Below are 574,283 nucleotides of genomic sequence, written 5' to 3'. Positions count from 1 at the left end.
TGTCTACCATTCGCAAGAAGAATGAACCCACGCTTTAGGGAAATTTTTAAACATTGATAAATACCTCAGACAGTCTCGCTATTCCTATTGGTGGAGAGCGCGTCACGTGGGTGTGTATAAACCTTTGTTTATGACCAGTAAAAAGTGTTGAAACATGGGCGTGACACGCGAGCTTGCACCTGTGCTTATTAGACAGTTTCTTCATTCCTAATGGCCGAGAGCATCGACGCGCACATCATTCCGTTACGATACGCGCGACGCGCACATCATTCCCTTATAGGGCGGCGGAGGCCTTATCATTTCATAGATGGAGGGGTGTTGTGTTGAAAAATATCATTGAACAATTATAATTATTGCATTTATTTTACTTTTTGACCAAAAGTGTTGATGTTTTTTGACCGAAAAGGTATTTATGAATGGGAATCGAAGTGTGTTGAATCGGTTTTCAACTATAGTGGTTTAAACCCGCCGAGGCCTGGTTCTTGATAATTTACCTCGACTTCGTCTCGGTAAAAGAAAAATAATTAAAAGAAAATCAAGAAAAAAAGTTTACAAAGTACCAAAAGACCAGGCTGTGTCCGAATTAGCGGCTACATCTACGGCTACGGCTAGATTTCTACGTCATCATGCAGTGAAAGTACAGGACGTCCTTGGCAACACACCTAGCAACAGCCGAAGCCGTAGCTGTATACGCCAATTCGGATACGGCTTATTAAAGTAGAGATCTACTTACCAAGTCACTACGTTTCTTATCAACCAAAGGCCTAGCTGATAAGCTGGTTAGAGCTGACATCAACACCAGCAGCATCAACCAAGTCAAGGGACTCCGTGTACCCAACATGACTGCTATATCGCTAACCTGATCACCGGAGTATTGTAATCTACCCCTTAGTTCCAGCAAACTTTATTCTCAAAGATTCTGAATCATTTCCAACTGGTTAAAACAAGGTCGTTTAGAGGGCAGTGACGAACTGAACCAGCTAAGCGAAATATCAGCTTTTTAAATGGTTCAGCAGTTATTTCATGTTTGATTTGTATACGTCGATTGATATCTTAAATAAACGAACTTATTGTCTGACAGTCACTTACAAACTTGAGAAGGCCCACTCCCTCGTGCACATTGACAATACGGGAACTTTTAACATTTACTTTACCACCAATTTTTGTTGATGTAAGGGGTTTGTGTTTTACCCAACCCAAGGTTCGATATTTGTTTATGAAACAGTATGTACAATCCACTTGAACAAATGGACCTCATCTTAGGCTTAACTTTAACTTTGAATGCTACGGGACCCAGTTTGTAAACCGTCAACTTAAGAGTAATTATAAATTTAAGTATAAATAGTAAACTTGCGGGTACAACCATTTGTAAAATCTCTTTTGAGGGAGTGTTGGCTCTGAAAAGAGCCGGTTTGGTCTCGACGTTTCGAACAGTATACTCTGCTATAGTCTATAACTCACACGTTTTACCAGACAAGAATAGCTTGGATCCCAAATGTGCATTCCTCAAGCCATACATTAGCTCCACCACCACCAGTAGTCCAGCATTCCCCTGAAGCCAGCAGAGTATACTGTTCGAAACGTCGAGGCCAAAACCGGCTCTTTTCAGGGCCAACACTCCCTAAAAGAGATTTTACATATGATTGTACCCGCAAGTTAATTTTTCGTTTTTATATTTATAGTAACATGCAGTATGAGGAAACCTCGCTAGCTTGTGTTTGTAGAAAATACATCATTATATGAAACTCGATGGTCATTAGTATGTCAACGCATTGCTCAATCCATCTATAGTTGCGTATAGATAATTATTAATTCTTCCCTTCACACTTGACTTTCAAAATGTCGATGCTAATGATGATGAAAGAGTTAAGCTCTTACTCACCAAAACGCTCATTAACACAATTGGAATTGTCTTTCATCATGATTATATTGTCGAAAACTTATGCCTTAGCAATTAATCAGTATAATATGAACATCGATCCAAATAGTGTGTTCATTGTAAACTTACAAACAAAATACTCCCCATATAAAAATTTACCGGTAGCCGTTAGCAAGAGACATTAATTGCTCATTTTTATTTACGTATTACTTCTGAATACACTTATTATAACCTCAAAGGACTCAAATTGTTCATATGCTTTTTTTTTCAAAATTTCAACCACCATTCTAGTTATTTACTTCAAAAATCTTGAAAACTAAATTGCTCATCAAACTCGGGCGGTGCATGTGTCCAAGAGGAAGTCTGTCCACCGGCGCGTAGATTCTGCCCCTGAACGAGGAAGGTTCGCAAGAGGGCGCTACCAAAGAAGTTTGTACACAGTTTGCCGTATGGGGAGGGGGGGGGGGGAATCTCATGACAAGTCATCCATTACAATCAAAGTTCATAATATCTGCTCCTTTGCAGCAAGGTTATTTTCTGCCAAGCATCAACAAGGGAATTGGGTGCCTGTCATAACAAGTTTTCCGGTTTTAAAGCTTTTCGATGCGGTGCACTCTTTTATTTTCACAGGAAAACAGACTTCGGTGACAGTTTGGTGAATTTGAAGGGTCCGACCCCCAGATTACATCCCCAGTTTTGTACAAATTCTATTCCCAAAATTTACCCCCACAGTTCTCCCAGCGGCTGTGCCTACACATGGGATCAAGGATCCCCCTGCAACACCACAGAACAACGAGCAGCTTAAGATTATAACACTCTTGACCACGGCAGTGGTAACATGTTTCTTAGCCTCCTTACGAGCATCATCTTTTGAAAGTTCACCATTTCTTCTCTTCTCGTTGGTAGTGTAAGTACTGTGGATGGCTTTGTTGCCTTGTTTAATGAGTACTATAGCAATGTGAATCGCTGGTACCGTTTGACAAACACTCTCTGCAACCCCGCCACCAATGGCGTGCAACGCATCCACTGTGCTTTCTGATGCACCATCCTCAAAGGCCGTATGCATGCCGTTCAAAACGTCATCGCCCTCTTGTGTCATCGTGTTAGATTCGGAAACCTGTACAGGCTTGTCGACTAAATGACGGTAGACTCGCTGCGCTTTGAAGGCCCACTCCACGGATCTGACGGAGGGGGGGGGGGGGGACACCAAGCAATAAAAACATTAACACTTCATCTTTGCATCCTACAATCCCGGTGTCGCGGTTTTAACTTTCCGCCGTGTTCAGTTTTCCGTATGACCAAATACGGTAACATTATGTCATGTGATGCATGCGCACACCAAGCGAAAGTATTCCATGTTTAGTGCCGTATTGAGTCATCCGTGTTACCCTCCAGTAGCTGGCATGGCGGCGCCCACGGGGTACAACGAGCGGCGAACGCGTGTATCGTATGAGAGAATTTATATTTTTAAATGAGAAATGTTTTATTTTTATTTTTTCTACAAGCACTGTGACCTGCTTAAAATTGTACGCATGAATACGTGTTAAGATGGGGCAAGAGAATATGACTAAACAGAAAAAAAAAAACGTAATAGAAACAATTTGGGGTCACTGAGAGAATTGAACTACAGTACTCGCCAGGGTACTCGCGGCGGTATTTGTGTCTGACTACTTCACCCGGAAAACTGAACACGCCGGAAAGCTAAAACCGTTCGAACAACGTGTTGAAATATCCGGCTACGTCACCCGGAAAACTGAACACGGCGGAAGACTGAAACCGCCACACCTGGAAAAAATGCTTCGGGCACCATTTCACAACGTGACAATAACAAATTCCCCGTTCACCTCTCTCCAGTCCCCTTCTTGCAATTTGTTTTTCTCTCTACATCAAAATTGCCATCCTAAAATCTTGTCCTGATTTTTGTTTAGGGAGTCCCTTTTTGAATTGATTTCAAAAAGTACTACGACAGTGGCAAATTGTTTGTACAAAAAAAAAAAAGCAGCTGTCCCTGATCATTATGTTGATGCAGACCGGCAATGGGAGTCAGTGGGTGCGTTCGTTTAGCTTCCCTGGGTCGACCCCGATGTTGCGTATTTTATTTTTTTCCAGGACGAACGTGGGCACACAATTACCCCACGTTCGTCCTCGAACCAGGCAAAACCCCCAGACACGTCACCACGTGAGCCTTCCCGTGGTGACGTCAGTGCACCTCGGGCCAGCCCCAAGTGACCCAATCCACAAGTGGGGCTCTTGGGGCTGGCCCGAGGTGCACTGACGTCACCACGGGAAGGCTCACGTGGTGACGTGTCTGGTTTTTTTTTCCTGTTTCGGGGACGAACGTGGGGTAATTGTGTGCCCACGTTCGTCCTGGGAAAAAATAAAATACGCAACATCGGGGTCGACCCAGGGAAGCTAAACGAACGCACCCAACGAAAGGGGGCACGGGGCCGTGGTGCTTGGCTCAACGAGATAACACGGCCGGGATTGTAGATGTTGGTTTGTTGAGCATTCTCCAGAGATTCGACCCACCCAGGGGTGAGTTTGTAATGTCGAAGTCGTGAGTAGCTCTTGGCTCAAGACCGACTATGTTAAACAACTATTATACGACAATGTGGAACCTTCAGGGTATAGAGACTGCTTGTACACGTTGCCTTGGATTGGTCGAGTTGGTCTTTTAAAATCGTCGAAACCGTTTGTTATGAAATGAACGTGGTTAGACAGATGATTTAAAAGTGGTTTATAATAATCCGTACAAACACGCCTCGAAATTGCACGGTTTTCGTTCACGTCGCCAGCTAACACGGTCGACCATTTGACTCCACAAAATGGCCGACCGTGTTTGTTCGCAAACGTAAAGGGAAAACCGTACAATTTCGAATCAAGTTAATGTGGATCATTGTATTCTACTTAAAAATTATCTATCTAACCATATGCATTTCAGAACAAACGGTTTCAAACTATTTTCTAAGACCAACTCGACCGATCCAAGGCATAACTTGTTACAACAGCTCCCACTGGTTTTGAACACGTTTTTCAACTGTGGGCCTTTCCCGAACCGTGGACTCTACTGTCCTCTTGTGTTAAAGGTCCCAGGTTTGAATGTGGATACCCACTCACTATTACGACTAACGATAACCCACAACTAGGGCCCTGACATTACATATTTGCGCATACATTAAACATGCAATGAAAACATTGTAAATTTTATGACTGAAAACTACTGAACTAAATTATAACAAACGTATTCGTCTATTAATTACCTGGAAAACATAGTTTAGCAGCTTTTTATTTCTTGTGGCATATCACGGTCTGCAAGCAACACACTCGATGGAACCTGTCTGTCTCTCTCCTATACTCGAATAAAAAAAGACCCACCAGTGGGAGTTACCAGCCGGTCTCGATGTTGTATTTTCCCCGTAGTCCCTGGGATTTTTTGTTATCTTGGCAATAAGCATGCATGGCTTCAAGGCGGCTATGTTGTGCAAATAAAAACCTTGTACAGGTCAGATCTTCAAGTTGATTTGATGAATCAGCGTAGTGTTGCGAAATACTCGGGATTTCCCCTTGCTGATTGTATTGTTGATTTATTTGAAATCTTAAAATATGTCAACAACAATTTCAAGTTGAACAGGGACTGTCAGGGGCCAATTTTTTTTTTTTATGTGACTATAAAAAGGAGACTGCACTCTCAAATTACTGCTTGTACTAAAATCTCACAACAGTAAGCTGCCACAATGTCGTTTATTCCTTAACAATGTGATGACTATCGTTACTATTTCTTTAAAAGCATTACTTACGGTATTTATTGCTACTGAGAAAACTCTTCAGTTGTAAACATTCGTGTTTAGCTGTACAATAAACTGGCTTCCGTTATTAGTGTCAAAGGTCATGCAGTTCATATATGTATGAAACCATAAGAGGGCGCTATACACCTCTTACTTAAAAATTCAAACAAAGGCGAATCCAGAACTTTTCGAAAACAGTACCCATAGCAGACCATTAACCTAATAAAGACAAGGTGCCAAAATGATCGCAAAAGTCCAACAAGAATAGACTTGAGACCCTCTTAGTCCTTAATAAAATCGGTACCAAAGAAAGTTAAACGTTGAATAACTTGCGATTTGCACCCTGTATGGCAGCTTGATATATATTTTAACTACTTAAATACTACTTATATATATATAGTATATACTTAAATATCACTTATAAGTTTTCCAAGATGCACTGCAGTTTGTTGTCAGAACTAAGGCTCGTTTATAATGGCTAATGGCAGTTACACAACTTCCCGAATAGGATTTGAGAGAATTTGAGATGGGAAATGTTTTAAAAGAACCCAATCGCCTTGTAAACTATTACATGGTGCTAAGGATTAGGTCCCAAAATCCACGTTTCGTCCCAATCACTTTGCAGTGGATACTTGGTGCTTATTGTATCCTTTGGAAAAAGGCGCGTAATAAATACGGTTATCATCGTCATCGTCATCGCCATCGCCATCGCCATCGCCATCGCCATCGCCATCGCCATCGCCATCGCCATCGCCATCGCCATCGCCATCGCCATCGCCATCGCCATCGCCATCGCCATCGCCATCGCCATCGCCATCGCCATCGCCATCGCCATCGCCATCGCCATCGCCATCGCCATCGCCATCGCCATCGCCATCGCCATCGCCATCGCCATCGCCATCGCCATCGCCATCGCCATCGCCATCGCCATCGCCATCGCCATCGCCATCGCCATCGCCATCGCCATCGCCATCGCCATCGCCATCGCCATCGCCATCGCCATCGCCATCGCCATCGCCATCGCCATCGCCATCGCCATCGCCATCGCCATCGCCATCGCCATCGCCATCGCCATCGCCATCGCCATCGCCATCGCCATCGCCATCGCCATCGCCATCGCCATCGCCATCGCCATCGCCATCGCCATCGCCATCGCCATCGCCATCGCCATCGCCATCGCCATCGCCATCGCCATCGCCATCGCCATCGCCATCGCCATCGCCATCGCCATCGCCATCGCCATCGCCATCGCCATCGCCATCGCCATCGCCATCGCCATCGCCATCGCCATCGCCATCGCCATCGCCATCGCCATCGCCATCGCCATCGCCATCGCCATCGCCATCGCCATCGCCATCGCCATCGCCATCGCCATCGCCATCGCCATCGCCATCGCCATCGCCATCGCCATCGCCATCGCCATCGCCATCGCCATCGCCATCGCCATCGCCATCGCCATCGCCATCGCCATCGCCATCGCCATCGCCATCGCCATCGCCATCGCCATCGCCATCGCCATCGCCATCGCCATCGCCATCGCCATCGCCATCGTCATCGTCATCGTCATCGTCATCGTCATCGTCATCGTCATCGTCATCGTCATCGTCATCGTCATCGTCATTGTTTTGTTATTGTTATTGTTATTGTTATTGTTATTGTTATTGTTATTGTTATTGTTATTGTTATTGTTATTGTTATTGTTGTTATTATTATTATTATTATTATATGTACTATTATTATTTACTTTGAGGTATGCTTGACGAGATAAACCCCGCAGAGCTGGTTTAATACTAACCCATGACGTCACGCGTGCACTTGCTATTGGACTTTTGCTCGAAGACGGTACAATAGCTTACATTGTACACGACTATTATGTTGAAATAGCTAATAATATACACTGTGATGTCGCTGGTTATGATCATGCACCAAATGTTGATTTAAAGCCGTTGGAGCCTTTCGGTACAGAACAAAAAAAATTCACAGATTTACAAATAACTTACAGGGTTTACAGAAGGTAGTGGTGAAAGACTTCCCTTGAAATATTGAATTATTATTCCATGAAATGCTTTACTTTTTGAGAAAACAGTAAAACAATATCAATTCTCCATAGCGAGAATAACGGATTTATTTTAAACACATGTCATGACACGGCGAAACGCGCGGATACAAGGGTGGGTTTTCCCGTTATTTTTCTCCCGACTCCGATGACGGATTGAGCCTAAAATAATGTTCACAGGTTTGTTATTTTATATATAAGTTGTGTTACGCGAAGTGTGGGCCTTGGACAACACTGTTTACCGAAAGGGTCCAATGGCTTTAAAGATTGGTAAACATTGTTGGGTGAAACATTACATGTCAGAAAACTCAACTCGTAAGGTTCAACTGACGTTGATAGGAAAACAAATACCCTCAGGAAATTTGTCAAAAAGAATACATAGAAACACACTCGGGGATTGATTCGATTGGTAAGGCTTCAACCCAGAAAAGCCGTGTTAATAAGTTAAAGGAACACGTTGCCTTGGATCGGACGAGTTGGTCTTTAAAAAGCGTTTGTAACCGTTTTTTTTTTATAAAATGCATATGGTTGGAAAGATGTTTTAAAAGTAGAATACAATGATCCACACAAGTTTGTCTCGAAATTACGTGGTTTTCCTTTTACTGTGCGAACTAACACGGTCGGCCATTTATGGGAGTCAAAAACTTGACTCCCATAAATGGCCGACCGTAATAGCCGACGAGGTAAAAGGAAAACCGTGCAATTTCGAGGCATGTTTGTGTAGATCATTGTATTCCACTTTTACAACATCTTTCTACCCATATGCATTTTATAAAAAAACGGTTACGAACGCTTTTCAAAGACCAACTCGACCGATCCAAGGCAACGTTGTTCCTTTAAGTTTGTACCTCCACTTTTAGAGTCACTGATGTAACTGATAATGACGCCTCAACCATGAGCAAGGGGGCGTGGGGCGTAATAAAATGTTACCTCTTAGTTTCGAATTGTCTCTCTAAGAACTGGTTTTGCACAACATGTGATGGTAATCCATTAAAGGAACCGTCTCCCTCATCAAATTCGTTCCACGAAGTAACTTGCAGTTCAATGATTGATTGTTTATACTGTTTTCCCCTTTATCAGTGTAATTATTTATTTGCTTGTTGTTTAATTTATTGCAAAGCGCTGCAGTAATACCCTGTGTAAGAGCGCTCTATAAATGCCTGATATTATTATTAAAGGCACTGGACACATTTGGTAATTGTCAAAGACCAGTATTCTCATTAGGTGTATCCCAACATTATGCATAAAGTAACAAACCTGTGAAGTTTAGGCTCAATTGGTCATCGCAGTTGTAAGTAAAAAAGAATGAAAACACCCTCAATTGTTGCACAATAATTGGTGTGCTTTCGATGCCCAATAATTAAAAGGCTTCAACTGAGGTCTTTCATTATATGAGTGAGAAACTACCTCTTTCACAATAACTATGTTTACTTCAGAGGGAGTCTCACACAATGTTTTATACTATCAACAGCTCCCCATTGCTCGTTACCAGGTAATTTGTTAGGCTGACAATTATTTTGAATGATTACCATTAGTGTTCATTGCCTTTAAGTTTCGTTGGAATAGATCAACATGCATAGTTTACAACAACCAGTTAAATACTGTGTACAAATATCACTGTGTAAAAATAAATGTAGTAATAAAGTTAAACGCTATGTAGTGAAAACGAAAATTTTTCCAAATAAAATCATTAAATTGTGCATAAAATGTCTCAAAAATTGGACAGGCTAGCATTACTGTTATACAAATAACTATGAAAGAAAAAAACACCCTTGTCACACGAAGTTGTGTGCTGAGGTCTCAAAATAAAATTCGTAGAAAAATTACTTCTTTCTAGAAAAAGACGTCACTTCAGAGGGAGCCTTTTCTCACAATGTTTTATACTATCACAATATTTTATACTGCGTTACCAAGTAAGTTTTTATGCTAATAATTATTTTGAATAATGGCGAATAGTATCCACTGCCTTTAAAGAGCGACGCGTTTAAGAACACATTTTTATGGCTGCACAGTACGCACAAAATTAACACACTGAACAAAATATAAAACCGATTGATTTCCAAGATTGAATAATGTACTCAATTTTTGCTCGTTTTGTTTACTGGGTTTGTACTTATATTTCTTACGCTTGTTTAGCAATCCTCCCTTGTTTCGGGACTTCCCTCTCTACGTATGTCGCTTAATAAATATGTCACACAAATAAAGGAAACTTGGTATGCCTTTTTGGTATCACTCTTAATTAATGGAAGTAAAAACGTGCTTTGTTTGAGGTACAGCAGGGCTGCTCTTCCTGTGTGTACGTAACAGCCCGGATTTTCGGCGAATCTTAAAATCGCAACCACCCTTTGGATGTCTAAGAATATAAAAAAATCAAACGGTTTCAAGAACCAAAAGGTGTTCCCTCTAAAAATGACTATTTCTGTTTAAATTTACACCATTTGGCAAATTGTTCGCTGCTCTGTTCCTCTTGTAGTCGGCTTCCGATACTATCTTTTGCTTTTGCAACCGCACGGGCACGGGTATCTGCATCTCTGTATATCACCCTTCGCCAAGGTGGGCGGAACCATACGGTCTCCTGCCTCACCATGTTTGTCGATGCGTCGCAGTGCACCAAGGTAACTGTCTGGCATCTAATGCCACAAACAATTGCGTGAATTCCCTTTCCGTCTTCAGTTATAACATGGTCTCCCGTTTCAAGTTTGTCAATGCAGAGCACCTTTATATCATTACGACTAACAAGCCTGGGCACAACTGTTCCGAGTGTACGACTGATAATGGGTGCGATCTTTTTGCCGACCCAGGTACAAAGTTTGCCACCATATACAGCCCCGTAAACTGCCCCCATTACACCCCCAAAGCATGTGCCGACTATTGGGACTACGGACCCAAACAACGCCCCAAGAGCACCACCAGCAAAACGACCCAAATGCCTACCGCCTATGGTTAAACCACCCTCGATTACGGCTTCGGTAATCTTTTCAATAGCATACTGTAGGGTTTCAACTTTTGAAAGTTCCCCGGTTTCCCACTTCGCGTTGGCCTCTTTGAGTGCATAAAAGCATAATTTACCCTTCTGAAAGACTACTATGCCATCTTTAAGGAATGGTACCATTTCAAGAAGAACCCCAAGATACTCGCCAGCCGCCTCGTGCAAAAGCTCAAACATACAATCTTCTGGCTCACCCTCCTTACACTCTGTACTTAGCACCTTAGCTACTGCGCCGCTTACAATTTTGAATTCATCGGTTTCCTCTACATCAGTGATAGGTTTGACAGCATGCTCAACCTTGTCGACAAACGAAGGCTGACTCGAGGGTTCTGCACTAAACAAAGGCTCACTCGAAGGATCTGAAAGAGGAAAAATAAGGGAAATAGAAACATGAAACTTCGATGGATGTATAAATAAAAAAACGGCATGTTACTCTTTAGGTTTGCCTCTTTTCCAGTAGTTCTTCCTACCGCTGTGGGTTGGTTGTTTGGAGTTTAACTAAAGGGCTTCTTACCCATTTCTTCAGCGAGATCATGGTTCAGGTCGACTTTCGACAGCGCGTGTGCGAGGTGCTTCTTCTGACCTTCCTGTGGTGCAATACGTTCCCTCCATTCAGCTAGCATGGTAGTTGCCCGCGATTCGTCGTCAGAAGAACTGTCGGCAATCATCTGAATACTGTCTTCATTAAACCCAAGGTAGACGGCCACCATTGGCCATAAGCAACCAATCTTATCTGCCAAATCGTTGATCATGTCATCGTCCAAAACGTCTTCCCCTACAAAAACGATTGTATATTAATGTTTGCACTTCTCTGTGGTCGAAAACCCGGCCAACAAGTTAAACATTGCAGTCATAGCATACAGTAAAGGGAACTTTTCATGAACAAACATTTTTAAATTTGGTTGTCTTTTTTTTTTTTTTTTTTTTTCAATACTTGTTTGTGGAAGCACACTCGTTGAATGTCTTTGTTGTTTTAGCTGTTGCTCGTTGAATGTCGTTGTCGCTGTTTGAATGTCATTTTAGTTTTATATGTCGCTCGTTCAATGTCTTTAGCTGTCGCTGTTTGAATGTCGTTGTCGTTTAAGCTGTCGCTGTTTGAATGTCGTTGTCGTTTTAGCTGTTACTCGTTGAATGTCATTGTCGTTTTAGCTGTCGCTGTTTGAATGTCGTTGTCGTTTAAGCTGTCGCTGTTTGAATGTCGTTGTCATTTTAGCTGCCGCTCGTTAATGTCGTTGTCGTTTTAGCTGTCGCTGTTGGAATGTCGCTGACATTTTAGCTGTCGATCGTTGAATGTCGTTGTCGTTTTAGCTGTTGCTAATTTCTCATCAGCAGTACAACAAAGTACATTAAATAAACACCAAAACACTGTAATTTTATAATAATACGACTACAAGCTTCGTTTTGCTCTCCTTGAAAAACAAATGGTATGATTTAACATCTCCGACCCCTGTTTCAAACACAGATTGACACACCACTATATTTTCTCACCCAATGCTGTAAGGAGATCGTGCCTTCTCATCTCCCAAACTGCAAGTTTCAGTGCGCCCATGGTATTCCCGTAGATGTACTTCTTCTTCCACTCCATTACCATGTGATGAGCTTGACATTTGACTGGCTCATAATCTAAATCACCGACGATGGTCTGAATTTCGTCCTCATTGAAGTCCAGCTCTTTAGCGAAAGACTGCCAGTATGAATCGATGGAATATGCAAATCTTTTCAGCCAATCGTCGAGCTGTTCCTCGTCTATATAAAACAAATTAATATCCTTTTTTTTTAAAGTAAGAATTGTTGTCACTTCCATTTCTTAAATCGACCATAACATTTGATGATTTAAAAAATGTTGATGCATAGTATGTAAGTATCACATTAAAGGCCCTTTCGAAAAAGAAGAAAAAAACGGTTCGTTGGCTCAAACACCGTTCTTCTAATGATTGAAGCACCACGTCGAAGGTTCGTTTTTTAAAAATGTTTATTTTTTAAAGAAAAAGATGGAAGCCGATGTGCAAATTCTGCCTCGAAAAGGTCAGGCGCAACGCTTACGAGGTTTAATTGCACTGTCAATAGGCCTATTGTTAATTACTCAAAATAAGTGTTAGCATTAAACTTGGTAATAGCAATGGGGAGCTGTTAATAGTATAAAACATTGTGAGAAACGGCTCCCTCTGAAATAACATAGATTTGAGAAAGAGGTTATTTCTCATTCAAATAATAAAAGACTATACAGGCATGAAGCCTTATATATTATGCACCTGAAAGCACACGGTGTGTTTTCTTGTATTATTCTCTTGCAACTTCGATAATTAATTGAGTAAACATGTTCACATGTTTGTTATTGTCTCACAATGGGTCGGATTTTCCCAGGGTGGGCCTTACAGTGAAGTAATATTCCAGAGAACAATATGCCGCACGGACAGATACCAACGAAATCCCAAAATGCATAGTAATCATTTAATTCCCAAATCCATTAATTTAATTTTTAAATGAGCAGACATTAAAATGTAATTTAATGTTTGCATATGTTGAGATACACCAAGTGAGAATACTGGTCTTTGACAATTACCAACAGTGTCCAGTGCCTTTACATAACATTATAATCGTGTAACCTGCCGAGATTTGGTTAGCATGAAAGTATTCTAAAGTCAACGTCATTCAATGAATCATAATACAGTATCTTAGTCAAACTACTATTGGATCGTCCTAAACACAGAAGGGAGCGGTTCTACTCTTACCAATTGACTTAGTAAATCGTTGCCCCAAAGACTCCCCGAACTTCGTCAGAACCCATGTCAGCTTTTGGACGACGTGTTCTCTGGAAAAGGTATCTCGCCAGTTTCTCAGACAGGAAGCGGGATTATCGCAAAGGCATTCGATCCCCAAACGGCGGGCTAACGGTCGCCAGGAGTCTCCTACGAGGCTTGCAAACTTTGCAAGTGCATCGTTGTCGAAGATATCTTGGTGGTAAAAAAAAAGACAAAAACAAACGTTAACCACGGGCAACTTTTAGGAGATGCACTACATACATGCACGGAGGAAGGAATAGAAGGAGCTCGAACGTCCCGCAAAACCGCAGAGTAACAAAAGAATACCCTGACAATGCCCCTGTCTGACCAGTGGAAAAAGATAGGACACCTCCAGCTGGACGGCCGATTAACGAGCAGGATTAGATTTCTTTGTATCGAACGTGCGGTACCGCCGCTCTGCACCATTGCCTTCGTGTAAAGTTGAATCATTGGAGACCAGGATAAATTGTGAATATACACGTTTTCATTTACCGTTTGTGGTGTTTCACTGAAACATCATGGCATATTTTTTTCATTTTATGTGACTTTCCGGTCACTAGCGGTGGTTCAAAATGTGGGTATTAGCACATGAGGGTGGTTGGTATTAAAATATGTTTTTCGATTTGGTGAGCACAAGTGTACACAAATTTTATCAGGTCTCAAATTTATATTATATCCATACGACATACGACACCATGGTTGAGTGAAAAACCAAGTATGTACGCGCAAACTCACATACGCCAGGTCGCTCATTGCCTGTATAAGGTATGTCGGTGATTACGAGGTGTTGTTAAACGACCGCGGTACCGCACGTTCGACTTTTGAAGTCCCTTCGTTCGAGCTCCTTCTATTCCTTCCTCCATGATACATGTACACCCGAAATGACGTGTTGTAAAACTATGCGTAGACTTCCCTTGCAACCTCACAGGCTGTTGAAGTTGAAAGTTGCTTCCCTTTTAAAACCGTTTACACCGATTAGCTTAACTTTCTTCAAAGTACAACTTGTGTTTCATTTTGTTCCTTCAACAATATATTTACTTACAGTAGTTTGAACAATGTTATTGGTATTATTACTATTAAAGATTCAATTTAGACCTGGGTTTTGCTTACAAAACATTTTTGGTAATACAACTCGTCCATTAAAGATCACAGATCTGCATAACACGTAAAGCCAATATACACTTTCGGTACAGAAAAAAAAATGTTTACATATTTACAAATAATTTACAGGGTTTACAGAAGGTGATGGTGAAAGACTTCTCTTGAAATGTTGTTCCATGAAATGCTTTGCTTTTTGAGAAAACATTAAAACAATATCAATTCTCGATAGCAAGAGTTACGGATTTATTTTAAACACATGTCATGACACGGCAAAATGCGCGGAAACAAGAGTGGGTTTTCCCGTTATTTTCTCCCGACTCCGATAACCGATTGAGCCTAAATTTTCACAGGTTTGTTATTTTATATATAAGTTGTGATACACAAAGTGTGGGACTTGGACAATACTGTTTACCGAAAGTGTATAATGGATTTAAACGGTCTAATGATAATGAAAAAAACATCCCTTGAAATATTTATGTATAGTCATATTTTTAATCGATGACATGCAAATGTGTCGTCGGTTTTTCACTATTTTCTCGTGACCCAGCCAGACGGCCGATCGATCTCAGACTTCTACAGGTTTGTCAGTTTATGTCATGGTGGATTACATAAAGTGCCCACACTCAGCAACTGCTTTGTTAGCAAAGAAACACAATTCTGTAAATTAAGAAAACTTACCTAGGCGGGACATGGTGACATCTGCATCTGCATTTGTTAATTACTGTACAGACGCATTCGATGTACGACTTGCAGTCTGATGATCACCTCAATTTTAAACCCCAACTTTCAACTTATTTTCAATGTTTAGAGCTCGACACTTTTGGTTGCTTAGTTACAATCACATCGGTCAAAGTTCTTGCTATAATGTTTTGTTGTTTCTATAGCAAGCAAGTAACTAATCGACAAGTTTTTGAGGACTTTGGGTTAAAGTTGATTGTTCAGATCTTCAAACTCACATCGGGAAGATGCCCGGGAATCCCCTTCCTACCACCCAAAGAGGTAAATGTGTTAAAGGCAGCGGACACTATTGGTAATTACTCAAAATAATTATCAGCATAAAACCTTTCTTGATTACAAGAAATGGGGAGAGGTTGATAGTATAAAACATTGTGAGAAATGGCTTCCTCTGAAGTGCCATTGTTTTCGAGAAAGATGTAATTTTCCACGAATTTGAGACCTCAAGTTTAGAACTTGAGGTCTCAAAATCAACCATCTAATCGCACACAACTTCGTGTGACAAGGGTGTTTTTTCTTTCATTAATATCTCGCAACTTCGATGACCGATTGCGCTCAAATTTTCACAGGTTTGTTATTTTATGCATATGTTGAGATACACCAACTGTGAAGGCTAGTCTTTGACAGTAACCAATAGTGTCCACTGCCTTTAAGCAGCCGGTTTTTATTTTGTTGCCATGCAATCTATGGCATGTTTCACCCAAGGAGATAAATGTGTTGAACAACACAGTGCTGGTTCAAGTGGTTGTGGCACTTTAGCTTTGTCCGTTGATCAAGACCAGGGCTCGAAATTGATATTGGATCACGCAGGCTCGAAATTAAGTTATTGACTCTTGAACTACAACCCCCTGTTCCGATTGATATGGGGAGTTCCTGGGCCCATCGAGTTATTCCCCCTCAAGTTAAAACAAACCGGTGTAATTTACCAAACGTCAAAGCATGGATCTTGAAAAATGTCCCTACACCTCTCAGCAGATAGAAACAATTTTGTAGGGCCCAACGTCATAAAAAAACATCAAGTTAGAAGTTAACCATTTAGCCACTGGACCGCCCAGCTGCTTATCAATGTTGGGCGCGATCGGTCAATCTGCGCGATCGGTTGATCGCGATCAGTTGATCGCGCTGCGCTATCGACCGATCGCGCTGCGCTATTGAAATAACTGTTAGTCGCGCAGCAATCGGTCGATCGCGCAGCAATCGGTCTATCGCGCAATAATCGGTCGATCCCGCAACATTCGGCAACGAACATGCGCGATCAACCGATCGTGCGGGAATGATTTTGCGCGATCGGCCGATTGTGCAGGAATGGTTATGAGTGATCGGCCGATTGTGCAGGAATGGTTTTGCGCGATCGGCCGATTGAGCAGGAATTGTTAGGCGCGATCGGCTGATGTTCAGGGGCCGAGTTCACAAAGATGTAAATTGATTGTAACTGCAAATCAATCATAGTGTGACGTCACTATATAAATCACTATGGTGATACTGAAAATTTGTCCAGCTACGAATTTTATTGCTTTGAGAAATCGCCTCAAGGAATAGTTTACCTGCACGATCGGTCGAACGCGCCAAGCCATTCCTACGGCACGATCGGTCGATCGCGCAAACCCATTCCTGCACGATCGGTAGATAGCGCAAAACTTTTCCTGCACTATCGGTCGATCGCGCAAACCCATTCCTGCACGATCGGTAGATCGCACAAAGCCTTTCCTGCGCGATCCACTGATAACGGGAAAAAAATACTCGTAGCGCAATCGGTCAGTCGCGCAAACATGTCATTGCGCGATCGACCGATTGTTGCGCGATCGACCGATTGTTGCGCGATCGATTGATTGCTGCGCGACCAAATGATCTTAATTTGATCGTTCCAGCGCGATCGCTTGATTGCGCAGATTGACCGATCGCGCCCAACATCGATATACTGTAGTGGTAGGGGGAAACCTTGCTAGCTTGTATTTGTAAAAAAAAGGAACATCAAAAGAATCCTCGATATTCGTTATTAAGCTAATGAAGCTAATGATGGTGAAATAATTTAGCTCTTACCCCAACAACATGCTCATAAGTAAACACAAAAGAAACTGTATTTATTCATCATTCATGATAAAATAATATTGTCGAAAACTCACACCTTCGCATTTAACCAGTATAATCATTGAGTCAGATAAAAGCCTTGACAAGCTATTGTGTCCATTTTATCCTTACAAACAAATACTCGCCTAAAAAATTACTGTAGCCGTTCAACGAAAGACATGTATTGTCCTCATGTGAACTTGTACTTTTATACAAATATCAAGGTTCAGATTGTGCATAAAAATTAAGCTGTGGCTATCTTTAAAAATTTGAACTATAATTCCAGTAATTAACTGCAAGAATCTTGAAGTATTAGTTTTCAGCAAACTCGGGCGGTGCAGGGACTAGAGGGTTAACACATACTGTCAGTACTTTCCCAAGTTTGGCAAAAAAAGTCCCAAGCAATACTCGGGTTGGATTCGAACCTCTTCAAGCTAAAATTATAAGATTCGAGCACTCTCGAGCTACAAGGCAATCTCACCCGAGTAAAAATCCCTGTGACTCGGGAATGTACTGAATGAAGTGCTAATACACATTGGTGTAAGGGTACTATTGGTACATCAGTGAAGCATAAACCGATGGCTCAATTCAATTCATTTCAATTAAATGCACATTTATTGTAATATGTTGGACAATGGCAATTAAAGACACTGATACGAGCTCAATGATATAAATTAAATTTAAAAAAACCCGTGTCACACGAAGTTGTGTGCTTTCAGATGCTTGATTTTAAGACCTCAAATTCTAAATCTGAGGTCTCGATATCAAATTCGTGGAAAACTACTTCTTTCTTGAACACTACGTCACGTCAGAGGTAGCTGTTTCTCACAATGTTGTATCAACCTCTCCCCATTACTCGTAATCAAGATAAAGGCAGTGGACACTATTGGTAATTACTCAAAATAATTTTTAGCATAAAACCTTACTTGGTGACGAGTAATGGGGAGAGGTTGATGGTATAAAACATTGTGAGAAATGGCTCCCTCTGAAGTGCCATAGTTTTGGAGAAAGAAGTAATTTTCCACGAGTTTGATTTCGAGACCTCAAGTTTAGAACTTGAGGTCTCGAAATCAACTATCTAAACGCACACAACTTCATGTGACAAGGGTATTTTTCTTTCATTATTATCTCGCAAGTTCGATGACCGATTGAGCTCAAATTTTCACAGGTTTGTTATTTTATGCATGTGTTGAGATACACCAACTCTGCAGGCTAGTCTTTGACAATTACCAATAGTGTCCACTGGCTTTAAGAAATACAAAATAAACAATTAAATTCCAACAGTAGGCATTCGTTATTCTGCTGCGTGCAGGGATCTGTGGTGAGGACAATCATGTGAGTATTCCTCATCTGACAATCCTCCCAATATTTGTTGTTCTCTATTTTGTCTCGTAGTTGAGAATGGCCATTTAAAAACTGAACTCCACTTTTAACAATCACTGCCAAAACATCAGCCGTTTTTCCTCGTTTAGCAGTTTTTAAAAGCACTGAACACTAATATTGGTTACTCAAAATAGTTGTTAGCATAAATACTCACTTGGTCCAAGCAATGGAAAGCTGTTGATGTTACAAAGCATTGTGAGAAACAGCTCCTTCTGAAGTAACGTAGCTTTTGAGATAGAGGTAATTTCTCACTCAAATAATAAGATACTTCAGCTGAAGCATTTTATTATGCATCTGAAAGCAAACAGGGCAATGCAACAAAGGTGTCTGTCTTTCTGCCAATATTATCTTGCAAATTCGATGACCAATTGAGCCCAAATTTCACAGATGTTATTTTGTGCTTATATTAAGATACACCAAGTTAAAAGACTGGTCTTATATTTTGACAATAACCAAACGTGTCCAGTGCCTTTAAAGTCACCTGGAAGTGGTATTTTTTCAAATAAAGCTTTTGTCACTAATATATGTGTTTTGATGAGTGGAATGTGAATAAACAGTTAACTAAGGTTTTAAACAATCAGTTATTATGTTATTTACAAATTTAAGAGTAGACCCCGACCTGATAGGGCGCTGTTCGTGACGTCAATCGAGGCAGACTTTTTTTTTTTTTTTTTTTGGCAATGCCGAACAGGTGTATTGCTACTGAATGCAGAAAAACACCTTTTGAAATGTACCAACTCACGACTTGGACGTACATGTACTTTGCACGTGTGTTTACTATACGCATTGCAGGCAAAGTCTGCCTCGATCGACGTCACAAAAGGGGTAGGCGGAGTCAGCCCCCAAACAACTTTATATATTTTTTTAAACTTACAAATCGTGACAAACATTTACTAAAAATATTGCTTTATTGTTCGTAAGCATATACTCTTATGTTTGAAAGAAAACAAGTCTATTTCCAGGTGACTTTAAGGATTTTAATTAAACAGTCCGTAATAAATACACAATAATTGTTTAGAATGTTGGCTGAAGTTTGGCGTTCAGGGAAAACTAAAGCACATGCTTCTTTCATTTCCATACTGACCCTATCAATAACGTCCCTTTCTTTTAGATTGATACTAAACAAAAACATAATAAATTTATCCAATTTGTTTCCCTCAGCCATGCATTAAAGCTCGCTGTTAGCTCTATATTTTTGTTCTCTTCTCATTTTGTTACCTTATGGTCCCACGGTAAAAGTCTATCCCTAATGGTTGAAAGCATAACACGTCCCCTCAAGAAAACAAAAATAAACAACAACAAGAACAACAATAACATAAAGTTGACTAAAGTATTTAGACATAATTATGGAAAACTATAATTATTACTGTATCGAATTTATCAATTTACTTTTCATATCAAAAGGAAAACATGCAAGTTGAGTCCCTGGGAAACTTGTTGAGTTGCAAAATCAATGGCCTTGTGATTGGTTGGAATTCCCAGCGGTACACACGGTGTCATTGCACATCGGGGAGTTCCCCAAGCCCAGCAATACGTTGCAACGTTTACGCCAGATAGACACACACAGGAGTAGCGCCGTTTGTTCCCACCTGTAGCAGCAGGGCCCAATTTCAGAGAGCTGCTAAAAATTTGCTTAGCATGAAATTTCATCCTTAATAAAAACGGGATTAACAACAAAATTTCCATTTGTTTCATGTTGCTTGTTACTGGTATTCAGCTGTTCTTTGCTTATCCTAAAAATCATGTGGAAAATTGGTTGGTAATCCTGTTTTCATCAAGGAAGACATTTCATGCTAAGCAATTTTTGTTTGCTTAGCAGCTCTATGAAATTGGGCCCTGATGTGTGCTGATTGGTTGGCAAACTTTAGTTGGATCATAATAAAGTCACACTGTGCTGAGTTCATAGTGAGTGTCTTTTGTACACCACTAGCTGCAGGGAACATGACCTCCGATCCTCGAGTGGTTAGTAATATAGGGCGCACTGTATTGTGAGTTGCCGTGGACTGGTTTAGCTGGGGCATGGAGCAATTAACTAGATTTATTGCTCCATGGTTGGGGTGTTTGTTTTTTTGTTTTATTTACATTCATGTGAACATCTATTGTACTACAATAACAGTTTGTGGAATAAATGAGTAGGCCTATATGAATATAATGAAGATTTTAAGCATGAATGGGGTAAGAGATGTTAAACTTGCATCGGGGATAAAGAATATGAATATATATATATATATTTTTTTACCCATACACCGATGTGTGTTAGCACTGTATACTCAGTACTTTCCCGAGTCCTGTGAAAAAATATCACAGGCATTAATTTACTTGGTTGGGATTCGAACCCACGACCCTTGCAATTCTAGAGCAGTGTCTTACCAACTATAGACTACCGAGGTTGCCCGGTAGCTAGAGGCAGTTCGAATCCTACGTTTTGGCAGCGGGTACCGCAACGATAATAAGAGATGTTAAATTTGCATCGGAGATGAATGAATGGGGTGACAACCAGTTTAGTAGGTTGTTCAAAGTTCGAGCGAGAGTTCTACAATGCAGCTTGTGGCATGTTTCTGTCGAGCGGTTGAATATGTAATTGAACTTGAGCTGTGGTGTTTTGGATCAGCACACAGTGTAGGTTCAAATCCCGGTTGTGGCATTTAGCTTTGTCCGTGGAATAAGACCAGGGCTCGAAATTAAAACTGGACCACAGGCTCGAGCCAGGTTTTAGCGTCGGGCCAGTATACTTACAACAACTGTACCTACAACTCCGGCAGTCTTGTCTTTGTGGCTATTAACACCTCACCACATTTTAATTTGAACTGATAAATATACACATCTTTCAATATTATGAGTATGGAAGTATTTAGTCATAAGAAATTTGAGCTAAAATTTTCTCTTGGTGCTTATTAAAAAAAAAAAGGTCAAATGTAAAACTGTGCAGAGTGTTCTTCTCATGTTGATTCCGGTTGTGTAACAAATTGTCTGGTCCAGTAAAAGCGATGCAGTCTTGTGGATTCCCTCCCTCCCTCCTTCTCCACCCCCTCCCCCCTCCATCCTCCAAATTTGAGCCCCCAAGACGGTTCCGTGTGCTATAAGATTTGAAGCGCAGAACACCGTGGAGCAGGAAAGAAATGTTTAAACAACAACAACAATTCAAGCACAACTATGTATTTATTTATTTAGTTGTTTGTTAGTTTACACCCCTCCCCTTATGATTTGATTATCTTTGCAAGCGTACAGCCTTCTTCATGCAGTCATTGACTTGGGTCTCAAACCGGAAGGAAATACTTTTCAAAAGTACACTTAAAGTCAAACAAATTGTTCGAGTTTTCGATCCCTAAATTACAGACGAGCTCCAAATAACATAACATTATTTAAATTACTTTACAAATCAATCCCCGTCTAATTATTATTATTATTTGTTTATCTTTTGAATTTAATAGTGTTTTTTTTTTCTTCGAAAAGACTCTCCAACGGTTGAACATCAGGCCGCTAACAAAAGTGTTTGAGTGAATTTATTAACTATTAAATCGTTAACATACACTGTAACATGGCGCTGTAACTTTGACAGTATGTTACTGTATTTGTGCCCAGTAGTTTACTGTAATTGCATTTTACAGTTGTTCACTGTAATCCACAGTAAATTCCAGACAGCAGTTTTGTTGCACTCAATATTACTGTATTTTTTGTAACAAAATGGTAAAAATTATGACATTATGTTATGCTTGTCTGGGCTGTATGTATTCATCGATCAGAAGTTTTGAAATTCTGACACATTTAATGTAATTGAATTTGTTGAGGATGCTATGATGAGAACACAGATCATGGAAATGGTGTATTAACACAATCATCATAGAGTGATGGGAAAATCCTTCTTGAAAGCCAGTAGAGAAAATAAACAAAATATCAACAAATATGTATTTTAACCAGTGATTATAAGGACGTTCCTTGGTATGATTAGAAATTTTAAAGTTAAAAGCTTTTATATGTAATGAACTGTTTTGATAAAATGTAAAATTTTTCAATTTGTGCCTTTAACCATTTAGCTACTGGACCGCCAAGCCGCCATAGCAATACATTGTATGCGGTAGGAGGAAATCTCGCTAGCTTGTGTTTGTACAAAAACAAAAACAAAAACAAAACATCAAAAGAAAACTCGAATAGTCATTAGTAGGTCTACGCATTTGTTAACCCATCTAGTTTTTTTATAGATCATTGTTAATTCTTCCTTCACAGTTGACTTGTCGAAGCTAATGATGATGAAATAATTTAGCTCTTACCCAACAAAAGCGCTCATTATAGTAAACACAAAGGAAACTGTATACATGTAGTCATCATTCATGATTATTATTGTCAAAAACTAACGCCTTCGCATTTCAGTAATCAGTATGAGCATTGATCCAGATAAAAGCCTTGACAAGCAATTGTGTCCAGTTTATCCTTACAAACAAATATTCGCCATAAAAATTACCATAGCCGTTTAACGAGAGGCATTTATTGTTCCCATGAGAACTTGTACTTTTATACAAATACTGAAAGGGTAAAAGTGTGCATAAATATTAAGCCATGGCTATCTTTTAAAATTTGAACTACGATTCCAATAATTTACCGCAAGAATCTTTAAAAATTGGTTTTCAGCAAACTCGGGCGGTGCAGGGGTTAATTTCAGGTTTGTTTAATAAGAATTTTTTGCCATAAAACATTTAAACGTAAAACAATTGTCACTGTTTGTTGGTTTTGAAGTGTGCAGACAACAATCTACAATATAATCTTTCGTTACTGTAAACTTTAATCGAGATTACTGTAATTTCTACTATAAAACTTAACTACTGTACAGATAATACAGTAATTTACCGTGTAAATAAACGGCACCATTTCTCTAACTGTAAAAAGTACAGCAATTTACCAGTTAATAAAAATACAGCATGACATTGTGTTACTGTACATGATTACAGTAAAACTTTACTTTCAGTTTTACAGTTAGTTACTGGCAACTCAGCTGCCAGTAATTTACTGTAATTTTACAGTGGAACATTTTACAGTGTAGCTTCAACACTTTCGTCAATAACAGGTCTGGCAAAACCAACCGGCTCTTTTCAGAGCCAACACCGCTTCTAAAAAGAGATTGTTACATGTAGTGTGCTCGCAAGACTTTTGTGTTCGTGTTTCACCCCCAAAATGTACACAAACTCTCCGGTCGTTTTATGCAAGGTGATTATAAGGTTGTGATCACCATAGATTAACCGGAAATTATACTGTCCAGTCCAATTCAATGTATATGGCTTTTTAAAAATGTTTTATTAGTGTCCGTGTTTGCTGCAAAAATGCATTACTTCTTTTTTACTTAACACTAGGGGTTATGGTGCTCAACTACTGAGTAAATGGGTAGTCGATTGTTGGGTACATTTTGACACAACAAAGTTGGGTAAGAAATTTGACGCATAGTTGGGTAGCCGTTTTACACAGAAATTGAGTAAATTACGACGCAACCCCTGTTGCGTAGCGTTTTAACCCTCCAAATGACCATGTTCCCTCTTAAACACCACAAAGAGTAAAATTGTACGCAACATTGGCCATTTTTTCTTAAAGTGTAGGGTTTTCAAAACATAGGAGTTTCGATCAGTCACTATTTTAAAGGCACTGGCTAGGTTTGGTATGTCAAAGACCAGTATTCTCACTTGGTGTACCCTAACGTAATATTTATGCATTACAAACCAGTGAAAATTTTGACTCAATTGGTGATCGAAGGTGCAAGAAAATAAAGAAAGAAAAAACACTCTTGTCGCACAAATGTGTGTGCTTTCCTTCAGTTGAAGTCTTTTATCATTTGTGAGTGAGAAATTACCTCTTTCCCCAATTATGCGTTAGGCCTACTTCACAGGGAACCGTTTCTCACAATGTTTTATACAATCAACAGCTCTCCATTGCTCGTTACCAAGTAAGTTTGTATGTCTACAATTATTTCCAGTAATTACCATTAGTGTCCGATGCCTTTAATACTTACCGATGACGTCCGACTCATGCTTTTTTTTTTTAGACCTTTACCCAAAGAGCGTACATTGAACGCGACTAATATAGACAATTTGAGCCAAACGACTGTGAAATCGCTGGTTATGATGAGGCCTATCACGTTTTCAGATCATGCACCAAATGAATGTTGATTTTACAGATCGGTTAACATTGTTGGGTGAAACATTACAAGTCAGACATTTTAAATCGTAAAGGGTCAACTGACATGCGTCTATATAGGAAAACAAATAAACGTAGGAATTGTGTCAAACAGACGACAAAGAAACACACTCGGTGATTGATTTGATTGGCAAGGCTTCAACCCTGAGAAGCTTTTAATAAGTTAAGCTTGTATAATGAAGTAATTGATAATGAAGCCTCAGCCATGAGCAAGGGAGGGGGGGGGTGACGTAATAAAATGTTAACTGTAAGTTTCGAATTGTCTCTCTAAGAACTGGTTCTGCACAACATGTGTTGGGAATCAATCAAAGGCATTGACTGGACATCTTTGGTTATTGTAAAAGACCAGGTTTCTCACCTGGTGTACCCCAACATTGTGCATAATTATTATAACAAATCTGTTATTCGGTCGCTTAATTGGTCGTCGCAGTTGCAAGAGAAAAGTGAAAGAAGACACAATTGTTGCACACATTTGCGTGCTTGCAGGGGTCGATTTCACAAAAATACAATCCATCGTAAGATTTGTGAGTTGTATTGTGACATCACATTGCAAAGCACCTATTATTATTGATTTGCAGTTTATAATCTTAACTCTTTGTGAAATCGGCTCCAGATGACCAATATAAAAGGCTTTAGCTGAAGTCTTTCATTATTTGAGTGAGAAACTACCTGTTTCTAAAAAAAAATATGTTACTTCCGAGGGAGTCTCACACAATGTGTTTTACTATCAACAGCTCTCCATTGCACGTTCCCTAGTCAGTTTCATAGTGTAAACAAATATTTTGAGTAAAATCACCTATAGTGGCATTTGCCTTGTTAAAGGAAACTTAAAAGTTTCCTTGGCATAAATCAACATGCAAAGTGAGCGTAGTCAGCCATGACTTACACCTGCCATTTAAATACTGTGTAAAATATATAACTGGGTACATTTTGGTTAAAAGTAATAAAGTTAAACGATATGCAGTGAAAACGAACATTGTTCCAAACAAAACCATTAAATTGTCCCATAAAATGTCTCGACAATTGGACAGGCGGGCATTACTGCTATACACAATACAGTGCGTAGCGTTACATGTTATGATAGCGCTATTAAGTTAAACAGCCTCAATATATAAAGAAACATTAATAAAGCACAACTCAAGCTAGATATGCTGAACTTAAAAGCACAGGGGTCGATTTCACAAAAAGTTAGGACTGGTCCTAACTTGGGACTAGTCCTAGGATATGTACAAATTGCATTGATAGTCCTAAGTTAGGACGAGTAACTGGTCCTAACTCGAGATAAGACTAGTCCTAACTCTTTGTGAAATCCACCCCTGGACATCTTTGTTAGTTTTCAGTATTCTTACTTGGTGTATCCCGACATTTTCAACGCGTAAAATAAAAAATCTGTGAAAACTTGGACTCACTTTGGTCATCAAAGTCGCAAGAGAATGACAGGGAAAAAAAACACCCTAACTTGCACAAGATGTGTCTGCGCTTACAGATTCTTTCTGAGTGAGAAATTACCTCTTTTTCAAAAACTACGTTACTTTAGAGGGAGCCGTTTATCACAACGTTTTATACTATCAACAGCTCCACATTGCTCGTTACCGACCGAGTAAGTTTTTATGTTAATATTTATTTTGAGGAATTTTACCAATATAGTGCCCAGCGCCTTTAAAGAGAGATGCGTTTAAGAATACATTAACATGGCTGCACAGAACGCACAAGAATAATGAACACTGAAAAATAAATATAAAACCGATCAATTTCCAAGATTGAATAATAGTACTCAATTTTTGCTCGTTTTGTTCACTGTGTTTATACTTATTTTTCTTAAGCTTGTTTAGCAATCCTCCCTCGTTTCGGGACTTCCCCTTTACGTATGTCGCTTAGTAGTTAATGCATCAAGTATTTAGCCGCATGTACACAAATAAAGGGAACTTGGTATGCATTTTTGGTATCACTCTTAATTAATGGAAGTAAAAACGTGCTTTGTTTGAAGTACAGCAGGGCTGCTCTTCCTGTGTGTACATAATAGCCCGGATTTTCGGCGAAATATTAAAATCGCAACCACCCTTTGGATGTCTAAGAATACAAAAATCAAATGGTTTCAAGAACCAAAAGGTGTTCCCTCTAAAAATGACTATTCCTGTTCAAATTTACACCATTTGGCAAATTGTTCGCTGCTCTGTTCCTCTTGTAGTCGGCTTCCGATACTAGCTTTTGCTTTTGCAACCGCACGGGCACGGGTATCTGCATCTCTGTAAATCACCTTTCGCCAAGGTGGGCGGAACCCTACGGTCTCCTGCCTCACCACGCCTGTCAATGCGTCGCTGTGCACCAACGTGACTCTCTGCCATCTAACATAAATGCCACAAACAATTGCATGAATTCCCTTTCCGTCTTCAGTTATAACATGGTCTCCCGTTTCAAGTTTGTCAATGCAGAACACCTTTATATCATTACGACTAACAAGCATTGGCACCACTGATGCGATTTTACAACCAAGAGGGGGTCCGATCTTGTCGCTGAACCAGGAGCCAATTTTACCACCAAAAAGAGCCCCGAAAACTCCCCCCACTATAACCCCAACACATGTGCCGACTACTGGGATTGAGGACCCAACCGACCCCCCAAGAGCAGCACCAGCAAGTCCACACAAAGCCCTACCCCCTATGGTTAAACCACCCTTGATTACAGCTGCGGTAATCTTTTCGACAGCATTCTTTAGGGCTTCAACCTTTGAAAGTTCCCCACTTTTCCGCTTCTCGCGGGCCTCTTTGAGTGCATGAATGCATACTTTCCCCTGTTGAAAGACTACTATGCCATCTTTAATGAGTGGTACCAAATCAAGAAGACTTCCAATACTCTCGCCAGCCACCTCGCGAAAAGTGTCAAACTGACATTCTTCTGTATCACTTACACATTCTGATCCCAAAGTCTTAGTTACTATGCCGCTTACAATTTTGAATTCATCAGTTTCCGTCACAGTTTCCACTGCATCAGTGACAGGTTTGAAAGCAAGCTTAACCTCGTCGACAAACGAAGGCTGACTCGAGGGTTTTGCACTTAACAAAGGCTCAGTCGAAGGATCTGAAAGAGGACAGAAATGGGAAATAGAAACCCGAAACTACCTTTTAGGTTTGCCTCTATTCCAGTGGTTCTCCCTACCGCTGTGGGTAAGTTGTTGGGAGTTTAAAAAATAAGAAAAAAAAACTTTTTACCTATTTCTGTAGCGAGATCATGGCCAACTCCTGACAGCGCGTGTGCGAGGTGCTTCTTCTGACCTTCCTGTGGTGCAATACGTTCCCTCCATTCAGCTAGCATGGTAGTTGCCCGCATTTTATCGTCAGAAGAACTGTTGCCAATCATCTGGATACTGTATTCAGTAAACCCGAGGTAGACGGCCACCATTGGCCATGTGCCACCAATCCTGTCTGCCAAATAGTTCACCATGTCATCGTCCAAAACGTCTTCCCCTGCAAAAATGATTGTATATTAATGTTTGCACTAATTATCTGTGGTCGAAAACCCGACCAACAAGTTAAAAAATTTCAGTCATAGCATACATTAAACGGCACTTTACATGAACAAACAATTCAAAATTTTGTATTTTGGAAGCACACCGAAATGACTGGCAGACCTTGCTTTTGTTTTCTTTCTGTTAAAGTCGTGTTGACACTATTGATCAAATGTCTACGTAATTGCAGTTGTTGTTTAATACCGGTTGCAGTCTGGATGTGATAATTACCCGAGCCAGAGTGTTTAATACCGGCAAAGCACATTTTTATATTTGTATTCCCATTCATATACCTTTTCGGTCAAAATACATCAAAACTTTTTGGTCCAAAAGCAAAAAAAAAAACGCAAAAATTATAATTGTTCAATGATTTCTTTCAACGAAACACCCCTCCAGCTTTAAAATGGTAAGGCCCTCTGGTAAACAACTCCTTATAAGGAGATTGGCGTGCGCGTCGCGCGTATCGCGTGATGTGACACAGGTGTTCAAGCCATTGCTCTCGACCAATAGGAATTAAGAAACTGTCTTATAAGCACATGTGCAAGCTCGCGTGTCACGCCCATGTTTAAACACTTTTTGCCCTGTCTTTATCAGCCGTTTAAACACACCCGCGTGACATACTCTCAACCAATCAGAATAGATAAACTGTCTTAGGTATTTATGGATAATGAGTATCATTTTAGTATCGTTGTCGTTGAATATCGTTGTTGTTTTTGTTTGTTGCCGCTACTGCTGCTGTTGCTGCTGTTGTTGCTGCTGTTGCTGCTGTTGCTGCTGTTGCTGCTGTTGCTGCTGCTGCTGCTGTTGCTGTTGCTGTTGCTGCTGTTGCTGCTGTTGCTGCTGCTGCTGCTGCTGCTGTTGCTGTTGGTGTTGCTGTTGCTGTTGCTGCTGCTGCTGCTGTTGCTGCTGCTGTTGCTGCTGTTGCTGCTGTTGCTGTTGCTGCTGCTGCTGCTGTTGATGTTGCTGTTGTTGTTGTTGTTGTATTTTTTGTTGCTGCTGTTGCTGCTGTTGCTGCTGTTGCTGCTGCTGCTGCTGCTGCCGCTGCCGCTGCCGCTGCCGCTGCCGCTGTCGCTGTCGTTGTCGTTGTCGTTGTTGTTGTTGTTGTTGTAGTTGTTGTTGTTGTTGCTGTTGTTGTTGTTAATGTTGTTGTTGTTGTTTCTCACCCAATGCTGTAAGGAGATCGTGCCTTCTCATCTCCCAAACTGCAAGTTTCAGTGCGCCCATGGTATTTCCGTAGACGTATTTCTCCTTCCACGCCGTCACCATGTGAAGAGCTTGACATTTGACTTCCCTATCAAAAGCACCGACGATGGCCTGGATTTCGTCCTCATTGAAGTCCAGCTCTTTAGCGAAAGACTGCCAGTATGTATCGATGGCATACGCAAATTCTTTCAGCCAATAGTCGAGCTGTTCCTCGTCTAAATGAAAAAAAAAAAAATCATAATTTTAATTTGTTTTAAGTAAGAATTGTTTTCACTTCTATTTCTTAATCGACCATAACATGTGATGATTTTAAAAATGTTGATTCATAGTATGTAAGTATCTCATTAGAGCCATTGGACACTTTCGGAACAGAAACAAAAGAAAAAAGTTCACAGATTTACAAATAACCTACCGACTTTTCTTGAAGTATTATTCCTCGAAATGCTTTACTTTTTGAGAAAACATTAAAGTAATTAATATTCTACAGATTTATTTTAAACACATGTCATGACCTGGCGAAAAGTGCGGAAACAATGGTGGGTTTTCCCGTTATTTTTTCCCGACTCCTATGACTGATTCAGCCTAAAATTTCCACAGGTTTGTCATCCACACTTCGTGTATCACAACTTATATATAAGTTGTGATACACGAAGTGTGGGCCTTTGGAAAAATACTGTTTACCGAAAGTGCCCAATAGCTTTAAAGGCCCTTTCGAAACACGGTCCTTTGGCTCAAGCATCTATTGATTGAAGCCCCCTTGGAAATAACATAGAGTTGAGAAAGAGGTTATTTCCTCACTCAAATAATAAAATACTACATACATTATGCATCTGAAAGCACACAAAGTTGTGAAGCAAGGATGTTTCTGTTTTCTTCATCGATGACCAATTGAGGCTAATTTTGCACAGGTTTATTATTGCCACACCATAAGTGAGATTTTCCAAGGGTGGAACTTAAAGTGAGGTGTTTTTGCAGACCTTAAAGCCATTGGACCCTTTCGGTACAGAAACAAAAAAAGTTCACAGATTTACAAATAATTTACAGGGTTTACAGAAGGTAATGGTGAAAGACTTCTCTTGAAATATTAGTCCATGAAATGCTTTACTTTTTGAGAAAACGGTAAAACAATATAAATTCTCGTTAACGAGAATTACGGATTTATTTTTAACACATGTCATGACACGGCGAAACGCGCGGAAACATGGGTGGGTTTTTCCGTTGTTTTCTCCCGACTCCGATGACCGATTGAGCCTAAACTTTCACAGGTTTGTTACTTGATATAGAAGTTGTGGTACACAAAGTGTGGGCCTTGGACAACACTGTTTACCGAAAGGGTCCAATGGCTTTAATATGACGCACGAACAGATAACAACGAAACAAAAAAATACAATAATTCTTTAATTCCCAAATCCAATTAGTCATAAAAAACTCTACTGGTTGGTTTGACCTAATAATTATAGCGCTTATAATAAATAAATAAGTCTGAAATCCCACCACAAATGGTCGTAAATCGCACTTAGCGATAAAGTGTCGGCACCTAATGTTACTTAATATAATGCATAATATAAGTATTGTGTACACGAAGTGAGAATACTGGGGCCAATTTCATAGAGCTGCTAAGCACACAAATTTGCTTAGCTCGAAATTTATTCCTTGATAAAAACACGATTACTAACCAAATTTCCATTTGTTGCATATTCTGCTTGTTAATGGGCCAGATATTCAGCTGTGGTTTGCTTATCCCTGAAAACCATTGGTTGGTAATCCTGTTTTCATCGAGGCAAACATGTCATGCTAAGCAATTCTTGTGTGCTTAGCAGCTCTATGAAATTGGGCCCTAGTCTTTGACAATATTACCAAACGTCTCCAGTGCCTTTTCTAAATTACCAGTTTTTGGACGGCCTCCAATGAAGCAATGTAAACAATATTTTAGTCAAAATAGTATTGGATCGTCCTAAATACAGAAGAGAGCGGTTAAACTCTTACCAATTGACTTAGCAAATTGTGGCGCCAAATACTTCCCGATTTTCTCCAGAGCCCATGTCAGCTTTTGGACGACTTTTTCTTTGGAAAAGCTATCTCGCCATTTTCTCAGACAGGAAGCGGGATTATCGCAAAGGCATTCGATCCCCAAACGGCGGGCTAACGGTCGACAGGAGTCCCCTACGATGCTTGCAAACTTTGCAAGTTCAACGTCGTCGAAGATGTCTTTAGTGTTAAAGAAAAAGACAATAATATGATTTGAGGCATTGCATGTTGAGGTATCAATATAATTTAGTTTGCGGTAACACCATGTGTGTACCTACTTGTCAGGTAGAGCAGAGTTCGTCGCATGACGATTACTAGAGCAAGCTAGTCGAAACGTTGAGACCAATCCAAGAACTGAACCCGCGGTAGTACAGTTAGTTACGATCATAATAATTATAAACTAAAGTATAGAAGTCCCAGCCAATTTTCTATACGTTCTGCCCGGGTAGTAGTTAAAAAGCAGGACAGTTCTTTTCAGAACTGAGAAGTCCCCTAACATCCGATCATCTACTCCGCAGATAGTAGAATAAAGAAAGACAATTCTCTTAAGAACAAACTCCACCTGGCAAGACGATACACACATGGTGATACCGCAAACCAAATTATATAACAAAGACAACCACAAGCAACTTTGAGGAGGTGCACTACTACACCCGAAAGGTGTAAAACAGCGTAGACTTTTCTTGCAACCTCATAAGCTGTAAAGAAGCTGAAAGTTGCCAACCTCTTAGGGGCTTAATAATAGTCAGTATTAAAAAAAATTTAACCCACCCCAAATTTCGATTTTTTAATATTGATTTACATCACAATATACTATATAAACTAAAGAACAAGGTAATGCCTCAAATGATGCAGATTTATAAGGTCAAAGGACTCCAACATAGAGCAGAACGAGCAGCCTTCTTTATTTTATCATCTAAAAAAAAAAAAAAAAAAAAAAATGAATTTCAATCTTCAGTTCTTTCTTTTGACCCACCCACCCACAATTTCGAAAAAATATCGAATTTTTTTTTTTAACATTGACTATTATGAATGGCCCCTTAAAACCGTTTACACCAATTTTGGTTAACTTTCTTCAAAGTACAACTTGTGTTTCATTGTTTGCTTAAATTAGAACAACAAGATACTCAAAGTAGAATGTTTGAATGGTTATTATCATAATTACTATTAAAGGAACAATACAGAGTTGGGTTTTGCTAACAACATTTTAGGGGTAGGACAAAACCTCGTCTAAGATCGCATATTTACATCAAAATTTCACTGTCTAATGATGATGGTAGTAGAAAATATCCCTTAATAGTCATATTTGGTAAAAAAAAAAAAAAATAATAATAATTTCTTGTTTGGAGTTTATCGCTCAGTGAGAGCTTTTTTGTTTTAGTTTTTTTTTTTAATCGATGTCGTGCATAATGTGTTGTCGGTTTTTCACTATTTTCTCGTGGCCCAGAGACGGCCGATCGATCTCAAACTACTTCAAGTTTGTCAGTCTATGTATATGGGGGATTGCATACACTCAGCAACTGTTTTGTTAGCAAAGAAACACAATTATGCAATGTTCCTGTAAAAACAGTTAAGACAACTTACCTAGGCTGGACATGGTGACATCTGTATCTGCATTTGCATCTGTTAATTACTGTACAGACGCCTGGTGTGGCTATATCCCGTACATCTGTACCATCAGACGAGTCACTTCGATGTGCGACTTGTAGTCTGATCCCCTCGATTTTAAACCCTATATTATATTTTACCTTTCAATTTGTTATTCAATGTTTAGAGCTCTTGATTGTTGGTTGCCTATAGTTACAATCACATCAGTCAAAGTTTATACCATTGTTTCTCTAGCAAGCAAGTTACTATTCGACAAGTTTTTTAGGGCTAAGGTTAAAGTTTTGCTTGTTCAGATCTTCAAACTCGCATCGGGAAGATATATGGGAATCCCCATATGCATCAACAACGTCATGACAATGTACCCTTTTCACAATTCGTCGGTCGCGCCACGAACTGACCTAACTCGTTCACTGTTTTAAAAAATGTGTTCAGAGAAAATCACGATTGAAGTTGCACTACTTTTGAAACTGCTGTTTCGGAGTCTGCTTACCAACTTTATTGTACTATTTTATGACGAAAACAAAGCTGAACACTTTATTCATACAGAACTATCAATGTGTTTTAATCCCTAAAACTATTTTAATAAGTAATTAATTCCTAAACAGATAGGTCACTTTGTGAAATTGAAAATTTCATTTTTTGCCTGCAGCGCGCTGTGTACAAACCAATGCGTAATAGAGACCTGTAGCGCATAGTTTAACCATTGGTACAGCGACGTATCTAGATAGGTCACTTTGTGAAAAGACAAAATGGCAAGTCCAGCGATGCGTCGTTTATACTAATTAGTGTAATTACCAAACTATTACATATTAGGCACTGAAACTTGCTGATAATGTGAACAGCATTGACTTTGTCTATAATTTGTTTTAAACCAAATTTGCAAAAATGTGCGATTTTGTGTCAGTTAGGTCAGTTCGTGGTGTGACCGACGAATTAGTTAACTGCTGTTTAACAAGGGGGTATTTTCCAATGATCCAGTGTAAATGATAAATATGAAACGTTGCTTTATAAAAGAATGGGCCTACATTTGAACGAATCGAAACGGGCTTGGTTGATAACCTCTCACTCACTCGATAACACTGTAAATCAGGGTTGATCACTTGGGGCTCCAAACGAGGGGGGGGGGGGGGGAAGGGGGGCTTAGCTGAACTCTAAGCGCAAGAATTTCGTACATGGTTCTCAAACGTTTACCGGTCGATATTAGACCACCTAATAATAACCCGCCATTGTTCGTTGTCTGGTTCCTAGAATTACCATTCCAGGGTTTCTAATTTTGGATATGGGCCTACATTTGGATATGGGCCTACATTATAACAAAGACAACCACAAGCAACTTTGAGGAGGTGCACTACTACACCCGAAAGGTGTAAAACAGCGTAGACTTTTCTTGCAACCTCATAAGCTGTAAAGAAGCTGAAAGTTGCCAACCTCTTAGGGGCTTAATAATAGTCAGTATTAAAAAAAATTTAACCCACCCCAAATTTCGATTTTTTAATATTGATTTACATCACAATATACTATATAAACTAAAGAACAAGGTAATGCCTCAAATGATGCAGATTTATAAGGTCAAAGGACTCCAACATAGAGCAGAACGAGCAGCCTTCTTTATTTTATCATCTAAAAAAAAAAAAAAAAAAAAAAATGAATTTCAATCTTCAGTTCTTTCTTTTGACCCACCCACCCACAATTTCGAAAAAATATCGAATTTTTTTTTTTAACATTGACTATTATGAATGGCCCCTTAAAACCGTTTACACCAATTTTGGTTAACTTTCTTCAAAGTACAACTTGTGTTTCATTGTTTGCTTAAATTAGAACAACAAGATACTCAAAGTAGAATGTTTGAATGGTTATTATCATAATTACTATTAAAGGAACAATACAGAGTTGGGTTTTGCTAACAACATTTTAGGGGTAGGACAAAACCTCGTCTAAGATCGCATATTTACATCAAAATTTCACTGTCTAATGATGATGGTAGTAGAAAATATCCCTTAATAGTCATATTTGGTAAAAAAAAAAAAAAATAATAATAATTTCTTGTTTGGAGTTTATCGCTCAGTGAGAGCTTTTTTGTTTTAGTTTTTTTTTTTAATCGATGTCGTGCATAATGTGTTGTCGGTTTTTCACTATTTTCTCGTGGCCCAGAGACGGCCGATCGATCTCAAACTACTTCAAGTTTGTCAGTCTATGTATATGGGGGATTGCATACACTCAGCAACTGTTTTGTTAGCAAAGAAACACAATTATGCAATGTTCCTGTAAAAACAGTTAAGACAACTTACCTAGGCTGGACATGGTGACATCTGTATCTGCATTTGCATCTGTTAATTACTGTACAGACGCCTGGTGTGGCTATATCCCGTACATCTGTACCATCAGACGAGTCACTTCGATGTGCGACTTGTAGTCTGATCCCCTCGATTTTAAACCCTATATTATATTTTACCTTTCAATTTGTTATTCAATGTTTAGAGCTCTTGATTGTTGGTTGCCTATAGTTACAATCACATCAGTCAAAGTTTATACCATTGTTTCTCTAGCAAGCAAGTTACTATTCGACAAGTTTTTTAGGGCTAAGGTTAAAGTTTTGCTTGTTCAGATCTTCAAACTCGCATCGGGAAGATATATGGGAATCCCCATATGCATCAACAACGTCATGACAATGTACCCTTTTCACAATTCGTCGGTCGCGCCACGAACTGACCTAACTCGTTCACTGTTTTAAAAAATGTGTTCAGAGAAAATCACGATTGAAGTTGCACTACTTTTGAAACTGCTGTTTCGGAGTCTGCTTACCAACTTTATTGTACTATTTTATGACGAAAACAAAGCTGAACACTTTATTCATACAGAACTATCAATGTGTTTTAATCCCTAAAACTATTTTAATAAGTAATTAATTCCTAAACAGATAGGTCACTTTGTGAAATTGAAAATTTCATTTTTTGCCTGCAGCGCGCTGTGTACAAACCAATGCGTAATAGAGACCTGTAGCGCATAGTTTAACCATTGGTACAGCGACGTATCTAGATAGGTCACTTTGTGAAAAGACAAAATGGCAAGTCCAGCGATGCGTCGTTTATACTAATTAGTGTAATTACCAAACTATTACATATTAGGCACTGAAACTTGCTGATAATGTGAACAGCATTGACTTTGTCTATAATTTGTTTTAAACCAAATTTGCAAAAATGTGCGATTTTGTGTCAGTTAGGTCAGTTCGTGGTGTGACCGACGAATTAGTTAACTGCTGTTTAACAAGGGGGTATTTTCCAATGATCCAGTGTAAATGATAAATATGAAACGTTGCTTTATAAAAGAATGGGCCTACATTTGAACGAATCGAAACGGGCTTGGTTGATAACCTCTCACTCACTCGATAACACTGTAAATCAGGGTTGATCACTTGGGGCTCCAAACGAGGGGGGGGGGGGGGGGAAGGGGGGCTTAGCTGAACTCTAAGCGCAAGAATTTCGTACATGGTTCTCAAACGTTTACCGGTCGATATTAGACCACCTAATAATAACCCGCCATTGTTCGTTGTCTGGTTCCTAGAATTACCATTCCAGGGTTTCTAATTTTGGATAAATGATGACTCCATTAAGAAGATAACAAACAATACTTTTTAACCCACACATTCTCGAGTGTTTCTGTATCTATTACATGGATGCTATTCTTCTTCTTTTCCCCTTTTTTCTTCAATTGCTTGCTGATAAAGTCGGCGATATCTGCAATTCCATGCCTCCCATTCATCAGCAGCCCGGTATTTTTTTCATGCAACCTGTGGCATGTTTCAGCCATGGGGGTTGAATGATTGTGTAATTGAACTTGAGTTGTGGTAATTTGGATCAGCATGTGTGGGTTCAAATCCCGGTTGTGGCATTTAGCTCTGTCCGTCGAGTACGACCAGGGCTCGAAATTAGAACTGCACCACAGGCTCGAGGCAGATTTTAGCGACGGGCCACTATACTTACAACCGTACAAGTCCGGCAGTATTGTCTACCTCACCGCATTTTAATTTGAACTGATAAATATACACATCTTTCAATATCTGGAGTATGGAAGTATTTACTAATAAACAAAAACATTGAGGTAAATTAATGTTCTCTTGGTGCTAATTAAAAAAAAACATTCAGTGTTCTTCTCATTTTGACTCCGGTTTTGTAACAAAAAGTCTGGTCCAGTCAAAAGCCCTGCCGTCGATTTCACAAAACTCTTCCTAACTTAGGATTAATCTTAAGATGTAGGACGAGTCCCAACCCTGCACTGTAGCATGTAAACCTTAAGATTATAATCCTAAGTTAGGACGAGTTACTTTTCCTAACTCGAGATAAAATTAATCTTAGCGTTTTGTGAAATCGACGGCTGCAGTCTTGTGGATTCCATCCCCCCTCCAGCCCCCCCCCCCCCCCCATCCTCTAAATTTGAGCCCCCAAGACGGTCCCGTGTGCTATAGGATTTGAGGCGCAGAACACCGTGGAACAGGAAAGAAATGTTTAAACAACAACTCAAACACAACTATGTATTTATGTATTTAGTTGTTTATTAGTTCCCCCCCCCCCCCATGACTCGATTCTCATTGCAAGCGTATAGCCTTTTTTCATCCAGTCATTCACTTAGGTCTAAAACCGGAAGCAAAAGCCGAGACTTGCAACTTTCTTTTAAATAATGTGTAAAATATCTCGAAATTGGACAGACTGGCATTAATGTTACTATTATACACAATACACTACGTAGCGGTACATGTTATACAAACGGAAAGTTAAACAACCTTCACAGTTAATTTTGGTTTTACCATTCCACATCTTGCACCTCAGCAAGTGATATTTCGAGGGAATCTTTCTACTAACATTATCTTCACACTGTAATGGTTTAATGTTAATCTGTGGACATTGTATTTTGTGTCGCATAAAAAGTAATACCCAAACCCTTAAAGGGCACTGGACACCTTTGGTGATTGTCACAAAGTATTCTCATTTTCGTGTATCCCAACTACGTGTATAAACAATTACAAATCTGTTTAAAACTTTGACTCATCTGATCATCGAAGTTGCAAGAGAATAATTACAGAAAAAAACACCCTCGTTGCACAAAATTTGAGTGTTTACAGATTCCAGATTCAGAAATAAAGCATTTGAATATTTTGCGTGAGAAATTACCTCTTTCTCAGAAACTGAGTTAATTCAGGGGGAGCCGTTTTTTTTTCTTCAAAAAATTGTATATCAACAGCTCTCCAGTTGTTATGCTAATAATTAAGTTGAGTAGTTACCAATAATGTCTCCAGCACCTTTCACAAGTGTTGCATATAAGAAAATATTAAAGTTTGCTCAGTACGCACAATATTAATGTACACTTTAAACAACATACAAAACCGATTTATATCCAAAAATTATCATAATGCTCCATATTTGCTTATTTTGTTCACTGTGTTAGTACTTTTTTTAAACGCTTTTTTTTACAAGCCTCGTTTCGGGACTTCCCCGTTTACCTCTGGTGTTTAATGATAGTCATATTAATAACTTTTAACCTGAGTAAAGGTACACTTACTAAAATAAATGAAATTTTATGTTGTTAGGGGTACATCTGCTTTTCGAGAATCATTTAACTTTGACGTAAAATGCGGTTTGCATCTGAGAAGCGTTACTGACAGTAAAGTCTCTCATATTATGAATTCCAAAAACTTTCTTTCTTAGAAGTGCAACAGGACTGCTATTCCTGCGCAGTGTTCCTGTTTCAACACAACAGCCCGGATTTCCGGCGATATCTCAAAACGTAACCACCCTTTGGATGTCTAAAAATAATAAAATCAAACGGTTAAAACAAAAAAAAGTGTTACCCCTAAAATTACTATTTTGGTTTAAAGACAATGGACACTATTGGTGATTGTCAAAGACCAGTCTTCTCACTTGGTGTATTTCAACATATGCATAAAATTACAAACCTGTGAAAAGTTGCGAGATAATAATGAAAGAAAAAACACCCATGTCACACGAAAATGTGTGCATTCAGACGCTTGATTTTTAGACCTCAAATTCTAAATCTGAGGTCTCGAAATCAAAATTCTTGAAAAATTACTTCTTTCTCGAAAACTACGTCATATCAGAGAGAGCCAATTCTCACACCATGTTATACTATCAACCTCTCCCCATTACTCGTTACCAAGTGAGGTTTTATGCTAATAATTATTTTGACTAATTACCAATAGTGACCACTGTCTTTAAGGGTTAGGGTACTTAATTTATGTAACACAATACACACTGACCACAGATTTACAAAAACTTACAGCGTTTGAAGATAATGATAGTAGAATTTAGAAAGCTTACCTTAAAGTATTACTTGCTGAGGTGTCGTAGTTTTTGAGAAATGAGTAAAACAATGTCACGAAAATACGTGTTACATGCTAAAATTGTTTTCATCTCCTGGGATGAAAATTATGTTCGTGACTTATTTTACTCATTTCTCAAAAACTACAGCACCCCAGCAAGTAATAATTTAAGGCAAGCTTGCTAAATAATTATACTATCACTATCTTCGATTGCTGTGAATTTGTTGTAAATCTGTGGTCAGTGTGTATTGTGTTACAAAAAATAAGTACCCAAATCCCTTAAACCGAAACATTCATTTTAGAGGGAACACACGTAGTACCCAGACAGTCAACCCGCAGGTCACTAAATTTCGTTTCATTTTATCTGCAAATTATTCACCGTTTTTCGTGCATGACCTCTGTGTGAATATAATTAGTCAACAGGGCTTCTGGAATAAGTTTATGTTCGGCCTTTTCTGAAAAAAAAATCAACCAAAATAATGTACCAGTAAATTGAAACGAAGAGCATACCTGTCGTTATGTATGAAAACATCGGTGCAACTCAAATTTTAAAAAGAGATAATTGTACTTAAAAAATGGCTTCAAAAAGAAAGAAAACAAGTCACAAAAACACAGCAAACTTTCCCGTTATGAATGTCGGCAACAGTCCCCAATCAATATATATGGATAGATTATTTCATATTCTTCCCGGAAATGTTAAAAGCGAGACCGGATCGTACCTAGTCCAGTCTAGTCAGGATACAGCGATTTCCACCGTTAATCCAAAACTCCCGTTACGAAAAAATCAACCATTAAACAGCATGGTTTTCCTGCACGGTGATTGGCTGACGATGACATCAGCCATTGATGTAGCAGCTTGCTGTTTTTCGTGGGTATGGTGCCCCGACCGACAAGCCAGCCTTAGTCAATAACAAAATACCCTGTCTAGCATGAGCTGAATGAGCTGATTCTTTTTACGTACAAATTTCTCTTTTTAAAATTTGAGTTGCACCGATTTTCTTTTCATACAAAAAGACAGATATGCTCTTCATTTCAATGTACTGCTACATAATTTCTGTCAGTACTTTTCAGATAAGGCCGAAACAGACTGAATTTCAGAAGCCCTTTGGACTAACTATATTTTCAAACCGAGGTACCGCATGGAATACCACACAAACGACTGCAGGTAAAACCTCACATTTAGGCTTATTAACGCATGGGGTGCGGGTTGATGACTGCAGACCCTTTACGTTTACACCATTTTGGGAAAAAGTCAACTTTGACCCTCTGTCCCTCCTGCAATATTATTCGGCTGCTGATCAGAGCTTTTGCTTTTGCAACCACACGGGTATCTTCCTCGCTATCCCTGTATATCACCCTTCGCCAAGGTGGGCAGAACTCTACGGTATCCTCCCCAACCACGCCTGTCGTTGTATTGATGTGCACCAAGGTAACTCTCTTCCCCGAAATATCAATGCCACAAACAATTGCGTGTATTCCCTCTGCGTCTTCAGTTATAACATGGTCTGCCATTTCAAGATTTTCAATAGAGAGCACTCTTTGGTCATTACGTGACACAACCATAGCCGCAAATGCGGCGACTTCACGCTCGATATAGGGGTTGAGCTTGTCGCTGACATCGGAGCCACGTTTACCACTATATACAGCCCCCAAAGTTGCCCCTACTATACCTCCAGCACATGTGCCGCCACCGGGGCTTATACATCCAACAACACCACCAACCGCACCAAAAAGCAAACCGCCAGCAAAACCAAAAGCTATGACAAACATACTTTTGACTACTGCCTTGGTAAACTTATTGAAAGCACCCTCTATGGTCTGAAGTTTTGAACATTTACCATTTTTCCAATTGTCAATGCATTCCTGTCCGAATCTGTGTACGATTATATTACAGATGCGCTCACTCATCATTGCAAATTCGGCACGTACTTCGTTGTCGAAGATCATATCTTAGTAGTAAAAGAAAAAAAAGCCCAAGATAACTATACGGGCAACTTTGAGGAGGTGTAAAACAACGCAGACGTTCATGAATGCAACCAAACAGGTTGTTGAATTTCGTTGACATCCTCATAAAACTGTTTTCAACTTGCTTCAACTTATTTCCTTGAAATAATATAACATTGGATGTTTCAGGTGCATTTTGTCGACTTTCTCTGGTAAAGAAGGTAGTCTAGGAATTATATTTAAGGAACATTACAGAATTGACAAGGAAAAAGAACTCGCAAGACCACCGGTTAACATAAAAATTACACGGTCTAATGATGATTATGTCTGGTAGTAAACATCCCTTAGTGAAATATTTCTGTCTGTAATGTCATATTTTATGGGAAATAAATAAAACTAACTTCCCGTTTAGTGTTTGCCGCTCAGGGGGCGTTTTATTAAACAACAACATTAAATCGATGTCATGCAAAAAGTGTAATCGGTTTTCACAATTTTTTTCGAGATCCAGATTGCCGATCGATCTCAAACTTTTAAAGGTTAGTCAGTTTTTGTATAATACGGTGGATTACATAAGTGCCTCAACTGCCATGAACTGTTTGTTAGCAACAACAAACTCTGTAATGTACCTTTAATGTTTTTTAGAAAACTTACCTTGGAAGAAGGACATGGTGGCATCTGTACCATCAGAAGGGACGATGTGATGTGGTAATTGTAGTCTGATCGCTTCGTGTTATAAAGCTTACATTTTTGTTTACCTTTCATTCAATGTTTAGAACTCCACATTTCTTGTTGCTTAGTTACAATCACATCGCTAACGTTTAGACCATGACATTGTATTTGTTTCTATATGTAGCCAAAACTTTGAGGTTAAAGTTTGCTTGTTTAGTTCTTCAAACTCACATTCGGGAAGGGAATCCCCATGCAACCACCACGACTGACCTTTTAAAGTCACCTGGAAATAGAATTTTTTCTTCTTTCAAACATAAGAGTATATGCTTACGAACAATAAAACAATTTTTTTTAGTAATTGTTTGTCACGATTTATATGTTTAAAAAATATATAAAGTTGTTTTGGGGCTGACTCCGCCTACCCCTTTTGTGACGTCAATCGAGGCAGACTTTTCCTGCAATGCGTATCGTAAACACACGTGCAAAGTACATGTACGTCCAAGTCGTGAGTTGGTACATTTCAAAAAGTGTTTTTCTGCATTCAGCAGCAATACACCTGGTCGGCATTGCCGGATTTTTTTTTTTTTTTTTTTTTGAAACGTACAAACTCACGACTTGGTCCGTACATGTACTTTGCAATTGTGTTTACTCTACGCATTACAGGCAAAGTCTGCCTCGATTGACGTCACGAACAGCGCCCTCTCGGGTCGGGGTCTACTCTTAAATTTTTAAATAACATAAGAACTGATTTTTTTTTTCTCTTGATGTGGAGTTATATTACTCCGTTTATTCAACATTCATCAGCAAAGGCATACATCAAATAAACACACTATCAAAAGACACTCCAGTAAATACTTATAATATATAACAGGCACAGTAAGTAACAGAAGCTCAGAAAATAACAATAATAATAACAATAAACAAAATAATTAAATAGTTAAATGAATACCTCTATTATATATACAAATATCTACAATTTAGCGTGACTCGGTAATCACGTGGTTCGGGAAAAAACAATACTGACAACAACAAAAACAAAAATTAGAAAAACACGATACATATGGGACAAAGGAAAATAACTTGATCCTTGGTAAAACAGACAATTAGTAATTAAAACTGACTTCGTCCTTAGTGGTGAAACACAAAGCATTGTTCCTAATATAGCAATTTTCGAATGATTCTGGTTTTAACCTGTTCTTTTCCATTCGAAGAAAATATTTCAAAGATAACTTTAACTGTGAGATGATGTCGATTTCTGCTGGTCTGGAATAACTATTAAACACCTTTTTGCATCGAATATTCCAGATCAGCCTAAGCAATTTAGCAACAACGATGGCCTGAACCGGTTTAAGAGCATATCCAAGAATTCTGTTAGAGTCGTTTAAATAAAAAAGTCTTTCTACAAAAATCCAAGCATCCAATGTGTGAGAACAGTAAATGAAAATATGCTCATGTGTTTGTGTTTCTACATTACAGAGCGGGCAAGATTCTTCTCTAACAATACCAATTTTAAGCAAAACATCTTTAGTAGGTAAAATTCTGTGTCTAAGTTTGTACATGAATTGTTTATCAGTTTATGCTTCAATATTGCTTCATCCGGGCATTTTAACACTTGCACGCGCGTCACACGCGGCGACTGATGCAACGCTCACCATGTTGGGTAAGTTAGATTTACGTGTATTACGCCGCGTCGTCTAAAATGCGCACTTACACTGCACAACGCACAGACTAGAGTTATATATAAAAACGCACAGTGAAATTGCCCACAGTATGGCGCATTCAAGATTTTCAATAGCATTGAAATAGAAAAAAAACATAGTAAAATTGACTTTGAAAATCTGGAATCAGGTGAGCCAAAATAGTGTTGCTTTGATCAAGTCCTCAGCCTGATATAAACAATAATAATAACATTGGATGGCTTTTTTTCGGGGGATACAAGAATATATTGCACTCGCCATGACAATATATTCTTGTATCCCCCTCAAAGCCATCCAATATTATATAAATGTCAAAGGAATAACAATCCTGCTTTACTTTTAATCCTAATATATTTTACAACGTTATTTCTCTTTCAGCAAACTCCTTCAATTAGAAATAAACACGAAAACGGTTTGTCATACCCAACTTGATGCTCATCATGGCTAATAGTATGTAAATAGGCCTGTTCCAAATACATCTCACAGCAAGCTCAGATAATGGAGTGTATTGAAGGATAGTTAAGAGCAAGGTCTGGTCCTTGCTCTATGATTGAAGTAGGACAAGGACCATCTATAGTTGGGAAGGTAATTCAAGACTAGAAACAGTACTTTAACAATGAATACCAGGCCAATAGGTCGCAGAGGGTAACCCCCCCCCCCCAAAAAAAAAAAAAAAAAAAAAAAAAAAAAAAAAGTGTAAGTTTTACACACTGTTTGTTTTCCCTCTTGTAATTCCCTGAGTAATTCACAGCGAAGGTGAACAGCGCCATCAATTGGCTTACATTGATATTTATTTTATTTATTTATTTCCACTAAACCTCAACAAAAAATGGAGAAGATAAAAAATTGCATAAAATTATACAATAATTATAATGAAAGAAGTCCATTCACACGTGTTTAAGGAAACAGGATGACCCTAACACTCTGGACGAGACCATTATTGACAGTATGTCAGAACGATCTGAGTAGCCGACCGAGAGTATCAAGATCATCACATTCTCCAAGAAACTGGTTACGAAACAAAACTGTTTTGACACTATCACAAAATTACACCATGATTGACACGGTCTACGTACTTAATGTCAGAGTGAAATTTCCGTCTGAAAGAAGGACTAATAATGCAAAAGAGACACAAGGGGATAAATAAATCGGTGATATCGTGCGTTTATTTATTTTACTGCACGCGTGGCCAAGCAGGCCAAAAAGTACATCTACAACTACAAGTAAAACTTGTCCATTATAGGTAAACATTTATATTTAAACAATTACAAAACAAAAACACAAAATTTCAGCAACCTTATAAAACCACGAAAGCAAATACAAAAAGCCTGAACCGACACCGGCGGCCAAGCAGGCCAAAAAGTACAACTACAAGTAAAACTATAGCTCATAGGTAAACATTTATATTTAAACAATTACAAGAAAAAAACAGAAAATTTAAGCAAAAACCTCTATAAAACCACTAAAGCAAAAAACAAAAAGCCTGAACCGACACCGGCGGCCAAGCAGGCCAAAAAGTACATCTACAACTACAAGTAAAATTAGTCCATTATAGGTAAACATTTATATTTAAACAATTACAAAACAAAATCACAAAATTTAAGCAACCTTATAAAACCACGAAAGCAAATACAAAAAGCCTGAACCGACACCGGCGGCCAAGCAGGCCAAAAAGTACAACTACAAGTAAAACTAGTACGTTATAGGTAAACATTTATATTTAAATACTTACAAGAAAAAACAGAAAATTAAAGCAAAAACCTCTATAAAACCACTAAAGCAAATACAAAAAGCCTGAACAGACCAAGCAGGCCAAGCAGGCTAAAAGGTACATACTAAAAGCAAGAAAGTTCATAAAATAGGTAAAAGTATAGATGTTTAAAAAATGATAAAACACTCTGTGCTGACACGTTATGTCTAAAGTCCTCAGCCCGCCAACACAGCCAAACCCAGGGCAAATACACATGTTTCTAAACTACAAATGTAACTAGTCTACAAATTTTTTTAATTCTTTTGTTTGTAATAAAAAACGTTTTCAGTAATAAGTTTAGGTTAGTGACAAACCAGGGCCCAATTTCATAGAGCTGCTAAGCACAAAAATTGCTTAGCATGAAATTTCTTCCTTGGTAAAAACAGGATTACCAACCAAATTTCCATTTGTTGCATATTGCTTGTTACTGGTACTCAGCTGTTGTTTGCTTATCCTGAAAATCACGTGGTAATTTGGTTGGTAATCCTGTTTTTATCTAGAAAGAAATTTCATGCTAAGCAAATTGTTATGCTAAGCAGCTCTATGAAATTGGGCCCAGTTCTTTAAAGACACTGGACAATTGGTATTGTCAAAGACCAGTCTACACAGTTGCTGTATCTCAACATGATGCATAAAAGAACAAACATTTAGCTCAATCGGTCGTCGAAGTTGCTAGATAATAATGAAAGAAAAAACACCCTTGTCACATGAGGACATGTGCTTTCAGATGGTTGATTTTCGAGACCTTAAATTCTAAATCTGAGGTCTCGAAATCAAATTCGTAGAAAATAACTTCTCTCTCGAAAACTACGTTACTTCAGAGGGAGCCGTTTCTCACAATGTTTTATACCATCAACCTCTTCACATTAGTCGTCACCAAGTAAGATTTTTATGATAATAATTATTTTGAGTAATTATTACCAATAGTGTCCACTGCCTTTAATGGGTGGTCCAGGTCACACTACCGACAAGATTGCATTCATTAATGTGGTGTTTTGTTGTTATTTGGAAATATTGGCACTAAATGTCAATACATTTTAATACATTAATAAATTTTATTTCAGTTAAAACAATAATAATAACTAAACACATGATAAAAAGGGTAATTTAAACAAGTCTTAAACAAAATCATTAAAAACAAAAGACATTCTCATGCTGCAATGACGTTTACCAAATTATCAGAACTCCATTCGTTATAGTGATTTTTTCATTTTTTTGTGTAACACATTAATAAAATGATGTCTCACATTGATTGGCTAAAACTATCAATCATGTAATTTGCTGAAAAGTAGGGCACATAATTTACTTTGGGTATAGTACTACTGCATTCTTTAATACTAGCTTTCAAGAACTATTATATTGGAAACATGTCATGTATGATGTAGTCGCTCACAGCAAAAAGGAAAAGTTTATTATTAATTAGTTTTACTTTTTTATTATCTCGTGCATTGCATACATTCTGTTTATCTTGAACAGTGTAATTATTTAAAAATTTGTTATAAAAACAATATCGTTTAATTATAGTCTGGAAGCTGATATCAGTTGTTATTGTTATTTACCCACTTCACTGCTTGAAAGCGAAATTTGGCCCATCACATGCAACCGCATATCATGGTGAAGGTTACAGAGTGCACACAGTTAACCCTCCTACTGTCTGACCTTTTAGCATCGTCCACCTTAGGCCCTGAATGGACACTTTACGAACCCACAACCAAAGCATTTGTTTGTTTACATGGGTACAAATTAACTCTGACAAAACAATATTAGCGCCAATAACAGGATACATAAAGGAAATGATAAGAAATAATATTCTGAATTTAGACATTATGTTATTAAAAAGAGATACGGAAGGAAAACACTGTAGAAATCCCATGCAATCAGGTAGGGACTGAAAACCCCCAACTTACATGCAAGGCTTTGGTCTGAGATGGGATTCGCCCCGGGTCTACAAAGCTGAAAGAAACCACTGAGCCAACCTAATCCTATGGATATCAATGTATACACAAAACATCACACAGCTTAACCTCCTACTGTTTGACCATTCAATAGCATTTATATTATAAACTCTGCCAGTGGTGATGCAGATTTGCACACCAAAGGTCACTAAATCTTGTTTTTTATAATCCAACCATTTCATTTATTCTAATGTTTTTTTGTTTAAGGGGGTTAAACGCAGGGCCTAACTTCATTATAGCCTGTAAGCGTAAACAAACTTACTAGGCACAGAAAAATATTGCTTAACGGAAACTGGTTACCACAAAGTATACTTTGTTGCAAACTTTGAAGGGTGTCATGGCCGAGTGGTTAAGAGCATCGGATTCAAGTTCTAGTGGTTAAGTCATCGGAGTGTGGGCTCGAATCCCGGTCGTGTCCTTGAGCAAGATACTTTACTATGATTGTTTACCTGCGAGGGTAGAGGTTGATATTGTGTTTGAAAAAGCCTTTTGAGCGCTATAAACAGTTGCCCAGGTTGTGTACTCCCCAGGGAGCTGAGAAGGATTAAAGGGATATTATTGGCCCAATATCATGAATATAGGGGACTAATGTAAAGCGCTTCGAGACGGTTATTGTGAAATGCGCTATAATAAGAATTTGTCATTTGTGATTATATTAAAGCAAACTTCCTCCTGCCCCAGAAAGCCAATATTGTACTTTCTGTTTCCAAATAATTAAAGCTTCCTTTTGAACAACCAAGGACGTGTGGTATTCACCATCTCAAACCCTAGCGATGTGATCTGCTGGAAAATAAGCATGCGACTATCTTCAAAAAAATCCACCCCCCTTTGTGTTCCAATAATTGTGTTGAGTCCTGGGATTTCTTTCAGTGTTTCCTGTTTTCCAAGGTAGTACAAGTCATTATTGTGTCTGAACCCTATTTCGATGAATTCCGTTTCCTGGATTGTACAGATTTGCTTGCGAAGCAAGGTTACGGCTATTATTAGCTCGTGGATCTGGTAAAAAATTACCTCATTTATCAACAGGTCCCACTCTTTGAAACCCTCAGGAAGGTCCAGTGTGGAGCGTCGGAGAAAGTTCAGCACATACCGGAAGATTGGTCCATCGCAGTCGATGACATACCGTCCGCGCTCGTCACAGGCAGTGGAGTTCTGACCGCTGAACATTTTACCCAGCATGGAGTTCGGGTAGCGAGTCAGAGTTGAACGTGAGGTAGTGTACAGAGATCCTCCAACATCTAATTTGATGACTTCATTTTCCATTGCCATTGTAAAACTTCCAAGAGTGGTTCGCTGCTCGAATGCTTGTTAAAACCCCTGCTGAGGACGAGTCAAAATTCACTCCAAGTGGTTTGTATGGCTAGTTCAGTGTTGAAAAGCATCACTATCTGAAAAGGGACAAGCGAATTTTACTTGGCAGACTATAGCATAGATTAAAAAAAACAGGCTTCCTAGCAAGTCCTGCTCTAGCTAGTAGATCAAGGCGCCTGGTGAAATTTCTCGACTAATCGCGCCTCAAATAGTCGCTACTTCGACACTAGTCGCGACTTATGTTTTATTCCCGAGATGCATAGCGGCATATTGTTTGCCACAAGCGCAATAGTAAAAATTAACGCTGAAAGGATTGTGTCACTGTTGTCTGATTGCGTTTCGCAAGTATTTATGTCATCGTATTAGTCGTGAGCGACACAATTGGTCCACCAATCAGAAAGTCATGACTATTCTTGTAGTAGTCGTGGCGACACGCTTAGCAGATCGAGTAGTTGAAAAGTCATAACTCGACTTAGCAAGCAATTGTCGTAACTTCATCACTCTAGTCGCCCAGTCACCAACAAGGGTGAACCCTGCCATTGTGTTTACTATGACTATTATTTCAATATTAATTACTTGTCTGCAAAGAATTGGGGTGGCATGGGTGACGATTTGTCTGCAAAGAATTGGGGTGGCATGGGTGACGATTTGTCTGCAAAGAATTGGGGTGGCATGGGTGACGATTTGTCTGCAAAGAATTGGGGTGGCATGGGTGACGATTTGTCTGCAAAGAATTGGGGTGGCATGGGTGACGATTTGTCTGCAAAGAATTGGGGTGGCATGGTTGACGATTTGTCTGCAAAGAATTGGGGTGGCATGGTTGAGGATTTGTCTGCAAAGAATTGGGGTGGCATGGTTGAGGATTTGTCTGCAAAGAAATGGGGTGGCATGGGTGACGATTTGTCTGCAAAGAATTGGGGTGGCATGGTTGACGATTTGTCTGCAAAGAATTGGGGTGGCATGGGTGACGATTTGTCTGCAAAGAATTGGGGTGGCATGGGTGATGATTTGTCTGCAAAGAATAGGGGTGGCATGGTTGACGATTTGTCTGCAAAGAATTGGGGTGGCATGGTTGAGGATTTGTCTGCAAAGAATTGGGGTGGTATGGTTGAGGATTTGTCTGCAAAGAAATGGGGTGGCATGGGTGACGATTTGTCTGCAAAGAATTGGGGTGGCATGGTTGACGATTTGTCTGCAAAGAATTGGGGTGGCATGGGTGACGATTTGTCTGCAAAGAATTGGGGTGGCATGGTTGAGGATTTGTCTGCAAAGAATTGGGGTGGCATGGTTGAGGATTTGTCTGCAAAGAATTGGGGTGGCATGGGTGACGATTTGTCTGCAAAGAATAGGGCTGGCATGGGTGACGATTTGTCTGCAAAGAATAGGGGTGGCATGGGTGATGATTTGTCTGCAAAGAATTGGGGTGGCATGGGTGACGATTTGTCTGCAAAGAATAGGGGTGGCATGGGTGATGATTTGTCTGCAAAGAATTGGGGTGGCATGGGTGACGATTTGTCAACCGAACTTTCAATTTCAAACTGAGCTTTAAAAAGAGCACACATAGCACCATAACTGCTGTAGGGGCATGTCCTCTTTTTAATTGCTTGCTGATAAAGTCGGCGATATATCTGCATGTTCCCTTTCTGAGTTCAGCAGCCGGTATTTTTTTTTTTTTTTTTTTTTTTTTTTTTTCATGCAACCTGCATGTGACATGTTTCTGCCGAGCGGTTAAATATGCAATTTTGATCAGCATGTGTGGGTTCAAGTCCCGGTTGTGGCATTTAGCTTTGTCCGTCGAACACGACCAGGGCTCGAAATTAAAACTGGACCACAGGCTCGAGCCAGATTTCAACGACGTGCCAGTATACTTTCAACCGTAGAAGTCCGGCAGTATTGTCTACCTCACCGCATTTTAATTTGAACTGATAAATATACACGTCTTTCAATATCATGAGTATGGAAGTATTTAATGATAAGAAATTTGAGGTAAAATGTTTTCTTGGTGTATAGAAATTGAGACATTGCATGGCGAGGTATCAATATATATTTGGTTTGAGGTAGCATCATGTGTGTGTCTACTTGCCAGGTACAGTTTGTTCGGGCGTTCTGGAGACTTCTCAGTTCTGAAAAGAACTGTCCTGCTTAAAGTCACCTGGAAATAGATTTTTTTTCTTTCAAACATAAGAGTATATGGTTACGAACAATAAAACCATTTTTTTAGTAATTGTTTGTCACGATTTATATGTTTACAAAATGATTAAAGTTGTTTGGGGGTTGACTCCGCCTACCCCTTTTGTGACGTCAATCGAGGCAGACTTTGCCTGTAATGCGTAGAGTAAACACACGTGCAAAGTACATGTACGTCCAAGTCGTGAGTTGGTACGTTTCAAAAAGTGTTTTTCTGCATTTAGCAGCAATACACCTGGTCGGCATTGCCGGAAAAAAACAAAAACATCTTTTTTGAAACGTACAAACTCACGACTTGGTCCGTACATGTACTTTGCAATTGTGTTTACTCTACGCATTACAGGCAAAGTCTGCCTCGATTGACGTCACGAACAGCGCCCTCTCGGGTCGGGGTTTACTCTTAAATTTGTAAATAACATAACAACTGATTTTTAAAACCTTAGTTAACTGTTTATTCTTCGATTGGTCTCAACGTTTCGACTAGCTTGCTCTAGTCATCGTCAGGAGATTGAATAGGTAGGGTTAAAGTAGGCTTATTTTATACAGGTTCAGAGGATCCAGTGTAAGTCATCCAATGCTCTGATTGGTTGAGTGGTTGGCGGGCTTGGGGTAATTGTTAGGGCTGCCCATTGTGTGAGAAACCCCTTGGGTGTAGTGAGGCGTGTCAGTAGGTTGGGGGTTTTTAGAGGAAGAGGGTGGTAGGATACTGCTGATGAAATAAACAGGTCAAAATAATGTAAAACTGTGTAGAGTGTTCTTCTAATTTTGATTCCCGTTTTGTAACAAATTATCTGATCGACCAGTAAAAGCCCTGCAGTCATGTGGATCCCCCACCCCATCCTCCAATTTTGAGCACTCAAGACGGTCCCGTGTGCTAAAGGATTTAAGGCGCAGAACACCGTGGAACGGGAAAGATGTTTAAACAACAACAACAACAACAACAACAACAACAACAACAACTCAAACACAACTATGCATTTATTTATTTAGTTGTTTATTAGTTTACGCCCCCCCCCCTTCCCCCCTATGATTCAATTCTCATTGCAAGCGTACAGCCTTCTTCATGCAGTCATTCACCTGGGTCTAAAACCGGAAGGAAATACTTTTCAAAAGTTTGCTAAAAGTCAAAAAGATTGCACGAGTTTTCGATCCCTAACTAACAGGCGAGCTCCAAATAACATAACATTAATTAAACTACTTTTGTTCGTCAAAGGCAGTAAATTTAATCCCTATAGAGCTATAAAACATTATCATTTTTTTCTTAGTTTAAATAATTGTTCCTTTTGCTTTGTCACCCTTAAAGTTAAAGCCTGTATCCAATAACTTTGAAATGAAAAATAACTCTTTTGCTTTAACCTTGAGATTTTGTTGCACTGGTTTTTATAATGTTGTCTTTGTTTCTGCAAATGTCCGGAATAATATGTCAAATTAGAGGTTAACCTTTTGTTTTAAGGAAACAGCAAACTTAAAATGATAAGGGGTCGTTCTAAAAATGTATAAATAGATTAATTTCAATGTTTTCTTGCTCTGTACCGACCACGGACAGCCATTTTTTATCCAAACAGTTGGTCTTAAAAGTCAAAGGCAGGCAATGAACGAGTATGCGGCCTGATGAAATTGAATGTTTTTTATTGAATACTAACTCAAAGTGCATTAATTATCAAAACGAAAATGAATGAGCCAGGATTAAAATTAATGAATTTTTGTTTTAAAGTGTAAAACAACGCAGACTTTACTTGCAACCTAACAAAATGTTGAATTAAGTTAAACGTTCCTCTTAAACAATTGTTTTCCTTAAATCAGAACAAAACGTATTCACATCACACCACAGAATGTTTTGGATGCGTTTTGTTCAGAGATCCGCCGAGGACTCTCTTTATTAAAGAATGTAGTGTATATAGTCTGTATTAAGCAAGTAAAAGAAAACTTACCTTGGACGGATATAGTGGCATCTGTAGCGTCAGAAGAGAAAATGGGATGTGCGACTGATCACCTCGTTTTTAAAGCCCATTGTTGAAGCCTTTTTAATTAATTGTTAAAATATTTTGAACATGACATTTCTCGTTGCAACCAATGTTTATACCTTAATATTGATTCGTCGCGTTTTTCTCATAGTGACGAATCGGGAAAAAGTGCATTCCGAGTAAATCCACTTTGAAGTTTTGACGCGTATTCATCCATTGCTTTCATATCTTTGTATCATACATTATCACTTGTGTAGTAGGGGTAGAAAATTCATTAATTCCAGGTTCTAGTTAATTGCCCTTTCCTGTTTACATTGTCCCTTCAGCTGTTTTATTGCACCCCTGTACATGTAGTTTGTTATTTCTTAGAAGTCTTTTGTTACATGTTTGTAAACAGTTCTTAATCCTTTGGTAGTGAAGTCACCCATCCAGTACATTGTATATAATTATAATCAGATAGCAGCCTGGCAGCGCAGGGAGCACATGTGTTCTAGCTCTCTTCTTCAAGTTTTGTTTTTCTTCACCATGTAATTTTGCCATCTTCAAGTGTATTTTCTGCTATTCTGGACTCGGTAAGCATATACTTTCATTTGTTATTGTATAAATATCTTGACAAATTGTAATATTCCTGTGATTCTTTGGAAGTTCATTTTCAAAAGTTATATTTGTTAAGATTCTGTCTTGGAAGTTACTTTTCTTAAACATTGAATTGCATTTTTAAAAACCATGTGTTTCTTCCTAAACTTGATAGAACTGTATTTTAATTAATTGTATTTCTTGTTGTTTTATTTACACAGGTTTCCTAACGCCATTTTGATTTTAATTTGTAACTTTTCTTTGGCACTGTGTTTTAGTTTTAGTATGGTTTAACTGTGTTTGATGGTTTAACTGTGTTTGATGGTTTAGCTGTATTTGATGGTTTAACTGTGTTTGATGGTTTAACTGTGTTTGGGTTTTAGTTTTACTCAAGTTTAGTTTTGGTTTTTGAGTTTCAGTTAGATATCCTGATTTAGGTTTGACTGGTTTAATTTAAGAAGGTTTAGATCAAGAGTTTTCGGTCTAAAGGTTTTTGGTTTATAGTCAATAAAGCTATTTTTTATTTTTGTTGTTGAGAAACCTACATTTTGAGTCACTGTTCCTATTTTTTGCATCTCCTCGCGTCTTAGCCCTATCCGATCTTGGTTTCTCTCATTTGTTCAAGCGAGTGCCCCCATAGTTAGCATTTTTATTTAGCTTTATTCATTCTTTTTCTAAGTGTACCCTTTTCCGGGTTACACTTGCAAAATGGAAGGTATGTTTCTAGGAATGTTTAAAAGGTATTTGTTTATTTTATTTAAAATGAAACGACCTAAAATAAAAAAATATAGCCTTTTAAACCTATTCGTCAGTATGTAAAAAACATTGTTCTCGTTTATGCGCCTATTCGTCACTTTTTGTGCCCGATTCGTCGGTATGTAAAAAAAAAATCTACGGGCTTGGGCTTATTCGTCAGTAATATTAACATTAATGCACGTAGTTTAACGTGTCCTTGTTTTTCATTTGTGTTAAATTGAAGACTAACTGTTAAATCCTGAGTGAATCACTGGTCCATAATTCCTTCTTTTGGAGGTGAAGGGGAGAGGGTGGGGTTGATGGGGTCGGATGGGATGGGTGTCATTTGCACAGTGTGGATTGGGGGGGGGGGGTGAGGTTGAACGTATATTCAGACCGGATTAAACAAAAAACACACAGACCAAACTTCCATATAATTATTAAAAGGGAGTACACATCAGATTTTCCATTTCATTTTGGTCTTGTTAACCTCCAGCTATCACTTTAATTGAGAGGTATGTAATTTGTCCAAGTTATTCCTTCTTGGAATAATCATTTGATTTTGTTTGTACTACTTTTGAAAGATTTCATTTAACAATCAAAGATTGTTTAGGCTACAACAGGAAATTCTGGTATACGATAAGAATTATAATATATGCTCCAAAACAATTATTGGTAAAACCACTGATTTATAAAATCATATTACTGTTGAATGTATTCCATCCAGACTCGAGGCTTCACTCAATGTTGCTATATTATTGGAAAACAGAATAAGCATTATTCATTCTTAAAGTAAGAGCAAATCCTGACAAAAAATACCAAGCATGAGCAAAATCTTTTAGACTTGACAATTTAACAAGTATAATGCCCACAATTAACTTTTCTCGGCACGATAGGTACCTGAATTACTAAGATTACAGCTTGAAGATTGAACGGACTGAATAATACAAACTAATTTATTAAGTCAGTTTGAAATAATCTGTCTTTCAGAGCTATGCTTACCTCAAAACTGTGTTCCTTTTATCTAAAATTATGTTTTAGCTTCGAGTGACCGGCATTATGAAACCGTAACAACTGACCTCATTTCAGAGAAACCCGATGGTACCTGGCATACCATTCATACGTCACTTAAATGGAGTGGTTACTAGCGCATTTGCCTTTTCGTCACTATGTAAAAAACAAAACTGTATATTTATGTGTTTACGGAGTGTCGAATCACTTATTCGTCAGTATGTCAAGAAACGTTCATTAGCATTCAAAACATTCGCCAACTTTAAGACTCTATATCTTAAAAAGGAGATGTTATTTCGGTTCAAAACTTTCAGAAATGAATTCAGAAGACAAACTAACCCCAAAATTTGCTCAAAATTGCCGATTCATCACTATGAGAAAAACGCGACGGATTGTTATCTTAACAAAAATCAAACTGATCAAATATTTTTGAGAACTTTGAGTTCTTCAAACTTTAGCGGGAAGATCCCATCCTACAACCATCAATGATGTAAATCTTTTAACTATTTTTAGACTGGCTATAGAAATTAATACAAGAACTTTCTTGAAGGTGTCTAGAATGTTTTCTAGTTACATTAACACTATAATTCTACCGTGCGATGGACTGGCATCTTGTCCAGGGGGGGGGGGGGGGGTGTAGAAATAATCTCAATTGGTTCTAAGCTTTTGTTTTAATTTCTAGTCATTCTAAAAAATAGGTTAAATGTACATTATGTCATATTGGTGGTAGGATGGGGATTCCCGGTTATCTTCCCAATATAAGTTTGAAGAACTAAACAAGCAAACTTCAAAGTTCTCAAAAGCAGATATTATGGTGTAAACATTGATTGATGTGATTGTATAGATACGAGAAATGTCAAGCTAAAAAAAATAATAATTAATTAAAAGGCTTCTATAACGGGCTTAAAAAACGAGGTGATCACTCGCACGTTACATTGTCTCTTTTGACTATGATCTCTTTTACGTCCAAGGTAATTTTTTTTATAATTTTTTTTTCTTTTTTTTAAGGCAGTGGACACTGTTGGTAATTACTCAAAATAATTGTTAGCATAAAACGTTTCTTGGTGACGAGTAATGGGGAGAGGTTTATGGTATAAAACATTGTGACAAACGGCTCCCTCTGATGAAGTGCAATAGTTTTCGAGAAAGAAGTAATTTTCCACGAATTTGTTTTCGAGACCTCAGGTTTAGAACTTGAGGTCTCGAAATCAACTATTTAAACGCACACCACTTCGTGTGACGAGGGCGTTTTTTCTTTCATTATTATCTCGCAACTCCGACGACCAGTCAAGCTCAATTTTTCACAGGTTTGTTCTTTTTTGCATAATGTAGAGATACACCAAGTGAGAAAACTGGTCTTTGACAATTACCAATTATATAGTGTCCAGTGTCTTTAAGTTGCAATCCTCGTCGGAACTCTGAACAAAACCGCATTTGAAACACACTACGGTGTTATATGATTACGTTTTGTTCAGACTTATTTGGAAAAAGGTTGTTATTTGAAGTAAGTTTTTAAATCTCTTGTGATCAAACAAGAAATGAAAATTAAGTCAATTTTATTTCCAAATGAGGTTTCATATTCTTAGTTATTTTCCGTTTTTGTCTTTATATTATCAGAATGTTATGTAAGTGATATTGATGGGCTCTTTGGGTATGTTGAACGTGCAGAGGAAGTCGTAAAAGAGATCATAGCATGCGTTTTCGGACTGACAGATATATATCGGAGCTGGAAAAAGGGTGAGCGCTCAAAAGTTGAGGCAATTGTGGATGCTATCATTAAGGTTGGCAAGACAATTCTCAAAAGTGGCTTTGCCATTACTGTTGAAATTGCAGAGTTTTTTATTGGCCCTATAATCCCGAAGGCAGTGGCACTTTTGAAGGCTTCTTTTGGAGATCAACTTGACTCCTTCAACAGAGACAAGGTCGACCCCTTTATCAAGCGTCAGGTCACCAAACTGGTGGCCAAGCTTGTGGCTCGTAATGACAAGAAAGTGTTCTGCATTGGCAATCTTGAAACGGGAGACCATGTCATAACTGAAGATGCAAAGGGAATACACGCAATTATTTCTCGCATTGATTTTCCGAGGAACAGAGTCACTTTGGTCCACAGCAACAAAGCGAGAGGCCCGGTGAGGGAGGAGACCGTAGAGTTTCGCCCACCTTGGCGTAAGGTGATTTACAGCGAGTAAGATACCCGTGCGGTTGCAAAAGCAAAAGCTATGATCGACCGCCGACCAAAGGATGGACAGAGCAGCAAACAATTCGCTAAAGGTTGTAAATTTAAACCGAAACAGTCATTTTAGAGGCAACACCGTTTGGTTTTTGAAATCATTTGATTGTTTTATTATTAGACATCCCAATGGTGATTTTTTTTCTTCAGATATCACCCAAAAATCCGAGCTATTATGTCCACGCAGGAATTAGAGCAGTCCTTCTGTATTTCTAACAAAGCAAGTTATAATAATTACATTAATTTAGAGTGATACCAATATTGTGAACATTCCCAATATTTGTATAAAACAATACGAAGCTAAATACTTGATGTATTAACTGCATTATTAAGCGACAGAAGTAGAGCGGTTTGTCCCGAAACGAGGATTGCCATACAAATAAAAAAAAAAAAGAAAAAAAAAATATATATATATATATATATAAAAATACAACCACAGTGAACAAAGCAAGCAATTATGATGTATTATGATCATTCTTAAATATATTGTATAATAATAAAAACAATTACAGTGGATGTATTCTTATTCTGCTTACTGTGAAATCTTTAGTCTTATATTATATGCAGCGTCTTCAAATGCGCTGGACTATTATTTTGTCAGTCACTTAACATAATTGTTAGCGTAAAAACTTACTTGGTAACAAGCAATGGAAAGCTCCCTCTAAAGTATAACGTAGGTTTTGAGAAAGAGGTAAATTTTCACTCAAAAAAAAAAAAAAAAAAAAAAACTTCGTGCCTGAAGACATTTCAAGAACTTGTAAGCACTCATTTTTGTTTTTTGCAATAGGTTTGTTTTTTCTTTCATTATTCTCTTGCAACTTCGATGGCCAATTGAGTCCAAGTTTTAACATTTTATGCATCATGTTGAGATACACCGAATGAGAATACTCTGCCTTTAATTTCTTCAAATCACTAATGAAATCAGAGGTGTTTCCATAGTGCCTTTAAATGGTTTGGGAACTTTTTGTACGACACAAAACACACGTTTACAGTTTGAAGGTAATTGATATTGAGGTGCTGTAGATTTTAAGAAATGAGTAAAACAATGCCACGAAAACAATTTTCATATCCGGAGACGAGAATTATAGCGTACAAATTTGACGTCAAAAAATTGACGGCTGAAACTTCACAGATAAATGATATTACATCCATTTTCATTCACAAGAAGGAGGGATTCATGTCATGGCGAAAAACTTGATCTACAAAAGGTACCAAAACCCTTTAAGTTGGATGACGTAATTTGAACTGTGTTTTATTTAGTGTTTTGTTAAGGCTTAATAGTTGTACAATTTGATCTTGGATAGAGACTATTAATTTTTAATTCTGGTTTTACCCTTACATCGATATGCGGCTTTGCCTCTTTCATCAGTACATCACCGATGTGGAAGGGTAAGTTGAAGTTGTATCCCTTTCATTAGTACATCACCGATGTGGAAGGGTAAATTGAAGTTGTATCCCCTTTCATTAGTACATCACCGATGTGGAAGGGTAAATTGAAGTTGTATCCCTTTCATTAGTACATCACCGATGTGGAAGGGTAAATTGAAGTTGTATCCCTTTCATTAGTACATCACCAATGTGGAAGGGTAAATTGAAGTTGTATCCCTTTCATTAGTACATCACCGATGTGGAAGGGTAAGTTGAAGTTGTATCCCCTTTCATTAGTACATCACCAATGTGGAAGGGTAAATTGAAGTTGTATCCCTTTCATTAGTACATCACCAATGTGGAAGGGTAAATTGAAGTTGTATCCCCTTTCATTAGTACATCACCGATGTGGAAGGGTAAGTTGAAGTTGTATCCCCTTTCATTAGTACATCACCGATGTGGAAGGGTAAGTTGAAGTTGTATCCCCTTTCATTAGTACATCACCAATGTGGAAGGGTAAATTGAAGTTGTATCCCCTTTCATTTGTACATCACCGATGTGGAAGGGTAAATTGAAGTTGTATCCCCTTTCATTTGTACATCACCGATGTGGAAGGGTAAATTGAAGTTGTATCCCCTTTCATTAGTACATCACCAATGTGGAAGGGTAAATTGAAGTTGTATCCCCTTTCATTTGTACATCACCGATGTGGAAGGGTAAGTTGAAGTTGTATCCCCTTTCATTTGTACATCACCGATGTGGAAGGGTAAATTGAAGTTGTATCCCCTTTCATTAGTACATCACCAATGTGGAAGGGTAAATTGAAGTTGTATCCCCCTTCATTAGTACATCACCAATGTGGAAGGGTAAATTGAAGTTGTATCCCCCTTCATTTGTACATCACCAATGTGGAAGGGTAAGTTGAAGTTGTATCCCTTTCATTAGTACATCACCGATGTGGAAGGGTAAGTTGAAGTTGTATCCCCTTTCATCAGTACATCACCGATGTGGAAGGGTAAATTGAAGTTGTATCCCCCTTCATTAGTACATCACCGATGTGGAAGGGTAAGTTGAAGTTGTATCCCCTTTCATCAGTACATCACCGATGTGGAAGGGTAAATTGAAGTTGTATCCCTTTCATTAGTACATCACCAATGTGGAAGGGTAAATTGAAGTTGTATCCCTTTCATTAGTACATCACCGATGTGGAAGGGTAAATTGAAGTTGTATCCCCTTTCATTTGTACATCACCGATGTGGAAGGGTAAATTGAAGTTGTATCCCCCTTCATTAGTACATCACCAATGTGGAAGGGTAAGTTGAAGTTGTATCCCCTTTCATCAGTACATCACCGATGTGGAAGGGTAAATTGAAGTTGTATCCCCTTTCATCAGTACATCACCGATGTGGAAGGGTAAATTGAAGTTGTATCCCTTTCATTAGTACATCACCAATGTGGAAGGGTAAATTGAAGTTGTATCCCTTTCATTAGTACATCACCGATGTGGAAGGGTAAATTGAAGTTGTATCCCCTTTCATTAGTACATCACCGATGTGGAAGGGTAAATTGAAGTTGTATCCCCTTTCATTAGTACATCACCGATGTGGAAGGGTAAATTGAAGTTGTATCCCCCTTCATTAGTACATCACCGATGTGGAAGGGTAAATTGAAGTTGTATCCCCCTTCATTAGTACATCACCAATGTGGAAGGGTAAGTTGAAGTTGTATCCCTTTCATTAGTACATCACCGATGTGGAAGGGTAAATTGAAGTTGTATCCCCCTTCATTAGTACATCACCGATGTGGAAGGGTAAATTGAAGTTGTATCCCCTTTCATTTGTACATCACCAATGTGGAAGGGTAAATTGAAGTTGTATCCCCCTTCATTAGTACATCACCGATGTGGAAGGGTAAATTGAAGTTGTATCCCCCTTCATTAGTACATCACCGATGTGGAAGGGTAAATTGAAGTTGTATCCCCTTTCATCAGTACATCACCGATGTGGAAGGGTAAATTGAAGTTGTATCCCTTTCATTAGTACATCACCGATGTGGAAGGGTAAATTGAAGTTGTATCCCTTTCATCAGTACATCACCGATGTGGAAGGGTAAATTGAAGTTGTATCCCTTTCATCAGTACATCACCGATGTGGAAGGGTAAATTGAAGTTGTATCCCTTTCATTAGTACATCACCGATGTGGAAGGGTAAATTGAAGTTGTATCCCTTTCATTAGTACATCACCAATGTGGAAGGGTAAATTGAAGTTGTATCCCCCTTCATCAGTACATCACCGATGTGGAAGGGTAAATTGAAGTTGTATCCCTTTCATTTGTACATCACCAATGTGGAAGGGTAAATTGAAGTTGTATCCCTTTCATCAGTACATCACCGATGTGGAAGGGTAAATTGAAGTTGTATCCCTTTCATTTGTACATCACCGATGTGGAAGGGTACAACCAAAATTAATAATGTTAAGGTTGTTTAACTTTCCGCTATTATAACATGTAACGCTACGTAGTGTATTGTGTATTAGTAACATTAATGCCAGCCTGTCCACTCTTCGAGACATTTTATGCACAATGTTTTGTTTGGAATAATGTTCGTTTTCACTGCATAGCGTTCAACTTTATTACTTAAAAACGTACACAGTTAATATTTTACACAGTATTTAAATGGCAGTTGTAAGTCTCAGCTTCTACGCAATCTTTGCATGTTGATGTACTCCTCCGAAACTTCAAGGCACTGTACATTATTGGTAATTACTCAAAATAATTGTTAGCATAAAAACTGACTTGGTAATGAGCAATGGAAAGCTTTTGGTAGTATAAAACACTCCAATAATGAAAGACCTCAGCTGAAGCCTTCTTTGGGACATCCGAAAGCACACCAAATTGTGGAACAATTGGTTTTATTCTTTCACTTTTCTCTTGCAACTACGATGACCAATTGAGCTCAAATTTTCACAGATTTGTTATTTTATGCATAATGTTGTGATAAACCAAGCGAGAAAGCTGGTCTTTGACAATATCAAAGATGTCTAGTGCCTTTTTTGGATTGTTATCACATGATGTGCAAATTAAACCAGTTTTTATAGAGACAATTCGAATCTTTAGATGCACATTTGTATTACCTCGCCCCTCCCTTGCTCATGTCATACATGAGCTTTAAGACTTCAAAGTAATTCTGTCTGTAAATGTGAATCTTTTTGCACTGTATGCTACGGGAGGTTATTGAGTGATTGCATCCCAAGGCCATTTCACACTACGAAGGCTCAGTGTGAGTGTGATGCATGATGGGACTGCGCATTATTAAAACATAGAGCGTGGATGATGCGTTTGCCCATCCCAGCGCCTTTGGTTAAGGCAAGGCGCTGGGGACGAGCGAATTGCACACAGTGCATGCGAACTAAGTGTTTTCTTGGCAAAATTATATCGCGCTGTTTTGTAGACGGCTAATGGCTGAATGACGCAGACGCGGTTGCACAACTCTATGGTGTTTGCCAACCAATACGCATTTCTTAGTATTTATGCATGAGGTACGTCACAATGCTAATCCAAAACGAGGCGATGGGCGCAGCCACTGCAAGTTAAGTGATGGGGGACGTGCCCCATAGCCTCATTTTGGGTAAGAATTATGACGTCATGCATACATATTAATAGAGGCGTATAGGGTATTTACGTGAATGTAATTAGCAAATTTCATGGGAAGTGTCCATTAAAGGCCCTTTCGAAACACTGTTCTTTGGATCATGCTCCATTCTTCTGATGACTGAAGCCCCAGGCCTACGGTTTCAGGTTTTAAACTTCTCATGTATAGGCAAAACATCGGGAAGCCGAGGCCAAAAAATCCTGCTTCAAAACGACCATATGCAAAGCCAAGCAACGAGGTAACTTTGGGTGAACTGTCATATGTAATCTGCCGAAGTTTGGTTTTGTATTACCTCCCGTAGCTCAGTGTATCTGTAAGTTTTTTTGTTTTTTTTTCTTCTTCTTTTTTTTTCTGTAAACATATAGTTACAAGTTGGACAGGGCTGTTAAGGTTAAAACAACAGTATAAAAACCCCATCAAGAGATGTTTTAAAAAACCAGAACCCTGCCAACGATAAAAATAGTATTATATAATATAAAAAGGAGATTGCACTTAAACATTTAAAAATCACACACAAGAAAACACTTAAACACAAGAATCCAGATTATTGAAGGAAAACACAGGAAAAAACAGCACCCACAACAAACACCGTAGCAATAGGAGGAAATAAAAAACATTGAATGTAATAAAAACCCGCAAAAACCAAACTAAAACTGGCACAGAGAGCAACTTTGAAAACAATGAAACCAAAAACATGAATTAAAGGATTCGGGTACTTTTTAAAAATGTCCACAGATTCACACCAAACCCACAGGGCCCGAAGACAATGATAGCAGAAAGCCTCCCACAAACACTAACCCACTGGGGCGCTACATCAGCTCCCGAGAAATTAGTAAAACAAGTCACAAAGTGAGACGAAAATTATTTTAGCATGCAAAAACCCATCACCCAGCTGTGATATTATACCATAACATATCACAACTGGTCAATGCGTTCATTCATACATGCCAAAACCGAGACAAAAATTACTTCCGTGACTTTGTTTCACCCACCTCCCCAAAACCACAGCAAATAACATTCCACGGGAAGCCCTCCAGCGTCACCATCCCCAAACCGTGCAAGAATATGGACACTCTGTTTTGTGTTCGAAAAAAAGGACATGCAGCCTTTAAACAAACATTAAAACAAACATTCAATTAAAACCACCTGCACTATAAGGTTTTCCCGGCCCATTTCAGCAAAAAATCATCCAATTTCATTAATGTGCATTCAAATTCACGCATTTCCCCCTAATCCTCTCAAACTACGGTTTCTTTTAAGCTCTCGTTCAATCTCGTTTTCGTGCACACATTATTGCATTTTTCTCTTTCAGATTCGCTTCAGTCATTCTATTTCATTTATTCAAGACTACACTTTGACCATTCTTAAGTTGAATTTCTGCTACCTATTTGCAATTGATGCATTCAAATTAAGACCCAGCGAAGCTAACATGATTTTGCTGCTAGTTTGAGTTTTCTTGTTCATTTACGTGCAACGAATTTCAACTTATTTGCGGTCAAATTAAATATGAGTTATGGCTTTATGAGTTAACTGGGAGTTGCAGTTCCTTTACTAGCACAGCATAGTTGTCCTTAAAGGCAGTGGACACTATTGGTAATTACTCAAAATAATTATTAGCATAAAACTTTACTTGGTAATGAGTAATGGGGAGAGGTTGATGGTATAAAACATTGTGAGATACGGCTTCCTCTGAAGTGACATAGTTTTCGAGAAATAAGTGTTTTTCCATCAATTTGATTTTGAGACCTCGAGTTTAGAATTTGAGGTCTCGAAATCAACCATCTAAAAGCACACAACTTCGTGTGACAAGGGTGTTTTTCTCTCATTATTATATCGCAACTTCGACGACCGATTGAGCTCAAATTTACACATGTTAGTTATTTTATGCATATGTTGAGATACACCAAGTGAGAAGACTGATCTAATTACCAATAGTGTCCAGTGTCTTTAAGAGGTGTTTCAATGTACTTTACATTATAATTACACTATTTTTTTCTTAATTTAAATATTAATTGTTCCTTTTGCTTTGTTACCCTTAAAGTTAAAGCCTGTATCTGATAACCTTGAAATGAAAAATAAATCTTTTGCTTTAACCTTGAGATTTTGTTGCACTGGTTTTTATAATGTTGTCTTTGTTTCTGCAAATGTCCGGAATAATATGACAAATTAGAGGTTAACCTTTTTTTTAAGGAAACAGCAAACTTAAAACTATAAGGGGTCGTTCTAAAAGTGTATAAACAGATTAATTTCAATGTTTTCTTGCTTTGTACCGACCACGAACTGCCATTTTTCATCCAAAACAGTTGGTCTTAAAAGTCATAGGCAGGCAATGAACGAGTATGCGGCCTGATGAAATTGAATGATTTTATTGAATGCTTACTCAAAGTGCATTAATTTTCAAAACGAAAATGAATGAGCCAGGAGTTAAAATGAATGAATTTTTGTTTTAAGGTGTAAGACAACGCAGACTTTACTTGCAACCTAACAAAATGTTGAATTAAGTTAAACGTTCCTCTTCAACAATTTGTTTTCCCTAAATGAGAACAAAAAGTATTCACATCACACCGCAGAATGTTTTGGATGCGTTTTGTTCAGAGATCCGCCGAGGACTCTCTTTATTAAAGAATGTAGTCTATATAGAACTGTATTAAAAAAGCAAGTATAAGAAAACTTACCTTGGACGGATAAGTGGCATCTGTAGCGTCAGAAGAGAAAATGTGATGTGCGACTGATCACCTCGTTTTTAAAGCCCATTGTTGAAGCCTTTTTAATTAATTATTAAAATATTTTGAACATTATATTTCTCGTTGCCAGATCAATCAATGTTTATACCATAATATTGATTGTTTTCTTAACAACAATCAAACTGATCAAATATTTTTGAGAACTTTGAGTTGAAGTTTGCTTGTTTAGATCTTCAAACTTTTGAGAACTTTGAGTTGAAGTTTGCTTGTTTAGATCTTCAAACTTTTGAGAACTTTGAGTTGAAGTTTGCTTGTTTAGATCTTCAAACTTTGGCGGGAAGATCCAATCCTACAACCATCAATGATGTAAATCTTTTAACTATTTTAAGACTGGCTAGAAACTAATACAAGAACTTTCTTGAAGGTGTATGGAATGTTTTATAGTTACATTAACACTATAATTCTACCATGCGATGGACTGGCATCTTGTCCGGGGGGGGGGGGGGGGGTAGAAATAATCGCAATGAAACTGGATATAAACACCAGCCTGATGAGCCATATTGGCCCAGGGCAGACTCTGCTCTACCACGTAGGGTTAACGTACCATTTCAAGGAAAATGGTTTAAAGGCAACATTCAACTTCGTTTTGTTTGTTTTTTAGTCGATTGATCACTTTGGGAATTACACAACCTTAGAAGCGTTAGTACCGTAGTAACATAACTTATATTAAGGGAATCAATGTGTGGTGAAGAGGTTTTCAACTATAGTGGTTTAAACCCGCGGACGAAGTCGAGGTAAGTTATCAAGAACCACTCGGTGGATTTAAACCACTAGTTGAAAACCGATTCAACACACTTTGACTCCCATTCATAAATACATTTTCGGTCAAAAACATCAACACTTTTTTTGTCAAAAGGTAAAATAAATGCACAAATTATGATAGTCAATTGTTTCTTTCAATACAACACCCCTCCAGCTATGAAAATGGTAAGGCCCTCGGGTAAACAACTCCTTATAAGGAGATGCTGTGCGCGTCGCGCGTATCGCGTGATGTTGCACAACTGTTTCAGCCGTTGCGCTCGACCAATAGGAATGAAGAAACTGTCTTATAAGCACAGGTGCAATCTCGCGTGTCGAGCCCATGTTTCAACACTTTTTACTGGTGTTGTATCATCCGTTCAAACAACCCTCGTGATGCCCTCTCGACCAATCAGAATGGATAAACTGTCTTAAAAAATGAATTTTCAAAGGGGAACCTTAATAAAAGTTATATACACGGCATTTTTATTACGGTATACCGTGCCCCCTAAAAACGCACAATGTAACTGATGTAACAATTATAGGGGCCAAGTTCTAGTGTAAAGGATAAGACAAACACTGCTTTACATTATAAGAATGTCCCTAAAACTGTACGAATTGAAAGGGGCTTGATAGTTAACCTCTCACTCACTCACTCGATCAAACAATAAGTTTGAAAGTGCAAATCGGATGGATCAGTTGGAGCTTCAATTGGGAAAGGGGTATAGCCTTATTGAAATCTAAGCGCAAGCAGCGGTTTAACACGGGCCTCATATCCTCACGGTTGTGCATTAAGCTTTGTCCATCGAAGAAGACCAGGGCTCGAAATTAATACTGGACCACAGGCTCAACAATTATTATTCCATTACTCTTGAACTTTAATCCCCTGTTCCAATTAGTATGGGGAGTCCGTGGGCCCGTCGAGTTATTTCCCACTCCAATCCAAAACACCCATACACCAGCAGTGTAATTTTCCAAACGTCAGAGCATAAATCTTGAAAAATGTCCCTACACCTTTCAGCAAATAGAACCAATTTTTGTTTTAGGGCCAAACGTCATCAAAAAAATGCTAATGGCAATTGAACATACAATAGGCACAAACTATGAGTATACAGTTATAAGGGTATGGATGACACATTATGTCAACAGTAAGAACAATAGTTAAAACTATTTTGGTATTATTGTTATTATTAAATCGTTTATTAAGAGTTCAAACATCGAAGCCCAAGGGTTAAATTGTGTTTAAAAGACATCTAACGATCGAACTATTAGAATATAAACATTAAAAATGGAAGTATTTTCATTGAAGGCAATGAACACCATTGGTAAATGTCAAAGACTAGTCTTTACAGTTGGTTTATCTCAACATATGCATAAAATAACAAACATGTAAAAATTTAAGCTAAATCGGTCGTCGAAGTTGCGAGATATTAATGAAAGAAGCTTGATTTTGAGAGCTCAAATTCTAAATATGACGTCTCAAAATCAAATTCGTGGAAATTACTTCTTTCTTGAAAACTACGTCACTTCAGAGAGAGATGTTTCTCACAATGTTTTATACCATCAACCTCTCCCCATTACTCGTATCAAGAAAGGTTTTATGATGATAACTATTTTGAGTGATTACCAATAGTGTCCACTGCCTTTAAGAAAAAATATAATAAATACAAAATAAATTCCAACAGTAGGCATTCGTTACTCTGCTGCGTGCAGGAATCTGTGGTGAGGAAAATCATGCGAGTCTCCATCATCTGACATTCCTCCCAATATTTGTTGTTCTCTATTTGTCCCGGAGTTCAGAATGGCCATTTAAAACTGAACTCCACTTTTGCCAATCACTGACAAAACATCAGCCGTTTTTCTCGCTTAGCAGTCTTTAAAAGCATTGGTTGTTACTGAAAATAATTGTTGGCATAAACACTGCACTCACGAGCAATGGAGAGCTGTTGGTAGTAAAAAACATTGTGAGAAACAGCTTCCTCTGAAGTAATGTAGTTGTAGAGAAAGGAGTAATTATCTCACTCAAATAATAAAATACTTCAGCTGAAGCGTTTTATTATGCATCTGAAAGCAAATAGGGTGCAACAAGGGTGTCTTTATGGCAATATTATCTTGCAAATTCGATGACCAATTGAGCCCAAATTTCACAGTTGTTATTTTATGCATATTATATTAAGATAAACCAAGTGGAAAGACTAGTCTTACCTTTTGACAACATTACCAAACGTGTCCGGTGCCTTTAGGATTCTAATTAAACTGTTCGCAATAATATACACAAATACTACATTTTTAGAATGTCGGCTGAAGTTATGCGTTCATGGCAAACTAAAGAACATGCCTTTTTCATGTCCATACTGACCCTATAAATAAAGTCCCTTTCTTTTAGATTGATACTAAACAAAAACATAATATTCAGTTTGTTTCCCTCAGTCATGCATAATATAAAAAGCTCGCTGTTAGCTCTATATATTTTTTTTTTCTGTTCTCATTATTGTTCCCTTATGGTCCCGCGGTAAAAGTCTACCCCTATTGGTTGAAGGCATAACACGTCTGGACGCGTCCCCTTAAGAAAGCAAAAACAACAAGAACAACAAAAATAATAACATAACGTTGACTAAAGTATTTAGACATAGTTATAAACAACTGTACTAATATTACTGTATCGAGTTATCAATATTGCTTTTCATATCAAAAGGAAAACAGTTCAAAGTTCGCACATAGTCTGGCAATGGCTGTTGTTGAGTCCCTGGGAAACTTGTCGAGTTGCAAAATCAATGGCCTTCTGATTGGTTGGAATTCCCAGCGGTACACACGGTGTCATTGCACATCGGGGAGTTCCCCAAGCCCAGTAATAAGTTGCAACGTTGACGCCAGATAGATACACACAGGGAGTAGCGCCGTTTGCTCCCACCTTCAGCAGCTGGTGTGTGCTTATTAGTTGACAAACTTTTGTTGAATCATAATAAAGTCACCGAGTTAATAGTGTGAGTGTCTCTTGTACACCACTAGCTGCAGGGAACTCGACCTCCGATCCTCGAGTAGGGGTAGAGGGCGCACTGTATTGTGAGTCGCCGTGGACTGGTTTAGTTGGGGGCATGGTGCAATTTACTATATATTTATTGTTCCATGGTTGGGGTGTTTGTTTTTTTGTTTTATTTACATTCATGTGAACATCTATTGTACATAAATAACAGTTTGTTGAATAAAAGAGTAGGCCTAGATAAATTTAACGAACATAAAAATAAGCATGAATGGGGGTGACAACAATTTTAGTTGGCTTTTCAAAGTCTTAAAGTTCAAGCGAGAGTTCTACAATGCAGCCTAAGTAACGTAGACGTCTTAGTAGTAGTTCGCGTATTCACAGCATGTTGGCCACGGCTTCCCCAACTGCGCCACCTGCGGCAGCAAGGGCCGCCGCACTTTTCACCGTCAGTCCGGCCGCTCCTACCGACTGACAAGCGGCCACCACTCCACCAGCAGCTATGGATGCGACGCCCCCATTGCCGGCAACTGCTGCAGCTGACATCGCAATGGATGCAAGGGACCCCGCTGCAATCCCTGTGGCCGTGAACCCAACCAGGGGAGCTGCGACAACAGCGCCTCCAACGGCGAAAGCTCCTCCAAAGATATATCCGAGAACCATTTTGTTTTGTTTACGTCAATTATTGTTTCGCAGAGAGAAGACCTGCAAAGAGTAAACAAGTTGAATTCAATTTCAGCAAACAACCTACATAACCATAGCTTTAAAGACCTGGACACTTTTGGTAGGTGCCAAAGACCAGTCTTCTCACTTAGTGTATCTCTGTTAAAAACCAAAAAACAAAAAAACTGTGGAAATTTGAACTCAATTGGACGTCGAGGTTACGAGATAATAATGAAAGAAAAAAACGCGCTTGTCACACGAAGTGTGCTTTCAGATGCTTGATTTCGAGACCTCAAAATCTGATTCTGAGTTCTCGAAATCACATTCATGGAAAATTACTTCTTTCTCGAGAACTAGTTACTTCAGAGGGAGCCGTTTCTCACAATGTTTATACTATCAACCTCTCCCCATTACTCGTTACCAAGTAAGATTTTGTGCTAATAATTTTGTTGAGCAATTACCAATAGTGTTCACTGCCTTTAAAGAGACACATTGCCTTGGTTCGGTCGAGTTGGTATATGAAAAGCGTTTATAAATGCCATATGTGGTTGGAAAGATCATGATTTTAAAAGTAGAATAACTAACGTCCACACAAGTATACCTCGAAATTGCATGGTCGTCCTAAAAGGAACATGTTGCCTTAGATCGGTCGAGTTTGTCTTTGAAAGTCGTTTGTAACCGTTTGTTATAAAATGCATAATGGTTAGAAAGATGATTTAAAGGTATATTACAATAATTATCCACACAAATTTGCCTCGAAATTGAGTGTTTTTCCTTTAACTTTGCGAACTAACACGGTCGGCCATTTATGGGAGTCAAACATTTGACTCCCATAAATGGCCGACCGTAAAAAGAAAACCACGCAATTTCAAGTGATACTTGTGTAGATCACTAAATTCTACTTTTAAAATACCTTTCTAATCTTATGCATTTTATAACAACGATTACAAACGCTTTTCAAAGACCAACTCGACCGATCCAAGGCAACGTGTTCCTTTAAACGTCGTGAACTCACACGGCACGCCAATTATTTTATGGAGTCAAACATTCAAACGCTTTTTATATGCCAACTCGTCCGATCCAAGTCAACATGTCCCTTTAACAAAAGAGGGACACTCCACGGTTGCAGGCAATGAGAGCAATGTCAATATCAATTTTAAAGGGACTTTGTACTTTTTCCCTAACAAAAAAACACATTGTCCACAGATTTACATTAAACTTACACAGTTTGAAGATTATGATAGTAGAAAGCTTCCCTTGAAATTTTTACTTACTGAGGTGCTATAGTTTTTGAGAAATGAGTAAAAGTAATAATTTTCGTCTCAATTTTAGCATGTAAAAACGTATTAACCAGTTACGCTATGGTTTTGCTATAATATCATAACTGGTTAAGGGGATTTTACGTGCTAAAATAATTTTGGTATCATGAGACCAACATTATTTTGTGACTTGTTCTACTCATTTCTCAAAAACTACACAACCTTAGTTAGTAATATTTGAAGGGAAGCTTTCCACTATCATTATCTTCAAACCCTGTAAGTTTAATGTAAATCTGTGGACATTTTGAAAAAGTACCCGAATCCTTTAAAGGAATATTACATAATGAGATCGATCGGCTGTCCGGGTCACGAGAAAACAGTGACAAACCTATTACACGTTTTCATGACATCGATTAAAAAAATAATAACAAAAACGTTCACTGAGCGACAAACCCCAAGCGGGAAAATTCTTTATTTCCGACAGAAATATGTCAAGGGATGTTTTCTACATAATATCATCATCGAATGTCCGTGTAATTTTATTTTTATTTGTCTCTTACTAATTCTGTAAAGTTCATTAAGAGGATTTTGGTACTTTTTGTAACACGAAACACAATGTCCACATATTTATACACGTACACCGTTTGAAGATAATGATAGTAGAAAGCTTACCTTCGAATATTACTTTCTGATTTGCTGTAGTTTTTGAGAAATGCAGAGTAAAACAATGTCACGAAAATACTTTTTACATGCTAACCGAGACGAACATTTCTACAAATATTTCTAAAAAAAACTACAGCACCTCACAGCAAGTAATATTTTAAGGGAAACTTTTTACCCATTATCTTCAAACTGTGTGAGTTTGATGTAAATCTGTGGACATTGTGTTTTGTGTGCTACAAAAAGTACCCAAACCCTCTAACAATGACATGAACTGAATTACCACAATGATTCATGCATGCATGGTTACCTGAAAAGCACGGTTCAGCAGCTTTCTTGAAGTGGCAAGAAGTGTTATAAGTTGAGTTCACGTTCTGCAAGTTAAGCAAGCAACACACTCAATGGAGCCCGTCTCTTTCCCACTTTCTCACAAGACCTAACTGTGATGCGGCTGCCAGCCCGTCTCTTATAGTGTGGATTCTTGTTTCTAAATTTAGACCGTGGGATTTTTTTAAGTCTTCGCAATATCTGTGCGTGGCCTTGCTGTGCCTAAGTTCAAAACAACACCATCTGGTTTACAAAAACAAATCAAAACAGTGTTTCATTATATCGGCTCGTATTGAATTGATCTCCAGCAGTTGTTGCGAAATCTCCCGTTGAACGTAATCGGGGATTCCCCGTCTATGGTGACGTAATTAATGCTGCACTGGGAGTTGGCTTATATGCAAAGTGGGTGCACTGAACATAGACATGCAGCTGGCCAGATGTACACGTGTACAAGACTGCAAAAGCAATCAAGTGACGCTGGTTGCTTTTCTTTTCATTTTTTTAACAGATAATACAAATTACAGTGGTGGCATGCCAAGACAAACAGTGGTGTATTACATAAACATTAACAAGGTTAAGAGATGGTGCACCATTCAACTTAAGTGACTTCAGAGGGAAGGAAGGAAGGATTAAACGTAGGGGTTCCATTACAATAACGCAATAATAAGTAAAAGTAAGACCTGTCATGTATTCAGATTAAAAGGGAACAAAATGATAAACAAAAAAAAGCAAACACAGGTTTGTGTAATTGAACAGTTCGGAATAAGAATTACCAAAGAAATGTGACAATCATTTTGTTAAGAATAAAACTTTGTTGGTGTTGAAATTGGATCCGGGTATAATTGTTTTAGCATTACACCGATGGGTGTTAGCACTGAATACTCAGTATATTTCCAGCCGTGTAATATGTCTATATGATGTTTGTCTTCATAGAACTCACAATATCCCGACAACCCTATGTTCCGACACCCCTATTTTCTGACACCCCTATGTTTCGCACAGTATTACTCTGATACTGAAAACATTAATAAAAACACAACTTGTTTTACAGGTTCCCGGTGAATAATAGTTTGAGCATTCAAAAATGAATTTTGTAATTTTTTTTTTAATTGATGGAATCACATTAAGATCATGTTGTTGTTGCTTGTTGAGGGCAATGTACTATTTAATTTGTTTGTGTGATCATAAACATGAGTTATGGCTCCCCAAGTGAACTGGCAACAATACTCGTTCATTTTTAGATGCGTGTCCGTGTTGATAAACTTTGAATTGGATTTTGTTTTCACCCATTGAAACCTACATTGAAAAAGTTAGCTTTTGTTAGAACTATTCATAAGTAGCCATAGCTACGAACACTGCCGTACCAAACAGTTGGGGTTTGTAAAAGCGAGGCATAAACTGGCGCAGACCCGGAAATGCAACAATTATGAGCACTATGCACGAACAATAATTATAAGTAAACCTGGATATAGACCAGGGTAACATTACAGGGTAACGTTTCTTTCCCCGACTTGCGATCTGCCGACAGACGACGCCATGCACCGCCAAGGTAATTCCGATTTTGTATACGAACAGTTTTTCTTTAAATGTTAAAAAAATTCTAATGATATTAGTTTACACCAACAAAATAATTGTATACATTTAGTTGTAAATGTCAATGTCCACTGAGAAACATTGTGTAGCCTTTTTAAACATGTACTAAATTGTGTGTAGCCTCTTCTGAACTTACCATTATCTTAACCCAGTTATATTCCAAAGGAAACCGTGACTTGGTGCAAGCTTGCAACAATAGGACAGGCCGTTTGTATACCGCATACAAAAATGTGTATTTTTTTAACAACATTCAACCATGTGTTTCTAACCAAACATCAGCTCAATGAGAAGAATGAAAAGAAAATCACATAGTTTTACAAATTTATGGTGCTTTTAGATGATTAAAGGCAGTGGACACTATTGGTAATTGCTCAAAATTTTTTTTAGCATAAAACCTTTCTTGGTGACGAGTAATGGGGAGAGGTTGATGGTATAAAACATTGTGAGAAACGGCTCCCTCTGAAATGCCATAGTTTTCGAGAAAGAAGTAATTTTCCACGAATTTGATTTCGAGACCTCAGATTTAGAACTTGAGGTCTCGAAATCAACCATCTAAACGCACACAACTTTGTGTGACATGGTATTTTTTCCTTTCATTATTATCTCGCAAGTTCGATGACCGATTGAGCTCAAATTTTCGCAGGTTTGTTGTTTTATGCATATGTTGAGATACACTAACTGTGAAGACTAGTCTTTGACAATTACCAATAGTGTCCACTGTCTTTAAAAAAGGCTTCAGGTCTAAAGTTTTTAATATGATTTGAGTGAGAAATTACCTCTGTCTAAAAATAACAGAACTTTACTTTTAATAAGCGGAAGTCATTTCTCACGTTTTATACAATCAATATTATTCCGTTCTTGCTATTCAACTGCAGTTTTTAATATTTTAGTAAGAAATAACCTGTTAAAAAAAACAAAAATACGTTACAGACACTCGACACTATTGGTAATTGTCAAAGACCTGTCTTCTCACTTGATGTATCTCAACATTATGCATACAAATAATAACAAAGTTGTGAAAATTTGAGCTCAACTGGTCGTCGAAGTTGCGAGGTATTAATGAAAGAAAAAACACCCATGTCGCAGCATGGTCGTACGAAGTTGTGTGCTTTCAGATGCTTGATTTCGAGACCTCAAATTCTAAATCTGAGGTCTCGAAATCAAATTCGTGAAAAATTACTTCTTTCTCGAAAACTATGTAACTTCAGATGGAGCCGTTTCTCACAATGTTTTATACTATCAACCTCTCCCCATTACTCGACACCTAGTAAGGTTTCAAGCTAATAATTATTTTGAGTAATTACCAAGCGTCCACTGCCTTTAAAAATGCGTATTGAACACTGTGTTCCTTATTAACCAGATATTTTCGACGATGCCCTCTTCGCGAGGTTTACTCAATCGGTTGGAGGGCAATCCTTACCAGAGTTGGCTCATCATTTAGGGTACGGCCATATTGCGTCACTATCCCTGTTTAGATGGCGAGATGAGTGTGCCAACATGCTGTGTTACCAAAAGCTGTCTTGGGCTTTGCAAGAAATCAGTATCTGGGACACAAGGATATTCTCAAACTTAGGTGAGATTTGATCTGATTTAGAATAGAGTATCCTCGTACATTTGACCGTTATTTAAGTGCATGGTTCTCTTAAGATCAAAAGCTAACAATTATGGGACTTTTTTGTTAAAAGGGGACAAAACTCGGACTTTTGTTTTTCATGTGATGTTCTGCAAGAAATTAGCAGCTCCTTTTATGTTTTTTTAAATTAAACTCCAAAGACCAGTACACTCACTTGGTGTATTTCAACATGATGCACACACTGTGAACATTTGACTCAATTGGTCATCAAAGTTACAAGAGATAAATCAAAGAAAAACACATTTTGGCCTATTGCACAAAAATGTGTGTGCTTTCGGATGTCTAAAAAGAAATTCAGAACTGACACAAGTATTTTATTATTTGAGTCAGAATAAATTATACCTCTTTTTAAAAAACTATACGTTACTTTAGAGCCGTTACTCACAATATTGTATACTATCAACAGCTATCCATTGCTCGTTAACAACTGTTTTGAGTAAATACGTTCAGTGCCTTTTAAAGCCATTGGACACTTTCGGTAAACAGTATTGTCCAAAGGCCCACACTTTGTGTATCACAACTTATATATAAAATAACAATCCTGTGAAAATTTAGGCAGTCAATCGGTCATCGGAGTCGGGAGAAAATAACGGGAGAGCCCACCCTTGTTTCCACGTTTCGCAGTGTCATGACATGTGTTTACTATAATCCTCGTTGTCGAGAATTGATAATTGTTTTGATGTTTTCTCAAAAAGTAAAGCATTTCATGGAATAATATTTCAAGAGAAGTCTTTTAACATTACCCTCTGTAAACCCTGTAAGTTATTTGTAAATCTGTGACCTTTTTTTTTCTGTTCCGAAAGTGTATAATGGCTTTAAGGCATTTATTTTTTTTTTATAACAAACCTGTTGCCCACAGCAGTTATCAAATATAGTGTTAAGTATTTTGTGAGGCATTTCACTTTGAAGTTATTTTGGTAAATGTAAAACTCTGTCAGTTTAGTATGTCCAGAAATTGAGTCTGAGAGGCGTTTATGCAGTAATGGTTCTTATATTGTGTGTCCCTGTTAGGGATGTTTCTTCCTGCATGGACACAATTTAATCATTCCAGATGTTCGGCGATACTTTCAAAAACACGACCACCTTTGTTAAATGAAATGTTCACATTTTAGTTGTATTGTAAACATCGGCCGCATTGATTATTATCTATAGGATTATAAACTATTGAAGAGTTCTTTCTAGAAGCCAAGGTACTCTAAAAGATTGAAAAACACCACTCTTTACATTTCGAGGTGTCCCTCAAATGGCTCTTTAAAAAAAGGGTGGTGGTTATTTCACTCTTTTAGAGGGGTTTCACTCGATGGCAGAGAAAAAGATGCAAACTTCAATCTAAAAAAGTAGAAAACCACTCGAAAAAGAGTTGTCCCTCAAATCTCTAACGAGTGCTTTTCACTCTTTTACATTTAGAGAGTCATATACTTTGCCTTTAGCCACAACTGGAGTTCGAGAAGGGAAGAAGTGCATATCCCCTGTCTTGGGTGTTCAGCTTGAAACATTTCTAAAGAAATAGTCTGCAGTGTGTTTGATACAACTTTGGTACAAAAGAATGCAAATCATTGTGTCGCTGCACAATAAGGAAATTGTGTATTTACCTACATCACTCCAGCAACGCAGTTAACAAACCGTGACGTCACCAGTGCAGAGGTCTAAAGGGTCGTTCAGACATAAGGTGCAACTCGTGGTTGAACCCTATCGAGTTCAACTCTGCGTTATAGAACGGAAATTAAAAGGAATTACATCGTGACGGCAAAAACTGTTTGTAGACATGGTTAGGTTTTTGTTGTTGGATATCTGACAACCCGAGCTAAATAAAACTCCCATGAGTAAACTAGAACTTGCGTCAGTCACATCGCCCTCGGGTTGTAAAGAAAATTGAAATTGCCACCATAATCTGTGTAGCACTCTTTCAAACACTGCTCTTATCACTATTTAAAAGTTGAATGATTTTCTTATGCCTTGTTAATTATTATTATTATAATTATTAGGTGTTTTTTTTTTTTTTTTTTTTTTTTTTTTTTTTTTAGAATTAATAGCAGTGGACACTATTGGTAATTACTCAAAATAATTATTAGCATACAAACCTTCTTGGTAACGAGTAATTGGGAGAGGTTGCTAAAACATTTTGAGAACGACCCCAATGAAGTAATGTAGTTTTTGAGAAAGAAGTACTTTCCACGAATTTGATTTCGAGACCTCAGATTTTAGAATGTGAGGTCTCGAAATCAAGCATCTGAAAGCACACAACTTCGTGTGGCAAAGGGTGTTTTTCTGTCATTGTTATCTTGCAACTTCGACGACCGATTGAGCTCAAATTTTTACAAGTTTGTTTTTTACGCCAACTGTGAAGACTAGTTTTTGACAATTACCAATAGTGTCTAGTGCCTTTAGTTGCAGGTCGGACACAACTTCGAACTTGAACGCGTTAATTAAGTTGAAACTTTGCTTGGTGACAATAGGGAGTGCAGTATTAATGGCGTTCGTTTAGTTCTCATTATTAAGATTGTGAGCGCGCTGTAGTCGTGAATTCGCGGTTTAAGGATCCCTGATGCAAAGTCCATTCTAAAATTATCAAACAATTTTTTATATTAACTATTTGTTTTTTTCAATCTTGTTAATTGTGCTATGACTTTAGGAAGACAACCTCTCAATTATTGGCTGTGGAGTTTCGCGATTTTCCTTGGTGCACGTTGGTCCTCTCTGGCACCAAAGCTTGATTTCAGCAATGAGGAGATTTCGAACATAAAAAACAGCTTTCCCGGACAAGATGTAAGACAGGCCATGCATATGTTGACGACCTGGAAGATTAACTACGTCTGCGGTAACATTGTAGGTACGCTGTGTCGTGCAGCGCGTCAAATGAGAAGGCACGATCTGCTTCGAGTATTAGGTGAGAAATGATAGGGAGGTTTAGCTACACGTCTAAGCAAGCAAATACGTCAACGTGAACGTCAAAAAATGTGTTGTTGAAATATCATATCTTTAGCAGTGCAGACGCCTTACGTGAGCATAGACCTTATCGCAAACACCAATGCGCAAGCGCAGACTGTTGAATGAGGTGCATTGTGGGATAGATATGCATCAAATTTTGCTACCAGCTAGACCACAATGCACCTAATTCCAAGCTTTACGCACGCGCCCCGGTACTTGCGAAAAGGTCTATGCAATAAGCCCAAAGTGGTCACCTAGAAAAGACACAATTTTCTGACGTCCACGATCACGTGTTTGCTCGCGTACTTGTAACAAATATTACCTTAAAAACTGACTTGGTAACGAACATTAGAGAGCTGTTGATAGTATACAACATTGTGGGAAACGACTCCCTCTGAAGTAACGTAGTTTTTGAGAAAGATGTATTTTCTCACTAAAATAATAAAATAAGCTGTCCCAGCCGATTTCCTACTTTTTGTCCAGGTAGTAGTTAAAAAGCTGGACAGTTCTTTTCAGAACATGAGAAGTCCCCCGGATTCCGAAAATATACTCCGCTGTATATATACTATTATTATAGAAGAATACACGCAACGTCTTGGCAAACAGTTCTCTAAAAGAAAAAAAGAAAAAATCTACCTGGCAAGAAGATACTCATAATTTTGGTGTTACCGCAAAACTAAACAATACCTCACCTAGCATTATGCAATGCCGGAATTCTATATTTAATAGGTTTATTCAATGTGTTGTATTTTGCAGGGGAAGAGGTTTTGAGCGACAACATGATCACGGCTGTGGCATCACAGATTAATAGCTGCTGGCCAGAACTGGCGACAATCCTTGGTTTTAGTGTATATGCCATTAAAACGATTAAATTGGCTTCTTCAGACGTAGTTGAGAAGGCCAAAATGATGTTAGCTTCTTGGAGGGAGGAACATTCCGGAGAAGACCAAGTGCTGCATCTCGCTCTAGCACTGTCAAAAGTACAAGGTCGTGGTAAGGAGCCCTGTTTCCTCTGATATACGCACATCAAATTAAAGGGGGTTACTTTCTTTCATTTATATGAATCGATTTTCTATGAAATGGTACAATAAATCGGTGTCCCAGGGAATTCTGTCCGCAGGAGGCTCGGTCCCGAATTGGGAAAATTAGGGAGCTTTCGTAAGGCGACAGTAGGAGCGAGGAGAAGGTAACAAATTGTAAGCGGTTTTTTTTTCTATGGATAAGGCCACTGGCGTGTTTTACATACTTTCTCACGTGGTACAATTTAACAAAAAAATGTCTGATGTTTATTGGCGATGGGACTTGACATAAAAGGACCCTAATGGGAACGGTACTTGAGTCAATTCAACGTCATCGGGCGGTCCACAACAAACAGGACGGGAGAGCAGCTGCAGCACTTGAGCGTCCGGACTACGTGTTTATGCTACCTTCCGTCATGTGTGCCTACCGTCGCCTTTCCGAAAGGACCCTACTAACATGGGAATATCTAACTCGGATGTCTCATACCCAAAATTAATTGGCAAGTCGTTTTCTTTGTTTATCTCATCAATACTTTATTTTCCTTTTCCATCAGATCGCTTCAGTGGGTGTTCGCGCAAAAGAGAGCAGGTTAAACCTGCGAAGGGTAAAAATGAAGGGTTTGGGATGTTGAATGAGAGTGTAGTTGAGGCTTTGACATCTAACGAATCAGGTGATGAATGTGGAGCCAGTTTGGACACCGAAGCAAGCGAGGTGGACGTAGAGGGCCCTCTCATCAGCCTGGATAACATACCCATCAAACAAGGTGTGGTAGTCGTTCAAAACGGCATTGCTTGTTTTCATCAGTGCAAGAAGGCTCACCGGAGCTGGAAGGACGGGAAACTTTCAGAAGATGAGTTTATTCGGCGCGTTGTCGAACCGGTCAAGTCTATGGTCAAGGGGGTTTGTAAAATAGGCTTCCAAATAATTGGTGTTGCTGTTGGGGCCACTGTCAGTTCACTTATCACAGTCGGCACAGACCTCGGGGCAGTTGGAGCATGTATTGGGTTTATTTTCGGTGGAAAACTCGGCTCCTTCATCGGAGAAAAAGCAGCACCCTTTGTCGGTCGTCAAGTTGGTAAACTGATGTGTAAATATATAACTAATGGCACCAGCCCTTTTGGCCAAAGTGGAGGCCAAATTCAAAAAACTGGATTAAGCCAGTATTTCGAAAGCTTAATTGAACATAAAGAAAGAGTGCGTATAATGGATGCGTTTACACACAACAAACTCGCCACCTATTAAAGTTGCTCCGATATAGTCGCCCCCAACAAAGTCGCCTCCCGACACAGCGGCCGCGAGGGTGCACACCACCCCCAAAAAACATAAGGAGAAAACAACAGAGCGTCGAGATATTAATTGTTTATTTTGCCCTCAAAATGTGTATATTTTTAATTTATTTTTATATTTAGCATTATGCACGGTATCCAAGTTTTAGTGGGATTAACCATGTAATCCCACAATGGTGTTGGAAAGTTTTGTTTTCAATTTCATGGATCAGTTACGTTTTAATTTGTACTCTTTAACAATTAAAGTGAAGGAGATTTTGTTTATTTAAAGTTGCACTGTGGAAAAAATATATTTTTTGTTTCTTCTTCAAAAATGATGGATTGCACCACATTTTTTATGTGTTGATTTTTGGTAGTTTGGTGGAATAAATGTTAGATTGAAAAACACCTTGTATATCACTCATTTTACATTCCTCATTTCATTCACAATTTTTTGTAATGTTTACAAGTTTTTCACAAGCGTTTGTATTCTGAAAATTTCAATAATTTGTAAGAAACTATGTTCACTTGGGTGTCAAATTTCAGGCAACAGACAATACATGATCAGTGTTTGTGTACAGTACATACATGTTATAGTGCAAGTAGATTACATGGCCCCAGTTGCATTCCGCTGAGTGACATATGTAACTGATACTATCTGATAGAAATGTCTGTCATGGTGGGGTAGGGTTTGTTTGTAAAACTCTGTACAGTTTGGATCAAGCCAAATTCGTTGCCGTACTTTTAAGATGGTTTCTTTTAAGTACCAACCAACCTAGGGCTGACAACATTAATTGAAACATTAGTGGTTGTGCTACTGTAGTAGGGGTGTAAAAAATTCATTGTGTTATTATTCAAGTTAGTTAATTCCAGGTTCTAGTTAATTGCTTTTCCTGTTTACATTGCCTCCTTAAGCTGTTTTATTGGGACCCCTGTACACGTAGTTGGGTAATTTTTTTGAAGTATTTTGTTACATGTTGGTAAACAGTTAATTAATCCTTTGGTAGTGTAGTGACCCATCCAGTGCATTGTATATAATCAGATAGCAGCCAGGCAGCAGCGAAAGAGGGACACTGCACATATTATGTGTTCTCTCATCACAAGTTTTAACTTCTTCGGTTAATTTGCCATCTTCAAGTATTTTCTGCTATTCTGGACTCGGTAAGCACAAACTTTCATTTTGTTATTGTATAATTCTTTGTTGATAATTTTGACAATTGATGCATTGTAGTATTCCTGTGATTCTTTGGAAGTTCATTTTCTAAAGCGTTATTTGTTAAGATTCTGTCCTGGAAGTTACTTTTCTCAAACCTTGGATTGCATATTTAAAGACAATGTGTTTATTCCTAAACTTGATAGAACTGTATTTTAATCAATTGTATTTCTTGTTGTTTTATTTACACAGGTTTCCTAACGCCATTTTGATTTTAATTTGTAACTTTTCTTTGGCACTGTGTTTCAGGTTTAGATTTAACTCTGGTTTAACTGTGTTTTGTATTTTAGTCTTGGTTTTTGAGTCTCAGTTAAATATTTTGGTTTAGGTTTGTAAGGTTTATAAGGAAGAAGGTTTAGATCAAGAGTTTTTGATCTAAAGGTTTTTGGTTTATAGTCAATAAAGTTATTTTGTGTTGTTTTTGTTGAGAAACCTACACTTTGAGTCACTGTTCCTATTTTTTGCATCTCCTCGCGTCTTAGCCCTATCCGATCTTGGTTTCTCTCATTTGTTCAAGCGAGTGCCCCCATAGTTAGCATTTTTATTTAGTTTTATTCATTCTTTTTCTAAGTGTACCCTTTTTCCTAGGAATATGGACGGTCGTTTCACACATACGATCAAACCCCAGGAAATACTTATGGTGTGAAAAGGACTTTAATAATGTGAAAAGATCGACCAAAAGTTCCCGGGAACAACTATAGTGTGAGACAGGCTTTAAATTCATACGATTCCACACTGTACTCAAACCAGTTTAGCGGGTTGAACCAAAGAGGTGCTGAACATGCTGGGGTGGATTTCACAAAGAGTTAGGACTAGTCTTATCTCGAGTTAGGACCAGTTACTCGTCCTAACTTAGGACTATCCATGCAATTTGTATATCTCCTAGGACTAATCCTAACTCGTTGTGAAATCGACCCCTGGGCTTCTATTCTAAGCTGATTGCACCTTATGAACGGTATGCCTAATCTTTTTGTATCGACGTTTAGTGCACAATGGGGCTTTCTCAGTGAACCTGGGCATGGTCGTGGTGCGCCCATCCAACCCTAGTCTTGTTGAAAGACGTTTCTCGTTTCCCTCACGCACACCGCGGCCAATTAAGGTGAGTCGACGGCGCCTGCCGCCGACTCACCTTACTTAGTCCACTCACTCCGGGGAAAGAGAAAGGGAAAAGAGAAACGTCTTGCACCAAGACTAATCCAACCCCCCTCTCATCTCAAACAATAAAGATTTGCATACGTTACAGGGGTGGAAGAATATCGGGTGGGAAGAATATCGGGTGGGTGACCAATCAAAATTGAGGTAACATTGCCCGAACGTTACCATACGTTCCTTTTGGTTTTCGTTAACGTTCTGGTACAGACCTACTAGGTCTTATTCTAGTCTTGGTGCAAGACGTTTCTCGTTTCCCTTTCACGCACACCGCGGGCAATTCACCGACAGCGCGCGCACACCGACTAAGGCCGTGTCCGCATTGGCGACTTCGGCTACAGCTACGGCTAGGGCGCGCGCGTCTGCCATTCTTCAACACTGACAGACGCGCTGATCTAGCCGTAGCTGTAGCCAAAGTCGCCAATTCGGACACGGCCTAAGTCAGGTGAGTCGGTGCGCGCTGTCGGTGACTTGCCCGCAGTGTGCGTGAAAGGGAAACGAGAAACTTCTTGCACCAAGACTAGGTCTTATTATGCCCATTTATGGAAGTCACCCATATTTAATCGCCGACCGCGTTAGTTCGCAAAGTAAAAGGAAAACCATGCAATTTCTAGGCAAATTTGTGTGGATCAATGTATTCTACTTTTAAAACATCTTTCTAACCAAATGCATTTTATAACAAACAGTCAAAGTGTTCCTTTAATTGGCAAAGTGTTCCTTTAATTGGTTTGTGTGATTGTAAACATGAGTGGCACTAGGCAGTGGACACTACTGGTAATTACTCAAAATAATTATTAACACAAAAACTTTCTTATTTACGAGTATTGGGGGAGAGCTTGATAGTATAAAACATTGTGAGAAACGGCTCCCTATGAAGTAATGTAGTTTTCGATTTCGAGAAAGAAGTAATTGTCTACGAATTTGATCCGATACCTCGGATTTAACAAATTTTAGCTCTCAAAATCAAGCATCTGAAAACACACAACTTCGTGTGACAAACGTGTTTTTTCTTTCATTATTATCTCGCAACTTTGACGACCGATTGAGCTAAAGTTTTATCATAGTTGTTATTTTATGCATAATGTTGAGATATACCAAGTGAGAAGACTTGTCTTTCACAATATTTACCAATAGTGTCCAGTGTTTTTAATATCCGAGTAATGCTGTTCGAAAATGGAACATAGGGGTGTCGGAATATAGGGGTGTCGGAACATAGGGTTGTTGGGATATAGGTGTGAGTTCTACGAAGACAAAAATCACAGGCATATTACACGGGTTGAAAGTACTGAGTATACGGTGCTAACACCCATCGATGTAAGGGTCAAACCAAAACAAACATCAACAAAATATATTTCTAAACAAATGATTGTCACATTTCTTTTGGTAACTTCTTATATTCTGAACTGTTAAAATACACAAACCTTTGTTTGCATTTGGTTTTTTGTTTGTTTATCGTTGTGTTCCGTTTTAATCTGAGTACATGACAGGGTTTAACTTTTACTTATTGCGTTGTTGTTAATGGAACCCCTGTCTATATGCAATCCCGCCCTCTGAAGTCACTTAAGTTGAATGATGCACCGTATCTTTATATACCGATAGACACTTGTCTGTCTGGGATTGCCACCACAAGCTTTGACTTTTCTGGTTATGCCCCCATTTCCAATTCCCCTCAATATACCTTGTTATTGTTATTTTGATTATCTGCTTGAATATGGAAGTTAATGTATTTTAATGAAATGAAAAATAACCAGCGTCACTTGATCGATTTTCCAGACTTGTATACGTGTACCTCTGGCCAGCTGCTGTATGTCCATAATTATACAGTGCACGCACGTAGGATATGAGCCAACTCCCAGTGCAGCGTTAATTACGTCACCAGCACGGGAATCTCCGATTACAACGGAAAATCCCGTATACAACAGGAGATTTCGCAACAACCGCTGATTTTGTGTATGCCAGATGGGCATGTTTTGAAATCAGCCGTAGACTTGGTTCCAAGTATTTGATCGTGGCTTTTTAGTCGTCCTGATACTATAGCCGCTACAGACAGCGCCCTGTTCTGTTGTGATCAACCTTCGTCATTTAGCCTTAGATTGCGAGAAATAGGGCGCGTGATAGCTAATAAAGTGAGAGCGTTTTTCGTGGCTGAGATGTAGAAGAATAACCACAATCTAAAACTTGAATCAAGTCTAACTCAGCCGCAGCAAGGCCACGCACAGACATTGCGAAGACTCCAAAAATTCCCACGGACTGTATTTAGAAACAAGACTTCACAACTGGCTGGCAGCTGCATCACGATTAGGTCGTGTGAGAAAGTGAGAAAGAGTGTGTTGCTTGCAGAGCTTGCAGAACTTGCAGAACGTGAAATCCACTTCCAGCAATTTTTGCCACTTTCAAGAAAGCTGCTGAACCATTTTCAGGTAACCATGCACGCATGAATAATTGTCACAATTCAGTTCATGTCATTGTTGGAGGGTCTGGATGCTTTTTGTAGGACAGAAAACACAATGTCCAAAGATTTACATTAAACTCACTGAGTTTGAAGATAATGATGGTAGAAAGCTTCCCTTAAAATAATACTTGCCGTGAGGTGCTGTAGAGAAATGAGTAAAACAATGTAATGAAAATAATGTTCGCCTCAGGACACGAACACTATTTGAGCATGTAAAAGGTATTTTCGTGACATTGTTTGACTCTGCATTTCTCAAAAACTACAGCAAATCAGAGAGTAATATTCTAAGGTAAGCTTTCCACTATCATTTTCTGCAGACGGTGTACGTGTATAAATCTGTGGACATTGTGTTTTATAATACAAAAAGCACCCAAATCCGTTAAAGGAACATTACAGAATTGGTAAGAGCCGCAAAACAGAATAATAAGATTTAAAATAAAACTTACACGGACCTTCGATGATGGTTATGTAGAAAGCATCCCTTGAAATATTTCTGTCTGAAATGTCATATTTGGATTTAAATAAAAACATTTATTTCCCGCTTTGGGTTTATCGCTCAGTGAGCGTTTTTGTTATTTTATTCTTGTGAATCGATGTCATGGAAATGTGTAATAGGTTTTTCACTGTGTTCTCGTGACCACGACGGCCTATCGATCTCGTTCTGTAATACCTTTAAAATTGATATTGCCATTGTTTCCATTGCCTGTAACCGTGGACTGTCCCTCTTTTGTTCAAGGAACATGTTGACTTGGATCGGACAAGTTGGCCTATAAAAAGCACTTGAATATTTGACTTCACAAAATAATTGCCGTGCCGTGTCAAGACGTTTAAGGAAAACCATGCAACTTGGAGGTATACTTATTTGGACGTTCACTTTAAAAATCATGATCTTTCCAACCACATGCATTAACAAACGGTTTACAACGCTTTTCATAGACCAACTCGCCCGACCCAAGGCAACGTGTCCCTTTAAAGCTAGGGTATGTTAGTTGTTTGATGAAGTTGAATTCGATGTGGTTTTTTTAATTCTTTTTGCAGGTCTTCTCTCTTTGAAAGACGTAAACACAACAAAATGGTTCTCGGATATCTCATTGGAAGAGCTTTGGCCGTTGGAGGCGCTGTTGTCGCAGCTCCCCCGGTTGGGTTCATCGCGGCCGGAGAGATTGCAGCAGTTGCATCAATGGCTGCTGGTGGGGTGGTGGCTGCTTGTCAGTCGATAGGAGCGGCCGAGCTGACGGTGAAAAGTGCTGCTGGTGGTGGAGGTGCGCCATCAGGTACTGCAGTGATGGAAGCTGTAGCATTAACCATCGGCGTTGTGATGGCTTTTTTACAGGCAAGAATGGCACATGGCTTTAACCCCATATTGGCCCTGGTTGAGATACAGGCGCCGCCACCGTTGGAGGATGAGCCGTAGATTGTCTGCTGTGGAAACGCAAATTACTTCTATAAACATTAATTATCAAGATGTCTGTAAAGAGTACAGCTGCCTTTTAGAACTCTCTCCTCACACTTTCTAGTTTTAAGATCCAACTAAAAAAAAAAAAAAGTAAACACGGCGACTCGGTACACTCTCTACCGTTTTTACGCGGGGTCCATTTTCCTAGCCTGAAAATGTGACGTCACACGCCAGAGATTGGCCTCAAGCGTAGGTCAATCCCCTAGCCCTTAATAGGACTCTTTCGCTGTACACAGGAAAGTGTAAGGCCGCCAGGGCTAGTCAATGCCCGTACATTCACATGCAGACGACTGTGAGTGCAGCAGCCAAGCGTCTGTCCAATCAAAACAAAGATATTGAAAGCTTACGTCACTGCACGTTTATCCAATGAAATGATTGTATCCAATGATTGTATCCAATGGTTCTGAAAAGAAGTGCCTGTCTGTGTACCATTGCGGATAAAGACAGGGGACCAGTCTACACAAAGCAATCACACTCGCACCTCAGCACCAAAATGACCAGGATTCTTTGATGTTAAAGGAACACGTTGCCTTGGATCGGACGAGTTGGTCAATAAAAAGTGTTTGAAACCGTTTAAAACGGCTCGCGTCACATGACAATGCCGCTGACCTCATGTCTGGGAGTTTGCTTTGTTATACCTCCACGCTGCAACAAAGCGGCTTTACAAATTGTAGCTCCCAATTATGACGTTTTGAGAGTGATTACGTATTGGGGCTTTTCGCAACTCTCTCAGAAAAGCGCTGGATAAGGGCATTCAAAATTGATTTTGTTTTTTTTACACATTTTTAAATCTATTTATAATCATGTGGCTCGATTTCCTTTTTCATTGAAAACATTTTAAGTGAAATTCAGCAAAGTTCATGACTTGACATTTTCGTTCTAGCAGGTCTTTAAAAATGCAGATATAATACTTTATTTAAAAACATTTACCACTATACTTACTTATTTTGTTTGTTTGCTTTTTTTATCTTTAGAAACCCCCAAGCGTTTCATAGTACATTCATTTTAAAATCGCAGAGTTCTTTTGACCTTGATTAACTTCCAGTTGTATTTAACTCACGCGTTTGGTTATAGGCTGGATGTCAGGAATAAAACTGTTTTTCCGAACAATATTTGTCTGTTCTGAATGCTTCAGTTGTTTGTTTGACTGGCTGTGTAGAGAGCGAAAACGCACGCGCTTGTCTCTAAAGGCACTATAAACACCCTTGGTGATTCTTACTTGTTGTATCTCAACATGCATAATAACACACCCGTGAAAATTTGTACTCAGTTGGTTATCAAATTTGCAAGAGATTATCGAAAGAAAACAAACATTTTTTGCACAAATTCATTTACCTTCAGATGCATAACAAAAGGTGCTCCAGGCATGTAGTCTTTTATTATTTGAGTGAGAAATTATCGTTTTCTCAAAAATACATCAGAGAGAGCCGCATTTCTCTCCATTCGGCATTACCTAGATAAGTTTTATGCTAGCAATTATTTTGAGTACTTACCAATGGTGTCCAGTGGCTTTAGTAGCCTATTGGCAGTGTTTAAAACAGACTAGGCACAGACAAAAAAGTGTATACATAGCGCAAAGTCTAATATAAATATGGGGGCCTATCTGATTGTAAAACCATAACTGTTTCGGTACATTTGCAGTTGTTGGGTTTTACCCAATTGATTGAATACAAATGAAAAGGCTCATAATAGGCTGCATGTGGTAGCCTTTGCTGTGAAACGTTCTACATAACAGCATAATTACCAAAACAAGGGCGTTGAATACACAACCCAAAACCCCCGAATAGTACTCCCCACGAAATGTTGTTAAAAAAATGTTTGAGACAAAGGAGCTGGAGCATGGTGCGATATACATGTACAAATGAAATGGATTGGATACAGTCCATTACTCCGTGTTTAGCGAAATCCCCACGTTGAGCAATAGCTGATGAAAGAACACTCAACCTTTGGCTTGGGCGCTTTGGTAAATGGCGTCTGTAACGAAATAGAGATGGTTTGAAAGATTGTTTCAGGCAGTGGACACTATTGGTAATTACTCAAAATAATTATTGGCATAAAACGTTACCTTACTTGGTAACGAGTAATAGAGAGGGGTTGAAAGTATAAAACATTGTGAGAAACGGCTCTCTCTAAAGTAACGTGGTTTTCGAGAAAGAAGTAATTTTCCACGAATTTGATTTCGAGACCTCAGAATTAGATTTTGAGGTCACGAAATCAAGCATCTGAAAGCACAGCCTTCGTGTGACAAGGGTGTTTTTTTCTTTCACATGTATCTCGCAACTTCGACGACCAATTGAGCTCCAATTTTCACAGGTTTGTTATTTATTGCATATGTTGAGATACACCAAGTGAGAAGTCTGGTCGTTGACAATTACCAATAGTGTCCGATGGCTTTAAGTGTAACAAACAAAAAGAAGCCCAAAGCGTCCAATCTGAAGCATCGTAAAATGTAGCTGCAGTGAATCTACGCTGCGTTGGTGTTGAGAGTATAGACTCTCTTTTAGTATAGCTGAGTTTGCTGCCCAACTCATGGGTGCTGTGCGGTCTTCTGGACGAAAAACACCCAGTTAGCATTTCAGATTGTTTCAAACCTCGTTTACCCGACTCGCAAACAACAACATCAGCACACCACCATTAACAACAACATCACCACCAACCTTGGTAGCCAGCCGTTAGTGATTCATTGGCGTAACCTATTAAAGGTAAGATCATCGTTTGGTTTCTGTCAATGTAACGCGTTTTTTTTATATAAAAAAGTAACAAGTTAATTCAAACGTAACAACTAAATATTATATTACCATTGTTTCCCTATGGGTATTACTGGACACTATTGGTAATTCTCAAAATAAGTGTTACCATAAAGAACTTGCTTAGTTACGAGCAACTGAGAGCTGTTCATAGTATAAAAAACTGTGAGAAAAGGCTCCCTCTGAAGTAACGTATAGTTTCTGAGAAAGAAGTAATTTCTCACTACAACATTTGAAATGAAATCGAGACCTGAAGACGTCTGACGTCACACTTATACTCTCAATGCTCGTGAATTACACCAGAGATTTGCCTTGAGCCTATACGCGCCAATTCCCGTCCACAATAACCTTTGACCTCGCATTCATTTCACATGGCGATTACGCAGACGTCAAATCCTATGTATATGACTGTCAACATTACGTTATGTAATAACACGCGGCTGCATTCAGACGACCGAGCGTGCAGCTGCCAAACAATCACCTCGGACCAATCAAAAAACAGATATAGAAAGCTTACGTCACTGCGTTTCTGATTTCGTTGTATCCAAAGTACTGAACCTGGCTTTTTCTTTGCGAATAAAAACTTGGGACTAGTTTAATACCTAATACCATCGATGACAATGTGGCCTGAACGTTTGACGTCACCCTCCGAGAGGCTCGTGAATAACGCCAGAGACCGGCCTCTACTGTTTGGGCATCTACGGAAAGCTCATGTCACTGTGCACGTTTTAATATCCAATGATATCATTGTATCCAATGGAATCACTGGATCTAAGTAAAAGGTACCCGTCTTTATCCTTGCGGATAAAGACAAGGGCCAGTCTAAATGTCAATGAAGGTATGTATTTTTATACAGAGGGATCTGTTCATTTTTTATTTTCTTTTTTTTCTATTATTAATAACATTTTTTTATTTTGTATCCTTCTTGCCAGTGTCGTGGCTTCTTGAGATATTTTCGGTGGTATGTTGTACAATGTGTCTTTATACATAAGTTTGTTTCTCTATCTTTGGTATCAGATCATTCGAGCGGCACACCTCTCTGCCTACGACGCAAGAAACAGTTAAGTACAGATCGACTTTACTTAAACGTATGTGCATCAGCCGACTCTACATCGTGTAGTGAGTAAGTTCCACTTACATCAGCTGTATCGTAGCATAATGTGTGACTTAGGGTGGGGTGGTAAGTGGTCTCTATATAGAGACCATTAAATACCTCATGTGTACAACCCTCTACGTGATCTGATTGGTTAAAGACAGTGGACACTATTGGTCTTCTCATACTTGGTGTATCTCAACATAATACATAAAATAACAAACCTGAAAAAATTTGACCTGAATCGGTCGTCGAAGTTGCGAGATAAATGAAAGAAAAAAACACCCTTGTCACACGAAGTTGTGTGCTTTTAGATGGTTGATTTGGAGACCTCAAATTATAAACTTGAGGTCTCGAAATCAAATTCGTGGAAAAATACTTCTTTCCCGAAAACTTTGTCACTTCAGAGGGAGCCGTTTCTCACAATGTTTTATACCCTCAACCTCTCCCCATAACTCATTACCAAGTAAAGTTTTATGCTAATAATTATTTTTTAGTAATTACCAATAGTGTCCACTGCCTTTAAAAATGGAGTCATGGAAATAGCTACCCCCTTTTTCTACCAATTTGAAAATGACGTCATAGTGACTATGCCCGCTCTGAAAATAACGCAACTATGAGATGTATAATATACGACTAGCGTCCCGTGTCGCGGCGCGACCTTTCACCGTATGGTCAGAGTGTTGTTGATTAGAATAATCTTTTTTTCGGTTTATAAAAGAAATATTGACTGCGTTTTTTTTTATAAAATCGGGAACAGTTAAAATTATAGGCCCTCGGTGATGTCAAAACCATGGCTATGCCCTCAGCTTTGCTTCGGGCAAAGCCATTGCTTCGGGCATAGTCATGGTTTTGACATCACCGTGGGCCTATAACTTTAACTGTGCCCCTCATAGCAGTCATTATATACCTCACATATAGAATCCTCTAATCTGATTGGTTAAAAAGGGAGTCATGGAAATAGCTATGTCCGCTTTTTCTTTCAAGATGACGTCATATTGACTATGCCCGGGGCATAGTCAATCGACTAGGCTCAACACACTGTATTCCTACATGTAGGTCGCGCATGTGTGTGTATGCGTTGTCTACGTTCGACGTGTCACGGCGCGAACTACATGAACTATAGCTGTGACCTTTTTTTCGCAGACGACCTTTCAACGTACTTTGTGTGGGAAATTTGGTTGTGTTCGTTCATGTCAAACTCGCAACGTAAAATGGCTGAAGCAAGATTTCATCTCGTTGACAACCACATGAAATCAACCACATGTAAATATGTTTCTGTTGACGTTGACTGTATGATGTTGGGTTTTAACTGTTATCCCAGTTGGATTGGTATATATTTTACCCGTGTTGGATTTTAACTGTTACCAACATTGTTGGTGTCTTCATGCGAAATGAAAGACATGATTTTAGTAAGTTATTAGTTACACTTTTTTGTATACACTTCAAAATCAAGGCCCAGTTCATGACATCTTTTAACCAATCAGATAAGAAGAATCTACATTGTATATAAAAGTAATATTGACTGCTTATTATTCGGGGACAGTTGAAATTATAGACCCTCGGTGATGTCAAACCATAACTATGCCCTCAGCTTCGCTTCGGGCATAGTCATTGTTTTGACATCACCTTGGGCCTATAATTTTAACTGTGCCCCTCATAGCAGTCAATAATTTCCATAATATTATTTCCATGCTTATACAAACTATTTTCTTCTTCTACTTCTTCTCAGGGTATAGCTACGCAAAAGCTACCATGTTGCTGGAACTGGGTGTTGTTATCGCCATTGTAGGTTTCATCAAATTCGCAGGAACTGAGGCTGGATCTATTGTGATCCATATCATGTCTATAGCAAGATATATGGTTAACTGTGTATTTTGTGGGCTGGTTGCTCTCCTTCAATGTTTGGGAGTGACTAGGGAAGTGGCGGATATGATAGTTTTTATGCTCGCACTGCTCGCACTCGGATTATGTCTCTGCTACATCCATGAACCTTTCATGTATTTCGTAAAGCTCATCGAATGGGCGGAAGATTGCACGATGAAAGGTTTGGATTTAGTATACAGACAGTATGCAGAATTGGTCAGAAAATAGTCGTGTAAATCACAGATTTACATAAAACATACACTGTATAATGATAATGATAGTAGAAAACATCCCTTGAAATATTTTTGTCTGAAAAGTAAGGTCATCTTTGACTTGAAATAAATCCAATTTCCCGTTTGGAGTTTTATTCATTGTTTTTTAATCGATGTAATGCAAATTATGTATTTTGATTTTTTTCCCATTTTATGGCTGATCGATCTCAAACTTCTACTTTGCGGCCCAGTAGGCCATCATGTAGTAGCAGTGTCCGCTGATGGACATTTTGTAATTGTCAAAGACCAGTATTCTGACTCGGGTGTATCCCATGCATAAAATAACAAACCTGTGAAAATGTCAACTTTTAATATTGGTCATCCAAGTTGGAAGAGAATGATGAAAGAAAAACACCATTGTTGTTTAAAGGAACACGTTGCCTTAGATCGGTCGAGTTGGTCTTTGAAAAGCGTTTGTTATAATATGCATATGGGTAGAAAGATGCTGTAAAAGTAGAATACAATAATCCACACAAACATGCCTCGAAATTGCACGGTTTTCCTTTTACCTCGTCGACTAACACGGTCAGCCATTTATGGGAGTCAAATTTTTGACTCCCATAAATGGCCGACCGTGTTAGTTCGCACAGTAAAAGGAAAACCACGCAATTTCGAGGCAAACTTGTGTGGATTATTGTATTCTACTTTTAAATTATCTTTCCAACCATATGCATTTTATAACAAACGGTTACAGACGCTTTTTTATAGACCAACTCGTCCGATCCAAGGCATCGTGTTCCTTTAAATGGGTGTGCTTGTAAATGCATGATAAAATGCCTCAGGCCTGAAGTCTTTTAATAATTGTGAGGGAAATTACCTCTTTCTCAAAATCTAGGTTACTTCAGAAGGAGCCGCTTCTCAGAAATGTTTACTCCCATCATCAGCTCTTCATGTTGATAACATTTAAAAGTTTGTATGCTAAACTTGATTTTGAGTAACTACTAAATCATTGCCTTTAAAAATACAGTTACTTGTTTTCAACTTTATTTATTTATTTATTAAAACAAATATTCAGTTACATGATCTCGATTCAGACTGAACTCGCTGGACCAATTTTTCGAAAACTGTATCACCGTGACAATCTGTCTACACCATATTAATGGGCCTTATGTGCATAAATGTTATCTAACCAATGTATAACGGCTAGCTGTTCGAATAAAATTAGTGTTTTCCCCAATAAGTTACCAGTTCGTAATCAGTTGTTTGTTCGATTGGGTCCTGTATTGGAAAAAAAAGCAAAAATCAGAGGCACGTCGTATAGCCACAGGCAGTGTTTTGCTACACCAGGCACACAGAGAAACCTTATGTAGGCCTACGCTATAAAAAGTCTAATAGAAATATTGATTGCACAACCATTCTCGGAATACATTTTGTTTTTGTTATATTTTTCAACGTCGAGGAAACTTGGCAATGGTTGCAAAAGTGCAGGGTACTATGGCATTTTGCTGAAGGGAAACATAATAAACACAGATTATCATAACAATAATCAACAACAGGCGCTAAAGGAAGCACTACCCACGAAAAGGAACAAAAATACTATGTAATTCATATTATAACGTATGCAACCCAGAGGGTGGGTAGGTGATGGAAAGGGGGGTGGACTTCCCTCAAAAATTTGGGCAAAACGAAACACTAGGGGTGAAAATAGGGCACATCAAGAAGAACAACAAATGGCAAGAGAAAGCATGCAAATCTTCTTAAAAATTAAGAAACTAGGGACCTTTTTGTTTTTAATGTGTACAAGTTTTGGGCAAATCAAACCCTCCCGCACACTTTCTTCTGGGAGCGCCCATAGCCTGCGCACCTGGTAAGATTCCATACTTCATTACACAAAATAAAAGGTCCGCGATAAAAGAAATAGACCAACGTGTGTGGCTGATTATCATGCAGTTTCGTGAAGCATACCAGGCATGAGCTTTTTGTTATCTTGAATTGAGAAGAAAATTTGTTATGAAAGTACATCAACAATCGATCTGTTCTTGTAATGGGCACATTAATTTTTACTGTAATTATTTTTTTAAAGCATAGTACGAGGCTGAGGAAAGCATGACCTCATCATTGACCAATGAACATTAGGTCTCGGTCGCCATATTGTATGTTCGCTGATGATGTATTCGTCAGGGATTGCAGTTGGTTCTACCAAAGTGGGACACATCCGCCCTTCAATTATTGTACTATATTTTTTAATCATTTGAATTTAAGGTTTTGTTGCGTCCCTGCATGCTTGGACTATCATTGAAAACACCCCTCTACACTAAATAACTTTCGGTGAGTTTTATGTCATCCATGCCTAATTACAGATGTACATATTTTACATTAAGCTTGATGCAGAAAAAGTTTAGCACAATGATACCCAATTTAATCACTGAACTTATTGACCACCTTGGAGTACGATACTTTTTAAGCCTCGTCTTGTCAGATGAATGGGTAGTCGACTGCTCTGCAATTAAGGAATGGAGTTCTTGATTCAAGAGAGACAAATCTGTGACAGAATCAAAATTCAAGCGTCGCTCAGGCTTTAATTATGGGGTATTTCTTGTTATAGCCTGTTCTCAAACCTGATCATTTTAATAACCACTGTTCTGTGAAAATTTGTGTTTGGCAATAAAGAAATCAATTTTATGAACAAGTACATTGTAATTTGTGTTGGCCTTTATTTAGAAATATTATGAGTTCATTGTGACACAATTAGTAGCCTAACGTTTAATACATCTGCAAAGTCGATGCATGAACGACAATTAGATTGTACATGTACAGTGAATAGTTTTTGCTGCGGTAAAACTACTATACACGGTAGTATCATGGAGGTTTGTACCTCCATGGTAGTATTATATGGACTGCGGGTAGCCCGTCTCTGTCTGTGGCTCATGTGATCTGCCCACGACAAATCATTTGCGCAAAGCTAGGCGGGCGATACGACGCGTTACCCTTGGTAGCGAGAATAGACTTGCGCAAAGCTAGCGGGCGATACGGCACGGCTGCTCATATCATCCGTGCGAAGGTCTTGGAACCAAGATTACTGTATAACCACATAGGCGTCTACCACATAAATCAATATTATGTATGTAAACATACATGAACATGGCTTGTTCCCCTCAAAAGTATGGTTCAAGGTACACCTTTGGTGATTGGAAATGATCGGTTGATTTAATGCTATACATTATTTTAGATGAACACACAAGACATCTGAACCTTTAATTGTTCTCTTGTTTCTGAGATATCTCCAAAAAATCCGGAATGAATGTCCACGCAGGAAGATTACTCCGCAATAGGATTAATCTGAAGATTCAGATTTTGGGCAAAATACATAATCTTTTACATAACTCATTATTTCGATGTGAATCAATGTCTCTCAAAATGCTTCATCAAACAATGCTGTGGCTTCTAAAACCAAAGGTTTTAATTGACATTGGTTTTAGGAATAATATTTAAAAAAAAATATACTTCTCATTTTAAAGGCTATGTATATCATTTCGGGTTTTGGATTCGTTCGATTGATTTAGTCCATTATAAATGTACAGATGTATACCAATACAAGCTAAAAAGCGTTGCCACAGGGACAAACAAGTGATACATTTTCCCATTAACCGCATTAGGCGTACATCAAAGTGAAGTGTTTTATCAAGTTGGTTCTACCCAAAGCTTCTATACTTCTTACCAAGTAAGTTGTTATTGCCATTAATTTTCACAGTCATAACGAAACGTGTTCAGACCTTTTAAGTGCTATCAGATCACTGTTATTTTCACTGTCAATATTCTGAGTGTGCTTTGTCTTATATCTAGTTTAACATAATTTCTAAGTTCCTTTTCCCAAGACGTTTGTCAGGTGGATTATTACTACTACTTGAGTGTTCAGAATTGTAAGTTATACCCGATACTGGCCTTTCGTTTATAATTATTACATTTTGATGCAATATCTGAGTACGTGATCGGCCTAATCATCATAATGTAGCACTGGTAGTGCAAAACAACAATGAGCTATTTATAGCTTGTAAATACCATGAATCGTTAGCTTAAAAAGGCCAATGCAATAAGATCAACTGTTTCTCGTCAGCGCCCGCATGTGATTTTGATCCCGCCGAAAACAACGTCATAATTTACTGAAAATGTATTAAAACAAGTTAAGAGGTGAGACACTTACGTTAGCTACTCCTAAGCGAAAACAAGTGTTAGCAGTCTGTGTTTCACATGCACAGCAACCTGCGATTGCGAACGGGAGTGCGTTTTGGCGACACCATCCAACCAGAGACATGGTTGCGCGTTTGCCCGTGCTCGGTTGAGCGCGGTGACAATGCTCGGTTGAGCGCGGTGACAATGCTGTTCAGACCATAGATATAATATAATAGAATAACTAGATCGGCCGCGCGTACGTACGCGGGTTCTGGCATGGGGGCCGCCATTGCCTATCTCCCGTGTACATTTTCTGTGCGTGGCCGTGAGCACGTGACTTTTTGCCGTCAGCACGTGACATTAAGCGCGTCAAAGGCCTATCTCTCGTGTTCATTTTCGCGTGTAACCTTTCGAACGTGAAATTTTTACCGCGTCCATGGCGAACAAAAACTTTTTTTTCAGCACAGGCAATGGCGCGTATGTACGCGCGGCCGATCTAGTTATTTTAATTCTATATCTATGGTTCAGACCAACCGGTAACCGACATGTTGACTCGTTGGGTTGGGCTTTGGTTGGGTCGCCAAACTGCACCCTATGCCACGATTGTGGTTACGGCAACGGCCTTTTGTGAGTATACACATTCAAACTGATCGAGGAGGACTTATTACAAAAGAGGACAAGGGTCCTCGGTCCAAGAAAGGTCCACGGTTGAAAAACGTGTATACAACACCAACGGGAGCTGTTGCAAAAAGTTCCAGTATAAACAAAAGAGGGACAATGGGAGGTCTACGGTTTCAGGCTTATATAAACTTTGGTCATTGTTGACGTGGTCAAGAGTGTAGACCTCTTGCGCTTTAAACACTGGACACTATTGGTAATTACTCAAAATAATTGTTGCATACAAACTTACTTTTAAACAAGAAATGGAAAGCTGTTGATACCAAAACATTGTGAGAAGCGGCAAGGTCAAACCAATTATTTGTCAGGCATTCATGAAAGCCCAGTCTTTCAATATCAGACAGTGTGTCAATACATTCTCCCTGATGAGAAATAATGAACAATAAATAACGAACAAAAAACTCACCAAAATTTGATGACGAGAAACTAGATGTCTAATTTCTTTAGCCATTTGGAAAAACCCGGGGAAAATGAGACAAGGGCTGATAACTACAACAATATTTCCTGAAGGGGGAGACGGGCTCCATTGATTGTGTTCTAGCAGAACGCGACATCAGCAGTGAAATTCCCGAGATCCTAAAAGGTGCAGAACCGGAACTTACACAAGGTAGGCCCCAAGTTTTGCGGTAAAGCAAATTGTGGCGTTTTCTAGTGTTAGAATGTATTATAATTATTATACATATGAATTTTTTCCAAAAGGAAAAGGATAATTAGTTTTAAAAACACATAGTCTTCTTCAATGATTATATTTGCCTATTTCGTGTCACTATTAATATAGTGTTGCCTTGTAAAGGCGAGTGTTATCAACATACATAAAACAACATTTAGGTGTTCGGGCCAACAGCCCGGAACACCTCTTTCTTTTTCTTCATACTTCTTCTTCTTCTTCTTCTTCTTTTCAGCGTCCCTTGTCCGCTAACCAAAGGGCCTTTTCAAAACTCGTATGAACTTGAAACTTCACACATAGTTAGCGATTTATTAGGAGAAGAAACCGTGTGAAATCATAAATCATAACTTTTGATCTACATGAGGGATTCTTACAATCGAAACATCATCGGAATCGTCATTGAAAACTCCGTAAACGCCCCACAGACATGACCCCATTTTGATGTTGTCTTCCGGCTCAAAAGAGAGGTTGAAAATTTCAAAATTCACGTCTAAAAAACAACGTAAATCCCCATTGGTATGTGCATAAACATTGCACGTAGGCATACACACAACGTGTAGTGTATTAGCGGTGCAACAGTGATCATCCATAATAGAGCGCGAAAAAGCTTAATGAAGAATAGTCTTCGTTCAAGGCGGTTAAATTATACATGCCCCTTACAGTCTTTTCTACAGTCGTCAATATTTCCTAAGTTCATATAACCTAAATGTTCACCATTTTAATGTAATTTTTATACGTGTACACTTCCGAATTTTTCGTAATTATCGACTAAAAAATCAGGCCCCAACCTAAAGGTTTTGAAAAACTAAAAACAATTCTGCCGTTGACGGCGCGGGTCAAAGGTAAATACCGCTGACTTCATGTCTGGGAGTTTGCTTTGCTATGCAACAGGGCTGCTTTACAAATTTGAGCTCCCAACTATGACGTTTTGAAAGTGAGTACTTAACGGGGCTTTTCGCAAATCTCAAAGAAAAGCGCTGGATAAGGGCATTCGGAAATGATTGTTTTTTTACACAACGGAAACCTATTTATAACCATTTGACTCGATTTCCTTTTACAGTGAAAACATTTTATTTAGTAGATTTTGTTTTTACCCCAGCGATATATAGTCAAAGTTTTACTGTGCAAAACAATCTAAAATCTATTTTTCTTTTTCTTTAAAATGATGGACTGCACCCCAGTCATTATGTGTTGATATTTGGTAGTTTGGTAGAATAAATACCTTGCATACCACTCATTTTATATTCCTCATTTCATTCACTAATTTGTTTAAATGTTGATTGCAATTTTTACAAGACTTTCACAAGCGTTTCTATCCTAAAAATTACAATAATTTGTAAGAAATTATAAATGTACGGTGTTAACTGGGGTGTCAAATTTCAGGCCACAGACAATACATGATCAGTGTTTGTGTCCACAGATACACATGCTAGTGCAAGTAGATTATATGTATTGCCAGCTGCATTCCGCTGAGTGATATTTATTAAAGGAACACGTTGCCTTGGATTGGTCGAGTTGGTCTATAAAAAGCGTTTGTAACCGTTTTATATAAAATGCATATGGTTGGGAAGATGTTTTAAAAGTAGAATACAATGATCCACACAAGTTTGCCTCGAAATTGCGTGGTTTTCCTTTTACTGTGCGAACTAACACGGTCGGCCATTTATGGGAGTCAAAGATTTGACTCCCATAAATGGCCGACCGTGTTAGTCGACGAGATAAAAGGGAAACCGTGCAATTTCGAGGCATGTTTGTGTGGATCATTGTATTCTACGGTGGCTGATCTCCGCCAACAAATAAACACTTTTTCGGTAGGGCGTTATAACGGGCTAATTTTACGGCGTTATAACGCCCTATTAGGGCGTTATAACGCCGTAATTTAGGGCGTTATAACGCCCTATAACGCCGTAATTTAGGGCGTTATAACACCCTAATAGGGCGTTATAACGCCCTAAATTACGGCGTTATAACGCCCTAATTGAAAAATAGGGCGTTATAACGCCGTAAAAATAGGGCGTTATAACGCCCTATTGTTCAATTAGGGCGTTATAACGCCTAATTTAGGGCGTTATAACGCCGTATAGGGCGTTATTACGCCCTAAATTAGGGCGTTATTACGCCCTTATTTAGGGCGTTATAACGCTGTATAGGGAGTTATTACGCCCTAATTAGGGCGTTATAAAGCCCTAAATTACGGCGTTATAACGCCCTAATTTAGGGCGTTATAACGCCACATAGGGAGTTATTACGCCCTAATTAGGGCGTTATAAAGCCCTAAATTACGGCGTTATAACGCCCTAATTTAGGGCATTATAACGCCACATAGGGCGTTATAATAGGGCGTTATAACGCCCTAATGAAAAGGTGTCTATTTGTTGGCGGAGATCAGCCACCGTAGTATTCTACTTTACATCATCTTTCTACCTATATGCATTTTATAACAAACGGTTACAAACGCTTTTCAAAGACCAACTCGACCAATCCAAGGCAACGTGTTCCTTTAATGGCTAATTATTAATGAGAATAACAGTTATCTCTATTTAAACACCAACACAATAGTAACAAGCCCTGCGTTTGTATAGTTGACCCTTGGAACCAGACGTGCATAGATTATGTGTGGTAATCATTGCAACGTCGTTTTGGAAATTCCCGGGCTCGAAATTGCACGGTTTTTCTTTTACGTCGCGAACTAACCCGGTCAGCCCAAAATTATACCCACATTTTTTGACACTTTAAAGAGTTTTTAAGTTGGGTTATACCAAATACCATAACTAGCTAAAGTTTTATATACTATAACTACTCTGTGCCACAGGGGTCACTATTCTAAGGTGTGTTGAGCCTTTATGATTTATTATTGATATAAACAGGATTACCAACCAAACGTTCACGTGATTTTGAGGATGAGCAAACAACAGCTGAATATCAGTAACAAGCAATATGCAACAAATGGAATCTGGGTTGGTAATCCTTTTTTTTTTTTTGATCAAAGAAGACGTTTCTTGTTAAGCAAATTGTTGTGCTAAGCAGCTGTATGAAATTGGGCCCATACAGTTCGGATAAACAGTGTGATCAGATAGAGTAAATTTATGTTAGTTTGTTAAACCATCTCATTAGTATAGTGTTGATACGCGTTCGGCATTCGTGATTAATGTGAACAGTTCTGAAAAGAAAGAAAGAAAAAAAACAAAAAAAAAAACCTTTTAGTTGGAAGTTAAAATCTGTATATTAAATACAAAAAAAAAGTTTACTGTGTCAATCTTTAGTTACAGACCATTGAGCTCAGCATCTCTTCAATCTTGGTTGCAAGACGCCCTTCATTCCAAATCAAATATAATTAAACGAAAATCTGTCTCGACGTCTTGGTGAGTATACTTTTTTTTTCTTTTTTTTTTCACTAGTGGCCAATGGCCAAATTACAGTAAAAAGTTACAATTTATACAACATAGTTACATACCAAAATAGTTTGCATATAAATATATACACCTAGCTTATCAAATAATGAATAGGGTAGATGGCCTTATCTTTCGATCCAATCCGGACCTTCTTCAGAGGCATAAAACAAGTACAAACAAATACATATCCATTTATAGAAAAAGAGAGGGGGAAAGGGATTCGGGAAAGGATCCAGAAAGAAGCGGGAAAATAACAGCCAATCAAAGTTTCTATTTCAGAAACATTATTGGTGGCTATGAACCAATAGGAGTGAAGTGGCGAGGACAAAGGATGTTTAGAATGAAAGGATGGGTTACTGGACCATAAAAGTAGTGGTAAATGTATTGTTCTACAACAATGCAGGGAGACATGAAAGGGTAGGATTAGAGAGCAAGTTGCATCATGATGCAACTAACAATGGTCAATAAATAAGAATAGCAAGATCAAAGGTATGATGATTTTAAAAATAGGTATGAGGGTCCTGTGGAAAAAGGGGGAGGGGTTACTTACATCAGATAGTTACAGTGATGAATTTATAAAAACAACTTTAAACAAGATTAATTTATACTTTATGTACAGAATATATACAACATATAAATTCTGGCAGAAGTGAGGTGGAGGGTAATGGGAAGTTATTTAACACCAGTGTTTATGTTAAGTCCAAAGGGTTGACCGTCTTGAGTTGGTGAATCCAGTGTGATTCTCTATTCTTGCGGTGTGTGTCATCACCATTGCAAGCTTCAATCACCAGAAGTTCAACATCAATGACACTATGATTGGGGCTGTTGAAGTGGATAGAGACTGGGTACGGTTTCTTGGTCTTTATGGAAGAGACATGATTCGCAAGCGAAGACTAAGTTTGGTCTTAGTCTCTCCCACATATTGTAGCCCACATCTCTTACATGATATGACATAGACTACATTAGATGTGCTGCATTCAGAGTCGGTCTTGATGTTGTATGAAGAGCCAGTGGTATGACTCTTCACCTAAAGTGATGGCTTAATATACAGACACGTTTTGCATTAGGAACGGGTACATTTGTGACAGCCCAGTATGTCTGTCGGGGGTTGTGTTCGGACTGTACCTGGGGGAAGTTTGGCCCTGACTAGGATGTCACCAAGGTTCTTAGGGCGGCGGAATGCAACCATGGGAACCTCAGGGATTGCCGAGTGTAACCTGCTGGAGGAGTGAAGGATAGGCATGTTATTATTGAGAATTGAGGGAAGTTTGGGTAGTTTGGGGTGGAAGGTGGTGACCAAAGCAACTCTATTGGTAGGAGCTTTTTTAGCTCCCATGTTAGTCAACAGAGTATGACGAGGTACGTTGAGAGCCCTGTTGATAGCAAGTTGGACCCTGCGTTCGCTGTGTCCCCCAGATACAAGGTGTTTCCTTAGCTCTGATGAGCGCCTCTTGTACAGGGTATCTGTGGAACAGATACGCCTGATACGTAAGGCCTGACTGTAAGCAACTGCCTTCTTACAGTGACTAGAGTGACAGCTGTTGGAGAGAAGGTACTGGTGGGTGTCGGTGGGTTTACTGTAAACATCTGTGACAAGGCCATTAGGAGACTTGGTTATTGTCACATCTAGAAAGTTCACACTGGTGAGAGATTGTTCGGTAGTGAACTTTATGGTGGGGTGAAATGAGTTGATATGGTCAACAAACTCATCCAAGCTGTCTTGGTCACCACACCAGATGGAGAAAATATCATCAACAAATCTGTACCAAACTAGTGGTCGGTTGGGGGCGGAGGACAGGAGTCTGTCCTCCAACTGAGACATGAATAGGTTAGCATATGAGGGTGCCATTTTGGTACCCATGGCAGTAACCCCTGTACCTGTAGAAAATGCCTGTCAGAAAATGTGAAATTATTCTTCATTAGAATGTGGCTCATGAGTTCCTTAATATGACTAACTGAGGGGCGGGACTGATTACTAGCATTGAGGGCAGAGACACATGCACTCATGCCTTCATGATGGGGTATGTTAGTATACAGTGATGAAACATCAAAAGTAACCAAAATAGCAGAGTCAGGTAGTTGGTGCTTGACCTCATCTAGTTTGTGGAGAAAGTCTTTGGTATCCTTGATGAAGGAAGGAATACGGCAGACTAAGGGTTTGAGAAAGCTATCAACAAACTCAGAAATGCGCTCTGTGGGGCTACCACCTAGCTTATAAAAAATATATATAAATTGCCATTGAAACCATTATCAAAACACACAAACGAACGCACTACCTATTAATAGTAATAACAAAATAATAAATGGGACTGTTTTTGGAAAGGCAAGGTCCTTTTAATTGTATGTAACCCGGAGAAATAATGGCACTCATGAGACTGCAAGAATGACTCACATATTAGTAGCAGGGAGAAGGTTCATGGTGCGGGTAGATTTTGGAAAACCATCTGCAAACCGCCGACAGTGATTTCCTCGGAGGGCGTCGTTGTTATGAAGTAAACTTATTACCCAGCAAGACTATCCGGCATGCTAGCCGTTGTTTCTAATTGAGAGGACGTTTACATCATGGTAGAGGAATGTCATACAGACTAAAGACAGCAAAAAGAGTAACTCGGCTTTTGTAAAAGCACCTATATTTTAAAATTATTACTCATATTCTAAAAATGAAAATACCAGGAGACGGACAATTTAATTACGGTGATTTTGACACCTTGTTTGTTACAATCGGTCGAGTATTGTTGTCGCGGTTATGTGATTACAAGTGAAAAGTGCCGATTTCCATGTTGTTGCAGTAATTCCTATTGACAAGAACTAGACCGGCAGCCCTTTACAACAATATTTGAGTACAGGAACATTTAGTGGATAACCTGACATAGTCAGATATGGATGTCTGCCGAGGACCCCCCGCTGCGTGTGGCGCATGGACCCCAGCAAAGTGGCAAAATAATGGGCTGAATCAAAGATTCTAGGTACCACATGAAACCAAGTGGAAATGGTCCTTAATATGGTACTAAGTAAAAAAAAAATCAACCGCCATACAAATTTTCTGCTGCATTAGGCCTGCCAGACACCCACTCCCCCAAATGTTTACTGTACAAACCTGTGTTCATCTCAGCCATAGTGGAACAGTTAGACGAAGTTTCATGTAAATCTGAGCTGATTTGACAACTGGGTAATTTCAACCCAAGGTTTGTACATTTGGGGGAGGGGGTGTCTGGCAGGCCTAATGCAGCAGAAAATTTGTCTGGCGGTTGATATGTTTTACTTAGTATCATGTTAAGGACCATTTCCACTTGGTTTCATGTGGTACCTAGAATCTTTGATTCAGCCCATTATTTTACCTCTTTGCTGGGGGTCCATGCGCCACACGCAGCGGGGGGGGGGGTCCCCGACAGGCATCCATATCTGACTATAGCCCTTTTTCACACTACAGGTATTTCCCGGGAAATTCCCGGGAGTATTTTGGTAGTGTGAACAGATCAACCAAAAGTTCCCGGGAATTTCCCGGGAAATAACTATAGTGTGAACAGGTAAAAATTGAGATGAACGCCAACACAAAACCTCTGGGTAAAACACGGACACAAAAGTCCATTCAATTACAGTTCTCAAAAGAAAAAAAAGCTGTCGCGGAGTGGAAAGCTCCCTTTCGCTTTTTCTAATAACAACTTGCTCCCACCAGTGGCCGCTCTTCATGGTAGACCAGATTTACCTTTGACCAATACTTCCAGCAAGTGCCATGAAACCCGTCAATCGCACGACAAATTCCATCCGATTGTTCTCCTGACAAGACGTCAGTGACGTCTTCCCCGAACTGCAAGACTTCTTCTCCGCCGTAATCACACAATATATTGGTATATAACAACACGCAAATAAACAATTAATGTGCAGCCATTTTGGGTCGTATGTGGCAAGGATTTTGCAGCCGGCCGCGTTGCATTGTGGGAACGGACTTCCGTCCACAAACATTGTAACTTCCGCATGGGCTGACCTGTTTATCACATTTCCTGGGATTTGATCGTAAGTGTGAAACGACCGTGCATATTCCTGGGAAATAGTACTCCCGGGAGTTACCAAATTGGGATAGTGAGAACGGTTGCTGGGGTGGCGGTGGGGTTAAAAACTCCCGGGATTTTCCCGGGAGTTTATTTCCCGGGAAATGGCTCTGTAGTGTGAAAAGGGCTTATGTCAGGTTATCCACTAAATGTTCCTGTACTCAACTATTGGTACCTCGTTCCTTTAACCAAAGTGCTCTGGGCTGCCCGTCTAAACCGCCTTTCAAAATTTCCGCTATAAGCTTCACGCTGAATCAGAGGAGAGTTCAATCATGTCAATAGGAGTTACTGCAACAATGGAAATGGGCACTTTTGACCTGTAAGCACTTACCGCGACAACAAAACTCGACTGACTGTAACAAACAAGGTGTCAAAATCAAATCCCGTAATAAAATGGTCCGTCTCCTGGTATTTTCATTTTTAGATTATGAGTAAAAACTTTAAAATTATAGGTGCTTTTACATCAGCCTAGTTACTTTTTTTGCTGTCTTTACATTCAGCATAATCAAGCAATGGAAGAAATACCCTTTAAAAAAGTGACAAGTTCTGGTTCAGTAAACCCAATTGTTTTAAGCAGACGAAGCGTGTACAGTTTGCGGTTAGCTTTGTTAGACATCAGAACTTCCACTTTGCGTAAATTCGCTTGAAAAAAAAAAAAATATATATATATACATATATATATATCTGTAGTTGTAGTCATGAACACACATGACTACATTGCTGAGGGCCTTAGACAGCTCAGTAACACTGATCATTACATTGAATGTGCTTCTGATCCCACTGAACCTTTCTCCCAAGATATCAATGACACCCTGGTTAGGATTTATAACGCCAATGGTATTGAGTAAGATACATTTAAATATCTCCTCCCACATGACCCCCGTACAGCAAGGTTCTACCTTCTACCTAAGATACATAAGCCCAATAACCCGGGGAGACCTATTGTATCTGGGAATGGTAGCCCCACAGAGCGCATTTCTGAGTTCGTCGATAGCTTCCTCAAACCCTTAGTCTGTCGTATTCCTTCCTTCATCAAGGATACCAAAGACTTTCTCCACAAACTAGATGAGGTCAAGCACCAAATACCTGACTCAGCTATTTTGGTTACTTTTGATGTTTCATCACTGTATACTAATATACCCCATCATGAAGGCATGAGTGCATGTGTCTCTGCCCTCAATGCTAGTAATCAGTCCCGCCCCTCAGTTAGTCATATTAAGGAACTCATGAGCCACATTCTAATGAAGAATAATTTCACATTTTCTGACAGGCATTTTCTACAGGTACAGGGTACTGCCATGGGTACCAAAATGGCACCCTCATATGCTAACCTATTCATGTCTCAGTTGGAGGACAGACTCCTGTCCTCCGCCCCCAACCGACCACTAGTTTGGTGGAGATTTATTGATGATATTTTCTCCATCTGGTGTGGTGACCAAGACAGCTTGGATGAGTTTATTAACCATACCAACTCATTTCACCCCACTATAAAGTTCACTACAGAACAATCTCTCACCAGTGTGAACTTTCTAGATGTGACAATAACCAAGTCTCCTAATGGCCTTGTCACAGATGTTTACAGTAAACCCACCGACACCCACCAGTACCTTCTCTCCAATAGCTGTCACCCTAGTCACTGCTGTAAGAAGGCAATTGCTTACAGTCAGGCCTTACGTATCAGGCGTATCTGTTCCACCCTGTACAAGAGGCGCTCATCAGAGCTAAGGAAACACCTTGTATCTAGGGGACACAGCGAACGTAGGGTCCAACTTGCCATCAACAGGGCTCTCAACGTACCTCGTCATACTCTGTTGACTAACACGGGAGCTAAAAAAGCTCCGACCAATAGAGTTGCTTTGGTCACCACCTTCCACCCCAAACTACCCAAACTTCCCGCAATTCTCAATAGTAACATGCCTATACTTCACTCCTCCAGCAGGTTACACTCAGCAATCCCTAAGGTTCCCATGGTTGCATTCCGCCGCCCTAAGAACCTTGGTGACATACTAGTCAGGGCCAAACTTCCCCCAGGTACAGTCCGAACACAACCCCCGACAGATATACTGGGCTGTCACAAATGTACCCGTTCCAAATGCAAAAAGTGTCTGCACCTTAAACCCTCACTTAAGGTGAAGAGTCATACCACTGGCTCTTCATACAACATCAAGACCGACTCTGAATGTAGCACGTCTAATGTATGTAGTCTATGTCATATCATGTAAGAGATGTGGGCTACAATATGTGGGAGAGACTAAGACCAAACTTAGTCTTCGCTTTGCGAATCATGTCTCTTCCATAAAGACTAAGAAACCGTACCCAGTCTCTATCCACTTCAACAGCCCCAATCATAGTGTCATTGATGTTGAACTTCTGGTGATTGAAGCTTGCAATGGTGATGACACATACCGCAAGAATAGAGAATCACACTGGATTCACCAACTCAAGACAGTCAAACCCTTTGGACTTAACATAAACACATGTTAAATAACTTCTCATTACCCTCCACTTCACTCTGGCCTAAGAACTTATATGTTGTATATATTCTGTACATAAAGTATAACTGAATCTTGTTTAAAGTTGTTTTTATAAATTCATCACTGTAACTATCTGATGTAAGTAACCCCCCTTTTTTTCCACAGGTCCTTCATACCTATTTTTAAAATCATCATACCTTTGATCTTGCTATTCTTATTAGTTGACCATTGTTAGTTGCATCATGATGCAACTTGCTCTCTAATCCTACCCTTTCATGTCTCCCTGCATTGTTGTCGAACAATACATTTACCACTTTTATGGTTCAGTAACCCATCCTTTCATTCTAAACATCCTTTGTCCTCGCCACTTCATCACTCCTATTGGTTCATAGCCACCAATATTGTCTCTGGCTGTTATTTTCCCGCTTCTTTCTGGATCCTTTCCTTATTCCCTTTCCCCCTCTCTTTTTTTATAAATGGATATGCATTTGTTTGTACTTGTTTTATGCCTCTGAAGAAGGTCCGGATTGGATCGAAAGCTAAGGCCACCTACCCTATTCATTATATATAAAATAGATATATATAATATCAAAGATTAGTGTATGTTATTCAAATGACAATAGTTGCCTGCGGCCTCCCTAAATAAATGAGCACATCGCGAAAATTATAAATTTGTAATCATGAGATGTTGACGAAACATCATTGTCCTAACTCGACATAGGACTAGTCCTAACTCTTTGCGAAATCGACCCCACTGTTTAACTTGTGGGAGGGATAAAAAATAATATATACAAGATGTGTATCGGCGTTCTTATTTTCGCAAAACATAAACTAATTTATTTTGCCCATTCTGTTCTTCCTACCGTAGTTGACGCAACTGCTTTCATGATGCCAAGAAAAGTAGGTTTTGATCCTTTGTTTGCTTCCAAACTCGGGTTCACGTCTAGTGGAATTAAAGCTGGATCCTATGCGGCTCAGATGATGTCTGTATCAGCAAAACTGGGTAATGGAGGTGTTCCATCTGGTGGTGTAGTGGCTTCCTTTCAATCAATAGGAACGGGAAATAATTCGATAACAAATTTGGCAACTATAGTGTTGGCAGCTGGGCGTTTTTCCTTTGACCTCTATACTTGCGGGCCCCTTAAGTTTGTCTTCCCCAAGCTCATTAATTGGTTGATAGAAGACGAGGCACTCCTCTCGAGTGCAATCGAGCGTGCTGCCTCAAAGATCCTTGATTTGGTGCTAGACCCGGAGGAGAGCAAACTTCAAAGGTGTGTTGCCATGCTTCCCGTCAAAATGCTGATTAATGGGGGGTTAGGGACAAATCTATTATCCAACATATCTTTCGAAACTCTAATTGACATTTTGGGGCCAGAACAATGCAAAAACGCTAAGACTGTCATTAAGATGTTGGTCAAGGTGATTCAGATTTTACCCACGAAGAAGCGCTAATTCACGGAGAGCAAGGTAAAATGCAGTTGCCTGTAAATCAGCTATACAATGTTGTATAAAAAATGTCCTATTGTGCGTTAGAACAGTTTTAATATCACAAGAAAGTGTTAGGGGCATGCGCACAGTGGGATGTATCATTATTTGATGTTTGCACAAGCCCCTTTTTACAACAAGTGCTCTTGTTGTACTTTTTGATCACCGAAAATACTTTTTTTGTCACCGAAAACATCTTGTTATACCTAAAAAAAGCACATTAATATTTCAACCTCGGTTATTTGTTTCATCTAAAAAATTATAGATTTAAAAACATATGCCGCATGTAAACCAACGAATTAAGGGTAACAACTGAAGAAATTCAATAAAGAATTCTTTCGCTCGTAGATTTGTTGTTTCAATAAAAGTATATACGATAAAGTCTTAAGCCGAGGCCCTTACTAATTAATTTGCTGATCTCTTGAATTGTATTACTTGTTTTACTTGGAACTTGTAGGCCCTATCGCACATTAACAACCAATACATTTGGAAGTGCCCCTGTAGTTGACATTTTGTTTTCTTTACTTCGTCATTTATACACAATGTGTTCAGAATTATTCAGTTTCAATGAAGCGGCCGTAAACATCAGGGTGAAATTAGAGGTTGAGGAAAATTATGTTATAGCTCTAAGGTGATCGGGCGCCGCTACACCGGATTGAAGAAATACCTGGTTCATGGAGTGTCAAATTATTATACAAATTCCTCAATAGCAATGGTGTGGTTGGTTTATATAGTTTCAATATAAAGTGAATCAATATCGAGCAATGTATTTATTAAAGGGACCGGACATCCGTGCCAAAGACCATGTTCTCACTTGGTGTATATCCCAACACATGCAAAAAAATAACTACCTGTGAAAACTTTGACTCTATTGGTCATGCAAGAGAATAATGTAAGAAATACACCCTTGCTGCATACAATTAATTGTGTGCTTTTAGATGCATATTGAAAGGCTTCAGGCCTGAAGTATTTTGAGTGCGAAATTACATCTTTCTCAAAAACTACAGTTTTTTCAGAGGGAGCCGTTTCTCACAATGTTTATATTATCAACAGCCCTCAATTGCTCGTAATTACCAAGTAAGTTTTTACGCCAAGAATTATTTTGAGTTGTTACCAATAATGTCCAGTGCCTTTAAGACATCAGCAGTTTTATGAAGTAACCTCTTGTTGGCATTCTGTTGTCGTTGCTTGTATTTTACTTAATATTTTAAAGTAACGTTTATTCTCTCGCTTGTAGTTTGTATTGTAGGCCTACTGTAATATTTTCAAGTATTGTTTAATTTTTAAGTTGTATTGCATGTAACCTATTGAAAGTACCCACCTGATGTCAGTGCATGTATTTTAGATAATGACTAATTTTGTTTACTGACGTTAATTTACTCAGTAATAGTTTTATTATTCTACATTGTGCACGTTTAACTTCTTAAATACACTGGACACTATTGGTAATTGTCAAACACCAGTGTTCACACTGTATCTCAACATATGCATAAAATAACAAACCTGTGAACATTTGAGCTCAATCGGTCGTCGAAGTTGGGAGATAATAATGAAAGAAAAACACACCCTTGTCCACCATGGTCACACAAAGCTGTGTGCTTTCAGATGCTTGATTTCGAGATTTCAAATTCTAAAGTCTGATGTCTCGAAATCAAAATTATTCGCGGAAAACTACTTCTTTCTCGAAAACTACGTCACTTCAGAGGGAGCTGTTTCTCACAATGTTTTATACTATCAACCTCTCCCCATTACTCGCAATCAAGTAAGGTTTTATGATAATAATTATTTTGAGTAATTACCAATAGTGTCCACGGCCTTTAATTGTATTGTTTGTTTGAAAAGCGCCTTTTGCACATTTTAGTCAGATTCTGCGCTATAGACCCCTATAGAAATTTTCATGTTTATTATAACGACGCTTAAAAATGTATTGTTTACGCAATTTGTAGTAAGTGTTGCATTTACAAACGCACTATTAATATTTTGTAAATAAGTCAGAAGTTTACACCTAGACTTTCCCTTAAAGTTGTGGAGCTTTTAAATTTCAAAAAAGAAAAACAAAACACTCCGATGCATTTGAGAGCCGTAACGTCTATATAGAGGGTGGTGGCGGATTTATTTACACAGACTATGGTGGAAATGTATAAGGAAAGGTAAAACGTTAGGAATGAAAGTGAACTAGACAAATTTAAACAAATAAATAAATAGGAGGAACCCAATACAAATTCCTTCATGTTAAGAACCAGGAAGAGTCTTTTTCGAGGGCTAAAAAGAAAAGGTCTCAGAAGGTTCCGAGCGTCAAGCCATTGACTATTATTTGTTATAAATCTCACTGGTCAGAAGTTTTAAAGTTTTTTATTGTTCCCATGACATGGGACGCTTGTGGTTTAGAAAAGCAAAAAAAACACCTGTGTTCATATAATTGCCAAACAAAATAATATGCTATTAGTACAGCAGTATGTGTTATAAGCAGCGCCAGTTCTCTTGTTTTCCCAGGGTGATTTCAAGGAACAGAATGATGTAGTATAAGAATTCTATACTTGTAAAACACAAAACATAGTTGCCGTAAGCATATAATTGCATGCTAAGCAGCGCCAGTTTTCTTGCTTTCATATTGAGGGCACTTGCATGTTGTAATTGTGTATTATCTCGTTTTGGTCATAGTGTGGTGCATCATTCGTGGGTTAGTTTTTTAAATTTCTAGTAATTAATTACAGTTTTTGTAAAATTCTGTTGAATCAACTTGAAACAAAACATGATGATTCGTGCTATTGCTAGGCCTAGTTGGTGGCTGCTTTTTCAAACAAAAGTTTTTTTTTTTACGTTCTGCCGACAAAATGCATAGCAGCTACACCTCACGTTTATTAAACTCGAGTTTCTGAAAAATTAAATTTCAAAAAGAAGTAGAAAAACAAATCAGTGCGTTTGTGTGCTGGGTATTCAGAGGGCACTGTCTATTGTTATTAACAATGTTATTTAGTTGGTTTTAAAGGCAGCTGGATGGACACGTTTGTCAAAGATGTTTGTCAGTGTTCTCACTTGACATAGGTACTTTTTTTGTTTTACATAAAACATAATATTGAAGATAATGATAGTAGAAAGCTCACCTAAATTAATTACTTGCTGCGGTGCTGTAGTTTTTGAGAAGTGAGACAGAAACAATCAAGTCACAAAAATAATATTCGTCTCACTCTCAGTGAGGATAATGAAAGAAAGAAAATATGTATTACATATACTATCGACAAACTCTACATGACAAGTAAGTTTGAGTAATATTGCCGAAAGTATCCAGTGCCTTTATAATGTTTCTTAATTATTACGTCAAGTTATTCCGATGACGTGAAAAAATAGAAGCTTTAAGTTGAGTACTGTGATTGTTCCTTCAAAGGAGTTCAATTTTTGCAACGACAAGATAACTTATCTGTACTGCACAGAATGGGCCTCCCGCCACACCCCATTCATCAAATTTATACTAAGCTCAACTTGGAAGTGGAAGGTACCCCAATTGTTCCCATATTTAACACACTTCACTCTCGTGAAGGTGTAGCCCACCCCCCCCCCCCCTAAAAAAATAAAAATGTGTTGAATATAGTGGCTTAATTATCAAACCTTTGGCATAACACTCATGGGTGGGGGAGGGGGGGGGGACTTGGGCTTGGTTAAGGACAATAATGTTCTCAATAATGTAGAAATCAAATTGCAATTATTATTTCAATATTATTTGCAACATTGCAATATTTTAAATTGCGGGCTTGTTTACGCCTCCGATACAGCTTTCCACTGCGTGAAGTTCAAGGCCACCAGTACAAAGCGATGATGTACAGTGTGTGCACCAAAAGAAAGGTGTGCGCCAATGTAATATACTGAGTCTAGGTACATGACTACTATTCCGTGATGGGGGAATTCCCCCGTTGAGCAATAGCTGATAAGGACACGTTGCCTACACAAAGGACTGGGTGTTGTTATGTTATGAAAAGCTTTTGTTGTGAATTATGGTTCGGAAGGTGTACACAAAAAGTTGTGTCGCCCACTCCCAAAACAAGGTCAAATAATTTCATTACGCCGTGTCAGTGTTTGAGGGATTGAGGTAGGCCGCAAGACCACTCTTAACAGTTGAGCATCAATTTGTCGTGCAACTCATGGGGTCTGGTGGTCTTGGAACTGAAAACGTTCATTTAGCATTTTAAATTGCTTCAAACTCTTCTGACTCTTCTACATCTTGGCGTGTGTGAGTTATTTGCAAGCAGCAACACTGAATACAGGAAAAGAGCGATCAATTGATATAAACCCATTATTTAAAGGTAGGACCGTATATATATATATATATATATATATATTTTTTTTTTAAACAAATAAGTATAGGTCTACAGTTAACCAGGGCCCAATTTCATAGAGCTGCTTAAGCAAAAATTTTTGCTTAAGCAAAAAATTCATTGCTTAGTAAAATCAGATTACCGGCCAAGACTCCACTCAATTGTTATGCTAAGTAAACAACAGCTAAATACTAGTCATAAGCAATGTATATGGCATGACATTTTGGCCAGTAATATGTGTAAAATAAGCGAGCTATTTTCGTGCTTAAGCAATTTTTTTGCTTAAGCAGCTCTATGAAATTGGCCCCTGATTGGAAAAAATTACATAAGTATAAAAAAAAAAAAAAAAAAAAAAAAAAAAAAAAAAATATGAGAAGGTGAAAAAGCAGAAAATATTCGGCTCTGTTCCGATCCATGTTGATTGCGTGGTGAGTATTCAATGTATTTGGTTTGCGGATGTGTGTGTTTGCTTGCCAGGTAGATTTGTATTTGTTCTTTAAAGAATTGTTTATTATAGAAAATCATTGGGCCTACTACTTCAGTAATTGTATATCGTTAAACTAACCTAACTACTGCGGAATGAGTTCATATCTTGCATACTAATTTAAGGTTTGTTGAGCCTTTATGATTTATTATATATAAATTTCTCTTTGGTTATTGATTCGGTGGTCTTTTATATTTCTCATTTTATTAATCTTTATAAAGGTTATTTCTCTATCTTTGGTAACAGATCTTTTAGCTCCGCACCACTTCCGTCTTGGGCGAAGCCGTTCGTGACACTCTGCAAATCAAACTAAACTTTTGCGAATCTGAGTTTACATATTGGTGAGTTAAAAAAAATCCTTACCAATTGAGATCATTATCCCGGCATTCGACACTTTATTAGCTGTAATTATATATATAAATACTATGGATTCGATTCCATTGAACCGAATATGCCTCTCCCTCGAAACACGACTAAATACATCAAAATGACAATAATGACATTTTTATGTTCAAGATGTCGACAATCCAATAAAAATTATCTTTATGACATCAACATTCGTCTGGGAAAGTCAACTTGTGAGAAAATTCTTGTGTTATACTTAGGCTGCATAAACGTGGTGTTGGTTACTCGAAATAGATTCTTTCGATATGTCTTCTAATCCCGAGTTAAGTTGTCGTTCATCCTCACGGGAAAAAAATGTTCCTTTATCTCACCAAAATCGTTTTTTAAGTGAGGCACTTTCCCCAATTATATGTATGCTTCCCCACGCAGATTTTTTCTTGATTTCCCAGATAAGTTTAATTCTCAGGAATTCTTTAAAAGTGACCGGTGTGACAAGGTATTCTGTGCCCCCGACCCCCCCCCCCCCCCCCACCCCACCCCCAGTATGGCGAACCGCATGTATACACACCACATACATAAAGAACCTTGTATTCGTTGTCTGTGGCACAAACGTGATTTTGAAGCATCCTCCTGAATCAGCCCATGTACATTTCTCTTAAAGACATTGACGATATCGGTAAGTGTCGAAGACCAGTCTTCTCACTTCGTGTATCCCAACTATATGCATACAATTACAATACTCTGAAAATTTGAGCTCAATGTTGTGTGATTTCTGATGCTTGATTTCTCACAGTTTTATACTATCAACAGCTCACCATTACTCGTTACCAAGTAAGTTTTTATGCTACAAAATTATTGTCCAATACGTGTCCATCGCCTTTAATAATGAGGGACAGAATCCCCGGTGGACAGATTTACCTGAATGGGACACCGGTCATTGTGACTTTAAGAGGAAGGGGGGGGGGGGGGGGGTATAGTAGTGGCGTTGTCCTTTACCTCTGCTGTTTCAAAAACTTATTTTTATTTTTATTCCGACCATAGTCACGCAAGTGCTTTATGATGTGGCCGGTTCTTCTGGTTGCGTTGTGTGGGATCACACTCGTTGCAAGTTTCTTCTATTACATCATCCGACTATTGTGTAAGGATACTTCACTTGAATTAATTGTAAAACTGTTGCTGCATATACCATCAAAAATTGGTGAATATGCAGCTCGCCGGGTGGTGGCTAAGTATACTGGTCCAAGCCTAGATCTGGAGTGAACCCTACCAGGACCGAGAGGGGGGCGGGGCAAGCTCTTATAAACAAAATATAAATGCATTAAAGACAATTGACACTACTGGTAATTGTCAAAGACCAGTCTTCTCTCACCCCTTGGTGTATCTCAACATATACATTATACATACTCGATACTTAGTGTATCGCAACTTATACATGAGAAAAAGAATCCTGTGAAAATCTGAGCTCAATCGGTCTTCGAAGTTGCGAGATAATAATAAAGAAGAAACACCCTTGTCACACGATGTCGTGTGCTTTCATAATGCTTGATTTCGAGACCTCAAATTCTATATATGAGGTCTCGAAATCAAATTCGTGGAAAATTAATTCTCGAAAACTACGTTACTTCAGAGGGAGCCGTTTCTCGCAATGTTTTATACTATCAACCTCTCCCCATACTCTCTACCAAGTAAGGTTTTATGCTAATAATTATTAGTAATTATTATTTTTAGTAATTACCAATAGTGTCCACTGCCTTTAACATATGTATTCAATTAAACATTTCAGTTGAGACTGTTTAAGTTAGAATTTAGTGCACTTTTGCTAAATTGCATAACAACTAATTGAAAAGTGCTTTCGAGTGAACAATTCGCATTTCTTATAATTATTGAATCATGTAGGCTATAGGCCTGGGCGACTAGTGCGGCTATGTGTCGTAGTTGCGACTATTAATGGATGGTTGCTAAGTTGAACCGCGACTACTTCAAAAATAGTCGCGACTACCTTTTTGGTGAACCAATTGTGTCGCTCATGACTGTTCACGACAATATAATGTACTTACAAAACACAACCAGACATGTGACACAATCCTTCAATCCTATCAGCTTGAATTTTACTTTATTGCACCAGCGGGAAACATTGCCACAACGCATCTTGAGAATTAAAAATTAATCGTGACTGGCTTTTTACTCTCGACTATTTCAGTAGTCGCTCAGGGCCTCAATTTTAGAGGAAAATGTTGAAAGTACAAAAGTGGCCATGAACTTTGGAGACCCACGTCACACCAGGGCCCAATTTCATAGAGCTGCTAAGCACAACAATGTTCTTAGCGTGAAATTTTTGTTCATCCTTGATAAAAACAAGATTACCAACCAAATGTCACGTGATTTTCAGGATAAGCAAACAACAGCTGAATACCAGTAACTATAGCAATATGCAACAAAAGGAATTGGTTGTAGTCCTGTTTTCCAAGGAAGACATTTCTTGCTTTAGTTTGTAAAACTCTCAAACTAGTATAGTGGGATACGGCATTCGTGAATAATTTTGTACAATTCTGTTGTAACAAAATATGTTGATTTACAAAAACAAAAAAAATGTCAATCAATATCGAGTATGATGCTCAAAACTTAATATTGTTTGAACTATTGATAGTTGGTGGTTAGAACAATGGTCTTGTACATTATGTCAGTTATATATGCATGTAGGTACACTTAAACTTGATTGTTTGTTGCCATTGGTTGCTTTACATTTTCTCTGTCAATTTCGGAAAATGAGCAGCCAAATAACGAAGAAAAAAACTTTATGGGGCCCCAGGTAAAGTCTACTGGAAAAAACAAAATAAAGAAATAAAGTTCGCTTGATTTAAAAGAGAAGGTACGAAACAGTTGCCTTTTACAGTTTATCTATTTATTCGTATTTTTAGTCGTATTTATGTGAATCCTCGTTGAGCGAAATTGACTACCTCTCTACGAAATTGAAAATGATTAAATCAGCAAAATCTCTAGTCGAACCAGCTTTGCTAAATTTAATGATGATTGGGTGTCATACAAAATAATGAGTGTGCTAGGAACTTCAAGAATACATAAATGCCTTCAAACGAAATTGAATGACCGAATTCTGAATTTGAAACGCACTCAAAACCGGAGACGCAAAATAGCTTTAATTCGAACGCATGAAAATTAAATTGGCTGCTCATTTTCCGAAATTGACTGAGAAAACCTATATTAAAGGAACACGTTGCCTTGGATCGGTCGAGTTGGTCTTTGAAAAGCGTTTGTAACCGTTTTTTATAAAATGCATATGGGTAGAAATATGTTATTAATGTAGAATACAATGATCCACACAAACATGCCTCGAAATTGCGTGGTTTTCCTTATACCTCGTCGACTAACACGTCGGCCATTTATGGGGGTCAAAATTTTGACTCCCATAAAATAATGGCCGACCATGTTAGTTCGCACAGTAGAAGGAAAACCACGCAAATTCGAGGCAAACTTGTGTGGATCATTGTATTCTACTTTTAAAACATCTTTCCGACCATATGCACTTTATAAAAAACGGTTACAAACGCTTTTGTTTTGACCAACTCGTCCGATCCAAGGCAACGTGTTCCTTTATTGATTTACCTGAAGAAGAAAAAACAACACACAAATAGACCCTCCTTGGAGTGATATCTAAGAGGGTGATGTCGTTTCTGTTTACATTTACATAAATATTAACTTGCGAACATGAAATCAGCTGTTACAAACTGCTCACAACAAGTACTGCTTACAACCAACAAGATTATTGTATGTGCACATTTTTTGATCTGTGAAAAAACTTTAAAACTTACGGGTACAACTATACGTGTAAATCTATGTTGTGTGAGTTTCGGCTCATAAAGCTACTTTTTTAAAAGATAGGCCTACTCTTTAAAAACAGTGCTTAGATTTTCAACACATTTCTATTTGGCATAAGTTTTGTTCCCACTTTTTCCACACGTTGAACCTAAAATATGTTTAGATTTCTTTGTGTTTTTGAATGCTACAATTCATGTGGGCAGGTGTGAAAATGAAAAAATTATGTTTATTGTTTTAAACATGTTTAAGTAGTGGGTTCAACAAAATGAGTTTAAACTCTAAACACTGTTTAGACAGTGTAGTTTTATGAGCCATCATTTGAAATATTTGAAAAGTGCCTTCTGTTGACATTTTGTTTTCCACCATGTACAACAAAACGCGTTAAGGAAATTTGTTGTATAAAGTTGTGTGGTGAGACAGTTTTTAAAAAGCGGCATTCACTTCTCGGAGAAAACAAAGTGTAGGTTTCCGGCCATTTTCGGAAATAGACCAGCCAATTTAACCATCAAGCTATTCTATTTCGCGCGAAATCGAATGCTACTGAAAAGGGTCATTCGATTTCGTTTTATGATTAGTCAAATGTAATGTTGCGTCATTCGATTTAACAAAATAATCATTCAATTTAACAATTCATCAAAACAGCATTCAAATTCGCAGACGCTTCTTGAGGTGTGTGTGTCTCGAAAAAGAATGACACTACGCTAAATTGAACAGAGTGCTAAAGGAATTTGACTCGACCCAAAACGAAATTGAATGGCCGAATTCTGAATTTGAAACGCAGTAACAACTGGAGAGGCAAAACAGCTTAAATTCGAGCGCATGAAAATGAAATTGACTGCTCATTTGCCGAATTTGACCGAGAAAACCTATATTAAAACAAAAAAAATCTTAAAGAAGAAAACAATCGATGCGTCTTGTTTGCTATGATATCCGTAGGGCGTTGTTGTTTTTGTTTACGTTGTTATTGAGTTAGAGGTCTTAATGTAATTTATCGTTCAGACGTGAACTGTTTAAAGGTGCTGGACACATAATTATGATACTATATCTTAACAAATCATAACTGGTTAACACGTTTTTACATGCTAAAATTGAGACGAAAATTATTTTCGTGACACTGTTTTACTCATTTCTCAAAATATCAATATCTTCAAACTTCGTAAGTTTACCGTACATATGTGGACATTGTGTTTTTTATAAGAAACAGGTACATGGACCCTTTAAGCAGAGGGAGCTGTTTTTCACAATGTTTTAGATTAACAGCTCTACATAGCTTGGTCGGGTAGCACAATAGCGCAAAATATAAAACAAACTAAACAAAAGAACAAATTAAAACAAGAAAATAAAACTCCAACGCCTTGGTCAAGTCTATGTTTGATTGACTAACCCTAATCCTAACCCTAACCCTCACCCTCACCAATCAAAACAAGTGTACGTTACACGAAGATTTGCGCGACCATTATTATTTTCGGCATACATTTTGCTGTTGTTGGGTTTTCCCAGGCTGGGCTACTTGGCAATAATTACACCAAACATATTGATTCAGGTTAATTGACCTTAATATAGACGATGTGAACTATGTTTGAAAAAAATACTGTATACGTCATGTTTCGCCGGGCAAAAGGACACGTAGTCATGGTAAGATTGCATATACTTTCTAGCTGGCTGCCAAAAGGTTTTTCCCGTCGGTATGCGCGCGAATCATGTTATGGTTTTCGTGTGACGTCAGAGGTCACATCGTCTATAGGTCAAATTTGGCAAATGAGCAGCCAATTTTCAATTTATTTATTTTGAATGGTTATCTTTGTTAAATCGAATAACGAAACCAAAATTCAGTTGCATTCGATTTCGCGCGAAACAAAATAGCTCGGTGGTTAAAATTGGCTGTTCATTAATTGCCGAAATTGACCGAGAAAACCTATAGCTGAGAAACGTAGCCTACCACAAAATACACCTATAGGGATTCACGAGTTCCCATAGCCTCCGATACTAGCTTGACATCAAGTTCGAGGCCAGCTACAGCGATGATTCAAAGTGTGTGCACCAACAGAAAGGTACGTACAAATTGAGTAGACCGAGTCTAGGTAAAAGACTGTTACTCCGTGATGGGGAAATTCCCACGTTGAGCAATAGCTTAAACGACACGTTGCCTTAGATTGCGCAGTTTTTGGGCTAGTACAAGTTTGTACACAATGTGTGTACGCAAATGTAGCCCACAGTGGCAAATCCGAAGACGATTCTAAAGACTGCGTCAGTTATAGACTGGTTGAGCTTTGCGTGCACACCTCCCGTGTCCTGTGGTGGTCTTCTGGACGGGAAAGCTTCCATTAAAAGCAACTCGGACTGCTTCAGACTTCGTTTATCTGACTACACGTGTACATATCGGCGTGTGTGAGTAATTTGAAAAGTTTCTGACGCTAGGCGGGGACAGAAAATAAAAGGGATCTCGTGGGATTGGGACTTGACTGAGGTTTAATTTAACCCCGGTTACCGTGTCACGAAACTGCGTCTACAGAGGAGCGGATATTCAGTGTAACTGTTCTACTATTCGTGAATAACGGGATTTCTCCTTTTAAATACAATGCATTTTTATAGTTTTATACAATTTGTTTGTTGTTGATATATTTTCGTCTTTTATAAATTTATATTTATTTGTCATCGTATAACATTTCTGTAGTTACTTTTTGGTAACAGATTATTTTGAACTCCGCACCTCTCACGTTTTGGACGCAAACCATTTTGTTCATATCGACTAAACGAGTGTGCATCTAACTCTACATCTTGGTGAGTATTATTAATAGATCATGATAATAATTATCCCATTATGATGGCGCTACTTATAAATTATCTGTAATGTCAAGATACTATGGATTTTATTCCAATGATTTGAAGATGCCTCTCCCTTAAAACATTCCTTAAATTATGAAATAAATGGCGATGATTCCAACAAGATGTCGACAATTCATTAGCCTAAGACGACATCTTCTTGGATTGTCGACTTAGGGGAAATGTATCATGTAACGCTGCATACAATATGTTTAAATCCGCCAATTTATGATCAAAGTTGAACATTATCAGTCACGATGTCGTATACATTTCTGAGAATTTGACGTTCGGTGTGGCAGGAGGTTCTGTCCCCCAGAGGTTTGGTGTCCCCACCCCCCCCCCCAATTATGGCTAAGTGTTTATTTCCATCATATACTGACATCGCCCTCTTTAATCATCCTCCTCTCCAGCCTATAACACCTATGTGGGTGGATTTTTGAGAGTTGTGTGTGGTACTTTGGCCCCAAATTACATATGTTCCCCGTCTTCTCCTGATTTTCAGAGAAGATAAATAGTTGATTCACTAAACACTATAGATTTGGTCGAATTGGACTATAACAATTATTGGGGGACGGGCTGGGTGTCCTGAATTACTTCCACCTTCGTTCTGAAAACTGCAGTCATGTTGCTAGCCGATGTGCGCGGCGTGGAGGAGGAGCAGGGGGTCGCGATAGTTGAGTGTGATAGCAAGTGTGAAAAATAACGTCTTGCGCCAAAACTATACATTCTTAACGACACTGGACACTATTGGTAATATTGTCTAAATCCAGTCTTCTCACTTGTTGATCTCAACACAAGCATAAAACAGCAAACATGTGCAATCTTGAGCTCCATTGGTCTTCGGAGTCGCGAGATAACTATGAAAGTAGAAAAAAAACACCCTTGTCACCCGAAGTTGTGTGCTTTCAGACGCTTGATTTCGAGACCTCAAATTCCAAACTTGAGGTCTCGAAATCAAACTCGTTGAAAATTACTTCTTTCTCGAAAACTATGTTACTTCAGAGGGAGCCGTTTCTCACAATGTTTTATATAACCAACCTCTCCCCATTACTCGTTACCAAGAAAGGTTTTATGCTAATAACTCTTCTGAGTAATTACAAATAGTGTCCACTGCCTTTAAGAGCGTGAGAAAGATTCCGACATGATTTGGGTGGGTGATATATTTTTAGTGGCGTTCTCATTTCCCCCTGCTGTTTTAAAACAATCTATTTTCTTCCTTTTTTCCAACCGTAGTAACGCAACTGCTTTCATGATGCTGAAGCTTGTTGTTATTGTCGCATTAACCGGAGCATTTGTTGGAGGCTTCATATCTCCCCTCCTGGGATTCCTGTTCCAGGAAACTGCAGCTGGATATACTGCGTCTTGGTGGCTGTATCTCACGACTATGACAGCAAAACTGGGTGGTGCTGTTTCTAATGTTGTGGTGTCTGTCCTTGTCTATTTCGGAGTGAGTAGGGTAATGGCAAGGATGATACCTTTAATATGCATACTCGGTATCTCGATCTACTACTATCTCAATTGGATGCATGGCACTGATGAGCAAGAATTAAATTAGGTACATCCCAACATATCAGGACGGGGGGGGGGCAATATATAGCGCCTTAACTAATCACAAAACAAAACACACCATCTTTTCTGATTATTGGTATGGGGTCCTTTGTGCAAATGAACTTGTTATCGGGGTAGCTGTTACCATGGCAACTCTTTGTTCAACCCTTGATTTAAACGTTAGTAGGTCATTTTGTTTATTATTTTCAGCGAATTCTTCATTTTGTTTATTTTACCAAGAAGGTGATAGTGATGTGTCATGTGATAGTGTCAACTGCATTGTCAATGTTCAAAATGGCCGTCATCACATCCAGCAGCCACTTTGGGTTTGTCTTCTCAGCCGGTATTTTGGGCTTTTCCCCCCTTAGAAATACAGGCCCTCATCGTTCCACTGGGGACAGAAACATGTAATTCATGCCACCCCAAAGGTGGCGCTATTATGAAACAATGCAGTGTGTAATATAGGGGAACTCCTTTCTCATAACTGAAATCCCACAACAGGGTTGACCAAGTCTGGTTATGTATACAATAATTATTATAAAAAACGTAAGCCATAATAAATGTAAATTAACTAATTTTCACGAGATCTTGATGTGTCACTTTCTCCGGATATAATATAGCACATGAGCATGATAAAATGGTCAGTGCAGAGGTCTTGGGTTAGAATCTCGTCTGAGATGCCTGTGAGTTTGTTTCACATGCCTCCACTGAGTTATACAACACACATCGGTGTATTAAATACACTGGACACACGGGTCAAAGACCAGTCTTTTCACCATCAATGTTAGTAGCGTACAATGCGCCACCAAAAGATGGACCGTGGAGGTCAGTTTCAAAGAAGAACGACAAAACAGATATACAATAAAGAATCCAACACAACTTGGGAGAAATCATTGAAGATCCATCGACAGATCATTACATTAAAAATATAGATGGGAAAATCCAAACGTCTTTGTAACATTAATTACTGTTTTTTTTTTTGGAGACAGACTTATTTAGTCGGAACTCACTATAGTTCCCATTTGCATGTAACAACTAAATTGATATGTCCATGGTGTTCAAAAGTAAAGTGGTAAACCTTTTAAAACGCGGCAATACACTTATAGAGGTCAATAGATGCTCTTAAAACTAATTTTCAGAGAGAAAAATATATAATATTGTTTGCGTTTTGTGTACTTTGATATTTTGAGGGTGGGGTCGTGTCCACTGCCTTTAAATAACAAAGTAGTCAACGACCTGACGTTTCGACACTAGAGTCCTAACTTGTATTTTTAGCCGTTGAAAAAGAAACTTCTGGGTCGAAACGTATGAAAAAAAGGCCAATAATTGATTGTTATTGTTGATTATTATTGTCGTTTTGATTTTTGTTAATATAATTTATTTATTTTTTATGATTATCATTTTTGTGTAAACATCCTTTAACATTTTTGTTTGTTTGCATGGTTACCCTCTTGGTTGATAAGCAGTTTTAGGACAGCTAATTTTGTTTTCTTTAGTCATGACGTTTAATGTGGTTTAATGACGTAGAGTTGTTGGTTTCTTAAAAAGAAAAACACCAAAGCCCGATGTCATGGCAGCTGCTTACCATCAGAATGATTTGGTTACAGTGTTTTGTTCAGTATACAAACAAAGACACGTAAGCTCTAATTGCGCGCTAAGCAGCTTCAGTGAAATTGGGCCGCAAGCAGTCTAATTTAAAGTAAAGACATTAAAACTCTATTGTTTGAGCTATTGATCGTTAGAGGCTGCATTTCCAAAAAAAATAATTATCTTGTGCATTCTATAATTTGTAGCTACACTTCCAATGAAGTTTACCATGGTTGCTATTAAAATTAAGTTTCTAAAAGAAGAAAACAGCTTCCATTGTCATTTTATTGATTTGCGTTTCCATATTAACCAAGGAGCAGCAATAGAAAAGTGTCCCTGTCACCTTCAAGTTTAGGTTTTTGGAAAGCTAACACAATAACCTTTCCAGTGATGTTAAGAGACAGTTTGTAAATCATGAAAAAGGAATAGCCAAAAATGTTGAGGTTCTTTACCTTTCAGTTTCCATAGTCAAACATAGCGACAATGGTTACGTATCCTTGCTGGGCCCGGTGTTCAACTTCTCCGTGGGGCCTTTAGCTCCTCCGCTTGGCCGGGTGTTGCAGCCTGCTCCTCCGGTGGGCTGATGAGGCCTTGCTCCCTCGATCCTCGGGTCGGGCCGTGTGAAACGACTCGCTCATCCTACTTGAAGCGGGTACTGCGGGGTGCGAGTTGCAGCTCAGCTTGATCGACGGTGGATGCTGTTTCGTCTGCTCCTGCTGTCGACGAAGTTCATTATCCTATTTTGCATTTATTTCAAGCCGCTGTCGGCATGCCAGAGGGATGGACACCATGCCACCAAAGACTCGCAAATAACCGAAAGCTCAAAAGAGAAAATAATATCTGTTAGCATGTGGAGGAGTCTCCAAACACAGCTGCCTTCAAGAGAATTAGGCCCTTTTCTTGGAGTTCTCTTGGATGACAGCTCGACGTAGTCGCAGTTTGGTTGTCTCCATGGCCCAATTGCATAGAGCTGCTCAGCACAAAAAATTGCTTAGCATGAAATTTCTTCCCTGATAAACAGGATTACCAACCAAATTTCCACGTGATTTTCAGGATTTAGCAAACAACAGCTGAATACCAGTAATAAGCAATATGCAACAAATGAATATCGGGTTGGTTGGTAAGTAAGTATGAGGCACCCTATGAGGAAAACGTAACTTTTTATTTGAACTTCAAAGTGTACCACAACAAAAGCACAGGGTACTGCAGCAATTTCTATGGTGCCGTTTGTTATTTTGAGTACTTGGTCTTTGACAATTACCCAAAGTAAACCCTGCAAAACAAAAATAAATTTTCCTTCTACAGTGTAACCGTTTGTCTCCCATTCTCTGCCCTGTATCTTCATGAACCAAACCTTTAATACAAAAGTAAAATCCAAAGGGGCACTTTGAGTCTTTTCACATATGTTTATTTTGTTTCATTTAGTTTAATTTCATTTGTTTTCTTTTACATCTTTTGTAACCATAAACCCGCATACACATAGTTTAAATAATAGTTATCAAATCTGTCTAGTAATAAATCACAAGGGAAACTGCCAAATGGCTTAATTTTAAAACAAAAATCTTGTTGATACAAATTTATTGCTATGATAGTTTTCAACATTTTTAAATGAACAACAGTATGTTTTTCATGATGTCATCAAAAATGAATTGCAAAACAAAAGTGGTAGAGTCATTAGGCAACGCAAGTTATAAATTAGTTGTCGTTCGAGGGCGCAACATCAACTGGCTCGGAGGGTCTGGGTAGTCTACAAATTGGATGGTTTTATACAGATATCTCGTCTCCAAGTTGTATTGCGATATCGTTTTTAAAGTCACCTGGAAGTGGTATTTTTTCAAAATAAAGCTTTTGTCACTAATATATGTGTTTTGATGAGTGGAATGTGAATAAACAGTTAACTAAGGTTTTAAAAAATCAGTTCTTATGTTATTTACAAATTTAAGAGTAGACCCCGACCCGAGAGGGCGCTGTTCGTGACGTCAATCGAGGCAGACTTTGCCTGTAATGCGTAGAGTAAACACAATTGCAAAGTACATGTACGTCCCAAGTCGTGAGTTTGTACGTTTCAAAAAAAAAAAAAAGTTTTTTTTTCCGGCAATGCCGACCAGGTGTATTGCTGCTGAATGCAGAAAAACACTTTTTGAAATGTACCAACTCACGACTTGGACGCATGTACTTTGCACGTGTGTTTACTATACGCATTGCAGGCAAAGTCTGCCTTGAATGACGTCACAAAAGGGGTAGGCGGAGTCAGCCCCCCAAACAACTTTATATATTTTTTAAACATATAAATTGTGACAAACAATTACTAAAAAAATTGTTTTGTTGTTCGTAAGCATATACTCTTATGTTTGAAAGAAAACAAATTCTATTTCCAGGTGACTTTAAACAAAACGAAAACATCACCAAAAGACTACAAAAGTGATTTATCAAAAGTCAACCTTGCCTTCAAATGAAAACAAAACAAAAAATTTAATTGTATGGTCCCCATAAAGTCTGTGAGCACAACATTTTATCATAAGCACAGACAAATCTTGCTTAGCAGAAACAATTAGCTTAACCAACATTCCATGAAGTTTACTATGTTGCTTAGTAAAGAAATAATGCTATTCTGCTTAACAGTTTCATGAAACTAGGCTCCGCTTGGCTTGGGCTGAATTACAAAAAAAAAATTAGCCCCATGAAATTACCACCATTAATAACTGCATCTTTACTTTATACTGGACGGAATGTTTACAAAACAGGAAAGTGTACAGGCATTGTATGTACAAAGTTTATACAAATTTGAAATTGTGAGGGTGTTGGGGGGGAGGCTGTAGACATCTGCTAAGTCTTCTTATAGTTGGCAGCGTCTACTGTGTTCGTTCTCATGTGGCCCCCGGCCCTGGCTGATGAATGAGATCTTTGTGTACAAAACAGGGATGTATACACGCATTGTATGTACAAACTCTTTACAAATGGGAGATTAAGGAAGGATGGGGGTGGGGGGGACACGGAGACATCTAGATCTTCTTATAGTTGGCAGCGTCTACTGTATCCGTTCTCATCAGACGCCCTGGCTGATGAATGAGATCTATGACGTAGGCCTTAGGTGGGAACTTGGGCTTCACTGGCTGCAAGGGGAGAAAAGAAAAACAATGCACATTGGCGAGAGGGGAAACAAGTAGCCCTTCAAATTTATACGTCAACAAACTTACAGGGTAACTAATTTTGAAATAGACTGCCATACAAGCCAGCCGCTCTTAGCATCAGGCAAGGCATGCACAGCTTAAACCGAGTCCAAATTGTTTGAGTGTTGAACTACCCGCAGTGGAAAATTTCCAGGGATGGTCCAATACATGTATTCTCTAAAACTCATCCTAACCAAACTCTATTCACCAAACTCTTCCTAATTTAGGATTAATCTTAGCATGAGTTAGATTCTGTATCCAAAGGCATGCATTAAACCCATCCTCGTTACTTGTCCTAACTCGAGATAGGATTAATCCTAGCGTTTCATGAAATCAGCTGGAGAAGTATACCAATCTTAACCGAATCCAGACATTTTGATCACATTTAGACGATGAGTTCCAAAGACATGAATGAATATGATTTTTAAGGATATAATAGGGGTACTTATCTGCAGCTGTAAGAAACTACAAGGGTCAGATATTATACATGTCAGACACTTACGTTATCATCTTCATCTATCAGCATGATCTCATTCCAGGCCCGGTTGTAATCTCCTCTTACTAAGGAACATCCCACACCAACACGATCGCAAAGCGTCTTCAAGATAAAGACAAATATGACTCGGTGTTATCTATCTGTTATATATCTATTTGTTTTCACCATGCATGGGTGTGTGGAGGCACAGTGGATGTACATGATGTATGTCTAAAGCTCCGTTTATACTTCCTGCGAATGCGATATTAACTTTGACGTCATAGCCCTGTTTTTGATACAAATGTTTAGCAGGAGTTGAGCACATATCAACCGATTGCAAATTACTTGATGGGAACTGGTGAAAGCAAAATTTGTATTGTATTCACCTGTTCACAGGAAGTATGAACCGGGCCTAAAGCTTATCTGCTCTGTGGCCAAACATCACTATCGAACAATAACAGGTGCAGTTGTACCAGCTCTATGAAATTCAGCCCAGATTACTACAAGAGTTGAATGATACTTAGCACTTGGAAAAAAAAATTTAAAAAATGATCAAGTACACCAGGGCTGACCTATATAAACACATGGTGTAGGCTTAATAAGAAGACTTTTCAGTCCAAGGGCAAATAGAAATAAAAAAACAGTCTTAAAGACAGTGGACACTATTGGTAATTGTCAGAGACCATCTTCTCACTTGGTGTATCTCAACATATGCATAAAATAACAAACATGTGAAAATTTAAGCTAAATCGTTCGTCGAGTTTGCGAGATAATAATGAAAAAAAAAAACACCCTTGTCACATGAAGTTGTGTGCGTTTAGATGGTTGATTTCGAAACCTCAAGTTCTAAACTTGAGGTCTCAAGATAAAATTCGTGACAAATTTCTTCTTTCTCAAAAACTACGTCACTTCAGAGGGAGCTGTTTCTCACAATGTTTTATACAATCAACCTCTCCCCATTACTTGTAATCAAGAAAGGTTTTATGATGATAAGTATTTTGAGTAGTAACCAATAGTGTACACTGCCTTTAAGAAGAATATCATGTCTCTGTACAACCTCTTTTGAGATTGGTGCAAGGTTAACTCCAAACACTTTCTGTGGACTCACTTTGAAGAGTAGCGCCCTGTGGTAGTGGATTCCCCTGTCTATCCTCCCGATGGGTAGAACGTTACTCTTCAGCTCGTACTTGAGCTGACTGATGGACAACTCGTAGCTGAAGTTTGACAGCTGGCCTCTCTCGATGGCACCACCCATCTTGTCACTCACAAATCTACAGGAAACAATGAAAATATGGGCATATTAGTCTTGTCTGTCCGTACGTTCTTATTCAATTCAAATTCAATTCAATTCGAGCTCACATTTATTTCCATACTTCTAAGTTCTGTCAAGAACTGTACTACCTGGGTGGAAGGAAGAAAATTGACCAGGACTATTACTTAGCTTTAGTGGATCGAGGGGACTTCTCATTATAAACTTCTTTACCGCAGAGTGAGTTCTTAATTGGTCTCAAAGTTTTGACTAGCTTGCTCTAGTCATCGCCAGGAGAAGAGTCATCGCAAGTTAGAGTGCCCACTTTCAGTCGACCTGTAATTGACCACTGACCAGCTACGTACATGCACGGTGAAGCACTCACACGAAGAACTCATTAGAAAGTCTAGTCAATTATCGGCTTTTCCCTGTAGTGTCACTGGTTCCCCTCTACGCTTTACACATGTTGGAATGGAACAGGATAAAGAAACCATGGGCTCGAGGCTGGTTCCAAATAGTCGACCACATTAGTCAACCAATGGTCAACCAGCCTGGGCTTGAGTCAATAGTCAACCAGCCTGGGCTTGAGTCAATAGTCAACCAGCCTGGGCTTGAGTCAATAGTCAACCAGCCTGGGCTTGAGTCAATAGTCAACCAGCCTGGGCTTGAGTCAATAGTCAACCAGCCTGGGCTTGAGTCAATTGTCAACCAGCCTGGGCTTGAGTCAATAGTCAACCAGCCTGGGCTTGAGTCAATAGTCAACCAGCCTGGGCTTGAGTCAATAGTCAACCTTAAGTTAACCATGGTGCACATTTGAACTTGCTCAAATTTCTTCAGTACTCACTTTGCAACTCCATCCACCTGCTCCCTAGTGGTGGGCAACCCTCCTACATTAACCAGCATCTCAGTGATGTACTCTTCCAGCTTGGTATCCGCAGGAGGTTCAAACGTAGGGGGTTGCTGATTCAAGATGGCCTCTTGCTCGGCGAGACGTTCTGCTTCCAGACGCTCGCGTAATTCCCGCTCTTCTTTTTCCTTCTTGGTTTCTCGTTTGCCTCTGCATGAAAACACAAAATTGATAAAGACATTGATGAAGTCTTTATGGGCCCATCCAGCGCTTAAACATGTTAAAGGTTATTTATTATAATTCCTTGTTCAGACTAGTCAATAGGACAGTAGATGAAAATTAGTTTTTTAACCAAAAATCTAAAACAAAATTACCAATAAATAACTTCTTAGAAAATGTTTCTTTTGACCAAACATCAAACTTCTTTGATCAATAAACTCCAAAAGGCCAATAATTAAAAAGGATGCAAAATCTGCTTTATTTTTGAAATAAGTAATTAGTAAGGACCTTATACAGTACTAAAGCTCAATAATTAATTTTTACAAAAAAATAATGCAGCATTCTAAATGATGTCCGCTTGTTTTATGCTCTTTCCAAATTCTGTCAAACCCTCACGCATTATTTATTGGTCAATGCTTAAGCCCGGTTTATACTTCCTGCGAATGCAAAGGTGAAGCGAATTTTGGTGATGCAACAATTGGTACGCGCTCCTTTTTCCCTTTGTGACGCAATGAAATTCGCATCGCAATAAGCGTTCGCAGGAAGTATGAACCAGGCTTTAAGGTGGAGCTTCTCGGATCAACTGTTATGAAACTCCTCTTGCTGTCCTGCAGGGGACCAACTCAGTTGTCATATGGTAATGCCGACAACTATTGAAGCAAATTTTGGTGATGCAACAATTGGTACACGCTCCTTTGTTTCCCTTTGTGACGCAATCAAATTTGCATCGCAAAAAGCATTGGCAGGAAGTATGAACCAGGCTTTAAGGTGGAGCTTCTTGGATCAAATGTTATGAAACTCCTCTTGCTGTCCTGTAGGGGGCCAACTCAGTTGTCACATGGTAATGCCGAAAAACTATTGAATGAAACAACTCACCCTCTCATGGCCGACTTGGATGACTTACTCCCCAGGTTGGTCCTGGATGTATCAGGCTTCAGGTCTGCTTCTGATTGGATAGTTTGCATGGGTGAGCCTGGTGGACTGTCATTCAAAAAATTTAAATTTAAATACAGTGAGAGATTTAGAAGGTGGATCTGACTATGCAGTACACAGCATTACTTAGGCACTGGACACTAACGGTAATTACTCAAAATAATTGTTCAAATATACAGTTTGATCAAAAGGTCCTTAAAAGCAGTGGACACTATTGGTAATCACTCAAAATAATTAGGAGCATAACACATTTCTTGGTAACAAGTAATGGGGAGCTGTTGTAAGTATAAAACATTGTGAGAAACGGCTACCTCTGAAGTAACGTAGTTTTTGAGAAAGAAGTAATTTCCCACTAATTTGATTTCAAGACCTCAGAATTAGATTTTAAGGTTTCAAAATCAAGCATCTGAAAGCACACAACTTCGTGTGACAAGGATGTTTTTTCTTTCATTAATATCTCGCAACTTTGACAACCAATTGAGTTCAAATTTTCACAGGTTTGTTATTTTATAATAATAATAATGTACATTATTATTATTTTTTTTTTTTTTTTTTTTTTTTTATGCATATGTTTAGATACACCAAGTGAGAAGACTGGTCTTGACAATTACCAATAGTGTCCAGCGTCTTGAAAGGAAATGCAGATAAATTGGACAAAAATAAGTCAAAATAAAAATATTTATGTTTTTCTTAGAAAACGAATGTTTCTGTTAATTTTTTTTTGCAAATAAATACTTTGATGATCACTTTGGATCAATAAACCCAATTTATCAGGCACATAAAATATGCAAAAGCAGTTTTACGAAGTCCGTACAAATTTAACTAATGACCTTATAATATAGTTCTGAGCAGACAATTATGTAGATTAAAGCTTACCTGGCATCAGCTTTTGCACAATTTATGAGAAGAACCGGTCTCTTCTGATCCACCTCACGCTTACTCAACTCTTCAAGGGTCAGGAATTTGCCGTCAGGTCGAACCTGTGAATCAGAACAATGTATTATGTTAAAACTTGGTTATTATATTATATTACAAACAGTACTTTAGAACAATTGATCATGTTCAATGGGAAGTGGCAGTGGTGTGATAAATGCCTCTGGGGTTGATTTCAAAAAGCACTCAAAATTCATTGCAAGACAAATGTCAGTAGTACCATGGTGACTTGTATTGTGACATCACATTTTTTTTTTTTGCAACTACGATTGATTCGCAGTTAAAGTCAATCTCGGCTCTTTGTGAAATCGGCACCAGGTCATCAGAGGTAACTGTCAGCATGCTGTGGCACAATATGCTGCCAATCAAACCAGAAACACAATGGCAAACCCCTTCTCTTTCCCAAAGTGCACTGGGTTCTTTTACTTGCGTCACATCGACAGGAACAAAAACTCTACGTGCCATTGTAGCATCTTGGTTCACCATGTCTCAAAAAGGCAACATGGCATAGCCAACCAGAGATAAAACTTCTGGCTGGAAAAACTCACCCTTCCAGCATCGTAGAAGCCATCCTGAATAATATCATTTGGTCCGAGGCAATCCATCAAGGCATACTTGGCCGGTAGTGTGCTATCAAGAAGACGCTCCAGTGCTGCATCACTGAAGGTGTTCTGTCGTGTACTGGACATCTTCACTTCCTTCAAGATGTCAAGTCCGCTACAGTGAGAGAAAACACAATTATAAAATAGCTTTATAAGACGCAAATTCAGATATTTCAGATTATTCAATATTAAAAAAGGCATAACAGGTATATCTTCAGTAAAGCACTTGTCATGCGGTTTGTTAATGATTATTTTATAATTTATAGATCTGTCAATTTGGGAAAAACAAAATGCGATTTAATTCTTACCCAAGTTTGCATAGCTCTGTTGCAACTAGTGGGTCAGTGGCACACACTACGATGGCCCAGGATGCACTCCGACGTACCTCATCGTTCCCTGACTGAAGAAGCTTCAGTATAGGTGACAGGCCCCCTAAACCACGTAGCTGAAAATATCAGAATAAATAACAAAATGTAATAGTTAAAGGAACACGTTGCCTTGGATCGGACGAGTTGGTCTTTGAAAAGCGTTTGTAACCGTTTGTTATAAAATGCATATGGTTGGAAAGATGTTGTAAAAGTAGAATACAATGATCCACACAAGTTTGCCTCGAAATTGTGTGGTTTTCCTTTTACTGTGCGAACTAACACAGCCGGCCATTTATGGGAGTCAAAAAATTGACTCCCATAAAGGCCGACCGTGTTAGTCGACGAGGTAAAAGGAAAACCCAGCAATTTCGAGGCATATTTGTGTGGATCATTGTATTCTACTTTTACAACATCTTTCTACCCATATGCATTTGATAAAAAACGGTTACAAACGCTTTTCAATGACCAACTCAACCGATCGAGGCAACGTGTTCCTTTAAAAGAAGAATCTTAAATATAACTTAAATACGTGTATGTTAAAGTGGAACCTTGATTGTGGTAGAGCAACAGTTAAACGAAGGGTGTAACTTTCATATCAACAAATCTGTTTTTATCTCCTCGACCATGTTTCTGAAAATGTTAAGAATAAATAATTAAATGAAGTAGATTAAATAAATCCTTAACTATATAACTTAATTATTCAAGTGAATTGAAACACGATTAACTCTTTCTATCGATTCTAAACAGTAGTATAAGTTCACCTGTGAAACCAGCAGATGTCAATAGACTTTACATGATTGAAAGACAATTTACCTGGTCTTTACAGTAACAAAACCACCGAGAGGTGGTGTACAAATACAAAGCAAAATATGAGGGATTAAAAATAATGTAGGGGATTAAAAAATGCACATTCCACACACAAAAGGACGTCAGTTTTGCTTCCTGTAGAGTGTTAAATGGCTAGGGCTGAGATTTTTGTTGCATTCTTGGTTTCATTCAACCATTCAGATATATTTGAAACAAATTTTAACGTTAGAGAGCGTAAAAAAAGGGGAAAAGAAAGATGTAGACATAATGAAAGCTTTGATGAGTACCTGACTTCTAGATTCTGCATCACACACAAATGCAGCAATTGCCAGGGCTGCTTTACTCTGCACTGAGGTGTTACTGTACAAGGAAAAAAATAAAAATAAATCAACCTTTTTATAAATGTATTGACAAAAGAAGATGCTCACAAGCCACTTTGGAACCAAGAGAAAATACTGTATAGCCATTATACACCTTCGGTACAGAAAAAAAGAAAAAAGTTAACAGATTTACAAATAACTTACAGGGTTTACAGAAGGTAGTGGTGAAAGACTTCTCTTGAAATATTATTCCAGGAAATGCTTTACTTTTTGAGAAAACAGTAAAACAATATCAATTCTCGATAGCGAGAATTACGGATTTATTTTCAACAAATGTCATGACACAGCGAAACGTGCGGATACAAGGATGGATTTTCCCGTTATTATCTCCCGACTCCGATGACCAATTGAGCCTAAATTTTCACAGGTTTGTTATTTTATATATAAGTTGTGATACACGAAGTGCGGGCCTTGGACAATACTGTTTACCGAAAGGGTCCAATGGCTTTAAACGACAGGTTAGTGAAGCTAATTTCATATCATTCGTTTTTACTTTTACATCGATGTTTATCAAGCAAAGTACACTCAGAACTTTCCGTGTTCTGTCAAAAAACCACTCCGAAACCCATTTATGTAGCACCTTACAATGTGCCCTGATGCGTTCAGCATCCAGAACCAGAACCATCCAGGAAAACCCCCTACTTATTAGCAATTAGAGTAACTGAAGTGCCTTGCTCAAGGACAACAGCCGGGACTCAAACCGCATCCACTCTGCTGATTAGAAACACCGGAGCCTCATATCCTCTATGCTTCATGTAGTTGACCGCTCGGCCAAAACACAACATAGAGTAAGATTCATGAATCATTACTTACGTTGACATGAGAGGTGACACGAGTGCCCCCACCACGCCCCTCTTCTGAATATCCACTCTCAATATCTCGTCCGTGGCCATGTTGGTCAGCACGATGGCGGCGTTGGCCTGAGCGCCCTCGTGTGAGCTATTGAGTAGACCGATGAGTGGCTCGATGCCGTTGTGGTCAGCCACCTCGACGCAGTTGGCCATCTGGGAGGTGGTCAAGTTAGCCAGGGCGAGAGAGGCATTTTCGGCGATGTCACCGTTGTTGTTGTTCAGGAGTTTAATAAGGGGTGCAATGCCATCTTTAATAAAAAGGAGGTAAAGACAAATTGAATAAAAATGTATATATTTTTTTTTTATTCACTAGGAGCCTTGCTGGTAAAGCATCATGCAATATCTTCCAAACTTAATAAGCACAAAATCGGCCGCTAAGCAGCTCTATCAAATTTGACCTAGGATGATAAAAGCAGCCAGGTCTCACTTTAGAACAGCCATGAAGTGCAGCTTAGGGCGGCCAAGAGAGCAAGGGGCTTAATGAAGGCAACGTCTTTAGACAGCTTGAATTGAAACTCACCATACTCAGCAATGGTAACTCTACAGATCGGGCTCTGTGCCATGACGCCTAGGGCTAGAGCTGCAGCCCCCATGACCTGAGCATTATCCGACGTCTCAAGCAGTGTGATCAGCGTCTTCTCAGCTTCTTGCTCATGGAATATCTTACAATTCTCCCCTGAACAAATTAAGAAAATAACACAATAATACATAATTATTTTTTTTTCAACAGCAATACAAGTCAGGCCTGATACTTCACGGAGGCAACGAAGGCGATAATTGCCTTCATGTCCCCTGGTCATTGCATTGGTGCCCTTGAAATGCTACAGTAGAAATTTACAATGTCCTCATATAGGGTGCCTTCCGTCAGTGCCATGCTTTGTGGCAAGCAGAGCCATGAAATTGGAAGAAGAGCTTGGGTTCATACTAGACCACCAGCCACCACATGGATGAGTACACTGCATCTCCTAAATCAATGTTTACAGACAAAATAAAACTACAATCAACACAATTTATTTTATTTTTTTCATTGTATTTGTGCGAGGCACCTTGGTTGATGTGTGCGCTTTATAAAACTTTGTTACTGTTATTATTATTCAAGTATTATTTAAAATTGTAAGATAAAATGTGGCAATAAAAACTAACCATTTCTCGCGGCTCGTGCGATAGCTTTAGCGGCATGTATCTGAGCTTCGGGGACCGGTGATTCAGCAGCGAATACCAGGAGTTTCTGCAGACCTCCTGTGGTCTGTATGAGTTCCATCGTCTCAACGTCTTCAAGACAGTTGGAGAGAACGAGAAGGGCGTGGACGTGAAGGTCCTCCCACTCCTGGATCAAAAGAAAGAAAACAAGTTCACAGAATGACTGTAAAAAACCACTTGATCTTTCTCTCTTCAACGACATAAAGTGTCGACAGTATTACCGAAATCTTAACCTATAGAAACTGATCCAGTGAAATCGATCTGTTTGGCTACTTACATTGATCGAGTGAAAAAAAAAAAAAAAATCAAATCAAATTGCGCACTGTTTAAACTCCTTCATAGCAAAGGACGCGTACAAGTACAATTGATTTTACAAAATAAAGTGTCATAAATTGTCCAAGGTACGACCTATAATATTCATTCCATTATCACAAGTGATACTTTTGACTTTTGAATAACCCAAGGCAACACAAATCAGCAAGATACATTTTGTTTAATGGGAAAGACTTATTTACTTTTTTTAATACAGAATTTTAAAAAAGGTAAAAAAGATACTTCAAATCTCAATGCTACAAAAAACTAACCTTTGTGCTGACAAACTCAACCAGTCGTTCCAATCCCTCCATCTCCCTCAATGCCTCTCTGTTATCCACGTCCTGCGTGCACAGCGTCAGACAACGTAGGGCCTGCTCCTGGATGGATGGATACTCAGACTTCAGCAGCTCAAGAAGTGGCTCTAAACCGTGGAGCTCTCTGCGTTAACACAATAGAGACATGATAGAGAGAGAAGAGTTTATTACAAGACCTGTTTGACCATGACCTGAGCCCAATTTCATAAAGCTGCTTACGCAGAAAATATTGCTTGATGCATTTCTGGTAAACAGAAATGAGCAGAACAGGCAAAAATTGCCTATGGTAGTTAGTAGTGCTGGGCGAATAGTGAAATTTTGTTATTCGGATACCGCTGGCCAACTATCCGAAATTAACCGGATATTCGAATAGTTTTTTTCGCCGCTAGAGGGCGCTATAAAAAAAATAAAAATAAAAAAATATTTAGAAAACAAATTTTTTTTGTCGCTAGAGGGCGCTGTTCGTTCGTGAATGAGATCTTCTGGGCGGATTGATATTAGTTTTAGACAGTGTCACTCGGTTCATTCATAAAAATGGCGGATCTAATTTAAAGATGGCGATTTGCTTTTTCTTTTGATCGTGGACGACTCTACGTGAAGGAAAACTTTTGTAATCTTTGAACAAATTACGTCAGAAATGTCATTGTTTTGACTCTTCACGGAGGTGAGCATAGTTAAATACTTAATTTATGCTGTTTTATGCTGTCTTAATAGAAGTTTCATTAGGATTCAGACAAAACATTCATGTCAGTTGTCGCCCGACGTCCGCGGATATTCGGATATTAAAGAATATCCGGTTACTTGGTTGTAATTACAGAACTATCCGGTTTATAAATAGCTATTCGCGCCCTATGCGGATATCCGGTTAAGAAAAAAAAGGCATTCGCGGTTACGGATAGGAAAACCTATTCGCCATTAACCGGATATTCGAATTATTCGCCCAGGCCTAGTAGTTAGGCTGGTGTCTCAGACACAATAGGGCTCCTTAACATTAAGCCTTACTCTTTCGAATAGGAGGTAAAATCGTTTATTGTGTAAAGCACATAAAACACCTAAAACACTTATCATGAAAGAGAAGGGATTTGACTCTAAGTGCTTCTGGAATTGGCTGTATGAAGCACCTTCTCTCTCTCTCTGACATGTCTAAGCACATTGGGAGTAAATTTAGGTTTACGACACTGAAGCTCTCGATCGATCCTTTCTAGAAAATGCTTTTAGCAGAAATCAGAAAAGCAAAACAGAGAGTGGAACCAACTGTGGAACCTTTGTTTGTTGATGATCGTGGGTATTGAAAATGAGAGTTTTTGGTAAATTTGTACACCCTCCTGCTTATCACTAAATCCTTTGTAAGTGGCAAGAATCTATGGGCCATATGCAAAGAATTCACAGCTAGCAGTCGAGTCATGACATTGACCTCTAAAGTCTAACCTGATAGCTGTTCTAGTCTGGTAGTCTTGCAGCAGCAGGCAGATCGCCTCCACTACATTCTTCTGAACATCTGGGTCTGGATCTGTGAGTAGCATGATGAGAGGTTCCAGACCGTCGTTCTCAATGATCTGAACCTTGCTGGTGAATTCCTGGGACATGTTGGCCAGACACAGACTGGAGAACTCATGCACGAGGGTCTCCTCTGTGGGTATGGAAAGCAAAAGAGCGGTCAAGTAAAGTTTACAAATTAAAAATGCGCCATTCAGAGATTTTCGCAAATTGGTCGTCAATCAGGGGGAGAACCAAAAGTCATAATTCCTCTCTATAAAGGCCATGGGACATGTTGGCCAGACACATACTGAAGAACTCATGCACAAGGGTCTCCTCTGTGGGTATCAAACTAGTGTGGTCCGCCATTTAAGTTTAGAAATTTCGAATGCACCAATCAGAGATTTTAACAGTGATTAGGGAGCGAACCAGGTCACAATTCATCTTTATGTAGGCCGCGAAATTGGGCACTTCTTAAAAGTTTTCTTAAAAGTCGAGAAGGTAGTGCATTCTGCTCTACCAGCCAGGCTCCTAGTGAGTACCCTTGCCTACATCCTTACAGACTGTGAAGAGCGTAACCCTGTTTCAGCCTCGGAGAAGGTGGCAACCAATTTAAAGACCTTGTTGCACCAAAGTGGCACCATAAAGTGATGCTTTAATGGTTTCCAAGGGTTTTGAGAAGCTTTCTATGTGCTAGGTCTTAGTTTTTTTGTATCTTACAGTCTTACATGTCTTACTAGGAAACCTACCATCTGGGGCGAGCAGTTTGATAACATTCCCAATGCAGTCACTCTTTCTCAATAGTCGCCTCACTTCAGCTGCGATAACAAGAAGTAAAAAGAATTTGTTTTAAGAACAAAGTCAAGTTTGTTTATTAATGAGCAGTACATTGAACCAACAATGTTTAGTCTTCAACCGCCCTCTATTGCACTGGTATTGGCCTTGATGCTACCAGCAAATATTTTCCAGATCCTCCTCTCAAAAATCATGGAACTCGTGTGTGAACTTTTCAAGTCAAACCTCCTCACAAAAGTAATTAAATACAAACACTTTTTGCACAGTGAGCTACAAGAGTATATAGATGGATTGCACATGATGTCAATGGCCACCATCTTTGATGAACATGCACACATGAAATGCTATCATTGGCTCAGAGTTTTGCAAAGCGCATATTTGAGTGCACTTTTCCGTTCTTTGTCATCAAGTATGGCGGTCAATGACGCTATTTGCAATCTATCATTATATGGTCCAGTTGAGATTTGATTTCTATTTTGAAGCCCTGCAGTCTGTACTCACGGTGGGCAGATATGACTCCAAGCGTCATGGTGGCGTTGCGACGAACTGTCTTCTCCTCGGAGGTGATAAGTCTGAGTAGGGACGGGATGGCGCCCATGTCCATCAAGAGGGCTTTGTTTTCATCACCTGTAACCATGGCAATAAAGTCATGTAAATTTAGAATCGCATGAGGGATATTTTGAATGGCAAGGCAACTTTCCCTTTATAAAAGGCACCTCTTTTATGGCACTACATTTCAACTTGAAAACTTCATGGGGCACTGTCAAGGCAGTTTTACACCGTAGAAGTCTTGCGCTTATTCAAACGTTTAGGGATTATTTCAACCCCACATATAGTTTTAACAAACTTGCACACTCCGACAGGTCCCATTGTTTCACCAAACGCAAGACTTGCAACTATTCTATGACCAGGAACGTTATCATATTGTTTCTGTTGCTTTCTTTTTTTTTCTCTTTTTTTTTCAGCCACATCCAAAAAGGCGAGTGCCAATAACAGGATGGATAAAACATTTAATTACATAAAATAGCACAAAAGATAAGACTGATCTTAAGGTTTGTTTCAGCCTACAACTATAAGGTAGCAGCTTAAGTCGCTCATTTCGGAAAAGACTTTTAAAATAAACCTACATTTTTCAGCAAATTTGTAGAGCGCTTCACACGATTTGATGAGGATATCATCTTCAGAGCTGTTTAGCATCAAAACCACCGTGGCTGCCTTTTTGCTCTCAACAGAGAGGGGATCAAACTGGAATAACCAAACAAAAAGAAGTATTTAGAACAAAACAACAAACAAAATATGGAATTATGAGTGTGTATGGTAATGCAAGGCTCATGGAAAAAGTACCCCTCATGAAGGAAAGGTTTCTTTTTAAATTATACAAAATCTTCAGAATTCTAATTTTTTTTTAATAATAAAAGGTGTGCATGAGATTTGTAATAAGAACTAATGGTAAACAAAGATGGTCATTGGTCATAGTGGAAAGGTGCCATTAAAATATTTGGCTTCAAATACATCATAAATATTGAGAAATGAGTAAAGCACTATAAAAAATTTGTTGGGTCAAGACAAGTGAAAAAGTGGCTCCGTCAAGACAGCATCTGACTAGGAACAGATCAATGTTTTTTTGTTTTTTTTCAGCATAATACTTACAATGTCTTTTGGAGGAGCCTCCGTCTCCTTCTTGTTTTTCTTTCCCATCGTGTTCTGTCAGATTGTTTCTTCCCTCTGTCCTATCAACCAAACGTCAAGGATAAATTAAATGATTTGCATGATTATACAGTCATGACATGGCGGAAGAAAAGAGAACGAACGTGTCTTCATATGTCTCTGTACTGTAGACTGTAGAGTAACGACAGGATTAAAGACATTGGACACTATTGGTAAATGTTTAAGACCAGTCTTCTCACTTGGTGTATCTCAACATACATGTATGCATAAAATAGCAAGCCTGTGAAAATTTGAGCTTGATTGGTCGTCGGAGTTGCGAGATAACTATGAAAGAAAAAACACCCTTGTCACACGAAGTTAAGTGCTTTCAGATGCTTGATTTTGAGACCTCAAATTCTAAATATGAGGTCTCGAAATCAAATTCATGGAAAATTACTTCTTTCCAGAAAACTATGTCACTTCAGAGGGAGCCGTTTCTCACAATGTTTTATACCATCAACCTCTCCCTATTACTCGTCACCAGGTAAGGTTGTATGCTAATAATTATTTTGAGTAAATTACCAATAGTGTTCACTTCCTTTAAGTTTACAATCAGCTGCTACTTAAATAAAAAGCACCATCTGTCTGGATTACCAGAATTTGCCATCTTAGTCAATTCAAGGGACAGACATTGTTTTTTAAAAACATGCATTGCCTTTTGAAATTGGCGTACGACCTAACCACCTTCCAGACATTTCTGTGACAGGAATCGTGAAGTTCTAGAAAGAGCTGAATTGAAGGTGTTAACACATTCCAAATTGAAAATTGCACAAAATGTTTTGCCTGTTGAACACCCGTTGAACAAGATGGTGCATCATTGGTTGGTGCAGTCTTTGAAGTAAGTTGGCCTTTCTTTAAATTTGCGCAACGTGCCATTTTTCTCCGCAAGGAATTTGACTCCTTGCCTTGCATAATGAATAATTTCCTCGGAGGAAGCTCCCCTCTGACTCTGTCAAGTCTGTCAGGCATGTCTGGTGCAAACTTTTAACACAGGCACAGCGCGATTTTTGTTGTTCGACTGCGAGTGTAATCTTTGAACCACTTGTCGAAGCTGTACGAAGAAAACTTACATGAATAATTTATAATTTGTTAAAAAAGACTATACAAAAAAGAAGCAAGGCTCAGTCATGTTAGTTCATTGATTGTTATTGTTTGATTTGGAAAATTGTAGCAGCCATGCCATGCCCATATCCTATACTACTATCCCTAGCCAGTAGCCTTTATTAATTAATTAATTTATATTTAGTTAGGCCTATCCATCCTTATGCCCTATTACTATGTCTGGATTTTTTCTAAATAAACAGTTCGGTTGTTAAAGAAAAAGGCCAAGCAAACAGAGTATGATAAACATATTAATATAGTATTATTATAAAAAGTCACGTTGGTACAGTAAAATCGCCTGTCAATTATTATTTATTTCGGCCCTCTATATATATTCTATCATCATAATTGCTTTTAAATAGTGCATACTGCAACTGGTTAATGACAATCAACATGATCAATTCAACTTATTTTTATTTTTAATCACGCAAAATACCACACAAACTTGTGTTTAAACTGTAAAATCTTAAAATAAATTTATACCGACTCACTCACCTACTCAAACTTAAGATATCTCTAAGTTTATACTGGGTTTCACAAGCAAAGTCTGAGCAGTTTTTATCATCAAGTCTGTGATCGTTTTTTGCGGAAACTGGCTCCAAGTTGTTTAATGTGTTGCTATCGCTATATGACGTCACTTTAGTCAGCCACACGTTAACACGAGCACCCCTAAACTGCATCCTTTCAAGATCAAAAAAGGATGAGAGGGGACCAGTTACCGTATTACGTGATGCGTCTTTTAGGGTACCGAGTTTATACGTAAACGTAGAATGTCCTAACCACAGGCCTAATTTGCATAGGGCGAGATCGATCACAAGACAATAAAATGAAAACGAGGTTGTGCAGCAATACAAGTGCCGAGATGGTTTATCCACGGGCGACTTGACTCATTCACACCTGATTGTGTATGAAGGTCGACTTATCTCCAAGACAAAAGTGGAGTGAGTTACACACACGACGTCCACACACACACCCGCGGGGAGAATGAATGCTAATCGTGACCCCAAAACTACTGCACCGAATCGCAGGGTGAGTAAGTAAACATGAAGACACACATAATTCATTTGCATGTTTTTTGACCGCGGGTTTTGTTTGTCTTTCGACTGAACATTTTAAAACTAAATAGTCCCTCATGGCCCGTTTAATCTGAAGAGTAAATAGGGCCCATTTTTTCGCTACGGCGACGTTGCTTTTTCCCATTCGACCGCATATTTTTGAAGGTTTGGCACGAATGAATATCAGCGGGAGCAGTGTTGCAATGTTCCTCAAACGGGTACGTCTGGTCGTCTTCTTTGGAGTAGTGGTTGCATTACTTCTTGGTCAGTATTTATCGGTGATTTGAAGTAAATTTGTTTATTTTGTAAGCCTAAGGCCCTAGACGTTGTGTTGTATCATAGAGTAAGGACAGATCTATTCAATCTTTAGCCAGTCTAGAACATGAGAAAGAAAGTGGATTGTATTAATTTGAATCAGTTTTAGGGGCCTATATAGGCTATATAAAATTATAGCTTTGTTTTTATAAATATAATTACTCAGCACTGATTAACTGCCCAATTTAACTGTGAATAATGAATCAGTTAGAAATAGCCCCTATTAAAATCTTCTTAAGAAAGAAGTGAAAAGATTTTAAAATCAGTAACAACCAATTGAAAAATAATAAGGCAAACAATTGATTTTTGACCTGGCCTGAGCGACAAGTAAAATGCACTACCTGACTAGTCCCGCTTTAATATTCTGGACCCACTTTGACACCTTGTTCGTTGACAAACTTATAATTTGTTCAGTAGTCATGGTGGCATCGTGAAAAGCGGTAAGTCGTGACTATAGACGGAATAGAATGATAAAAACCAGATAAGATATAGTCGCAACTTTGACACCACCCAGGGCAGGCCTAAAATAATATTAATAATATAGATACAAAAATAATTCCTTACATTTATAAGTTACCTAATTAGTCGGTGACCAACTGACTGTGAAGACAAAATTTACAAATGTATACCCTAAGTACTGGCATCATTCCAGAAACTAGATTGATATATATATAGGTCAAACATCACACTCAACTCAACTGAGAATCCAAAAGTTCAGGTTCTGAGTTGCCCTTCGGTTAACTTTGTGACGAAAGGTCATCAAAACTAGCAATGGGGTATCAGAGGGCAAGGGTCAAGTAATCAAACTGCTTTTAAAACAACTAAATTTATCATGATTTTAAAATCAGACGAATATTTTTAGTTATCAAATAAGATATATATTGTTAATCAGCAATGGGTCACCAATTAACGGCAAAGTGTTCAGAATTTTATCTTTGACCTTTCCCAGAGTGGATAAAATATTTCATAAACTGTTTTCCAGTTGATTGGTTTTTATGATCTCGATACATGACCATTTCAGTTTCATACTTAGCATTTATAATCATAAGATGGCTTGTTTATCTCTGGAGCGGAAGTGGTACCAGTATATTTATTTCATTCTTTTGCTGTACCACCAGTGCGCATTGCATGGTACATCATGCAGCTTTGCATCCGAAAGTAGAGCAGTTAAAAACCATTGCTATCTGTACAAAAACCAGTGCGTCTCCGAAAGATATCGTGAAAGGATTATGTACGAATCGGCTGCTTCAGGCACGAACATGGACAACAAAGGTTTGAACTATCAGAACTGTACAAATATGCAGGCATGTGAGACTTCCTCTTTTCAGCTGATTTCCTCTTTTTGGGTTTGGACTTTCCTCTTTTTTTCTTCACTTTCTGTGTACAAAAGTATAGGAAATGTATCTTTCCTCTTTTTTTCTTGTCCAGTTTTCTCTTTTCCTCTTTTTTTCATGGATAGTTACTCACATGCCTGAATATGTACGCTTCGATTTTGAAAGGGCAAGGGCACCGGAGGCATTTTATCATTTGTTAAGGGCAGTAGGGCAACCTACAAGTATGAGAAAACTGACAATTTCTACTTGAAGCATTTTACAAGCACCGAGACAATGACCAGGGGGCATGGAGGCAGTCACTCAGGCCTGAACTTGTTTAGTATCCAGGGGAAGCTTGGTTGGCCCTCTGATATGTCTTAAGAAATGGATCCGCAAAGCCTGAAGAATTAATTTGTTTGTCAACTCTGTTTGGTTACAGCTTTCCTGTGTGGTACACGTGGGGAGGATGATGAAGATACTAGGTAAGTTTTAGCATTTCTGAGAACTAAAATTTTTAAACTAAATTTATATATTATATCATGTATATAACTGAAATTTCGTAATTGTCTTCTTCACAAAAAAGGTTGTGTGATGGTTCCATTTTCTTGCTTTGTCGACTATGTATAACTCAGTATCAGATTCAGAGAAGTGCAAAATATATCAACTTATTACATAAAACTGACTTGTAAAATTTATTTTGTTGTCTGGGTTTTTCTTGAGCAGTTCTTACACCCTAGTGATACTTTAAAATAAGTAAGCTATTTTGGAGCAGTTTTGTATTTAAAGTGGTGATTTTTTTTTGTATTTATTTGACTGATTTTTGTTTTTATTAGTTTTTCTTGTATAAATTGCTACAACCCAGTGATAGTTAAAAGGAAGTACAAAAGTTTTTTGGTTTTTTTTTTCAGTTTTTGCAGTTGCTACAGCCTTCATATTTTCAAAGCTCTTACTCTTGTTTTTTATATCGGCAAAAAAAAAATACACCTTTTTTCTTCCATGAAGCTCCTGGTTTTCAACCTGGAGCCTCGCGATTTAAAAACAAGCATAAACTTAGTCTGCCGACAAGGAAGTCTAGGAATACAAACTAGTTTTGATGCCATAGTGAAATTCTTCTAAACCGAATTTCTTTTGTGTTTAGAGGGGAGAAAGATGTCGGAGATGGCATACAAGAACAACTTGCAAAGGTATGAATAACAATAAATATAAATAAATAATTAAACATAGTTTTTGTAAAGCGCAAAGTCTCACTAATTTCTCACTAAAATATTTGAATCTGAAAAAGACTGCAATCTTGAAGCCTTTTCAAATTCAGGCATCTGCAAAAAGCACACAAATTCGTATAACAAGTGTTTTTTTCCCATTTATTTCTCTTACAACTTTGATGACCAACAAGCCACTTCGGAATGTCAGTTGCACATGTCTGTTACTGCTGACAACGCATTTTTTCTATATCCCGTAACCTTTTGACAATACCAGCGTGTTAGGGGAGATAGACAAAATGCGTTGTCAGCAGTAACAGACATGCGCAGCCGACATTCCGAAGTTTTACATTGTTATTGTATGCATATGTTCCAGGCATACACCAAGTGAGAGCACTGGTTTGTTACAAAAACCAAACGTGTCCAGTGCCTTTAATATAGAAAAATCACATCTGTATTAGATTATACTGCAAAATGTTGAAAAAGCTGGTACCAGCATGACTTCAATTCCCGTTTGTACAAAGGGAAATCATATATGGTAATCATTACCTTGCATTTATAATGTAAGTATCTCATACGTGTACTCACAATGTACCACCATTTTGCACACGTGTACACCTGTCCTGTATCTATTATTGTAAGGTTTGCATGCAATACATAATGTGAGTAGGATGTCTGAAAAAGTCAATGTAAGCCAGCCGTAGCTAGGGAGGATAGAATCTTGCGTGTTTCCTGGCATTATTCAGTTTGTGTTGGTGGAAGAGATTTGGACAGTGTTTACTGGGTGTGTGTAATGCAAACAGAATGGTCATAATATTCAATGGTTTGTTGAGTACTATGTAAATTACATATAGTCACACTGGTGTGTATGTAGGTGGTTCTTGTTTGGACAGCTAGAAAGAATGTACCTAGACACACACTGTACACTCCTGCCATTAGGTTAAGTTCCTACAGATGTGGAATAGCACAGTGTTTGCAATTTGTGCCATGCACTCTTTTTAAAAGAAGTTAACCTTGGCAACTCTTAACCCCTCAAAATCCAACTGGGAACTGCACTAGACAACTGCACTAGCCGACTGGTTTCTACCTTTTTGTGGGATCAGACATGTACATGTAGGCCATAGAGTTATATATAAGAACTAGAGCGCGCACTGGCCTGTATACGCGCCCCGGTATGCGAGCAGGCGGCCATTTTCTAAGTTGACAAAACAGCTATCTCACAGCGTGTGTTTGTGCGGCCATTTTATAAGTTGAACAAACAGCATCGCGTGAGCGTTCAATAAAAAAAACTTTAGGCGTGTATTTCATATTCAACGCGCGTGCATAATGACGCGCTTGTCATCTTGCGATCCCGTGGCATTTGTGCACAAAGTATCACTCGTGCGCCCTCTAGTTCTTATATTATAACTCTATGATGTAGGCCTACATGTCTTGCACAAATAAACCACCATTTTACAGGGATGTGATTTCTCAATTTTTAACCGGAAATGCATTTTTTTGTTCAACCCCACCATGCCCACCCACAAAATTATATATAAGAAAAATAAACACATGAGGTCCTAATAAAAAATAAATAAAAAAATGAAATAAAATATATTGATTGGCATTTTACAACTTTGACTATGGGATATTTGGTGCGTTGGGATGTTCATGTTTGTCAGGGACTGGGGTAATGCACCTGTTATTTTGGGGTTTGTTTTTACATTTGATGTATTTCTTTTATTTACAAATTGATTATAGATTCTGTGAGTCGCTGCACGTTGCTTCTAAAGAAGTCCTTATTTTTGCACTCAATTGGTATCTAAAATTACAATTTTGATTTGTCTCCTTAATTTTTTGTACAGGTGGTCCAACCTTTACAAGACAGAATTAAGGAATTGGAAAAACAGTAAGTTCATGATCAGTGCCAATGTTGCAGTCTGTGTCATTATTATTTCACTGTATACTCGAGTACAACACAAAACATGCATTATTCATAACTTGTGTAGAAGATGCTGAAAAGATTAACCAATCAAAAAACAAACTTTCTCAAGATTTTTCTGAAAGAATCAAAGGTGAATGATTGTTGTTTTCCCAGGCAGTGTGTTTACTTATTCTTATTCTTTATTTGTCCATTAAAGCCAGTGGACACTTTTGGTAAACAGTATTGTCCAAAGGCCCACACTTATAACTGATATAAAAAATAACAAACCTGTGAAAATTTAGGCTCAATCGGTCATCGGAGTCTGGAGAAAATAACGGGGAAAACCCACCCTTGTTTTCCGCACAATTCTCGCCGTGTCATGACATGTGTTTAAAATAAATCTGTAATTCTCGACAACGAGAATTTATAATTGTTTTAATGTTTTCGCGAAAAGTAAAGCATTTCATGGACTAATATTTCAAGAGAAGTCTTTCACCATTACCTTCTGTAAACCCTGTAAGTTATTTGTAAATCTGTGAACTTTTTTTTTCTGTGCCGAAAGTGTATAATGGCTTTAAACAATTAAAAGCAGACAGTATGTACAATAAATATATAAACACAAAAGTATAGTTTGTTAATGTATGCTGACCCCCTGTCAGTTTGTCACTTCTGATTGGTTTGACTTTTGCCACAAATTTACATAATAGAAGAACATAAAAAAAAAAAAAACGAGCATGTTGGGATAGTTGCTCTATGAAGCTGTCCAAGACACAAAAGCCTTGACAAAAGACTAGTTTTGGAGCAGCAAGTAGCTATATATTGTTGTTGCAGCAGGTACATGTATGCATGCATTTGACACCTTGACTTACCAATGAGTACAAGGCCCAGTTGCATAGAGCTGCTTAAAGAAGAAAATATTGCTTATTAACATTTATCTGCTAAGCAGAAATGAGCAGGACACCAGTTTCAAATTGTTCACAAGTCATGGTAGTTTTGCTAGTAACCTTTGGCAGTAGGACAATCCTTCCAATATTATTTGTAATCTCTACCACGCTCAATGTCCTTTAAAAATTGCCTCCATTTTTCTCTCTCACTCTTTTCCAGAGCTGTTAAAAAATACCCAGAAGTTCGATACCTACCTGAAAGTGGCAGGAAAAGGATTCTGGTAAGTTTTATAAAAGCTTTTTGAAATTTCCATCTTGTCAATTTGAATGCTACCCTCAATTATCCAAAGATTCTGCATAGGCCATAGAGAAAACCGGGACAGTTTTTTACTGTTTTCTTGACAAGTATTCAACTGAAACCTTCACAGGTGACTTTTATGGTATCTTTCGTGATAATTTTGTTTATAAACATTGTCAATCGGCACTACTGGTGACAAAAGCTAAACGATAACCCCTACCTTTATTGAATCAGTTGATGTGACCTTTGAGTCGTAGTGACCTGAATTTAACTCTCCTTGATAGATAACAGATCTATTACAACAAAAATGATAAATATAGCCCTTAATTGCTTTTAAACAAGATGATCGATTCCCTTTGATGTATGGTTTTTGTCATGTATCAAAGTTCATGTCTCAATTAATGGCTTGGGTGAGGGCTATGGCTGGTTGAAAGAGCCATAGCCGAAGTCACTTGATTCATAACCTTGTTAACAACAATGTATGGCTGAGTGTTTTATAGCCTTGCTCAAGGCAGTCGCATTATTCGCTCCGAAAAGACGCAGCTGTAAACCCACCCGCCGTATACCGGTGTGCATGGTGTGTGCGATCACACCGAATGACCAACCCGTATACACACTGTCACATCGCACGAATACTGTTCACACAAGTCATCGCACTCGTACACCACTAACCGCATGCGGAGGCCGTCAGGCCGACAGCCTTGTCGGATCTGTATCTTCCCGTTTTAATGTGTTGTATTGAAAAAATTCCAATAGTGGACGAAATTGGGGGGGCTCGAGGATATGCTAGTATGCAGCTCATGAATATGTATATCGTTCGTCAGACCTATCAGACAACACAGGATGTAAGGCAAATGAATTATTCATTTTGACGTCCAATCACGCACTTCCCTTATCACGACCTTTGGACCCTATCATGCGTCCGTGGTGGTGGTGTGTGAGGTAAACATGTCTCGTCTTTCGCGGGCATTATGGTAATGAGCTGACCGTGGGAACTCTTCGCTTATTATAGTAATGAGGTCAGTGGCTTCAACACAGATCCTACAAGGCTGTCGGCCTGACGGCCTCCGCATGCGGATAGTGTACGGGGGCATCGTGTTGTGCGATGTTACGCACAGTGAATACGGGTGGGTTTTACGCACAGTGAATACGGGTGGGTTTTTATACAGCGGCGGTCTTTTTTCGGAGTGAATAATTCGACTGCCTTGAGCAAGGCTAAGTGTTTTAGGGCATCGTATACTGCTTAACAAAATTCTTTGCTAAGCAAAAAATTAGTGGGGCACCAGTCGCAGCAATGAAAACTTTGTGGAATGTTGGCTGGTTACTTGTTTTTTCTAAGGAAGATTTTCCTGTGCTAAGCAGGTTTGTGTGCTTACATTCTTGATGAAATTGGGTCCTGAACTTAAGTCCAGTGTTTTACTGAACTGGGCCCAATTTCGTAAAGCTCTTAAGGAGAAAGCTCTGCTTTGAAAATTCCTTTGCTAAGCAAGAAATGAGTAGTGTACCAGTCACAGCAAAGGTAAATGTATGGTATTGTTACTGGTAACCTACATGTATGTATTTTTGCTAAGAACAAGTTTTCTGTGCCTTGCAGGTTTTTCTGCTTACAGGCAATGAATCATGGCCCATGATGCATTCTTGTAAAGATGAGATGTGATCATAAGTAGACATTGTCAATACATTCTATTTCAGATAACTGGGGGAGCCGGGTTTGTAGGTTCCCACCTAACGGACAGCTTGATGATGCAAGGTCACGAGGTCACCGTGGTGGATAATTTCTTCACCGGGCGCAAGCGTAACATCGAGCATTGGGTGGGACATCCAAACTTTGAGCTCATCAACCATGACGTCGTTGAACCTCTCCTTATAGAAGGTACGAAAAATAATCTTGAGTCCGGTTCATACTTCCTGTGTATGCAAATGCAAAGCGAATTTTGAAGTCACAAATTTGCAACGAACAATTCGCAGAAGTTGAGCTGTGTTCAACTCCTGCAAAACATTTGCTGCAAAAGCAGCCCTGTGACTTCAAAATTCGCTTCACACTCACAGGAAGTATGAACTGGGCTAAACAAATTCCTAATCCTCCAAACAAACTGACTTCAGGCACCTCGGGCAGGATTCGAACCCATGATCATGACCAGGGCTTAAAAATATTGCTTAACAGCTTTCTGCTGTGCAAAAATCAGCAGGATACCTGTCACAGGAGGTACATGTGATGTAGTAGTTTGGCTAGTAACATTATTCCTGTAGTCATAATCGTATTGTGCTTACGGATTTTGTTTATGAAAGTTGGCCCAGCATTTAAATGCAAGGTAATTTTGATCACCAGATTAAGGTAACCAGCCAAAATGCTGTATCACATAAACTGCCATTGACTGGTTTCCTGCTTTGTTTTGCAAAGTTGGTAGTAATTTCATCTGTCTAGCAGCTCTATAAAATTTGGCCCAAGCTCCGACTTCAAGAAGCGGTTAAGCAGAACAGTTTGCATAGAGCAGGTAAAGGGAAAACAAAAACAGAACTTGGACATTGTAGCCATCTAAAAATCAAATCTTGAAAATGTTGTTGTCCGTTTTCATCTCAGTGGATCAGATCTACCATCTGGCATGCCCAGCCTCTCCTCCCCATTACATGTACAACCCCATCAAGACGATTAAGACAAGCTCGCTGGGAATGCTGAACATGTTGGGTCTCGCCAAGAGAACGAGAGCCAGGATTCTACAGGCTTCTACCTCGGAGGTCTATGGAGGTAAGTGCCTGCCCTGAATTCAGAATGTAGATACCCTTTTTTACCCTGAACATGCTGAAGGTACCCATTTCACCCTTTATAAATCCCAGAGGGCACCCTTGGATCTCACCTTACATGCCCTGAGATACCCAATAGGTACCCATATTATCCTTATCAAATCCCAGTGGGCATGGACAAGCCCTACAGTGTCTTTTGTGAACTAATCTCCATTAAGCAAAGCAGTCGGGCTCTACAGTCTGCTGGATCCCACTTGCTGGAAGAACCTACATGTAGGTCAAGGACAATTCGTTACAGAGACCGTGCTGGATTGAATCGAATTGAATTTAATTGAATTGAAGCTAAATAATGTTTCCAGGGGTGGATTTCACAAAGGTAGCCCTAACTTAGTCCTAGTCCTAGGCAATGCTAAGAGATAGGACCAGTCCTAAGTTAGGATGAGTTACTGGTCCTAACTTAGGAATGGTCCTACCTCTTAGCTTAGGACTAGTCTTAAGTTAGGACTACCTTTGTGAACTCCACCCCAGGTGCCTTGATGGGTTTTCTGGAGAAGTACACATTATAATTCCATATTACTATTATTAGTAATGTAACCTTACTTGCCCTGAGTTGACCCAACAGGAACCCATTTTACCCTTTACTGATCCTAAAGCGCACCCACGAATGTAACCTTACTTGCCATGAGTTTACCCAGCAGGTACCCATTTTACCCTTTACAGATCCGGAAGAGCACCCACAGAATGAAGAGTACTGGGGCCACGTGAACCCAATTGGCCCTAGAGCATGCTATGATGAGGGGAAAAGAGTAGCAGAGACCATGTGTTACGCCTACGCCAAACAGGTCAGTGTTATAGTTATTGTTTTGTTTCTCGCCATGTGTTGAACTTGATAATGCCTAGAGTGCACTTGTTGTGGAGTTTAGGAGAAAAAAACTTGTCTCCTCAAAAAGCGTCTCTTTACAGAGTTTATGAGATTAGCCCCTGCAGTCTAGTTATTTTTTTTCTGAAACGCTAGCCCTAGCTCTCACATGTGATGAATACATGCGTCCCCACCCCTCGGCAGTACCCTTTCCTTTCCTAAACTCTAAAATCAAAGACGGACTTTTATTTAATTTTCATAAGCTTGGAACTTTGTAAGCAAACTGGCTAGAAACACAGAGATTTATCTGGAAGTGAAAACAGTTTTGGAAAAAGAAGAGTCCAGCTTTAGCTTAAGGGTTTCATTCGGAAGATTTTTAAGGCAGTGATTGTAACAGCGGTTTGTTTTTTATAAAAACTCTTCAGGACAAAGTGGAAGTACGCGTCGCCAGAATCTTCAATACCTTCGGGCCACGCATGCACATGAACGACGGCCGGGTGGTCAGTAACTTCATTCTACAGTCTTTACAGAATGAACCCATCACGGTGTACGGCTCCGGGAAACAATCACGCTCATTCCAATACGTCAGGTATGATTTTTTTTAAATCAAAAAGATTCACACCAGGCACAATTTTTGGTCGTGTCGGAGTCTAACTCCAATTCTCCGTCATTTTGAGTGGTGTCCGTGGTTATTAATGTTACGGCTGACGTTTCCCCAGATCTCTCTGTCATGTAGATATTTCTCCAGGTGTCACAAACCCAGTGTCCATTCTGAGTTAATCAACATAAGTCAGGTGACCTCGACAACTCTACCTTGCTTGGGCTCCCAGAGGACAAGCTTGCTGGCTGGAAACTCAGGGTGGTGGTAGCAGTGCCCTGTTTGGCACTTATTTGCTTCAGCCTTGAGATAGGGACATACGTGTAGCTGAAAGTCGTGTGAGCCTGGTACTTCACAGAAGCAGTCGCCTCCATTGCCCCGGTCATTGCCTTCACTCCCCTTGAAATGTTCCAATAGAAAGGTGCCCTTTACCAAGAAGAAATTGCCTAAGTGCCCTTTTAACCATCAGTGCCTGGTGTGTAATGCATGTTGAAGAACTCACTTCACGTTTCGTTCAGAAGAGAGGTTTTCTCCTCATGTTTTTTTGCAGATTTGATTGCAGGTTGTGCTTTTTTGCAAGGCAACTAGACTAAAAATAGTGCCTGTTTAATTTGCAGTTCTAATATGTAGTGTTATAACAATTATTATAACACAGCTCTTGCTTGTTCTTTTTAAAACAGTATCTTATTACAGCGCCCTCTCTTGACGTGAACCATGAACGGCAACTAAAAAACTTCCTTTCTTTTCCAAATTTCTTTTCTTATTTCACATTTAAGACCGAGATGTGTTATAAAACACATATTGACTGGCATAATTCGGTATTAGCTAGTGCACGTGTATTCCCCCTCGGGCCTGTGAGTGACCAGAAGAGGGACCTATTTCCCACTTCTGGTCACTCAAAGTCCCTCGAGAGAATAGACGTACACTAGTTTTACCTCATTGCCAGTCAATATGTGTATACTATTGCTCTCATTTAAGCCATGTTAGTCTGATGTCTTGTTTGCTAAGTAATTAGCCCTCTCCACGGAATATTGTCCTGAAAATAATGTCCCATTCAAGAACTGTGCTTCTTCCATTTTTGTATACGCTTTGTTGGTCTGTAGTATATTGCATTGTTCATGTTAACTATAATGAAGTTGTAGTGACTCTTACCTTTTATCTAATGCCATTAATTTGATTTTTAGTAATTCGTTTCTGTGTTGTTAGCGCCTTGATATTTTTTAGACAATTTTAATACAACCATACTTGGCGCTGTTTTTGCCGTTGCAAATAAATAAATAATTAGTAAATAAATACATAAACCCAACCTCATTATTTTTTTACTTTCTTATTGCAGTGATCTTGTGAGTGGTCTCATCGCATTAATGAACTCTGACGAATCTACCCCCGTGAATTTGGTAGGTATTCCTTTTCTAAAAAAAATTCATTATGTAAACTGATTTGTCATCGTCATCATTAATCTACTTAAACTAGCCCTTGTGTTGGTTGAACGCCTTGGTGGTTCATGAACTTTGCATATTTTTAATAATTATACATGTAGTAATAATTATATTTTGTTTTATCTTCAAGTACGCGCTAATCCTCCAATCAGATTCGCAGAATGGAGTGGTGATAAAAACCTATATTGCACGGCTAATATCACTACCATGCGTGTTGCGTGTTCTATGTCAAGCGCCAAGTTTGCTTGAAGATAAATACGTTATCACACGAGCGCTCGTGGAAATACGGAAAATATAGCGCGTCTGCGTCCCATATCCAACTCAGCCTTCAGCGCTATATTTTTCCATATTCCACTCGCGCTTGTGTGATAACTTATATTATCTACATGGCCAGACTGGGTGTGTGGTGGACATATGGATTTTATTTTTTAAATCCCTGTGCATTGTTTCTTGTGCAATTTTTGATATTTGTTGTGGTGCTTTTTAAACTTGTGCGATTAATGTAATTTCTTCTATTTGGAGAGTAATTTGTTTTAATCTGCTTATTTGTAATCTGCTTATTTGTAATATTGTATCTTTTGAGCCTTTGTTATTTTTATTGTCTGGATACCCTTTAGATAGTGATTATTTTCGCTTTTTGGTTATCCGCAGGCTTGTTTTCTGTGTGGTCATATTTTTGTTGCCTATTCTTTGTATGTACTGTTTGCCTGGAAATAAATAAACCCAAAAAAATTTTTAAAAAATTATCTTTAATAATCGTATATTTTATTATTATTTTTCTCTTTATGCACATAAAGGCGCTTTACAGATTTCTGTATTATTATTAATAAAGTTTCTTATGTCTTATGGTCATGAATGTCCTGGCCATGTCACTTGAGGCAATTTACAGGCAACTGATTCCAGGCAAAATTCCAGAGTGGCCTCCGATCCAGCCATAATCTTACGATCCCCGCACTTACAAAAGGGCAGGGGACCAATCCTTCTCAGTTGCTGGTCCCTGATGCTGGAATTCTCCACCAAATTAACATTCGCAGCACTGACTCACTCCAGACTATTTAAGTGTGAATTAAAAATGCGTCTGTTTTTTCTCCCCCCTTAAATTGACAATTTTGTAGCATTGTATCTCTGAAAAATGAGCTTGATAAGTCTTACTTATTATTTATTATATTAATCTCAGAGAAGATAAAAGCATTCACATTTGAATATTCACATGTTTTTCTTGGGGATCGTAAGACATTGTCTACAAAATTACTCAAGTGCTACGGTCCTGTAGCATGCACTTCAACCAATCGGTTGCCTCCAAGTTGTCTGCTAAAGTTGCCTCGTGTGACAAGGCCCTCAGAATCACCTGGGCCCAATTTCATAGAGCTGCTAAGCACACAAATTTGCTAAGCGTGAAATTTCTTCCTATGATAAAAACAATTACCAACCAAATGTCCATGTGACACTCAGAATAAGCAAACAACAGCTGAATACGAGTAACAAGCAATATGCACGAATATAAATTTTGTTGGTTATCCTGATTTTATCAAAGAAGAAATTTCATGCTAAGCAAATTTTTGTGCTTAGCAGCTCTATGAAATTGGGCCCTGTACGTTTGTTTATCATTGTCCTGTAGGTTGGTTCTTAGATGAATCAATTAGTCTTTTTACTATCTTGTTGGTTATTCTTGCGAGTTTGATATATATTTTTTGATTCACTTTGTTGCTCTTCTTTGAATGCAGGGAAATCCAGAGGAACACACCATCATGGAATTTGCAGAAATTATTAAAAGTAAAATTGGTAAGTGCGCTGGTGCTTTCAAACCATATCTCATAAATTTCTATAAGGCAATTTTGTATTCCGGCTGTAAGGCTCAGTTTGAAACTTTGTGTTTCATAACATGTATGACAAGTGCATTATCTTGTATAGCGCCCTCTTCAACTGCTGGCTCTTTTTATTTTTATTTACTGGACTTATAAGGGCATTGGACACTATTTTTTTATTTGTTTTACTTTTTCTCAGGTGGTGACAGTGGTATTAAAAATGTAGCAGCTGCGGAAGACGACCCACAGCGGAGGAAACCAGATATTAGCAAAGCTAAAAGAGTACTAGGATGGGAGCCAGTGGTAAGTTCCAATCAAACATCATAAGATTTTCATGCGTATGAGCGCAGCGAAGTAGCATGAAAAACAGTTCGGTTTAATACGCAAAAGACACTAAATTAATGACACAAGGTAGGATAAATATTCTGATATATTGAATTGATTAATTATTTATTTATTCAGACAGCATGGGGTGTAGGCTTGCATGCACGGGGATGCAAGCTGAAATAACAAAGTATAATGCCAAAGATACGTGTACCTCGAAAAAGAAGCCGGTCAGCAGGAGTAGTCTCAGTGTAAACATTTGGATTGCGTCTCTTTCGTTTTCTGTTCTCCAGCTCCTTTAGGGCCTTCTCTTCGGCTATCTTGATGCTTTTCTGTTGATCTGCTGAAAGATAAGCTGATCCTTTTTTCTGTAGCTTGGACACAGTCATCCAACCGGCCTTGCTTCCGTCGACGATCCTGATCTTTTTCTTCCGCTCGGTGACTAGCTCCTCGGCCTCCAGAAGCGCTTCAATTGCGGCGTCTTGGTCCTCGGCCTTGTTGATCACGGCCAGCTTAGCCTTCTCCAAGGCTCTTTCTATCTTCCCGCAGAATCAAACTGTTCAATATTGCTTGGCTTCTCCAGCTCCTTAGCCTCTAGCTTGTTTGTGAGTTCTTTAAAGGAACACGTTGCCTTGGATTGGTCGAGTTGGTCTTTGAAAAGCGTTTGTAACCGTTTTTTATAAAATGCATATGATTAGAAAGATGTTGTAAAAGTAGAATACAATGATCCACACAAACATGCCTCGAAATTGCACGGATTTCCTTTTACCTCGTCGACTAACACGGTCGACCATTTATGGGAGTCAAATTTTTGACTCCCATAAATGGCCGACCGTGTTAGTTCGCACAGTATTTGGAAAACCACGCAATTTCGAGGCAAACTTGTGCGGATCATTGTATTCTACTTTTAAAACATCTTTCCAACCATATGCATTTAATAAAAAACGGTTACAAACGCTTTTTATAGACCAACTCGTCCGATCCAAGGCAACGTGTTCCTTTAATGGAGGTCGATTCCGGTTTTGGGATGGAAATAGCATCGAAACGCTCATCAAAGTGATGTTTAAATTTTTGGAATACTCCAGCAGTATCAATGTGTCTGGTCTCATCGGTCGACATAATCTCGAAAATTTAAGTTATTATAGTATAGGGGCAACAAGTGTGTGAACAGCGAATTTGAAACAGCATCAGTTGTGCATGAGCCTGAAGTGAAGGGGGTTGGCCAGAGGGCATGCTTATATACCGTGGTGACTCAAGCGTTACAAATAGGAAAAACACGTAGACAAGGTTACGTAACGTAGGAATTTAAGTCCTTTTTGTGCAAAACAAAACTACATCTTTTGAGGTGTAGCGGGCGTGATAAGATTGTAATGTCCGCCGTATCTCAAAAAGACTTATTGTAGTTGTCGGGTCATAGATCAATAAATAATTATAATAATAGTGATGGAAACTTATAAAGCGCACAAATCCATCACACTGATCATGGTGCTAAACACAAGCAATAACATACACATGTACAATAACCAAAATTGAAACATACACGTAGGCATGTTAAAAGCTAAGATGAAATCCAGAATACAGTACACAGTGGAGAAATACAAAAAGTACCAAAACTCTTTAAAGACATTGGACACTACTGGTAATTGTCAAGGACCAGTCTTCTCACTTGGTGTATCTCAACAAGTGCATAAATTAATTAACAAACCTGTGAAAATTTTAGCTCAATTGGTCGTCAAAGTTGCAAGATAACTATGAAAGAAAAAACACCCCTGTCACACAAAGTTTCTGTGCTTTCAGATGCTTGATTTCGGGACCTCTAATTCTAAATCTGAGGTCTCAAAATCAAACTCGTGGAAAATTACTTCTTTCTCCTATGTCACTTCAGAGGGAGCCGTTTCTCATAATGTTTTATACTATCAACCCCTCCCCATTACTCGTTACCAAGTCGGGTTTTATGATAATAATTATTTTAAGTAATTACCAATAGTGTCCACTGCCTTTAATACACACCTGTGTATTAGGGTAAAAACAAATCTCATTCTTCATGATCTGTTTGTAGGTGCCACTGGATGAGGGACTGAAGAAGACGATAGACTACTTCCGAGCTGAACTTGAGCATGCAGAAAGAATGAAGGAGGTGTCGTCAAAACTAGAGATCTAATATTAAAGGTGCTTCAGGAATTTGTTTTTATTTTCTAAATATTTTTTATATACTATTTCGCCCACTCTCTGCATTTGTATTCAGGGTTCTGGGTGTTTTCATTTTTTGGGGCTCAATTTCTTAGAGCTGCTTAAGCGAAAAATTTTGCTTACCAACTTTCTGCTAAGCAGAAATGAGCAGGCTAACTGCTCATGTACAGGGCCTAATTGCATAAAGCCTGTTAGTACAATTAATTGCTAAGCACAGAAAAGTATTTTGTTTTTTTGCTTAACATAAATAGGTTACCAGCCACAATTGTATTATGTTTACAGAGTTGTGACTCAATTCTTGCTAAGCCAATAATTTTGTCAAGCAGTAGTCTCTGTTTAGCAGCCATATGAAATTGGGCCCATTTGGATTAACTGGTACCTTTAATCTAGTGAGCATTATGTTATTTTGCTTAGCGACTTTTGTGGAGGACACTGAACAGTCGGTGGGAGGGTTACATGTTGTATATCTCCTTCAAAACCACAGTGGATGGTAGTAAAATGGTCTGACATTTTCAGTGAACAAAATTTGTTGTTCAATATGGTAATCCTTGAAGGTAAACATATTATTACCATATTAAATGATATTGCAGGCTAGCATAAGTTGCTGTGTCTATTGTTCAAAATCACACCGGATTATATTGAATGGTCAGATAGTAGGAGGGTTGACTTTGAACTGTATAGGTGCATACCACACATGATACCACATTGCAGACTAGCACGTCTTATCTATCATTCAAAACAGCTGTTGATGATATTGAATGGTCAGTCAGTAGGAGGGTTGACTGTGTACATGTTATTATCATTACAGGCTGGGATAATTTATGTCTCCTTCAAAACCACAGTGGATGAGAGTAAAATGGTCTGACATTATCAGTGAACAAATTTGCTGTTCAATATGGTAATAATATGGTACGTGTACATGTAATCCTTGAAGGTTACCATATAGCCATATTGACTGATATTACAGGCTGGAATAAGTTGCTGTATATACGTGTACTACTCAAAACCACATCGGATGATGTTGAATGGTCAGACAGTAGGAGGGTTGACTGTGTCCTGTGTATATCACAATTCAATTTAATTCAATTAGGTTTACATATTCAATAAAAAATACACAACACTAGTTAGACGTGTTAAAAATAAAAAATAATTTAACAACAACAGCTTGTCAAACTCAGAAGGTCAAACCTGAAATCGATTAAACACTTAAAGGGGAGCCCAAACACAATGGACCTGCAAGTAACATACAAGGTAGCACAAAAAGCATTGTTCAAAACAATATGCTGATGACTAATAAGACAACATTAAAGATGCAATATCAGATTTTTGGCCCCCCCCCAAACATTAAAAAATAGATTTTTTTGAGTGAATGGTATTTCAAAGAGTATCAACCGCTCTAACGAAAAAAAGTTTAACTTTTAAATGGTCAGGAACCATGACCAAAATTTTGAACGTTTTTAAAAAAACACATAAGAATTGGTGACGTGATATATTGTCGGGATCCCAACAAAAACTAATTTTGAGCACTTTATTTCACTGCTACTAATAATTGGCAGACTTTTTCGAGCAATGGCTCAAATGAAAGCTTGTAACTTTCTCGACCCCCATCAAAATACTTATTGAATTTTAAATCAAAATTTTCGGGTAAAAATCGGGTCAAAAATCTGACATAGCATCTTTAAGGAGAGCACAGAATGAAATTGGATTGCCCTCACACTCACAGTCCCTGATTCATTCTTCACATGATATCATTATAGTCATGCCCGAGCGGTTAAGAGCACCGGATTCAAGCTCTGGTGTTTGATCAGCAGGGTGTGGGTTCGAATCCCGGTCGTGATACTTGCTACGTAAAATTGGGGAGGCTTCTGACTGATGATACGTACTCGAGCCTACATCTGTATGGACTGTAGAAGGGGTAACCCTGTTTCAGCCCCATGAGTAGGTGGAAACGACCTTTAATGAAAAAATAATTGTAGCCCACACCTTGAAGTGATCTTCAGGCCTTGTGTGTCTGGCGACTTGCATAAACAAAACAAAATCGGCTGTGATTATAAATATATCCTTCAGCGCCACAATGGATGATTGTAAAAATGGTCTGACATTATCAGTGAACAAATTTGTGGGTTGATTTGTTCCATATGGTAATCCTTGAAGCGTACATGTACATTGGCTTGTATATGAATTTGTTTGACTGCTTCGAGCGCTATGGTTAAAACTACGACTCCCGAGGTGATCCACGGAGCGTTTTATTTTCCCGAGGCGCGCATAAGTAAAAGCAGTCAATATTTGTTTTATAACGCCCTGACAGACTGTTTATCATCATTGTACACGTAACGTTCAACGCACATTTCGGGGTGGGTAAAAAGCATCTGGGTACCGCATGCCCCTTTTGGGGGGGGGGGGGCATGGCAACTGACTATCACATGACCGCCGGGTTTCTAGTAAAACAAAAACATATCATGTGACGCGCTCTAACCAATAAAAAGGCAGAATTTTTGCAAGGGGTGTTACAGTAAAAATTGCCACAGGCTAGTAAACACCACCTCTCAACTTTCCCTGTGGGGTACTAAAAAACCGTGCAACTAACTTGTTTAAAATGATCATACTTCGTCCATTCAGATGTAAATAATACATTATACAAGTGTGTTAATTTATTTGGGGGTGTTTGAGTGTAACTTGTGTTGCCTATTATACTGGTTGTGATTGAAACCATTAATTAATGCATCAGAGAGATACATTTATGAGAATACATGTTTGAAATCAGGACTACGTAAACTTTCTGGGGGGGGGGGGGGGGGGCAAGTTAAAACCAGAGTTTATTACTAGCCCGGTTGGCTACATTTACTTAATAACAAGCTTAAGAGCCTGTTGATAGTAAAAAAAAAAAAGGTCTGATATTATCAGTGAACAAGTTGTTTGTTCAATACGGTAATCCTTGAAGGGTTTGAGTGTGTACTGCATAGATCCATTCATCACATGTCATATTACAGGCTGGCATACTTTAGATCCAGGTATCACATGTCATATTACAGTCTGGCATAATTTATCTCCCTCTTAAAGCCACAGCGGATGAGAGTAAAATGGACCGACTCTATTATTGTTTACAACATTGTTTTTTTTTTTCCCCCAATTTGGTAATCCTCGCAGAAAAAAACAAGCTCAGTGCACTTTTGGCATAATGGGTTTATGGAGGTTAATCTGTCGAGTCAGTGTGTGGGTAATGGGAATGGCTTAAAATGATTTTAATGGTGTACTTGTTATAAATGGGACTAGGTTTGTTAAACTTTGCTCTCTGTTAAGTCTAAGCTTGGATTAACCAATACCATTGACCTCTCCCCATTACTCGTCACCAAGAAAGGTTTTTTGCCAATAATTATTTTGAGTAATTACCAATAGTGTCCACTGCCTTTAAAGACATTGGACACTATTGGTAATTGTCAAAAACTAGCCTTCACAGTTGGTGTATCTCAACATGTGCATAAAATAACAAACCTGCGAAAATTTGAGCTCAATCGACCGTTTAAGTTGCGAGATATTAATGAAAGAAAAAACACCCTTGTCGCACCATGGTCACACGAAGTTGTGTGCTTTCAGATGCTTGATTTCGAGACCTCAAATTCTAAACTTGAGGTCTCGAAATCAAGTTTGTGGAAAATTACTTCTTTCTCGAAAACTACGTCACTTCAGAGGGAGCCGTTTCTCACAATGTTTTAGACCATCAACCTCTCCCCATTACTCGTAATCAAGAAAGGTTTTATGATAATAATTATTTTGAGTAATTACCAATATAGTGTCCACTGCCTTTTATTAGCCTGGAAAGTATATAAAAAACCTTCACCACATTAGATCTATGAAGCATGGATCTTACTTCATGCGAATGCAGGAATTGCAGGAAGTTAGAACCTCTTGGAGTCGCAGGGCTGTTTTTCGCAGCAAATGTTTCGCAGGAGTTGAACACTAATAAGTCAAATGATGCGAATTATTCAATGCAAATTTGTTTTGCATTCACAGGAAGTATCAACCTGCTTAAGTCAGCCCTTTCACTAAATACAATTAACCTCCCTTTTTTCCCCAGGGGCTCAAGTATCATGGCTGCAATAAGTGTCCGGCTGTGACTAGTATCCTCACTGATTTGTGCTTAGCAGAAACAAAGTGCTTAGCATGATTTTCTGCCCCGTTGTGTTCTGGGTGAATGAATTTTGTTTTCAATGGATGTTCGAATTATGGTTAGGGATATTTTTTTTAATACAACCAAAACTTGTGCCAAATACTGTGTACTTGAAGTCGATTCTGAATAAGCAGTGACGTGCGTGACATGGCTGGGGACTTCGTGCAACATACTTGAGCTTTAGTGTTCGAGTCTGACACTTAAGCAAGACACTTTAACCCTTTTTGCTTCGTCCTTGAAACAGGAAAATGATAATGCATTAGGTCCCATGTGTTTTGTAGTGGAGTCAGAGAACAACAAACACATATTGCTATAGAGAAGGCATCTGCAATGTATTTACAGCACAGTTGGAAGAAATTTGCAAACCATCACCTTTACAAGGTTTCATAGTTCTTAACTGCGACATACCATCTTAAATATTTGCTGCACTGCTTATTTATTGACTTATTGTTGAGCCATTATGATTTGTATTAAGATAATCCAATAATAACTCAATGCAATACAATAGATCTATATTATGCAAAAAAACAAAAACAAAATTCCATTAAACGGGGGAATTTTTATTTTTTATTTTTTTTTTTTTTTTAGAATTTTCAGGAAAAACTATTCTGGACCAATTACTAAAGTAAACAAATGGAATACTGCAAAATGTGGGTGGTACTTATTATTTCAAAAGTTTTTTTTTGGAGGTGTGGTATCACTTTTTGATACACTAAATAAGTATGGATCAAATGAAATGTTCTGCATCCTAAAAAGTGAAGGTATTTTGTCAATTTTGTTGCTGTTAAATTATGCAATCAAAAACTAAAATTCTTACCTTGTGCCTTAGGGAAGTGTTCCTTAACTGGTGGTTCAAACATCAGCGATGACTGAGTCTTTTATTTTGTAAGCTTTTAAATATTGAAGCTGGGAAAAATCATCATAGTTAACAGATTAGGCGTTGTAAATAGATAGCTTTTCATATTATTATTAGGTTACTTTTTTTTGTTTAATGATACCTATTTCAAACCAATGTTTGTACGTATTTTGCGAACAAATTAGAACCGAACTGGTTTCGGGACCTGGACTGTCCTCTGGTCAGCAAGCACTATCGGTGCTCTAGCAATGCTCTGTGAGAGTCTTGGGTTCGAATCCCAGTTGAGTTCCCTGTACGTTTATTTTATTGTATTGTATCATTATAATTGTTGGTGTTGGAGCTTGATGAGGGGGGGGACTAGGGGGTCATATTTGTGTTGAACCTTGATGGCCGGCCGGGCAAGATTCTGAAACCCACCTCCCCCCCCCATACATCCCCCCTTCCCCACCCCCTCTCGATATGGTTCTAATTATTGGACATGAATAATTGTCATGGTTGACATCTTTACCGGCCGGATTTGTCTCGGGGATCGGTCGGGATTGAATCTTGGTTCAGAGCGGGTTTATGTTCGGATCGTACCAACAGTCGGTGTCCGAATAAATAGCGGCTACAGCTTTGGCTACAGACTTCCGCGTCATCGTGTGTTGAAGAATTGTTTCTGTCCTTGGCAACACACTTAGCAAGATTCGGAGTCGCAAGCCGTCGGATACGGTCTGGGTTTAACTGTGTCTGTATATATTGGTTGTTCTTTTGTAAAAATAATTCGCACCACAGTACTGCTGAACTTTCTGTTCAGGCATAATATTTTAATTGATGAAATTACATTGTGATTTATTTTTAATATTTTTAATAAGTTAATTATTATTCCCCATATTGCACAGTGTCTACAATCGCTTGGTTTTCTCAATAATATTGTTTTGCATTTTTTTCTTTTCTTTTAACTGAGTTTAGTAGGGCATTGGTTTTGTAATAATAAAGGAGAAAGAGTTTTCAAATTTATTTTGATCTGTTTGTTTTAAATGTGCAAAGCATTGGTGAGATTGAACAAACGCCAACAAAATGTTCAAAGATTTGCACATGACTTACATGTTTTCAGAAAACTATGTGTATGTATTTAAGAAATAAATACTTATTAACATTTTCTTTGAACTTTCTGTTCAGGCATAATATTTTAATTGATGAAATTACATTGTGATTTATTTTTAATATTTTTATTAAGTTAATTATTATTCCCCATATTTTCCTGATCGAAACTATTGTGAGGAGATTATTTCAATGAAAAATGAATTAAAAATAGGTGAAAAAAAATTGATAAATTTAATGTTGTTGGACTGTATTTTGCTATTTATTATTATAATTTTTTTTTATGCTACTTGGATATTACTTTGCTTGCTATAACAAGACTTATTTGCCGCACAAAGTTGCCTTTTATGCCAAACAAAACTAGGTTAATTGATAAAATCAATGGAGGAGAGAACCACGTCTATAGTTCGACCATTGCGGTAAGTCCGTTCCTTCTCGTTTAAAAGGCAGTGGACACTATTGGTAATTACTCACACTAATTATTAGCATTAAACCTTACTTGGTAACGAGTAATGGGGGAGGTTGATGGTATAAACCATTGTGAGAAACGGCTCCCTCTGAAGTGACACAGTTTTCGAGAAAGAAGTAATTTTCCACGAATTTGATTTCGAGACCTCGGATTTAGAACTTGAGGTCTCGAAATCAAGCATCTGAAAGCACACAACTTCGTGTGACAAGGGAGTTTTTTCTTTCATTAGTATCTTGCAACTTCGATGACCGATTAAGCTCAAATTTTCACGGGTTTGTTATTTTGTGCATAATGTTGAGATACACCAACTCGGAATACTGGTCTTTGACAGTTACCAATAGTGTCCAGTGTCTCTAAGTACATCGCCACTCCGTCTACAGTTGCAGAGAACGGTCGACCGAAAAGTTTTAGCAGGCTCAAACTTATGGGGCACCATTCCGATCAAACCTGTCCATGAAGTTCTTACAGTCCGTAACAAGTTTCTACTACGTCCATTCCGTTTAAACACAGTTATGCCCGCTCGTCTACATTTTTAAGAACGATAGTGAGAATGAGTTCGGTCTGATTAGGGTACGAAGAAGTTTTTAAAAGACACCATACGTACGTACAGACAAACAAACAAACAAACAAACGAACAAACAAACAAACAAACAACCAGACAGACACGCAAACAAAAGGACAGACGAATATTATTAATAATGATAATAATAATATCGAAGTATATAGCGCACGTATCTACCAAACAAGGTACTCAAGGCGCTGAGTAAATACAAACTTTCAGAAAGATAGGTTATTGCAGTGATGAGTTTTGAGACCCAATTATTTAGCACCTTGTAAGGGTTTACAAGGTGCTACGGCGCATCAGCCACAGCCAGGAACACCGGGGCGAACCCATTCTCTTTTCGATAAGCGCACTGTATGGGTTCTTTTACATGCGTTACACAACATGTGGGACCAACGGCTCTACGACCCATCCCGCGAAGGACGAAGCAATGGTTAAGTGTCTTGCTTAAAGGAACACGTTGCCTTGGATCGGTCGAGTTGGTCTTTGAAAAGCGTTCTGTAACCGTTTGTTGTAAAATGTATATGGTTAGAAAGATATTGTAAAAGTAGAATACAACGATCTACACAAAGATGCCTCGAAATTGCGTGGTTTTCTTTTTCCCCTATCGACTAACACGGTCGGCCATTTATGGGAGTCAAAATTTTGACTCCCATAAATGGCCGACCGTGATAGTTTGCGACGTAAAAGAAAAACCGTGCAATTTCGAGTGATACTTGTGTGGATCATTATATTCTACTTTTAAAACATCTTTCTAACCATATGCATTTCATAACAAACGTTTTCAAACGTTTTTAATAGACCAACTCGACCGATCCAAGGCAACGTGTTCCTTTAAGGACACAAGTGTCGCGGCTTGGGATTCGAACCCACACCCTGCTGATCAGAAACACCATAGTTTTGAATTCGGTCATATTAGACATGACAGCTATACATGACACGATATACATAATTAGATCAGAGATAACAAAACGAATTCAAAAGTGAAAGATACAAGAACAGTTCAATCAGAAGCGATACAATAAATATGTCAGAGGGATTAGTGAAGTGGGAGTGATCGATGGGAGTGAAGCTAAGATGACAGTTGTCAGGTAAGATCACGTTTGAAAGAAGACTTCAAACCAGGCCCCTCGGACCGCTGAGATCTTATGCGTTCATCTATGGCATTCCACACTCGTACAGGACCGAAGAAGCAGTCCATGTTCATAGAACAAATCGTGCGAGTGAATGGAACATACAAATTAGAGCAACAGTGGAGTGGGTTTCTGAGTCTCTTGAACAAGACGTGAAGAAGAAAGAAACTACTTTGGGATCGAAGACACGAGCTCTCACCGCGGAGCCATCACCGCTGATACTAAAGGAAAGATCTGTTAAACAAAAAAGACAGCGAAGTGTTAAACACTCAAAAGATAAAAAATAAAACAAGGATCGTACATTTGGAAACAAGACACCGGACGTCTCACATGCAAATGTTGGGATACACACCAAACGTGTCCAATTTAATGATGTGTGGACTAATAGTATCGGCCATGTTTATGCAGCGTTCTAAAGTCAAATAATTATTTTCTATGGCCCTGCGTAGGGGGACTTCTCTTTGTCAATATCTAAACAAAACTGCGCCATTGTCAACCCGTTACACTACTCTTCCACACGACGACATTTAAGTGTTTTCGTGGTTTCTTTGCTTACACAATCTATTCTTTTATAAAGGATATAATATGGACAATGTGTATATTATTGTTAAGTGTCCTCCTGAAGGACCCATATTCCATATAGTTAAACAAGTAATTAGACATGCACCATTATCTAAGTAAATTGTTTAACACAATAGACTCACAATGAGTGCAGTGCCAAAAGGGAACTGGATTTAAAGGGTAACGTTGGCTTCGGATAGGTCTCTTTTTTTGTTTTGCTGTAAAAAATAAACATGTTTTAAAATGAGGGTATAGTTGAAAAGATATTTTAAAGCCATTGGACCCTTTCGGTACAGAAAAAAAAAGTTCACAGATTTACAACTAATTTTCAGGGTTTACAGAAGGTAATGGTGAAAGACTTCTCTTGAAATATCAGTCCATGAAATGATTTACTTTTTGAGAAAACGGTAAAACAATATTGAAAATTCTCGTTAGCGAGAATTACGGATTTGTTATAAACACATGTCATGACACGGCAAAACGCGCGAAAACAGGAGTGGGTTTTCCCGTTATTTTCTCCCGACTCCGATTTCCGATTGAGCCTAAATTTCCACAGGATTCACGAAGTGTAGGACTTGGACAATACTGTTTACCGAAAGTGTATAATGGCTTTAAAGTGGAATATTGTGACTGTGAAGATTTGCACTTTTTTGTTTTTGTTTTTATATTTCACGACAGAATACGGTCCGCTGAAGTAGGAATTAAACATCGTGTAGTAATGTACAGAAGTGTAAAAGTATTGTGTATTCAACATAATTATTGATTTATTTTTATGTTGGTGTCAGGAGTGGGATACACATAAGTGGTATATGCAACGCATCAATGCATGTCTTTCTCGATATAAAGCTGGCTTTCTATATTCTACTCTGCCTCGGCTCGCAACATGCAATCCAACTTTCTACTGTTGAGTGTACAAATAAAGTGATAGTTCAACTTGAAATATGACTGGCTTTCCAAAAAATAACACGATGTGAATCAATAAGCTGAAAACATGTTACATTATTTCAATTTCCAAAAACATTATTCAGTTAATTTTTCTTTAAAACTCACTGATAAAAACAATATTTTAAACAAAACATTGTATTCGTTAAGGTTACAAGCACTAATAATATGCTTCTCTACATTTTTGCAAAATAGTTATGAATGCGACCACACGTAATTTGACAAAGTACAAAGACTGGGGCACATTGCTGACGTCAGAGAATAATTTATACTCTAAAGAGTAGATTCGTCCCTACAATCTACTCACCTTCGGCTCGTATATATTCTATTCACGAATCTACACTTTCGCGTCCATTTCTCTTTAACATAATCGCTAGGTCAGTTGTTTACACTGTTCTTAGTCTATGTTTAAAAACTCAGAAGCTGCTTATTTGTAATCAGCTTAATAATACTCTATCTTTCACTCATTGTATATATTAATAGTATTTGCATTGTTCTCTTTGTGCGTTTACAAGCTTTTGCAATAGGCGCTTTATTACAAAAAGTATTTTATATAAGTAATATTATTATTACTCAAATTTGTTTGTCGGCGTCAACATATAATAATCTTACTTAAGAGTTCAGCTTGGGGTCTATGTTCATGCGTGTTATACAGTGATGTGGGGCGAATTTTAGGCAATGTGTGACGTGCAGACATTTTTAACAATTAATACCAAGCAATTTGCACAAAAAAAAAAGGCGAGCGTAGCAGGATACCCGCGTGTGAAATTGTTAATGTACTACTAGTTTTTATGCATGTTTGGGTACCTGGGACCACGCCAGGCTCATACTTTTTGCGAATCAAGCGTGCTGTTTTCTTATGCAATAATTCATCAGTATGTCAAATTCATCAATCGTGAAACAGTTAGAGGGTGCGTTCGTTTAGCTTCCCTGGGTCGACCCCGGTGTGTGGCGTTTTTTTTTTTTTTCTAGGACGAACGTGGGTAATTATCTGCACACGTGCGTCCTGGATTAAAAAAAAAAACGCCACACGTCGGGGTTGACCCGGGGAAGCTAATCGAACGCACCCCATGTTAACTACTTGGGACTTACGTCAGAAAGTGGTCTCAAGCCTATCGGTCAATGCCTGTCCATACTCATCTACCATTCATTTGCAGACGATCGCCGCAGCTGCCACGCGTCATCTCGGACCAAACAATACACATTATACCGTATAGACAGCTTACGTCACTGCACGTTTATCCAATGAAATCATTGTATCCGATGAAATCAAGGGTTCTGATTCTGAAAAGCAAGTATACCTGGCGTCTTCAACCTTCCCCAAGTGGATAAAGATAGCGCGCCAGTTTTGCCCTGCACATGCCCGGCGCGCTCTTTCATTTTGAATACAAATGTTAACGTAATACTACTCCAAAACCTTACTTTTGAATGCTTCATTCTTATTATGAAAGAAGTTCATCAGGCTGGTGAAATTATCAACTTATTAAATGTATTTGGCTGTGTTTCTTAGAAAATACATTTAATAAGTTCATTTTTATTACAGACTAATTTTAGTCATTCAAAAGAATTTGCTCTCCTACAAACTCATAGCTTCGTCTAATCTTTCCATTTTCAAGTGATTTTTTTTTTAATCTACTGTAATCCAAACTAATAATTGATTTCATTTTAAGAATAACTTCTTAGAGTGCATGTACATACATCCTTACTTATTTTGCTCTGCTGATCTCATTTGTCTTTGATCTGTATTGTTCGTATGTCTACTGTTTTGTAGTTTAAATTTGTATTCATAAATACCCCAGACAGTTTCGCTACTTCTATTGGTGGAGATCGCGTCACGTGGGGGTGTTTAAACGGTTGATAATGACCAGCTGGAGCTATCTATAACTGGCTGGCTTCCGCGTGTCGGGCGCGCTCGTACGCCAATATTATCACGCAGAACGGACAATTCATATAGCTATTAGTAACAGCGCTTAATATTTTTCTAAGCGCGCGCGCGTAATCTTTTTCGAAGCGCGCGCGCGTCACACAACCTTCGGCTCGGGCCTTTATCACGCGGCAACGACCCTGCCGGTTTTAAACGACCGTTAAAGAACTCGTCGCTACCCTTTAATTCCCTTAGTAATGAAATTACAGTATAACCCTTGAACCCTACCTTGTGCTATTTACGTATTTGAAGTTTTTTTTTTTTTTTTAGCTTTGCTTCTGAGTGAGCTCCCATCTCATAAGTGTATAACATCTAACTATACCTGCTAAACTGTATTAATGAAACATGTACATACGTATTATTGCCTGATGTATAAGACTTTAGTATACTGTGGAAGGTAAATCAATCTTGAAACCTTGAACTTTTCAAATTGTTTTTCTCATGAACCTCTCTGCTTTCAGCTAGTAAGTGACAGTTCGATGTTATTACTAGTGGTTCGATGTTATTACTAGTGGTTTGATGTTATTGTTAGTGACAGTTCGATGTTATTGTTAGACTGTAGGTCTACCATTTTGGTTAAGTTTATTGAACATGTAACTGTCAAATAATTTGTCTCATCCATCACTTTTTGTCACTAAATAAATACTCATTTGTAGTCTGCATTTTTTTTTTTTTTTTTAACCCAGGATGGCTGATTCAATGACTTCCAACTCGAAAACAATCTTGCGAAAACAAAATATGAATAAAATAGTCATATATTGCACATTTTATGTGCAATATCTGACTATTTTATTCATATTTTTGCGATAAGTAATATTATATGTAGCCCGCGTATCAATAACTTAATCATAATTAATTGATTTATTTTGCGCCCATTCCATAAAATGTACAAACCAAAGCTAACAGCTGGTAAAAAGCAAGGAAATAACACAATACAAAAATAAACCCCAAAACAAGATCCTTACCGGACTTCCCAAACAGTAAAACATGCAGAAGGACATACGATACAACAGTAAAAAAATGCATTGACATAAATAGAGTAGATAAAGCAGTAAAAATGCATTGACATCAAGACAGTGGAAACAAAAATGTACCTATAGGAGATGAACAATAAAAACACATTTGTATTAAAAAAACTTGTTTGAAAAGATAAGTCTTCAGAACAGTAAAGGCAATCAGAGTTCTTAATATAAAGTGGACCTTTGTTAAAGAGGGTGCGGTGCACTATTTTCAAACTTTGATTTCTTAACACAGGATAGTTGATTCAATGACGTTCAATTCGAAAACAATCTTGTACAAACCAAATAATGGCTAAAGTGGTCAGATGTATTGCAATTGTTCCACCTGAATGATAGACTGCAGACCTAGACAATTTGGTTTATTGAACATCTTGTCCCTGAACAAATATATTCAATGTAGCCCCAATTTTGATTGTATAACTCAGGATGGCTGATTCAATGACTTAAAAACGCTCTTGTAAAAACAAAATATGATTAAGTTGGTCAGCTATTGCACTTTTTTGTCCCTAAATAAATATTTTCTGTAGCTTTTTTGCCGCACTTTGATTTTATTACTCAGAATTGTTGAAGTTCAATGGCGCCAAACTAAAAAATAAAAAAAACCGATATTGTACAAACAAAATTGGTTAAAGGTACTGTACACGTTTGGTTATTGTCAAATACCAGTGTTCTCACTTGGTGTATCCTATCATAAGCATAACATATCAAGCCTGTGAAAATTTGGGTTCAATTGGTCAGCGAAGTTGCGAGAAAATGATAAAAGAAAAAACACCCTTATTGGACGAATTTGTTTGAGTGCTTTCAGATAGGAATAAACGACTTCCAGCTAGAAGTCTGTTATTATTTTAGTGAGAAATTACCTCCTGACGTTGACTAGAGCAAGCTAGTTGAAACGTTGAGACCAATTTAAGAACTGACTCCGCGGTAGTACAGTTAATCACGATTAGCTAAAGTAGTAGTCCCAGCCTATTTCTACACCATCCGCCCGGGTAATATTAAAAGCAGGGCAGTTCTTTTCAGAACTGAGAAGTCTCCCGAACCCCCGATTATCTACTCCGCGGTAGTAGAATAAAGCAATGAAGTTCTCTAAGAACAAACTCTATCCTGGCAATAGATACACACCGGGTTACCGCATCCCAAATATTCGAGAAATTACATATTTCTCAAAAACTACGTTACTTCAGAGGGAGTCGTTTCCCACAATGTTTTATACTATCAACAGCTCTACAATGCTCGTTACCAAGACAGTTTTTAAGTTAATACTTGTTTTGAGTAGTTACCAAACGTGTACCTTCCCTTTAAAGTGGTCAGATACTGCATGAGATCGATCAACATAGAGCATTATGAACTTAACTGCATCACCCATGCCGTATGCGGTTCAATACTTTCTGCGAATGCGGGCGATTTCTGACGTCACTTGGCTGTTTTTGCAGCGTATGTTTTGCAGGAGTTGAGCACATCAGCTCAACTGATCCAAATTATTTCTTTGCGAAACTGTAACGTCAGTTTTCGTATCGCATTCGCATTGAAGTATGAACCGGGTCAAGTTCACAGATTTACAAAGAACTTACAGGGTTTACAGAAGGTAATGGTAAAAGACTTCTCTTGAAATATTATTTCATGAAATGCTTTACATTTTGAGAAAACATTAAAACAATATCAATTCTCGGTAGCGAGAATTATGGATTTATTTTAAACACATGTCATGACACGGCGAAACGTGCAGAAACAAGGGTTGGTTTTCCCGTTATTTTCTCCCCACTCCAATGACTGATTGAGCCTAAACTTTCACAGGTTTTGTTGTTTTATATATAAGTTATGATACACAAAGTGTGGGCCTTTGGACAATATTGTTTACCGAAAGTGTCCAATGGCTTTAACGCGCTCGTTATTTGCTGCAATTTCACTGGAGGACACCTTCGGAACTTGTCAAAGACCAGTCTTCTCACTTGGTGTCTCCCAACATATGCATACAATAACAAATCTGTGAAAATGTTGGCCATTTTCGTAAGAAAAGATGCAATGAAAAATAATTAGAGGAACAACACCCTAGGCTTGTTGCATAATTTGTGTGCTATTAAATGCATGAGAGAAGGGCTTCGGGCATGAAGTCTTTTTACTTTTAAAATATACGGCACTTTAGATGGAGCCGTTTCTCACATTGTTTTATTTTACCAACAGCTCTCCGTTGCTCGTTACCAAGTTGCTGTGCTATTATATATTTTGAGTAATCACCCAACGTGTCAGGTGCATTTAAAGGATCACTGAGACTTTTTGAGAAAATCCTGAAATAAGGGAAAATCTTGAGATTATCAAACGCCTTGAAGCAAGTATGCGTCACAATAGCCTCAAAGACGTCAATCGCGCCTTATCCGCCTCATTGATGATTATGTCACTTTCCTGACAAAAGAAGACCTCAGCTTTTCCCCAAGATCCTGTAAACAAAATTATGTTTGTCTATTACGTTTGACATTAACGTGACGTTGATGTTTTTTGTTCACTCTTGTAAATTAATTTCTCTCCCTCCAACCGAAAATGTAACTTCATTTACATCACGTCCTGGACACAACCAGTTTGGACAAAAACGATCTAGGACGCCATTTGTCATCCGCTGATGACCCGTCGTGTCTACAACTGGGCACCACAAAAAAGCAGAGTGGGGGGTTTTGACTTACAGCCATCATGAGTTGCAGCCTGGTCGTCAAAAGAAACGAAAAAAGATCCAGAATTTTAAAAGAAGATTAAGTCTCATTTATTTCTCTCATGTGGTGTTCTCTAATGGAGTTCCACGTAGCAACTCTCTCTCTCTCTCTCTCTCTCTCTCTCAAGCAGCGAATTCAAGTTATTGTGTGTGGTCGTCGGAGTTGCGAGATAACTATGAAAGCTGTGGTGCTTTCGGATGCTTGATTTCGAGACCTCAAATTCTAAATCTGAGTTCTCGAAATCAAATTCGTGGAAAATTACTTCTTTCTCGAAAACTACGTCACTTCAGAGGGAGCAGTTTCTCACAATGTTTTATACTATCAACCTCTCCCCATTACTCGTAATCAAGAACGGTTTTATGATAATATTTATTTTGAGTAATTACCAATAGTGTCCACTGCCTTCAACTATGTTTTACATATGTGTCCGGTTGGTTGGTTAGTTGTTTGCAACCGCTTATTCCATTTTCTCATTGTTGTAGTTGTTTTAAACTCCTGTTTGTTTTATTATGTTTGTAAGGTGTTTCTTTCGTGGAACTCTTCTCTATACAGCATATCTCAATATGGAAATGAAATTTAACCTTGGATTTCACCAATGGCTCTTTGTTCATCTCAGCAAAGCAACAGTGTTTTGATGAGAATAAGCAGAAAGTCTGGTTTCACACTACAAACATCATGAGATAGGAGGAAGAGTCTTACAATCGCTTGACACATTACTCTTAAAGGGACTTTGTTTTTATAGTTATATTAGCATAACAACTTACTTGGTAACGAGCAATGAAGAGCTGTTGATGGTAAGCACATTGTGAGAAACGGCTCCCTCTGAAGTAACGTGGTTTATTTTTAAATGGGTACATTCTCACTTAAATGTTAAAATACTTCAGCTGCAGCCTTGAATGTAGTGAAAACTTCACTCTTCTTCTCGAGCGATATTAAAGTCACTCTGTCTGGAGTGAAATTCACTCCAGATCGAGTGAAAAGGTACAATACGTTGCTCTATTTGGGTCTAAAGTAAATAACTCTTTACCAAAAAGTGAGCTTTACACCGCTCCATATTTGGAGAGATTGGTTTAAGATGATCACATTTTTTGAAGAGTGAAAATAACAGTCATGTATGGTGGCCCTGAAGGAACATTGAACATATATATTTACGTGAATATTGACGTCAATATTCATGGATTTTGCCCTAAATCGCAAATATTCACGTCAATATTCACGTAAATATTCACGTGAATATTTGCAATTGGGGCACAAATCGTGAAAGCCATTGGTCCCATGTGTTGTGTAACGCATGTAAAAGAACCCAGTGCACTTGTCGAAAAGAGAAGGGGTCCGCCCCGGTGTTCCTGGCTGTGGCTGCTGTATGCGCCGTAACACCTTGTAAACCCTTTTAAGGTGCTAAGTAATTGGGTCTCAGAATTCATCACTGCAGTAATAACCTATCTTTCTGAAAGTTTGCATATACTCAGCGCCTTGAGTACCGTGTTGGTAGATACGTGCGCTATATAAGACTTCGGTATTGTTGTTATTAAATGTTTTACGTGAACATTAATTTGCGAATTGGGCACAAACCGTGAATATTTACGTAAATATTTACGTGAAAATTCGCGATTTCGGACACAAATCGCAAATATTTAAGTGAATATTTGCGATTTTGGCAAACATCGTGAATGTTCAGGTAAATATTTGCGATCGGGGGAAAAAATCGTGAACATTTACGTGAATATTTGCGATTTTTGGCAATATCCATGAGTATTGACGTCAATATTCACGTAAATATACATGTTCAATATCCCTTCAGGGCCATTATAGTCATGACAGTGGTCAAAGGCTGCTCAGACAAAAGTGATCGACCCAGCACAGTCTGGCCAAACACCGTCCAAGTGGTCATTCAGACGAAACGGCGAGGCAATTGTAACAAAATAATGCCCGGGCCAGACTGGTGGCAAATTGAGCATATCACGGGTCCCCCAACAAGCCAGTCTGATTGCTGGTGGCAATAATCATTTGAAGCTCAAAATTTTGGCCTCAAATCGAGTATTTATCATATAGAAAAGACAGAGGCTGGCTATACAATACAGACATTCGGTTGGTTAAGAGAGCCAGCATGGAGCTATGGTAAGAGTGCTTATAAAGTGTAACCAAACTCAATAATATTGACAGCTTCTTCACTCTTTCAAGATAAATGACAGGCAGTATTTACCCCCATGTGGCTGATGTAAGCTCATTGTTTGCAATTTTTTTTTTTCAAATAAAATTCACACTGTTTGACAATTTCAAAACAAGTTTGTAAATGACACTGATGAAGTATAACAATCAATCTCGAAATTCAAAGCACCAAAAGCACCAATGCAACGATCGTTTCTTCACTACAGCGTCGTAGAAAACTATCGGGAATAACGGTTGGAACTTTAAGTGATTTTTTTAGGAAGTCTATTAGTCTACCGAGAGAGATTGTTTTATGTTTCTTATAACGATACAGTAAAAACAACGTGGGCATAAAGCACTCGAATACTGACAGATAATCGATGTTAGTCCAAGGGATACACTTTAATTTGGCTTGTAAATAAGTAAAACAAAATTTTTATTCTTTTTTACTGAATACAGTGAAGAGAGTGTTATTCAAACGCTTGCGAGATGAAAGAACGAAGAATTCCAATTCCGTTTCTTGCGATGTTATAAAACACTGCAAGCTACTATACAATGCAAATGAAACGAACGATAATTACCTATCAGTATTGTGCAAGGCACTGGACTCGTTTGGTAATTTTCTCAAAGACGTGGGCCCAATTTTATAGAGCTGCTAAGCACAAAAAATGCTTAGCATGAACAAAATTATTGATGAAAACAGATATGCCAATCAAATTTCCAGGTGATTTTCATTATAAGCTAACAACAGCTGAATGCCAGTAACAAGCAATATGCAACAAATGGGAATTTGGTTGGTATTCCTGTTTTTTATCAAGGAAGAAATTTCATGCTAAGCAAATTTTGTGTGCTTAACAGCTCAATGAAATTGGTCTCAGGGCCCATTTTCATTGCTCTGCTTACCGTAAGCATAATATAATAGGCGCTTACGGAAGCAGGGAACTCTCTGTACCTACGGCAAGCGAATTTCACGGTCTAGCGGCGAATTTAAAATGACAAATCGTGAACATTTGGGTTCAATTGGTCATCGAGTTTGCAAGAGAACAATGAACGAAACAAATCATTGTTGCATTTACTTTGTGCGCTATCATCCAGATGCATAAAAAAGGCTTCATCGAAAGTATTTTATTATTTTAGTGAGAAATTACCTTTTTCTCAAAAACTATCATATGTTACTTCAGAGGGAGCCGTTTCTCACGTTTTATACTATCAACAGCTCTCCATTGCTCATTACCAAGTAAGTTTTTATATGCTAACAACTATTTTGAGTTATTACCAATAGTGTCCAGTGCCTTTAAGTGTTTTTTTTATGACTTACTTTAGTAATTCACCGGGTGGATTATTAATCCGCCCGGACTAATCCGATCAGACGGATTACTAGAGACGAGTTTCTAATCCACACAGGCGAATTAGTAATCTGCCAGAGGAAATTAATTATTGATAATAAGCGAATGTATGTTAATGTTCAGGCAATGTGAAATCGCTCAATTTTATAGAGAAGATTCCCCAAACGGGCGAACATCTTCATTGATGAAGCGATAGTTGTATTGTAATGTAGCCTTTTCTCAATGCCTTCTTCGCTCGTGGCTTGGACAGCTTCGTAGAACCGCTATCCAAAGCGACTGGAACGGGAGACCACGCACCGAGTGGTGAAGCCACGAGGGCCCTTTTAACTTGCAAGAGGTTTTCTTATGCTACTATAATGTGGCATGCAAGACTATACTTTGACTTTACCATTCCAAAGTTAAGTTTATACAACCTACATAAAACCTAATAATGTCGTGGACATTCCACTTTAGAATGGTCAAATTGTATTTTTGAATGGCAAATAAAATGCAAGTAATACCAGTTGATGAAATGGAATAATAATGGTTGAAAAGCTCTTACCTGCTACAGGGTTTTACGAAATTGATTGAGCCTTTATGTAGCGCAATGAAATGTATTTATCTTATTTGACCAGTAAGTGCTAAACTGGTGAAACTTTGATTGTGTTGGCTTGTCAATGAAGATCGTTATTCAAACAAAACTGACAGAGCCGGGATTTAAAATGATCGGATTGTATTCCTTGTTGTGTTTACATGGTTCCTAATGTGTTCTTGATGTATTAAAAACCAACGATAATTTAACTTACGGTTTTGATTTTTTTTTTTTGTGAAATTGGCCGGGAAAAGCGCGGCCGGGAAAAGCTCACTAAACAAAAACATAACTAAGAAAACGATGACAGAAGCTAACCTTTTTAAAAGCAACCCGTTAGAAAAAGTCTACATCCGCATGCACTGTAAGGAGGGGGGGGGGGTAAACCCTGTTTCAGCCCCATGAGTAGGTGGCAACAGCTTGAAGTGACATTCAGATAGGCTTTGAGGTTCTGGCGACGCATTAAAAAAAAAAAAATTAAATCTCATTAAAACCAGGAATTGCTTGAGGATATAAAAAGCTATCAGTAAACCTCTCTGTACTACAAAAAACTCAACCTGTACTGTTATATAAAAAAAATGTATAATTAAAGACTTTAAAACCCTTTTATAAAATCAGCTTAACGACGTTTTTAGTCCCGCTGAAAGTGAAAAAGGAGGGGGCGGCTACCTAACCGACTGCTACACTTATTTTTTTTTTTTTTCACATGTCTTGTGATTCTTGTGAAGTGTCCAATGGCTTTGAGATCGTCGAATCTGTTGGTCAAGTCACCGGAGTGTCGTTTCGGCTCCCGGTCGTGACACTTGTGCCCTTTAGCAAAATGCTTTACTGTAATTTGAGTCTTTGTGACGCTAGGTGGCAGCAGACATACCAGGAAATTTACATTTCTTCGTAGTTTTGAGCATGCGCACTCTACCGAAGACAATGGATTTTACCTTGTAATGTCTGCCGTCACACAGCGTCCCAAAAGTCCCCCATTGCTTCTCTTCACCCAGGTGTATCTGGATCTGTATTATTATTCATTTTGTTTAGTGCAAGGGAAATAAAATAATGAGGTTGACAGCTCCACTCCACAGAAGAAATGCGTTGACGAAAACCCCAAGTGAGTTAAACATTCGTAAAAAAAAAATTAAAAAAACAAGTAACACTGGATCTGCTTTTTTGTTGGAGTATACTAGGGGAATAAAATAATGAAACCGTTTAAAGCTTCACATTCTCAGTAAACAAAATACTCTGACGAAAACCCCAAAGTGGGTTTAACTTTCGAAAAGGAGTAAAAGAATACAATTAATATTTGTCTTCTTTGAAATTCACTGGCTATTTTTTTTTGTATGCAAGTCGCCAGACCCATAAGCTAGGCCCGAAGGCCACTTCAAGGTGCGAGCTTAAAATAAAAAAAAAATAAAAAAATCAGTGACGTTTGCCACCTACTCATTGCCTCGTTTACAGTCCATACGGTAGGCTTGGGTATCATCAGTCCGAAGCTAGCCGGTAAAGCAGAAAGCATTCTTCTCGCTATGTTAAGCAATGTGAGTGAAACACTGAATCTGTTGTTGTTGTTGTTGTTGTTGTTGTTGTTGTTGTTGTTGTTGTTGTTGTTGTTGTTGGAGTACAAGCAGGGGAAATAAAATATTGAGGCTGTATTTAATAGCTCCACATTCACACAAGAAATGCGTAGACGAATACCCCCAAGTGAGTTTAACTTCCGTAACCAGAGTAAATGGATAAAATGACCTTCTGTAGAATACATTGACTTATTATGTTCTGAGTCCGGTTATTGGCAATTTTGAGTATAAAATGGTAAGCAAAGCAAACACACACTATTTATAACATAACTCATTGTGACTAAGGACAGCGACGTACTTGTGGACTTCGAGTGGTGATTACGACTTGAATGTAGACCCCTAGTGATGGCAAAACAGTTATGTCGTGTTGAAGTTTTGAAGGTGGCAAGTACGGTAATGAGAGGACATGGAAGGACAGAAGACTGTTTCCAAGACAACCATTTATTGACGTATGAAGAAAAATACGCCGTCCTGCCATGGCTTTCTGGAATTTGAGTCAGCCCGGGGCAAAGGAGAGGAGATATCAAAACATATAGGAGATGTAGATGAAGCTTGAGTTGGCGTAATTCAACGCAGATAAGCACAATTAAGTCCTTTCACACTTCTCTTTTCCCCGGGTTTGCCCCCGGGGAACAACGGCCGGTCTTTCCTCACTATTGTAACATCTTTTAAAAAGACTTGTTACTTCAGATTGACCACTTCTTTATACAAAACAAAAAATCAAGTTAAGATTCGATACTCTTTGGGCTATCTAGATACAGAATGGATTTTTTATTTTACATGTCTGGCTTTACAAAAGACGTCCAGTATACAGGGAACATTGACCGGGAATAATACTTGTTTGTGTTGTTCAGGAATTCGATGCTCAATAAGTGTGACGGAAGGTCATTAGAAAAACTCAAATTTGCCGAGTCCCAGAAAGGTATATATAGTCTACTGCTGTCTTGGTGAGGCAACGCAGTCATTGGTATATGATCGCTTTACCCCTGGTCTGACCTCGGTCTGACCTCGGTCTGCCCCGGCAAATGGGCATACCCGGGGGAATAGCAACCTCTACTCCAGGGATGGGGTTATAAGCGGCAAAACCTCGGGTATAGTGAGAAGGACAAGTCCATGAAAGTTTGTCTGGCTGTCTTGGCGAGACATTGCAGTCATTAAGATTGGCCTGTTAAAGGCAGTGGACACTACTGGTAATTACTCAAAATAATTATTAGCATAAAACCTTTCTTGATAACGAGTAACGGGGAGAGGCTGATAGTATAAAACACTGTGAGAAACAGCTCCCTCTGAAGTGACGTAGTTTTCGCGAAAGAAGTAATTTTCCACGAATTTGATTTCGAGACCTCAAGTTTAGAATTTGAGGTCTCGAAATCAAGCATCAGAAAGCACACAACTTCGTGTGACAATGGTGTTTTTTTTCTTTCATTAATATCTCGCAACTCCGACGACCGATTGAGCTCAAATTTTCACAGGTTTGTTATTGTATGCATAAATCTTGGGCAGGGTTAAGTTTTACCCGGATAAAGCCAGTTTTTGGGCCGTTTATCCGGATAATTTTGGCTCCCAAAAAGTGTAGTGTGAACGCTCCGCTTAATCCGGAGAATCTCGGACATCACAGAAATGGGTTTTGGTAACAAAACAGTTGCTATGCAGTGTTTAAGCACTTTATGTAATCCACCATTATACCTAGTTTTGCCAAAGTTCTGTTTGTGTAATACGCAAGCACCGGCCCGGTTTGAAATCACCACTAGCGGTGGATGGACGACGGACTGCGTTCTGCACACACAGTATACGTTACAGTGTTTTATACCGTGGGGCCGGGTAGAAGCATGGCTTTTTCGAGGTTGTTTAAAACCTCGTATACAACGAAGCCGAAAACATAGATACATGTAGTGGCACAACACTGGGTATTAATTGATACAGAACTTGATCATGTGGGGGGTCAAAGTATGGTTTTTGGAGATATTCAACTATCGGCTTTGTTGGACGAGGTTGGACAACCTCGAAAAACAATTTTTTTTTTTTTTTTTTTGTGCAGTTGATCCCTTGCGATATGAGAAGCGTACCCACATTTGCCTATCCCGGGTGTCATTTTTGGTGTCAAAATCGTATGCAAACATGCACCATAGAGAGTTGACACCCAAATACGGGAGGCGAGGTCTGTATTGTGTAATATTGCAAAACGGTCGTCTGCGAAGAAAGATCGCGCCGTGACGTGGAACGCTATTCGTTCTGTACAAGAATGCATCATACAGTACAGCTGCTATTTCCATGACTCCGTTTTTTTACCAATCAGGTTAGAGGATTATATTATGAGGAATATAAACAAGAATAATTCATCATTACTATTATTAATATTTTTATATATTTCCACAGTGACTGTTGTGTGTAGGTGACACTTTCTCCAGACACTTTAGAGGAACGGAAGAGAGAAAATCTCCGCTCAATTAGTGAAGTCGCGTCTGATTGGTGCGACCTCTACGCTTAAGATGTGAAAGGCGATTGGGTGACGCGCTTCTAGTGAGCACACACTGATCTTTAGGGCACTAAAAGCAACACCACTTGTGCATCTCAGTCGAGGACGACACAAGCTGCGTTCGCATGACTGAAAGATTCCTTTGCGTGCTTCACATATACGGCAGAAAACATTCACGGCAGTATTTTTGTTCAAGGATGGACACCCTGTCAGCGTTGTTAACTCAATAAATAGCAGTTAATAATAATCTCTGCCGTCACTACGGAAAACGGAGTTTCAAAACGCGTTTGTGCTGACTCCTCTAAAGGAATGCAAGCTGATATTTTAAGTCTTGCACATTGTCTTGGGCTTTTTTCCCGCTTTTTACAAACGTGTGTAAACCTCCGCGGTACTGAAACGTTATACATGAAATCGCAAAACAACTCGATGACATTTTAACCGTTTCGCCAAAGCAATTTACTGATATGCTTGAAGATGTCTACGTGATGATGACCAGTCACCCTTACACTGAGAATAAATAACAGAGGCTCTCCAGTTATAGAATTCAGCCCAGTCCAGACTAGTGTTGACTGTGACAAAATAAACTCACAGCAGTACTGATTTTCAATCGGCAAATAATAAAAACCATTATTTTCAAAATAAAAATCATCATCATCAAAATGAATAACACATCTGTAGAGACCTCTACCGCGGACTGGATACCAGATGAACCACCACAGGGACTCAATGTCGGGTTGACCCTCAATGCTGTAGCGAAGATTATCTACTACGTTGTAGTGATGCTTACCGGGCTGTTTGGAAACGTTCTCATTCTGCGCGTGTTTTGGCCCAAACATAATAAGACAAGCACCCAAGTCCTAATCATGGGGCTTGCCGGGATGGACCTCACCGTCTGCCTAATGAGAGTCTACAACATTGCCGTCTTTTCACTTTATCTAGCAAACAAGAAATCACCACCGGCGCTTGAGTACTTCGGAGCCCTAGCCTTGGTGAACGTGTTTGCCTCTTCTGTGTTGACCGGCTTGATTGCATTGGACCGGTACGACTGCGTGTGTCGGCCGAACAACCGTTTGCTAAATCGCTTCAGAGCCAAGATGATGATTCTCAGTGCGTACGCTGGGGCGATGCTCTTTGCTAGTCCGCGTATACTGGAGGTTATCTGGCTCCCAGCCACAAGAGTGCTACAGATAACTTTTCTGACTTTCCAGTTTGTAATGTATATCTTGGTGCTAGGCGTCATTTGCGTTTGCTACTGGCGGGTCTACGCGACCATACGAAAGCATCTGAAAATAAATGTTTTAAGTCAGCGTCCTACCAATACACAACATGAGTTGTCGGCCACTACAAGGGTGTCTTCCTCTCAACACGATGATACGATACAGGAACCTATACCAGCCATCGCTGGAAAGGTACCACTCTCAGTGCCCTTCCGCAGTGATGGTGGTCAACCGTCCACACCTAGACGACCAGAGAACACTGAAACGAACGGCAAAAAACCAGCAGGCGTAGCCAACGAGTCCCTCCACCGAAACGACCAGGCTGCTACTAATCAAGGTAACGTTAATTCAGCCAAAACTAACCGCCCACCTGGGAACGTGAAACCCCCAAAACCCAAGGTCAAAGGTGAAACTGTTTCACTTCAACGTAAGACCACTAGAATGATGTTCGGGACCAGTGTTGTACTCCTAGTGACTTGGTTCCCGTACTGGGTGTATGTTGGATTACTTTTATCCAAACTCAACGGCAACCCAATTTCTCCTCTCCTCTTGAACGTGTTTCGCTACTCAAGTTTCTTGCCATTCATTAATAACATTTTAAATCCGTTAATCTATGGTGTTGCAAACAGACGATTTCGGAAGGATTGTCTGCTCGAATTGAAGAAGATGAGAACGTGCTAAGACATGCAGCGGATAACCACGTTTTCATTTCGAAGAAGAAATATCATAGTATGAGTGAAGGACCATGTTTAAAATCTCCTTTGTATTTTAGTCGAGATTTAAACGAGAGACCAGTAGTCTCACAATGTATCCCAACATATACATACAATAACAAATCTGAAAAGTTGTTGACTCAATTGGTCATCGAGATTGTAAAATAGCAAAGATGTTGTTATTATTATAGTTGCCTTGGACCGGTCGAGTTGGTCTTTGAAAGCGTTTGTAACCGTTTGTTATAAAATACATATGGTTGAAAAGATGTCTTAAAATTAGAATACAATGAACCACACAAACAGTCCTCGAAATTGCACGGTTTTCCTTATACCTCGTCGACTAACACGTCGGCCGTTAGTTGGAGTCCAATTTTTGACTCCCATAAATGGCCGACCGTGTTAGTTCGCAAAGCAACAGGAAAACCACGCAATTTCGAGGCACATCTGTGTGGATCATTGTACTTTACTTTTAAAACATCTTTCCAACGATATGGATAAACATTTTCAAACGCTTTTTATAGACCAACTCGTCCGATCCAAGGCAAAGTGTACCTTTAAATTTAACGATTATTTTGTTAAATTGAATGACGCAACATTACGTTTGACTAATCATAAAACGGAAACGAATGGCCCTTTTCAGTAGCATCGATTTCGCACGAAATAGAATAGCTTGGTGGTTAAATTGGCTGCTCATTTGCCGAAATTGACCGAGAAAACCTATATTAAGTGAGAGGTTATCTCTTTTCTAAAAAACTTTACGTTTTCATGTTTTTCACAATGTTCTCTGACTATCAACAGCTCTCCATTGTGCGCTACCAAGTAGGTTTTTATGCTCTGGTACAATTATTTTGAGTAGTTACCAATAGTGTCCAGTGCATTCAAGGGTCAAACAACGGCTCATATAAAGATGGCGTCATCTTTAAAGCCATTATACACTTTCGGTACAGAAAAGGAAAAAAAAAAATTCACAGATTTACAAACAACTTACAGGGTTTACAGAAGGTAATGGTGAAAGACTTCTCTTGAAATATTACTCCATGAAATGCTTTACTTTTTGAGAAAACATTAAAACAATATCAATTCCCGATAGCGAGAATTACGGATTTATTTTAAACACATGTCATGACACGGCGAAACGTGCGGAAACAAGAGTGGGTTTTCCCGTTATTTTCTCCCGACTCCGATGACCGATTGAGTCTAAATTTTCACAGGTTTGTTATTTTATATATAAGTTGTGATACACGAAGTGTGGGACTTAGACAATACTGTTTACCGAAAGTGTATAATGGCTTTAAGTATCAAAAGAATTATTCTTTGCAACGTTATAACAATTATGTTAATATCTGTATTGCTGCTGTACACAGCCCCTCATCATAATCAAGCTCATAGCCTATTGTAGTTATAGTATGCTCTCCTGCCAGTCTCATACAGTGGATGATGTCCATGCCTATTATTATACATACATAAATACATACATCGCACATTAATTTATTTCATTGTTGTCCTTATACAATTCACATTTCAAAGCAAAGTTTGTCAATTAGGTTCAAAAAATAAGTATAGGTTTTCTCGCTCAATTTCGGAAAAAGAGCAGCCAATTTAACCCCCAAGCTATTCTATTTCGCGCAAAATCGAATGCTACTCAAAAGGGTCATTCGATTTCGTTTTGGGATTAGTCAAATGTAATGTTGCGTTCATTCGAATTAACAAAATAATCATTCAATTTAACAATTCATCAAAGCAGCATTCAAATTCGCAGACGCTTCTTGAGGCGTGTGTGTCACGAAAAAGAATGACGCTACGCTAAATTTAACAGAGTGCTTAAGGAATTTGACTCGACCCAAAACGAAATTGAATGGCCGAATTCTGAATTTGAAACGCAGTAACAACTGGAAAACCAAACAGCTTTAATTCGAACGCATGAAAATTAAATTGACTGCTCACTTGCCGAATATGACAGAGAAAACCTATATTACACAGTAACTTAAAGTAAATTCCAATCAATCAATCAATCAATCAATCAATCAATCAATCAATCAATCAATCTTGCACCGTATCCCGCTCCACGAACTTTCTTTCTCCACTCTTGCCTATCTTGCGCTCTTCGATGTTTCAGGTAGAAGGTGCTGTTCATGATGATTTCATTTTCCCACCTCTTCCGAAGCCTATCCCGTCTATTTTGTCCAGGTATTGTTTCAAGTAGGATTACTTTCAAGTAAATTTACAGATGATTTTTTTTTAATAATCCACAATGATTAATGTTGATCAGTAATACATGATAGTCTTTTAGGAGCCAGCACTCCCACAAAAGAGATTTAATACATGGTTGACCCGCAAGTTTACTATATTTATTTATAGTTCATGCTTATTATTCACACCATGCGTCGGCTCTAAACATCACTCTTAATATGAGACTTTCTTTCATCTCAAGCCCCACAGCCACTTCAAGTTGATGTCATACCTTCTTAAACGATTTGGACTATCGACCAAAAATAACTGCCACAAGGGGCACATTGTCGCCTATAGACCAGTCACGGTGCACCCATCTTGAATTGCTCCCATTGTATCAATGTAACCAAAAACCGAGGCTGTAAGAACGCAAAAGTCTGGTTCCTAATTGCAAAATAATTATTAGCATTCATTATTGTTATTCGATGCGAGGAACATGACCAAGATGGAGGCAGCGTGATGAAGGGCCTACAATAGACCTTTCTTTTGCAACGTCACAGCCCGAGTTTTTGCCAACCCAGATTGGAAAACTATGGAAAGCCGTAAGTGCAAATTAAGAAAAGATCGCTATTTTTTGTAACAATGTAACAAAATTTGTTGATTTTGTTAAAAACAAAACAAATAATTATGAGAGGTATTTTACTTAATTGAAAGTTTGCAGAAAATGCTGAATTTGGTTAAAACATCTGTTTTTAAGATTTAGTGTTTTACTAATATTCGGCCGACCATGCCAACCAAGGCGGTTTGTTTATCAACAAAAGAAAGGTCTATCCTGCAGCTGAAACGGGCCAATCCACCTCCATAGTCCTTATGTATGTATGAATGGAAATAATGTCATAAGGTCAATCGAACCTAAGCATGTGAACACAAGGAGTGCATATAGGATTTGAGGCATTGCATGGTGAGGTATCAATGTATATTTGGTTTGCGGTAACACCATGTGTGTATCTACTTGCCAGGTATAGTTGTTCTTAGGGAACTGTCTTGCTTTATTCTACTGCCGTGGAGTGCATTTAACCAATCTGATTAGTAAACACCAATTTATAATATAGAATATTTCTTGCATGCTCGATATCCCATTGCGCCCCGTGTAACCTTGTAGTTTGACCTAGACGAAATTGCAGCAGAAATGATTTTTTTTTCAATAGTTTTTCTAAACCATCCAGAACGACATGTCAAAAAAGTAGAAAAAGCAAGTAGGGGAATAATGCATAATTTGCATAATATTAAAAAAAAAAATCCGTTTTCGCCTTTTTGATGATTAGTCATAGTATAAAGTAATTTCCGTTTTCGCCTCTAAAACACTTATGTGTGTTGCATACACCCTGATAATAGTAAAGTTTTAACCTAAACTTTTGATGCAAAGGTCTCTTGAAACCCTCCACATAAATTAAAATTGATTGGCACCTTTGATACTTTGAACATTGTTCAGTTATTGATACTTTATTTTTGGAGGGTTTACTTGTTTCAAGAAACATTTGCTCGAAAATTCGAGATGACAATGATTAATTCTACAACTATGAGCTAGGTGCACACATACAATAGTGAACATAAAGGCAAAAACGGCAATTTTTATTTTATGCAAATTATGCATATTTCCTGTAACTCCTTTTTTCTACTTTTTTGATACTCTGTTTTGGAGGGTTTCAAAAGATATTTGCATGCAAATTTGAGGAGAAAATTATATCAGTTTTACTACTATCAGGGTGTATGTATACATACATTAGTGTAAACAGAGGCGAAAACGGCAATGTTCAATATATGTAAACTGTGCATTTCCCCTGCTGACTTTTTCTACTAAATTTTATTTTGATATGTTGTTCTGGATGGTTTAAAGACACCGTTGCATAAATATAATATCAGTGGCAATTTTGTCAAGCTTTGTCAGTGTCAAGCTTTTTTTTGTTGCTTGGATTGACTAAGACTTATGATCCTGTCACGTGATGCAATGAGTGATTTTTGTTTGTTGGTGACACTTTCTCCAGAGACACATAGAGAGTTAGGAATGATGAGTGAGAGTAGCTCCGCTCAATCAGTACAGACGCGTGTGATTGGTGCGATCTATGAGCCTAATGCAGAAGGCGATAATGTTGTTATTGCGCACACACCGCCCGTCTGGTTTAAAAAAGGAAAGGAGCGCACGTGCGACTTCACTTGTGTTACTCCGTTTACGACAACACGAGCTTCGTTCGCCTTTGCCGAAAGGGGACTGGAAGGAACTACTATGTTGCTTGCTTCACTGACGATAGAACACATTAACGGTGGTTATTGTTTTCGTGGTTGGACGGGCTTTTTTGTTATCGAAGCGGACAAATTGTTGGCGTGGTTGACTCAATAAATAGCAGTTCATAATAAACTCTCGGCACTACATGGAAACGGAGTGTCGCAAATGCTGTGTACTGACTCCTCCGAACTGGATGAAAGCTGAATGTTCAAGTCTTGCGTATTTGATTGTCCTTGGCCTTATGTTAAATGACTCGTGTTAAGGTAACTTTTGAGCTCCGGTTCCCTTCTTTACAAAAACGTGTGTAAACTCCAGGGTATTAAAACGTTCTGCATGAAGTCACGAAACAACTCGATATCATTTTAACCGTTTCTCCATCTAAAGCAATGGGCTTATGCCGGAAGACGTCTACGTGATGATGACAAATCACCCATGAAGTCAGAATAAATAGCAGAAGCTCTCCAGGTCTATTATTCAATAAAGTCTATAGGTTAGTGTTGACTGTGATAAACCATTAACTCAAATTCAGTAGTGGTTTTCAATTTGCAAATAATAATAATAACCAATATTATCATCATAATAATCATCATCATCAAAATGGATAACGCATCTGTAGAGACCTCTACCGCGGACTGGAGTCCAAATGAACAACCACAGGTACTCGATGTCGGGTTAACCCTCAATGCTATACTAAAGATCATCTTCTACATTGTCGTGATGATTATCGGGACTTTGGGGAACAGTCTAATTCTACGCGTGTTTTGGCCCAAACATAATAAGACAAGCACCCAAGTCCTAATCATGGGGCTTGCCGGGATGGACCTCACCGTCTGCCTAATGAGAGTCTACAACCTTACCGTCTATATATTTGTTCTAAAAAACAAGAAGACACCACCAGCGCTAGGCTACCTAGGAGCCATAGCCTTGGTGAATGTGTTTGCCTCTTCTGTGTTGACCGGCTTGATTGCATTGGACCGGTATGACTGCGTATGTCGGCCGAACAACCGTTTGCTAAATCGCTTCAGAGCCAAGATGATGATTCTCAGTGCGTACGCTGGGGCGATGCTCTTTGCTAGTCCGCGTATACTGGAGGTTATCTGGCTACCAGCCACAAGACGGCTACAAAAAACTTTTCTGACGTTTCAGTTTGTACTGTATATCTTGGTGCTGGGTGTCATTTGCGTTTGCTACGGGCGGGTCTACATGGCCATTCGAAAGCATGTGAAAGTAAATGCTCTAAGTAAGCATCGTACTAATACACAACATGAGTTGTCGGCCACTACAAGGGTGTCCTCCTCTCAACACGATGATACGATACAGAAACCTATATTTGCCATCGCAGGCAAGGTACCACTCTCAGTGCCCTTCAGCAGTGATGGTGATCAACCGTCCACATCTAGACGACCAGAGAACACCGAAACGAGCGGCAAACCAGCAGGCGTAGCCAACGAGTCCCTCCACCGAAATGACCAGTCTACTTCGACTCATGGTAACGTTAACTCAGCCAAAACTAACCGCCCACCTGGGAACGTGAAACCCCCAATAACCAAAGTGTTTCACTTCAACGTAAGACCACTAGAATGATGTTCGGGACCAGTGTTGTACTCCTGGTGACATGGTTCCCGTACTGGCTGTATGTAGCCTTACTTTTATCAAAAATTAATGGCAGTCCAATACCTTATCATGTCTTGGATGTTGTGCGATACACCACTATCTCTGTGTACGTCAATAACATTTTGAATCCGTTAATCTATGGTGTTGCGAACAGACGATTTCGCAAGGACTGCCTTCAAGCATTGAAGAAGATGAGAACATGTTAATGGTGTAAATACATGCAGCGAATAAACACCATTGCATTCCGAAATAGAAAGATTATGACTGAAAGACCATGTTTAAAATCTCCTTTTCATTTCGGTAGAGATGTAAACGAAGAGCTTTTAAAGGCACTGGACATCTTTAGTAATTGTCAAAGACAGTATCCTGACTTGGTGTAGCCTTGCTCAAGGCAGTCGCATTATTCGCTCCGAAAAGACGCAGCTGTAAACCCACCCGCCGTATACCTTGTGCATGGTGTGTGCGATCACACCGAATGACCCACCCGTATACACACTGTCACATCGCACGAATACTGTTCACACAAGTCATCGCACTCGTACACCACTAACCACATGCGGAGGCCGTCAGGCCGACAGCCTTGTCGGGTCTGTATCTTCCCGTTTTAATGTGTTGTATTGAAAAAATTCCAATAGTGGACGAAATTGGGGGGGCTCTAGGATATGCTAGTATGCAGCTCATGAATATGTATATCGTTCGTCAGACCTATCAGACAACACAGGATGTGAGGCAAATGAATTATTCATTTTGACGTCCAATCACGCACTTCCCTTATCACGACCTTTGGACCCTATCATGCGTCCGTGGTGGTGGTGTGTGAGGTAAACATGTCTCGTCTTTCGCGGGCATTATGGTAATGAGCTGACCGTGGGAACTCTTCGCTTATTATAGTAATGAGGTCAGTGGCTTCAACTCAGATCCTACAAGGCTGTCGGCCTGACGGCCTCCGCATGGGATGCGGATAGTGTACGGGGGCATCGTGTCGTGTGATGTTACGCACAGTGAATACGGGTGGGTTTTACGCACAGTGAATACGGGTGGGTTTTTATACAGCGGCGGTCTTTTTTCGGAGTGAATAATTCGACTGCCTTGACCAAGGCTAGACTTGGTGCTGTATCCAAACATAGCATGCACAAAATAACAAAAATAATAATGAAAATAATGAAAACGAATACAATTTTGTGTTCATGCCTTAAAAGGCTTCAGTTTTTAGATTCAAATGTTTGTGTGAGAAATTACCTCTTTTCTCAAAAACTAACGATTTTTTTTTCAGAGGGAGCCGTTTCTCACAATGTTTTCTACTTTAAACAGCTCTCCTATATATTTTTTACAAAGTAAGTTTGTATATGCTGATGCTATGTTGAGTAATTACAAATAGTGTCCAGTGTCTTTGAGGTTAAGAAAACGGCATATAAAGATGGCGTCATCTATAAGTATCAAAGCATATTCATTGCAACGTTATAATTGTCTGTTAAAGGCAGTGGACACTATTGGTAACTACTCAAAGTAAGTATTGGCATAAAACCTTTCTTGGTGACGAGTAATGGGGAGAGGTTGATGGGATAAAACATTGTGAGAAACGGCTCCCTCTGAAGTGCCATAGTTTGCGAGAAAGAAGTAATTTTCCACGAATTTGATTTCGAGACCTCAGATTTAGAACTTGAGGTCTCGAAATCAACCATCTAAACGCACACAACTTTGTGTGACAAGGGTTATTTTCCTTTCATTATTATCTCGCAACTTCGATGACCGATTGAGCTCAAATTTTCACAGGTTTGCTATTTTATGCATATGTTGAGATACACCAAATGTGAAGGCTAGTCTTTGACAATTACCAATAGTGTCCAGTGTCTTTAATTAATTTTATTGTCGTTTTACGCATCCCCGTATAATCAACCTCACATCAGCCTAGTTGTAATTCTAGTATACTACACCAGCCAGTCTCCCAGTGGATGATATATCCATGCCTACATGTGCATCCATAAGAACTCATAGAGTGAAGAGACTGACCCTGTTTTAGCTGCAGGAGTATAGGCGGCAACGTCCCCCTTGTGGCGGTTATTTTGGGTTGATAGCCTAAAGGCCGGTTTATAGTCGGTCGGGCGATGGTCGCGCGACGGAAATCTTGCGCGCGATCCTAAGACTGAGGCCTAAAAACCGTGTCTTTTTATGATTGCGCGTCTAGATTTCCGACGCCCGACCATCGCGCGACCGACTATAACTCGGCCTTTAATCGGTTAAGAATGTAGTCTTCAACTTAAAGAGACCGTCGGGCTTGAGATGGAAGAAGATATCATTTTTTTTTTCTCTTGATGTGGAGTTATACTACTCCGTTTATTCAACAAAAATTATCAGCAACAACATACATCAATACAACAAGCTCCAATACATACTGCTATTATATAACAGATTAAATGAGCTACGGGCTGTAATAAATAGAAATTAAATTGATAACATACTTGAAGAAGCCGTCGGGTTTGAGATGGAAGAAGATCTCATATTAAGAGTGATGTTTAAAGCTTTATATGGTGTGAATAAACTTCACGGGTACAACCACTTACTAAATCTCTTTTGTGAGAGTAATGGCTCTGAAGAGAGAAAAATATGCCGACAAAATGTTTCATCAATATCTATCTCACAACTATCTATAATTATATCTATCTAAAGATCTATCTACCTGTCCAGCTATCTATATATATATATATATATATATATATATATATCTATATCTATCTATCTATTCATCTATCTATGAATGAATTGTACGACCACCCCCCTCCCCCTCCCCTTCACACATATGTTTGGCAACCAGGGATGCGATTATTTCCCCCAAACGACATTGCAATGATTTGGTGAAAGAGCAGGCCAATTTCATGATGACTTAATCTGACGGAAAGAGCCAATCACAGCGGCACGGAAAAACAATATTGCAATGTCGCTTGGGGAAAAAAAAAATCGCACCGGGATACCTGTTTCTGCGTTTTCAGTCGTCAATGAGCATAATGGGCACTGTGGATGTATAGATGTAGGTAAACTTCCAATTTTGCACAAAAAAAGTGAATAAAGGGGAAAATATGTGTATAGGATATAGCTCCGTATATATAAATAGTGTGGTTTTAAAGGCACTGGATAGACACGTTTGGTAATTATTCAAAATATTTTAGCACCAAAAATGAACTTGATAACAAGCATCGGAGTGCTGTTGAGAGTATAAAACATAGAGATAAAACGACCCCCTTTCACTAAATTTGAAATAAGAAAGACTTAAAGGGAAGGTACACGTTTGGTAAAGACTCAAATCAGATATTAACTTAAAAACTGACTTGGTAACGAGCATTGGAGAGCTGTTGATAGTATAAAACATTGTGGGAAACGACTCCCTCCGAAGTACTGTCGTTTTTGAGAAAGAGGTAACTTCTAACTGAAATCATAAAAAGACTTCTAGCTATAAGTATTTTATTCCTATCTGATAGCACACAAATTCGTCCAAAAAGGTGTTTTTTCTTTCATTATTTTCTCGCAACTTCGATGACCAGTTGAGCCCAAAATTCGTTCACTGGCTCGTTATTTTATGCTTATGATGGGATCCACCAAGTGAGAACACCGATCTTTGACAATTACCAAACGTTTGTGCCTTTAAGGCCCTGTAGCCCTTGGCACACAAACTTTTTGTTGTTTTTTTGAACAAATCTGAGCCTCATATATTTGTTATGTTGGATTGTTCACGATTTCATCACACCCTGTGAAATATTCAGAGTGCAAGTTCCTCTTTTGTTTACATTCGATCAACCTGTCCGGTCGAAGGATAACAAATTGACCTATGGGAATTAATGTGACAGTCCGATTACGGCATTTGTTATCCTCATTGCATATACTAATGGTCGTTGAGAATCTTCTTGGACTAAAGTATAAGATTTTAAACTTCGCGTGGTGGAAGTATAATATCAAATAAAGATTTGCTGTATGTAACACCAAGTGAATATATCTCTTTTGCAGAACAGTGTTGGTTCTGAAAAGAACCGTTTTTTTTTTTTTTTTTTTGGGGGGGGGGTCAGTATGCTCCGATTGTCGTGGTGGTTGACGACTCGACGTTTCGATCAGTATGCTCTGGTCGTCTTCATCAGAGCACACTGAACTTGTTAACCACCGGTTCATTTTAGAACCAACACTACTCAAAAGAAATATTCACATGGTGTTACTGCAAACCTCTATTATACTTCTTGGACTACTTGTTCAATCTTTTTTGATTGGCTCAAAGTTGACGTGACACTGGCTCGGGTGGGATGGGGTTGGGGTATGCTTTACTGTGCCTTTATAATAAAAAAAAACTGTATGTGCTGTGGTCCAGAACTATTATTGGTATGTGTTAAAACACAACGTGTAGTTATTTGTATGTGTCAGTCATAACAATGTAAGTTTTTTAAATAATGTACAAATTGAAATGAGAACACACTATTTATAAAGTCTAATGAAATATAAGTGTATGTAGTTATCCCATAGAATGGTTTACAACACAAAATAGTTTAATCGAAGTGACCGCAGATTAAGTTTGTAAGAGGTTTAAAGGCAGTTGGTAATTACTGAAGATAATTGTTAGCATAAAGACTTACTTGGTAAAAAATAGTGTCCAGTGTTTTTAAGAAAATTAACTAACTAATGTAACCGTTACAACAATGAAAAGTGGGTGGTTTACAGCACGAATATACAACCTAGGTTAACGCTGCTTGAACGAAAATGTCAAGTCGTGAACTTTGCTGAATTCCACTTAAAATGTTTTCGATGAATAAGGAAATCGAGTCATATGATTATAAATAGGTTTCAATTGTGTAAAAAAACAATCATTTTGTATGCTCTTGTCCAGAGCTTTTCTGCGAGATTTGCGAAAAGCCCCGTTAAGTAATCACTCTCAAAACGTCATAAGTAGATAAAGCCGCTTTGTTGCAGCGTGGATGTATAACAAAGCAAACTCCCACACATGACGCCAGCGGCATTGTCCTTTGACGCCCGCTCTCAAAGGCAGAAGTGTTTTTAGTTTTTCAAAAAACCTTTAGGTAGGGGCCTGATTTTTTACTCGATAATTACGAAAAGTTCAGAAGTGTACACATATCAAAATTACATTAAAATGGTGAACAAGTGCATTATAAACAAGTAAAAATACCATTACTGTTGAAAACATTCCGCTCAGGTAGCTGTTTAAGTCTCTGTGAAGCACAAAACGAAGTGAACACAGTTAAAATCAGTCTGTAACAGATGAACTTTAACTGAACGTAACTGCATGCATAAAATGAGGAACTAATGGTTAACAGCAAAACATTAATTATAAAACCCAGGTTTGCGCAGTTTAAGTCTGTAAAATAACTTTAACTGGATGTGATTAGCACATGAGGAACTAAGGGTTTATATCACAAATTATATAACCGATGTTTGCGCAGTTTAAGTCAGTAATATAAATTTAACTGAATGTGACTACAGCACATGCGGAACTAATACTTTACAGCACAGAGTTTAAATCTGTAAAAATAAGAGGTTTAACTGAATAATAACCGTATCCATGGCATGGGAAACTAACTAATGGTTTACAGCATATAAATATAACCGACTTTAAAGATTTTACTGGACACTATTGGTAATTGTCAAAGACAAGTCTTCTTACTTGGTGTATCCCAACATATGCATAACATAACAAACTTGTGAATTTGAGCTCAATCGGTCGTCGAAGTTGCGAGATAATAATGAAGAAAAAAATAAAACTGTCACACGAAGTTGTGTGCTTTCAGATGCTTGATTTCGAGACCTCAAATTCTAAACCTGAGGTCTCGAAATCAAATTCGTGGAAAATTACTTCTTTCTCAAAAACTACGTCACTTCAGAGGGAGCCGTTTCTCACAATGTTTTATATCAACCTCTCCCCATTAATCGTTGCCAAGTAACGTTTTATGCTAATAATTATTTTGAGTAATTACCAATAGTGTCCACTGCCTTTAATGCAGTTTGTGAAGAACAAGAAGTTCAATGAAAATTTAATGATTTACAACATTATTTTTGAACAGAGTGACGCAGTTTAAGTATGTAAAGAGATTTAAATGAAACCAATCGGGACAGGGCAGTTTACATGTAAATAAGTTTCACCAAATTGCCATGACAGTTTACAGTTGTGATGGTATACCAAGTTTTGTGATGTATTTTGTAAGTTTTAGTATTTTTTTAATATAATGAATCCAACCGTATGTGGTTGCAAATAAAATGAACCTTACCTTACAACTGACAATGTAAATGCATGTAAAGTAAGAAGTTTGTATGTATGTAAAGTAAGAAGTTTAACTGATGATTTACAGCACAAACTATTTAACCGAGGTCAGCGCAGTTTAAGTCTGTATACTAAGATGTTTAACTGATTGTAATTATCACACGAGAAACTATTGATTTACAACACAAACTATTTAACCGAGGTAAACGCAGTTTAAGTCTGTAAAGAGGTTGAGCCGAAAGTAATCGTGCCAAGTGGTTTACGGCTCAAACTATTTAACCAAGATAAATGCAGTTTAAGTTTGCACAGAAGTTTAACTTGAAGAAATCATGCCATAAGGGCAGTTTACATGTACTAATGATTTACAGCACAAATTATTTAACCGAGGTACACCTAGTTTAAGTCTGAAAAGAAGTTGAGCCGAAAGTAGTCGTGCCATGTGGCAGTTTACATGTTATAAGTGATTTACAACACAAACTATTTAACCGAGGTAAACACAGTTAAAGTCCGTATACTAAGAAGTTCAACTAATTGTAATGATCTCAAGATAACTAATGATTTACAACACAAACTATTTAACCGAGGTAAGCGCAGCTTAAGGCTGTATACTAAGAGGTTCAACTAATTGTAACGATCTCAGGAGAAACTAATGATTTACAACACAAACTATTTAACCGAGGTAAGCGCAGTTTAAGGCCGTATACTAAGAAGTTCAACTAATTGTAACGATCTCAGGATAACTAATGATTTTCAGCACAAACTATTTAACCGAGGTAAGCGCAGTTTAAGTCTGTAAACTAAGATGTTTAACTGATTGTAATGATCTCAGGATAACTAATGATTTACAACACAAACTATTTAACCGAGGTAAGCGCAGTTTAAGGCTGTATACTAAGAAGTTCAACTAATTGTAATGATCTCAGGATAACTAATGATTTACAACACAAACTATTTAACCGAGGTAAACGCAGTTTAAGTCTGTATACTAAGATGTTTAACTGATTGTAATGATCTCAGGATCAACTAATGATTTACAACACAAACTATTTAACCGAGGTAAACGCAGTTTAAGTCTGTATACTAAGAAGTTCAACTAATTGTAACGATCTCAGGAGAAACTAATGATTTACAACACAAACTATTTAACCGAGTTAAGCGCAGTTTAAGTCTGCATACTAAGATGTTTAACTGATGTAATTATAACGGGAGAAACTAATGATTTACAGCACAAACTATTTAACCGAGGTAAACGCAGTTTAAGTCTGTATACTTAGATGTTTAACTGATTGTCATTATCACACAAGAAACTAATGATTTACAACACAAACTATTTAACCGAGTTAAGCGCAGTTTAAGTCTGTATACTAAGATGTTTAACTGATGTAATTATAACGGGAGAAACTAATGATTTACAGCACAAACTATTTAACCGAGGTAAGCGCAGTTTAAGGCTGTATACTAAGAAGTTCAACTAATTGTAATGATCTCAGGAGAAACTAATGATTTACAACACAAACTATTTAACCGAGGTAAGCGCAGTTTAAGTCTGTATACTAAGAAGTTCAACTAATTGTAATGATCTCAGGATAACTAATGATTTACAACACAAACTATTTAACCGAGGTAAGCGCAGTTTAAGGCTGTATACTAAGAAGTTCAACTAATTGTAATGATCTCAGGAGAAACTAATGATTTACAACACAAACTATTTAACCGAGGTAAGCGCAGTTTAAGTCTGTATACTAAGAAGTTCAACTAATTGTAATGATCTCAGGATAACTAATGATTTACAACACAAACTATTTAACCGAGGTAAGCGCAGTTTAAGGCTGTATACTAAGATGTTTAACTGATTGTAATGATCTCAGGAGAAACTAATGATTTACAACACAAACTATTTAACCGAGGTAAGCGCAGTTTAAGGCTGTATACTAAGATGTTTAACTGATTGTAATGATGATAACTAATGATTTACAACACAAACTATTTAACCGAGGTAAGCGCAGTTTAAAGCTGTATACTAAGAAGTTCAACTAATTGTTATGATCTCAGGATAACTAATGATTTACAACACAAACTATTTAACCGAGGTAAGCGCAGTTTAAGGCTGTATACTAAGAAGTTCAACTAATTGTAACGATCTCAGGAGAAACTAATGATTTACAACACAAACTATTTAACCGAGGTAAGCGCAGTTTAAGGCTGTATACTAAGATGTTCAACTAATTGTAACGATCTCAGGAGAAACTAATGATTTACAACACAAACTATTTAACCGGGGTAAACACAGTTAAAGTCCGTATACTAAGATGTTTAACTGATTGTAATGATCTCAGGATCAACTAATGATTTTCAGCACAAACTATTTAACCGAGTTAAGCGCAGTTTAAGTCTGTACACTAAGATGTTTAACTGATGTAATTATAACGGGAGAAACTAATGATTTACAGCACAAACTATCTAACCGAGGTAAACGCAGTTTAAGTCTGTATACTAAGATGTTTAACTGATTGTAATGATCTCAGGATCAACTAATGATTTTCAGCACAAACTATTTAACCGAGTTAAGCGCAGTTTAAGTCTGTATACATAAGATGTTTAACTGATGTAATTATAACGGGAGAAACTAATGATTTACAGCACAAACTATTTAACCGAGGTAAACGCAGTTTAAGTCTGTCTACTAAGATGTTTAACTGATTGTAATGATCTCAGGATCAACTAATTATTTTCAGCACAAACTATTTAACCGAGTTAAGCGCAGTTTAAGGCTGTATACTAGGATGTTCAACTAATTGTAACGATCTCAGGAGAAACTAATGATTTACAACACAAACTATTTAACCGAGGTAAACGCAGTTTAAGTCTGTATATTAAGATGTTTAACTGATTTTAACGATCTCAGGAGAAACTAATGATTTACAACACAAACTATTTAACCGAGGTAAACGCAGTTTAAGTCTGTATACTAGGATGTTCAACTATAATTGTAACGATCTCAGGAGAAACTAATGATTTTCAACACAAACTATTTAACCGAGGTAAACGCAGTTTAAGTCTGTATACTAAGATGTTTAACTGATGTAATTATAACGGGAGAAACTAATGATTTACAGCACAAACTATTTAACCGAGGTAAACGCAGTTTAAGTCTGTATACTAAGATGTTTAACTGATTGTAATGATCTCAGGATCAACTAATTATTTTCAGCACAAACTATTTAACCGAGTTAAGCGCAGTTTAAGTCTGTATACTAAGATGTTTAACTGATTGTAATGATCTCAGGATCAACTAATTATTTTCAGCACAAACTATTTAACCGAGTTAAGCGCAGTTTAAGTCTGTATACTAAGATGTTTAACTGATGTAATTATAACAGGAGAAACTAATGATTTACAGCACAAACTATTTAACCGAGGTAAGCGCAGTTTAAGTCTGTATACTAAGATGTTTAACTGATTGTAATGATCTCAGGATCAACTAATTATTTTCAGCACAAACTATTTAACCGAGTTAAGCGCAGTTTAAGTCTGTATACTAAGATGTTTAACTGGTGTAATTATAACGGGAGAAACTAATGATTTACAGCACAAACTATTTAACCGAGTTAAGCGCAGTTTAAGTCTGCATACTAAGATGTTTAACTGATTGTAATGATCTCAGGATCAACTAATGATTTTCAGCACAAACTATTTAACCGAGTTAAGCGCAGTTTAAGTCTGTATACTAAGATGTTTAACTGATGTAATTATAACAGGAGAAACTAATGATTTACAGCACAAACTATTTAACCGAGGTAAACGCAGTTTAAGTCTGTATACTAAGATGTTTAACTGATTGTAATGATCTCAGGATCAACTAATGATTTACAACACAAACTATTTAACCGAGGTAAGCGCAGTTTAAGTCTGTATACTAAGATGTTTAACTGATTGTAATTATCACACAAGAAACTAATGATTTACAACACAAACTATTTAACCGAGGTAAGCGCAGTTTAAGTCTGTATACTAAGAAGTTTAACTGATTGTAATTATCACACAAGAAACTAACGATTTACAACACAAACTATTTAACCGAGGTAAGCGCAGTTTAAGTCTGTATACTAAGATGTTTAACTGATTTTAATTATCACACAAGAAACTGATGATTTACAACACAAACTATTTAACCGAGGTAAGCGCAGTTTAAGTCTGTGTACTGAGAAGTTTAACTGATTGTAATGATCACACAAGAAACTTACGATGTTTACAGCAACAATGAATCCGAGGTAAACGCAGTAAAAGACAGTACATGTATAAGTGGCTCACAGCACAAATTAAACTGAAACGCATTAATTTAAAGTTTATATAAGACGTGTTAAAGGCATTGCCAAAAACCAGTGTTCTCACCATGGTGTATCCCATCAAAAGCATAACACATTTGGTCATCAAAGTTGCTAGAAAATTATGAAAGAAAAAACACTCTTGTTGCACAAATTTGTGTGCTTTCAGATAGGAATAAAAGACTTCTAGCTAGAAGTCTTTTAATATTTTAGTGAGAAATTCTATATTTAAAAAAAACTACGTTACTTGAGAGGAAGTCGTTCCCAAAATGTTTTATACTATATCAACAGCTCTCCAATGCTCGTTACCAAGTCAGTTTTTAAGTTAATATTTCGTTTTGAGTAATTACCAAACGTGTACCTTACCTTTAAGTTACCATGACAGGACAGTTTATGTTTTAATGTTAAAAGCACAAATTAAACTTGCGTAAATGAAGTTCAAGTCTGTGTCAGAACTGTAGTAAGTAACCATTGCCTGAATTGTTACATGTTAACGGTTTACAGAACAAAATTAAACTGGTGTAAGCGCAGTTAAAGTCTGTATTAACAGGCGTTAAAGGCAGTGGACACTATTGGTAATTACTCAAAATAATTATTAGCATAAAATCTTTCTTGGTGACCAGTAATGGGGAGAGGTTGATGGGATAAAACATTGTGAGAAACGACTCCCTCTGAAGTGCCATACTTTTCGAGAAAGAAGTAATTTTCCACGAGTTTGATTTCGAGACCTCAGATTTAGAACTTGAGGTCTCGAAATCAACCATCTATACGCACACACCTTCATGTGACAATGGTGTTTTTTCTTTCATTATTATCTCGCAAGTTCGATGACAGATTGAGCTCAAATTTTCACAGGTTTGTTATTGTATGCATATGTTAAGACACCAACTGTGAAGAATAGTCTTTGACAAATACCAATAGTTTCCACTGCCTTTAAGTTACCACGGACATGACAGCTTACAGTGGTTTTACAGCAAAAAAAAAAAAAAAAAAAAAAACTGGCGTAAACGCAGTTTAAGTCTGGTAACCATGACAGGACAGTTTATAGTGGTTTATTTACAGCACAAATTAAACTGGTGTAAGCGCAGTTAAAGTCTGTATTAACAGGCGTTAAGTTACCTCGGACATGACAGCTTATAGTGGTTTTACAGCAACAAGTAAACTGACGTACACGCAGGTTGTATCATAAGAATTGTTAAGTTATAACATGACCGGAGTTTATCTGAATGTTATGTTAAACTATGACATTGGGAACGCATTGTTTGCAATATAAGTTTTGTTAACCAAGTGATTGCATAAGTCCATATAGAATAAGAAGTTCAATTTTATTTGATTATCACATGGTGAACTATGTTAACCGCACAACTTACTAAACCGAAGTTTTATTGACATGCCAAATATAAAATCAAGAATAAAGAAATCATCACATCACTATAAAACAGAGGGTTTGTGTGTTGTTCATGTTTTCAATAGTTTTGTCGAACAAATTTAACTCCTAGACGACATTTTCTGTAAACTTTTTCAAACAACTAAGCACAGTATAGCCCAAGTGAATATTTTAAGAATTGTTCTTGCTTTGCCAACATGAATAAAAAAAACCTTCTGTAAACATCTTTTCAAACCTGTACATTTTGAAAAAAGTATCAGCTGAAAAATCTGGGCAGTAAAAGTATAAAGAGATATCCAGACATGAAACAAAAATGGGGTCGAGGGTTTTGAACGGTCGGGCGGGGACGATCATCAATTTTTTGTTTATGTGGCATAATTTCTAGTACAAAAAAAAAATATTAAAAGACTTCAGCCGTCGATGTCACCAAACTCTTCCTAACTTAGGATTAATCTTAGGACTTAGGACGGGTTCAGTTCTGTATCCAAGTACGTAGGACGCATTGCACCCATCCTCAGTTAACTCGAGTTAGGATTAATCTTAGCGTTTCGTGAAATCGGCTGCATGCAGGTCTTTAAAAAAAAACTCTGCATTTGGCATCTGAAAGCACACACATTAATTGTGTGCGACAAGGGGTCGATTTCACATAGAGTTAGGACCAGTCCTAACTTAGGACTAGTCCTAGGAGATATACAAATTGCATGGATAGTCCTAAGTAAGGATGAGTAACTGGTCCTAACTCGAGATAAGACTAGTCCTATCTCTTTGTGAAATCCACCCCAGGATGTTTTTTTTATTTCATTATTTTCTTGCAACTTTGATGACAAGTTAATGATTTGTCCACAGATTTGTTATTCTATGCACATATTGGGATTAACCAAGTCTTCGACAATTATCAAAGGTACTCAGTGCCTTTTATAAAAAAAATGTTAATGTGACAGGTTATTATGTGAATAGTTTACGGCACAGATTAAACAGCGGTAAACACCGTGAAAGCGACCAGCTTCAGTGATAGTCGAATAAAACAATCCACATTTTGAGTGTGACACAGCAACTAGACACCCAAGTCTATACCAAACCCACTGAGCGAAATCATAGAGCTCTATGGTGAAACATGTACCGTTACCTTCATAAATCACCATCCCACCCCCACAAATTGTGTTCAACACATTAGTTAGTCTTGGTGCAAGACGTTTCTCGTCACAGTGTGACCGACTCACTCATTCATCAACACACGTTCGTGGAGAGTAAATGAGAAACGTCTTGCACCAAGACTACGCATTCATCTATACGGAGACCCCCCCCCCCCCCCCCCGTTTTGCAAGAAACGCAGACAACAAAGAGGATTTCAACGAGGAAGTAGATATGTTCAAAAAAACAAACTCACGGCAAGAAGTAACACCAACGGAGCGGGTGATGGGGGGGGGGGGGGGGGAGTGAACATCCCCGATATGCTTAAGGCATGAAATGGCAAACCTGTAAATAAGAATTGCTACAAATAGACTTTAAAAACCACGACTCGCCTAAATACTTCCCCTCAGAAGACTCGACAATTATATACTTTAAAAGACAAGAATTGCTATACTTGACAAAAAACAAGACTCGTCTTATATTCCTTCCCCCAAAACGAATAGTCCTTGCTAAATATTTTACACTTACAAACAAAAGACTGGATTTAATAGTAAAATAGGCAACTTCCAAAAACAAGAATCGCAAAAAAAAAAAAAAAAAAAAAAAAATGCTAATGCACTTACAAAAAAAAATAATAACATGGTTTGCCAAAGCACTATGTGCGTATCTACTTGCCAGAGGTAGACGTTCGTTTGAGAACAATTTTGCTTGCTTTTATATTCTATCGCGAAGTAAATTTTCGGAATTTGGAAGACTTCTCAGTTGTGACTAACTATTACCTGAGCGGAAGGTAGATAATCGGCAGGGACTCTGGATCGATCGAGGGGTTTGTTAATATAAACTTCATTACAGCGGAGTGAGTTCTTAAAGGAACACATTGCCTTGGATCGGACGAGTTGGTATATACAAAGCGTTTGAAACCGTTTGTTATGAAATGTATATGGTTAGAAAGATGTTTTAAAAATAGAATATAATGATCCACACAAGTATCACTCAAAGTTGCACGGTTTTCTTTTTACGTCGCGAACTATCACGGTCGGCCATTAATTTTATTGGAGTCAAAATTTTGACTCCCATAAATGGCCGACCGTGTTATTGGACGAGGTAACAAGAAAACCACGCAATTTCGAGGCATATTTGTGTAGATCATTGTGTTCTACTTTTACATCATCTTTCTAACCATATGCATTTTATAACAAACGGTTACAGAACGCTTTTCAAAGGCCAACTCGACCGATCCAAGGCAACGTGTTCCTTTAATTGGTCCCAACGTTTCGAATAGCTTGCTCTAGTCATCGTCAGAAGACTGAAACGTGGGAGAGATGTGGGCCTACTGATATAGTTTAGAGGTCTCGGTGTGTAATGATGTGAACACTATTGGTAATTGTCAAAGAACAGTCTTCTCACCTGGTGTATTTCAACATATGCATAAAATAACAAACCTGTGAAAATTTGAGCTCAATTGGTGGTCGAAGTTACAAGATAATAATGAAAGAAAAAAGACCCTTGTCACACGAAGTTGTGTGCGTCTAGATGGTTGATTTCGAGACCTCAAATTCTAAACTTGAGTGCTCGAAATCAAATTCGTGGAAAATTACTTCTTTCTCGAAAACTATGGCACTTCAGAGGGAGCCGTTTCTGACAATGTTTCATACCATCAACCTCTCCCCATTACTCGTCACCAAGAAAGGTTTTATGCTAATAATTATTTTGAGTAATTACCCATAGTGTCCACTGCCTTTAAACAAAGTGGTTCCCAATAACTGATTATAACATTTAAACATGCTAAAACTTTTTTTACCCATTTCTCAAAAACTACAGCACATCAGTAAGTAAATATTTCAAGGGAAGCTTACACTATCATAATCTTCAAACTGTGTAAGTTTAGTGTAAATCTGTGGGCATTGTGTTTTTTGTTGGGGGAAAAAGTAGATAGACCCTTTAAAGGAACACGTTGCCTTGGATCGGTCGAGTTGGTCTTTGAAAAGCGTTTGTAACCGTTTTTTATAAAATGCATATGGGTAGAAAGATGTTGTAAAAGTAGAATACAATGATCCACACAAACATGCCTCGAAATTGCGTGGTTTTCCTTTTACCTTGTCGACTAACACGTCGGCCATTTATGGGGGTCAAAATTTTGACTCCCATAAATGGCCGAACATGTTAGTTCGCACAGTAGAAGGAAAACCACGCAATTTCGAGGCAAACTTGTGTGGATCATTGTATTCTACTTTTAAAACATCTTTCCAACCATATGCATTTTATAAAAAACGGTTACAAACGCTTTTGTTTTGACCAACTCGTCCGATCCAAGGCAACGTGTTCCTTTAAGTACTGCTGTCAAAATACTAATTTTAGCATGATATCTCCTGTTAATTCAAAATCATCAAGCCTGATACTTCACGGAGGCAACGAAGGCGAGCCTCCATGCCCCCTGGTCATTGCCTTGGTACCATTGAATTGCTCCAGAAGAAATTAACAATTCACGCATAGTCATACAAAATTGTGCCCTTTACCAGGGAAAAAATGCCTCGGTGCCCTTTCCTTTTCAAAACGAAGCATTCAGGCCTGATATACATACTTTGTCCTCATTATTAAAAAAAAATTGTAGAATGTAGTATGTTTCATAAATATGTCTTGTTTGTTGTGTTTGAACCATTAATTGACTCGCACACTTAACGGCTATGCGAGATATATAATTATTTCTTTCCATTATGATAATTTCCTTTCAATGTAGCTTTAAGCTTTCAGGATAATATTGTTGTATATGGAAGTGTATAGGATGTGCTCGCGGCAATTATGTTACTCGACTCGACACACACAAAAAAAAAAAATACCAATCACTAAGATTTGTTTACTGACCAGTCATTATTATTGTTTAAAGGCATTGGACACTATCGGTAATTACTCAAAATAATTGTAACATAAAAACGAGAAATGAAAGGCTATTGATAATATAAAACATTGCGAGAAACGGCTCCCTCTGAAGTAACGTGTTTTTTGAGAAAGAAGTAATTTCTCACTCAAATAATATTTGAATTGAATTCGAGACCTCACTGCCTGAGGTCTCGAATTTAAGGCACTGCACACAACTTGTTCGCAAGTGTGTTGTTTCTTCTTCCATGATTCTCCCGCAAATTCGACGACCAATTAAGTTCAAATTTTCACAGGCTTGTTGTTTTATGCATACGTTTGGATACACCAAGTGATAATACTGGTCTTTGACAATTATTGACAAAGATGGCATGTGTCTTTAAGGCCTTATTACTTCAAATATCTTATTAATTGTGTAAGTTATTACTTGATTTTTCTCTTTTTTTTCCTACAAAAACAGATTAAAAAACATTTAAAATGACCCGGATCCCGGGTCACTTGAAATGACCCGGATTCCTGGTCACTTGAAATGACCCGGATTCCGGGTCACTTGAAATGACCCGGATTCCGGGTCAATTCAAATGACCCAGATTCCGGGTCACTTGAAATGAACCGGATCCGGGTCACTTGAAATGACACCTCCAATCAAATATTAAACTACACAATTAATAAGACAACTAATGGACACAGGTGTCACTTGAAATGACCCGGATTCCGGGTCACTTGAAATGACCCGGATTCCGGGTCACTTGAAATGACCCGGATTCCGATTCCGGGTCAATTCAAATGACCCAGATTCCGGGTCACTTGAAATGAACCGGATCCGGGTCACTTGAAATGACACCTCCAATCAAATTTTAAACTACACAATTAATAAGACAACTAATGGACACAGGTGTCACTTTTGAGGCGATCGTGGCCGAGTGGTCAAGTGCACCGGACTCAAGCTCTGGTGTTTCTGGTTAGCAAGGTGTGGGTACAAGTCCTAGTCATGACCTTTTGTTGACCCAGAATCCAGGTGGGTACAAGCTGGGTCCTTTTGAATGATCAAATGTTTTGAACCAGATTCGGGGTCAAAATGTTCTGACCCGGAATCCGGGTCATTTGAGTTGACACGGATTCCGGGTCATTTCATGACCCGGATTCCAGGTCATTTCAAATGAACCGTAATCTGATACTTCACGGAGGCAACGAAGGCGAGCCTCCATGCCCCCTGGTCATTGTCTTGGTGCCATTAAATTGCTCCAGTAGAAATTAACAATTCACGCATAGTCATACAAAATTGTGCCCTTTACCAGGGAAAAAATGCCTCGGTGCCCTTTCCTTTTCAAAACGAAGCATTCAGGCCTGATATACATACTTTGTCCTCATTATTGAAAAAAAAAAAAAAAAAATTGTAGAATGTAGTATGTTTCATAAATATGTCTTGTTTGTTGTGTTTGAACCATTGACTCGCACACTAAACGGCTATGCGAGAAATATAATTATGTCTTTCCATTATGATAATTTCCTTTCAATGTAGCCCTAAGCTTTCAGGATAATATTGTTGTATATGGTAGTGTATAGGATGTGCTCGCGGCAATTATGTTACTCGACTTGACAAAAAAAAAAAAAATACCAATCACCAAGATTTGTTTACTGACCAGTCATTATTATTGTTTAAAGGCATTGGACACTATCGGTAATTACTCAAAATAATTTTAGCATAAAAACGAGAAATGAAAGGCTATTGATAATATAAAATATTGCGAGAAACGGCTCCCTCTGAAGTAACGTGTTTTTTGAGAAAGAAGTAATTTCTCACTCAAATAATATTTGAATTGAATTCGAGACCTCACTGCCTGAGGTCTCGAATTTAAGGCACTGCACACAACTTGTTCGCAAGTGTGTTGTTTCTTCTTCCATGATTCTCCCGCAAATTCGACGACCAATTAAGTTCAAATTTTCACAGGCTTGTTGTTTTATGCATACGTTTGGATACACCAAGTGATAATACTGGTCTTTGACAATTATTGAAAAAGATGGCATGTATCTTTATGGCCTTATTACTTCAAACATCTTATTAATTGTGTAAGTTATTACTTGATTTTTCTCTTTTATTTTCCTACAAAAATCAGAATGCTAACACACCACCAATCAAATAGTCATTTGAAATGACCCGGATTCCGGGTCATTTCAAATGACCCGGATTCCGGGTAACTTGAAATGACCCGGGTTCCGGGTAACTTGAAATGACCCGGATTCCGAGTCACTTGAATTGACCCGGGTTCCGGGTCACTTGAAATGACCCGGATTCCGGGTAACTTGAAATGACCCGGGTTCCGGGTCACTTGAATTGACCCGGACTCCGGGTCACTTGAAATGACCCGGATTCCGGGTCACTTGAAATGACCCAGATTCCGGGTCACTTGAAATGACCCGGATTCCGGGTAACTTTAAATGACCCGGATTCCGGGTCAATTCAAATGACCCAGATTCCGGGTAACTTGAAATGACACCTCCAATCAAATAGTAAACTATACAATTAATAAGACAACTAATGGACACAGGTGTCACTTTTGAGGCGATCGTGGCCGAGTGGTCAAGTGCACCGGACTCAAGCTCTGGTGTTTCTGGTTAGCAAGGTGTGGGTACAAGTCCTAGTCATGACCTTTTGTTGAACCAGAATCCAGGTGGGTACAAGCTGGGTCCTTTTCAATGATCAAATGTTTTGAACCAGATTCGGGGTCAAAATGTTCTGACCCGGAATCCGCGTTAATTCAAATGACTCGGATTACGGTTCATTTGAAATGACCTGGAATCTGGGTCATGAAATGACCCGCATTCCGTGTCAACTCAAATGACAGGTCATTTCAAGTAACCCGGAATCCGGGTCATTTGAATTTACCCGGAATCCGGGTCATTTGAATAGACCCGGAATCTCGGTCATTTCAAGTGACCCGGAATCTGGGTGATTTGAATTGACCCGGAATCCGGGTCATTTGAATAGACCCGGAATCTGGGTCATTTGAATTGACCCGGAATCGGGGTCATTTCAAATGACTATTTCATTGGAGGTGTGTTAGCATTCTGATTTTTGTAGGAAAATAAAACAGAAATATCAGCTAATAACTTACACAATTAATTAGACAACTAATGGACGCAGTTGTCACTTTTGAGGCGATCGTGGCCGAGTGGTCAAGTGCACCGGACTCAAGCTCTGGTGTTTCTGGTTAGCAAGGTGTGGGTACAAATCCTAGTCATGACCTTTTGTAAAATTTAAAAATTGATTTTTTTTTTTAGTGAATAATATTTTTAATATCGCCCGCTCTAACGACAAAAAGTTTAACTTTCACTTTTAATGGTCAGGAACCATAACAACAATTTAAAACGTTTCTTATAAAACACATAAGAATTGGTCACGTGATATTGTCGGAATTATTATTATTATTTATTCGACCAATACAAGGTACAACAAACAAGTCACAATAGCACAAGACAGAACATTAAAGGAAAAAAAATAGTTACACAAAAGCAAGAAATAAGGAAAATAAATACAGAATTAAATAAAAGAATAAATAAGGTTAAATTGAATTAGTTTAAATAAATTATTTGAAATTCGGATCCCGACAAAAACTTTTTAAGCACTTTATTTCACTGCTATTAATACAGGCGGACTTTTTCACCAATGGCTCAAATGAAAGCTTGTAACTTTCTCGACCCCCATCAAAATACCTAATGAATTTTAAATCAATTTTTTTTTAGTCAAATCGGCAAAGTTTTCATCTTTGAGATTTCACTTTGCAAAGGGTACTTCCATTGCAAACTCCTAAAGCCTACACGGTAACTTGAGGGGCATCAAGTCCAGGACGCATTTTTTTTCCAAGACCATGGGCAACGGAGTTCACTGACCTCCGTCATGCCCTTGGGATCCGTTTAATTCCAGGCTGCGTATTATTTGTGTTAACACCACAGTCAGGGGTTTTAGTTGTAATATGAGATAGGAGACTACGTTGCAACGTCAACGAGGTTGATGGAAGTCAATAGAGATGTGGCGCTCCAGTGTAGCTGTAGTGATGGACCAAATCACCCTGCGATGTTATCAAAATGATATGTAATACTCTGGTTTCTTTTCTCTTTGTGAAATAATCTTCCAACGGGGGAGATGTTAGACTTGACTCAAGTCCCAATCCCGTGAGAGTCATCGTATTATCAGCCCCATAACATCAGAAAACTCCCCAAACCTGTGTGCCGCACCGCGGGATATGGTTAGAGGGATCTTTCACACAAGAACGGGACTTGAATCAAGTCTAGGTAGATGTGCGTAACGGCGTTATCGATATAAATTGTAGAATTCGGGATTTCTTTCCTGTTTAAAAAGAAATATCAATTAGGGGACAAGTGCATAATGGCATTATTACTTTAAAAGTCGGGATTTCTTTTTGAAATAATCCTCCTGTGGGGGACATGTGCATAAAGGTGTTAACGTAGTCTCCTCTCAAGACCGGATTTGGTGTGTGTTTACAACAGTACAAAACCAGTCACTGCGGTGTAAACAAATGTCGCTTCAGGCCTGCATTAGCACACTCATCACAATCTGAGGAAGTAAGATCGTGAAAGGAAAGTTCATCTTTCATTTCCTGATATATATTTTATGCAAACGGCACTCGCCCACACTGTTCACACCTGATACCTGACCGATGTACAGGTAAAGTTCACCGGGGTAGCTGAGTGATAATCACCCTTGAGCCTACACTTTGCTGGATTTCGCTGACATCCGATTTCGTACGGTTGTGACCAAATGTCGCAGTTCTGTTTGTAAAGTTCAGTTATAGTTCAGTATCTTTAATTCAGTGGCAGAAGTGGGATACAATACAATTTAGCAGTACATTGTTCGTTACTACTTTTTCCTGTTGCAACTCGAAGAAATCTCAATTTAGGGACTGGTAATTAGTATACTTTGTGACGTTTGCCCTAGCCTTGAAAACAGGAGTGGTAGCGCCTCGGCACGGTGTTGTTGATTCCCTTAATGGATCCCAACGCTGCCACCAATGGGACGTCCAGTCGCCGGCCAATGGCACTGTATACCAGTGCTAGCGTCGGCACGGTAATGTTGATTACCTTGAAGAATCCCACCGCTGCCACCATGAGACGTCCAGTTGCCGGTGTCCCAGTGAATTCTGCCCGCCGTAAATTCTGTACCCGAGTGGGAAATTGACATGGGTTGGAAGTGGATGATTCAAAAGAGTGCGCTATTAGAAGTAGTTTGTACACAGTTTGCCACATGGGGAACCGAATCTACGCTTGGGGGGGGGGGGGGGGGGGGGCAAAAACTCCTGCCACACCGGGCGTCGGCACTATATATACCAGTGTTGATTCCATGCAGTATAGACCATGGTGCACCAAGGTCTTCTTGTCATCCGGGAGCGTGAATAGGGCCAGCGGGATGTAAGCTTCAGCTTACAGGGGAGGGGGTGAGTGTGGATTATTTTGGCCCGGGTCTTTATACACTGTAAAAAGTATCCGTAAAATGTACGGCACTTTACCTGGCTACTAGGGTGCCAGGTAAAGTACCGTAAGTTTCACGGTGGAAGTTTTGTAAACTACCCCTTGAAAGCACAATGTTTACAAAACTTCCACCGTGAAATTAACGTCACTTTACCTGGCAGGTAAAGTTCCGTAAATTTTACGGATATAAGCAGGCCATTATTAATAATATTGTTTAACCCTGTGTAACTTTTGGAAACCCGAAAACCCTCACTGTCAACGGATCTTCAAGCTTCAGCGTATGTGGTCGAACACGTTAAATAAAATCACTCATACTCACAACTGTATCAATCAATAGTTATAATGTTATTCAGAAATATTCTTATTCATTCATTCCTCCCTCGGTTCCCACCTGATCTGATTTTTAATCCTTTTGATTCCCTCGATTCCATGATTCAATGCAACGTGTTCTCAAGTATGTATACAACTCCGGATTTTCCATTATCAAGTTCCATTCCACTCGGCTTCGCTTCGTAACACTGGACAAAAGTCCAGCTTTCAGATTATGTTTCCATTTAATGGTCTGAGGAGACAACTAATATTTCTATTGGTTAATTACTCCTATAGTGAGTCAACAAAAAAGAAAAAAAGGCATTCAATGTGATATTCATCTAAGTGCCGCTGTCCATCTAATGAAGTGCCGTTGAATCTGTCTACTGGAGATTCTGTACCCCATGGGAAAATAATTAACGTGGGCTCTGAAGGAGGACGTTTCATAAGTACGCGACAGACTGTACACAGTTCGCCGTATGTGGGGACAGAGTCTCTAATATTGCCACACAGCTTCCAAGGTGGTCAGCGGCGTAACTAGACATTTTCATTTGGTGGGGCAAGTGGGGGCAAAGATTATTATTATTATTTTTTTTTTTGGGGGGGGGGGGGGGGGCAAAGAAGTGCAAGATTATTATTAAATATGTTAACTGATATAGTTGATACACACCAATGCAGTTCTAAAACAGTCTACATAGTCAGCAGGTAACAAAAGATTGCGAAAACAACAAAATCTTAGAGAACTTGTCATTTTGTATAAGATAAAACTTGTCGACTGTGTAAAAGGATTAAATTACCAACTGTGATCACCAAGTACCAATTTAGAGTTGTACACGGCATTCTCAAATAGGCTCTGTGTGTGTGTGTAAATACCCAAAACATAATAATATTAGGCCAAGTAAAAATAGAAAAATAGAAATGTTTAGCTTCCCACCCGCTTCCTTTTTACTGGAGGTGTAATCACCATAGTTTCAGGTTGTTATGGTTTCTCACTAAACCCAAACAAAATTACCGACACAATATGGCTCCATCAGTGGCAGCTTCTAGGCCCTACTGATGGTAGCGCCCTCTTTTGAAGATCCTCCTTCAGCCACACCTCTGGACTGGCCCCTGTCTTTATCCGCAAGGATAAAGTGCCTCTAAGAATGACGTCAGACGTTTAGGCTACCGCACCTCAGATAATGACCGAATCTCCGAGTTTTTTTTTTTTTCCAATGCTAAATAAAATGCATTGATTTTTGTCCTTTGAGTTTCCCTTCTGGTTTATTGACACATTTAAAATATGTTATCAAACTTTTTCCAGGCTGAGTGAGTTTAAAATTGAATGAATGGAACCTGCCCAATTTCAATCAGTAGAAATCTTTTGCGTGGCTGAATGCGGGCAAAGAATCTCAGACTTCAAGTCAAGCGATGTGCTAGAACAACGGAGGAAGGAGAACCGGTGTGGGCAGCCTCACACATTGACACTATTGGTAATAATAATTGTCAAAGACCAGTCTTCTCGGTTTGTGTATCTCAAGATGTGCATAAAATGACAAACCTGTGAAAATTTGACTGAGCTCGATTGGTAGTCGGAGTTGCGAGATAACTATGAAAGAAAAAAACACCCTTGTCACACGAAGTTGTGCGTTTTCATGCTTGATTTTGAGACCTCAAATTCTTCACTCGGGTCGGTCGGGTCTCGAAATCAAAATTCGTGGACAATATTACTTCTTTCTCGAAAACTATTACGTCACAGATGGAGCCGTTTCTCACAATGTTTTGTTCTATATCAACCTCTCCCAATTACTCGTTACCAAGTGAGGTTTTATGTAGATAATTATTTTGAGTGATTATTACCAATAGTGTCCGAACAGCTGGCCGGCAAACTATCCAAACCACCCGTGGGGAACATTATCTTTCCACGGTCCATTCATGCCGACTTTTCAATTTCAATCTTGCCTGAAATTCTGGCAGCGCTGTATGATATTTTCCCCGGGGTTTAGTGTCATAGCATAGTATCCGCCCCCCCTCCCCCTCCCCCTTAAAAAAAAAACTATACAACGCCGCGAACATTCCAATAATACAAAACAAAATCAGGAAACACTGATGCCCTCTATCTAGCAATGCTTGTCTTAAATAGGGCGGTGCACCATTTTTTGTTATTATGGGTGCGTTCGTTTAGCTTCCCTGGGTCGACCCCGGTGTGTGGCGTTTTTTTTCCCAGGACGAACGTGGGTAATTATCTGCACACGTTCGTCCTGGGAAAACAAAACGCCGCACACCAGGGTCGACCCGGGGAAGCTAAACGAACGCACCCACTGTGTTGGAAGTTTGACCGCCCGGTCGTTGCCCCCTCTTTTGACTGACCGAACGAGTAGCTTTTATCGGATACGTTTTCTTGCGGACAACTGAGAGACCGATCCGAAAAGATTATTGTGATTAAAATCACGGATCGGAGAGCAAAAACTGTTCGATAAAATGTTGTTCATTTAATGGGCGATTCCTCTGGACCTGGAAAATGAGTAAGTTGATGTTATGGATCACATTTGTTAATTCATAGGCCCACAGACATTATGAAATCAATATTATGACACTCAATTTATATGAGTCCAGTTTCCGGACAATTTGTGAAACTACAGTAGCAAGTGAAGTAGCATTGCCGGCCCGCCCGGGCCCGGATGACTTTAAATCCGGCCCTTAAATCCGGCAACGTACAGGCCAGGAGTTTTAATACACGCAGGACACATGGCCTCCATTGCCTTGTCTGGGCCTTGGTGCCCCTTCAAAACTTTTCCATTGACTAAAAGATTTTCCAATTCTATTAAATAATTGAAGTGCCATTTCCATTTGCAAAATGAAAAAAGGCCTTTTCAATTCCAAATTATTAAAGTACAATAATTAGTCTAAAGGAAACAAGATGAAATTTCAAGCCTGCCTGCACGTTCGTCTGTATTTGTTATGAGTAAATTATCCATTGCTTAGGGTTAGGTATCGTCCCATTGTCACATTGTGCCATACAACTAGCCCCCCCCCCCCCCCCTCCCCTCCCCCTGAATATCTGTGCCAACAATCCAGGGCCCAGTCCATTTTGTATCCATTCTATAATCTATATCCCCAAGTTTAAAATTAAAAAGTTCAACAATTAATAAAACACACCCAAATAAAGAGTGACCCAGGTGACGCCCTTGCTTGGTTGGTTTGGTATGCCTTGGTCTGTTGGTGGCCTAGGAGTAGGATTCATCAGTTCATATCGATCATCATGTCAGTCATCAACAAGTTGGTGTGGGCTACAACACTCTGGACTACTGTAACTAACTCCACCAGTATTGTTGCACTCTGTTACGGGGTCCATGGCATTTTGTACACTCGAGGGGGAAAATGGCCCCCGGGGCGAAGCCGAGGGTGCCATTTCCCCTTGAGGGTGTACAAAACCCATGGACCCCAGTCACAGAGTGCAGCAATGGTTTTGTTATACCTTTGTATAATTGTTTAATTCCTCTTCTCGAAGTTCTGTTGTCATCTTCAAACATTACGACTATTCTAATGTGGACACTTCATTGTTTAATAAGCAGACGAACAAGAAACAATTCCCTCGAACCCGCGGTTGTTTCGTACACAGCGCTGGAAATCGACCAACGCTGGGAACGATCAAGGTGATGTACACCGGTGTACATCACTTTTCATGTTACCCGGCCTGTCGAGGCATGTAACATGCGTTTTTGTTGCGCTTCACATGATTGGTTCTTGACCAATCAAACTTCACAGTTTGTTACCGAGGTATAACAATAAAAATTGACCTACATAAATTTAACCTTTATATTATTTTATAGGCCACCATACATGTCATACGTTTTGAAAAAGACGACAACATCATGGAAAACACCTGTAGGCCTAGAGGACAATAATCTCTTACGCAAAAGATTAACGCAAATAAAACATGTTCCAGACAGACGGAAGTTTTTCTGGACAGTTTTATCAATCGATTTTACAAAAAAACATGTATTTTACTACGAGCCATTGGAAGAACTATTGTTAAAAAATCAGTGTAATTTGTAAAAAGACAGAGCTTTAGGCTAGATAATCCCTTGACAAAAGACGAGGCAGCTCCGTGGAACTATTTTGCGTAAAAGGATTTCCTTTTTGTGGGCAGAGTCTGAGAGTTAATACCAGATCCCTGTAGCCATTTTGGAGTTTGTTAATGACTTAGGCATTGGGCTCTGAATGAACATCGGCATATGATATCCAATATTAATAAAGATGGCCATGTTTATTGTTCCGGACCAAAGTTTGGAAGCCCAGGGATACCTATATAGCCTTTTGTCACTTGAGGCCTTCTTCGCTTTAAGGACAGCTTTTTAGTCACAGAGCCATGATCCCAAGGGGAGGACACTCAAGCGAGTCGAGTGGCTTGAAGCCAAAAGGGCCTTTTAAACCTGTTTGCTTTTTTTTTTTAAATAAATTTTTCATAAAGCATGGACAGGCATTATTCCTAACTTGTTCAAAACGTGGACTTTCCCAAAACGTTTTATAAACGAATCCAAGGTGGATGGTTGTTGTTTTCCCAGGCAGTGTGCATTTTTGACCCGCTGACTCCAGTCGCCGTCGCTTCTGATTGGTTTGGACTTTTGCTACCACTTTGTTAGCATTCAAGTCGAGATTTATAACAAAAAACATGAAACGACCATCAAGTTGTAAAAGGCCCTCATGCTGTGCGCTGGTGCGTGGTCTCCCCTTCCTGTCGCTTGTGATATAGCGGCTCTATGATATGAAGCTGTCCAAGCCATGACATGCATGAAGGCCTTGGCAAAAGACGAGGGGATAAATAACAGAAACCTTCAACTTTACTTCAATTATCCCGAAGTTGGGGTATGATGTGTCTCCTAAATTTTAGGCTTAGTGTTGCTACTGTACTAAGCCCTGTATGTTTTGTTTTTGAAATGGCAAGTGCACCATGGCATTTTCTCCTTGGTATAAGGCGCTCTTTGTCAAAATTTGAATTTTTTTCTCGGAGCGTCACTAGGGCACTAAGGCATTGACCAGGGGGCATGAAAGCAATTGCCTCAATTGCCTCCATCAAACCTCCTACATGTACCTTATATTTCCTTATTTCTTCATGTTTATTCTCTGAACAGCAATCCATCGATGTACATGTACATGTATCTGAGGGAATCGTGATTTCCTTCATGAGCCTGTAGAGAGCCATCAGCATCATGGCCAGCCGCATCGCCCTCGTTGAGTTTACTCCAATCAAGAGCTGTTTCATCAGTCTACCTGTGCCTTGGGGCCAGGAGTTCCAACGGAAACAGGTGATTTATAACTGTTCCTTTGAGAGGGCAAGGCCATTTTTAGTATAATGCAAAGGGCATTTCCATCGGAAAATCTCAAAGTCTAGGGCCTATGGGAAACTTTTGATGAGGCAGTCAGAAGCTACAGTGTGGCCTTCGTGTAATTCCTGGCCTGGGATGGATAAAGAATATTATTTTGTTTTACCCAGCGATGTGTGTAAGCACTCTAAATAATCAGTACTTTCCCAAGTTTTGTGGAAAAAAATCACCAGGCTTTTCACTCGGGTGGGATTAGAACCCACTTGTAACCTACATTCTTGTCAGTTTTCAGACTGCATACATTTTCCAATCAATTTGAACTCCGCTCATCACTCAGGTATTGACCCAATTCACCTGGCGTCATCATCAGCAGAATAATCTTTGATGCGCTTTTAGTGTCCAACATCACTAGGTGCGTTGTTCAGTGCAGTGCGCGTTTTGGGCAATTTGATTTCGAGACCTCAAACTCTAAACTTGAGGTCTCAAAATCAAATTCGTGGAAAATTATTCTCGAAAACTACTCCACGTCAGAGGGAGCCGTTTCTCACAATGTTTTATACTATCAACCTCTATCCATTACTCGTTACCAAGTGAGGTTTTATGCTGATAATTATTTTGAGTAATTACCAATAGTGTCCACTGCCTTTAATAATACCAAAACTTATACTGTACAATAATTTCTGGTCCAGTAAACATTTTAACCTGCAAGCCCTGTGGGTACTCTTGTCACTAATTTGAGCCATTGCCAAGTTCCCTTCCACCAATTCATCATTGTTGATAATGACCTGGGCCCAATTTCATAGAGCTGCTAAGCACAACAATTTGCTTAGCATGAAATTTCTGCCTCGATAAAAACAGGATTACCAACAAAATTTCCAAATGATTTTCAGGATGAGCAAACATCAGCTGAACACCAGTAACAAGCAATATGCAGCAAATGGAAATTTTGTTGGTAGTCCTGTTTTTCTCAAGGAAGGAATTTCATGCTAAGCAAATTGTTGTGCTTAGCAGCTCTATGAAATTGGGCCTTGGGCCTAATTTTAAAAAGCTGTTTAGCAGAAAATACTGCTGAGCAAATTTCTTTGCTTGCTAAACAAAAAATGGATTGGGCACCAGTCACAACAATAGTAACTTTATGGATTTTTGGCTGGTAATCAGTTTCTGCTAAGCAGTATTTTTTTTACAGGCTTTATGAAATTTTTCTCAGTAATATATTTTAATTTTTTTTGTGTTTCAGAATTCTATATTTGAGCTTCAATGGGGAGACAGGGGCAGGGCGTACGTCTCCTGGGCTGGGGACATGGTGATCGCTGCGATGAATAATGGAAGTACCACACCGACCCTACAGATCAATGGTCTGTACGCTAACAAGCTCGGACTGTGTCATGGCGAAGAGGTGGGTTGAATATAATTGAAATCATAAGGTTTTCCCAAGCAATGGGCCAATATGTGGGAATCGTGTACTGATAATAGGTGCATTCAATTAGCTTCCCTGGGTCTACCCCGCGGTGCTCACTCGGGTGAGCCCCTGACAAGAGCTAAACAAACGACCACTCACCGCTCTCGTAGTGACGTCGTTTACCTGGGGCCAGCCCCAAAGTGACCCACTCCACAAGCAGGGCACTGGGGGCTGACCTGGGTGAGCCCCTGGAATGACGTCAAAAGCTATTCGAACGCACCAGGGCAGACCGGGTTGACCCAGGGAAGCTAAATGAACGCACCCATTATGTGTAAATTACATTAGGCCAATCCAGGCTCCAACTTTCCCCCAAAAAGTAAAAAAAAAAAGGGGGAAAAAAAAGAAAAAAAATATTTAAATGTTTTATTTAATTCATATGTTTAATTTATTTGTTATAACTATTTTTGGTATTATTTGTTTTTGCTTTATTTAGAGCCAATTTAAAGTATAGAGTTCATCCTCAATTAATACGCTTCTATTGCATAGTCTTTAGTTGCACATAACGAATCAATTATAGTTTTACTATACTAGATATTTTCCTCATCACACAAATGTACCAGACATTGGACCGTAAGAATGATGACATAAAACCATCACAATCCAGTAATTGATTAGCTTATCAATCATTATTTTTTTCTATTACTATTGATTCTAACAATTTTGTGTTGCTGGGTGGGGAGGGGGGGGGGCAGCAGGTCTGAAAAAAAGATAACACCTGTTTTCTCAGAAACCATCCTTCCAACATTTATAAGCATTATCAACAACGTCTCATAACAGGAAGGTCTCCCTGCTGTATTATTGATGGTCTACTTGATCTGGTTTGCCATTTGTATGTACAATGTGGACACATTCTGTAGAAAACGGTTACCTTGTAAAATGATGCCAGCTGTCTCCTGGGCTTAGTTACTGAACAATAGTTTGACAAACACAAACAGCAAATAACAGAAGCAGATGTTATTCCATCAATCAATAATCCTGCATCACATGACCTTGATAATGATTATTTTCATAAATTCAATCATTTGCATTCGTTGATCATACAGAAAGGAAGCACAGTACATATATTTTCCTTTTTAAAATTTCAATTTTGTTGTTATTGTAGGTATTACTGCGACCGGTGTCGGCAGTCCATCACTGTAGCAGAATAAGTGTGGAGCCAGCAACCTCCGACGACTGGGAAATACTGGTAAGCTGGACACTATAAACTTGCGCATGGAGGCTCATACATTATGCGCCATACAAATGTATCGTATTATTACTAACTAACTCTGTTAATATCGAAGTCTTATATAGTGCACGTATCTACCAAACAAGGTACTCAAGGCGCTGAGTATATACAAACTTTCAGAAAGATAGGTTATTGCAGTGATGAATTTTTGAGACCCAATTAGTTAGCACCTTATAAGGGTTTACAAGGTGCTACGGCGCATTAAGCAGCCACAGCCAGGAACACCGGGGCGAACCCCTTCTCTTTTCGATAAGTACACTGGGCTCTTTTACATGCGTTACACAACACATGGGACCAACGGCATTACGTCCCATCCGAAGGACGAAGCAATGGTCAAGTGTCTTGCTTAAGGACACAAGTGTCACGGCTGGGGATTCGAACCCACACTCTGCTGATCAGAAACACCGTTATCCCTTAATGATTAACAAGGTGCTTTGGTGCAGTCAGCAGCCAACAATCTAACCATACCCAAACAAAATATGGGCGAACCCCTTCTCTAAGCTATCAAGTAGAAATTATTGCCTTAAAAGTTTCTGTGCAGCACTGTGTGGTTCTTTATGTAGTTCATGTAGTTCTTTACCATGTTTTAAGTTTCTGTTAAAAACTCATTTTGTTTGATGCTGCTTATTTGTAATCTGCTTACTTGTATTGTATCTTTCACTCATTGTCTATTATAGTGTACTCTAATCTTTATGCGCTTAAATACATGTAGACTTGGAGGCTTTTTACATTAGGCACTTTACAAACCGTCTTAATTATTATTATCAGTATTATGCAGACAGAATTACCTCAACCTTAAGCCGGGTTAATACTTCCTGCAAATTTGACGTCACAATTGTGTTTTTTTTTCGTTGCAAATTATTCGTTGCAAACTTGTTGAGGCTAACATTCTCTTCGCATTCGCAGGAAGGGATGAACCAGGCTTTATTGTGTTGTGACGTGTATGGTATTGTCTCCACCCATAAAAAAGAACCCTGAGAACGCTATCGATATGGCGCAATACGCGTTTATGGCAAAATGATCATCGCGCGTGACACACGTGTATTATGGCAAAATGTCAAGAATGTCAAGATAGACCATTCTACGTGTTTTCATTGGTCAATGTGACGTGTACCATACACGTGTAAAAAACGATGACAAATTCATAAAAATAGTCTCACAACGAAACAACATGCACAAAGGCACACTCAGCGTTCTCCGGGTTCTATTTCTATGTGTCCACCGTATATTATCTCAAAATGGCTCATTGAATACTCTCCACAAAATCTATTTGAATTATAGGAGCTGAATACAGGGTACGTTGAATCCAATCTATTAAACCAAGTGAGGATCGTGTGGACAGGACAGATTCTACCAGTTTGGATCGAGAAAAAAATCTGCATTTTCATCAAGATTGGTAAAAAAAATCATTCTATAATATTTACTTTGCTCTCTGGAACATTACAGAATTGGTTTTGCTAGCAATAAAAGTTGTTGGCAGTGTAAGCACTTTATGTAATCCACCATATACATAAACGGACAAACCTGTAGAAGTACGTGATCGATCGGCCATCTGGGTCACGAGAATAGTGAAAAAAACGATAAACTCCAAACGTGAAATTAGATTATTTATTTCTCATCAAATATTCAAATCAGAAATATTTCAAAGGATGTTTCCTACTATCATCATCATCAGACCGTGTAAGTTTTATGTAAATCTGTGATCTTCACAATTTTTTTTTCTTACCATCTCTGTAACGTATGTTCCTTTAATTGTTTTACGTATTTAGCATGTCAAGCACCAGTACTGTCTCTAGCAAATAAATCTTGTAATAACCGTCAAATAAGCCAATGCGATTATCACAAGTTCAATTGCGACCCCTCCTTTAATGATTTCCACAAATTATTGCCAAAATTATTACTCCTGGTTTCGTAACTACTCTATCGGGACCCAATTTCATTGCAAGAAATCGTCGCTTAGCGAACATTAAGCATATTTCAAGGGTGAGGGTTTTTTTTCAAATGGGTTTTTGAATTCGTTAAATTTTTTATACCACTTTCAGGTACAACAGAACCCAATGCATCCTGTGTCCAGTTACAACAAAACACCGAACTATTCGTGGCCCCAAAGTCACGCCGCAATCACACATCCTCAAGGCCCCCAGCTCCAAACCTAAACCCACTTCCAAGCCGCTCGACAGTTAACCCGGACAGACAGGGTGGGATTAGCCCTCAGAGAGACTCGGATAAAACCCCAAGTAGTATGGGGTCCATCGTTGGGGGCGGGACTCCGTCCAACTACACAAGCGACTACGACTCTGCGACAAGCCCTAGTGATAGCACCTTCTCCACGGCTCATTTGACTGACGGTAGCTCTGGTGGGAACACCCCGACCCAACCCTGGAGTGTTCCACCTGAAATTCTTGATAACTCCATACCCTGGTCTTATAGAGTGTGGTGTCGAATCAAATCCATATTTTTTAGCGATGAGGGCGACACTCAGACTGCAGTCGGGGTTAGCGATATGGAAGAGGCTCGTCGCAAGATGGCCGCTGAGTTCTGGAAAGATGTGAGGATTGTTGCACGTGTCCAGCCCATGTTTGAGCGTAGTGAGAGTGCGGTTTTAAGAGACTCATCCTCCTCTGGTTTGCTGGCGTCTGGAGTCGATAAGAAGCCTCAAGGACCCGACAGGAAACATATAGCGCCAAGTTCAACAGCTCAAAAGAGGCCCAGCGATGCACCTAGTCCTCAACTTCCAACGACTGACCCCAGTCCCCTTCCCAACATGAACTCCTACACCCACCTCATGCAGCCGACGACGGTGTACCTCAGCTCAGACTGCGAGACCGAGTTCGTCCGACATCATAACTCGAACACGGACGAGCACCAATGCCCCGTCAACGCGTTCGTCACGTTCCTGGCGTACCTCTCCAAGATGCCGTCGCCGAGGGAAAAGAAAGAGGAAGTGAACAGGAAGTTTCAACAAACCCAGAAAAAGTACCACGAAGAGAGGAAGACCAGCGGTTCTTCGTTTTCAGAGCAGCAACCGCATCTCTCTGATCCCGCAACCAAAGACGCCACAAAAACAGACGACATCAACCCTTCCTGCGTTGTCCGAGTCATCATCCACAGTAATGAACTCAAGAGGCATCAGAATGGGCAAAGCAAGAACGTCTACTCCTCGAACACTTTCCAGAAACGAAACATCTCTTGGTTTATTCAGATTCCTGACTTGCTGAGGCGACAGCTCGGCCTGGAGGCATCGGCGAAGGTGGAGCTTCGACCTGTCTTGATACCACCTCATCCCATTCACAGCATTGTTCTCTTTCCCCTGTTTGATAAGGTGCAGTATGTGGAGCAAGTTTTGTTGCTTTTCTTTTTACAAATTTTGTTCATGTGAAAGACACAGCCCAATTGCATTAAACCTGCTTGAGCACATAAAGAACTAAGTAGCTGAGGGTCCATTAAGAGTAGTCAATGTTAAAATAAAATAAAAATAAAAAAGATTTTGGTTTTTCCAACCCACCCAACAAAAATTTAGATTTTTAAATAGCTTCATAACATATTCATTCTCTGAAGAACGAAAGAAAGAACACCCTTGTTGCACAAATTTGTGTGCTTTCAGATCATTAATAAAAGTTTGAGTGAGAAATTAGCTCTTTCTCAAAAACCATGTCACCTCAGAGGGAGCCGTTTCTCACAATGTTTTATACTATCAACAGCTCTCCATTGCTCGCTACCTTATTAGTTTGTATGCTAACAATTAATTTGAGTAACTACCATCAGTGTCCAGTGCCTTTAAACTCATTAACACGTTAATTTTAAAACCCGGATACCCGACACAGATGTGACCAAATAGATATCTTGTTTATGCCCACTATCTCACGAGCTACCACCGCTTTCTTGTAGTCTCTGTATGCTTTAAAAAGTTTCCTTGTTTCGTTTACAGCCAGCGACTTTGACAACGGAAGACTTGGTGTTTGCCTTTGAGTATTGGGTGTCGTGCGTGAGTTGCATGATTTCCCCAATACCTATCAAGCAACATGGAACCTTACTCCAGTTTCCCATCTCAAGAACAGGAGGTAAGAAAAATGTACATGTATGTGTGTACAAATATTTGGTTTGCGGTAACACCATGTTTGTTTCTACTTGCTTGGTAGATTAGTTTCTTTTGACAACCTAGTCTTGCATTATATTCTTTTACTGCCACTGTTGATTGCTACCTTGTAGTCGAGTTGCGACTGCAGTTTTTCACTCAGTTTATCGTGCCGCCGCGACTACTACAAAAGTAGTCGTTACTACAGCAACAATATTCGCAACTACTTGTTTGGTAAACGATATGTAAACACAATTTTCTTACGAAACACAATCATACATCAGTGACACAATCCTTCAATTCATTGTGAATTTTACTATTGCGCCTGCGGTAAAATGCTTTTAGGTAGTAGACAATAAGTTGTGACTAGAGTAGTAAGTTTCACTAGTCGCCCAGGCCTACTTTATACAATTGAAAAGCTGCAATAGGCCTCTAACCAAAAGTTTTCATTCCCATTAATTTGAAGAGTAATTACCAAATGTATACCTTCCCTTTAAAGGCAGTGGACACTATTGGTAAATGTCAGAGACTAGCCTTCACAGTTGGTGTATGTCAACGTATGCGAAAAATAACAAACCTGTGAAAATTTGAGCTCAATCGGTCATCAAACTTGCGAGATAATAATGAAAGAAAATACACCCTTGTCACACAAAGTTGTGTGCGTTTAGATGGTTGATTTCAAGACCGCAAGTTCTAAATCTGAGGTCTCAAAATAAAATTCTTGGAAAATTACTTCTTTCTCGAAAACTATCGACTATGGCACTTCAGAGGGGGTGGTTTCTCACAATGTTTTATACCATCAACCTCTCCCCATTACTCGTTACCAAGAAAGGTTTTATGCTAATAAATATTTTGAGTAATTACCAAAAGTGTCCACTCCCTTTAAACCAGATATCCAAGGTGAATTCCTGATTTCCATCAACTACCAAGACAACGCCAACAAGACGGACAGCTCCATGTCATCCACTCCGATCGACGCATCTCAGACCTACTTTCTTCTCCATCCCCTCAGCGCCAAGAAGAGCAAGGCCAGGATCCTAGACAGGATGACGACCTCCAATAAACCGGCCTTTATTCCTCGAATGCCGTCTTTGGGTGTTTCGGAATTGGACAACGTGGTTTGTGGATATCGATTACGGGATTTAGGGTAAGTCGTCATATGCATTGTCATTTTTTTCTCATTTTTTTTCATGGAGGCAGCGAAAAAAGGCAGTTGCCCCCATGCTCCTGGCCATTGTCTTGGTGCCCTTAAAATGCTATAGTAGAAATTTACAATTTCCTCATAGGGTGCCCTTCACCACGGAGAAAATGCCTAGAGGTACCCTTGAAGCATTCAGGCCTGCTTACTACTTCTTGCATATCTAAATTAATTTTTTGGGGGTTGAAATTTTGTTTTTACTAGACATGCTAGAGCTTTATGTTAAAAAGGCAGTGGACACTATTGGTAGATGTCAAAGACTAGCCTTCACAGTTGGTGTCAACATATGCATAAAATAATAAACCTGTGAAAATTTGAGTTCAGTCGGTCATCGAACTTGCAAGATAATAGTGAAAGAAAAAACACCCTTGTCAAACGAAGTTGTGTGTGTTTAGATGGTTGATTTCGAGACCTCAAGTTCTTAAATCAAATTGGTGGAAAATTACTTCTTTCTCGAAAACTATGGCACTTCAGAGGGAGCTGTTTCTCACAATGTTTTTTACCATCAACCTCTCCCCATTACTTGTCACCGAGAAAGGTTTTATGCTAATAATTATTTTGAGTAATTACCAATAGTGACCACTGCCTTTAACCAAGACCTCCGGACTGATGTGCCCGCACTCAAATCATTTTAATTTGCCCAGTCAGTTTTCCCTTGTGGTTTATTATATAATTTTGAAAACTAACTTTTTCTTCATGAAATAGCTTTTAATCCTGGCTCTTTACTTTCACAGAGGAGTCACAGTAGATCTTGGCAAGGAGGCAGTCAGCTACCTAAGCACCGCTCTAATGACGAGACCCCTGAGTCGTTCCCTCGGTGAATCCCTCCCTGGGATCTTGCAGGGTGGGCTGTTGATCTGTGGGCCCAGGGGGAGCGGGAAGAGCACCCTTGGACGATCTGTGTGTAGGGAGATGATGGCTTGGCCGAACCTCGCTCATGTCAGCTTAGTGGAATGTAAACAACTCAAAGGTATAGTATTTTGGGGGTTTTGTGTTTAATTTTGGGATCCAGGGTCAAAAATTCTTTTGTGATTGATCCAATACATTTAGTCCTTTTGATAATGGAAACAAAATTACAAGTCTCTAATTTAAAGGCAGTGGACACTATTGGTAGTTACTCAAAAAATCTTACTTGTAATAGACTGTGCAAGTCTCGCGCAGATTTGAACTTCTGGGACCATTGTGGTCCCAACCTTATGGAGTTTTACGTTGGGGAGATTTTGTTTCGTCCATTACTTTAGTTTAATATAGTTTATGACCATAAAAATGACATATGTTGTTAAAAATGTAATACTAATTAACAACATATATAAAAGTTATAAAAAAGTCAACATAATAACGAAGAAAAACCGATATTTAAACTTGACCTCAGGTCAGGTTACTTGTAAAAAATTAAGAATTTGTGCCCATCTCCGATCACGAAACTTACGCAGACGCTTGTTTTGGCCGCGCGGGGTGGAAAGCTTTTTTATTGGTCGCTTAGGCGTCGGCTTCCTCTTTAAAATGCGTCACGCGTTTATCTAACGCCCTTGCGATCATCGTGCGTCCGCGTATAAACCAGCTTTCAGTAGTTTCACATTTGGGCGTAGATTTACAAAAGGGGTTTCAAAACATTTAAGATCAAACAAACATCCTTGTCCCAGAGTTTTACTTTTGTCTATACATAGACTTTAACCGATAATTGTGTATTTGTTTAAAAAGCTAAAACTAATTTAAACACGCTCTGATGGTTATTTTTGTTGTTCAGATTCGGCATTAAGAAAAAATTAAAGCAAAGATTTGACTCATAAAAAAATTAAGTTCTTCAGTTGTCGTGTTTTCTCGCTCCGGTGCGCGCGAGACTTGCACAGTCTATAGGGAGAGGTTGATGGTGTAAAACATTGTGAGAAATGGCTCCCTCTGAAGTAATGTAGGTTTCGACAAAGAATTGATTTTCCACGAATTCGATTTTATTAACAGCTCTCCATTGCTTGTTACCAAGTAAGTTTTCATGCTAACAATTATTTGGAGTAATTACCAATAGTGTCCCGTGCCTTTAAAGAACTCTGTGGAGATGGTCTGTAAGAACAAAAAAACTTCTCAAGTAATTTCCACTAAAAAGATGCTCTCTGAACAGTGACTTGATTTCAATGTGATTTTATCTTATTTCAAGGGAAACGGATCGAGACCATCCGTAAGATCTGGGAGGAGGCCATGAACGAGGCCGCATGGAGACAACCATCTATCATCCTATTGGATGACTTGGATCATGTGACTGCCTCACCCCTGGGTCCCGAGCAGGAGATTGGCCCCGAGGCAGTGTACCACACGCGAGTAGCTGAGGGTAAGTGGGAATCGAAAAGTAACTCAGTTGTGTTTAACTTTCAGTTGATTTTGACTATTCTATTTTCCACCGGTTCATTATTTTATCCACTGTGGTTTTTGTATAATTGAATCATAGATAAACTATACTAGCCTACAATATGCTGTCATTTAGTCAATGCATATTTACACAGTACACAGTCACCCTTTCTACTGTTGGACCATTTATTATCACCCACTGTGGTTTTTAATGTAAACAATATCAGCCTGCCATTTAGTCAATGCATATTTACACAGTACACAGTCACCCTTTCTACTGTTGGACCATTTATTATCACCCACTGTGGTTTTTAATGTAAACAATGTCAGCCTGCCATTTGACATCACATTTAGGTGAATGCATCTTCACAGTACGTAGTCAACCCTCCTACTGTCTGACCATTTAATATTCACTGTGGTCTTGAATGGGAGAAACCATGAAAGCCTACAATAAAGATATCATTTTGTGACATCACCTCTACAAAAGTTCTGTGCACAGTCTTTTTTTTCAATCATGTATACTTTGTTTTCAATCATTTTAAAATGTTAAGTTTCATTTTCTCATTCCAGTTTTGAAAGACATCATGATGGCAGAGGTCAAAGAAGGGTCACAAGTCTGCATATTGGCAACTACAAGGTCAAAGGGCACTCTCCACCAATCACTAACAAGCTCACGAGGCTGCCATCTTTTCCAGTCATGCCTGGAGATTCCGTCACTGAACAAAGTACTTAAAAATTCTTTATGACAAATGTTATCGGTGTAAATGGGTTAAACCAAAATTAGTATTATTTATCCCCGGTGGAAAATTTCCATCTAATAAAGCGTTGTGGTACCCACTGCTAAAATATAGGATTGAAACTGCCTCTAGCTACCAGGCAATCTCGATGGTCTAGTTGGTAAGACACTCTAGAATTGCAAGGGTCGTGGGTTCGAATCCCACCCAAGTACTGTGCCAGTAGTTTTTGTTCCCACTGAACTTATTGAAAGTACTAAGTATACAGTGCTAATGCACATGGGTGTAAGGGTAAAACCAACTTTCAAGGCTCTGCTTACCGTAAGGAAATTCCATGCTATGACAAGGGTACATGTATTTCATGAGTAAGTAGGGAATTTTTGGCTGCGTACATGTGTACTTAACACTACTAGGCATTCTTCCCTTACACAGCTAGCTAGCACAGAAAAAGCGGAAAATTGTTATCGTAAGCACATAACGGCGGTAAGCAGAGTCATGAAACCGAGTCCTGTATTCCCCATTTGCTACAATAAATAAGTTCACCAAAGTTGTGCTAAAACTGTTAGAAATTCTCATTTCATCAACTTCATCAACTTCTTTCAGGAGCAGCGAGTAGAAGTGTTCAACTCGGCCGTCCGTTCCAAGGTCGAGGTTGACCTGCGGACTTTCGACCATGTCGATGCAGCTGCCCTGATGTCACTGATGGAAGGGTACGTTGCCCGTGATGTAGTGACTGTCGTAGAGAGGGCCATCCATGCCGGCTGCAGCAGGGAGATGGTGGAGGGAAGACCGAGGCTTGATCCTACGCCACATGAGAGACCAGGTAATGATTTAACTTTGTATTGTTATCATCACCAAGGGATGTGATTTCTCCGTTTTAAGCCAGAAATTCCTCTTTTTTTTTTTACCCGAATTCCCCCCCCCCCTCAAAAAAAAAAATTAATTTAAAAAGTTTGTTTATTTTTTTCTGTTATTATATCTCACAACTTAGATCCAATTCATAAGAAAGTGAAAGTAAAACATAGAACACCCAATATTGCAGGGTAGGGTTTTCAAAACCAAAGATAAATGTATGTTAGCAGGCTTTGATCCCACAAGCTTTCACGCTTTGCGCTTGAAGTTTTGCGCTAATACATTTTATACATGTAGTTCAGGCTTTTTTTCAACACCCTATGACACCCCTGATCATCTTACTTGGAAATAACCGTCAAAGAAATAAATCTTGTTCATCCTTTATTTGAAATGTCGATAAGACCACAGATGGGCCTGCATGGTGTTGATTTTCACTAATTAGGTACATGTATTTGACATGTTTGAAGTCGTCGTTTTATATCATGTAAGGTTTTGCATGTGGTGTGCGGCACTTTTCTACCAGTAGTGCCCGGGCAAACCCCTTCACTTTAAAATCATTTTACCTTCTGCCCCTACCTTTCGCCTCCTTCATGATAACTTTTCTTTTTTTCTTTTCATGTTTGTTCTGACTGTATCCTGCTCCTTTTCTTTTCTTTTCACTCTAACAGGTTCCTTCCCGCTACTTCTGTTACACTTAAAAGTTTGTGCGTATTAATGGACTGTCGTTTGGCCATTTCAAAAAACTAAAATAATTGTTTTTAATGTTGTCCTAAATTTCCAGCCCAAGACCCCAACGTGGAAGAAATTCTCCTGATCCAGGAGGACTTTGAGGTTGCGTTACTGGACTACACTCCGGCCACCCTCAGGGATGTTCCATTACACAGCGCAGGGGAGTTAGGATGGGATGACGTAGGTGGGCTGAGGGACGTAAAGGAGTCGTTACTGGAAACTTTGCAACTACCTGCAAAGGTGAGGTTGCATGAAATTCCTGGCACTCTTGCGTTAAAAATTTTTTCTGAGTGAATGGTCTGTTTGTGCTCTAAGTTAACTTTTTTGTGACGTTGTATTTCTAGTACCCCGGGCTGTTTGCCAACTGCTTCCTTTGTGTGAGATCCGGGCCCAATTTGATAGAGCTGCTGAGCACAAAAAAATTGAAATGAAATGTCTTCCTTGATAAAAACAAGATTAGCATCAAAATGTCCCTGTGATTTTCAGCTGGATACCAGAAACAAGCAATATGGAACAAGCAGAAATTTGGTTGGTAATCCTGTTTTTATCAAGGAAGAAATGTTGTGCTAAGGAAATGTTGGTGCTTGGCAGCTCTATGATATTGGGCCGTCGTATATTCTGGTACGTTCAGTTCAGGCTTTTTTAAAAAGTTATTCCACCTGTTTTGGATGATCGTGCTTTTTGTACTCTAAGTTGACTTCTTTTGCGACGTTGTTTTTCTAGATCCTTGGTCAATTTGCAAACTGCCCCCCCTGAGACTGCGAATCTGGTCTATTCTTGTACGTTCCGCCAGGCAATCCCACACAGAGTTATTCGACCATTGTCAGATTGTTTGGGTTGATCGTTTTGTTTCTGCTCTATCTTGACTCCTTTGTGATGTTGTATTTCTAGTACACTAAAATTGTTTGTAGTCTGTACTTGAACGGTCCCCAGGGCACTCTCACAGTGTTATTCAACCATTGTCTTGGGTGAACATCCTGTTTCTGCTCTATCTTGACTCCTTTGTGATGTTGTTTTTCTAGTGCCCTGGACTGTTTGTAAACTGCCCCTTTAGACTGTAGTCTCTTCTTGTAAGGTCCCCGGGCACTCTCAAAGAGTTAATCGACCATTGTTTGGGGAGATCATCCTGGTTCTGCTCTATCTTGACTCCTTTGTGATGTTGTTTTTCTAGTGCCCTGGATTGTTTGCCAACTGCCCCTTTAGACTGTAGTTCTTTCTTGTACGGTCCCCCAGGCACTCTCACATAATTCAACCATTGTTTTCGGTGATCGTCTTGTTTCTACTCTTACTTTTCTTCTCTTGTGACGTTGTTTTTCTTGTACCCTTGGCTGTTTCCCAACTGCCCCTTGAGACCGTGATCTGGTCTTTTCTTGTACAGTCCCCCAGGCAATCCAAAAGAGCATGGAGGTAGCCCCTTTCATGCTAGAAGTAATTCAACTTGTATCGGTGGTCGCCTATTTCTACTCTAACTTAACTTCTTTGTGACGTTGTTTTCTTTGTGCCCTGGGCTGTTTGCCAGGTGCCCTGTGAGACTATATGGTTTTGTCTATTCTAGTACGGTCCGCCAGGCACTCTTACGGAGTGATTCAACGTTTGATAATTGCCTCTTTTTACTCTAACTTGACTTCTTTATGGTGTTGTTTTTCTAACACCCTGCATGCCCTTGGATGTTTTCCAACTGCCCATAGAGTTTTTTTTAACATGTCAGGAGGAATGTACTCTTCGATCTCTAACTTGACAACTGCCCCTTTAGACTGTAGTTCTTTCTTGTACGGTCCCCCAGGCACTCTCACATAATTCAACCATTGTTTTTGGTGATCATCTTGTTTCTACTCTTACTTTTCTTCTTTTGTGACGTTGTTTTTCTTGTACCCTTTGCTGTTTCCTGCCCCTTGAGACCGTGATCTGGTCTTTTCTTGTACAGTCCCCCAGGCAATCCAAAATAGCTTCTTTTTACTCTAACTTGACTTCTTTATGGTGTTGTTTTTCTAAAACCCTGCATGCCCTTGGATGTTTTCCAACTGCCCTTGGATGTTTTCCAACTGCCCATAGAGTTTTTTTTCAACATGTCTGGATGAATGTACTCTTCGATCTCTAACTTGACTTCTTCATGACGTTGTTTTTCTAGTACCCTGTGCTGTTTGCCAACTGTCCCCTGAGATTGCGATCCGGTCTACTCCTGTACGGTCCGCCGGGGACAGGCAAGACGCTGCTCGGTGGTGTGGTTGCCAGGGAATGCGGACTCAACTTCATCAGTATTAAGGTAAATCTTGTCATCTTTACACGGGGGTATACCATAGATAAAGAGAGTTGTTGGGAGGATAGTAAACCTAACTTTGTAGTCATCTCAACCCCCCCCCCCCACCAAAAATTAAAATAAAAATAAAAAAACTTATATCTTTTTTTTCCATATTCCACTTGCACTTTAAAATTTGAACACCAAAATAGAACCAGAACCTGAACACTAACAGAAGTTCCTTTAAACGTGATTCCGAATGATAAAATGAGGCAGCTATCAGACATGTCAGAAAGAATAGAATGGGATTAAATGTGAATTTTGTCTGTTTCTGGTGTGCACTGAGAACATTCAATGATGTGGGGTTTTAAAGGCACTGGACACTATTGGTAATTACTCAAAATAATTATTAGCAGAAAACCTTACTTGGTAACGAGTAATGGGGAGAGGTTGATGGTATAAAACATTGTCAGCAACGGCTCCCTCTGAAGTGACGTAGTTTTCGAGAAAGAAGTAATTTTCCACAAATTTGATTTCGAGATCTCAAGTTTAGAATTTGAGGTCTCGAAATCAAGCATCTGAAAGCAAACAACTTTGTGTGACAAGGGTATTTTTTCTTTCATTAGTATCTCGCAACTTTGACGACCATTTGAGCTCAATTTTTCACAGGTTTGTTATTTTATCGTATGTTGAGATACACCAAGTGAGAAGACTGGTCTTTGACAATTACCAATAGTGTGCAGTGTCTTTAAACAGTTTGTATGTTGAGAAATACTTAATAATGGGTCACAGTGAACGATTTCCCTCATATAGCAGAGCAAAATGCTACACAAATTGTTGATGCACAGTATTAGTAATGAGTGTGCTCAAAACATGTCCAGTCAAAATATGTTGCTGTGCAATAGTGCTGGACGAAATTGTTTTCTGGGTCATTATTAGGTGTTGTTTAAAAGCTCTTTCTTTCTTCTTCTTTGTTGAGTTAAAGTACAGCATTTTAAGTTTTGGCAGGAAGTGTCACAAATCCTCTTACTGAAATTTTTGGTGATAGAATGCTTTCTTTGACAAAAGCAGCTCAGGTTAGCCCAGGAGAAAATCTGTCAGTTTATTTTGCCCAACCCGATCAACGATAATAGTATAAGTGTTTTCCATGAATCTTTTTACAGGGACCAGAACTCCTGAGCAAGTACATCGGTGCTAGCGAGCAGGCAGTGAGGGACCTCTTCAACAGAGCTCAGAGTGCTAAACCTTGTATCCTCTTCTTTGACGAGTTTGACTCGCTGGCTCCAAGGTAGGACTAGGACCTAAGAAGAAGGTGGGGTACGGTGGGTGGGGAAGATTTAGGGTTCTAAGTATGTACGTACTAGGTGCTAGCGAGTAGGCAGTGAGGGACCTCTTCAACAGAGCTCAGAGTGCTAAACCTTGTATCCTCTTCTTTGGTACTGGCTCCAAGGTAGGACTAGGACCTAAGAAGAAGGTGGGGTACGGTGGGTGGGGAAGATTTAGGGTTCTAAGTATGTACGTACTAGGTGCTAGCGAATAGGCAGTGAGGGACCTCTTCAACAGAGCTCAGAGTGCTAAACCTTGTATCCTCTTCTTTGGTACTGGCTCCAAGGTAGGACTAGGACCTAAGAAGAAGGTGGGGTACGGTGGGTGGGGAAGATTTAGGGTTCTAAGTATGTACGTACTAGGTGCTAGCGAGCAGGCAGTGAGGGACCTCTTCAACAGAGCTCAGAGTGCTAAACCTTGTATCCTCTTCTTTGGTACTGACTCCAAGGTAGGACTAGGACCTAAGAAGAAGGTGGGGTACGGTGGGTGGGGAAGATTTAGGGTTCTAAGTATGTACGTACTAGGTGCTAGCGAGTAGGCAGTGAGGGACCTCTTCAACAGAGCTCAGAGTGCTAAACCTTGCATCCTCTTCTTTGACGAGTTTGACTCGCTGGCTCCAAGGTAGGACTAGGACCTAAGAAGAAGGTGGGGTACGGTGGGTGGGGAAGATTTAGGGTTCTAAGTATGTACATGTACCTAGGTGCTAGCGAGTAGGCAGTGAGAGACCTCTTCACCAGAGCTCATCAGGGGTAGGACTTGATTGCAAGATGTTGGCGTAGGTTTACAAAATTTCAAACTTTGAAGATCCCAATCCATCAAGAAACTAATAAATTGATTGTGTTGATGAATAATTGATGAATAATTATGATATGAATATTTTAATTCGCTGGTATCCATCACCGGCACAGCAGCTGTGGCAGTCTGCAACAAATCGTTTGGTTTGGGCGGCTCTACGTCCCCCTTGATGGACCACAGAGAATGATGATAATGATGTATCCATCACAAAAGATACTAAAAGCTCAGTTACCGTAAGAATCAGTTGAAAGAAATGTTGAAGTATCTTTCACATATTTGTGTTTTTTTTATAGGCGAGGCCATGACAGCACTGGGGTGACCGACAGGGTTGTCAATCAACTCCTTACACAGCTTGATGGAGTAGAAGGGCTTCAAGGTAAATATATTGACGTCAGTTTCAGATCCTTCTGTTGGCCAAAGTAATCCAGATTAACCTGGATTTGAAGTAACAGCGTGTAAAATTCACTAAACTTGTGTTTTGTGTCTGAAGGCTGGACTAAAATAAAACAGTTAGCACGCATAAGGACTTGTAAGGAAACTTCCATAAACCTACATAAAGTATACCTTTTTGGAACTGTTTTAATGCTATGTACACACATGTACACAATGAAACTAACCAGTGAAAATTTCATTCTCAAATTGAACCTTTTTTTAAAACCTTTTCTTTAAAACCGTATTCCTTAGTAGAAGTGAATCTTTTCTCAAAGTGTTTTATTTTATCAACAGGTGCAATGTTTCTTTACCAAGGAATTTTTTTTTTTTTATTAAAGGCAGTGGACACTATTGGTAATTACTCAAAATAATTATTAGGGATAAACCCTTTCTTGGTGATGAGTAATGGGGAGAGGTTGATGGTATAAAACATTGTGAGAAACGGCTCCCTCTAAAGTGTAATAGTTATTGAGAAAGAAGTAATTTTCAACGAATTTGATTTCGAGACCTTAGATTTAGAACTTGAGGTCTCGAAATCAACCATCTAAACGCACATAACTTCGTGTGACAAGGGTGGTTTTTTTTCTTTCATTATTATCTTGCAACTTCGATGACCGATTGAGCTCAAATTTTCACAGGTTTGTTATTTTATGCATATGTTGAGATACACCAACTGTGAAGGCTAGTCTTTGACAATTACCAATAGTGTCCACTGCCTTTAACTTTAGGAGTGTTTACCAAAGGTATACATATACCCTTCTTTTATTTTGTAGGTGTTTACGTGATAGGAGCCACCAGTCGACCTGACCTCATCGACCCAGCCTTACTCAGGCCTGGTAGATTAGACAAATGCCTCTTCTGTCCCATTCCAGGCACGGTAAGTTCAAATTCTCCTTTCCGTCTATTATATCTTTTTTCTCTTGGTTCCACATGGGCCCAATTTCATTAAGCTGTGAAGCGGAAAATACTGCTGGACAAATTGCATTGCTAAGTAAACATTTAGTGGGGCACCAGCCACATGAATGCAAACTTAATGTAATTTTGGCTGGGTTCTGCTAAGCAATACTATTCTGTGCTTAGCAAATTATTTTGCTTATAGTCTGCATGAAATTTGACCCAATTGAAATCGGACCCAATATCATGGCTCTGCTTGTCCTTGATTTTTGCACCATGCTTCTCTTGCTGTGCAAGCACCAAATATCTAAGCCGTAGAATTTGTTTTATTTTTTATTTATTTAAACATTACAGGATGAGAGATTGGAGATCCTTCAGGCCCTGACGCGTAAAATCCCCCTGACCAATGACGTCAATCTGCACGCCGTTGCCGCTCAGTGCGAACACTTCACTGGCGCAGACTTCAAGGCTCTCCTGTACAACGCTCAGCTCGACGCCATCCACGCTACCCTCTCCAACCCGGACCCGGACAGTGACTACGACCCTCCGATGATCCTCAGCAAGAAGCAGTGCAGCATGGGAGCGGACGAGTGGAAGCTCACCTTCATGGAGAGCTTTTCTGCTGACGGGGACTACATGGGGAACAACGCCGACGACGTCAATGCCCGGGAAGACGACGTGACGTCCCGCTCGCCGAGTAGGCGACTTCGGCGGGATAATGGTAATTCAGTTCATTTTGGTTCCCCCCGTAGGTCAGCAACGGGATCCGAGTCGAGTAACAACTCCATGGATTTTGTCCAAGTTAATATACAGGATTTGAAAAGTGATGGAGTCTCTCTTGCTGAGGGGCGTGTTGTAGCTGAGGATAACCCTGGCAGTGATGGGAGGTTAGAGGTTAAAGGTCACAGCAGTGATGGGAGATCAGATGTTAAAGGTCACGGTCCGTCGCTGAAGAAGCTGGCTGCTGTCAAGCGAGGGAGCACAACGACGACGAAGCCACGAATGAGTGATATTATCGGTGGTGGGTTTGTCCTTTTCTTATTTTCACTTACAGGCTTTCATCTGTCAAGGTCATCATAATGGACTAACCACCTGTCTCTCTCATCATTAATATTTTGGCGTTGGTAAAAAAAAAAATTGCATCTTGATTTTCAATATCCTTTTGGTCAAATGTAAAGTGTATTATCCCGGCTTCATAAGTTTGTGTGAAGATCTGGGATAGTTTTACAGGAGGTTTAAATAATATTTTATTTTCAAACAGGCATGGTACAATGTGTGTATGCACAGTGTACTACTTGCTTGAGATGCAACATGTTTTTTCACTGATGTTAAACACTGATGGTGACTGGTGCCATTCTTGGCTATTAATTCTATCATCTCGCTGCAAACATTAATGTCAGCACTAATGATCACTGGCCTGATGCTTTGATATTGAAAGGTTTTTATCTCTATGCAGGGCTCACTCAATTAAATAAAGTCTGCAGCCGATTTCACGCAACGCTAGGATTAATCCTACATGTACACATGTATCTCAAGCCATCCTAACTTAGGATGGGTTCAATGCGTCCTACGTATTTGGATACGGAACTGAACTCGTCCTAAGTCCTAAGATTAATCCTAAGTTAGGAAGAGTTTGGTGAAATCGACGGCTGGTAGCATAAAAAACTTGCTCAACAGAAACTGGTGACGAGCCAAAATTCCATAAGGTTTACGTTGCTGCAACTGATGCCCATTCAGTTTTGTTGCTTAGCAAATTTTTTTTCGCTTAACAGCTTTATGAATTTTGGGACCAGGGTATTTTTCTTACCTCCATGAAGCATCAGGCCTGTATCATGTTTCATGAATAGACGATGTGACCTGTGACATCACATGTTTACAAAAGAGCCACAGAGCCTGGACTTCCTGCAGGCACGATTTGTACACAGCCTAATGGAAGAATTCATACAATATTTTATGGACATTGCACTGTCTAATTCTTATCAACTTTTGATAGGATGTAAGGGGGCACATCTCAAAACTTGTCCAGCTTTTTCTTTCATAATTCTTGGATTTATGTGGTAATTATGACACACAGTATCAACTTTCCGATATAACCTGTGCAGTATTGTGCCTGCCAGAATACTCGAAGAATGTACAAGGTCACACTTATTGTAAACAAAGTTTACATGGTCTATAGAGAGGTCTGCAAAATTACTTCACCATGGAGGTAACTTTCTTTCTCCATGCTCACCCATCTATATATATATTAACATTTACAAATATTGTACATCTATACTAACATTTAGAAATATTGTACTGACCCAAATACAATCTGCCATGCTCGCCATTGTGAGAGTCAAATTGCTCACAAATATTGTAGTATAAGTGTATAAATGCTTCATCAACTTAAAGGAACACGTTGCCTCAGATCGGTCGAGTTGGTCTTTGAAAAGCGTTTGTAACCGTTTTTTATAAAATGCATATGGGTAGAAAGATGTTGTAAAAGTAGAATACAATGATCCACACAAACATGCCTCGAAATTGCGTGGTTTTCCTTTTACCTTGTCGACTAACACGTCGGCCATTTATGGGGGTCAAAATTTTGACTCCCATAAATGGCCGACCATGTTAGTTCGCACAGTAGAAGGAAAACCACGCAATTTCGAGGCAAACTTGTGTGGATCATTGTATTCTACTTTTAAAACATCTTTCCAACCATATGCATTTTATAAAAAACGGTTACAAACGCTTTTGTTTTGACCAACTCGTCCGATCCAAGGCAACGTGTTCCTTTAACTTCCCAATGAAAAACACATTAATATCAAGTACTTTTTCTTCCTCTTCCCACCTTCATCTATTGTTAAACCAGCCTCTTCCTTCTAACACATTTTTTCTTCATTGTTCATGCTTTGTACTTCACAACTATGTTTCACTCAAGGGTATGCACCACTTTGGTAATGTTGGAAATATAAATGTTCACGGATATGCACGTAGTTTACCTTGTACATGGTATAAAGATAGTTGGATGAAGGAAAGGTTCCATTTGAATGAGTAAAAGAATTGGTTATGATCCGTGAACACATTATTTTCTCTGGACCCTGGTGAAAAAAAAAAAAAAAAACAGCAGTACTGGTCTTTAACAAACCAATGTTGTCCGCATGCTTTGATATCTTTCTTCTTGGTTTCTTTGTTAATTAAAGATTTGATTGAATACCTTTCTTAGCAGATAAAATGGAATGATTTCCAATGGAGGTTTCATGTTGACTAAGCATAACTCACACATTTTAATTTACCTTTCCTTAATAATTTTGCGTTATTCCGGGCCCAATTTTATTGCTTTAACAGCTTAAAAAACTTGCTTTAGAGGGCACCATTAAAGGCAGTGGACACTATTGGTAATAAATTACTCAAAATAATTACTAGCATAAAACCATACTTGGTCACGAGTTATGTCGAGAGGTTGATGGTATAAAACATTGTGAGAAACGGCTCCCTCTGAAGTAACATAGTTTTCGAGAAAGAAGTAATTTTCCACGAATTTGATTTTGAAACCTCAGATTTAGAAATTGAGGTAATGAAATCAAGCATGTGAATCACACAACTTCATGTGACAAGGGTGTTTTTTATTTCATTATTACCTCGCAAATTCGATGACCGATTGAGCTCAAATTTACACAGGTTTGTTATTTTATGCATATGTCATGTATGTTGAGATACAGCAAGCATGGCAAGTGAGAAGACTGGTCTTTGACAATTACCAATAGTGTCCAGTGTCTTTAAGAGTTTAATTCAGTGGTAATCGGAGCCATGAATTGGGCCCTGATTGAGTGCAAACCAGACCCACATTGCTCTTCCAAACAAACTCCAAAAACCAATGATGTACTTTAAAGGCACTGGCCACCTTTGGTAATTGTCAAAGACCAGTCTTCTCACTTGGTATATATCTCAACACATACTACAAAAAATAACTCAAAAAATTTGAACTCAATTGGTTGTCGAAGTTTTGCGCTTTGAACAGATGCTTGATTTTGAGACCTCAAAATCTAATTCTGAGGTCTCAAAGTCAAATTCAGGAATAATAACTTCTCTCTTGAAAACTATGTCACTTCAGGTGGAGCCGTTTTTCACAATGTTTTCAAAAATTATTTTGAGTAACTACCAATAGTGTCCAGTGCTTTTAAGACTCATTTGGGGAGAGACCATGTGGATGATGTCAGACACATCATTTTAAATGTATATTTTGGGTTTAATAAAGAAAAAAGTTCACTGGAGCCAGACTTGAACCTCCAGATTAATTTGCGGGAAGTCACAGGTTCACATCCTGCTCTAGTCAACTTTTTTTGTTCAACCCAAAGTTGTTTAAAATCTTACCAAGTGAGTTTCCCTTGTGTTTTAATTCTTGAAATTTTTAACTCTGTGTACACTTTCCCCTGACATTTGGCAGATTCCATTGAGAACGAAGAGGTACCAGGACCCATGGAGGGACTGGACGACGCATTCTATACCAGCACGAGGCAGTGGGGTGAACAGCAAGTTATCTACATGCCCACCCTACGAGATGGAGTGGTAGATCCCAGCAAAGATACTCAGGAAAAAATCAACTCACAGATTGCTGTCATTAAAGAGAATTACCGGCAAAGAACAAACAGACTCCAGGTGAGCGTTTGGTGACTTTGCAACTACTTTATAAAAATTTAACAATTAAAGGAACATCACAGAATTGGTTTTTGCTAACAAAACAGTTGCTGGCGGTGTAAGCACTTTATGTATCCACCATATACTGTAGGACAGCCCTTGTACTTGATATGATGTTCCTTTTTTTTTTTAAAGGCAAAATATCGTGCCTGGAAAGCTTAGAATGTTAATATGGTTCACCCCAACTCTAAACCTCAGCCCAACCCAGAGACTAACCCTAAACCTTAGCCAAGCCATTTGCCTATCCCTAACCCTAATGTTTTAACCGTTAAAGTTTTGCCAGCATGCAGAATATTGTCATTTTGATTGCTGCGATCATTACAATCGCATTGCCTTCAGTACTCTGTTCCCTCTACTTTGACTAACCTCAGGAAGGAAACTTTTCTTTAGTGGGTTGATGTACTGGTATGAACTTTTTATAATCAGTGAGGCCTCACATTGAAAACAATCAGTTTTACTATAAATTCTGAAACTTTGCATTAAGATTGGTTCTTTTGTAAATAGTCCGTGTTTGATTTAAATATTTTTATCAGCGCATTACACGTGTTGGTGCCAACAATAATAAAAGTCATTCTTTGTTTTGTGACTTGTTCAGGGTTACCAGAATGAGAGGTCCAAGTCTATTGATGGTTCAGCCGTTATTCACATCAGTCAAGCTCACTTATTAAGAGCCGCTGCAGATATGAAACCATCGGTGACATTCTCAGAACGAGCTAGATACCAAAGCATGTGAGTACATAAACCAGTTACATGTATGTATAGGATTATGCCCGAGGTGCGAGCCATTCCTTGGTCGGAATGGCCGAAGGGGAAGTGCCTGGGCATTTTGTATCCCATAAATGGCGCTTACACTGTGGGGGAATATGCGACATAACCTCAATCTGTGACGTCATAATAAATTGTTCATGCACTGCATTATTTCGCACAGCAAACTAAATCACTACCAAAAAGAGAAATCCCAAAAGCAATCATTCAATCAATAAATTATGAATTGAAAAATTAACCAAAATGAATAAATTCTATGATATTTGTGTTAATAGATATGAACGTTTTGTGCAGTCAAGAGGAGGTAACTTCAATCCAACTCCACAGCAACAGGCTGGTCAGAAGAGAGCAACGTTGGCTTAGTTGAATTCAGGAGTACCAAGTGTCGGCAACTGGGTTGGCTGATGATGGGAAAGTGTCAGTCTGTACACAGCTAAGAAACCCTTGCAATTAAAGATTCTATAGACCTTTCTATCGCAAGGTCACAGCCCAAGTTTTTAGCCAACTGAGGTTTGAAAACTATGGAAAGCCAAAACAAAAACAGGTTTCCACAGTTTGTAACAATGGCACACAATTGAACCTCACGAGTACCACCTATATACACCTTTATCATGCTGTCTCCATCTTGGTCATGTTCCTTTTATCCAATAACAATAATGAATGCTAAAAATCATTTTGCAATTAGAAACCAGACTATTTTGATCAACTCACTGGTAATTGTAATCAGGGGAAGTAGGCATTCTTTTTTGTTTCTCCAAGTTTTAAAAACATTTTTTCGTTCTTTTCAGGGAAATTTACATGCAATGTAATCAAGAGGTAATCTTGAAATTTAGAAAAATGGTTTATTGAATAGGAGTGTGCAATTTATTTTGTTTATAGGGCATTAAAGATTAAAATACCGTAATAATTTCACTGGATTAGTCTTTGCTCTGAGGATCAAAGAGTTTGTTCTCAACTACAAAATGCGAATATTTTAGAACAAATCGATTAGTTTTTAAGTTGATGTACTTGATCAATCTGAAATGTACTAGATTTGATTTATTACTTGTGATAATGTTTGCGAGTAGAGGTTGAAGATTTTGACTGAAACAGTACTTAATTTTAATAATGGGAAATAGTTTTTATTTGAATATAATTATAAATAGTGTGAATTTATCTGGTGTACTTCAAATCATTTTTTTCGATTTGATGTAAATGATATGTATTTAAAGAGAGTGGACACTATTGGTAATTGTCAAAGACTAGCCTTCACAGTTGGTGTATTTAAACATATGCATGAAATAACAAACCTGTGAAAACTTGAGTTCAATCGGTCATCGAACTTCCGAGATAATAATTGAAGAAAAAAAACACCATGTCACACGAAGTTGTGTGCGTTTAGATGGTGGATTTCGAGACCTCAAGTTCTAAATCTGAGGTCTCTAAATCAAATTCGTGGAAAATTACTCTTTCTCGAAAGCTATGGCACTTCAGAGGGAGCTGTTTCTCACAATGTTTTATACCATCAACTTCTCCCCATTACTCGCCACCAAGAAAGGTTTTATGCTAAAAATTATTTTGAGCAATTACCAATAGTGTCCACTGCCTTTAATATAAGTGGATTGTGGTGGTGTTGAAATGGTCCCCAACCCTCCTACTGTTGGACTGTTCAATATCATCAACTGGGGTTTTGAGTAGTAAACTTTGCCAGCCTGCAACGAGGTATCATGTAGTGAGCACATCTACACAGTACAGCTCTCAACAGTTTTGCAATCAAGGCAAAATTAAGACACAGTTGTAACTTTATGAGCAAATGATCTCGTGTCAAAGCTTAAAGCAATAATCTTTTTTTTAAATTGTTGTGCCATATTTTCTGGTTTGGGTTTTCTACTTTCCTTTGTGTATCTTTATATACTTGGCCTTTTCTCAGCCCCACCGTTGATGTACAGTTTTTCTTAAAACAAAGTAACAAAATAATTGTTTTGAATCCTATTTATTTTCTTGTGAATGCTAAGTGGCAATGATAGAATGCATTATGATTTATTTCCATTGTAAACCATAAGGAGCTTCCATTCCTTGTTAAAATTAATAATATGTGAAACATTTTTGTTTTTATGATTAATAACAATGCTTTTATTAACAGTGACATTGATTGTAGTCTTTGTTTTCACGATACTGTTATTTATTTAACCCAAAGCCCAACACCATCAGCGTTTTAACGGCAACCTCGACTGCAAAGAAACAAATGGTGAGACAAATAAAGGGTTTGTTTAAAGGCAGTGGACACTATTGGTAATTACTCAAAATCATTATTAGCATAAAACCTTTCTTGATTACGAGTAATGGGGAGAGCTTGATAGTATAAAACATTGTGAGAAACAGGTCCCTCTGAAGTGACGCACATGTAGTTTTTGAGAAAGAAGTAATTTTCCATGAATTTGATTTCGAGACCTCAGATTTAGAATTTGAGGTCTCGAGCATCTGAACGCACAAAACTTTGTGTGACAATGTTTTTTTTCTTTCATTCTCACAACTTGAGCTCAAAATTTCACAGGTTTGTTATTTTATGCATATGTTGAGATATAGTCTTGGTTCAAGACTATCCTGGATTTGTCACAAAAGGGCGCGCTGTCACCCCCAACGCGCTATCAACTATGAACCGCTATCACCCGAGAACCGCTATCACAGGAGAGTCTTGGGACATTCGTTAAATCTCCCCTCAAAATCGGGGGGAAACATAATGCGCGTGCGTAGGTTTCCCGCAGAGCCCGCCCCTTTTTTAGGGGGAGATTTCACGAATGTCCCAAGACTCTCCGGTGATAGCGGTTCTCGGGTGATAGCGGTTTGTGGTTGATAGCGCATTGGGGGTGATAGCGTGGCATTTTGTGACAAATCCAGGAGAGTCTTGAACCAAGACTAGTTGAGATACAGCAAGTGAGAAGACTGGTCTTTGACAATTACCAATAGTGTCCAGTGTCTCTAATACATATTTGGCCGGGGCCCAATTTCACAGAGCTTCTTCAGCACAAAAACATGCTAAGCACAACCAAATTATGCTTACCAGAACAAGGTTACCAGCTTAACTACCATGTCACATGTACTAGTATCCTGCTCTGCTTAGCAGAGCATTGTTTAGCTATATTTTCTCTGCTAAAGCAACTCTTCAAAATTGGTCCCTGCTGATTAGGCATCTCAAAACACTCATAAACATGTATTTACTGCCCCTCCCCCACCCCCCTCCCAAAAAAAATAAAATAAGTAAATAAAATAAAAAATTGTTTAGGCATCTCAAAATACTCATTTAAATGTATTTATTGCCCCCCCCCCTGAAATTTTTGTTTTACCAAATATGGAGGTGTACATGTACAATGTACACCTGGATCTCAGTTTCAGATTCTTTTGTCATCACTGACTCTCCTCCCTGCTGAGTGTCCTTTTATTTAATTTTCAATTCTTACAAAGCCCATGCATATCAGTAGTCATTTGAGAAATAAACAATGCATTTATGAAGACGATCATAAACGCATCGAGTGAGGTGTACATCCGTTGCTGCTACGATCATTATTACTACCAAGTTTGATGTTCATGTACATTGTACAGTAGAACTTTTACTCTGCACTGGAGCGCACACTATAATAGCACTTGAACATTGTTCTTGCGACTGTTGTGACCGGGACAAAATAATTTAACTTTGATTGTTTTTCACTTTCTTCCTGCGGCTTTTTTGTTTTTCTTCTTGTTCTTCTTTCTCTGTTTCTTCAGTTGTTTCTTGCCAGGTTTCATGTCTTTGGGGATGATCTTGACTGGGATAACACCGACTGGCTTGTAAATGGGTTTCAAGACGGTTTTGGCTTTCTTGTTTGACGGCCTTTCCGGAGATGTTGACGATTTTCTTTTGAGTGAATTACTTGAAGCGTCGTCGGCGCTTTGAACTAAAAATTTGGTTACTGTTGCAGTCGACAATTCAGATGGTTGAAGCTGTCCACTGCTTTGATTGTGTGTTGCTACATTGTGATGTCCATGTTCCGGGGGACTTACTTGAACAGTTGCTTCTGGTATAGCAATAGCACTGGCCCCTGAATGTGCTTTTGTGTTTTCTGTGTCAGCAGCAGGGCCATCTCTTGAAGTTCCAACTTGTGCATGGTCAGGGGCCATTGCATGGCTTGGGGCAATGACACCAGTCGTCTTCATCTGTTTGTTCTTGCCCTTCTTGCCTTTCTGTTTTGGCTCAGTCCTGTGTTCCACCTTTGTGCTGAAGATGATGTTGGTGACGACTTTCTTGAGTTCTTGAGTGCTGAGTTCTTTATATCGTAGCCATGGAATGTCCACCGGTGGTGTGATTTCAATGATCGAATTAACCAGAGCGTCAAACGTATTTGGGTCCCCATCATTTAGTTTCTAAAAAAGTACGAGAAAAATTATAAAATAAATAGGTGCAAAGCCCTAGATGATGTCATAAAAGCAAGTCTTGTGCATGTTCAACTGTGTGCCCTGTTGAAGCCGATTTGTTTTCCGTTCACATGCGAGTGTTGCTTGGAAGTACTTTAAGTTCTAGCTAGATATAATATTTTTGAACCCATAAAATTATTTTTTACATTTCATCTTTTTGAGTCTCCTTAAACCAACCTAGTATGGGTGCAAGCCTTTCATGGGGCAAAGTCCACCAAAATTCTTAACATCACAATTTTACCGAAAGCTTGGAACCAATCCAATAAAATTATGTAGTACCAACCTTGAACCCGATAGCCATGATGACTTTCAGCTGCAGTATGGGTGCCAGGCTATCGCTGAGATGATATACACAAGCCACGGGTATGTTTCTCGTTGCGCTGAGTGCCATGAGGTGGTTGGTCATGAGGGCGGGCTGGGCGGAGCGACAGACGAGGGCTAGACGAAGCTCGCCTCGTTCCAATGAGCGAGTGACCTCATTGAGTCCCAAAGCTAATTGAGATCTGATGCAGTAAGAATTTAGGTCATAATTTTTATTATGACAAAAATAATGCAGATTAAAAGATAATATATTCATGTGACAACCAAGTTTAAAGACACGGGACACTATTGGTAACATTGTCAAAGACTAGTCTTTCCAGTTGGTGTATCTCAACATTTATGCACACAATAAGAAACCTGTGGAAAATTCACCCTTGTCACACGAAGGGTGCTTGATTTAGAGACCTCACGTATGAGGTCTCAAAATCAGTTCAAATATTTTACTTTGAAATCACATTCTTTGAAGTTTCTGCTGGTTTTTGGCTGTTCTCTGCTCACTTCTTTCAATCTGTAAAGCCAGATGGTGGCTTTGAATCTAAACGTACCATTTCCACTTCGCAAACTTGTCCGTTCCTTAACTCACCTGAGCACTGCTCTTTTCTGACTTGCCTCTAGGTCTACAGAATCAGGTGGTTTCCTTTTACCTTTGGACGGTAGTTTGCCGAAGATTGCTGCATGAGGCACAAGAGTACTGTGGACAAATTTAATAAGATTGGTTTTCATTTAGAAAATCTACATAAGTTTTTTATCCCACACAAACATTGATATAATGCATAATCAACAATAACCCCAAATATTTAACAAGTTATAAAATTGATATCATAATTATTAGTTTTTTGTTTTTTTTAATCCTTTTACGGATTATAAAAATGAAGAGTTGCTGAAGGAGGTTTTTGCAAAAAACTGAAAAGATAATCTAAACAAGCAAACAAACAAACACAAAACAACAACTATTATTTAACCATGATTAAACCCTAATAATTTAAAATTTAATCAAAAAATATTCAATCAATGATTGACTTTACTGATTACTCTTAGAACATGAGGTTCGTTCCGCTATTGTCTCCACTATCGTGGATAATTAGCCTATTATTGAGTATTAATGGGGTTAAAAGATGTACGAACCTCTGAGTTTCTTGGAGGATAAACTTTTCATCTTGAGTTTGTAATTGTGGCCTGCAAGAATTAAAAAATATAACAAAGTTAATGCTACAATATAGCTCACTGACTGAGCCGAGTGCTGCAGAGCATATAAATTGTGGACAAGTCTGAAGTCATTAAATGTCTGTCGCGGTGAAAGTGTTCCGACTCTCCCGGCGATTCTTGCGGTATTCTTGCGAGACTGCTTGCCCGTGAGCATACTGCTCTCACGACTACGGTCAGTCGGGCAACCGGCAATTCGCACGAGAGCACCGCCACAAGTCGACTATCACCACAGGGGACCATTCAACTTAGTTCTACATGTACCTCCGTCATGATCCTGTCCATGATGCGATGCATGAAATGCCAGTCATCTTGCCCCCTAGTTGCGATAAGGTCGCAAATACTCATCAGAGAGTACCCCCCCCCCCCAGCCCACCTTAACAATATTTAATGTTGAGCTGTATTGTTTGTAGTGTAGTGTAGTGTAATGTAACCATAACTAACTAAATGGCCCCTTTTTAACAATAACATCAGTCTCATCAATGCGATAACATAACTCTCCTCCCGCCGTCGGGAGGAGGGTTTTGTTATCGCAACTATCTCATCACAGTCGCCATTGCAACTGTGATCCCTCCTCCCGACGGCCACCATATGCCGGAGGGAGGAGGTTACGTTATCGCAACTACAAAAAAGGTGGGCGAAACTACCCCCCCCCCCTGCAAAGCCGCCCCAGGCAAGCTCGCCCTCTCCATGTACAAACTCGCCCCCTAAGAATACCTGCGAGAACGCTGAGGTCGACTTTTTCCAGGGGCGACTTTATGGGGGCGACTTTGCCGGGGGCGAGATGACTGGTTTGTGGTTACCGGTCCGGTTTACGGTTATATGGGAAAATTAAACCCAACGAAAATGACTTAAAAACTATCATATACTTCTTAGGTACACGTTTATCTCTCTGAAAATACAACAAAATGAGCATAGATACTTACCACTCAGTTAGAAATGGTGACGTTATTGTATTTTTGGCTGGAAACTGTTTTTTATGCCCCTTTTTGGCGCGTATCGTACCAGCAAGTGATGTGACCATGGGCGCCGCCATGTTGTCTAAGTTTGTCCTCTTTCAAAAAATTAAAAATAGTTATTTTAAAAAGACAGCTCAAAATATAATTTTATTTCATAAATAAAAAATGTGCATGTATTATAATAATAATATATACAGATTGTAATGCACTATTTATACATTTTAGATAAAGCATTACTTTGCTAAAAATCGTAACATGTAAAGAATTTGGAAAATTTCCCGCGCTTCGTGTCAAAGGTCATAACAACAAGTTTTACACATGGTACACAAAATGAGAATGTCATTTCTGTTCTCGGAGTTAAAGTTGCACTGGTTTGATTTGTCTATAACTTGGCATGAAATTGAGAGATAGAAGTGCAATCATGTCTAGAAAAGAAGAGAGCAGTCAGAAGTCAATGAAGACGACAAAACCGGATCAAAACCAGTGGGTGATTATTGCACCAGGTCAGTTTGTTTTTATGCGCTTGACTGGTACATGTAATAAATTGACCGCGGGAACAAGTGTAGTTTTGAAAATGAAAGCGACACGGTAATAAAAAAGAATGAAAAACCATGGGGTTCTGTTGGGTGGGGGCAGGACTGACTGTCACTGTCAGTGTCAGTCATCATGGTCATTGTCAATATTCTGTGCATTGTATTGTTTACTTAAGTCTTTTATTTAATTAGGACATTAGTGATGTATACTTTTGCTGGATTGGACTTTATTTTGTGAGAATTAAAGGATAACTTTCCATATGGCGCCACCACCTTTTCACTCATCTTTACAAAAAGGGATATCTCATTGAGGTAAATTAGATACTATGTTATTTCATATCGAATGAAAAAGTGGTGGCGCCATGGAAAAGTTTCCCTATCCTGCCACCACTCTTTCATTCTTTTAAGTTTTAGTTGCGATAACGTAACCCTCCTCCTGACCGGCTGTCGGGAGGAGTTTTCCGGCCGTCGGGAGGAGGGTTACGTTATCTCAAATATCAATCTTTATGAAACTTAATTAGCCTATATCTAATTTTAATTTACCTAAATGGGATATTTCTTTCTGTAAAAATAAAAAATTAAAAGTGGTGGCAGCTAGGATACGAAAAGTTGTTTCCCAAAACTTGTATTTTATACTTAACAACAACAATCATAAAATGGGGGGAAAATAAGTTGATAATGGGTCTACTGTACTATATTTTGGCTATAACTCTCATTTTGGAATCCACCAGCAAGCCTACAACTACCTCATCTAATTTGTGTCATGTTTGTATAGATTCAAGTTTACAATTGCTGCGATGTACATGTACTCCATGGATGTGGTAATTGACAAACTCCACTTGTTTTGTTTTTCTGCAGACGGTGTGGTCAAAAGGAGTAATGATGAACAAGACATAGCATTTGTAAAGTTGAAACATCCTAAAACAGGTACGTATGTAATATCTGTCGTACGTTCTGTCTTTTTAACTGAATGACAAAAGTGCATATTTTGTTGTCATTGGTTGGTGCAAACAAATCCTCTAACTGCTCTTAATTGTTTGTTCAAGAGTTTTATAAAGTTTCAAAATCCCACTAATGACTTTAAATATAAAATGTTTTGTAATTATAAACCAATTTGATTGAGATTTTTTATTTGTCGTCTTTGAGTCTGCTTTATCTTTTATTTATTTGAAATGAAAAAGTCTCATCCACTTTAAGGTGATCCCTTGACCTGCCACTTCCTAGTTTTTTGTAAACTAGGCGGCTGTTACAGCGTGTACAGCTTTTGACTGGCACCAACTCCCTCAAAGATTTCTTTGACAAAACATGAGAGATACCGCCAACATGGCTAGATAGCTCTGCTCAGTTGTTAAACCCATGCAATTTAGTGCTGGACACCATTGGTAATTGTCAAAGACCAGGACTTCTTCTCACTTGGTGTATCTTAACATATAAATAAAATAACAAACCTGTGAAAATTTGAGCTGAATTGGTCGTCAAAGTTGCTAGGTAATAAAGAAAGATAAAACACCCTGGAAAATCAAATTCTCTCTCGAAAACTACGTTCTTCAGACTCTGAGTAAACATTATGAGTAACAGCTCCCTCTAAATCAGAGGGAGCCGTTACTCACAATGTTTTTTTACTTCCAACTGCTCTCCGTAACTCATTACCAAGTAAGATTTTATGCTTATAATTATTTTGAGTAATTACCAGCTTTTTTTTCAAGTCAAATCATTATAAATCGAAGTCCGCTCTAGTAAATTTGTTGTTTTTCTCCCTAAAATCTTTGATTTAACTTTACTCAATCAGCTCCCCTCAAGTGTTGTTTATAACTTTGTATGTTATGAATGTTTTCTTTTCTTGCTCAAGAAAAAGCAGCAATGTTTATGTTCAGCAGCGATGGTACCACAGTTCACGAGCTCACATCATTCAAAGAAAAGTATAGATCTTGGATTATCAATGAAACCGTCCAAGAAGGTACCTAGATGAAACAAGTTTGTTTGTTCTACAAGTTTCCTTTTACTGTATTATGGTGTATTTTCTTTACCTTATTTTATACCACAAGATTCAGAACTATTTTTTTTTTTTTTTTTTTTTTTACAAATTTCTTGAAAACTGTTCAAGAGCTACTGTTTGAAATATAAACATATTGTAAGTAAATGGGAAAGTCAATTGTCTCAGTGTTTTACCTCTGCCTTTTGTGATCCTGGCTCTTTTCCTTGGTTGCGTCTTTCATTGATTTGGTTCTTATTTCCTACCAGGGCCCAATTTCATAGAGCTGCTAAGCACAACAATTTGCTCAACATGAAATTGTTTGCCTTGATAAAAACAGGACTACCAACCAAATTTCCATGTGATTTTCAGGATTATTAGCAAACAACAGCTGAATACCTGTAACAACTAATATGCAAAAAATGGAAATTTGGTTGGTAATCCTGTGCGAAGCAGTTTTTTGTGCTAAGCAGCTCTATGAAGTTGGGCCCTGATTGTTAGGATTTTTCCTTTGGGGGATTTTCCTCCCACATCTATAGCACATAATTTGTTCATCATCTTTTCTACACAAGTATCGCCAGGTATCGGGTCACAGTGCGAGTGCAGGCCTTTATGCTTCATTTTTGAAAGGGCAAGGGCACCAAGGCATTGTCTTCTTTTGTAATGGGCACGCTATGAGGAAATTGTATCAGGCCTGCGAATTACTTATTGACTACTTAAACTAAACAATATTTCTGTCAAAAACTAGTTTACAGCTTGCTTGATTATTTGCTTGATTGCATGATTGCTTGATTGGTTGATTGATTGATTGATTGAATGATTCATTCATACAGTATTCATTCTCATATTGATCAATTCATTGATTGGTTGATTGTTTTCAGATGGGGCAATGATGATTGCTACAGCCATAGATCCACTCTTCCTTATTTTACCATACCTCATCAAAGCAGAAAGTGTGAGTATGAGTATAAAGACAATTTGAACAAACCAAAAGTAGTTCCTTTTCCAGTAAGAGCATTTATATGTGTACATGTAGCTACATGTAGCTTGAAAACTCTCTGGGGTGTCGTGGCTGAGTGCTTGAAACACTGGAGTCAAGCGCTGGTGTTTCTAATCAGCAGGTTGTGAGTTCTAGTCCCAGTCGTGACACAGTATGTTTTTGAGCAAGATACTTTATCATAACTACATTGTTCTTTGGATGTGACGTTTAAAAGCTGTTTTCATGTATTGGTAGTGCAAGTAAAAAGAACCCAGACTACTTTTCGAGAAAGAGTAGGGCTTAACCCCAGTGTTTCTGGTTCACTTAGCAAGCGCCCTTCTTTACAGGTTTCCACAGGCTTGCAAGCTACAGTGAAAGGGTAGGGGTTAACCCCAGTGTTTCTGGTTCACATAGCAAGCGCCCTTCCTTACAAGTTTCCACAGGCTTCAAGCTACAGTGTTGAGGCATTCTTGGTTTCGTTGCCAGAAATAGAACAATAACGATGTTCTGTTGGTTTGTCTAGGTCTTTTCCCCCTTATCTTGGACTTACTTTCTGGTACATCTTCAGAAGAAGTGCCCTTTGCAATGATAAGTCCCTTCAAATGCTAATACTCCAGACATGGGGTCTTGCTTTCAAAGGAGAATTCATCACTTTTATTTCATTTGTTTATGACAGAGCGGAATGTTCATCACTCTCGACCAGATCCTGGACGATGTAGATTACCCACAATGCCACAGGTTACACAAATGCTCGGGAGTGTCTCAGATGCATTACATAGCAAATGTCAAAGGTGGGTTTTATTTTATTTTATTTTTTTATTTCTTGTTGTCAAGTCAAACTTAGGCAACATTGACAGCTTGAAACTAGCACCTGGCGAGAAAAAAAAACGGTTGAGTCTCTTATCCATCAAATTAGCAGTTCTCCAATGTCTCTTGAGGCAGTGCAGGTTGGGACGGCAGTGCATTCTGCTCTTCCAGCCAAACTCACTCTGTATGATAGCCTTGCCTCCATCCCTATGGACTGTGAAGTGGGTAACGCCTTTTTGGCCCCAGGAGTAGGTGGCAATGTGCCCTGGTGACTCTTGATTTGGGTCGGCTGCCCTAGTCATTTTAGTGTAGCCCTCAACTTGAAGTGGCCATCCGGTCTAGTGATGTCTAAGCTTGGGCGATATCAATTTATTTTATTCACGATATATCGCCGACAATATATCGCGATATTCGATATAATCGCAATTAATTAAATTTGACATCTCAGGGTTCGAAATTAGCGGTCGCCCGATTGCCAAATGCGAGTGAAAATAGCGGCGGGCGACTGAAAACCATTTCTCACTAGCCCGCCGGGCGAGTCAAATAATTATTCCTTTTCACATATAAATGAGGGTTCAGTGGCAAAATCCCACAGAAAACTTCTACTAAAGCTTTTAAATTAGTAAGTTTGACAATTCTAGAAACTTGCTAGATTTAATTTTGTCGTGATCGGGACCGGAATTGCTGTCGTTCGTATCAGAAAACACGTACAATCAATTGAAAACACGATGCACAAACCACATGGTGCCGAGTATCCTCACAGTACATCCATGCAGTATGCACAGCGCACACAGTCGTCCAAAGTCCATTCTGACCAAATCTCTGCACGCTGTGATTGGCCGTTGATGGCTGTTAATAAATTCCATATTCATTATGTTCTTGACTAGACTTCAATGCAGTACATGTTCATGAACGGAGTAAAGAATTGCCGAACGTTGTGCATAATGACTGCAGACTGTGCACAATGTACAGCCTTGGACAACCAATAACATGGACAACATTTGCCAACAGAGGGCGTTACGGGGCAATTCATTAATTATTTCTCGATGTGCGTTGTTGACTGATCGTTGATTCATGAAGATTTTGTTGCAAACGGAGTTCAAAACATGTTCAAATCAACCGACCCCCTAACCACGAAGTCATTAAAGTTGTTGATGGAAAAGGGATAGTTTAAGGTAAAAATTCAGATATAAAATCCTCAAAAAAAGCAATTTTAGGGGCTTCACTTTCGTGGTTTTTTTTTTTTTGTTTTTTTTCGTTTTGAAAATTGTGTGTATAATTACATGTGGGCTAGTGAAAAAACCTGCGGGCGATCGAGAATTTTGGTTGACTCGCCCGGCGGGCGATTGAAAAAAAACAGTTAAGGGAAACCCCTGATCATCAGTCTTCAAACTCCAAGTGAAAGTTGTAGAAGAGACAGTCATAGCATAAGAGAGGTGTTCTAATGACCTATTCTTCTGGTTTTACTCCAAACCTATGGGGTGCAAGATGTCTCAGCTAGCAAATACATCGCGATATTTAATCGATATCGCGATATATCGATATTTCGATTAAAACCAAATCCATCCGATATCGAAATCGTTTCCAAATTAATATCGCGATATTCGATAATATCGTGATATCGCCCAAGCTTAGTGATGTCAGGCGATCTCAAATTTTTTTTTAAAGTGTTATAATGTTCTATCCCTAAATTACTTAAGCCCCATTCATATAGTACTTTCTGTGAAAGCGAAATCGAAGCAAAACTTCTGTGAATTTGACGTTTTTTATGCAAGAGAGTTCAGCATACATGTAAGTCAATTGATGCGGAATATTTGTTGCGAAATTGTGACGTCAACATTTGCTTCGCAGCGCATTCGAAAGTATGAACTGGGCTTGAAGCATGTATTGAAGTACATTTCTAACATTTATTGTCATACTTCATTGCTCTAAACTGGAACTAACTCTGACTCACAACTGAACACTTGTGTCAAGTAACAACAACTGAACAGCGTGTGCGCAAGTCTTAAAGAGGCAGACGCAACTTAAAGTGATTACACTACATGAAGGTACATCAAGCAATCTGTTACTGAATCTATTTTCATTTTTCTGTTTTTGAACACACAGGTTCTTCTGATTTACAGGCGTATAAGTACAATCCAGAGAAGACGTTAGACTGGCTTAGAACCAAAGTGGAAAGATTAGTGGGAAAACTGGAAGAGAAAGACATCCATGTGACAACGGGTTCACACTCTGCAACGTACGTCAGGAGTAGCAAGGGAAATAATGCCACAAAAGGTTTGGTCTTTTCTCATCTTCAACATATTTGGATCTCAGGCTCTGTAAAATGACATCTGAACAAGTTTCAAAATGTGCCTCTTTTTTTGTATCACAGGTTGATAAACGTTGTAAACTGCATGAAATGACATGATTTACATACAAAATATGATGTACTTTGCTGTTTCCTCTATTAGGTGGTTTGGGCACGGCCCCTTGACACCTCTTGCTCTTGTATTATTTTCTCTGGTCTTATTCAGCAGTTTCATGATTCTTGAATATTTGTTGTACTTTCTCCCCCACCTCATCCCCAACACTCCCACCCCAATATACTCATTGCTTGTTGATATTACATTGTATACATGTGTACGTATAATGCTGATTGCCCATGTGTGTTTTTTCCTTGTAATTACTCATTTTATTTCTTGATAGTCATTTTATTACCAGTTAGGGAAAGTGTTTTTAATTTTTCGGAACTGCATTCATCTGAAACTTTTACTTTTGTATATTGCCAACATCTTTATTTGTTGTTTATTTGTGTATTACAATTGCGTTTATCTATTCAATTGATCAAAGTGTTAATTCATTTCTTCCTGCCTCTGTCAACCAAATTTGATCGGCATCTTGTGAGTAAATTTGTATAATTCAACATGTCTATTAAAAAATCTTTCTCTCCCCCCCTTTTGTTTTCTCAATTGCTCAATGTGTTGCATTTTATTTATTTCAGGCTAATTGAGGACAGGAAAATTGGCCTTGTTCATTGTCAAAATCTCTTAAATACTGTGTTTCTTTGTTTAGATTGTTTTTATTTTTTTATTTATGAATCATATTGTTGCCTTTATGTTTTCATGACTTTTTAAGGACAACAAAATGTACCATTTTATAGTGAATTTATCTCTAGTTATTTTTAAGTAACTGTAAATAATATTTTATCAATATTTAAATCTTTAAAGTTTTCATTACTTTATTTAGGACAAGATAGTTTTAACTTTTTCATTGTTTATCTCTATACCTGTTACTTCTGATTTGTACACATATTTTAAGGATAGTTTAATCAATATTTTAACATTAACGTTTTCATTTTGAAAATTTGACTTTAATCAGGTTTTGAATATCCTTTAAGAATAGTTTGACATTTTGCAATTAATGTTTTCTTTACTTTTCCATGTCAAGAAGATCAGACTTTTTCACAATGATTGTATTGATTTCCAAACAGAGGAATATTTGAGATACGCCACAGGAATGATTTCCGATTATCTGTCAGCTGACTTGAGCAAGAGGCTTTTCAGTCATTTAGGGTAAGTCGTGAAAAGTCAAATATTTGTTGTAGTCAGGTATGACAAGTTTAAACTTTATACCCTTGATGAATGAAACTGCCTGGATAGATTTTAAACATTTTGGGTTTGAGCAAAGACAACATTACTGGAGTGGGAGTTGAACCAACGACCTCCGGATGAACGTACCAGCACTCAACCAACTGAGCTATCCAGCCCTTTGTTAGTTGGCGGTCTCTCTATTAGTAAAGGCCGAGTCACACTGCAGCGATAACGAAAACGATAACGATCACGACGCAAAGAGAACGCATTCTATTGGTTGAATTGCTCCACGCAGAATACGCACACGCTCATTCAACCAATATAATGCGTTCTCTTTGCGTCGTTATCGTTATCGTTCTCGTTATCGCTGCAGTGGGACCGGACCTTAAGGCCTGGATTGATTTTAAACATTTTGGGTTTGAACAAAGAAACTTGAACAAAGAAACTTGACTGCTGCAGGACTTGAACCAACGACCTCCAGCATGTCCAGATTTACCTTCGGGCACTCAAGCAACCCCCTTGTTGGTGGTCTCTTTATTCTGGGGTGCCTTTTTATCCTTGCTACAACTTTTTGTACTTCTGCTTCAAGTGAACAATAGCTCCTATTTTCTTCAGATATAAACAATAACAAAATACGCTCTATGATTTATCTCTCTTTAGACCAATCCATTAAGCTCCGCCCCATTGCGTATTGACCAATGACAACACAAATAAGGTCCGACATGCGTAAGCGTATGCTTGGCGCGCGTGGCAGAGTTGTGCAGAAAGGCGTTGGAGAGGCTCACATGTTCTTGCTCACACATGCGTCGTGGGCGGAGCCTAATGGATCGGTCTATTGCTGCCGATACTGTTTCCAAAAGCTCTTTGAAATCTATAACTCCTTTGGTTCCATAACATTGCACACCATTGAAATCATTTTTATTTCCTGTTTGTACAGAATAAAAGAAGTTGCTGATAAGAAAGTTGTGGAATTAGCTGAGCCATCAGAACCTCCTTCCAAGGTAGATATCTTTTAAACTTCCAATAAAGTTTGAACTGTTACAGGCAAACTTTAGAGAACTGCAACTGCTGTTGCCGAATGTGATTGTCTTTTTAGCCTGAACGAATGTGTTATTTTTTACCTCGCTCTGAAGGTCGGGGTATTTGTTGACAATTTTTGTGGAAGGCTGGCCTTGTAGAGGTGTTGGTCACCTGTTCCTCCTTGCCACTGTTTTGTATTTATTTTTATTTTCTCAGTTTTAGTTCTATTTTTAGGATTGTATCTTTGATTTCCTTTAACAGGGTTTTGCCAGTGTGAAGTGTAATTAAATAAATAACTGAATAAAGATACCCATATACAAGTTTCACAACAGTGAAATATTTAGGTTGTCTTGATTTTGATTTCAGCAGAGAGTGACAGGGGCAATAAATTATTTTATCAATTTCAGAAAGCAAAGTTGGCAACCAGTAGTGAGCCCGAGGAAGACTATAGCAAGTCTTTTAACGGTAACTCAACTGCAGAGAAACAAAAGGTGAGTCATATAAGGAGATTGTTGAAGACAGAAATAGCCTTTTCAGACCCGGGGCCGATTTCACAAAGCAATAAAATTCATCGCAAGACAAATTTTTTCAGTTTCACCATAGTGATTTGTATTGTGACATCACGTTTTACTAAGCAACTACGATTGATTTGCAGATCTTAGATCTTTGTGAAATCGGCCCCTGGGCCAAAATTTCAAAGGGCTGCTTAAAGCCATTGGACCCTTTCGGTAAACAGTATTGTCCAAGGCCCACACTTCGTGTACCACAACTTCTATATCAAATAACAAACCTGTGAAAATTTAGGCTCAATCGGTCATCGGAGTCGGGAGAAAATAACGGGAAAACCCACCCTTGTTTCCGCGCGTTTCGCCGTGTCATGACATGTGTTTAAAATAAATCCGTAATTCTCGTTAGCGAGAATTTATATTGTTTTGCTGTTTTCTCAAAAAGTAAAGCATTTAATGGAATAATATTTCAAGAGAAGTCTTTCACCACTACCTTTTGTAAACCCTGTAAGTTATTTGTAAATCTGTGAACTTTTTTTTTTTTTCCTGAACCGAAAGGGTCCAATGGCTTTAAGGATAAAAAGTAGCTAAGCATAACAAAATTATGCTTACCAGAATAAGGTTATCAGCCAAAATACTATGTCACGTGTACAACTTGTGACTGGTATTCTGCTCATTTTTGCTAAGCATGCAATTGTTAAGCAATATTTTCTTCTGAAGCAGCTCTATGAAATTAAGCCGTGATCGATAGCACATAGGCAATGGAGTCCATGGCCTGTGATACTCCTGGGCTCAATTTCATGGCTCTGCTTACCGTAAGCACAGAATCAGCGCTTATGGAAGCAGGGAATTCTGTGCTTACGGCAAGCGTATTTCACGGGTTAGCGGCGAATTTTGGGCTTCTGCGCGTGCGTACTTCACGTTACTAGGGATTCTACGCTTACAAGGCTAGCGCAGAAATTCGGGGCTTGCACGTAAGCGGGGAATCGCGATCGTAAGCGCAGAATTCGGCGGTAAGCAGAGCCATGATATTGAGCCCAGGTCTCGGCCTTTATGCCCCTTCAAAAGTTTCCCATAGACTTTAAGATTTGCCAATGGAAGTAATAAATAATAATAATAAGACGTGTAATGCGCACGTATCCACCTTGCTGGGTGTTCAATGCGCAGAAAGTAGTGCCCTTTGCAAAATGAAAAGCCTTGCCCTTTCAAAGATGAAATTCCAGGCCTGCTTTTCCAAATCGTGGCTTGGGGCTCCAGCCCCCTGTATGCTTCGTTTTTTGAAAGGGGCACCAAGGCATTTTCTCATTGGTAAAGGGTACCTCATGAGGAAATTGTAAATGTCTACTGGAGAGCATTTCAAGGGCACAAAGGCAATAACCAGGGGGCATGGAGGCAATCCCCTGCGTTACCGTATTAAAGTATAAGGGCTAGGCTCCGGCGTGGGCTCTGTCATCAGTTTTTGAGCAGTGTGTACTTTGCAAGTTATTCTTGGATCCAAGACCTGCATTCGTTGTTTAAGTCGATATAGATCAATGCTGACTACAAAGGTTGATATCTACTTCGGTTCGATTTTTAATTATGATAGCAGGTCGTGAGTAAAAGCGATTTAACTCACTCTATTGGCAAGGTCAAGGGTACTTCCGGCGAGTACTAAAGGCCGGAATTAAGCGTTTATTCTTGTGCATTGAAGTGTTCCGCCAAAACCCTTCGGCTAAGTTTATGCATGCCATGGGTGGATTGTTGAATTATAAAAAACAACAGGCTTGTCTTGAACCTCTTTTGTTTTAACTGTTTGTTTAGATGATGTTCTCGTCAAGGGAACGCAGCAAACTTCCTTATGGGGTTATAAACGCCAAGCTGGCAACAGCCAATCTCTCTCATACAAACATTGATTTAACGCCTTTCGCTATAAATTGCACAAATAAAAAAATTGTGATTCAGTGTAACTAGACGACAATACTTATTCTAGTCATTGTGAAATCAGTGGTTGCCTTGGGGGATTCGAACCCACAAGGTTGTAATTGCAAGTCCTGCAGTCTAACCACTGAACCACGGTAAACCAAGACTACTTGCAGTGTCTTAAATCGTGTACCAAACCTAGAGTTGGAGTCAACTGTTTATCTTAAAGCAGTATTTATATATATTTATTTTACTAAGCCAGCGTTCGACCTTAATGCTGGTCCGCTGGCCAAATGCCAGTAGAAATCGCGGCGGACCAGCTGAAACACCTTGCCAACTGGTCCGGCTGACCAAAGCTTTCAATATGTATCTTCATGTTTATATTTTATTTGATATATCTTTCAACATTTATCCGCTATTCACAAAAAAAACACTTTGGGGTTATAGTTTAACAAACTCTAAATTTCAAGTGTTTTTCTTAATTTTTGTATCCTTTTATTGTTCTCTATGTATTTATTATTTTGTTGTCCCATTTTTTTTTTTTTTTTTTTTCAGCCCACCAAGATGACAGCAGCTCAGAAAGCCCTTAGTAAAGTAGACAAGACTGGAATGAAAAGCCTAGCGAGCTTCTTCAGTAAACCAAAGAAATCAATTTTGAAAAAGGAGCAGAGCAAGTGAAAAAACATAACAAGGGTACTTCAAAGATGAGGATCCAAGTCAACCATTATACAAAGTGTAGGTTAGTAGGATTTGAAACTTTGCAAATATGATAAAGTAAGGTTTGCGGTAACACCATTTAAAGCCATTGGACACTTTTGGTAAACAGTATTGTCCAAGGCCCACACTCCGTGTATCACAACTTCTATATAAAACAACAAACCTGTGAAAATTTAGGCTTAATCGGTCATTGGAGTCGGGAGAAAAATAACGGGAAAACCCACCCTTGTGTCATCACGTTTCGCTGTGTCATGACATGTGTCCAATGTTCAGAAAGTGTCCAATGGCTTTAAAGATAATCTCTATAAATTGAGTTGGGGTGGTTCTGAAAATAACCGTATGTTTTAACTTGAGTCCATTCATTTTTCTCCAGAAGACGATCAGAGCATACTGATCAAAACAGCGAGTTGTAACCTACATGTATAGTTCTTTTCAGAACCACCCAAACTCAATTAGAGATTATCATAATACATGGTATAGACTGTGCAAGTCTCACGCAGATTTGAACTTCCGGGACCATTGTGGTCCCAACCTTATGGAGTTTTACGTTGGGGAGATTTTGTTTCGTCCATTACTTTAGTTTAATATAGTTTATGACCATAAAAATGACATATGTTGTTAAAAATGTAATACTAATTAACAACATATATAAAAGTAAAAATAAAGTCAACATAATAACGAAGAAAAACCGATATTTAAACTTGACCTCAGGTCAGGTTATTTGTAAAAAATTAAGAATTTGTGCCCATCTCTGATCACGAAACTTACGCAGACGCTTGTTTTGGCCGCGCGGGGTGGAAAGCCTTTTCATTGGTCGCTTAGGCGTCGGCTTCCTCTTTAAAATGTGTCACGCGTTTATCTAACGCCCTTGCGGACCATCGTGCGTCCGCGTATAAACCAGCTTTCAGTAGTTTCACATTCGGGCGTAGATTTACAAATGGGGTTTCAAAACATTTAAGATCAAACAAACATCCTTGTCCCAGAGTTTTACTTTTGTCTATATATAGACTTTAACCGATAATTGTGTATTAGTTTAAAAAGCTAAAACTAATTTAAACAAGCTCTAATGGGTATTTTTGTTGTTCAGATTCGGCATTAAGAAAAAATTAATGCAAAGATTTGATTCATAAAAAAATTAAGTTCTTCAGTTGTCGTGTTTTCTCGCTCCGGTGCGCGCGAGACTTGCACAGTCTATTACCACCAACCTTACTTTAAAGTGTAGGTGGATTCCCTTGTGTCCAAATTTGGATTCCATAAATCAGGGGTAGACGTTTCAGACTGTTATTTGAAATCAGACTTTTTAAAATATGCTCATAGAAAGGAAAGTTTTGTATTTTTCTCAAAATAAAATAATTCACAAAAATGGATGTACTTCTCTAGCACTGAGGATACTGTTCTCAAAAATGGCTCTATGGAATTCATAATTCCAGGGTTTATGAAAAGGTGGATTGGGTTTTCAGTCCCTGAATCCAATTTCATAAAGCTCTTAAAACACATTTATTTGCTAAGCAAATACTTACTGGGACACCAGTCACAACAATGGTAAGCTTCATGTAATTTTGCCTGGTAAACTGTTTCTGTTAAGCAATACTTTTTGTGCTTAACAAGTTTTTATGCTTGGGGCCCAAGTTGTGCGTTTTAACCCCATTTGGGGTTTTCTTCCCAAATCTGAAACTGAACATTTTCTATGACCGTATTCATGGAATATTCTTTCTCTTATCGGAGCTTGCTCTGATGTATACATTTTGTAAATAACTTGTTTTAAACATGATAATATTAATGTTACAAAATCAAAAGTGCCTTAATTATAAAGCTGCCACGGACGTGACTTTGGCCATCTTTGGTCTGGTTCCCTATGCCCATACATTGGAAATGCTGGAGGGATATGCAAGAGATCTAACTGCATATTATTCTTGCTGCTGGAGATGAGTTATCAATATCACCATAGTGATTTGTATTGTGACATTATCACACTTTACTTAGCAGTAAAGATTAAATCACAGATTAAATCTTTGTGAAATTGAACCCTGGTTTGGTTGAATGAATTCTGACAAGAGCAAATGGTTGCCATGACTAAACAACAAATTCCTAAGGTGACAAATTCCAGGTCACATGTCATACATGTGTGTGTGTGTAAACCTCTTTTTTCAGACAGTGGACACTGTTGGTAATTACTCACTATAATTATTAGCATAAACCTTACTTTGCAACGAGTAATGGGGAGCTGTTGATAGTATAAAACATTGTGAGAAACGGTTCCCTTTGAATTAACATGATTTTTTAGAAAGATGTAATTTACCACAAATTTAATTTTGAGACCTCAGAATTAGATTTTGAAGACTCAAAATCAAGCATCTGAAAGCACACATTTTCATGTGACAAGGGTGTTTTTTTCTTTCATTATTATCTCGCAACTTCGACGACCAAGTGAGCTCAAATTTTCACAGGTTTGTTATTTTATGCATTTGTTGAGATACACCAAGTGAGACGACTGTTCTTTTGCAATTACCATTAGTGTCCAGTGTCTTTAAACCCTTTGACCATAATATGCAACAAATTGAAACTCTTGAGTGTGTTTAAATTTGTATTTTTTTTTTACATAGAGAATGAAATGTTCTTATGGAAAAAAATATATTAAAAGTGAAAATATACTTCTGATAATAATAATGTGTATGTACTAAATGCTTTTCCAGCGTAGGTGTTCCAAGCGCCTTGCATTATTTGACACAAAAGTTGAGACAGGGTAAACAACCAAAATTATTAGATTTATAGAGAATTTTGTGAGTTTGGATTTTTGGTCCGAAATGAAAAAAGTCGACCATACGCGGGTATGGAAAAAATTTTCAGATTTGGGGTCAAACAATTTCCGATGATTTTATGGTTCCAAATGATACAGAACGGACTACTGAAGACATTTTATCAGTTGAGACTGGGTAAACAACCAAAATTATTAGATTTATAGAGAATTTTGTGAGTTTGGATTTTTGGTCCGAAATGAAAAAAGTCGACCATACCCGGGTATGGACAAAATTTTCAGATTTGGGGTCAAACAATTTCCGATGATTTTATGGTTCCAAATGATACAAAACGGACTACTGAAGACAAAAAGCTGTTAGCAGAAAATACTGCCTGACAAATTTTTTTGCTTAGCAAAATTTGAGTGTGGCACGAGCCACAGCAATGTAAACTCAATGTAGTTCGGGCTGGTAACCGGATTCTGCTACGCATTATGTTTAGCGAGTTTTTGTGCTTGCAACTCTTTGGATTATTTGGCTCATGCACAAAAAGTAGCTAAGCACGACAAGATTTTGCTGCAGAATAAGGTTACCAACCAAACTACCATGTGACATGCACAATTTGTGACTGGTATCCTGCATACTTCTGCTTAGAAGAACATTGTTAAGCAATTTTCTGCTTAAGCAGCTCTTTGAAATTGGGCCCCGTTCATCAGGCCCTCATTGTTCTTGAAAACATCTCAACTCCTTAGGAGTATGCAGCATGGGCAGCCAAATGGAGGCAAGAGTTGCTAGTAATTCACATCAACAACCTCCAGCCTCACAGATATCCGTTTACCCTCGGCTGGTGAGAGGCAATACAGACCTGATACTTGCCTCCATGCCCCATGGGCCATTGCCTTGGTGCCCTTCAAATGCCCAGGGATATTCACAATTCCCGTATCGAGTGCCCTTTACCAAGAAGAAAATGCCGTGGTGACCTTGCCCTTTCAAAAAATAAGCCATACAGGGATGGCATTTATTAGTTTCACATGTCGTGCTCATGGACACTTCGGGTATCATGAGGGGGATTCGAACCCACATCCTGAAATCTCAGCCAGTTGCCTGGAATGCTCCGCTGCGAAGCACCGCAGTAATCACAAATGCGTAGCTTTGTGGAGGCGTACGGAGGAGCAAGGCTCGTGGGGGCGGGAGCTCTGCCAGCCCCCACCAACTGGCCGCGCAGTTAGCACTTCGTTGTGTTATGAGCAAACTATACAATGAAGTTCAAAGGCTACAGCATTGATTGTCACACTGTGGTTCATATGTAATAAGATGTCAGTTCACATTACTGTTGACTATCGACTCGAGAATAAAAATCAATTGCCCTTTATTAACCCAAAAATTCATTCAATCGTACACCCCCATTTGTCTGTTTTACGATGCTAGGTCAAATATTTGACCGATATCACCCGAAAAAAAATAGATATGAGACAACTACAATTATAAGCTTTCATTTGAGTTACCATGCAACTTAAGGTGGATCCAACAACTATAAGGTAGTTAAAGGCAGTGGACACTATTGGTAATTGTCAAAGACCAGTCTTCTCACTTGGTGTATCTCAACATATGCATACAATAACAAACCAGTGGAAATTTGAGCTCAATTGGTCATTGCAGTTGCGAGATAACTATGAAAGAATCTTAGGCCTCGAAATCAAATTCGTGGAAAATTACTTCTTTCTCGAAAACTACTTCACCTCGGAGGGAGCCAATTCTCACAAAGTTTTATACCATCAACCTCTCCCCATTACTCGTTACCAAGAGAGGTTTTATGCTGATAATTGTTTTGAGTAATTACCAATAGTGTCCACTGCATTTAATTAAAAATGAAGTGTTGTTGGGATATCGACATTATCGCATATTCATCAGCAATGTTCAAATAATTTTGCATACTACATTTTAACTGCATTGTCCATGACATGCCGAAAGTGACGTGTGTTTTTAGTTTGAGAGAAAAACAAAATTGTTTTAAATTGTTCGACGAAATTATTTAATTGTTTTAGTGCCTACCACAGATACTTGAAACTTTGTAGGTATCGGTGATGGTTTGGAGATGGTAGTAGTGCCGTTTGAGACAAAACATTTGTTTTCCCCCATTAAGTTGTTTTCCCTTATAGTGAAGACTGAACTGTGATGACATTTTTTGTTCACAAATAATATTATTGAAAATAAGAGGATTTATTTTAGATAAACATTCAAAATCCTTTTACAAAATGTCCTTTACATTTTTAATACCGAGATTATTGGCTAGGGCTCTGTCAACATTTTTTGTCCTGTTCAGCTCCAAGGTGTGTTTTATGATCCATAAAGAAAATCACGACACTCGCTTGATTTGACTAAACAAAATAATCGTTCACTTAACCAAATGATGCATTGTTCCACATAATTAAATCAGAAATCTTGCCTAGCCAGCGTGTTTGGTTTCCCTGGCAACGGCCTTAAGGCTGCGAGCGATCGTCACACGATGTTAAAGGAATTATTACATAATTGGTTTTTGCTAACAAAATCGTTGTTGGCAGTGTAAGCATTTTATGTAATCCACCATATACATAAACTGACAAACCTGTAGAAGTTTGAGATCGATCGGCCATCTGGGTCACGAGGAAAATAGTGAAAACCCGATTACGCATTTTTGTTTTGCATGATTAATAAAAAATGAATAAAACGCTCACTGAGCGATGAATTCCAAAAGGGAAATTAGTTTTATTTTATTTCTCATCAAATGTTAATTTCATAAAGACATATTTCGATGGATGTTTTCTACTATAGGCCGTGTAAGTTTTATGTAAATCTGTGATCTTAGACGATTTTTTTTCCGTACCAATTATTATGTAATAAATGTTTCTTTAAACGGAGTAATTTCCTGCGCAGGCGTTTTTAACCAAACATCGGCTGTTGGTTCTTGAGAGACAACAGGGGAATGAGAAAAGAAAACGACGCTGTGTGTTGTATCGACCGCAATTATCTTTTCGGGTAAGGGTTTTTGTTTCTTAATTTCCCTGCGACTTGGAGTATGGACGCTGTTGCCAGGGCAACCACGAGTTGGTTGATTACATCAGTGCCGAGAACAGTTGTCACGGCGTAATTGCCCTTTTGCTTGCAGAGTTACGGATGTCAATAATATGCGGAAGCAATACCGGCATTGCTTTGACTTGATCGATCGTGAAGACCCGTTTTGTTGTTTGTTTATTTGTTTTAAAAAAGAAGAGAACTACATATTGATATCAAAATTACCTGTCTATCGACAGAGCTCGGTGTCGTGTAAATATTGTTGTAAATTTACCTTGAATAAAGAGGAAAAACATCCTTTATACTCTGATAAAGGAGGTAAACGTCTTACTACAATATAAATATTAGCTTAGACAAATTCTCTCAGCAGGCCCGTAAACAGAGGGGAGGGGAGTTGGACGACCCCCCCCCCCCCCGAAAAAGTAAAAGTCCAACCAAAAGTTTGAAACAAATTTTGCGCAAAAAGTTATGCGCAAAAATGGATCGATACTTGATTTTAGCCTTCTTAGTGTTTCAAGTCCCGTCATTGTGCTGACTTAACAACTTGTACGTAGTTAAAGGAACACGTTGCCTTGGATCGGACGAGTTGGTCTATAAAAAAGCGTTTGTAACCGTTTGTTATAAAATGCATATGTTTAGAAAGACAATTTAAAAGTAGAATACAATGATCCACACAAGTTTGCCTCGAAATTGCGTGGTTTTCCTTTTACCTCGTCGACTAACACGATCGGCCATTTATGGGAGTCAAAAAATTGAAAAAAGGAAAACCGTGCGATTTCGAGCCATGTTTGTGTGGATCATTGTATTCTACTTTTACAGCATCTTTCTACCCATATGCATATTATAACAAACGCTTTTCAAAGACCAACTCGACCGATCCAAGGCAACGTGTTCCTTTAAGGATCCGGTTTATGAGGCTACTGTTTTTTGAGTTTTTTTTTATCTTTACTGAAAGAGCACTTTGTGAATGGGGTAGACTCGGTTGAAAAAAGGGCAGCACGTAAAAGTTGGCGTCTGTATGACACATGCTGCATTGAAAGTTATGTCATCATTATCAAAGACCAGTATTCTCACTTGGTGTATCCCCAAAGTCATGCAATAATAACTATAGTGAAAGTTTGGACTCAATTGGTCATCGAAGTTGCAAGAGAATAAAATGGAAAAGCACCATTGTTGCACAAATTTGTTTGTTTCAGATGCATACAATAAAAAGGGCTTCTGCTTGACGTAATGTGAGTGAGAAATTACCTCCCTTTTAAAAAGTACGTTACTTCAGAGGGAGCCGTTTCTCACAATGTTATTATACTACCAACAGCTCTTTTGCTCGTTAGAATACCAAGTATAAGTTTATATTCTTTTATTTTAGGTCATTATCTACCAGTGCCTTTAGGAATCATTGCTACTAATGCTTAACGTACCATCAATTTATAAAAGACAATATTATCCCTGCTCTTAATGACTTAAAGTCTTAACATAAAGTTGGGTAGTTTTAGGTTTGTTTGTTTGTTTTATTGCCAAATTACATGGGCTGAAGCGAAGTTTCCAGTAATGCACTGTCGTGGTCATTATTGCAAAATAGAAAAATATGTATATATCAACATGAAAATAAAAATGAAAAAAATACGTTGCTTGACAGGAGTAAAAAGGAATGGTTAGGGTCAGGGAAACATGTTTCTGTCTGAATACCGAGTGCCCCCCCCCCCAAGAAAAAAAAAAGAGAAACAAAAAATAAACAAAAAACATGCCGAGGTTCCCCTAATCGGCGTTGTATCTGAAGCCATGCCTAGTTGTACTTTAAATTTGGCAGGGGTCTTGTTGTACAAATCTTTCGTGGATAGTTTTATCCTTGTGTAAATGTCCCCTCTTGCCTTTATGTATTTTTAGGGTTTTAGGAAACATACGCCTTTTGGCGACAGTAATTTTTTTAACTTTTATGCTCTCCTGGGCACCCCACTGTTGTTTTACTTTGTTTTCTTAAATATTTTTAATGTATGTATATGTGCTTGTAAATGTGATTGCCCGAATAAATATTATTATTATTATTATTATTATTATTATTATTATTATAATGTCTAAAATAAAATATATAAAAAAATAAAAATAAAAATACACACATGAATACGGACACTAACAAATCATCCCCAAGCTGAAAAGTCACAGGCAGATTACCGCAGTGCTCACTAAATTTTGTGGTAACCGACAAAATATTTCCGTGTCGCTTAAAGGCACTGCACACCTTCGGTAATTGTCATAGACCAGTCTATCTCAATATATGCACAAAATATCAAACCTGTGACAATTTTAACTCAAATGGTCGTCGAAGTTGCGAGATAATAATGGATGATAAAAACAAGAAGTTGTGTGCGTCCAGATGCTTGAATTCGAAACCTCAAAATCAAATTCTGACGTCTCGAAATCAAATTCAAATGTTTGAGTGGAAAATAACTTCTTTCTCGAAAACTACGTTAGTTCAGAGGGAGCCGTTTCCCACAATGTTTTATACTACCAACCTCTCTCCTTTGATTGCTAAGGTTTTTATGCTAACAATTTTATTATTTTGAGCAATTACCAATAGTATATACAGTGCATTTAATGGTGTTCGTTGAATGCTGGATGTACTCATTCAGCTGCTGTGACGTAGGACCCAAAACCTTTGTCCCTTTAATTAGGTAGAGCAGGCGGACATGCATTACGCCTCCAGACTTTATTGCCTCCTCTTCGTTTCTTAACAGAGTCAGCAACATTTATTGTTATGCACCAACCATTAATAACTGCCTAGCTACCATAAAACGATAAAGGATGCAGTAACTGGGGGTCGTTACATCTCGGAATGATTAGTCGGCGTTAACCATAGTCTTTGACTGTTACAGCCCTGGAATTTCATCTCTAAAAGGGCAAGGCCATTTTGATTTTGCAAAAGGCACTAATTTGTATTTGAAAATCATAAAGTCTCATTGGAAACTTTTGAAAGGGTACATACGAAGGTCATTGACCCCATGGCTGTCCGTGTGTTATTCCAGACATGTGGTTTATGCAATTCCGATGCCATATACACGCATTAAGTCTATGTTTGTCATAGACCTATGTACTATGTTTGTCACAAACTTAGCGTAAATAGCCTTAGTGACGTCGAAACTGACTTAAAGAATATGCAGTTGACCCGGTCATGCTAGCAAGGAATGCTTATTCCGAGATCTTTTTTAATTTTTATATAAACTTACAGCTTGCTATAGATTATGTATAATATATTCAGCTAACAATATTCGGCTTTTATTTTAATTTTAGACAGACTTTTTGCAATATTGTCAGCATGTTGAATATAGCTATAAGAATATTTACAATACTTGTTTTTTATTTATTTGTTTGCTTTTTGATTTGTTTCTCTGGTGCTTAGGATACCATCATCAAAAACAGACTGAAATCACTAAGTCAAGTAAAAAGAAAAAAAGAAAAAAAAAAAAAAAAATCATCTTTTCAATTGCCTCCTTTTAAAATCTTGAACTTAGTTTCAGCCTTTTCTGTTATCCATGACTCGCTTTTGATAGGTCATAAATTTCCTTGACCAATTCACATTAATTTTGTTAAACACTTTCCCCTTTTCAGCCGTCCAACAGGTTCCCAATTTCATAAAGCCTGTAATTCATAACAACTTGCTACGCACCGGAGAAATCTTGCTTAACAGAGACCGGTTACTAGCCAAATTCCATAATTCCATGCAAAATAATATTGACTATATTGACTAGTTTATTCAACTGAACTCGCTTTTCCAACAGTCAATCATGCCCTCATTAAGAGTGTAATCAGCCATTTTGAGATAGTTTGGTGGACACAGTACTATAACACTTATATCAGGTTTAGATAAATTGTTTTGACTATGTAACAATCAAACCAAACAGTGTACTTTAAGTGTGCATAATGTCTATATAAAAAAAGGCCAATGTAATCTATGTGGTTGAAATGGTCTTGCGTTTTCGAACCGCGGCTTCGGTGATCGCCGGCAGGGAGGGGCCTTTCCTACCTCTTCCCTTAGCCTTGGGGTTAGACTCAACCCCATCCCGTATCGCGTTGATCTGGTCATAGCTCTTATCACGGGGTGCGTTGGGGAATATAGTCCGGCCAGATTTGGTCTTGTACTTTTGGAGGTCTCCCTTGTTCCTCTTGGACTGGTTGCGGCGGGCTGGGGGTGGGGTCTGCTGAAGCTGAGCTAGCCCGGTCCGGGGGATCACCGCCCAGTTGGAATTCTTAGGGGGAAGTTTGGCTTTTAGGTCTTGATCAGCCTGGTCTGATCGATTGGTCTTTGAGGGAGGCGGCGTTTGAAGTTTTGGCGGGCTTTCTGGCTTGGGAGTTGGCGGTTTGGGTGTTTCTGGTTTTGGGGTGGGCGGTTTTGGCGTTGGAGGTTTTGGGGTTGGCGGTTTTGGCGTTGCGGGTTTAGGGGTTGCAGGTTTGGGTGTCTGTGGTTTCGGTGTTGGTGGCTTTGGAGTCGGGGGTTTTGGCGATTTTGGTTTCACTGCGGGGTCACTTGGTTTTTCAGTCTTTACGGTTTTAGCTTTTTGTGCTGCGCGTAGCAGAGCGGCTCTTTTTAGCGCTTCCTCGAAAGCGTTGACAGCGACGACGGTATTCCCTGCCGTCTTCCATCGTTGTTTCGACCGCAGAGAGTCTGCTACATGATCTTTGGTATCCCTGTTTGGTTCACTGGAGATTTTCAGCGATTTGGTTTCTTCGTTTTCGGGTTCATGTTTCTCCTGTTGAGTATTTGGTTCTGAACTGTCTTGGCCATAAGGTGAAGAAGGTATGCCTTGCGCGTTTTGTCGATACTCCTCAAACCGGTCATGTTTTTCTTTCGTTGTCGGCATCTCGCGGCATTCACGGGGGAGGTACTTTCTTAAAAACAACGGGATATTAGTGTGATCCGCGTGGCCTTTCTTCACAAGCAGTTCACAAATCTCGGCGTTCTGTTGTTTGGCGGCGAGGAGTAGCGGGTTATCGTTGTCGACGTTTTTCCTGGCGACGTCGATCCGCACGTTGTCGTTGAACTTCCACGTGAGGAGCGTCCCCACGGCGTCGGCGTTGTCGCCCTGCACGGCGTGCATCAGCGCCGTGTCGCCGCTGTCGTCCTGGACGTTCGGGTCGACGTCGCGGGAGTCCAAGATCATCTTCATGACCGGTATAGTCAACGGGCCTTCCTTGCATAAGATCATCAACGCCGTCCGGCCGCGGTTGTCCGTCAGGTTGACGTCGGCACCTCTCCTAAGGAGTATCTTAACCAACGCCGTTCGCTCGTCGTAACCACCGACGATGCAGGCACGCATGAGCGGCGTCCGTTTGAACACGTCCTGGACGTTGACGTCGACTCCCTCGCCGTCCACGAGCTGCTTAGCGCCCTGGATGTCCTCGCTGTTGATTGCATTGAAGAGGCTTCGTTCCTTGGAGGATAGGATGCGGATGACGTGATTCGCCTTGCCACCCGCCATTTTAGGTTTTGTTTTGGTGCCGGTAATCAATCAAACAAGCACAACACGTTCAAACCTAAAACCAATCAAAGTTTTTAAAAGTAGATGTACAATAAACATGTTGGAAAATATAGACATAAAGAAAACTTAATTTTGGGAAACATTAGCAATGGGCTACATTGTTATAAAATATAGACCATTCCATGTCAATTGTAAGCCATACATGCAAAGTAAAGAAAAATATGTTATTTGTGCGCATCATAAAAAAAATACAGAAATATGACTTCCATTGGTATCAAATTACATACAGTAAAAACTACTTAGGCTCGTTTGAATACATACAAACCTCTTCTCTTTTATAGCTATCGGTCGGTAAAGCGCCGGCTCGTTAAAGACACAGGACAATATTGGTAATAATCAAAATAATTTTAGCATAGAAATTTACTTGGTAACGAGCAATGGAGAGCTGTTGATAGTAATAAACATTGTGGGAAACGGTTCCCTCTGAAGTAACGTAGTTTTTGAGAAAGAGGGGGTATATAATGTCTCATTAAAATATTTGAGGTCTCGAATTCATGCATCAGAAATCACACAACTTGTGCGACAGGGGTGTTGAAATTTGAGTTCAATTGGTCGTCGAAGTTGCGAGAGAACAATCAAAGATGAGACCTCAAAAAAAACCAAAAAAAAAACCTAAATCTTTAATGAGAAATTACTTCTTTCGCTAACACCTCGTAACTTCAGATTAAACCGTTTCTTACAATGTTTCATTATAATAATCAACAGTTCTCAATCGCTCATTACCAAGTAAGTTGTTATGCTAAGTATTTAAGTTAGTAATTACCCAATAGTGGCCAGTGCCTTTAACGACAATTCTTTCTACCATGCACATGAACAGACAGACTTCAAATTACTGGCTGCCTCTTCTGATGGATAAGAACGACCATCATGGACCCCAGCACTCGGTCACAATGTAGTTGTAATTAACGGTAGGCGAGTTCTAATGATTTTTTTGTGTGCAATAAATATCGCAGGCGACTCCTGTGGTTATTCAATGGCGACTGTTCGATCGAAGTTTTTTTTTTTTTTCCTTCTCTATTTTGTTTATTAGGTTTCAATACGTATACTTCGTGCTTTGGTTACATTATGCTCGAGGTCAGACAAATTAATTGTGGTAAAATAACGAGCACTGTAGATTTTGCTATTATGCAGGTGTTCCAATGGAGGTGATTTTTTTATATTTTACTATATATTTTATAGTACTATCGGGGGAAATAATAAAAATTCCCACAAGAGTTTCTCCAAACAAAAAGTAAATTACTAAAGAAAGGATGTGAAGAAAATGAACAGTTAGAAGAGAATGATAAAATTGCAAAACCAGCGTTTGACAAAAAAAAAAAAAATAATAATAATAAACAATAAAAAATTATACAGCTTGTTTGGATGGTTTGTCGATTGTGGAATAATACCAAAGGCTTTGACTTTCTTTTCACAAAAAGGATGTGTTTTGTTTCTATTTTCATTGTTCTGCCTTCGCACGCATAGTATATGGAAGTGACCTGCGCCATTGTGTTTCACTGGGAAGGAAGTTCGGTATTCACTTTTTAAATTAATGAAAACTTACTTTCAATAAAAGCCGTGTCGATGATATTAACGCATTTTTGTTTAATCATTTCTAAGGTTTACATTTTCCTGCATTTTGTAACAGTTCGTCAATTTCAAATTAATGTTCCACTTTAAAATTTTCATTATGGTCTGAAAATTGCTCTCGAAACAGAAATTTTAAGCAACAGATTGTTGTTTTACCATTTCTCCTCAAAACCGTGAAAAACAACAATCGAACGATTCCAAATACTACATAAATGTTCTGCCTTTAATCTAATCAACCACAGAATGTGGTTTTTATTCGTAGCTCATTTTAGTTATTTTTTTTTATTAAACTTATTTTGGTCGAAATTATAAACAAAATTACAAATGTTTCTCAAGAAAAACAAAAACAAAAATTCCCTGTGCCATTAATTGTGTGGTTGTCTTTTGATGTACATTTTCGCTTAGCTGGTTATATTTTTTTCGCATTATTTTCTACTCAAGTAGCTTTATGAAATTGGGCCATGGTTGCATGTCATAGTCACTTACCTTCATAACACCGCATGTTGTCTACGTGTTGACAAACACATCAACCAGTTTCCATCAGTAAATTGCAATCATCTTGTTCCGCAACTGCCGTCAAGTTAAGAGTGCTTTCGGTAATTAAAGCATAATCACATTGTACATGATTTGAAACCAACGGTTCTTTTCAGAACCACCCGAACTCATTGAGAGATTATTTTACTTGGTGTCATCGCAAACGTTACTACAATGTGCGAGTTAAGATTGCCAGTTACTTATTCGTTCACAGATGAGTCTTGTAAAATGTGTTACCACCGTCAGTTGACAGGGATGTGACTCTGATCAAAATAGGTATCACAGTTTTAAAAAACCGTCTGAGGCGTACACACTTATTACATTGACATCGGTGGAACTGTTTCCTAATTGTGCCGTAATGTGGTGTCACGGACAATTACATCACTAGACGGGCACCGTGCCTCACATTGGTCATGAAACTCGTATACCACAATCATAGCAGTTGCTGTCACCGGAGTTAGGGTACCAGGTATGTGACAGCTGGTGGTAGCGAAATGACTGCTTGAAACAAATGAAAACTGGTCAGCAGTTGTAGTCGCTGTGATGTTAAATTTGTGCGGTTTATTTTTACGACAGTCTCCCTAATCGAAAATAAATGGAAATTTTCAAGGCATTTGCAAACTCTCTCAAAAAGAGCGAAATTACTTCTTGAAAACAATAAATCAAGTGTATAGTCGTTTTGTGATTTAAATTATCATTATGCATTTACTATGCATTTATGCATTTATGCATTTATGCATGTATGCAATTATGCATTATCATAATATGATAACGCATATTATGCGTTTAAGCATAATGTTTTTGAATGCCATGTGTTCGTGACAAGTCATGTGCTTGTTAGATAAGAAATGAAAACGGTCCTTTGTGTTACCCTTGCTCCTAATTAAAAAGAAATTAAAAGTTTTCAAATCTGCATTGTTTCTACTAGTTGGCGTGGCGTCACCACTTGGGGCTTATTTCATGCTCACGTATGACGTCTGCGCGCACGTCCGTAACGTAAATGAATGGTAACTTCACGTATGCTAAAAACGTAAGATTTTAACAACACGGTTTCTTACGTTCACGTTAACGTATTCGCCCGTGTAACGTGCAGCTAAACCTTCCTATAAACACAATACATAGATGTAATGTACCAGTCCAATCAATGCATTTTTAGAGTATCGTCCTTCACCCTTTTCAAAGTCTTGCTTGCTATGCTATAAATAATCTCTCTCGAAACCAATTATAGCAAAAAAAACTCTTGATGTGATCTCATTCCCGACTTGTGATAAATAACAACCGGTTATTAATAGGATGTGTAATTAAAACTGAAAGTGCGCATGAAACTTAGTGGTAAAAAAGAACACCGTCATTTTATTGCTTTTTCCCCCACTTGGCTTTAGAGACTGGTTGCTTTCAATTGATTTTTTCGCACCGCGTTGTTCCGTTAGATTCGATATCCGTAGTGGCTGTGTGTCATACGATATCATTAATTTGCATTTGGGTTATTAAATGCACTGGACACTATTGGTAATTACAAAAAAAGATTGTTAGCATAAAAACGTATTTGGTAACAAGCAATGGAGAGCTGTATGTTGATATGATAAAAAATCTTGCACGAAACGGCTCCCTCTGCATGAATAACATCGTTTTTGAGAAAAGGGTAATGTCTCATTCAAATAATAAAAGAAGCCTTTTGCATCTGAAAGCTCACTAATACAACATGGGTGTTTTCCTCTTATTATTCTCTTGCAAATTCGATGACCAATTGAGCTCAAATTTTCACAAATTTGTTATTTTATGCAAGTTGGGATACACAACATGAGATCACTCTTGTCTTTAACCAAACGTGTCCAGCGCGTAGTGACTGTGTTTAAATGATGTCATTCATTTGCATGGTTATTAAAACGTGGTTTTTGATTGCCCACTGAAACTAGTAATCACCCAAGGCCCCAGACGCGGGAAATGTGACTAACGATAGGGGGCGCACTGACCAACGACTCGTAGCCTATATCAACGCCAAGGCCATGACTCGATGCTTGATACCTCACGGAGGCAACGAAGGCGATTGCCTCCATGCCCCCTCGGTGCCCTTGGAATTCTTAGAATAGAAATTTACAATTTCCTTACAGGGTGCCGTTATACAAAACAAGCAAAATGTATTGGTGTCCTTGCCCTTTCAAAAACGATGGGCACACAGGCCTGTTACTCTGCACTGAGGCATTCTGCACTCTCTTTTCCAATACAAGGGTGTAATTCCGAATGCGGGGGGAGCAGGGTGGCTCGGTGGTTTCTTTCCCTGCCTTTCAGTTCTGTGGACACCGGTTCGAATCCCTCCTCCTCCCACAGCTAAAACTTATAATTGTTTTCCTTGTTTCTATCCATCCTGTTGAACACTGGTGCTAGTTGTGTTAAATAAGGTGAGGTGTAAAATAGGTACATGTCGAAACAAAGCATATGTTCGAATAAAACTTGTAGCAACACTCTTTGCTCACTTCAAAACATTTACACTAAGCGTGACTCCTGCTTCCGCAAAGTCTTTGTTTTTTTTTCCACGAAGTGCCGCATATTATTACGCCATGCAAAAGTCTCATAAGATCAGGGATAAACGATAAATTGGGTGTTAGACCCAAACAAAATTTATCACAATTTATTTAATGCACATTATTTTTACATATATTTATGTTATCCTTTTAAAAATAGTATATGTGTGTGGTAAAAGTTTAATAATAGGAAGTAACGCGAAAGCCCGCGCCCAAATTATTTTTGAGCAATAATGGCAGTAGACTTGCCCTGAAAACCCACTCTTGAAGTGTACGCACGCACAAACTTACGGAAGCAGTGGAAAGTTACCAGTATTATATGTTTCAACCCAGTGTACATAACTTTACATTTTCTTCATAGAGCTGTAATGGTTTTGTGTTATAGTTGATTACACTATTGCATGAAAATAATTGTATTTTGGTGATTAAATGGTTCATAGGTAACTGTTCAGCATAATGAATGCTTATCAGTTACAGGTAAAAAAGATGAACAAAAAATTAGTGGATTCACTGTTTTTTGGTTAGAATCCAGTGTTTACGATACAAAAATGTCCTTCTTTTGTAATTCCCTCGATCATAGTCATATTGCAGTTTCACGCAACCCTCTCACGTCCAGATTCCACGTCAGAACATTCCGCGATCGCGGACGATCGTCATCATCAACCTGAGGCTCCGGCTCAGCAGCAGGCTGAATCTCATTGGTTGATATGGTGACCACATTGAAGGCGCTCATTGGCTGTGGGGTATTTACCGGTTGCTGATTGGGCGGCTGCGGCGGTGGGTCAATCGGCCGATGACTCTCCGGCGAGTGTCTCGGCCGCAGTCTCTTAACAGCAATTTTAGGCGGGTGGGCCCTCCTCCTTGCGACAGGGGTTTTCCCGTCAGTTATTCCACTCTCGTCGTTGGTGTCGCTACAGTACTGTCCCGTGGCAATCATGGTCTCCGATTTTAAGAGAAGCTGGAACAGAACTTCTTGTTTCTTCTTGAGATCGGCCTGGAGGGTGCGCACTTCGTCCTCGGTCTTGCACCCGCGCAGTCGTTTGAGTAGGCGTGGCTCTTCCTCGTTGATGATGGTGTTTGAAGCCGACTTGCAGAGTGCCTTCGAGACCGCCTCGCTCAAGTTATGAACCTTTTTACCGCTGAATTTATTCTTGTCTCCTGCACATGAAGAAAAGAATATGCAAATGAGTGGTATTGTTATTTATCTACTTATCATTATTTTATGAACACTTGATGGCCAATTATATAGTGAAAGACATTTCGTATCCGAATGGAATGAGTCCGGAGTCTTTCAGATGTTAGTGTTGTACCTTGTGAAGTATCTTGAAGATACGGTGTCTTGCATCCGTATAACGAGCGTGATAGCCGCAGTTTCATTTTGCTCTCTTATTTTTTATTGAGAAAGCTACGTTAAAACGAACTCTCTGGGCTACAGAGGGCAGTATTTATTTCCAATGGTCCCACACCATACTCCGCAGAGGGCGACATAATGGCGTTTACCCTCGGCCGTTTCAGAGTTTATTATCAGCAGAAGTCTAGAGAAGTTCAAGGAAAGCGGAATGATTCCGCTCTCTCGGTTGGATCAGAGTCGCTTAGGAAAAATAATATTATTAGCTGGAGAGAGAGGGTGAATCAAACTCAGTGATGAACCAATTAAGCACATGGCCGTTTGCATACCATCATCTTCAGCCTTGCTACAATGGGCAGCGCGCCGTATCGATACCCCTCGTTATGATCGAGCAAGGTACTGGGAATAAATCGACACCCCTGGGAACGAGGTTGCATCTTCTTGTCCATGGCGTCGTTCTGGGTTAGCAAATAGAGTTATATGGGTTAGCATTGTGACGTACCTCCTGCTTAAAATTATATGAGAGGCATAATTGTGATGGGACTCGGTTTACAATGCTCACCTGAGAGCGTCTTCCAGACTTCAACCGCATCAGCAATCATCTCTTTTCTCTCGTTGTCTAGTTCCCGCCTCTCGTTGAGTAATGCCATAAACTGTCTGTTCATCAATTGATTCTCCCGCGCAATCTGCAGTTTCTCGATCTCGAGGTGAATCAACTCCCGGTGCATCCTGGGAACCAAATAAGTTTGACCATGTGTGAGAAGGGGGCGTGGCAAAATGGGTTCGTTTAAATTTAATTTTTTAGATGTTTAAATAGAGCAAGTGTGAACAATCTTCAACAGACTTAACGAGTCTTAAGTCTCTTAAAAATTAAGTTGGCACTGCAATTCAGAATTACTTGACAAACAGAAAACCAAGATTTGGTACCAAGGAAATACTGATTTATGTAAGAAAAGGGTATTCATGCACACGACATAAACAACTGAATCCCTTCCTAGTGTTGTGGACAACAGCAGAGACGGACTGGAAGACTGTTCAAAAGGGTGCCGACGGCAGTGTCTATAACAACTATGCAAACTGTCAAATAACAAACTGTACAAACTGTCAAAAATAAAACTGTAAAAAACCGAGTGTGTGCGTTCTTAATCTTACTCTTATCTCTCACCGCTCACTTTATATACAAATCATTTTAGGGAAGTACCTACACATGCCTATACTTTGGGGTTAAACTAAATGAATTTTTGTTCCTGTGAACTCATCTTCTACTTGAAACCCAGTGGTCGAAAAAGGGGTACCTTTGCAAGTCAAACTCCCGCTGAAGTAACTGCCGTTGCTTCTCGATCTCTTCCGACAGTTGATTAACAGCAGAGGGCGCTAAACCAGTACTGTTCATTCCCTCAGTTCGGCCGTTTTGTGTACTAGCTGCACCCTTCAAATCATCATTATCAACCCGTACCACTTCTCCCCGCGACTGGGCACCGGTAGACGGTGCGTTTTCCTCCCATGTGCTGGTCAATTTGTGCCGCCGACGAAGGAAGAACTGTATCACTGCATTTGACATAGTAGGGTCGTCAACGTTAGTTCTGGAGGGATCTGCTTCTGGGTTTGAGCAAGCTAGTTCTCGGACAACTTTATAAGTCCAAAGGCAAGCGAAAGATGATAAGATCATGAGTGAGCTTTACGGGAAGTGTAATGGTACACCATTCATGTTTGATCGAATGATAAAACACATTATTTTTTGTTTTCGTTTGGTTGGAACAAACGTGAAGAACGCAATTCGCGTCGAAAATTGGAGATCGGCCGCGCGTACATACGCGCCATAAGCATAGAATATACCATAGAGATATCATAGATATAGAATATAATAACTAGATCGGCCGCGCGTACTCACGCGGGTTCTGGCATGGGGGCCGCCATTGCCTATCTCCCGTCTACATTTTCTTTGCGTTGCCGTCAGCACGTGACTTTTTGCCGTCAGCACGTGATATTTAGCGCGTCATAAAGAATGTAGTAAATCGTCATATCATGCAGCCATGTCAGAAAGATGGCATAGATTGTCGAGGAAGACATTAAATTTCCATAAAAAGTGAAAAGGAAAACGATTTTCTCGTGTCTTTGTGCACAAAATTAGGCACAAGTTTTCCGCAGCAGTCGCGCGCTACAGATTCCGTTGTTTTGGTTTTTAAAGAACCTTTTAAATGATTAATTTCAACTTTATCTAACAATTTATACATTCATTATTATGCGCAAGTTTCTTAAAAAATATGTAATATTGGATTCTCTTCTTGGAGATCTTCCTGGAACTTGGTGTCGCGTGGTGTGGCGTGGCACTACTACGTCTGTTTGAATGGATGACTTGTTCAGTAGATGAATCAACCCCCCAAACGACAACATGTACTTTCCCTGTGACGCAACGAACTGTGACTAGTCCCCTCCCATCGGAGGTGTAATTTTTTAATTACTTCTTGGAAAGGGGGATATCAGGTTGCTATAGATTGTAGGAGATCCCAAGTGTAGTGTCTTTATAAAGCCATTGGACACTATTGGTAATTGTCAAAGACTAGCCTTTACAGTTAGTGTATCTCAACATGTGCATAAAATAAATAACCTGTATGTGAAAATTTGAGCTCAATCGGTCTTCGAATTTGCGAGATAATAATGAAAGAAGAAAACACCCTTGTCACACGAAGTTGTGTGCGTTTAGATGGTTGATTTCGAGACCTCAAGTTCTAAACTTGAGGTCTCGAAATCAAATTCGTGGAAAATTACTTCTTTCTCCAAAACTATGGCACTTCAGAGCGAGCTGTTTCTCACAATGTTTTACACCACCAACCTCCCCCCCCCCCCCTCCCATTACTTGTCACCAAGAAAGGTTTTACGCTAACAATTATTTTGAGTAATTACCATTAGTGTCCACTGGCTTTAATATACTATGCTCATGAACAAAATGTGAAAAAAATGTGAAAGGATCCTCTACTTGGAGATTGCCTGGAACTTGGTGTCGCGGGGCGTGGCCCAACTAAACCTAGTAAGAACTGTCAATTGATGACTTGTTCAGTAGATAAATCAACCCCCTAAACGACATGTACTTTCCCTGTGACGCAACGAACTGTGACTAGTCCCCTCCCATCGGAGATGTAATTTGTTAGTTACTTCTAGGAAAAGGGAAAATCAGGTTGCTATTGTAGGAGATCCAAAGTGTAGTGTCTTTAGTGGTAATAGTTTATATCATTACACTGTTGTTTTTGCTTCACTCGGTTCAAGTGACATGGGTTGGCCGGGTCCTTGTACAGTTACCAAGAAAGCGTGGGTTGGGTCGATAGTGTAGACCTACATATCCGGCATGCCATTGCCGAGTTGTTACATTCCTTTTGACGGCCATCGCCACCCGAAATTCAGATATAAGAATATGTTTATCAGGAAGTGCATTCATTTATAATGTCCTTTCACACAATGGGAAGCCAGTGTTTAATTGGATATGTGAATGAAAGTTAGCTATAGTGCACTTAAAGACACTGGCCACTATTGGTAATTGTCAAAGACTAGCCTTCACAGTTGGTGTATCTCAACATATGCATAAAATAACAAACCTGTGAAAATTTGAGCTCATCAATCGGTCTTCTAATTTGCGAGATAATAATGAAAGAAAAAGACATCCTTGTTACACGAAGTTGTGTGCATTTAGATGCTTGATTTCGAGACCTCAAGTTCTAAATCTGAGGTCTCTAAATCAAATTCCTGGAAAATTACTTCTTTCTCGAAAACTATGGCACTACAGAGGGAGCCGTTTCTCACAATGGTTTATACCATCATCCTCTCCCCATTACTCGTCACCAAGAAAGGTTTTATGCCAATAATTATTTTGAGTAATTACCAATAGTGTCCACTGCCTTTAAATTAGTGTTTGTACTTGGATATGAATAAGAAATTAGCTGCCAGTTCAAGATTATGATTTTCCAATTTACACACGGTATTTGAACGCATCAATCCTGAAAGTTTATCCTTGTGGGAAATTTATTGTTCTTTCCTTTGTCCCTGCACTTCACTGTTTCCCATAGATTTTATACACGAATTTCATTGTGTAGTCAAAATAATTATTGGCATAAAACATTTCTTGGTGACGAGTAATGGGGAGAGGTTGATGGTATAAAACATTTTGAGAAACGGCTCCCTCTGAAGTGCCATAGTTTTCGAGAAAGAAGTAATTTTCCACGAACTTGATTTCGATCGACCTCCGATTTAGAACTTGAGGTCTCGAAATCAACCATCTAAACGCACACAACTTCGTGTGACAGGGGTTATTTTTCTTGCATTATTATCTCGCAACTTCGACGACCGATTGAGCTCAAATTTTCACAGGTTTGTTATTTTATGCATATGTTGAGATACACCAACTGTGAAGACTAGTCTTCGACAATTACCAATAGTGTCCACTGCCTTTAAGAACTTCCATGTGGAGATATATATATTTATAACACCCCTCGCAAGTATTCTGCCTGCTCATTGGTTTAGAGCGCGTCACATGACATGTCTTAGTTTTGCTAGACGACGGCCGCGTGATAGTGCGTCGGTTTACCATGCGCTAGTCCGAAAACTAGCACACGGCGCCGTGCGCTAGTCCGACAGACTAGCACACGGCGTGCAGTACCCAGACGTCCGGTGCGTGTACGATGATGATAAATTAATAGTTTGTAACCATCTCGGATTGCACGACACTACATGCAACACAGTAAGTAAAAGTGTTTGCAATCTGTATTCGCGTCGTCCGTGGATTGTAGCATTCAGGTCTGTAACTTAAGTACAGTATTTAGAAATGTTTGGGGTGTTATAAAACAAATATTGACTGCTTTTACTCGTGCAATGGTTAAAAGCTATGACTCCCTCGGTGATCCCGGAGCGTTCTATTTTCCCTCGGCTTCGCCTCGGGAAAATAGAACGCTCCGGGGATCACCTCGGGAGTCATAGTTTTAACCATAGCACTCGAAGCAGTCAATATTTGTATAATATATATATTTTTCTTTCTTATTGTACATTTCGTGTGACGGTCTCGCGGTTGTTTTTAATTGTTGCGCTTCGTTGTTACAGAGAAATTCGAGAAGTGAAAACATCTTGGAATGTGTGATTGCGAGTTGATATCCCCACACACGTACGCCACGAAGTGTTGAGCTTAGATTGAGTACAGGATGAGCTTAGAAATTAAACTACACAGTGTTTTACACATTGGTATTGCAATGATGACAAGCCGTTACGATTGCATTCCCGATTTCTTTTACCAGTCGTTAACTAATCGTCTTCTCCGGAAATGTCACTGATGAGACCTTTTGTGAACGCTTGGTGGCAGCCTTTTTTTGTTTGTTGTTTTCATTTGAGTCCAAAAGTTTGGCCAGGATTTGGCATTTCTCGCAGATTGGATTTGTGATGCATTTTATAGGCTTCTGCAATGTACACTGCTTCGGAAACAATAATGCCATTCTCCATTTTTGTTTCAGCTTGTGCATGCTGTATTTTCCTTCTGAATGTGTGCTTTCCAACACTGGGCACTAATCAAAATCTGATTATGTTTTCCGCTAAACGTGAATGACCTCACAAGGTCACGTTTTGCAGATACACAAACTAGAAAATAAAGTGATTTGCCTGAGTGTGCTTGTGCCTTGATTTCATCACTTCCTTTGGTTTAAAGACACTTGACACTTTTGGTAATTGTCAAAGACCAGTCTTCTCACTTGGTGAGTCTCAACACATGCATAAAAGAACAAATCTGAAACAATTTGAGCTCAATCACTCTTCGAAGTTGTCAGAATGAAAAAAAAAGACATCCTTGCTACACAAGGTCGTGTGCTTTCAGATGCTTGATTTCGAGACCTCAAATTCTAAATCTGAGGTCTCGAAATCAAATCCGTGGAAAATTTCCTGTTTCTCGAAAACTACGTTACTTCAGAGGAAGCCGTTTCTCACAATGTTGTATACTATCAATAGCCCTCCATTACTTGTAACAAAAGTAGTTTTCACGCTGAAAATTATTTTGAGTAATTACCAAAGTCCCCTGCCTTTAACATTTGAACGTGTTGTCGCCATATAAGCTTGAATTGGAATCCTTATTATGCTCGACTCATGTTTATTTAGAGCGGTTTTTGAATAATGTTTCCATAATGGAAATGTGCAGTAGGCTGGATTGTTGACAATTTTACAATCTTGATCTGTATGCCTGATATGTAGCAGAAAAAGAGTTCCCTCAAAAAAAGTGCTAACAATAAATAAAACAAGATAAAATATAATTATCTGTTACAAACTGCTCAACAACAAAAATCATTTATTGGCAACCACAATCGGGTTGAAATCGTTATAAGAAAAAATACAGTAACATTTACAAAATACATCACAACAATTTTAAACGGGTCCTTTTAAGACACTGCACTGGACACTATTGGTAATTGTTAAAGCCTAGTCTTCACAGTTGGTGTATCTCAACATTATGCATTAAATAACAAACCTGTGAAAATTTGAGCTCAATCGGTCGTCGAAGTTGCGAGATATTAATGAAAGAAAAAACACCCTTGTTGCACCATGGCCACACGAAGTTGTGTGCTTTTAGATGCTTGATTTCGAGACCTCTAATTCTAAATGCGGTCTCGAAATCAAATTCGTGGAAAATTACTTCTTTCTCGAAAACTACGTCTGATCACTTCAAAGGAAGCCGGTCCTCACACTGTTTTATACTATTAACCTGTCCCCATTACTCGTTACCAAGTGAAGTTTCATGCTGATAATTGTTTTGAGTAATTACCAATAGTGTCCACTGCCTTTAAGAAAAATTAACATGAAATATCAAATGTGATGAGAAACTGACAGCCTTTGTGTGTAATATTAAAATGGAGTAAGCCAGCACTTCAATAATCGATGCGCACTATTGTGTACATTGAGTCAGCACCATGCCTCATATCTTCAATGCAAGCCAATGCACAAGCAAATCCCTAATTAGTATGCAAATTTATTCACAGCTTAAATTATGCAAGGCTTGCAGACGAATCGATACGACACACATTCACACCAGAGGGCACTACGTCATAAGTCATGTGACGACTATAATCCAACCCAAATGCTGCCTGTTCACGATGAAAGCAATACATTAAAGCCGATGCGATGTTTGAAGACGTCATTTTAAAAACCCTCATTGGTATGCAAATTTATTCACAGCTTAAATTACGCAAGCCTTGCAGACGAGTCGATACGACAAACATTCACACCAGAGGGCACTACGTCATAAGTCATGTGATGACTATAATCTAACGTGAATGCTGCTTGTTCACGATGAAAGCATTACACTAAAGCCGATGCAATGTTTGAAGACGTCATTTTAAAATCCCTCATTGGTATGCACATTTATTCACAGCGTTAATTATGCAAGCCTTGCAGACCAATTGACACATTACAACATCCACAGCAAAGGGTACTACGTCATAAATTATGTGATGATTATGATAACCGTTCATGCTGTAAACACAACATTAAAGCCGGTGCTACTATTGAATACGTCATTTTGATGACGTAATTTGTTACATCATTTTGTGAATAGAGGAGCTGTTATCAACAGGGTGGCACGAAGTTGGTATAATTATTTAGTGGTTTTTCTAAAGGTATAGAATCATGATAGACATTACGTCTTTCATAAGTTTTTGGAGATGTTTTCGTGTTTGCGCTTCTATCTCACTTCATACTGCGATCTTTAACAAAAGAAAACACATCTTTGGATGATAGTTTTTGAATTGTTGTAGTCGACTATTTTTGGTCAATTATGATGTTTCCCCGAAGTTTTCACCCTTATACAGATGTATGTTAGCACTATACACTCTAAAAACTAAAGAGTTGAATCCAACAATTGCATGAGTTCTGTGAGTGACTACACTTTGAAAGTATTGGATCCAGCGTTGTGTTTGTTAAACCTAGCATTTTAAATTCTTGATCCATTGCAAAAAAAATGGTTAATTCAACACTTTAAGTGTTAATTCAAAAAAATTCAAAAAAATCCTTTGAATGGTTGGATCAGCTTTTTAAACGTTTAAAGGCAGTGGACACTATTGGTAATTACTCAAAATAATTATTAGCATAAAACCTTACTTGGTAACAAGTAATGGGGAGAGGTTGATGGTATAACACATTGTGAGAAACGGCTCCCTCTGAAGTGCCACGAATTTGATTTCGAGACCTCAGATTTAGAACTTGAGGTCTCGAAATCAACCATCTAAACGCACACAATTTCGTGTGACAAGGGTGTTTTTTTCTTTTATTATTATCTCGCAAGTTCGATGACTGACTGAGCTCAAATTTTCACAGGTTTGTTATTTTATGCATATGTTGAGATACACCACCTGTGAAGGCTAGTCTTTGACAATTACCAATAGTGTCCACTGCCTTTAACATATAAAATGCTGAATTCCACACTAATTCAAAGTGTAGTCATCACTCACCGAACTCATGCAAGTGTTGGATTCAACTCTTAAGGTTTAAGAGAGTGTACCCAGTACTTTCCCAAGGTCTGTACACAAATCACATGCATATAGAACTCGGGTGGGATTCAAACTAGCGACCTTATTCAATGACACTGCTCTAGAATTACAAAAGTCGTGGGTCCCAATTCCACCCGAGTAATATGCCTTTGATTTTGTTTTCAGGACTTGTGTAAGTACTTTGTATACAGTGTTGAACACACATCGGTGTAAATGGGGGGGGGGGGGAATGAATATTTGCAATTTTTAGCATCTACTATAATATGTTTGTACTAAATCATGACAATTTACAGCAAGTTATAAAAATGTAGAACTAACTGTGTAAGATTATACATTTCAAGAATTTAAAGAACAATTAGGCTAATCTTAAAACGTTCCTTTCTATTAAAAATATTTACGAGACAATGCTGCTGTTTAATACGATGCATTCGTCTCTTAGGAAATCACAATATTCAGACGCTACTCCACTCCGCTCCCCTCGCTTAAAACAAAATGTAAATTGAGCAATTATAACCCAAAACTGTACCACCCATGATAAAGCGTTGTCATTAGTTTGTAGACCGGTGTCATAAACAATATCGTCATTGAAGTGCGGTCCCCATGGTGATACACCGCATTAATTGCGTCCTGATTAATGAAAAGTAATACATGGATTGATGTTTGCGTAAAGGAAATGGTAACTATACGTAATTATGATGACGTCGGCACGGTGAATTTATTTATTTATTTATTTATATATCTAAAAATCCTTTTACAGGATACAAACAGCACAAGAGCTGTTTCACATTATGGTCTTTTGGTAAAAAAAAACTAAAAAAAAACTTTACTTTAAACAAAATACAAACAGTCAGAGTAAAAAGATTTTACATTTATAAAAACCAGACAAAATGAGGATGAAAACATATTTACAAATTTATTTGCTTATACATTTTTTTTAATCAATCCAAATGGGCATAATAATTGGTAACTGAGATTTTGTTTATGAATCAAACGAATGTATTGTGTTTTACATTGTCTTGAGCACTGGGGGACACTCTTGGTAATTACTACTCAAAATAAATATTAGCATAGAGACTTTGTTAAGATGTTCCAAAAATAAAAGCACACAAATTTGTACACATATTTTTTTTCTTCTTTTTTTCTTGCACATTTAATAACCAATTAAACCCAAATTTTCACAAGTTCGTTATTATATGCAAAATGTTGAGATATACTATGAGAAGACTGCCAGTCTTTGACAAAGACCAGAGGTGTCGATGTCTTTACATGATGAGGTGTTCATGGTTTGATTGTCAGCATATTGCGCCACATCACCATGTAAACAATAACATGGTGTCATGTGAAAGAAGTAGGCTTCATTAAAACGTAGTCCCACATCCTTATAAGAAAATACTGTATGTGAAAACGCATTGAGCGTCACTGAATGGCGGGTATACGCGCGCATGAGAATCCACTACAGTGATCGTTCATGGCCACCGTATGATTGAATTCGTCTTATAATCGATGCACACGGCCCTGCCTCCATCCTACACTCCTCATCCCTAGTGATCGACAGAGGCTGGGAGGCAGCTAGGTACCAGTCTCTCATTCACTAAGTAGCTAGCTCCGCAGTGTTGTGTGTGGATGAGTATACGGCTCGCGCATTGCAGGCTGGCCCCCCGAAACCTTCTCCATCATCAACGCCACACACACGATAAGACACAGTCAGTGTGTGTGCTTTGCTCTGCTTGGCCAACCACGGGAATGATATCGTTCTGGTCAGTGGACGGAAGAAGGGTGTACTTGCTGTAGTGATACATCGACGCTCGCCATCATACTTTAGTGATCGCCACTCTAACGTCGAGGGTAAGCTATGAGCTCCTTTTCAATAACTCCTCTGAATTCCTACCCGTTGTATATTACACTCTCTTATCTCTTGACAGCCATTTTTTCATTATACCCGCGTGCAAAAAACTACACCCCTTTGTACAAGGCGACACATTGAATTCATAAGTAGTAACACCGATTGGCTATGTTTGATTTTGGACAAACTACAACCTTGTATAAAAGCGAGACATTTAAATCCATATTTAAGTAGTAACATCAAATGCATCATGTTTGATTTTGAATGCATTATATTATATCATAAATCTTTGGTTATCAATACACGCAAGCCTGTACATGGTTTACAATTCAGTGCGGAGCTGCAAAATAACCGCATATTCCTCTTTTTATTTTTTGAAATACAAACTACGTAAATTGGAATGAGTGTCAGTCATTTTGGATGTTTTACGATTGAAATGAATAAACCATACAATAAATAAATAAATAAATAAATAAATAAATAAATAAATAAATAAATAAGGCAAGATCTTAAACTCCTTTTGCATAATCTGTTAAGAGCATCTTCAAACCTATAAATATTAGTCTAAAACCCATTGCATTTATAATGCATGGTAAAAAGTACACTTGCAATTGCATATTAATTATAAATGCACTTCAATCCAAAAAGCATGAGTTATCCGAATGCCCCGAGGAAATCAATTGTAGTAAGAAGATATGCAATATTTAAAGGTTCCTTGATGTAGTATTCGATTATTATGGAGTATTAATAGAAATAATACTGTGTTCAGAAAAATTTGCCGAAATTAGTCAATGGCTTGACGTTTCGACCTTGCAGAGTACATAGCTCGAAGGCTAAACAAGAACAGTAGGAAAACATGAGCTAAATATTATGTTACCTAGTTATCAAGTCTTACTAGGAGTATATCAAATGACATATTGTGTTTTTTTAATAAGCTATAACAAGAATACAAATATAGTACGAATATAATATACTAAAGGTTTCTATGAATAGTGATCTATACTTGTATTTTTAAGCCTAAAAGCTGATACAATATTATGTTCATCAATAATTTGAAAACATGAGCTATTATCAAAGCTATCAGTTATAATAGAATAGGTTCCTTGATATGTAATAGATGTTAATTTTGCATCGGGGATAAATAATATTAATTTTGGTTTTTACCCATACACCGAAGGGTATACAGTGGGAAAAAAAATAAATTAATAGTCCTTGATATAGTTTTCGATCTAGGTACTTATCAAGTCTTAATGCAAATAATATATCAAATAATATATTAAAAACATGAGCTAGTAACAGTGATATCAATTATGTTCATGAATATGTTATAAGTCCCTCGATATATAGTATTCTATGCTAGACCATCAAGTCGTATTATCAAGTCGTGAATATCAGAGACATCACCACTGCATAATAGTTGTGGGCCTATAACAATTTCCAATCAGAACCCATCTAATTTGTTATGTTTTCCTCAAGCACCGTCAATTGTCATTAAGACAAGTCTTGATCGATACCTATCTTTAGAACAAATCTCATATCCCAAGGGGATGAACGCATAGATCTGTATCCAGCTCATAAGTTCCCGCTGATTAGCGTTCTGTAACTAAGAATAATCATACCCTTTCATTAATGAATAATTGTTCTAATGCGCCCCGGGCACTGATGGCTGAGGTGGTTTTTGTCGTGATGCTTTACAGATGTGGTCGTACAAGAACCAACATTTTGACCTGTGACCCGATGCACTTGGGGCCGAACCCGGCTATGGTCTGCCTATGTCTGCCATTTTGGGAGGCAAAGAGTATAGCTCCTATTGTAATGGAGTTGTGCAAAGTGCTAAGCATAATAAGCAGGATATAAATGTATAAAGATACCAGCAAACGGTACAACATCACAGTAGTTTTGCTGGTGAGGTTTCCAGGGGAGCAAATTTGTCTGCACTTAGCAAAATTGTTAATTGTGCTGGAAAATACACGTTGCTTTGGATGTGGGCGATTTGGACCTTAAAAGTATTTAAAAAAAAAATAGTTGAATATAATTATCCACACAAATCATGCATCGAATATTGTGTGGCTTTCATTTTATTTCATCTACATGGTCTGCAATTTGTGGTATGTGCGTCTTTACATTTTGCACACGCGTCGCCGTGGCCTAACACTGACCACCGTCGTAGGGAACTGACACTCCCAACATGACGCAAACGAGACGAACCGTGTCATGACGTCATAAAGGCAAATACATGGCATCAGCATTGCCAGGTCAAGTCGCACAACGTGATGGCTGATTGTATAGAAGATTCTCTCATTTTATCCCTGCATGCAGCATTATAGCTACTTCGAAGTGAAATGTAAAACAAGTTTTAAAAAAATGCTTTAATTTTCGAAAGCTGCTGTAGGTGTCTTTTTTTTATTGTTTTTTTTTTTGTTTTTTTTGCCATTCATTTTATGAGTGATTACCAACCGTAGGACTACACCTTCATTTAATGACGTATATGATTTGTAACAGTAAGAGGAATTTGTCCTTCTCGTTAACACAACACCGTCTTCTCAACGTTTTTTTTTTTTTCTTCTCGTTTTGATGCGGCGACAACATTCAGCGAATCCGTTCTGACCTAGATTGGCGAGATTGTTGAAGAGTTTGCCCCAGGGCAGTCTTTCATCAGTATCATGGCAGTATACTAACAGATCTTCATCCAGATACATGTCTATGGTTGCAAGAAGCAAAAGGAAACATGAGAAAATAAGAGAAGAACAGAAGAGAGAAGATGAAACCTTAGACTGGGAAAAACACAGCGACGACTAAGCAAACGTTTTTGTTGTTGTATTATAAGTTTGAAGATAAAGTGTCTTTTGACCAGCTCATTGCTGTTTGTTTAGATACATGGATGTAATTCTGCAACAAATTAATGGGAAACTTATGATTTTATCAGTCTCTGAAATAACTGATACCAAAAGACTGTTTATGGGGTGGGGTGGCTGCAGAAAGCTGCTGTTATATACGTATAAAGTAAAAACAACATAAACATTAGTAATTTTTCCATTGGAAAAAAAAAAAAAAAAAAACAACAACAACAACAACCACAACAACAACTCATCAATTTTTGGGTTTAAAAGTCTTCCAGTGTTATTGCCCTGACAGTACACAAATCGATTTTATACCTCTACCCACACAGTTACGTATTTCTCATTAAAATCTTACTTAAAGGCACTGGACACTATTTATTTATTTTTTTAGCAGAACAAGTAACTTGGTAACGAGCAACGGAGAGCTGTTTTAGTATTAATACCATTGTGATAATCGGCTCCTTCAATATGAAGTTACGTAGTTTTGGAGAAAGGGGTAACGTAGAACACTAAAAAATTAAAATACTTCAGTTGAAGCCTTGTGTTAAGCATCTCAAAGCACCTAAAGTAAACAAGGGTAGATTTCTTTATTTTCTTCAAAAATTCGATGGTCAATAAATTGAAATACAAATTTCACAGGTTTTGGTCTTTTATGCATATGTTGGGATACATTACGTGATAATACTGGTAAAGTTGTCCCGTGCCTTTAATATGATCTCTACTCACACACTGACGTACTTCTCATAAGCGTCTAACTTAACAACAACAACATCAAGATAATGACGTCATTACATCAGATCATTATCTAAGAAAAGGTTCCTATTATGTTAGGGTCTTAGTTTTATTGTGGTATGTTTTATGCGATAGTTTCTGTGTATAGCGTTTCGTGTTATTGGTTTGTATTTGCCATATTTTGGTTTATTCTTACTGCAATTTTGAAGTGTATAATGTATAGTATATAGGTCTGGCTGGGAGGGCAAATCCTTTTTTAATTACAGGTTTTTTTACTTTTAGTTTTTTGACTTTTGCCCTTACGGCCTGTGCTTGTGTTATTGTTGTGTACGAAGAATAAACAAATTAAAATTAAAATTAAATACGATAAACTGAGTGCAACATGCTAACGAGTGTGTCTAAACCCACACAAACCGCGACTCTTCATTATGACCGTGTAAAGGCCTATCGCGTAAGTCAAATAATATTGTCCATGTTATAAGCTTACCGCCAGACATGTTTCATTTTGTGAATTTCTGGACCATGAAGACGATCGGAGCATACTGATCGAAACGTTGAGTTGAAACCAATGGTTCTTTTCAGAACCACCCCAACTCATCAGAGAAAGTCATTACATGGTGTTACCGCAAACCTTTCCATATCGTATTTCCATCATGCAAATTTCAAATCCTACTTGTCTGGACTACGGATAGTCAAGAGAGATTTTCTAAACACTTTATAAAACAATAACAAGACAGTGTGCTCTGCACATAAAAGTGTGGATTTCCTGAGTCTTTTACAGCTCTTTTTGTTTAGTCCTTACAAACCACTATTTAAAGGCACTGTACACGTTTGGTAATTGTCAAAGACCTGTATTCTCACTTGGTGTATCCCATCATAAGTATATAATAACAAGCCTGCGGTAATAATGGCTCAATTGGTCATCGAAGTTGCGAAAAAATGATGAAAGAAAAAACACCCTTGTTGGACGAATTTGTGTGCTTTCAGATAGGAGTAAAAGACTTCTAGCTAGAAGTATTTTAACATTTTTCGTGAGAAATTACCTCTCTCTTAAAAAGGACCTCGGTTCCCACAATGTTTTATACTATCAACAACTCTCCAATGCTCGTTACCAAGTCAGTTTATAAGTTAATATTTGTTTTGAGTAATTACCAAACGTGTACTTTCCTTTTAACAAGGCTTGATGCAACTGGCAGGAACACCTTAATTCTATGCAGATTTTTTTAGCAGCAGTGCACAATTTGGTCAACATTGTCTGGACCACCCGGTCGTCATGGTAACCAAATCCCGCTGGTAATGAGGAGCGGCGTCGCATGAATTACATGGGATTATTCATGATTGGGTGGTACCCGCCGGTGGTTCGAAGCACTTCAAATGGGATCGGCGATACTTAACACATTTTGCAGACTTCAATATTCCAAAATTACAAGTAACAATCATAGGCCCACAGTTGATATAAGCACCGTCCTAAAAGCAGTATCATAAACCATGCATAATAAGTTCGCTGTGTTAAGAAAATAAATTATAATAAATAGACAAAAAAGGGTTGTTTTGGGGGAGCTTTATATCTCTTTAGTTCAGATGGTGCAAACATTATGCATAGTTTTACTTGAACGGCCGTCGTGTGGTCTGAAACAAAACTGTTTTATGAACTATTGTCTTCTATTGTTTTTTGTTTTTGTTCAGTTTTTTTTTTTTTTTTTTCATTTGACTGCACATCCAACTACGCAATTAGCACCAACATGATGAACACGAAACGAGAACAAAATAATGTTCATCAACTGTATATGTGGGAGGAGACAGAGATCCCTAATGGGAAAGCACACATAGGGATTAAAAATCCCAATCCACATGCAAGGCTCGGGTTTGAGGTGGGATTTGAGCCGGGATCCAATTGATCATCATTCGCCTAGCTGGCTTTGTATGAAGACGATACTACACGAAATGGCACAGAAGATAATGCAACAAGGGTGTTTTTTCTGGCATTACTCTCTTGCAATTTCGAATTGAGCCCAAATTTTCACAGATTTGTTATTGTATGCATATGTTGGGATAAATCAAGTGAGAAGACTAGTGTTTGATAATTACCAAAGGTGTCCAGTGCCATCACGCGTTTCTATAGCAGGTGCCTCATTACTGCTGAGTCGAGGCTGGGGGTTTCCAACTTCCACCCACGTATCGATATGGTATCTCCAACATGGTATCTCTAACCATATTATATGATGAAACCTGATAGTTTTCTCATATTAAAATCCCAATTAGCGTTTACTGTGAGGCATTTAGTTTAAGATGAGAAAATATAAAGTTTCTGTTAGATGTGTGGGTGACTAAAACGTGACAGGGGAAATCAGAGAACAGCAACTGACGTAAAAGACACCAGTCCTTGACCTTCCTGATTGAGGCCGTGTCTGAATTAACGGCTACAGTTGCGGCTACGGCTAGGATCTCTACGTCATCATGAGGTGAAGTATAGGACGTCCTTAGCAACAGACTTAGCAACAGCCGTAGCCGTAGCTGTAGACGCCATTTGGGATACGGCCTAGGAATGATCTAAACCCGAGTCCAAAGTCTCGTTTAGATCGAGGGGGGAGCTTCGGCTCCAGATTCGGCTCAGGTTAGCTAGGCCCCGCGGTTGTTTTGACAATTACGCGTGTTTTGCGTACGCGCTCAGGGCTTCAGACGAGAGATTGGATCCTGAAGCGGAATCCAAAGCCGAAGCCGTAGTTTCGGAAAGGGCCTCTGATTCTTGGTCCCAGGTAGAACGGTCCCCTGACTTTATCCCTCAATAATAAAGATAGGCACTGGTTTACAGAACCAGTGATTTCATTGGATACGATGACTACATTGGATAAACGTGCAGTGACGTAACCTTTGCTATAAATATCTGTATTTTGATTGGTCTGAGGTGAAGTTTGGCAGCTGCACTTAGTGTGCGTTCATGTACGTAGGATTTGACTGCGTATTTCTATTGTGAAATGGATGTATGTGAAAGGTTAATATGGACGGGGATTGACCTAGGCTCGAGGCAAATCTCTGGCGTAAAATCCACAAACCTCAAAGTGTAACGTCAGGCCTACGTTATACATAAGATGTAAAGTCACATTCATGACACTCTCTCAGCGTCCCTTTAACGCTCATGCAGGCCTAGAGGTCGCAGGGGGCTTCGCTCCTCTTCTGATGTCACTCGGTTGATGGTACCGCGCTCCAAAAGGAAGGCTGGGGACACTCAATGTCTTTGTTGTTGCAACTAAATTGTGGAACAAACTGCCGTGTGCCTGCAGGGACGTTCAAGCGCCAACTCAAAACTCATCTGTTTTCTTGCCTGTGATCTGTTTGTTCTGGATGTATTTTCTTCATTTCCTTTTGTTTGATTCTGTAGTTGATTGTGAGGCGAAGTGTTCTTTGTAGAGCGCCATGTAATAATGTTACATTATTAATAGGTGCAAAAAATAGTTAATGGCCTGCCGTTTCTACCCTAGCAGAGTCTTTCTCTAAGGCTACATGACAACACAACAAACATGAACAGGTAAATAATATAGGATTTGAGGCATTGCATGGGGAGGTGTCAATGTATATTTGGTTTGCGGTAACACCATGTGTGTATCTACTTGCCAGGTAGAGTTGTTCTTAGGGAACTGTCTTGCTTTATTCTACTGCCGTGGAGTAGATAATCGGAGGTTCGAGAGACTTCTCAGTTCTGAAAAGAACTGTCCTGCTTTTAACTATTACCAGGGCGGATGATAGAAATAGGTCTGCGACAAACAACCCAACTCTGTACATCTCTGGCTACAGAGGCACAAGTTATACAGTTTTTAATGTAGAAGCGAGTTGAGGCTAGAGCTACATTTAGGTGTCACCAGACGTCTGTGCGCCGTTAAAAGACGGGCACAATTTCCAAGAACCACTTTGCCATCCCATTTATAACTCCAGATAAAGCAAGAGAGCGGTAGTAGATCGTAAGATAATGGGCATTAACAAGATATATCGATTTAGTCACATCTGTGCTTAGTATCCGAGATTGATATTAAAGTGTATAAATGAGTTTAAAGGCACTGGAAATCAACGGTAATTGCTCAAAATAAAATGTTTGCATAACAACTTTCTTGGTAACAAGCAATGTAGAGTTGTTGATAGCACAAAACATTGTGAGAAACGGCTCCCTCTGAAGTTTTTTAGAAAGAAGTAATTTCTCACATAATAAAATACTTCAGGCCTGAAGCATTTTTAAGCACACAAATTTGTGGGGAAAAAAAGTGTGTTTTCCCTATTATTCTCTTGCAACTTCGGTGATCAATTCGGCCCAAATTTTCACTGATATTTGTCTCGTTTTTTTTTCTGTATTTTTCTGCGTATTATGTTGGGACACACCAAATGAGAACACCTGTCTTTGACAATTACCAAAAGGTGTCCAGTGCCTTTAATGTAGTCTGAAACAAAGAGATTAAAGTATCTTCTTCAAGACTGAAGAGCGGCTCGAGTAGACAGTGCTCCTGTGAACACAGATAAAAAGAATAGGAGCAGATGTGGAATCCAGGTTACTTACCGCCGCTTACCGTCCCTATCAAATGGCATTTAACTGAGCGGGAAAAAAATGGGTCAATTAACACAATTTCAAGCCAGCTGCGTCGGTAACTAGACCTGTAAGCCACAGCCATGAGAAGCAGCACTCAGACCGTGTTTTGTATTAGGTATATGTGGTCATTTCTCCATAGGTAGAGTATCCATTCTATGGCCGTATCCTGAATGGCGTCTACAGCTACGGCTACGGCTTTGCTAAGCGTGTCGTTGGTAAAGGACATCCTACACAGCGCATGGTGACACGGACATCTAGCCATAGCCGCAGCTGTAGCCGCTAATTCGGACACTTCTTCACTTATTGGTAACTTCATTCTCATGATGTGTGTTTTCGATACTGAGAAACCTACATCGATACCAGTTATATGATCGGTCCTTTTATACTTTCTCAGGTTGCACCGTTCTTGATATAGAAATCACACATAAAAGGAGTTCACACGAGTTTAAAACAGAATGTGTTGCGCGGTACAAAAGGTTAAAATTCTGGGTCTTATTATTCGATTAAACGAATCAGGGGAAAGGACAATCAAATCATGAGCAAAGTCAGAAGTGATTGAAGTTGAGTGTCTAAAATGGAACGTGGTCCACATTTGAAGAAGTAAATTTTCTCCCACCCTTTAATAGGAAGATACTAAATTAGAATTAAAATTAAAAGTCGATTCTAGTTTTCTCATACAGATTTGTTAGAACTTGTATATTTTTATCCCACTACGTTTTCTTGTGTGGGCGTCTCGCTATTTTCTCATGAATAAGTGTGGACTGTTTAATTGAGGCATCTGTGAAATCAAGTTGGGCGGTTTTTGTTAAGAAAATGCAATAGTGAAACAACAAGAGCTGGACGCCACAAACCGGATCCGTATAATGGTTGTGTTCGTGCAAACACAAACTCCATTTTACCCTATGATAAAACAGTAAGCTTCTAAACATCATCAAATCACCTGATGACCATGGGCTGAACATGTAATTATATGTAGGGGCATATATACGTGTTAATTAGCAATGTTTGTTTGTGAATACAAGGTAAACGTCTTAAGCCTTAAAGATACTGGACACTATCGGTAATCACTCCAAATAATTGAAAGCATAAAAACTTACTTGTTAATGATCAATGGAGAGCTTTTGATAGTATCTTTGATAATTACCAAAAATGTCCAGTGTATTTAAAGCCAGTGGACACTATTGGTAATTGTCAAAGACTAGGCTTCACAGTTGGTGTATCTCAACATATGCATACAATAACAAACCTGTGAAAATTTGAGCTCAATCGGTCATCGAACTTGCGAGATAATAATGAAAGAAAAAAAACACCCTTGTCACACGAAGTTCCGTGCTTTTAGATGGTTGATTTCGAGACCTCAAGTTCTAAACTTGAGGTCTCGAAATCAAATTCCTGGAAAATATTACTTCTTTGTCGAAAACTATGGCACTTCAGAGGGAGCCGTTTCTCACTATGTTTTATACCATCAACCTCTCCCCATTACTCGTCACCAAGTAAGGTTTTATGCTAATAATTATTTTGAGTAATTACCAATAGTGTCCACTGCCTTTAAGCTATGTACATGTAAGACAACCACAATATCCAATATGGCGTAGCTTTCATTCGCTGTGTATCTACTGTCCTGTCTGTAACTATGTATGGAGGAATCCGGGAGATCAATCCCCAAACCCAGACATAATAGATACGAAATGGAGAGTGATTCATACTAGAATCAGCGACATTGTTAATTGTGTGTCTTTGGAAATATATCTCAGTGTTTGTAACTGGTTTGTAAAGCATCTTCGCTGGAGCAGTTTTACAAGATGGTTGTTGTTTGGTGTGCAGTGGATTTGTTCGTGATGAATAGAGATGTGACCAAGCTCAGACAGCATTGTCTCCGTCGATGATAACATCTGACTCATCCTTCTTATGTTCCACGCTGCCCTATATATTCTGGATTTGATTTGGATTGTTTATGGGCACTAGACACCATTGGTAATAATTGTCAAAGACCAGTATTCAAAGACTGTTTTTTTACATTTTGCTTTGTTAGTCTGCATGTACTGCATATGAAATATTGCACTTTAACTGTATTTTCTCTGAGCGCACAGGAGCATGCTTCACGGTTGGACGCTATATAAGTTTGTCATTGATAATTTATATGTATGGTCACTTGGTGTATCCCAACATATGCATAAATAACAAATCTGTGAGAATTATGCCTCAATTGGTCATCGAAGCTGCAAGAGAATAATGGAAAACAAATACATCGTTGCACACATTTGTGTGCTTTCAGATGCATAATAAAAGGCATAACATCTTTGAATAATTGAGTTAGAAATAATCTCTTTCTCTAAAAACGACTTTACTTCAGAGGGAGCCATCCCCCAGTTACAATGTTTTATACTATCAAAACCTCTCCACCGCTCGTTATATCAAGTAAGTTTAAATGCTAACAATTATTTTTAGTAATTACCAATTATTTTTATTAATTACCAGTGCCTTTAAACATGCATCTGATGAAGCGCCTTTTTATCGTTTATTTATTCATTTTTGCTCTGGCGTTATATTATCTCCAGCGTAGTGTATTTTGGCAGTGTGGGCGATTGGTTGTTTCGTGGAGGAAACTGAGGGTTTTGTAAACGGCGCCTGTAGCCTCTTCTCAATTCATCTCAGGCGTCGTGAAGGAGCAAATAAGATGGTCACTGGCTCTCATGACTTCAGAACTGAAAATACCGCAAGCATAATTTCTAGACTTTCCTTCTGTAGTTGGGGATTTTTCAATTGATTTCTCAGTGCGTCCTTGGGGGTTTATTAATGGATCCGCACGAAATTGGCCGAGAGTGTGGATAATAATTAGTCAAGTATGTCAATGGATTGGATGGATTTGATGATGGCATAGTTTATGTGTCTCATTTTTTAGTTTTTGTTAATGACTTTCTGTAAGCTTGTGTGGAGTCTGGCTCAATAATTCATGTACAATTTTTATGTCGTTTTTGTCCTTGTGCCCTTTTGTGCCTTTGTTATTTTTATTGTCTGGATCGCCTTTAAATAGTGAATATTTTCGCTTTTTGGTTATCCGCAGGCTTGTTCTCTGTGTAGTCTTATTTTTTATTGCCTATTCTTTGTATGTATTGTTTGCCTGGAAATAAATAAATAAATAAATAAAATAAATACATCAGTCCGTATTCATTATTATAAAATTGTGGGTTTGGAGTCTTGTCAGCCTAAAAAAATAACAAACCATAGTTAGTCGTTGGGTGAGTTATAGGACTGTCTCATTTTCAAAGGAATAGTATGACGCATTCTATTCACAAGCAGCCATCTTGTTTCTCAGAGAATATTTTTGTGAACCAGGCGTCAGTCTCCCGACGATGACTAAAGCAAGGGATGCTACAAAATAATTTTCAAGCATATACTCCTTCCCCCCCCAAAAAAAAAAAAAAAAAAGATGTCATGCCGGTAAAACCTTTGCTAGGCTCTGATGTTTCCAACAGCACACAGCCAATCTTGTTGGCTTACTGGGGAGCCAAGTACCAAGTTGAACCTTTCCGCATTTTGAAATTTATGGAGTTGAGTTTATAACTTCAAAATGCAACTCACAAGTTGTCACACACAAAAACGGCAGAAAAGAGATGTTCACGCGTTGTTATCACAAACCTCTCAGAGGGTTTGAAGTAGTTATTTGAAACCGATATATTTACCTTCACTTTTTTTTATAGACCAAAATGATCCCTCAGATTGGGAGCTTCAATATCTCAAACAATCGTACCGCAAAAAGGCACTGCAGGAGTCTACTGGCAATGAGATAATAAATTGGGCAATTAAGTCACTAATTAATGTTTGCAATAATTATATTTTTTTTCAATTATTACCCTCAACTCGGTTGAAGCATTGAGGTATAGAAAATGAAGGGTGGAGACATAATTTGCTGCACGGTGAATGCGTTTCAATCCCGGTGCGTTCATTGAAATCATTTTTTATTTTTATTTTTTTTGTATTAGGTAGTATTTCATGGTTAAAGGCACTGGGCACTATATATTACTCGAAATAATTGTTAGCATAAAAAAATACTTGGTAAAGAGCAATGGCGAGCTGTTGATAGCATAAAACATTATAAGAAACGGCTCCCTCTGAAGTAACATAGTTTTCAAGAAAGAGGTAATTTCTCGCTCAATTAATAACAAAAGACTTCAGCTGAAGCATTTTTATGCATCTAAAAGCGCACACATTAAACTGTGCAACAAGGGTGTTGGCATTGGCTTGCAACTTCGATGTCCAATTGAGTCAAAATTTTCACAGGTTTGTAACCTGCTGCATATAATGTTGAGATACATCAAGTGAGAATACTGGTCGTTGACAGTTACCAAACGTGTCCAGTGCCTTCCCTCACACGCCACTTTGGGCCAAACATGGTGGGCGGTATCTTCTTTTACCATTGGTAGAGGTGTATCCCTGCCATTATAGCAGGAGGACAACTCAATTCAATTTGAATAAGGTCCTGGGAGTGTCTGCTAACATTTGCCTAACATCATTTGGCTCGGGCCGTTCGCGTTAGTGATAACAGCAGTAGATATTCTGCAAATACAATTTGAAGTTGGTTGCTCACACTGCACCACTTATAGAGACCTGAAAATGGTGTTCAGAACGTGCGTTGTGCTATAGTTGCCGATTTATTTGAGGAGAACTGGGTTTGGTACACGTATACCAGGGCTCAATTTCATAGCGCTGCTTAATGGTAAGAGTTCGCAATATTTTCCAAAGCAAGCATGAAAACCAGTATCTGCTTATTTTATTTACTTTCCCGGCCCACCCTACAAGAACCAAACGCAGCCTAAATACAGGTCAAAGGTCACCAGTCGCAAGATGGCGGGCTCTACCTGTTGTTAAAAACTCTCCCTGCTCAGTTTGATCTTATGGCTGTAATATTTTCACAAAGTAAATACAAACAGTCACATACTTATTTCATTTAGATGCCCAGCCCACTGTATTAAACAACCTAGCAGCCTAAATACAGGTCAAAGGTCACCAAGATGGCGGACGTTACCTGTTTAACAATCTCCCTGCTCGGTTTGATCCCATGACCGCAATCTTTTCACAAAGCAAACACACACACAAAACAGTACCACGCTTATCTTCATTTAATTGCCCAGCCCACCGTGAAATACATTTTTAAATTACTTGTCAGTCATTACACAATGCATCCCGTAGACCCTCTTCAGCAGTGCGACTAATTACACGTCGAATGGATAGCCCATCTCCCGCCGTGATGAAGTGGCGCGCCCGTGGAGCCATGTTGCCATGGTAACATCTTTTAGCTAAAGGAAAAACGCATGAAATCCAACACTCTTTTATCCCCTGCGATGAGAAAATGAAAAATCGAACTGCCTCTGAGAGGCAGTTTATTGTGCGTGTGTGGCGTAGTATAAAGGCAATCTGCAATAGCACATGATGTTATCTTTGATTGCCGATGTTTTTGTGTACTTCTTTTGTGTGCGTTTAGCTTCCTGCAACATGATATTTCAACTTTTGATTTCATATCTTTGCCGTTTTCCTGTTTTCTGAAAACCTCACTTTGCAGACCTTTGTAAGTTTTCTTTAGGGCTTTGCAATTCAACTTGGACACTAACCTTGCCTCAGGGTTGGGATAATACTGTTGTTGCTATTTAAAAAGATTATCAAAGGAATGGTTTGTAGAATTGCGTTTGTCTCTGAGATCTAGAAGCGGATCTTTAAGAAACTGACATGCCGTATTTTTGCACGTATCACCCGTAGATGATTGTTAATTGACTTTCAAGGCAGCGGTGTATCCATGGGGGTCGGAAGGGGAGCTTTGGGCACGTACCCCAGTGCAGTGCCCCTCTCAACTGCCCTTAAGAAAAAAAATGCTAGATTTGAATTGAATATGTGCCAAAATGCTTTGTGCAGAGAGAACCTATTTGAGCAGAAGATTTTAGAAAAACAAAACAAGGTCCTCTCTCCATTCAATAATTTGGTAAACGAGAAGAATAACATGTCTTTAACCCTTGGTGTCTATGTCTAAATGCTTAATGATATGTCTGCGTGAGTACTTAGTCAGTCTGGTTTACACCGCGCCCACACAGCCTTTACTGCAAGGCTGTTAACCGAAACCAGGCTGTAGAAAAAAAATGACATCTTATACATCTGCTGAAGGCAGTATGTATTAAACAGTGTTTACAAGTCAAGAGCACGAATTCATGAAGAGAGATGATAAAGGAGACTGAAGAATATGGCAAGGAAGCTTTTGTGGGTTTCGTGCAGAGAAGGTAATTGAAAATGTTGGCCCGTGCTTTGTATGCTTCCTCTTAAAGACATTTGAATTGAGCTTTAAGAACCTTTTGAAACTGACGTGAACAATTGGACATGAGAAAGAGTAACAAAACCTATAAGTGCCCGGCAGAAACATATTGTTTTCATGCTACTTTGCGGCGCTCATGCACATGATAAGCAACTTTAAAGGACCGCCTTAATATAATATGGAAATGGAAGCAACTGATTTTGTTTCAAATTATCTATATGCAGCATGGATTAATGGTTGGATTACAAAAAAAAAAATAATGAAATTGTTTCGTTCACAGGAGGTATTGCAATGGTTGGCACGTGCTTTGAATGTGTGTACGTGATCCAATCTTCTGGCTTTGCTATCACCTGGGATTTTTAAATTGAGCATTACGAACCTTTTAAAACGGTGAGCAAAAACATTGCAGACTTTGGGACGCTAGGTGGCAGCAGAATTACCATGTAAATGTCCATTGTTTACGTAGTTCTGAGCGTGCGCACATGACCGAGAACAATAGATTTTACCTGGTAAGTCTGCTGCCACCAAGTGTCCCAAAAGTCCCCCATTGGACACGGCGAGGAAAACAAAACTTATAAGTATGCCGGTATGAAAATGTTTTTGAATATTTTATTTTATATTATCACCAAACGTGAAGAGAACAATGACACTGTTTTTGGAATTTATTGGTGAAAGGGTTGATTTTAATCCGAAAGCTTATCGTATCATAGTCAGTGTAAAAATAGCTTGTTTGTCTAACTGGAATACTAATCCCAATTTTGACTTTAATCGGACCGAGTAAACATGATTATAAACACAAAATTTAAAAAATGTGTCGTTGTAAATACTGTTTTCAACCTGGTCTCTGTACATATTTCAAAGACTAAATATGAAGACTTCTACTTTCTCAACTATTTGCCAAGATTGTTTAACTAAGCTTACGTCTGCAACAGTCAGTGGTGTATGTTTACCATTTTATTATGTGCGTGTATTGCCCATTGACGGCACAACGTTGATCTCAAAGTGTAATATAACCACCTATACAACAATTCATCACAAAACATGTCTACAGTTTACAGTCAATTTTAGACTTGGAAAAACGTAAACAGTCTGTAGTATATATATATATTTGTTTATAGTTTATTAATTCGATGCATAATATACCTCTAAAGAACAAGTCCATCTTCATATTCGTAATAATAACATCATATATTTAGAAAATTTCTAGACTTCAAGTTTTATCATTCAAACAATAAACTACCTCTCCCCTAATTTGTATCTGACGTGTCATCGGGCCTCTGTCATAACACCGTGACAATTTTGTGTGACAATTACCCTTCGGTTTCGTAGATACCAAGATTTTAAGTAGACGGGGGGGAAAAACACCTAAGCAATAGCTACGATCGAAGTGCACTTCATCAGCAGCACATGGTCGAATACACCTTGAAATAATGAAACACATAGCTTGTGTTACATGTTCTATTGCTAGGCAACATTTAAGTACCTATTATACGAAGGGACTTCTTAGTTGCCGGTATTGAGATTTGGGGGGGGGGGGGGTTGGCAGTGTAGCATTGTTGTACAACAAAACTCCACTCAGTTCACGATCACCGGAGCAATTAAAATTCGAGTTTGCAATGTTAATGGCCGTAATGGCTTCGCAGCGCAAGTCGAGGTAATTGCTAAGAGTTAATTATAAATTCACTCTGGGGCTATCTGTACTTCACGCACTGGCTGTTTTAAGTTTTATGATTTTATTTTATTTATAATGATGTCGTTATACTAGAAGCGGAAGCCCTTGAGACAATCAAGAATTCCTTTATACAGTGGCTTATAAATTGACTAGCCAAACAATTCTGCTAATATTTAATGTTGCTATTATTTAATGTTGCGTTCTTGTTCGTTGGTTTTTATGCTTGTCAAACTAAGGCTCAAAGGCGAACAAAAAATGTCGGGTCCCTGTACGTGAAAGTAGTGGTGAAACACCAGTGTGAGCTAGAACCCAGACCAATATGGACACACCCTGGGCTACAAGTGACGAAATGAATCAACAAATTTGCATGCGAAGTATTTTCTCGAAGTATTTCCATGGCAAAAATGTTTTCTTACTATTCCAATTGCAAACTATCCTCCAACATTAAAGGAGTAGCTATTCAGTATTTAAAGGCTGATGTTCCGGAAAGAAGTAATTTTATTCATATCACATCACACCACCATCCCCGCTCTGCGTATAGAATTAAGACACACTCATATTACCACCGGGGACCCGTAAGTGCGTTTACAGCGTGCACCCTGCTCTAAAAGAGAAGAAAACGGAGTGTGAGAACATTATAATTGTGTGTATACCCTCAACTGTATGTATTTTGGATGACATTTGGGCATAAAGATAAAGATCCAATGAATAAGTGTTCCTTTTCTATAGAAAGCCGTGTAATTTTCGTGTAGTTTTCAAATATTTTGCATTTTGCACTGTATGCTATGGGAGTTTATTTATAGTTTTGGAGGGTAGTTTTTGGCCTTTCGTATAAGTTTGTGGCCTTGTTTCCGATAATGTCTCCTTCATCCTACGTCCATGTTACCGTACATTGGTTGTACCATCCCGAATTTGTGTCTGTCCATAGGTTAGGGAACGAAAGCAACTCGACCTTAAACCTTAATGTTGCTGCATATCGAACCTTTGTGTACGTTTAATATATCATATCTCAAACTACATTGCTTTTGTAATTTTCGACATAATTTAATGTGCATTATTGTATTGTACGAAAAAGCATTGAAATGAATGTTACTGTATGAATACTCCCTGACTCGCCTTCCCTGACAGATTTAAGCCCATGAATAATAACCAAGTTAAATACTCACAATAACTTTACCGTGATTTGTTATGCGCCAGATGTAAATGCAAATTGCAGAAATTATTTGCCGAGCAGTTTTATCTCACCGTCATTGCTAATAGACCCAGCGAGCGGAGCGGCACGCCTGCAATTTGGGAATAAATATTTGATTTCCGTCTTGAAGTCGCGGCAGCCATCATGCCTTATGTTCAGGACAGATTCATCTGTGGTCTTAAAGGCACTGTACACTACTGACAACTATACTCAAAATTATTGTTAGCAAAAGATAACTTGGTAACGAGCACTAATGAAGAGTTGTTTGTATTATTATAAAACATTTTAAGAAACAGCTCCCTCTGAAGTAACGTAGTTTTTAAGAGAGAGGTAATTTCTCACCCAAATAACAAAAGTAATTCTGCCGAAGCCTTCCATATTAATGCTTTTAAAGCAACAAGGGTGATTTTGTTTCTTCATTATTCTTTTGCAGCTTCGATGACCAACTGAGTCCAAATGTTCACAGATTTCCTGTGTTATGCACATGTCGGGATGCACTAAGTGCCAATACTGGTCTTTGACAATTACCAAAGGTGCCCAGTGCCTTTAATTGCGATGTGATTACGAGGACGAGAAGGAGGTTGAGCGAGATTCTTGGCGTTGATGCCGTTATAATGAAACCGGTGATGAGTGTTGTAGTCTTAAAACACACAATGCATACAACTGAGATGATGCAGAGCTAACCATTATTATGGTGACCCATTTCCTTAGCCGCGCCTTCCCACTCTTTCAATCTCCTTAAATGTCGATGACACAAAGCACCATTTATATAAAAAGAGTGTAAAGTAGAACTATGTGATATTTGCCACCATCTTGGTCATGTACCTTGTTTCCAATAGCATTAATATATGCTAGTACTCATTGTAAAAAAAAAAGAACCAGACTTTTTCTTCAGTTTTATAACATTGATTTTAATGAGAGAAAAAAACAAGATGGCTGCACCATGATAAAGGTCTATAATAACAGGGCCATCATTCAACATTTACGTCAAATGACTCACAAAAAAAAAAAGAAATTTGCGTGATACTCAGCGTGAGTCAAAAGGAATTTGCACATTATGCTAGTTTTATAACTGAACTGGCTGGGTACTTCGTACATTATGCGTTAGAACTGCGTAATTTATATGAACATGTTTGTTATTTTATGCATATGGTAGGATCAGGGAGGAAGTGGGATATACTGGTTTTATGAAAATATCACTAAAGGCGTCCAGTGCCTTCAATTTTAATATCATGATTAGCTCAAATATGATATACCATAGATTGGGTCACACAGATAGCAGCATCGATAAATTAACTCTAGACCGCAGTTAGAATAATCTCACTAGAGATTGTTCCCAAGGACACCAATCATTTCTTAACTGTCTGGTTATAAAGTAAAATAGTTCAATAGAAAATATACAGCGTTGAGATGGAGACAAAAATGACAATGATTAATTGGATGCCGTGCATAAATCAACAGGCGGTCGAGCTGTGTTATGAAGAGACCGCCAGTGCAAATGTAAATCAAATTTTCAGTCTCGCATTAAAGGGTTTGGGCATTTTTTGTACCCCAAGCTTTGTTTTGGTTTTTAACATTTCTGTGAACTATGTCTTTCTGTTTTTGATTTTCTCTTCATGGCTTTCCATAGCTTTGCAAACTCTCGGTTGACAAGAACTCTGGCTGTGACGTTGCAATACAAAAGTCTTTACCCAGACTCAAAGTCCTTTGTTCATCGTATCTTCCCGTGCTAATTGTAATTTGCCCATCCAGTGACAGTGCATCTATCTTGACAAACCCAGGGGAAATCGGGCAGCCATCTCCACCCCCACCTCCTCCTCTTTCTTTTTCGACGGTACTGGCAGGGACACGTGTTCCATATCCATTGGATGCTTATTATAGACTGCGCTCGAGCCGCACATTAAAGGAAACTTCTCAGTTAAAATAATTGTCAACCCTGAAGTTAAATGCACTCTGAAATACATACTTACATTCTTAACAGACCCATGAAGGAAGACTACGTCGTGTCCAATCCAGCCAAGATTATTCATTGAATCAATCTATACTCCAATTTAGTTGAGCTGCCAAAGCTCAACAAGTGTCTATATATAAGCACAACAAAACTGTGCTTACCATAATAAGGTTACCAACACAACCGCTATGTTACACGTACAATTTGTGACTGGTATCCAGCTTTTTTTCCGCTAAGCAGACAATTCATTCTGAATGTAAATTTTCTGAATAATATATTAAACTTCTGAACAGTTTCCTTAAAAAAAAAAATAATTCTTTATCCCCGATGCAAATTCCTAGCTATCAAATTCATTGTTTTTTGCTTAAACAGCTCTATGAAATTAGGCCCTTGACACATGAGTCGAGGAGAGATCTGTTTCATACACAAAGTGTTTTTGGACTACAATAACATACTACCGGATATTTTTCAAGGTGTGACTGCCCTGAAATTATCGGTTCATTTTGGCGTATTATAATAATAGTCAAACCTCCATGCTCTATGTCTGTAATCATTTCCGGCCATGATGTACGTCTTACACATTTTGAGCTTTAATTGTTCACATGGCAACCAATCGTTCTGATTATGTGTGATAGATTATGTAAGTTAGGTTTTACTCTCAATGTAGGCTATAATATATGTGGTACACAGTGTCACACACTGTAGTATATATCACGAGCGGGTGCAGCGCCATATACGATCTTTGAAATTCATGACAAAAAAGAGTTTCACATAAGGAAGGGTTTTGAAACACTATGTGGACTTACACACGTCCGCACAGTGTTATTTATAATGTCGAACTCCTTAAGTGTACAACATGGCAAATGAATGTCCACAGAGTGACTGCAACTCAGAGATAGGATGCGTTGTTTGTGTTTTAATGCTACATACGATGTGTGGACCTAAGACTAAAACAGGGACACATTAGGCAGGGTTTGAAACACTATGTGGACTTACACACGTCCGCAAAGTGTTATCTACATTGTTAAAGAATATGATTTTTCTTTAGTGTATAATAGAACAGAGGAATGTCCACAGAGTGACTTCAACACAGAGCAGGTCGTGTGTGTACCATTGCCATTCAAACCGAAGACTGTACACGTAGTAATTTGGTGCTCAATACACAACAGTTTAAGGACTACAAACTAAAATATTATATTCTCTAATCCTAATGAAAAAGATAAATACTAAATTTGTTGACTTCATTAGATTTAATAGATGTTAAATTTGCATCGGGATAAAGAATATAAATTTTTGGTTTTTACCCATATACACCGATGTGTGTAGCACTGTATACTCAGTACTTTCCCGAGTCCTGTGACAAAAATCACAGGCATTTTACTCGGGTGGGATTCGAACCTACGACATTTGCAATTCTATAGCAGTGACTTCATTATAAAGCAAATCCAGACCACTGCAAACCCGTAGCCCTGAATATAACAACAGAGTGTATTCGATTAGAAATATTGTCTATGTTACAATATTCTTTGTTTTGATTATAATTTAAATTCAGTATGTCAATATTACCAAGTCAGCCATTCTTCCTGCCCGATCTTGTTTTAATATCGAAGAAAACTCATCCAGTAAAAGCGGTTTGCCCTCTTGGGTCTAACCCAAAACAGACTCTCTGAAGAGAACGTGAAATTCACATTCTATAAAAAAAAGTATTTCATCATGTTCCCTATGGGTTTTTCCTCAAACCGTAGTGATTGCATTTCTGATTTCTAAACCGGCATTTCAGAAATAATCAAGTCTTTTGGTGGAAAACCTCTTACAGTAATCCATAAATTTCAAAGGAATTTCTCTAGGGGAAGAACCGGTTAAGAGCTCGTCCTTCAAAATACAGCGTCAGTCGAAGATTAAAGGCAATGTGGGCACGTTTGGTAATGCTGAAAGACCAGTATTCTCACGTGGTATATCCAAATATGATCAATAAAATAACAAACTTGTGAAAATTTTGAACCAATAATAAAATGGTCATTGAAATTGCAAGAGAATGATGAAAGAAAACAGACCCTTATTGCAATTTTTGTGTGCTTTCGTATCCCTTAAAAAAAAAAGGCTTTGGGCCTGAAGTCAAAAAATTATTACCTCACATGTTTGTTATTTTATGCATAAGCCTAATGTTGAGATACACCAAGTGGGAAGACTGGTCTTTGACAGTCCAATAGTGTCCAATGTCTTCAACTGAACTTTTGAATTCGAAATGAATTGTTGTTTGTTACGACTGTTCAATTCCTTTAGGAGCTTTCCGTTTAGTGCCGTGGATACTATTGGTAATCACTCAAAATAATTATTAGCATAAAACCTTTATTGGTGACCAGTAATGGGGAGAGGTTGATGGTATAAAACATTGTGAGAAACAGCTCCCTCTGAAGTGCCATAGTTTTCGAAGTAATTTTCCACGAATTTGATTTCGAGACCTCAAGTTTAGAACTAGTTTAGAACTTGAGGTCTCGAAATCAACTATCTAAACGCACACAACTTCGTGTGATAAGGTTTTTTTTCTTTCATTATTATCTCGAAAGTTCGATGACCGATTGAGCTGAGTGAGAAGACTGGTCTTTGACAATTACCAATAGTGTCCAGTGTCTTTAAACATGTCTTTATTTATTCTGAACAAGAGTCTAATTGCCTGAGAGGTCCCCCCCCCCACCTTTTTTTCTTTTTTTGTATTGTTCGAACAATAAACATCCCTACATCCGACCCGAGAAGAAAGTGAGGACACTGTAGAGTGTTCTGTTCGAGGAAATACATGGGTGTACTTAGCGACTTCACTTGTAAGCCGTAGGGGAAATTTCCCGTGTGCAGAGATGGTCAGAAGAATATTTTGGATTGATGGGTTATGGGCATGACATGTATATTAATATTTACTAATAGGAATATTATTTCGTACTTACACCCTGGTATCTTATGATGCAAACTCATTAGATTTGTTATTAGATTTGTTTATTTGGGCTTTGGTTTAGTATGAAACCTATTGGGACCTGTACAAAGCACCGTCTATATAGACCATGTGGACTTTTGTTTACAATACTATATGGCCAGTGTAGCACCTTGTCATTCTGGAAATGGCCTGGATATGGGACGTACGGTAATCGTTTGTAAAAAGAAAATAATAACAATAACAACAAAATTAACATAAAAGTATTGTCCATGTCAATGTTAACCCTGAAATTCTACCCCCCCCCCCCCCCAAAAAAAAAAAAAAAAAAAAAAAATGGTTTGGTTCTATTGCTTTTATCTACGTCCACACAATAATTTTGTTATTTATTATTCAGGTTCAATTCATAGTCATTATATTTAATTTGCACTACACCATCAATAATTTGTTATGCTATCCAAATTTACAAATGCTATTATTGAATTGTTGACCGACTTCTCGCGATTTGCTTTTATGAAACTGAATGATATTTGCGACCTAATGAAATCAAACTATCTTTGGCAAGTGGAGGCTAAATTTGTTTGAGTGTTATAAGGCTTTACACTGGCATAACAGTATGCAACTCGATTAATACATATTCTTTCAATTGAATTTGTTAAAATTGAATTTTTAGTAGGTCTACTGCTCTGACTGTTGATTGCTGATGCGAAGGATTACTCGTTTTGAAACGAAAAACGTATTATTATTATTATATATTTTTTTGATTGGACTGGAAAACCTATACTTTTAAACTTTAAAAAAACAAACATTGTTTGTCTATGTGGTTTGGGCATGACACGGATTTGTTTGCTTGTATTATGGATACTTTTATGTGTGCATGCTTCATTTGTTAAGTTAAGTTTTGAAATTGGTATTGCTTTTTTTGGTATTCAATCTTCCAATCAAAGCTAATAATAAAGAGTTGGTTATCAAAAGCTTTCGATAAAATATAGCATTTTAAAAACATTTCACCTCGAAGTAATGTGGCAAAAAACAATCCCCCAAAGTGTTGATCTGAGAAGCGTAACTGTCAGTCACGTTTTAGGCCAAATACTATAATATTTAGACTCGTCTTCCTGCGTTGAAAACAAAATCGCTCCGGGTTTTCGGCGATATCTTAAAGGCAGTGGACACTATTGGTAATTACTCAAAATAATTATTATCACAAAACCTCACTTGGTAACCAGTAATGGGGAGAGGTTGATAGTACAAAACATTGTGAGAAACGGCTCCTTCTGAAGTGACGTAGTTTTCGAGAAAGAAGTAATTTTCCAGGAATTTGATTTCGAGACCTCAGACTTAGAATTTGAGGTCTCGAATTCAAACGTCTTAAAGCACACAACTTCGTGTGACAAGGGTGTTTTTTTTCTTCATTCGTATCTCGCAACTTCGACGACCAATTGAGCTCAAATTTTCATAGGTTTGCTAGTTGATGCACATGTTGAGATACACCAGGTGCGACAACTGGTCTTTGGCAATAAACAAATAGTGTTCTCTTCCTTTAAACCCCGTTGAAATGAAGTTTTCACAGAATACTTTATTGTTTATTATACTTAAATAAGATTTTATCGGCCTTTAAGGATTCGTCTGGCTTAGGGAAAACAGCTTTGAAAGATAAGTCCGTTGTCAGCTCTCGGAGATGTCACACTCCGTCCGTCAAAAATACGACATGGGGGATGCGTTTATTTGACACATCTTAGGTGGCAAACGTTTCAATACGCAACTGACTATAACGATACAATAGTCTTAAAATAATAGAATGTCAAAGCAATTTATTTGCAACTTTTATATAAAAAGTGAGAAATTAGTAGAATAATTTCATGAAAATATTTTCCGTCTCAGTCAGTGATACGTAAATTGTTTTAGTATGTACATCAACGGATTTACGCCACTCTCCTGAAAACTCTCCTCAGTAATTTTCAAATTTGTCTCACTTTAACGAATAACATGCATCTTTTTTTAAAGTGAGATTTATGGATTAATATCATGGCCAAAAACTTGATCTAAAAATACTGAAAGATTCTTTAAGGATGAGTAGTTTGAAAAAAATTATCTGAGGATTAAGTTTTGCTTGAATAAGGGCGAATATTGAGTGCTCCACTTAGCAGTATCATAACATGGATAGAAAAGGGCACAAAACATTGCGTACAATTTGTAGCGATAGACGCATACATGTAGCGATGGGAGTTCATGTAATACCTTCGATGAAAAAACTAGGGCACTCCTTTTGCAACATAACAACCTTGGCACAATTTCCATGGCTCTGCTTATAACAGGCATGATTTTGGTCCTACTTTTGTCTGCGTTCTGTGTTTTTGTGTAATACCTTTTTAAAAAATCAGGAAATTTGTGCGTACATAGCTTAAAAAGGTACATTAAGCCTACGCCACAGTGTGCATGTAGGTCAGCGCTTATAGTCAATAAAATTGTCCTACTTTCTTGTTCAAGGAACAAATAATATCCTGCCTGCTTATTACTGCAGATTTATGCATTAACGGTTTATGATCATACTCATCTTACAATGTATACGCGCCATGTTTCTGCATTGGCTTTGTATACGGGAAGATTCCCACACCCGGAGGACTTGTACAAGTCAAGGGTTCTTCTACAATCCATAGGTAAGCATTGTAGACACACTGTGTATTGGTCAGGCGTAAAGGTCTGGGACAAATTTCATAGAGTTGCTTAAGCAGTAAGTATTGCTTAGTCATATTCTGCTAAGCTGAAATGAGCAGGATACCAGTCACAAGTTGTACGTGTGACATGGTAGTTTGGCTGGTAACCTTGTTGATGTCAGCATCATGTTGTGGTGCCCTGAGCTACTTGTTGGGCCGTGCAAAGGGAAGCTAAGCACAAAAAAATTGTGCTTGCTAAAATAAGGTTAGTATAACCAAACCTCCATGACACAATTTGTGACTGAGCAGCTCGACGAAATTGCCCCAAGGTACATGGATAATGAACGTGGCCGTATGCTGCCCACGTTACGGCTCGGCTCCATCCATATCGCCTCAAGTGAAAATGAAAAACAAGAAGCAGGTCAGGGTCAAATCAACTTCGATCCATCACGACGCAGCCATTTAGCTGACCGATGAGGGTTCATCCATAGTACATAGTATTGACTCAAAGACCGGACGGAGCGACTGATTGAATGAGAGCGAGGTTGATAGTCGTTCCCGGGGGTTACATGTGACGTCACAGTTGGGATGATAATCGATGGGTGTGTTTTGTTTAGTTGGATAGCAAGTTGCACAGGTCAGAGTAATAACAATTGCAACATTATCTAGTTCTAATGGTGCATTTTGTCAGTAAGTTATAAATGCGCTATACATTATAGTACAAGTTCCCTGGGCCCAATTTCATGGCTCTGCTTACCGTAAGCACATAATCGGCGCTTACGGAAGCAGGTGATTCTGTCTTACGGCAAGCGTATTTCACGGGTTAGCGGCGAATTTGGGCTTCTGCGCGTGCGTACTTCACGTTATACTAGGCATTCTACGCTTACAAGGCTAGCGCAGAAATTCGGCGCTCGCACGTAAGCGGGGAATCGAGATCGTAAGCGCAGAATTCGGCGGTAAGCAAAGCCATGAAATTGGGCCCTGGTCATTCGGCCAACAACATTTTGAAATATTTTTAAGCTCCCTGTGCAGAACACAGCCCTGAGCTGCCTTAGCTCCCGACAGCTTTTTCATTTACAACATGTTCAAACATCAAAACATGTTATTTATTTATCTCTCTCATGTCTATTGCTGACTTATTTGGATGGAGTGGCTACAGGACACAAACTCGTTCCACACAGAACGGAACAGTCATGCCAGCTCATCACCCCACCTCCCAAATCGCAAAACGTATTTCCATTGATACATTACTGGGGAAGAATCTCGTCGTCACATTGTACGGAAATATATTCAAACAAATACACTAGAATTTAAAGGAACACGTTGTCTAGAATCGGACGAGTTGGTCTATAAAAAAGGCGTTTATAACCGTTTGTTATAAAATGCATATGGTAGAAAGATGTTTTAAAATTAGAATACAATGATCCACACAAGTTGGCCTCAAAACTGCGTGGTTTTCCCTTACTTTGCGAACTAACACGGTCGGCCATTCTCCCATATTATTTAATGGCCGACCGTGTTAGTCGATACTTTTACGACATCTTTCAAGCCATATGCATTTTAAAAACGGTTATGAACGCTTTTCAAAGACAAACTCGACCGATCCAAAATGCACCTTTTACGATGTAGTATCAGGGCACCATCTAGAACTGGAACAACAAGATTATAAATCGTTCTCTCTGACGTCTGCAATGCCTCGTTCCAGTTCAATTTAAATGTAAAAGGTTGGTTGGTTTTGCATCTTCCACTGAATCAAGGTCTTAAGGATGAGTTTGATAATACAAGCATCTTGTGCAGTCTGCTTGTTCGGCCATTGTTGTAAGATAAAAGCAAAACACAACCATTACAAAAGCATTTATACAGAGACAGTCGGTTCTATTATGAAGTGCTGTTTAAAGGCATTGACACTATTGGTAATTACTCAAAATAATTGTAAGCATAACAAATAACTTGGTAACGAGCAATGGATAACCGTTGGTGGTATAGACCATTGTGGTCAACGTGATGTAACGTATTGTTTTCTTTTTCCTAAGTAAATCTGGCAGGCCTTTTGCCCTTGTTATGTTTCTGAAAGCAAACCAAATTGTTCAACAATGGTGTTTTTTCTTTCATTATTCTCTTTCAACTTGGATGACCAAGAGTCAACATTTTTACCGATTTGTTATTTTATGCATATCTTGGGATACACCAAGAGGGAATACCGGTCTTTGACAATGTTATTACCAAGGTTTACAGTACCTTTAAACTTTCATTATCCACCATATAATGAAACTCACATCCTTCGATCATTATACCTTCAAATAATTGACTTATGTTTGTGGTTGTTGTCGAGCAATTACAAATCATTTCGGCATTGTGTCTGGAATCAAACATTATGTGCTCGCTAATGCGTCTCGTCATCTGACGGTTAGGGAGTTCTTTTGTTACCAACGGGGAGATACCGTGGCTAGCTTCAAGGACACTGCCGTCAGTTACCGTCAAGTACCGACACTCTGTATAAGTTTGTTTTTTTGATCACCGATGATGCATTAAGCAACCTTGCTTGTTGTTTTTCTCGAAGACTTTAGTCTTTGAACATAGAGTGTGGCACACCCTATGTAAGTCATAGAGTTGATTATAATTTATTGGAATTACAGGACACAAGAGTTACCAAGGATGGCTAGCTTTAAGGACACTGCCGTCAGTAACCGTCAAGTACTGACACTCTTTGTACAACAACAATGAATACCGATGATTTGTAATTTAAACCTTTTAGTGGTTATTTTTCGATGTCTTTAGTCTAAAAGGCAGTGGACACTATCGGTAATTATTCAAAACAATTATTAGCATAAAACCTTTCTTGGTGACGAGTAATGGGGAGAGGTTGATGGTATAAAACATTGTGAGATACGGCTCCCTCTGAAGTGCCATAGTTATCGAGAAAGAAGTAATTTTCCACGAATTTGATTTCGAGATCTCAGATTTAGAACTTGAGGTCTCGAAATCAACCATGTAAACGAACACAACTTCGTGTGACAACTTCTTTTACTATTATCTCCCATGTTCGATGACGGACTGAGCTATAGTGTCCACTGCCTTTTAGTCCTATGTGCTTCAAAATGTGTCTGTTGCTGTTAATAAACATAATACATATTACTTAAATATCGCCCGTGCCCCTTTCAAATTAAAAAACGTTGAAGGTTTTCGTACCACATTTCCCTCTTTATGTTTTGTGGATGAAGTAAATACTTTCATGTGCATATGATATAATAAAAAACATAGATGCTTGTCAGCTAAGACTTGCCCCACGGCACCACAAAAATGTCATATTCTTTACGGGGACCATCTTGTAGTGTATACTGCGGCGTTAATGGTGAATGTCATCCAGTTTGGATAGACACTAAAGATGTTTTCAGCACACTCTGATTTGGCCGGAAGGCAAAAGGGAAAAAGATTTTCCCACAATTGTCAAGATGTGATCGCAACAAAAATGTCACGATTCCCCCAGTCCAGTCGAGTCAGTAAAACGGAAAGAAACATTATTGGGGAAAGTGCTTCCCTAATGCTACACGCCACTGGCATTTCTGTCTTCCCGGTCTTTGAATCACTTTCTTTATCGTTAATATGTACAACAAAATGAATGTTTTCTTACGTAAAATGGGAAGGACCTAGTCCTGCGGACAAAATGCTGATAATATAACAAAATCGTGCACTATGTGGTAAAAGCATGAAACTTGACACGCATGTACTTTATACGCAATTATGAAATTTTAGATATACATGTATAGTGCCATCTTGAATTAATAGTCTTTGGTGGCCATGGCGGCCGTTTAAAAAAAATGGGCTACGCACCAATGTGCAATGTCGAGCACTCCATTTATGTTTTACTCATGCCGCAAAAAGTGGTCTGATTGGTCGTATTTGCAAATGCTGGTCTTGTTCTCAGTGACGATGCAATGAACTGACATTGGAAATCTACAACCAGTGACGGCGAATGACTATAGTTATTCAGTTAAGGCCCAAATGCACGTTGGTAGAAACAATTGCCTTAAAGGCAGTGGACACTAATGGTAATTGTCAAAGACTATAGTCTTCACAGTTGGTGATCTCAACATAATATGCATAAAATAACAAACCTAGGAAAATTTGAGCTTATAATCGGTCGTCGAAGTTGCGAGATATTAATGAAAGAAAAACACCCTCCGTCACACGAAGTTGTGTGCTTTCAGATGGTTAATTTCGAAACCTTATAGTTCTAAACTTGAGGTCTCAAAATCAAATTCATGGAAAATGACTGATTTCTCGAAAACTACGTCACTATCGGAGAGAGCTGTTTTTCACAATGTTTTATACTATCAACCTCTCCTCATTACTTGTAATCAAGAAAGGTTTTACGATGATAATTATTTGGAGTAAATACCAATAATGTCCACTGCCTTTAAGAGCAGTATAACACTGACCACTCCACACGAATATCTCTCGAAGTTTTCTTTTTACTTCGTGAACTAACACGGTCCGCCATTTTGTGGGTGGGTCAAACTTTGGGAGTATTTTGGGAGTATCGGTAGTATTTTGTGTACAACTTTTGTAGAAGCTCATAATCGAGAACTTTTACCAAAGATTAACTTTCCAAGCCCCTTCAACTAAACAAAAGGCGCGGCAAAAGCAATCTTCTACATATCTTTTTTTCCGCACTTTCACTTTGCGTATTATATTGGCCAGAGCTGTTTTGTCGGTGCCGTTTCGAGCCATGCCCCATAACTCAGCAGTCAGAACAGCTGGCCCCATTGTCATTTGAAATTTAAAGACCATGTTTTTTAATTTGTCGTACCCGATGGCAAACTTGAAGCTGTCCAACGTCTGTCTTGGGGGGGGGATACTACACCGAGTGTAATTTGTAATGAATGGAATTCTAATAAAGCTTGATTCTCGGACGCCATAGCGAGATCTAGGACGGAGATTGTGTTTAAATGGGGTTATCATTTTGAATGCAATGTATATGTCTAAATTTATCCTCCACTTGATTATTAAAGGCACTGCATGGGCACTGTTGGTAATAATATACTCAAAATAGTTGTTAGCACAAAAACTTACTCGGTAACAAGCAATGGAGAGCTGTTGCTAATATAAAAAATTCCCTCTGTTGGACCATAGTTAAAAAAAAAAAAAAAAAGAATTTCTCTAATGCTCAATTCGGGTAATTTTATAATCTGCCATATCAATCATCAGCTTTTACCTGTCCTCGTTATCATATTCGAGGAGAGTCTTAGGTTATTTTGCTCTATAAGTCGTGTATGAACGTTGACTCTTCTCACATAGATAAAATTGACTTTATTATCAATATCATGCATTCATAAATACCTCAGACAGTTTGCTGTTCCGATTGGTGGAAAGCGCGTCACATGGGTGTGTATAAACTTTGGTTTATGACCAGTCAAAAGTGTTGAAACATGGGCGTGACACACGAGCTTGCACCTGTGCATATAATTCAATTCAATTCAATTCAATTCAGTTCAGTTCAATTCAATTCAATTCAATTCAAATCAATTCAATTTAATTCAATTCAATTCAATTCAATTCAATTGGTCTTGGTCTCGGTAAAATTATCAAGAATCAAGCCTCGTTGGGTCTAAACCATTAGTTGAAAACCTCTTCACCACACATTGATACCCTTATTTCAACCTGTATGGGAAAGTTTACCACGGCAACACTGCTAGCTTATACAAGTGTGAATTACTTTAAACTAGCCTGGCATTACACCATTGCTGCCCACCTGTTGTCCTAAGGGTAGGAAGAGTAAAGGTACCTGGCATCAGGCCCTCTGGAGATGGACACGAAATCTCCCCTTCCAAAGTCAATTACCTTTATTCAGGATGACATTGCAATTTAGACAGCTTATAGATACAGTCTAAAGGTTGATAGACTCTAAAGGGTAACCGGTAGAGGCATTTTCAGCACATGACCTCATCAATATTGATCGCATAGATCGAGTTCGGGCCGACTACTAGTTACCGTTTTAGAGTGTTCTTTTCTGAGTTGGGCGTAGAGATGTGATGGGAAGTTGTTATAACTCGTTTGTGGTAACTGTTCACCATAGCATTGCTTGCATGGAATCTGGAAACAAAACCTAAGCTTTGATTGCCGATGTAGGGATTGCTGCCCAAGTCGGGACGTCATCGACATACTGTTTAACTTCACTTGCAATTGCTTTTAATTACATATCAATTGTTGCAAAATTATCTGAAACTTCCTAACTGAACATGCAAATATGGAGGGCCACAAATACAAAACACGAAACACAAGACTTGTAAGTGTCAAAGACCGGTATTCTCATGACACTTGGTGTATGCCAACATATGCGTCAAATAACAAACCTGTATAAATTTGAGCTCATAATATTGGTCGTCGAAGTTGCGAGATAATATGAAATAAAAAACACCCTTGTCTCACGGAGGTGCTTTCATATGATTGATTTCGTGACCTCAAAATATAATTATGAGGTCTCGACAACCAATTCGTGGAAAACATATCTATCTCGAAAACTCACTTCAGAAGGAGCTCACACCGTTTTATACTATCAACCTCTCATCGTTACCAAGTAAGGTTTTATGGCAATAAATATTTTGAATAATTACCAATAGTGACTTGTCACGCATCACCATTATTCTAATACTATAGAGAGATTAATATAGATGTCTCTTTTTCGCTCCTCCGCAGCTTGCCAGAGCAAAACTCAAGCACAAACAACAGGTGCAAGCCTAACCAACCCCCATCATCGCTCCGGCTACATATTCTCGGAACCCCCAGAGCGTTGAGGCGGGTCCAGAAACCACCTGCAGGCCCCTATTGGCTTTCGCTCTTTTTGGAGTATAGAGTAGACTTGATTCAAGTCCCGTTCTCGTTGTCAAAATGTAGCAATTATTGTAGTCCCAGGAGTGGTGCGGCACAGGTTGGTGCAGTTTTCTGACGTTGTAGGCAAAAGGGATGGAAGGACTTTTACGGAATTTGGACTTGAGTCAAGTCTACGAGAGATACCGAGGACCGATCGGTTTGCTTGATGTAGCACATTGGTATTGATCATGGTAACTTGATTTTGCTGCTCGGGTGCACCTATAGTAGTAAACCGACCGTGGGGATTGGGGGTGAGGGGGGGGGGGGGGGGGTTGGCAAGGTAGCTCTATCTCAGGCTCGTCTTCAGATGTATTTGGTTTGCCCTTTGGATGTTGCACACGGACACTAGCCAGTGAAGTGTTTTGTTAGGGTGGGAGGCCGGTTTGGGGAGATGCTGCAGCGCATACAGTCACTCACCACTCTGGTCTCAATTGCATAAAGCTGCTTATTAAAGCAGAACATATCTGCTAAGCACAACTAAGTAGGATACCAGTAACATTTTGTACATGTAGAATGGTGTTTTAGCTGGTAAGCTTATTCTGGTAAAGCAAACATCTTATTCAGATTTATTTGGTTTGCCTTTTGGAGGTTCCAATGTTAAAGTTATCACCAAAATGGATCAAGAATATAGTCAATATTTTGTCCTAGCACCACTCGACTTTACTGGCGACACTTAAAAATGTGGCTGGGATATAGCCTATCGGTCAAAACCAAAGGACTTAAGCTCTGGTGTTTTCGATCAGCAGAGTGTGGGTTCGAATCCCAGTCGTGGCACTTGTGTCCTCAAGCAAAACGCTTAACCATGAATGCTGGGTCCTTCGGATATGACGTAAGGCCGTTGGTCCCGTGTGTTGTGCAGTAACGCACGTACAGGAACCCAGTGCACTTTAATATCGAAAAGAGAATGGTTTCGAACCGGTGTTCCTGGTTTGAGTGGCTGCATATTGCGCCACATTGTAAACCATTACATATTATGAGTACTATAGTATGATCGAGTAGGTCTCAAACTTAAACGTAGTGAGTCCCACCTTGCATGAAAATACTGTATGTTGTAGAGCCTGGAGCGTCAATGAGTGACAGATCAACGTGTTAGAGACAGTGGACACTATTGGTAATGAGATACAACAACTGTGAAGGCTAGTCTTTGACAATTAATTGTCAAAGACTAGCCTTCACAGTTGTTGTATCTCAACATATGCATAAAATAACAAACCTGTACAAATTTGAGCTCAATCGGTCATCGAACTTGCGAGATAATAATGAAACAAAAAACACCCTTGTCACAAGAAGTTGTGTGCGTTTAGATGGTTGATTTCGAGACCTCAAATTCTAAATCTGAGGTCTCGAAATCAAGATCGTGGAAAATTACTTCTTTCCCATCAACCTCTCCCCATTACTCGTCACCAAGAAAGGTTTTAAGCTAATAATTATTTTGAGTAAATACCAATAGTGACCACTGCCTTTAAATGAGAGGGGTCACTATTATTAGTATTATAAGGTTACTAATAGGAAATATGTGTGCTGTTTAATATAAAGACACATTACGTTAATTATGCCGTTATCTGACGGTCGTCTTATAACCACCTAACTAAACGGTAAAACCCTGAGGCGCATTGCTTCCTTTCAAAAACATCAGTTAATTTCTTTTATGTAATCCATGGTTTATACTCTTTGATCAGCACATTGTGACAAGCCAAACGACTGATTCATCATCAGTGGGCATTATAGACTGTTGCAGCTCGATAGTCCATTCGGAGGCTGAATGGCAGTAGGAAATGAGCGTCTACAAACGGGTTTTACTTTCTTCCTCTCTACGGCCATTTCATTTGGGGTATACCGGTGCAGGTGCGACGACCCTGCCGCGATATACGCTAATGATGTAATTTCATTTTAATGATGTGTTGAAACAGTCGTTGGCATGATAATGTTTTACCGTTACTAATCGCGGGCTGCATTTGTACAGGTGTTGGCCGATGCTTTATTTCCCCAAGGTACATTTTAGAGAGTGGTTAAACATTGTGGATGGGGAGAGATGTTAATTTCATGATCATTTACCTCGTAACAACAACAAATTTCCCTCGTCAAAAAGGTCTCATTCCCCCTTCATTGGGTGCAAAAACTTCCTGTGACATTATGTAGCTAACTTTGCCCATCAGCAGAGCAACCTGTAACGATACTACTTTCAATGAGTGCTTCAACGTCCGCAATTTCACGCGTTTAGTTCTTGGTAAAGACTCCAAATTTAATTTGAAAACAAAACTGTACAGTCCTATTTTAGGAAAAGCCCTAACATTAATGTGAGTGTTACTCTCGCGTCCGCAAAGAACTATAATGCCTAGTGCTGTCAACATTACAGCAACCAGGTTCATGTGCACATCCCAATTGTACATTAATTCAGACAGATTTTTCCACCGTTCATGTTATGCCCACGCAACTCTTTTTTTTCTTTCTTATATTTCAAGTTTTGCTTGTGATTTATGTTGTAGTTTTTGATAAGCGATTCAAGTCGCGTGCTGCATCTCGAATCTTGCCATCTACGCTTGTTTAAGCACGTCGAGTCAAAAAGAGCACTAAATTATTTCTGATGTTGACAAGTTGAACATGGGCCTAATGTTAGGATAAATAATGTATTGACTTTGCAACTACATGAAGAAGCAAAAATGCAATCAACTGTGGCGCATGAAACCGTGAAACCAACGGTGCTGAAACACAAATTCATGCAGCAGTGACAAATTGCACGAACAGTAAGCAGACGATCATGCTGCGGTGTGTTTGGGCGGGAAACACTAAAAGTGGTTGGTTATGGCGGGAACGTTTCTTAAGTTTAAGTGTATTTTACATCCACTTGTTTGCCCATGAGTCATTCTTACGCAAACCGTATGTATACACACAGTCTACTGTAACTTGTGATTCGAGAATGGTATTTTACTTCGTACGCCAGACGAAACAAAACATTAGGCTGTTTGAATCAACATCTATGATCTGCTTTAAGTTTGTTAAACTTTAATAGTAAACACATGAAGAGTTTCATAAATGTGGGCTAAACATTATTAGAAACGTAACCTATGTTACAAGGAGACGAAGAAGAAAAAGAATACTATTTAAAAATACACTAATCTTTGAACAAAATTGTGCACCTTTATTGTCCTTCCAAGAAATGCATAAACAGCGAAAATGTCGACAACTGCAGTGTAAGGTCATTTTCATCAAATAAAATGATTCACAATTTCCGCAGACTAAATTTTTCGAATTTTAGCAATGATCACTTCAGTTATACATAATAATATTGACAGTCTACCTTTAAGATTCATGTCCCGAGGCTGCGCGCGCAACGCCCCATGGTAACAAGCGATCTCATACAACGCCATGGCAATCACTTTGAACACAGAAAGGAAAGAGGGCCGGACTTTGTGTGATCGTGGTATTAAGGACACGAGGGCGAGCATAATAAAACACACAGGGCTTAGTCCTGCCCTGTGCGATGTGATAAATAAGTTAAGAGGAATCAATGGCTGAAACGATTCGAGAGGAAATTAAAAGCAATTAATCATGAACTGTTTAGACCGTTCAGATGCACAAGTATGGAACATAATGCCAAGTAATGGGCTTCACTGAAATGAATATCACATGGAAAACAATTATATGTTCCATATTGCAATTAGTATACAATTTAATAATGGATAAGATAAGGTATTATGGGGACAAGAACATGAACAACCAAGAAAAAACAGCAACTGCAAACAAAAAACGCCACCACCACCAACAACAACATAAACAACAACAGAAACAAAAACAACACCAATAACAACAACAACGACAACGACAACGACAACGACGACAACAAAAACTCATGCATCAACATCAACACCAGCAGCAGCAACAACAACCTAATATTTTTGTTATGAGGACAGGAACAACCAAAGAAAACAACAACATCAAAACCAAAAGCAGCAGCAACAACAACAACAGCAACAACATCAACATCAACATCAACATCAACAACGACAACAACAACAACAACAACAACAACAACAACAACAACAACAACAACAACAATAACAACACCACCAACATCAACAACGACAACAACAACAGCAACAACAACAACAACAACAACAACAACAACAACAACAACAACAACAACAACAACAACAACAACAACAACAACAACAACAACAACAACAACAACAACAACAACAACAACAACAACAACAACAACAACAACAACAACAACAACAACAACAACAACAACAACAACAACAACAACAACAACAACAACAACAACAACAACAACATCGACAACAACAACAACAACAACAACAACAACATCAACAACGACAACAACACAATAACAGCAAAACAACAACATTACAACAGCAATACCAATCATTGGAATTTGTTTCTCCAAGTTAACCACCTAATCATTAGAGTTATTTAAATTACCGTGTTAACATGCATAACTGTCGGAGCAATTGCAAACTGGTTGATTCAAAGTTAACTGAACTGAACTGAACTGAACAAAAACACCGACAAAAGTGTGCCACTTTCTCTTTTAGTTCGACTGACAGTCCTAGGTTGAATGAACTTGTATACGGGACAATTTAAATGAAGAAAATCATGTCAGCGTCGAGTCCAATTGTTTGGCATTTAATTTGTTGATTCTTGCCCGCGGATTCTAATGGGCTGTCATGTAAGTGTTTTCTTAATGTTTTCAACACAGCCCACAGTAGTGTTAGTGACGGAGTAATTTGTCTACGAAAATGATGCGGCAGTGTTGTTTATGGTTTGAGATGGGGGTGAAGGATGATTCGAGTGAGTTTTTAATCAGGATAAGACTTGCTTCATTTGTGCCGTGACAGACCTGTTATCCCCCCATGCCTCAAGGCACTGGAAACATTTGGTAATTGTCACAGAGGCCTACTTTTACTTGATATCCCATCACTTGTATGAAATAACAAATCTGTGAAAATCTGGACTCAATTGGTGATCATCGAAAATGCAGGAAAATATTGGAAGAAAACACATCCTTGTTCAACATAATTTTGTTGCTTTCAGATGCATAATAAAAGGTTTCAGCTGAAGTGTTTTATTTTTGAGTGAGAAATTACCGCTATCTCAAAAATTACGTTTTTAGAGGGGCCGTTTTATAAAATAAAATAAAAAATAAAAAATTAAAAAGTTACCAATAGTGTCCATTGCCTTTAAGCCCCTCCCCCGTTACCGTTCCCGATCTCCTATGATTAATGACCGAGAAACACTTGAGGGTTTCGCGGATTCCTTGTTGAGGTTATCGGTTTGGTTACGTGTTGCATCTTGACTGATATTAATATCTGTCATTTCAGATGAAAAAGTTATTATTATTTTAGTATTATTTTTTATTTATTAAAAAGTAGGTAGTTTTTAGTTTCTTCTTACACTTTAAAAATAATGTTTAGAATTTCAACACTTTTCTCACATTGACGGCCTATACCCACATTTACCCTCTTTTACATGTTTGTAACCTTAGTTTAGATTATAGTGTTTGTTTGAATGCTAAACGCCGAGTGAGCAGGTGTCAAAATGATTAAACATGTTTAAAAACAGGTACAATTGTGTTTAAACTCTAAACAGAGTTTTAACAGTGTTGATTTTTTTCTTCTTTTTCTTTCAAAATGAAAAGTGAAGATGAAGGGAGGGGATTCTTGTAGCGTAATGGATAAGCCCCTGGATAATAAGAGAAGATCAATTCCCTACACACCTGCAAGCCAAACAATCAGCATCCACGACTTCGATTTCTCCTCTCTCAAAAGAAAAAAAGAAAAGAAAAAAAAACGCTACTCAAAAAGTAACACAACAAAATGTCGGCCACAGTCTACAGTTTGAAGTCGATGTACCTAAAGAAACTCCCCAAGATAGTGCTTGTCTATGTTTCCTTGTTAACTTCCTTGATATATCGAATGTCTTGAGCAGAAACTCAGTCTGAAATAATGTATAATGCAAGGAATGTAGGCCCTGTTCACAAAAAATACTCCATGTTTTTTGTGCACGTGATAATGAATGGCTGAATAAAACATCATGGACTTCTCTCGCGTCCGCAACGAGACGCTGAGTGTGTTATCGGTTAACGGCAAACTGGCAGACGTGCACTGTCCCAGTTTTATAGGCTAGTGGACACTTTTGGTAACTACTCAAAACATTTATTAGCACAAAACCTATCTTGGTAACGAGTAGTGGGTAGAGGTTGAGAGTATAAAACATTGTGAAGTAAAGTAGTTTTCGAAACAAAATTAATTTTCCACGAATTTAATTTCGAGACCTCAAGTTTAGAATTCGAGGTCTCGAAATCAAGCATTTGAAAGCACACAACTTCGTGTGACAAGAATGTGTTTTTCTTTCATTATTATCTCGTAACTTCGACGACCAGTTGAGCTCAAATGTTAACATGTTTGTTGTAATGCATTAGTTGAGATACACAAGGTGAGAAGACTGGCCTTTGACAAATACCAATAGTGTCCTGTGTCTTTAATTCAAACAGATTGTTAATCTCAAACAGTTATAAAATTATTTCGCGACCTTGAGGACCCATATAGCTATTGTGTACAACTAGTTCGAAGTGAGCCTGTTGTATTGTTTAAAAAATGATTGATGATGACTTAAAACATCATAAGTGACGTTTCCTCTTCTCAGTAAACGACTCTGCTTTACTGCAGTTTCTTAAGACATTTTACAAATACATATTTTTTTGTTAAACTATATGTTACATTATTCCTCAGCAGAAAAAACTACCTTATACCTCTGTACCCCTCTAGCTGAATGCTTATAGATAAACAACACCTCAGTGATATTCAAGAGCATATTATAATAAATGAAATAAAGATATAATATTGTTATTCTTCTTGCGGCTAAGACGTGATCTAGTTGCATATTCTCCTTCGATAGCAGCTAATTGGATTGTCCAAAGGGGGGTTTGGTCTAGGATTTACACACAGTATGCAAATCATAGTCTGGTTCTTTTAGATACGTTATGAGACTCCCCGCGCGGTCAACGCAAACTTTGTCTGCTGTTTGGATTTGCCGTCTACAAAACATGTTCAAGAATATTTTTTTTTTCAAGGAGTCCCCTTTTTGGAATCAATTTAGAAAGACCAAAAATACCTAAGACAGTGGCAACTTCGATGTGAAGACAAAGTTGTTTGCCATCCTCAAATCGTTTTTTTTTTTTTTGTCTTAAGGAGTCTCTGTTTTGAGTCGGTTTACAAAAACAAATGTTCCCATTGAAAAACACTTGCAACGATGTTGATGTACAGAAAACGCGTGTTAGCTATTGCTGTGAGGATGTGTATCTTGATTATGATCAATGTAGAGATACGCTAGATATGCATTTTATTCCAAGACTAACCAACACGACGACATTTATACGCAGACATAAATCGAAGAACGGGTCCGGATTTCACGGATCCAATTTCGACTAATTGAATGTAAATGAAGCATGGAAATCCCCTCCCAAGTTTATTATGGGAAGGTATACAGCCATGAACCGTGGAATAGAAGAAAAAAACATAAGATGGGTGCATGACTAATTTGCTGATTCGTGGGGCGGTCCTTGACGTGGCGTTTTAGTGCAAGCAGACATGAAGTCCGTTAAAGACACTGGACACATTTGGTAGTTGTCAAGGACCAGCATTCTCACTTGCTCAACATATGCATAAAATACCAGACCTGTGACAATTTTGACTCAACTTGTCGTCGAAGTTGGGAGAGAAAAATGGAAGAAAAAAAACACCCTTATCACACAAGTTGTGTGCTTTCAGATGCCTTGAACTCGACACCTCAACTGATTTATCTAATTCAATTCAAATATTCTGATGGTGAGAAGTTAGGGAGGGAGTTGTTTATCACAATGTGTTAAAACATCAACAGATCTTCGTTGCTCGTTAACAAGTAAGCTTTATGCATCAAAAGAAATATGTTGAGTAATATACCAAAAGTGTCCATGCCTTTAAGAAGTATACTCCGGAGAATATAATTATCCATGCACTTGTTTGTCGTCACACTGCAGGGCTGTTTTAGTATATGCTGCAAAATCAATAGCTTGTAATCAATATCATTAAAGAGAATCGTGTGCCAGGATAGGTTTTCGGAATGATTAGGGCCCGAGTTCGTGAGGTTAAGTTACCGTGCTCTGCAAAGGGTATGCCGTGCCCATGCTTCATTTCACGGTAAGCCAATGGTGGCTTTATACAAGCAGACACCCAACTCGACAATCTGTGTCTAAAAAAATATCTCAAAGTTTACCCTTGTTGAACTGCATCACCTCTATCCTGTATGCACTAATATCGAAGTAATAATAATAATAATAATAATAATAATAATAATAATAATAATAATAATAATAATAATAATAATAATAATAATAATAATAATAATAATAATAATAATAATAATAATAATAATAATATCGAAGTCTTATATATAGCGCACGTATCCACCAAACAAGGTGCTCAAGGCGCTGAGTATATATACAAACTTTCAGAAAGATAGGTTATTGCAGTGATGAATTCTGAGACCCAATTATTTAGCACCTTATAAGGGTTTACAAGGCGCTACGGCGCATTAAGCAGCCACAACCAGGAACACCGGGGCGAACCCCTTCTCTTTTCGATAAGTGCACTGGGTTCTTTTACATGCGTTACACAACACATGGGACCAACGGCTTTACGTCCCTTCCGAAGGACGAAGCAATGGTTAAGTGTCTTGCTCAAGGACACAGTGTCACGGCTGGGGATTCGAACCCACACTCTGCTGATCAGAAACACCGGAGTTTGAATTCGGTGTTCTTAACCGCTCGGCCACGACACTTCCACTAGGCCTGAGCTGTATTGCACTGTTAATCGCGGAATGGGGCGCTTAAGTAATACAAAGCGCCTGATTCTGTGAACCGTTATAAGCAGAAATCATGATTCAAAAAACAGCACCATTACAATTGGGTCTGTTTAACAAACCGAGGCTAAAGGTAAAAATGGTCGGTATACCCTTTCGGTGAAATGATTATCACTATCATATCCTCGGCTGTGATGGGTTGGGAGAGGGATTTACCCACTCAGCTGTACGATCGGCTTGCACACGCGACTCAAACATTTAACCCGAGACACGATAATCATTCAACGCCATCAACCCAAGACGAAGTGCCTGGCCCGAGCTGTTTAGGAGGACCGAACTCGAGCTCTAGTGTTTCATCAGCAGTGTGTGGGTTCGAGTCCCAACTTACACATCTTAACCGTTGCTTCGTCCTTCGGATGGGACATAACGCCGTAGGTCCAGTGTGTTATTATAAAGCTATCAACGGACGAGTTGGGAAGAAAGGATGAAAGAAACCTAAATATTTATTTATCGCCCCTTAGTTTTTGCGGCTGGTCGAGACGAGATGACACGTTGGTAAAAACAGATTGGCCATTCAAGCGAAATCAACAAGCCATGGAGACAGGCAACGAAATATGGAGCTATTATTGAAGATCACCGTAGCCTTGATCAAGGCTGTTGACGTACTGTTCCCCGGCCCGGTTCGCGGCACACGCATGCAGTGCATACACAAATGTACATTACCATACATTGTACATCGAGAACAGTATAGCGTAGTCGTGAGAACGGTCGTGTCTTTGTATTTTCAACCTCATCCATGTACCGTAAGTGTACCGTACACAGATGGTACATGTACATGTACAGTATGTATGTGTACATACGCTGTTCACGTATTATATGCTCTGTGTTATGTATGTGGGCCGGGTGCGCTGGCGGAATTCAGTGATGGGGACTGGGATTTTGCAAATCGCGGCTGGCTGTAGCGCCTTGATCAAGGCTAAGATCACCGCAAAGGACCCAAGATGTTTACTATGCCGTGGCGGTTGACCTTACATTAATTATTAAAGCTTGGAAAATATGACTGAGCTTAGTTAATAATGCATCCAGCTAAATTCCATCACTCTTTAACTGATGTGGTACTTTGGTTATTAAATATTAACAACCACAAAAACAACATTTTAGCTGTAAGGCAGCGCAGGAGACACGATAATATTGTTGAAAATGGCAGCAAGACTGTAATCTTTTAACCATAGTTCGTGGATTTATTTGGGACTCTATCCCACTCTCATTAAAGGCGCTGGATACGTCGTCTTGTAAATGTTAAAAAGCAGAATTCCAACTTGGTGTATCCCGACATATTATGTGCATAAAATAAAATAAAAACATGAATATTTGGGCTCAATTGGTCGTCGAAGTTGCAAGATAATAATTAAAGATAAAAATGCCAGTGTCGCACAGTTAATTTGTGTGCTTTCAGATGCCAAATAAAAAACTTCGGCCCTGAGTCGTTCAAAGTTTTAATGAGAAAATTACCCCTTTCACAAAAAATGGCATTACTTCAGAGGGAGGCGTTTCTCACAATGTTTATACTTCCAAAAGCTCTCCATATACTCGTAAACCAAGTATTTTTTTTAATAATAGCAATTATTACTTTTAGTAATTACCAATAGTGTTCAGTGCCTTTGTACTTGCTACATAATTGTAACAAAGCAGGCTTGAAGAGCAATAATAGAGTCCAATAGAATTCAATGAATGACCAATATGATATTCTTAATTAATTTAGCACGGTGGCCCCTAGATCAACAGAGTGGCATAATGAATATTTCACTTTATTACTGGTCGACGCGATATGGGAAAGATGATACTGTTAACTAAAATACTGATGTGCTGATGAAGCGAATTCGGTGTCCGTATGTCAAACACTGCCGAAGTTCGTCTGCTTTGAACGCATGTGTGATCAGGGGTGGATTTCACAAAGGTAGTCCTAACTTAGGACTAGTCCTAGGCAATGCTAAGAGATAGGACCAGTCCTAAGTTAGGATGAGTTACTAGTCCTAACTTAGGACTAGTCCTATCTCTTAGCATTGCCTGGGACTAGTCCTAAGTTAGGACTACCTTTGTGAAATCCACCCCTGGGCCCAATTTCATGGCTCTGCGTACCGTAAGCACAGAATCAGCGCTTACGGAAGCAGGGAATTCTGTGCCTACGGCAAGCGTATTTCACGGGTTAGCGGCGAACTTGGGCTTCTGCGCGTGGGTAATCGACGTTACTAGACATTCTACGCTGAATTACAAGGCTAGCGCAGAAATTCGGTGCTTGGACGTAAGCGGGGAATCGCGATCGTAAGCGCAGAATTCGGCGGTAAGCAGAGCCATGAAATTGGGCCCTGATTGGTTATACGGCTGTGTCGTTAACATTCAGCGTGCTTTTTTTAAGAACCTTGCCAATTATACTTGCGTTTGAGAGATGCCTGACAAGATTGAAAATAAAATAATTCAATAATTTGTACATAACTATCATGATATTATGATTATGGTGAAAAACTTCCCTTTATACACATGGGAGATGAATAGTATGGTGCTTTGAGTGAATACTTGCAATCATTCCTGTTCAACATGTATATAAACTGGGAACGTGACAAACTTGGTTGAAATATAATAGGATTAATTATTTGAATGGAAAGCTACCACGCCAAAACAAAATTAATCACCACAATTTCCTTCACAAACTCTTCCTCACTGTATACAACAACTATGTAAATGAACAAAAATTCTCGGAACGAAATAAGGGTCCACAAATATTTGTTTTTCGCAGGAAGGAAACGTGTCTATGTTGATTTGGTCAGCGAGCGTTGTTCGGTTGTCTGTGTCGCAACTTTTACAGGGTTGTTCGTTAAAGGCAGGACACGATTGGTAATTGTCAAAGACTAGTCTTCACAGTTGGTGTATCTCAACGTATGCATAAAATAACAAACCTGTGAAAATTTGAGCTCAATCGGTCATCGAACTTGCGATATAATAATGAAAGAAAAAAACACCCTTGTCACACAAAGTTGTGTGCGTTTGGATTGTTGATTTCGATACCTCAAGATATCTGAGATCTCGAAATTAAACTCGTGGACAATTACTTCTTTCTCAAAAACTATGGTACTTCAGAGGGAGCCGTTTTTCACAATGTTGTATACCATCAACCTCTCCCCATTACTCGTCACCTAGAAAGGTTTTATGCTAATAATTATTTTGAGTAATTACCAATAGTGTCCACTGCCTTTAAATGCACTGGACACTAATTATTGGTAACTCACAACAAAGTTAGCATCATAACTTACTCGTTAACGATTAATGTAGAGTTGTTGATATTATAAAACATTAATAAACGTATCCCTCTGAAATAACATAGTTTTTGAAAAAGGGGTAATTTATTGTTGTAGTGAAAGACAGCTGAGGCCATTTATTATGCATCACGACGCACACAACGGTGCAACAGTGTGTTTTTGTTGCGTCCATTATTCTTCTGCAAATCCAATGTCCAATTTAGCCCAAATGTTCACACGTTTGTTTAATATTCTATGCACCCCAATGATATTACTGGACTTTGACACAAGCGTGACCAGTGCCTTTAAATAGATTAAAAACCTTTACAGAAACAAAATGCAGCGGGGGATGCTTGTCTAATGAATAAAAACACCTTGTTTCCACAATGCACCAATGTGCGCACAAAACACTGAGTGTAATTAAAAGGGGACAAACGGATATCAGTTATAGTGTAAGGTATGTCAGCGATTGGGATAGGAGGTTAATAAGAAAGCTGTGTACGACAAAGTGTTTATGACCACGGACATCACAAGCTTATACCCATGTAATAATAAAGTGGAGCAATCGATAATTTAGGTTAGGGCGGAATTTAGAGAGGGAGTATGTGTCTATCTCCTAATACGCTACAAACTTACTGTTTCACGATTTAAATCAATATGAAGGGTCTGTACAAATTTGGTAATGACAGGAGGTTGGAAAGTATAATCAATGCATTTTCAGATACAATTCACTTGGAAGTACTGATGATGGTATAATATATCACTTTTTATCATCGAAAATTTTAATATATATATAAAGACTTCCGCACGTCACAACGCCTTTTAGATTGTGTATAGAATGTGTATATATACAAATGACAAACAATTTTTTTGTTGATTTAACTTTAAGTCTGCCGCATCCGCATTGGTGGCTACGTAAGGGATTGCTATGGGCATCAAATACTTCAATCCATATCAACATGGCGATTAAGCCAAAGCCGCATCCACAACCGCTAGTTTGCAATGACCATTTTATCATGTCCCAGTGTATCTTGTCATTACATGTACATTTGTACTAGTCATTTATAGTCTGTGTACCGACGCCACAGCTTTGAACTTTATACACGCTTCTATGAGTGTGTGACTAATTTGGACAGAAAAAGCAGTTCGGGTCAGAGTCAGGTGAAGTAAATGGATGAGATGGCAAGCAATTAGTCAAAGTACACAATCAAAGCTTGACTTAACTTTCTGATGACAGTCTCTTAGTCAGTTTGCGAACTGCAAGAAAGCACCGTTTGTTTTAAGGGCACTGGACACTACTGGTAATTACTCAAAACTTACTCAGTAACGAGCAATGACGAGCTGTTGACAGTACAAAACATTGTGGGGAACGGCTCCCTCTGAAGTACCGTAGTTTTTGAGAAAGTGGACCGTAATTTCTCACTCAAATTAATAATAAATTACTTCATGCCTCAAGCATTTTTCCGGCATCTGAAAGCACACGAATTTAGTGCAACAAGGGTTTTTTCTTGCAATATTCTCTTCCAACTTGAATGACCAATTTAGTCAAAGTTTTCACAGAGTTGTTACTTTATGCATATGTTAGGATACACCAAGTAAGAATAGTGATCTTAGATATTATGACCAAAGTGTCCAGCGCCTTTAAATCATCACATGCGTGTCCTTCCCCAGCGTCGTCGTTAGTTTGTCTTCCAAAATGTCTGGATAACTGACAGTCGTCACGCTTGGTTGCGTGATGCCGAACGATAGGATGTCACGCTCTGCTACCCACTGGCCGTACTCCCCACAGATACTTCACAAAGCGCGTCATTCACCAACCAACTCAAAATTCAGTGGGGAAAACAAACCATCAGATAAAAATAGAAATTTCCTCTTTGTGTTTTATCCCGTGTTTATCAAGCAATTATTAATTAGTGAATGCCCTTACAAATTTGATTGAAAGCGAAGAAACAATGTTTTTATTAGTGATAATGATTTGTTTTCTGTTCACAACAAAGAACATACAAAGACAACACGTCAGAGAAAAAAAATCCAACAAAATCAAACAAAAAAGCTTAAAGGACATTAACAAGAAAACCTAAGACAGGAGACAAACGAAAGGGACAACAAAAAGACCAAGAAACTAGACAATAAAAACTTTAAATCTAAATCTGTTAGATACAATGTTTTAGCAGCAGGACCAAACCTTAAAGACACTGGACACTATTGGTAATTGTCATAGACCAGTCTTCTAACTTGCTGTATCTCAACATATGGATAACAAAAACAAAACTGTGTACAAACGCCGACCTACGGGATTTCCCGTAAGAGATTGTTTGCCTTTTTTGTTCTTCATAGTTTTACCCCTTTGGCCGTCTATACACCAGTTTTGTATCCCACAATCCTTTGCTTCAATACGCACTACGTACAGTCACATACAAGTTTCGCTGAGTTCGGATCTCTTGTTTTCTAAGTCATTACTCTTACCAAATAAACATGCTCATACCATGCTTGGTTATGGTATTGTGAGAATGCCGCTGCCTCTCTTTTTTGAGAATCGCTGCAGTTGACTTATGTACTTGAGTTTAATTTGATGCTATTTTTAATTTTTCCAGATCGGATAAAGCCAGGGATCGCCTGTAGAATTCTGCAATCATGGAATTGACAGCACCTCGCTTTCTTCTAGCCGCAATACCAGCCTTTCTATTCGTTCTCGTCACGACTCCATCAGCGTCAGAAGCTCAGAGAATTGTCTCGTTCCCGTCCATCACGTCCGAAGAAGAGACTAGTAAGGACTTCCCCAGGAGGAAGGAGCTCCTTCAGGCGCTAGATTTCCTGGAGGAATACGGACGCGGTAGAGAAAACGACTGGAATGACGGCGGGGAATTACAGCGCGACGACGGTGCTTTTTACGGGGATGATGACGACCAAACTGACATCCTCTACCCTGATGCAAATGAGATATACCCGGCTCTAGATTTCGCTGACAATTTAAGACAGCCGGACGAGGTTTCGGTTGAAGAAGTTGACAATGAAATTGACGACTTCCCGTGGATGGGGGAAGACGAGAGGTACGCCGGGCAGGAGCTTACCGAAGAGCAAGAGCGTCTTGAAGACATGCTGCATAACTACGATTACGAGGAGCTTCTTAAGATCGCAGAGCAGGAGGAGGAGATCGAGGAGGATGAGGCGCTGAGAGACGCCCTGGAGAAGGAAGAGGAAGACATCTTGGACGTCGTTGAAGAGGAGATGGAATACATCGCCGTGGATAACATCCTGGAGGATATATGGGCTGAGGAGGAGCTACAAAAAGATGCTGAGGATCAACTGAAGTGGTTGCTACAAGAGGAAGAGGAGAAGGAGTTTAGAGATGAAGAAGGTAAGGTTCAACATCAAAGGGCCTTCTTGTCACACGAGGCAACTTGGAGACAACCATCTGTTGTTGCATAATAATAATATAATTTTAGTACATATTTTAGTCGCAATTTTTTGTTTTGCTTTTCACTGCAGTTGTAAATTTACGTGTGTAAACATTTTTACTCTTTTAGTTTAGCAAGGTCCGGTAGGGGACATCTTATTTGATGACACATTTTTTTTTTTTTACTTTTGCCTTTTCCTGGATAGCTTGTTGTTATATTTATTGTGTTGTCCAAAGAATTTAATTAGTAAATATATAACAAAAAAATGACATGCTATGCTAGAGGGCTATCTTTGTAGAACATCAAAAAGGTGTCTAAACACTTTACTTTGATATCACACAAAAAGAGATGAACATCGAGAGTGGTTGTTTTTTCTTCTCGGAGATCGCCTAAAAAAGACTGGTTGTCGGTAAATTGCCTCGTGTGACGTTGCTCTAAGTTTTAGTTGGATGTGGGAAATGATTTTATTCTAGTAGAAACATCAACATGGAAGTAGGGACATTAAGAAGTATGAGCAATATTGGCAGTAAAAACCAGGGCCCAGTGAACAAAAAAAAACGCAGCTAAGCGCAACAAGTGCTTACCAGAACAAGGTTACCAGCCAAACGACCATGTCTTATGAACAATTTAAAATTGGTATCATTATCGTTTCTGCTTAGCAGATAATTGTGAAGTAAAACAATTTGGCCCTCTTTCGTTCGGACGTACACAACTAGTATCCTACACATTTATGCTTAGCAGGTAATTGTTAAGCAATGTTTTCTTCCTAAGCAGCTCCATGAAATTTGGCCCTGTTTCATTCGGACGTACACAGCTAGTATTCCACACAATATTTTCCTCGATGAGAAAAAGGACTTATCAATAAGAAATGAGAAATTGAAACCTTGATTTTGAACCTGGGTTATCTTTCCACAACATCTTTCTTTTTCGTCAACACGGATGTTCGTGACGTCATAGCGAATCAATCAGGCGACCCTTTCAGCAAAGCGAACGGATGGGGTGAGGATAACTTATTTATTAGACAGTACACGTCGGGGGTAAACATTCAGTTCAATTGATTCCCGCGCGTTCCCAGAGGCACTTGAATCTAAAGGCCATGTCTGAATTAGAATAATACGGCTTTGGCTGTTGCTTTGCTGTGGCTGTTGTCAAGGACAGCCTCCACACCAACGCATGGTAGCATATGGGTCTACAGGCAGCCATAGCCGCGAAATGATCAGACACGGGTTGAAATGAATCCCATGCGTTCCCCAGCTGCACTTGAATCCGGATGTGGCTGTGGCTGTGAATGTTGCTAAAGACAGCCTCCACTGATGATGTACAGGCAGCCGTAGCCGCTAAATCAGACACTGGTTGAAATTATTCCCATGCGTTTCCAAGTGGCACTGGAATCTAAAGGTCAGCTATGAGTTAGTTTAATACGACTGTGACTGTGGCTGTGGGTGTTGCTCAAGTCAAACGCATGTTAACATGGTGATCCAGGAGCAGCCGTAGCCACTTAAACAGACACTGGTTGAAATGGTTCCTATGCGTTCCCTAGTGGCACTTGAATCTAATGGCCGAGTCTGAGTTAATTTAATGCGACTTTGACTGTTGCTGTGGGTGTTGTTAAGGACAGATTCCAATTCAGCGCATGTTAACATGGTAATCTGGGGGCAGCCGTATCCACTCAATCAGACACTGGTTATAATGATAACCATGCGTTCCCTAGTGGCACTTGAGTCTAAAGGCCGGGTCTGAGTTGGTTAAATGCGACTCTGACTGTGGCTGTGTTGCTAAGGACATTCCCCACTTCAATGCATGATAACATGGTGATCTAAGGGCAGCCGCAGCCAGATGTTCTGCCTCAATCAGTATTGTGTGTGTTCTTTCTCCAAACCCCCCTCTCACCCCTATGCGTCCTTCCCCATCTTCAACAAGAATTGCCTGCCGTCCCGCGGGGGAAGAAAACGCGGGAATACATTAACCTGATTAAAAAACACACGGCTTGAGGTATCGCGTTTGTTGATGGGTTATAACAACAAAAAAATCGCCTTGAAAGGCACAGCACACTATAGATAGTTCCCACATGACGTAAATCGGCCATCTTTACGGGCAATTTGGAACACATAGCCATGTGTTTTGCGCGAGAACGGCGTGCAGCACGCGCAGGATTCACAAAACTCGTTGCCTGATTGGTTAGTAAACAGCGTGGTTGCGTTAATAAACTGAGCGCTTGACGCGCCTGCAAACTTAAATGCAATTTGCCCGTAAAGATGGCGTCTATTGCAACTTATCTATTAGTAATTGCTCAAAATATACATAACAATTTCCTCGGTAGCAAGCAACGAAGAGCGTTTTGGTAATTACTATACAGTTATTGTTACCATAAAACTATTGTTACCATAAAACTATTGTTACCATAAAACTATTGTTACCATAAAACTATTGTTACCATAAAACTATTGTTACCATAAAACTATTGTTACCATAAAACTATTGTTACCATAAAACTATTGTTACCATAAAACTATTGTTACCATAAAACTATTGTTACCATAAAACTATTGTTACCATAAAACTATTGTTACCATAAAACTGTTGTTACCATAAAACATACTTTGGTTACGAGCAATGGAAAGCTATGAAAATACAAAACGTTGTGAGAACTGGCTCCCTCGGAGGTAACTTAGTTTTTTTGATGAAGAGGTAATTTCTCCAAGTACACAAAGTTTTTTATCCCAGGTTTGTGTCGTTATGCATTAGTAAGAGTACACTAAGTGAGAATACGTTTCTTTGACAATTACCAAACATGTCCAATGCCAAAGGGAATAAAACACCCTCAATTTGTTTTAAAGGCACAGCACAAGGTTTGCAATACATTTAAAGTTTTTTCCTTGATTGGTTTGTATTGTTTTAATTTGTTATTGACAACTTTTACTGATTTTAGACGCAATTTAAACTTCTGAATGTGGTGTATATTTTGCATTTTCAAATAATGAACTATTTATCATTATTTAACAGAATGGTCTGATAGTCTCGTATTCTACTCCTATGTTTTCTAAAGATCCTTTCGAGTACTTCTATCCCGACGAAGCGGCAGAGCCTAGCGACATCGATGACGTGATGGGGCAAGATGACACTTTCCCCGGGGACGTGGACGAGGGAATGGAGTCAGCCTACGCGGACTATTCCGAGGGTATCTCCGTAGATTACACGGGAGAGTCCTTCGACGAAGAGGAGGAGGAGGAGGAGGAGGAAGGTGAAGAGCTACTTGAGGAGGCTGCTGAGATCTTGGATCTCGCTGAGCAAGGATATGAAGGTAGGACTTATAAAGTAAATGATGACGATCTGTATAGGGCTTCGGGTGCTGCTGGTTGCACCTGCTCAAAATCAGCTATGATTTAAGTTTGTATATTGTTGTACAAAATCAGTTTGCTTTATAGCGTCATTGTATGTTTTACTGTCAACAATAATTTGAACTTCCTTAACCACTGTATCTTCATTGGGTACTTTTAGTATGTCCGGATGTTCGGGGCAAGACGAGACAAACGTGCGCTGGCACAAATATGCACAATCAACGCTAAGCAAATACACACGGAAGCGGTCCTAGTGTTGCATTTCAGTATAAAATAAAAGTAAACACCGTTTGAACACTGACATTGTAATAGATACAGCGCGCTCGGTGTCCTTTCTAGAAATTTCTGTCAATTCTGCGTGTTCTTTATTTCTCATCTGCCTGCAAAAGAAATAGTGTAGCACTCAAAGATCAATGGAGAAAGGATGTGTGCGGGACGTGTCTTTTCAATTTGTAGACTGTAGAGCCGGCGTGCGGGGATGAAAAGCGATGCCTGGTGGAGAAAGAGGTTTATGAAATAGCTGGGGGAGATGCGCGGGGATGGAGCTGTGAATTGTAAGGACCAATGAGCGTGTATAGTTTAGTGCCATATAAAGTGCGGGGTGGTTGAAGTTTCTTGGAATTAGAGTCAATGCTAATACTTTGTTTGTACTGAGTCATTGTTTCTAGTAATGATGACTGGATACTGCAAAGCATATGCTACATATAATATTATTGATAATCCCACAAACCAAATTGTATGTACAATCATGACCGATAAACTCGTCATGGAATAGGATACCGTAACAAAACCCTGGCATCTTTGGAAATAAGTGTGTACTTCGCGTACAAAATTTCACAGAACTTATCGCAGAACTTGTCCTTAATAGTTTTTCTGCTCATCAAACATAATCAGAAAACCACTTTTGAATGTTGTAGTTTGGCTGGAATCCCTTTCGGGGAGCTCAGTTGCCTTGCGCCTAGTAAAATGTCTGAATCATAAACTTGGACCCGATCGCTGAAAAGACACATTCTTTAAAGATGTTGCTGCTGCCAGCCTTAAGCCCGGCGACTTTCATGGGTTGTTCTATTGAGAGCTCTACCGAGTGTTTGTGGTATCCACGCAAGCTGTGTTAGAACGCTCCCGGATAGCGCGCCAGTACATTGAGTGCGCATAGCGGGAAAAAACGCTCACAGGCAGAATATAATGGACGAACTTCTTCGGCTAGCTGTGACAATGTCACAATTTAAGCTTTCATAAAAAGTGCCCTCATATCATAACCAGGTCTTTCTAAATGAATCCCGTTTTCACAAGTCCGCGAAAACAACAATTTACCCCAAGGGTTTTGTTAAATGCATTATTACGGAAGCTTATTCCATCCCATTTGATTGAAACATAAGGATTAGTGTGTGGTTGTCAGATTACTTCTCGGCTTTAGATATTTTGCGAAACCCCGTCTCAGTCAGAAACCCCCACGGGAAAAATTTGTGCAAACCCGGGGAGCACGTCTCTTGCTCTGCTCCGGACTTAAACACGCCACTGTGTATAGCTAAATACACCGACATGCCATTATTAAAGGCACAGTCGAGACACGTTTGTTAAAAAAAATCGAAAAGACCAGTATGCTCACTTAATGTATCCCAACGTACACATAATTTAAAAAAAAAATTGCTCATCTGGTCATCGAAGTAGCAAGAGAAAATGAACGAAAAGCACCCGTGTTGCATTACTTTGTGTGCTTCCTGATGCATAATAAAAGGCTTCAGCTGATGATGTATTTTATTATTTGGGTGAGAAGTTACCTCTCTCTCTCAAAAACTACGTTACTTCAAAGGGAGCCGTTTCTCACAATGTTTTGTACCATCAACAGCTTTTCAACGCTCGTTACCAAGTAATTTGTTTAGGCTAACACTTATTATGAGTAACTATTAACTGTGTCAAGTGCTTTTAATGTCCGCTTGGGGTATTAACTATCGTCCATCAACAACGTTACTTAGCGGCGATTAGCGGCAACTCCGTGACAGGTATAAGGAAATGGGTCAGAGTATTTCATCATGTCACTTTCTTGAAGTAAAACCTGCTTCTTACACCCCCCAATCTCTCTCTGTCTCCCTTTTCCATTTCTCAGAGGATAATGACGAGAAGAAGCTTTTAGCGGAGCAACTGCTGCAGGATATCATCGGTAAACTGACTGAAGATGATGTAGGCCAGGAAGAGGATTACGCACCTAGTTATGCAGGGGAGGAGGAGGAGGAGGAGTCTATTCTGGATGCAGGAATGGTTGATGAGGAAATTGAATATGACGTTCGGGAGAAAGAAGAAGAAGGTGTGTTTGCTAAGGAGAAGTTTGGTTTGTTTGTAGAATAGTTTATTGAATTTGATTTTGTTTGTTTTGTGTTTGTCAACTGGCAAAGGTTTACAAACTTGGCCCTACATGGGCAGAATTTCAACGAGATAAAAAGCAAACGTGTTGCTGAAAACTGTTCTGCTAAGCAACATTTGGCAGGATTTAGGACAAATTGTTACATTGTATTCTGAGTGTCAACCTTATTCGGGCAATCACATTTGCGTGCCTAAGCAGTTCTATGAATTTTATACAAATTTCACAACCTTGCTTAATAAACCTTTTCAATAATCGGTTTCTTTACCAAACGTACTGTATTTTTCTCAAACACTTGACGACTTACAAAGCTGAAACTTAAATAGGTAAATTGAATTACATACATATTTGTTCACGATAAGTAGGGATTCATATGCCATGGCTAGAAACTTGATCCACACAAGTTATCAAAACATTTAAATCACATTTCCGCCACTTTTCTGCCCCCTTTATCTCGACCACAGTGTACGACGACCTGTTAGAATTAGTGGATCAAGAGATCGACAAGGTCATCGAAAACATCGCCGATGACATCATGCTAGAGCTGGAGGATGAGGAGAAGGAGGGGTTAGAGACCGGTGACTCGTCGGAGGGGACTGAAGCAGGAGACTACGAGGGTGAAGAGTTAGACGGCACGAGCTTGGAGACTAGCGTAGCCGAAGAGGAGGAGAGTGTGGATGAGACGCCAGAGGGTTCAGTGTTTGATTTAGGTGAGCAAATTATATTTCTGAGATGATGAGACTTTGTTGACAATTTAAGAGGCGCAATAACAAATTTAGTAAACAAAACTAGTGAAAACAAGCGTCGGCAGTCAAAATCATGCTGAAGTCACACACGTGACTCACAATAATGGTATCTCCTTCCGGGGAGAGTTCGAGGCAAGTACGAGGTTTAAAGGCACTTGACATTATTGGTAATTTATCAAAATAGTTGTAAGCAAACAACTTACCTGGGTAACGAGCAATGGAGAGCTGTTTATAGTCTACAACATTGTAAGAAACGGCTCCCTATGAAGTAATGTTGTTTGCGAGACAGAGGTAATTTCTCATTCGAATAAGTATACAAGACTTCAGCTTAAGTATTTTATTATGCATTATGAAAGCACACCAAGCTGTGCAACAAGGGAATTTGTTCGTTTATTATTCCCAAGTGTTCACAGGTTTTATATTTTATGCAATAAGTTTAAGGATACACGGAGTAAGTACTGATTGTTGACATTATTAACAGAGGTGTCCCGTGCCTTTAAAAAGACGCGAGACATCTTCTCGCAATGTCTGGAAAGATTGAAAGTAGTATAATGAGGAGACGGCAGGTGGTCCTCCTTACGGGGTTGATTGGGAAAAGATGATCAAGGATGAACAGATGAGTTCTTCGAGGACTGCTGTACTGATTATTACATCAATTATTGGCTCTGTCTCCATCTCTCGCTCATCTCTCTGGCCATAGGCAGGCGATAGTTTCTGCAGAGTTTCATGTGTACTTTATAACATGGCTTCCATAATGATGAGATGTGTGGAACGACCTTGTTTTCAAAAGGTTGCATGAACTAGTGTTACACGAAGAGGACCATACACCAATGTATTTATTTTGGTTTTACCTTTACGCCGATGTGTTTTAGCACTGTATAGTCAGTACGTTCCCGAGTTATGTGGAAAAAAAACTACACATCAGTGGTTCATAGAGGTTTGCAACTTCTTTTTTTTCACAGTTCTTCATTCTCAATTAGTGTGTAGGTTGTGGGGGGTTTTCGGTCACGACATGCCACAGTGATGACGATCTTAATGTTCAAAACCGTCAGTTTGAGTCGTTTGTTTCAAAGGTTTGTTGGTTTATTGTGTAGAGTTTCCCTCATACCCATTTGAATTTTTTTCTTGTTAATCTATTTTTCTTTTCTTTTCTTTTTTGCAGATGAAGGTGAAGAGTGCCCATCCCTGCAATACTTTATCGACGACTGTAACATAGTTAACAACTACGTCGATCTTGGGGCGGACGGATATAAGGATCTATTTACTGGGGCGTGTAACCGCCACCAACTGTGCTATACATGTGTAAGTTGTATTCAAACGTATAGGATCTTTTCGAAACCACGGCTTAAAGGAACACGTTGCCTTGGATCGGTCGAGTTGGTCTATTAAAAGCGTTTGAAACCGTTTGTTATGAAATGCATATGGTTAGAAAGATTTTTTTAAAGTAGAATATAATGATCCACACAAGTATCACTCAAAATTGCACGGTTTTCATTTTACGTCGCGAACAAACACGGTCGGCCATTTATGGGAGTTAAAGTTTTGACTCCCATAAATGGCCGACCGTGTTTGTCGACGAGGTAAAACGAAAACCACGCAATTTCGATGCATATTTGTGTAGATCATTGTATTCTTCTTTTACAACATCTTTCTAACCATAACGATTTTATAACAAACGGTTTTAAAAGACCAACTCGACCGATCCAAGGCAACGTGTTCCTTTAAGCTCCAGATTCGGCTCAGGGTAGCCTGGCCCCGCGGGTATTTTGACAACTGCGCGTGCTTGGCGTACGGGCTCAGACCTTCCGACGAAAGAACGTAGCCTGAAGCCAATTCAAAAGCCGAAGCCCAATCTGGCCCACTCTGGGTATTAATAATGGAAGCCGTGTATTCGAAAAAGGCCACAATATAGAATGACTTACATGAAACGTCACAAGACCCAAACAGCCCTTTCCTCGCGAGGCCATCAGTGGGTGCGTTCGATTAGCTTCACTGGGTCGACCCCGCGGTGATCATTCGGCTGAGCCCCTGACAACAGCTAATCGAACGATCATCCACCCTCTCGTGGTGACGCCATGCACCTAGGGCCAGCCCAAAGTGACCCATTCCACAAGCAGGACACTTGGGGCTGACCCGGGTGAGCCCCTGGAATGTCTTCAAAGCAATTCGAAAGTACCGGGGGCAGACCGGGGTCGACCAAGGGAAGCTAATCGAACGCACCCAGTGTAAACCTAGACTGGTCCCCTGCCTTTATTCGCAGTGATAAAGCCAGGTATTTCAAATGGATAAAATGATTTCATTGGATACACGTGTATAAAGGTAAGCGTTCCATGTTTGGCCTTGATTAGTCAGGGTTATTAGTCAGGGTGATGTGCAGCTGACAAACATCACCTTGGACCAATCAAAACAGCTTTACTTCCGATTTTCTGCTTGCAGTGCACTCTATGTGTCATGTACAGAGTGCAAACGTACTTGCAAGTTGCATACTTGACTCGATGCTCCATGTCAAATGAATGTAAGGGAAAAGGTGATTATGGACGGTGTTAGATTTGAATATTGTCTAGTAATGACGTGCTTGATCACTCACTACCGCTTAAATTTGAGTTCCTTGGACTATCGAGACATTTACTATGTCCCATGATTAGGGGCAAACTTTTGCCTATATGTAAGAGACACTGAACACCCATACACATTTCTGAATTGATGTGTATCGCACAATGGCATCAGGGGCTGCTCATCTGGAGGTTGGTAAACAAATGTTGGCCCTACCCATTTGACAAAGCAGCTTTCTCCATAGTGTACGGAATTAAAATGTAAGCGGTACATTGGGACTAAGAAAGTCATTGTACTAGACATCATTCAAATCTAACTCGCAAATGGCTGACATAAATAACACTGCCCAAGAATGGCCTTAATATTTCATTTGTTTTATGTTTGTTTTTTTATAGGGAAGTTACTATGACGTAGATGCAAAGCTCTGCGACGAGCTCTTTAAAGCTGAAATTCTGTCTCGGTGTCCATCAAAAGACACCGACTGCAAACAACGAGCTAAATATTTCTGGCTGGTGGCGAGAAACAACAGAATCCACGTCCCGGACTCGCCGTCTGTATGCGGAGATCCCTGCTTGCTCGAGTTCCTCGTGGAAGTTTAATAAAGGTTATTATTTTACATGAGTTCATTTTTGTTTCTTTTGTTTTTAAAGGTGTTGTACACTTTCGAAAATTAAGCGGACATCTAAGTAAATTCAGTTTGCGGTAACACCAATATGGATATTTTACTGTGTAGATTTGTTCTTGAAAACTTTTGTCTGCCACAGGAGTAGATTTCTGAAATCGGGAGACCGCTTGTGGTTAGAAAACTGCTTATTATTTGGTAAAATACCTTGGGTAGGTCGGGCATTGCTCGGGAATCAATAGATCAATGCTTAGTGGACTTCTTGTCTTCGCTGCCATGTATTGAGTTCTCCGTTGGTACTCAAAATAATTGTTAGCATAAAACTTGCTTGGTAACCAGCAACGGAGAGCTGTTGATAGTTTTACAAAATTTTGAGAAACGGCTCCCTCTACGTAGTAACGTAGTTTTTGGGAAAGAAGTTATTTCTCACTCAAGTATCGGAATCTAATGAAAGACTTCAGTCCTGAACCTTTTTTTTAGGCATCTCAAAGCACACAAAGATTCGTGCAACAAGGATGTGTTTTCTTTCATTATTCTTCTACAAGTTTGATGACCAATTGAGTCAAATTGTTCACAGATTTGCTAATTTAATGCATGTGTTGCGAGTTAAAGAAACACCAAGTACTGATTGCAAAATGTGTGGCCTGTGTCTTTAAATCTCTCTTTGCGTACAACAAATCTATCTTAGTCTGTATTTGACTGTTGATGGAAAAAATATTGCCCGCCGATAACACATCGAACAATCCTGGAAGATTTATAATGTATTGTGTGTTACAATTAATATCAACGTACAACACTTGGAATTTTGTTTTGTTAATATTTCAGATGCAAACATTAAACTTATAGCCGGCTCATATCACCCAGAAGAAACAGATCGCTTGACGTTTCTACCAACATCTCTACCAAAGCAAGGTTGTGGCGTCATTTGCAGCTTTCACATCGAAGGAAAAGTAACATTATGACCACTATTAGCAACGTTCTTATACTGATATATAGTTAAACTTTCTAAAATGTTTCACATTTTTTATATTTCATGACAAACAAAATATATTCGTTTCGATGTTCAGCCTTCCAGAGAAGAAACTGGGGCCTTGCTTGGGTGACGGCGACGTCATCAGATTTATGACGTCATCGGGTCGATGACATTCTTATAGCATGTTGAATGCTCTAAGCATATTTGCATGTGACACTGGGTGTGGTTAATGGCTATTGTTAGTGTGCTTTGTGAATAATTGTTTGAGAGAGAGAAAACTAAATAATAATATATAAATTCAAAACGGTGCAATCAAACAGGTCACATTTTACCGAAAAATGTGAATTTGTAATAATAGATTTGAAAGAAGCATTCCATGATTATATCATAAGCCTTATGTATAAAATAAACAATGTGGACTTTCTGAGAACAGTGGTTAAGGAATGCAGACAAATGGGTGGTCTTTATAATACCAGACAAATAGCGCCCTCAAGCTTGTAACATTTTGAAATTTGTAAACGGGGAATTGACAGCATTCTTGGGCGGGGAGTTGGAAGGGGCTGCGTTCCTAATTGAACTGTAATTCGCAATTGGGTAAGTTTTTAACTCATCAATGAAGTACAAATTGTTGGTGACTTGATTTTCTCTTTCATTCATGTAAATGTATGCATTATTATACCAAAGGTTCGTTGGATGTGCAATATTGATATATTTATTTGACTCTGCGAGTTTTAAATTAAGGTTTCCTGTGATTTTAGTCTTTATGATTCTCCTATAATATTAATATTATTATATTAAGCAAGATGTTGTTAAGGATGTATTCATATTTTGGTGGAAATCTTGCCATATTTATTCAGATGTTTATAGATAATTGTGATTTTGTCCGTTGTATATGTTGTTTATAAAACAACCCTTTCATCATGTCACAGCCTTGAAAATCATGATTGCACCGCTTATCACCTTAAAAAAAGGGTAGGCTTAGTCTTTGAACGTCGGTTTAGGAGATGGTTAAAGACAGTGGACACTATTGGTAATTGTCAAAGACCAGTCTTCTCATTTGGTGTATCTCAACACATGAATAAAATAACAAACCTGTGAAAATTTGAGCTCGATTGGTCGTCGGAGTTGCGAGATAACTATGAAAGACAAAAAACACCATTGTCACACGAAGTTGTGTGCTTTCAGATGCTTGATTTCGAGACCTCAAATTCAAACTTGAGGTCTCGAAATCAAATTCGTGGAAAATTACTTCTTTCTCGAAAACTAAGTCACTTCTGAGGGAGCCGTTTCTCACAATGTTTTATACTATCAACCTCTCCCCATTACTCGTTACCAAATGAGGTTTTATGCTGATAATTATTTTGAGTAATTACCAATAGTGTCCACTGCCTTTAATAATAAGAAGCAACAATCTCGGCAAGAAAACAAATGTTGAATCAGTATTAAAATTCTGACCAGGTAGCGGCCATCTTTGTTTGGTATTCCATGGTGCACAGTACTTCAATATATATGTTAAAGGCACTGGACACTATTGATAATTGTCAAAGACCAGTCTTCTCACTTGGTATATCTCAACATAATGCATCAAATAACAAACCTGTGAACATTTGAATTCAATTGGTCGTCGAAGTTGCCAGATAATATAGTGAAAGTAAAAGCATCCTTGTCACACGAAGTTAGATGCTTGATTTCGAGACCTCCAAGTCTAATTCTGAGGTCTCGAATTCAAATTTGTGGAAAATTACTTCTTTCTCGAAAACTATACATTACTTTACTTAAACAGTTAAAAATGTCCCATGTCACGAATAAATTATATGTCCTATACAAATATACCAAAAACCAAATGTACACGTCATTCATAAGTTTCACAGAAAAGTTGCAATGTTTATCAAAAAGTTCAAACTTGTGCCAACCCAGTTAAAAACAGGTTGTGACATTCGAGACCTACAAAATGGTGGACACTTGTAAACAAAAAGAAAAGTGTAGAGCCTAGAGGAAAACAGATTTGGGCTTTATCAAAATAATTTTATGTCCAGCTTTAAATGGATTTGTCTTCGGTCTCTGTGTGTTTCTGTCTACATGTAATTTGTGTGTGACTTTTTTTTCTTTTTTTGCCAGATGTTGTGATAACATTTTTATTTTCCGCAGCTTCTTTGAATATTTCTTGCACGAAATTTAATAAGCTTAGTAATTACTTATTACTTCAGTGTAGAGTCACCCAGCCATCATTTGGATAATGTATGTCATCAGTACAACAAGGGCCCAATTTCATAGAGCTGCTACGCACAAAAAAAAATGCCTAGCATGAACATTTCTTTCTTGACAAAAACAGGATCACCAACCAAATTTCCACGTGATTAACAAACGGAAATTGGGTCGGTAGTCCTGTTTTTATCAAGGAAGAAATTTCATGCTAAGCAATTTTTTGTGCTTAGCAGCTCTATGAAATTGGGCCCACTGCAGGTCTATTGAGGAATGTATATTGCGCTTTGAGCTGTCTTGTTCCTTGAATCTTAATACGTTTTACTCATTGCGGTAACCATACTATTTTTGTCTGCTTGCAATTGTAGATAGAGCAAAATGTACTTTAAACTTTAAGTCCAACTGACGGTTGGGGTATTGCTCACTTACAGGCTAGAGAAAAATGCAGTCAGAATTACATCAGAGTCTTCACCTCAACTGTGAATTTGGCACTCTATGAGTTCCTTTGATATTTAAATCAGTTAGTTATTCCTTTGAAGGCATCACCAAGTGTGATCAACCATGACCATGGGTCCTATAGACCATACGCTGGCTGGATCTGTTATGTAGGATTTGAAACTTTGCATGGTGGAAATACGATATAGAAAGGTTTGCGGTACTACCATGTAATGAACATCTCTAATGAGCTGGGGTGGTTCTGAAAAGAATTGTTGGTTTCAACTCGACGTTTCTATCAGATATGCTCTGATCGTCTTCATAAAAAGATCTGATATCTTTCTCTCAGTTTACATCTTGCAGCCAGCAGCACCACTTCGCCGCACAGTGAATAATTTGAAAGATGAGTATTCTAGCATGTTAACTTTAGCTTCCGGTTCATCACTGTGGTGTTTCCATTTTGGCAGTAGTATACAGCTATATGTACATCACAGTGGCCTAGTTTTTACGGACACTCCCTACAAAAATAACTCGAATGAAGCGAAGTCATTAGTTGAGATATTTCTTGATTTTCCACATTATGCAAATGAACAAAATTAGTCAGGTCCCCTCTGAACAGGTGCGTTGAAAAGTCATTACGTCACACGCGAGATTATCGAATGCGCGCACTGACTCTAAACTCGTCATGATTAGGCCGCGTCTTAATTAAGTCATGTTCGTCACCGAGTGTTGCTATTCAGCCAACGACCAAAGCTGTGGCCAAGTTACTAATACGGCCTATAAGGTACAGTGTATGCTTTTATAGATTATCATGAAGTGATCATTGAACATTAGTATTTAAATAATAATATAAACGTTTGTGAGGCCTATAATATATGTGATACCCAAAATAATGTTTTAATTTGTTGTCGTTGTAGAGGTGAAAACTAAAACTATAAAGTGAGTGATGAACAGGCATATTATATAGATACCCTAAACATGTTTTAATGTATTCTTGTTGTAAAATTAATTATTATAAAAGCGTGTGGATTTCGTTAAAACGAAACAACCTGCGGCCATACTGTACTTAAACCGATACGGCAGTTTACAAAGTAATCAATGTTTATTTTTGTGAACTGTACTTATTTATTGCAAATATTTATATTTGTGTCAATTAAAATCAAGGCTTTAGATAGGAGAGTAGTGTAACCCGATATCGCACTGCACCATTGCACAACAAACAACACTGTCATGACAACCCACTCCCACACCAGACACTTTTTGAAATAGGAAATTGCTTTAAAGGTAACACCCAAAAAAAATTACAACCACGAAATATGTTTTTACTTATGTCGTAAGAAATTTCTTAGTCGATAACCCTCTGAAAGCTCTTATTCTGTTCTATCGGATGGGTATACAACCCACGAAATAATCCACTAACGAAATAATTTAAGGGACCATCGAAAATAACTTACCTTGAATTGACAAGAAGTGGCTGGTTTCGGACTGGGAGAATCACGGTGAAATCGATGGAATTAATTTCTAATTAATTTTTTTTTTGTTAAAAAAAACTAACAACTAATAATAATAAATTAAATTCCCACCCGAATGTATAGCGCCCTCTTGTGGCTTAATGTACCAAAAGACGATAATAAGTAATGGCTTCACGACGTAGTAGCTTTTGTATGTCTCATTGTACGAATGTTCTCCAATTGCACAAAACAGCAGCAGATGACGTGTTCTGTTAACAGGGCATCCAAAAGCAATTTCTTTTATTTTTTATAACCACTGTATTACCAAAGCAAAAAGCACACTGGCTGGTCAGCACTGGGCTAAGCTTCGGAAAAGCTGCTGAGCAAAATAGTTTTGGTAATTAAATCAAATTATTGCGGAGCAGAAAAGGGTTACCATCCGAAATACTTTGTAATGTTTTACTGGTTCCCTGCTTATCTCTGCTGTTCTCAATGCTTGATAATTGCCTTTATGATTTTTATTAAAAATTGACAAAACGCAAATCCATTAATTTTGGAATACACTCTCAAAACAGAACATTCAATGGCCAATTTCATATAACCTGTTTGCACAAAAAATGCTAAGCACAGAATAGTATCGCTTGGCAGGAACTGGTTACCAGCCACAAGTACACTTTACAAGTTTGTATTGTTGTGGCTGGTGCCCCGTTAAGAAGCTAATATTAGCAAAGAATATGTCAGGCCGTATGTTTTAGCTAAGCCGATTAATTGTAAAATTTGGCCTAGATCATGTGTCTTTGGGTAGAAAGGGCCCTTAAAGATTTTAGTTTTGAAAAAAGTATTATCTTTAGAATGGAATGGATGTCATTGTTTGTTATTCTACCTTCTTCGAAGACACACAGCAGCAGCCTGTTATGCTACCACACACTTAAACCATGCGCTAAGGTCGAGTGTCTCGTCATCAAGGGTAGCCTTTTGTCAAGGCCCTTTTGGTTTTGACAGCTTCCTCAACGCTTTGTAGATAGAGGCACATACAAGAGCTCACCAAGCCACGACGGCTTGACAAAGGCTACACCAGGTGCAGCATAATAATGCAAATCCATCGTGAACTTGCACACACGGCGCAATATCTTTTCCAATACTTGGTGACAATTTTGTTCTGCACAATGGCTTTGCCATAATATCATCATGGGTCTTTTACAATTATTGAGCAAGACGTTGATTAAACGGCAGTTGTTATGAATACTATTATAATGTTAGTGCATTTTGTTCTTTATCGCAATAATAAAACTTCTTATATCCCAAAGCGTAACATTTTATTTGCGTGTTTGAATTTTGTTTGTTCTGGTTTTGATTTCTTCGTATCACGAAGGGGGAAATTTCCAACTCTTTTCTTCATGTTCTTATGTTCCGGTAATTTGAATACGCTATCTCTAGGGAGACATCTAAGATTGAGATAAACACGTTGTTTTTGATGATGGTGTGATGGCTCCTTGATGAACGTCAAAAATAGAAGAAGTGACGTCATTTCGAAAATGAAAACTCGCGAGAAGCGGCTCAAATATCGAAAGTTCGTGTTTTCATTATTAATAATATGTAAAAAAAAATAACGAAATAAAAAATGTGAAAAATAGTGTATTTTTTGGGGGGCTTAAAGTCATCTGGAAATAGAATTTTTTTCTTTCAAACATAAGAGTATATGCTTACGAACAATAAGACAGTTTTTTTAGTAATTGTTTGTCACGATTTATATATGTTAAAAATTATATAAAGTTGTTTGGGGGGCTGACTCCGCCTACCCCTTTTGTGACGTCAATCGAGGCAGACTTTGCCTGCAATGCGTATAGTAAACACACGTGCAAAGTGCATGTACGTCCAAGTCGTGAGTTGGTACATTTCAAAAAGTGTTTTCTGCATTCAGCAGCAAAACACCTGGTCGGCATTGCTGGAAAAAAAAAACCTTTTTTTTTTTTACTTACAAACAACTTACAAACTCACGACTTGGTCCGTACGTGTACTTTGCAATTGTGTTTACTCTACGCATTACAGGCAAAGTCTGCCTCGATTGACGTCAGGAACAGCGCCCTCTCGGGTCGGGGTCTACTCTTAAATTTGTAAATAACATAAGAACTGAATTTATAAAACCTTAGTTAACTGTTTATTCACATTCCACTCATCAAAACACATATATTAGTGACAAAAGCTTTATTTTGAAAAAATACCACTTCCAGGTGACTTTAAAATGCAATTTCACTCCTTTCACTTCTATTAACTAAGATGATGCGCGAAACTACGAGAAAACCCTTTTCGTTTTACCTGTTTTGGTTTGTGGCATACTTACACATGAATGGTGATCGTAAGCGCAGAGTTTGGCGGTAAGCAGAACCATGAAATTGGGCCCCGGTGAAGTATTTCGATGGATAAACGACTGGTGTCAGGGGTGTTAACCAATCGAAAGTAGATTTTAGATACATTACAGGAGATTGAGCGTGGAGACGTCGTATCTCTAGTGAGTCCCAGTTTGGTTTTCAAAAAAAAAATCGCTGATCTCGCTTTAAAGACCCTGAACACGTTTGTTAATTGTCAAAGAAAATTCTGAACGAAAAGACACCCTTGTTGTTCAAACTGCCCAGAAGTATTGTATTACTTAGTGAGAAATTACCTCTTTCTCAAAAACTGTGTTACTTCAGAGGGAGTCGTTTCTCACAATGTCTATATTTTGATTAATATTACCAAACGTGTGCAGTGCCTTTTAATACGTATAGAGATTATAGTTAAACTGAGTGAAGCCTCCTATAAGTGATATAGTTTGGGTGACAGTGCAAAGCAGTATTTTATTTATTTATTTATTTATTTATTTATTTATTTATTTATTTTAAATCTTTAGACATACACAATAGTTACAAGTTGTACAGGGGCTGTCAAGGTTAAAACAAAAGTATACAACTGTCATCAGAAGATGTGTAAAACCAGACCCCTGCCAACGATAAAAATATAATTATACAATATAAAAAGGTGATTGCACTGAAACATTTTAAAATCACACAAAAGAAATCATTATAAAACACAAGCAAAACCAGACTATTGAAAACAAACAAACTACACCCACAACAAAGCACCGCAGCGATAACTGGAAGGGACAACAATTAAAAATAAAAAACCATGGACTAAAAACCCTAAAAAAAAAAAACCGATATCGACCTTGAGTATTATCTAGATTCAGATAGTGATTACAAAGAATCAGCTTCGTGCGGTTAAAGGGCACAGGACACCTTTGGCATCGTCAACGACCATAATTTCATCTTTAGAACAAATAGGAGTCACAAATTACACAAATTGTGTACGGGTTCATACCATGGTGTAATTACCCCATCTTTAAAAAAGAAAAACAAAAGACAGCGAAAAGGATGCTTGCCAATGCGCTGCTAAGTTCTATTAAAAAACAACTGTGGGTGCGTTCGTTTAGCTTCCCTGGGTCGACCCCGGTGTGTGGCGGGTTTTTTTTTTTTTAGGACGAACGTGGGTAATTATCTGCGCACGTTCGTCCTGGAAAAAGAAAACGCCACACACCGGGGTCGACACAGGGAAGCTAAACGAACGCACCCATTAGCAAACTCGATACCAGTTTATAAATCTCTATTGTGAAAAAGAACACACCATTAATTTTTTTTTTCAGACACTGCGTTTTCTCAATACAATCACGGAGAAAGGATCCCTATGATACAATCGTGTGGAATGAGATGGCACTTTTTTCTTGTCACGCTGCGCAGCGTGCCTTGGTGATTTTTTGCTGAATCATTCTTCACTGCTGATGGTCAAACGTGTGCTATTTTATATTGGCAGTCTTCATCATCCTGTTCGGTTGCTCGTATAGACTTCATCATTACCGGACCGTAGTGGCAAAACTGGTCTGCACTGCACTTTGAACCCGAGGTATGTAGCCTAATACTTTCTGGTTGCACCGCACATGATGTTCCGACATCCCTCGGTGTTCCGACACTTTAATGTATTTTTCTAATCTTAAATGCACTTTTGTTAATTGTCAAAGACTAGCCTTCATAGTTGGGGTATCTCAAATATACATAAAATAACAAACCTGTGAAAATTGAGCTCAATCAGTCATCGAATTTGCGAGATATGAATGAAAGAAAAAACACCCTTGTCACACGAAGGTGTGTGCGTTTAGATGGTTGATTTCGAGACCTCAAGTTCTAAATCTGAGGTCTTGAAATCAAATTCGTGGAAAATTACTTCTTTCTCGGAAACTATGGCACTTCAGAGGGTGCCGTTTCTCACAATGTTTTATACCATCAAACTCTCCCTATTACTTGTCACCAAGAAAGGTTTTATGCTAATAATTATTTTGAGTAATTACCAATAGTGTCCACTGCCTTTAACCACCAACAACTCTCTAGCGAGTATAGATCATAAAAAAAATGAGTTAGTCTGAACATGGTTGTCGTAATCAGTCGCCCTTCATTTTTGCATAGTCCAAAAAAAAACCGTAAACAAAATCACTAGATAGGCCCTATTACATGGTTGCACTAATCCAGCCGTGCACATTGGAGCGGCGTTGTCATTCTTTCGCAACACTTTTAGCTATCTAAAAAACAGCGTTGTTTACTGTGTATGTGCCGACACCATAGTGTATTAATTTTCCTAATTTTAATCTTAACCCTATAAACATATTTTGTAAATCATCAGTGGTTCTTCAGAACATGGCTTTCAGAACATAGAGATGTCGTAATTTAATAGAGCTGTCATTATTACTTTCATCTTTGCGCTGATAAAAACGTAAACAAAATGGTTACACTAATCCAGCCGTGCACAATGGCGCAGCATCGTTCTTGTATATCACCATGGATGAAGAAATAACAATCAACCCTTTCTAAAAACCAGCCTTGTTTATTTTGTATGATTAAATGATAATGAGGAAAATGCAATGCCCGTGCAATATCGTCTATAAATTCGCTCGTGACCACGCAACTGTAATCATGCACAACAACAGGGAGACACATCGTACAAACGTTGGGTCATGGTTAGACTTGGTTCCAAGTCTTTGATCGTGGCTTTTTAGCGTGATAGCTAATAATGTGGGGCCACTTTTCGCAGCTGAGATGCAGAAGAATAACCGCGATCTAAGACTTGAAATCAAGTCTAGGTCATGGTTTGTGTTCCAAAATATTAAAACCCTACCACACATGCACTGAATTAGCCCTGGCGGCCTTACACTTTCGTATTGTACTACACAGTATCTGTGTACGGAGAAAGAGTCGTATATAGGGCTAGCACTGAATGATACTCTCCTGTCCATCCGGATATTTCCATTTGAGGATGGCGGGGAGGGGGTTGACCAAGTTCACACATTAAACCATGGAGTACCATGATGATGGAAACCCGTGCAACCAGCCATGATACTTAGTGGTGGCGTGTATGAACGAAGCAGTGTGTCGTATAAAATGTCATTTAAGGGTCATTAAAATTATAACAGACACTTGCGAGACGACTTTGTTTTTCATGAGACGATGTAGGCCCTTTTTCCCCCTAGCTGTTACGTCGTCAATACTTTGCGGTAAACAGTTATGTTTATACAATTGCCTACAATAATATTTTTAAAGATGCTAAGTCAGATTTTTGGCCCCAAACATTAAAAAAATTATATTTTTTTTGAGTGAATGGTATTTCAAAGAGTATCACCCGCTCTAACGAAAAAAAAGTTTAACTTTTACTTTTAATGGTCAAGAACCATGACAAAAATTTCTTATAAAACACATAAGAGTTGGTCACGTGATATATTGTCGGGATCCCGACAAAAACTAATTTTAAGCACTTTATTTCACTGCTACTAATAATTGGCAGACTTTTCGAGCAATGGCTCAAATGAAAGCTTGTAACTTTCTCGACCCCCATCAAAATACCTATTGGGGGTCAAATCGGCCAAAAATCTGACATAGCATCTTTAATACAGTTACAAGATTGAGTTTGGCTTGTAACCTTATTCTGGTAAGCATAATTGTGTAAGCATAAATACAACTTAGGGTGCGAAAAGCAAGCAAAACTTTGAAGTGTTTCAGTTTGATGTCACCTAATAGTATTCCACAATCAGCCCAATTTATAGAAAACAACTGTTATGTGAGCTCCCATCCTTGTGCTTAAAGTACAAAACACTTTTCAATTCAATTGAACAATGAGTTGAGATAAAACACAACACAAACTATCACGAAGAAGGCTTATCATTAACATGGCAACGGGTAAGCAAACACACACAAAAAAAGCCTAATGAATGTGAACTTCCTTTGGTGAGATTCGGGACATTCAAACAGTCCTCAATTGAATCGACTCCAGGATCAAAGCACTCCATTAAAACTGTATTTTCCCAAAATCAAATAGTGTTTTCCCAAAACTTAAAGGAATACGTTGCCTTGGATCAGTCGAGTTGGTCTTTGAAAAGCGTTTGTTATAATATGCATATGGGTAGAAAGATGCTGTAAAAGTAGAATACAATGATCCACACAAACATGCCTCGAAAATGCACGGTTTTTCTTTTACCTCGTTGACTAACACGGTCGGCCATTTATGGGAGTCAAATTTTTGACTCCCATAAATGGCCAACCGTGTTTGTTCGCACAGTAAAAGGAAAACCACGCAATTTCGAGGCAAATTGTGTGGATCATTGTATTCTACTTTTAAATCATCTTTCTACCCATATGGATTTCATAACAAACGGTTACAAACGCTTTTGTATAGACCAACTCGTCCGATCCAAGGCAACGTGTTCCTTTAATCTGCTTATACATGTTTTGATAGAAGTATGCCTGATCACTGCGGGGAAACACCACAAAAGTATAATGCTCCTTTAAATTTCACTTCTGTTACAAATCATTTATGTTTTGAAGGACAATGACATTTCATGCAGAAATATTTCAAGTGATGATTTCTACTGTCACCATCATTAAACCGTGTAAGTTTTGTGTAAATCTGTGATCTTCAAGATTTTGTTTTCCTACCAATTCTGCATTGTTCCTTAAATAATATAAATTTCAACAGTGGTGTATGGTATCCCTTTCTATATAGAACTGCAATTACGATGGGGGGTTCGAGCAGCGTGGAACTGCAGACCAAACGTGTCGTCATCATCGGCGGTGGCTACGGTGGTGTCGCTGTGGCCAATAAACTTATCGGGAAATGTCAGCTGACTTTAATTGACCCAAAGGAGGCTTTGCATCACTGCATAGCAGCTCTGAGAGCCTGCACTGAAGACGGTAAGAGAATGATGGTTTTTTTTCAAACAGGGGGGGGGGGGGGTCACAATATGAAGCGCCACCAAGAGACTGTTACAGAAAGAAGACAGTCTAAAACTGTGTCCGGAAATGTAATTGGAGTCCTTGCATAACAAGAGCCTACTAGTACATGGATTGCACTTGACGTCAATGGCCACCATCATTGAGTAAACGTGCACGCAAGAAAGCTTATCATTGGCTGAGAGTTGTCGCAGCGTGTACACGTGTGATATTTTCCCATTATATTTGACATCAAAGATACCGGGCAATGACGTCATTCATAATCCATTGTGGCTCTAAAAACAAAAGTGTTTTCTTTCGAATTTCGGAATATTTGGCGAATATTTGAATGACTTTGAGAGGGGAAACAATGTAGAAATTGATCATGTCTTTCCTTCATTTGATACTGAAGGTCTCTCTGAGAAGACGTTTATCCCATACGAGCCAACGTTCGGCGAGAGTTTCAAACGCGGAACAGTTGTGTCCATAGACGTTAAGTCGAAAAAGGTTCTTTTGTCCGGAGGCGAGTCGATTTTCTACGATTATCTCATCATAGCAACGGGGAGCCAGGGACCGTTTCCCGGTAACGTAGAGGGCGGAGAGGACACCGATGTATACGTATCGCAGTATACAGCCATGTTTCAGAAGGTAGGATAACAACATAGCGATAAAGGTATATCCCTTCGCTGTACAAGTTTTAATTGGGTGTGTTGCTTTACTTGGAAGGTAATTTTATGTGATTGCAATTACCGAAATTCTTGCACTGAGCCGACGAATTAATGCTGTTTTATATATAGAAGAGTTTGCGGTAACACCATGTAATAACAATCTCTAAATGAGTTGGGGTGGTTCTGAAAAGAACCGTTGGATTAACTCGACGTTTCGATCAGTATGCTCTGATCGTCTTCTGGAGAATGCTGTTTTGGGCTGGGTTTTTTTGGCACATAACCTTTACGAATTTTTGAAAAACATACCTTTCGTTTTTACTTTCACAGGTCAAGTCGGCCAACGAGATTGTAGTCATCGGTGGTGGGGCCGTAGGGCTTGAGATGGCGGGTGAGATTGCCACCGACTTCCCCGATAAGTCAGTAACAGTCGTTCACTCCAGAGACTACCTCGTGGAGGGTGATGAGCTGAGGCCTAAATTCAGAGAAGGGGTCAGGAAACAACTCGCAGCTAAGGGAGTCAAACTAGTACTCGGTATAATTAATGAAAAGTTTTTGAAAATTAATTACATTTACAACATACTGTACATTGTGGATTAAAGGCACCGGACACAATTGGTTATTGTCAAAGACCAGCTCTAATTATGCATACAATAACAACTCTGACATGTAAAATGTCTACTCAACACGGTAGTTACATAACATGGTAGTTACATAACTTCAAAAACAGTCCCACATCTTGCAGGAAATACTGTGTTACAGCGCCAGGAGCGTCACTGAGTGACGGACATGTGCGCTATATAAGAAGCCACAATTATTATTATTATTAATTATTAGTTACATAACTTATTCTCAAAAACTACGTTTCTTCCAGAGGGAACCGTTTATCCACAATGTTTTATACTATTGACAGAAACTCTGCATACAAGTGCTCTTTATAACCGCCATATCTCAAAATCTGTCTATAAAAACTATATTTTAGCCAATATTATTATTATTTATTTTGTTTGTCGGCAGGCGAGAAGGTTACTAATCTTGACGACATCCCCAGGGATGGATCTTCCAAGTGTACGTTAAAGACAAACAAAGGGACTGAGATCCAGGCTGATCTTGCCATCGTATGCATCGGGCAGCCATGCAATTCATCCGCGTACGCAACATCACTTGGTATGACAACCCATCCATTCGTCGTACATGGTTCTTTATTTATTTATTTCTTACCTTTCTTTCTATAGTGCAGCCTTCGTGGTTGAAGATAATTGAAGATAAATGCCAGACATACCGGGGCGAACCCCTTATCTTTTCGATAAGTGAATGTGCATGTACTGGGATATTTTACCTGCATTGATAGTTTTTAAAACGACACACGGGACCATACGGCTTTACGCCCCACCCTAAGGACAGAGCAAAGGTTAAGTGTTAGCTTAAGGACACAAGTGTCATGACTGGGACTGGAACCCAATGATCAGACACAAACAGTTCCCACGACGGCAAGAACATTAATAGTAAAGGCCCGGTCGCACAGGTCTCGATAACGAGAGCGAAAACGAGAACGAAACCGAGAACGTTGAAAATGCACGCCCTCGATTGGGTGAGTAACCGAGGGCGTATCCGCGTGGAGCAATTCAACCAATAGAATGCGATTTATTTGCGTAGTTATCGTTATCGTTGTCGTCATATTGCTGCAGTGTGACTCGGCCTTTAGAGGTTATTATTTATAGACACCAAACGAGGCCTATACTTGTTTAAAACTTGTGGATGCTTGTATTATTCCAGAAACCAATATGACGGAGCGTGGGTATCTCAGGGTCAATGATCACCTTCAGGTTGAAGGGTTTACAGACGTATTCGCTCTTGGGGACTGTTCCGAGTCTGGCTCACTCAAAATGGCCTATTTGGCCGGTCAACAAGGAGAATTGGTTGCTGCTAACATTTTGTCCATTGCCGAGGGAAAACGGCTTAAAAAATGGAAAAAGCGTAAGTAATCTTCCTCAGCAGACCTAACTTTGTAAACACTCCTCTGTATTTTAACTGGGGGAGCTCAGAAATGTGTAGACTTAACCCAAGTCGAACTTTCGTCGAGTCCTTCGTCGCGTCCAATTCACTGAAAAACTGCATCTTAATCGGAGCATTATTTCACCGCTTTGTTGTGCGCCCTCACTCGCCAGGAAAGTGCCAATTAACCGCGACCCAAGTCACTGGATTGCCAATAGAGGGCGCATGTTAAAAAAAGCTCATCTGCCGCGGCTATTGACTCGACAAGCACGAGACCCGACTTGAAAAGTTTGTTAAAAGGCAAAATCAAGGCCTGAAGTCTGTTATTGTTTAGGCATCGGAAAACAGACAAATTAATTGTGCGACAAGGGTGTGATTTCTTTAACTATTCACTTGCAACTTTAATGACCAGTTGAGCCCAAATTATTCTCGCTTGGTGTGTCCTAACATATGCATACAATAACAAACCTGTGAACATTTGAACTAAATTGGTCGTCGAAGTTAGGAGAGAATCATGGAAGAAAAACACCCTTGTCACACAAGTTGTGTGCTGTCAGATGCTCGACCTCAGCCTAGGTCTCGAAGTAAACTCAAATAATTATTTTAGTTTCAAAAAATATACTTCTTTCTCAAAAACTTCAACTTCAGAGGGAGCCGTTTCTCACAAAGATTGTATAGTATTAACAGCTCTCCCATTGCTCATTACCAAGAAAGTTGTTATGCCAAAAATTATTTTGTGTAACCAATAGTGTACATTGCCTGTAAGGGAAATTAATTTGTTGTTGTTTTTTGTCTCTTCTTAAACAGCCGGACCGATGATTGTCCTACCGATTGGGCGAGACGGTGGTATGTTTCAAGCAGGGCCAGTTGTCTTAGGATCTTTCTTCGCCAGAAAGATCAAGAGCGAGCATCTTTTTCTTCCGAAGTTTTGGGGCGAGATGAAACAAAAATTTCCCAAGTCCTTTCACTGAACATTAAAGGCAGTGGACACTATTGGTAATTGTGGTACTTTTACTTCTCTTTTTTTTCATCTCAAAGCGCATATAGGGACTTCTCTGTGATTGTGATATGCGCTCTACAAAAATGGTTCATTATTATTATTATTATTGTCAAAGACTAGCCTTCACAGTTGGTGTATCTCAACATAAGCATAAAATAACAAACCTGTGAAAATTTGAGCTCAACGGTCATCGAACTTGCGTGAACATAATGAAAGAAAAAAACACCCTTGTCACACGAAGTTGTGTGCATTTAGATGGTTGATTTCGAGACCTCAAGTTCTAAATCTGAGGTCTCGAAATCAAATTCGTGGAAAATTACGTCTTTCTCTAAAACTATGGCACTTCAGAGGGAGCCGTTTCTCACAATGTTTTATACAATCAACCTCTCCCTATTACTCGTCACCAAGTAAGGTTTTATGCCAATAAGTATTTTGAGTAATTACCAATAGTGTCCACTGCCTTTAAGTGTGAGCCTGTATGTTTTTAATTGAAGGGTTAGCTGGAAGAGAGTGCTGGAAATAAAACAAAAAATCGTTTTTTATTGCTAGTGTCAGGCATTCTCATGCTGTAAAAAGTAAATAGATTCATGTTGTGAAACGAATATTTTTGTTATCACATTAAAATGGGAGACTTTGGAACGCTAGATGGCAATTTCCATTGTTTACGTAGTTCTGAGCATGCGTACATTGCCGAGAACAATGGATTTTACCTGGTAAGTCTGCTGCCACCAAGCGTCCCAAAAGTCTCCCATTGGTGCACGGTGTAAATAAATTGAGTCCTATCGACCCTCCTAATTTTAAACTTAGCCCTCCTACAGCTGTCTGACCACTCAATAATGTGGTTTTAAACTATAGATTAATTATAATGCCAGCCTGCAATGTGGTATCATGTGGCGAATGTAAAGTACTAACTCCATAGAGAAAGGACCACGTTGGTCTTTTCTCTATGGTATAGTCTACGTATTATTTAAGCCAAGTTAAAAAAAACAAAAAACATGTTTAGCGTCCCCGCCCGCTTCCTTTCTACAGGCCGCCTCTTTTTTTTTTTTTTTTTTTTTTTTAAGGGTTATTTTAAGCGATTTCAGCTAAAACAATCTGAATGTCTTGTCTGAATGTCTTGCCCAAAGTGTTTCATTTAAACAGAATGGCGGCCATCTTGAAATAAAAAAAGCAAAAAGCCCCTCCTCCTTCCTTTTTTTGAGAAAACCGGACGCTAAACATGTTTCTTTTTTTACTCGGCCTTTATTGCATCTTTACTTGTTTGGTCAATCATCAAGTATAGGATAATGCCCGAGGTGCGCGCCATTCGGGGGTAAGAATGGCCCGAGCGCGACTTAACCCACACCTGGGACGTCATGCTATTGTTAAAATCGCTCCACTATTTTGCACGAATGGCGCGTTATTGCTGGAGAGCGCGTCACGTGGGGATGTTTAAACCGTTGATAATGGCCAGTGTTTATAACCGGTTGTCCGCGCTAGTCTTGATGCAAGACGATGCATAGGGGCGCTGTCAGTGAGTTGGCCATTGTCTGTCCCAGGCATCCCTACATAAGCCTCTGCTTCCAGATGATGCCTCCATACTCTATTTATTTATTTTTCTCTGCCTCGTTAAAAATATTTGTTCATTGGTTAATCCTTCAAAAAAATGGTTTGTACTCTGTTTTCATAAAGTATGCAAATAAAATATGTAAGTTTGAATGAATGAATGAGTAGTCGCCTAAAGAAATTTAGATGAAGGAGTGTGCAAACAAAAGCTGATAAGAAGAAGGGGGGAAACTGTCAACATATCAGGAGTGAATTAATTTTGTTTCTTTTCCAGTTGACTTGGACATGTCCGTTCACTAAAAGAAGCTTCACTATTAGAGATTGCACAAATTAATATTACGTAAAAAAAATAATAATATTATGTGGCTTTTAACTTTTGGTAGATCAGTGTCATGTGCACTCAATGCAGTCCTATGATATTCAACTCTATTATTAAATAGTATTTGGTGTATTTTACATACTGCTATTACCATTTCGCATGGATAAATAAAGCACATTAGAAAGATCCAAACTTACTATTATATATTTATTTATTTACTCATTAATTATTAATTTATTTCCACAAAGCCTCCAGAAATTGAGAGTATAAAAAAATAAGAGTCCATCAGATTACAATAAAAGGTACATGAACGCGTAATTAAATAAACACGAAAACCCTGATACTCATGGACCATCTTGAAAAACGGTAAAACTGATTGTCAGAACGACCTCGAGCAGTAATTCGTGAATTAACTCAAATCAAGAAGAAGAAGAATTTTAACTGATGTTCACACTTAATCTTTATCAGTTATGAAAATTAATCCCTAATAAAAATGACAAATCTAGCATTTGGACTCAATCAGTATAACTATTGTGGCGGGCAATTGCAAACTATTACAGGCAAATTACAATTTGATCCTTGGCCTAACTATTCTCTAGGCTTAAAGACCATCGAGGGGTCTAAAGGCTGTGAGACGAGGTCCGTTTTGGAGGAAATATACCGCCGATTGCGTAATGATCAGTCTAATTATGTTAGGTACACAAACACAAGTTACACGTAAGCAAAGAAACCTTGACAAATTGGCTGTCGGTAAAACTGATCACTAGATCCTTTATTGCACAATCAATATTCAATCAAATCATATACATAATTGGGCAGGGATTCGTTTATTAAGCACTTTTCTCTCAGGGTCAATGAATATACATCTCAACAACACATTAAATCAGTACTACTGCATACCCCATGAATACACATACCCTTGCTCTAATGTAACCACAAGTAACCCTTTGCTTTATCAAAAGTAACTCAAAGTAACCCTTTGCTAGACCCAAAGCCACTCTAAGTAACCCTTTGCTTTATCAAAAGTAGCTCAAAGTAACCCTTTGCTAGACCCAAAGCCACTCTAAGTAACCCTTTGCTTTATCCACAGTAATTCAAAGTAACCCTTTGCTTTATCAAAGTAGCTCTAAGTAACCCTTTGCTAGACCCAAAGCCACTCTAAGTAACCCTTTGCTTTATCAAAAGTAGCTCTAAGTAACCCTTTGATAGACCCAAAGTAACCATGTAACCTGATGACGCCTACTTTGTAACCTGATGACACTTACTTTGTAATCATGTAACCCTCTCTTTACTTTTACTTTATATATCTGAAACCCTTATATTTGCACAACGGCTCACAGAGCACTAAATATTGGGTACAACCACCAATACAAGAAAACAACAAATACCCGAAAGTAACCACACCAAACCACACTTCCCGAACTGTGTTCACACTTACTGCAAGCCAAAAGCTTTAACAGTGTGCCTCTACACGTTCCCAGTGCAGCACAAAAACCACGAAAACCCAGCTTAATTCCTACACTACCAGGAGGTGTTCTTTACCTGGTCACAAGCCAAAGCATTTGCGACCGGAAACTATACACTCAACTAGCGTGTCACATGACCACAATCACAGCCTAACTTAATTCTTACACTACCAGAAGGTGTTCTTTACCTTGTCACAAGCCAAAGCATTTGTGACTGGAAACGTTACACTCGACTAGTGTGTCACAATAACACAATTACATGAAATACACCTAGAAATACTCAACAACTTATGCAATAACAATTCCGTAGACCCCCGGCCTATCATATAAGAATACAAAATAAACACGTATAAGACCCCTGGCCTATCACATAAAATGCAAGGATAAACTCAATATGCAAGAATGAACAAACTAATATATACACTTTGTACAGAAAAATTAACTTACGATCACTCCCGCTCCATCCACGAACTATTTACACAGCACCTCCTGTTGGAGGTCTTCCGCTACACACACCTGACTCGTAACTGCCCTCTACACGCTAGCCCCCGGTGCCATGCCTCTACACATGCGGTCCCAGATCGCTAACCGCGCACGCTAACCTGATCACTGCGCACGCGCACCATGCCAGCCTGAGTCACTGCGCACGCGCACCCTGCCAGCCTGAGTCACTGCAAGCGCTTAGGCTCCGCCCACTTGCCCCGATCGCCCAGCCACACAGCAAACACATGCAAACACATGGACTTCACTAAACAGTCACATGTTCGTCACATGCATTTCCGCTACACTATTATAAATCAACAATGAATAACCACTAAATATTACAATGTCCCTAAATAGATGGAAAATGTCAACCCACATAGTTGCAATAAAAGAGTTCTTTTGTCTCGGCAGTTCAACAGTGAAAATTCTAACTGTACGTCTTAGCAGATTGACAGCTCAAGTCAGATTGCAGCTATTTGCCACAAGACCAAATTTAAAGGCAGTGGACACTATTGGTAATTACTCAAAATAATTATTAGCATATAACCTCACTTGGTAACGAGTAATGGGGAGAGGTTGGTAGTATAAAACATCGTGAGTCGAAACGGCTCCCTCTGAAGTGGAGTAGTTTTCGAGAAAGAACTATTTTTCCACGAATTTGATTTCGAGACCTCAAGTTTAGAATTTGAGGTCTCGAAATCAAGCATCTGAAAGCACACAACTTCGTGTGACACGGGTGGTTTTTTTTTCTTTCACTGTTATTTCGCAACTCCGACGACCAATCGAGCTCAAATTTTCACAGTTTTGTTGTTTTATGCATGCTGAGATACAGCAAGTGAGAAGACTGGTCTTTGACATTTACCAATAGTGTCCACTGGCTTTAAACGGAAAGTCTTCGGATTGTTTTCAGAAACACCAACAACCCATATCCGACAAGAAGCTTCAAGCACAGGTTCAAACAAGGACATACGAGATAACTTTGTTTATCCCGTCTTAAAGACACTGGACACCTTTGGCAACTGTAAAAGACCAGTCTTCTCCCTTGGCGTATCTCAACATTTATTATGCACAAAATAACAAACCTGTGAAAATTTGAACTCAATTGGTTGTAGATGTTGCGAGATAATAATGGGGAACACCATTGTCACACAAAATTGGTGTGTTTCATAAAGATGCTTGATTTTGATACCTCAAAACCGAATTCAAATTTAAGTGGAAAACTACTTCTTTCTCGAAAACACGTTATTTCAGAGCAAGCCGTTTCTCACAATGTTTTATACTATCAACAGCTCTCCATTGATTGTTAACAAAAAATATATAATGGTAACTAATACAGTGGCTACCAATAGTGTAAAGTACCTTTAATGAGAAAGGAGTTTAGTCACCCAACACTTTCTTGATGATGAGAATTAAACTAGCTCAAGTCATCACCCAAAGCTAAATTGTTGTTATTGTAATACAAAAAGTAATAACATAACTTTATTATTATATTAATCTCACTTCGTTTTGATGTTGTCCAGAATTTACTCGGCTATTCTAGAAATCCATGACAATTTAAAAATAAATACTTTGTAATTTTGTATTTTGACAGCTACATTCAAGATTTCAACGTCATGCAGAATACCAACCAAATTATGCAACTTTTTTTCGTTGTCTTTGTTTGTGATAACTTCGCCTTTAAATCATCATTCCGTTGATAGTGTAACGCAGAGATTTATATGATTATTATATGCAAGACTCTGGTTAATTAGAACTGAAGAAGAAGCGTGTTGCGAGCAGACTGGAGTATATAGAGAGTGACGACGACTGAAGAAAACACATGAAACAATTGACTGGGTCTGATCTTGGTTTATTAAGAAGTTGACTTATAGCAGTACAATAAGTTACAGAGGTGCTGGACCTAGCTAGTAGGTTGGAGAGGCGAGTCCCTTGTAAAGAGAAAGTTGAAGAAGTAGTCGAGGCCCAGAGTGAAAGTTGGGCAGAGGTTATATAGGATTTTGGTGGTGGGGGAACTCTAAATTTAGAAATGATGTCACACAGAAATAATATACGCCAGTAGTTGTTATAGCGCCCTCTTGCGAGGGGTTTTGTCTTTGTTTACATCGCCATCTTTGTTGTTGCGATCTTCTTCGTCTATAATAAAAGTCCTTGGATAAGCATTCTAATTGGTATTCTGCTGTGGCTACTTTGTGGTGTTGCATCCTCCTCTTACCTTGGCGTGGTGGCAGCGTTCTGAAACGTCCCTCGCTTCCATAAAGGTGAAAGAAAGTGCAGTTTTCTCGACGCCGTTCCAACGCAACGGATCTCCGGTTCGTCACAACGTGGTCTTTCAGTTCACTATACAGGTGAGCGGCAGTGCAGTCAAGATACATTTGACTGATCGTACCATACATTTTGCTTTGCCTTTTAGCCATTATTCTCACCGCCTTACTTACTATGGCTACCACACATCGGGCACCAAAACAGTGGTGCTTGAATAAAATTGAAACTGTGAACTCTTTCGAAAATTGGCGTCAGAATTTGCACTACACTCTCTCCCTCGACCAGAATTTTGCTCCGTTTCTACTCGATGGCTCACAGTGGGAGAAAAAGGCCAAAGCTTCTCCCCTCCGTGGATTCACTGATGATGCCGATGACATCCCCTTGCCCCAACGTAAAACAGCTCAACAGAAAGTCAACATGCTTGAGCTTATGCTGGGCCAGATTGCAAATTATTGCCCTGTTATCTCACGTAACACCATTATCAAATCGTCCACATCAATCTGTAATATCTGGCAAGTGATTCGCCTCCATTATGGCTTCCAGTCTACTGGCGCACACTTACTCGATTTTGCTGACATCCACCTCCAACCGGATGAACGCCCAGAGGACTTATACCAGCGCCTCATGGCATTTGTTGAGGATAATTTGCTCCAGTGCAATGGAGGAATCTCCCACCATGGGGAAGAAGTCACTGAAGATGAGGAGCTCTCCCCTTCCCTTGAGAATTTTGTTGTCCTCACTTGGCTCCGCCTTATCCACACCAACTTACCAAAATTTGTCAAACAACGGTACGGGACGGAATTACGGTCACGCACCCTAGCTTCAATCAAACCGGAAATTTCCCAGGCCTTGGACTCACTGCTAGATGAAGTGCATAACAGTGACGATGCTAAGGCCATGCGAGCCTTCACCACTCGCCCACTGAACACACCTCGTACTGCTTCTTTTACCTCTGCCCCCAGCGGCCGGTTCCCCCCCAACTCAAAGCCCCGTCCTGCACGTCCCCAGAAGACATGCCCTCTCTGCAAGCAAGTCGGTCGCAGTGACACCCGCCACTTCCTCAGCGAATGCACATACTTACCAGAACATGACCGTAAGTACATCGTGAGAGCCCGACAAGTTGCGGACATATTTGATGACCAGCCCACAGATATTGAGTCGGATCATGATGGGGATTCATGCACCTCGATCCCATCTCCCCATGTTGAGGCCCCTGCGTCATTCCGAGTGCAGATCAACCAATCCCCCTACATGGACATGTTTTATGGCCATCATACCACCCGTGTCACCATTGACAGCGGCGCCACGGGCAATATGATTCGTGCATCCACAGCAAAGCGCCTGGGTGCACATATTACCGAGAGCTCCCAATCTGCTCACCAGGCTGATGGTTCTTCACCACTCACCATCACTGGTGAAACTCGACTCAGACTCACTCGCGACAACCATACCTTCATGTTCGAGGGCTTGGTTGTTGATAACCTTGATGTTGACATCCTTGCCGGCACGCCATTCATGTCTGTGAATGATATCGCAATCCGCCCTGCCAAACGTCTCATCACCCTTGGCGATGGATCCGCAATAACATATGGCTCGCCCAAGGGGCCCTCGACAAGCAATGCCGTACGACGTGCACACGTTTTGCGTGCACCCACCTCTTCCACCACGGTTTGGCCGGGGGAGTTCATTGAGCTAACCCTACCAAAAGACATATCAAATGATGAACTTTTTGCTCTTGAGCCTCGCACGGACACAGCCAGGGCAAGACCCGATCAGTCATCGCGGCTGTGGCCTCCCCCCGACATCTTCACTTCTGTCGCTGGAAGAATCCGCATCCTCAACTCGTCAACAGAACCGCAAGTTCTCAAACGCAATGAGCACTTCTGCCAAGTTTGCCCCGTCTTCACCCCTTCCCCGTCACCCGATGTAGTACAACAAAGTGTGCCCTCTCACGTCACTCCGAAGGCCCGCCCTGCCATCGCTCAACTCCATTCACACTCCGCCAGCTTGGACCCCGACCACAATTTGCCTGACGACACCAGAGCACTGTTCTCATCTCTTATGGCTGAATTTGATGAAGTCTTTGATACCGAATACAAAGGGTACAATGGTGCCTCCGGCCCCTTCGAGGCCGTCGTCAACATGGGTCCCGTGCAACCTCCACAGCGCAAAGGCCGCCTGCCCCAGTATGCACGTGATAAATTGTTGGAGCTACAGCAGAAGTTCGACGAGCTTGAAAAAAAAGGTGTCTTTGCTCGCCCCGAGGACATCGGCATCTCTGTGGAATACCTCAACCCTTCATTCCTCGTCAAGAAGTCCAATGGCGGTTTTCGATTGGTCACGGCCTTTGCTGACGTTGGCCGTTATAGTAAGCCACAGCCGTCTCTCATGCCTGACGTCAATTCCACCTTACGCCTGATTGCACAGTGGAAGTACATCATTGCCACAGACCTCACCAATGCCTTCTATCAGATCCCCCTTTCAAAAGCCTCCATGAAGTATTGCGGAGTCGCCACTCCCTTCCGCGGCATCCGTGTCTACACCAGATCAGCCATGGGCATGCCAGGCTCCGAGACAGCCCTTGAAGAGCTCATGTGCCGCGTACTCGGTGATCTTCTCAAGGACGGTGTTGTCGCCAAAATTGCTGATGACCTCTATTGTGGCGGAAACACACTAGACAGTCTTCTCACCAACTGGAGGCGTGTGCTTCATATCCTTTATACCAATGGCCTACGATTGTCTGCTAAAAAGACAGTGATTTGTCCGACCACCACCACTATCCTCGGATGGATCTGGTCTTCAGGCACCCTTCATGCCAGCCCTCACCGTATCGCCACCCTATCAACATGCGCAATCCCGGAGAGAGTATCCGCACTGCGTTCCTTCATCGGTGCCTACAAAGTACTCGCGCGGGTGCTCCCAAACTGTGCCTCAATCCTTTCCCCATTGGATACTGTCATAGCAGGACGCCAGTCCTCCGATTCTATTGTGTGGTCCGACGAATCTCGTTCTGCTTTCAAGAATGCACAGTCAGCTCTGTCGGCGTCTCGCACAATCACGCTTCCTCGCCCTACTGATCAGTTATGGATTGTTACTGACGGTGCAGTTAAGAACCATGGCATTGGCGCCACTCTGTACGTTACCCGCCAAAACAAGCTGTGCCTCGCTGGTTTCTTCAGCGCCAAACTCCGCGGCCGCCAACCCACGTGGCTGCCCTGTGAAGTTGAAGCCCTTTCCATTGCTGCATCGACCAAGCACTTCAGCCCTTATCTCATCCAGTCGACTCGCAATGCTGCCATCCTCACCGACAGCAAACCTTGTGTACAGGCTTACGAGAAGTTATGCCGCGGTGAGTTTTCCTCGAGTCCCCGCGTCTCCACATTCCTCTCTACTGTCAGCCGGTACCAAGCGACTGTACGCCACCTCGCTGGCTCTGCCAACATTCCGTCTGACTTTGCTAGCCGTAACGCCCCAGCCTGCTTGAGCCCTCCTTGTCAGATTTGCTCATTTGTCCAACAAGCTGAGGAGTCTGTTGTATTGCGCGTATCGGCACAGGATATTCTCACAGGTAAAGTGAAGTTGCCGTTCACGAGCCGGGCTGCCTGGTCTGCAATCCAATCTGAATGTCCTGATCTACGCCGCACCCGGGCACACCTGGTGCAGGGGACACGCCCCTCAAAAAAGGTCACTAATGCTAAAGATGTCAAGCGCTATCTTCAGGTTGCATCCCTGGCCAAGGACGGTCTGATCGTCGTTCGTCGCGATGTTCCACTCGCTCCAACTCGTGAATGCATCGTTGTGCCTCGTCAAATTTTAGATGGCCTACTCACAGCGCAGCACATTCAACTCGACCATCCATCTAGCCACCAGCTCAAGTCAATCGTTCATCGTTACTTCTTTGCTCTCGACATGGACAAGTCGATTGACACAGTTACAACCGGATGCCACCAGTGCGCTGCACTTCGCACTGTCCCATCTACAATCCACCTCCAGTCTTCGTCCGACCCCCCAGATGCTCTTGGGTTCTCCTTCGCTGCCGATGTAGTTAAGCGTAATCGCCAGCTCATCCTCGTGCTCCGGGAAACTGCCACTTCATTCACCACATCTTGCCTCATCGAAGATGAGCGCCGCAACACTCTGCGGGATGCACTGATTTGTCTCTGCATAGGCCTTAGGCCGCTCGATGGCCCCATGGCAGTTATTCGCACTGATCCAGCGCCTGGCTTCAAATCACTCGTCAATGACGAGCTCCTCCGACGTCACAGGCTGTCCATCGAACTTGGGCGGGTGAAAAACCTCAACAAAAACCCTGTGGCGGAAAAGGCTGTCCGTGAACTTATCGATGAGTTGCTCCGTCAGGACCCCATGGGTGGTGCCATCTCTCCTGTGACCCTTTCTGTTGCTACCTCATGCCTCAATTCACGCATTCGTTCCCGTGGACTCTCAGCCCGTGAAATGTGGTACCAGCGTGACCAGTTCACTAACCACCAAATACCCTTCTCCGATCAACATCTTATTTTGGAGCAACAGCGTCTTCGCACAGCCAATCACCCTCATAGTGAACATGCTAAGGCCCCTGGTAGGATGCCCCCCCTCGAAACTGCTGTCGAGATCGGCGACCTTGTGTACCTCCATGCTGACCGCAACAAGACACGCAGTCGCAATCGCTACCTAGTTGTCTCCATCGAAGGCGTTTGGTGTAACGTTCGGAAGTTTGTGGGCAACCAACTCAGGAGTACTTCTTATCGCGTGAACCGCTCGGAGTGCTATAAGGTGCCCGCTTCGTCCCACGTTGTCCCTCCCCCATCCTGCAGCCCAGACACCGAGGATGACACTGAGGACCATGACCCCGTCCCGACACCTAGTCCTCCCGATCCTCCGGACATTCCCAGCAAGCTTTCGACACCTGCTCCGACCGCTCTTGAGGAACCCTGGTCTGTGCCTTATCCACCTGAGGCCCATCTTGAATCGCCCCAACCACCGCCAGTAGTTGTTTCACAGGACACACCCTCCCTTGGACCACGACGCTCTTCGCGCTTGCTTCGTCCTCCCAAGTACCTTGATGACTATGTTACGGACTAATCACCTCGTTCTCCTGTTGGATTGTGTTTTGGCTCGTTTTGTTGTATGTTTATATGGGGCAGAATAATCCCCAGGGCCAGAGGGTAGTCCATCCCTATGACGGCTCTATGTTCCCTTTTGCGGTTGCGTTCCTCGTATCCTGTTTGTGGCTTGACATCCGTCCATTGTTTCTGTGGACCTCAGACATTTTTAACTGTTGACTTTTTATCATGTAGTGTTCTCTGTTTAAGGGATTTCATTCCCCTCTTTCATTTGTTTAAGCGAAAGAAAAGTAGTCGCGCCAGTAGTTGTTATAGCGCCCTCTTGCGAGGGGTTTTGTCTTTGTTTACATCGCCATCTTTGTTGTTGCGATCTTCTTCGTCTATAATAAAAGTCCTTGGATAAGCATTCTAATTGGTATTCTGCTGTGGCTACTTTGTGGTGTTGCATCCTCCTCTTACCTTGGCGATAAGATCGGTGACATCATTACCTAGAAGTGGGATGATGTAATGGTCAACAGGGGGGGGGGGTAAGGGTGGGTGGTCAGGAATGTGAGGGGGGGGGCTAACACTGGACATGGGCTGACAGAGGATATGGGCCACCTGTTGAAGTGTAAACAACTATTTTGGGAATTGTACTCTAGAGATAAAATAGTGGGAATACATCCTTACAATAGCAACCAATCAATTACCTTACTTTAAAAAACTTTTTTGAACTTCAAAGTTTCCCTTGTTGCTTTTGATTTTGGTTTACCAAGGTACCCATTTTACACCGTAAGCGGAAACTGATCGACCTTTGTTAGGCGGAGGCCTACACGATCTTGCGAATTGGCTGTTTCCAACCGGTACTCTCTTCAACTCTCCCCGTTTAACTTTCTCTATTATCGGTATAACTTGATCGCACCACCAGACGGGAGGATCGTGTGTATTCCGATATCGAACGGAACCCTTGTACCGCCATTCGAAAAACTGGGCATACAATTCGGGTTTAGAGTCCAACAGTCTTAGGTAATTAGCGAGTTCTTGCAAGTTCTTGTAATCACCGACGTAAATGAAGGAGTTGGGCGGTGCAAATTCCTCGTAAACTTTTCTCGTGGGACCATTGACGATCGGGACGACCCCTCGCTGGAGTGCTTTAATCCAGAGTTTCTCCGTGATGTAGTCACCGCACTCTGCATTCTCTAGTGACAGATAGAACTTATATTGCCTCAACAAGTCATCGTCACATTTCTTTGTTCGTGGGCATTTTAGGTTTCCGCATCCTCCGTACATATCGACGTGGATAACCTTATTCAGTGCTTGTACAAAGGCAGTCCTTGGCCAGGAAGTGGCGTGACAGTTACTGGCCATCCATGCAACCAATTTGTTCTTTCCTGCAACCCATTCTTCGGGTGATTTTGTCCGATTAGTCATGGGCATCCCTGTTCGGTAAATTCCTAACGGGACGCTTATGTCGGAGCCCCTGTGGTATGTCCAGGTTGCGTGAACGGATAGGCGGTTGATTGGGAAACCTCTTTCCCGTGCGTTTGAAATCGGGGATTCCATCGAGAAATATATCCACGTCTGTTTGGGGTTTGCTGGTGCAGGAAGGGGTTTTGGAATTTGGCTTTTCGCTATATGGAAGACAACTGCGTCCATTCCTTTAAACTTGTTGTTTTCATTGGCGACTATAAGCTCAATGTTGCAGTGATTATCACAGAGTATGTTGGTTTGAGATATTATGTTCAATTTCTTAATTCTTTCATTTGTGTCGTGCACTTGAACCCTGTAATTACATTGGCCCCCTGTAGACGAGTGCATGTGATGATATCTTCTCGCAGTTATAGCTTGATCGCTAGTAAGTAATTTAGTCATATTTGTATTTGTGGGCAACCCTTTGCTGCGGAATCTTCTCACGATAGGTGGTCTATCGTTCACACGAGTGAGATTGTTTGTAATGTGTACAATGTTCTCAACATGTTTGTAGACGCTTGGTAACATCGTCAATAAGTAATATCCAATCAGACCAAAGCTTATAACGCCCAAGAAGATGTCTCTCTAAAGAGGAAAACAAAAAGAGCAATACATTCTTGTAAACCCCAATTTTGCAATTATTGTTGAGAGGGAAGGACTTCACACATCAAGTCATATTATTAGGCTCATCATTTTCGTTATAATCTTAAAGGCACTGTACTCGTTTGGTAATTGTCAAAGACCAGTGTTCTCACTTGGTGTGTACCATCATAAACATAAAGTAACAAGCCTGTAAAATATTTGGGCTCAATCGGTCGTCGAAGTTGCGAGATATTAATGATGCTTGATTTCGAGACCTCAACATTGTAAATCAGAGGTCTCGAAATCAAATTCGTGGAAAATTACTTCTTGCTCGAAAACTACATTAATTCAGAGGGTGCCGTTTCTCACAATGTTTTATACTATCAACCTCTCCCCGTTACTCGTTACCTAGAAAGGTTTTTGCTAATAATTATTTTGAGTAAGTACAGTGTCCACTGCCCTTAGTTTCAAACTGTGAGCGTACATTTCTTGCTTGGAGTTTGCTCATCCATTGGGTTGTTCAAAAGGACAGGTTATTGCTATACAATTTTTGTTAAATTTAAAGTCATAAGAAATGAATGAGGCTCTACCTAAAGAATTCCTTTGAATGCCAGAAATATCATGCACGATGTATATTTGCATGTAAATCACTGTTTCAGTGGCCATGTGCGTTGCAATGTTATTATATTTATCAGTCCACTAAGAACTCCGAATTCAAGCTCTGCTGATTCTGTGCAGCAGAGTGTGAGTTCGAATCCCGGTCGTGACACTTGTGTCCCTGAACAAGACACTTAACTAGTAGTGCTTCTCCACCCAGGGGTAAATGGGTACCTGTGAGGGCAGAGATGGTTCTTGTGATTGATTTAGCCGAGTAGCGTATTTGTTGCACGAGGCTGTATACTCCCCAGGGAGCTGAGATGGTTTAAGGAGTGAAGACCAGTATACCTTGAAGCGCTTTGAGACACCCGTAGGGAGTGAAAAAGCGCTATATAAAAACTCAATATTATTATTTTCACTAACCAGGCTAGAGTGAGAACCCTCTCGGTTCCAGTCACTCGTTCGAACAATAAATCTCTCCTTTTGTCATTAAGAATTATATACCAAACTAATTCTTTCCATCAGGAATCGACAGACCCTTGGTAAAATGAACACAAAAGCTGAAATGTAGATTTTAAGAAAAGTTAAAACGATTACCAAACTGTTAAGAAAACCCCTCTTATAATGGTATAAATTACTTCACTTAAGGCTGTTGAGTTTGTGTTCCTTGGCGAACCCAATATCGATGTCATGCAAATTAATCTGATTTAATCGTGTGTTTTTCTCTCTATTTTCTCGTGACCCATGGATGGCCGATCGATCTAATAACCTTTTACATGATTGTCAGTTTATGTTATGGTGAATTGCATGAAGTGCTTACACTGCAAGCAACTATTTTGTAAGCAAAAAAAAACACACAATAATTGTGTCATGTTCCTTTAAAGCTATTTTACATTTTCGGTACAGAAAAAAAGTTCACAGATTTACAAATATATTACAGGGTTTACAGAAGGTAATGGTGAAAGACTTCTCTTTAAATATTGTTCTATGAAATGCTTTACTTTTTGAGAAAACATTAAAACGATATAAATAGAACTAGAGATTGAGAGTTTGTGAACAAACTCAAGGTGTTCGGTTTCCGGGAGTAAAAGCCTGGATTAAAAAAAACAAATAATATTACACCTTGCTTTGTTCTCAAGATTTGTAATAAATGATTCAAATTACAAAAAATGTCAAAACCACGTGATTACGTCATCTAGTAAAAGTGTATGTTTGGTGACGTCATCGGTAATATTTAAACCAGACCTTTGCCAGACTTGTATGGTGTGATGGTAAAGCATCAAAGGATGTTTATTTCGACATAAAAGACAATAAACCACGCCCTTTCAAATCATTTCACAGTCACTTCCCGTTTAAACAGGTCAAAAGGTCAACGAAAGTTCACCAACATATTCATTTCTGTCAAGTACGTAAAGCCCTTTCATATGTTGACAGATTGTCAAAATAGCTTATGTAGTTTAGGAAATATGAACTTAGGAAATATTGACTGACGACTGAAGAAAAGACTGTAAGGGGCATGTATGTTTTAACTGCCTTGAACGAAGACTATTCTTCATGAAGCTTTTTCGCGCTCTATTGATAATATTTCTAAAAAGAATTAAAAAAAAACACGTGGATTAAAAATAATGATTTTTTGAAATAATAATTTGAATTTTTATTACTCAAGAATGGATGACGTCATCATGACCTAACTAACACATTATTCCACTCCTAATGCATATCTAACTATGTGCGAAGTTTCAAGTTCATACGAGTTTGGGAAGTGTGCTTTTGTTCGAGGACAAGGGACGAAGAGAAGAAGAAGATGAAAATCTGGATTGTTTTATTGATTTGTTTGTACTAAAGTTTTGTTTAATCCGGCAGTTTATTTTAGCAAGACCACTCCTAATTGCTTGGGCCTTATGCTTTAACCATTCTGTTTTCTTTGAATGTTTTGTATTGTAACATCCATGTCTGTGCATGGAGGTAGAAATAGATTAGTTTACGTAACGTCCTTTCCTACTAGAGAAAGTTTGAAAGGGCTTATGTTATTTCAGAGATTTTTTTTCTTCAAAATATTTAACTCAAAATAACTTGGATAGTTGTTTTAACAAATAATCAAAACAATTGATGATTATGCTAAGTTCAAGAAGTAATAGATATCGTAATACTGACGTGAATTCCGTGGGCCCAAAACGCCCTTCACCCGGGGGGAGTGGTCGATCGATATAACGTCTCTTCTTCTCGGTGTTTAACCAAAACATGACCAATGTTTGTCATGTTGTACTGTTGTTTTCTCACATAATTAAAAGTCCCATGAATCACTGAAGTAGGTGGCCATCTCAGCGAAACTTCGTCTTCAATTCCACATCGACCACTAAGCCATCAGAAGGGTAACATTTGAACAATTTGACGCTGAAGATTGAAATGAAATCGTTTTCGCAGCGTTCTGCATAGCTATATAGCTCTATGCATATCACGCTATGGCACAGAGTACAACAAACTTGGCAGCATGCCACCAAATAAATTATGCCTAATACACTACACGTGTACGCCACAAGTGTTACGCACAACCAATGGGGAAATTTCGTAGTTCTTTATACAAGAAATTGTGAATTTTCAAACTCGATTTTGAACCAGAAGACGAGCTCAAAATGGGATCACGTGTGCGAGGCATTTACGGAGTTTTTAACGAACTTTCCGATGATGTGTCGATTGTAACAAACCATCATGTAGATCAAAAGTTATGATTTTTTGAAATAATAAACTTTGAAAATTCATAACTCAAGAATTGATGACGTCATCGTGACATAACTCAAACGGTTTCTTCTCCTTATACATATCTAACTATGTGTGAAGTTTCAACTTTATATGTGCTTGGGAAGTGTGATTTGTTTAGCGGACAATCGCCGCTAATAAGCAGAATGGATGATCACTGGAGCGTGCTCTGCTGCACCGCTAATACACTACACGTTGTGTGTATGCCTACGTGCAATGTTTATGCACATACCAATGGGGATTTACGTTGTTCTTTAGACGTGAATTTTGAAATTTTCAACCTCTCTTTTGAGCCGGAAGACAACATCAAAATGGGGTCATGTCTGTGAGGCGTTTACAGAGTTTTTAATGCCCTTTCCGATGATGTATTGATTGTAAAAATCCCTCATGAATTTTTAGAATTTTCAACCTCGATTTTGAACCAGAAGACAAGATCAAAAAGGGGTCATGTCTGCGAGGCGTTTACGGAGTTTTTGTTGGCCTTTCCGATGTTGTATTGATTGTAACAATCACTCATGTAGATCAAAAGTTATGATTTTTTGAAATAATAAACTTTGAATGAGTGTATCTCGTCAACTGATGACGTCATCGTGACGTAACAACTTTTGCATCATCTACTGGTTATTGTCTACAGGTGTGCAAAGTTTCAACTTAATAATGCAAGCTTCGCATCTATGCTTTTTCTTGCGGACAATCGACAGCGAGAGGAAGAAGAAACACCCCAAAAAAGAAAAAACCGAACAATAACAAAGAGTTGTTCAGGCTGTTACCCGAACACCTAAAAACTAAAACTCAATGCAAAACACATGTAGGGGATGGAGGGGCTCATAAAAAGCAAACCTTAACGAGTACGGACCCCCCCCCCCTTTTCTAACGAATAAAGCAATGTAAGCAATTCTATTTAGTGGGTGTAATCTTATGTAGCGGCAAAACAATTCAAAATTACAGGAAGAACAAACACAAAAACAGTTAGCGTAAAATAAAACTTAACCATATATAACAGATAAACAAAATAGGCAAAATAAATACTAGAGAAGAAATTGGGCCCCACAACTCTTGCTGAAAAAAAAACATGTCGAAATATACCATTGTTATCCATTAGAGACGTTTTGTAGTCACTTTGGTTGGGGAGCGAGGAATCTAGCACAAAACACACGAAAATCCCATGGCTGGGACATCAGCTAGTTTAAATACACCAGATAAATCTATTATATGGATATTCTTTTGAATATTTTATTTTGTGCATATGGTCCGTGATTCATGGTCCGGTGAATGTAAGTGGGCGGTTGTGTATCGACAACAGACTTTTATCCTTTTGATCACCATCAGCTCCATGTATAATAAACTTCAAGGGCTGACGATTGCACTTTTGGTATTGTCATTGTTAAACTCCGGTTCCATTGTGCGCTGTCTGTTACCCTCCACGCATAGATTTTCTTGTGAATAGTAGCTGGGTATGATTCATGGTTCGCTGAATAATCTGGCAATAACAAACTTTTATCATTCTGAACTGAACGCTTGATTTATTATCTAGAGGTAAATGCTCGAGGCAAGTAAGAGTATTGTGCACGTACACCATGTAGTTTTTTTGGAAACCGTTTGCTAACAGCCATTTATGTTACCCTTTGAAATAAAATCAGAAAATTTACAAGTTTGCCTGTTGCATAAAATTAAATTGAAGATGATGCCTCAATTGGTTTTTACAATCAGAGCTGGACTCTAGACTGACGTGTTGGACTCCTTGAACACTCCAAGTGGTTCAATAGGTACAATTCCAATAGGTGCAATTCCAATACTTATGCTGATGTTCTCATGATGTCAGCATCAACAGGAAGTTCCAACAACTTTGTCCCCTTGTACAATTAAATATGCAAATATGGGTCACGTGGTTGATTAATTACGATTTTTTTATTTGGGGGGGGGGTCGGTGGTTTGACGTTTGATCTAGTACGACTTGATTTCACATCATCGTGTCATGCATGCACTCAGGTTATGTTTGGCTAACAATTGAGAAAAAGAAAAGGCAACACTGTCGATATAAAGATAAGAATCTAACTTAAATACATGTATTACAAAAATAAATATTTTTTAGTTTTGGGGGATAAAATTTTTTTTTGATTTCACACGGAGACTAGAACTCGCAGGTATCAGAGATGTGTGCGCGACTGATGACCACTAGATCATCAGGCCTGATGCATCATACGAGGGTTTACATGTATTTGTATCAACAGAGGAGATTATGATACGGTGAAATAATTATTGTGTCATGATTTTGCGAACATTGTCACTAAATATGAACTGCTAACGCCTTTAACTATTAAGTAGGGTTTTTGACGACGACATTTTTTTGGAAGCTTTTTCGCACTCTATTGATGATCACTGGAGCGTGACTCTCCCGCACAGCTAATACATTGCACGTTGTGTGTATGCCTAAGTGTAATGTTTATGCACATACCAACGGGGGATGTACGTTGTTCTTTAGACGTGATTTTTGAAATTTTCAACCTCTCTTTTGAGCCAGAAGACAAGATCAAAATGGGGTCATGTCTGTGAGGCGTTTACAGAGTTTTTAATGCCCTTTCCGCTGATGTATTGATTGTAAAAATCCCTCATGTATTTTAGAATTTTCAACCTCGATTTTGAACCAGAAGACAAGATCAAAAAGGGGTCATGTCTGCGAGGCGTTTACGGAGTTTTTGTTGACCTTTCCGATGTTGTATTGATTGTATGAATCACTCATGTAGATCAAAAGTTATGATTTTTTGAAATAATAAACTTTGAATGAGTGTATCTCGTCAACTGATGACGTCATCGTGACGTAACAACTTTTGCATCATCTACTGGTTATTGTCTACAGGTGTGCAAAGTTTCAACTTAATAATGCAAGCTTTGCATCTATGCTTTTTCTTGCGGACAATCGACAGCGAGAGGAAGAAGAAAAAACCCCAAAAAGAAAAAACCGAACAATAACAAAGAGTTGTTCAGGCTGTTACCCGAACACATGAAAACTAAAACTCAATGCAAAACACATGTAGGGGATGGAGGGGCCCATAAAAAGCAAACCTTAACGAGTACGGACCCCCCCCCCTTTTTTTCTAACGAATAAAGCAATGTAAACAATTCTATTTAGTGGGTGTAATCTTATGTAGCGGCAAAACAATTCAAAATTACAGGAAGAACAAACACAAAAACAGTTAGCGTAAAATAAAACTTAACCATATATAACAGATAAACAAAATAGGCAAAATAAATACTAGAGAAATTGGGCCCCACAACTCTTGCTGGAAAAAACCCATGTCGAAATATACCATTGTTATCCATTAGAGACGTTTTGTAGTCACTTTGGTTGGGGAGCGAGGAATCTAGCACTAAACACACGAAAATCCCATGGCTGAGACATCAGCTAGTTTAAATACACCAGAAGATTTTAAAGTATAAAGGCTTATAGTTTGATGAATAATATGACGAAAACAAAGTTTTATTCTTTTGAACTGAATTCATGATTTATTGTCTCATTTTTCTCACGTAGCCGTTTAGTAGGGTGTAGTTGGAAGCAGTTTGCTAGCAGCCATTAACCCTTTTTTAATAAAATCAGTAAATTAATAGTTTTGCTTGTTACATAAAATAAAATTGAAGAGGATGCCTGAATTGACTAATACAATCGGAGTTGGATGAGGTGTAGACTTGATTCAAGTCTTAGATTATGGTTATTCTTCTTCATCCCAGGCACGAAAAACGCCCCCACATTATTAGCGATCACGCGGGCCCTAACGCGCAATCTCAATACGCACACGTTGCAACGTGTGCAGGCTGTGTATAAGTAAACTTCTTAATTAGTTACTGTAAGTCGACTTGGTGAGATAAATTATGTCAGTAAGTCGACTTACCATTTTATCTAAGTCGACTTGGTGAGATAAATTATGTTGTTAAGTCAACTGATTGTTTTGAATAAGTCGACTTAGCAAAATAATATGTCGGCAAGAAACTGATTCCACGAAATAAGTCGTCTTGATGAGATAGCGTATGTCGGTAACTCGATATGTCGGATGGCACTCCTGGAGCTCCGTACCTTTTGCCAGTCAATGGAAAATCACGCCATGTGCACGCACATATGGCACTGGCGTATAATGTGTAAACAAGTTTTATAATTAATATTCTTTATCCCCGATGCAAATTTAACATCTATTATAAACAAGTTTGAACAAGCTATAGACACGAGGGGTATGCTGCGTTAGGCATAAACTCTTAGGCCAAGAAAATATACAAATGCTTACTTTTGAACCGTAAGACAAGGTCAAAATGGGATTATGTCTGCGAGGCGTTTACGGAGTTTCGAATGATGATTCCGATGATGTATTGATTATAAGAATCCCCTGTGTAGATCAGAAGTAATGATTTTATATTAATAAACAACTTTGAATGACCGTCATTCAAGAACGGTTGACGTCATCATGACGTAGCTTAAACGGTTTCCTCTCCTTATGAATATCTAACTTTGTGTGAAGTTTCAAGTTCATACGAGTTTGGAAAAGGTGTTTTTGTTAGCGGACAAGGTATTTTTGAGTTGGCCGAACAAACGTAAAAATACACTAGAGATAAAATTTTTGTTAATTACAAAAATACGGTGTTCGGTTGGGCGTTACGTGATGACGTAGTTCAAAAACATTGAACCATAAAGATGACTTTTTCTACAACGTGTCGTTAATTTTTATAGTTAAACTTGTGTCACAGTTTTTAACGACTCCTTTTTTTCTTCACAAATGCAATATTTTTGTGTAAGATTGGCTTTAGGTGTTAATTTGCAATTTATGGAAACCCTTTTAAAATTTAGCTACCTCCGCACGGGATGATGTACACAGATTTGATAATCAACAGCGCCCTATTTTGTTGGACAAACGAGAGCTCTGTTGGGATTCCCCCCAAAACGTTTTCGCCATATGATTTGTACACATTTTAACATTGTTTTATTGCAATTTAATACCTGATGACGTAATTAGGCCTGTGTTGTCTTAAAACACTAAGGTTCAACTATCTGTTGAGTTTCAAGGTTCAAATCGATTTCAATCTTGAGTTATGCCGTAGATCAGCTCAAAAGTTGTTTTTTTTTATGAAAAAAACACGAAGTCGAACTTATTCGTTGAGATACAGCGAAAAGCAAATGTCGTTTTTCAACATTGTCGTGACCTAATCAATGACGTCATCATTCCAAAAAAATGGCGGTTTCATCTACTCACTATTGTCTATGTACATAGTAAGTTTTAAGTTTGTACAAGCTTTACTTTTGTTTAAAAGCTCAAAAGTTTTTTTTTTTTTTTATGTAAAATACACGAAGGCGAACTTTGACCCAGGGTAACGACCCGGAAGTTAAGGTCGTACGATTTTTGCGTTAACTTTTCAAATGTTGTCCAAGTCTTTATCTATCCGATACCCAAGTATGATTATCATAGCTCTTATATTCGTTGAGATACAGCGAAAAGCAAATGTCGTTTTTCAACTTTAAAAACCTTGCCATGACGTCATCATTCCCAAAAAGTGGCGGTTTCATCTACTCACTATTGTCTATGTACATAGTAAGTTTAAGTTTGTACAAGCTTTACTTTTGTTTAAAATTGCTGGAGAAGGTTCGCAGGGAAAGAAGAACACGAGGAAAAAAACACAAAAACGGAACAATAACAATAGTTGTTCGGCTGTTGGCCGAACACCTAAAAAAAAAAAAAAAGAAAAACGAACAAAAACAAGAGGTCTTCGGACTTGAGTCCGAACACCTTAATGAAAATCTGGATTGTTTTACTTATTTGTTTGTACTAAAGTTTTCTTTAATCCGGCAGTTTATTTTAGCAAGACCACTCCTAATTGCTTGGGCCTTATACTTTAACCATTCTGTTTTCTTTGAATGTTTTGTATTGTAACATCCATGTCTGTGCATGGAGGTAGAAATAGATTAGTTTACGTAACGTCCTTTCCTACTAGAGAAAGTTTAAAAGGGCTTATATTATTTCAGAGATTTTTTTTCTTCAAAGTATTTAAATCAGAATAACTTGGATAGTTGTTTTAACTAATAATCAAAACAATTGATGATTATGCTAAGTTCAAGAAGTAATAGATATTGTAATACTGACGTGAATTCCGTGGGCCCAAAACGCCCTTCACCCGGGGGGAGTGGTCGATCGATGTAACGTCTCGACTCTTCTCGGTGTTTAACCAAAACATGACCAATGTTCTTCATTTTGTACTGTTGTTTTCTTACATAATTAAAAGTCCCATGAATCACTGAAGTAGGTGGCCATCTCAGCGAAACTTCGTCTTCAATTACACATTGACCACTAAGCCATCAGAAGGGTAACATTTGAACAATTTGACGCCGAAGATTGAGAGGAAATCGTTTTCGCAGCGTTCTGCATAAATAGAGCTATACAGCTCTAAATAATAGAGCTATATAGCTCTATGCATATCACGCTATGGCACAGAGTACAATAAACTTGGCAGCATGCCACCAAATGAATGATGCCTAATACACTACACGTGTACGACACACGTGTTACGCACAACCAATGGGGAAATTTCGTAGTTCTTTATACATGAAATTATGAATTTTCAAACTCGATTTTGAACCAGAAGACGAGATCAAAATGGGATCATGTCTGCGAGGCATTTACGGAGTTTTTAACGAACTTTCCGATGACTAGATGATTGTAACAACCCATCATGTAGATCAAAGGTTATGATTTTTTGAAATAATAAACTTTGAAAATTCATAACTCAAGAATTGATGACGTCATCGTGACGTAACTCAAACGGTTTCTTCTCCTGATAAATATATAACTATGTGTGAAGTTAGAAGTTCATACAGGTTTGGGAAGTGTGCTTTTGTTAGAGGGCAAGGGACGGAGATGTATTTTTGAAGAAAAATATACAATTGCAAACTTTGACCTTCCGGTACGAACGGAAGGAGGGGTCATACGATTTTGACGTTAACTTTTCAAATGTAGTCCCAGTCTTGATCTATCAGATGCGTAATTATGAATATCATAACTGTAAAATTCGAAGACATATAGCGAAAAGCAAATGGTCACTTTTTGAACCTAAAAACCTTGTAATTCGACACCTGATGACGTCATCATGACGAAACTACAACGGTTTCATCTACTAATGAATATCTAACTATGTGTGAAGTTTCAAGTTTATGTGACTTTAGCAAGTATGTCTTTGTTAGCGGACAAAAACCACGGAGAAGAAGACGAAGTAAAAAAAAAAAAAAAAAAAAACCCGAACAAAAACAAGAGGTCTTCGGACTCGAGTCCGAACACCTAACTAGACTCAAGTTTTTGTCATAACAAAAACAAGGTGTTCGGCTTCCGGGAGTACAAAAATACACCCTGGTGGACAATTATCAAAGGAAAAACCCATGAAAATAGGCCTTTTCAAAGCATTTTACATGCACTTCCGGTTTAGAAAGGTCAAAAGGTCAAGAGAAGGTCACCAACATATCCATTTTTGTGAAGTACGTAAACCCCTTTCATATGATGTATAGATTGTCAAAATAGCTTTTGTGGTTGAGGACATAGGAACTTATGAATGATGACGACTGGAGAAGAGACTAACTAAACGAAAGGGAAATGTTTATTGAAAACGCCTTGAAAACAGACTATAAACGAAGCTGATATAATATTTTAAAAAAGAAGTAAAAAAAAAAAAAACAAAAAACAAAAACAAACAAACAACAACATCAACAACTGGTTTAGCAGGTTTCCCATCAACGTACTGACCGGGCCCGATGTTGCTTAACTTCATTGATCGGACGAGAACCGGTGTGATCAACGCAGTACGGTAGTAGTCAAAACAAAAAATGTATTTTTGACGAAAATACACAAAAAATCTGATTTGAACCAGAAGACAAGGTAAAAATGGGGTCATGTCTGCGAGGCCTTTACGGAGTTTTTAACGACCTTTCCGATTATGTATCGATTGTAAGAATCCATCACGTGGATCAAAAATAATGATTTTTTGAAATAATAAACTTTGAATTTTTAAAACTCAAGAATGGATGACGTCATCATGACCTAACTAACACATTATTCCACTCCTAATGCATATCTAACTATGTGCGAAGTTTCAAGTTCATACGAGTTTGGGAAGTGTGCTTTTGTTCGAGGACAAGGGACGAAGAGAAATGAAGATGAAAATCTGGATTGTTTTATTTATTTGTTTGTACTAAAGTTTTCTTTAATCCGGCAGTTTATTTTAGCAAGACCACTCCTAATTGCTTGGGCCCCATACTTTAACCATTCTGTTTTCTTTGAATGTTTTGTATTGTAACATCCATGTCTGTGCATGGAGGTAGAAATAGATTAGTTTACGTAACGTCCTTTCCTACTAGAGAAAGTTTAAAAGGGCTTATGTTATTCCAGAGATGTTTCTTTCTTCAAACTATTTAACTCAGAATAACTTGGATAGTTGTTTTAACAAATAATCAAAACAATTGATGATTATGCTAAGTTCAAAAAGTAATAGATATTGTAATACTGACGTGAATTCCGTGGGCCCAAAACGCCCTTCACCTGGGGGGAGTGGTCGATCGATGTAACGTCTCTATTCTTCTCGGTGTTTAACCAAAACATGACCAATGTTCGTCATTTTGTACTGTTGTTTTCTCACATAATTAAAAGTCCCATGAATCACTGAAGTAGGTGGCCATCTCAGCGAAACTTCGTCTTCAATTCCACATTGACCACTAAGCCATCAGAGGGGTAACATTTGAACAATTTGACGCCGAAGATTGAGAGGAAATCGTTTTCGCAGCGTTCTGCATAAATAGAGCTATACAGCTCTAAATAATAGAGCTATATAGCTCTATGCATATCACGCTATGGCACAGAGTACGATAAACTTGGCAGCATGCCACCAAATAAATGATGCCTAATACACTACACGTGTACGACACACGTGTTACGCACAACCAATGGGGAAATTTCGTAGTTCTTTATACATGAAATTATGAATTTTCAAACTCAATTTTGAACCAGAAGACGAGATCAAAATGGGATCATGTCTGCGAGGCATTTACGGAGTTTTTAACGAACTTTCCGATGATGTGTCGATTGTAACAACCCATCATGTAGATCAAAAGTTATGATTTTTGAAATAATAAACTTTGAAAATTCATAACTCAAGAATTGATGACGTCATCGTGACGTAACTCAAACGGTTTCTTCTCCTGATAAATATATAACTATGTGTGAAGTTAGAAGTTCATACAGGTTTGGAAAGTGTGCTTTTGTTAGAGGGCAAGGGACGGAGATGTATTTTTGAAGAAAAATATACAACTGCAAACTTTGACCTTCCGGTACGAACGGAAGGAGGGGTCAGACGATTTTGACGTTAACTTTTCAAATGTAGTCCCAGTCTTGATCTATCAGATGCGTAATTATGAATATCATAACTGTAAAATTCGAAGACATATAGCAAAAAGCAAATGGTCACTTTTTGAACCTAAAAACCTTGTAATTCGACACCTGATGACGTCATCATGACGAAACTAAAACGGTTTCATCTACTAATAAATATCTAACTATGTGTGAAGTTTCAAGTTTATGTGAGTTTAGCAAGTATGTCTTTGTTAGCGGACAAAAACCACGGAGAAGAAGACGAAGTAAAACTAGAAATTGAGTTTGTGTACAAACTCAGGGTGTTCGGGTGAATGGTCAAATGAGGTCACGTTGTGTACAACATTTGTAGAACATTACAAGAGGTTTCATGTAGTGAAAGAATCTTGTATGTAGCATTTGAGGTTCTCAAGATATGAATTTTCTAGTGTTTAACGTGTTTCTGAGCATAATGACGTCATCAATGACGTCATCATTCCAAAAAAGTTGCGGGTTCATCTACTCATGAAGGTTCATGTTTATGATAAGTTTCAAGTTCATAGTAGTTTAACATTTTGTTCAAAATCGCACGAAGAAAGATGAGGCGAATCCCAGCGTAGTGGAATTTGAATTACGCGCGCCTTCAACGGAGTCTGCATGTGTATACACAACCCGTAATGCCCACAGCCACGCAGTGCTGTTTTGTCGTAGAGCATGGATACAATGTAGGCCTACATGAACTACACGCACACACACCCACACACCCACAATACAATAGTAGCATTCACATACATGAATGGCGATACTATCTGGTTTCTACGCGTAATGATTGGAGGTCAACACAAACGCGCGCTTTTACGACCAGAAGGCAAAATTCAACTGGCATTATGTTTGTGCAAAAGTTTGAGCAGGATAACTGATCTTCAAAGTGATATTCAAATTTTGCGAATATGATATATAGTTCTTGAGATATGAACTTTTGAAATTTTGAACTTCCGGTTTCAACCGGAAGTAAAAGTCACATGAGGTCAAGTTGTGCACGACATTTGTAGCTAATTACAAGACCTTTTATATGCACCAAATATCTTGTGTGTGGCATTTGTAGTTCTCAAGATATGAACTCTCCAATTTTTAGCGTTTTTTTGAACGTAATGACGTCATCAATGACGTCATCATTCTAAAAATGTTGCTGTTTCGTCTACTCATTAAGATCAATATATATGGTAAGTTTCAGGTTCATACAAGCTTTAGTTTTTGCGAAAATCGCGCGAGAACGTTCGAGGAGAAGAACACGCAGAACTAGAAATTGATAGTTTGTGTACAAACTCAGGGTGTTCGGGTGAATGGTCAAATGAGGTCACGTTGTGTACAACATTTGTGGAACATTACAAGAGGTTTCATGTAGTGAAAGAATCTTGTACGTAGCGTTTGTGGTTCTCAAGATATGAATTTTTCAATTATTTACCGTTTATTTAACTTTATGACGTCATCGATGATGTCATCATTCCAAAAAAAGTTTGGTTTCGTCTGCACACTAAGGTTTATGTTCATGGTAAGTTTCAAGTTCATACAAGCGTTAGTTTTGTTCAACAAGTTCATAGTAGTTTAACATTTTGTTCAAAATCGCACGAAGAAAGATGAGGCGAATCCCAGCGTAGTGGAATTTGAATTACGCGCGCCTTCAACGGAGTCTGCATGTGTATACACAACCCGTAATGCCCACAGCCACGCAGTGCTGTTTTGTCGTAGAGCATGGATACAATGTAGGCCTACATGAACTACACGCACACACACCCACACACCCACAATACAATAGTAGCATTCACATACATGAATGGCGATACTATCTGGTTTCTACGCGTAATGAATGGAGGTCAACACAAACGCGCGCTTTTACGACCAGAAGGCAAAATTCAACTGGCATTATGTTTGTGCAAAAGTTTGAGCAGGATAACTGATCTTCAAACTGATATTCAAATTTTGCAAATATGATATATAGTTCTTGAGATATGAACTTTTGAAATTTTGAACTTCCGGTTTCAACCGGAAGTAAAAGTCACATGAGGTCACGTTGTGCACGACTTTTGTAGCTAATTACAAGACCTTTTATATGCACCAAATATCTTGTGTGTGGCATTTGTAGTTCTCAAGATATGAACTCTCCAATTTTTAGCGTTTTTTTGAACGTAATGACGTCATCAATGACGTCATCATTCCAAAAATGTTGCTGTTTCGTCTACTCATTAAGATCAATATATATGGTAAGTTTCAGGTTCATACAAGCTTTAGTTTTTGCGAAAATCGCGCGAGAACGTTCGAGGAGAAGAACACGCAGAAAAAAAAAAAAAACTAGAAATTGAGAGTTTGTGTACAAACTCAGGGTGTTCGGGTGAATGGTCAAATGAGGTCACGTTGTGTACAACATTTGTAGAACATTACAAGAGGTTTCATGTAGTGAAAGAATCTTGTACGTAGCGTTTGTGGTTCTCAAGATATGAATTTTTCAATTATTTACCGTTTATTTAACGTAATGACGTCATCGATGATGTCATCATTCCAAAAAAGTTGCGGGTTCATCTACTCATGAAGGTTCATGTTTATGATAAGTTTCAAGTTCATAGTAGTTTAACATTTTGTTCAAAATCGCACGAAGAAAGATGAGGCGAATCCCAGCGTAGTGGAATTTGAATTACGCGCGCCTTCAACGGAGTCTGCATGTGTATACACAACCCGTAATGCCCACAGCCACGCAGTGCTGTTTTGTCGTAGAGCATGGATACAATGTAGGCCTACATGAACTACACGCACACACACCCACACACCCACAATACAATAGTAGCATTCACATACATGAATGGCGATACTATCTGGTTTCTACGCGTAATGAATGGAGGTCAACACAAACGCGCGCTTTTACGACCAGAAGGCAAAATTCAACTGGCATTATGTTTGTGCAAAAGTTTGAGCAGGATAACTGATCTTCAAACTGATATTCAAATTTTGCGAATATGATATAATTATAGTTCTTGAGATATGAACTTTTGAAATTTTGAACTTCCGATTTCAACCGGAAGTAAAAGTCACATGAGGTCACGTTGTGCACAACTTTTGTAGCTAATTACAAGACCTTTTATATGCACCAAATATCTTGTGTGTGGCATTTGTAGTTCTCAAGATATGAACTCTCCAATTTTTAGCGTTTTTTTGAACGTAATGACGTCATCAATGACGTCATCATTCCAAAAATGTTGCTGTTTCGTCTACTCATTAAGATCAATATATATGGTAAGTTTCAGGTTCATACAAGCTTTAGTTTTTGCGAAAATCGCGCGAGAACGTTCGAGGAGAAGAACACGCAGAAACTAGAAATTGAGAGTTTGTGTACAAACTCAGGGTGTTCGGGTGAATGGTCAAATGAGGTCACGTTGTGTACAACATTTGTAGAACATTACAAGAGGTTTCATGTAGTGAAAGAATCTTGTACGTAGCATTTGAGGTTCTCAAGATATGAATTTTCTAGTGTTTAATGTGTTTCTGAGCATAATGACGTCATCAATGACGTCATCATTCCAAAAAAGTTGCGGGTTCATCTACTCATGAAGGTTCATGTTTATGATAAGTTTCAAGTTCATAGCAGTTTAACATTTTGTTCAAAATCGCACGAAGAAAGATGAGGCGAATCCCAGCGTAGTGGAATTTGAATTACGCGCGCCTTCAACGGAGTCTGCATGTGTATACACAACCCGTAATGCCCACAGCCACGCAGTGCTGTTTTGTCGTAGAGCATGGATACAATGTAGGCCTACATGAACTACACGCACACACACCCACACACCCACAATACAATAGTAGCATTCACATACATGAATGGCGATACTATCTGGTTTCTACGCGTAATGAATGGAGGTCAACACAAACGCGCGCTTTTACGACCAGAAGGCAAAATTCAACTGGCATTATGTTTGTGCAAAAGTTTGAGCAGGATAACTGATCTTCAAACTGATATTCAAATTTTGCGAATATGATATATAGTTCTTGAGATATGAACTTTTGAAATTTTGAACTTCCTGTTTCAACCGGAAGTAAAAGTCACATGAGGTCACGTTGTGCACGACTTTTGTTAGCTAATTACAAGACCTTTTATATGCACCAAATATCTTGTGTGTGGCATTTGTAGTTCTCAAGATATGAACTCTCCAATTTTTAGCGTTTTTTTGAACGTAATGACGTCATCAATGACGTCATCATTCCAAAAATGTTGCTGTTTCGTCTACTCATTAAGATCAATATATATGGTAAGTTTCAGGTTCATACAAGCTTTAGTTTTTGCGAAAATCGCGCGAGAACGTTCGAGGAGAAGAACACGCAGAAAAAAAAAAACTAGAAATTGAGAGTTTGTGTACAAACTCAGGGTGTTCGGGTGAATGGTCAAATGAGGTCACGTTGTTTACAACATTTGTAGAACATTACAAGAGGTTTCATGTAGTGAAAGAATCTTGTACGTAGCGTTTGTGGTTCTCAAGATATGAATTTTCAATTATTTACCGTTTATTTAACGTAATGACGTCATCAATGACGTCATCATTCCAAAAAAGTTGCGGGTTCATCTACTCATGAAGGTTCATGTTTATGATAAGTTTCAAGTTCATAGTAGTTTAACATTTTGTTCAAAATCGCACGAAGAAAGATGAGGCGAATCCCAGCGTAGTGGAATTTGAATTACGCGCGCCTTCAACGGAGTCTGCATGTGTATACACAACCCGTAATGCCCACAGCCACGCAGTGCTGTTTTGTCGTAGAGCATGGATACAATGTAGGCCTACATGAACTACACGCACACACACCCACACACCCACAATACAATAGTAGCATTTACATACATGAATGGCGATACTATCTGGTTTCTACGCGTAATGAATGGAGGTCAACACAAACGCGCGCTTTTACGACCAGAAGGCAAAATTCAACTGGCATTATGTTTGTGCAAAAGTTTGAGCAGGATAACTGATCTTCAAACTGATATTCAAATTTTGCGAATATGATATATAGTTCTTGAGATATGAACTTTTGAAATTTTGAACTTCCGGTTTCAACCGGAAGTAAAAGTCACATGAGGTCACGTTGTGCACGACTTTTGTAGCTAATTACAAGACCTTTTATATGCACCAAATATCTTGTGTGTGGCATTTGTAGTTCTCAAGATATGAACTCTCCAATTTTTAGCGTTTTTTTGAACGTAATGACGTCATCAATGACGTCATCATTCCAAAAATGTTGCTGTTTCGTCTACTCATTAAGATCAATATATATGGTAAGTTTCAGGTTCATACAAGCTTTAGTTTTTGCGAAAATCGCGCGAGAACGTTCGAGGAGAAGAACACGCAGAAACTAGAAATTGAGAGTTTGTGTACAAACTCAGGGTGTTCGGGTGAATGGTCAAATGAGGTCACGTTGTGTACAACATTTGTAGAACATTACAAGAGGTTTCATGTAGTGAAAGAATCTTGTACGTAGCGTTTGTGGTTCTCAAGATATGAATTTTTCAATTATTTACCGTTTATTTAACGTAATGACGTCATCGATGACGTCATCATTCCAAAAAAGTTGCGGGTTCATCTACTCATGAAGGTTCATGTTTATGATAAGTTTCAAGTTCATAGTAGTTTAACATTTTGTTCAAAATCGCACGAAGAAAGATGAGGCGAATCCCAGCGTAGTGGAATTTGAATTACGCGCGCCTTCAACGGAGTCTGCATGTGTATACACAACCCGTAATGCCCACAGCCACGCAGTGCTGTTTTGTCGTAGAGCATGGATACAATGTAGGCCTACATGAACTACACGCACACACACCCACACACCCACAATACAATAGTAGCATTCACATACATGAATGGCGATACTATCTGGTTTCTACGCGTAATGAATGGAGGTCAACACAAACGCGCGCTTTTACGACCAGAAGGCAAAATTCAACTGGCATTATGTTTGTGCAAAAGTTTGAGCAGGATAACTGATCTTCAAACTGATATTCAAATTTTGCGAATATGATATATAGTTCTTGAGATATGAACTTTTGAAATTTTGAACTTCCTGTTTCAACCGGAAGTAAAAGTCACATGAGGTCACGTTGTGCACGACTTTTGTAGCTTATTACAAGACCTTTTATATGCACCAAATATCTTGTGTGTGGCATTTGTAGTTCTCAAGATATGAACTCTCCAATTTTTAGCGTTTTTTTGAACGTAATGACGTCATCAATGACGTCATCATTCCAAAAATGTTGCTGTTTCGTCTACTCATTAAGATCAATATATATGGTAAGTTTCAGGTTCATACAAGCTTTAGTTTTTGCGAAAATCGCGCGAGAACGTTCGAGGAGAAGAACACGCAGAAAAAAAAAAAAAAACTAGAAATTGAGAGTTTGTGTACAAACTCAGGGTGTTCGGGTGAATGGTCAAATGAGGTCACATTGTGTACAACATTTGTAGAACATTACAAGAGGTTTCATGTAGTGAAAGAATCTTGTACGTAGCGTTTGTGGTTCTCAAGATATGAATTTTTCAATTATTTACCGTTTATTTAACGTAATGACGTCATCGATGATGTCATCATTCCCAAAAAAGTTTTGGTTTCGTCTGCACACTAAGGTTTATGTTCATGGTAAGTTTCAACTTCATACAAGCGTTAGTTTTGTTCAACAAGTTCATAGTAGTTTAACATTTTGTTCAAAATCGCACGAAGAAAGATGAGGCGAATCCCAGCGTAGTGGAATTTGAATTACGCGCGCCTTCAACGGAGTCTGCATGTGTATACACAACCCGTAATGCCCACAGCCACGCAGTGCTGTTTTGTCGTAGAGCATGGATACAATGTAGGCCTACATGAACTACACGCACACACACCCACACACCCACAATACAATAGTAGCATTCACATACATGAATGGCGATACTATCTGGTTTCTACGCGTAATGAATGGAGGTCAACACAAACGCGCGCTTTTACGACCAGAAGGCAAACTTCAACTGGCATTATGTTTGTGCAAAAGTTTGAGCAGGATAACTGATCTTCAAACTGATATTCAAATTTTGCGAATATGATATATAGTTCTTGAGATATGAACTTTTGAAATTTTGAACTTCCGGTTTCAACCGGAAGTAAAAGTCACATGAGGTCACGTTGTGCACGACTTTTGTAGCTAATTACAAGATCTTTTATATGCACCAAATATCTTGTGTGTGGCATTTGTAGTTCTCAAGATATGAACTCTCCAATTTTTAGCGTTTTTTTGAACGTAATGACGTCATCAATGACGTCATCATTCCAAAAATGTTGCTGTTTCGTCTACTCATTAAGATCAATATATATGGTAAGTTTCAGGTTCATACAAGCTTTAGTTTTTGCGAAAATCGCGCGAGAACGTTCGAGGAGAAGAACACGAAGAAAAAACTAGAAATTGAGAGTTTGTGTACAAACTCAGGGTGTTCGGGTGAATGGTCAAATGAGGTCACGTTGTGTACAACATTTGTAGAACATTACAAGAGGTTTCATGAAGTGAAAGAATCTTGTACGTAGCGTTTGTGGTTCTCAAGATATGAATTTTTCAATTATTTACCGTTTATTTAACGTAATGACGTCATCAATGACGTCATCATTCCAAAAAAGTTGCGGGTTCATCTACTCATGAAGGTTCATGTTTATGATAAGTTTCAAGTTCATAGTAGTTTAACATTTTGTTCAAAATCGCATGAAAAAGATGAGGCGAATCCCAGCGTAGTGGAATTTGAATTACGCGCGCCTTCAACGGAGTCTGCATGTGTATACACAACCCGTAATGCCCACAGCCACGCAGTGCTGTTTTGTCGTAGAGCATGGATACAATGTAGGCCTACATAAACTACACGCACACACACCCACACACCCACAATACAATAGTAGCATTCACATACATGAATGGCGATACTATCTGGTTTCTACGCGTAATGAATAGAGGTCAACACAAACGCGCGCTTTTACGACCAGAAGGCAAAATTCAACTGGCATTATGTTTGTGCAAAAGTTTGAGCAGGATAACTGATCTTCAAACTGATATTCAAATTTTGCGAATATGATATATAGATCTTGAGATATGAACTTTTGAAATTTTGAACTTCCGGTTTCAACCGGAAGTAAAAGTCACATGAGGTCACGTTGTGCACGACTTTTGTAGCTAATTACAAGACCTTTTATATGCACCAAATATCTTGTGTGTGGCATTTGTAGTTCTCAAGATATGAACTCTTCAATTTTTAGCGTTTTTTTGAACGTAATGACGTCATCAATGACGTCATCATTCCAAAAATGTTGCTGTTTCGTCTACTCATTAAGATCAATATATATGGTAAGTTTCAGGTTCATACAAGCTTTAGTTTTTGCGAAAATCGCGCGAGAACGTTCGAGGAGAAGAACACGAAGAAAAACTAGAAATTGAGAGTTTGTGTACAAACTCAGGGTGTTCGGGTGAATGGTCAAATGAGGTCACGTTGTGTACAACATTTGTAGAACATTACAAGAGGTTTCATGTAGTGAAAGAATCTTGTACGTAGCGTTTGTGGTTCTCAAGATATGAATTTTTCAATTATTTACCGTTTATTTAACTTAATGACGTCATCGATGATGTCATCATTCCAAAAAAAGTTTTGGTTTCGTCTGCACACTAAGGTTTATGTTCATGGTAAGTTTCAAGTTCATACAAGCGTTAGTTTTGTTCAACAAGTTCATAGTAGTTTAACATTTTGTTCAAAATCGCACGAAGAAAGATGAGGCGAATCCCAGCGTAGTGGAATTTGAATTACGCGCGCCTTCAACGGAGTCTGCATGTGTAACACAACCCGTAATGCCCACAGCCATGCAGTGCTGTTTTGTCGTAGAGCATGGATACAATGTAGGCCTACATGAACTACACGCACACACACCCACACACCCACAATACAATAGTAGCATTCACATACATGAATGGCGATACTATCTGGTTTCTACGCGTAATGAATGGAGGTCAACACAAACGCGCACTTTTACGACCAGAAGGCAAAATTCAACTGGCATTATGTTTGTGCAAAAGTTTGAGCAGGATAACTGATCTTCAAACTGATATTCAAATTTTGCGAATATGATATATAGTTCTTGAGATATGAACTTTTGAAATTTTGAACTTCCTGTTTCAACCGGAAGTAAAAGTCACATGAGGTCACGTTGTGCACGACTTTTGTAGCTAATTACAAGACCTTTTATATGCACCAAATATCTTGTGTGTGGCATTTGTAGTTCTCAAGATATGAACTCTCCAATTTTTAGCGTTTTTTTGAACGTAATGACGTCATCAATGACGTCATCATTCCAAAAATGTTGCTGTTTCGTCTACTCATTAAGATCAATATATATGGTAAGTTTCAGGTTCATACAAGCTTTAGTTTTTGCGAAAATCGCGCGAGAACGTTCGAGGAGAAGAACACGCAGAAAAAAAAAAAAAAAAAACTAGAAATTGAGAGTTTGTGTACAAACTCAGGGTGTTCGGGTGAATGGTCAAATGAGGTCACGTTGTGTACAACATTTGTAGAACATTACAAGAGGTTTCATGTAGTGAAAGAATCTTGTACGTAGCGTTTGTGGTTCTCAAGATATGAATTTTTCAATTATTTACCGTTTATTTAACGTAATGACGTCATCGATGACGTCATCATTCCAAAAAAGTTGCGGGTTCATCTACTCATGAAGGTTCATGTTTATGATAAGTTTCAAGTTCATAGTAGTTTAACATTTTGTTCAAAATCGCACGAAGAAAGATGAGGCGAATCCCAGCGTAGTGGAATTTGAATTACGCGCGCCTTCAACGGAGTCTGCATGTGTATACACAACCCGTAATGCCCACAGCCACGCAGTGCTGTTTTGTCGTAGAGCATGGATACAATGTAGGCCTACATGAACTACACGCACACACACCCACACACCCACAATACAATAGTAGCATTCACATACATGAATGGCGATACTATCTGGTTTCTACGCGTAATGAATGGAGGTCAACACAAACGCGCGCTTTTACGACCAGAAGGCAAAATTCAACTGGCATTATGTTTGTGCAAAAGTTTGAGCAGGATAACTGATCTTCAAACTGATATTCAAATTTTGCGAATATGATATATAGTTCTTGAGATATGAACTTTTGAAATTTTGAACTTCCGATTTCAACCGGAAGTAAAAGTCACATGAGGTCACGTTGTGCACGACTTTTGTAGCTAATTACAAGACCTTTTATATGCACCAAATATCTTGTGTGTGGCATTTGTAGTTCTCAAGATATGAACTCTCCAATTTTTAGCGTTTTTTTGAACGTAATGACGTCATCAATGACGTCATCATTCCAAAAATGTTGCTGTTTCGTCTACTCATTAAGATCAATATATGTGGTAAGTTTCAGGTTCATACAAGCTTTAGTTTTTGCGAAAATCGCGCGAGAACGTTCGAGGAGAAGAACACGCAGAAAAAAAAAAAAAAAAAAAAAAAAAAAAAAAAAAAAAAAAAACAGAACAATAACAATAGTTGTTCGGCTGGTGGCCGAACACCTAAAAAAAAAAACAGAACAATAACAATAGTTGTTCGGCTGGTGGCCGAACACCTAAAAAAAAAAAAAAAAACAGAACAATAACAATAGTTGTTCGGCTGGTGGCCGAACACCTAAAAAAAAAAAAAACTAGAAATTGAGAGTTTGTGTACAAACTCAGGGTGTTCGGGTGAATGGTCAAATGAGGTCACGTTGTGTACAACATTTGTAGAACATTACAAGAGGTTTCATGTAGTGAAAGAATCTTGTACGTAGCGTTTGTGGTTCTCAAGATATGAATTTTTCAATTATTTACCGTTTATTTAACTTAATGACGTCATCGATGATGTCATCATTCCAAAAAAAGTTTTGGTTTCGTCTGCACACTAAGGTTTATGTTCATGGTAAGTTTCAAGTTCATACAAGCGTTAGTTTTGTTCAACAAATTCATACTAGTTTAACATTTTGTTCAAAATCGCACGAAGAAAGATGAGGCGAATCCCAGCGTAGTGGAATTTGAATTACGCGCGCCTTCAACGGAGTCTGCATGTGTATACACAACCCGTAATGCCCACAGCCACGCAGTGCTGTTTTGTCGTAGAGCATGGATACAATGTAGGCCTACATGAACTACACGCACACACACCCACACACCCACAATACAATAGTAGCATTCACATACATGAATGGCGATACTATCTGGTTTCTACGCGTAATGATTGGAGGTCAACACAAACGCGCGCTTTTACGACCAGAAGGCAAAATTCAACTGGCATTATGTTTGTGCAAAAGTTTGAGCAGGATAACTGATCTTCAAACTGATATTCAAATTTTGCGAATATGATATATAGTTCTTGAGATATGAACTTTTGAAATTTTGAACTTCCTGTTTCAACCGGAAGTAAAAGTCACATGAGGTCACGTTGTGCACGACTTTTGTAGCTAATTACAAGACCTTTTATATGCACCAAATATCTTGTGTGTGGCATTTGTAGTTCTCAAGATATGAACTCTCCAATTTTTAGCGTTTTTTTGAACGTAATGACGTCATCAATGACGTCATCATTCCAAAAATGTTGCTGTTTCGTCTACTCATTAAGATCAATATATATGGTAAGTTTCAGGTTCATACAAGCTTTAGTTTTTGCGAAAATCGCGCGAGAACGTTCGAGGAGAAGAACACGCAGAAAAAAAAAAAAAACTAGAAATTGAGAGTTTGTGTACAAACTCAGGGTGTTCGGGTGAATGGTCAAATGAGGTCACGTTGTGTACAACATTTGTAGAACATTACAAGAGGTTTCATGTAGTGAAAGAATCTTGTACGTAGCGTTTGTGGTTCTCAAGATATGAATTTTTCAATTATTTACCGTTTATTTAACTTAATGACGTCATCGATGATGTCATCATTCCAAAAAAAAGTTTTGGTTTCGTCTGCACACTAAGGTTTATGTTCATGGTAAGTTTCAAGTTCATACAAGCGTTAGTTTTGTTCAACAAGTTCATAGTAGTTTAACATTTTGTTCAAAATCGCACGAAGAAAGATGAGGCGAATCCCAGCGTAGTGGAATTTGAATTACGCGCGCCTTCAACGGAGTCTGCATGTGTATACACAACCCGTAATGCCCACAGCCACGCAGTGCTGTTTTGTCGTAGAGCATGGATACAATGTAGGCCTACATGAACTACACGCACACACACCCACACACCCACAATACAATAGTAGCATTCACATACATGAATGGCGATACTATCTGGTTTCTACGCGTAATGAATGGAGGTCAACACAAACGCGCGCTTTTACGACCAGAAGGCAAAATTCAACTGGCATTATGTTTGTGCAAAAGTTTGAGCAGGATAACTGATCTTCAAACTGATATTCAAATTTTGCGAATATGATATATAGTTCTTGAGATATGAACTTTTGAAATTTTGAACTTCCTGTTTCAACCGGAAGTAAAAGTCACATGAGGTCACGTTGTGCACGACTTTTGTAGCTAATTACAAGACCTTTTATATGCACCAAATATCTTGTGTGTGGCATTTGTAGTTCTCAAGATATGAACTCTCCAATTTTTAGCGTTTTTTTGAACGTAATGACGTCATCAATGACGTAATCATTCCAAAAATGTTGCTGTTTCGTCTACTCATTAAGATCAATATATATGGTAAGTTTCAGGTTCATACAAGCTTTAGTTTTTGCGAAAATCGCGCGAGAACGTTCGAGGAGAAGAACACGCAGAAAAAAAAAAAAAAAAAACAGAACAATAACAATAGTTGTTCGGCTGGTGGCCGAACACCTAAAAAAAAAAAAAACAGAACAATAACAATAGTTGTTCGGCTGGTGGCCGAACACCTAAAAAAAAAAAAAAAAAAAAACAGAACAATAACAATAGTTGTTCGGCTGGTGGCCGAACACCTAAAAAAAAAAAAAAACAGAACAATAACAATAGTTGTTCGGCTGGTGGCCGAACACCTAAAAAACAGAACAATAACAATAGTTGTTCGGCTGGTGGCCGAACACCTAAAAAAAAAAAAAAAAAAAAAAAACAGAACAATAACAATAGTTGTTCGGCTGGTGGCCGAACACCTAAAAGACCGAACAAAAACAAGAGGTCTTCGGACTCGAGTCCGAACACCTAATTACGGATTTATTCTAAACACATGTCATGACACGGCGACATGCGCGGAAACAAGAGTGGGTTTTCCCGTTATTTTCTCCCGACTCCGATGACCGATTGAGCCTAAATTTTCACAGGTTTCTTATTTTATATATAACTTGTGATACACGAAGTGTGGGATTTGGAAAATACTGGTTACCGAAAGTGTATAATGGCTTGAAAAGATGAGTTTCAAATAACGGTATTAATATTCGTATTCAGTTGTCCAATGTGTCTCTTAAAAGAAAGCACGTCTCACAGAAGCTTCCATTTTGACCTGTATAGCTCTACTTATAAACAATAAAGCAACTACAAGCATGCAGCTGGTACCAAAATTGACATTGGGCTTTAAACAAAAATGCACACACCAAACTGAAAAATTATGATTAAAATGAGTCAGTGTTTCAAGTAGTTTAATATCGAATACTGCACTTACTGCCTTGACCATCCTGAGCTTGCTGCCACCGGCTGCCAAAAAGTACCAATTCTGAAATGAAAGAACATTATTTCAACAAATTTAAACCAGAATATTTTGTTCATCCAGCCTCGGTTTGGTAACATTGATATCAATGGAAGAAATTCAAGATGGCTGCACCGTGACTGGGTGTCACTATGTGCCGTTCTGCGACAGCGGCTAACCTGCAAAATCTTGCTGGATTTGATGTCATTGAGTATTATTTTCTTGCGTGTGAAGTAACTAAAATAAGGCATTTTAAATGCACTACAACAACTATGATCATAAAGAAATACACGTTACCTGGTATGTAGTATTTGACTAAAAAATAATAACAGCTCCGAAGTCCCTCCAGAAAGATTCAGTTGGAAATATTCAATGGTGGGTTTTACAAAACACATGCAGGAAGTCTGTTTTTTTTCGAGAGTTCCTATTATAGTGCAGCAACGTATTGGGCCCGAGTTGTTCTCACTATTTTAATCTTGTGAAGGGGCTGGGCGCTCCACTGATCAATCAGCTCGCGCGCACCCTAAGTTCAAAGCGAGAAGTGACCCTTTACCGTTTCTATTATTATGCAAAATATAATGGGTTTTCGTGCTAGACCTCACTATGAACATGTATTCAATCAAAAGGGCTTCTGTATGGAATTCAGTCTTGTTCGGCCTTTTCTGAAGATTATTGACAATGCACCAATAATTTGAAACGAATACATCTGTCGTTTTATGTGAAGAACAACAATTGGTGCAACTCCAATTATATTAAGAGAAATGTGTACGTCTAAAAAGGCCATAAAAAGAGAAAAACAAGTCACAACAACACGGCAGACTGTGCCGTTATGGATTTCACCAACAGTCTCCAAATAGTATACATTGGTAGATTTAGTGATATTCTACATGGAAATGAGTTAAAAGCGAGACCGGATCGTTCCAGTCAGGATACACAGCGATTTGGTAGTCAAAAAATCCCGTAAAAAGTCAACTTGAGACTAGCCTTGATCAAGGCTGTTGACGTACTGTTCCCCGGCCCGGTTCGCTGCACACGCATGCAGTGCATACACAAATGTACATTACCATACATTGTACAGCGAGAACAGTATAGCGTAGTCGTGAGTACGGTCGTGTCTTACTACTTTCAACCTCGCACACGTGGCTCAAACAACAGCCTTGATGGGTTTGTAAAGCTTTATCGGAATTCCGATAAAAGGGTATTCATGATGTGGGCGTGTCATTCTAAACATTGGCCAATCACAGGCGCGATTGAGAATGACGTATTACTGCAAGCAATCATGCCACGTCCATGCATGCATGCGTGTGTGTGTGTGTGTACGCTGTACGCTAGCTGTATGGACATGTACTGTAATACGTGCTTTTTATAGCAGTGTCGGGAGCGTGGTGTGTATATTAGCTATGATTGTAAGGGGTCTGAATGCGCTGCCGGACGGGTGAGCCGGACAAGACTCGCCCGGTCGGTAATGGTGTTGAACAACTTCGAACAACTTCCGTTGTCTTGCGTTTCATTATAACACGAGGACTAGCATCATAATTACAACGTAGCTGGTAGATTTGTCCCTGAATTGAAAGCTGCTGTACTATAAGTGTAACGTTGTAGTGTAGTACTAGTAGTATGGCAAGAGTTAGTTTATGAAATTGAACTTTACTTGTAGTTGTTGTTCAGCCACATGTTCAGCCACACGCCATCTTCTACCGTCTGGTATGTTTTCGACAACACATATTTTCGATCCCCAACTTTGATTTACCGCGAGAAACGTAATAAATAATATATGTCTACATTAAGACAAAATAAACAGCTTGGTTTCTTATCTCATCTGGTCTGTGTTTGTGCTTCAAGGGGATGGGGTGTGTTGTACTGTCATATGCCCAACACCTAAGAATTCTTACCAAGTAGCCATCTTGCCGGAAACCCATGACACCTGGATACTTTTTTAACCTTTCTCAAACACATTTCACATGTTCTAATTTTCTTCCTTCTATTTCTAAACCCATGATTGATGCATTAAACGCGGTTGTTATATTTTGTTGAAAGTTTCTGTAGTTGTGTTGCAAATTATACACCACTGATTTCCAGCGACTTACTGTTTTATTTTACTAGTAGGGATTTCTCCCTCGCCCGCCGCCATTGCAACTACAACCACGGTTTGTTTACAATTACGTCGACGAGCACGTGTGTGCGAGTGCTTGCAGAACGTTGTGATTGACATCGCAGCGAGAGGTTATAGGTCAACCAACAACCAATGAGAACGGGTTGTTAGTAAACATTAGCATAATGAGCTCCACCCTTAATTTTGGCAGATACAAAACCATCAAGGCGCTACTTATTAGGAAGTACCCATGTACCGTAAGTGTACCGTATACAGATGGTACATGTACATGTACATGTACAGTACGTATGTGTGTACATACGCTGTATACGTATTATATGCACTGTGTTATGTATGGGGGTGCACTGGTGGAATTCAGTGATGGGGACTGGGATTTTGCAGATCGCGGCTGGCTGTAGCGCCTTGATCAAGGCTAACTTGAGACAGCATAATTTTCTTCATTTACCGATTTTTTTTTTTTAAACAGCATACAATTTTATTATTTTGAAAACACCTTCAAATTACAAAAAAATGTTAACATTTAAAAATCGTAGCAACTGTAAACTTGCTAGATAAAACCTTAAAACGCTAACACCGGCAACGACGTGCATAACGTCACAATAAGGTTTAAAAAACATTGAAGGTACAAAACTGAAAGCCGCTAAACAGCGCCCTCTTGTGATTAACCTTCGCCATTAGCCTACGATCAAGCAGGGCGCGTGATAGCAAATAATGTGGGGGTGTTTTTCGTGGCTGAGATGCGAAGAATAACCGCGATCTAAGACTTGAATCAAGTCTACGATCCCACTAGATAGTCGCGACATGCCGTGATCTTAGTTCCGGGGTCATTTTGGGACCGAGTTGACTCATAAGTATGGTGGCCCTGAAGGGACATCGCATATCGCAAACGTGTGCGCATACGTATGCAATGTCGTGAAACAATTCGCGAATATGTGCGCACACGTCTGCGAATATTATTTGCGATGTCGTGAATTTTATTGCATACCATGTTGCATACCTTTGAATAAAATTTCTAATGATCTGGGGGGTTTCTTTCCAACAGTGAGATAAGCGGTAGTCATTGCAGCAGTAGTCTTTGTTGTGAGGCAAGCGAGGCGTGTGGTCGTCCTTGGCCTGGTGCCAAGTTCCTGGGTATACACATGCTTTACAGAGGGAGCCTGCTGTAGCGCCACAGTACTCCCTAGATCGGTAACAAATTATCCACAACTATGACATCTTCCTAATGGTATGCAACATGGTATGCAATAAAATTCACGACATTGCAAAACAAATCGCACTCGTGTGCGCACGTATTCACGATTTGGTTCACGAAATTGCATACGTGTGCGCACATATTCGCGATTTGTTTCACGAGATTGCATACGTGTGCGCACATATTCGCGATTTGTTTCACGACATTGCATACGTGTGCGCACATATTCGAGAATTGTTTTACGATATTGTATACGTGTGCGCATATATTCGCGATTTGTTTCACGACATTGCATACGTGTGCGCACACGTTTGCGTTATGCGATGTCCCTTCGGGACCACCATACATAAGCAACAGAACCATTCAGGGTCTCAAACAGGAATACTGTATAGATCTCTCACGTCAACAACACAGTATGTACCTGATATATCTTGCCATTATAAAACAGAACCTGTGTTGATTTTGCTGACTCATTATTCGACGGGGATAGCCAAACATGAGAATGTTTTCATCCTTCTTGGTTTATAAGAAACGTACACATGCCCAGAGTACGCTGACAATTATATGCAGAAATTGTAGCACTTGAATTGTAGGCAATTGTAATTTATAGGTCTGGTTGTCAGCGGTTTGTATCGCACTGGGACTGTCGGTACGGACTAGCCACCACGTATAAAACGTAAAGCATACCCCCTTTGCCGGTACTACTACGGGGCACACATCGACTGCTCTCTCACAGCCCACAGTGAAAACCTGCGGTATGTATCACTATTATTACCATGATCTGTCTTGCTTTTGCGTAGAATAATAAAACTCTACTTATCGTACAATCCTAACTATAACCTCACACACTGACCATGCATTGACAAACCGACATTGTTGAGTACGTTGGCCTATTGGCCATGCATTAAATTGATGCCTTTAGGCGGCATGCAAAATGCAGTATGTCTGTGTCTGACTGTCATGTTTCATCATAATTTCATTCTCACTATGAAAATAGTATCGTGTGGCCATCTAGGGCATTCATTGATTTCTTCATTCAGACTTCATTTTTTGATGTGAATGATTTCCCCTGTATAATTTAATATGAGAGCAAAATGCTCTGCAAAATAATTCAGTTGCTACTCTAAAAAATTACTATTGTTGCTACTGCTGGGTGAAATAATTCCCTGCTTTTCGTATTAACACTGGGTGAAAAGGTGGAATGCTGGTCATCTCGCTACCTGACAAGCTCGCCACCAATAAAGTCGCCCCCTGCAAAGTCTCCCCCTACCCAGCTCGCCCCGGGTTGAAACAAAGTCGCCCCCTGGCAATGTCGCCCCCAAACAATGGCGCCCCCCTAGCAAAGTCGCCCTCTGACAATGTCGCCCCCAGCCAATGTCGCCCCCTAGCAAAGTAGCCCCGAGAACGGGACTTGAATCAAGTCTAGATCCCAGGGTGACTGCGGGGGTAAGGCCGCTCATAAAAGTGCGGCTTAGTGTCACTCTTTTAAAATAACACTTACTAAAAAGCATGAAACCACCTTGGAGAGCAGTGGAGAGCTGTTGATAGTATAACACTGAGAGAAACTGCTCCCTCTGAAGTAACGTCCGTTTATGGTTCCTGTAGTTGCTTTCCAAAAATGTAATTAATTTTTGAAGTAACGCTGTTTACCATGGATTGACAGAGCTACCCTCTTGAGTTACCAATAGTCCTGTATCATGGTGCAGCCATCTTGAATTTCTCCCATTAATATAAATGTTACCAAACCGAGGCTGTAAGAACAAAATAGTCTGGTTCTTATTTGAAAAATGATTAATTAGCATCCGTTATTGTTATTCGATAGGAACATGACCAAGATGGAGTCAGCATGATAAAGGTCTTTAATGGCAAAATTTTGTGTCTCTCTCAAAGGTAGACATCACGATGGGAAGTTCCCACAGCCTGGAGCTGGAGAGCAAACGTGTCGTCATCATTGGCGGTGGTTACGGTGGTGTGGCTGCAGCCAATAAACTCCTCGGGAAATGTCAGCTGACTCTGATCGATTCCAAGGAGGCTTTTCATCACTGCCTAGCTGCTCTACGCGCCTGTACTGAGGACGGTAAGAGGATTAGTAAAGCATCGGAGGTGAGGGACAAATCTCAAATAAAGTTCGCCACCACGCGCTTGTGTTTTCAAAGAAAAAAGTCCACATAAACTATTAGTTTTGAAATCTGGTCACAAGGAAAGAGAAGTTGTCTTGCAGTGTAGGGAATCCTATACATGTACATGTACTTTGCTCCATCTCTTGAGAAAGGTGACGCTTGGGTAGTAAAGTAACAACAAAATAAATAATTTTGGTTTGAAGTAATTAAAGAAATATTTTTAACTTTGCATGGTGGGAATACGATTAAAAGGTTTTCGGTAACACCATGTAGTAATAATAATAATAAAAATGATAATAACAAGTTCTTATAGCGCAAACCACAATAGACCGTATCAATACACTTCTATTAGTCCCCTGGGACCAATTTCATAGAGCTGCTTAAGCAAAAAATTTTGCTTAAGCAAAAAAATCATTGCTTAGTAAAATCAGATTACCGGCCAAGACTCCACTCAATTGTAATGCTAAGTAAACAACAGCTTAATACTAATCATAAGCAATGTATATAGCAGGACATTTTGGCCAGTAACATGTGTAAAATAAGGGAGCTATTTTCGTGCTTAAGCAAATTTTTTGCTTAAGTAGCTCTATGAAATTGGCCCCAGGTCATTGGGCCAATAACATCCCTTTAATGATTATCTCTCAATGAGTTGGGGTGGTTCTGAAAAGAACGTTGGTTTTAACTCCACGTTTCGATCAGTATGCTCTGATCGCCGTCTGGAGAAAGCTGGTTTAAAATTGATCTTGTCTTTCTTCTTGATGTTCGAAGGCCTCGCCGGTAAGACGTTTATCCCATACGAGCCAACCTACGGCAAGAGTTTCAAACGTGGAACCGTCGTGGCGATCGACGTAGATTCGAAAGAGGTGCTTCTGTCCGGAGGCGAGTCGATTGGCTACGACTATCTCATCATAGGTACTGGGAGCCAGGGAGGGTTTCCCGGTAACGTAGAGGGTGGAGAGGACACCGATGTTTACATATCGCAGTATACAGCCATGTTGCAGAAGGTATGGGATGTAGTGGTTATTTGACTGAAATGTAACAGTAAATGTGATTTGTATTTTAAAGTTTGTTCGAATTGTTTTGTATTTGAAAAAAAGTTCTCAATTCCCCTTCAGGAGATTGTGTTTGATTTTTTTTTTTTTTTGGGGGGGGAAGGTCAAGCTTGCCAAGGAGATTGTGGTCATCGGTGGTGGGGCGGTAGGGCTTGAAATGGCGGGTGAGATTGCCACCGACTTCCCCACTAAGTCCGTAACTGTCGTTCACTCCAGAGAGTACCTCGTCGAGGGTGATGGTCTAAGGCCTGCATTCAGGGATGGAATCAAGGACCAACTCACCGCCAAGGGAGTCAAACTAGTTCTTGGTAAGTAGGATTTGAAACTTTGCATGATGGAAGTACATGACGATATAGTACAGGTTTGCGGTAACACCATGTAATGATAATCTCTAGAACAAAAAGAACCAAGAACCGCTTGGTTTCAACTGAAGAGTTCAGAGTAGAAACCAACGGTCCTTTTTAGAACCACCCTAACTCATTCAGAGATGCATTACACGGTGTAACCGCAAACCTTTACTGTTGTAGTTCTCGGTAAAATAAAAGTTGTTAAAAATAAGAACATTAATATGAACCCATCCATTCAACCCCATGATCAGAACATCCAAAACCTATTCCCCACAGATATCCCCTTTTTAGCCTGCCTCATTTACCAATTTAATGTTTTGTTCTCCCCCTCTTCCAATCCTTAATATTATTGTCCAGACTTTCTGGTAAGTCTGCTATCATCTGGCGTCTCAAAATTAATTGTTGATTTTTCTTTGAAGTATATTTTATTTTTATCCATCCATCGTCTTTTTCTTGTTTACTTTCTAAATGCGTCCTCCTGTGTTGGTGTTTCCCCTTTACAAGAGAAAGAAAATAAACCGAATATTGTGGATTAAAGGCAGTGGACACTATAGGTTATTACTCAAAACAATTATTAGCATAAAACCTTACTTGGTAACAAGTAAAGGCTGATAGTATAAAACATTGTGAGAAACGGCTCCCTCTGAAGTAAATGTAGTTTTCCAGAAAGAAGTAATTTTCCACGAATTTGATTTCGAGACCTCAGATTTAGAATTTGAGGTCTCGAAATCAAGCATCTGAAAGCACACAACTTCGTGTGACATGGGTGTTTTTTCCTTTCATTATTATCTCGCAACTTTGGCGACCGATTGAGCTCAAATTTTCACAGGTTTTGTTATTTTATGCATAATATTAAGATACACCAGGTAAGAAGACTGGTCTTTGACAATTACCAATAGTGTCCACTGTCTTTAAAAGACGATTCATCAAATAAAAAAACCTGTCTTTTTTAAAACTATTTATATTTTGCGGAAATATTTGTTTTTCTTCAGGCGAGAAAGTCTCTAATCTCAACGACATCCCCAGGGATGGATCTTCCAAGTGTACTGTAAAGACAAACAAAGGGACTGAGATCGAGGCTGATCTTGCCATCGTATGCATCGGGAAGCCAGTCAAATCATCCACCACGTACTCTAAGTCACTTCGTAAGAAAGCCTTACCATCTTCAACTACTTATTATGGATTTTTTTTTATTGATTTTTGTATTACACATGTAAATAAGACCTAAGTATTTCCTGAAACACATGGGAGACGTATTTTTTGTTCCTTCCATTGCCCCATTGCCCCTGTACATAATATTTTCCAATTGACTTTGTCTTGACTTAGTAGGCTACACGAAATTACTTGTGGAGCACCCCGGTCTTTAGAATTTCCCTTAAAGGAACACATTGCCTTGGATCGGACGAGTTGGTCTATAAAAAGCGTTTGTAACCCTTTTTTATAAAATGCATATGGTTGGAAAGATATTTTAAAAGTAGAATACAATAATCCACACAAGTTTGCTTGAAATTGCGTGGTTTTCCTTTTACTGTGCGAACTAACACGGTCGGCCATTTATGGGAGTCAAAAATTTGACTCCCATAAATGGCTGACCGTGTTAGTCGACGAGGTAAAAGGAAAATCGTGCAGTTTCGAGCCATGTTTGTGTGGATCATTGTATTCTACTTTTACAACATCTTTCTACCCATATGCATTTTATAAAAACGGTTACAAACGCTGTTCAAGGACCAACTCGACCGATCCAAGGCAACGTGTTCCTTTAAGCATTTTTCTTCTTTTCCCTTTTTTGTTTTCCCTTTTCTTGTTTTGTCCTCGGTCTCGATATGGCGGTAACGCATACCAGAACATCTCAACTCAAAGTGTGCAATGCACCGGCAGCATAATGGCACATAGATTACAAAGGTTCTTTGGACACTGCGTAAGATAACCCAGTCACGATCTGGTTTTTTTATATGCAAGTTTGGGACTGAAGATTCCAAAACAACTATAGCTCCTTAGGAGTTTGCAGCACCGGCAAAACAAAAACGGTGCAAAGGTTGCCCGTGTACAATTTATTACAACCTTATGTGCATCACACTTTATGTTAATACACACAAAAAATAAGCTATGAACAAACTGTAGATCACATTTTAGTACACATGTTGTGGGACTTGATTCCCTTAATTATCACTCCTGAGGAGTATGGAGATTCTGTCCCCTATATGGAAAATAAACATGGACTGGCGGATGATGATTCAAAAGAGGGCGTTTTCGGAAGCAGTTTGTACACAGTTTGCCATGGGGGAGTGAATCTCCGGGTGATAGAATATCCTACTACACAGTTGTGCCAGGAGATTCTGTCTCTGGTGGACAGATTTCACTGGGACACGGTGCATGGGTTGCGATTTATAGCAAATTACATCTAATAAATGCCTTCTTTCTTGTGATATAATACCAGAAAGCAGTATGACAGATCGTGGGCAAATCAGGGTCAATGAGCACCTCCAAGTTGAAGGGTTTACGGACGTCTTCGCTATCGGGGACTGTTCGGAGTCTGGTGCAGGGTTGGCGTACGTGGCTGGTGCTCAAGGGGAGTTAGCTGCTGATAATATATGGTACAGCGTCGAAAAGAGAGGCCTTAAAAGCTGGAAAAGTAGTAAGTAATATCTGCATCATATAAATTCCATTGTCGTAGCGGGACAGAATATTTGGGGATCTATGTCGTTGATGGAATTTAGGCAGATAAAGGGTACGTCGCGAAAATGATTGCTGTTGCTACCCCAGAGCCATCGCAGATTTATATTTTCAGAATGTATGGTTGAATTAACAAGCAGAGGTAATCATTTTTACAAGGTGCTGTGGCGCTGTGTTCAGCCAAGCCTTGTCCAATGCTCTTACGCAAGCACCGACCTGCTCTGAGTTTACGAACTACATAGATACTAAACTGCACGGTTCATAACAGTACTTGATACTGGCCTCGTTTTGTAACCTCGTTGATACCTCGAAAAGCAATTCTTTGACCCCACGGTATCAACTGTACAGTATAGTATCTAGATGCAGTTCGTGAATTCGGAGTGGGCCGGTGCTTGTGTTAAGAGCCTTGATCAAGGCTATGTGCAGTCAATCAGTTCTGGCGAACCCCTTCTCTTCTCGATAAAAAGTGCACTGGGTTCTTTTGCGTGCGTACACAACACATGAGACCTACGACTTTATCAATACCATCTGAAGGATGTGGCAATAATGGTTAAGTGTCTTGTTTAATCAATTTCTATACTTCAAATGTTTTCCCTTTTTAGACACAACTGGTTGTCTACACGTGTGTCCTTAAATGAGACACTTAACCATTGATTTGTCCTTCGGATGGGACGTAAAGCCATTGGTCCCGTGCGTAAAAGAACCCAGTGCATTTTATGACGAAAAGAGAAGGGGTTCATCCCGGTGTTCCTTGTTTGATTGCAGTGGTTGTATATTGCGCCACAGCCCCTTGTAAACCACTACACGGTGCTTTAAAGACAGTGGTGGACACTCTTTGTAATTGTCAAAGAACAGTCTTCTCACTTGGTGTATATCACCATGCATAAAATAACAAACCTGTGAAAATTTGAGCTCGATTGGTCGTCGGAGTTGCGAGATAACTTTGAAAGAAAAAACACCCTTGTCACAAGAAATTTTGTGCTTTTCGATGCTTGATATCGAGACCTCTAAAACTTGAGGTCTCGAAATCAAATTTGGTGAAAACTACTTCTTTCTTTAAAAATACCAGTACGTCTTTCTAGAGGGAGCCGTTTCTCACAATGTTTTATACTATCAACCTCTCCCCGTTACTCCTAACTAAGTGAGGTTTTACGCTGATAATTATTTTGAGTAATTACCAATAGTGTCCACTGCCTTTAAATAAAGGAATAGGTCTCGTACTTCAAATCGTAGCTCCACATACCTTGCATGAACAAAAAATTGTGCACTCTGATGTGCCCCTTCAGGGTGTGATAAAGCGCTGTACAAACTCCAATTTTTAGTATATTATTTTTGGCGTTGTATGAAACATAATTTTTGTAATTTTTTTTTTATTATTTTTTTTTCTTTTCATATAACAGTGGGTGTTATGATGATTATACCAATTGGACGCAACGGCGGAATGTTCCAGGTTGGAAACTGGGTCTTTGGCACCTTCTTATCACGCAAGATCAAGAGCGAGCATCTCTTTCTACCAAAATACTGGGGCGATATGAAACAGACAGTGCCCACTGAGACTTGTCTCTGAGAGTTAAAAATGTGTGTGATTTAAAGGAAAATTTACTAACAAAAACCGTTGCTGGCAGTGTAATCCACCATGTTATACATAACTGACAAACCTTTAGAAGTTTGAGATCGATCGAACATCTGGGTCTAGAGGAAATAGTGAAAAAACGATTTTGCATTACATCGATGCAACCAACAAAACTACTAAAACGCTCACTGAGCGATAAACTTCAAACTCAAAACTAGATTATTTATTTCTCAACAATAATTATGACGTTTCAGACAGCCATATTTCAAGAGATGTTTTCTACTATCTTTATCATTAGACCGCGTAAGTTTTATGTAAAAATCTGTGATCTTCACGATTTCTTTTCTTACAAATTCTGCCGTTCCTTTAAATCGACCACGGGAGTGGATAGGACTACATCTGTGTGTGTTTTTCCCGATTTCAGTCTTATTCTGTAGACGTTTATAAACATAACTTTTTGTTTTTAAACTATTTTTTAAAATGTATATATGGATCTTTGTAAATAATTTTCCGTGGTGTTGGGTTCCCTGTATATGACATCAACGAGTATACGCTACGTCACTGCAAAGGAGACAGTCGTTTTTTTGTGTAGCCTTTGAGGCCGATGTCAAACTTGACAACTGTCTGACTATTTAATGTCATCTATTTATTATCAAATAAGCTATCCCAGCCTGCAGTATGATATCATGTGGCGAGTGTGTCGTCACGAAATTCTTCTTTTGTCTGACCATTGAATATCATCCACTGTGGACTTTTTGACATAATAGAATGTACTAAGAATACTTCTCATAGGTTAACTAAAATATAATTACAATAACTTTGTTAATTTTATATTATGTTGGTTCAAATTGGCCACAAATCAGATCTTGCTTCTTTAAATTGGAATGATAATTCAGAGTTAAGCCAGCTACAGTCAGTTTAATACGTCAATTTATAAAGTGATGTTTGTCCAATTAGAATAGAATGTGAATTGTCCTGCGCCAATTCTAAAACAAGAATGTGTTTGTCATAACGCTCTACTGCATGGGGAATATTTCTTGGTGTTATTTTGGTTTTCGTGCGACTAACATAACAAAATGCCATTCAAGTCTGTATAATAAAGCAGATTTATATACTCAGCGCCTTGAGTACCTTGTTTGGTAGATACGTGCAAAATTACGATTTATTATTTTACTTCTACGGAGCCGGTGTCAGATGCAATTTGTGTCCGCCATGCAATACTGCATATGCAAATGTGTCCGGGCGGACACAATTGCATATGCACGATTGCATATGCAAAACCGTCCGGCGAACATTATTGCATATGCAATAATGTCTTCCGGATAGTATTGCATAGAGGACATATATTGCATGCGACAATATAATATGCAATAAAACTAACATGTAACTAAATAACCTGTGTTCACGTCTTTTGGATTATCATTAAAAGTCCGGCAATTAAATAATATAATGATCTTTACAATAATTATATTATGATGTCCACGCAGGAAGAATATTGTGCAGTTGTAACACAAAATCCAAGCTAATAAGCAAGTCTGACGTTTTTTATATGAGTTTCAAATGTTGGGGGGGGGGGGGCAGGTTTCCACAAACGCATTTCTACAAAAATAATTCTCAAAAATTATTTTTAGTACTTTACACTATTGAAAGGTGAGTTTGAGCTTAAACTCGCCCTCTCGGGTAAAAAAAAACCTTTAGCTGCATTCCAACCCAAAGCTATGATTCTTAAAGGGAACTTTGGGGAAGGTACACGTTTGGTAATATTACTCAAAACAAATATTAACTTAAAAACTGACTTGGTAACGAGCATTGGAGAGCAGTTGATAATATTCAACATTGTGGGAAACGACTCCCTCTGAAGTAACGTAGTTTTTGAGAAAGAGGTATTTTCTCACTAAAATAATAAAAGACTTCTAGCTAGATCTCTTTTATTCCTATCTGAAAGCACACAAATTCATCTAACAAGCAGGGTGTTTTTTGTTGCATAATTTTCTCGCAACTTTGATGACCGAGTAAGCCTGAATTTTCACAGGCTTCTTATGTTATGCTTATGCTGGGGGTACTGCAAGTGAGAAGAATTGTATTTGCCAATTACCAAACGTGTACCTTGCCTTAAAGGAACACGTTGCCTTGGATCGGTCGAGTTGGTCTTTGAAAAGCGTTTGTAACCGTTTTTATAAAATACATATGGGTAGAAAGATGTTGTAAAAGTAAAATACAATGATCCACACAAACATGCCTCGAAATTGCGTGGTTTTCCAAAATTCTTCCTTTTACCTCGTCGACTAACACGTCGGCCATTTATGGGGGTCAAAATTTTGACCCCCATAAATGGCCGACCATGTTAGTTCGCACAGTAGAAGGAAAACCACGCAATTTCGAGGCAAACTTGTGTGGATCATTGTATTCTACTTTTAAAACATCTTTCCAACCATATGCATTTTATAAAAAACGGTTACAAACGCTTTTGTTTTGACCAACTCGTCCGATCCAAGGCAACGTGTTCCTTTAAATAACATAGAGAAGACGAACAATGTGTTGCGTTACCTGAAGTTATATAACCAAACATCAATGGCAATCCCAACTTCAAAAGTACAGTCATTTGACCAGTTCGGGATCATTGACCAGTTCGGGATCACTTCAACTTTGCAATAACCAAATAATTATATCACTTCTCATTATTACCAATTTCTGTTGATAAATGTGAAGATTAACACCCATTAAACCAACAAACCCAAAATAAGGTGCCAAATATCATCAGCAAATAAATTATGGCTGTTTTCCTGAAGGTTGTCTGCGAAATTTATCATTTTTTTGTTTAAAAATGTTGGTTGAAAAACACTGTTAAAACTTCTTACCTTTAGAATTGGAGTGCCGGGGCAAAAAATATTTATGTAAAATGATAAGAATGTGTAAAAAAACATTCCTGTAAATACTGTGCAGTCATCTTGTTTTTTTGAGGTGACGAAGATCCCAAAATCTTCTTTAGGGGGGCAACTTACCCTTGACCAGTTCGGGATCACTCAACATCTCATTGCGTCAAATGGTGCAGCACTAACTTACTAAGTATGGTAAAATCATACTACTGCAGTAGAAAGTTTATTTAGTTGATTTGAGAAACGTTACTTCAACAAATTCTTGTAGATTTTTTATTTTGTGAGAAAATTAAACTTGGAGGGGTCAATAATGCTTTTTAGGTTTGCTTCACTTTTTCATTTGCCTTTGCTGTTGTTTTGAGGTTTTGTCGCTGGGTTTTTGCGCTGCTATTGAGGACACTTGCATGACATTCACTAAAGAAAGGAAGTCCAAGTCCATGCCAACACACCTCTGAAGTTTCGTGTCCTTGAGAGACAGTTTTATGGATGGGAGTATGGGTTTGCAATAAAGGGCACTCTACTGATTCAGAATAGATTCAACTGATCCTGAACTGGTCAAACAGGTGACGATACTTTTCTCAAAGCCTCTTCAAAGAACTAATCTTTTTTTGTCAGTGAATACTTGGTGAGTTTTATGACATGTTTAGGTAAACTGCTAACAAATTTTGTTTAAGATATCAAAGAGATTGCAACAAAAAACAATGTGAATTCAAAAAGTGATCCCGAACTGGTCAAACGACTGTATTGTTAAGTTATGCCTTCACTGGCTCTTGTTGTACATGGGTGTACGTATTGTTGTAGGTATCGAATGTACATGTACGTTTTGTACGTATTGAGGTAATAAAAGATTTCTCAGATATGCCTTCATCACTGCTTCTTCCCGTGACATGAGCAAAGCGTATCTTGGTCTTAACTTCATCGGGTTGTGGCTATATTTCTAGCCCGTATCTGTACTTGTAAGTTTTTACATTGCAGCGGGGGCGGGTGGTCATCTGTTTTGCTGCTGTCCCCGGTTCGAATAAACATGGAGGAATGAATTATATTCTGCAATGCACCAAGCGAGCTGTGATCTGTCCATTGGCCACATGTAGCACTGCAGCTGCACTCCACAGTTTAAACCAACGGTATGTTATCTTTCTACGATGAATTTACTGTGTTATTATTTTCTTTGTAAAATGCAAATGTAATATTTTTATATCCATATTTAATCATAAAAACTCGTTTTCTAGCAACAAACCGGCAATCTGGCTGTTCGCAGAAATTAATCTACAATGAAGTTCATGGTTTCGATCAAACGAGGACTGCTACAGACAATTGTCTTTACACACGCACTATCCCCCAATGGAACAAACCACCCGAAGCCAGATGTCACAGCGTTTAAGATCATGTTTGAAAAGTGCAAGTTTAACGATGCACGTCAAGGATTGGGATCAAGAAATGGGACATGAGTGGTAGGGCCAGAGGCAAACAGTGGGCCCAGATGTCCCAGTGTTAAAGATCATGCTAGAAAACTGCAAATTTTAGCGATGCATGTTGAACTCACTGCGCTTCAGCAACAGCCACATCCGACATATAACTCATTAAATTTAAGACTTTTGCAAATAATTACCCAGTCAGCACTGAACAATTTCTTCAGTTGTCCCGTTTTGTATCATTTGAAGCCAGGCTTATACGCACCGGAAAAAAAAACTTGCCCTAACTCTGAAAATGTGTGCCAGCTTTGCGGATTTTTTGACAAAAAAAAAATTCAATATTGTTTCAATAAATCTCAAATGTTTGCAATTATAACGCCAGCCCGCACTGAAAAAAGGGTCTTCATAGTCCATTTCATTTTACACCATAAATTCACTGAAAAAAGTTTCACCCCAACTGAAAGAAAGTTTAACCATGCCAGTATGGCAGTTTTTGTTTTGTTTTTTGACAAAAAAAAAACAGATTTCCAAATAGTGTTTCTCAAACTTTCGCAAATAATTATACCCGGATAACTTTCCGTATGGCGCTACCACTTTTTCACTCATTTTAACAAAAATAGATATCCTATTAAATGAGATATCCCTTTTTAGATAAATTAGATACTTTCTTATTTCATATTGAATGAAAAAGTGGTGGCGCCATACGGAAACTTTCCCCAAAAGATTTCACCCCAAATCCGAAAATTACCCTACCCGCACTGTGGATTTCTCTTTTTTTCGATTTTGGACAAAAAAACCCAACTCTTGTGCGCAATTATACCCTTCTCCCAACATTGATGAAATGGCTTCAGTGGTCCATTTTGTATCTATGAAACCATGAGATCAATAAAAAAGAAATTCACGCAAAATCTTAAAATTCGACCATAATAAAAAATGATGCGGGCGTGACGGATTTTTTTTTCTGACTCTCCTCCCCAAATTTTCAATAAAACTCAAACTTTTGCAAACAATATACCCAGCCCACACTGATAAAATCGCTTCAGTGGTCCGTTTTTGTATCATTTAAAACTATAAAATTACCCCCAAAATTTTCACACCCGAAATCTGAAAATTTGACCAGTATTTATTTTGACAAAAAAACCTTAACTCCCAAATTCCCAATAAAAGTCAAACTTTTGCAAATAATATACCCAGCCCACACTGATGAAATCGCTTCAGTGGTCCGTTTTTGTATCATTTAAAAACCATAAAATCACCCCCGAAAATTTGTCCCGAAGTCTGAAAATTTGACCATTATTTATTTTGACAAAAATCCAAATTGACAAAATTGCCCTGTTTATGAAGTCTTACCTGGGCGGATAGTAAAGAAATAGGCTGGGACCTTTTATAGGATTGTAATTAACTGCACTACCGCAGAGTCAGTTCTTGGTTTGGTCTCAACGTTGTTAATTGTGGCGCACATGTCCGTCACTCAGTGACGCTCTTGACGCAGTAACATGCAGTATTTCCTGCATATGAATGTTGTTTTGCAATTTTTTACAAAATGTTTGCTTCTTAAAACCATATTGCTATTGCTCCTGTTTTTTTACTCTGCATTTTAATGTTTTTTTCTCGGTTGTACAGCGCTTTGAAACAATGTTAACACGCTTTATAAATGCATGTTATGTTAAATTTAAGTTAAAAACAACTTGGCACCTCCAAAATGATACCAGTGGGTCATTCCGTGTCAATTCAACACGCTTTTGGACCTGACCTTCACGGATTTAAATGAAATTCGGTGTGCTGATTGGACTCCCTGAGAAATGCCCAAATCCCAAATTTTATGTAATTCGGATCATTTTTTTGGGAGATACGGGTTAACGAACTTTTGACTAATTAGCATGACCTGCTATGGTTGGACAATCATATCTCCAAAAGTAAAATACCTACAAAGATAATATTTTGAAGCTCTTGACATGGCCCACATTAAAATAAAATCAACAAATTTCCACGCACCACCGAAAAAATACGCAAAAATTTGACCTTTGACCATGATTTGCAAAAATGAGTATTTTTCAAAATGCGCAATTTTTTTTTAAATGCAAGTTTAAGATGTAAGCAACATTTATCTGAAAAATTGTGATGGGCACTCGTACAGTTTTTTGTTATGATTTTTTGAACATTGGCTATCAAGGCCAAAACCGTAAAAACGCATTGTATACACAATGTACAGTGTACAGAGTATTGTGTGGTAGTGTGTACAGAGTATTGTGTGGTAGTGTGTACACACACATTAAAAACCATGTCACCCTGGTGACATGGTTTTTAAGAGTCCAAAAGTATATTTCATGACATGACTTAATGAGCTAATTCATTTCATCCCCTTAATTTAATATAGGAGACACTGTGTATCCGACATACTGTACACACATTATACAATGTACAGTGTACAGAGTATTCACATTTAGTGCTTTAAAAGCTTTATTTAGTCCTTTAAATGTCAAGTCATGATCATAGACACTGTGACCCATTTAAATCACAAAGCAAGAAAAAAAGCAGGCTTAAGGCAGGTATCATTTAGGTTTATACTGGAGCATCCAAGTCTTTATTTCACTCGAGCACACAGCACCGGCTGTCGCAAGTAGATATCTGAACTGTCGCCTGAGAAAATACTCTCAACAACTGAAAGATTTAGCAGTGATCCAGAAGTTCAGGGACCATCAATGTCATCTGCACATCAGGATGTTTTTGTGCAGCCAAATACCGACATTAACATTATCAATGAGGCTATGACAATTATCGGTGTATCTCCAATCATAAGTAAGAAGAAAGCTCATGGAAGTTACATGGAAAACAAGGTTGAGAAACTAAAGACAACAATTTAAAAGCAGAAACTGGAAACTGCTACAGGAAAATAGTTTGGTGACGATGAAAGTGAGATGATAACTCAGTTGAAATGAAAGTTTCATTCCTTGACCAAGAAAAGTGAAAAAGTTCATGTCTTGAGTGTCTTAGCAGTGAGTTGGAGTGTGAAAAGAATAGCAGATGAATTGGGAGCATCAAACTACATGCCAAGAAAATCAAAGAAACTGGTGAATTAGCAGGGAATGCTTTCCATTCCAAATCCTTTAGGCTGGAAAATCTCTTTCATTAAAAATGGTGCAAACTGTGAGAGACTTTTAGTTGTTCGAGTCTGTCAGCAGACAAATGCCAGGGATGAAAGACTTTGTATCGGTTACTGTTGATGGTGAGAAGAAACATCTCCAGAAACATTTTGATCTTTGTATCTGAAAGAAGTGTTTGAACTTTTCAAGGAACATCCTCCTGAAAGTTTTGCTGAAAATTTGCTGAACTTGGGCTGAAGCAGTGCATCCTTGCCGGATCTAGTGAAATGCATTTAGTTTGTGTTTGTACTAAACATCAAAATGTGAAACTCGAAAGTTGAATGATTATCTTTGAATTTCTAGTGTACATGTATCATGTACACATTACTACACATTACACTGTATACATGTATGTACATGTATGTATAATGTACATGTACAATGCGTTTTTATGGTTTTGGCCTTGTTAAAAAAATCATAACAAAAAAGCTGTAAGAGTGCCCATCACAATTTTTCAGAATATTGTTGCTTACATTTTAAACTTGCATAAAAAAAAAATTTGCACATTTTGAAAATTACGCATTTTCGCAGGTCAAGGTCAAAGGTCAAATTTTTGCGTATTTTTTTGGTGGTGCGTTGAAATTTTTTGATTTTATGTTATCAAATGTGGGCCATGTCAAGAGCTTCAAAATGATGTAAATATTATCTCGGTAGGTGTTTTACTTTTGGAGATATGATTGTCCAAACGTAGCAGGTCATGCTAATTAGTCAAAAGTTCGTTAAGCCGTATTTCCCAAAATAATGATCCGAATTACATAAAATTTGGGATTTGGGCATTTCTTAGGGAGTCCAATCAGCACACCGAATTTCATTTAAATCCGTGAAGGTCAGGTCCAAAAGCGTGTTGAATTGACACGGAATGACCCCAGTACAAACACAAGATACACGTACATGTATATTTATGCAAAAAATAGACAATTTTATTCACGTTCAGTTTTTCAAAGTGTCGTACATCTCAAGTTCATTTGATATAAATAGGAAGTATTGAATACACATTTGGAACTCAACTTGTTATAATTATTTTATCAGTAAAGTGCATGTTAAGCCAAGTCTCTGTGATTAACACCCTTATTTTTTAGCAACCCTATGTTCGGACAGCCCTATGTTCTGACACCCATGTGTTCTGACACCCATATGTTTTGACACCCCCATGTTCCGACAACCCTATGTTTTGACACCCCTATGTTCCGACAACCCTATGTTCTGACACCCCTACGTTCTGACACCCCTATGTTCTGGCACCCCTATGTTCTGGCACCCCTATGTTCTGGCACCCCTATGTTCTGGCACCCCTATGTTCTGGCACCCCTATGTTCTGACACCCCTACGTTCTGACAACACTATATTCTGACAACACTATGTTTTGACAACCCTATGTTCTGGCACCCCTGTGTTCTGACATCCCTGTGTTCTGGCACTCCTGTGTTCTGACAACCCCTGTGTTCTGACACCCCTATGTTCTGACAACCCTATGTTCTGGCACCCCTGTGTTTTGGAACCCGTGTTCGGACAACCCTATGTTCTGACACCCGTGTGTTCCAACACCCCTATGTTCCAATGCCCCTATTTTCAGGCACCCCTATGTTCCGACAGCCCCCATGTTCCGACAGCCCTATAAATGTCTCAACAGCCCTGTAGATGTTCCGACAGCCCCTATGTTCCGAGACCCCTATAGAAGTCTCGACAGCCCCTATGTTCTGACAGCTTTATGTACCACACTCCAAAAGGTTCATACACGCGAAGGACAACATTTCTTGCGTCAAAACTAAAAAATATGTGGAACGAATTGCCTAACCATAATTCGCTTCACATTCCCTTTCAAATAAAGTATGCTCTGGGCTTAACCCTAACTCTAGCGTGTAGATGTTGTCAAAGCATAGAGTAGTCACCTGCTAAGCAAACAAAGCAAAGGGCACAGTTTCAAAAAGTAAAGACAGTTTTGCTTAAAATTATTTTCTGCTAAGCAAAATTAAGCAGAAAACCATTCACAGCTAGCATGTCTGATATGGTTCTTTGGCTGGTAACCTTGTTATATATTGTCAAGTAACACCACTTCCATCTTGTCACATCACACCGCTTCCATCTCATCAAGTCACACCGTGTCCATCTCGTCACGTCACACCGTGTCCATCTCGTCGATGACCAGCAGTGACATCTCACTCTCTGACTCTGGGTTGGACTTGGTGGGTGACACGGCCCGGATGTGCTTCGTCCCATCGGCCTCCTCTGCTTGTTCCCATACTGTCGGGAGAAAAACAAAGACAACACATCTTTAGGCTTTCCTGTCTGTCAGACATAAAACCTTGAACAATGCTAGTACTCAACATCTTCTAATTTAATTGTCGAAGTAAACCTACTTCACTCTTGGTTTTCTTGTGTCCACCCACACCTGACATTGGGCATGTCATGGCCGAGCCGATAAGAGCACCGAATTCAAACTCTGGTGTTTCTGTTCAGCAGAGTGTGGGTACGAGTCCCGGTCATGACACTTGTGTCCTTAAGCAAAACATTTAACCATTATTGCTGCATCCTTCAGATAGAATGTAAAGCTGTACGTCTCCTGTGTTGTGTAATGCTCATAAAAGAACCCAGTGTGCTTATCGTGAAAACAGGGGGGTTCGCCCCAGTGTTCCTGGTTTGATTGCCCCACTCATATTTTGCTTAGCAAAAACATTTGCTAAACACTATATTTGCTTGTCAGCTTCATGAAATTGGGCCTGGCCCCTGGAGTTATATTAACTACTAAAATGCACATAACTTTTGATGTTACTTTCTTAAAAAGAAAAAAAAAAATTGACAAATTTTGAAAACTTACTAAATGCTTGACAGCCTTCTTTCTGAAGATCTTTCAGCGCAACCGTCTGTTTGATGCCATTCCCCACTAGGATTTCAATGGTCTGTTTCCCGTTGATGCATTGGACAGTCGCCGACATCTTGTTCCCATCTTCGTCTATGAGCTGTACCTTTGGGGAGGGAAATCAAAGATATCTCAAAATCAGTACCCATTGTTGGTAAATCTTGCAGAGGAATCTCTAGTCCATTGATCTCCTACGAGGTGATTGGTCCAATAATAATCAAAAAAAATAATATCGAAGTCTTATATAGCGCACGTATCTACCAAACAAGGTCCTCAAGGGGCTGAGTATATACAAACTTTTCAGAAAGATAGGTTATTGCAGTGATGAATTCTGAGACCCAATTATGTAGCACCTTATAAGGGTTTACAAGGTGCCACGGCGCATACAGCAGCCACAGCCAGGAACGTCGGGGCGAACCCCTTCTCTTTTTGATAAGTGCACTAGGTTCTATTACATGCATTACACAACACATGGGACCAGCGGCTTTATGTCCCATCTGAAGGACGAAGCAATGGTTAAAGTGTCTTGCTTAAGGACACAAGTGTCACAGCATGGGATTCGAACCGACACTCTGCTGATCAGAAACACCAGAGTTTGATTTCGGTGCTCTTAACCGCTCCGCCACGTCAATTCAAGTTGAAATCATACAACTGATTGGGGTTGCATAAACTGTGCATAGAACTGTAATGTGTATTCACAACATTATATTTAGGAGCTTCGTTGACTGGCGGTTAAAGGGACAAGAATCAAATTAAAAGGACGTTAAATTCGTTGGCTATGGGACACAGAAGCGCTACATTTTTCCGTATTCCACTCGTGCTTGTGTGATAACATATATATGTAGTATACTCAGTACTCAAAATCAAATTGAGAATATCCTCAGAGTGTTCATTTCTTTACCTCTCCAACTTGTTCAAGATTACCGTCCTTGTTACAAGCAGTGGCTATTTGAGTTGTAGCACGCATCTCAACATCACTATCCGAGGCACTTCCGTTTTCATGAACCTAACAGAAAATAAAGTTGGGATTTACTGATATCAATATTATTCAATTTATCAGCAAGTATTTAGGAGGCTACATTACATTTTTGACAATAATTAATTTATTTAAAGGGGCTGAACACTATTAGTAATTACTCAAAACAATTGTTAGCATAAAAATTGCTTGGTAACAAGCAGTGGAGAGCTGTTGACATTCTAAAAAATTGTGAGAACGGTCCCCCTCTGAATTATGAAGTGACATAATTTTTGAGAAAGGTAATTTCTCACTCAAGTGTTAATAAAAGACTTCAGGCTTTTACAAGGGTTGTTTCTTTCATTATTCTATCACAAGTTTCACATGTTTGATGACTTATTGAGTCAAAATTTGCATATGCATATGTTGGGATACACCTAGTTAGTATACTGGTCTTTGACAATGACCAAAGTTCCTTTAAGAGTTTGTTGTTATTTAGAAAAAGCTGAAGGTGTACGACAATGACCAATGTTTTGGTTTTGAGCTTTTTACCACTGGCTGAATAATTTATCTTAAATCTTATATTAATTTTGGTTTTATACACCGATGTGTGTAAGCACTGTATACTTAGTACTTTCCTGAGCTCTGTAAAAAAATCACAGGCATTCTTGTTTTCACAGAGCTTGGGGGAAAGTACCGAGTATAAAGTATTAACACACATAGGTGTTTATTGGTAAAACCAAAATAATTAAAGTCACCAGGTCACCTGGAAATAGAATTTTTTTTTCATACTAAAAATGGGGTTAGTTTGCAGTGGTCCGGTCCAATGTTTTTTCCAGCGCTGTGCAGCAAACCCTTCGAGCCGTCGAGTTTCAAATATCGCGCCTCGATTGACGTCACGAACAGCGCCCTCTTGGGTCAGGCCTACTGTTAAATTTGTGAATAAAATGGACATAAATTGTTTAGAACCTTAGTTAACTGTTTATTCATATTCTACTCATCAAAACACATATTTTAGTAACAAAAGCTTTATTTTGACAAAATACAACTTCCAGGTGAGGTGACTTTAATGTTCATTATCCCAGATGCAAATTTCCATCTGTAAAAAAATATTTTATCTTATCTTACATTGTTGTTAGCTATGAGGTCCTTTGACTCTTTAGTGTGGTTTTTCTGGAAGTCCTCAATGGCGCTGGAGATTTCACTCAGAGCTTGATCCTTATCTGATGTTCCCTCGTCCCCACCATCCCTCCTGGCATCTTCCTGTAATATCATCATGTCAATAATTTAATGCATAAAATAATATTTTTATTGGAAAACAACTTTAGGGAGCTGGGTCACATCTTTAAATGTTGTGTTCGACAAGTGGTCATTTTAGCAATAAAATTCACGGGGAAGGATTGAAGGATTGTGTCACTTGTGTAAGTTATGTTGTCTTGAATAGTCTGGAGTGCAGAATTGGCTCACCAAACAGGTAGTCTCGACTATTAAATTATGTATTTTTGTAGTAATTGTGGCGGCACGATTAACCTAATAATTGAAAAACGGTAGTTGCAACTCGACTAACAGTCAATAGTCGTAACTACGACACTAGTCTCACTAGTCTCCCAAGCCTAATGTCACCCACCTGTTCGCTTCCTGCGTTTGCTTCGGAATCTTTCTTCTGATGTAGTGTACCCATCTCATGGGCCTTGAGGTGGGCTCTCAGTCTTTGCTTCCAGGCTGTGGAGAACTCGCACTTTGTGCAGTTTAGACGTACAGTGGAGTGCTTGGCCATGTGACCCACCAGGTGCTGCTTGTTAGCGGTTGCATAGGTGCACAAGTCACATTTGAATGGCTTTATTCCTGAAATGGTGATATTAAAATTTAGGCTTCAAGGCACTGGGGTGGATTTCACAAAGGTAGTCCTAACTTAGGACTAGTCCTGGACAATGCTAAGAGATAGGACCAGTCCTAAGTTAGGATGAGTTACTGGTCCTAACTTAGGACCAGTCCTATCTCTTAGCATTGCTTAGGACTAGTCCTAAGTTAGGACTACCTTTGTGAAATCCACCCCTGGACACTTTTGGTAACTACTCAAAATAATTGTTGGCATAAAAACTAACTTGGTAACATGCAATGAAGAGCTGTTGATAGTATAAAACATTGTGAGAATTTCCTCCCTCTGCAAGGTAGTTTTTGGGAAGTAGTACTCTGCTCATTTCTGCTAAGCAGTATTTGTTTAGCACAATTTTCTGTTTTAGGCAGCTCTATGAAATTAGTCCCTGCGCCCAATTTCATTGTGCTTAGCAACTTTTTATGCTTAAGCAGCTTAAGCCGATTTCACAATGAGCTAAGATTGATCTTAACTGCAAATCAATTGTAGTTACTTCATAAAAGTGTGATGTCAAAATAGATATATCACTTTGGTAACTAGGTAATAGGGCCTAATACAATACTGATAATTTGTCTTGTGATGAATTTTACTGCTTTGTGAAATAGGCATCTGGTCTTCTCAGTCTTCTTACCTGTATGCTTTGCAATATGAACATGCATCTGCGTCATATTGATAGCTGAGTACTCGCAGTGTCCACACTTGAACGGCTTGACGTCGGAATGTTTAGCCATGTGCCGCTTGAGACTGTTCTTGTACCCCGTGGAGTATCCACACATGGAGCATATGAAGTCCTTGTCCGGCATCTTGCGGTCTGCTTTATGGCGCTTCATGTGGCGTTGTAGACTGTACCTGTGCCCTGTGGTGTACTCACAGGAGATACACTTGTAGGTTCGCGTTACTCCGTCGGACAAGCCATGCTTTACCTCGTGGTTGATCATCTGTGAGAACAAAATTGCTGTTTTTTAAAGAACAAGTTCTCAAAATTTCAAACTTACTACTCTTGTTAAATGCGGTTTATGCGAGACAAAAACAATACTGGGGAAGTGGGAAAGGTTTTAAATGGCAAATTAAACCATAGCACTATAAGCCGAAGACAATGTAGCCGTCAGGCTTGATGCCCAGTTTGTTTTGAAAATTCAACTGTTTTTTTCTTCTTCAATCTCAAATTAAGTGAAAAATTAATTATACAATCAGGGGCGAGAGCCATCGCTTACTAAAATGTCTGTAAACCATGCTACAAATGTTAGGAGGTATTGTTGAAATGAGAACGTTTCCCACTTTTAGAAACCTCTGTAGTTAAAGATTTCAAGGAGCATTTGGAAACAGTGCTGTATACTCAGCTCTATAGAAGGCGGTCAAAGGATTGCTTCATTTAAGAGACAAGGATGGCTACATATACAACACGGCTGAATTCAGATGAAAGTCCGAAAGATCTCATCCCTACGTCATACAATACATATGGTTTCTTTTTTTTACCTGTTGGCGATGTGTAGCAGAAAAATCACACAGGGTACATTTTAGGGGTTTCACTGTGGCGTGTCGTAGCTCATGAGATTTCAAGTTCTGCTTCGTGGTGGTGGCAAATTCACATCCCTCGTGTTCACACTTAAAAAGTTTGTTACCGAGGTGTCTGTCCATGTGGGCCTTGAAGCTGACTCGGTAGGGTGTGGCGTAATCGCAACGATCGCACTTAAACTTCTTCACTACTGCGTGACGGCCCATGTGTGTAGCCAGATCCTGCTTCCGTGCCGAGCAATAGTCACACTGGTCACACTTAAACGGTCGTAGCTTCTCGTGTTTGGACCTCATGTGATGTATCAAGCTGTGCTTATAGATACTCATAAAGTCACATTCCGTGCACTGGAACGGCTTCTCAGGATCATGTTTCTTCATGTGGGTCATCAAGTCATGCTTGTACGGGGAAACGTAGTCGCACTTCTCGCAGCGGAAAACTTCGTCCTCGCACAGCTCTTCGATCTTGGTGTGCCTCTTCAAGTGTGTCTTGAGGTTGTACTTATGGCGAGTCGTGTATTCGCAGTCCAGGCATTTGAAGAGCTCGTTGCCGCTGATTTTTGTGTGAGTCAGCAGATGCTCCCTATAGGTGAGGAAGCGGTTTGTTTGGAAGGAACACTTTGAGCAGGCGTATTCTATCCGAAGGTTCTCATCCGAATCGTTATCATCATCAAGTTCATTCTCAGATGTGTCTACAGTCTCATGCTGCTCCGTCAGAGCGTGAAGCTTTAATTCGCTGAGTTTACTCGTACAGAAGCTGCATTTATTACAGCTGAACAAGACGGAGCTGTAGACCTTCCCGTTATCAAGATCCCCATTTTCACTTGCGGCATTATTTGAGCAGCTGACCTCTATATTCAAAACGCTGCCGTTGTCGACATCTTCAAGTGAACTTTCCTGTCTGGTCTTATCATCTTCGGACCCAATGCTGTCCTCTTCGATCCTGATCTCTATATGGGATGAATGGGCGTGCCTCAACACCTTCTTCTGCTTCACAATGGTCTTGCCTTTCGAGGAGACATTCTTCTTCATCTCGGCTTTTGAGAAGGGCACGGAAACAGAAGGTTCGTCAACAGTTACAGGAGTACTATCATTTGCGTCATCTGAGTAGACCTCTAGCCTCAAGGTTTGGTCTGTACCATCGGTAGCTTCCTCAGCACCCTCGTTAGTTTCCTCAGCATTCTTGTGGATTTCCTCAGGCCCGCTGTCTAATGAGTGACTGCATTCATCAACGTTTGCCTCATCTTGACCCGGATCGCCATCGTTGACATCCATACTTATAACTTCAGTCCCAGAGTCTTCACCTAATTCTCTTGACATGTTTGAAATCTGTAAAAATTTAAAGGAGGAAAGGTAAGCAAATTTAAGTAAGATGTAACTCAAACCTTCAAATTCAGGATTTTCCTCTCTGTGGGTCCGTCCGTTTTAAAGACTTCTCACATGGCATGCTTGGTATATCTCAACATATGCATAAAATAACAAACCTGTGGAATCAAAATTAATATATTGGTCGTTGAAATTTGCGAGATAAAAATCAAAGAAAAACACCCTTGTCACACAAAGTTGTGTGCTTTAGGTGTTTAATTTTGAGACATCAAAATCTGATTCTGGGGTCTCAAAATCAAATTTAGGGAAATGACTTCTCTCTCAAAACTACGTTACTTCAGAGGGAGGCGTTTCTCACTATGTTTTATACACAGCTCTCCATTACTTGTGACCAAATAGGGTTGTATGCAAATACTTTGTTCAGTATTTACTAATAGTGTCCAGTGCTTTTAAAGCCTCTTTTTTTAAATAAAAACACACTGTCCGTACATTGCCCGCCGTTCACTCATGCACTGCAGCACTGCCTTTTAACACCCCTTTCACAGAATGGTTTAGTCCAACCAAAAAAACAAAGCGTTTGCAAAGCAATGCAACAGGTTCAAAATTTAAACCTGCCAGGAATTCGCTCCGGGATCTGGTAAGTTATTGTCCTTTTTCTTCAAAAATATTTTCTCAATGGTGTTTTGAGTGTTCATTAGACATTAAGTTGGTGCCCTGACCTGAGAATTTGTGTCATGATTTTTGAAAGTGGTAAAAATGGGGCAAAGCTGGTGACTAGCTGTCAAAATTGTACGTGTTGGGCCAAATTGTCATTTGTCGCTCAAAAGAATCTCTTAACCCTCAGGCCTGGCGATCGTCGGGAGGAGGGTTACGTTGTCAAAATTTTAGCAGCTCTCTACTAGCCTACTATAAATAAGTAAAAATCTAAGAAATGGAAATCATACAGTCAGAGATGCCAAGTCCAGAGGCCAGCTATGTGTGAGATTTTTTAATATTGTGTTTTTTGTGCAGAAAATATTTCTCCTTTTTTAATTTTTGTTTTATTAATTTTAAATTTAATATTAATATTTATGATTTAAAAAATACAAAAAAAAAGAGTAGGCTAATCTATATTTATTATTAGTATTTTTTATAAATGTATGGAAATGATTTTCAACATAATTGACCAGCCAGCCTAACTATAGTCAGCCGGTTCACTTAGAAAGAATTTTGACTGATCCTCTGGTGTTTTAAATGCTATTGTGGCCAGCAGAGGGGGAACGCAAGTGCATGCCACTTATTTGATACATTTATACAGTCGCCATTTTGATTTTTCAGACGCCTCGGTTCAGTTCAACGGACATGAATAACGAACAAACAAACATCCACCACCAGTAAGGAGAAAGTGACCCAAGTTTTCACACCACAGCTTGCGCATCACAAACAATACAGTTGTTGTTTCGCCATCCATAATAAATTGAGCAGTACCTGATGTTCTTGGCAGGCTTTTCCCGATGTTAAATAGCTGAATCTTGTCTCAGGAAGGCGGGTTTTTAAGGCGGGCAGTTCTTACATGTCCCGGATGTACACCAGCAAACAAACGCATTTCGTTCGAATTCAACCTTTTTCGCAGGTAGAGCATTGTCGCGCTTGGGTTGTGTATGAAGGGGCGATATTAATGCTTACGAGGCTGTCTAAAGGTTGGCCTGCTCACGTGATAAGTCACATGATGCCGGATCCTTAATGTGGGTGTGCGTTTGCTGCATTTGCAAGGTGTCACTGTCATGTTAATAATGTTTGTGTAGTTCATCCTATTAAATATCATTCATTTGTAACTTTAACTTTGGTGTGAATAAATTGTGTGTGCAGCGAGGAAGCCAAAGCCACAAGGAAAATGAAATTGCCCTGCTCAGGTATGAAATCAATTACAGAATAAAATAGAATTGCGAAATAAAAAATAAAATTAAAAATGTCTTGAAAAAATTGAAATTGAAATTGAATTTGAATTGAATATATAAAAAATAATTGATTGAATTGATGATTATTGTTTGTTCTTGTTCTAAGTCTTGTTCTCAAAAAATATGAGATGTGAGATCACAGATGTGTTATTCAAATTGTTGTTGTAATTTTTAGAAATATTTATTATAATAATTAATATTGGTTTTGTCACAAATTAAAAATAAAATATCAATCATTCAGCGGGCAGGATTGCTACTATTAATTGGTATAATTATTAAAAACTGACGGTGTACTATAAGTTTTCTAAACCACCTGCAGACGATTTCACAAAACTTTACGCAACTGCGTAAGTCCACTTGCGCAACATTTATGGAGCAACTTGCGACATAAACATTGCACAAATAGACTCAAGCCTGGTTCATGACATATTCATACTTCTCAAATTTGACGTCTCAAATTCGCAACAAATAATTTGCAGCAGCTCAACTCTGCTCAACTCACTATAGAATAATGTTTTTGTGAACGATATCTCTGTAGGTGCTTTACGTTTTATTGAGACATGATTGTCCTTCTTCAAACGTAGCAGGTCATTACACTAGCCCAGGTTGGACTCCTCCGTTGCATGCAGTGGCACTGACTGACGTCCTACCAGGGCTAGTCATTACATCAACAGTTTGTTAACCTATCTAAAAAAATAATGAATAATGAATGACGTAAAATTTAGTTAGGATCTTGGGGTTCGTTTGATTCCTTGCTCTATGGTTTGATCAGGGAGTCCAATTAGCACACCGCATTTCGTTTGAATCTGTGATGGACATGGTCAGGTCCAAAAGCGTGTTGAATTGACACCGAATGACCCAATTGGCGTAAAGAACCAATAATTTACAAACATTTAGTAAGGCAGCTTCCCTTCTTTATCGTTGCACATTTTATTTCAGCCGGCTGTTGCACTTTATTAACTTTAAACTTTGAACTGTGATGTGATAACTAATTATGCTGACTTTCTGTGTCAGATGTTTGTAGAATAAACTAACAAGTTTATCATTTTTAATTTTTATAAAGATTGTGCAAACATAATTTCTTGTATCTTGCCGGGGTCATTAAACTAATGGTCGTCCGATCGGTTTAAGATTGTCTGTTGAGACAAAGTTTGTGATTTAATGAGTTAACTTAGTCATAGAGCTTGCAGACCACTTTGTTGTGTAAATAAGTAAGTCTGTCACACTATTGTTATTTTCAGCACAAAGTTCATTGACTTTCTATACACATTAAAACTCATACAAACCATCACGTTCAACAACCTAAACCAGATGTAACGTGATGCAATTGATTTAAGTTGATGGTATGAGATCAAGTAATGATAAACTATTCTTCAGGGTTTTACAATTCTATTGGTAATTGATTGAATTGATGTTTAATGTTTGTTCTTGTTCTAAGTCTTGTTCTAAAAAAAATATGAGATGCGAGATCAGAGATGTGTTATTCAAATTGTTGTTGTAATTTTTAGAAATATCCATTATAATATTGGTTTTTAATTTTATCACAAATTAAAAATAAAATATCAATCATTCAGCAGGCAGGATTGCTACTATAATTGGTATAATTATTAAAAACTGACGGTGTACCTCAACTTGGTAGTTTAAGTTGTCTGAACCACCTGCAGACGATTTCACAAAACTTTACGCAACTGCGTAAGTCCACTTGCGCAACATTTATGGAGCAACTTGCGACATAAACATTGCGCAAATGGATCTAAGCCGGGTTCATACTTCTGCGAATGTGATCGATTGCGAAGCGAATGTTGACGTCTCAAATTCGCAACAAATAATTTGCAGCAGCTCAACTCTGCTCAACTCACTTGTGAATTCACTCACTATAGAATAATGTTTTTGTGAACGATTTCTCTGTAGGTGCTTTACGTTTTATTGAGACATGATTGTCCTTCAAACATAGCAGGTCATTACATCAACAGTTTGTTAACCTATGTCTTAAAAAATAATGAGTGATGTAAAATTTAGGATCTTGGGGTTCGTTTGATTCCTTGCTCTATGGTTTGATCAGGGAGTCCAATTAGCACACCGCATTTCGTTTCAATCTGTGATGGACATGGTCAGGTCCAAAAGCGTGCTGAATTGACACCGAATGACCCAATTGGCGTAAAGAACCAATAATTTACAAACATTTAGTAAGGCATCTTCCCTTCTTTATCGTTGCACATTTTGTTTCAGCCGGCTGTTGCACTTTATTAACTTTAAACTTTGAACTGGGATGTGATAACTAAATATGCTGACTTTCTGTGTCAGATGTTTGTAGAATAAACAAGTTTATCATTTTTAATTTTTATAAAGATTGTGCAAACATAATTTCTTGTATCTTGCCAGGGTCATTAAACTAATGGTCGTCCGATCGGTTTAACATTGTCTGTTGAGACAAAGTTTGTGAATTAATGAGTTAACTTAGTCATAGAGCTTGCAGACCACTTTGTTGTGTAAATAAGTAAGTCTGTCACACTATTGTTATTTTGAGCACAAAGTTCATTGACATTCTATACACATTAAAACTCATATAAACCATCACGTTCAACAAACAAAACCAGATGTTACGTGATGCAATTGATTTAAGTTGATGATATGAGATCAAGTAATGATAACTATTCTTCAGGGTTTTACAATTCTTTTTTTTTTTTTTACCGGACTTATTGTAGAAAGGTAACTTTACCAAAGCAGCATGGTTGATGTGGTCAGAAGAGGCTGGGCAAACTTGGTGAGTTTTTTAAAAATAAATTATCAATCTTTATATGTTAGTGTAGGAATAAAGCCATTATTAGGGAAGACTCAGGATTTGCCAAGAGAAGTTAGATATTGACAGTGGCTGTAATTTTAATCTTTCAAGTAAAATGATGATTTGTTGGGTAGGATTTATAATAGTTTCATTGACCTGTTTAAATTAAATGTGTGTGTCCTTGTTGACTGCGTGAGACAAAATTAGAGCAAACGGTGTTGATTGAAGATTTCAGACAGATCTTGTATTAAAACTCACAACATAAAAAAAACACTGTTTTGTTGTCAAACTTGACACATTGGATCATAGAGCAATAAACTAGACTTGCTCCATGATTGGATGAAGCTATTAAGTGTCAGGTTTTTTTTATGTTTATTGATGATTGACTTGAGTACTTTTTTAAATCGATGTCGTTTTACTTTAAAGTCACCTGGAAGTGGTATTTTTTCAAAATAAAGCTTTTGTCACTAATATATGTGTTTTGATGAGTGGAATGTGAATAAACAGTTAGCTAAGGTTTTAAAAAATCAGTTCTTTTGTTATTTACAAATTTAAGAGTAGACCCCGACCCGAGAGGGCGCTGTTCGTGACGTCAATCGAGGCAGACTTTGCCTGTAATGCGTAGAGTAAACACAACTGCAAAGTACATGTACGGACCAAATCGTGAGTTGTACGTTTAAAAAAAAAAGAAAATTGTTTTTTTCCGGCAATGCCGACCGGGTGTATTGCTGCTGAACGCAGAAAAACACTTTTTGAAATGTACCAACTCATGACTTGGACGTACATGTACTTTGCACGTGTGTTTACTATACGCATTGCAGGCAAAGTCTGCCTCGATTGACGTCACAAAAGGGGTAGGCGGAGTCAGCCCCCCCAAACAACTTTATATATTTTTTAAACATATAAATCGTGACAAACAATTACTGAAAAAAACTGTTTTATTGTTCGGAAGCATGTATACTCTTATGTTTGAAAGAAAAAAAAATCTATTTTTAGGTGACTTTAAAGATGCATTCCATTCCAACCATAAAGCAACAATTTTATTCTTCCCGTGCATTTCTAGAGTTGCCACTCTTCAGCATTTGCCTGGTACACCTATCGACACCCAAAGCGATGGATCCTTGCAACAGCACTTATCTGTCTCTACGGTTTCTTCAAAGCCATGAGGCCGTCCGAACCTTTCCTCACCCCGTATCTCATCGAGGTGAAGAACATTAGCGAGGGCGACCTGGACAACGTGGTGTACCCCTACTGGACCTACTCGTACATGGTGGCCCTCGTGCCGGTGTTTCTCTTCACCGATGCGCTGAGGTACAAACCGGTCGTGGTGTTCGAAGGGTTGACTTTCATCGGGACGTGGGGCATACTGCTCTGGGGTGAAGGGGTCTTGCAAATGATATTCATGCAGGTTTGTTGATTTCATTAATTATTAAAAAAGACATCTATAACAATTTGCATTGGGATAAAAAATTAATTATTTTGGTTAGCACTGTTATCATTTTGTTCCGTTTTCTTGAAGGAATTCACAAGCTTATCACTCGTGTGGGAAACAGTGTCCAAAACGGCAACTTCAGCTACAGCTGCTGCAAGATCAGCGCGTCTGCCAGTGTTGAAGAATAGGCAGACGCGCTCAATCTAGCTTAGCTGTAGCTGAAGTCACCGTTTCAGACACATCTCACCTACACTCTTTGTCATGCTTCTGATGTCTTACCACTCAGATCGCTTGCCAGGGTTTGCAATTAAAACCCAACAGCCTGAATCAGTATCAATTGAATTAATAAATGAACACTCTGACTCAAGGATATAAAACAAATTATTAATTTTCCAACCATTTCTCATCAATTTCAGCCGATTCAGTATATTCAGTAAAATATGTCATTTTTAACTTTGTGGTGAAAATAATATTTTGGACACTCAAAAGTTACTGATATTTGTAAATTATGTTTTTTTCTCGCTTGCTTTTGTCAAAATAGTTCCTGTATGGATTCGCCACTGCCACCGAAATCGCTTACTATGCCTACATCTTTGCTGCTGTACCAAGAGAGAAATTTCAGCAAGTCTCCAGCTACACTCGGAGCTCCATCCTGACGGGCAAGTTCATCGCCGGCGCGCTTGGTCAACTTCTCATCTCGTTGAAAGTGACGTCATACTATGGACTCAACGTCATTTCAATGGTGAGCGTGTTCTGCTCGCTTTTCGTTGCTCTCGCGCTCCCCAGCGTCAGACAGACATTGTATTTCCACAGAGGAGCGGAGGAGGACAGAGACAAGTCTAGGGATGAGAATAGGATATCTTCTGAAGATAGCAAAAGTGACGACGCCCAACATGCGCAGGAGCCAAGAACGGAGACTGAGAGTGGTTCGAATCCTCACCAAGAGACATCAACAAGTTTGGAGAGCTCTAGTGGGCAGTGTTCAACGTCCTGTCGGGCTTTCCGGGACTGTTGCTGGGTGAATTTCGCTCCGATGTGGAGTGATTTTAAGAATTGTTACGGGGATTTTCATCTGTTGAAGTGGTCACTTTGGTGGGCGTTCGCCACGTGCGGCGACTACCAGGTCGGGAACTATATACAGAACTTGTGGGAGATCATTTTTAAGAAACCTGGGAACAGCGACTTGGATACCGATCTGTACAATGGGGCCGTTGAAGCCATCACAACGCTAACGGGTAAGGGTATGGGCCTAAATGCATTACAGTTTACACTTGCAGTGAAGTGAAACCATGCTGCTCTTCATGACCAAACATCATACGGTCGATCTATGGCATTGATAAATGTCTATAGGCTGTGACACTTCGTCTAACAGGGTTTTGATACCTTTTGTAGATAAAGTTCTTGGCCATGACATGAATCCCTACTCACTGTGTGAATACAGGAGTATGTAGTATAAATTACCTGTTGAAGTTTCTGCTTCATTAGTCAACAAGTTGTCGACAAACACAGAGCAATGTTTTCAGGAGAGTCTCGTAAATTCGTTGTACATATGCTAGATAGAAGTGAGACGGAAATCATTCTCGTGACATTGTATTACTCTATCAAAAAACTACATCGTCTTTTAGCAAGTAATATTTTAAGGGAAGCCTTCTACCATCATCATCTTTAAACCATGTAGGTTTAGAGACAGTGGACACTTTTGGTAATTGTCTAAGACCAGTCTTCTCACTTGGTGTATCTCAACATATGCATAAAATAACAAACCTGTGAAAATTTTAGCTCAATCGGTCGTCAAAGTTGCGAGATAATAATGAAAGAAAAAACACCCTTTTCACACAAAGTTGTGTGCTTTCAGATGCTTGATTTCGAGACCTCAAGTTCTCAAGTTCTGAGATCTCGAAATCAAGCTTGTGGGAAATTACATCTTTCTCGAAAACCGCATTACTTCATCATAGGGAGTCGTTTCTCACAATGTTTTATACCATCAACAGCTCCCAATTACTCGTTACCAAGAAAGGTTTAATGCTAATAATTATTTTGAGTAATTACCAATAGTGGCCACTGCCTTTTAATGAAAATCTGTAGCCGTTGGTCTTTTGTGATAAATACAACAAAATACCCAAACACTTTAAAATAAAATACATACAAGAATGACCACATTAATATCTGGCGAATGTTTCTTTTATTCCAGGAGCTCTTTCTGCCTTCTTGATTATGTTTGTACAGATGGACTGGCGTCTGTTCGGAGAGCTGTTGCTAGGTGTGGTCTCCCTCTTAGACGCTGCCATCCTTGTTGCCATGGGAGTGACCGGTAACATCTGGCTGTGCTACGTCCTCTACATTGTCTTCCGGTCTTCATATCAATTAGTGATTACCATAGCAACGTAAGACTGAGTTTGATGTTCGGTAAAAAATATCTCTTTGAATCTAGATTTACGCAAATATTTTGTTGACACAGAAAAACAAAAACGTTAATCGACACTAAAAGAACAACTGGAGAACTTGTGAATTTGTGAATCTGTTTTCTGACTGTGAGTGTACCAGAATTTCCTTATTAAGGAGTGTTGCTGAAATAATGGTCGTTGATAAGTCAAGGTATTGATCAGGGCCCAATTTTATGGCTCTGCTTACCGCCGAATTCTGCGCTTACGATCACGATTCCCCGCTTACGTGCAAGCGCCGAATTTCTGCGCTAGATTTGTAAGCGTAGAATGCCTTGTATTATGCAGAACGCACGTGCAGAAGCCAAAATTCACCGCTAACCTGTGAGAAATACGCTTGCCGTAAGCACAGAATTCCCTGCTTCCGTAAGCGCCGATTCTGTGCTTACAGTAAGCAGAGCCATGAAATTAGGTTGCTGGACTCTGTTGCTAGATGCTGCTTAGTTAAAGCCATTGAACACTTTCGGAACAGAAAAAAAAAATCACAGATTTACAAATTATCAAGGTAATGGTGAAAGACTTCTCTTGAAATATTATTCCATGAAATGCTTTACTTTTTGAGAAAACATTAAAACAATTATCAATTCGCGATATCAAGATTTACGGATTTATTTTAAACACATGTCATGACATGGCGAAATGTGCGGAAACAAGGGTGGGTTTTCCCGTTTTTTTCTATCGACTCCGATGACCGATTGAGCCTAAATTTTCACAGGTTTGTTATTTTATATTATAAGTTGTGATACACAAATTGTGGGCCTTTGGGAAATACTGTTTACCGAAAGTGTCCAATGGCTTTAAGTACATGTATACTGGCTTGTTGGAGTTTAACTGGTAGTTGGTTGACTGAAATTCATTGCTAAACTGATTTTGTTTCTTTCTAGGTACCAGATTGCTAAGTATCTTGCCGTTGAGCGCTACGCTCTAGTCTTTGGATTAAACATGTTCATCGCTATGGTTCTTGGCTCAATACTTACCTTCGTTGTGGTGGACTCTCGGACACTGAACACACCTGCAGACACGCAAGTAAGAAATAATATGAGCTGACATTTCCTTGGCAAGTTCATCTTCAAATGGCAATTTAGCAAAGAGTATTACACTTGAAGATCTTAAAGTTTATGGTAATTGACCGTCTTTAAAGGAAACTGCAGCCGATTTCACAAAAAGCTAGGATTAATCCTATCTCGAGTTAGGACGAGTAACTAGTCCTAACTTAGGAGTAATCTTAAGGTTTGCATGCCCTTGGTCCTAAGATTAATCCTTAGTTATGAAGTGTTTGGTGAAATCGACGGCTGATGTGAGACATATGGGCAACAGAAGACATTGCCTGTTTGACCTTTGATCTGTATCGGTGTAGCCAATCTCCATTGGAATTTTGTTTTTTAATCTGTAAGGGAAGCAAGGCCAAGATCAAGGGCAACAGAGGCAATGTAGACTCAGACCTGTTCCAGGTCTCAAGTCATTAAAGACACTGGACACTATTGGTAAATGTCAAAGACCAGTCTTCTCACTTGGTGTATCTTAACATATGAAAACAAAACACCCTTGTCGCACAGAGTTGTGTGCTTTCAGATGCTTGATTTCGAGACCTCAAATTCTAAACTTGAGGTCTCAAAATCAAATTTGTGGGAAATTACTTCTTTATCGAAAACTGCGTCACTTCAGAGGGAGCCTTTTCTCACAATGTTTTATACTATCAACCTCTCCCCATTACTCGTTACCAAATGAGGTTTTATGCTGATAATTATTTTAAGTAATTACCAATAGTGTCCACTGCCTTTAACCATGTTTGTAGCCTTTATGCAACTAATAATAAAATGTTGTTCTTTCTGACCTGTCAATCAGTTTGTGATATACGGAGGCTACTTCTTCATTCTAGGCTGCGCCTTCTGCTTCAAGGCAGTGTACACCATCACAGCTTATGGATGGGGAGCAGCGTGGCGAGCCCGCCGAGAGATGGGGCGACTCGCAGCAGGGAACCTGTGGCAGGATCTCCCCGTGGTGCCGGTTGAGGCTGGCGGAGTCTCCACACAGTACAAGCAGTTTCAAAATGAGACTGAACATGATAGTGATGTGTAACATTGGAGCGATGGTAATATATAATAATTAGCCTTCGAGAAAGACTCTGCTATGGTAGAAACATCAGGCCATAACTGATGTTTTCATTTATACCATCAATCCTTGTGGTTGGTAAGTTGTTTGCAATTACTGCTAATTCTATTGTAACAATTTAAAGGAACGCACAGAATTGGTAAGAAACAAAATCGTGAAGATCACAGATTTACATAAAACTTACATGGTCAAATGATGATGATAGTAGAAAAAATCCCTTGAAATATTTCTGTCTGAAATGTCATATTTTTTTCGGTGAGAAATAATTAATCTAACTTCGCGTTTGGAGTTTATCGCTCAGTGAGCGTTTTATTCATTTTTGTTTTGCCATCAATGCAATGCAAAATTTTTAATCGGTTTTTCACCATTCCCTCTTGACCCAGATGGCCGATCGATCTTAAACTTATACAGGTTTGTCAGTTAATGTTTATGGTGGATAGTGCTTACACTGCCAGCAACTGTTTTGTTAGCAAAAACCAATTCTGTTGAATGTTCCTTTAAGTAAGACTTATATAAAGGACATTTTTTCCAGCGATACAATGAGCTGCTAATAGAATGCTACAAAATTGTCTTTTTTTAGGGCGAGAAGAGAACCGATGGGTTTTTAATTTCGCTTAAAAGTCTGGAGTGAGTCTGGAGTGATTTGGTAGAGAGTTCCAACATCGGGGAAGAGCAGCTGAGAAGGGAATTGGTCCCCTTCCCTTATGTAAAACTCGAGGGATTGTTAGTTTATGGGTTGAGTTTGATAGCTATTCTTTGGGAGAATTTTGCGTGACCGATAAAAAAAACGCAATCTCAGACTTGAAATCAAGTCTAAATGGCTTGAGCTCTCCTAATCCCTCCCCATGACAGCTTTTTTTTTTTTTGAAAAAAAATTGATAAAATGGGATGGGAAAAATTTCACACAAAAAACCTATGTCTAGGTGGGTTCCCGTCAACCTTATCCCCTACAATCTCGCCATGGAGGTAGGATTAGATCCCCCGACCACCACATCGGGTGTGTTACAAGGAACACAACAAATTTCAATTAAAGGCAGAGGACACTATTGGTAATTACTCAAAATAATTATTAGCATAAAGCCTTTCATGGTGACGAGTAATGGGGAGAGGTTGATGGTATAAAACATGGTGAGAAACGGCTCCCTCTGAAGTGCCTTAGTTTTCGAGAAAGAAGTAATTTTCCACAAATTTGATTACGAGACCTCAGATTTAGAACTTGAGGTCTCAAAATCAACCATCTAAACGCACACAACTTCGTGTGACAAGGGTGTTTTTATTTTTCATTATTATCTCGCAAGTTCGATGACCGATTGAGCTCAAATTTTCACAGGTTTGTTGTTTTATGCATATGTTGAGATACACCAACTGTGAAGACTGGTCTTTGACAATTACCAATACTGTTCACTGTCTTTAACTGTAAACCACAAGGAAAACTGGTATACTCTGCCAAAGGCTGTGGCAAAAAAAAACGTAGCCTATAATACTTTAACCTATAATGCTTTAACCTATAATGGTACAACAAAAATATTAATGTTCAGAATTTGTGTGTGTTTTGGGGTTTTTTGGATAAATACTTAATAGCGGGTTGAAATCTTATCAGGCATATTGATTTCTACCTTGAGGTCCTCAAGTTTGGTTTAGGCTAAGACGCTTTTAAAAAACTTCTCATAATTAATTACATAATATCTTATGTACACAGAAGTGCAAACATTGTGTCGACAGTGTTATTATTATTATTATTATTATTTATTCGGCATAAAAACACATACAAAGAACAAACATATAAAGTACAAAACAAAAGCCAGGGACATATGCCTGGAATTAAAAAAGTTTACCTAAAAACTGTAGCCCGAAGGCCTTCCATTCCAATGATCCCTGGCCATATATTAAAAATCTATAATTATTTACAAAAAATCTATAAAGACATTTTAATAATAAGACAAAAACAGAAAGATAATTAAAAGCAGTGACGCAGAATAAGTAGTGTTGTTTTTACGCAATAATTGTTAACTCTTTTTAGATCAAACATGTGTTTTTGTAATCAAGAAATTAATAAATCTATATTTGCCTTGAGTTTTACTCTCCTTGCACCTTGTTACCATTTATTTACAGCTGATGAGGACGATTGTTTTATCAACCAAGATTTCACTTGTTAGGGCAATTGGCTTTATACTGTGATGGGAGACAGGAATTAACTTTACAAACTGATATAAGGGAGTTTGAACTATGGGATTGCATCAGGGGATCATCTTTCTTTCCCCAATGGGATTTATACCGAGGATTGGAGGAGGATTATTCACAAGAGGGCGCTAACACAAAAAGTTATACTCCGTTTATTTGCAATTATGCATAATTATTTGGGACAGAGACGAGGGTGGGGAGAATCTCCTGCCATGATCTCAAGATGGTGGTGATGAAATCTTGAACTCTCTCAATCAAATTTATTTTCAGCTTTTCATTTTGCAATGGGCCTCCATGAACCTGCCAAGCAGAAGATTAGATTGAAAACAAAAAAGAAACATTGTTTGAAAATAATAAACGTCGTACAGGGTGAGTAGAGTTAGTCTCTATAATCATGGAGGTAGTGATCTGGGAATTTTCCACTAAAAACTGGAAAGAATGACGCATAGGCCCTTTTCGAAACCACGGCTTCGACTTTGGATTCGGCTTGAGGCTTCTTTCTCTCATCACACCCAAAGCACGCGCATTGTCAAATCATGCCGGCGGGGCCAAGTTAGCCTGAGCCGAATCCAAAGCCAAATCTACTCGTTTCGAAAAGGGCCATAGACTTGACATAACACAAGAGGGCGCTGTTCAGATTGTAAAGGGTAAAAATTAGTGCACTCGATAATAAAATCTCGGGGAAAAAAGTTGCATCAACACAACATGGCGACTACCATGGACTTTCCGACCGTCGATTGGAAAGCTGTTGTTTTGGATCAGATAAAAAAGAGAAATGAACGAGAATCGGGCAAATGTAAAGCAGTATTCGAATCACGTAAGTCCGTAGTGTAGCTGCTGTCTCTTGTGTTGTCTTCTTCACGTCGAGGTCGTTGAAAATGTTGAATGTTTCTAAAAATAAAATTCTTAAGTTTACCAAAACAAACACATCGGGTAGGCAGCGCCATTTTCTTTCGCCATGATTGTTATTGTTACATGTATTGTAGGTCTACTACAGTACTACTACTACTTCTAAACTTCTATCTGAATCTGAATCTAAATAATATAGTCAGCAACGTCCTAATGGAACATCACACCAGTGTTATGAGTAGTTGCGATAACGTAACCCTCCTCCCGACGGCCGCCAGTCCGGAGGGTTACGACTCACGAGATTCTTTTGATCGGCAAAATGACAATCTGGTCCAACGCGTATAATTTCGACAGCTAGTCATCAGATTTGCCCCATTTTTACCACTTTCAAAAATCATGACACAATTTCTAAGGGCATGAACTTAATCCTCATTGCTAATGAACACTCAAAACACCATTGAGAAAATACTTTTTAAGAAAAAGAACAAATACTTACCAGATCCCGGAGTGAATTCCCAGGTTTATATTTTGAACTTGTCACATCGCTTTGCAAACGCTTTATTTTGTTGTTGGACTAAACCATTCTGTGAAAGGGGTGTTACAAGGCAGTGCGTGCGCGCTGTCCGTTTACATTGCCCGCCGTTCACTCATCATGGCATGGCGCGCCGGCGCCGCAGCACTGCACCATTTTCTGTTGCCAGCTTGGTGTTTATATCCCCTTGTGGAAGTTTGCGGCGTTCCCTTGATGGGAAGGTAGAGACCACTAAGTCTTTAATTACATTCAATTGGAAGAAATGTGTCTAAGTTTCCACAGAGTAGCCTTCTCGAAAATAATGTTTTACAACTCTCCCAACAGATAATAAGCTTTTCAGCAACCTCGATTTGTCACGAACTCAAAACATCCAGCTGCAGATACAGGTAGAAAAACTCAAACAGGAGAATGCAGAGCTACAGATCAAAGTCCAATCAGGGTAAGTCTGGGTGCACAGGTTAACCCTCCTACTGTTCAGCTCATTATTGCCATTGAGGTCAGTTGACCAACCATTAGAAACCATTGAGCAAGTTCGAGTCGGCACACTTAGTCAACCCGTAGTTGACCAGCAACGTACATGCGCAGTGACGCACTCACTCGAACGACTCATTTGGAAGTCTAGTCAACCTTCTGTCTTTTCGCGATAGTGTCACTGGTTCCCCTCTGCGCTTTACAAATGTTAGAATGGTACATGCTGTTGGGACCAGTGAAGAAACCATGGGCTCGAGGCTATTCCAAATGGTCGACCACAGTAGTCAACCAATGGTCGACCAGCCTGGGTTCAAGTGTAATGGTCAACCTTTAGTTTTTGTGCACACTCGAACTTACTTTATCTGTACTGTGTAGACTACAGTGCATTCACCACATTGCATGCTGGCATACATACGTAGATTATCATTCAAAACTCAGTGGGTGATATTGAATGGTCCTACACACTGTTAGAGGGATGACTGTGTACTGTATGCATTCCCCACTTAATTGCAAGCTGGCATACATGCATATTGTAGTTCACCTATCATTCAAAGCTACAGTTGGTGGTTGGTGATATTGAATAGTCAAACAGTAGGAGGGTTGACTGTGTACTGTAGTATGCATTCCCCACTTGATTGCAAGGTGGCATATAGTTCACCTATCATTCAAAACTACAGTTGGTGATATTGAATGGTCACACGGTAGGAGGGTTGACTGTGTACTGTATGTATGCATTCCCGACTGGATTGCAAGTTGGCATACATGTGTAGTTCACCTATCATTCAAAGCTACAGTGGGTGAACATTGAATGGTCAAACAGTAGGAGGGTTGACTGTGTATTGTATGCATTCCCCACTTGATTGCAAGGTGGCATAGATCATCTATCATTCAAAAAGAGTCGATGAAATTGAAGGGTCAAAAAGTAGGAGGGTTGACATTGGACTTTAATTTACCACATGGTATAACATTGGAGGCCTGCTGGCATCACGGGTAGTGTTAATGTACAGGCACTCATCATTCTTAAACCACAGTGGACGATGATCATTGATAATGAATGTTTAGACAGTAGGAGGGTTGACTGTGTACTGTCTGCATTCACCACACACATTGCAAGTTGGCATTTAGTCTATCATTCTCACTTGGTGTATCCCATCATAAGCATACGATGACAAGCCTGTGAAAATTTGGGCTTAATCGGTCATCAAAGTTGCAAGAAAATTATGAAAGAAAAAACACCCTTGTGTGACGAAATTGTGTGATTCAGATAGGAACAAAATACTTCTAGCTAGAAGTCTTTTTTTATTTAAGTAAGAAATTACCTCTTTCTCAAAAACTACACTACTTCAGAGGGAGTCGTGTCCCACAATGTTTTATACTAATCAGCAGCTCCCAATGCTAGTTACCAAGTCAGTTTTTAAGTTAATATTGTTTTGAGTAATTACCATTTTTATACGTGTAAGTGTACCTTCCCTTTAAACATTTTTCCCATGGAAGTCCCCGTTTTCATATAATTCCAGGCATTGTAAACCCTAACACGTATAATGTGCTAAATAATTGGGTCTCAAAATTCATCACTGCAATAACCTATCTCTCTAAAAGTTTGTATTACTCAGCGCCTTGAGTACCTTGTTTGGTAGATACGTGCGCTATGTAAGACTTCAATATTAATATTATTCTGTTATTATTATTTTTAAAGACATTTTCCCAGTCGCATATTCCATTTCCAACCAATACAGAAACTTTACACAGAATTAAAAGGTTTCGCAGAGCTTTTCCTTTCTTTGTATTCTGTTATTTTCAGCAGGAAATTAGGCTGTAGGAAATGAATTACACTTACATGTAATCAGTTCAATATGATCAAGGAAGTAGAGATGTTTTATAAACATGAACTTGAAGCGTGTTTCGCTTTTACTTTGAATGTAAATATTATTTTCTTTGAATCAAAGATGTTATTTATACCTGCGCCCGCTCCATCTGGGTGGAATTCATTGACACAGAGTACGGTCTGGGATGATAATCTTTCTACTTTAGTCCGAATTCTGAATTTGCCCAGTTTGAAAATTCAGAAAGTTATGATTTGTACTTGTATTTGTAAAAGTCTATTATTCAAGGCAGTGGACACTATTGGTAATTACTCAAAATAGTTGTTAGAACAAAAACTTACTTGGTAACAAGCAATGGAGAGCTGTTAAATAATACATGTAGTAGTATAAAACATTGTGAGAAAACATAGTTTTTGAGAAAGAAGTATTTTTCCACGAATTTGATTTTGAGACCTCAAAATTAGATTTTGAGGTCCCGAAATCAAGCATCTGAAAGCACACAACTTTGTGTGATAAGCAATAATGTGGAAGCGCTTCGAGAAGCCCTTCTGGTGTATAAAGCGCTATTTAAAAAACAACTATTTTTATTGTTATTATTAGAATAATGTATCGAGGGCCCAAGATACTTTTTTTTTCAGGAATTTTCCCATTCATCAAAGCCCATCCGAGATACTGTACTTTCCGCCATACTTTCTGACATGTCTGAGTTAAATACTCATTTTGGCGTGGGATTCGAACCCAAGACCTTCCAAGTTTTACATGTATCATGCAGGCCTCGAAACAACCAGCGGCAACCGCAGCAATTGCCCTAGTGCCCTGTGGTTTTTCTGTTTACCAATTCAAAGTTTCCTCAAGAGCAAAATTGCTGTGCCCCTTCAATTCAAGAGCGAAAGTCATGTACATGTAGTTACTTCGTTTTTGTTTTTTTAATAGGGCTGGCAACTCAGGAACGAAAGGGGAGAAGACCCAAGCGCTGGAGCAGAAATTATACAAAGTCCAGGAAGAACTGACTGATTTGCATCGCAAAAGAGGAGAGGTAGGCTTCTTCTTTGTGTATTATTAGTAATAATAATAACTTTATTTATAACACGCCTTTTCAAAATGATACAAAGTGCCAAGTATTTACATGTACTGCAAGGTGAGTGTGACGAAGTTTGAGTTATGAGACCTAATCCTTAGCTTCATGTAAAGGTTTGCAAGGTGCTGTGGCGCAATATGCTGCCAATCCAGCCAGGAACACAGAGGCGAACCCCTTCTCTTTTCTATAAGTGCACTGGGTTCTTTTACGTGTGTAATACACAGGACCAACGGTTTTACGTCCCGTCGGAAGGACGAAGCAATGGTTAAGTGTCTTGCTTAAGGACACAAGTGTCAAGACTGGGGGATTCGAACCCATACTCTGCTGATCAGAAACACCGGAGTTTGAATTCGGTGCTTTTAATCGCTCGGCCAGAACACTTCCGCAAGTAGTAATTGTTCTTAGCACATTCTATTAAAGACCTTTTGTAACATTGTTACCCCTGTTTATCAGGCATACTGAGACCATTCCTCAGACATTCTCAACTTTCTGGTAACCAACCTCAAGCTGCTTAAAATACACGTACTAAGTTGTTAATCCAAAACAACTCGGCCCCTCTCAGATTCCATGGTTAACTTCCGACAACAGTTTGGCATTGATATTGTATGATCCATGACCATATTCACAATTTCTTGATTTTGTGTATTTCATTTGTATGAGAGAGATTTTGTTTGTATGAGAGAGATTGGCTGTTGCCAGCTTGGTGTTTATATCCCTTTGTGGGAGTTTGCCGAGTTCCGTTGATGGGAAGATCGTTCAAACAAACAAACAAACAAACAAACAAACAAACAAACAAACAAACAAACAAACAAACAAACAAACAAACAAACAAACATCCATGAGTACATGTAGTATGCGTACAAATAACTTTTGAAACAAGCCAATACATGTACAATGTGATTTGAGTATTGACTTTGAGTATTGACTTTCTAACTTGAAGTCAATACTCAAATCACATTGTACATGTATTGGCTTGTTTCAAAAGTTATTTGTACGCATACTACATGTACTCATGTACTTTATATTGTGTGTGTACAGAATGCCCAACAGTTGATTGACCTCAGTGCACTGGTGCAAGAGAAAGACAAGGAGTTACAACTCAGAGAGACGAGGTACTAAACTTGGATTGTAGTCAGTGTACCATGTACACGTCAAGATTTGAAGCTCCTCTTAAAAATTACAGGCTTTGGCCTCTATTGCCTAAGCTTGGGCGTATCGATTTATTTTATTCACGATATATCGCCGACAATATATCGCGATAATCGATATAATCGCGATTAATGAAATTTGACATCATCATTCTTAAAACTCCAAGTGAAAGTTGTAGAGGAGACAGTCCTAGCATAAGAGAGGTGTTCTAATGACCTATTCTTCTGGTTTTACTCCAAACCTATGGGGTGCAAGATGTCTCAGCTAGCAAATACATCGCGATATTTAATCGATATCGCGATATATCGCGATTATCGCGATACATCGAGATATATCGATATTTCGATTAAAACCAAATCTATCCGATATCGAAATCGTGTCCAAATTAATATCGCGATATTCGATAATATCGTGATATCGCCCAAGCTTACTATTGCCCCTTGTATTGGCCATGATGCCCTTATGAAATGTTCCAAATTTGCTACCACAAAAGTGCCATTTTGCAGTAACGAGTAAAACTGCAAAGTTGAAATCCCATGGTTGATAACACAAATGACTTTTGTATTGATGCTTTGTTTTTGAAAGGGCGTGGGCAATAAGTAGTTTTCTCCTTGGTAAAAGCTTGGTAAAAGGCATCTCTATGAGGAAATTGTTAATAGATCCTTTCCATGAAGTTATGCTAATTAGGGCCGGTTTATAGTCGGTCGCGCGATGGTCGTGCGGTGGAAAACTTGATACGCGAAACAGTTTATAGTCAATGCTGAGGCCTAAAAACTGTGTCTGTTTACATGGTTTATGATCGAGCTTCAAGACTTCCATTGCCCGACCATCGCGCGACCGACTATAAACCGACCTTAACATTAACGCATGCGTACAGACACTATTGGTTGGCAAACATAGAGATGTGCACTCAGCAGATGTACAATGTGTCTGCGTCACACCGCCCTCATCCCCATAAAGAAAAACGCGATGTTCCTATATTTTGCCAAACAAATTGTTAGTGCCCACGTGTGCAACTTCCTTTATTTTGGTCGCAAGGGCAGTGGTATCGCAGGAGCTAGCAATCTCACAAGAACATCCCCAGTATCATGAGATTCGCAGAATGAGCCGGTACGCTATCAACATGATAAACATTTAATGACTCTTCCACAAGGTTTATGAAGTATCAGGCCTTAGTACTTTTCTATATTTCTTATAAAAATGTATGAAATTTGTTGACAGTTTTGTTTTAATATTTCCTTACCCTGCGCGGCCCCTCTTTTTTTTTTTCTTTTTCATGCAAGTCGCCAGTGAGACACACAAGGCCTGAAGGCCACTTCAAGGTGTGGGCTACAATTTTTGTTTTTTCCAGAGGCCGCTGCCACCTACTCCTAGGGCTGAAACAGGAAGACCCCCTTTACAGTCCATACGGATGCAGGCTTGGGTATCATCAGTCCAAAGCCTGGCCGATAAAGCAGAAAGTACTACCTCCCCAATTTTACGTAGCAAGTGTCATGACCGGGATTCGAACCCACACTCTGCTGATCAAACACCAGAGCTTGAATCCGGTGCTCTTAACCGCTCGGCCATGACACGCCCCTAAACAAAGACTTGTGTCCAAAGATTTGAAATAAAGTAACAACTAAAGTAATAATACTGGTATTGATTATTGAATGTTGCAGGTTACAAGAATCTGAAATCAAGATCAGCGCCTACGAAGATGAGCTGAAAAACCTGGAGGTAGCTCTGATGGAACTCCAGAAAGCTAACGACGTAAGAGAAATCTTTCTTCGCTCCTCGTTTTATTATATCTCACAATTATTATGACTGTTTGATTTGCAATGTCTTTAACTAATTCTTATGTAATTTGTCACTGCTTCGATGAGTAATTAAAAGGAAGAAAAACATCCTTCAAATCCGGGCACCAAGGATTTTAAATGGACCTTGCTTGTAAAACATTGTGAGAAACGACTCCCTCTGAAGTAATGGTTTTCGAGAGAGAAGTAATGTTCCACGCTTTTGGTTTTGAGAGCTCAGATTTAGAATTTGAGTTCTCGAAATCAACCATCTAATCGCGACTTCGACGACCGATTGAGTTCAAATTTTCACAGGTTTGTTACTTTATGCGTATGTTGAGATACACCAACTGTGAAGACTAGTCTTTGACAATTACCAAAAGTGTCACATGTCTTTACGCTTTTGGTTTTGAGAGCTCAGATTTAGAATTTGAGTTCTCGAAATCAACCATATAATCGCAACTTCGACGACCGATTGAGTTCAAATTTTCACAGGTTTGTTACTTTATGCGTATGTTGAGATACACCAACTGTGAAGACTAGTCTTTGACAATTACCAATAGTGTCACGTGTCTTTACCATTTTAACAAGACTGTGAGGACTGCAATATTACCAATAGTGCCCAGTGTCTTTAAACCTACAAATGCAATATTCAAGGCATGTCTTCTAATTGTAATCTTATTGTATTGTATCTTAAAGATGTTGAAGGACGAATACGAGACACTACAACTCCTGTACAGCACCACCGAGGAGACGATACGCAAAGTGAGAGATGAGAACACCGATCTGGTGATGCGCTGGATGAAGGAGAAGTCACGAGACGCCCTCAAGATGAACCAGGAGAACGAGACGTGGCAGAAGAGGAAACAAGAGGAGATCCAGAAGAAGTTGGTGGAGGCGGCCAAGGAAAAAGAAGTGGAAGTGGAAGACTGGTAGGTTTCTCCATCACAGTTAACTTTCATTTATTTTTTTAGCATGAAGTGTAAATTTAAAGGCAAATTTGTGTGGATCATTGTATTCTACTTTTAAAACATCTTTCCAACCATACATGTATGCATTTTATAACTAACGGTTTCAAACGCTTTTTATAGACCAACTCGTCCGATCCAAGGCAACCTGTTCCTTTAATGGCCTGATGTTTCAACCCTAGCAGAGTCTTTCTCAACGGCTAAAAAATAGAGAATCATTTTTTATGTTGTTCAATGTTGTTATCTTCCTAGTGGATCACGATTCCCAAATTCCCCAACGTTGCCATCCCCTATTGGAATCTGCATCAGTGCTTCAGTACCTGACAAAGCCATCTTTCAACTAGTAAGTATTGCAAATCAGTCCAATTGTTGATCCACATGCCTCGTATATTTTGCACCGGACTGCAGGACTACTGCAATGTGTGGGTTCTGTTGAATATTGAAGTACATGTACATACTACACAACACAATTGAGATAGTTCTTGTCTTTGTTTCTGATCAGCAGAGTGTGGGTTCGAATCCCCAGCCGTGACACTGTGTCCTTGAGCAAGACACTTAACCATTGCTTCGTCCTTCGAATGGGACGTAAAGCTGTTGGTCCCATGTGTTGTGTAACGCATGTAAAAGAAACCAGTGCACTTATCGAAAAGAGAAGGGGTTCGCCCCGGTGTTTCTGGTTGTGGCTGCTTAATGCGCCGTAGCACCTTGTAAACCCTTATAAGGTGCTAAATAATTGGGTCTCAGAATTCATCACTGCAATAACCTATCTTTCTGAAAATTTGTATATACTCAGTGCCTTGAGTACCTTGTTTGGTAGATACGTGCGCTAAATAAGACTTCGATATTATTATTATTATTATTATTAGTTCGTGTTCAACTAATATTGATTCTGGTCTTGTAAAATGCATTTTGCTCCGGTGTTAAATTTGAGCTACAAGTCCTGCAGTCTTGTGGCTTCCCCCCCCCCCCCCCCCGCCCCCGCCATATTAAAGTCCATGGATATTTGATGTTGTATATAATATAGTATGATACTTCGAATCGCCAGTTACCACACATTAACCCAATTGACTAAGCACATTAAAACTATGCTTACTAGAATAAGGTTACCATCCAAAATAAACTTTACCCATAGCCGCCAATTTCCGCTGATTTCTTCACGAAGTTCCCTGAATAAAAAAATCTTTCCATGTTCTGTTGAATAAAGTTTGAAAATCTCCCTGATTACAGAAACTTTTCCCCCATTATGTTGAATGTTCAGAACTGAGAAGTCTCTCGATCAATCCGATGAATCTACTCCGCGGTAGTAGAATTAAAGAAAGACAGTTCTCTAAGTCTAAAGAACAAACTCTACCTCGCGAGTAGATTGTTTGTGCTTAAGCAGCTCTCTGAAACCCGGTCGTGACACTTGTGTCTCTGAGCAAGACACTTAACTATAATTGCTTCTTTTCACCCAGGAATAAACATGGTAAATGGGTACCTGTGAGGGCAGAAATGTTTCTTGTGAACGATTTAGCCGAGTAGCACACATTCTAGCATTAATGTTGCACAGGCTGTATACTCCCCAGGGAGCTGAGATGGTTTAATGAGAGAATTAAGGCCCAGTGACCAGGGGTAATAATGTCGGAAGCGCTTTGAGACACCCGTCAGGTCTTATTAACGTATCTTGATTGTTTCAGGACGCACATGATGGTGAAGTCAACGCTGTGAGATTCTGCCCATCGGGGCGGACGTTTGCCACTGCTGGGCACGACAGAAAAGTCAAACTATGGGAGTTTATGAATAGTGAGTTTTATCTTCCACAGTAATGTTATTGAAACAATTGTCATGTTTTAAAACTTGTTTTACCAGCGAGTTTGCAACTATGCTTTTGTTATTTCTCATTAAAGAAGTACTTTCTCATTCAAGTATTTGAAGCAGCTGACGTCTCAAATTCAAACATGTGTCACAGGTTTATTATTTTATGCATATGTTGAGATACACCAAGTGAGAAGACTGGTCTTTGACAATTACCAAAGGTGTCCATTGACTTAACCGCAAAGTGTATTACCCAGGGGTCGATTTCACAAAGAGTTAGGACTTGTCTTATCTCGAGTTAGGACGAGTAACTGGTCCTAAAGTTAGGACGAGTTCTCGTCCTAACTTAGGATTAATCTTAAGGTCTGCATGCTACAGTGCAGGGTTGGGACTCGTCCTAAGTCATGTAAGTCCTAAGATTAGTCTTAATTTAGGAAGAGTTTTGTGAAATCGACGGCTGGATATTTATCTCCCAACCTGTCAACCCTTGAACTATTTTGATGACGGTAATTTTTTCCTGTTTGATTTCAGTATCTGGGTCCTGTCAGGCTAAAGGCAGCTTAGCGGGGAGCAACGCGGCCGTCATGTGCATAGACTTTGATCAACAAGAGCAGTTTGTACTCGGAGCGTCCAACGATTTCGCAACGAGAGTATGGGGGGCACAAGACCATAGGTTGCGGGTGAGTGGTTGCTACAATCTCAGAAATCTCTAAGAAATTGTGAGAAACAGCCCCCTCTGAAGTAACATAGTTTTTGAGAAAAATATTTGAATTGGTTTCGAGACCTCCGCTGAGGCCCCCAATTCAAGCATCTGAAAGCACACAACTTGTGCGACAAGGGTGTGGACTCTTCCATTATTCTCCCGCAACTTCAACGACCAATTGAGATCAAATTTTCACAGGTTTGTTAATATTTTATGCATATGTTGAGATACACCAAGTGAGGAGACTGGTCGTTGACAATTACCAAAGGTGTCCAGTGCCTTTAATTTTGCATCTTGTGCTTAAAGCTTTGTTGGGGTAGTTCAAAGTTTCTTCGTTTTTTTTTTTTTCACAGCACACTTTAACAGGTCACGCCGGTAAAGTACTAGCAGCGAGGTTTATAGGCGATTCAAATAAAGTGGTTTCAGGAAGTCATGACAGAACTCTCAAAATCTGGGATCTTCGGAGTCGAGCATGTGAGTTTATATTGTCATCATGATAATAATAATATTATATGGTTTTATATAGCGCTTTATAAACCGTGTCGCAAAGCAGTTCCAACAAATATTACCCCTGATCACTGGGCCTTTTCGTTTCTTAAACCATCTCAGCTCCCTGGGGAGTATACAGCCTGTGCTGCCAAATATGTAGCGCACCGAGCTAAATCAATTACAAGAACCATCTCTGCCCTCGCAGGTGTTACCCCTGGGTGGAGAGAAGCTTATGATTAAGTGTCTTAATCAGGGACACAAGTGTCACGACAAGGATTCGAACCCACATTCTGCTGAACAGAAACACCAGAGCTTGAGTTCGGTGCTCTTACCTGCTCGGCCATGTCGACACCTCTTGTCAATTTAATCAAATGATGTTTTGATCCATTGCTCAACAACGGGAATTCCTATAGAACACACAAATGGTGTAAATGCCGAACTGTGGGAAAATTTAGATGAACAATAAATCCGTGTCAGGTTAGGTTTGCGGTAACACCATGTGCGTCTCATGGTCCAGTGGTAAAGCGCTCTGGACTCTAACTCTGGTGTTTCTTAGCAGCAGAGTGTGGGTTCGAGTCCCAGTTGTGATGCCTGTGTCATTAAGCAAGGCTACTTTCACAACTTTTGAACCAAACGTGGTATCAACAATCAGGGTTTCAACAGTATTAAAGCATAGATTGAGCCCTTTTCAAATGTATACAAGAAATGGAAAATGACCTGGGTCGACAATTGACTCATTTCGCTTGATCGCATCACAAATACTTTTGCCTCATTTCATCAATGACTCCTTCTTAAAACGGATACTTCTTCCTTTCAGGTATTAAAACTATATTTGCCGGGTCAAGTTGCAATGATCTTGTCACGAGCGACGGGAGGGGAACGAATATCATCAGCGGCCACTTCGATAAAAAAATACGGTTCTGGGACATAAGGTGAGTATTTTTGGAAACATATATATATTTTTTTTAGTTAGTTTTCAATCGGGGATACAGAACATGGTGTGAATTTTACCCTTACATCAATGTGTATTTTTAAAGGCACTGCATTCTTGGGAGCGAAAATCAACCTTCGACCCCAACTTCTTATTTTCAGGTCAGGCGATGCGAGGGCAAATGAGTTTGAACTCTCAGGTAAAATAACGTCGCTAGAGTTGAGTCCAGATAGACAGTATCTCCTGTCATGCTCAAAGGACGACTCTCTCAAGTTCATTGACCTCAGACAGAACAGGGTGGCTGGAACAGTCTGGTAAGTATATGATGCTTCGATTTGATTGCTTTCTTAACCCTCCTACTGTAATGTTCCTTTAAATTTTGCATCAGGGATGGAGAATATTCATTTTGGTTTTTACCCATCATGTACACCGATTTGTGTCAGTACTTTACTCGAGTTCTGTGAAAAAAATAAATTTAAAAATTGCCCAAAACTTTGTTCTCTTGGTCAACAGTGCTGAGGGGTTTAAAGTATTCTTAGATTACACCAGGGCGTCGTTGAGTCCTGATGGACAGTACGCAGCTTGCGGGTCACAAGATGGCGCTATTTATATATGGAGTATGGTGACGATGAAGCTTGAAAAGACGATAAAGGAACATAAGTGAGTATGACATTTTACTTGAAAGCCAAATCAATTCAATTCAATTCAATCCAAATAAACTGTATTGGTCCTGTGCAGGTAATGCACAGAACTGGTCATTCCAGCTTTTGATTTTCTGTGTTATTTCTGATGTATATCCCCCATATTTCATGTATTTTCTTTGTTTTTCCTTTCTTAATTTGATACTTCTTGATTTTACATGTATTTGTTCTTGATTTGATCCTTTTTGATTTGATATTCATTTTGATATACTCTTGAATCTTGATTTGAATCTTGATTTGGTACTTCTTGATTTGTTGTGTTCTCGAGTTGATGTTTTCTTGATATATTCTTGTTTGATATTTCTTGATTTGATATATTCTTTATTTGATGCTTCTTTTTTGATGTATTCTTGATATATATTCTTGATTTGATACTTCTTGAATTGATGTGTTCTTGATTTTGTATTTCTTGATTGAATAATGCTTCTTGATTTGACATGTTTTTGATTTGATGAATTCTTGATATATTTTTGTTTGATACTTCTTGACCTGTATATTCTTGATTTGATGTATTTTTGATTTGTTTATTCTTGTTTTGATACTTTTTGATTTGATACTTTTTGGGTTGATACTTTTTTGTTTGAAACATTCTTATTTGATACATTCTTGTAATCTTGATTTTGTACTTTTTAATTTGATATACATGTATTCTTGATTAGACTTCTTGAATAGGTATATTCTTTAGTTGATACCGGTACTTCTTGATTTGGTTTACTTTTTAGTTGATACTTCTTAATTATATACTATTTTATACTATTTTATATAATTTTGATTGGGATAGTCTTTATTTGGTATATTCTTAATGTGTTTTCTTCAAGCCTCTTTAGTCTAGGTTATTATTATAAAAATTATTTAGCAGAGAATTGTTCAAACTTTTGAATTTTTAAATATTATTATTGTTCATGTTATTATTCCAACCCTCGTGAGACTGATCATGACATTAACATTTTTGATTTGTCTCTGTTTGCAGTGCACCAGTCATAGCAGTGACATGGCATCCGCAAGGGAATAAATTATTGAGCTGCGACCGCAACAAGAAGGTGATCATGTGGGCCGACTTCTAAAGGGCGCCCTCTACTGGGCAGCTATCATTCGTCGCAAATAAGGCAAGACGAAATAATAATCTTATTAATCAGGTCGTAAAAATCACGCAACATATTTCAACAACAACTTTGTTGCTTTTGACGTTTGATGATTTTTGGTTTACTTTTTCTAACAAGCAAGAATCAAACTACATGTATGAGTTTGATTGTAATGTTCGGCAAGCAAATATTCAAAGCTGGAAAAAGGAGTGCATACATGTATTTAAAAAAAAAAATCAAAACAAGTTGACAAGTGCTCTTGTATAAATCTTTTTATTCGGTACAAAATAATTAAAACATGAAAACTGAAAACACTTTATTGCACTTAAGATTGAACGTAATTCACACACATTATTGTCATGGCACATCCAGCTCTTTTTGGAGGTAATGTCGACTTACATCGGAAATAACATGGGACTTTGTGTACACAAAGCATGTTTACCCGTATTAATCATGCATTGTTTTGTTTCTGGCCTTGCCAGTGTGGAACAATGCAGACTTTTGAACACTTACATCATAATATTTAAAGACGCTGGACACTATTGGTAACTATCGAAAACCAGTCTTCTCACTTGGTGTATCTCAACTATGCATACAATAACAAACCTGTGAAAATTTGAGCTCAATTGGTTGAAGTTGCGAGATAATAATGAAGGAAAAAACACCTTTGTCACACTAAGTGCTTTCAGATGCTTGAATTCGAGACATGAAATTCTCAATCTAAATCGTGGAAAATTACTTCTTTCTGGAAAACTACATCACTTCAGACGGAGCCGCTTCTCACAATGTTTTATACTATCAACCTCTTCCTATTACTCATTACCAATTAAGGTTTTATGCTAACAATTATTTTAAGTAATTACCAATAGTGTCCACTGGCTTTAAATAATGTGTGTCTTTATTTATGAGAAAAGGTGCAAACTTTTGTATTTTAATGAAAGTAATTGCCTGAAATTTTATTGGACTTAAATCTGAATACATGAACAGACTTTCCATTTTGGGCATTGATGCTTTAGAGCAAATGAATTGACCTGGTAAGTCTGCTGCCACCTAGTGATCAAATGTATCCCAGTTGGCACATAATTTATTAACAGCCCAAACACAACTAGTCTCCTTGCCCACTCTGAAGTCCCAATTAAAATTGTTCGAAATCCAAGATGGCTGCATGGAGGTCATGTAAACAATCATGTGGTAATAAAGCGAACCATAACTTCTTCCAATGCCACATCATCTATAATGAGTGTTTTACGTAATGTACCACAGATGCTGCAATTGCATTTAAAGGCACTGGACACTATTGGTAATTACTCAAAAAAATTAATAGCATAACAACTTACTTGGTAACAAGCAATGGGGAGCTGTTGATAGTATATACATTGTGAGAAACGGCTCCCTCTGAAGTAACGTAGTTTTTTAGAAACAAGTAATTTTCCACGAATGTTATTGCGAGACCTCAGATTTAGAATTTGAGGTCTCGAAATCAAGCATCAGAAAGCACACAACTTCATGTGACTAGGGTGTTTTTTCTTCCATAATTATCTCGCAACTGCGACGACCAATTGAGCTCAAACTTTCACAGGCTTGTTATTACATGTATATGCTTATGTTGGGATACACCAAGTGAGAAGACTAGTCTTTGACAATTACCAAACGTGTACCTTCCCTTTAATAACACTTGCAAAATGCATAAGGCTGTGATTATTTATCATATGTGTTAAAATAAACATCTCGCACAGTAGTGTAAACGGAGCTGCTACCTTATAAAATGTATGTTCAGCAGAACTTCTTGATCAACGAGTATCAGCTGATAAAAAATATGCTGGAAACCAATAATAAAAAACTTAATACATGTATGACAGCCATTAGTCTGGAGCTCTTCACCTGTATAAACAAAACTATTTTGCACTAAGATGTTTTGTGTGGATAAGCATTTACATGTATATGAAATTTGGCCTTGATTGCCAGCCAAAATGGCTGTGGATGATACTTGTGGTTGGTTCCCGCCCACTGTCTCTGTTGTGAGGAATATGTTGTGTTGAGGGTCAGGATGATTAGCCTATGTGTGCACTGTATGGTTTGGGTGTACACAGACACATTAACAAAACCTAAATAGTGCCATAGTATTGTGTCCACCTTTCCTCAAAATTGCTTATTAGGTCTTGTAGCAGGCCTCAAATTAGTCTACAGCAGTTGCTACGGTGCCCAATGCTTTTGCTGCGGTGCCCTATGCAAAGTTTCAATAAATTAACATTTTCTCAGTCATAGAAGAGCACCTTACAAGAAGAAAACTGCTGTGCCCCTTCAAGAACTAAGTTCAAATCAGACATTAGTAAAACAGTACTTCCATTTGTGCATGTCAACTAACAGACTGATTCACTTGTTCAGACATTTGCCAGGCAGTTTCAGTGTACATACTGTCATGCATGTCAATTTTTTCCTTTGCTGCTAAAAAAAGGTAATTTTGTATGGAAAATCAATAGTTTTTTTGTTTTTCTCATTATAAATCTTGCTGTATGTGTAAATATAAATGTTTATATATGAACAAAATTTTGTTGTTTATTTGTTTGAATCTTTTGCAAGTCCAACGTTTAGTAATATTACTTCACAAATTAATGATCTTAAAAACTTACTTGGTACGATACGAAGCACTGCAGCTATTGGTAAAACATGTATATTGCATGTTGAGAAACAATTCCCTTAACTGAATGTAGTTTAGGAGTAAAACCATTTCAAACTGAGAAGAATTTCTACTTTTCTCAGATTGTGTATCCCATCAGTTGCAGATTATTCTTCCTGCTTGGACACAACCACTACAAGATTTTCAGCCTCAAAACAATGCTTCCTCCTTTTGAATACAAATGTTCACGGATCAGTTTCATTGTACAGTGTATTTATATGGGATTATTCTTCTCCAAAAACCAAAGGTATACTTTGCCATTAAAGATAGTGGACACTATTGGTAATGTCAAACACCAGTCTTCTCCCTTGGTGTATCTCAACATATGCATAAAATAACAAACCTGTGAAAATTTGAGCTCAATCAGTTGTCAAAGTTGCGAGATAATAATGAAAAAAAAAAAACCCTTGTCACACGAAGTTGTGTGCTTTCAGATGCTTGATTTCGAGACCTCAAAATCTAATTTTGAGGTCTCAAAGTCAAATTCGTGGAAAATTACTTTTTTTCTCGAGAACTACCTTACTTCAGAGGGAGCCGTTTCTCACAATGTTTTATACTATCAACTTCTCCCCATTACTCGTTACCAAGTAAGGTTTTATGCTAAAAATTATTTTGAGTAATTACCAATAGTGTCCACTGCCTTTAAGCTTTGTTAAGTTACATTGCCATGTATAGCCCGAACCTATAATCAATTTCGAGACAGTGTCATCAGCACTGTGTTTTTCATGTCCAGAGTGTTACTATTAACTCTTTTTCACCTTTTAAAACCCATACCCGTATGTTGGAGGAAGCACATTTTCTATGTAGTTCTCGGCACCTCTCCAGTTCCCTCGTGGAGTGTAGTTGCAGCAGATGTACACGTAACCCCATTTGCCCTTTTTGCAGGTTGCCACGCCAACACCGAGTTCCTTGGAATCTTTCCAAACGAGAGCTGTAAAGTGACCTGTTCGGAAGAAAAAAATGTTTACTTTTTAAATCCACAGTTTTTTTTTTTTTTTTTTAGTTTTTTTTTTTTTACTTTGCATATTTGAATTTAAGGAACCACTCCGCAAGCCATTGAAAAAAAGTCATATTTTATTTGTAGATCTCACTTATTACCAAACTGCCATGAATGTTGTGAACTAAAAAAACAAGGAATTGTCGTAATTAATTGTCGGAACTGTCGTAAGTGTGTATTGGTGACGCTAGATGGCGCTGTTTCTGCAATCTCCAAATCATCCACACTGTCCTCGTCCTCAAAAGTCTTGTTCCTCTACATCAATGTGTTCGAGCGGCGCGGTACGGCACATTTTCTCTGTAAATGTAGTTCAGAGCGCCCACGAAGTTTACCGGGCGGGGTGTACATGTACAGTAGTTACAGCAGATGTACACAAGACTACATTTGCCCTTTTGAAGGTTGCCATGCCAACACCAAGCTTTTTTGAATTTTTCTAGATGAAAGCAGTGAAAGGAGCTAAGATGCAAATAAATTACGAATATAAGATGGATACTGGAAATGAATCTTGAGAAAAACAAGCACCAAAAATTCTTACCTATGACCTTTCCAGAGGCTGGTTTTTCTCCGGGTTTGTTGAAATCATAATCTTTTATTTCGTCATAAAATGACTTGACCGCTTCTCCACCTAAGGGAAAAAGAAAACAAACACATTTATCTTTGAAGAAGAGCTGCCAACACTTCCATCTTGCGATCTGGAAGAGTTTGTGCAGCAGTGAGGGAGGTAGTTAGAGAGACAATCAACTTGCTCAGGAACAGGTTTTTCTCATCGGAGAGATTTTCACATGTGTTCATTTTAGCAGAACATGGAAAGATTTTTTTATTGGTCATCGAGGTTGCAAGAGAGTAATGAACGAAAAACACCCTTGTTGCATTATTTTGTGTACAGGCTTTCAGATGCATAATAAAAGGCTTTATTTGAGTGAGAAACCACCTCTTTCTCTCATAATTATAAACTATGTTACTTCAGAGGGAGCCGTTTCTCACAATGTTTTATATTATCAACAGCTCTCCTTTACTAAGATAATATGCACATGTTTATTTTGAGTAAGTGTTATTAGCAATACAAGTCGTGTGCGATGTCGGCCGATCACTTCGTACCCAAGTCACTTCGGGGTACGTAGGGACTTGGGTACGAAGTGCAAGTCACTTCGGGGTACGAAGTGACTTGGGTACGAAGTGACCGACATTCGTAGTGTGCAGTCAGCTTTATAAAATGTGGCCCATGCCTACCTGTTACAGCGTTGATGTCAAAAGCCGTTGACCATGAGTGGTAGATGTTCTCCCCACAATCCGGTCTGCTACTTTTGGGACTGTGTTCCAACTTGCCGATCCTGGCCATAGTCTCCGCCCAGCCCTGCGCGATGTTGTTAATCGTGCTGCTGAGGACGAGTGGTTGCACCCCGTGTCTCGCCCTGTACACGTTGTGCGCCTCCAACACCTCCCATCGGATGCGTTCCAAGTTCCTTCCAAGTTCAAAACGTCCGGTGGGTCCGTTCATGGAGCTATAAAAGGGACTATTGAAGGCGTGCTGATGAGGTCCGTAGGTGGTGTCATCTGACCAATACGTTACTGTGGAGCCGCCGCATCCCATCTCGCGTAGGGTTAAAATATAGGATCTCAGTCAACAAGAGCAACCTCAATGACAACCTCTGTCGATGACTAGAGGAAGTTTTAATAGTGGAAACTTTGAGACAAAATTAAGAACTCCCTCCGTGGTCCGGTAGCGCAGTATAGTCAATAAAGATCCTTTACAAAATTAAAGAAGTACATGTATGTCCCAGCTGCGATGTTTACTAACCGCCCTCGTGGTATTTAAAAAAGCAGGACAGTTCTTTTCAGGACTGAGAAGTCCGAGTCCCGAAGAATCCGAAACATCTACTCCGCGGTAGTAGAATACATGGCAGGACAGTTCTCTAGAGGACAAACTCTACCTGGCAACACACATGGTGTCACCGTAAACTTACTAGTGCCGTATCGTTTTAGGTTCGCAATTCTATGCCCAGTGTCAGTGGACGACCCCAACAATGTCAACAATCCTTCGTAACAAAATTGAAAACCATTCCAAACTAAACACAACACACCTGCAATTGTGACGTAACTAATTTTAACATGATGGTCACATGTAATATACTTAGAACTACATGTACATGTATATTGCACGCATATAACGAGTCCATCCATTAAGAACATAGCCAGTCATTCACCCTGTCCTTGATTGTGCATGTGCAGTCGACCTGGCACTCTGTGAGTAAACACTAATCCTTTGTGTCACGTATCTAACAGCAACACTCATTCATAAAATCGGACGGTGTCGTACATTATTCATAAGGTCATACATTATGCATTATGTTTTTGATGATAATCAAATTGTAATGCATGAACGATTTCATGGGGGGGGGGGGGGGGGGGGGTACACAACCAGAATAAACTACTGTGCCGAGGTTCTAGACATGCAGCAGTACATGTGTGCATGACAACTTACGGACTGTTCACAAATGCTTGTACAGAAGTTAAAATTTCACTCTTTTGCCCGAGCGGTGTCAACTTCACTCTTTTGAGAGTGAAAGTCAAAACTCTTTTTGAGTGAAACTTGAACGAACCTAACTCTAAATCGAGTTGATAGTACCCGTCTTTTCACTCTATAAAAAGAGGTGTCCGCCATAATGGGAGATTCAAGCAGGGTTTGTTGAGGAGACTATGGGCAAATTCCTTAATGTCTAACTAGAGGGAAAGACTGTTTTATGTCTGCCTCGTGAGAAAATGGTCACGTTGTGACACCACCAAACACAAAAAGCAGCAGCACTGGGCAGACGGGCTGTGGTGGGAGTGGTGGGGGGCCTACCAATGATTCAGGCAGGGTACAGTGATGAAGAGACCACTGGCAAATGCATGTCTACTAGAGGGAAAGACTGTGTTTTTGTCTGCCTTGTGAGACAAATTAATGGTCAGCGGTTGTGACACCACCAAACTCAAAAAGCAGCAGCACTGGGCAGACAGGATGTGGTGGGAGCGGTACCAGTGATTCAAGAGGGGTACCGTTTGAGGAGGAGACTATTCGGGCACATGCCTTTATGTCGTGAGAGAGAGAGAGAGAGAGAGAGAGAGACTGATAAAATTTGCATTACCGGGTAGCACATAGTCTTGGTGCAAGACGTTTCTGTTTCCCTTTCACGCACACCGCGGCCAATTCACCGACAGCGCGCGCACCGACTCACCTGACTTCACCGCCCCGGAAGTGGGGAGTCGGTGTGCGCGCGCTGTCGGTGAAATGGCCGCGGTGTGCGTGAAAGGGAAACGAGAAACGTCTTGCACCAAGACTAGGTAGCACACTATCGTAATATATTTTGGGACAGTATCATCACTGTGTTTTTCATGTCCAGGGTGATTCTGGATTTGTTCCACGATTTAAGACCCGGATGTTGGAGGAAGCACATTCTTGACGTAGTTCTCGGCACCTATCCAGTTCCCTGGTGGGCTGTAGTTGCAGCAGATGTACACGTAACCCCATTTGCCCTTTTTTGAGGTTGCCATGCCAACACCGAGTTCCTTGGAATCTTTCCAGACGAGAGCCGTGAAGTGACCTGTTCGGAAGAAAAAAATACATTATTTGTTGCTTTGCATAAACATTGTACATGAACATGTAGATATAAATTTTTGAAACCAGTCCGCTTAGGTCAATGAAAACCCATGTTTTTTTTTTAGACATCGCACTTTACATTCAAACCGTTAAAATTACTGTGAACTATAAACATCAAGGAAATGTTGTATTTTGTTCAAACATCTCTTTATTTTATGTCACAACGTGGTAAAGAGTCAATCCTCTTAATTTTGACACCAGAAATTATGGATTCATGTTTTGTAGACGAAAGACACGACACCCCACTACATGTTCCCTCCCTGTAATCCCTGTTAATCTTGCACATTAATTACCTATAACTTTTCCAGATTTGGGTTTTTCTCCCGGCTTCTTGAAATTGTAGTCCTTGATTTCGTCGTAGAAGGAGGTTGTTGCTTGACCACCTAAATTAAATAGAGAGAAAAATAGAGAATAAACATGTCTGTGCTAGCTGTGTAAAACGTAGAATGCCTAGAGTACGCACTTGGCACAAACCAAAGTTCCCTGCTAACTCGTGATGTAGGCCTGTGCCTACGCATGACGCGGTAGGCACAGAATTCCCTGCTTCCATAAACGCAAATTCGTTGCTTAATACGGTAAACAGAGCCATGAAATTGGGCCATGTGTCGACATAGCAGTTGGTGTTAGTCTGCAGACTCCGATGGCGCCGCGTGATTTTTAAAATTCTTTCAAATGGCGGTATTATTGGCCGGCATGCTTATATTATTATTATATTATATTTGTTACAAGTTCATTTTGAAAGCCAGTCTTATTCTTATAGCGGCTCAGAATGGTCACAAGTTATGGAGTTTGAAAATTATAATTGTCATATTGTGTAATCCGATCCCCGTCCGACATCGAACCGCGCGTTTCATGTGGGGAGGGGGCCGGGGTATCACTAATCCAATTGAGAATAATAATTATTTGCATTACCGTTATATTGGCAAGATCAAAGTTCGTTGACCCTGCGAAGTAGATATTCTCCCCACAGTTTGGTCTTTGTCCGTTGGAACTGTGTTCGAACTTGCCAGTCTTCGCCATCGTCTCTGCCCACCTCTGCGCGTATTTATTTATCTTCTTACTGGGCGTAAGGGTCGGGACACCATGCTTAGCTCTGTACACATTATGCATCTCCAGAACCTCAAGTCGGATGCGTTCCAAGTGCGTCATATTAACGCCAGAGGGCGCTGGTGTTGCTTTCTCGAGTTCATCTTTATCATCAATACTGTCCTCGTCCTCAAAATTCTCATTCTCTACATTTATGGGTTCGAGCGAGCCAATGTTCGGCAGAAGAGGCGGCACATTCTCTATGTAGTTCTCGGCACCTCTCCAGTTCCCTGGTGGGCTGTAGTTGCAGCAGATGTACACGTGACCCCGTTTGCCCTTTTTAGAGGTTGCCATGCCAACACCAAGCTCTTTTGAATTCTTCCATATAAGCGCAGTGAAATGAAAATTTTGCGTCTTGCTATTGGGAAGTATGTGCAACAATCAGATGGGGATATTTAGACTGATATGCTTAAAGGAACACGTTGCCTTGGATCGGTCGAGTTGGTCTTTGAAAAGCGTTTGTAACCGTTTTTTATAAAATGCATATGGGTAGAAAGATGTTGTAAAAGTAGAATTCAATGACTCACACAAACATGCCTCGAAATTGCGTGGTTTTCCTTTCACCTCGTCGACTAACACGTCGGCCATTTATGGGGGTCAAAATTTTGACTCCCATAAATGGCCGACCATGTTAGTTCGCACAGTTGAAGGAAAACCACGCAATTTCGTGGCAAACTTGTGTGGATTATTGTATTCTACTTTTAAAACATCTTCCCAACCATATGCATTTTATAAAAAACGGTTACAAACGCTTTTGTTTTGACCAACTCGTCCGATCCAAGGCAACGTGTTCCTTTAAATTAAGTTTCAGGGAACTTTCTGCGGGGGTAAATGGGCTCTAGCTGTTGCCAACCAAGTAAACCAAGTGCCATGCGAGCGACGGAGGGGTCTCTCTTAAAACAAATAATTATATGACGTTTGCACCTTATTTTCCTCTGTGTTTACTGGGCAGGACTTTGTGTCAAATTTGCATAGGTTTGAACATTGTTTGTCTCAGGGGTGAGAATCATTTCTAACGAAAAAAGTCTGAAACTTGGATACAAATTCAAAGGTATGTTGAAATGATGGCATTTCTACTATTTGGTAATCCCTTGGGGTTATAGATTCCAATGAGCTTTTGGAAACAGTGTCCAAAACACTAGAGAAGTAGACCAATGAGCAGGATTTCTTTATTTGTGGAAACAAATATTGCCTGATTTTCTTCACCAGGCCGGCATAAAAAGTCTAAATTCAGCCAAAAGTCTGAAAAATCCCATCCCTGTAACATGACCAGTATAGAACCTACTCCATAGTCACTGAAAATAGTCGCAGCAGTGTTTATGTTTTGTGTGACCAACCAAAGGCCAACGTGAAAGCAAACATGTGAACATTTTGCTTTTTAGTTCTTTTTGAGTCACCTTCAGGAGAAAATATTTGAAAACAATGCATGTAAAATAACTTTGTTTTGGCCGTAACAACATAAATCACTGCTCTAGAATTGCAAAGGTCTTGGGTTCGAATCCCACCCGAGTAATATCCCTGTGATTTGTTCACAGAGCTCGGGTAAGTACTTAGTATACAGTGCTTTACACACTGGGTAAAATCAAAATTCTACAGCTTAATATGAACGTGTGCCCAGGCCTACCTGTTACAGCGTTGATGTCAAAAGCCGTTGACCATGAGTAGTAGATATTCTCCCCACACCCCGGCCGGCTGCTGCTCGGACTGTGTTCAAACTTGCCGGTCTTAGCCATAGTCTCCGCCCAGCGCTGCGCGATGTTGTTAATCTTACCGCTGAGGACGAGTGGAGGCACGCCGTGTCTCGCCCTGTACACGTTGTGTACCTCCAACGCCTCGCGTCGGATACGTTCCAAGTTCGTTTCCTTCGGAGGACGGGAATCTTTCTCCTTCTTGCTGGGTTCTTTCTTACTTTCCAGCGGCCCATTGGAGTCTGAACTTGGGGTGTTTGAGTTACTGATAATTGCTTGTGATGGTATTTCACTTACATCTCGTGTGTTTGGTTGTTGGTGTTGAAGAGATTGTACCTCATTTGCATTTTGGGTTGATACTTGAGGTGAGCTTTGGCTGGTGTCTGTTTGAGGAGGTACCAATCCAGAGGAGGAAGGGGTCGCCTCATTACTGTCTATGTTCGATTTAGGAATGGGTTTGGGAGTGAGGTTTCTCTCATTGTCCTTGTCAGTGATTGGCAGAGGAGGTATTGTTTCAGGAGGTACCAATCCGGAGGAAGTGTTCGCCTTATTGCTGTCTCCATCCGAATTGGGAATGGGTTCGGGAGTGCGGTTTCTCTCATTGTTAGTACTGAGTACAGGTCGAGGTACTGATTCTGTTACCTCATGTGTTTGACTGTTCGTCGGCTGTTGTTTTGGAGAATACATAGAGAACAATGGACGTGTTTCATTGTTATTACTGTCATCGGGTGGTTTCTGATGTGTGTTACCTTCTTCTGTGCCATTCTGCTGAGATGATTTGATGAGAGGAATCTTTTCATTATGAGGATCACCTTCATCCTCATCCGATGACGTAGTTATGACCTTACCATCTATCTTTAGTGTCCCTGTGTCTTTCTTCCAGCCAAGTGGTTCCCCAAACTCTGCCTCATTATTCTGCTGTGTGTGAGGACCATTCCTATTTTGAGGGTCGTTTTCAGAGCACACTGTTTTAGAGGTATCCCCCTGCCTCCCGCGTTCAGTGTGTCCATTGGAGGTGTGCTGATGAGGCCCGGTGGTACCATTTGACTCATCGCGTACTGTGGAGCCGCCGCATCCCATCTCGCGTAGAGGTATAAACGGACAGGCACGATAGGATCTTGGTCAACAGGAGCAACCTCAATGGCAACCTCTGACGATGACTAGAGCAATTATAGCTAGTCGAAACGTGGAGACCAATAGAACTCACTCCGTGGTAGAGTGCAGTTAATGACGATCCTCTTTAAGCACATTAAAGTAGTGGTCCCAGCCTAGTTTCCATCTTCCGCCAAAGGTAGCAGTCAAAAGCAGGACAGATCTTCTCAGAACTGAGAAGTCTCCCGAACAGTCAGAAAAATCTAGTAGAATATATAGCAAGACAGTTCCCTAAAGAACAAATTCTACCTGGCAAGTAGACACACAATCATGGTGTCACTGTTGAATCAAATAACCTCTGGTGTTTTCTGTGTTTAATTCCATATCCAGTGTTTATGTGTACAACCATGGAGGTAGAACCATACAACACACCAGTCTCATGTCAACAGTCCTTCGTAACAAAAAAATGAAAACAATTCCATATCTAAACACAGCACACCTGCAGTTGTGACATAACTAATTATAACTTGATGGTCACATGTACATTTGCACGCATCATAACGAGTCCGTTATCGGATTTATTATCATCAGATACATGAGAACATCATAGCCAGTCATTCACCATGTTGTTGTTCATGCATGTTACGATACAGGTCAAAGATCGACCTGACACTAGCATGTGTGGTATAATTCTTTGTGTGCCGTATCCAACAGTGACACTCATTCATAAATAATTCGGACCGTGTCATGCATTATTCATAGAGTCATGCATTATGCAGGATGCTTTTGATGATGTAATGTATGAATGAGCTGATTGTGTGGGACTTTCCCAACGAAGCCCAAGTTGTAGAAATGAAATCACTGGGACTGTCCAAATTATATTAACCATTGTTACAAGAGGACACCGAAACAAAGAAACACAAGTCAGAAATAAAGAAATGAGAATTAAGTCTTTATTTTAGCCTTTGAGAAAGACTGCTACAGGGTCGAAATGTCAGGCCAGTAACTTACTCTTTTTATTTTTACTTAATATAAGCAGAAACTCTTTTAACACTAGAAAGCAGTGGTTGTATGGCTTCTGACTACCCCCCCCCCCCCCCGAACAAAGATATATTGACAAACCGCCAACATATGGCTAGATAGCTCAGTTGGTAGAGCGCCGGCACGTTAATCCGGAAATCGTTGGTTCGAATCCCAGTCTAGTTAATTCTTTGTTCAACCCCCAAAATCATTAAAAGAAATTACCTAGTCAGTTTCCATTGTGGATATCTTAATAAAAAGGGATAAACAATATTCGAAACCTATATCCTCTCCTGACCATCCCCCCCAAAAAAAAAAAAAAAAAAAAAAAAACATGTAACGTTGTTCTACACATTGAACTGCTACTCACAATTCTTTTTGCCCAATATATTGCTTCGTGGTATAGTCAGTATTCTGGACAATCATGCGTTTAGAACCTGTCATTTGTACCATGCGTGCATGATATCATTCATTAATTATAAGAGCACAGCTATCTTCTTTCAACCATTGAGCTAGAGTTATAATGGGAGCGTCACCCCCTTCCGTCCCCGCCCAGACCCCCTTCCCAATTTTTCTATTCCCCACCTACCCCATATCATGTTTCCATACGAACCCAATTCAAACTCCGGAAACTTTATGGAACAAAAGTTAGGGCACTAGGGCCGGCACTTTTGACACCACAACAACCGACGCAAATGTCCGCCAAAACACATCAAAACATCATGAATAAGTTAACGGTTAAACTCGATCGTGAGTCGAGACTGCATTCATCGCGCCAGCAGCCGAAAATAATAATGTGACCCAACAAAGTGAAGCAAGCCTGATATACCATAGGCAACACAGGCGATTGCCTTCATGCCCCCTGGTCATTGCCTTGGTGCCCTTAAAACGCTCCAGTATAGAAATTGACAACTTCATAATAGGGATAGTGCTCTTTATAACAAGGAGAAAATGCCTTGGTGCCCTTGCCCTTTCAAAAACAAAACATGTATACAGGCCTGGTGAATTGAAGCGTACTTTCCTGATGAAAACACAACTATTGTCCATGAGGTTTTTTTCCCAAAAGGTTTTGCGAAAAAGCCCCGGTCCATCATCATTATCAAGGGAAGGATTTTCTCTGATCTTTATCAAACCCCAAAATTCTCATTTGTGTTTTCGTTCTGTATAACCATGGAGGAATAAATTAGATTCTAATTTATTCCTCCATGGTATAACCATAGAGCAAGGATGGTGTATTCCTATCACCATGGTATAACCTTGTAGCATTTGGGGCCTCCACTAAATCTGTTTTCCAAGGAATGTTCTTTGTTGTTGTTTATGACACCATCTTCAACCTTCATGGTCTCGTCTTGGGTTTAATCGATCGAAAGGGGGCTTTTGTGTCCCAGTCGCCGTTGGTTACCCCCTTATTCATGTCATGGGTGTTTTGTTCATCAGTTTCCCTGTAGAGGTGACTGCCTGGGTGTGAGTCACAAATTTCATGTTGGTCAACAAGATCGGTCTGAATTCGTTGTCACTGTCACTGCCAGTATAACTTTTCAGAATTTCAGATTGTTTTATTCATCATCAGTTAGATTTGCTTAATGTCAGCAACCACCAGCTAAAAATCGATTTCACGTCAGTTCTTATTGCCAAATACACTTCAGGAAACTTCTTTTGGTTTGTTCTTAATATCTGCTAAGCAAATCAAATCAGAACTTCTTGTGGCTAATGCAATCTTAAAGCGATTCTCTAAAAGGGACCATCTGAAAGTGAAACCAAGAAGAAACCAATCGTGATGGGTTGCGGAAAATCCAAGACAACACCACAGACGGAAGATGCACCCCTTCTCAAGGGCCGTAGCCCCGAGCCAAGAAAAGCTGATGACGGGGACTCATCACCGGAGAAGAAGACCACATCGGGGTACTCGAAGCTGCCTCAGACCGACGAGAGCGCCGAAGAGACGGCGGCACAGGATGCCTCAACAGAAGCCAAACTCGAAGAAGTTGTTGAGGAGGCTGAAGAATAAAACTGAATTGCCTCAGGTGGACGTTAAGGCCATGCTAGCCGAGGTATCAATGAGGTGTACCTCTGAACCATCTTACGGATTGGTACAAAATCCTCACAGTGACCGAGACTCCAGTGGGAGTTTGGAAATAATATCAGACATCATTTTTAGACGAGAGGTGTTTCAGAGGCACCCGAATGGTTTCCTGCAAAGAACCAAACATTTATTGAATGAAAGCAAATACAATTGTCTCTTCGTGCTTCAACATCTTCCAGTCTCCAATGAACGCTGCCTTTATGACTCTGATAAAAGTTGCACAACGAAATAATCATATTGGACATGGGATGGAATTGCCATGGTACGTATTCGTATTCGTATATTTAAGAAGTGCCTATAATATAACAATTAACTTTGTGCATAAATTTGTGCCATTGAAAAACTGTGTTTTTTTGTACTAAATATTTGTTAATTCCCTGGTTTAAGATGCTAAATAATTGTTACGCTTGTTCCTTCCAGATCACACAAATCAGAATTTTAGAACAACTTAAAATCTTGCGTTTTTATTCGAAAACTAGAAAATAAATGTGCTGGAAAGTTAACGAATTTCTGAGAGTAGCGAGCGGACACACGCTCTTACAAAGCAATGTTTGGAAAGGTTTGCGGTAACACCATGTAACCATTAGATTATACCTCCATGATGTAACTGAGTTAGGGTGGTTCTGAAAAGAACCGCTGGTTTCAAAGTCAACGGTTCTTTTCAGAACCGTTCAACCACCTGAAAGAACCGTTGGTTTCAACCACCCCAAGTCATTCAGAGATAGTCATTACATGGTGTTACCGCAAACCTTTCCGTATCGTATTTCCACCATGCAAAGTTTCAAATCCTAATAAAGCAATGTTCTGTTTTCGTTTCGTATAAAAAGGGCATAATTTTATCTATTCAATTGATTATTTTGTTTAAGTCCAGCGCCTTGAGACAGAACCGATCCCCTGCAACTGTTTGCGCTTTTTAAATTCCTCTTTATAATTGTTTTAAGTTTACACTACGGTGTAATTATTTAAGTTGTACATGTACACTAACAGTTTTGGGCCTTTTCCGTCGGTAGTTTGAATAAAATCTTTTGTTTTCTTCTCAGAGGGAGCCAACTGGTGCTGAAGTGTCCAAGTTTGGAGCTGGAATCCTTCTCCTGTGACGACATCTAGTCTGTGTATTTGTTAGCGCTCATCAGCACGGCCAGATTTCATAGAGCTCCTAAACACGCAAATGTGCTTAACATGGAATTTATTCCTCGTTAAAAAAATGATTACCAAGAAAATTTATATTTGTTGCACGTTGCATGTTACTGGTATTCAGCTGTTGTGTGCTTATCCTGAAATCGGGCCCTGGTGTTAAGTGACACATGAGACGTAGTTTCTAACTGTCAACAGAGGGCGGCATAAAGTGATAAGCATAAATTATTGGACACAGTCCGGAACTCTGAAACTATAACATCGTCGCTGAACTTGTTGATTGATGACCGAACACTGTGACCCTTTTAAACGATGGGTTTGGCTTTGGATCTGGCTGAAGCGAGCTTGACCCGCGGTTGTTTAGACAATATTGCGCGTGCTTTGCGTAGACGCGCACAGGGTTTCAGACGAGAGAACAGAGCCTCAAGCCGAATCCAAAGCCGAAGCCATGGTTTCGAAAAGGGCCTATATTCCATCATCCAAATGCAAAGGTCTTCTTGACACTATAAGGACGTTTTTCAATTGGATCTAGCTTCGGGGCCGTCCTCCATTTTTGGACCAGTACACATTTTTTTTGCAAATACTAGCCTTGCTCAAGGCAGTCGAACTATTAACTCCGAAAAAAAGACCGCCGCTGTATAAAAACTCACCCGTATTCACTGTGCATAACATCGCACGACACGATGCCCCCGTACACTATCCGCATGCGTCGGCCGTCAGGCCGACAGCCTTGTAGGGTCTGTGTTGAAGCCACTGACCTCATTACTATAATAAGCGAAGAGTTCCCACGGTCAGCTCATTACCATAATGCCCGCGAAAGACGAGACATGTCTAAATCACACACCACCACCACCACGGACGCATGTATTGTGCTTCCAACATCAAACGGAACTTATAATGCACCCACTAAAATGTGGGGAAAACATAGTGCGAGCTCGTTATAATTTTATTCAAAATATTCTTAGACAGTTGAGAGCCCACCATTTCCTCAATTTTTTTGCAATTACAAAAAAAATGTATAGAAAGTTTCATATTGGTACATGAACCTCCATCCAGAATGTCGCTCGATCCATCCATGAAGGTAGAATTCTATGATGTTTAAGTTCTCCTTTTTCATACTAATTTTTTTTAAATTATCGTTGGTTTCTTTTTATTGTCCTCTCTTAATTTTAATTTGCTTAAGACCTCTTTGCTTTCTCTGTTAATGGGAGACTTTTGGGACACTTAGTGGCAGCAGACTTACCAGGTAAAATCCATTGTTCTCAGTAAAGTGCGCATGCTCAGAACTACGTAAACAATGGAAATTTACCTGTTAAGTCTGCTACCACCTAGCGTTCCAAAGTCTCCCATTCTAATCTTGATTTTGTTTTTTAATATGTACATGTACAAATGTTTTAGATCGGCCTCTGTGAATATTATGAATAAACCATTTAAAATCAATTCAAGTTTATGATGACATCTCTCAACACACCCCGCCCCGCCATCACTCCCACCCCAATCATGAAAAAAAAAATGGTGGATAGACTTCGCTCACAAAAATACTCTACTTGTTATAATCTTAATCACTTTCTTAAGTTAACTCACCATGAAGCATGGTCTATGTCTTGGTCATTGTTGAATGTTATCAGCATGTAATGTTAAAGGAACATTCCACAATTGGTTTTTGCTAACAAAACATATGCTGGCAGTGAAACGACTTTATGTAATGCACCGTTATAATACACAAACTGACAAACCTCTAGTTTGATATCGATAGGCCGTGGGTTATGATCGAGATAATAGTGAAAACACAATTAATCATTTCTTGCAAGACATCGACAAAAAAAGAAAGAACAAAACGCTCACTTGTGGCGATAAACTCCAAACGGGAAATAAGTTTTATTTAGTTCTCACCAAATATGACATTTCAGACAAAAATATTTCAAGGGATATTTACTACTATCATAAGACCGTGTAAGTTTTATGTAAATCTGTGGTCTTAGACAAGTTTTTGTTCTTGCCAGTACGTTTCCTTTGATTGTTCAGCATACCCCCCCCCCCCCGACGAGAATTAAACATGTTACGGTTACGGTGTGGTTTTATTACAATTTACAATAATATGCATTTGCTGTAAGCAACAACTTTCAGTTGTAGTTTCATATGTGGAAAAAAAATTGTATTGAATAATTAAACAGGCACGTTGCCTAAAATCTTGTTAAATGTCGCTATTTGTCATTTCTCCTTATTCTTTTTTAGGATACGTTTGGTAATTGTCAGAGACCAGTATTTTCACACGGTGTATCCTGACATAATGCATACAATTAATAACAAACCTCTAAAAAATTAGGTTCAACTGGTCATCAAATTTGCAAGAGAATAGTGAAAAAAAAACTTTATTGCATTACTTTGTGTGCTTCAGTTGAGTTTTTTTTTACTATTTGAGTGATTTTTTTTTTTTACTATTTGAGTAAATAATACTACGTTACTTCAGAGGGAACCGTTTTGCACTATGTTTTTTTTTTGTTTACTCTCATCGATCAGCTCTCCATGCATTGCTCGTTACCAAGTAAGTTTTTATGCTCAATTAATTTTGAGTTTCGGTTTCACAAACAACATAAAACATCAACCTTTGTCATCAAAACCTGCCACAGCTGACGATTGCCTAAAGGCACTTAGCACTATTAGTGGTTAGTATTCAAAATAATTGTTAGCAGAAAAACTTACTTGATAACCAGCAATGGAGAGCCGTTGAAAGTTTAATACAACGTGATGAGAAAGACCCCCTCTGAAGTAATGTTTTTTTTACAAAGATACTTTTTTTCACTTGTTTAAAGTGACCTTTAACGCGACTCGTTTGATTTAAAGTACTAATACTACAATCATGACATGGCAATTTAAAATAATAAAGTTCAAACATCATCAAGCGCATAATACAATAATCTCTACAAATTGAGCAGGAAAACTAAAAACAAGACAAAATGAAGCAAAAACAAAGTTCATACGAATTAAATGCTAATGATTCTACAAAAATCAAAATCAGTACAAAAGTTAAATGCGATTAAAAGCAGTAATTTGTGTCAAAAGCCAAACTGTTAAATTTGGCAGACAACAAGAACTGTACACAAAATTTACGTTATAAAAATTAAAGAACAATATTAACACATGATACAATGCCTACCACAAGATCAAAAAAATATGCCTAATATTGTAGCTTACCAAGAGGGTCTGCAGTGGTTTAACACGATTCTCGCCCCTACAGTTGATGAGCGAGTGCACGTTTGGTAGCATTGCATCATGTAATGTATAAACCAAATAATGGTATTACATACCATCTAACAAAGCAAGATAAACAAGTTTGCCTACCGTACTGGGCTGTAAAAGCTAACAGAAAGTGCGTTGTTTTAATGAGTTAACGCCCAAACAAAGTGATCTGCTTTTCACGTGAGCATTTTTTCTCGGTCTTCAACGCTGAAGACTTAGTGTTCAACAGCTTGAAGCCCAGTCGTGTAATCATCTTGTACGTCGTCATGCGATCTGGCTTGTCCCTGCTGCAATCAAATTCGAACAACGAGTCGCCGTGGCTTGCGTCACCGAGGTAATCCGCAAGGGTTGGTATTTGCTTTAGAGTCGCTACGTCCCCTCTGAGGGTAAATTGATGATTAAAATGAAGAACTCCACTATCATTAACATCACGCAAGAAAGTAATTTCTATGAATTCTATCTCCTGTTTGCTGCGTTTCTCTTTGAGTGACTCCACCTCATCTATCAGCTCCTTGATTTGGAAGAACTCTGCCTCCGCACTCAGGAGGTCCCACTCCTTGAAGTCATGGGGAAGACAGAGGGAGGCGCGGCGGAGGAAGTTCAAGACGTGGCGGAAGATTGGCCCGTCTCCATCGATGATGTAGTGGCCGTTGTTGTCCCGATGGGTTGGGAGGTCACCACCGAACATCCTACCTAGCATGGAGACTGGATAGCAGGTCAGTGTTGAAACAGTCGTTGTGTAGAGACTGCCTCCTACATTGAGTGTCACTAGATCAGACATTGCAGCCCCAAGTGCTATGTTGGTTGATGATGAAATGTAGTACCGACTCTTTCGTGAGGTAGTTTCACGTATAAAACAGTCCTCTTCCCCTAACAGTTCTGGATCTGGATAGATTATTTTCAGCGCTCCTATTATAGCCAAACGAAAACAGTTGGTGTGCGCGGTGTGCTTTTCTGGATTGAGCGAGTGTTGCCTGGAAACTGGCGTTTATACAACATGTCTGATAATATGCTAGGTGTTAAACTAAATGTTCCTGTATTTGAATATTGGTACATTATTCCTTTAACAAAAATGCTATGGGCTGCTGCTCAAAATGTCATGAACAATCAATTGTGTCTCTTTTGTACTATTTCACAATAACCGTGACGTCAGCTGTCATGGGTCAATGATTGCATTGTCGGAGTTCATGTTACCAGACATGTTATGTCGTTTACTTCAAGAATCACTCGCTCAATCCCGAAAACCACACCGAGTACACCAACTCTTTTCGATTGCTTCTAATAAAATAAAAGAGCGTTGGAAATAGTCCATCTAGATCCAGAACTGTTAGAGGGAAGAGGACTGTTTTATACGTGAAACTACCGCTCGAAAGAGTCGGTACTACATTTTCATCACAAACAACATAAATAGCACTTGGGGCTGCAATGTCTGATCATGGAGGAAGGAATAGAAGGAGCTCGAACGAAGGGACTTCAAAAGTCGAACCTGCGGTACCGCGGTCGTTTAACAACACCTCGTAATCACCGACATACCTTATACAGACAATGGGCGAACTGGCGTATGTGAGTTTGCGCGTGCGCACTTGGTTCTTCACTCAACCATGGTGTCGTATGTCGTATGGATATAATACAGAAAAACAACTTTTTTGAGACCTGATAAAAATTGTGTACACTTGTGCTCACCAAATCAAAAAACACAATTGAATACCAACCACCCTCGTGTGCTAATACCCAAATTTTGAACCACCGCTAGTGACCAGAAAGTCAAAAAACAATGAAAAAATATGCCATGATGTTTCAGTGAAACACCACAAACGGTAAATGAAAACGTGTATTATTCACAATTCTTGTCTCCAATGATTCAACTTTACACGAAGGCAACGGTGCAGAGCGGCGGTACCGCACGTTCTGTACAAAGAAATCTAATCCTGCGCTCGTTAATCGGCCGTACAGCTGGAGGTCTCCTATCTTATTCCACTGGCCAGACGGGCATTGTCAGGGTATTCTTTTGTTACTCTGCGGTTTTGCGGGTCGTTCGAGCTCCTTCTATTCCTTCCTCCATGGTCTGATCTAGTAAACTTCGTGTACCACAACTTATATAAAATAACAAACCTGTGAACATTTTGGCCTAATCGATCATCGGAGTCGGGAGAAAATAACGGGAAAACCCACCCTTGTGTCCCCACGTTTCGCCGTGTCATGACATGTGTTTATAATCCGTAGTTCTCGCTATCGAGAATTGATATTGTTTGAGTGTTTTCTCAATAAGTAAAGCATTTCATGGAATAATATTTCAAGAGAAGTCTTTCACCATTACCTTACGTTAACCCTGTAAACCATTTGTAAATCTGTGAACTTTAAAAACAAATTCTGTAATGGCTTTAACATAGAATTTATTACTCGTTACAATCATGATTATCAACCAAATTTATATTTGTTGCATGTTGCTTGTTACTGGTATTCAGCTGTTGTGTGCTTATCCTGAAATCGGGCCCTGGTGTTAAGTGACACAGGAGACGTAGTTTCTAAGATGGCGGTCATGTTGTGACTGTCAACAGAGGGCGGCATAAAGTGATAAGCATAAATTGTTGGACACAGTCTGGAACTCTGAAACTATAACATCGTCGCTAAATTTGTTGATTGATGACCAAAAACTGTGGCCCTTTTGAACGATTGGTTTGGCTTTTGATTCGGCTCAAGCGAGCTTGGCCCCGCGGTTGTTTTGACAATTGCGCGTGCTTTGCGTATACGCGCACAGGGTTTCAGACGAGAGAAAAGAGCCTCAAGCCGAATCCAAAGCCGAAGCCCTGGTTTCGAAAAGGGCCTATATTCCATTATCCAAATGCAAAGGTCTTCTTGACACTAAGGACTGTTTCAAATTGGCTCCAGCTTGGGGCCGTCCTCCATCTTGGACCAGTGAACATTTCTTTTGCAAATACTAGCCTTGCTCAAGGCAGTCGAACTATTAACTCCGAAAAAGACCGCCGCTGTATAAAAACTCACCCGTATTCACTGTGCATAACATCGCACGACACGATGCCCCCGTACACTATCCGCATGCGTCGGCCTTCAGGCCGACAGCCTTGTAGGGTCTGTGTTGAAGCCACTGACCTCATTTCTATAATAAGCGAAGAGTTCCCACGGTCAGCTCATTACCATAATGCCCGCGAAAGACGAGACATGTCTACATCACACACACCACCACCACGGACGCATGTATTGTGCTTCCAACATCAAACGGAACTTATAATGCACCCACTAAAATGTGGGGAAAACATAGTGCGAGCTCGTTATAATTTTATTCAAAATATTCTTAGACAGTTGAGAGCCCACCATTTCCTCAATTTTGCAATTACAAAAAAAATGTATAGAAAGTTTCATATTGGTACATGAACCTCCATCCAGTATGTCGCTCGATCCATCCATGAAGGTAGAATTCTATGATGTTTAAGTTCTCCTTTTTCATACTAATTTTTTAAAATTATCGTTGGTTTCTTTTTATTGTCCTCTCTTAATTTTAATTTGCTTAAGACTTCTTTGCTTTCTCTGTTAATTCCAGTCTCGATTTGTATTTTTTAAATATGTGCATGTACAAAAAAAAAATGTTTTAATTCGGCCTCTGTGAATATTATGAATAAACCATTTAAAATCAATTCAAGTTTATGATGACATCTCTCAACACACCCCGCCCCGCCATCACCACTCCCACCCCAATCATGAAAAAAAAATGGTTGATAGACTTCGCTCACAAAAATACTCTACTTGTTATAATCTTAATCACTTTCTTAAGTTAACTCACCATGAAGCATAGTCTTGGTGCACTTGTTGATTTGTCAAAATTTCCCCCACTAGAGGGCGCTATCATCCACGATCCGCTCTCACCCACGAACCGCTTCTCTTGGAGCGGTTCGTGTGTGAGAGCGGATAATGGGTATGAGAGCGCCCTCTCGTGGGGAAAATGTTTGACAAATCAACAAGAGAAGGGCTAGCACCTAGACTACATGAAGCATGGTTTATGTCTTGGTCATTGTTGATTGTTATCAGCATGTAATGTTAAAGGAACATTCCACAATTGGTTTTTGCTAACAAAACAGTTGCTGGCAGTAAAACGACTTTATGTAATGCACCGTTATAATACACAAACTGACAAACCTCTAGTTTAATATCCACCTAGACTACATGAAGCATTTAATCATTTAATCATTTCTTGCAAGACATCGACAAAAAAAGAAAGAACAAAACGCTCACTTGTGGCGATAAACTCCAAACGGGAAATAAGTTTTATTTAGTTCTCACCAAATATGACATTTCAGACAAAAATATTTCAAGGGATATTTACTACTATCATTAGACCGTGTAAGTTTTATGTAAATCTGTGGTCTTAGACAAGTTTTTGTTCTTGCCAGTACGTTTCCTTTGATTGTTCAGCATACCCCACCCCCCGACGAGAATTGAACATGTTACGGTTACGGTGTGGTTTTATTACAATTTACAATAATATGCATTTGCTGTAAGCAACAACTTTCAGTTGTAGTTTCATATGTGGAAAAAAAATTGTCTTGAATAATTAAACAGGCACGTTGCCTAAAATCTTGTTAAATGTCGCTATTTGTCATTTCTCCTTATTCTTTTTTAGGATACGTTTGGTAATTGTCAGAGACCAGTATTTTCACACGGTGTATCCTGACATAATGCATACAATTAATAACAAACCTCTAAAAAATTAGGTTCAACTGGTCATCAAATTTGCAAGAGAATAGTGAAAAAAAACTTTACTGCATTACTTTGTGTGCTTCAGTTGAGTTTTTTTTTACTATTTGAGTGATTTTTTTTTTTTTACTATTTGAGTAAATAATACTACGTTACTTCAGAGGGAACCGTTTTGCACTATGTTTTTTGTTTGTTTACTCTCATCGATCAGCTCTCCATGCATTGCTCGTTACCAAGTAAGTTTTTATGCTCAATTAATTTTGAGTTTCGGTTTCACAAACAACATAAAACATCAACCTTTGTCATCAAAACCTGCCACAGCTGACGATTGCCTAAAGGCACTGGTCACTATTAGTGGTTAATATTCAAAATAATTGTTAGCAAAAAAACTTACTTGATAACCAGCAATGGAGAGCCGTTGAAAGTTTAATACAACGTGATGAGAAAGACCCCCTCTGAAGTAATGTGTTGTTTTAGAAAGATACTTTTTTTCACTTGTTTAAAGTGACCTTTAACGCGACTCGTTTGATTTAAAGTACTAATACTACAATCATTACATGACAATTTAAAATAATAAAGTTCAAACATCATCAAGCGCATAATACAATAATCTCTACAAATTGAGCAGGAAAACTAAAAACAAGACAAAATGAAGCAAAAACAAAGTTCATACGAATTAAATGCTAATGATTCTACAAAAATCAAAATCAGTACAAAAGTTAAATGCGATTAAAAGCAGTAATTTGTGTCAAAAGCCAAACTGTTAAATTTGGCAGACAACAAGAACTGTACACAAAATTTACGTTATAAAAATTAAAGAACAATATTAACACATGATACAATGCCTACCACAAGATCAAAAAAATATGCCTAATATTGTAGCTTACCAAGAGGGTCTGCAGTGGTTTAACACGATTCTCGCCCCTACAGTTGATGAGCGAGTGCACGTTTGGTAGCATTGCATCATGTAATGTATAAACCAAATAATGGTATTACATACCATCTAACAAAGCAAGATAAACAAGTTTGCCTACCGTACTGGGCTGTAAAAGCTAACAGAAAGTGCGTTGTTTTAATGAGTTAACGCCCAAACAAAGTGATCTGCTTTTCACGTGAGCATTTTTTCTCGGTCTTCAACGCTGAAGACTTAGTGTTCAACAGCTTGAAGCCCAGTCGTGTAATCATCTTGTACGTCGTCATGCGATCTGGCTTGTCCCTGCTGCAATCAAATTCGAACAACGAGTCGCCGTGGCTTGCGTCACCGAGGTAATCCGCAAGGGTTGGTATTTGCTTTAGAGTCGCTACGTCCCCTCTGAGGGTAAATTGATGATGAAAATGAAGAACTCCACTATCATTAACATCACGCAAGAAAGTAATTTCTATGAATTCTATCTCCTGTTTGCTGCGTTTCTCTTTGAGTGACTCCACCTCATCTATCAGCTCCTTGATTTGGAAGAACTCTGCCTCCGCACTCAGGAGGTCCCACTCCTTGAAGTCATGGGGAAGACAGAGGGAGGCGCGGCGGAGGAAGTTCAAGACGTGGCGGAAGATTGGCCCGTCTCCATCGATGATGTAGTGGCCGTTGTTGTCCCGATGGGTTGGGAGGTCACCACCGAACATCCTACCTAGCATGGAGACTGGATAGCAGGTCAGTGTTGAAACAGTCGTTGTGTAGAGACTGCCTCCTACATTGAGTGTCACTAGATCAGACATTGCAGCCCCAAGTGCTATGTTGGTTGATGATGAAATGTAGTACCGACTCTTTCGTGAGGTAGTTTCACGTATAAAACAGTCCTCTTCCCCGAACAGTTCTGGATCTGGATAGATTATTTTCAGCGCTCCTATTATAGCCAAACGAAAACAGTTGGTGTGCGCGGTGTGCTTTTCTGGATTGAGCGAGTGTTGCCTGGAAACTGGCGTTTATACAACATGTCTGATAATATGCTAGGTGTTAAACTAAATGTTCCTGTATTTGAATATTGGTACATTATTCCTTTAACAAAAATGCTATGGGCTGCTGCTCAAAATGTCATGAACAATCAATTGTGTCTCTTTTGTACTATTTCACAATAACCGTGACGTCAGCTGTCATGGGTCAATGATTGCATTGTCGGAGTTCATGTTACCAGACATGTTATGTCGTTTACTTCAAGAATCACTCGCTCAATCCCGAAAACCACACCGAGTACACCAACTCTTTTCGATTGCTTCTAATAAAATAAAAGAGCGTTGAAAATAGTCCATCTAGATCCAGAACTGTTAGAGGGAAGAGGACTGTTTTATACGTGAAACTACCGCTCGAAAGAGTCGGTACTACATTTTCATCACAAACAACATAAATAGCACTTGGGGCTGCAATGTCTGATCATGGAGGAAGGAATAGAAGGAGCTCGAACGAAGGGACTTCAAAAGTCGAACCTGCGGTACCGCGGTCGTTTAACAACACCTCGTAATCACCGACATATCTTATACAGACAATGGGCGAACTGGCGTATGTGAGTTTGCGCGTGCGCACTTGGTTCTTCACTCAACCATGGTGTCGTATGTCGTATGGATATAATACAGAAAAACAACTTTTTTGAGACCTGATAAAAATTGTGTACACTTGTGCTCACCAAATCAAAAAACACAATTGAATACCAACCACCCTCGTGTGCTAATACCCAAATTTTGAACCACCGCTAGTGACCAGAAAGTCAAAAAACAATGAAAAAATATGCCATGATGTTTCAGTGAAACACCACAAACGGTAAATGAAAACGTGTATTATTCACAATTCTTGTCTCCAATGATTCAACTTTACACGAAGGCAACGGTGCAGAGCGGCGGTACCGCACGTTCTGTACAAAGAAATCTAATCCTGCGCTCGTTAATCGGCCGTACAGCTGGAGGTCTCCTATCTTATTCCACTGGCCAGACGGGCATTGTCAGGGTATTCTTTTGTTACTCTGCGGTTTTGCGGGTCGTTCGAGCTCCTTCTATTCCTTCCTCCATGGTCTGATCTAGTAAACTTCGTGTACCACAACTTATATAAAATAACAAACCTGTGAACATTTTGGCCTAATCGATCATCGGAGTCGGGAGAAAATAACGGGAAAACCCACCCTTGTGTCCCCACGTTTCGCCGTGTCATGACATGTGTTTATAATCCGTAGTTCTCGCTATCGAGAATTGATATTGTTTGAGTGTTTTCTCAATAAGTAAAGCATTTCATGGAATAATATTTCAAGAGAAGTCTTTCACCATTACCTTACGTTAACCCTGTAAACCATTTGTAAATCTGTGAACTTTAAAAACAAATTCTGTAATGGCTTTAACATAGAATTTATTACTCGTTACAATCATGATTATCAACCAAATTTATATTTGTTGCATGTTGCTTGTTACTGGTATTCAGCTGTTGTGTGCTTATCCTGAAATCGGGCCCTGGTGTTAAGTGACACAGGAGACGTAGTTTCTAAGATGGCGGTCATGTTGTGACTGTCAACAGAGGGCGGCATAAAGTGATAAGCATAAATTGTTGGACACAGTCTGGAACTCTGAAACTATAACATCGTCGCTAAATTTGTTGATTGATGACCAAAAACTGTGGCCCTTTTGAACGATTGGTTTGGCTTTTGATTCGGCTCAAGCGAGCTTGGCCCCGCGGTTGTTTTGACAATTGTGCGTGCTTTGCGTATACGCGCACAGGGTTTCAGACGAGAGAAAAGAGCCTCAAGCCGAATCCAAAGCCGAAGCCCTGGTTTCGAAAAGGGCCTATATTCCATTATCCAAATGCAAAGGTCTTCTTGACACTAAGGACTGTTTCAAATTGGCTCCAGCTTGGGGCCGTCCTCCATCTTGGACCAGTGAACATTTCTTTTGCAAATACTAGCCTTGCTCAAGGCAGTCGAACTATTAACTCCGAAAAAGACCGCCGCTGTATAAAAACTCACCCGTATTCACTGTGCATAACATCGCACGACACGATGCCCCCGTACACTATCCGCATGCGTCGGCCTTCAGGCCGACAGCCTTGTAGGGTCTGTGTTGAAGCCACTGACCTCATTTCTATAATAAGCGAAGAGTTCCCACGGTCAGCTCATTACCATAATGCCCGCGAAAGACGAGACATGTCTACATCACACACACCACCACCACGGACGCATGTATTGTGCTTCCAACATCAAACGGAACTTATAATGCACCCACTAAAATGTGGGGAAAACATAGTGCGAGCTCGTTATAATTTTATTCAAAATATTCTTAGACAGTTGAGAGCCCACCATTTCCTCAATTTTGCAATTACAAAAAAAATGTATAGAAAGTTTCATATTGGTACATGAACCTCCATCCAGTATGTCGCTCGATCCATCCATGAAGGTAGAATTCTATGATGTTTAAGTTCTCCTTTTTCATACTAATTTTTTAAAATTATCGTTGGTTTCTTTTTATTGTCCTCTCTTAATTTTAATTTGCTTAAGACTTCTTTGCTTTCTCTGTTAATTCCAGTCTCGATTTGTATTTTTTAAATATGTGCATGTACAAAAAAAAAATGTTTTAATTCGGCCTCTGTGAATATTATGAATAAACCATTTAAAATCAATTCAAGTTTATGATGACATCTCTCAACACACCCCGCCCCGCCATCACCACTCCCACCCCAATCATGAAAAAAAAATGGTTGATAGACTTCGCTCACAAAAATACTCTACTTGTTATAATCTTAATCACTTTCTTAAGTTAACTCACCATGAAGCATAGTCTTGGTGCACTTGTTGATTTGTCAAAATTTCCCCCACTAGAGGGCGCTATCATCCACGATCCGCTCTCACCCACGAACCGCTTCTCTTGGAGCGGTTCGTGTGTGAGAGCGGATAATGGGTATGAGAGCGCCCTCTCGTGGGGAAAATGTTTGACAAATCAACAAGAGAAGGGCTAGCACCTAGACTACATGAAGCATGGTTTATGTCTTGGTCATTGTTGATTGTTATCAGCATGTAATGTTAAAGGAACATTCCACAATTGGTTTTTGCTAACAAAACAGTTGCTGGCAGTAAAACGACTTTATGTAATGCACCGTTATAATACACAAACTGACAAACCTCTAGTTTAATATCCACCTAGACTACATGAAGCATTTAATCATTTAATCATTTCTTGCAAGACATCGACAAAAAAAGAAAGAACAAAACGCTCACTTGTGGCGATAAACTCCAAACGGGAAATAAGTTTTATTTAGTTCTCACCAAATATGACATTTCAGACAAAAATATTTCAAGGGATATTTACTACTATCATTAGACCGTGTAAGTTTTATGTAAATCTGTGGTCTTAGACAAGTTTTTGTTCTTGCCAGTACGTTTCCTTTGATTGTTCAGCATACCCCACCCCCCGACGAGAATTGAACATGTTACGGTTACGGTGTGGTTTTATTACAATTTACAATAATATGCATTTGCTGTAAGCAACAACTTTCAGTTGTAGTTTCATATGTGGAAAAAAAATTGTCTTGAATAATTAAACAGGCACGTTGCCTAAAATCTTGTTAAATGTCGCTATTTGTCATTTCTCCTTATTCTTTTTTAGGATACGTTTGGTAATTGTCAGAGACCAGTATTTTCACACGGTGTATCCTGACATAATGCATACAATTAATAACAAACCTCTAAAAAATTAGGTTCAACTGGTCATCAAATTTGCAAGAGAATAGTGAAAAAAAACTTTACTGCATTACTTTGTGTGCTTCAGTTGAGTTTTTTTTTACTATTTGAGTGATTTTTTTTTTTTTACTATTTGAGTAAATAATACTACGTTACTTCAGAGGGAACCGTTTTGCACTATGTTTTTTGTTTGTTTACTCTCATCGATCAGCTCTCCATGCATTGCTCGTTACCAAGTAAGTTTTTATGCTCAATTAATTTTGAGTTTCGGTTTCACAAACAACATAAAACATCAACCTTTGTCATCAAAACCTGCCACAGCTGACGATTGCCTAAAGGCACTGGTCACTATTAGTGGTTAATATTCAAAATAATTGTTAGCAAAAAAACTTACTTGATAACCAGCAATGGAGAGCCGTTGAAAGTTTAATACAACGTGATGAGAAAGACCCCCTCTGAAGTAATGTGTATTTTTAGAAAGATACTTTTTTTCACTTGTTTAAAGTGACCTTTAACGCGACTCGTTTGATTTAAAGTACTAATACTACAATCATTACATGACAATTTAAAATAATAAAGTTCAAACATCATCAAGCGCATAATACAATAATCTCTACAAATTGAGCAGGAAAACTAAAAACAAGACAAAATGAAGCAAAAACAAAGTTCATACGAATTAAATGCTAATGATTCTACAAAAATCAAAATCAGTACAAAAGTTAAATGCGATTAAAAGCAGTAATTTGTGTCAAAAGCCAAACTGTTAAATTTGGCAGACAACAAGAACTGTACACAAAGTTTACGTTATAAAAATTAAAGAACAATATTAACACATGATACAATGCCTACCACAAGATCAAAAAAATATGCCTAATATTGTAGCTTACCAAGAGGGTCTGCAGTGGTTTAACACGATTCTCGCCCCTACAGTTGATGAGCGAGTGCACGTTTGGTAGCATTGCATCATGTAATGTATAAACCAAATAATGGTATTACATACCATCTAACAAAGCAAGATAAACAAGTTTGCCTTCTGTACTGGGCTGTAAAAGCTAACAGGAACTGCGTTGTTTTTATGAGTTAACGCCCAAACAAAGCGATCTGCTTTTCATTTGACCAATTCTCGGTCTTCAACACTGAAGAGTTAGTGTTCAACAGTTTGAAGCCCAGTCGTGTAATCATCTTGTACATCGTCATGCGATCTGGCTTGTCCCTGCTGCAATAAAATACGAACGAGTCGCCGTGTCTTGTGCCACCGGCGAGGTAATCCGCAAGGGTTGGTATTTGATTTAGAGTCGCTACGTCCCCTCTGAGGGTAAATTGATGATGACAATCAAGATCTCCACTATCATTAACATCACGCGAGAAAGTAATTTCTATGAATTCTATCTCCTGTTTGCTGCGTTTCTCTTTGATTGACTTTACTGCATCTATCAGCTCCTTGAGTTGGAAGAACTCTGCCTCCGCACTCAGGAGGTCCCACTCCTTGAAATCAAGGGGAAGACAGAGCTCGGGGCCGCGAAGGAAGTTCAAGACGTGGCGGAAGATTGGCCCGTCCCTGTCGATGATGTAGTGGCCGTTATTGTCCCGATGGGTTCGGATGATGCCACCGAACATGCTACCTAGCATGGAGTTTGGATAGCGGGTCATCAGTGTTGCAACAGTCGTTGTGTAGACACTGCCTCCGACATTGAGTGTCACAGACATTGCAGTTCCAATTGCTATGTCAGTTGGTGATGAAATGTAATACCGACTCTTTCGTAGTTTCACGTATAAAACAGTCCTCTTCCCTACAGTTCTTGATCTGGATAGATTATTTTCAGTGCTCTAGAGCCAAACGAAAAGAGTTGGTGTACTTGGAGTGTTTTTTCTGGATTGAGCGAGTGTTTGCTTGCTACGGCGTTTTATATAGATCACATGATTTTTCTGATACATGGAATAATGTACAATGCAGACCTCTGTACAGCTGACGTCGCGGTTATTGTGACATAAGTACACATTATGTTAAACAGAGAAACAATGTTTTCTCATTACATTTCTGCAAAGTGGTAAGCAAATAGACGTCATCAGTACAAAGTTCTATTGGATCCCGGTTGTGATCGTTAATCAGTTAAAGGCGCAGGACACGTTTTAATAAAACGTCAAAACACTAGCATTCCCACTTAGCGTATCGCAACATATGCAATAAAAATAACTGTGAACATTTGGGCACAATTAGTAAGGACCTCCTGAGTGCAGAGGTAGAATTCTAATCGCAGTGAAGACACTCAAAGAGAAACGGTCGGGAGAGGGTAGCAGACAGGAAATGAAGTTCATACAAACTGCTTTGGTTTTCCCCAGTGAGAATAATCCCATACCGACGTTCAGAGGGACTGCAGCCACTTTAAAGGTCATCCCATCTTTTAGTCGCAGTTTAAATCTCTCGGATGGTACGGACCCCAGAAAATCGAAGATTGTTTGGATGCTTTTAACGGGGGAATCACAGTAAAATCGGTGCAAGGCAATGATAGTCAGGCCTTGAATCAAATGAAGATGTTCCAAGAGATAACACAACTAGGCTTCAGACTGTTGAACGTGACTTGGGCTGACTCTCAGAACACAGGTCGCTTTGTTTGGTAAATAGTGCCGTTTTTGTTAGTTTTATACAATATAAATCAGACGCATGGGTCATACTATGGTCATGACCGAGAAAATATGAGGGAAACAATTATTTGAAAGTGTAGTACATGTATAAAGATCATTTTAAAGGCAGTGGACAATATTTCTTGGTAATTACTCCAAATAGTTGTAGTAGTAGTTGGCAGACGTCTGTCGCGGACGACAATGTCAAGTTTAGATGCATCCATCAATGACATCTTAGCATAAAACCTTACTTGATAACGTGTAACGGGGAGAGGTTGATGTATAAAACATTGTGAGAAACGGCTCCCTCTGAAGTGGAGTAGTTTTCGAGAAAGAAGTAATTTTCATCGAATTTGATTCCGAGACCCCAGATTTAAAATTTGAGGTCTCGAAATCAAGCATCTGAAAGCACACAACTTCGTGTGACAAGGGTGTTTTTCTTTTATTATGATCTCGCAATTCGACGACCGATTGAGCTCAAATTTTCACTCGTTTGTTTTTTTATGCATGTTGAGATACACCAACTGTGAAGACTAGTCTTTGAAACTAGTTGTATCCTCAGCTGCAAAGTTGTTCGTCTTGGGTGTCATAAGTGTAGAAACCAAAAGTATGTTTAAACTTGTGAATCTTCGAACAGCACATGAAGGCGACTTTGTGAAATTGACTTTCTGTGGTGTCCGTTTGTGAAACTGCGGCAAAGAACGCGGCTGGCTTAATAGCAGGATATGTCAATCAGTGTGTATATCGCTCAAGCACAGTTTGAAAACGGTCCCAGATTATAAGCTTAAAAATATCTAGTTTGTTCGGCTAAAGCTAGCAGCACTCATTATCTTCGTCACGAGGGTCCATTACATAGAGACTCATATTAAATTAATATCAAGATTACTGATGACAGGTACCAAAATATCTTCACACATCTCTCCTGTTCTACGCAATCTTCACTGCACGGTTATCCGTTTTCAAAATTCAATACAAGATCATCATTCTGACATTCAAGGCTCTCCATGGACTCATGGGCGTCTATCGGGGGGGGGGGGGGGGGACAGGGGGACATGTCCCCCCCACCTTTTGGAGGGTGGGGGACACAATATCAAATGTCCCCCCCCCCACCTTTTTGACCACCTTTATCATGAAGCCCAAGTTTTGCACTGTGTAAGACGAAACCCTGTGTCCCTATATGGGCGTTAATCCTGTGGGCAAAGGATGACACAATGTCCCCCCTCAGAATTGGCCCTAGAATGCACCACAGAGCATCTAAAATGCAAAAAAAATTCCCGGGCCCTTAGTCGGGCCCGCACCCGAGCCGTAAAAGGCTTCTCACACACATGCTCCATCGTTGACAGATTTTACTTCCCCCTTGAAAGAGTGGAAGGGACGTGTACCCCACCCCACCCCACCCCATTTTCAAAGGGTGGAGGACACAGTATCAAATGTTCCCCGTGTCGTTTGACCACCTTTATCATTAAAATCGTGTTTTGCACTGTGGAACTGTGGCGCACTGGAACACAATATTCACACAGCTCATTGTTCTGTTTCGTTTGCCATTTGGCCGCTAAATGGCCTAAAGATTGCACAACAGAGCATCTCAAAGAACAACATTTTCCCGGGCCCTTGAGCGGGCCCGGACACATGACGTAAAGGTTTCACAATCACGTGCTCACTCTTTGACAGTATTTCCCCCCAAAACTTGGTTCATAGATCCGCACTTGAAGATGCTGTCAACCCAAAAGGTTCTACTGCTGCCCACATTTTACAGATGTTCTGTTCCGTTCTGACAGATTTGCCCCATAAAACTTGTGTCTTAGGTCTGGTGATGACAAGGATGAAACGCCGTCTGAGCATTAGAATGCAGAAACAATATGGATATAACGAAGCTATAATTGAGTTGCTTTTTAGGTACAATAACCATTATAGCAAGAATAGGTGCATCATAGCTTGAAATAGGCATTAAATTCCAACATCTGAGAGGGGGGGGGGGGGGGGAACATCACCCCTCAGATTCACTGGATTTCACCAGAGAGCATCTATGGGCTAAAAACAAATTCCCGGGGGCCTAAAGCGGGCCCCGGACCCCACGCCGTAAATGTTATGCCCCCCCCCCCACCTTTCAAGACGGATTGACGCCCCTGCATGGACTAGCCCCTACACAGAGCATGCTTCAGCCCCGTAGTGTCAGGCCGGGTCTGAGGTCATCGGGCAGCATGCTCTATGTTCCTCTGACCCGTTTATCCAGCTATGGGGACAGGGCATTCAGTAACATTTCACCCCGCCTCTGGAACTCTCTGCCTCAACATCTCAAGGACACACATGACATCTCACGATTCCAACATTCTATCAAAACACATCTCTTCAGATCAGCCTATATTATGGAGTGAAATGTTATTCTTGTTCTTGACCAGCGCCTTTGAATGTCACTGCGCTTCAAATGCTGTGTTGTTATTATTATTAATATTTTTTTTAACACTTTACATGTAGCTTTGACTTCTGCGTCTGCATCCGTGGCACTGTTTCGGGCACGAAAGCAATGAATTTAGATTGTTGTGAGTGTAAATTTTAGCCCGTATGTGTTATTCAACTAATTTTCAATACAACTATCGAATTGAATAATCGGTGCATTGTGGCATCAGTTAATCGTAAGATGTCGTGAGAACGCGCAAGATGTCGCGTTCATTTTTTCATAAAATAAATTAATTTGACTAGATCATTGAACACAGCATAGAAACAAAAACTCCCTACACTGGAAATTCTACATTGTATATTAAAAGAGAAAAAAAACACATCCTGAACAACATGGACGACTGACTCTATTGACTGGTTGAAACAACCAGACGGCTGTTCCAGGAGAGCATAACTTACCTTTTCGAATTAAAAATGTGTAAACTTTGAATTGCATTTCAGACAAAACCTGCTCATTACCTGCTCATTACATTAATTTTTATCAATATTATGACTAGCTTACTCAGCTATATTGTTGTGTTTGATTTCCAAAATTAATTTGGTTTAATTGTATTTTGTAATTAAAACATTTTTTATTAAGAAAAATGGTGGAATTCACATTTTGTCTTTGTGTGAGAATGTAAATTGTGTCAGTCCCTTTTATTGTTAATTCTTTTCTTAGTAATGATTAAATTCCTTTTGATTAATTTTGTTTTTTTTACCCTTACACCGATGTGTGTTGGCACTGTCTACTCAGTACTTTCCCGAGTCCTGTGAAAAAATGTCACAGGCATGTTACTCGGGTGGGATTCGAACCCGACGACCCTTGCAATTCTAGAGCAGTGTCTTGCCAACTAGACTACCGAGGTTGACCGGTAGAAGGAGGCAGATGTTTTGGCAGCGGGTACCGCTTCTTGTTTGTATTGTTTTTTATTGTTTGTTTTTTCTTTCACCATTTTTGGCCGGGTTCCACCACGATAATACCCAGCAACAATTTCATTAAACATGTAACCGACGACTGTTTTATAATTACAAAGGCAGGACATTACTGTGACCTTCACCATTGAGGGGTCACAATAGGGTTTCAATGTAAATTTGTGTTGATGACGTCATACTTAGCAGAAGAAAGGAAAGTCATGCTCACTAATTTCAGGTTCACTGCAATGCGCATTATAGACTAGACTTGATGACAAGTCGTTAGGCGCTGCCTATTTGTCTGCCTTTCATGCAACAGTCACAGTGCGATGTTACACATGCAACAGTCGTAGGTAGCGCGAGTGGTTATTGCGACTGACTCACACACACATCCTGGGATCGAGGGTGTGTGTGTATCGTCCCCGCAGCTACACCGCGCTGTAACTACACACCGCGCTCAATTACCGTCTTGACTTCAAGACTAATTATAGACATGTATGGAGTGCCAAATAATAGCGAAACATGCAATCTTGCTATCTAACAGATGTTGTGACCAAGTTTAACATTTTTTTGCAACATTTCTGTTAAAAGAATTACATTCCACGCTTTGTTGCTTTAAATTCCAACAAATTCATTGATTATTTTGGAACACTTTGTGGTACGTTTGTTAACGGTGGCGATCTGTGTTTGCTTTGCATGTATGGCTTCCAATGGTTCTCTAATCTTTGTTTGCAAAACCACGGTTGTGGTTGAGAACGATCTGAGTTGTTATGCATTAATTTTACGGTGTGTCCTATCTATTGAAACACTGGCTCAACTACTGAGGGAGAAGAAACACTTAAGGAACCACAGCAACCAAGAGTCGTATACTGATACGATGGGTGGTCGGCAATCAACAAATACAAGTAGGCGTACAGAACCTGGAGGTGCAGAGTCTGATCTAGTGACACTCTCTATAGACGATGTGACCTCTGACGTCACACGAAAACCATAACATGATTCGCGCGCATACCGCCGGGCAAAACATTTTGTGTTTTGGCAGCCAGCTAGAAAGTGTACTCAATCTTACTATGACTACGCAACTCAGTGCCCGGCGAAACATGACGTATAGTGTTTTGTCAACAGAGGGCGGTTTGAATGTAAACATAGGTCACATCGTCTATGACAACAACTATTGACACAATGAAGCCCGAGTTATAGTCGGTCGCGCGATGGTCGGGCGTCGGAAATCTAGACGCGCGATCATAAAAAGACACGGTTTTTAGGCCTCAGTCTTAGGATTGCGCGCAAGATTTCCGTCGCCCGACCATCGCGCGACCGACTATAAACCGGCCTTTACCCGACATACGCAGTCCTCGCTGTGGTACATGTACTTTGATCCGATCCCATATAAGGACAGCAACGGCCACTACGTCATCGACGGGGACGGACCCATCTTCCGCCACGTTTTGAACTTCCTCCGCCGCTCCTCGCTCTGTCTTCCCCATGACTTCAAGGAGTGGGACCTGGTCAGTGCGGAGGCAGAATTCTACATGATCCGGGAGCTGATGGATGCAGTAAAATCGCTTAAAGAGAAACGGTCGAGAGAGGGCAGCAGACAGGAGAGGGAATTCATCGAAATGTCTTTCTTCGATAACGAGAGCAAAGAAGTGACGTCGTACAGAGGGACCGCAGTGACTCTAACGGCTATCCCAACCCTTTGGTCGTACTTTAAGAGTGATGATCCACCAAATGCCCCAGCAATTATAGATTACGTCAACGCTAACGGGTCGTACTCAGCCTGTTCGGACAAAGGAGTGGATCGCATGAAGATATACCAGGAGATGACGCGACTGTGCTTCAAGCTGTTGAACACTTCAATACGGGAGTCATCTCAAGTTCAGGTTACTTTGTTTGGACGTAACAAAGATAAATAGTTCCCTTCTCAGCTACAGCAGTTAGTAGGCCTGTTTTCTATCTTGTGATTGCTGTTAGATTAAAGCAATCGCACAACTTCGGTAAGCAGTTGTCCAAAGGCCCACACTTCGTGTATCACAACTGTTATATAAAATAACAACCTGTGAAAATTTAGGCTCAATCGGTCGTAGGAGTCGGGAGGAAATAACGGGAAAAAACACCCTTTTCTCGGCACGTTTCGCCGTGTCATGACATGTGTTTAAAATAAATCCGTTATTTTCGATATCGAGAATTGATAATTGTTCTAATGTTTTCTCAAAAAAGTAAAGCATATCATGGAATAATATTTTAAGGGAAGTCTTTCACCATTTTCTTATGTAAACCCTGTAAGTTATTTGTAAATCTGTGAACTTTTATTTTTTGTTCTGTTCAGAAAGTGTCTAATGGCTTTACGGTAATAAAAAGGTAGCGACGAGTTCTTAATCAGCCGAGTAAAACCGGCAAGGTCGTGGCCGTGCCATAAAGGCCCGAGCCGAAGGTGAAGGCGAGGTCCTTTACCGCACGGCCACGACCCTGCAAGGTTTTAAACGGACGATTAAGAACGAGTCGCTACTCTTTTATTCCCAATCACAAAATGCCAAGTTTGGTAAACAGACGTTAGTTAGGGAACTCTGTAAAACCATATTATCATTTTTATGAGACGGTTTCTGATATGCATTTTGTGCGCGTGCATCCTTGTATCCATGGGCTAAAATGGCGCGGCGAAAATCGATCACTCCTGGGGGCAAGGTTGTTGCCTAACCCGCACAAACATATCCGAAAAATACTGGTTATAAACAGCTCCATTTCCAAATTTCAAATCAGGACATGACTTTTACTTTTATCTGTTGTATGTGAATGAAAGTAGGTCAAACCTTGACGGCCTCGATGGCCATATTTTTGTACCAGCCGCTTGTGGCCACCATTATTTGTTCATAGTGGGTTTTTTTTTAGCCTCGTATTCACTGTTAACAAAGTTAATATTTTTTTTATTTTTTTTTATCTGTCTACTCTTGTAGTATACAATAATTATGCTTTTTACATTATGCAGTTTACTGCATTACTTGCCTTTAACCTTAACCAAAATTTAACCTTAACCAAAATTTCCTCTACCTAATGATGGTTAATTCTGATTTGTTGTACTAGCCCTATCGAACAAAAATCTCAAGTTTTTGAGAAGTTGGCCTGACTCAATCTTTAAGTTTAAGAACGAAACTTGTTCTGCCGTTTGGCTTGTTTTGATAAAAATGACATGTGACTTTGACATCCGATTGATGGTATGTGTGGATGCATCACATCCGCTGAGCTGCTCTGAGGAATTGAGCCCTTTATGGGAAGCCCAGAATGATCTGGTTATTCAGCTGAAGCTCAAAGGCAGCACTCAATATCAGTGACTGTTGTGCAACCACTCGCTCAATCCCCCAAAACCACACCGCGCACACAAACTAGTTCAAAATAATCTATCCTGATTCAGAACTGCTAGGGGAAGAGGACTTTTTTACACGTGAACTACTGCACGAAAGATTTGTCTGTGTAAATCCAGTGGTTAAAGGTTAAAGTACTATTACTTCATCAGCAATAAACATAGTACTTGTACATGTATACTTGGAGAGTGAGCTGCAATGTCTGATCTAGTGACACTCAATGTGGGAGGCAGTCTCTACACAACGACTGTTTCAACACTGACCTGCTATCCAAACTCCATGCTAGGTACCATGTTCAGTGGTAACATCCCAACCCACCGGGACAACAACGGCCACTACATCATCGACGGAGACGGGCCAATCTTCCGCCACGTCTTGAACTTCCTCCGCCGCTACTCACTTTGTCTTCCCCACGACTTCAAGGAGTGGGACCTCCTGAGTGCGGAGGCAGACTTCTTCCAAATCGATGAGCTGAAACACGCAGTGAAGACACTTAAAGGAACACGTTGCCTTGGATCGGTCGAGTTGGTCTTTGAAAAGCGTTTGTAACCGTTTTTTATAAAATGCATATGGGTAGAAAGATGTTGTAAAAGTAGAATACAATGATCCACACAAACATGCCTCGAAATTGCGTGGTTTTCCTTTTACCTCGTCGACTAACACGTCGGCCATTATGGGGGTCAAAATTTTGACTCCCATAAATGGCCGACCATGTTAGTTCGTACAGTAGAAGGAAAACCACGCAATTTCGAGGCAAACTTGTGTGGATCATTGTATTCTACTTTTATAACATCTTTCCAACCATATTCATTTTATAAAAAACGGTTACAAACGCTTTTGTTTTGACCAACTCGTCCGATCCAAGGCAACGTGTTCCTTTAAAGAGAAACGGTCGGGAGAGGGCAGCAGACAGGAAATGGAATTCATAGAACTTTCTTTTTGCAGTAATGAAAGAAATCACCATCATCCCGTTGTTACAGTGTCGTACAGGGGGAATACAGCGACTCTAGAGGCTATCCCAACCCTGTGGCGTTTTTTAAATAAGGGTTTTATGAATTTTTTTGTGGACGGGTTCTACAGCGTACCCTGTACCAAAGAAAGTCCAGATCGCATGAAGATTTACCAGGAGATAAACACGACTGGGCTTCAGGCTGCTGAAAACTAACCTTTCACAGTCATCGAACTGGGACCCAAAAATATCACGATCGCAGGAAACTCAAACGCAGATCACCTTGTTCGGGCGTTAACACATTATTTCAGTGCGCTTTTTGTTAGCACAGCACCGAGGCGTTGGAAGTCCCTACCTAATAAAAGTGTGTACATTCACTTGGCATAATAGATTCAAGAAAAGGGATTTGTTAAATTTGTTTTTGCAATTATGTTAAGCTACTTTCATTGCTTGTTTTTTTTTTTTCTTTCTCTTTTTGAGCAGCACCATGAGCGCCGCTTGCGGTGGATACCTGAGCTATATAAGTTTCGACCATTATTATTACTACATTTACACAGGATGTATAGCTACCAAACGTCGTTTACACTAATCACACTATAGCAGAATGAGTCGGGAGTTCTCTGTAATGAACGTTCGGTGTATATTCAAAATAATTCACAGTGCATTCTAAAACTTCTGTCTGTATTCTGATTACATTCCAAATTATTCGGGGCCCGTTCTTGGTGCTGGCCAGAATGTTTTGCTCGCGCTTAAATAATGTTCGATGGAAACAAACTCCGTGACCGTTTAATCCTTTTTTTTTCTCCATGACAAACTGACACTAACTTTGGCACGTGACTTTTACTGTAACTTTCTTGATAATTATTTTGCCTGTAAATAAGCATTACGTTGACTAAACCCTGCAAATCGAACTTAATCCTTTGTGAACTTATATGAATTTGTTGAATGAATATAAATACAAACAAAATCACGCTAAGCAATTTTGTTGTTGTGCTAATTGCTAAGCAGCTCTATGAAATTGAGCCCTGGTTGTTTAGTTGAAGCTAAAAGACAGCACTCAATATCAGTGCATGATAAAAAACATACTCCTTTACGAGGACCATTATTACAGAGAAATAATGAAATAATTCGACAACTTCATTAGAAAACAAACCACACAACGTGAGGTAGACGTGCGCGGGGTTTCATGCCATAGCAATGTGTATGTATTTGCTTTTGTAGTTTGCCAAATAGGCCTAAAATCAAAACAAAATGAATCCCAAACTCGTTTTAAACAGTGTACTGCAAGCGACTTTAGGACTAGACGAAACGTCGATGTGTTCTCATCAGGGCCTATTCAATTTAGAAATCAGTGCATGGTGTACAAATTTGTAGAATGATTAATCGAATTTTGTTTTTGGCAAAAATATATAGACATAGTTATGAACTACAATCGAAGCTTATTAATCTATTTTTTTTTTGTAAATTTACTTCGAGCTTAATCCTTTAATGTAAAACTAATATGAATTTGTAGAATGAATATAAATTTGTAGAATAATTAACTGCCTTTTGGACAAAATGTACAACACATAATAATATGAACTGTTATCCATGTTTATTAAACTATTATAGTATTTTGAATTCACAATTTTTTTTAATGTTTATTGCATTTTTACTTTGAACCTAATATTTGTAAACATTAACACGAAAAAGACGAGAGTCATCAATTATTTGTCGTTTTGAATGTGAATGTGAATTTCGTGTGAATTTCTATTTTGTTTTCATCTATTTTTTAACATTATGCTGGTTGTCATTTTCCATTTCATTTTGTTGAACCTTTCTGGTCGCTTTCGACCGCAATACAACAACCTTTGTCGTCAAAATGACAGCCGACGACTGTTTTATGATACGAAGTTGTGAAATCGTGACCTTTGGGATCACATGCAAAGTCTATAGCAAACTATGCTCGACGTTAAATTGGAAAAACCTTTATGAGCGACCGAATGGTAGCAAAACATTCAATCGTGCTAACAGATAGTGCGACAAAACTCAACATTTTCTAAAAAGTTTCATAAAAAGAAAACCCATTTCATCCTTGGTGTTTTAATTCCCGGGCAACAAAATTCAAACCACGTTGCGTTGTTATAAACTGTGACTATATTATTGCGATTGCTTTGCATTATCCGGAAATCCCCCCATAGTTGTCCAACCTTTGACCGCATAACTCGGGCTATGACGTTGCAACAGATCAGGTCCATCAAGTCCATAGACTTGTGGACAAGTCGTTAATGGCCTGTCGCGGTGAGATAGTCGAGTCGTGGTGGTGGGGTAAAAATTCAGGTTTCTGCGATCGACTGCCATAGATCACCCCTCTCGTGCGAACTGCAGCTGGTTGCCGTTTTTAGCTCCCGTAGTCGTCGCGGGAGCAGTTGTCTTGCTGCAGGGCCAGCAGTCTCGTGATATTATCACAATGTATCGCAGGTATCGCGGGGAGATTCGGAATCGAGGTTGAGAGGGGGAGAGAGGGAGAGTCAGAACGCTATCGGGGCGACAGACTTTTAACGACTTGTCCACAAGTCTAGATCTGCCTTACATTGTGTGCACATGAACTATTTCAAACCTCGTTTAACCAAACAATCGCTCATCTAGTGAAACCGCTGCACGCAACGTTAACTAAACACTCGCTCAATTACTAGAGGAAGAGATCGGGTGTGAAACCAGTGCTGCAAGCAAGAGTTTTACACACCCATCGACAGGTAAAATACTACAGCAATATGGGCCAGCAACCAACTAGAACACCTGCTAGAGAGCCTGCAACTCCAAGTACCGATCTAGTGACACTCAATGTTGGAGGCAGTCTCTATACAACGACTGTTGCAACAATGATCCGCTACCCAGACTCCATGCTGTTTAGCATGTACTTCGGTCTCATCCCAACCGAACGGGACAGCAACGGCCACTACAGTCGTTTGACCAGTTCTGGATCACTTTTTGAATTCACATTGTTTTTTGTTGCAATCTCTTTGATATTTTAAACAAAAAAGTTTATCAGTTTACCTAAACATGACATAAAACTCACCAAGTATTCACTGACACAAAAAGATTAGTTCTTTTGAAGAGGCTTTAAGAAAAGTATTGTCACCTGTTTGACCAGTTCAGGATCAGTTGAATCTATTCTGAATCAGTAGAGTGCCCTATATTGCAAACCCATACTCCCATTCATAAAACTGTCTCTCAAGGACACAAAACTTCAGAGGTGTGTTGGCATGGACTTGGACTTCATTTGTTTAGTGAATGTCATGCAAGTGTCTTCAATAGCAGCGCAAAAACCCAGTGACAAAACCACAAAACAACAGCAAAGGCAAATGAAAAAGTGAAGCGAACCTAAAAAGCATTATCGACCCCTCCAAGTTTAAATTTCTCAAAAAAAAAAATTCTAAAAGAATTTGTTGAAGTAATGTTTCTCAAAATCATCTGAATAAACTTTCTACTGCAGTAGTATGATTTTACCATACTTAGTAAGTTAGTGCGGCACCATTTGACGCAATGAGATGTTGAGTGATCCCGAACTGGTCAAGGGTAAGTTGCCCCCCTAAAGAAGATTTTGGTAACTTCGTCTCCTCAAAAAAACAAGATGTCTGCACAGTATTTACAGGAATGTTTTTTTACACATTTTTATCATTTTACATAAATATTTTTTGCCCCCGCACTCCAATTGTAAAGGTAAGAAGTTTTAACAGTGTTTTTCAACCAACATTTTAAAACAAAAAAATGATAAATTTCGCAGACAACCTTCAGGAAAACAGCCATAATTTTTTTGCTGATGATGTTTGGCACCTTATTTTGGGTTTGTTGGTTTAATGGGTGTTAATCTTCACATTTATCAACAGAAATTGGTAATAATGAGAAGTGATATAACTATTTGGTTATTGCAAAGTTGAAGTGATCCCGAACTGGTCAATGATCCCGAACTGGTCAAATGACTGTACACCATCGACGGAGACGGGCCAATCTTCCGGCACATCTTGAACTTCCTCCGCCGCTCCTCGCTCTGTCTTCCCAATGACTTCAAGGAGTGGGACCTCCTGAGTGCGGAGGCGGAGTTCTTCCAAATCAAAGAGCTGATAGATGAAGTGAAGTTGCTGAGAAAGCAGCGGTTGGTAGAAGGCATCAAACAGGACACGAATGCATAGAATTGTGTTTTCATTTTCTCGGTTAGTGTTCGATCGAAGTGACGCCAGAAGCCATTTTGAGTTATAGTGGACCTGCATGGACACTAAAAGGTTTGGTTAAATTAATTTGATTGACTGTGTATCCTATAAACAGTGCACTCTGTCTACACCTCAAACAGACTTTAAAGATGAACTGCATGAAGCGACTCTAAGGTCTTTGTAGACGTCGTTCCAATTGGTGATCGTTTTTTTTTTTCAGTCGTCCTGATAGCCGATACATTAATGGCTTTATCAGCGCCCTTCTTGTGGATAATATCCGTCATTCGCCTAACGCCCGTGTTAACATTAATTCATTCGCCGGAAGATTCTCTCACAGGTGGTCATTCTCAGACTTGAAATCAAGTCTATAGGCCTTTGTCACAGAGTCACATTATCGTGGAAACTTTTACGGGCAACTTTGAGGCACCACTACAACAGAAAGTACGCGCTATGTTACACGACCACTTCGATAGCACATGTCTGAGTGATTTTTCGAACATTGTCTAATAACATTTAATGTGAACATTTTGATTAAAGACAAGTTAAAGCAGATTTATTCAGCTGAAGCTAAGGCAACACTCGGTATAAATAATGTAAAAACTCAATCAAGAAGCCTAATACGGATTCATATTAGTTGTCGGGGAAATAATTGGATTACTTTTTTATTCTACTTGGATTACTTTATTAATCTAATTAACCCTCCGAGTCTACCGTTGACACTAAAATGATTCATTTTTAATTTGTCAACATCGAACCTTAAAGGCAGTGGGCACTATTGGTAATTACTCAAAATCATTGTTAGCATAAAACCTTACTTGGTAACGAGTAATGGGGAGAAGTTGATGGTATAAAACATTGTGAGAAACGGCTCCCTCTGAAGTGACGTAGTTTTTGAGAAAAAAAGTAATTTCCCACGAATTTGATTTCGAGACCTCAAGTTTAGAATTTGAGGTCTCAAAATATCAAGCATATGAAAGCACACAACTTCGTGTGACAAGAGTGTTTTTTCTTTTATTATTATCTCGCAACTTTGATGACCGATTGAGCTCAAATTTTCACAGGTTTGTTATTTTATGCATATGTTGAGATACACCAACTGTGAATAGTCTTTGACAATTACCAATAGTGTTCACTGCCTTTAAAGGTACTAGACACGTTTGGTATTAATGTCATAGGCCACTATTAAATTCTAAATGCATCAAAATAAAATAACACAACTTTGATTTTTTTTTTATGTTGACCCAATTGGTCATTGAATGCATGATAAAGGGAAAGAAAAACCCACCCCTTGTTATAACAAAATTGTGTGCTTTCAGATGCTTGACTAGACTATCAGGCATGACGGTCTTTTTGGGTGAGAAAAAAACCTCTTGCTCGTTACTTCGGATGGACCTGTTTCTCACAATGTTTTCTGCTATCAATAGGTCTCCATTGCTTGTTATCAAGTAAGTTTTTATGCTCACAATTGGTTGAGTAATTACCAACAGTGTCGAATGCTTTCGAGCTGGTACTTTCGAAGGCCCCCAAAAAAATTATATACTTGTTTTTGAAACATTACTATTACAATCACATGTAAGGTAACAAAAATTTCATTTATACCATATATACTGTCTAAGAGTGAAAAACACTAATTTTGTCCGCCGAAAACCACTTTTACAAAGACCCATGGCGGACAACCCCGTTTAGAGTGAAAGACAGGTACGTACTACTGTACAGTGTCCTTGCCATTATTTCAACCGACGGCTGTTTGACTTCCATCGTGGTTCGCTCGGTTATTATGCTCTGGGTGACTCATGTACATACACACAACACTAGTGGCAGATCACTCACTGCGGGATTCGTACGACAGGGATTTAATGTACTGATGCATCATCAGAGGCATCGGTTTGGTTAGCATTATTCGCTCCAATTAGGGAACATTTTCATGAAGAGTTTTATAGTGACATAAACCGTTTCTTCCTGTGCAGAAGGAATTGTTGCGAACAGCGTTTTAGGACACGGCAATGGATCACACGCCGCAACCAGCATCTACTGATGATCATAAGCCTTCTGATCTAGTGACACTCAATGTGGGAGGCAGTCTCTACACAACGACTGTTTCAACACTGACCCGCTATCCGGACTCCATGCTAGGTAGCATGTTCGGTGGCAACATCCCAACCTATCGGGACAACAACGGCCACTACATCATCGACGGAGACGGGCCCATCTTCCGCCACGTCTTGAACTTCCTCCGCCGCTCCTCCCTCTGTCTTCCCCATGACTTCAAGGAGTGGGATCTCCTCAGTGCGGAGGCAGACTTCTTCCAAATCAAGGAGCTGATAGATGGGGTGGAGTCACTCAAAGATGAGCGGTCAGCGGGAGAGGGCAGCAGACAGGAGATGGAGTTCACTGAACTAAGTTTTGTCGATAATGGAGAGCTAATGTACAGAGGAACAGGGGTGACTCTCAGGACTATCCCAACGTTATGGCAGTTCTTTGAGTCACACGCAAACAAAAACGCAAATATTGCAGATCGCGTTGATGTTACAGGGACGATCGTAGCAAAGCAAGGTGTTAGAGGAGTGGACCGCATGAAGGTTTATCAGGAGATGACGCGACTGGGGTTCAGATTGCTAGACTCCTCTGTATGGGAGAACAAACATGTAGAGATAAAGCTGTTCGGTCGGAATGCAATTGGAAATAAATAGTTTATTAATTTTGTCTGAAACTTAAAATGTGTGGATTGAACTTTGACACGGTGTTGGTCATCTTGGATAATAGAAAGGCATGGGTTAACTCTCCCCGGAGAAAAACAATTCCATTGAATCCCATTTGAGTGCCATCGATATTTTGAATGGGGTGTAATGAAATTCCTTTCATGTTTTAATGGGATTCAATTAGAGTGGACCAAGCTTGGCCCAATTTCATAGAGCTGCTAACCACACACAGATTTGCTTAGCATGAATTTTTTTTTTGCCTTGATAAAAATAGGATTACCCTACAAACCAAACTTTCAAATGCTATTTTCTGGATACTGAAAAAACAGCAGCCGAATAACAATAAATTGAAATTTGGTTAGTTACCCTGTTTTTTTTACCAAGGAAGAAATGTTATGCTAAAATTTTGTGCTGAGTAGCTCAATGAAATTGGGCCCACAGTTGGGCTCAACGGGATCCCCTGTGGATCCCATTGCATGCCATTGAATATAACGCGGTCCTAATTCCACACCAATCCCGTTGAGTTTGAATCCAATGTCCCGATGAAATCTTCAATGGGATCCCATATTAATTTTCCAAGGTTTTTTTTTTCCTAGGCTGTTGCTGAAAAGAAATCTTGCCCCTGTACGTTATTCGTAATATTGTGATATTTTTTTCTATAGGTATTAATATTAGCCTTGATTGAAAATGTGTATAATAAACCTGCTGTCGATTTCAAACACTATTCTTGCTAACTTCGGATCAGTCTTTAGGACTTAGGACGAGTTAAAGGCAGTGGACACTATTGGTAATCACTCAAAATAATTATTAGCATAAAATCTTACTAACGAGTAATGGAGAGTGGTAGAAACAAATTGTGAGAAACGGCTCCCTCTGAAGTGGAGTACTTTTTGAGAAAGAAGTAATTTATTTTCCACGAATTTGATTTCGAGACCGCGGATTTAGATTTTGAGGTCTTGAATTCAAGCATATGAAAGCACACAACTTCGTGTGACAAGAGTACTTGTTTGTTCATTGTTATTTCGCAACTTCGATGATGACCGATTGAGCTCAAACTTTCACGCTTTTGTTACTTTATGCATTATGTTGAGATACAGCAAGTGAGAAGACTGGTCTTTGACAATTACCAATAGTGTGTCTTTAATTTCCGTATTCATTATAGACGCCTATAGGACGCATTGAACCCATTAATTAGGACGGGTTACTCGTCCTAATTCGACTAGATGGGATTAACCCATGCGTTTCGTGAAATCGTCTGCAGGTGTACGAATTTTTTTTTGTGGGGTGGGGGGGGGGGGGGCTGTAGCCCAGTGAATTCTGTCTGCCAGAGAATCAGCCCCGTGGGAAGTTAAAGATGGCCGATACAATAGGGTGCATGCTGATTTAAGTTGTAGGCCTACAAAGTTGTTCCGGGGGGGGGGGGTGTCTTCTGCCCCCCCCCCCCCGTGCCCTTGATGCTAATTTTTTTTACAATTAAACCACACTGCTAGGCGATTCATGGATATAGTGGGCGTACTGAAGAAGAAAATACACTGGCTATTTTTATTCAATCTCATGTTCTAGCATGATGAGCTAACGAGACCACACCCACCCCCTTTCCCGCCGGCGTATTTTGTTTTGTTTTACCCCGCAGAGGGTTTGTACTGTTCCTGGTCTGATTAGGAGAATACGTTGCAATGCTTTTTGAAATAATCCTCCATTGGGGAGGCGTGCATAACGGTGTAATTATTAAAATTGAAATCCTTCGAGAGAGAACATGTGCTACAGTGCTCTCATGTTAAGACACTAATTGGGAGTATTTAGAGTGCAAACCCCCTCGCTGCAGTGTTAAAAATCACTCCACCCCAGAGACCGCCCGAGTGACCCTTGAACTTTACATTAACCCCTCTCTGAGAGTTTAAAGCAGACGGCGGTAGAGGGCGCTGCTCATTGTTGTTGTTCAGCTAGCTAGCTGTTGGTTGTAAAAAATTTACATGTGTGTCTGCTTTGCATCTCAGAATTCGTGTTTCTTCCAGTTATCGCCAGTTATAATAGTGAGAAGTTTACATTTATTATTAGACAAACGAATCTTCTGATTCTTATTGGATGAATTCAACGGGTGTCAGTGACTGACTAATTTCACGGGATTGCATCGGAAGAGAAGAGTAATATTTTAATAACAACTGAGCTAAGTAAGTAAACATTTGTAAGTCAAGTGAAGTGTGTAGCATTGCACACTACTCTTCCTTTGGCCACACTGTGACACTGACCTGTGACTCGGGTCAGTGTCTGTAAATTTTACCTCCATGGTCAATTCAACTGCCACCTTGTTAAGTAAGCTGTGTAAATGGCTCTCTTTTACATCGGTCTCATCACAGTGGTGACTGGATGGAGTGTATAGTATAGTGTGATTAGAATTATGTTAAAAGTCAAAAAGACTAATTATTTAATAAAACTAATAATAAATAAAGAGAGCCATTTAGCTCAACAAGGTGGGCTATCTGAATTTGGCTATGTCACCTGTAGTTAGACTTTGTCATGTTTGTTGCGATAACGTAACCTTCCTCTGGACGGCCGCCATTTTTTTCCGGCTCAACTGTACAGGCGGAAAATTTATCGTATGGCGCCACCACTTTTTCATTCATTATATGAAATAATAATGTATCTAATTTACTTCAATGAGATATCCCCTGTTGTAAAAATAAGTGAAAGTGGTGGCGCCATACGGAAAGTTATCCTTAGGAGTACATGTACAGCCATGCATGATGGGCCAGTGCATTGTTCAGGCAAAAATGTCATTATGAGCTGAGCAGTCACTGCCTAGCCCTACAGTATATTTGTATGAATATGATTTAGACATTTGGAAAAGTTTCTAAATCATTCCTGCCACCAATTTCTTTACCTTTTTCGTTGTTGTTGTTTAAAACTAAGGATTTGTTAAAGGAACACGTTGCCTTGGATCGGTCGAGTTGGTCTCTGAAAAGCGTTTGTAACCGTTTTTTATAAAATGCATATGGGTAGAAAGATGTTTGTAAAAGTAGAATACAATGATCCACACAAACATGCCTCGAAATTGCGTGGTTTTCCTTTTACCTCGTCGACTAACACGTCGGCCATTTATGGGGGTCAAAATTTTGACTCCCATAAATGGCCGACCATGTTAGTTCGCAAAGTAAAAGGAAAACCACGCAATTTCGAGGCAAACTTGTGTGGATCATTGTATTCTACTTTTAAAACATCTTTCCAACCATATGCATTTTATAAAAACGGTTACAAACGCTTTTGTTTTGACCAACTCGTCCGATCCAAGGCAACGTGTTCCTTTAAATAGATCGAGTTGATTTAAAAACAGGGGGTGGGGGGGGGGGGCAACCAAGCACTACATGAACTATGGTACTGTCCATACTTTTATTGAGTGTGCACCATTGTTGTTAAATATTGTTGAGTCATTTTTACTTTTGATGTGGATATTATTTTCACAACAGGTAGTAAGCCCTCTAATGCAGGATTTTGTAACCCTAAAGGTTGGAGGGTGTCTCTATCAGACGACCCTAACAACTCTAAGAAATCGACCGGACACAATGCTGGCAAAGATGTTCAGTTCTCGATTTCTCTTAAAGAAAGATGACGAGGGGAACTTTCTCTTGGACGGGGACGGCCCTACATTCCGCCACATCTTGAACTTCCTCCGAAGATCGTGCCTTTGCCTCCCAGAGACATTCGATGAGTGGGACCTCCTGAAGACGGAGGCAGACTTTTTCCACATTCATGATCTGATCGATGCGGCAGATATTCTGTTTGAAGAAAGGGAGGAGAGGAAGAAGCGAAAAGCAGAAGAGACGCAGTTTATCCAGATAGTGTCAAAGAGAGCGACCAGCGACGGTCACTTGATCACGGGTTACATCGGCTCGTTCAATCTCTTAAAGGAGATCGATCCTCTGTGGGAGTATTTTCAACAGTTCTATTATGACGAGTACACGGATCTTTCTGTTGAACATTCAATTGAGGAGATTCTGGAGCACAGCCAGGAAAAGGAACTTACAGATGGTGGGATTTCATCCGTAGAAAACTTCAAAAGTTTGGATCCTCTGGCCACGTGTCAAACTATAACACAGTATGGCTTTGCTTTGATCAATACAACCACTCTTGCTCCAACCAAAACTCACTACGATATCCAGAAGTATCTCTTTGGACGTACAGTCAAGAAATAGATCTTGGGTTGTTCTCTACAGGGCGAGTCAAAAAGAAGTTGACCACCGGGATTTGTGATGTTTTTCAAAACAAAAACAAATTACACTTGTTCAGTAAAGCATTCATTTAACAAGCACTCTTTCTTGCTCATTAGGCCTAATAGAAACAAAACTTAACGAAATTGATGATTTTTAAGAGGGGATCCGTTGATATATTTTTTAATAAAGGTAGGCCTACTCATTTTGCAAGCTGTCCATGGAATGACTTTTGTAAAGAGCTGTTTCAATGCTTGTTTTAGGCCTACTGAACGCACAATTATGGTTTGTAATTGTTTGTAGAATGTTAATGGTTGATAGGCCTACTCCATGCTACTAACATGACTTAAAGGTAAGGTACACGTTTGGTAATTACTCAAAACAAATATTAACTTAAAAACTGACTTGGTAACAAGCATTGGAGAGCTGTTGATAAAATCAAACATTGTGGGAAACGACTCCCTCTGAAGTAACATAGTTTTTGAGAAAGAGGTAATTTCTCACTAAAATAATAAAAGACTTCTAGCTAGAAGTCTTTTATTCTTATCTAAAAGCACACAAATTTGACAACAAGGGTGTTTTTTCTTTCATCATTTTCTTGCAACTTTGATGACCAGTTGAGCCCAAATTTTCACAGGCCTGTTATTTTATGGTTATGATGATGGGATACACCAAGTGAGAAGACTGGTCTTTGACAATTACCAAACGTGTACCCTCCCTTTAAGGCTGAGTCACACTGCAGCGAAAATGATAACGATCATGACGCAAAGAGAGCGCATTATATATTGGTTGAATTGTTCCAAACAGAATACGCACACGCTCATTCAACCAATATAATGCGTTCTCTTTGCGTTGTTATCGTTATCGTTCTCCTTTATCGCTGCATAGACCTTATCGCAAATACCAATGCGCAAGCGCAGACTGTTGAATGAGTTGCATTGTGGGATAGACATGAATCAAATTTTGCTACCAGCTAGACCACAATGCATCTAAATCCAAGCTTTACGCGCGCGCCCCGGTATTTGCGAAAAGGTCTATTGGGACCGGGCCTTTACTCAGATGTTCAGATTTAGTCAAGCATTCTACCAACAATTACAAACCATGAGTGCGTTCAGTTAAACAGGCAGTCCTCTTAGGAATGATCAATTTGTTTCATTCTTTTTTTTCTAAGAAGCAGACGAGAATGCTTGTTAATATGCTTTCTTTCCTGAACTTTTGATCAACATTAATATTGTTTGTTTTATCAAAGGTGGCCGAGTAGTCCCCATGTAAATGTTAGGCCTACTTCACAGGACTCTGGTCTGTAACTGCTTTTGTAACTGTTTTAAAAGAAGTTGTTGTATCAATGGAGTCCAATGGTGATAAACAACATGTTTTCCTTTTTTATCTTAATTAATTTGGTGCTTGACATGCGGCCTGTTGTGAACTTCACGTAGAGTTAAGACTAGTCCTATCTCGAGGTAGGACGAGTTACATGCCCTAATTTAGGACGAGCCTTCGGTTTGTAATATCTCCTAGGACTAGTCCCAAGTTAGGACTAACCCTAACTCCTTTGTGAAATCCACCCCCGTTGTACCCCTCTCTCATATTTTGCCTTCATTTTGTTCTGTAAATCTCAGGAATTCTTGGGAGGATTTTCGGGGTGTACTTCCGTACAAGAGGAAAACAGTGTGTAAAAGCCTGACGTTTGACATTTTTTTTTTTTTTTTTTTTTGGGGGGGGGGGGGGTGGGGGGGGGGGTGGGGGGGGGGGGCGGGGGGCGGGGGGCGGGGCGGGGGGCGGGGGGGGGGCACCCTGGTATTCATTTTTTAACTACAGTCTTGTGACTCGTTCCCAACTGTAGATGGTCCTTGCCCAACTTCAGTACACTCCATTATTTGAGCTGGTCGAGATATGTATTTGGAACAGGCCCATTTACAATCGGGCTGAGCATCAAGTTGGGCTTGACAAATCATTTTCTGTTTATTTCTAATTGAGTGGAGTTCAGTGAAAGAGAAGTAATATTGTAAAATATATTATGATTAAAAGTAAAGCAGCTGGTGAGCTGGGATTGTTAATGTTTTTGACATTAAACCTAACATCCCTGCCTTTGGGATCTCTTTGTATTGAAATCCTTTGAATGTTAATTTTCTTTTCGTTATTGCACGACAGGTGCAGCACGCTCGTTAGAGCGTGCCATGATTACGTAAGGTTTCCTTTCACATTCTCCCTTAAAACGGGGCGTTTTCAGCTTAGCAATCACTCTCGGTAGAGCAACTTACCTCGCTACACACTCAATCGTCCGTTCTCTATGCTCTAATCTTATAATACCGTACACAACAAATTAGAAGATGAATCCTGAGGCTTCGAATGAAGACATACTTTTGGCAATACAAACCTTGTCAAGCAGTATAGACACCAAAGTGGAGTCTGCAATCAAGAAACAACGGACATCAGCTGAAATTGAGTATGAATTTAAGAGCATCGGAAACAAAGACCAGTTTCGACATACTGAAAAACTCAATGCTCTGGTAGAATCGGCCATTGCATCAATAAAAGTTGGAGACCTTAACTCCGGATTGGGTCTACTTAGTTCAGTTATAGAGCTGAATAAACAACGCCAGAAGCTTATCAAGGTTGCAGATAGATCTACACAAGGCTGGGCAACCGTTAAAGAATACATCACGGACGAGTTGGCAGATGACTCCGGAGACGAAAAAAGACTGAAAAAGGCCGAAAAGTCTGCTGCATCCAAAAAGGCCGAGCTCAAGAAATCTAAGGTGAAGCCCACTCGTCCTTCCCAGTTCAGCCATGGAGCCCCATCTCGTGCTCCTTATTCTTTTCGTCCTTTCGCCCCCAGTCATTTCAGCAGCCCATACCGACCAGAGAGTCGCACCTGCTTCCAGTGCGGCATTACTGGACACGTCCGGACCAGTTGCCCTTCCCTACGTGCACTACGACAACCACGAAGACTGCAAACTCCAGCCACCGGACTCTCAGACACATCCGGCCATTAGAAACTGGGAATCGGCTGAAGGCGATTTACCCGGTCACATGCCCACAGGCGTAAAAGGTAAACTTAAACCTTGTATTTCATTCTGGAGAAATGTTCTCAAAGCAAGCCCCTTTGTATTAGATGTTATAGAAACAGGTTATAAGATTCCGTTTTATTTAGAACCACCACCCATTGTTTTGAAAAACAATAAGTCCAGCCTAAACCACGCCCAGTTTGTTGAGACCGCCATTTCCGAATTGATCACAAAAAGATGCATTGTAGAATTAGACTCGCCGCCATATTGCTGTAACCCTTTAACCGTTGCAGAAGGTAAAAAGCTGCGCTTGGTTTTAGATTTGCGGCATCCGAACCATTTCATTTGGAAATCAAAGTTCAAGTACGAAGACCTCGCCCATATCGCTCCAGCACTTGACAGTAACCAGGTGTATTTTTCTTTCGACCTTGAATCTGGATATCACCACGTAGAAATATTTCCGCCACATCAAAAATACTTGGGTTTTTCCTGGCATCATTGCGATAACCATGTTAGATATTACATGTTTACTGCCCTTCCATTTGGATTAAGCAGCGCATGCCACCTTTTTACTAAGCTAACAAGGCCGCTAGTGTATTTTTGGCGCTCTCAGGGTATTATTTCTTTCATGTACATTGACGACGGTCTTATAATTTCATCAGACCATGCTTCAGCGCAAAGTAGCAAAATATAGTGCGAAATACCATCAACAATAGCGGCTTTGTTCCTAGTAAAACAAAATGCATATGGGAACCCACCGAAGAAATACAATACTTGGGTCTCATCATTGATTCCAGGAATTTGCTGTTTCGCATACCACAGAAGAAACTGTACAAACTTCTGTCAACGATCTCTGCAATTTTTACGGCACACAAAGCCAACAATTGTGTACCAGTTAAACAGCTGGCATGTTTCACGGGTCAAGTGATCTCGATGTCCCTAGCATTGGGCCCCATTGCTAGATTAATGACTCGTGACTCATATAGATCAATCGAATCAAGTGATTCCTGGAATCAATCGATAAAGTTACGCAACGACACTGTAGCTGAACTCGAATTCTGGGCCCAAAACATCGTTTCTCTTAACGGCTTTTCCATCAGACTCAGGCTTGTCCCATCTATGACCATTTATTCAGATGCCAGTGATGTAGGTTACGGCGGATATGTTGAAAACCAACCAAATCTCAAGATTCAAGGAAACTGGTCACAATCAGAAAAACGTAAAAGCTCAACTTGGCGCGAACTAGCAGCGGTCCTTAACTTACTCTTAGAACTTCAACACGTGGTTTCCCACAAAACTATCAAATGGTGTACTGACAATTCAAACGTGCCAAAGATAATCACGCGTGGTAGTGTCAAACCCGATCTACATAACATTGCATTGTCAATATATACTTTGTCTAAGAAACACGATTTCATCATAATTCCTGAGTGGTTACCTAGAAATGAGAACAAACTCGCTGATAAGATAAGCAAATTTAAAGATTTTGATGATTGGGCAATTGATTCTGTGTCATTCAATCTCATAGACAATCTTTGGGGACCCCACTCAATAGATCGCTTTGCCTCACCTCACAACGCAAAACTCCCCAGGTTCAACGCTAGATTTTGGTGCAAAGCGGTATGCGGCGTAGATGCCTTTTGCCAAAGCTGGACATCTGAAAACAACTATTTCTGTCCCCCCGTGTCCCTTATTATACAAGTCATTAAACGCATTGTTGCGGTCAAAGCAACAGGCACTCTAGTAATCCCAAAATGGACAACATCAGCATTTTGGCCCTTCGTCTGCCCAGACGGCATACACCTAGACTATTCAATTGTAGATTGGAAAGTATTGCAAACGTCATTCAGCCCTTCATCATTGGGTAAGAGCACAGTTTTCCGAAATAATCCCAATTTTTCATGCTTAGCTTTGAGATACGATTTTTCACAATCGTTCAGATCTTCGAACATGGGGTTTTGTCTTTCTCCTCTCGGCATCTGCCCTGAATGTGCCGTTCACGCATAAAAAACTTATATTTTCTTATAAACAGTCGGTCAAAAATTGTTGACGAAGCGACGATTGCGTATGATTGAAAGATATGATTGTATATAACAATGCAGTTGATTGCAATTGGGCTAATTGTAGCCGATGCCGATTTGTGTGCATCACCGTAATGGATGGTTTTTTATAACCAGTATGGGAATCACCTTCGATTTTTCCTCAGATGATATTATTGCATGCATGCCTTTTTGCTTTACCCTTTCTTTGGCGTTCTCTAAATACTATGCGAGGCGAGCAGCTCCGCCATTACAATGTTCACCAAAACATTACGTTTGTGTTGTTTTTCTTTGTCTATTCTTTAACTTTACATGAGGTAAATTTAGAAAAGAAAATAATTTTCTAACGTAAGAATGGAGTAAGAAAGTTAATTTTCTTTTCGTTATTGCACGACAGGTGCAGCACGCTCGTTAGAGCGTGCCATGATTACGTAAGGTTTCCTTTCACATTCTCCCTTAAAACGGGGCGTTTTCAGCTTAGCAATCACTCTCGGTAGAGCAACTTACCTCGCTTCCCACCGCAACCCGCCCTATCAAAAAAAAAAAAAAAAAAAAAAAAAATGCTCGGAGAAAGGATAGCGCGACCTACGTCCAACATCCTGGTCGCGTCCACGGTTCCTCCACAAGTTGGGGGTTTTACGTGGCCACTGAGCGCTGATAACTCAGCCTGGTGTTGGACGCCGAGCTTTTGTTGCACGTTTTTCAGTAGCAACACCAAATTAAGTGCATATTACACGCACTTGCTTCTATATATTCTGAAACGACAGATAATTTTCCTTATCTCTGAATTTTTGCAGACCGGCTAATTTAGCCATGAATTAGCAATTATTGCATATACATATATATAGCTTTTAGGCTATGGTACGGAGCACAACTTTTGCTGCTCTCTTTTTACTTTGTCTGTTTCAGATAGATGGTTGGCACTCTCTCATTCAGCAACTGACCCGGAACTAAAGCAACTTGCCCTTGGAGCCCTACCAAAACTATTAATGTCATCAAGAGCACACTCAACAACGATAAAATACAGCAATAGTTGGAAACGATGGGAATCATGGGCTTCATCCAAGACCGGCGTCAAATCATTTCCCGTCAACCCAACAGATTTCGCCCTATATTTGTCTTCATTTTATTCATCCGGTCATAAAACGGCAGCAGATTCTGCAGCAGCTGCTGTTGCCTGGGCACATAGCTTGGCTGGATTACCGTCACCTACAAACGATCCATTGGTCAAAACAACCATACAAGGCTACAAGAGACTCACAGCCTCTACCCCAAATCGGAAGGAACCGGTAACACCTGAAATCATGGCAAAACTTTATAATGCTCACGGTCAACCTAGTGCAGCATTAGGCGATTTACGCATCCTATTCGTATGCTTTGTCTGTTACGCAGGTTTCCTTCGTTTCAACGACATCAGTAATGTAAGACGAACGGACTGTAGTATACTCAGTGACAGTCTCGTCATACATTTATGCAAGTCAAAAACTGATCAATACCGCCAGGGCAATAATATAACAATTGCAAGAACATTTCAGCCAACCTGTCCAGTTGTAATCACAGAACGATATTTCCAAGCAATGGGCGATCCTGACACTTCTCCTCTACCGGTACTTCGCAGAATGACACGTTCCAAAACCGGTCTCGTTCCTACTACTCATGGGTTAAGCTACACCAGAACCAGAGAGATTGTACTAGAAGCCCTCCGACCATTCGTTCCAGATATTCACAAGTTCGGACTCCATAGCCTGAGGTCAGGCGGTGCATCCGCAGCTTCAAAGGCCCTACTCCCATCTCACTTAATATCCATGCACGGAAGATGGAAAACCAAAAAGGCCAGAAATGCATACATAAAAACTGATCCGCAAACACGTTTGCTCCCCTCATCTGTACTTGGAATTTGAAATTGATTTTAATGAGATTATGTGAATAATTGGCTAGTTAAGCCGACGAGAATAATGATGAAATTTAAATTAAATGAGTTGAATTAAGTATGTGAATGTCATGAATAAATACTATGCGAGGCGAGCAGCTCCGCCATTACAATGTTCACCAAAACATTACGTTTGTGTTGTTTTTCTTTGTCTATTCTTTAACTTTACATGAGGTAAATTTAGAAAAGAAAATAATTTTCTAACGTAAGAATGGAGTAAGAAATTAATTTGTCTTTGTGAGTGTCTCACTTGAATGTTTACAATCATTCCCCCCACCCATCCATTGATTGGACACAAAATAATGTTTTTGTTGTTGTAATCACCCAAAAAGTACTTGGTAAAATCTTATCAGTCTCCTGGTTTAATCAAATTTAATCAAATTAATCAAATTTTGATTTTTAGGTAACTTTATAAGACTTATAATTTTATTTATATTTTGGGAAGGAAGGGGGCGGTTGTTTGCATTTTGGGGGCAAAGGGCACTCATCACTCGGCCCCTTCAACACTTTCGAAGAGAAGACTATTGGCATGGGGGAAGGGAATTGTTGATTATAAAATATATCTTTTACTTATCGATTTTTTTTTTTGCCCCCCCCACTCGTATATCAATACCGCAATTCGAAAGAGGGCGCACTTCATTTTTAGCAGACTTATTTCTGGCAACGGGGAATCCCCTTCCGCAGAGTTTTTGCCACACCACCAGGAAGAGTAAAAACTTGGCCGAATATTCCACCGTTTCAACTACTAACTGTAAGTGTTATAAATGAAACTATGGTTTATCAGAGGGTGCTAGGTGTGCTGATTTTAAAGCTCACTTTGAAATTGAAAGTTCTGTTGTTCAGTGGTGTTTTTCTAGGTTTTGATTTTGAACATCACCTACGGACCACTACAGCACGTGTGTCATGACTTTGTATGGTGCCGTTCTCGTGGTCGAACCAATGGACCCTTCCGGAATTTTTGGGAGGATTTTAGGGGGTACTTCTGTACAAGAGGAAAACAGTGTGTAAAAGCCCAACATTTGATAGCGAGTCTGTCAAAATGGCAGTTTTGTAAAACATCTGTTTGTGTGTGAAAAGCAGCTGTGAATAACTCGCCAATTGATATCGTTAACCTTGACCAAATCAAACAAGGATTCAGTGTTCCAGAAGAATAAAGATAAATAAATCCATAGAAAACAAAATATCTTGGAAAAAGCTGCAGTAAAATTGTGAAAAATTAAGTTTACTTTTGCGTTATTGGGACCAGATATTGACGCGTCTAAATTTCTGAACGGCCATTTTGTCGACTGCCACAAGAAGTATATTTTCAAGAATACTGGAGGGTGCTCTTTCTTTCGAGATAATGTGAGAAACCAAAGTACATGATGTAGAATTTTGTCAGCTTTCCAACGGTACTATTTTGAAATAATTCACGTAAATAAAAATGGAATTTTTGCCCATTTTTTCGAACACATGAAATACGGACATATTATGTCGATTTTTCTCCTGAAAATGCTTCAAAATGTCATATTAATAGGTCATTACAGTTCTTTGACAGAACTCTATTTGAAATATTATACTCTGAACTGGGTGTCTATGCACTTTTTTTAGTTTTATTAAATATCGCAAACAAGCGCAAAGCAAATTTATAGAGAAGGTTCTTTAAAAAAAACCCATCGAAATCGGGTCGATGGTTGAACACAGCGCGGCAGTCTGCGCACTCAGACACATAGTCTTGGTTCCAAGACCATTGGTGTTGCGCGGTCCCACACAGCCAACGTTCGATCTTTGCACGCACGGCAAACACTGTACACGCTTGTGATGAATGAACGTAGCGGGCGCACTGTTTCTCTGATTTCCGGATCCCACCAAGACTATCCGACACACCGTGTCTGCGCAAATTGCCATTTCAGTGGTCGTGTCCCCTGACTTAAAAATGGCTTATCAGCAAGCGTTGCCGCGTGAGTGTGGAAACCAGTCTTTGAAAGATTGCGCAATTCGCTGATACAAAAAAAAAAAGACCGAATAAGAAACAACTGGCGGCGACGTCCACCCGTGGATTTATTGGGTTTAATAATTCAGAATCAGAGAGGGTTCAAATAAATTACGTTCTGATGACCTTTTTTATCTTCATTCAATTGTTCGAGGTTACATACATGTTTTAAACATGACTTTTATTACTATTTGTGTAATAAGATAGAAGAAGAAAAAAATAATAATATAAAAAAAGTAATAACAAGTTTTTCGTGCGGAATTTGAAGACATATTATTTGGCAATGTTTATTTTAACTTTCCAAAATGAAAAAAAAGGGCTTAAAATTTGCGTCATAATAAACAGAGAAGTAAACAAAATTACTCTAATGAATTGATACTATTTTTAATAAAATACTTGGTAACTATGTTTTAAAAAATTTACCACACAAATTCCCATATTTCTTTATTAGCATTTGTTTATTGACATAAAGTGCAGTTTTCAGTTGCCATGGTAGCGGTTATACTGCAGCTTATGTCTTAGAAACTGACTTGCTTGAATCTTCAAGACATGAGGTACCTGAAATGGAAAATAGAGATATATTCACGCTTCATGTATTTTAATTTGTTTACCTTTTTTGAATATATAATTAGGCCCAAAAATATGTAAACAAGACACAATTATCACCTATTGTGCCATTGATGTGAACACCGAGATCAATTTTGTCAAATTTATTATGTCTGATATGTTCTAATGAATAAATCAGGAGCAGTTTCCACACTCTTTTAATCAGTAAGAAATTGACAGACCCAAAACGTCCCTCTGCTATGTTTAAATGAGCATAGCTTCCCAGCCCAGCTACACAAGCTATTGAAATAAAATAAACACTATTGGTTTGCTCTTGCCATCCTCTTTCCAATGGTATAAAACTTGTTGACGTTTTGTGAAAAAAGGCAAATTTTGCCGGACTCCCTACATTTGACTTTTTTTTTTTTTTTTTTTTTTTTTTTTTTTTAGGGGGGGGGGGGGGGGTCACCCTGGTATTCATTTTTAAACTACTGTTCCCAGTCGTGTGATTCCTCCCCAACTGTAGTTGGTCCTTGTCCTACTTTATTTGTGCTGGTCAAATTGTATTTGGAACAGGCCCATTTACAATCGGCCTGATGAGCATCAAGTTGGGCTTGACAAATCGTTTACTGTTTAGTTCTAATAAAAGTTGAGTGTAGTTGCTGAAAGAGAAGTAGCATTGTAAAATATTTTATGATTAAAAGTAAAGCAGCTGGTGAGCTGGGATTGTTAATGTTTTGACATTAAACCTAACATCCTTGCCTTTGGGATATCTTTGTATTGAAATCCTTTGAATTTAATTTGTCTTTGTGAGTGTCTCACTTGAATGTTTACAATCATCCCCCCCCCCCCCCCCCCCCCCTATCCATTGATTGGACACAAAGTAATTTGTGTTTTTTTGTAATCGCCCAAAAAGTACCTGGTAAAATCTTATCAGTCTCCTGGTTGAATCAAATTTAATCAAATTAATCAAATTTTGATTTTTAGGTAACTTTATAATTAATATTTTGGGAAGGGAGGGGGCGGTTGTTTGCATTTTGGGGGCAAAGGGCACTCATCACTCGGCCCCTTCAACACTTTCGAAGAGAAGACTATTAGCATGGGGGGAAGGGAATTGTTGATTATAAAATATATTTTTTACTTATTGATTTTTTTTTTGCCCCCCCCCCCCCGTATATCAATACCGCAATTCGAAAGAGGGCGCACTTCATTTTTAGCAGACTTATTTCTGGCAACGGGGAATCCCCTTCCGCAGAGTTTTTGCCACACCACCAGGAAGAGTAAAAACTTGGCCGAATATTCCACCGTTTCGACTACTAACTGTAAGTGTTATAAATGAAACTATGGTTTATCAGAGGGTGTTAGGTGTGCTGATTTTAAAGCTCACTTTGAAATTGAAAGTTTTGTTGTTCAGTTGTGTTTTTCTAGGTTTTGATTTTGAACATCACCTACGGACCACTACAGCACGTGTGTCATGACTTTGTATGGTGCCGTTCTCGTGGTTGGACGTGTTTTCGTCTCGCTATCGTCTCCCGTATAGTCATAGATTCCTAGAACTATAATTATGAGTTTGGACATTTTAGTGTAAATAATTCCAAATATCAACAAACACTACAATAATGAATGCAATCTTGTCGGTAATGTGACCTGGATCAGGCAAGAACTGTCACCTCGACTTATTATATACTGAAGAAAAATAATTGTAAAAAAAAAAAAAAAAAAAGTTAAATAAATAATATGTAGACAAGTTACATGTACATGTAGTTTATAAACAGCGTTATTTGCCCCGGGTTTGGCTGTGTTGGCTGGGTGAGGACAAAATAGACAGCACAGAGTCTGCTATCATTTTAAAAATCTACTTTTACCTGTTTATTTATTTTATGAACTTGCTTTTTTTATGATAGTATTTACCTTTTGGCCGACTTGGCCACCGTTGACGGTTCGAGCTTTTTGTATTTGCTTCAGTGGTTTTATAGATGTTTTTGCTTTATAAATTTGTGTTTTTCTTCTAATAACATAGGTAAACATTATATATTTAAAAATAAGTAATGCACCTATGAACTAGTTTTACCGTAAATGTACTTGTTGGCCTGCTCGGCCACCCGTGCAGTAATTAAATAAACCAGAATAATTATTGGAGCAGCCTCAAATATTATTCCGTTTTAATGTTCTTGAATGTTTCTTGCACAATTTCAGCGATTTTGTTATCCCCTTGTGTGGAGCATGTTTGGTTGAGTGGATTCTTAAATTCTTTTGCATTATTCTTCTTTCAGAAGGAAATTTCACTCAGATGACATTAAGTACGTAGACTATGTCAATCATGGTATTGGTGATAGTGTAAAACAGTTTCATTTCGTAACCAGTTTCTTGAATGTGATGATCTTGATACTCTCGGTCGGCTACTCGGATCGTTCTGACAATCCTCAATTTTGTTTCATTTTTTTAAAGATGGTCTAGGAGTCGTCTAGCGAGTCAGACTAGTGTAGAAGTCTTCTCCATTTTTTGTTGAGGTTTTGTGGAAATAAATAAATAAAGAAAATAGCAATGTATGCATGCCACTTGATGGCGCTGTTCACCTTCGCTGTGAGTTATTACTCTGTGAATATTAAATGAGGCATAACGTGAGCGCATCTACATGTACATGTACTGACTGATAATTATAATGTCTACTGTGTATAATAAATCCATTCTCTGCATACAGAGACCGCTCTGTGCACCGGCCGCGGTGTGTACAATTACAGCGTGTCAAGAAATGCAATGGCGCTGTTCACCTTCGCTGTGAACTCTGTGAATATTTAGGCATAAGGACCGCAAGTACATGATAGGCCCTAAACGTACTGACTGATATAATGTATGTGTATGATAAATCCAGAGATCGCTCTAATGTACCGGTATTTCACATGTAAGCTGCATGGTGGCGATGTGTAGTGATTGAGTATAGGTCTACAGGCCTAGTATCATGGACGAAGTGATCAATCTGAACGTCGGTGGTAGTTTATACACCACGTCCTACTCAACTCTGACCCGTTATCCAGACTCGATGCTCGGTGCCATGTTCAGTGGTCGCATCCAATCCGCACGGGACGCCAACGGTAATTTCGTCATCGACGGGGACGGACCCCTCTTTCGCTTCGTGCTGAACTTCCTCCGTCGATCCACCCTCAACCTCCCGGAGGATTTCAAGGAGGTTGATCTCCTGGCAGCGGAGGCAGATTTCTATCAGATCGAGGCTTTGATTGATGCGGTGAGATGCCTGTGAAGGAGGAGAAGACACGCCTTGAGGAGGTCCTCCAGACGCAGAGGGAACGCATCCCGGAGATGGAGTATGTGGAGGTGGAATATGAGTGCGCATCGGGGCAGTGGATCGTCTTCGCAAACGCCGATGTCCTCAAAAGAATCCCTATCATCGTGGGGTCTTTTAAAGACTCGCATTCCTTCAAGAACAGACTGACACGGTGCGAGGAGAACGGGCTTAACCTCCCGAGGGGTCAACCCGTGAATAGGGTCAGACTGTTCCGGGAAACCTCGCAGCTGGGGTTCGGTTTGCTCTGTACCCCATCCAGCGGTTGAGACGAGAGGTCGACTGACCGATGGGTTTTTGCACGGGAGGTTATGGTCAATAGAACCTCATAATTATGACACCTCATACTGGACACCTTGACGTACCTCGTACTCTAAAAAAAACAGTTTAGATTTTCAACATTTTTAAGCATCAGTTGTGTACCCACTTTTTTGTTTTGGCCTATACATGTATAAGGCCGAGTAAAAAAAAGAAACATGTTTAGCGTACCCGCCCGCTTCCTTTGTAGAGGCCGCCTCCTTTTTTTTTTCTTTTTTCTTTTTTTTCACATTTTTTTTTTTTTTTATGAAATAGTTATTTTAAACGATCTCAGCTAAAACAATCTGAATGTCTTGTCTGTGAATGTCTTGACCAAAATGTTTCATTTATGTATTATGTGTTTGAGCAGTTGAAAAATATAATGGATATTTGACATTTTAAAAAGAATGGCGGCCATCTTGAAATAAAAAATAAAAATTAAAAAGCCCCCCCCCCTCCTTTTTTTGAGAAACCCGGACGCCGGAGGTTGTGTAAAAATGATAGATATGTTTATCAATTAAATAATTATTTAAAAAGTGGGTAGATTATTTTGTGTTTAAACTCTTAACACTGTTTTACATGAGACTTTTATAACTTAAGCAGAGGCTTTTTTGCTGAGCAAAATAGACGCGGGCATCAGCCTCAAGAAGATAAATTATAGAATTCTGGCTGGTGATATTTTCCCACTAAGCAGTATCCAAAGTGCTAAGCAAGATTCTGGTCTGATATTTTGACTATTGGGCCCTGATGTTCGTTTAGTCGTCGTGCTGATATGGGTTTTTATGTATTTATGTTGTCGATGGGATTCGGTAGTGGCAGTGTTGGAGATAATATTTATTTATTTATTTACTCAGTATTTTGACTTTTTTTTCACATTCCACCCTAAAAGGGCAGCAAGGCAGACTTAACATTTGTATAAGTTTTCAATTTAGAAATATTATTTGTGTTACGTCCGTTCACCCAGTTAATGCCCGAATTGATTACAACCGGTTTCTAAGAACAGTAGTACACATAAATTAAATATTATTCAAAACGTGCATTTTATACCTACTGGTATAACGTTAGTCACTCTATAGCAATACACAGCACATCTTCCATAGGATTTTTTTTAACAGCATTCACCTTCAATTGGATAGTGATTATAACTAGAGATTGAGAGTTTGTGGACAAACTCAAGGTGTTCGGTTACCGGGAGTAAAAGCCTGGATTAAAAAACAAATAGTTACACCTTGCTTTGTTCTCAAGATTTGTAATAAATGATTCAAATTGCAAAAACCGTCAAAACAACCTGATTACTCTAGTAAAAGATGTTTGGTGATGTCATCGGTAATATTTGTTTTAAACCAGACCTTTGCCAGACTTGTATGGTGTGATGGTAAAGCATCAAAGGATGTATATTTCTTTACTCCTCCATGATTTCAACCTAAAAGGCATTAAACAACGCCCTTTCAAATCATTTCACAGTCACTTCTGGTTTAAACAGGTCAAAAGGTCAACGAAAATTCACCAACATATCCATTTCTGTAAAGTACGTAAAGCCCTTTCATATGATGTATAGATTGTCAAAATAGCTTATGTAGTTTTGGAAATATGAACTTAGGAAATATTGACGACTGTAGAAAAAATTGTAATGGGCATGTATGTTTTAACCGCCTTGAAGGAAGACTATTCTTCATGAAGCTTTTTCGCGCTCTATGGATGATCAATGGAGCGTGACTCCGTTGCACCACTAATACACTACACGTTGTGTGTATGCCTACGTGCAATGCACATACCAATGGGGATTTACGTTCTGTTCTTTAGACGTGAATTTTGAAATTTCCAACCTCTTTTTTGAGCCAGAAGACAACATCGAAATGGGGTCATGTCTGTGAGGCGTTTACGGAGTTTTCAATAACGATTCCGATGGTGTTTCGATTGTAAGAATTCCTCATGTAGATCAAAAGTTATGATTTTTTGAATTAATAAACTTTGAATATTCATAACTCAACAATTGATGACGTCATCATGACGTAACTCACACGGTTTCTTCTCCTAATAAATATCTAACTATGTGTGAAGTTTCAAGTTCATACGATGTTTGGAAAGATGTTTTTGTAGGGGGACAAGGGACGTACAGAAGAAGAAGTATCAACTAGATATAGTGTTTGTAAAACAAACACTAGGTGTTCGGCTATTGTTGGGTCAGTGTTTGAATAAATGAAACAAGTATTGTAAGTATCCCGTCAAATTACAAAGAAATCAAAACCAAACAGTTTTCTTGATGTGTAATAATTTTATGGAAAAAGCATCAAAAAGTGTAAATTTCAACCTAAAAGCCTTAAAATAATGCCTTTTCAAAGCATTTTACAGGCTCTTCCAGTTTAAAAAGGTCAAAAAGTCAAGAGAAGATCACCAACATACCCATTTTTGTGGAATACGTGAGGCCCTTTCATATGATGTATAGATTGTCAAAATAGATTTTGTGTTTGAGGAAACGTGAACTGATGAATAATGGCGACTGGAGAAGAGACTAACTAACCAGAAGGGAAATGTTTGTTGAAAACGCTTTGAAAACAGACTACGTACGTTAAGCCCTTTCATATGATGTATAGATTGACAAAATAGCTTTTGTGGTTGAGGAAATGTGAACTGATGAATAATGACGACTGGAGAAGAGACTAACTAACCGGAAGGGAAATGTTTGTTGAAAAGCCTTGAAAACAGACTACGTACGTAGAGCCCTTTCATATCATGTACAGATTGTCAAAATAGTGTTTGTGGTTTAGGACATAGGAACTATGCATAATGACGACTGGAGAAGAGACTAACTAACCGGAAGGGAAGTGTTTATTGAAAACACCTTGAAAACAGACTACAAACGTAAAGCCCTTTCATATGATGTATAGATTGACAAAATAGCTTTTGTGGTTGAGGAAATGTGAACTGATGAACAATGACGACTGGAGAAGAGACTAACAAACCGGAAGGGAAATGTTTGTTGAAAAGCCTTGAAAACAGACTACGTACGTAGAGCCCTTTCATATCATGTACAGATTGTCAAAATAGCTTTTGTGGTTTAGGACATAGGAACTATGCATAATGACGACTGGAGAAGAGACTAACTAACCGGAAGGGAAGTGTTTATTGAAAACACCTTGAAAACAGACTACATACGTAAAGCCCTTTCATATGATGTATAGATTGTCAAAATAGCTTTTGTGGTTGAGGACTTAGGAGCTTAATGCATAATGACGACTGGAGAAGAGACTAACTAACCGGGAGGGAAATCTTTGTTGAAAACGCCTTGGAAACAGACTAAAGCGAAGCTATTTATAGGAGAAAAAAAAATTAAATACAAAAATAATCAATACAAATTTTGGTCGCCAAGTGGTCTCCCCTCCAAATACTGACTGAGCCCGATTATACTTAACTTCAGCGACCGGACGAGAACCGGAGTTATCAACGCAGTATGGCCGTAAATATAACCAATGAATTACTTTTGAAGAAAACTGACATTATGTTGAGAACGCCTCGAACGCAGACACAAACGATCAACACGTGCAGTTGCAGAGCGTGACTATGCTCCGCAATGCACCGCATACTTACACGTGGTGACCGCTATGGCGTGTCAAACGTTGCATTATTCGATAATGTACAATATATGTGCGATGTTTCTCATATATATGCGATAATTGTCACAATTATGTGCGATATTCATTTGATGTATGCAATAAATGTAATATATATGCAATAAATGTAATATATATGCAATAAATGTAATATATATGCAATAAATGTAATATATGTGCGATAAATTGTAATATATGTGCGATAAATTGTAATATATGTGCGATAAATTGTAATATATGTGCGATAAATTGTAATATATGTGCGATAAATTGTAATATATGTGCGATAAATTGTAATATATGTGCGATAAATTGTAATATATGTGCGATAAATTGTAATATATGTGCGATAAATTGTAATATATGTGCGATAAATTGTAATATATGTGCAATAATTTGCAATATATGTGCGATAATTTGCAATATATATGCGATAATTTTTAATATATGTTTGATAATTTTGTAGTATATTATATGCGATCATTTGTATGCGATGTTTTGTGACGGTATACATATGCGATAATTTAATATACATGTGCGATGTTCGTTCTTATATATGTGCGAAAACGGAATTGTGGGATATAGTATGGCTTCCTGTCCACTTGATCCCCGTATCCGTAATGTTTTAGATCGGGCCAGACTATACTCTGGACGGTATAGTATGGTTCCTATGGTTCAATGAGATTGGCGTAGGGTTTATAGTGATGGTCAGGGTACGAGACTCGAGCAGCGTATTTCCGAAATAGCCAGCCAGCCGCGTATTCGGATAATAGAACACATACAGTACAGGGAGGTGACAAAATGTTGCATTTTGCTCAAATCTGAAGGTGAAGATCTGTTTTACTCGAACGAATTCTGCAATATTAGCATAATTTAGATATGTTAATTGATAATATGTCAATTTCATAGCTTCACATGATTAAAAAATAATTTATAAAAAGTGAAAAACATTAACAAAACGTCAAAAAATGACCCGCAAACAAAAAGGCAAACATTTTTATTTTGTATTTTTTGCATTTTTTAATATGTCAAAAAATCATCACTGTGAAATACAAAACCATAACTTGAAAAGAATTTATACCCTTCGTTAAAACAAAACATTTAATTTGTAATCCAGAACTTTCAAGACTAATATTGTGGGCGTATCAAATTTTGGAGCTGGGTTAATTTGGTTCACTATCTAGTGGTTAATTAACCACAGTTATTCTGACGCCATTGTCAATGTACATTCCGCCCAATTACATAGACGGTGGACTTAAACACAATTTGAAAAGAATTTGAACCTTTCGTTATAACAAAAAGTTGCTTTCTTGTTCCAGAATCTTGAAGGAAGATAGACGACGTATCAAATTTGAGCTGGCTAAATTGGTCAACTCTTATTGATTCTGCAATAAAAAGAAAATGTTTGTCTTATCAATTACTAAATAAATTGTTTTATTGTTCGTAAGCATATACTCTTATGTTTGAAAGAAAAACACTTCTATTTCCAGGTGACTTTAAATTGTAGAACAGTTAAAGATAGTAAATTACCGAGCTATATCTGAAACACTCATGATTGATTATTTTTAATTGTTGTCAATAAAATTTAAAAGTTGTTGTGCTATAAAAATTCAACTGTGTCTTGTTTGCAAAATCATTTTTCAAATTTTTGGAATCTTAGTCACCACATTTATAGTTATGTCAGCCGCGAGCAAAAGGTGGTGACACCCTTCGCTAAGACAAACATTTTCTTTAAACATTTTCTTTTTATTGCAGAATCAATAAGAGTTGACCAATTTAGCCAGCTCAAAATTTGATACGTCCAGTCTATCTTCCTTCAAGATTCTGGAACAAGAAAGCAACTTTTTGTCTTAACGAAGGGTTCAAATTCTTTTCAAATTGTGTTTAAGTCCACCGTCTATGTAATTGAGCGGAATGTACATTGACGTCAGAATAACTGTGGTTAATTAACCACTAGTTAGTGAACCAAATTTACCCAGCTCCAAAATTTGATACGCCCACTATATTAGTCTTGAAAGTTCTGGATTACAAATTAAATGTTTTGTTTTAACGAAGGGTATAAATTCTTTTCAAGTTATGGTTTTGTATTTCACAGTGATGATTTTTTGACATATTAAAAAATGCAAAAAATACAAAATAAAAATTTTTGCCTTTTTGTTTGCGGGTCATTTTTTGACGTTTTGTTAATGTTTTTCACTTTTTATAAATTATTTTTTAATCATGTGAAGCTATGAAATTGACATATTATCAATTAAAAATTCTAAATTATGCTAATATTGCAGAATTCGTTCGAGTAAAACAGATCTTCACCTTCAGAGATTTGAGCAAAATGCAACATTTTGTCACCTCCCTGTACTGTATGTGTTCTATTATCCGAATACGCGGCTGGCTGGCTATTTCGGAAATACGCTGCTCGAGTCTCGTACCCTGACCATCACTATAAACCCTACGCCAATCTCATTGAACCATAGGAACCATACTATACCGTCCAGAGTATAGTCTGGCCCGATCTAAAACATTACGGATACGGGGATCAAGTGGACAGGAAGCCATACTATATCCCACAATTCCGTTTTCACACATATATAAGAACGAACATCGCACATGTATATTAAATTATCGCATATGTATACCGTCACAAAACATCGCATACAAATGATCGCATATAATATACTACAAAATTATCAAACATATATTAAAAATTATCGCATATATATTGCAAATTATCGCACATATATTGCAAATTATTGCACATATATTACAATTTATCGCACATATATTACAATTTATCGCACATATATTACAATTTATCGCACATATATTACAATTTATCGCACATATATTACAATTTATCGCACATATATTACAATTTATCGCACATATATTACAATTTATCGCACATATATTACAATTTATCGCACATATATTACAATTTATCGCACATATATTACAATTTATCGCACATATATTACAATTTATTGCATATATATTACATTTATTGCATATATATTACATTTATTGCATATATATTACATTTATTGCATACATCAAATGAATATCGCACATATGTGACAATTATCGCATATATATGAGAAACATCGTACATATATTGTACATTATCGAATAATGCAACGTTTGACACGCCATAGACCGCAATGCACCGCATGCTTACACGTGGTGACAATGTACATGTACATGTACTTGTAAAATCTTTACGCGCAATCAATGGGGGAATTTTGTAGTTCTTTATACATGAATTTAGAATTTTCAACCTCGATTTTGAGCCGGAAGACAAAATCAAAATGGGGTCATGTCTGTGAGGCGTTTACGGAGTTTTTATTGACCTTTCTGATGTTGTATTGATTGTAAGAATCCCTTATGTAGATCAAAAGTTATGATTTTTTGAAACAATAAACTTTGAATTAGTGTATCTCGTCAACTGATGACGTCATCGTGACGTAACAACTTTTGCATCATCTACTGGTTATTGTCTACCTGTGTGCCAAATTTCAACTGAATGCAAGCTTCGCAACTATGCTTTTTCTTGCGGACAATCGACAGCGAGAAGAAAAAGAAAAACCCCCAAAAAAAACAAAAAAAAAAAAAACGAACAAAATCAATGAGTTATTCGGGCTGTTGCCCGAACACCTAAAAAAAACGAACAATAACAAAGAGTTGTTCGGGCTGTTACCCGAACACCTAATAAACTAGAGATTGAGAGTTTGTGAACAAACTCAAGGTGTTCGGTTCCGGGAGTAAAAGCCTGGATTAAAAAACAAATATTACACCTTGCTTTGTTCTCAAGATTTGTAATAAATGATTAAAATTACAAAAACTGTCAAAACCACATGATTACGTCATCTAGTAAAAGTGTATGTTTGGTGACGTCATTGGTAATATTTGTTTTAAACCAGACCTTTGCCAGACTTGTATGGTGTGATGGTAAAGCATCAAAGGATGTTTATTTCGACCTAAAAGACAATAAACCACGCCCTTTCAAATCATTTCACAGTCACTTCCCGTTTAAACAGGTCAAAAGGTCAACGAAAGTTCACCAACATATCCATTTCTGTCAAGTACGTAAAGCCCTTTCATATGATGTACAGATTGTCAAAATAGCTTCTGTAATTTAGGAAATATGAACTTAGGAAATATTGACTGACGACTGAAGAAAAGACTGTAAGGGGCATGTATGTTTTAACCGCCTTGAACGAAGACTATTCTTCATGAAGCTTTTTCGCGCTCTATTGATAATATTTTAAAAATGAAGTAAAAAGAAAAACGTGGATCAAAAATAATGATTTTTTGAAATAATAGTTTGAATTTGTATTACTCAAGAATGGATGACGTCATCATGACCTAACTAACACATTATTCCACTCCTAGTGCATATCTAACTATGTGCGAAGTTTCAAGTTCATACGAGTTTGGGAAGTGTGCTTTTGTTCGAGGACAAGGGACGAAGAGAAGAAGAAGATGAAAATCTGGATTGTTTTATTGATTTGTTTGTACTAAAGTTTTGTTTAATCCGGCAGTTTATTTTAGCAAGACCACTCCTAATTGCTTGGGCCTTATGCTTTAACAATTCTGTTTTCTTTGAATGTTTTGTATTGTAACATCCATGTCTGTGCATGGAGGTAGAAATAGATTAGTTTACGTAACGTCCTTTCCTACTAGAGAAAGTTTGAAAGGGCTTATGTTATTCCAGAGATTTTTTTTCTTCAAAATATTTAACTCAAAATAACTTGGATAGTTGTTTTAACAAATAATCAAAACAATTGATGATTATGCTAAGTTCAAGAAGTAATAGATATTGTAATACTGACGTGAATTCCGTGGGCCCAAAACGCCCTTCACCCGGGGGGAGTGGTCGATCGATGTAACGTCTCTATTCTTCTCGGTGTTTAACCAAAACATGACCAATGTTCGTCATTTTGTACTGTTGTTTTCTCACATAATTAAAAGTCCCATGAATCACTGAAGTAGGTGGCCATCTCAGCGAAACTTCGTCTTTAATTCCACATTGACCACTATAAGCCATCAGAAGGATAACATTTGAACAATTTGACGCCGAAGATTGAGAGGAAATCATTTTCGCAGCGTTCTGCATAAATAGAGCTATACAGCTCTAAATAATAGAGCTATATAGCTCTATGCATATCACGCTATGGCACAGAGTACAATAAACTTGGCAGCATGCCACCAAATAAATGATGCCTAATACACTACACGTGTACGACACACGTGTTACGCACAACCAATGGGGAAGTTTCGTAGTTCTTTATACATGAAATTATGTATTTTCAAACTCGATTTTGAACCAGAAGACGAGATCAAAATGGGATCATGTCTGCGAGGTATTTACGGAGTTTTTAACGAACTTTCCGATGATGTGTCGATTGTAACAACCCATCATGTAGATCAAAAGTTATGTTTTTTTGAAATAATAAACTTTGAAAATTCATAACTCAAGAATTGATGACGTCATCGTGACGTAACTCAAACGGTTTCTTCTCCTAATAAATATCTAACTATGTGTGAAGTTAGAAGTTCATACAGGTTTGGAAAGTGTGCTTTTGTTAGAGGGCAAGGGACGGAGATGTATTTTTGAAGAAAAATATACAATTGCAAACTTTGACCTTCCGGTACGAACGGAAGGAGGTGTCATACGATTTTGACGTTAACTTTTCAAATGTAGTCTCAGTCTTGATCTATCAGATGCGTAAATATGAATATCATAACTGTAAAATTCGAAGACATATAGCGAAAAGCAAATGGTCACTTTTTGAACCTAAAAACCTTGTAATTCGACACCTGATGACGTCATCATGACGAAACTAAAACGGTTTCATCTACTAATGAATATCTAACTATGTGTGAAGTTTCAAGTTTATGTGAGCTTAGCAAGTATGTCTTTGCCAGACTTGTATGCTGTGGTGATGGTTAAGCATCAAAGGATGTATATTTCAACCTAAAAGGCAATAAACAACGCCCTTTCAAATCATTTCACAGTCACATCCGGTTTAAACAGGTCAAAAGGTCAACGAAAGTTCACCAACATATCTATTTCTGTAAAGTACGTAACGCCCTTTCATATGATGTATAGATTGTCAAAATAGCTTATGTAGTTTAGGTTATATGAACTTAGGAAATATTGACGACTGTAGAAAAGACTGTAAGGGGCATGTATGTTTTAACCGCCTTGAACGAAGACTATTCTTCATGAAGCTTTTTCGCGCACTATGCACCGCTAATACACTACACGTTGTGTGTATGCCTACGTGCAATGTTTATGCACATACCAATGGGGATTTACGTTGTTCTTTACACGTGAATTTTGAAATTTTTAACCTCTCTTTTGAGCCGGAAGACAACATCAAAATGGGGTCTTGTCTGTGAGGCGTTTACGGAGTTTTCAATGACGATTCCGATGATGTTTCGATTGTAAGAATCCCTCATGTAGATCAAAAGTTATGATTTTTTGAATTAATAAACTTTGAATATTCATAACTCAAGAATTGATGACGTCATCATGACGTTACTCACACGGTTTCTTCTCCTAATAAATCGCTAACTATGTGTGAACTTTCAAGTTCATACAAATTTGGGAAAGGCGCTTTTGTTAGCGGACAAGGGACGAGGAGAAGAAGAAGAAGAAGAAGAAGTATGAAGAAAAAAAAAAAAAAACGAACAAAAATAAGAGGTGTTCCGGGCTGTTGGACCGAACACCTAAAAAGAAAAAAAAAAAACGAACAAAAATAAGAGGTGTTCCGGGCTGCTGGCCCGAACACCTAAAAAAACGAACAAAAATAAGAGTTGTTCCGGACTGTTGGCCCGAACACCTAAAAAAACGAACAAAAATAAGAGGTGTTCCGGGCTGTTGGCCCGAACACCTAAAAAGAAAAAAAAAAAGGAACAAAAGTAAGAGGTGTTTCGGGCTGTTGGCCCGAACACCTAAAAAACGAACAAAAATAAGAGGTGTTCGGGTTCAATACCCGAACACCTAAAAAAAAAAACCGAACAAAAATAAGAGGTGTTCGGGTTCAATACCCGAACACCTAAAAAAAAACCGAACAAAAATAAGAGGTGTTCGGGTTACCCGAACACCTAAAAAAAAAAACCGAACAAAAATAAGAGGTGTTCCGGGCTGTTGGCCCGAACACCTAATAAAATGAATACACAAAATAACACATGATTTATGCAGTGCATTATTAGATGCACCGTCTGTGTGATTTACGTGATCTATGAACCTTTCTCGCTCGTTGTTTGAAGCAGACATCTTTAAGGCAGGTAGGACCTTTTTAGAAATATCAAACAATAGCTCTTAAAATGTTGTCACCATACGTCGGTCTTTGCTGTTGTGTTGTTGTGATTGTTGCTGCTGGTTTTGCTGATGTGTTGCGTTTTTTTTTTTTTTTTTTTTTTTTTGGGGGGGGGGATATTTTCTACGGGACTTTGGGGGGGGGGGGGCTTTGTTACTTGTCACTTTTGAAATAGAAATACAGTTCGGGAATCACCTACAGACAAATACGAAGAAAATGCTTCAATACAAATGTATCAAGGTGTCGTGTATAAGACTTTTTGATGAGAATTATTTGAATTGATAATAATTTCTCATTTTGTACCAACAATGAAATTGTAAAATACTAAAAATGCTATTTAAGAGTACACATCGTGCTTCTTAATTTAAAGGGGGAAACAAGTCATCGTGTGGAACAATTGCATTTTATTTCAGGGTTTATTTACTGGGCTTTTTATTAATATTATTAATTTTTGTTTTAACGGCACAACAGGATGTTATTTTTTTTCAACAATTTGTTTGTTTGTTGGGTGTATGTTCGTTTGTTTTGATGTTGTTGGTTTTTTTTCTCGTTTTTTTGTTGTTGCTTGTTTGGTTGATGTTGTTGTTGTTGTTGTTGTGTTTTTTTTTTTTGTTTTTTTTTTTTTTGGGGGGGTCTGTTTTGTTATTTGTTTGTTGGTCGTTCGGGTGGAGTTTTTGTATAAGGTAAACTGCAAAATGTGTGTGGGCTTAAGTGCACGAGCCACCTCAACCCACGTCACTTCACAATTTTGGTACGAACCCACACCCTCTTCCAACGGATTTATAATCACATTGGGCTTAATACTCCTTTAGATTTACACCAAGATGGCCAGCAAGATGATCACCTTGAACGTTGGGGGAACCATCTACACGACCTCAATCGAGACCTTGACATGCTACACTGACTCCATGCTAGGAACAATGTTCAAAGCACAACACGAAGACAGTGGAACCCGACTCGACCAATCCAATAAGGACGAACTTGGCCGCTTCGTCATCGATCGGGATGGTCTCATGTTCCGCTTCGTGCTCAACTTCCTCCGAGAGTCAAGCCTGACCCTACCAGAAGACTTCAAGGAGTTGGGTCTCCTGAGGCGGGAAGCTGAGTTCTACCAAATCAAGCCGCTCATCAAAGCTGTCGGCAAACTTGTCGATGAGGCTGTCGACATGATAGAGCCGCTAACACACATCGGTGAACGGGTAAAAACCAAAATTACTATTCTTTATCCCCGATGCAAATTTAACATCTCTGATATTTCATCTGTAAAAAACTTTTTATTTGTTCGTAAAAAACATCATATTTGTCCACTTTCTTTACCTCATGTTTGGGGGAGGGGGGCTGGGGTGGGGGGGACGGTCAAGAGAGGTCAAGTGTTCTGAGCGGGGGGGGGGAACCTCCCTTCCTCGGTCGCTCGCTGGTTAAATGTGCCTTATAGGGGTATCGACCGTAACTACCGCCACGGTTTTAAGAAGAAAACTGTGATATTGAGAAAATATCTGTGCTTTGTTTGTACTATTTTCACTACAATACATGTACGTAACATCCGAACATTTCCAAGGACATGTTTTTTTTTATTCAATGGAAAATTGTTTTTTAGTTTTAAAGGAACGTTACAGAATTGGTAAGAATTAAGGTCGTGAAGATCACAAATTTACATTAAGCTTACACGGTCTAAGGATGATGATAGTAGAAAACATCCCTTGAAATATTTATGTCTGAAATGTCATGATGAGAAATAAATAATCTAACTTCGCGTTTGGAGTTTATCGCTCAGTGAGCGTTTTATTTCATTTTTATTTTGGCATCGATGAAATGCAAAATTTGTAATCGGTTTTTCACTATTCTCTCGTGACCCAGATGGCCGAACGACATCTTTAAGGCAGGTAGGGCCTTTTTAGAATTATCAACCAATAGCTCTTAAAATGTTGTCACCATACGTCGGTCTTTGCTGTTGTGTTGTTGTGATTGTTGCTGCTGGTTTTGCTGATGTGTTGCGTTTTTTTTTTTTTTTTTTTTTTTGGGGGGGGGGTATTTTCTACGGGACTTGGGGGGGGGGGGGCTTTGTTATTTGTCACTTTTGAAATAGAAATACAGTTCGGGAATCACCTACAGACAAATACGAAGAAAATGCTTCAATACAAATGTATCAAGGTGTCGTGTATCAGACTTTTTGATGAGAATTATTTGAATTAATAGTAATTTCTCATTTTGTACCAACAATGAAATTGTAAAAATGCTATTTTTTATTAAGAGTACACATCGTGCTTCTTAATTTAAAGGGGAAACAAGTGTCATCGTGTGGAACAATTGCATTTTATTTCAGGGTTTATTTACTGGGCTTTTTATTAATATTATTAATTTTTGTTTTAACGGCACAACAGGATGTTATGTTTTGTCAACAATTTGTTGGGTGTATGTTCGTTTGTTTTGATGTTGTTGGTTTTTTTTCTCGTTTTTTTGTTATTGCTTGTTTGGTTGATGTTGTTGTTGTTGTTGTTGTTGTTGTTGTTGTTGTTGTTGTTGTTGTTTTTTTTGTGGTTTTTTTTTGTTTTTTTTTTGGGGGGGGTCTGTTTTGTTATGTGTTTGTTGGTCGTTCGGGTGGAGTTTTTGTAAGGTAAACTGCAAAATGTGTGTGGGCTTAAGTGCACGAGCCACCTCAACCCACGTCACTTCACAATTTTGGTACGAACCCACACCCTCTTCCAACGGATTTATCATCACATTGGGCTTAATACTCCTTTAGATTTACACCAAGATGGCCAGCAAGATGATCACCTTGAACGTTGGGGGAACCATCTACACGACCTCAATCGAGACCTTGACATGCTACCCTGACTCCATGCTAGGAACAATGTTCAAAGCACAACACGAAGACAGTGGAACCCGACTCGAACCATCCAATAAGGACGAACATGGCCGCTTCGTCATCGACCTGGACGGTCCCATGTTCCGCTTCGTGCTCAACTTCCTCCGAGAGTCATGCCTGACCCCACGAGCATCAGAGCCATGCCTGACCCTACCAGAAGACTTCAAGGAGTTGGGTCTCCTGAGGCGGGAAGCTGAGTTCTACCAAATCAAGCCGCTCATCAAAGCTGTCGGCAAACTTGTCGATGAGGCTGTCGACATGATAGAGCCGCTAACACACATCGGTGAACGGGTAAAAACCAAAATTACTATTCTTTATCCCCGATGCAAATTTAACATCTCTGATATTTCATCTGTAAAAAACTTTTTATTTGTTCGTAAAAAACATCATATTTGTCCACTTTCTTTACCTCATGTTTGGGGGAGGGGGGCTGGGGTGGGGGGGACGGTCAAGAGAGGTCAAGTGTTCTGAGCGGGGGGGGGGGGAACCTCCCTTCCTCGGTCGCTCGCTGGTTAAATGTGCCTTATAGGGGTATCGACCGTAACTACCGCCACGGTTTTAAGAAGAAAACTGTGATATTGAGAAAATATCTGTGCTTTGTTTGTACTATTTTCACTACAATACATGTACGTAAAATCCGAACATTTCCAAGGACATGTTTTTTTTTATTCAATGGAAAATTGTTTTTTAGTTTTAAAGGAACGTTACAGAATTGGTAAGAATTAAGGTCGTGAAGATCACAAATTTACATTAAGCTTACACGGTCTAAGGATGATGATAGTAGAAAACATCCCTTGAAATATTTATGTCTGAAATGTCATGATGAGAAATAAATAATCTAACTTCGCGTTTGGAGTTTATCGCTCAGTGAGCGTTTTATTTCATTTTTATTTTGGCATCGATGAAATGCAAAATTTGTAATCGGTTTTTCACTATTCTCTCGTGACCCAGATGGCCGAACGACATCTTTAAGGCAGGTAGGACCTTTTTTAGAAATATCAAACAATAGCTCTTAAAATGTTGTCACCATACGTCGGTCTTTGCTGTTGTGTTGTTGTGATTGTTGCTGCTGGTTTTGCTGATGTGTTGCGTTTTTAGCTGTTTCGTAGCGCAGCGCAGCGAAACAGCTCTTGTTTTTGTTAAAGTTTTTTTTATTATTAGGTGTTCGGACTCGAGTCCGAAGACCTCTTGTTTTTGTTCGTTTTTTTTTTTTTAGGTGTTCGGCCACCAGCCGAACAACTATTGTTATTGTTCTGTTTTTTTTTTTTTTTTTTTTTTAGGTGTTCGGCCACCAGCCGAACAACTATTGTTATTGTTCTGTTTTTTTTTTTTTTTTTTTTTTTTTTTTTTTTTTTTTTTCTGCGTGTTCTTCTCCTCGAACGTTCTCGCGCGATTTTCGCAAAAACTAAAGCTTGTATGAACCTGAAACTTACCATATATATTGATCTTAATGAGTAGACGAAACAGCAACATTTTTGGAATGATGACGTCATTGATGACGTCATTACGTTCAAAAAAACGCTAAAAATTGGAGAGTTCATATCTTGAGAACTACAAATGCCACACACAAGATATTTGGTGCATATAAAAGGTCTTGTAATTAGCTACAAAAGTCGTGCACAACGTGACCTCATGTGACTTTTACTTCCGGTTGAAACCGGAAGTTCAAAATTTCAAAAGTTCATATCTCAAGAACTATATATCATATTCGCAAAATTTGAATATCAGTTTGAAGATCAGTTATCCTGCTCAAACGTTTGCACAAACATAATGCCAGTTGAATTTTGCCTTCTGGTCGTAAAAGCGCGCGTTTGTGTTGACCTCCATTCATTACGCGTAGAAACCAAATAGTATCGCCATTCATGTATGTGAATGCTACTACTGTATTGTGGGTGTGTGGGTGTGTGTGCGTGTAGTTCATGTAGGCCTACATTGTATCCATGCTCTACGACAAAACAGCACTGCGTGGCTGTGGGCATTACGGGTTGTGTATACACATGCAGACTCCGTTGAAGGCGCGCGTAATTCAAATTCCACTACGCTGGGATTCGCCTCATCTTTCTTCGTGCGATTTTGAACAAAATGTTAAACTACTATGAACTTGTTGAACAAAACTAACGCTTGTATGAACTTGAAACTTACCATGAACATAAACCTTAGTGTGCAGACGAAACCAAAACTTTTTTTGGAATGATGACATCATCGATGACGTCATTAAGTTAAATAAACGGTAAATAATTGAAAAATTCATATCTTGAGAACCACAAACGCTACGTACAAGATTCTTTCACTACATGAAACCTCTTGTAATGTTCTACAAATGTTGTACACAACGTGACCTCATTTGACCATTCACCCGAACACCCTGAGTTTGTACACAAACTCTCAATTTCTAGTTTTTTTTTTTTTTCTGCGTGTTCTTCTCCTCGAACGTTCTCGCGCGATTTTCGCAAAAACTAAAGCTTGTATGAACCTGAAACTTACCATATATATTGATCTTAATGAGTAGACGAAACAGCAACATTTTTGGAATGATGACGTCATTGATGACGTCATTACGTTCAAAAAAACGCTAAAAATTGGAGAGTTCATATCTTGAGAACTACAAATGCCACACACAAGATATTTGGTGCATATAAAAGGTCTTGTAATTAGCTACAAAAGTCGTGCACAACGTGACCTCATGTGACTTTTACTTCCGGTTGAAACCGGAAGTTCAAAATTTCAAAAGTTCATATCTCAAGAACTATATATCATATTCGCAAAATTTGAATATCAGTTTGAAGATCAGTTATCCTGCTCAAACTTTTGCACAAACATAATGCCAGTTGAATTTTGCCTTCTGGTCGTAAAAGCGCGCGTTTGTGTTGACCTCCATTCATTACGCGTAGAAACCAGATAGTATCGCCATTCATGTATGTGAATGCTACTATTGTATTGTGGGTGTGTGGGTGTGTGTGCGTGTAGTTCATGTAGGCCTACATTGTATCCATGCTCTACGACAAAACAGCACTGCGTGGCTGTGGGCATTACGGGTTGTGTATACACATGCAGACCCCGTTGAAGGCGCGCGTAATTCAAATTCCACTACGCTGGGATTCGCCTCATCTTTCTTCGTGCGATTTTGAACAAAATGTTAAACTACTATGAACTTGAAACTTATCATAAACATGAACCTTCATGAGTAGATGAACCCGCGACTTTTTTGGAATGATGACGTCATTGATGACGTCATTACGTTAAATAAACGGTAAAAAATTGAAAAATTCATATCTTGAGAACCACAAACGCTACGTACAAGATTCTTTCACTACATGAAACCTCTTGTAATGTTCTACAAATGTTGTACACAACGTGACCTCATTTGACCATTCACCCGAACACCCTGAGTTTGTACACAAACTCTCAATTTCTAGTTTTTAACTTCGTCTTCTTCTTCGTGGTTTTTGTCCGCTAACAAAGACATACTTGCTAAGCTCACATAAACTTGAAACTTTACACATAGTTAGATATTCATTAGTAGATGAAACCGTTTTAGTTTCGTCATGATGACGTCATCAGGTGTCGAATTACAAGGTTTTTAGGTTCAAAAAGTGACCATTTGCTTTTCGCTATATGTCTTCGAATTTTACAGTTATGATATTCATAATTACGCATCTGATAGATCAAGACTGGGACTACATTTGAAAAGTTAACGTCAAAATCGTATGACCCCTCCTTCCGTTCGTACCGGAAGGTCAAAGTTTGCAATTGTATATTTTTCTTCAAAAATACATCTCCGTCCCTTGCCCTCTAACAAAAGCACACTTCCCAAACCTGTATGAACTTTTAACTTCACATATAGTTATATATTTATCAGGAGAAGAATCCGTTTGAGTTACGTCACGATGACGTCATCAATTCTTGAATTTCCAAAGTTTATTATTTCAAAAAATCATAACTTTTGATCTACATGATGGGTTGTTACAATCGACACATCATCGGAAAGTTCGTTAAAAACTCCGTAAATGCCTCGCAGACATGATCCCATTTTGATCTCGTCTTCTGGTTCAAAATCGAGTTTGAAAATTCATAATTTCATGTATAAAGAACTACGAAATTTCCCCATTGGTTGTGCGTAACACGTGTGTCGTACACGTGTAGGGTATTAGGCATCATTTATTTGGTGGCATGCTGCCAAGTTTATTGTACTCTGTGCCATAGCGTGATATGCATAGAGCTATATAGCTCTATTATAGCTCTATTATTTAGAGCTGTATAGCTCTATTTATGCAGAACGCTGCGAAAACGATTTCCTCTCAATCTTCGGCGTCAAATTGTTCAAATGTTACCCTTCTGATGGCTTAGTGGTCAATGTGGAATTGAAGACGAAGTTTCGCTGAGATGGCCACCTACTTCAGTGATTCATGGGAGTTATAATTATGTGAGAAAACAACAGTACAAAATGACGAACATTGGTCATGTTTTGGTTAAACACCGAGAAGAATAGAGACGTTACATCGATCGACCACTCCCCCCGGGTGAAGGGCGTTTTGGGCCCACGGAATTCACGTCAGTATTACAATATCTATTACTTCTTGAACTTAGCATAATCATCAATTGTTTTGATTATTTGTTAAAACAACTATCCAAGTTATTCTGAGTTAAATAGTTTGAAGAAAAAAATCTCTGGAATAACATAAGCCCTTTTAAACTTTCTCTAGTAGGAAAGGACGTTACGTAAACTAATCTATTTCTACCTCCGTGCACAGACATGGATGTTACAATACAAAACATTCAAAGAAAACAGAATGGTTAAAGTATAGGGCCCAAGCAATTAGGAGTGGTCTTGCTAAAATAAACTGCCGGATTAAAGAAAACTTTAGTACAAACAAATAAATAAAACAATCCAGATTTTCATCTTCTTATTCTCTTCGTCCCTTGTCCTCGAACAAAAGGACACTTCCCAAACTCGTATGAACTTGAAACTTCGCACATAGTTAGATATGCATTAGGAGTGGAATAATGTGTTAGTTAGGTCATGATGACGGCATCCATTCTTGAGTTTTTAAATGTCAAAGTTTATTATTTCAAAAAATCATTATTTTTGATCCACGTGATGGATTCTTACAATCGATACATAATCGGAAAGGTCGTTAAAAACTCCGTAAAGGCCTCGCAGACATGATCCCATTTTTACCTTGTCTTCTGGTTCAAATCAGATTTTTTGTGTATTTTCGTCAAAAATACATTTTTTGTTTTGATTACTACCGTACTGCGTTGATCACACCGGTTCTCGTCCGATCAGTGAAGTTAAGCAACATCGGGCCCGGTCAGTACTTGGATGGGAAACCCGCTAAACCAGTTGTTGATGTTGCTGTTTTTTTTTTGTTTTTTTTGTTTTTTTTTTACTTCTCTTTTAAAATATTATATCAGCTTCGTTTATAGTCTGTTTTCAAGGCGTTTTCAATAAACATTTCCCTTTCGTTTAGTTAGTCTCTTCTCCAGTCGTCATCATTCATAAGTTCCTATGTCCTCAACCACAAAAGCTATTTTGACAATCTATACATCATATGAAAGGGGTTTACGTACTTCACAAAAATGGATATGTTGGTGACCTTCTCTTGACCTTTTGACCTTTCTAAACCGGAAGTGCATGTAAAATGCTTTGAAAAGGCCTATTTTCATGGGTTTTTCCTTTGATAACTGTCCACCAGGGTGTATTTTTGTACTCCCGGAAGCCGAACACCTTGTTTTTGTTATGACAAAAACTTAGCTCTAGTTATTTTTTTTTTTTTTATTTGTCATCTTCAGAAAAATTTCATATAAGTGCTGATTTGGAAGGTTCCCAAAGAGCAATTGCAATGAAACTTTAAGGGATGAAAGGTATTGGGGCAATGATCATTGCAAAACAAGGATGTCATTATGACATCATCACAAGTCACGTGACGACATCTTAAAGGTGTTGTGTTTTAAATGATTGAAAATTTATAACAAATCAGCCACAAGAGACCGTAGGTTTCTGTTTGCGGGATTGGGTAGGGATAAATTAGGTCTTCATTTTGTTTCGTGTGCGTGACCTCACATGACCTCTACTTCCGGTCGAAACCGGAAGTGGCCCTCTAATTCAAAATTGGCAAAAGATATGAAGTTGCTTTTAACGATGTTAGTGCCTGGCAAGGGTGGGCAGTACAAAAAAAAACCAATGACGTCACAAAATGCAACAGCGCCCTCTAGCGGCAGGTTGAAAACTCGTCAAAATGAACTTTTTGAAGATGTGTGTGGTGAAGTTTTTTGTAATCACTTCAAATTTTACACACACGTTAACTGTCAGGCAGCCATCATAATGTGTGAAGTTTCAGATCAATGACGTCATTGGGGGTCACGTGACGCGGCCTTAAAGGTGCACTTTTGAACTAATATAACTCCCGAAGTAATTATGCGATTATGTTGAAACTTGATAGGTTGTTGGATATTGACAAGTTCTTGTGAATTGTGAAACGACGTCATGATGACGTCATCACACGATTTTTTATGATTTTTTAAATTTTTGCACCTTTAAGTCATAAATTGCTATCTGAACTTGGTATAATCCAAATTATTTTTTTAAATAGGCTGGACTGTCATAACTGCTTTGATGCAAAGAGAATTTCAAATTAAGAGGGACAATTTGAAGATTTTATTAACGAAACAGCTCTGCATTTGTGCACAAATGCAATCATGTCTAGTTTTTTTCTTTTTTTCTTTTCTTTTTTTTTTATTTGGGGGGGAGTATTTTCTACGGGACTCTGGGGGGGGGGGGGCTTTGTTACTTGTCACTTTTGAAATAGAAATACAGTTCGGGAATCACCTACAGACAAATATGAAGAAAATGCTTCAATACAAATGTATCAAGGTGTCGTGTATCAGACTTTTTGATGAGAATTATTTGAATTGATAGTAATTTCTCATTTTGTACCAACAATGAAATTGTAAAAATGCTATTTTTTTATTAAGAGTACCCAGATGGCCGATCGATCTCAAACTTCTACAGGTTTGTCAGTTTATGTATATGGTGGGTTACATGAAGTGCTTACACTGCCAGCAATTGTTTTGTTCGCAAAAAACAAATCTGTAATGTTCCTTTAAGTGTTTATGGATTAAGTGTCATCTTGACTCACTAGAGAATGATGTTATCGGAAGAAAAATAAAACGGGGAAAAAAAAAAAAAACAAGGAGAAGAAAATGAAGAAATTATGAATTATAGAATAATTATGGAATATTACTTCGAAGCTTTGTTTTAGTGTAAAAACCAGGGGCATGTGTATAGACATTCTGTACTTTTAATGAGATGGTAATTTTACGGAAGATAAAATAATATTGAATGTTAACATCCTTTTTATATTTCTATGTTAATATTGTAGACTCCTGTTTAAGTTCTTTTGGAGTTATTGTTCGTAGTAAATTATATGCTAAGTTTTAGAACATTGATAATGTTTTGCTTAATTTGTAATATATAATGAACTTAATTGGGAATCACTTGTTGTCATTACAGACAGTAGGCCTACAGAGCAAAACACTTGTCTTTCAATAAAACTTGTCTTTCCTTAATTTGTCTTCCAACGATGAGTTTTGTAAAAAATGCTTGGACCTGTCCGTTTCTTAGAAAGACATCATGGTTTTTATTTTGAAAGGGCGGATCCTTCATCATTGTGTGTTGTGTCAAACTTGTTTTGGGTTAGTGTGTTACAGGAGATCATTCTGTGTTTACTTTTGTTTCTCGGGTTTTTGTTTTGTTTCCCCCTTATTTCCCCGTTCGAGGCGGGGTTAGCACGCGGCTTCGCCGCTCGCGCTGGTCTTTTTTCGTGCGTGACATCGGCGAGCCGCCGCCGCGTGCGCCTTGATTCAAGGCTAGGGCGGGGGGGGGGGGGGGTGCGTCTGATATGGCGCATCGAAACGCTCCTTAAATAATCCAATATTAAGTAGGCTTCACATTGTCCAAACCTGCTCGATTCAGGGCATACCCTCTTCCAATTAAATTGATGGACTCTATTCGATTCAATTCAATTCAATTCAATTCAACTTTATTGGTCCTATACCATGGAGGAAATTCACTACACTCAGAAAACAAATGGTAAAAAGATGTTTTGTAAAAAAAGTTATGTAAGAAACTACCTAACTTAAGTAAAACACGGCCAAAAATATGTAATGATTTGTAATGTAAAAAAATATATACATGTTTTGAGAGTAAGTATTGCAGTTAATCAAAGTTATGTAAGATTTACCGAAGTAAAGAGAAACTTTACATGGCATTGGTAGGTCTTACAAGGAACTGTGAAAAGAATCCGGTGTTTACATGCAAGTTATGTTTTTTCCCCGCGTGTGCGCACGCGCGTGTCTGCGTGATGACAAGTTGCTAACGTCTCAGTCCATGCAGTCATGTCGTTCGTGCTCGTCGAGCAAAAGTTACAAGAATGGGGATTTGTGCCCCTAGGTGGACATATTAAAAGGTGAGTTTCTCAAAAGTTGTTACGTCCTACAGCCATATCTACTGATGCGTGTCGTATTATTTTTTGTTAGTTTTACAACCATTAAAATTTGGCCTACTTGTTTGCCATGAACTTGAAGATGTATACAGCGCTATAGTGCTGATATAGCAAGACAACATGTTGCAACACGTTACAAAACATGCTCACTTTATAGCGCTGCAGACATGTTCAAGTTTATGGCAAACATGTAGGCTGAAATGGTTGTAAAAACTAACAAATAATAATACGACACACATCAGCGTCTGTATATGACTGAAGATCGCAATTTTTTTGAGAAACTCACCTTTCAATACGTCCATCATCAAGGAGCAAAATCCCCATGCTTGTAACTTTTGCTCTACGAGCACGAACAGGCAGTAAGGCCTTAGGGTCGTGTTAGAACAAACTCAAACGTTCAGACGGGAAAAGGGTACGTACAACGGTAAAAAGATGTAACTTTGTACGACTACAAACAATCCAAGTGAACATTTTACCTAAACAAACGGTAAAATAATAATAATTACACAGCTATAAGGTAAATCAAAGTTTTTACCCAGTAAAACGGTAATGCGGAATAGTTTTACATGTAATAAAAGTGTAAGGTTTACACAATCAATGTGTAATATTTTACATATCTAGCGTTTACTTAAAATTTAGGTAAATATGTTTACTCCTAAACGAACTAAGTTTGTAAGTCTTTGTTGTGTAAGTTTTACCCTGTAACGAACTGGTAAAAGTTTACCTAACTGTTAGCAGGTTCACCCCCTGCCTCTAAAACATGGTTTTTTTTTTACACAACTTGTGTAAATATTTTTCTGAGTGTATGCATACACATGCAACACAGGAAAAAATTAATAACACACAATCATAAATAAACTACTAGAAATAAATTAGATTATTAATCAGAAAACTATACATAAATGCACAACAAATGAATCATAATTATATGAAACCAATTGAACAACATCTCAGCAGAAAGCATAGTCTAGTTAGATCATATTTCATAATCAGGTACTATGTGCGTATGTGGTTGACTTTTCAGAGTCTGATGTCCTGAAAGGTCTAGTTGAAATCATTAGGTGTTCGGGCCAACAGCCCGAAACACCTCTTATTTTTGTTCGTTTTTTTTCTTCTTTTTAGGTGTTCGGGCCAACAGCCCGAAACACCTCTTATTTTTGTTCTTTTTTTTTTCTTTTTAGGTGTTCGGGTATTGAACCCGAACACCTCTTATTTTTGTTCGTTTTTTTTTACTTCTTCTTCTTCTTCTCAGCGTCCCTTGTCCGCTAACAAAAGCGCCTTTTCCAAATTCGTATGAACTTGAAACTTCACACATAGTTAGCGATTTATAAGAAGAAGAAACCGTGTGAGTTACGTCATGATGACGTCATCAATTCTTGAGTTATGAATATTCAAAGTTTATTTATTCAAAAAATCATAACTTTTGATCTACATGAGGGATTCTTACAATCGAAACATCATCGGAATCGTCATTGAAAACTCCGTAAACGCCCCACAGACATGACCCCATTTTGATGTTGTCTTCCGGCTCAAAAGAGAGGTTGAAAATTTCAAAATTCACGTCTAAAGAACAACGTAAATCCCCATTGTTATGTGCATAAACATTGCACGTAGGCATACACACAACGTGTAGTGTATTAGCGGTGCAGCAGAGCACGCTCCAGTGATCATCCATTCTGCTTATTAGCGGCGATTGTCCGCTAAAAAAATCACACTTCCCAAGCACATATAAAGTTGAAACTTCACACTTAAGCCCTTTTCACGCTACAGAGCCATTTCCCGGGAAATAAACTCCCGGGAAAATCCCGGGAGTTTTAACCCCACCGCCACCCCAGCAACCGTTCTCACTATCCCAATTTGGTAACTCCCGGGAGTGCTATTTCCCAGGAATATGCACGGTCGTTTCACACTTACGATCAAACCCCAGGAAATGTGGTAAACAGGTCAGCCCATGCGGAAGTTACAATGTTTGTGGACGGAAGTCCATTCCCATAATGCCACGCGGCCGGCTGCAAAATCCTTGCCACATGCGACCCAAAATGGCTGCACATAAATTGTGTATTTGCGTGTTGTTATACCAATATATTGTGTGATTACGGCGGAGAAGAAGTCTTGCAGTTCGGGGAAGACGTCGCTGACGTCTTGTCAGGAGAAGACGATTGCTGTGACAGTGTTTTAAAGACATGCGGTATAACAATCGGATGGAATTTGTCGTGCGATTGACGGGTTTCATGGCACTTGCTGAAGTATTGGTCAAAGGTTAATCTGGTCTACCATGAAGAGCGGCCACTGGTGGGAGCAAGTTGCTATTAGAAAAAGCGAAAGGGAGCTTTCTACTCTGCGACAATTTTGTTCTTTCTTTTGAGAACTGTAATTGAATGGACTTTTGTGTCCGTGTTTTACCCAGAGGTTTTGTGTTGGCGTTCATCTCAATTTTTGCCTGTTCACACTATAGTTATTTCCCGGGAAATTCCCGGGAACTTTTGGTTGATCTGTTCACACTACAAAAATACTCCCGGGAATTTCCCGGGAAATGATGTTTTCCCAGGAAAAAATTCACCCTGCTCAGGGGCAGGGTTAAGGGAATCAACCCTGGGGTAAGGCCTAGAAATTTTCTGAATAGCATTTTCGAAGGATTGCATAATAATGTCCATGATGTTAGGGCCAAGATAATTAAAGGTTTTATAGAAAAAACACCGCATGGTCGATTTTGCACAATCTGACAATAGCAGTAGAAAGCAGAAGAAGCAATCTTCCCTTCCAACATCAACAGTGCTGTTTTCCCATTGTGCAAAGAAAGAACACTGAATAGGCTTTAACCCTATATTGGCCAGCATTTTTTCATGGCTTCATAACGACTTTTAAATGTATGTTTCTTCTAAAAAGAAATGTTTGCAAGAGAACACTTATGCAATAGAAAATATTTAGGCCTTGAAAAACAAAACTAGTATCCTACAGACCTAAAGTCTTTTTTACCCAAGGTTTTCAGTTTTTTTGCAATGGGCAGGGGTCCGTTCATACCCAGCACCACGCAGGCAGTCAGCCAATTTTGAGAAAACTTTCCCGTGTCTTGTAGGCCTATGCCCATCTAGCTGTTTTTGGACTGCATCGTCGGCCCAAAATGCAACTAGTTTCACTCCATCGGTCACTTCTACCCATCGTAAGAAATTGAGCAACAAATTAAGCTAAAATATTTACTGTCAGGTTGTAGACAGCAATGTCGATCGATGAACTCAAATCTGACTCTGAACAACACAAGTCCACCAACGGCCAAGTACATGTAAAAATACGAAATACCATACACACATGGCGTGTGTACGAGAAGGAAGCTTGTTTACGCCAACTATTTATTCTATTCCTATTCCATTCACGTGGTCAATTTTTTTTATTCATATATTTATTTGTAAATTACAGATGTTATTCACTTTTATTTTCGTACCTTAACGTAAACACTTTCAGAAGGAGAAAACAAAAAAGGGCTATTGTTACCACGCGAATTATTTGGCGCGCTATTTTTGACGTCTGTGACCTTTCGAGATTAATGACGTCTCAACACAGTGAAAGCAAAAGGTGGGGTAAGTTAGACCCGCTTTCGTTCTCACTAGATGCTTTTCCCGGGAAAAACGTTTTTCCCCGGGGTTAACGCCTTTAACCCTACCCCTTAACTGGGTAAATTATTTCCCGGGAAAATGTTATTTCCCGGGAATTTTTTTGTAGTGTGAACAGATCGACTAACATTTCCCGGGAATTTCCCGAGAAATACCTGTAGTGTGAAAAGGGCTTTAGTTAGATATGTATAAGGAGAAGAAACCGTTTGAGTTATGTCACGATGACGTCATCAATTCTTGAGTTATGAATTTTCAAAGTTTATTATTTCAAAAAATCATAACTTTTGATCTACATGATGGGTTGTTACAATCGACACATCATCGGAAAGTTCGTTAAAAACTCCGTAAATGCCTCGCAGACGTGATCCCATTTTGAGCTCGTATTCTGGTTCAAAATCGAGTTTGAAAGTTCACAATTTCTTGTATAAAGAACTACGAAATTTCCCCATTGGTTGTGCGTAACACTTGTGGCGTACACGTGTAGTGTATTAGGCATAATTTATTTGGTGGCATGCTGCCAAGTTTGTTATACTCTGTGCCATAGCGTGATATGCATAGAGCTATATAGCTATGCAGAACGCTGCGAAAACGATTTCATTTCAATCTTCATCGTCAAATTGTTCAAACGTTACCCTTCTGATGGCTTAGTGGTCAATGTGGAATTGAAGACGAAGTTTCGCTGAGATGGCCACCTACTTCAGTGATTCATGGGACTTTTAATTATGTGAGAAAACAACAGTACAAAATGACGAACATTGGTCATGTTTTGGTTAAACACCGAGAAGAATAGAGACGTTACATCGATCGACCACTCCCCCCGGGTGAAGGGCGTTTTGGGCCCACGGAATTCACGTCAGTATTACGATATCTATTACTTCTTAAACTTAGCATAATCATCAATTGTTTTGATTATTTGTTAAAACAACTATCCAAGTTATTTTGAGTTAAATATTTTGAAGAAAAAAAATCTCTGGAATAACATAAGCCCTTTCAAACATTCTCTAGTAGGAAAGGACGTTACGTAAACTAATCTATTTCTACCTCCATGCACAGACATGGATGTTACAATACAAAACGTTCAAAGAAAACAGAATGGTTAAAGCATAAGGCCCAAGCAATTAGGAGTGGCTTGCTAAAATAAACTGCCGGATTAAACAAAACTTTAGTACAAACAAATAAATAAAACAATCCAGATTTTCATCTTCTTCTTCTCTTCGTCCCTTGTCCTCGAACAAAAGCACACTTCCCAAACTCGTATGAACTTGAAACTTCGCACATAGTTAGATATGCATTAGGAGTGGAATAATGTGTTAGTTAGGTCATGATGACGTCATCCATTCTTGAGTAATAAAAATTCAAATTATTATTTCAAAAAATCATTATTTTTGATCCACGTTTTTTGTTTTTTTTACTTCTTTTTTAAAATATTATCAATAGCGCGAAAAAGCTTCATGAAGAATAGTCTTCGTTCAAGGCGGTTAAAACATACATGCCCCTTACAGTCTTTTCTTCAGTCGTCAGTCAATATTTCCTAAGTTCATATTTCCTAAACTACATAAGCTATTTTGACAATCTGTACATCATATGAAAGGGCTTTACGTACTTGACAGAAATGGATATGTTGGTGAACTTTCGTTGACCTTTTGACCTGTTTAAACAGGAAGTGACTGTGAAATGATTTGAAAGGGCGTGGTTTATTGTCTTTTAGGTCGAAATAAACATCCTTTGATGCTTTACCATCACACCATACAAGTCTGGCAAAGGTCTGGTTTAAAACAAATATTACCGATGACGTCACCAAACATACACTTTTACTAGATGACGTAATCATGTTGTTTTACAGTTTTTGCAATTTGAATCATTTATTACAAATCTTATGAGTTGTGTAATATTTGTTTTTTAATCCAAGCTTTTACTCCCGGAAACCGAACACCTTGAGTTTGTTCACAAACTCTCAATCTCTAGTTTTACATAAAACTGTCCTTAAAAGCAGTGGACACTATTGGTAATTACTCAAACAAACTATTATCATCAAACCTTTCTTGATAACGAGTAATGGGGAGCTGTTGATAGTATAAAACATTGTGAGAAACGGCTCCCTCTGAAGTGACGTAGTTTTCGAGAAAGAAGTAATTTTTCACGAATTTGATTTCGAGACCTCAGATTTAGAATTAATTTTGAGGTCTCGAAATTGAGCATCTGAAAGCACACAACTTCGTGTGACCATGGTGCGACAAGGTTTTATTTATTATTTCCAACTCGCAACTTCGACGACTGATTGAGCTCAAATTGTCATAGGTTTGTTATTTTATGCATATGTTGAAATACAAAAACTGTGAAGACTATAGTCTTTGACAATACCAATAGTGTCCAGTGTCTTTAAAGGCAGTGGACACTATTGGTAATTACTCAAAATAATTATTAGCATAAACCCTTTTTTGGTGACGAGTAATGGGGAGAGGTTGATGGTATAAAACAGTGTGAGAAACGGCTCGCTCTGAAGTGCCATAGTTTTCGAGACAGAAGTAATTTTCCACGAATTTGATTTCGAGACCTCAGATTTAGAACTTGAGGTCTCGAAATCAACCATCTAAACGCACACAACCTCGTGTGACAATGGTGGTTTTTTTTTTTTTTCATTATTATCTCGCAAGTTCGATGACCGATTGAGCGCAAATTTTCACAGGTTTGTTATTTTATGCATATATGTTGAGATACACCAACTGTGAAGATAGTCTTTGACATTTACCAATAGTGTCCAGTGTCTTTAAGTTATGAACTTGCAACTGTACTGGTTTAGGAAACCACGCACAACGATGACTTATACATTACCGTTGGCTTCCTCCTTTAGATTTACACCAAGATGGCCAGCAAGATGATCACCTTGAACGTTGGAGGAACCATCTACACGACCTCAATCGAGAACCTGACACACTACCATGACTCCAGGCTAGCAAAAATGTTCAAAGACCCATCCAATACGGACGCACAAGGCAACTTCGTCATTGACAGGGACGGTCCCACGTTCCGCTTCGTGCTCAACTTCCTCCGAGAGCCATGCCTGATCCTCCCAAAAGATTTCAAGGAGCTAGATCTCCTGAATCAGGAAGCTGGGTTTTACGGAATCACACTGCTCATGGAAAAATGTCAAGAATTGATATATCAGCGATCTTTATTGGCATCGACCTAGACGGACCCATGATCCGCTTCATGCTCAACTTCCTCCGAGATTCAATCCTGATCCTCCCGGAAGATTTCAAGGAGCTAAGATCTCCTCAGTCGAGAAGCTGAGTTTTACGAAGTCACAGAGCTCATCAAGGCTTGTACATAATTGAGATAGAGCCGAATTCAATCTATCATAATGGAATTGGGTAACGGATGATTTTTGGGCGAATAAAGGAACATTAATCAAGTCAATGAAGAACACACGAAGACCTACCTTGCAATAATATCCATAAATGCGATTTGTTCCGTTTTTTAAACAAAGAGTTCGATGAATATATTTCCCGGTCAACAAACAAAATCTATTCTTAAAAAGCTTAACATCTATCTCGCCATCAATTAATTTTTATGCTTTTCCCCTAATTCGTTTAAACCATTCCAAATTGTCTTTATAATAGGCCTATACGTTTACATTCTGTTTCGTTTTCGTGCACATGATTTCATTTGTATCATTCATTACAATCGTCATTCTATTTTATTGATAGACATTCAAGACTACATTTTTCACTATTTTAAAACTGACTTATACCTGTTTTAATAATTATTGGTAGAATTGCGTAAATGACAAGCACATCGCTTTTGACTTACATGAAATGATTTCGTGAAATTATTGAATGGTATTGCGACCTGATGAATTTGATTTTTATAATTAAAATAATACTTAAAAACAATATTATCAGTTATAATATAAATGTAATAATTACAATCTAAGGAGAGGATAGAAAGTAACACGTTTAGTTCATAATGGAATTATATTAATCTAATGTTATATTGCCTCTTAATTTTTAAAGGAAATAAAAAACATAATTTTCTAGATTTAGCAAACCGTTTATAAACTAAAAAAAAAAAATAATAAAAAAAAAAAAAAAAAAAAAAATAAAATAAATTAACTCTTTATTACTCAGCTTAATACGTTTGGTATTTACTCAAAATATTAGTATAAAACCTTACTTGGTAACGAGTAACAGAGAGCTGTTGATAGTATTAAACATTTGAGAAATGACTCTCTCCGAAGTAACGTAGTTTTTCAGAAAGGGGAAGTTCTCACTAAAATAATCACAAAAGAATTCAGGCCAGAAGCCTTTTTTCCCATCTGACAGCACATTATTTTGTACAACAGGTGTTTTTTTCTTTCTTTCATAATTGTCTTGCAACTTCAATGACCAATTGAGTCCAAATTTTCACAGGCTTGTTATTTCATGCATTTTTACCAAACGCGTTCGATGCTCTTAACCGTAGTAAACTTTGAGTTGTATTAGGGTTTAATGCGTAACGCAGTAAACCGATTTAACACCAGGAAATATGCATAATTATAGTCAGGTTGCACAGTTGGGGCTATAAGCGATTGGGATTGTCAGGGCGCATTCAGACGTGGTTCCATTGTTCTTTTCAACCAACCAAAGCAATGCATTTGGGGAAAGGGTGCTTGTCTTTCTGGGAACCGTCATTGAATATTCTGCCACCGAGGAGTTAAGATAGATTGTATAGTTTCGCAAAATTCGGTACCTTCTTGGCAACTCGCTGGAAGTGGGAACCGCATTGAAGAAATCCAAGTGATACCTGATGAGGAGGGCGAAGATGGGCGGCTACAGAGAGTGGTGAAGCCGATGGCTTACTAGCCGGGCCAATCGGGTGAGTCGCTACATTTTTAGACCTAATGCTGGTGCAAGTACAGCCCCAACAGTAACGCTACTAGGTAACACGGGTACCGTGAATACGGAAAGGTTTCAAACATCCAGTATGTATAAAGGGTCAATAATTGCGAACATCCCACAGATTAATAGTCAGGATATTTCACGGCCTTTACACGTAACTCGGGGTATAACGGGCCAACATTCTCAAAGCATGAGTACAGGTACACAAGTACAAGAAAGGGCGGACATTCATAATTTTTCTGGCAGCTTGCCGTTTAATATGAAAGTTAGTCAGAGCTTGTGTCAGTCAGGCCAATCAGGAATAAGTAAGCCTAGTAGTTTAGTGTACAACTTGGCAAACTCTAGTCAATATTCAGGGTATTCCATACATAACAGGGATGGGGCATGTAGTAGGTTAGGAGGGACATCATCTTCAATAGAACTGGGTGGTGCCCAACTTTCAAATGCAGGGTGCAAAATAAGTACAGTAGGGAGCAGTTGCATGTGGGGGTCCATTGATTGCACAGCGGGCTCTTGAAGCATACCGATGGCGGATAACATGCAGCATATGAATTAACCATCAACTCCCTTTAATCCATTGATATCGGTTCGTAGCGAGTTGGGCGAGGGCCTACCGCTAACCTTAAAAATTTTTAAGATTATTCATAGCGAGTTTGTGGATTTTGCTGTGATCTTATAAAGAAGAGTGACCCTATAGTAGTACAAATAGCCTACCGCTAACCTTAAAATTTTTAAGATTATTCATAGCGAGTTTGTGGATTTCGCTGTGATCTTATAAAGCAGAGTGACCCTATATTAGTACAAATAGCGGTCAAGACACAATATTTCTTGCTGGCTGTAAACGAGGGGGATTTTATAATATGGAAAGATAATAAACACAGGCGTCCAATTACTTCTATACATTACATGGACCTCTGCATTTTTTGACTTATGTAGCAGTGTATTTGCGAGCTCATCTCCATAGAACACATAGAATTATTGAAATAGTGTCAGATCGTACGCACAGAGAGCAGCAGCTCGTCCAATAAGGGGGGGATGGCGCACTTTTAGAATGAGGCAGCAATTAACACCAGTTAGATCATGGGCATAATTGACGATGAATTACGGGCATTGCACGTCACAGCACCATGTGTTAATCAAGCTCTAGAACAAAGTGTACATAAAGAATAGAAGGGCAATACCAAGTTTCATTATGACCTTTCGGAATGATTGATCATTATTAGGCACTAAATGGTCAGCTTCCATAAATCAAGGGGTAGCCTATTGCATAATATTAAAATTAAAGACCTTTGCATCTTCTTCCATTTGTACATACGTATCTGGTATTTCATATGTTTAATGAATAGGGTGGTATAGATGGCCTTAGCTTTCGATCCAAACCGGACCTAGTTCAGAGGCATAAAACAAGTACAAACAAATACATATCCAATCATAGAAAAAGAGAGGGGAAATGGATTAAATGAAGAAAGAAGCGGGAAAGAAAGAAGCGGGAAAATAACAGCCAATCAAAGTTTCTATTTCAGAAACAATTGGTGGCTATGAACCAATACGAGTAGAGTGGCGAGGACAAAGGAGGTTTCATATGAAAGGATGGATTACTGGACCATAAAAGTGGTAAATGCATTGTTCGTTAACAATGCAGGGAAACATGAAAGGGTAGAATTAGAGAACAAGTTGCATCATGATGCAATTAACAATGGTCAATTAATAGAGAAAAGCAAGATCAAAAGTACGATGGTATTAAAAATAGGTATGGGGGACCTGTGGAAAAAAGAAGGGGGGTTACTTACATGAGATAGTTATAGTAACAAATATATAGGACAACTTAAAAAAAATAATTTATACTTGAGTTACAGAATATAAACAACATTATAGTTCTCAAGCAGAAGTGAAGTGGGGGTAACGGGAAGTTATTTAACACCAGTGTTTATGTTTGGTCCAAAGGGCTTGACTGTCTTGAGTTGGTGAATCCAGTGTGATTCTCTATGCTTGCAGTTATATTTCATATGTTCATAAATTGCACAAATGGGAGGATCCCACGGGTAGTTTCATTGTTTCTAAGATGAATGAGGATTGTAGACGCTTGGACCCTCGGCAAGATTCAAGATGTTCCATTACATTTCCAATGCTGAGCAGTCTGGTTAGTTTTTACCGCCAGTCTGCAAAATATTGAATTATTCGGTTGGGTCCTGAGGCGAATTAGAATAAATCTGCTTTATACTTGTTAAGTATAAAGAGTTACACGGTTCAATGGTTTGGCGGGAACATTGAATAGGACTGGGTGCGGTACCCAGGGTAAGGCTTATCTGGCTACGCTATCAATATACACATTAAAGCTTTGTTAATTTAGTCTTTTTTTAGTCGTTATATAGTTTAAGTATCATCGGTAACAGTAGCAGCTACCATAGCTTAGCAGGGAGGTCAGTACTAGCTTGAACCTGAAAGCGCTGATTTGCATAGATCAGGTGTACGTTTCCAATATCGGTTGGTTTTTCGTATCTGGCGGTCAACACAGCACTGATGTTCCATGGCAATGACACGTTGTGTCGTAAAAATGTCGGTACAAAATGTAACGAACAATGGAGGCGGGCTAAACCGTAAAGCGTACGTATATGAACAACAAAGGCGCATGATTAAAAATTATCAGTTGATCCGGTTATTCAAGTTACAGGGTGTAATTATTGTCAGTGAAGACGAAAATTCGGTCGTTACAAAAAGTAACAAACATTATAATGTGGGACTAAACGTACAGAGTATGTACATGAGATGAGAAGACGCATGATTAAAAATGATCGAGTGATCCACTTATTCAAGTTACAGGGTGTAATTATTGGCAGTGAAGATAACAATTCGTAAAGTGGTTACAAAAAGTAACCCATTATAATGTTGGATTAAAATGTAACATAGCATACACATGAAATGACAAGATTAAAAATAGGTTCAATTACAGGGTGTAATTTTTACAGTGAAGACAAAAATGTTCGATGCAAACGTAGAAGAGTGTGAAGATGAAAAGAGAAGATGAATGATTAAAAAGGAATCAGTTGCTCCGGTTGCAGCATAGCTTGCAGACATCTTCATCCGGTTGCAGCATAGCTTGCAGACACCATATTTGACCTATATGACCTTTATTAAAGTAGCATAGTTAATGTTTAAAGTATAATCAGCATATGAACCTCTGCTGTTGAAAGCAGCATTCTTGGTTGCCCTTTTCGGTTATTCTGAGGGTGAGTGAGTTTACAACTCACGATGGCAAATTCCCGGGCGTTGCATATTGGTGATATTTTCTTTAATCAGGAAGGGAATTTGCAAGTAGTTCTAAGATATTCAAAAACGGATCAAGTGGGTAAAGTTCAATCATTTCTATTGACAGGAATGCCCCCCGTTTGTACATTGAGGGGGACCCTATGTCAGCCAGACAAGTTAATCACATCTTAAAGTAGGGATTAAGGCCATCAGGTAAACCCCACACCCTTTTCAGTTCATAGTTGCAGGATATGTTTGGGGTTCGGGAGGAACAAATCAAAAGTATGGGGAGATGGAAGTCTGGAGCACTTGAATCCTACATTAGGCCAGACTTAATGTTTTCAATTGTCTAAAAAGGGGTAGCTTGTAGCAAGGTCATAAATAAGCAGTGTAGACAACCGCTTCTTTAATTAGCATATTGCTGTTTAAGATAAATAATCATTTACAAGATTGGTGAATGTTGAGTTGGTTGTTAACAAATTGTGTACAACATTTTCAACTACACACAAGACTTTGACAAGATAAAATATTGGTCAGAACAGATCACCCAGGCTGTTTTTCTTTGAATTTGTTTTTATACAGATGTTTATCGGGGACAGTATCATTCGCCACAGCAGCGGCACAGTGGTGGTACAGTGACATGGAAAGGCGTGTCTGGGGCATGTGGACGGCTGGGACTAGGCTCAGGAGATACGGCAAAAGGCGAGGTCCCGACGACAATAGTGTTACATCTAAGGACCAAAGATATCTTGAAGGAAAATTCGGGACAGATAACACATAGGGTAAAAGGGAGCCTAAAGATGTTCATCAATCCGATGCAAGAACGTGGGTACCGGGACAGTATCATTCGCCACAGCAGCGGCACGGTGGAGGTACAGTGACATGGAAAGGCGTGTCTGGGGCACGCCTGGACGGCTTGGACTAGGCTCAGGAGACTCCTGGCAAAAGGCGAGGTCCCGACGACAATAGTGTTACATATAAGGACCAAAGATATCGTGAAGGAAAATTCGGGACAGATAAGACATAGGGTAACAGGGAGCCTAAAGATGTTCATCAATCCGAAGCAAGAACGTGGGTACCGGGACAGGATCATTCGCCACAGCAGCGACACAGTGGTGGTACAGTGGCATGGAAAGACGTGTCTGGGGCACGCCTGGACGGCTGGTACTAGGCTCAGGAGATACCTGGCAAAAGGCGAGGTCCCGACGACAATAGTGTTATATCTAGGGACCAAAGATATCTTGAAGGATAATTCGGGACAGAGTAGACATAGGGTAAAGAGAGCCTAAAGGTAATTAGGAACATCCTACCCAACACACGGTTAATTTGGTCAGACATTTTGTTAAGGGTGAAGTATCAAGGTAAAGTTAAAGGAGGGCAGAAAAACGCTGCACTTGGGATTTAAATATGTATGCAAAGAAGATACTTCGGGAGATGCAAAACGCACCTGTTATAAAACAACCCCATCTCATTAACCCTTCCCGGAAGGTGCGTACTGGCAAGACATGATTCAATTGGTTCCATCAAAATTTATCAGACGGGTTGAGGTTCTCCACTTCACACTCGGAGAAAGTTTTGTTAAAAAAAAAAAAAAAAAAAGGGGGGGGGGTGTTTGGGCAAATTTTTATATCAAAATTTGCTTTGGTTTAGGTTGTTCCTATAAACAAGAAGCTAATAGGCATTGTAGCCTGTGAGGAAGTGGTAAATTAATTTATGTGAATTGATATGGATAAATATGGTGGTAATAAAATGATGTGATTGTATATAAAGAAGTAGATTAATTTGGTACCTTCTTGGCAACTCGCTGGAAGTGGGAACCTCATTGACCCGGAGTTTTCTCCAGTCAATGAGTGCATTTATAATTATAATAATTCATAATAATAATTTAATTATAATAATTGTAATTAGTCTGGTACCTTCTTTGGCAAATCGCCGAGAAGTGGGAACCTTTGCGGATTGGAAATTTACCGTTCGCAAAGTGAGGAATTGGGACCCTTTGCGAATTGGTCGCAAAGTGTATTATAATGGGAACTGGTATACTTCTTTATGAGTGTGGATATCACTGGATGGAATTAAATAAAGGGAAATCCCTTATATTATTATGAATTGGCGTTTTACCACCGAATTCAGAGTACGGAATAAATTAGCTCTTGGCAGAGTTCACTACAACAACAAATCCTTGTGTCTGTGTATATTTATCAGGTGGTAATAGGGTTTAATGCGTAACGCAGTAAACCGATTTAACACCAGGAAATATGCATAATTATAGTCAGGTTGCACAGTCGGGGCTATAAGCGATTGGGATTGTCAGGGCGCATTCAGACGTGGTTCCATTGTTCTTTTCAACCAACCAAAGCAATGCATTTGGGGAAAGGGTGCTTGTCTTTCTGGGAACCGTCATTGAATATTCTGCCACCGAGGAGTTAAGATAGATTGTATAGTTTCGCAAAATTCCCTCCCTCCCTCCCTGGGGTTAATGGAAGGGTCAGGGTATTACGGAATACGTGGTACAGATTGATATGACTGATAATCTTACAACTTACACTTAAAGCGGTAAATTTAGGTTGTTCCTATAAACAAGAAGCTAATAGGCATTGTAGCCTGTGAGGAAGTGGTAAATTAATTTATGTGAATTGATATGGATAAATATGGTGGTAATAAAATGATGTGATTGTATATAAAGAAGTAGATTAATTTGGTACCTTCTTGGCAACTCGCTGGAAGTGGGAACCTCATTGACCCGGAGTTTTCTCCAGTCAATGAGTGCATTTATAATTATAATAATTTATAATAATAATAATGTAATTATAATAATTGTAATTAGTCTGGTACCTTCTTTGGCAAATCGCCGAGAAGTGGGAACCTTTGCGGATTGGAAATTTACCGTTCGCAAAGTGAGGAATTGGGACCCTTTGCGAATTGGTCGCAAAGTGTATTATAATGGGAACTGGTATACTTCTTTATGAGTGTGGATATCACTGGATGGAATTAAATAAAGGGAAATCCCTTATATTATTATGAATGGGCGTTTTACCACCGAATTCAGAGTACGGAATAAATTAGCTCTTGGCAGAGTTCACTACAACAACAAATCCTTGTGTCTGTGTATATTTATCAGGTGGTAAAACAAAAATAAGCAAATGTATGTTTTTTTTTAAACCATCGTGGTGTTGGGGGGGGGGGTGCTCACCAAAAAACACCTTAACATTAATTGTCACACGAAGTTGTGTGCTTTCATCAGATGCTTGATTGCGAGACTTCAACATCTCATTCTGAGTTCTCGAAATCAAGGTCGTGGAAAATAACTTCTTCCTCGAAAACTAAGTCACTTCAGAGGGAGCCGTTTCTCACAATGTTTTTTACTATCAACCTCTCCCCCATTACTCGTTACCAAGTAAGGTTTTATGATATATAAAGGTTTGCGGTAACACCATGGTAATGACTATATCTCTAATGAGTTGGGGTGGTTCTGAAAAGCACCGTTGGTTTCAAGGTTTTATCCTAATACTTTTTTAGTTATTACAAATAGTGTCCACTGCCTTTTAGCTGTAATGGACCCCTTTTGCGTCGTTATAGGCTGGCCTTTCCATTGTTGATAAACAAACTAGGCATGAGCAGTTGAAAAATGAGCAAAACACTATCGTGTTAACTTGCTGACCGAGTTCAAAACAATTCTGCAACATTTCAATATCTCCCATGATTGTGTACCATACAATAAACCTTTTCGCAAATACCATTGCGCAAGCGCAAACTGTCGAATGAGGTGCATGCTGGTCTAGCTAGTACCCAAATTTGATAGTTAGCTAGACCAGCATGCACCTCATTCCACGTCTATTGTGTGCGTACCGAGTATTTGCGATAAATTTGTTTCCAACAAATTCAATTGCATTGTTTTGTGACATTGTTAGTTACAAACTGTGGCCATGTTTTTGTTTTGCATTTAATGGATTTCCGTAGATTTCCAAACTTGGTTGGCAAAAACTCGGGTCAGCGTTTGCAGAAGGGTGCGAAAAAGTACAGGAGTGCATTTTGGCGACCCCAACCAAAGCCCAACCAACTCAACAAGTCGGTTACCGGTTGGTCTGAACAGCATCGTCACACCGCGTTCAACCGAACACGCGAAAACGCTCAACCGATAACCAATGTTTTTTGGTTGGGGTCGCCAAAACGCACTCCAGGCAGGGCCTTCTCGAAAAAAAGGGAAAAAAGCCGTAGTCTGTGGGGCGCCCTCACTTTTTTGTCAAAGAAAAATCTGCGTACACAACACATTGAACCAACGACTAGTAACTAGTCTAATGTTAGTGGTGTTACTGACTGCATGCTGCGCGCCGAGTGGATGGTAAGTTCTGATTTCATTTTCTAAAATAGCTGTAAATTGTATTTTTAATTCCCCAAGGTTGCAAACTTCAAGGTTGTTCCAATAGACATGCAGTAGATTAGTGAAAGGAACATGTGTTTGTTTTTATTTATACTGTTTAGTGCTCTATCTGTAGTCTCGAACATCAATTTTTGTTCACACTCATGAATTGAACTTTGAAGGACGTCCGTGGTCGGTGGGCGCATTGAGTGACTGCGGTCAGAATGGAATGAACGCAATACAAACAAAACAACAATGTTGAGAAAACACTCTCTAGTTTACTACAAATTGAAACATAGAACTGTTTGGTGGGGATCCATTATCCATGTACGTGCAGGCATGTATGGTACACGTATGGTACAGTTGGTATTGAAACCAGTGTCTTTCTTTCTTTGTATCCTGTCACCACTTTTCAATGAAATCATATCAATTTTAGAAATTGAATATATAAATACATAGGCCTATTCTAATCCTTTTTATAAAAGAGTGGTGATGTAAAAGTGTGTTGGCAGGATTTTGAGATTTTTCCACTCTGTATTGTTACTGAATGAACGCAATACAAACAAGTTGAGAAAAAAAACCAATACTTTTCTAGTTACAACAAATTGCAAAAAAAATAGAACTGTTTTGTGGGGATCCATTATCTATGTACGTGCAGGCTTGTATGATACAATATAATTGGTATTGGAAACTGTCTTTCTTTGTATCCTGGCACTAGTGGCAGGATTCCTGCCACCACTTTTCAATGATACTTATTTATAGCCTATCTATAGTATAATCTAATCCCATGATCTAATTTAGTCTTAGAAAGTGAAAATATGCATACTCTATTCCTTTTTATAATGTCCAGCTTTTACTGTTCAAAGTTTTGAATCGTACTTTGCTTTTACTTTCACAACTATTGGGTACAGTGTATTATGAGAAAATAATCACACAAATTATAAACTTTCCCTTATGACCAGTGCAGTATCTTGCCTGCCAGACTAGCCAAAGAATGTACACTTAGGTCACACTTATTGTAAAAAAAAAGTTCACATGGTCTATAGTCTGAGGAATTCAAACTAAAATCAGTGAGTTGTAATTGGGCAAGTCATTGTACTTGCAGACTTTGTGTAACTAAGTGTAACTCACATGGTCTTATTCACTGCTTAAAATACCAAAACTAACTAGGAAAACCTGCATTGGAATTGTTTTGGTTTTAAAGGAACATTTCATAATTGGTAAGAACTTAAGAAGAAAGCCTCGTCTAAGTATAACAAATTTACTTATAACTTACATGGTCTAATGATGATGATATTAGAAAGCATCCTTTGAAAAGTTTCTGTCTGAAATGTCATTATTTTATGAGAAAAGAATAAAACTAATTTCCTGTTTGGAGTTTATCGCTCAGTGAGCGTTTTTATTTATAGGTTTTTAAATCTGTGTCATGCAAAAGTATTCGTTTTTTTACTTTTTGCATGGACCCAGATGGTTGATCGATCTCAAATTTCTACAGGTTTGTCAGTTTTTATGTATGCATGTACACATTGTATGGTGGGTTACTTAAAGTGCTAACACTGCCAGAAACTGTTTTGTTAGCAAAAACCAATTCTGCAATTTGTTCCTTTAAGTTTAAATTAGGGCGAGGATTAATTACTGCTGAGAACTACATGTAAGGTGGCCGAGTAGTCCTCATGTAAATGTTAGCCTACTTCATAGGACTCTGGTCTGTAACTGTTTATGTAACTGTTTTAAAAGAAGTTGTTGAACAACAACTTCTTTTTAAACAGTTACAAAAACAGTGGAGACCAATGGTGATAAACAACATGTTTTCCTTTTTTTATATTAATTAATTTGGTGCTTGACATGTGGCTTGTAGTGGATTCACAATAGTCTTATCTCGACTAAGAAACAAGCCTTAAGTTTGTAATGTCTCCTAGGACTAGTCCCAAGTTAGGACTAGTCCTAATTAGGACAAGTCTTTAAAGTTTGTAATATCTCCTAGGACTTGTCCCAAGTTAGGACTCACCCTAACTCTTTGTGAAATTGACCCCTGGTGTACCCCTCTCTCATTAGTTGTCTTTATTTTGTTCTGTAAATCTCAGGAAATCTTTGGAGAATTTTAGAAGGTACTTCTGTACAAGAGGAAAACAATGTGTAAAAGGAGTAACTGATGTATATAAATATGAATAGTAAACTTGCAGGTACAACCATGAGTAAACTCTCTTTTGAAGGAGTGGTGGCTCTGAAAAGAGCCAGTTTGGTCACAGGAATACATGGAGACATGGAGACCAAACCGGCTCTTTTCAGAGCCACCGTCCTTCAAAAGAGATTTTACTCATGCTTGTACCCGCAAGTTTACTATTCATATATTCAAACATACTCTTATTCTCCACACCATGCAAAGAACCAAACACCATTTAGTAAAAGCCTGGAACATTTGACATGATTTTTTTTTTTTTTTTTTTTTTTTTTTGGGGGGGGACACACCCTCTGCAACTAGGTGGGTTGGTGTTCTTTAAGCTACTGTTCTCAGTCTTGTGTTACCTTCCCAACTGTAGTTGGTCCTTGCCCAACTTCAGTGCACTCCATTATTTGGGCTGGTCGAGATGTATTTGGAATAGGCCCATTTACAGTTGGCCCGAGCATCAAGTTGGGCTTGACAAATCAGTTTCTGTTTAGTTCTGATTGAGTGGAGAATTAACATTGTAAAATATATTATGATTAAAAGTAAAGCAGGATTGTTTATTTTTTTTTACATTAAACATAACATCCATGTGGGATCTCTTTGTATTGAAATCATCTGAATCGAATTATGTCTTTGTAAGTGTGTCCCCCCCCCCCCCACACCCCACCCTGAATTCTGACTTTCATCAACTGATTGGACACAAAATAGTTTGTTTGTTTTCTTAAACTTTCTTTGTTCAATCCCCCAAACGTACCTGTTAAAATTGTATCAGTCTCCTGGTTTTAACTTGATATTTAGGTAACTATTATAATTATTGATATTTAGATTTTGGGAATGGTGGGGGGGGGGGGGGACGACGACCTTTGCATTTGGTGGTGGTGGGGGGGGGGACTCGTGACTCTGGCCCTTATATCACACTTTCAAAGAGAAAACTATTGGCATGGGAGGAAGGGGATTGTTTATCCTTAAATGTATTTATTTATTTAGTTATTTCTTTCGCTTATAAACCACTTTTATGACATCGGGGCCCGCACCCCACCCCTGCAGGTGCATAACCACTCCCCCTTTTGAAGACCCCCGTATACCAATACCGCAAATCGAAAGAGGGCGCACTTCATTTTTAGCGGACCCTATTATTTCTGGCCACGGGGAATCCCCTTCCGCAGAGTTCTCACCGCACACCACCAGGAAGAGTAAGAACTTGGCCGAATATTCCACTGTTTCGACTGCTAACTATAAGTATTATTATTAACACTATTGTTTATCAGATGGTGCTATGTGTGCTCTTTTTAAAGCTCAGTTTGAAATTGAAAGTTCGGTTGTTTTAGTTGTGCTTTTTTTGTGGGGTTTGGTTATATGAGTCTCAGTTTGACAGGTTTGAATAACACGGACCACATGACTTTGGGAAAAGTTTCCGTATGGCGCCACCACTTTTTCATTCGAAATAAAATAATATAGTATCTAATTTACCTGACTGATATATCCCTTTTTGTAAAAATGAGTGAAAAAGTGGTGGCGCCATACGGAAAGTTATCCTTACCATGACCTATTGCCACTCCTAGAACTATGAGGGAGATGATAGCGAATCCCCAAGCTAACTGCTGATTTCCCAAAAAATTATGACTGATTGATTTGTTTAGTTCAGTTCAGAAATAAGCATACAATACATTAAAACAATGGTGTATGTTAGATAGTGTGGTTGTTACCAGCTTTGTGTTTATTTCCCCTTGAGCTTGTGGGAGTTTGCTGCGTTCCCTTGATGGGAAGATGATCTAAACAATCAAACAAAACGAACAAACAAACAAACAAACAAACAAACAAACAAACAAACAAACAAACAAACAAACAAACAAACAAACAAACAAAGGAAATCATTAATATTGTGTGTATCCGATGCAGTGGATGGTTTCGTAGAAGTAAACAGTCCTTTGCAAGAACTCCAAAAAGAATAGGCTACTCTCTAGCCTTTCTTTAACCATGCCACCCCGATTCTTTGCAGACAAATCGTCACCCATGCCACCCCAATTCTTTGCAGACAAATCGTCACCCATGCCACCCCAATTCTTTGCAGACAAATCCTCAACCATGCCACCCCAATTCTTTGCAGACAAGTAATTAATATTGAAATAATAGTCATAGTAAACACAATGGCAGGGTTCACCCTTGTTGGTGACTGGGCGACTAGAGTGATGAAGTTACGACAATTGCTTGCTAAGTCGAGTCACGATTTTTCAACTACTCGATCTGCTAAGCGTGTCGCCACGACTACTACAAGAATAGTCATGACTTTCTGATTGGTGAACCAATTGTGTCGCTCACGACTAATACGATGACATAAATACTTGCGAAACGCAATCAGACAACAGTGACACAATCCTTTCAGCGTTAATTTTTACTATTGCGCCTGTGGCAAACAATATGCCGCTATGCATCTCGGGAATAAAACATAAGTCGCGACTAGTGTCAAAGTAGCGACTATTTGAGGCGTGATTAGTCGAGAAACTTCACCAGGCGCCTTGATCTACTAGCTAGAGCAGGACTTGCTAGGTAGCCTGTTTTTTTTAATCTATGCTATAGTCTGCCAAGTAAAATTCGCTTGTCCCTTTTTCATATAGTGATGCTTTTCAACACTGAACTAGCCATACAAACCACTTGGAGTGAATTTTGACTCGTCCTCAACAGTGGTTTTAACAAGCATGCAAGCAGCGAACCACCCTGGAAGTTTTACAATGGCAGTGGAAAATGAATTCATCAAATTAGATGTTGGAGGATCTCTGTACACTACCTCACGTTCAACTCTGACTCACTACCCGAAATCCATGTTGGGTAAAATGTTCAGCGGTCGCCACTCCACTGCCTGTGACGAGCGCGGACGTTATATCATCGACGGTGATGGACCAATCTTCCGATATGTGCTGAACTTTCTCCGACGCTCCAAACTGAACCTTCCTGAGGGTTTCAAAGAGTGGGACCTGTTGACAATGGAGGCAGATTTCTACCAGATATACGAGCTAATAACTGCCATAGCCTTGCTTCGGGAGGAAAGGAAACGTTGTAAAATCCAGGAAACGGAATTCATTGAATTAGGGTTCTGTTCAGGTGAAAAATGTTTCTACAGTGGAAGCGCTGTCACACTGAAAGAAATCCCAGCACTCCATGAATTTACTAAACGCAAAACATTTATATACAGTGGGTATAACACTTCTTTTGGAAAGGTCCTATTTGAAAGTGCAGGATTTGACAATGACCTCATGCTAATTTTCCAGCAGATTGCATCGGTAGGGTTTGAGATGGTAAATACAAATGCCACAAGAGCTTGGGTGTTCAAAAGGAAGCTTTAATTATTTGGAAATAGAAAGTACAATTTATGTTGGGGCAGGAGGAGGAAGTTTGCTTTAAAAAAAGCACTAAGAAAAAAATAAAATTGTTAGATTTTAAAAACAAGATTTAGTAACCTGTGGTGTGTAAATCTGCCGTCACCACTGGCAGAGTTTATAATGCCGTTCCTCAAATGATATTGAATGGTCTAACAGTAGGAGGGTTAAACTGTGTACTTCTTTTGTGTATACATCGATATCCATAGGGTTAGGTTGGCTCAGAGCTTTCTTTCAGCTTTGTAGACCCCGGGGCGAATCCCATCTCAGACCAAAGCTTTGCATGTAAGTTGGGGGTTTTCAGTCCCTACCTGATTGCATGGGATTTCTACAGTGTTTTCCTTCCGTATCTCTTGTTAATAACATTATGTCTAAATTCAGAATATTATTTCTTATCATTTCCTTTATGTATCCTGTTATTGGCGCTAATATTGTTTTGTCAGAGTTAATTTATACCCATGTAAACAAACAAATGCTTTGGTTGTGGGTTCGTAAAGTGTCCATTCAGGGCCTAAGGTGGACGATGATAAAAGGTCAGACAGTAGGAGGGTTAACTGTGTGCACTCTGTAACCTTCACCATGATATGCGGTTGCATGTGCTGGGCCAAATTTCGCTTTCAAGCAGTGAAGTGGGTAAATAACAATAACAACTGACATCAGCTTCCAGACTATAATTAAACGATATTGTTTTTATAACAATTTTTTAAATAGTTACACTGTTCAAGATAAACAGAATGTATGCAATGCACGAGATAATAAAAAAGTAAAACTAATTAATAATAAACTTTTCCTTTTTGCTGTGAGCGACTACATCATACATGACATGTTTCCAATATAATAGTTCTTGAAAGCTAGTATTAAAGAATGCAGTAGTACTATACCCAAAGTAAATTATGTGCCCTACTTTTCAGCAAATTACATGATTGATAAGTTTTGAGCCAATCAATGTGGGACATTATTTTATTAATGTGTTACACAAAAATATGAAAAAATCACTATAACGAATGGAGTTCTGATATTTTGGTAAACGTCAATGCAGCATGAGTATGTCTTTTGTTTTTAATGATTTTGTTTAAGACTTGTTTAAATTACACATTTGATCATGTGTTTAGTTATTATTATTTTTTTAACTAAAATAAAATTTATTAATGTATTAAAATGTATTTATTAATTGACATTTAGTGCCAATAATTCCAAATAACAACAAAACACCACATTAATGAATGCAATCTTGTCGGTAGTGTCATCTGGATCACCCATTAAAGGCAGTGGACACTATTGGTAATAATTACTCAAAATAATTATTATCATACAACCTTACTTGATTGCGACTAATGTGAAGAGGTTGATAGTATAAAACATTGTGAGAAACGGCTCCCTCTGAAGTTACGTGTGACAAGGGTGTTTTTTCTTTCATTATTATCTAGCAACTTCGACGACCGATTGAGCTCAAATGTTGTTCTTTTATGCATCATGTTGAGATACAGCAACTGTGTAGACTGGTCTTTGACAATACCAGTTGTCCAGTGTCTTTAAAGAACTGGGCCCAATTTCATAGAGCTGCTCAGCATAACAATTTGCTTAGCATGAAATTTCTTTCTAGATAAAAACAGGATTACCAACCAAATTTCCACGTGATTTTCAGGATAAGCAAACAACAGCTGAGTACCAGTAACAAGCAATATGCAACAAATGGAAATTTGGTTGGTAATCCTGTTTTTCATCAAGGAAGAAATTTCATGCTAAGCAAATTTTTGTGCTTAGCAGCTCTATGAAATTGGGCCCTGGTTTGTCACTAACCTCAACTTATTACTGAAAACGTTTTTTATTACAAACAAAAGAATACAAAAAATATGTAGACTAGTTACATTTGTAGTTTAGAAACATGTTTATTTGCCCTGGGTTTGGCTGTGTTGGCGGGCTGAGGACTTTAGACATAACGTGTCAGCACAGAGTATTTTATTATTTTTTAAACATCTATACTTTTACCTATTTTATGAACTTTCTTGCTTTTAGTATGTACCTTTTGGCCTGCTTGGTCTGTTCAGGCTTTTTGTATTTGCTTTAGTGGTTTTATAGAGGTTTTGCTTTAATTTTCTGTTTTTTTCTTGTAAGTATTTAAATATAAATGTTTACCTATAACGTACTAGTTTTACTTGTAGTTGTACTTTTTGGCCTGCTTGGCCGCCGGTTTCGGTTCAGGCTTTTTGTATTTGCTTTCGTGGTTTTATAATTTTGCTTAAATTTGGTGTTTTTGTTTTGTAATTGTTTAAATATAAATATTTACCTATAATGGACTAGTTTTACTTGTAGTTGTAGATGTACTTTTTGGCCTGCTTGGCCACGCGTGCAGTAAAATAAATAAACCAGAACATTAGAGCAGCCTATCTCAAACATTATTCCGTTTTAACATTCTTGTTTCTTGCACGATATCACCGATTTATTTATCCCCTTGTGTCTCTTTTGCATTATTAGTGTTTCTTTCAGACGGAAATTTCACTCTGACATTAAGTACGTAGACCGTGTCAATCATGGTATAATTTTGTGATAGTGTCAAAACAGTTTTGTTTCGTAACCAGTTTCTTGGAGAATGTGATGATCTTGATACTCTCGGTCGGCTACTCGGATCTTTCTGACATACTTTGTCAATAATGGTCTCGTCCAGAGTGTCAGGGTCATCCTGTTTCCTTAAACACGTGTGAATGGACCTCTTTCATTATAATTGTTGTATAATTTTATGCAATTTTTTATCTTCTCCATTTTTTTTGTTGAGGTTTAGTGGAAATAAATAAATAAAATAAATATCAATGTAAGCCAATTGATGGCGCTGTTCACCTTCGCTGTGAATTACTCAGGGAATTACAAGAGGGAAAACAAACAGTGTGTAAAACTTACACTTTTTTTTTTTTTGGGGGGGGGGGGGTGGGGGGTTACCCTCTGCGACCTATTGGCCTGGTATTCATTGTTAAAGTACTGTTTCCAGTCTTTTGTTACCTTCCCAACTATAGATGGTCCTTGTCCTACTTCAATTATAGAGCAAGGACCAGACCTTGCTCTTAACTATCCTTCAATACACTCCATTATCTGAGCTTGCTGTGAGATGTATTTGGAACAGGCCTATTTACATATTATTAGCCATGATGAGCATCAAGTTGGGTATGACAAACCGTTTTCGTGTTTATTTCTAATTGAAGGAGTTTGCTGAAAGAGAAATAACGTTGCAAAATATATAACATGATTAAAAGTAAAACAGGATTGTTATTCCTTTGACATTAAACATAACACCCCAGTGGGATCTGTTTGTAGTGAAATCATCTGAATCTAATTATGTCTTTGTAAGTGTTCTACTTTAATGTTTTAAGCCCCCCCCCCCCAAACTCTGACTTCATCATCCATTGATTGGACACTTAATAGTTTTCTTAATTTCTCTTTGTTCAATCCCCCCCCCCCCCCCCCAAAGTACCTGCTGAAATTTTTATCAATCTCCTGGTTTATTTATAATTTGATATTTTTAGGTACTATAATTCTTGTAATATTTAGATTTTGGGAATGGGAGGGGGCGGTTGTTTACCGTTGCATTTTGGGGACCAAAGGGCACTTGTGACAGATCACACTTTCAAAGAGAAGACTGTAGACCTTCATCACGGTGTGTTCATCTTGATTTTACTCCATTCCAACTAATTGTAACCAAACTGAGGGCTGGACGAAATAATAGTCTGGAGGGTTAACTATCCGCAATGAATGTTAGCGTTAATTACTGTTATTGGATTGGAAACAGGGAACATGACCGAGATGGTGACAACATGATAAAGATCTGGCATGGGGGAAGGGAATTGTTTATTTACAAAATGTATTTACTTATTCATTGCTTGTTTTCTTCCTGTGCGCTTAAAAACCGCTTTGTGAAACCAGGGCTTGCACTATGATCCTACCAAAGTAGCTGCATCACCAGACCCCCGTATACCAATACCGCAAATCAAAAGAGGGCGCACTTCATTTTTTAGCAGACTGACTTATATCTGGCCACGGGGAATTCCCTTCCGCAAAGTTCTCGCCACACCACCAGGAAAAGTAAAAATTTGGCCGAATATTCCATCGTTCGACTACTAAATGTTTGTTGGCGGCGTGTTGTCGGCGCTATAGACTTGTTGTCGGCTTTTAGTAGGACCCGAAAATCACAACAGAGGACCACATTAGTCGTTACTTTGTCAGTGTTCTCGTGGTTGAACCCCGTGGAAATGTTTTAAACATAGAGGTGTTTAAACCTCTAACCCTACTCCCTAGTCACACCATTGACACATTTTCATGGGTATCGTCCAAATTAATGTAAAAAAAATGACACACCACTCTGTAAATGAGTGAGGTGGTCAATGGTTGGAGTCTGGACTTAATTATCTTTACAAAACTGTGGGTTCGAATCCCCTAGCTAACTGCTGATTTCACATCGAGTAAGACAAGTATTGCACACTGCAACAACGATTGATTGATTTGTTTAGTCATGACTTCCTGCTTGGTGAACCAATTTTGTCGCTCACGACTATTTACGATGACATACATTCTTGTAAAACGCAAACAATATGCCGCAATGCATCTTGGGAACTAAAAATTAGTCGCAACTATAGTGGCGAAGTGGCGCGACTAGTGGATAAATTTCACTAGGCGCCTTGATCTACAGCTAGAGCAGGACTTTCTACGTAGGTAGTGTTGTTTATATTAAGCTACCAAGTTAAATTCACTTATGAAAATATGGATGCTTTTCAATATGGACCCCTTGCACGCGCATCACACGCGGCGACCCAGTGCACCACATGAACTATGGTACTGTCCATACTTTATTGAGTGTGCACCATTGTTGTTAAATATTGTTGAGTCATTATTATTTTCACAACAGGTAGTAAGCCCTCTAATGGAGGATTTTGTAACCCTAAAGGTTGGAGGGTGTCTCTATCAGACGACCCTAACAACTCTAAGAAATCGACCGGACACAATGCTTGCAAAGATGTTCAGTTCTCGATTTCTCTTAAAGAAAGATGACGAGGGGAACTTTCTCTTGGACGGGGACGGCCCTACATTCCGCCACATCTTGAACTTCCTCCGAAGATCGTGCCTTTGCCTCCCAGAGACATTCGATGAGTGGACCTTCCTGAAGACGGAGGCAGACTTTTTCCACATTCATGATCTGATCGATGCGGCAGATATTCTGTTTGAAGAAAGGGAGGAGAGGAAGAAGCGAAAAGCAGAAGAGACGCAGTTTATCCAGATAGTGTCAAAGAGAGCGACCAGCGACGGTCACTTGATCACGGGTTACATCGGCTCGTTCAATCTCTTAAAGGAGATCGATCCTCTGTGGGAGTATTTTCAACAGTTCTATTATGACGAGTACACGGATCTTTCTGTTGAACAGTCAATTGAGGAGATTCTGGAGCACAGTCAGGGAAAGGAACTTACCGATGGTGGGATTTCATCCGTAGAAAACTTCAAAAGTTTGGATCCTCTGGCCACGTGTCAAACTATAACACAGTATGGCTTTGCTTTGATCAATACAACCACTCTTGCTCCAACCAAAACTCACTACGATATCCAGAAGTATCTCTTTGGACGTACAGTCAAGAAATAGATCTTGGGTTGTTCTCTACAGGGCGAGTCAAAAAGAAGTTGACCACCGGGATTTGTGATGTTTTTCAAAACAAAAACAAATTACACTTGTTCAGTAAAGCATTCATTTAACAAGCACTCTTTCTTGCTCATTAGGCCTAATAGAAACAAAACTTAACGAAATTGATGATTTTTAAGAGGGGATCCGTTGATATATTTTTTAATAAAGGTAGGCCTACTCATTTTGCAAGCTGTCCATGGAATGACTTTTGTAAAGAGCTTGTTTCAATGCTTGTTTTAGGCCTACTGAACGCACAATTACGGTTTGTAATTGTTTGTAGAATGTTAATGGTTGATACCATTAACATGACTTAAAGGTAAGGTACACGTTTGGTAATTACTCAAAACAAATATTAACTTAAAAACTGACTTGGTAACAAGCATTGGAGAGCTGTTGATAAAATCAAACATTGTGGGAAACGACTCCCTCTGAAGTAACATAGTTTTTGAGAAAGAGGTAATTTCTCACTAAAATAATAAAAGACTTCTAGCTAGAAGTCTTTTATTCTTATCTAAAAGCACACAAATTTGACAACAAGGGTGTTTCTTCTTTCATCATTTTCTTGCAACTTTGATGACCAATTGAGCCCAAATTTTCACAGGCCTGTTATTTTATGGTTATGATGATGGGATACACCAAGTGAGAAGACTGGTCTTTGACAATTACCAAACGTGTACCCTCCCTTTAAGGCTGAGTCACGCTGCAGCGAAAATGATAACGATCATGACGCAAAGAGAGCGCATTATATATTGGTTGAATTGTTCCAAACAGAATACGCACACGCTCATTCAACCAATATAATGCGTTCTCTTTGCGTTGTTATCGTTATCGTTCTCCTTTATCGCTGCATAGACCTTATCGCAAATACCAATGCGCAAGCGCAGACTGTTGAATGAGTTGCATTGTGGGATAGACATGAATCAAATTTTGCTACCAAGCTAGACCACAATGCATCTAAATCCAAGCTTTACGCGCGCGCCCCGGTATTTGCGAAAAGGTCTATTGGGACCGGGCCTTTACTCAGATGTTCAGATTTAGTCAAGCATTCTACCAACAATTACAAACCATGAGTGCGTTCAGTTAAACAGGCAGTCCTCTTAGGAATGATCAATTTGTTTCATTCTTTTTTTTCTAAGAAGCAGACGAGAATGCTTGTTAATATGCTTTCTTTCCTGAACTTTTGATCAACATTAATATTGTTTGTTTTATCAAAGGTGGCCGAGTAGTCCCCATGTAAATGTTAGGCCTACTTCACAGGACTCTGGTCTGTAACTGCTTTTGTAACTGTTTTAAAAGAAGTTGTTGTATCAATGGAGTCCAATGGTGATAAACAACATGTTTTCCTTTTTTATCTTAATTAATTTGGTGCTTGACATGTGGCCTGTTGTGAACTTCACGTAGAGTTAAGACTAGTCCTATCTCGAGGTAGGACGAGTTACATGCCCTAATTTAGGACGAGCCTTCGGTTTGTAATATCTCCTAGGACTAGTCCCAAGTTAGGACTAACCCTAACTCCTTGTGAAATCCACCCCCGTTGTACCCCTCTCTCATATTTTGCCTTCATTTTGTTTTGTAAATCTCAGGAATTCTTGGGAGGATTTTAGGGGGTACTTCTGTACAAGAGGAAAGCAGTGTGTAAAAGCCTGACGTTTGACATTTTTTTTTTTTTTGGGGGGTGGGGGGCGGGGGGGGGGGGAGGGTACCCTGGTATTCATTTTTTAACTACAGTCTTGTGACTCGTTCCCAACTGTAGATGGTCCTTGCCCAACTTCAGTACACTCCATTATTTGAGCTGGTCGAGATATGTATTTGGAACAGGCCCATTTACAATCGGGCTGAGCATCAAGTTGGGCTTGACAAATCATTTTCTGTTTATTTCTAATTGAGTGGAGTTCAGTGAAAGAGAAGTAATATTGTAAAATATATTATGATTAAAAGTAAAGCAGCTGGTGAGCTGGGATTGTTAATGTTTTGACATTAAACCTAACATCCCTGCCTTTGGGATCTCTTTGTATTGAAATCCTTTGAATTTAATTTGTCTTTGTGAGTGTCTCACTTGAATGTTTACAATCATTCCCCCCCCCCCCCCCCCCCACCCATCCATTGATTGGACACAAAATAATGTTTTTGTTGTTGTAATCACCCAAAAAGTACTTGGTAAAATCTTATCAGTCTCCTGGTTTAATCACATTTAATCAAATTAATCAAATTTTGATTTTTAGGTAACTTTATAAGACTTATAATTTTATTTATATTTTGGGAAGGAAGGGGGCGGTTGTTTGCATTTTGGGGGCAAAGGGCACTCATCACTCGGCCCCTTCAACACTTTCGAAGAGAAGACTATTAGCATGGGGGGAAGGGAATTGTTGATTATAAAATATATTTTTTACTTATTGATTTTTTTTTTTTGCCCCCCCCCCCCCCGTATATCAATACCGCAATTCGAAAGAGGACGCACTTCATTTTTAGCATACTTATTTCTGGCAACGGGGAATCCCCTTCCGCAGAGTTTTTGCCACACCACCAGGAAGAGTAACAATTTGGCCGAATATTCCACCGTTTCGACTACTAACTGTAAGTGTTATAAATGAAACTATGGTTTATCAGAGGGTGTTAGGTGTGCTGATTTTAAAGTTGACTTTGAAACTGAAAGTTCTGTTGTTCAGTTGTGTTTTTCTAGGTTTTGATTTTGAACACCACCTACGGACCACTACAGCAAGTGTGTCATGACTTTGTATGGTGCCGTTCTCGTGGTTGGACGAATTTCGTTTCGCTATCGTCTCCCGTATAGTCATAGATTCCTAGAACTATAATTATGAGTTTGGACATTTTAGTGTAAATAATTCCAAATATCAACACACACTACAATAATGAATGCAATCTTGTCGGTAATGTGACCTGGATCAGCCAAGAACTGTCACCTCGACTTATTATATACTGAAGAAAAAAAATCGTAAAAAAAAAAAAAAAAAGTTAAATAAATAATATGTAGACAAGTTACATGTACATGTAGTTTATAAACAGCGTTATTTGCCCCGGGTTTGGCTGTGTTGGCTGGGTGAGGACAAAATAGACAGCACAGAGTCTGCTATCATTTTAAAAATCTACTTTTACCTGTTTATTTATTTTATGAACTTGCTTTTGTTATGATAGTATTTACCTTTTGGCCGACTTGGCCGCCGGTGACGGTTCGAGCTTTTTGTATTTGCTTCAGTGGTTTTGTAGAGGTTTTTGCTTTATAAATTTGTGTTTTTCTTCTAATAATATAGGTAAACATTATATATTTAAAAATAAGTAATGTACCTATGAACTAGTTTTACCGTAAATGTACTTGTTGGCCTGCTCGGCCACCCGTGCAGTAAATAAATAAACCAGAATAATTATTGGAGCAGCCTCAAATATTATTCCGTTTTAATGTTCTTGAATTTATCTTGCACAATTTCAGCGATTTTGTTATCCCCTTGCGTAGAGCATGTTTGGTTGAGTGGATTCTTAAATTCTTTTGCATTATTAGTCCTTCTTTCAGAAGGAAATTTCACTCAGATGACATTTATAAGTACGTAGTCTATGTCAATCATGGTATTGGTGATAGTGTAAAACAGTTTTATTTCGTAATTCCAGTTTCTTGAATGATGATCTTGATACTCTCGGTCGGCTACTCGGATCGTTCTGACAATCCTCAATTTTGTTTCATTTTTTTTAAGATGGTCTAGGAGTCGTCTAGAGAGTCAGACTAGTGTAGAAGTCTTCTCCATTTTTTGTTGAGGTTTTGTGGAAATAAATAAATAAAGAAAATAGCAATGTATGCATGCCACTTGATGGCGCTGTTCCTCTTCGCTGTGAGTTATTACTCTGTGAATATGAAATGAGGCATAACGTGAGCGCATCTACATGTACATGTACCGACTGATAATTATAATGTCTACTGTGTATAATAAATCCATTCTCTGCATACAGAGACCGCTCTGTGCACCGGCCGCGGTGTGTACAATTACAGCGTGTCAAGAAATGCAATGGCGCTGTTCACCTTCGCTGTGAACTCTGTGAATATTTAGGCATAAGGACCGCAAGTACATGATAGGCCCTAAACGTACTGACTGATATAATGTATGTGTATGATAAATCCAGAGATCGCTCTAATGTACCGGTATTTCACATGTAAGCTGCATGGTGGCGATGTGTAGTGATTGAGTATAGGTCTACAGGCCTAGTATCATGGACGAAGTGATCAATCTGAACGTCGGTGGTAGTTTATACACCACGTCCTACTCAACTCTGACCCGTTATCCAGACTCGATGCTCGGTGCCATGTTCAGTGGTCGCATCCAATCCGCACGGGACGCCAACGGTAATTTCGTCATCGACGGGGACGGACCCCTCTTCCGCTTCGTGCTGAACTTCCTCCGTCGATCCACCCTCAACCTCCCGGAGGATTTCAAGGAGGTTGATCTCCTGGCAGCGGAGGCAGATTTCTATCAGATCGAGGCTTTGATTGATGCGGTGAGATGCCTGAAGGAGGAGAAGACACGCCTTGAGGAGGTCCTCCAGACGCAGAGGGAACGCATCCCGGAGATGGAGTATGTGGAGGTGGAATATGAGTGCGCATCGGGGCAGTGGATCGTCTTCGCTAACGCCGATGTCCTCAAAAGAATCCCTATCATCGTGGGGTCTTTTAAGGACTCGCATTCCTTCAAGAACAGACTGACACGGTGCGAGGAGAACGGGCTGAACCTCCCGAGGGGTCAACCCGTGAATAGGGTCAGACTGTTCCGGGAAACCTCGCAGCTGGGGTTCGGTTTGCTCTGTACTTCCTCCAGCGGTGGGGACGAGAGATCGACTGACCGATGGGTTTTTGCACGGGAGGTTAAATCATAACCTCATATGAGGGACTAACCCATCAATATAGGGTCAGACTGTTCCGGGAGACCTCACACAGGTGGGGTTCGGTTTGCTCTGTACCCCATCCAGCGGTTGAGACGAGAGGTCGACTGACCGATGGGTTTTTGCACGGGAGGTTATGGTTATTAGAACCTCATAATTATGACACCTCATACTGGACACCTTGACGTACCTCGCACTCTAAAAAAAAACAGTTTAGATTTTCAACATTTCTAAGCATCAGTTGTGTACCCACTTTTTGTATTGGCCTATACATGTATAAGGCCGAGTAAAAAAAGAAACATGTTTAGCGTACCCGCCCGCTTCCTTTTTAGAGGCCGCCTCCTTTTTTTCTTTTTGATGATTTTTGTTTTTTTAATATGAAATAGTTATTTTAAACGATCTCGGCTAAAACAATCTGAATGTCTTGTCTGTGAATGTCTTGACCGAAATGTTTCATTTATGTATTATGTGTTTGAGCAGTTGAAAAAAACAATGAATATTTGACATTTTAAAAAGAATGGCGGCCATCTTGAAATAAAAAATACAAATTAAAAAGCCCCCCCCCCCCCTCCTTCCTTTTTTTGAGAAACCCGGACGCTAAACATGTTTCTTTTTTTACTCGGCCTAATCTAAAACATGTTGAGTACAAACGATCCTACAAACCATGTGAGGTTGTGTAAAAATGATAGATATGTTTATCAATTAAATAATTATTTAAAAAGTGGGTAGATTATTTTGTGTTTAAACTCTTAACACTGTTTTACATGAGACTTTTACGAATAATTGACGAAAAAGATCATGTATTCAAATTATCGCTACAAAATGTAAATAATGGTGAAAAATCTAACGTAAGATTCACACTCGAAGAGTCCGTGTAATGGAAGCTTGTTATATGGCCGCTTTGTTTTTTAAAGTCATTTTTTTGCTAAAAAACGTAACATTTTTTACAGCAACCATCTATAAAATCATTATTTATGATTCTACAGCCCTAAATTGCGTAAACGGTGAGCCGGTGTGTCCCTTTAAGGTTAGTCACTGTAGCAATACACAGCACATCTTCCATAGTATTTTTTTAACAGCATTAATTTAACCTTCAATGTTGGATAGTAAGTGATTATAATAAAATGAATACACAAAAATAACACAAGATCACGTGCATTATTAGATGCACAACTGTGTGGTTTACTCTGTTGACGTGATCTCGTACTTGGTCTATCTCGCCCATTGTTTGAGGCAGACATCTTTATAGCAGGTAGGTCGTGAGATTGTCAATTTTCAAGGCACTGGACACTATTGGTAACTACTCAAAATAGATGTTAGCATAAACGTTACTTGGCGAAGAGCAATGGAGAGCTGCTGATATAGTATAAAACATTGTGAGAACGAACTCTCTGAAGTAACATTATAGTTTTTGAGAAAGAAGTAATTTTGTCACCCGCACAAAGACTTCAGGCCTGAAGCCTTTTATTTGGAAAACTGAAAGCACACAAATTGTGTAACAATGGTGGTTTTTCTTTATCATTATTCACTTGCACCTGCGATGACCAATTGAGTCAAAAATCT

The 574,283-nt window shown here is 39.0% G+C and overlaps 33 protein-coding genes, 3 long non-coding RNA genes and 1 pseudogene across 48 annotated transcripts; 23 read left to right on the top strand and 14 right to left on the bottom strand.

The window, feature by feature from the left end:
• Positions 1-7,375: 7,375 nt before the first annotated feature.
• On the bottom strand, positions 7,376-15,377 carry LOC139945250 (uncharacterized). The gene is made up of 5 exons (XM_071942570.1): positions 15,272-15,377; positions 13,442-13,663; positions 12,198-12,455; positions 11,224-11,484; positions 7,376-11,068 (listed from the first exon to the last, which is right to left on the bottom strand). The coding sequence occupies exons 1-5, from the start codon at positions 15,282-15,284 to the stop codon at positions 10,134-10,136; spliced, it is 1,689 nt and encodes a 562-aa protein (XP_071798671.1). The 5' UTR covers positions 15,285-15,377; the 3' UTR covers positions 7,376-10,133.
• An 8,971-nt stretch (positions 15,378-24,348) lies between these two features.
• Positions 24,349-36,682, bottom strand: LOC139945249 (uncharacterized). The gene is made up of 6 exons (XM_071942569.1): positions 35,588-36,682; positions 33,276-33,423; positions 31,650-31,871; positions 29,624-29,878; positions 28,165-28,419; positions 24,349-28,033 (listed from the first exon to the last, which is right to left on the bottom strand). The coding sequence occupies exons 2-6, from the start codon at positions 33,286-33,288 to the stop codon at positions 27,084-27,086; spliced, it is 1,695 nt and encodes a 564-aa protein (XP_071798670.1). The 5' UTR covers positions 33,289-33,423; positions 35,588-36,682; the 3' UTR covers positions 24,349-27,083.
• A 3,215-nt stretch (positions 36,683-39,897) lies between these two features.
• LOC139945251 (uncharacterized) lies at positions 39,898-42,269 on the bottom strand. Its single transcript, XM_071942571.1, has 2 exons — positions 42,226-42,269; positions 39,898-41,579 (listed from the first exon to the last, which is right to left on the bottom strand). The coding sequence occupies exons 1-2, from the start codon at positions 42,239-42,241 to the stop codon at positions 40,819-40,821; spliced, it is 777 nt and encodes a 258-aa protein (XP_071798672.1). The 5' UTR covers positions 42,242-42,269; the 3' UTR covers positions 39,898-40,818.
• A 6,090-nt stretch (positions 42,270-48,359) lies between these two features.
• LOC139945365 (BTB/POZ domain-containing protein KCTD6-like) lies at positions 48,360-48,914 on the bottom strand. The gene has a single exon (XM_071942713.1). It carries the CDS (start codon positions 48,912-48,914, stop codon positions 48,360-48,362), a length of 555 nt encoding a protein of 184 aa, XP_071798814.1.
• Positions 48,915-73,419: 24,505 nt separating this feature from the next.
• On the top strand, positions 73,420-82,045 carry LOC139945224 (uncharacterized). Of its 2 annotated transcripts, none has more exons than XM_071942533.1 (5): positions 73,420-73,597; positions 75,030-75,214; positions 77,907-78,161; positions 78,959-79,195; positions 79,776-82,045. In XM_071942533.1, exons 2-5 carry the CDS (start codon positions 75,139-75,141, stop codon positions 80,462-80,464), a joined length of 1,257 nt encoding a protein of 418 aa, XP_071798634.1. In that variant the 5' UTR covers positions 73,420-73,597; positions 75,030-75,138; the 3' UTR covers positions 80,465-82,045. The 2 variants fall into 2 exon arrangements, with proteins under 2 accessions (XP_071798634.1, XP_071798632.1); XM_071942531.1 differs by having other exon boundaries at positions 75,002-75,214.
• A 2,772-nt stretch (positions 82,046-84,817) lies between these two features.
• Positions 84,818-87,858, top strand: LOC139945104 (uncharacterized). The gene is made up of 2 exons (XM_071942369.1): positions 84,818-85,269; positions 86,340-87,858. Exon 2 carries the CDS (start codon positions 86,374-86,376, stop codon positions 86,713-86,715), a length of 342 nt encoding a protein of 113 aa, XP_071798470.1. The 5' UTR covers positions 84,818-85,269; positions 86,340-86,373; the 3' UTR covers positions 86,716-87,858.
• Positions 87,859-89,221: 1,363 nt separating this feature from the next.
• Positions 89,222-92,836, top strand: LOC139945160 (uncharacterized). The gene is made up of 3 exons (XR_011787060.1): positions 89,222-89,459; positions 90,522-90,627; positions 92,330-92,836. It is a non-coding gene; the product is annotated as an uncharacterized lncRNA (long non-coding RNA).
• A 5,155-nt stretch (positions 92,837-97,991) lies between these two features.
• On the top strand, positions 97,992-108,985 carry LOC139945150 (uncharacterized). Its single transcript, XR_011787059.1, has 3 exons — positions 97,992-98,130; positions 101,454-101,552; positions 108,974-108,985. It is a non-coding gene; the product is annotated as an uncharacterized lncRNA (long non-coding RNA).
• An 11,726-nt stretch (positions 108,986-120,711) lies between these two features.
• Positions 120,712-124,758, top strand: LOC139945149 (uncharacterized). Its single transcript, XR_011787058.1, has 3 exons — positions 120,712-120,951; positions 121,255-121,344; positions 122,620-124,758. It is a non-coding gene; the product is annotated as an uncharacterized lncRNA (long non-coding RNA).
• A 1,169-nt stretch (positions 124,759-125,927) lies between these two features.
• Positions 125,928-142,887, bottom strand: LOC139945286 (armadillo repeat-containing protein 3-like). 2 transcript variants are annotated; one of them, XM_071942627.1, is made up of 19 exons: positions 142,759-142,887; positions 141,106-141,180; positions 140,583-140,700; positions 139,957-140,082; positions 139,410-139,478; positions 138,613-138,814; positions 137,140-137,308; positions 136,499-136,682; positions 135,876-136,031; positions 135,318-135,603; positions 134,412-134,484; positions 133,258-133,394; positions 132,896-133,064; positions 132,291-132,394; positions 131,358-131,462; positions 130,260-130,472; positions 129,275-129,437; positions 128,194-128,289; positions 125,928-127,634 (listed from the first exon to the last, which is right to left on the bottom strand). In XM_071942627.1, the coding sequence occupies exons 2-19, from the start codon at positions 141,151-141,153 to the stop codon at positions 127,524-127,526; spliced, it is 2,529 nt and encodes an 842-aa protein (XP_071798728.1). In that variant the 5' UTR covers positions 141,154-141,180; positions 142,759-142,887; the 3' UTR covers positions 125,928-127,523. The 2 variants fall into 2 exon arrangements, with proteins under 2 accessions (XP_071798728.1, XP_071798727.1); XM_071942626.1 differs by having other exon boundaries at positions 125,929-127,634; positions 141,106-141,185.
• A 348-nt stretch (positions 142,888-143,235) lies between these two features.
• LOC139944938 (UDP-glucuronic acid decarboxylase 1-like) lies at positions 143,236-160,526 on the top strand. Of its 3 annotated transcripts, none has more exons than XM_071942129.1 (13): positions 143,236-143,296; positions 145,386-145,428; positions 146,085-146,130; positions 147,990-148,033; positions 149,153-149,213; positions 150,923-151,103; positions 151,812-151,976; positions 152,693-152,814; positions 153,257-153,420; positions 154,766-154,826; positions 156,593-156,650; positions 156,873-156,976; positions 159,057-160,526. In XM_071942129.1, exons 1-13 carry the CDS (start codon positions 143,248-143,250, stop codon positions 159,156-159,158), a joined length of 1,200 nt encoding a protein of 399 aa, XP_071798230.1. In that variant the 5' UTR covers positions 143,236-143,247; the 3' UTR covers positions 159,159-160,526. The 3 variants fall into 3 exon arrangements, with proteins under 3 accessions (XP_071798230.1, XP_071798229.1, XP_071798228.1); XM_071942128.1 differs by lacking the exon at positions 143,236-143,296 and adding an exon at positions 143,303-143,582; XM_071942127.1 differs by lacking the exon at positions 143,236-143,296 and adding an exon at positions 144,621-144,905.
• Positions 160,527-183,368: 22,842 nt separating this feature from the next.
• On the top strand, positions 183,369-184,607 carry LOC139945364 (uncharacterized). Its single transcript, XM_071942712.1, has one exon. The coding sequence runs from the start codon at positions 183,369-183,371 to the stop codon at positions 184,605-184,607; it is 1,239 nt and encodes a 412-aa protein (XP_071798813.1).
• Positions 184,608-189,689: 5,082 nt separating this feature from the next.
• LOC139945363 (neuropeptide Y receptor type 2-like) lies at positions 189,690-190,912 on the top strand. The gene is made up of 2 exons (XM_071942711.1): positions 189,690-190,543; positions 190,645-190,912. Exons 1-2 carry the CDS (start codon positions 189,690-189,692, stop codon positions 190,910-190,912), a joined length of 1,122 nt encoding a protein of 373 aa, XP_071798812.1.
• Positions 190,913-214,848: 23,936 nt separating this feature from the next.
• LOC139944953 (peroxisomal ATPase PEX1-like) lies at positions 214,849-244,715 on the top strand. 2 transcript variants are annotated; one of them, XM_071942147.1, is made up of 21 exons: positions 214,849-214,970; positions 217,581-217,754; positions 219,010-219,168; positions 220,334-220,417; positions 221,741-221,855; positions 222,502-223,781; positions 224,388-224,520; positions 225,426-225,681; positions 226,467-226,702; positions 227,885-228,055; positions 228,643-228,797; positions 229,410-229,629; positions 230,440-230,627; positions 232,516-232,650; positions 233,787-233,911; positions 235,038-235,120; positions 235,950-236,053; positions 236,425-236,791; positions 240,494-240,705; positions 241,340-241,473; positions 241,785-244,715. In XM_071942147.1, the coding sequence occupies exons 2-21, from the start codon at positions 217,659-217,661 to the stop codon at positions 241,870-241,872; spliced, it is 4,341 nt and encodes a 1,446-aa protein (XP_071798248.1). In that variant the 5' UTR covers positions 214,849-214,970; positions 217,581-217,658; the 3' UTR covers positions 241,873-244,715. The 2 variants fall into 2 exon arrangements, with proteins under 2 accessions (XP_071798248.1, XP_071798247.1); XM_071942146.1 differs by having other exon boundaries at positions 236,425-237,091.
• A 69-nt stretch (positions 244,716-244,784) lies between these two features.
• LOC139945105 (ribonuclease P protein subunit p38-like) lies at positions 244,785-248,497 on the bottom strand. 2 transcript variants are annotated; one of them, XM_071942370.1, is made up of 5 exons: positions 248,388-248,497; positions 247,384-247,434; positions 246,842-246,949; positions 246,221-246,440; positions 244,785-245,886 (listed from the first exon to the last, which is right to left on the bottom strand). In XM_071942370.1, the coding sequence occupies exons 1-5, from the start codon at positions 248,495-248,497 to the stop codon at positions 245,191-245,193; spliced, it is 1,185 nt and encodes a 394-aa protein (XP_071798471.1). In that variant the 3' UTR covers positions 244,785-245,190. The 2 variants fall into 2 exon arrangements, with proteins under 2 accessions (XP_071798471.1, XP_071798472.1); XM_071942371.1 differs by lacking the exon at positions 248,388-248,497 and adding an exon at positions 248,331-248,378.
• A 229-nt stretch (positions 248,498-248,726) lies between these two features.
• Positions 248,727-263,166, top strand: LOC139945449 (ribonuclease H2 subunit B-like). Its single transcript, XM_071942804.1, has 10 exons — positions 248,727-248,923; positions 249,812-249,880; positions 250,803-250,910; positions 251,807-251,880; positions 252,581-252,695; positions 254,818-254,988; positions 256,184-256,265; positions 257,221-257,284; positions 257,711-257,794; positions 260,264-263,166. The coding sequence occupies exons 1-10, from the start codon at positions 248,815-248,817 to the stop codon at positions 260,384-260,386; spliced, it is 999 nt and encodes a 332-aa protein (XP_071798905.1). The 5' UTR covers positions 248,727-248,814; the 3' UTR covers positions 260,387-263,166.
• Positions 263,167-268,814: 5,648 nt separating this feature from the next.
• On the bottom strand, positions 268,815-274,263 carry LOC139945176 (uncharacterized). Its single transcript, XM_071942463.1, has 2 exons — positions 273,798-274,263; positions 268,815-271,737 (listed from the first exon to the last, which is right to left on the bottom strand). The coding sequence occupies exon 2, from the start codon at positions 271,680-271,682 to the stop codon at positions 270,156-270,158; it is 1,527 nt and encodes a 508-aa protein (XP_071798564.1). The 5' UTR covers positions 271,683-271,737; positions 273,798-274,263; the 3' UTR covers positions 268,815-270,155.
• Positions 274,264-276,460: 2,197 nt separating this feature from the next.
• Positions 276,461-279,461, bottom strand: LOC139945578 (uncharacterized). The gene is made up of 3 exons (XM_071942971.1): positions 279,011-279,461; positions 278,278-278,444; positions 276,461-277,525 (listed from the first exon to the last, which is right to left on the bottom strand). Exons 1-3 carry the CDS (start codon positions 279,382-279,384, stop codon positions 276,948-276,950), a joined length of 1,119 nt encoding a protein of 372 aa, XP_071799072.1. The 5' UTR covers positions 279,385-279,461; the 3' UTR covers positions 276,461-276,947.
• An 8,314-nt stretch (positions 279,462-287,775) lies between these two features.
• Positions 287,776-351,303, top strand: LOC139945141 (uncharacterized). The gene is made up of 8 exons (XM_071942419.1): positions 287,776-288,064; positions 334,514-335,277; positions 338,364-338,618; positions 340,763-340,960; positions 341,479-341,724; positions 342,923-343,062; positions 344,709-344,917; positions 345,761-351,303. The coding sequence occupies exons 2-7, from the start codon at positions 334,554-334,556 to the stop codon at positions 344,910-344,912; spliced, it is 1,767 nt and encodes a 588-aa protein (XP_071798520.1). The 5' UTR covers positions 287,776-288,064; positions 334,514-334,553; the 3' UTR covers positions 344,913-344,917; positions 345,761-351,303.
• A 2,305-nt stretch (positions 351,304-353,608) lies between these two features.
• Positions 353,609-365,676, top strand: LOC139945052 (ferroptosis suppressor protein 1-like). Of its 3 annotated transcripts, XM_071942309.1 has the most exons (8): positions 353,609-353,929; positions 357,071-357,258; positions 357,689-357,924; positions 358,272-358,476; positions 358,959-359,108; positions 359,718-359,918; positions 360,744-360,932; positions 365,660-365,676. In XM_071942309.1, exons 2-7 carry the CDS (start codon positions 357,084-357,086, stop codon positions 360,905-360,907), a joined length of 1,131 nt encoding a protein of 376 aa, XP_071798410.1. In that variant the 5' UTR covers positions 353,609-353,929; positions 357,071-357,083; the 3' UTR covers positions 360,908-360,932; positions 365,660-365,676. The 3 variants fall into 3 exon arrangements, with proteins under 3 accessions (XP_071798410.1, XP_071798409.1, XP_071798411.1); XM_071942308.1 differs by lacking the exon at positions 365,660-365,676 and having other exon boundaries at positions 360,744-362,996; XM_071942310.1 differs by lacking the exons at positions 359,718-359,918; positions 365,660-365,676 and having other exon boundaries at positions 360,744-362,996.
• A 6,927-nt stretch (positions 365,677-372,603) lies between these two features.
• Positions 372,604-400,911, bottom strand: LOC139945173 (alpha-(1,3)-fucosyltransferase 7-like). Its single transcript, XM_071942459.1, has 3 exons — positions 400,818-400,911; positions 400,497-400,547; positions 372,604-374,108 (listed from the first exon to the last, which is right to left on the bottom strand). The coding sequence occupies exons 2-3, from the start codon at positions 400,506-400,508 to the stop codon at positions 372,822-372,824; spliced, it is 1,299 nt and encodes a 432-aa protein (XP_071798560.1). The 5' UTR covers positions 400,509-400,547; positions 400,818-400,911; the 3' UTR covers positions 372,604-372,821.
• A 3,296-nt stretch (positions 400,912-404,207) lies between these two features.
• Positions 404,208-415,091, top strand: LOC139944804 (ferroptosis suppressor protein 1-like). 2 transcript variants are annotated; one of them, XM_071941916.1, is made up of 7 exons: positions 404,208-404,580; positions 405,720-405,902; positions 406,714-406,949; positions 407,101-407,305; positions 408,337-408,489; positions 409,782-409,979; positions 411,418-415,091. In XM_071941916.1, the coding sequence occupies exons 2-7, from the start codon at positions 405,728-405,730 to the stop codon at positions 411,582-411,584; spliced, it is 1,134 nt and encodes a 377-aa protein (XP_071798017.1). In that variant the 5' UTR covers positions 404,208-404,580; positions 405,720-405,727; the 3' UTR covers positions 411,585-415,091. The 2 variants fall into 2 exon arrangements, with proteins under 2 accessions (XP_071798017.1, XP_071798016.1); XM_071941915.1 differs by having other exon boundaries at positions 405,716-405,902.
• Positions 415,092-415,227: 136 nt separating this feature from the next.
• On the top strand, positions 415,228-440,314 carry LOC139944802 (thiamine transporter 2-like). 2 transcript variants are annotated; one of them, XM_071941913.1, is made up of 7 exons: positions 415,228-415,590; positions 432,190-432,248; positions 433,330-433,674; positions 434,240-434,933; positions 435,890-436,082; positions 437,024-437,165; positions 437,985-440,314. In XM_071941913.1, the coding sequence occupies exons 2-7, from the start codon at positions 432,213-432,215 to the stop codon at positions 438,216-438,218; spliced, it is 1,644 nt and encodes a 547-aa protein (XP_071798014.1). In that variant the 5' UTR covers positions 415,228-415,590; positions 432,190-432,212; the 3' UTR covers positions 438,219-440,314. The 2 variants fall into 2 exon arrangements, with proteins under 2 accessions (XP_071798014.1, XP_071798013.1); XM_071941912.1 differs by lacking the exon at positions 415,228-415,590 and adding an exon at positions 429,272-429,439.
• On the bottom strand, positions 419,950-429,120 carry LOC139944801 (uncharacterized). Its single transcript, XM_071941911.1, has 8 exons — positions 429,015-429,120; positions 426,186-427,550; positions 425,341-425,647; positions 424,461-424,678; positions 423,962-424,096; positions 422,780-422,884; positions 421,837-421,984; positions 419,950-421,262 (listed from the first exon to the last, which is right to left on the bottom strand). The coding sequence occupies exons 2-8, from the start codon at positions 427,539-427,541 to the stop codon at positions 421,138-421,140; spliced, it is 2,394 nt and encodes a 797-aa protein (XP_071798012.1). The 5' UTR covers positions 427,542-427,550; positions 429,015-429,120; the 3' UTR covers positions 419,950-421,137.
• Positions 440,315-440,597: 283 nt separating the features above from the next.
• On the top strand, positions 440,598-454,965 carry LOC139945033 (autophagy-related protein 16-1-like). 2 transcript variants are annotated; one of them, XM_071942278.1, is made up of 14 exons: positions 440,598-440,801; positions 442,138-442,252; positions 445,041-445,143; positions 446,224-446,297; positions 447,996-448,086; positions 448,809-449,041; positions 449,330-449,420; positions 450,754-450,859; positions 451,403-451,551; positions 451,928-452,048; positions 452,881-452,995; positions 453,156-453,308; positions 453,508-453,654; positions 454,666-454,965. In XM_071942278.1, the coding sequence occupies exons 1-14, from the start codon at positions 440,717-440,719 to the stop codon at positions 454,757-454,759; spliced, it is 1,677 nt and encodes a 558-aa protein (XP_071798379.1). In that variant the 5' UTR covers positions 440,598-440,716; the 3' UTR covers positions 454,760-454,965. The 2 variants fall into 2 exon arrangements, with proteins under 2 accessions (XP_071798379.1, XP_071798378.1); XM_071942277.1 differs by lacking the exon at positions 440,598-440,801 and adding an exon at positions 441,119-441,249.
• A 128-nt stretch (positions 454,966-455,093) lies between these two features.
• On the bottom strand, positions 455,094-466,510 carry LOC139945362 (uncharacterized). The gene is made up of 6 exons (XM_071942710.1): positions 464,799-466,510; positions 462,382-462,471; positions 461,864-462,032; positions 459,682-460,067; positions 458,987-459,076; positions 455,094-458,397 (listed from the first exon to the last, which is right to left on the bottom strand). The coding sequence occupies exons 1-6, from the start codon at positions 465,940-465,942 to the stop codon at positions 458,216-458,218; spliced, it is 2,061 nt and encodes a 686-aa protein (XP_071798811.1). The 5' UTR covers positions 465,943-466,510; the 3' UTR covers positions 455,094-458,215.
• On the bottom strand, positions 462,869-463,511 carry LOC139945316 (uncharacterized). The gene has a single exon (XM_071942671.1). It carries the CDS (start codon positions 463,466-463,468, stop codon positions 462,869-462,871), a length of 600 nt encoding a protein of 199 aa, XP_071798772.1. The 5' UTR covers positions 463,469-463,511.
• Positions 466,511-471,313: 4,803 nt separating the features above from the next.
• Positions 471,314-474,434, bottom strand: LOC139945537 (BTB/POZ domain-containing protein KCTD21-like). The gene has a single exon (XM_071942921.1). The coding sequence runs from the start codon at positions 474,210-474,212 to the stop codon at positions 473,580-473,582; it is 633 nt and encodes a 210-aa protein (XP_071799022.1). The 5' UTR covers positions 474,213-474,434; the 3' UTR covers positions 471,314-473,579.
• Positions 474,435-477,054: 2,620 nt separating this feature from the next.
• On the bottom strand, positions 477,055-485,706 carry LOC139945361 (uncharacterized). The gene is made up of 2 exons (XM_071942709.1): positions 484,866-485,706; positions 477,055-480,054 (listed from the first exon to the last, which is right to left on the bottom strand). The coding sequence occupies exons 1-2, from the start codon at positions 485,488-485,490 to the stop codon at positions 479,222-479,224; spliced, it is 1,458 nt and encodes a 485-aa protein (XP_071798810.1). The 5' UTR covers positions 485,491-485,706; the 3' UTR covers positions 477,055-479,221.
• Positions 485,707-491,123: 5,417 nt separating this feature from the next.
• Positions 491,124-493,664, top strand: LOC139945360 (uncharacterized). Its single transcript, XM_071942708.1, has 2 exons — positions 491,124-491,655; positions 493,309-493,664. The coding sequence occupies exons 1-2, from the start codon at positions 491,124-491,126 to the stop codon at positions 493,662-493,664; spliced, it is 888 nt and encodes a 295-aa protein (XP_071798809.1).
• A 3,153-nt stretch (positions 493,665-496,817) lies between these two features.
• Positions 496,818-498,236, top strand: LOC139945359 (BTB/POZ domain-containing protein KCTD6-like). The gene is made up of 2 exons (XM_071942707.1): positions 496,818-497,010; positions 498,046-498,236. Exons 1-2 carry the CDS (start codon positions 496,818-496,820, stop codon positions 498,234-498,236), a joined length of 384 nt encoding a protein of 127 aa, XP_071798808.1.
• A 71-nt stretch (positions 498,237-498,307) lies between these two features.
• On the top strand, positions 498,308-501,566 carry LOC139944809 (uncharacterized). Its single transcript, XM_071941920.1, has 2 exons — positions 498,308-498,326; positions 500,222-501,566. The coding sequence occupies exon 2, from the start codon at positions 500,258-500,260 to the stop codon at positions 500,942-500,944; it is 687 nt and encodes a 228-aa protein (XP_071798021.1). The 5' UTR covers positions 498,308-498,326; positions 500,222-500,257; the 3' UTR covers positions 500,945-501,566.
• A 1,348-nt stretch (positions 501,567-502,914) lies between these two features.
• Positions 502,915-506,844, top strand: LOC139944806 (BTB/POZ domain-containing protein KCTD21-like). 2 transcript variants are annotated; one of them, XM_071941918.1, is made up of 2 exons: positions 502,915-503,124; positions 504,457-506,844. In XM_071941918.1, the coding sequence occupies exon 2, from the start codon at positions 504,514-504,516 to the stop codon at positions 505,141-505,143; it is 630 nt and encodes a 209-aa protein (XP_071798019.1). In that variant the 5' UTR covers positions 502,915-503,124; positions 504,457-504,513; the 3' UTR covers positions 505,144-506,844. The 2 variants fall into 2 exon arrangements, with proteins under 2 accessions (XP_071798019.1, XP_071798018.1); XM_071941917.1 differs by having other exon boundaries at positions 504,418-506,844.
• Positions 506,845-507,289: 445 nt separating this feature from the next.
• LOC139944803 (integrase/recombinase xerD homolog) lies at positions 507,290-512,325 on the top strand. Its single transcript, XM_071941914.1, has 2 exons — positions 507,290-508,210; positions 511,115-512,325. Exons 1-2 carry the CDS (start codon positions 507,949-507,951, stop codon positions 512,104-512,106), a joined length of 1,254 nt encoding a protein of 417 aa, XP_071798015.1. The 5' UTR covers positions 507,290-507,948; the 3' UTR covers positions 512,107-512,325.
• Positions 512,326-512,767: 442 nt separating this feature from the next.
• On the top strand, positions 512,768-565,059 carry LOC139945357 (BTB/POZ domain-containing protein KCTD19-like). Its single transcript, XM_071942705.1, has 6 exons — positions 512,768-512,886; positions 515,851-515,975; positions 529,997-530,383; positions 531,928-532,341; positions 547,014-547,349; positions 561,458-565,059. The coding sequence occupies exons 3-6, from the start codon at positions 530,009-530,011 to the stop codon at positions 562,148-562,150; spliced, it is 1,818 nt and encodes a 605-aa protein (XP_071798806.1). The 5' UTR covers positions 512,768-512,886; positions 515,851-515,975; positions 529,997-530,008; the 3' UTR covers positions 562,151-565,059.
• LOC139945358 (uncharacterized) lies at positions 517,399-518,286 on the top strand (annotated as a pseudogene).
• Positions 565,060-571,797: 6,738 nt separating the features above from the next.
• Positions 571,798-573,240, top strand: LOC139945297 (BTB/POZ domain-containing protein KCTD15-like). The gene has a single exon (XM_071942645.1). It carries the CDS (start codon positions 572,055-572,057, stop codon positions 572,712-572,714), a length of 660 nt encoding a protein of 219 aa, XP_071798746.1. The 5' UTR covers positions 571,798-572,054; the 3' UTR covers positions 572,715-573,240.
• Positions 573,241-574,283: the final 1,043 nt, after the last annotated feature.

Source organism: Asterias amurensis, chromosome 12 (assembly GCF_032118995.1).
Source record: "Asterias amurensis chromosome 12, ASM3211899v1".
Taxonomy (NCBI): Eukaryota; Metazoa; Echinodermata; class Asteroidea; order Forcipulatida; family Asteriidae; genus Asterias; species Asterias amurensis.
The sequence above is the reverse complement of the archived record's forward strand: the minus strand, read 5'-3'. Positions and strand labels throughout refer to the sequence as shown.

Excerpts from the sequence above, each read along its gene's own strand:
- LOC139945578 (XM_071942971.1), bottom strand. The coding sequence starts at position 279,384 with ATGATCTTATCATCTTTCGCTTGCCTTTGGACTTATAAAGTTGTCCGA. Across the intron at positions 278,445-279,010 it reads CGGGAGTTTGACTTGCAAAG|GATGCACCGGGAGTTGATTC; the intron begins GTACCCCTTTTT and ends TTTGGTTCCCAG. Across the intron at positions 277,526-278,277 it reads AGTCTGGAAGACGCTCTCAG|GAGACAAGAATAAATTCAGC; the intron begins GTGAGCATTGTA and ends CTTCATGTGCAG.
- LOC139945033 (XM_071942277.1), top strand. The coding sequence starts at position 441,138 with ATGGCGACTACCATGGACTTTCCGACCGTCGATTGGAAAGCTGTTGTT. Across the intron at positions 449,042-449,329 it reads GAAGTGGAAGTGGAAGACTG|TGGATCACGATTCCCAAATT; the intron begins GTAGGTTTCTCC and ends TTATCTTCCTAG. Across the intron at positions 452,049-452,880 it reads GGATCTTCGGAGTCGAGCAT|GTATTAAAACTATATTTGCC; the intron begins GTGAGTTTATAT and ends TCTTCCTTTCAG.
- LOC139945052 (XM_071942309.1), top strand. The coding sequence starts at position 357,084 with ATGGGGGGTTCGAGCAGCGTGGAACTGCAGACCAAACGTGTCGTCATC. Across the intron at positions 357,925-358,271 it reads ATACAGCCATGTTTCAGAAG|GTCAAGTCGGCCAACGAGAT; the intron begins GTAGGATAACAA and ends TTACTTTCACAG. Across the intron at positions 359,109-359,717 it reads CGCGTACGCAACATCACTTG|AAACCAATATGACGGAGCGT; the intron begins GTATGACAACCC and ends GTATTATTCCAG.
- LOC139945141 (XM_071942419.1), top strand. The coding sequence starts at position 334,554 with ATGGAATTGACAGCACCTCGCTTTCTTCTAGCCGCAATACCAGCCTTT. Across the intron at positions 340,961-341,478 it reads TCGGGAGAAAGAAGAAGAAG|TGTACGACGACCTGTTAGAA; the intron begins GTGTGTTTGCTA and ends TCTCGACCACAG. Across the intron at positions 343,063-344,708 it reads ACCAACTGTGCTATACATGT|GGAAGTTACTATGACGTAGA; the intron begins GTAAGTTGTATT and ends GTTTTTTTATAG.
- LOC139944806 (XM_071941917.1), top strand. The coding sequence starts at position 504,433 with ATGCAGGATTTTGTAACCCTAAAGGTTGGAGGGTGTCTCTATCAGACG.
- LOC139944938 (XM_071942127.1), top strand. The coding sequence starts at position 144,629 with ATGATCTCGATACATGACCATTTCAGTTTCATACTTAGCATTTATAAT. Across the intron at positions 151,104-151,811 it reads TGAACCTCTCCTTATAGAAG|TGGATCAGATCTACCATCTG; the intron begins GTACGAAAAATA and ends TTTTCATCTCAG. Across the intron at positions 152,815-153,256 it reads GTTACGCCTACGCCAAACAG|GACAAAGTGGAAGTACGCGT; the intron begins GTCAGTGTTATA and ends AAAACTCTTCAG.
- LOC139945363 (XM_071942711.1), top strand. The coding sequence starts at position 189,690 with ATGGATAACGCATCTGTAGAGACCTCTACCGCGGACTGGAGTCCAAAT. Across the intron at positions 190,544-190,644 it reads CCAGCAGGCGTAGCCAACGA|TGTTTCACTTCAACGTAAGA; the intron begins GTCCCTCCACCG and ends CAATAACCAAAG.
- LOC139945360 (XM_071942708.1), top strand. The coding sequence starts at position 491,124 with ATGTACTTTGATCCGATCCCATATAAGGACAGCAACGGCCACTACGTC. Across the intron at positions 491,656-493,308 it reads TCAGGTTACTTTGTTTGGAC|CTGCAATGTCTGATCTAGTG; the intron begins GTAACAAAGATA and ends TTGGAGAGTGAG.
- LOC139945250 (XM_071942570.1), bottom strand. Across the intron at positions 11,485-12,197 it reads CGATCTCCTTACAGCATTGG|GGGAAGACGTTTTGGACGAT; the intron begins GTGAGAAAATAT and ends TCGTTTTTGTAG. Across the intron at positions 11,069-11,223 it reads TGATCTCGCTGAAGAAATGG|ATCCTTCGAGTGAGCCTTTG; the intron begins GTAAGAAGCCCT and ends TTCCTCTTTCAG.
- LOC139944809 (XM_071941920.1), top strand. The coding sequence starts at position 500,258 with ATGGATCACACGCCGCAACCAGCATCTACTGATGATCATAAGCCTTCT.
- LOC139944803 (XM_071941914.1), top strand. The coding sequence starts at position 507,949 with ATGGAGCCCCATCTCGTGCTCCTTATTCTTTTCGTCCTTTCGCCCCCA. Across the intron at positions 508,211-511,114 it reads CATGCCCACAGGCGTAAAAG|ATAGATGGTTGGCACTCTCT; the intron begins GTAAACTTAAAC and ends TGTCTGTTTCAG.
- LOC139945362 (XM_071942710.1), bottom strand. The coding sequence starts at position 465,942 with ATGGGATGCGGCGGCTCCACAGTACGCGATGAGTCAAATGGTACCACC. Across the intron at positions 460,068-461,863 it reads GTGCTTCCTCCAACATCCGG|ATCCTATATTTTAACCCTAC; the intron begins GTCTTAAATCGT and ends TTGTTGACTGAG. Across the intron at positions 459,077-459,681 it reads TGACATCAACGCTGTAACAG|GTGGAGAAGCGGTCAAGTCA; the intron begins GTAGGCATGGGC and ends TTTTTCCCTTAG.
- LOC139945104 (XM_071942369.1), top strand. The coding sequence starts at position 86,374 with ATGGTTCTCGGATATCTCATTGGAAGAGCTTTGGCCGTTGGAGGCGCT.
- LOC139945364 (XM_071942712.1), top strand. The coding sequence starts at position 183,369 with ATGAATAACACATCTGTAGAGACCTCTACCGCGGACTGGATACCAGAT.
- LOC139945537 (XM_071942921.1), bottom strand. The coding sequence starts at position 474,212 with ATGTCTGATCTAGTGACACTCAATGTAGGAGGCAGTCTCTACACAACG.
- LOC139944802 (XM_071941913.1), top strand. The coding sequence starts at position 432,213 with ATGGTTGATGTGGTCAGAAGAGGCTGGGCAAACTTG. Across the intron at positions 432,249-433,329 it reads GAAGAGGCTGGGCAAACTTG|AGTTGCCACTCTTCAGCATT; the intron begins GTGAGTTTTTTA and ends GTGCATTTCTAG. Across the intron at positions 434,934-435,889 it reads AGCCATCACAACGCTAACGG|GAGCTCTTTCTGCCTTCTTG; the intron begins GTAAGGGTATGG and ends CTTTTATTCCAG.
- LOC139944953 (XM_071942146.1), top strand. The coding sequence starts at position 217,659 with ATGGCCAGCCGCATCGCCCTCGTTGAGTTTACTCCAATCAAGAGCTGT. Across the intron at positions 226,703-227,884 it reads GGAATGTAAACAACTCAAAG|GGAAACGGATCGAGACCATC; the intron begins GTATAGTATTTT and ends TCTTATTTCAAG. Across the intron at positions 230,628-232,515 it reads CTTTGCAACTACCTGCAAAG|TACCCTGTGCTGTTTGCCAA; the intron begins GTGAGGTTGCAT and ends TTGTTTTTCTAG.
- LOC139945105 (XM_071942370.1), bottom strand. The coding sequence starts at position 248,497 with ATGGCGGCGCCCATGGTCACATCACTTGCTGGTACGATACGCGCCAAA. Across the intron at positions 246,950-247,383 it reads ATCCTCCAAGAAACTCAGAG|TACTCTTGTGCCTCATGCAG; the intron begins GTTCGTACATCT and ends ATTTGTCCACAG. Across the intron at positions 245,887-246,220 it reads TCATGGCTATCGGGTTCAAG|AAACTAAATGATGGGGACCC; the intron begins GTTGGTACTACA and ends GTACTTTTTTAG.
- LOC139945286 (XM_071942627.1), bottom strand. The coding sequence starts at position 141,153 with ATGGGAAAGAAAAACAAGAAGGAGACGGAGGCTCCTCCAAAAGACATT. Across the intron at positions 140,701-141,105 it reads AGGCTCCTCCAAAAGACATT|TTTGATCCCCTCTCTGTTGA; the intron begins GTAAGTATTATG and ends TGGTTATTCCAG. Across the intron at positions 140,083-140,582 it reads CTACAAATTTGCTGAAAAAT|GTGATGAAAACAAAGCCCTC; the intron begins GTAGGTTTATTT and ends CCATGGTTACAG.
- LOC139945297 (XM_071942645.1), top strand. The coding sequence starts at position 572,055 with ATGGACGAAGTGATCAATCTGAACGTCGGTGGTAGTTTATACACCACG.
- LOC139945449 (XM_071942804.1), top strand. The coding sequence starts at position 248,815 with ATGAAATTGAGAGATAGAAGTGCAATCATGTCTAGAAAAGAAGAGAGC. Across the intron at positions 250,911-251,806 it reads CAATGAAACCGTCCAAGAAG|ATGGGGCAATGATGATTGCT; the intron begins GTACCTAGATGA and ends GATTGTTTTCAG. Across the intron at positions 256,266-257,220 it reads AGGCTTTTCAGTCATTTAGG|AATAAAAGAAGTTGCTGATA; the intron begins GTAAGTCGTGAA and ends CTGTTTGTACAG.
- LOC139945316 (XM_071942671.1), bottom strand. The coding sequence starts at position 463,468 with ATGGCAACCTCTAAAAAGGGCAAACGGGGTCACGTGTACATCTGCTGC.
- LOC139945361 (XM_071942709.1), bottom strand. The coding sequence starts at position 485,490 with ATGTCTGTGACACTCAATGTCGGAGGCAGTGTCTACACAACGACTGTT. Across the intron at positions 480,055-484,865 it reads GATCGCTTTGTTTGGGCGTT|TTTCCAGGCAACACTCGCTC; the intron begins AACTCATAAAAA and ends TATAAACGCCAG.
- LOC139944801 (XM_071941911.1), bottom strand. The coding sequence starts at position 427,541 with ATGTCAAGAGAATTAGGTGAAGACTCTGGGACTGAAGTTATAAGTATG. Across the intron at positions 421,985-422,779 it reads ATCTTGAACAAGTTGGAGAG|GTACAGCTCATAGACGAAGA; the intron begins GTAAAGAAATGA and ends CCCTCCCCAAAG. Across the intron at positions 421,263-421,836 it reads AGAAGGCTGTCAAGCATTTA|TATGGGAACAAGCAGAGGAG; the intron begins GTAAGTTTTCAA and ends TTCTCCCGACAG.
- LOC139945249 (XM_071942569.1), bottom strand. Across the intron at positions 29,879-31,649 it reads ACAATTTGCTAAGTCAATTG|ACGAGGAACAGCTCGACTAT; the intron begins GTAAGAGTTTAA and ends TTTTTCATTTAG. Across the intron at positions 28,420-29,623 it reads CGATCTCCTTACAGCATTGG|GGGAAGACGTTTTGGACGAT; the intron begins GTGAGAAACAAC and ends TCATTTTTGCAG.
- LOC139945359 (XM_071942707.1), top strand. The coding sequence starts at position 496,818 with ATGGGCCAGCAACCAACTAGAACACCTGCTAGAGAGCCTGCAACTCCA. Across the intron at positions 497,011-498,045 it reads CAGCAACGGCCACTACAGTC|ACGGGCCAATCTTCCGGCAC; the intron begins GTTTGACCAGTT and ends CCATCGACGGAG.
- LOC139945224 (XM_071942531.1), top strand. Across the intron at positions 75,215-77,906 it reads AAGGATATTCTCAAACTTAG|GAAGACAACCTCTCAATTAT; the intron begins GTGAGATTTGAT and ends CTATGACTTTAG. Across the intron at positions 78,162-78,958 it reads CGATCTGCTTCGAGTATTAG|GGGAAGAGGTTTTGAGCGAC; the intron begins GTGAGAAATGAT and ends TGTATTTTGCAG.
- LOC139945365 (XM_071942713.1), bottom strand. The coding sequence starts at position 48,914 with ATGGCAATGGAAAATGAAGTCATCAAATTAGATGTTGGAGGATCTCTG.
- LOC139945176 (XM_071942463.1), bottom strand. The coding sequence starts at position 271,682 with ATGGCGGGTGGCAAGGCGAATCACGTCATCCGCATCCTATCCTCCAAG.
- LOC139945357 (XM_071942705.1), top strand. The coding sequence starts at position 530,009 with ATGGCCAGCAAGATGATCACCTTGAACGTTGGGGGAACCATCTACACG. Across the intron at positions 532,342-547,013 it reads TAACACACATCGGTGAACGG|ATTTACACCAAGATGGCCAG; the intron begins GTAAAAACCAAA and ends TTCCTCCTTTAG. Across the intron at positions 547,350-561,457 it reads GATCTTTATTGGCATCGACC|CCACTTGGAGTGAATTTTGA; the intron begins TAGACGGACCCA and ends TAGCCATACAAA.
- LOC139944804 (XM_071941916.1), top strand. The coding sequence starts at position 405,728 with ATGGGAAGTTCCCACAGCCTGGAGCTGGAGAGCAAACGTGTCGTCATC. Across the intron at positions 406,950-407,100 it reads ATACAGCCATGTTGCAGAAG|GTCAAGCTTGCCAAGGAGAT; the intron begins GTATGGGATGTA and ends TGGGGGGGGAAG. Across the intron at positions 409,980-411,417 it reads CCTTAAAAGCTGGAAAAGTA|TGGGTGTTATGATGATTATA; the intron begins GTAAGTAATATC and ends TTCATATAACAG.